Genomic DNA, 497,013 nt, shown 5'->3' on the forward strand with positions numbered 1-497,013 from the left:
TTCCAAATCAAAATATTGTCATTTAGAGCATTTATTTGCTGAAAATGAGAAATGGCCGAAATTAAATAACAAAAAAATGCAGAGCTCTGAGACCTCAAATAATGCAAAGAAAACAAGTTCATATTCATAAAGTTTTTAAATTTTAGAAACCAATGTTTGGTGGAATAACCCTGGTTTTTAATCACAGTTTTCATGCATGTTGGCATGTACTCTTCCACCAGTCTAATACACACTGCTTTTGCCACACCTGGTAAAAAAAATCATGCAGTTCACATTGGTTTAATGGTTGTTCAGATTGGTTTGATTGTTGGTGATCATCGATCTTCCTCTTGATTATATTCCAGAGGTTTTGGTACAATAAAAAACTCATAATTTTTAAATAGTCCTTTATTTTTTTCCAGAGCTGTACATGCAAGCTCATATAGACTAACCCAAAGTCTGTTTTATTAAATGGGAAAAGCTTTCCATTGGGTTTAAATGATCTGCCTACCCTGCTCATGCTGGTTATTAAGTCAGCTTGATTTTCACCAGCATAAGGGTGTGTTTGGTGATTTGGTTTTAATAGTTTAGCTGGTTAACTGGGCAATTAGTATAGTTTGACCATGCTGGTTGACCAGAATTACTATCAATACAAAGCTGGTTGATCAGCAAGACCAAGCACAAGGTCTACCTGCAAGACCCAGTTGGATGACCAACACCACCAGCAAGATCAAGCTGGATGACTAACATGACTTGCAGCACAAAGCTGGATGACTGTCAAGACCCCTAAGACCAAACTGGTTGACCAACATGACCAGCAAGACCAAGCTGGATGAACAACATCACCAGCAAGTCCAAGCTGGTTGACTAAAATGACCACCAAGACCAAGCTGGATGACCGTCAAGGCAAGTAAGGCTAAGCATGTTGATCTGCATGACCAGGCATGACCAAAATCAAACCCTGATTATTTTCTCTTCTATTTACAGTAAGATATGCTTTTTATATTTAGACTGAGGCATCATAAGTATATAGTATAGTATCTAAGTCTACACACCTCCAGTGAAATACATCCCTGCTTTTTTCATTGCTTGCAGGCAGGAGCCAGATAAACCATTCTTACTGTACTTAATGACATTTTGTTACTTTGATTAGTACCTAAGTAGTAGTGGAGTGTGAAAACTGGGCGCAGTTGTAAGGAGAATGAATTGCCAGGCATTGTAAATGTTAAAGCATTATAAAGACTCCATTGATTCCACCAACTTTGTTCCAGCAACTGGCAGCATAACTGGCAGTTAAAAAATGGAACAGTGAATTCAAGTAAATTCTCAGAGAGAAACATCTAAAACACACTGATGCATTTCGGAAACATTGGTAAGATTAAAATAGATATTTATGTCAACAATGAGCAAATATATGGTTGGAGGGTTTTAGGAAAAGAACACCTTCCCAACTGTTAAGCATAAGAGAGGATTGAGCATGCTTTGAGCTTGTGCTGCCGCCAGTGGTATGGGGAACATTAGACAGGTAAGAGCAGTGGGGGGTGACTCTGGTCCTGGAGGGCCTCAAGCATACCTGATTTAACTTACCTATTAATTGCCAGGTTTAGTAGGTCTGCTAGATTAGAAAATCAGAAAAGTGCACTGTGGCCCATGCCTTTGAATAAGAAAAAGAAGAACAAGGTTTCTACAGCAGATAATAATCTTTAACACACCTCTTGGGGGACGACTTCAAGAGACACAAGCTTTTGCCATTGACCTCAAATCCCCCATCTTAAATGTAATTAAAAACTGTGGATAAATCTAAGATAATCAGTGTATGCAGGACTGACACCTTTTGCAAGGAAGTATGGGAAAAATCCCCCAAACAAAACTGAAACATGTTTATCGATAGAAACCATGCTAACCAGATCCAGTTCTTGACAAAGGGGTGTTACAATGTCTTGTCCATGCAGTGTTCCCAAGCACATGCTCTGTGAACTGCAGCAGACTGACCCATGTGCAGTTGTTAATTATCTGTGCTGTCAGCATCTCCAGATTTACACTCTCCAGGACTATACTTTACTCTGTACTGACACCTAGTGCACCATCAGTTAAAAAGATTGTTAAACTGATGTGGAATTAAGGTGTGTTATGGCTTTTTAGTTTGTCATAATCATGATTAATCATGATTATTAATTAGCTAGGGCTGTGTATTAGCTAGTTTAATGGTATGAAAAGCACTTTTTTATAAATCCACTCAGATCAGTGGGATCTGAAGACAAGAGCACAACGCTACTAGCAGGCCTTAAACACAAACCCACCAATCTTCACCACCAATCTAGTCATTACAAAAAAAAAAACAATACAGTATTGTATTTGTATACTTTATTTATTAATATTACTAATATTTCTTTGCCCTAATTTGAACAAATATATAACGCACAAGAGCAAGTTAAACATCAGTAACAGAAAATTAGGAGTTATTTGGACAAAGTATTGGAAGTAGCTTATTTGTTTGTTTTCCAAATTCAATGCTATTAAAATGGTATAAGTTGCATAATCCCCCCCTCAACACCCAATTCATTCCAAAAGTATTGGATGGAGCCTTATCATTCCAGGGAACACAGCTCCAGAGATCCTCAGGCTCAATTATGTCCCATTCCAAGACATGGGATATGATACTAGACCCATGTGTCTTGACATTGCATGTCAGTATATGTCCTTAACATATATATGAGCCATATATGAGTAGTAGCTCCAGTGCCGTTACCATATTTCGTTATTCTCTTTGTAATCTACACTACAGTATAATCTATCATAAATCACTATATCATTACAGAATTCCAAAAAGAACTGAGTTACACAGAAACTATTTCAAAATTGCACATTTATTTACGTTTTATACATTCTTATTTACAGTACAATATTAGCCAAGTCTTAATTTAACAACATACCCAAAAAAAAGGGCTGTTCACTCAGAACATATCAAACAGACCTGGCAAAACACACTCACATCAGAAGTGCAACATAATCAGAATTAGAACAGCAATCTTAATATTTATACAGCCACTTTTCAGCTCAGCAGTGTTGTCCAACAGTCAATATTTACCCATTGCTTCCATTGATTTCATTCTTTTCTAGTTTCAGATCATACCAAAACCTTTTTTCTTGATCAGGTTTTCTATTCTTTAAAAATGCAACATAATTCAGGAGTTACTAACTGTTATCCTGTGGGAAAAATTCTGACTCTGTCTAAATAAGACTCAAACAAACAAAAAAGAATTCCTTCCCCTGAAAAAAAAGGCAAAATAATGAAAACGGAAAAAGAAAGTAAAGAAAAGGAGGGATTTATCACATCCCAATTCCCTTACAGAATCACAGAGCAAGGAAAGCAGGTTCTCAATCTACATCATCTAAAAATGAGTCCACATACAGTGATCTACCTGAGAGTTCCCAGCATTCCAATTCAATTTGTTCTTTAGCACACTGAAAAACAAAAAAATAAAACACTAACACTTATGGCTGTAGTGAGACTTATAATACTGCAGGGTGTGTTATTATTATTTCCACTTCACATCAAAACACACCTCGAGCTCCTGAAGAGGGAAACACTAAGGCATAGTGCATAGAACAGCATAGTAGGCGCATGGTAAGCTTTAACACACTGGTCCTAGTGGGGGTTTATTATACAGTATAGCCAGCAGGCGGCGCTTTATCATCCTTATTGCTCTCCAGAGAGAAAGGGGGAATGCGCACGTCAAAGTGGGAGCCATCTGTCCGCTCGATCCGGAATGTTCCCCTGTTCAGAAATTAAAAAATGAAAAAAGACTGCATTTCATTTCCGCTAGACTAAATAAGCAGCACACAAATGCTACACTAAAACAATGGCTGTGTTGTACCACTGGGATACAGACAAATATCAAACATAAAAGTGCACAATTAAATCATTAAAGGAATTTTAAGTCCTACACTATATGGTATTTATCCTTATATAATTCATCGTTCCTTCCGCAGTCAAGGTAGTTTAAACAAAAAAGGTCAGTTTATGCTGCTTTTGTTTGAGTAACTGCTTGTACTTTCTGGGGAAGGCTGTCTACATTATTTTAGAGTACTCTTGTGAGGATTCAGTTGCGTTCAGCAACAAGTACACTAGGTGAGGTAAGGATTTTGGATGATTGTGACCCAACCTAATTCCCAACTCATTCCCACAGCTCATAAGCTTAATGTTGGGGGGCTCTATAATGTTTGGCAACTGGTATTGTGCCAAGTGTTTATGTTTATCTGCTTCAGTGGTTTATATTAAAAGGGGTTGATGTATGCTGCATAAACTAAGTGAACAGCTTCTTTTTGTTTGTTTTTTTGTATTAGGAATCTCAGAAATCTACGACTAGAGGCAGTGATTTAACTCACCACATATGTCCACTTGGCGCCTGCAAAGACACATGGCTGCTGTACTGAAATGCCGGTTGCTCTTTTGACAACACTGGCTCCTGATTGGACAACAAACAAGGAGTCAGTTCCTTCACGCAAATCTAGACCATATATGGAACAAAGCTCTCAGTTATACAGAAAACGGTCATTTATTCCATGTGCTGCTGCTCACCCGGCCAACGACTCCTCTGCCACGGACCGTTTCCAGAGTGCCCGACAGGCTAAAGATCCTCCAGTGCCTCTCTCGCAGTTGAACCACCTCATTGCCCAAGTTCTCCAGACGAATACAGTATCGCCACTGTGAGAAAAAAAAAAATCAGAAATGACAATCAACGCAATGTTTAATGCACAATCAATAAGGGATCTGAGTATGGAAGAATTACAGCTGTACATTTATTGTCTGTACTTACCCAATATACATGGGAATTCTGTGCTTCCTGTTGAGAAACAAAGCCAAATTAAGAGTTTTAGTAGAATAAATAAAACTCAGCTTCTTATTATCCCATCCCAAACATTTCCTTCATACTGTTGCCCCTTCTTATCCATTATATTTTACATCTTTAAGACTATATTTAAGCCTCATTTATCTTGTTTTGTAGGTTTGATTTGGCTCTCTTTTCAGTTAATAATAATAAATAGTAAACAACATACTCAACATGCCTAAAAACTATAAGCTGTTCTTGCTCAGAACAGGTCAATTGTGGGCAGTTTGATGGTTCACATCCATAAGTGTAAGTGACCTGTGTCTGTCTAAAAAGTTCCTGAAATGGAAAACACGTGCACTTTTATACATATGAGTTTGGAGCTTGTCAGTACGATGTGATTGTTGTTCAATTGGTCCAACAAACACTTAGTAAAGAAAAAAAAGCTTTTCTTTCTATTTACTCTTGTCTTTTTGTTCTGAATTTTTGAATTTTTTATTTCTTGCTCCTGGACTTCTTGCTCCTACAGTCGGGAAGTGTAAAAATAAAAAGTGTGACTTTGAGCAACCCGTCAAGAAGGATACAGCTCTGGAAAAAATAAGAGACCAAGTAATGATGTTTTTCCTTGATTTTACCAAATTGAAAACCTCTGGAATATAATCAAGAGGAAGATGGAAGATTACAAGTCATCAAACCAAGCTGAACTGCTTGAACTATTGCACCAGGAGTGACAAAGTTATCCAAAAGCAGTGTGTAAGACTGATGGAGGAGAACATGCCAAGATGCATAACAACTATAATTAAAAAACAGAGTTATTTCACCAAATATTGATTTATGAACTCTTAAAACTTTATGAATATGAACTTGTTTTTTTTGCATTATTTGAGATCTGAAAGCTCCACGTTATTTCTCATTTTCTGAAAATAAATGCTCGAAATGACAATATTTTTTTATTTGCAATTTAGGAGAAATGTCTGTAGTTTATAGAATAAACTACTAAAACATGCATTTTTTAATTTCTGAGAGCTACAGAACTGTCTTATTTAACTTTCAATATGTGGACTGACAAGCTTATGCAGCGTTACTTAGATCTTGTGTGCATTTTCTTGCCCTCTGTGTTTTTATAAATGGAGAATTCTGCTATTAGTTAGTTAGTTAGTTTAAAAGACAATTTGAAAATTATACAATTTGCAATAGAGCAACACGCCCATACTGCTAAAGCCATTTTTCCTCTTTGTGTACATAAATAAATCAACATGTACTGCCTCTAATAAAAGCTGCTATTATATTTAGGATGAAGGAGGGCTGTTCTTAGCTTACCCTCATGCCCATGTAGAAGGGGATGACAGTGACGCGGATATTCTCTGTCGTCTCCCTGTGAACATCTGACAGCTCCAGCCAGGGATGGTTCTTCTCCTGCCAGGCTCGGAGTGTGTCCCTTTGGGTAAAAGGTGGTGCTGTGTAAGCAAAACAAATGGCATTAACTCAGAGACAGATCTTAGAAATAGCTTATATAATAAAATTTGTCAAAGGTCAAAGGGTAGTTACTTTTGGATGGGTTAAACATGAGGAAGCGCTCAAACAGCTCATGCTGAATAGGAATCTGCTCGGTTGAGTTGTACGGCAGGATGTCTTCATGACTCACGTAATCCAGACCTAAAAAACAGAGGTTTAGGAGAAAAAAACAACTTAAAACAGCGTGAAATACACTGAATAAATGCTCAACTTTGTACAGACATTTGCTTCCTGCAGTCAAATACCTGGGATAGCGTACAAGGCCCTGCTGTCATCATGATTTGCCAGAAATGTAACCGCCTCCGTCTGAGACCGCTGAGACTGAAATAAACCACAGTAACTTGAGCTGAATATATAAAGGATATCACATACAGATTCCCTACAGTTTTTCATCATACTCTCTGTCTTCTACATCTTTATTGTATGGATGATTATCAAGGTGCAAAAAACTGGCACTCCCTGTTCAAAGTAAAACCATACAGAAATATTTGCTTCTCTAACCAGACATACCATATCGCCATCTGTAGGTATTAACATTAAGCCAGACAAATAAGCCCTTACAATAGAAACCTACATGCAATTGCTTTAGTGGCAGCACAGCAAACTGAAGACTCTGTGACACTTTTTCATTCCGGCAACTCTGGCCACACATGGACACACCGCCATCTATGGACACACTCTCAGTCTTGCTGATGCCTACAACACTATTTTTACAGTTCTACCCTATTTTGCACTAGTAGTTCATTCATCAGTTATCCTCACTTTATGCACATCAACTGATGTTCTGTCTATTGTGTTCAACTGCACTACCTCCATTTTCCATTACACACACACACACACACTCTAGACTGTACTTTTATACTATCTATCTATCTATCTATCTATCTATCTATCTATCTAATAGAAGTAGAACATTATTTTAAATGTGATCTTCAATACAGCTGCACTATTTGAACATAGCGCTGGGCGATTATGACCTTTTTACAAAAAAAAAAAAAAAAAGGATATTCGATTATAACCAATTTTTCCCCCCCCCTACTAAAAATCTAACTACAGATGACAAAGAAATTGTTCAAAACTAGGTTTACCTGTATAAAAAAAAATAAAAAAAATTATATATATATATATATATATATATATATATATATATATATATATATATATATATATATTTAATGATTCAAAACATTGTTTTTAAACCCATCTGTTCATATCACGAGCTGACCTCGTATCTACACAGCCTCGAAGTTACTAACACTTACAGATGCTGACAGATACTTCAGAACGTGGATTTGTTACTAAAAATTGAGAAATAACGCTCTAAAAAGTCACAGAAGAAACTTTGAAGGAGAGATTATTATTGTTTCCCACAATTATTTACAGATTCTCACTGGAGAGTGATGATGCTGCAGTTTTTAGAAGTGGTAGGATGTATTTCTAGATAAATAAATGCTTTATCCCACAGACCAATATGCATGCGTTGGTCTGTGACAGGCACCGGTAACCAAGGTAAGACAGATACACTTTAGAACACTTCAGAAATGTGGAGCGTTTTTGGATATTTTACATTAAAAAGATAAAATGTTGATTACTCCATTGTAAAAATCACATTAAAACTTTAATTTGAATTAACCGAATTAATTGTGAAATAAATGAACTCTTCTTTCTTGGCTCAAAGTCAAAGTCAAAGTCAAAGTGTTTTTTATTGTCATTTCAGCTATATACAGAGTACACAGTGAAACGAAACAACGTTCCTCCAAGGACCATGGTGCACATAAACACAGTGTAGAGAGAACAATAGTGCAACAGTACAAAAAGTGCAGACAGACAATACAACACAATACAGACAAAGAATAATAAATAACAAGACAGTGTGCAAATTTTGCAGTGTGCAAAAAAGACCAGGTGAGGTAGTAATTACTCTATTACACAGTGTGCAATAGAGTCCAGTGAGGTAGTAGGGTTTTAGTGCTTTCCATTTTCTGGGGTAAGTGGGGTAAGAGTGTGTGTGCATGTACAGAAAAACCATCAGTACATCTGCAGTTAAGGAGTCTGATGGCTTGGGGGTAGAAGCTGTTGCAGAATCTGGTCGTGCTGGACCAGATGCTGCGGTACCTTCTTCCCGAAGGCAGGAGGGAGAACAGTTTGTGTGAGGGATGAGTGGGGTCATTCACAATGCTGGTTGCTTTGCAGATGCTGCGGGTGGTGTAAATGTCCGTGATGGAGGGGAGAGAGACGCCGATGATCCTCTCAGCTGTCCTCACAATACGCTGGAGGGTCTTGCGGTCAGAGACGGTGCAGGTCCCAAACCAGGCAGTGATGCAGCTGCTTAGGATGCTCTCAATGGTCCCTCTATAGAAGAGTGTGAGGATGGGTGGAGGGAGACAGGCCTTTCTCAGCTTCAGCTGCTGGGCTTTCTTGGCTGTAGAGCTGGTGTTCAGGGTCCAGGTGAGGTTATCTGCTAAGTGGACACCAAGGAACTTGGTGCTCTTAATCTCCACAGAGGACCCGTCGATGTTGAGTGGAGAGTGGGTGTGTTGTGCTCTCCTGAAGTCAACAACCATTTCCTTTGTCTTGTCCACATTCAGGTGAAGGTTGTTGACTGTACACTAGTCTGTCAGCCGCTGCACCTCCTCTCTGTATGCTGACTCGTCGCCTTTAGTGATGAGACCCAGCACTGTTGTATCATCGGCGAACTTGATAAAGCTGTTAGAACTGTGTTTTGCAGCACAGTCATGAGTCAGCAGGGTGAACAGCAGAGGACTCAGGACACTGCCCTGGGGGGCCCCCCGTGTTCAGTGTGATGGTGCTGGAGGTGCTGCCCCCGAACCAGACTGACTGGGGTCTCCGCGTCAGAAAGTCCAGGATCCAGTTGCAGAGGGGGGTGTTGAGGCCGAGCGAGCTTAGCTTCCTGATGAGGTTCTGTGGGATGATGGTGTTGAATGCTGAACTGAAGTCTATAAACAGCATTCTGACGTAAGTGTCCTTCTTCTCCAGGTGGGTGAGGGAGAGATGAAGGGTGGTGGTGATGGCATCGTCCGTGGAGCGATTGGAACGATACGCAAACTGCAGGGGGTCCAGTGAAAAGGGCAGTCGTGTCTTGATGTTCCTCATGACTAGCCTCTCGAAGCACTTCATGATGATGGGTGTAAGTGCAACGGGACGGTAGTCATTGAGGCAGGACACTGTGGACTTCTTCGGCACGGGGACGATGGTGGTGGACTTGAGGCACGTTGGGACAGTGGCGCTGCACAGGGAGATGTTGAAGATGTCCGTGAGAACATCTGTCAGCTGGTCCTCAGCAGCGCACGTACCTCAGCAGTCATCCAAGGCTTCTGGTTTGGGCGTGTGGTGATGGTCTTGGAGACAGTGACATCATCAATACACTTGCTGATGTAGCCAGTGACTGATGCTGCATACTCCTCCAAATCAACAGAATCGCCTTCAGTAGCAGCCTCCCTAAACATGTCCCATGCAGTGCACTCAAAACAGTCCTGAAGGGCAGAGATGGAGCCTGCCGACCAGGTTTTCACCTGCTTCTGAACTGGTCTGGAGCGTCTGATGAGTGGTGTGTATGTTGGTGTCAGCCAAACACACATGTGATCCGAGAAAGCGAGGTGGGGGCGGGGCTCCGCCCGGTACGCGCTGGGGATGTTTGTGTAAACAAGATCCAACGCGTTCGCTCCTCTCGTTGCAAAGTTCACATGTTGGTGGAATTTAGGGAGCACTGACTTGAGATTTGCGTGGTTGAAATCTCCGGCGATAATAAACAGTCCGTCTGGGTGTTTGTTTTGCAGATCGCTGACAGTCCGATAGAGTTCACACAGAGCCTCTTTAGCATTAGCACCAATGCTAGCGCTGGGTGGAATGTAGACAGCAGCTATTAGCACGGCGGAGAACTCCCGTACTAAATAAAAAGGTCTGCACTTGACTATCAGGAACTCCACCTGCAGAGAGCAGTGTTTGGCGACAGTCACAGCGTTGTTACACCATTCCGTGTTGATGTAAACACACACGCCTCCACCGCGGGTCTTCCCGGATAGAGCCGCGCTTCTATCGGCTCTGAACGCGGTTAGCCCGGCTAGCTGAATGGCGCTGTCCGGAATGTTGTCGTTAAGCCACCATTCCACAAAAACCAAAACACAGCAGTCTCTGAACTCACGCTGGGTAGTTCGCTGGAGTCGGATGTAGTCCAGTTTATTGTCAAGGGAACAGACGTTTGCAAGAAAGAGCGATGGTATAGCCGGCCGGCTAGGACTAGCCTTTAGCCTCGCGCGGATCCCGGCTCTCTTTCCGCGCTTCCGCTCGCACTGCTTGCGATGGCACTTCCGCTGGGCTCCGGCGTCAGGAAACACCGCGGGCTGGCGGCCTGGGTCTCTAGCGTCTGCAGAACCTCGTCCGGTAGCGTGTTTTCTGGCTGGTTTCTCCACTGTAGCAGGGTCTGGCGGTGGTAGAACATGTGCACGGGTGTTCCGATGCACATATTTGCAGGAAATAAACGAAAAAAACGACAAATAGTAACACAAAAGCACCATTTAACGGACCCGGAGCGGCCGCTGCGTGTTAACGCGCCGCCATCTTGGGTGGGTACCCAAGTCTTAATTAGCTGATTATACCATCATTTTACAATAATCTAATTAAGAGAATATTGAACCACTATGCCAGGATTATAAATCAATTAAAATTGTATGGTCTGTATCAGAATTGTTTGTTACTTTTTTGAGTATCTATAAAGATGATTAGAAACAACAATAAAAATTTGACAAGGTCACTTACTATATGAGGGCAGTCCCTGGTGTCTATTAGGACCTGGTAGTAGGTGTGTGTTTTTCCTTTCACCTCTTTTGACCCATGGGCCAGGGTCTCTGGTTTACTAGAATGATGTGAAACAATGGTCATCAGATAGGCCTGTCACAATACGATTTTTTGTGGGCGATATATCATCCCAGAAATGATTGCGATAAACGATATATTATTGTAAATTTAAGACAATCTAAATGTTTCTGATAAATGGTAGTAATATAGCATAACAAATCAATGATATATATTTTTTAAAGACAACACAATTAAATTGATCATAGTTTGGGTAATATATACTTTTTTCTTCACCTACTTCGGTCCACACAGTTATTAAAGCACTGATTGCTCATTTAGCATCACTGGCTAAAATACTTGTTACTGTTATACATGTGATTAAACATACAAATAAACGATATCACAATTATCAAATACTTTAAGTTATACTTAATAAGTTATGTTCATTTATTGTACTATAAGTTGATAATGTAATTATCGTGACAGGCCTATCAACAGATTTGAGGACTGACCAAAAATTCTGAAATGGCCATCAGGAAGAAACTCTGGAGAATTACCTGTCAGAAGGTGAAGGACACACATCTCGGTCATACAGGCGAGCATGCCAGGGGAACAACACAATCCCCCTGTAACCGAACACACTGTGGAGAAAAAGCTGCAAAGAAGATACAAAATTAAATTACTTACATCTTCCTAACTGTTTATAGGTATGGATGCAGAGCTTGTGGATCAATCTGCTATTAATTTAATCAATACACTACATACACTATATAGCCAAATGTTTGTGGACACCCCGTCTAATGCACGCGTTCAACCATTAAGTAGCACCCATTGCTGACACAGATGCTGTCTAGTCCTTGTAGAGCCAATAGAACAGAATAAATATTAACCTATTGGCACCCCACCTAATGCCACATGTGGGATAGAGAGATATAAAGATCCAACAGCATTGACTTTAAGGACTTTTGGGCATTATGGTGCTCCATTCAATACTTCTGGGAGAAGTTGGAAAGTTGCAGATGAGGAGAGGTGATGATTGTCCAACATACTGACCTCATTAATGCTCTTGCTGCTAAATGCAATCATATGCTCTCATGAATGCTCCAAAATTTTATAGAAAGCTTCTCTGGACAATAGAGACAGGTAGCCCAACAAAACAATATGCAGTTGTACCAATACTTTGTGTTCAAATAGATAATGGAATACATAATACAATATAAAGTTTTGTGTGTGTGTGTGTGTGTGTTCTCTAATAGATATAGGCATCAAGTCAAGATCAGCAAAAAAATATCACCAGTAATCATAAAGCATCATAAGCTTTAGAGGTGTGATTGTGAAAAAGTACTGGATCAGTATCAGCTGATAATCCAGACTCAAATTTATGGATCAGAAAAACATGAAGTTTTATTTTATATCGACACGTATGGATAAAAAAATATTGGGATTAGGGGTGGGCGATATAGCCCTAAAATAATATCACAATATTTCATTGTATTTCCACGATAACAATACTCTTGGCGATATGACAAAACAGTTAACAAAAAAAACAATTCAATAATACACTACTGCAACCAAATGAAAATTAAATTTTATTATTGCATACGATATTATATAGCACACCCCTAATTGAGATATAAAAAAATACAAGAATTTTATCAGATTTTTTTTTTCCTTCCTAATTTTTTTCCCATTTTCTCCCCAATTTACACAGCCAATTACTGAACCCACACATTAGGACTCCCCCTATCACTAATAATGCCCCAACACACCAGGAGGGTGAATACTAACACATGCTTCCTCCGATACATGTGAAGTCAGCCACCACTTCTTTTTGGAGCTGTTGCTGATGCAGCATTGCCGAGCAGCCACTCGGCGACCCAATTTTATCAGATATTTAACAGAAGATGCACTCCATATATCTCCATATATCAAGGATTAAAGCAAAATAAATGATACTGGACAGATATAATCTATCTCTAGTAGATATATAATGGGAAATGAGAACCGAGTGAATTTTTCTTTGATAAAAAACAGCAAAAAAGTAATACCTTGATGTGATAAATAGGGGTATAATATCGTTCATATAATATAGCAATATTATTGCATATGCTATGATAAGGCACACCCCTAATTGGGACACCTGTTCATTTGTTGACTTTATTCTGCTTTTGTTTTTAGAATGGCAATCTCAGATCTCCTACTAGATACAGCATTTTAGTACGTATAGGATGTTGGATGATCACCATCCCACCTCATCTTATTGAAAGGAGCACAATAACTCCAGAGGTCAGGTCAGGTTAGTCGAGTTTAACGCCACATCAGCTCGTCAGCTATTTCGTGGCAGGAAAGGTAACGTCTATTCACAAGGTTCTATGATCTCGTCCTCAGAAGAGGACTCGTAGGTTGGTAACAGTACAGACACATTCACTCACACACTCACACCTAAGGGGCAATTTCCAACCAAGTTCCAATTAGCCTGAACGTGCCGTCTTTGGACTGTGGGGGGAAACCGGAGAACCCGGAGGAAACCCACGCAGACACGGGGAGAACGTGCAAACTCCACACAGAAAGACCCGGGTCGCCCCAGCCGGGAATCGAACCCAGGCCGCCTTGCTGTGAGGCGGAAGTGCTACCCACTGCGCCACCGTGCCGCCCCCAATAACTCCAGAGAAGACAGTTTCGCTCTTTTATAGATCAATGTTGGTGGGGTTTTATGTCGGTCTATTTCACACCTGGCATTAGGCATGGTGTCAATAGGTTAATAGGTCTACCTGCTCCAGTGAATCCTTCTTTTCTTTTGGCAGAACATCACTACAGGGGCTAGACAACTTGTGTTTGTGCATTTATTTGCAAGTGTCAGAAATGAGTGGCCAAATGCATGCATTAAACGGATTAATCATAATGAATGACAGGTGATGTGATTAACCCTTGAGGCAAACAGTAACAAAACTGCAATGCATACCTGGCCTGTTTCATACTTGCCGTGCTGCTTAGGTGCTTCAAAGACTCCAACGGTCTCCAACACCTTCCCGTTTGGCCTGTTCCTGCAAAACGTATCCAATAATAAAACAGTCAGCAACAGCAAAAGAGTAGCATGTAATATACAGTAGAAACATGCATTTAGCACAGATAGATGATTCATGGCAGACTCATTCAGCATTTTAAGCGCATGCTATAAACACTTCCTCAAGCTTGACTATTACGCAAGAGATCTATGCGAAAAGCTGGACACAGGCCAGGCTGAATCAGAGATGGCCCAGATAGCACCCTGCTCCCTGCTGAAAGACATTGCTAACCACAAATAGACAGATAGCTAGGACTTCTCACTGCTCACTGTTCCCTCCTGCCTTACTTCTGAGCTTTATCTTACAGTGTAGGGCAAAGGGCAGACCTGCCAGTCTATTTAAGGAACTCAGATTTGGCAGTGACAAACATGAGAGTGTTTACTTTTAGGTTGAATTGTTAACATGCATTCAAGACATTAATATTTCAGTTTAAATACTAGAAGTTTGTGCAAAATACTTTATCTAGCTAGTTATACTCCTGACATACTGAGCCAGAGAGTGTAGGATGGTTATAAATAGAGCTTTTAGCTGGATTGACCACACTAAGCCTAAGCATATCATGACTGCTAACCACACACTGCACTCAGTAGCCTATTTGATTTCCCCATACTTTACTGCATGGATACTTTACAGGGTGCTTAAAAGATATATCCGGTACAATAATGAGCACAAACTTTTGTTGAATAGCCCACCTGTGTTTCCCCCAAGAATTCCGAAACAAAGAGCTTTTTAGCCGATGCACCCAACTAGCTTACAATGCTGGTGATAGGGGCATAGTGGTACTCATGCAAAAAAAAAAAAAATATATATATATATATATATATTGACACTATTTAAAAGATCTCACTTCATGTTTTTTCATTAACTTTGCGGTGATGTCTAGTATGAATGAACGGTCTGTGAGCCAGTTTTTGAGTGAGCAGGGAAAAATGATAGTATTTTAGCTCTTACTCATTAATATTCATGGCATAAAAACATTTCGTCTTTGATTGGCTAACAGCACTGTGACGCTTCCTTTACAGCTCTGCAGAGGGCGGTTGCAAGCCAAGGTGGGTGAGGCATGGATGTGCAAACTTCCTCAACCTTCTGCCTTTTGAATTAGCATTTTCCATTTCATCACCATTCAATTTCAAAAATTGGTTGGATGAATGGATGAAAAAGTGTATTTGCTTCAATTTGCAGTAATTGCTTTTTAATTTAATACCATTTGTTTCCTAAACATGGGGGTATGTATGCACAATAATTTTGCCAACATTTTTATACCCTGAAATATTGTGCCATATCACTCACCACTAAATACCACATTGGGGTAGTAATTTTTTTGCAGATTGTAGCAATAAAAAATTAAAAAAGACCACATAAAAGTATGAATTTTGATTTCACCAAATTTTGATTTTACCAAATTGAAAACCTCTGGAATATAATGAAGAGGACAATGAATGATCACAAGTCATCAAACCAAGCTGAACTGCTTGGATTTTTGCACCAGGAGTGACATAAAGTTATCCAAAAGCAGTGTGTAAGACTGGTGGAGGAGAACATGCCAAGATGCGTTAAAACTGTGATTAAAAACCAGGGTTATTTTACTAAATATTGATTTCTGAACTCTTAAAACTTTATAATATGAACTTGTTTTCTTTGCATTATTTGAGGTATGAAGGCTCTGCATCTTTGTTATTTTAGCCATTTCTCTTTTTCTGCAAATATATGCTCTAAATAACAATATTTTTATTTGGCATTTGGGAAATGTTGTCTGTAGATTATAGAATAAAACAACAATGTTCATTTTACTCAAACATTTACATATAAATAGCAAAATCAGAGAAACTGAATCAGAAACTGAAGTGGTCTTTTGATTTGTTTCAAAGTTGTATATAGGTTTTGGTGACAGGGTAAAGCACAGCAGAGTTACAGGCAGTTCTAGGCTGCTGAAGGAGGGCACGGCAGGACACAGGACAGGTCTGAGCACACCTCAACTTACCGTGAGGACATGGACCTGGTCTGCTGGAAGCTGGGCCAGGCGCAGTGTGAACACGCTGGCCGGGTCCTGGTCCACTCCACGCCCCGGTTATACCCACAGACACTCGCTAGTCTGAGGGAGCGCTTCTTGTCTCTGCTGGCGCTCAGCAGCAGCAGCTGACCGCGGCGCAGCAGCAGCGCACACGCAGCCATGTTTCCTCAGTACACACCAACACACACCAGCACCTACTCAAAACTCACGTGCTGCAAAAACAGTAGAAAACCACCGCTAACCGCCAGCATATTGGTTACCCTGCAGTCTATAAACTCAGCGTCTTTCTCGGCAGTTAAAATCAGCTGAACCGCACAGATTCCGCACTCTCAATACATACTTCAGCTGCCATCATTTCCCACAATGCATTGCAATACACGAAAATACCAAAACAACATTTTTTTTATTAGTAAACACGAATTATATCGCAATTATAAACAGTGCACTAGTACAAACATATAATTATAACATTTTACTGGGAGTTTCTTATCGTGCTTTAATCTTCCACTAAAAACATTAGGGACCGTTTAACTTATAGGCGCATTCAAGTCAACCGCGATTGACTATGTGTCAAAATGTTTTTTTTTATTATTATTATCATAAATCATAGTAAATCAGAATACGTAATTGTTCTTTTTAATTCAACAATAAACCTTTTTTGTTTGTTTTATTTGTGATGCAAAAAATATTCCTAAAAAAGGTTTGTAAAGAATATAAGTTAATTATTTTTTTAATTAAAATATAATAAATAGTGATCGGTAATCCAAACTGTTTCTGAATATTGACACCAAATCCAAATTTGAATCAGATAATATTTTTTTTCTTCTTTTTTTAAGGTTAAAATACTGATGTTACTTAAATGACAACAACAATTTCAGAATTTTAAGAATATTTTAATTGTGTGAAAATGTAAGGAGTAGAAGCTGAAGTACCAACTTAAGTTTTTAAGTAAACATGTAAAAGTCCTGGTTTCAAAACTACTTAAAGTATAAAAGTAATTTAAGGGAAACAATGCCATTAAGAACAAAAGTTTAGACACCCCTTCCCTAAAACACAGTTTTCTAAAATCCATAATGACTATAATGTTATATTAAACTGATAATGTTGAAAAACGTTTCAGCTGCATATATGCCCATTAACCAAATGGAATAGGAGTAACAAGGCAATTTTTAAAATGTAAGGAGTAGAAAGTTCAGATAATTGTGTGAAAATGTATAAGTAAACAGCCGGTTACTCCAGTAAAGTGTAGATAACCAACATTTCTACTAAAGTAAAGTATTTGTAAGTAAACTGATTTATTTGTTCCTTAATACCCTAAACTTCTGCTAATAAATCCCTGTGGTGATTGGTGTTTGGAACTGAGGCTCTTGAACGCGGCTCGCGGTGCATCATGTTCACATGAGGGGAAGAAAAGCGGAAGAGTCTGACTTCATCAGTGTTGGACGGGTCAGCTGATGGAGTTCCTGCTGCTGTAGAGTGTTTAGTTATCTGGACCTGAGTGGTTACAATCTGCAGATATGAGAAAACCGGCGCTTTAAACAGCATGTTAATGTGATTTCTGCCTGGTTTACGAGGTAAAGAAGCGGTTAATTCTGGAATTTGGCGGATATAAACGTGCATTAGAGCGATAAATAGGTGATGACAGCCTCAGCTAAATACTAGCTAGCTAGTTAGCACCATTGCTCTACACTGGATTTATTGTGTTACATTGTGTTACATATAGGTATTGTTGTTGTTATTACCGTACTTTTGAACACTTTTTGTGTAATGTTAGTTAGTCCTATAATCGTTTATTTTGTATGTTGTGATATACAGTACCAGTCGAAAATTTCGACACACCTTCTTATTCAGTGTTTTTATTTATTTATGTTTTTTCCTACATTGTAAATGATTATTGAAGTCATTCAGACTATGAAGGAACAATACCTTACAGAATACCTTACTCTGTGAAGTATTTAGGTGTCTCTTATCTGCAGTTTCTGAGGCTGGTAACTCTAATGAACTCATCCTTTGTAACTTAACTGAGATAACATAACATGGTATTTCTTTCCTGAGGCGGTCCTGATGAGAGCCCGTTTCATCATAATGTTTTTGATAATCTTTGTGACTTCACTTGGGAATGCTTTCAAAGTTTTTGAAATGTTTCAGATTGACTCACCTTAATTTCTTAAAGTATTTTTTTTCTTTACTTAGTTGGGCAGTTTTTGCCATAATATGGATTAGAATATTACTCAAATAGGACTATTCACTGTATAACTACTCTACATCTGCATAGCTTTACTGATGTATTTAAACACATTAAGAGGGCAAGGAATTCAAGTCAGGTGACTACTTTATAAAGCTGACTGAGAAAATGCCAAGAAGTGCAAATCGGTCATCTAAACAAGGGGTGCCTACTTTTAAGAAAATATAAATATAAAACATATTCTAGTCTGATATACAATGCAAAAAATGCTAAAATAATGCAAAAAAAACTGTGTCCAAACTAGCTGTAGCTTACTACATTACTTACTTACTAGCTTACTAGCTTACTTACTACTACGTTAATGATGATGTCCCACTCCCAGACACAGGTTACAACAGATCCTACTGTACATCATGGCCTCTTCATTTACACTTGGTCCAAAATTCCATGAGAAAGTGAAGGAATTACTGGAGGAAGACACTGCATCACCAGAATTACTTGAGCAGTTGGAAACAATTAAAGAGGAGACAACCATTCCATTTAAGACAGCAAGAAGATTACAGAAGCTTCTTCAGGAAAATGGTAAGATTAGAATGTATACAACCTGCAGAACACTCATCACCTACCTGTGCACAACTGGTGTTGGTGCATTTGGAAATGCAGCATATGTAAATTGTTGCTGTCGTGCAAAACCCTCCGTCTTAATTTATGCTATTTTTCAACTGTTTTTTTTTTTTTTACACTGTGATCAATAGTAAAGCTCCAGAATTACTTGTATGCAGGGTTTTCCTTGTCACTTTTGAGATTTGTGTGTGTCTGTGACAAAATACAAAGTGTAAATACACTTTAGCTACCAAGGTTATAATGTTTTTATTCATTTTTTTTTTATCAAATCATTTTTAGTTTTTACTTTTTCTCCTTCAGTTTAGTTGGTTTTAATTATTACTATTAGTGCTTAGTTTTGGTTATATTTGATTAATTCTAGTATTATTCGACTGCTCGAAACAGCGCTTATATATAAACAAACAAACATAAAAGCGAAGGGTATTCTATCAGTAAAATGTTTTTTCACCTTCAGTTTTCTTATTTCGTTCGTTTTCGTTAGCGATAATTGAATTGATTTTAAATTTGATATTCATCCTTGTGCTTATTTTGAATCAGACCATAGATCAGTAACGTTAAATGTATAGAATGATTAACCTTAAAACTTGATAGATAATACAGATCTTGTTTTGTCAAAGGATATCCAGTGTATCTTCATGAGTTACTGGAAGACAGCATGCTATATCTTCCCAAGGTCGAACTCCCTCCAAGAGTAAGTGAAATTATACCACACTGATTTAGCACAACATTTGCAGATGTATCTTTTGATGTTAATGCTGTATACGTGTGGATTTTGTCCCATTCCCATTCCTGTTTTTTGTATGTGAGCAGAATCCTGAGTTGGTGGCGCGTCTAGAGAAGATTAAAGCAAAGCTGGCAAATGAAGAATACATGAGAATCACACGGAATGTAAATCCTCAGGTAAGTGTTGATTTTCTGATCATCTATGTATGATGTATTTTACAAATATTATAATTTAGAACTGTGTATTATTAGATGCAAATCAAGTCTCAGAGAGACTGTTTGTTTTATTTTTCTATTAATAGGAAATTAGTAGTCATGGAACACTAGCCGACTTTGGAAGAGAAGGTAAACTATCTATTTTTTTCCATTTTACTCTTCTTTTTACCAGCTCTCTTTTTCTAAACTCTTTTTATTATTCTTTTGTGTGTCCTACAGTTCGCTCTGTTAAAGCAGTTGTTGTTACTGTCTTCAACTTCTTGGTAACGGTCGTTGCAACCTTCGCATGTGCCTACATGGGGAGTCAGTATCTCTTCACAGAAACAACATCGGTAAGAACAGTCTTTCATACCAACAGCAGGGCTTACCAACAGTTTTGTAACCGAATTAATATATAATAATATTCATAGTAGAGGTGCAATCTCTGTGCACCAAAATATATAGCATAAATACAGTGCATTCATGTGGCTTGCCTTCAGCTACCAGAGCCCTGAGAGAGCACAATTGGCCTTGCTCTCTCTGGGTGGGTAGATGGCGCTCTCTCCTCACATCACTTCAAAGGGTGATGCCGATCAGCACAAGGCGCCAATTGCGACAATTCCGACAATTGGAAACCCATAGAAACACTCTAACAAGCACTAAGTTACTCCATACCAGCCATCACTAACAGAATTTCCTTTAGTACATACACTTTCATATACTATCTCCAATGGTGGAATATGGCTAGGCTTTCACATGAAATTTTGAGCTTTTAATATTTTAAAAAGCTTTTTTGTTGCTTAAAATTAAAACATTAAACATATATCAAAGTAGTCTGTAATAAACAGTACCATGTGTATTTGTTATTGATAAAATAATCTGTATATTAGATATTGTATAAACTCAGGTCAATAAGACCTGCAGATAATGAATAGCAAATAGAAGATGAGAAATGTATTGTTCACAATGTATTGTTATCTGTGGTATCTGTCCTAACATCAGGTGAAAATATATAGTCGTTGCCTGACAAAAAAAGCATATCTTCAGAACAGCCACTTTTTTAAAAAAGAAATCTGTACATTTAAAACTTAAAAAAATATATGATTTCTATTGGTTGATTGATTTATTTTTGACTAAATGAATAAAACTAAAATGAACACAACAGTAGTGTTAAATGTACACTGCACCTACAGTTTTCTCCAGTTTTCGCCTGTCTGTTTTGTAGTAAGAATGATATTTTCTCTTTTTCAGAGAGTAATTTCTGCAGTCATTGCTGCCTCTGTAGTTGGTCTGGCAGAGCTTTATGTCCTGGTACGGACTATGGAAGGTGATTTGGGAGATCCGTAACATCCGACAGCAAGTGAGGGATTTAGGCTGGTCACTGGATCCTTTCCCCATGACATCATCAGGGAGCTTTTCTTTACCATATGTCATCTTTAAATCAAAAATCTTTTCCACAGTTTAAGGAAGGATTCAGGATGGAACAAGTAATACAAAAAACATAACTGTGTAAAGAACAGCAGGTAAAATATTGTTTGTCTTCTCATTATTAATTTATTGTTATGAGGTACCTTTTAATGGACGTGTTTGTGTAATTGTAAAGTAATACATGTGTTTTTGATTTATTTAGTAAAAAATGATATGCATTACACATCATTAATGTGGTTGTTTCGCTGTGTTCACATAAGAGGTAAAAGTGGATGAAAAAAATATTTGTAAAAAAAAAAAAAAAAATGCTATGTTATGTAGGCAATGTGAATGTTTGATACATGGCAGTGCTACTCTCAACAGCCAGAACGGAATTCTAATTTAACTTTTGTCCAACTTCACATTTAGGAATGTTATAAAATCTACATTATTGGATAATAATTAAAATAAAATGTATTATTTTAATGCCATTGATATAATGATCATGTAAAAACACCAAAATTCAGTCACACCCATCAAAGGAGAACGGACCAGTGTGGAATACATTTTATTTTCATCATATTTACAGCATTTATACCTAATATGGCATTTACTTGAAAACACACATATTTGATTGTGCACAGTGTAAAAGAGAAGCTTTGGCAGGACTGTAATGTGGCACTACTGATATAATGTACAAACAGAAAAAAATGAGAAAAACAAATCCTATAGTCGTTCTTGTACTAGATCCATCCTTTTAAAACAGTGACAATGATAAATAGATTAAAAAAATGCAAATAAAAAATGTGATCTGTCTAAATTCTAAAAAAAAAAAAAAGAATATAATGTACCTTTTATCTGTACATGTCTGTGTTTCAAAAGCTTTCAAAAGACTATAAAGGTGAAGTAATGTTTCTGTGTTTGCAGTCGACTAGCTGGCTTTTCATTGCAGGTAAAATGATGAATTTCCTTCAAATTCTTAATCCTCTGGAAAAATATGTCAGAGCACACAGCGTCCATTAGAGGCCCATACTCAAACAGCACAAACAGTTACAGGAGAATGAAATAAATAGTGGCTGTTCTTGATAAACAAGAGGAAAATCACTGTAGTGTCCCTCATTCGCACCTTTTCAACTCATGAGATCCTGAACCAGACTTACATCCAGTCCAGCAGGGGGCAGTGTTGCACTTTTTCAGCGTCTGCTGAATAGAAAAGTCTCAAGCCTTTTTGTTATGTTGCAGTGACGTGGTGGCTCATTCAAACTTGCGCAGGTGGTTGTACAGAGACTGGACGTAGGTGAAGACGCACATGGGGTCTGGTTTTCTGCCCATCACCATCATGTCCTCCACCTCAATGAGCCTGTCACAGCCAGCATGCTTCCTGGAAAAGGACAAAAGGGGTTATTACAGTGTATTTCAGGGAGGAACCCCTACTCACCTTACCATGTCTTTTCCAATCAATTAGTCCTCTGTGAGCAATGCTAAAATCACTATTACAAACTGTACAGTGGGCAAGACTTTTATTGTGTTTTTTTTTTCTTTTACCAGACATGGATATACTTTAGAGTAGTCAGAGGTGAAATGAACTGAACCCATCCCGTCCAGGAGAGGAAAAAAAAAATCACTGCCCGCCCACACTAAAAACTGATTGGATAAAACACGGACTCTTGGCAGAGAACAGGCCAATGAGAACCCTCTCTTTTTTGTATTCATTTCATGAATATGAACAACAGAATTTTTCACACATGCGATTGAGGGTTTGTGCGTTTGTGTTCACTTTTTCTTGGGACTCGTTCTAGATTCCATGAGATTTTATCTGACTTGCGGGCATCAGGGAGCTGTTATTGATATGTGGTAGACTCCCACAACTTCCGAAGGATGTCTGTAATAAAATATAGAGTGTCTACACTCCTCTTATAGCACTTTTCCACCAAAAGAACTCTGGTTCTTGAACCAGTGCTGTTTGGGCTTATAAGACCAATAGCGCTTTTTAGTGACCAGCCAGTGTTTCCACCGTCAAAACGTCACATCAACACATCATCAACAAAGTGTGTTGTACAGCAAACCAGAGCTGTGCTGGTTCCACGACGGTGGAAAAGCGCTAATAGAGAGCTACGTTCTTGCTGACTTTGGATTGTCCCCATCTAATCCATCTGATTGCTGGATTCAGAAGTCCTTGTTTGGCTGAATATTGTGTTTTAAGCTAACGTGACAGATATTTTACCTTAATTTGACAGATCTGATTATTTCAGGGACATTAAATGTCAAATATTGTTAAAGCAGATTTAAGTGATTTTGAATTTAAATGATGTTTAGGTCAATCTGAGCCAATCTGACTGCAGATCAATCACTAATTTGTTTTTCAAGTTAGATCTGTTCTGAGGAGTGTCCAAACTGTTATTTGCAAGTGATCATGAGTTTTGATTTGCTATGACCATTCATAGCAAGCATGATGTTCATACCTAATACAACCATGGAATCTGTTCGTTTCTAGAGGAGTGGACTCAGGAATAATGAGTTCCTTCTTTTGGATAAAGCTGGTGTGCTTATTTTACGTATATCCATATTTTTTACCACCCTTGATTTCACAATAAACAATAAATTAGCAGATATCCCAATTCTTGTCTTTATAGTGTAATTAATGCAGTTTTTTGAGGACTATACTTTGGTCATCAGGTTTGTTTTGTTCTTCATGCAATGCACAAGATTTATAATGTTTATTTATCCTCTACGGACCCTGAACCCAGTGCAAATTTCAGGTGCAAACTTATATACAAAAACTGTATGTTTAAGTACCCCTGATCTATTGCTCAGGGAACATGAGAAGTTTTATAAGCCAAAGAAGATAAAACACACCACACTAGAAGAGTGCACCTAATAACCGAGCCACTAAGTGCCGTTGGTGTACACAGAGGGAGTTGTTGGGTTCAGAGATGTCTGGCTGTAGTAATGGAAAAAAAGCATGCTGCGAGATAGAGGAGACCAGGGGAAAGGCCTAGGGTTAGTTGGCTTGGGTTGGTGATTTAAAGCGTGGGTTACGTTACAGACATCAAGTTCTCAGAAGCAACGGAAAGTCAGTAACAGTATCTCCAGTGCCATCACTGAAAGATGACATGGTGCAGCTGACTAATACTAGAAGAGCAGCCTGAGAATTGTGCTCAGGTCAACATTCTCGTCACTCACTTCGTTTAGTCTTTTAACGCCATGTAACAAATGAAATCTCCGGCAGATGATGTGCTAGCTGTTTGCTTCTGAGAACTGAAGCCCGTTTCGTGGAAGCCTGTGCACAAGGTTCATTAGGAGTTTATGTGGAGGTGTACGTTTTATCCTTGGTGTATTCGAGCAATGAGGCGCTATGTAATGCCTTCCAGATGACGGTGGAGACTGTAGCGCTAGCAAATATGTACAGTATGTTGACATGGTAAACGCTGATAATTGTGCATGTTGCGACTTACTCTGCAGTGCTGAAGGCCAGCTCGAAGTTGTGCTTGCGGTCTACAGGGGACAGGGCGTTGTAGTCGAACTCGGTGGGGAAGAACGAGTGGACCAGGGCACAGAAGGCCATGCCATCGCTCCAACTGGAGGAGAAGTTCTGGATATCAATGTTCTGTAGGAGAATGAAAGAAAGTGTTATGGATATTTAACGAGCCCAGTGGTTCCTAACACTGCCTGTCCCTGGACTGTAGATGTTTTTATGTTTTCCATGCTTATACACGCCTTCCATCTAGTTAACAAGCTGTTCATGAGGTGTAGGTGGATGTTTAACAGCAAGGAAAGCAGAACGTACTGTCGCTGTTGTGAAAAAAATAAGTTTTTCACTTGTTGATATAATGTACACTGTCATGCCTAAAGCCATAGGATTGCAGTATGTAAATTGAACATGAAGTGTTGTCCCAGAGGATGGCTTGGGAATAAATACACACGTATAAGTTGTGAGGTGATATCTTGTGAGAGAGGCTAATTGTACTGCTCTACATGCTAATGGAAAGGTGATGTGAGTTCAAAAAGACATGCTAATGGATGTAGAATATATAGGAAATTCCATTTTTAAAGTTGAGCAGGCTTTTAAAGTCCCTCTTTAAAGCTGCAGTGTCACATGTGTAACAGGAATACATCACAAACAGCATTACCACCCACAGTGGACAGTGTCTCAGTGGGTGGTAATAATCATGACCTGCAGTATCTGGCTAGAATTGTCCATAAAAACAGAAAAAAATACATTCAATTTCAATGCAGGAGACCTTACCCACATATTTTACTGGTCAGGGCAGCATTCTTTAGCTACCATGGGTAAAGCCAAAAGTCATGGGACACAATACTAGTTCCTGTCCCAAGCTACATAGGCTCTGATAGTAGTTATTTATATTGTGCCAAAATATCTTGAAGAATGGACAAAAAGTAACGCTCCAAATTTGCTTTGTGTGAACTTCTTGTATAATTACATTGATCCAAAAAAGTATTTTAAGTATGGTGAATTAGTTTTTCACTTATAGTAGAAAGCATTTTGAAATAGCATGAACTTAATAACTGTCACCGTCAACAGATATTTTTACGTTAACTGCACAAAAAAAAATCAATTTACATAAATCAAACTCATATAATGAGCACAACACTGCATTTTTTTTTAGTTTGCTGTAGTTTATGGTGTAATTTAATATTTTTTTTGTTCAGCTGACTTAAAATCACCTTGAAGAGAATATGTTTAAGTTTTGTTTTTTAGGGAAGCCTATAATTACCAAAAAAATATTTATTAATCTTGTTGATTTGCTCATATATTTTCTCAACCTTCTCTAATGCCCCTATAATGTCGATTTTGCTGAAGTTTTCTTAATAAAGTCAAACAATGTCAATATTCAACAGTATGATCAACAGATTTTTTTTATGTCACTACAACTCAATAAAACAATAATTGAAAATAAAAACCCTACCAAATTCATATATATTATTTTTTTTATATCTACAACAGGCTGTTTATTTATTTAAGTATTGGCTAAAGACCATTATAATTTCTTTTTTAGAGCGTAGAGAAAGTGTTGAGTGTGATGCTTTTCTCAACCATTATAGGATCATCTTGAGCTAAGATGCTTTCAGGAAACCCAGCCCTGTTGTGAATTCTCATCAGCAGGACTGTTACACTGACCAAATATAATCTAAAGCACATTTGACAGCTGGTTATAGTTTACTCCATGTTGATGATATCTGTCAAACATGCACATGACCGTCTTAATCACGTCATCAAAAACAAAAAGATTTTTTTTTTGTGACTTTTTGTAGTCCTCCTCTCTGAACTCTAGTGCTGAAGGCAGACTGGAGATGTTGTAATGGTCTGTGGCTTCCCTTGTGCCTCTCAGACTCTGTAATTTAATATCATTTATGTCCTCATCCTCAGATGACGAATAAAAGGCCATCTGTCAGTGTGAAAATCAACATCGTCATACTGTATTCGTATATTGTTCTCCTTCACTAAATTTGCCTTGACCATGACAGCACTGTCTTTAATGAAAACCGCATGGAATGACTGGCACAGTTATGAAGAAGAGAAGAGCGAGCGAGGGTGTAGTTCAACTATATAACAGTGTCCTCCCCATCAAACATTCAGAAACACACATAGTATACCACAGCCCTATTGACCAATCATTTATAGTGAAGTCATATAAATTATACTGTAATTCTTAAGACAGAACTCTTCGAGAGTATCTAAAGGTGATACCGAGCCAAATCTTCTCTTTTCTTCTCTTTTCCTTCTACACATTTCTTAACAAAGCCTCACAAGATGTCAGCTGGTTTTAAATCATGCCTGTATTTCACAAAATGAACTGTGTGGCATCTTGCATTGTTTTGTTGGCATGTCTGGCATTCATTCTGGATTGTGGTTTTCATAATTTCAGTGAGCAGAGAGGATTAAATACCTCAACATCACTCTAAATAAATCTTCTAAAATTAGTTTCTAATTGGTTCCATAGAGAAACATGTTTGCTATACAGATGTGCAAGTGTAAATAATATTTTCAATATCTAAAGAACCATAAATCTGCCTGGTTTCCATTCAAATCTTTTACAAAATTTATGTGCAAGTACAACATTTCAGCAGAAATTTTAGATGCTAAATACATTAGGTGTCTATTTTCTACCGTTATAAGAAGAAACTTTAGATGATGTAGGTTTCCATGATGAGAAGCAGCACTGACAGGCAATATGTTATGCTTTTTTGGAATAATCTAACCATTTATAGTCTTTTTATGGCTGTGCTGTTGGCCGTTTAAAGATTCTGGACAGAATGAGGGATGCCCACCTAATAAGAACTGAAATCTCTGTGTCATTCTGATGACGCCCTCCTCACATATGGGAACACAAACCCACCAGACAGTTCTGGTACAACAGAAGATCAATTTTGTCTGACAAGTTTTGGGTTTGGCATCCTGAGGATTTTAGAATGTAAAAAGCTATGTATGGAGATCGGACCATCTGTAGGACCAGTCGTTTCAAGTTACAGACCACCTTTGCTAACTGATAAGCGAATTGTTGTTGCTTTATACAAGCCGAGCACTTGTGTAGAGTATAGATCAGTGGGGAAATGTTTGTCTTAAGTGTAACTACAGTTTATTGATGTGTATGTCGATGTGTGTATGCCAATCATTGATGATGAAACTACATTTTTGCTTAGTTGCAAAGCATTTCTGATCACTTTTTGTTGCATTTTGGCTTTTTGCATTTCGACTGTTTTGCACTTTGTTTTGAAGCTCATTAAAAAAATAAAATAAAAAGGAAATTGTTGAATGGAAAAGCATACTGATGTAAGAGTTCTTTACCAATTTACCAAGGTTTTACCCACTCACACATCTGTATATTAGAATATTAAGAATTAGAAGTGGTCCTCCTATGGCATCACTCGATGAACCGTTCAAAGAATCTTTTTTATTTTAAAGGTCTTCTTCTGCTAAAATTCACTTTTTCTTTGTATAATACTATAGGTCTCTCAGATTTTTATATGCATGCTGCACATGAAGCTGTTTCTGAGTCTCCATTGTCTACAGTAGCTAAGCAAAGAAAAGCCTCAGAAAAACGAGTCAATCAGAGAGATGTTAGGTGTTTACGTAATCCAGTGAGTTTATGGCCTCACCCACCTTCACGGGCAGCCTACGCTCGCCTCACTGCATTGATAACATTTCTTCTAAGCCTAGCTTCTGAGCAACGCTAAGAGTCTGACGTTAAGTGAAGTTTAAGGGTTAACTTTACCTAGCACTCAGTGCTGTATCTTTATAAATAAGGCTGTATATCTGAAAACATTTTGTCCTTTGAGTTTTAAAAGCTGCAAAATTTACTGGGGGGTGAAGTCATGTAGGCATTCTCTGCTGCAGTGCTGTTAGCCAATCAGAGGTGATAGGTTTGCATGTATGAATATTCATGAGCAAGAGCCAAATTCTGTCTTTCTTCAGAGACCACTAATTCAGAGAACTAAAGCAGGGCTAAATAGAAACACCTGAGCACTTTTTTTTATACATTCATTCATACAAGAGACCACAACTAGACATTTTAAAATTAATTTTAAAATGATAGAATGAGACCTTTAAAGCCTCTCAAACACATTCTAAATAGGTTATTTTGGTTTCCTCAGTTCCTACAAAGTAGATGTACAAAGTTTGTCTTATAAATATCTTCCCAAAGTCTAGCAAATGTCTCTAATGTTAGTCTAATGCCTCACCTGATACCCAATAGTTTTGGAGCGACACCATTCTAAAAGAATCTGCTTGATGCTGCTTGCACTGGAAACACCAAAACTTTGAGATCGCTTCAGTTTGGGCTTGGAGTCCACAGGCTTGGGCCGACTGACAAGAAAAGAAGGATGCAACAGAATGAATAATGAGGAAAAGAGCAGATTTATACTATTTTATATGCAGTCTGAGAAAAGGAGTATGAAAGAAATCACAGAATGCCTCTACCTGTTGGTTTCAGAATCTAACCGCTCAAAAATGGACCTGCGAGCCTGGGCTCCAAGGCTGCGAGGGAGAGTCTGTGACCTCACAAGCTCCCGCCTGCGCTCTATCCCTCTGCCAAAAGACAGTTCTCCCGGAATATCCACATTCCTGATACACAGAGGGAAAGGAAAGCGGTGTAAGCAACAATTAGGCTTTATTGTGGTTCCATTAAATGCCTCAGTTCTTTAGTGGGATTATATTTCTCTGCATTAGAGAACTGTGCCCACCATGTTGTCCAAAGGCGATTATGTCTAGTAAACAATCATTTGATAAGACCAACCTGTCTGTGTTGATCTGGTTCTGGAGGCTTGAGTAGCTTGAATAAGCCACAGACTTGGATGGTGCAGAAGTAGATACTTTCTCTGTAGATAGATATAAGTTGGCTTTAGTTAGAGATGGAATAATCATTTTATATGCATGCATTCCACATACCATATACCATATCCACATACACTGTTAAAAACTACTTTGCTTTGTGGTCAATAAAGTCAGGATTAGAATTAAGTTGGCGACCCTCGGAAATATCTTGCTAGGGCTGCACAATATAATGTTTTAATACCGTCACTGCAATGTGGGCATGCCCAGTAGCATAATGCCACATCACAGGATGTGAAATGTCACGTAATGAAACTCAACAAGCTACAATTTGATTGATATTGAACGAAAGTACTCACAATTTTCATTTTCATACTCCAACCTTCTAGATCATCATTAAAATCATAATATCATGTTGGATTATTGACTTCAGGAGAAATCTGGTGAAAATTCCTGTATTTCTTTAATATTGCAAAATACTAGATACGAGTAGACCACTTCAGTTTATAGGTATATGTTTGAGTAAAATGAACATTGTTGTTTTATTCTATAAACTACGAACAACATTTCTCCCAAATTCTAAATAAAAATATATTTGCAGAAAAAGAGAAGGCTGAAATAACAAAAAAAGATGCAGAGCTTTCAGACCTCAAATAATGCAAAGAAAACAAGATTATATTCATGGAGTTTTAAGAGATCAGAACTCAATATTTGGTGGAATATCCAAATTTGGTTTGGTTTTTAATCACAGTTTTCATGTATCTTGGCATATTCTCCTTCACCAGTCTTACACACTGCTTTTGGGTGACCTTATGCCACTCCTGGTGCAAAAATTCAAGCAGTTCAGCTTGGTTTGATGGCTTGTTTGATTATATTTTAGAGGTTTTCAATTTGGTAAAATAAAAAAAAAATCATAATTTTTAAGTGGTCTCTTAACTTTTTCCAGAGCTGTATATGGCAAGATGCAATATTGTGCAGCCCTTCAAAAATTATTTTAATTCCTTAATTTATTAATTGATTCTATGTTCCCCATAAAAATGAAATGTATTATCTAATCAGGATTTTGTTTTTTTTTGTCCAGGTAGATAGAACCTAGTGGTCTCCCCCATTGGGTAGAACTTCTTGAGATAGATTAAATACAGTGTTGGGAAGTAACGGATTACATGTAACGGCGTTACGTAATCAGATTACAAATTATAAGTAACTGTAATCCGTTACAGTTACTGCTTCAGTAAGTGGTAATCAGATTACAGTTACTCTGCTAAAATAAAATGGTTACATTGCGGTACTTTCCTATTTTTGCTCTTCCAATCCAACACTGACAAAACGCAAATAACATTTTGCGGTGAGATCGCTCTGATATGACAGGGAACTGTCTGCCCCTCCTCCCGTCTCGCTGCACACACACACAGGGAGGAGGGGCAGACAGCGGCTCCACGCTCACACAACGAGACGAAATTAACTGACATTTTGGTCAACGAATAAAAACGAGACGAAAATGTTTGGCAGGGACGAAATCCAATCAGACTGATTTAGGTCTGTGAAAGGTAGTGACCAGTTAGGAAGAGATCCAATCACTGCTACTTTAGCGAAGGTGGAGTACCCGCCTCTCCTGCAGCAGCGCCGCGCGGAATTAAACTGTCGATACGGAGCTCGACTGGAAGTTAACTCGACAGTGTTCAGCAGGGAGAGAGAGATAGAGAGAGATAGAGAGGGGAGAGGGGAGAGGCGATATATTTCTCTTTTGACGTCGCGAAAAACAAGATAACGTGTAAACCGCGTGGAGCGACTCCATCTCCGGTAAAAACACCACTAATCTTTCAGCTTCTGCAGACCAGAGTCACACAGATCTCCATGCAGAGATCCGCGTTTTAATACTGATGATATTACATGAGCTGATGGGGTGTTTAACTCAGCAGTGCACTAAAACACAGAACTGATACAGAACTCACTCATTAAGATCAGATCATCTGTTTAGTCTCACAGTGGGAAAGATATAGCTAGTGTTAAAGCAGCAGCAGGTCAGAAAGGAACTCAATAATATAACGAAAATAAAACAATAAAATAAGTGAATCTATGAACCCAAAAGTCTGTGTAAAGTTCCTTACAGCACTTTCTCATAAGTTTCTCACTTTAACTCATGAAGTCTCTCAGTACATCCTGAGAGCATCTCTACAAGACAGTGTGTGAATGTGTGTTCATTTATAGACTGTAGCTCCAGTAGGTGTGCTGGGTGAGTGCTGGAGATAAAACTAGATCCTTTAAAAGTTTTTGCATCTACAGCTCTGTTTAAACTATAATTTATCTATTCAGATGTTTTATGACCTGATTTCTAGAGCAAAATTTTAAATGTAAAATATGTATAGTCACACACCTAAAATAATAATAATATACATTAAATCATATATAAATATATTTCACTTTCAAACATTAACAATATTACTCAAGTGGTTATTAAACGTTTCATTTTGTATACATGTAGAGTTAATAATTCAAGGGAACTGATGAAAAAGCATTTACATTTACACCCTTTACATTTTAGTCGACTAAATTTACTGTAATTTTAGTAGACTATATTCTTATGACATTAAGTCGACTAAAACTAAAAACATTTCAGATGACTAAATTGTGACTAAAACTAAATACTATTTTCGTCACAAGACTATGACTAAGACTAAATCACAATTTGTTGTCAAAATTACACTGGAGGCAAACCTGCAAATAGATAGCTTACAGTTGTTGTTACATTGTTTAGTTTTAAATGGTTTTATTATCAATTTATAGAAGTGTTTTATAAAATTGTTTGATAAAATGGTTTCATAAGTATTTTGATAGAGTGATTGAAAAGGCTGTTTTATTTGTTTATCTATTTGTTACATTCATTCAGGCTTAAAAAAAATGACAATATTTAAAGTAATCCAAAGTAATCAGATTACGTTACTCACTTGAAGTAATGTAACTGATTACGTTACAAATTACATTTTGAGTGATGTAATCAGTAATCTGTAAGGGATTACATTTTAAAAGTAACCTTCCCAACACTGATTAAATATCATATAGGTTTGATTAGCTACTATCATAAATAGTGAGTAACAGAGCAATCAACCAATCACCATACTATTAGAAACACAATAGCACTGCTAGAACATATGATAATGCAGTTTTCCTCTTCTCGCTTATGGCCTAAACAATTATCTAGCTCCAACATCAATGGTTTACCACTGGCAGAAGCACAACTCTAAACATTTGTGTAAATATCTTGAATTTTTCGGACTATTTCACTTTACCGTTGAGTCTTGGAGAGCCCATTGTCCTCACAGGACTTGGAGTCCATGTTTTCACTGACGATACTGCAGGAACAAGCCAGGCGCACAGAGTTAGATAAAGACACTGTAAAATGATTAATCTCTACATCTGCAAGTTGTGATGAATGCATTGTGACACATATACCTGCATGAATGGGTGACTCAAGTTGTGGCTGGTTGTCACTGCTGTCTGTCTGGCCGTCTGGTTGTGAATCTGTTACATCTGAAGGGGTTGACTGCATTGAGCTACTTGGTGACTCAGGACCCTTAAGGACTGGAGAATCTGCTACTTTGGTGGTTGCAGTGATCGGCAGGTGTGGCATCGCCATAGACACTGGGGGAGAGTTTCGTTGTGACACGCCGATGGGTGGAGGACTCTCTCTTAAAGGCACAGTGGAGTTTTCTGAGAATATGGAGAAAAGACAAAAATTATAAATGTAGACGTCAATAGAGTTAACAGGTTTCTTGCAGCTTTTAAGAATGTTTTTACCATTTGTATTTGTATTATGAATCATGTTAATCATGTTATAGACTCTCACACACAATAGCAAGGTTCTACACGAAATACAGTAATGTCCAAGCCAATAACCATTTAGAAAGAGTGTAGCTGATGTGGACTGCATTTCTCAGCTGCTCCATCATAGAACACGGTTCCAAAGAAAAGGACCCTTTATATACAGCCAAGAAATGAAAATGCTGTGTACTTTGTGGCCTTCAGATACCCACAATTCTCTGTGCATGCACAACATGTAGGAAAAAAGAAAACCAACAACACAAAATGTCAGAGTATATAAGTGTAATTTGAATTATAAAATGAAAACTAATGCAGCTGTGTCACCACAACGCCTTAATAGGTTCTTCAATAAATGTAACCAACAGTCTACTGAGAACGGGTCTTTATAGGACTGTTCTACTGAGGAGTGTTTTTTAGTTTCTAATAAATGTCAAAATCAATCGGGAGCGACCTGTTAGAGGTCATATAGCTCTGGGTCTAATTTGCCTCTACAGCACAACCAAAAGCAAACAAGATGGCGGCTTCCATTTCATCCATCTTTTGCCTTCAGCACTTCACAATGGGAGTAAAAAGGGACATACTGCCCACTCTTCAATACGGTCTGTGGTAGAGACAGTTGGACACAATTAGAGGAGCGTTACCTGCTGTGGGTGTGTGTCCATTCTCAAGTCCAGATGGGGCTGGAGCTGGATCCACCTCAATGGGTTCCTCACGTTCAATACTCTGAAAGACATAATACAAGGAAGGACTCATAAGACCTACACGCTCATATGGCTTCCAGGCAAGCCTGATAAAGCCTGATAAAATATTCAAATGTTCCTCACCAATAAATTTGCCTTGTTAAGAAGTGGTTTATTATTCGTGTGTTCATCTTGTTACCCTGTTGTGTTTGGCAGGATATTTTTGCCCAGGGTCATTTGGATAAGTAAATACTGACTCTGCCTCGCTCTCTTGGCTCCCTTATCTCCCTGTCAACAAGCCCAAACAGCTGCCTGAGCCTGTGCCATGCGCCTGTCTGGCAACAGTGGGATGAGCATGAGCACATCAGCCTGGTATCGATACATGGTGTTTTTTCTTTGTTTTTTTTCGATCAGATTTTGGAGATTATTCAAATATAACATGCTTCTGAGATGCTGTCATTTACATGTTTACATGGTAGGCAGTTGTTGTTGTTGTAAAGGGGTATGAATGAAGGGACCTCCCAAAATCCAGTGGTTCTGCATTGTGGTAAGTCTCCATGAAAAGAATTCCTTCCTTTGTTATCCACAGTCTAAAGGTTTTTTTTCCACTAAGAAGAAACACCCGAATGGAGTAACACATGACTTCTGATGTAATTATCCAATAATCAGTGACATGAAAGAGCCTTACATTCCTCCGAGGCTCCAAGTTCTCCAGAACGGCGATCTCATCTCCTGGAGCACTCTAAAGGATGGGTGATTGATGTAATCTAATCAGTGGATCCTGACGACCAGATTTATACCTTCCCTATCAGGACCACTAGTCCTGCTGCTCCCTATCTGCCTCTCCCTATCACCACCAGCCTTGTTTTATCACTGTACTGGATGTCCACCCTGCCTTCTTTAACCCTTAATAGCTGCTCTTATGCACTCTTATGCTCTTTAGTGTGCCCTAAATACAAATACAGGACCATCTGCTGCTGCCAACACAGCAGAAATAGACCCTGTTGATATCAATGGCCTTGAGGTTGGTGAGTCTGCAGCACATAAAGGTTACAAGCCTGCACGCTTTTCCAAGGACCCCAACTGCCAAACGCTAATTATGTGGGCTCCTTTTAGATCTCTGGCAGGAATAGTAGTGAGTTTCCTTTCTTGAATCATAAATACTGAAGGAAATAAACCTGGTTCTGATTTCATCAGCATCGTGTGCTCAGGCATCAGTCACTACAGCTAATCTAAGTCCTTAATCATGCCTATTCCCAGAAGACTGATGGATACCTGACACATGCCAAACCCCACTCATCGCCACACGCAAGGCCTGACTCACGGCGAAACCCACTTTCAGCTTTTCTGGGAATTTGTTATTTCCTTATTTGCACCCTCGTGCAGGCGCTGACAAGCACAAACAGACGCAGGGGGGTGTAAAAACCCAGCATGTAATCATGCGCCAGGAATATAAAAGCGAGCGGCGTATTGCTCCACGCGGCTGCAGTAAAAAAGAAAAGTGAATTCCTGAGTGTGAGATGCGGAGGGGTAATTGAGCCAGCGGAGGAGAAGGCCAGGTGACGTAAGCCCGGAGGAATGCTGGAGGGGTTTGCGTTTTGGAGAGGCGAGGGGCGAGGGGCTCAAGCAGCTGGCTGTCCCTCTGGGAGACAGGGGGAGGCAGAATACACCGCTCGACCATAAAAATCACGCATCTCCGGTTCTCTTGCAGAACACAGATCTTTTCGGTAGAGACCCACGTCGACATGGCAGGGCTCCAGCTTCGGAAACTTTTAGGGTGGGAGTGGTGAGTCATGCAGCCTTTCCTTCTCTGGGAGGGAGCACTGCTGACATGTGCCCTGTCCTGAGTAGCCTCTCGGGTCAGCAGATATGGTAAGAGATAGAGGCCCTCACTGGTAGAGTCACCATGCAGGAGGTTAGCATTCCTCATGAGTAAAATGCTAATAGGTGCTGAGCTGTTGCACACCAAGAACCCATTTTAACACAATTTGACATCCAGGATCAGGATTTTACATGCTCAGATTGACACCATGACTCTAGAACCAGGACTTTAGGTACTCAGTTTGAGACCAGGCCTTCAGATTGGCATCAAGACTTCCAGATCATGGTTTTAGGTCCTCACTTTGACAACGTGACTCCAGGATTCAGGTATTTCCTTTGACAGGATGACTTTAAGTTCAGAACTTCAGGTTTCCTGTTTTACACCATGACTTCAGAAACAAGGCTTTAGGTCCTCACTTTTACACTAAGACCCCAGGTCCTCATATTGACACCATAAGTAAAGGACCCAGTTTGAGACCAGGCCCTCAGATTGGCATCAAGACTTTCACATCATGGTTTTAGGTCCTCACTTTGACAACGTGACTCCAGGATTCAGGTCTTCCCTTTGACAGGATGACTCTAGGATCAGGACTCCAGGTTTTCAGTTTGATGCCATGACTTCAGGATCAGGGCTTTAGCTCTCATTTTTACATCTAGACTTCAGGTTTGACATTGGCACCATGACTACTGGACCTCACTTTGACACCAGAACTCCCAGTCCTCACTTTGACACAAGAACTTCAGGTCCTCACTTTGACACCAGGACTCTTTTATCGACACCTCCGATTTTTCTTTTATCGACACCTCCAGTAGTGTATTGCAGTCTGTCAGACCAACCACTTATGTTCACATCATACAAACATTATTGATCATATACAGTATGAAGAAGCTAAAGAAGAATACAGATGTACCTAGCACACATACCCCAAACTTCCACACAAACTCACAGGGCTTTACCCCACAAGTGTTGTCTCTCTCCTTGAGGAACAACAAATCCCCCTGTTTCTGAAAGTGCGTCATCACACGAGCAGCAGGGAGTAATAAAATATGTGCAGGAAGCAGGGAGGTGAGATATTAGACAAGGAAAGCCCTAAGAAGCGGCTCTCCTGCTCCTCCAGAGGTTTTAGCAGAAAAGCCAATCACCTCTAACCCGCAGGGAACAATCCTGCCCTTGTCTCTGGATAATACACAGAGATACAGTGAAAGTGGTGTGGCAGACACAGCTAAAGCCCAGAACACTTATGTGCAACTATAGTGTTCTCCTATAAACACTATAAAAGTGCTAGTAGCTTCAAAAAAATGTTCTGTTCAATTTCACACTGCTCCATTTGGCCTTTCAGGGGTTTATTTCTAGATTATTTTAAATTTCGCTGCCAACATCAAGATGTTGGTGTTTGTGCAGTGGGGAAACCTTGAGGTTTTCTAGGCCTTGAGAGCAGGCTGAAAGATTTTCTGAAATTAGAAAGGACACACAACACATTATTGTTGCTGTATTTAGTTTGTAGTATATATTGTTAAAATCCTTTTTTATTGGAAACCAAATGATTAAGGTTTTTGACATTGCAATAGTTGTCCAATCAGGCTTTAGGATTGCGTAGTATCTAGTTCAATACAGTCAAGTTAGTTAGTTCCCCCATTGGTTTGGTTCTCTAGAGATTGCAGTATGAGGTTTGCAGTATGTAAATAGCAGTTTCACAAAATGATGGCTTGGCCTGTATATGTTTTGAGGTATTATCTTGTAAGTGAGGTTAAACACTGGTCAGATTGTTCTTAGCAAGGCGATGTGAACTATCAGAGTTTGAGTGAGGTCTAATTGTGGGCACCAAAGGGATGAAAATTCCGTTTCCGACCATACTTTGTGTGGTCATCTAATATTCCTTTATGTTCAGTTTCATGTGTATACCAGGAAAACTACCCACAGTGGACAGCACACTGAGAGGTAATGATCGTGACATCACATTCGCATTCAGTGCAAGAGATCCAATACACATTTCATGGCCTTTCATGGGACATGGCAAAAGTGATGGGACATAATACCAGTTCCTGAGTAGAGAAGAAGCTAATTTGCCTGTGCAGAGTGAAACCCTTAAAATTATCCAGTAAAAAAACAGGGTCTTAATTGAACCAGGGTCTTAGCAGCTTCTTAATCCTCTTGTTTTATTCTACTCCAGTAAAGTACATGCGAAAGGTCTCCTTGACCCCAAGTGGAAAGAAGCACCAAGTGTTCCTGTGTTCCTGCGGTTCCTGTGTACAACCCAAGCAAGAAAGTGGAACAGTGAGTGCCAAGTGAGACAATGGGCTCCCCTCTGAGAAAGGCTTTCATGTGAGTTTAAATGTCAAAGCTGTCCCATGTGAGCACGCTGAGAATTCCCCTATGTTGGCTGGCTGCCTGAAAATGTTGGGGTGCAAACAAGAGGATTTTTCCGTGGATTATCGCGAGCTCACGTTGGACATATTCTCCCATCAGACTCCAAATCGCAAATATAATGAGAACCTAACTGCAAAATGTCTGCGCACTGTGTTTGAGAAGGCATGGAACTGGCAGGGAAAACTATGCAGAAAGCTATGCAGCTTATGCCTCTAAAGCCGGTCTGAGGAAAGGTTGACCGAAGCTGAATGCCGGGCTTGATGAAGGACCTAGGGGAGGCTGTGATCTTAGACATATCTGAGAGGATATTCTGGCATCTGATATTTGAGCTTTAGGGAACTTTAGGCTGGTGGAATGGAACACTGGCTACAATGAACAGCATGTGAAGAAACTCTGGAGGCTTGATTCAGGGTTATTCCAGCCCCTGTCACTCGAACCCTGCATACGTATTGTATATAGTGCCACAAATGCAGGTCCACACATAGCGAGCTCCCACAGAGCCCTTTTTTGGTATAAATAAGCTACAGTGATAGCCTCGTTCATATTTTCCACTGTAAAAAAAAAAGATTAGAGCTAGCTTATGGAGCGAGCACAAGGCCTGATCTCCAAATAAGTGGCGTAGATTTTATGGAAGGCATAAATCTCTGCAGAGGAGATGAATCATACTTCAGCATGAATGGAATAAGAATGAAATGCGATGTAGCATTCGTGGGGCAGCTCAGGGCAGCAGTAATTTGACTTTTACTGCCCCTCTTGTTGCTGTGAATGGAAAAGTCAGTGGGATCTAGTGCTCATAAAGTAGCATACAGAGACAGACAGCGAGAAGACACTCTTATCATAGGGGCCTGCGAGGGTCTTTGCTCTGTAATTTCCTTCTGGAACTCGCGTCCATGTGGGGAAAGAGGCCCAAACACCTGTTCTTCAAAGGGCCCAAAGCCTGCAATTTCTCTCTCCAGTGGAAGGAGCTATGCAGAGGCAGCCTGGAGAGAGGCTTTGAACAGCCAGCTATCTCTTCAAGGACCTAGAGTATGCAGCATCTTGCTAGGAGACGCATTTTAATGTGAACTGTATGCATGTGCATGTAGATTTGAAAATGCTTGTTTCATCTATTACACCCATCTACTACTTCAGCTTAAAGTCAGTCTAGCCTTATCTCACCCCAGTTTACTGTAATGCTTTGTACTGACTTTAATGTTAAACTTGATAAATGTGTGATGTGTGACATAAAACTAAACCTAAACAACTGTTGAATGACCAGATAGTTTGTAGTCAAGCTACAAGATAAATGTATTCTCTGTTAGCATAAGACAGCATGCAGAAACATGTACATAAACACACCTGCACTAACAAGAAATCATGGATGTAAATGATGGTAGGAACCTGAACATTTCTGCAAAACCACAGGCCAATAAAAAGTCTAGAACAGGGGTGTCCAAACTTTTTTTGTTGGGGGCCAGAAGGAGAAATATATTTGAAGTCACAGGCCACAGACTCCTGCGCCAGAAATGCACACCGTCTCCGCTTTTAGACTCTTTGGCCCGTTTTTCAGTGCTAGAAATGCGCACTCTCTCCCCTTTTAGACTCTTTGGCCGGTTTTTCTGCGCTAGAAATGCACACTCTCTCCGCTTTTAGACTCTTTGGCCCATTTTTCTAAGCTAGAAATGTGCACTCTCTCTGCTTTTAGACTCTTTGGCCCGTTTTTCTGCGCTAGAAATGCGCACTCTCTCCGCTTTTAGACTCTTTGGCCCGTTTTTCTGTGCTAGAAATGCGCACCCTCTCCGTTTTTAGACTCTTTGGCCTCGTTTTTCTGCGCTAGAAATGCGCACCCTCTCCGCTTTTAGAATCTCACATTATAAAAACCTGCGTAACAGTGGGCCAACTTTCATTCTATTTCTAAAATACCTCGTAGTTTGGACACCCCTGGTCTAGAACTATGTGTTTTACACACTTTTGTTCATTTCCATTATGCCTATGGTCGCCCTGTAGTAAACTGCCATCCTACACTGATCATTGAGTCATTGAGTCAGCTCGTTTCCACAGAGGTTTATCAATACAGTTCTATACAGTTGTGTTGGCTATCTTGTCAGTTGACACTCTTCTTTTACATATGATTTGCTGTTTTTGCTGGCCTTGTTTTTTCAGCTTGTCAAAAAATGTATGTGTACAGCTAGCTGTCCATTAGAGGACAGTGCTAAACTATTGGCTTCAAGTTTACATTACTTTTTGGCTACATTAGTCTTGTGGCTTCCATACAAAAATATAGAAGCAAGACAAGCATGCCTTAAATCATTGCTTTAAGCACGTGTGACCCAGCGCTGAGTGCGCTCTGATTTTACATATTTTTTTAAGAAGGTTGGTGATGACCCCAGCGACAGGATGTACGTCTCCTCCGCCTGCAGACGGGTGGGATAGGGCCGAGGGTCAGGCAGAATGCCCCAGGCTTGGGACAGTGTATTGAGGGGGGATGGACGGGAGTGGGGGGAGGTCAGACCATCCTTCCACGACTGCACAGCAGTTGGCACCCAAGATCTAAGAGCCTAAGTCTGGTTTAGGGTTTCAAACCACCAGCTGCAGAAAATCTCAGCCCAGCCTTGCCCTCTGGCCCCGTCGGGAGCCGCAAGGGCAAACGCAAGATATATGGTGGAAGTACAATGACTGGAGGAAGTGCTAAAGTCCGGCTATTGCAGAAAGCCACTGTTATTCCAGTATAATTATAAGTAAAAAAAAAAGTAACAGTAATTGAATTTTAAAAGTATTTTTTTTCTTCATAAATGAACAAAGTAATAAAAATAAAATACATCAAAGCACAGAATTTCACATATACATTTATTTACGTTAACCTGCTGCATTAAAAGTACTCTTCCACATGCTCTTTGCAATTACACATTCTCACCAGAGAGGTCAGTAAATCCGCCAAATCGCCAAAACTTACAGACTGTCACTTTAATTTTCTAGTTTAATTTATGATTTATAGTCATTATAGATTTATAGTCATTTCTTTTCACATTATCTGTTTTTAAAGGTGAAATCCAGATATGGGGCAGACTTGACATTAATTTGCTTAAAATAGCTCCAGCGTATGTGTTATATAGCTTTCTCAATGATGGAATTCTGTGGGAATGCAGTTCTGAGTATCATCCTGAACACATCTGATTTTTTTTACAGTTTAATATAAGTGCTTCAAAACCTATGACACTGTACTATAAACTATACCAGGATTATTTTATACACAAATCTACAAAAAATGCGAATTGTATAATGCAGAAATAGTGATCCTAAACACTTGAACAGTAGTGAATATCAGGCTAATACTGATCAGACTGTTTACACAGCCAAAGCCCAGCATGCCTGCCTGAATACTGGTCTCTATGTGAGTATGCACACACACACACACACACACACACGCTCACTCCCACACCCACTCACACACATATATGCACATCCACACACCTTACTGGTGGGGAGGAACAATAGGTCTGGAGGCCAGTGAGGTCACCCCATAAACAGAGAATTATTAACCTGTAACCAGGGAGATGAAAATACATGGCATTGCCTGGAAGTAATTAGGACGACCAGGGGCAGCATGGGAGCGGCCAAATGCCTTTCCCTAAAGCCCCTCACCCACAGCCTGCTCTCTCTCTTTCTCTCTCTCTTTCTCTCTCTCTCTCACACACACACACACACACACACACACACACACACGCACACACATTCACACACGTCTGTCTTTATACAGTGTCAGGATGCAGGGTCACACATATGTCCCATTTTGTCGCTGTCATGCAAAACCTTTGTATGTCTTCATTTAATGTTTTGGTCTTATTATTTAATATAATTTAATTTTGTCACTTGTTCTTTAGATTTCGATTGTACCACAATGACATCATTATTTGGTAATAAAATAAAGTATTGTTTGGTCCAACATCACCTCACATAGAGGAGAGTAACATAGTTTATGCAACACAATAGAGGTGTACATAAATAAAAAAAACTATTATATCATAACATGTAAAGACATTTTCATAATACAAATTATTTATAGCCATATTTTGATACACAAATGATATGCACCAGTAGAATAAGATTCCTAATAACTGCTATTCAATTACTATTTCATATTTAGTCATTTAGGACAGTTTTTTTTATTGAAAATATGCTGCATTTATCAGATTAAACTGGATAAAATATTAATTTCACTTTTTGCAATGAAATATGCACTTTTTTTACGTTTTCATTCACTGACAATATTCATGATATACTTAGAAAAGTTTACTTTGCATCATGAAAGCAACATGTATTACAATGTATTAAAATATTGTCATATTGCCACCTCTTCATAAAAGAATAAAGGGTATTTTATAAAATAAGTGGGACAACCACTTTTTATTCACTTATTCAAAAAATCAGCTTTATTCTGCTTTTGTCCAGCATTCTACTGTCCAGACAAGGCTGTCTATTAGATTTTGGAGCATTGCTGTGAGAAGTTGACTATCTATCTATCTATCTATCTATCTATCTATCTATCTATCTATCTATCTATCTATCTATCTATCTATCTATCTATCCATCTATCCATCTATCCATCTATCCATCCATCCATCCATCCATCCATCCACTTATTTGGTGCAAGTAATACCAAAAATCACAGGGAGACTTTATACCACTTTGGCCCATGCCTGGCATTAGAACAATAGTTTAAACATAGAGTCATATTCTGTTGGCAATACTTCGCTACTGTTTGTGTGCATTTGTATGTTTATGTAAGCAATGGGGGCAACTAGCAATAGTCTGTGCATATACATTTAGACTTATACTGAAGTGTAAATATTATAGGCTTTATCTTAAGTGAGGTCCTTCCAAAAGTAATTTTAAGGGTTTTTGGTAACTTTGCTAACATACTGAAGGGCAGCACAAACACACACACTTCACTCATTTGTATTAATAGCCACAGCCACAACTTTTTGTTCTATTCTTCCTCTTCTGCCAGGAATCTGTGCTGGACATGGAGATCCAGGCAGGGCTACAGCGGGAGATGAAATGCTCTGTTCCATTGTGAGAGTGCTGGCACCGGGCCGGGAGTCTCCACAGCCGGGCTTAAAATGTCATGCATATCACAAACTCACACACACACACACACACACAAACACACATGTACACACAAACACAGAGAAGGAAAGGCAGTGAGTAACACGTTCAAATAGGTGCCTATAAAACTCACTGACATACATAACCAGGTGTTGGGTTTTTATTTATGACTTGACGGGCTTTCGGGATTTGGGGGCTGCAGGCGTTACCCTGTCGGCTGCAGCTAAGGGAGATCTGGAGCCTGATCATATCTTTTTTCACTGAATGAAAATAATGAATTAAATTTAGTTTCAAGGTTCAAATCAGTACATTTCCATCTGTTTACTCAACATTGCTAATTACTGTGTTAATACCCTTCATTTTATACATATACGTTAAATTCTACACACACAATTAGCCTAGAACAGGAGACTAGAAATCAATAATTTGTTGTCACAAGTCATACTTTTGTAATTTTGTACGATGCCATGAAAAGACCTTTAGATTTTTATTACAGACACTATAGCCCTATCTAGACAGTATTAGTTTCTCAGGGGGACGTCTGTGAAAAATATTTCACACTTTTACTCAGTTTTAAAACTCTTGCATCTGGACTGCAATTAAAAAAACAGGAGGACCAGTAAGTTTTTAGGCTTTCTCGGTCACATGACATCACGTTCAGTAGCTCCTCCATTTCCACTCGCTGTTGTGTTTACATGGATCTCTGTGGAAACATGCAGTGCGTGGCAGTGGACAAATAGCTATTTTATTAATCCCGAGGTGACGAAACTCAGAGATGTGAGTCTGGACAGGAATAAAATTACTGGAGGACCACAGAGTTCAGTGAAAAACAGTAGATAATTCAGTCTGTAGGAGGACATCTGAGAAAAACACATACATGGTCATTCCAGATGGGAATATAATCACAGCGGACCCCCCACAAAAGTGAAAATTACCCCAGGACCCCTTGAGAAACTAATCCCATACAGATAGGGCTTTTGACAGCCCAGACAGCATTCCAGCAGGACAATGCTTGTCCACATACTGTTGTCATCTCAAGAGCTCTCCTTAAATACAAAGACACTATGCCATTATGCCAGTAGCATCACCAGAACTGAAATTTATCCTGATTGAAAATGTGTGGGATGCTATAAAGGGATTGACATAACATCAACAATCCACCTTACAGTGCAAAATCTGCAGAAACGGCATGAATATTCAAGCACATACAGTGAATTCAACTAATCGTTGCAATTCACAGAAGCATCACACACTGCTTCTGTATGTGTAGCTCAATACATATGACCGAGAGTTGCCTATATCAGTCTACACAAATTTATAATTTTAGTCATTCTGTTTGAATATTAAAACAAGCTTCCTCACCAATACCATTAAAATGAGAACAGCAGACCAAATATAGATCTGAGCGCACAAGATCAAGAAGCATTCCTCTTCACTCCACGTAAGCGAAACGTCCAAGATTAGGAATAACCTGGGCATATTTTACGAATGGGTATGCACTGCAGTCAGAAATCCAGATGTGCTGGCATACAAAGGTGCCATTGGTCACACTGGCACACTCCAGCGCACACTCACACATGCTGCCCATGTGAGCCGAAGCTCACAGCCAAAAGCACTTTAAGAAAAGCACATTATAGTCATTTAGCAAACATACACCAGAGTCTTAGGCCATACCTGGGTCATTAGCACTATAATAAAGCAGGGCCTGATTTGCGGTCGCGTGCTGATTGCAGGAGGAAGGAGGGTGATAAGAGCAGAGCTGAGTAATGGTATAAACGTAGGGGAGGAGGATATAAAGGGGAACTGGCTGTCCAGGAATATGGAGCATTACAGCTCTCCCTCTCTAATTAGCCATGATAAACAGCACTGTCTGATTGTAACCTGCTGCTGTTCGCTCATTCATTCAGTCAGCTGGACTGGTGTGAGAAACGTCCAGCTGTGATGAAGCGTGTTCTCTGTAGTCTTTTTTTTGTGTGTTCTTTAATATAGCTAAATTAAATATATAATGCTATGGTTTTCTTTTGTTTGTGTGGCTATAATTAGGTAGTTGTAGAGGCCAAATGTTTCCAGCATGAACATTTAGATGTTCTGGTTTTCTTACTGCTCCCCATTCACTTGGGGTATAAAATCTTTTCTCTACAAATACCCACCATAGATAGGAATACTCAGCCCAGCAAACAGAGAATATTCAAAAACATGTCAAGATTGGTGGTGAACATTTCCATAAATCCTAATTATTAAAAAGGACTTGAAGTTTAGATATCAAAAACTTTAGAATTTGAATTATTTTTTAAATATTTATTTCTAATTTTCTCCCATTTATTTCTCTTAATTTGGCTATAGGCAGATTGTCCCACCCATTCAGCTGCTAATCAGCTGTATATCCCCCATCACTGGTGATGCCACAACATAGGGATGGTGAAGACTAGCACATGCCTCCTCTGATACATGTGAAGTCAGACACCACCTCTTTTCAAACTCCTGCTGATGCAACATTGCAGAGCAGCGCCACAGCGCACTCGGAGGAAAGCGCAGCGACTCAGTTCCAATACATCAGCTCACAGACGCCTTGTGCTGAGTGACATCACCCTTTGGAGTGATGATTATATTGGTAGTTGACACATTTTTATAACTGACATCCAATCAAATGTAACCTATAGTGAGATCTAGTGAAGAAAATTAAAAATCACTATATCACACAATAAGCAATTACCCATTGCATTGTGTGAGAACATTTTGATGCTGTGATGAATGGACAAATAGAAATACAATAAAATCTCCATTAAGTACACTTTTACACTGTGTGTGTGTGTCTGTGTGTGTGTATTTGTGTGTATCTGGGTTCTCTCACTGAGACAGTGAGTGTCCTCTGATGGAGTTTCCACAGATAAGAGTCATGCACATCTTATCTCTCCCCCAGACCTCCTGCACTAACTCACAAGCCCTGTAGAAGCTCTGTCACACACACACACACACACACACAAATACACACGCACACACACACACACAGATACTCACACACCGACCCAAATACGCCTCCCGTCAGAAGACAAGGTGCGAGAAATGTACAGTGCATCAACATGAGGTGATACAGAATCATCTACGATAACTCACTGACCTGAGAACAATTTGTCCACAATTACCGGGAAAAGGGGGGAAGCGGAGCTGCTCCTCCTTCTACAACTGGAACAGAACCGAGAGGGAGTGGATGTCCAGATGTTGGGGTGAGCAGGTGTGGTCTCTGAATGTCCACGTGTCCCTGGTGCTGAAAGGAGCTATGAGGAACTATGTATGAAGAGCTGTGAGGAGCAGATGAGGCCTGGAACACTATTAAAACTATAGTTTTTTTTTAAATGATACTTGGCTTGAATGAACAGTTTAGAAGAGTTCTCACACTTTTACTGTCATTTAATATGGAATATATTGGAATCTGTGTGCCGCCTCCTCCAGTGAATGTGGATGTGATTTCTGTTAGAGTAACTTTTTTTCTGTATGCATGGACAATTCCAGCCAGATGCAGCTGGTCATGATCACTACCACACATAAACCACACACAACCATAATATCTTTATGTAAAGTGCCATCTATTTGTTGACCACTATTAGGACTTATTTACAAGATAACACCTCACAACTTATACAAATGTGGGCATTCTCAAGCTCAGACTCAAACTCAAAGTCAGACTTGCATTTTCCTTTAAACCAATTGTACAACCAACCATCCACTGACAGGTTTTTGAAGGAAATTTCCCCCAAAAAAAGTGTCTACCAGAAAGTTTTCTCCAAGGTGTTCCATGTTGGCCCCAAATATGACCCTTTTGGCACCATCAAAGTCATTGATGGGACCGGAAGGGGTTAAAAACTTTCTCTAACTGGGCTGTTCACTGCAAATACTGGGCCTAGATGGCACCCATGAGAGGTTAAGGTGGGCTTTAACAATAAGGTCCATTTGGAACGCCCAACTGGTTCCCAGTAACAACACTCACATCAAATCCATGCAAACCTAAAATCTACCAAGCCTATGGTCCATCCATTTGAATCACCCACATTATCATTTTGGTTGAGCCATAGATCATATTGATTCTTCAATGGCATCATCATCCAATGAAAGGTGTCATTTTGAAAGGTGTAATGCTGGAAACTGTAACAAGAAAAGCTCAGAATGGAGGATCAGCAGTGGAAGAGCAGCGGAGGTGGTGGGGCTGGAAAGAGGGGGCAGTGTCCTGGGTGTTCTTCTAATCCTCACTCACTCAATGTACTTCAAATGAGGCAGAATGTCGACACAATGGCCCATTGAGGCCGCAGAAATGCAGAAGTAATTGGCAACAGCAGCGCTGGGCTCTTCAGCACAGACAGCATGGAGGAGTGGAGGAGAGATTATTTGGAAAAGAGGCATTCCTCTCTCTGGTGGATAGTCCTGCTGGAGCTCACATTAGGGAGGGGGGAGGAGAAAAACCCAACGTACCCCCAGATACACCAAAGGAATGGGGTTAATGCAGTCCACAGTGGGAAGAACTCTGTGGGAGAAACTCCAGGGGGGCTTGTAGAGACCACGTAGGCCACAGAGGTGGAGCAACTGGGGGACACTCTGCTACCCCCCTGGAGTCAACGATTAGCAGGAGAGAATACGGGGTTGCCAACCTTAAATTTGTGGACCTACTGACATGACTTGGATGGTTTTTACTCTGTTTACCATATTTTTTATTCTTATTTTGAAAATGTTAAGAATGAAATTATAAAAGGATATATCCTCCCAAACTCCTGTCCCAAACTCCTGCATGACATGTTTTTTTATTTCTCTTTGCTTCTTGGGCTAATTGGCACCTGATTTACATGATGTAGTTTCTGATTAAAACTTTGTCCACATATGAGGACTTTAGTTTTATATTTTGATTGAACACAATGAAGTCGCAATTAGTAATGATGTGTTAAACATAGATTTTTTGCCTGAGTGCAAAACAAAAGTAGAAACAACAATTGTGCCCCTATAAACAATATGGCTCATTTTAAGTGTTGCTTCAATACGAAGACGTAACAAAGAAAAAAAACGTAAACATTTACTGTATTTACTGTTCATTTACATTTCTGAACAAAATCGAAACTGTAACACCTTTAACTCTTCCGCCACCACTAGGTGACATTCTAATGGCCTCATAAGAGGTAACCAGGCCCTTTTAGAGCAAAATGTTGTGTTGTGGTCACCTAGGAGTCCTAGGAGGATATTCATGCTATGGTGCACAGTAAGACCGCGGAAGAATCATTTTAAACTGGGCGAGTGTGATGCGGTCTCCTTTCAGTGCGGATGAATCCGATTCCAGGTTATGTTCAGTCAGAGAAAGAGAGCGCTCAGTCAGAAACTTCACTTCAACTACACTCTGAGCTCTGAAGTTCCTCTTCTGAAGTCTCCATTGCTCCACCAGCTGCTCGCATTCTGTAAAACTGAGCCGGGATCCTCTTTTAGAGGCTTTACGTGTGACTTAAGTACGTAAAGACGTGTGACGTGTCCAGAACTCCCGCGAAAAGCAACCAGACACCCCAGTTTTTAGCAGAGATGGTCAATCCAGCACACTGGTACCATTAAACATAACATTTTATCCCTTCTCCACTCACCACTTTAACCTTCATGTGCGATGTAAAAAGTCATGGGACATAATAGTATTTTGGTGTCTGATTTATGACATGACAGTTCTGTGTTAATCTAGTCACAAAACACTGTCTTTTTTTAAATATTTCCAAATTAGACGAAATTCTGGACGCTATCTAGGTCACCCCTGTTCTATCTAGATGACCCCATTCTATAGCATCACTTAATCAGCTTAATCTGTTAACTTCAATATATTATTTTGACATTTGACTGTGGCCATATACTGTAAAATCTATAGAATGTAGATATTGATGTATTGCAAAGAGGAAAGTTACAAGCAGATAATAAAAGTTTAGTTTAGTTACAAAACTTTTTTTTTTCCAAAAGAAAAAAACACTTACAGATTTAAAGACAGGGTGAATTTTAGATACTTTGATTTGTTTGTAAATTTGTGGGAAGTTGGCGACCCTGTGAGGAACCCAGGGTGCCCCACTTGATCCACCAAAACAATGAGGTTAATGTGGTCTCAGCTGAACTCTGGCACAAGTTCCAGGAGTCCCGACAGAGACCACGTAGGCCGCATAATGACAGAGAGAGAGACAGACTGATGTGTGTGAGAGACAAACAGAGTGTACAGAAAGAGAGAGACGGAGCAGATACAGTGGCGACAGACCCAGATTGAAGCCGGGATAAAAAAAAGGAGGAAAAGGAGAAGCGGAATGGAAGATGGAAGACATCCACAGCCAAGGCCGAAGAGACGGAGTGAGCAAGTGAGCGAGTGAGCGGGGAGTGTGAGAGAAGATAAAGTTTGATAGGCTCAGAATGATATGTGCAGGTGCTTGTAGAAGAGGACAACTACTGTGGGACAGGCCAGCACACATCCCTCTCTCTCTCGCACTCTCTCTTTCACTCTTTCTATCTTTCCAATGAAGGGTCATAGCCCGGAGCACAGACAGAACTCCTCAAAAACACTGAAACGTCTGTGCTGCTGTCCAAGGCCAGCACGTAGCAAACTCATTATGGAGCTTGCAGGTGTGGATGTGGCAGAAGGGAAGATAACAGCCTTCACACACTCTCCCTCTTGGCCAAAAGCAGCTTGAGAAAAATGAGTCTATGCACTTCTTCATGACAGCCAGTTCAACTCTCCATGCTTAAGCTTGCAGTGCATTTTTATAACTTTATATCTTCTCCTAACTGTTGCAAAACTATTTATACAAAGTAAACTATTTATACAAAGTATTAAAAGCTTAATACTTTGTCTGTTATAAGTTTAGAATTCTATTTATTTTGTATGTATCTTTAAAGTTGGACTGTTAGGAAAAATCTGGCTGTAGAAATACAACTCTTGTTCTAAATTAGATGATTGCAAAATTCTTTCGTTGGTAAAAAAAAAAGAAAACAAGTACATTACATAACATCTACCCAAGTCAAGAACACTTTCAAGGAAGTTTATCAAATAATCTAGTCTAAGACTACAATCAAATGATGCCTCAAATGAATGTAAATATAGAGGCTTTACCTCAAGATGTAAACAACTGTTAACACCCCAGAACTGATCAGACAGATTAAACTGATTAAAAACATGTAAAAAAAAAAAAGAAAGAAAAACCTGTCCACTCCTGAAACAAGATTGTTTTGAGAGATGAAATCAGTCATACATCTGTTAAGCATGGTGGAGGCAGAGTTATAGTATTGGCGTGCTAGATTGTCAGTGGAAATGTGACACTGGTAGAGGTGGACCGATTAGTGTTTTTGAGTTGGACACTGATTGAGTGCAGGGGTGTATCCCACCTTTTCAGACAAACTTGGTAACGAAGGACAGGGCTTCTGTAATGTCCCGAGCATTGTCTCTTATAAAACTTTGTCAAACATCAGCCCAGGAGTTCCAATGTAGACATGCACTGTGTAGCTCTGTGCTGATAGCTATCTTTGCTAGCTCTGCTGTGCTCTGATACTCACTGTCCTAAGCTGAGTAATGAACACTCAAGAGGGGTATCCAGTTATTAATGTTAAAAGTCTTTACTTTGCTTTATCACAAAAGGAACATTAGTATTATGTTTTATTGATTAGCGGTTGATGATCACATAATCTCAGATCGCAGATCTTAAGATTTACTAGTGGATGCAATTGCATCTGACACTGCTGATACCGATAAATAGGTGATTCTTCCATCTCTAGTTACTGTTTTCTGATGAATTTAGTTAAAATGCTGATAAATCAGCTGATAATGATACAATATTTACAATCTATACATACAATTACCTACTTTAGAAGACAAAACAGAAGGCAGAAAGACACAAATACAGCCAGTAACCAAAGGCTGCTGCAATAAAGGCCTGGCAAAGCATGGAAAAGCTTGGAAGAACCTCAGTATTGGGTAATGTTCATGGGTTCCAGACCACAATCAAGCACTAAATGACTACAACAGATTTGCATCCCAGTATTGAAAAGACCCTTATATTTATAACTATGTTAGCAACCAAGTCGAATGGGATTTTTGACAGCTTTCTATACAGCTTTTTCTACTTAGCAACAGCAGGTCTATTTGTGAGCAGAAAGGTCCATTGTTTACTCTTCCACACAGAAACTGATATAAAGTTTACAACCATTCATTGATTTGCATGTTTTATAAGTCTATTTTCATACGATATATGATCCGATGTGAAGCACACACAGAATGAGCTGCTAAAAATGGATGAAAGCTGAACAGAGAGCTGTTCTTAGTGAGTTTTCGGTTGTCTTAGGTCTTGGTTTTATCAGCACTGTGAGTTACAGGCTGCAGCTGTGAGTTCAACACAGGAAAAAAGAGGAAGACTCAAAGAAAAGAGAAAGAACTTTTGCTGGAGCGAGAGCAGCACCATATGCAGACAATATGACAACTTCTGGACCATAACCTGAGATATTCTCCAGACCAGAAAATCCATCTACTTGACAACTCAAGGATAAAATGGAGTTTAATCCAAATGTGGTTTGGTTACATTCGCAAAGATTTTCCTAGTTTTGGTCACTTTGGTAGTGACTACACTAAAATCATGAGACTGAATCGATGAGTTTTATGTAAATCTTTTCAACCATTTTAATATAATTTGGATACACTAACATAAATGTTGACTCAACTTAATTCAGTCATAATTTTACTTTGAGTTGAGTTGTAAAGACATAATGTAACTAAGTTAAAGGTAACTTGCTCCTACAGCCTACAACATTGAGGCCTGGCGGCTACCCAACATATAACATACAAAGATGCACCCAAAAGAAGGTAGCTTTAGGGGACAGACAATACACTAGTGGCAAGTGATGGGGAGGACATGTGAAAATATGAAAATATATGGTGCCAGGAACCAATGGAAAAAGACATGGCACATGTGTTTATACTAAACATTTGACTGAAACCTCATCTTATTTAGTCATACTGTCAGTAAGTAAGTTCCCTTAACATGATAATACTAGTTCATCTAACTAAACACACACAATCACTTTTTAGTGTCTAAGGCCAATTGTTGTATGCCCAAACAACTGTCCTCTTACTGCACGTTGTCTTGAGCCAAATTCCTTCTTAACCCGCAAACTCATCGACCATATATCAAGCATTGAAAAACATTGCAGTTTTCAGGCACTTTGCGCAAGAAGCGCGTGTAAAATTTACTCTGGCCGTGAAAGCGTAATAACTCTTCATATGCTTTCAGCGTCTGGGTGTCTAAATATTTAGGTTCCGATGGCCAAGATCTTTTTGTACTCTGAAAGGCTGACATCATCCGCTTTCTTGGCTCAGAAAACACACTGTCGATCCAACTGCACCCACAAATCATGCTTTTACGTCTTAGGAGATGCTTGTCTTTACAGTGCTGCACTGCCATGTATCACAGATTGAACCACATGGGCACATGTCTGCTGTAATCTGCATAGGCTAGATTAGGTGTTTTGACCAGCAGTTCAAAGTCACAATATAGGGTTTTCCATGTACTGTATATGCAATGTTTATACAGTATAGAGGTCGCAGAACGACGTCCAATGAGTAGCAAACCTTAACCACAAACTAATCTAATCTCTAAGCCTACATTTTCTAAAATAAACAAATACTGTAACCAAATATTGGCATGATTACAGATAGTATTGGGCCAGAAGATGTATTATCTGAAGATTCTGCAAGAGGCAAGAGGCTTGTCTTATGTCCCAAACTGTGGTGGCATTAGATTGCCAATAGAGTAGGGCTGCGAATAATAAACAATGCTATGACTATACAGCTCTAGGAAAAAAATAAGAGACCACTTAAAAATGGAATATAATCAAGAGGAAGATGGATGATCACAAGCCATTAAACCAAACTGAACTGCTTGAATTTTTGCACCAGGAGTAAAGGCATAAAGTTATCCAAAAGCAGTGTGTAAGACTGGTGGAGGAGAACATGCCGAGATGCATGAAAACTGTGATTAAAAACAGGGATTATTCCATCAAATATTGATTTCTGAACTCTTAAATCTTTATTAATATGAATTTGTTTTATGAACTTTGCATTATTTGGGGTCTGAAACCTCTGCATCTTTTATGTTATTTCAGCCATTTTTAATTTTATGCAAATAAATGCTCTAAATTACTATTTTTATTTGGAATTTGAGAGAAATGTCCATAGTTTATAGAATAAAAACAACAATATTCATTTTACTTTAAACTGATTCAGAAACTGAAGGGGTCTCTTTTTTTCCAGTTTTTCCAGTGCTGTATATATAGAGATAAAACACCTTGATGCTTTATGATTAAATTGTTTCTGATTGAACTGCAGTGAAATAATTTCTGAAGAATCAGTTTTAATTAAAAGGTCAGTGAGGTCACTGAGGTACTCACGTTAGTCTTGCTGCTGACAGAAAAGGTAGCTCTGCTGGAGAAGCGAGTGGTGGAGGGGCTGAAGGCCGAACCGCTGGCCGAGCCGGTCAGTGCGCCCAAACTGGGAGCAGGAGGGGAGGAATCAGGCTGGGTTCCAACCGAGCCACTCTGGACCTTGGTCTGCGGTGGTCCGGTGCCCAGCAAAGCGCTCCTGTCACATACCGTCCCGGTCAGCATCTCCACCTGGCGGGTGAGGGCCTCCAGCTGGCCACGCAGCTGCCGGTTCTCCTGCTGCAGCTGGGCCACAGCACGGCCCAGTGGGCCACTCACACGCAGGGCCTCCTCCAGACGCCGCTCCACGCCCAGCTTGAAGGCGCTCACGTCCACATGGATCTCACGTACCGCGTCTCGCAGGGTGGCCTCGTAGCGAGCCAGAGCGGCACATACCGTCTCGCCCTCTGGAGAACCCTCGGGCACTGCCACCAGCGGCCCGGCGTCCATCATTACCAGACCTGAAGCTTCACACAGTTTTTACAGAACTCCTCAATAGACCTTGTTGAAGTGTGTGTTGGTTTCTCTTTAGATTAATAGAAGTCCCACGCAGGTTCCACTGCAGGTCCACAACATCAACACTGACCTGCTGAGACAAAGCACAGTCAGCTCCAGCCCTTTTACATTAATCCTCATTTGTGCACAACTTCACGGCTAAGATGAAAAAGGCATTAGAGTGCAAAACTGCTTGAATTTTAGCACCAGGAGTAGCAAAACGTTATCCAAAAGCAGTGTGTAAGACTGGTGGAGGAGAACATGCCAAGATGCATAAAAAATGATTAAAAACAGGGCTATTCCACCAAATATTGATCTGAACTCTTAAACTTTATGAATATGAAATAGGTTTCTTTGTATTATTTGAGGTCTGAAAGCTCTGCATCCTTTTTGTTATTTCAGCCATTTCTCATTTTCTGCAAATAAACGCTCTAAATGACAATATTTTTATTTGGAATTTGGGAGAAATTATGTTCTTAGTTTATAGAATAAAACAACACATTCATTTTACTCAAACATATACCTGTAAATAGCAAAATCAGAGACACTGATTCTGAGACTGAAGTGGTCTCTTAATTTTTCGAGAGCTGTATTTGTTCTATTGACCTTACATCCCATTTTTCCTGTCACCTGTACTGTAAAGAAGTCCATGATGTCCATAGTTTTGGTACGTTTTTGTACTTTTTGTCTGATAATTAGTCTGTAATTTTCTTAATAAAACCTATTTTCCTTTTTTAATCACTCCACAAAACTTGCAGTGTTTACACTGCAACTTTTGAATTATAAGTCTAATTTCCCCTTTCACTCCAATGGATAAAAAGAAAAATAGCTGTAAAATAACATATTTGTTCAAACATGACCAAGCATGGCCTATAATTCCTTTCAAAACAACAGAATCATATATCAAAAGGTACACTTCCCAAGGAATATTCGCTTAAATATACTCTGACATGGCAGAAAGTCATAGGACAGAAACTAATTTTGTGTCCCATGAATTTTTCCATGTTCCACAGAAGTTAAAAAACACTGCACTGTCCTCTGCAATTGCACGGACAGTTTGAGCCAGACACCACCGGACACAATCATTATCACCCACTGCACTGTCCACTGGGGGTGATAATTAATGCTTTCTATAGAATGTGTAATGGCCACACAAATTCGTAAATCAAATGTCCCATTCTTTAAGGAACTCACTATCCTATGCAACCTCCATGGAACTTGTTTGATAATTGACTGGCATGCTGACCAGTGTTCAACCTCACTCACAAGATATCACCTCAGAACTTAAACAGACTTGCACATTCCCAATCCATCCACTGACGTAGCACTAAATGATCAATTTATGTATTTTTTATGAAGGTCTTGCTCAAAAAAGTCTATTTTAACCTGTTCACAAAAATGTACACGAATAAAGTATGCCCTACCAACAGTTATCTTTCAGTAATAATTGTAGCAAAAAATAACAAAAAAGTCATAGATCATAGACTTTATTCATGTGTAATTAATGAACCTATTGAATGAAATTCATTCAATGAACCACAGTTTTCATTGTAAAAAGATTTAGTAACAACTGGGAACTTTATAAAAGTTATTCGATCTAATCTTGAAGTTTAAGAAGTTAAATGATACAAACTTTAAAAAAAAAAATCAATAAAACATTATTTTTAAAAAAGCACAAAAATTAACACTTGTGAATAGTCTGCTACAAAAGCTGCTATATATGTAATTTTGTGAATATATATTTTTATATGTGTATATCTACAGACCTGTGTCTTCAGCTGTGTCTCCTCAGCTCAGTCAAAGTCTTGCTCCCTCAGCTGTGTGAGAGTCTCTGCGCGCCGTACTGTTTTAAAGCACAGCTCACACAGTCAGGTTAATCTCCCACTCCTCAGCCCGGGGGAGGGAGCACTGAGGGGAAGGAGGGAGGGAGGGAGCGAGGGAGTAAAAGAGGGAGGAGAGTTGGAGTCGCATTCTCTCCCAGCCCACTGCGGCCTGTTGGAAATAGTCCCTTCTTGTTTTTGTTGTCTGCTCCCCTCCTCTCCCCTTTCCAGTGTATTTGTGTCACTCTCCACTTTCACAGCACAATGAATGCTTGCTCTCTCTCTCTCTCTCTCTCTCTCTCTCTCTCTCTCTCTCTCTCTCTCTCTCTCTCTTTCCTGTGTGTCCTGCTGTCTGTGTATGTGCTGTCAGCTGTCTCACTCTCTCCCAGCACTGTCATACATCAGGACAGAACAGACAGTCCTTTTGTTTGTCCGGCCCCGCTTTACTTGGCCCACAGCAGAACCGCACCCAAGGGTCAAGATTAAGGGGTCAAAAATCGCCCCCGAACACTTCAGACTTCGGGCCGAGTACATTTGAATACAGTGGACGACACAAAAAAGGTCAAACCAGAAGGACAACGCCAGCCCTTCTTCAGTGAACTCTGTCTGACACCCCCCTGTGTTGTCAAGATCAAAAAATAAGAGACCACTTAAAAATGATGAGTTCCTTTGATTTTACCAAATTGAAAACCTCTGGAATATAATCAAGAGGAAGATCAAACCAAACTGAACTGCTTGAGTTTTTGCACCAGGAGTGGCATAAAGTTATCCAAAAGCAGTATGTAAGACTGGTGGAGGAGAACATGCCAAAATACATGAAAACTGTGATTAAAAACCAGGGTTATTCCACCAAATATTGATTTCTGTACTCTTAAAACTTTATGAATATGAATTTGTTTTCTTTGCATTATTTGAGGTCTGAAAGCTCTGCATCTTTTTTGCAAATAAATGCTCCAAATGACAATATTTTTATTTGGAATTTGGAAGAAATGTTGTCTGTAGTTTATAAAATAAAACAACAATGTTCATTTTATACAAACATATGCCTATAAATAGCACAATCAGAGAAACTGATTTAGAAACTAAAGTCTCTTAATTTTTTCCATATATATTTATATTATTATTATTATTTTTTTAATGAGGACACAAGATTGTTAGACGTGGAGGTAGGGTGCTTTTGTATGTGGTGACACATACAAACATTGTGCAAAACAGCATGCCTGAATGATCGCACACTTGCATTAAACTGTGTTAAGTCGTTAAGTAATCATAAGAACACTGCACTTTCTGTTATGATATGACATGATGCATATAAAATCCAGACTTCGTTTGAGCAATGCAATGTATTTTTTGTTCCATCTTTATGAATAACAATGTCATACAGGGGCCAAATGTGAGTTAATTGATTAAAAATGCAAGAATGTGCCCTCTGCTGTTTAATCCACTCATCTCAAACCCTCTGAAGTTTCACTGTTACTCTAAGTAAACAAATCAATAATACAGATCAAAGATAGGCTTTGAGTGATAATCACAGCACATCCAACAATACAGGAAGCTACATGTTTTATATAGGGATAAAACCCATACAGAAATCTTATATATGCAAATATACAGATTTAAAAAGCACAATAATTCTTCTGAAAATCAGGTGTGTCTTAAAAAGGATGTGTACCTGCTTTTCTTAGATTAACTACAAGGTGATGACAGAAAAGCTCCTTCCTACCTGCACTGATCACTCCTGAAGGCTTATGCTTCCTCCCGGCCGCTGAGCTCCTCCAATGAACGTCACCTCGCTTTACCAAACAAACATTCACACAAAGCAATCCAGACTGTTCTCATACAGAGTTCCTCAATGGTGGAACAAACTTAATTGAGAGAAACTCAGTTTATTAACTCTGGACAGCTGTGAACTTAAAGCTAGGTATGCCTACTTTAAAGAATCTAAAATATAAAACATATTCTGGTTTGTTTAACATTTTTTTGTTTTGTTAATTAAATAATTTAATATGTTTTCTTCATCGTTTGGATGAGTTTGTATACAATGACAGGTCAAGAATTATGGGACATGACTTATCATATCATATCATATATGCCTTGAGTTTTGCCATGTCCTATTAAAGCTAAAAAATGATGCAGTAATCTGCAAGATATACATGTGGGGCCTTCTGCACTGAATGTTGGTGTGATTTTTGCCAGACTCACTTGTCTGTTTGCATAGACGATGCCGGTCATGATCAAATCATGATATCATATGATACATACAAATAAATCTGTAACGCTGCAGATTTGATGGATGTGGAAGGATGTGTGTGTGTGTGTGTGTCTGTGAAGGAGTGCCAGATCCCAGGCAGAGCAAACATTCCTGGTCGGAGAGTGAGGGGTGAGGGTGTGCTGGATGGTTTGAGGGTGCAGTACTGATGACCTAACACCGGCCTGATAATGAAGCCAAAACATAAAGCCTGAAACAACTTTACATTCCAGCCCACTGTTTACTGTAAACACTGGAGGCTGAGGGACAGTGGAGGTGATTTATAACGGCACACTGTCAGCCTGGACGCGAGCCCCTCCAAACCCCCCGCTGGCTTTACATTACAGAGCTGTGTCTGAACACTGCACACAGAGCTCCGGCAGGAAGCCCCCATGCTGGGGAGGCAACCAGAGAATCTGTCAGTTCTTCCCTCTCAGCCCATCTCTCTGGATCTCTGTCCGTGAGCTCTCCACCAAACCAGGGTTTAGTAAAACTCTGCATCTGCCAGCCATCACTAAAACTTCATGAGCCTGAGAAACTGTTGCTATGTTTTCTTTTTTTATCTCCCTGTGAATATGAATTTGAATAACGTCATACCCCGGTGATGTTAGGCTCTCATGCCAAGCTCTGGTTGTAAACTTCTCGCAAGATTAGTGAGAGAGGCCAGGCGGGGAATTCTGAACCTGTGTAATGGTGCACTTACCCACGCCAGTTTGTTATTGTATCTAAAGCTGTGGAGCTTTATCCCCAACCTCACTGCCCTTATCAGATACGTAGGGAGATCAGATTCTCCACAAAAGCTTACTTTAGTGCCCTGAAAGTGCACTAGCTGTTTAGTGGTGTAGTACTGGCTGTTTCCCTGAAGTTTAATTCTTTACATGTGGTAAATGTACTAATTCTACACACTATATATTAAGATTCATGGGGTTGATACATGTAACACATGTAAGTTAATGTAAGTTAACTGTGAAACATTTACACACAATAATTAAAGTGTGAAGAGTAAAATACTTTAGGAAAGCCATTAATTATTATTAAACATTGTGTTCATTATGCTTTAAAAAAGAAATTGCAAAAGTAAAATGCAGTCACTATTTTTGAGACAGTTCACCCCATAATATTTTGAATAAATGAAACATAGCCTAAACAGCTTAGACACACTAAAATTATACAGTATTTTTTTCACTATAAGGAACACATAAAACCTTTCATTTTCCCCAAAATAGTCAGTGCCCCTTATGTATGAATTTTCTCAGTCAGGTTGTAAGGAGCAGTAAAGTCACTCCGCTGAAGTGCAGCGCTATACAGGAGTTTCAGTTTAATTCTCAGCACTGAGGCTGTAGCAGCATTAGCCGCTAAACGCAGCCCAAGCTCTTTCGCCATAAGTATATCGGATTGTAAAATAAGGAATGTGGGAGGAACCACTAGCTGATAGCTCCCTTGGTCACCGCTAAGCGCTGCTAACCATGACTAGCGCTGCTGTGGCTAACAGCGGCTAGCGCTGCTGCTAACCGTGGCTATCGCTGCTAACTGCGCTAAAATACTTGTAAAGTAAGCAAATGGTAAATAAACGAATGCGTTTTACTCACCCAAATAAACAGTTTTTAGGAGAGAAATCTTTGTTTCTCTCAGATAACGTCCAGCAACTTTTTTTTAAGAATTACAGTTACTTAGCATTGCCTAGGTGCGACCACCTCAGCGGCGAGACCTGCTGAATTAGAAGGAAAACATGGCGACACTCTTGTTCCTTACTAGTGTCGCTTAAAATGCGGCTTATAATCCAATGCGCATATTAATATTAAAATGTTCTTATCTTTTCTTAGTGCAAAATGTGCATCTTACCTATTGGTTTCTGGCATAAATTAATTATTTTTTGAATGATGGGTGTCCACTCCCCAACACCTCACCCCCCTCACCCTCACCTTACCTTTTGGTATTTAGTTATATAATATTTATTATAATGATTGACTGCCTGACCACAGTGTTGTAGGCCACAATAGATATTTTCACTTTTAATTTAGTCCATGCTGATTGATTAATCCCTGCCATATTCCTCTTTTAAGTTTTAAGTAATCAATACCCAAAGGAAAGTTAGCTATGGTCAAGACTACACCCTGATGGTGAGTGAGGGTTGTAGGGACACAAGTCATGACCATTCTGTCTCTTAGTTGTTCAATTCCGGTAACATCTGCTCCCAATATGGAGTAAATTCTACTCAAAGAAAATGAATGCACATTGTTTCTACAAATAAAATCTATGATTTTTTTTTACAGTGTACATGATTCTTCTAAAAGCAATTCAAGCAGACTGAATTAGTCTTAACTTTATCTCTAGATTTTTTTCTCTATAGTTCCCTAAAGCAGGGAGCCTCCAACAACAACACAAAAAGAAGATTTAAGAACCATTGTTGTGACAGAGCTTTACTACAGCAGTGCTTCAGGCTCATCGCTGACGAATGCCTTCAGCACACAGAAAGAACACTGTGTATTGTACTAACACTTGTATATCAAGCATGCTTGACACTTATTATACAGTTGTGGTTGGAAGTTTATATACAATCATCATGGGCATGACTGAGTGTACATTTCAGTGTACACCAACCTTCAGTTAATCAGAGGCCTGTGCTTTAGTGTTTCATGGGTTTTTCCTGACCACCCAGTCAATTTCCTTCTGATCTGAGGATGATAGTTTGGGTCTTCTTTCAGACACTGGCACAGTTACAACCAACATGCTCATTTGGGGCTCACCTGGGTGGAGCATGAGGTAGATTAGCTCCAGGTGGACATTAGTTCTGAGTGGGGTTTTAGTGAGACACAGTTGGGCTTCCCAAAAGAGCCCCATGATTAATCTCACATGGGTAACATCCATGCTCCATATGCAGTATACAACCCAGATGGGGGGAATGTTTAACCCCTGCTGGTCTCATTACTGGCCTCATTGGAAATCAAAACTTTCTAGTACCCAGTAAGGCCGACCAAAAAAAGCATGTTATCTAGGTCGCCTACACCTCCACATAACATGGATGATCTGACAATCTGCAGTTGTTCAAATAATCATGATTACTTACAGGAAATTAAGAGGCACTGGCCCTGTCAATTTAAAAGACATTTCTGAACTTTCAGCAACAGTGAGTTAATAATGTAAGTGGATATATATACAGCTCTGGGAAAAAGGGACCACTTAAAAATGATGAGTTTCTTTTATTTTACCCAATTAAAAACCTCTGGAATATAAACAAGAGAAATATGGATGATCACAAGCCATCAAACCAAGCTGAACAGCTTGAATTTTTGCACCAGGAGTAAAGGCATAAAGTTATCCAAAAGCAGTGTGTAAGACTGGAGGAAGAGGACATGCCAAGATGCATGAAAACTGTGATTAAAAACCAGGGTTATTTAACCAAATGTTGATTTCTGAACTCTTAAAACTTTATGAATATGAACTTGTTTTCTTTGCATTGTTTGAGGTGTAATTTCTGTTATTTCAGCTATTTTTCACTTTCTGCAAATAAATGCTCTAAATGACAATATTTTTATTTGGAATTTGGGAGAAATGTTGTGCATAATTTATAAAATAAAAGTCTCTTAGTTTCTCCAAAGCTGTATATTTAGCCTAACAGTTCTTATAAGAGTAAGGTTACAGGGAGCTGCAGATCCATGCTGGTCAAGTTGAACCAAATGAACCCAGAGAGGCCCCTTTGATCGTATAGGACCAAGCAAGACCCCACAGGCCTAGACTGGAAAAATCATGTTTATCAGACTGGAGATCAGTCATTGTGATAGCTCATCCAGGTATTGCAACACTTTAACAAAGCTGATAGACAAAGCAGGAGGACGTGACCAAGTCAAAACCACGATTACTTCCCAGAGAAGTCACTGAGAAGCCTAGACGATGTCATCTTCTTAGGCAACACAGGAGAGCTTGTTGGGTGAGTTAGCTGATATGACTCACTGAGTGCACAATGCATACTGTACTGTCTAGCGCATGCAGACTCATGTACAATGTTATGATGAAAAATTCATGAGCTGCTCAGTGAATAAATGAACACTTTTATGACTGTGGATTTCAAGGACTCATAGGCAAACAATGAGCTTTTATTTGAGAGGTAAAGAGTAATAAAATGGGAACAAGTCAACTGTAAATGCAAGACAGAGTCATAAACCTGCTGAAATGTCCTTTTGATCTTATAACACATAAGACGTAGAATGATTCAAGAATGTATGATCATAACATAACATAACATAACATTGTTGTTGAGAATTGTGGTCGTGCTGAGTATGTGGGAAGCGCACAAAGGAGCTTTCATTATACTCTGCAACAGCATTTTTTCTTTTTCCTTTCTCTCTGTGTTTATTTAGATAAGTGGGATTTAGTTGTGGTGATTCTGCTGGTGGACTGGTGTTTACCTTTCTGGTGTTGGGTTGGAGGGTGGATAAGGATCTCCACCAGTAAGCCACCAGTTTATGAGAGAATCACTATTTGTTTCATGGTTTTTCACATGCTCCTTTTTAAAAATATAATTTGCAGACTATTGCCTGGCCTTGTTACTAAATAATCTATATTATATTTGTCATGGTATATTTGGACAACATAATTTATTAATTGGTTTGACAAGTACTGTATATTAGAGAGAAGAAGCAGAAGTTTTGGTCATGGATAAATCAAACACACTATGTTATTTAAAAGAAGGAATGCACTGGTGAACAATTGAAAGCAGAATTCTTCCTGTGATAAAAAAAAAACAATATATACTCTGGAAAAAAAAATAAGAGACCACCTGAAAAATTATGAGCTTCTTTGATTTTGCCAAGTTAAAAACCTCTGGAATATAATCAAGAGGAAGACGGATGATCACAAGCCATCAAACCAAACTGAACTGTTAGAATTTTTGCAATAGGAGAAAAGGCATAAAGGCATAAAGGCATGACTGCCAGTGAACCTGTGTCACTGGTGTTTTTTAATGATACGATGACTTCTGATGATAGAAGTAGTAGAATAGTTTAAGAAGTGTACTGAGCTTCAGTTTCTTCTCATATTTTTTAAAATGCTTCAAAACTGATAAGACAGCTCTCAACAGTGCATATAAATAATGACTCAAAACATACCGCAAAACCCAAGAGCTTCTTACAGAAAAGAAATGGAATGTTCTTAATTAGCTGAGTCAGTCACTTGACCTCAACCCAATTGAGCATGACTTTCACTTACGAAAGACAAAAGTGAAGACAGAGAACCCGCAAACAAGCAGAAACTGAAGCTGGCAGCAGAAAGAGCCTGGCAAAGCATCTCAAACAAGCACACTCAGCAGTTGCTGGTGTCTGTGGGTTAAAGACATTGGGCATTCATCGAGTGCAGTGGATTAAATATAATCTTTTTATCTCTAATTATGTTATTTTATCCAATTATTTTGAGCTTGCTAAAAATGACTCTTTATGTTACCCTTGGAACCCACCACAATAAGCCTGAAACAAAGCCAGTAAATATAGCAGTAGTGTAGTCTTTCAGTTTTAATGTATTGTAACACAGCAAAATATACAAACATTGAGTCACTATCCAAATGCTTATGCACCAAACTGTATACATCTTTTACATGTTACAAGCATTAAATGTTTAGAATGGCCAAAAGCATGGCCTAGTGCTTTTCCATGAACTCAGCACTAACATATCACTAGAATCCCAAAGTAGTGCTAGTAGAAATGAACCGCATCATAGTTGTTTTCCCCCCCTTATTTTTTTCTCAACAGGTATATATTTGAGTGAAATGAACATTGTTGTTTTATTCTATAAACTACAGACAACATTTCTTCCAAATAAAAATATTGTCATTAAGAGCATTTATTTGCAGAAAATGAGAAATGACTGAAATAACAAAAAAGATGCAGAGCTTTCAGACCTTTAATAATGCAAAAAAAGTTCATATTCATAAAGTTTTAAGAGTTCAGAAATCAATATTTGGTGGAACAACCCTGGTTTTTAATCACAGTTTTAATGCATCTCGGCATGTTCTCCTCCGCCAGTCTTACACACTGCTTTTGGATAACTTTATGCCACTCCTGGTGCAACAATTCAAGCAGTTCAGCTTGGTTTGATGGGTTGTGATCATCCAGTTTTTCTTGATTATATTCCAGAGGTTTTCAATGTGGTAAGATAAAAGAAACTCATACTTTTAGGTGGTCTTTTTTCCAGAGCTGTATACACACACAGCTTGTTTAGTCACTGAAGGGGAGAACTCTCTGGAGTCGATAAACATGAACCTATTGCAACCATGCCCAATGCCCAATGTGGTCAAGAATGATTAAAATCCCCCAAAAATGAGCAGAGGAGCAGTAGAACTGTGTTCTTTGAAATTATGGTGCTCCATACAATGCTCCAACATCACTAATGACCTTATCACTGAATATCGAGTAGAAAGCCCTTCCTGGACAGTAATGGCAGTTACTCCAACAAAAGCAGGATAAACTTATTATTACTGCCCTGGATTTCAGATGAAACAATGAAAGAGCAGGTGTCTCAGCACTGTTATCTACAGTATATAGTGTAGGCCTATTAGTCATGATTCCCCACTGGTTAACCAACTAAAAACACCACTCTGTCTCATGTATTTAACTCTTTCCTCTCCTCTCTCTTTTCCACAAAGCAGACGCCGCATGAACTCCAACCCAAAGTTCTCTGAGTTCTCTCCTCTGTCTTAAATCTCTTCAGGAAAAATCACAATCATATGTTTCAAACTAGTAAAACAACCAGTTAGTCATCAAACTACTAATGACTTGTGCTTCTGCTTGGTTGGAATAAAATCCTGCAGCCACACTGATCTTTTTTAGGATAGGTTTGGACACCTCTGACACAGACAGTACAGATACAGCTCTGGAAACAAATAAGAGACTTAAAAATGATTTTGTTTGATTTTACAAAAATTGAAAACCTCTGGAATAAAATCAAGAGGAAGATGGATGATCAGAAGCCATCAAACCAAACTGAACTGCTTGAATTTTTGCACCAGGAGTGCAAAAATTCCAAAAGCAGTGTGTAAGACTGGTGGAGTAGAACATGCCAAAATGCTTGAAAACTGCGATTTCACCAAATATTGATTTCTGAACTGATTTTAAAACTTTACAAATATGAACTTGTCTTTTTTTGCATTCTTGTGGTCTGAAAGCTCTGCATTTTTGTTATTTCAGCCATTTCTCATTTTCTGCAAATAAGTGCCCTAAATGACAATATTTTTTGGCGAATTTGGGAGAAATGTTGTACAATGTTCATTTTATTCAAAAATATACCTATAAATAGTAAAATCAGAAAAACTCATTCAGAAACTGAAGTGGTCTCTTAATTTACTTCAGAGCTGTACCAGAGAAGCAGCACTGACTTTCAGAAATTCTACCTATATCTACCTATAGGCTTTTGCACCTGCAAATAAACTGGCAAACTGACCCAGAGCTCAGGTTTTGTGCAATACCATTAAACAGCTGCACTTGTGGATGAGAATGACGTTAAGCCTTTTAATTAGGGTCAAAGGTATCCTGACGGTGTTCCAGGGGTTAAGTGTGATGAAAGAGCCTTCACTGCACTAATTCTTGTCAGTGTACTAGTGATCATAATGAACCCACCCACGCGTCGGTTACGGATTGCACAAGAAGGGTTTTCATAAAAACGGCTTTTTTACGTCTCACCCACTTCCAGCTTTTATAAATTATAGTTTAACTTCCTGCTTAAAACCCCATCTGTGAAATGGCCTAGTGCAGCCGAATGGCGAGTACTGAAGTGCAGGCGGCAGTAAACATTAATGAGGGGAGCTGAATTAGCCACAGAACGCATGTATTGCGTCACTGCGCTTTTACACACGTTCATACACACACCAGACACTAAAGCAGCGTCCATATTCTGCAGCTGCAGGATATACACACTTGCGCTATCTTCTACACACTCTCAATCAAGAGTGTCACTAACTTTCGTACAACCTACACCTCCAAAGGCCGTCCGTGTTTACAAGAAGAAAAATATTTATCACACCATCCATCTGCAGGGTGCTGCTCTTCTCTTTGCTTCTCTTCCTCCTTCAGAACAGGAATGGAGTGAAGGAACTTAAAGAAGCGCTCTTGAAGGAAAGACAGGAGGCCTACTGGCTTTCATCCATCAAGATAGTTGATGACAAACCGCTGATCCTTTTAAAACAGAACTCCATTTATAAAGCCGTCTGCGCGGCCATTACATCAGAGTTTCCATGGGAACCCTAATGTCCAAACACGTCCAAGTGAATAACAGCCAGGCGGTGATGTCATCGTCACATCAAAGTCAGCTTAATTAAGTGCACATGGTGCCAAGAAAAAGTGAGAGAGAGTGAGCGAGAGGTGAGAGGCTGAGGGAGGCATGCAAGAACACAATAAAAGTGATTCGAGTGTGTTTTTATTTGTACTTTTATAATAATGTCCTTGGCATCGTCCGTAAGGCCCTCACACAGGCAGCTATTGACGTGCAGGGAGGCGATCGACGAGGAGGTCCGAACTGTAAAGAGGTCACAGCTAGATGATGTAAAAAACACACAGTCCACTCACACACTCAGCGTTAGTCACTGCACACATGACTGGCAGTAAAAGACCAGCGAAAAAACTGCACATTTATTACAATCAGCGAGAGCTGTCGTCTCTTCTTAAGTCTGATTCCAGCTGGAGGAGATTAACCTGAGGGAGGTAATGTCATTTCATTGCTTACTCAATACTTTAATCCAGTATGAATCTGCAGTCTTTAGTTTTTGCAAGTCAGACAAGGAAAAGTCTGGAATGATTTATCTACTGTAAATCTCTCCAGAGCTTCTTCACTATTAAACTGACATTCTTAAAGTCATGGTATAGCAGTATCATCAAACTCAGTACATTAATACATAAAAAAGGAATGCACTGGTGAGCAATTAAAATAGATGGGAGCAGAATCCTTCCTCTGTTAAAAAAAAAACCAAACAATATATACAGCTCTGAAAAAAGAGACCTCTTATAAATGATGAGCTTCTTTGGTTATCATTTTGCCAAGTTGAAAACCCCTGGAATACAATCAAGAGGAAGATGGATGATCACAAGCCATCAAACCAAGCTGAACTGCTTGAATTTTTGCACCAGGAGTGAGTGGCATAAAGTTATCCAAAAGCAGTGTGTAAGACTGGTGGAGGAGAAAATGCCAAGATGCATGAAAAGACCAGCGAAAACTGCACATTTATTACAATCAGCGAGAGCTGTCGACTCTTCTTAAGTCTGATTCCAGCTGGAGGAGATTAACCTGAGGGAGGTAATGTCATTTCATTGCTTACTCAATACTTTAATCCAGTATGAATCTGCAGTCTTTAGTTTTTGCAAGTCAGACAAGGAAAAGTCTGGAATGATTTATCTACTGTAAATCTCTCCAGAGCTTCTTCACTATTAAACTGACATTCTAAAAGTCATGGTAAAGCAGTATCATCACCGGTATTTGTCCCTCAGAGGCCATAAGACTGTTCAACTCCTCTCAGCACTTTTTAATTCCGGCAACTCTGGACACTCTATGGACACACCCCCATTTATGGACACAATCTCACTGTGTTTCTGATGCCTATTAATATCATTATTATTTATAGTTCTTCCCTATTTTGCACTAGTAGTTTGTTCTATATCTACTGTTTACATATCTACAAGTTTGCACTGCAAAAATAAAATTATTATAGAACTGTGTATTTTCACTTTCTGTATGGCTGACATCAGTTATCCTCACTTTTTGCACATTAACTGGTGTTCATTGTCTATTGTGTTCAACTGCACTACCTCCATTCTCTATTACACACACACACTAAAGACTGTACTTTTATACTTTTATACTTTATATCTATGGGGCAGCTTGTTTTGAGGTATTATCTTTTAAGTGAGGCAGCTTTGAGTACAGGCAGGTGTGTTCATGGTAGGGCAATTAACATAAATTATCAATGTTTGAGGGAAGTCTAATAGTGGTGTCAGATGGATACGACTTTTAATTCTTTTAATGGAGTTGGTCAGCGTGCTAGTGAGGAAGGTGTGGAGATCAGTAGTCATAGCAAGCTGAAAAATCATGATTTTTGTGCGTTATAGATCTAAGCATAACTGTTCATTAGGTTTTTCAGATTTTATCAGGGATTTGCAAAGATGGCCACAGTGTTAATGGACTTGCCTAAAGAGTTTGACAGCGCACCGCAGTTAGCTTGCACTCCCTTTTTTTACTGACTAATAACTAATAAAATTCCACACATAGCAATGTGTGGGAGCTTCAGACACAGTTTTATCACCACAGCAACATTAACAAATCCACGGAAGATGTTTTTTTTTTTTTTTAGATCTTAAGCTTTTATTTTCCATCAGATTTTAGGTTTGAGTCTTTGTGAGAGATTCTTTTTTATGCAAACCCAGCAAACAAAGAATGTTACAAGAATGATGAGCAACTTTTAAAAAAGGTTACATGAAGGGTAGCCTGTAACGTTACAGAAATAATGTTCCAGGAACATTGCTGACATTTCTCACATAACATTCCTAGCTAGACGAATACTAACGTTAAGGAAACCTTAAAAGTAACATTCCCAAAAATTCAAAACTTTGAACTGGAGTGTTTTTTCTATGCGTTGGGTGCCTGTTCTGCTCTGACACACACACACACACACACTCACACACACACACACACACACACACACACACACACATACACATATGCATGCTCTTATCGATTGAACCACACACATTCATACACACATGAACACAAAGGCAAGGCTGAGCAATTACTGTGCATCCACACCACATCAGAACTTGCCACCACATGATTACACAAAGACTCAGTAAAAACTCCCTTAAGCTTCACTATCAACACATCTTTGAGCTCATTCCCACTCCTGAACATCATCCTGAACAACTTACTGAGCTTTTAAAATGACCTCATTGAACCAAACCGTAACAAGCATTAGTGGAAGACTACTGCAATCAATAACAAGTCAAAACACATCCATGTCTGTGGGTAGGTTTATTCAGTTCAGCTGGTATTAACCCTATAATGAAAGCATTCTTATTAATCCTCATAGTCTTATTATTATTCAGCAGGTATTTGCAGTTATTTGGATACTGCTACGAAAGAAATGACAGTTATGCGGGAATTGAATAGACTCATGAATCAGGCTCCGCCCACAGATGCATTCTTTTGTAGCAACTGTTGCTAGATAAGAAAACTTAATGAGAAATATGGTTTTCAAACTGTGTGTCACGACCCTCTCTTCCCCACAGAGTGGCCTACCAGTGGGTCGCAACCCACACAGCATGAAAAGCGCGCCTCTAAAAGAACAACTTCTTATGAGGTTCAGTGGTTCACTACAAACCATGTAAAATGCTATTGTGTTTCTTGATGAAAAGAGCTGTACCTTGAGTAAAATGGCGAGTAATGACCCATGACATCAGGGTGTCAGATGTTCTCTTTTTGGAATCTAAAACATGCATCCTTCTGGGAATTCTTATCTGCATAAAATTTGCATAAAGGTTTTCACCAGTGCTTCCACAATGGCCTCATCTTTGGTGCAGATTTTTATAGATTTTAACATTAAAGGTCAATTTTCCAGAAAGGGATTAAGTTTAGTCATAGACTTTTTTCTTTTCAATGGAATATCTGCACTTAAAATGCTGTGTAATTCAAGAATATACTTAATTCCAGTTCAGGAAACTGACCCTAAATCTAAAATAAATTATTTATGGCTTTTTAACTGATACTCTTATTCAGAGCGACTTATAGGGTTATTTATATTACAGAGATTCTTTATATGCCACATGATATCAACAAACCACACAACCATTAATCAAACTGACAAATAGAAAGAAATAAAGAAAAAAAAAAAAGATTGTCACTGTCATACAAAAACTTTACTGGAGATGGGAAACAACTGGTGAAGTCGGTGTTAAGAGATTATTTTTATTCAAGTCATTTTGGTGCATTTCCATTGGTCTATTCATCATAAACGTTTGTCACAATATTGTGGCGGCTCTGGGTTGTGTGTGTGGCTGCCTGCAGGCATGGTTCTGTTCTCCTGTGTGCGAGGATGACAGGGGTGGGGCATCTCCCTTGGGAGGGGTTATGCAGAGAGGGTGGGCACCACTCTGGATCTGCCATCTGGGAGACACACAGCTGGGTTGGTGGCCTTTGGGCTGTTTGAGCTCTGTGGGGAAATGGTTTTTAGCTCTCCTAGTCTTGCTAAAGACTGTAAGTGAGTGGCAAGCAGGTTCAATAAAGGAGCTGTTGAGCATTCAGCATGAGTCACACGGGTCTTCCTTCCTCTTCCACGCCACAATATAAAGATCAACTTTCAGGTTTATTTATTTTTTTATTAAATAAAGAATAAATAAATTCTATGTTTTATAATAAATAAGTAATACACAGATCAGTAACAGAATCAAATAGGCTAATATTCTAAAATGTACAAATTATTAATCAGATTCATGTGACAGACCAGGAGGACTGTGTAGCTGGACTGTGTTGTTGTAGCTACTCATATCTAGACACAATGCTAATGCTAGCTAAAGTATAATATTTATATAATACCACAATCCTACAAGTTCAATCAATGTTACCTTTCACCTGTATGCAAAATATATAAAAAAAAACATTAGATGAATTGTGTGCTCTATATTTATGTATTTTGACAATATTTGCCACTATTTCTCTTTGTCTGCCTATTAAAAGCAGCAACAATAGTGTGCACGTGAGGTGAACTGTTGGCTCATGTACAGGATCTTAAAGTTTCTCCATTTCTTCATTTTAAGAGTATCCATCAAAATTAAGTATGGACATAGGCACCCTCACATAAATAGAAAGCTGAAATAGAATTAAAACAATAAAGAAATGGAGAGGGGCACTGCGGAAAGTCATCTATTTCAGGCTGTATAAAGGAACCTAAACCCATTTCAGCGTATCAGCTTAGGCAAACACGGGTGTACTCCTCTCACAGGCTTTCTCCACATGTCCCAGAGAACCAGAGAAAGTTAGAAAGAAGCAAGAACAACAGGGAGGCATTGAAACCGGCAGCCCTTTTCCTGAGAAGCAGGAACCATCAGTCGTTCTGTAGCCAACACCAATACTGATACGCCGCTGATGACAGGTTCTCAAGGAAGCGGAGTGAACGGTGATGTCATACCAGCAGCTCCAGCCAACAGACATCTCTGTCATATCCATCAATTGTTCCCACAATCTGCCTGTCCTGAACCGAAACCCTACTAAAAGCCCTCCCAACGCTCTACAGCTCCCTCTCCAGCGGCGAGAGCCTCGTTCTGTATGACATCACTCTCTCCTTACAGCTCCTGAAGGACGAGATTGACGAGACCGGCCTCTGTCTAGTCGATACGTGTGTGCACACGTTACACGCACACACACTTGTATAGACTCAGACTCAGAAAACCATCATGTGTATTAGTGCCACTGCCACCACACAGAATGTGATGACCTCGGGGGCTTGCGCCCCTAAATTGCAGTTTGGACAGGCTTGCTGGTTGGCCTGTTTGTCCTGGCAGTGAGGATCGATCCTGAGGGCTGCTGTATGACAGGCAGTGTGGAGAATGTACTCTCGATTTTTTTGCTCAGGAGAAGAAAAACAGATTTTTCTTTTCCTTCTAGCGGCAGGGTTCAGCAGATACAGTAGCTCACTCAAGCGAAGGCAGCGACGAGTTTGTCAGTTTGTCAAAAGGCCGAAAAATAAAGAGGCCTGGAATGAGCGTTTTTGGCTCGCCGACGTGCCTGACGTGTCAAGCCCCCTCAGCTCTTGGCTGCAAGCCCCTGATTATGTGCTGCAGATGAAAGCTGCAATCTAACATCACTCTAACGATGCTGGCCGCGCAGTGCATCTGCGTTTTAAAAAGAGAAAAGCACAAATAGTTCAGGCTGGGGCTTTCGAGATTGCTTTTCGCAATCCCTAATTGGTTCTTCTGCATGATTCACTCTCTCCAAGATGTCAGCGGTTACTAAATCAGGTGAAAAAGTCGACTCCCTCTCGGAGCTTAATAAACCTTCAGAGCCAAACAAAGGCCTGTGTGAGAACGGCCCGCTGTAAAAGTTTCATATGGTGTGAGCTATTTACCAGAAAGAGGCCTGCTTTCAGGCTTAAGCTCGGGGACTCTTCGCAGGTGAATTGAACTAGGTGTGCGTGAGCGCATGCTCGAGCGCGTGCACACGTACGTGTTTGAAATCCCTGTTTGTATGAGCACAAACAGACCACGGAGACCACGACGACTGACGTGCTTCTTACAGAAAACACACGCTTCCTCTGGTGAGCTCACACCAGTCAGCGCATGTCCATCAACGTGGCCCACTGTGCGCCTATGAACGAAAGTGTTACTGATGGGTGCGCCGAGGGTCCGTGAACTGTGGCCCGCTGCTGCATTTACGCCATTTACTAACGGCATACATGCGTGTGCTCACCTGTCAGAGGAGCAGTGCCAGGTGCTGTGGATCACTGTGTGCACACCTGCACATGAGCAACCTTTTAGCGAGCTGAAGCCGTTAGCTCCTACCTGGCAAAGCTCTGAATCAGGCTACGCTTGGATGCCCTCCATCGCCCTGCCTGTAAAAACACACACTGCAACATGACAGTATACACTGTGAGGACTGTGTTCTTATGAGTGATTATGGAGTTACACCATCTCTTTTATTAGAACAAGAGAATGGGAAGAGTAAATGAAGAGATAAGAGAGAAGTTACTTTTTTCCTTAATAAATAGATTTGTATGTACAAACATAACAACAAGTGAAGTAGCAGATCACATAGACAGTATTGTGTCTTAGTCTTGGTAGTTAGTGTATTAGTGTGTGCTTACTAAAAACACTATAATATCAATAGAATAAATGCAGAAAATCATGAATGTTTTAGTCTCTTTTAAACAGGTAAGAATTATAAAGAGCTGGCTCCAGATTTCTTCCAAGCAGAGAAACACCTGACCACTTGATCACACAGAATACCTTGAAATAACCAGTCAATGATATGTTTAAAGCAGGATAATGGGAAATCATCGGAACTGAGATGATACCAGTATACAGTGGAAAGTTTATACCATAAGTGTTTCTAAGAAGGAAGACTAAAGTAAAAATGTAATGATAGATGAACATATTGTTGTATGCATACATTACCAATGGCAGAAAGAAGCTGTTATGGGCCCTTGTGCAAATAGATTACTAGCTGTAATCATCTAACTAGTAACTTAACTATCAACTAAAATGTATTTAACTGAAATAAATAAATAAGAAATTATGAATATTACCTTCAGTGAATTTAACTGACAGTTGATATTGTTTGATGCTGTTTCTCAATACACAAGTACACAAGTCTGTACACCCGTACTTGGCATTCTGGGTTATTGGGCTGTAAGAAGTTCACACGAGTCACCTTCCATGCATCCTCGATAAAGTGGGAGGAGCAAGAACACATCCGGGTATTAGTTGTGTCCTTGGCTAACTGTGATCTTCTGAATTGGAACAGTACTTGGGCTGCGACTGATGACGTTTCCCGAGTCCACAAGAACACAAGTACAGACAAGAACGCAGAAAAACGGCCCTAATGTAGGCTAAGAATTGGAGTAGTGAGGCCCTCAATGATACTGCTCTGATAATGCCATTATTTACATGTGATAAACAGAATCTAAATAGAGTTTGAGTATTGTAGCATCATCAGGGACGGAGTAATGAGGTCAAGCCATAGTCAAGCAAACTTTATTCAGAACAGCAGAGCATGTGGTGTAAAAGATCTTCAATGAGCAGTGGTTCTCCTACTGATGGAGACCCTTATTCACCCACCAACCCAACATTAACCCTAACCTAACCCTAACCCTAAACACACTAGCACTAAAACTAACCTAAACAAATGAGAAGTTTGGCCACAGAGAATTCTGGGGGCTTTCCTGAGAGCTCCTTCCTACACAGCGCTACTACCACAATATAATCTGTTATGTATTTACAATTTGGCTATGGAAATTATTTTATTTTAATTATCTGAATTATTATTGTATTATTAATTTAAACGAAAAATTACATAAAGTAATATTTCATGCACAGCAAAACAACAATAATAATTGTTGAAGCTGCTATGGGTTAATATCCTTGCCTGGGGACACACTGGCAACAAACATTGGAAAAGCAGGGACATTTCCACAGAGCCTGCAGGCCTTATATACAACATCACCTTTGTTTCCCACTGCAGGGCTGTAGCCTGCTGAGCTGCTGCCATCAACACTGTGTTTCTGTACATAATTGTGAATACTCTTTATATAAAGGAGAGAATTACAGTGGAAGCAATAGCAAATAATACATTTAGAGCGCTGCGTATCTGAGGCTGTTATTTGCTCTGCCAGACTGACAGTTATGAGGTTTTAGAGTGGAACAGATGTGTGATAGAAGAGAAAGAGTTTACAGTAAACTGTAGTGTTGGCCCTGCTGTGACAGCAGGAGTAGTAATCTGCTCCAGAGGCAGCAGTTCAGCAGAGCTGCAGAGGCCAGGCAGGGCGGGAAGACCTTTCGGGCATCTGTCATTGTTAAGGACAAGCGCAGTGAAAAAGACAGGCTAAGCTAAGTTTTTGTGCATGAAAAAGACTTGCTTTTATTCTAATTTGAGTTACAAACTTAGGGTCTTAGTATGACCATAAGGTTACAATACAATTAAATACATAATACACAATTAATACATTATCACTATTGAGAAAAAAAAATTATATGGGGGGGGGGATCTTATCATTTAATGCAGGATAATGTAAAGACATATTTAACTCTTTAAGAATATTTATATTGCTTTATCAAGCATTCATTTAAAGTGCAGGAATGCTACTATATACATAAATAATGTTTAGTCGTGTTCCAGAGTTTTCTCATACAAATGAAAATTAGATATACTGTATCGGCTTCTTATCTTCACATTAAGTTATATATATTTGCTCAAAATATATATGCTCAGATACGCAGCGCTCTAAATGTATTATTTGCTATTGCTTCCACTGTAATTCTCTCCTTTATATAAAGAGTATTCACAATTATGTACAGAAACACAGTGTTGATGGCAGCAGCTCAGCAGGCTACAGCCCTGCAGTGGGAAACAAAGGTGATGTTGTATATAAGGCCTGCAGGCTCTGTGGAAATGTCCCTGCTTTTCCAATGTTTTTTTGCCAGTGTGTCCCCAAGCAAGGATATTAACCCATAGCAGCTTTAACAATTATTATTGTTGTTTTGCTGTGCATTAAATATTACTTTATGTAATTTTTCGTTTAAATTAATAATACAATAATAATTCAGATAATTAAAATAAAATAATTTCCAAAATTAGAAGAAATACAAATTATGTTCATAAAAAAGTAGTGTACTGTGTACTGTGTTCATTTAAACAATATAAAGCTCTTCTCAGAGGTGCCTAGTATTATTTCTAAAATATAAATAATATATAAAGAAATTGAACACATTATTCTGTAGATTTTACTATATTCACATTTTAATATATAACATATATAGCATATATTCTAATAATATAATGTCACTGTCCGATGAAAAACAGAACAAAAACCCTAAACTGTGTGACAATTTCTTGATGAAAGGTACAATGAAAATTCTTAAAGATAACTGGAAATAACCTATTTTTACATTTTTACACTTTAATTAAAGGTGAAGAAGGTTTTAAGGGTTTTCCTTTAGCTTATGTATAAACACTCCTTTGTTTTTTAGTCACATTGCGAAGTATTGCCAACACCTAGTTTTATAGTGAGAATGTTACTGTTTATTTATACGCTCCAGATTATTGTTTTTTTTTATCTTTTGGTTTACTCTTACCTTGTCTTAGTTCTTCTATTTTTGGTTGCCTTTTGATTGTCTACAGACTTTTGATCCTTGCTCTGGTTTATAGTATAATTTATGGTCTAAGGATAACCCATGTCTGCTCTGTTTGCTCTAGCCGAGTTGTACTGTTTACCATCTCCACCATTAAACCTCATTATTGCTTTTACATCTGCACGAGCCTGGCCTTTCCTCTAGATTTGACACTGTCAAGAACCATTTGAAAACCCTCAAAAATCTTTTTAGGAGTGTAGGGCATGGTGAAATGAACAAATAAAGCTGTGAAGGGTAAGTGACGTAAGCTTAGCATTAAAGGTTTGAGCACAGCAGGAAGACATTGTGTTTTTGCCAGTTAACTCCACGTCCACACCCTGAGCTCTGGCTTTAATGATTAGCTGAGGGCCAGAGGCCTAGGCTGGGCCTGCAGTGCCTTGACCCTGGGCCATGGAACAGGAGGATCAATGGTGGGAGTGCACTGCTCTGGCCAAACCAGTGGAGGATGTGAGATTTATGGACCCAGCAGAAGCAGAAGTAATGAGGAACTGAACCGGCCTCTGGGTCTTCATGCTGGAGACTTCGTCCCCAATCCTGCAATCACTGATTTATACCACTTCTTAGTGAGGAAAGAAAAGAACAGTGAAGGGTGTGATGGCGCCATGGCTATTGATGACACTCTGCTCCTCACTTCACAGCACTTCACACACACTTCAGAGAGAGACACAGAGAGAGAAAAAGAGGGCAAAGAGCTTTGGAGAGAGACAGAAAGACAGACACTGTGAGAATGATAAACAGAAAGTCAAGAAACTGCAGGCAAAACCAAAGAGAGAAATAAAAAAGATAAGGCTAGCTAAAGAACAATGAAGTGAGAGTGAAGCTAAAAAGACACATACAATCAGAAAATTGTTTTAACTCAACTTTATATTTAAGCAACATTGGTTGTACATTGATTCTGAGTTGTGTTGTCTCAATATGAAAATATCTTTTTATATATGGATAAAACCCATGAGGCAAAAACATAACTAAATATCCAGTCTATAAAAAGTCATGATGATCCGTTAAACCAATTAAACTACTTTAAATGAATACATTCAACTGTATATACTGGCCATGCCAAATAAGATTTGCTTGTTTATCCAACTGATCTAAACTATATTTATTGAGTCAATATCATAGATTTTACACGACATTTTAACAATTTATTAATGAGGATAGCATAGTATTGTATTAGTGCATGAATGATCACTGTAGCATTTAGCCAATGCTAAAAAAACAGTGGAAGCTGTAACTTGCTTTTACAGCCTTGAACATATATAATATAAGTTATACTATAAGTAACCAGATAGTGGGGAAGACTGTAAAGTGATGGTGAGTGGGGGAGAGGATCATGTCCAGTATGCAAATAGGATGCCAAGAGCCAATGAGAAATGTGTAAGATTTACTCATCAAGTTGCACTGCCCAAACATAGGGCATGTAAATTCAGTACCAAAAAGGCAATTAGGCTACGTTCACATTACCAGCCTGAAGTGACTCGAATCTGATTTTTTGCTTAAAGTTGCTTAGATCTGATTTTTTCATGGCTGTTTGAACATGCCAAATCTGTTTTTTTTTTTTTTTCAAATCAGATATGAGTCAATTTTATATGTGATCATAAATCAGATACATGTGATCCATGGACATGTGAAATCAATGTGAAAATTGTAATTCTTGCGTTTTTTGTATTTTACGCATGCGCTACATGCTTTTCTCCACACACATCTCTCGCCCACACATCTCTCTATAGCTGCAAAAACAGCAAAATCAAGCCGCATGGCCTTTTTTTACCTCCTCGACCTGAGTGTGTACTTCAGACCAGCAGTTTGATGTTTCTCCACTCCAGCTAAAGATGCTTCACACATATGAGCTGCTAATGCATCCATTTCCCTTTATAAAGCTACGAGTCGTCTTTCAAAAATGATGTTTTTTTTTGTTGGTGAAATAGGTGATGTTTATACACATAACAATGTGCACTTGTGAGGCGTTTCAGAGACAGATTTGTTCACATTACACACAGATACAGATCACTTACATTTGTGAATGTGAACCATCAAGATCAAGAATCTGAGTAAAAAATTGGATTTGAGCAATGTGGCTTGTAATGTGAACGTACCTGTGAACTTGCCACACCATACCATGTGTTTCTTGTGTCTACAAAAAATAATGAAGCAATGGTAAAAGCTCTTTTACATTTATTTATTTGTTTGAAAAAATACCATTCATATTTAGCAAAACATAATCAGTTTGTGTCATAAAAGCATATTTTCTTTATGTACAACCAACATCCACTCAAATGCATTGTTTTCAGTGTATTCATATAGATAAGTGTGAATAAAATGGGGTGAGAGACAATAAGAGGGAAAAAGATTGAAAGAGAAAAAGTAAAAGAGACAGAGTGACACAGAAAAATGCTGGCTCCTCTCAGCTCTGATAAAACACAGTGTGTATGACCTCACTTCCCAGCAGTGTGTCCAGAGGGTGGATGGGGTAGACAGGGGGCTGCAGAGAGGGGGGGCCGGCAGTGTCCGCACAGTTTTCCATTCAGACTTACTATTTTACTGGCTGGGAATCTGCCCCTATGACCCTTCTCGAGTAATACAGTCAGGGAGGGACCTGATCTCTCCCCCCTTTTGACACCTCAGCTGTTTCTTTTTTATGTATTCTCATTTTTCTTGTCAATTTAGATTTTTTTTTTTTTTTGCCAATTCCACACACAAGTTAAACTTAACACAAAATCATTGTACAGCTCAGCACGCTTGGAGGAGAACAATACTGCTAATTCTGTTATCGACTATGAGTAGAGCGGCTATGGTTTGGTTTTCTGAAGGGTGGACACTTGGGACACACAGGCGTCTGCTGTGGTTAGGCTGTTGTGATTGGGGGAGGGTACAAGTATAGGCTTGAGTTGCAGGAAAGTGGCAATATGTTTGTGTGAGGGTGGGAGGGGGTTGAATACTTCTACATTCATGCAACTCTGGAAATAAACAATTATCCATATTGAGTTAGCAAATATAACAAATATAGTAGTAACTAGGGAAAGTGAGTTCACACACTTAAGCTGGTAGGCAGACACCTCAGTGGCTAGGCAACAGTTGGGTGTTATGGGCCTTGCTGAAGGGCACTTCAGCCATTAATGATGAGGGGTGGGGAGATTTCACCATTTCTTTACTCCCCCACCCCCAGTTCCTGCCAGTTCAGGGGATCAAACTTGCAATCTGACAGCCCCAATCCCACTTCTCTAACCTTCAGGCCACAGCTACCCCTCTAAAGGTGGACACATACTTGATGTTGTTAACTGTGAATTCATGTACATACACATAAAGGCTGTCTCGCCACGCAATGATTGCAGTGGCGTGCAGTGAATATAGTGCGTATCCCTTCTGAAAACACCCCCCATACCCCCCACCCCACCGCCGGCCGACCAACACATAGATAAATATTACAATAACTCCATATTATCTCTCTTGACTTAGTTATATTAACTAAATACAAATCAACAGCCCACAAATACAGCTACAAACCACAAAAGTGTACAATAGACCAAACAATAAATGCTTAATTTGCCTACAAGTACAACCGTTCAACAAAGATTACTCATTTGTATGTCTACATTACACCAGGGCAGCCAAAACATTAAGTACACACAAAAACTCACCAGTCAGACAGCCTATTATTGTGAATTAGTTTCACATTAAAGGACAGCTTTTAAAAAGGCTTTTTAATATGATATGACACAATATCTGTCTCATTTGCAGCCGCAATTCCATGATAGTTCGCTAACTATTGAATTAATCCAGCATCAGCTCCGTTTATGACCAAGCAAAGCGTAACACCTTCACCACAGCGCTGAGAAGGGGTTAGACAGCCAAGGCCCTGCCCCCGGAGTGAAGAGCAGTAAATCACTTAATTGTAAAGTATATGAGCTGCTTCAGACCCAGTTTTGGGAAGATGTATATCACCAACATCTAATACCGCCAGTTGTGGTTTAGTCTGTTTGTTCTATTTTTACTTTATTTCTGCTACTACCCAAACACATGCTTTAAAAGAAGCATTACGATTTGGGGCCCTACTTTAGCATTGCTAAGGCGAACTGTTAATAATGCACCATGCAGCATGATTAGGGCATGTCAGTGTGTCTTTGCTATTATAACCACGGGAAAAGTTTTCCATTTACAGCTCGAAATAAGTTCAAAGGCATGCACTAATTCTATTCATTAATTACAGGTGCATTTTGGGCATGTCATTTGCCATTTCTTATAAGAGCCAGGTGCGTTCTGACTTTGGCAGATTGCAATTTCAGGGGCGCAGCCACCTGGATGTGTCCAACTCTACTCAGCAGAGGAAACTGACCTGTGCATTCATGCTGAGAAGGTGCGTGAGCAGCTAATTTACGAGAACAGCAATGTTGTTGTTTTATTACTTTAGTTTATTGTTCATGCAAAAGGCAGAAATTTACCTAAACAAACCTCATTTCGAGACGAACACACCCATCAGTGTACATATATTCACAAGCAGCATTGAAGCTATTTAAACGACACAGGCAGAAGGCATGAAAATTGACTGTTGGTGGGGTGTAAGATAGCAATAAGCATGGCGACGCTCCTTGTGCAGGGTGTAAGACAGGACTCTCAGTGTTTTTGCTCTGCAAAGAGAAAGGATCAAATAAAGGACAAGTGTACTGATATAATGCATTTTATTCCTGTGGAAATTATGTACATATTTAACCTTAATTAAATTCCATGGCCCACTTTATTAGAACTCCTATCCTCTCATCATCTTCTAAATGTTCAGAAGATCATCCAAAACTCACACTGGTAGAGCCACTTTCTGAAGCTCAGTAAAAGCAGAGGAGCAGAAGATGAATGTAAATGGTGATAAAGGGTCTCTCTAACTCTTAGCCTAATCCTTCTGCAGCTCAATAACAGATGAAGGCAAGATGGCTGCCCTCAAATTACAGTGCAGCGCTGCAGTGATATGGAACCATATGGAAATAAAAGTCATCAGTCAGCCTCTCGGGAAGCTCACGTTCAGCTCACGACTTCGTCTCTAATCGCCCCGCGTCTGGGGGGGGGGGGAGAAAAACGTCTGAGGGGAAAAAGCTGGAACAGTTTCCTGGCAGGCCGCAAAGAGGCTAATCATATATGGGAGTTTAGAGTCAGCACAGAGCGATGCAGGACGCCTGCCTCATGACGTCATGTGCACGAGCGCACGTAGGCAAACATATGTGCAGCAGCATGTGGCCCCCCAAAATGTTCAAGCTCCCCTTCATTTAGACATTTCAAAGGTGTGTTTTTAGTCAGGCACAGCACTTTTCATCAGCCATTGTGTTCCTGTTCATTTAGCAGAGATCTGCACTGCAGGCTCGCTCTGCAGGGAGTGCAGCACATCTGCCTCTGTATTGTTCAGTTCTATTCATTTATACAGCTTTTATCAACAGCTAGCTCCTAATGAGCCTGCAGCCAAAGCGACAGTAACAGGAAAATGGCTAAGGGCAAGAGGAAGCTACCTTTAGATTTATAAATTACCTCAAAACAAGATAATAATGAAAAAAAATTTTTTTTGAATACAAATACAAGAGTAAAATTGAAACTGACACTTTAATGGCAAGACAAATCAAATGCTATCATTTTATGGACGTAAAAAAAACCTATTGTTATTATATAAAACTGTTAACACAGACAGAATTAACTTTTGCATTGTCTGGTCAACTTCATTTAAAGGAGTACTCTGGTGTGAAATGGACTTTGGGTGTGATAAAAAAAAAAACTTAACTTTGTTGAATAGCCCCCCTCTGCTCTCCCACAGCTTTCTAAGATTCAGTATTTTGTGCACTTTGCCCAAACAGGCTTTGAGAATTAGTAATACGGGGCCTGCCTTGCGCCTGCCGATAAATTGCTTTTGTTCACCGTTATCTAGACTCAAAGTTGCTCCACACCTCATTGGTAGAATCCGGAGAGCACCCTACATTTAAAACAAGGCATTTAGAACTTTGAAACTGCTTAAGAAGTTTATTAAAAGACACTTTTTACATCCCATAGTGTAGGTAAATCTCCGGACGTTTCCATCTTAAATTTAAGTCACAATAAGTCAACTGTTGAGCACAAGCGAATAGGTAGGATAGTTAAGCAGATTGCAAAATTAATTCCTTGGAAATGCATAAATTCCTGCTGTTGCTAAAAATATCTGGCTATCGATATTACTCTTTAAAGAGCACTTACTCTCCTAACAACTCTAACAAACTAACTACTTCTAACCTCATTTACTTCCTCCCCTCCTTCACTCCTCTATCCCATTATCTCCCTTTGACCTCCTTTAGGCCCTATCTAAAGATGTTTTTACCTTCTATTACTTTTGTACATCATTATTGTAAGTCGCTTTGGACAAAAGCGTCTGCCAAATGTAATGTAATGTAATGATATTAGAATGCAAAGAACCAACAACAAATTACATAAAAATTGTTCAAAAACTTTTACTATTCATGCTGGACAGTTGACTTATTGTGACTTAAATTTAAGATGGCGGCACCCAGGGCTGTAGCTAATGCTATGGGTTGTAAACAGTGGTTTTTAATAAGCTTCTTGGGCAGTTTTAAAGTTGTAAATGCATCGTTAAATGTAGGGGGCTCTCCGGATTCTACCAATGAAGTGTGGAGCTACTTTTAGCCTGAATAACAGTGAAAAAAGCGATTTTTCTGCAGGGGCAAAATATGCCCCATATAATCCATTGTAAAAGCCTATTTTTGTGCAAAGTGCACAAAATACTGCATCTCAGAAAGCAGTGGGAGAGTGGAGGTGGGCTATTCAACAAAGGTAGGTACTTTTTATCATGTTTTATTACACGCAAAATCCATTTCACAAAGGAATTAAAAAAAAATCTAAATAATGAACTAAACAAGTGATTGTAATCCTGAATTGGTACAAAAGTGGCTTCCACAAAAGGTTAAATCTTTGAGGAGCAAAGATGGGCAAATAATCTTCAGTTTGTATAAAAGCTATGAGTAACGAAAAGTTAAAAGTTAAAAAAATAATGTTCCTCAAATAAATAATAAAAGGAAATTACATATTTCTCAATCTACCGGGCAAACTTTGTCCTGCGCTACCATGCAAAGTTATAATTCACAAATACCACTGAAAAGTATAGTGTGCAAAACAGAATCATTATGTTAACCATGTCAAGAAGCAACATCAAATTATTTTGGCTCAGAGAAACCTGGAATGAACCACACAGTGACATCATGACATACTTGACATAATTTAAAATAATGCATGATAGTTTGACTGCTTACTTAAAATAGATAAACATTTTTTTAAGGATTAATAATAAAGTAAAGTGGTAAAGAATAACGGAAACACATTTGCTGAATAAATGAAATACATATAAAGTCACATAATGGGCAGCAGTTCAGCACCAGCGATCAGCTATAATGCAGAGAATAGACAGCACACAGCAGTGTGATGTATGATAAAGTGTCTGCTTCTGGACATAGGCTGACTAATGGATATGTTATGAGCTGCTATGTTTGCCAGTGTGATCTGTTTCTGCACTCTTATGATGTAAACCACAGCCATGAAATTAAACAAAACAGCACAGAGAAGCTGTTCAGTACTGTTCACTGTAATTCAGTCCACATTTCTCAGAAGTGTTTTATGGACGTGACATAGAGAGCTTCATTCTCTATACTCTTATAAAAGCTGATAGAAACATAATTCCTATCATTTCTCTATATATTTCAATCCAGTTCAACTTTAATTCTATAGTTAATGCATTAGCTAGATGTTACAGAGCAGATTAATGGAAAAACTCAATAAAAACGTGACATAACTTTTTCATTTTTGAACAAAAATGTGAGTCTGACCGTTATTCTTTACATTGTGCCAAAAATAATAATGAATGAGCTCAATAGAAATGTTGAAATCAATATTGCGTGAAATAACCCTGGTTTTTAAGCAAAGTTTTCATGTATCTTGGCATGTTCTCCTCCACCAGTCTTACACTCTGCTTTTGGATAACTTTATGCCACTTCTGGTGCAAAAATTCAAGCAGTTCAGCATAGTATGATGGCTTATGATCACCACCTTCCTCTTGATTATATTCCAGAGTTTTTTTTTTATTTGGTCAAATCAAAATAACTCTTTTTTTTTGTTAAATCCTGTAATATTACACTCCAGACTTGTGTAAGGTGTTTAAGGTTTAAGGTGTGCCATTTAGTGGTGGTTTAAAGCAGGAATTCCACTTCTTTCACTTTTGTAGGGGAACCCCGGAGAAGAAATGGCAATTACCACTTAATGTTGCTTTAAACAGAAAAAAAAGAAACATGACCGAAAAAAGGAATAGGATGGAAATATAGTATAGTATAAAGTTATTATTTTTTAAGGAGGGAGTTTGTTATATGTACTAAAAAATTTTTTTGAAGAGCACATTCTTATTTCATTCAAGTATGCTGGCCCCATGCGTCCACATTAAAATAGTGCTCATATTTTCACTTAAATATAGTTTATTTGCACCACTTTACACCCCTGTTATTCTGTAATATATGTCAGTGATATGATGGCTATGACATTATGAGAACACTGGCCAATTACAAGCATCTATCTAAATCACGTCTATCATTTTATGTGCTAATATCATTTGCTCAGATACTGCAAAACACGTTATGAATCATGTTTCAGATGTTGTGATGTTTACATCAGTTAATACAAACCACATGCTTCTGTGGGATCATACAAGTGTCTCACACGCTATTTATACACTTTATGACAAGAGCAGCTCGCAGTGTCTGAGCCTAATGCTTTCCCTCAGCCTCTCGACTTAAGAGGAGCATCTATAAAACTGTGGCCAGAAGATGGGCTTGGTCTGGGCTGGATTTATAAATAAGAGTCTGGATCTGCAAAGAGCAGCAACAGGATCTGAATGTCCACATATCATCCTCTCGCAAAGATACAGCACAGGGACTGTCTGTCTGTCTGTCTGTGGAACTGACCATTTCACAACCCAGGGGCAATAATCTGCTTGTAGCAGCTGCTCTTGTTGTTGGTGAGTGACCAAAACAAGAAAGCTGAGAGTTGGGACACACAGACGTAAAAAGGGTGGAAACACTGAGAGGTGGGGTGGAGTGGGGTTAGGCTGTGTGTATGTGGTTAGGCTGTGTGTACGTGTGTGCATGCGTTTGCGTGTTATGTGGGTGTCAAATTTAAAGTGAAAAAACGCAGACGGATTAGAGGGAAAAGCAGACGCAGTGGTGTTTCCATGCTCAGAGCACGCAGCAGGCCGATCAAGCTGGACGCACTCCGCTGCTTACCGGGATGCCCGTCCACTAAAAGAGGGGACTTCCCTCAAGTGGACTCTGACTGGCCTGGATATTCCAAGACAGATGGCTAATGGACACACACACAAACATAAGGTGCTGGACGATTTTCACCATTAACTCGTTAATTCAAATCCCACTATTTTTTATAATTTTATTTCAATTTTCTCTCTAATTTGCAAGGCCAATTACTTAACCCACTCATTAAGACTCCCCTTTCACTAGTGATGCCCCAATACACCAGGAGGGTGAAGACTAGCACACGCCTCCTCCAATACATATGAAGTCAGTCACCCCCTTTTTTCAAACTGCTGTAATTACAAGGGAAAGCACAGCGACTCGGTTCAGATACATCAGCTCACAGACGCCTTGTGCTGTGGACATCACCCTTTTGAGTAATGTTAGTAACCCAGAGAGAGCAATACCAATAGTGCTCTCTCAGGGCTCCGGTATCCGAAGGCAACAGAGCTGGACTGGGACAAAAAAACGGCCCTGGCATTTTTGGTGTAGACCGGCCCCTCATAATTAGTGGAGCACAATCGTCTTGTAGTTTATGTATGTGGGATTACAAAGAAGCATAATGTATCATCAACATATTAAATATAAGAAGTTTAGTGTCTATTGCTAACTCCACCATCTTTGTCTGCTCTGTGTAGTTCAGTTGATTTTTCATCCTTTTTATTGAAATCATCTCTGATAAATATTTTCTGAATTTCTCTGATATAACAGCTCAATTCTAATTCTTCAGGTTAAATGTGCTTCCTCCTTTAAACAGCTATAACATGTATTTGTATCAGGCTACAAACAGGGCTGCTTTATGAATTCATGCAATGCAACTATGTCTTAAAAGCATTTGACACTGTTCTTCTCTTATTTAGTGTGGGTATGGATTGTGGAGAATTGCTGTGAGGATTTGATTGTAGTCAGGAACAAGAGCATTAATAGGGAGTCAGGATGTTAAAGCTCATCCCCAACAGTACTGGAGAGTCATAGAGCCAATGTGTTCATGATTATCTGTAGTACAAAAAAACTAAATCTTAGCAAGTGAAATGATCTGATTTCATTTTTTTTGTCATACTAAGCATTGTAAGTGTAAGTTTATTTTGCTTATTTTACGAATAATTATCTTAATCTGACTTATTTTGTATTTTCACCTTATTTTAAGTGATTTGAATCAAATAAGCACCAAAAGTCACCAGTCAAGTTATTTTGATACTTGTGTCTAGTCTAGTTTTGCTTAATTTAAGTCATTTTGAGATTTTGATGTTGCTTATTTAAAGAAATCTTACTAAGAGAAATTAAGAGGAGCATTTATTACGTATATTTTGTTTATTTTTTGCCAAATATATACAGTGTGTGTTTCTGTTGGTCTGTTTCTCTGTTTCTCCATGAGCAGACCGATCATTGTGTATTGGCAACACTAGCGACAGACTACAAGAACCAATGAAAAAACCTGAAAAGAGAGAAAGAATAAAAACGAGGCACAAACACTTAGTCACCGAGTTTTATGGAAGATTTCTGTCTCGTGAGTTTATGTGGCTCTCACAGAGTCTGGAAGCATAAACGCTGAGCAAATACTTTCAGCAGCAGCAGAGTAGTAGACCATCTGGTAGTCGAGAGGGCAAATTTACTGTGCACACACACAACCGCAGCTCCAGCTCCCTGTGCCATCACCGAGCCAACACAGAGCACCAACATCTACAATCCCTCCAAACTCACCATAATGAAATGTGACCTGCTTCCTTCAGCATCCTCTCGTTCCCACAGCCAGTTCCCCATCCTAAATCTCCTGCATTACTCAAGTAAACCAGTTAGCTGCCCATTACGAATCACTAATTCAGTCATTATTGATTTTCCCAGAACATACACATTACAGGTGCACTTCCTGGCAGCGCGCTCCAGACTGCCGAGCTTTGGAAACAAAACAAGCTTCTCCCTGGCCACCCTTTGATTTTTTTATTACGGACTCCCCTCCACCTCCCAGCTTGAGCCAGGCCTGTTTGTTTTTTCTCTCCATCTGTGATGAAGCCACAGCCACATGGTCTCATGCCGAGTGAGAGAGACACTGGCTGGAGACTACCACAGAGGCCTGGGGGCAGTTTGGGTTAACAAACTCACCACTACAGCACTCAAGGGGGGTCGATTAAAACCGAGTTGGATTGGAAGAATCCCTTCCATGTTCTTAACTTCCAAAACACATTACCCAAAACACAACAAGCTGTTATGGAGCGGATTGTAAAAACGTCATCTGACCGAATGGAAACTGACAGCAGCAGTGGTGGGACGAGGGCCAGCGGTGGTCAGCTCCTTGTCTGCAGCCTTGTTGACGTAACACAAGCTTTTGATTTCTCCTTTAAGCCTCTTGATCCCTGAGCAGTCATTTCCACAGAGCTTTGGTGCTTGGCCCCTATTCTGACCCTGCTCTACTCTGATTGCTGACCCATCAGGCATGCTCATTTCCAGTCGTTCCTGCTTAAGTGTTTCCACTGCAACTGTCCAGTGGATATAAAGTAATTGTTGTTATGTTTTCCATCATTATTAGGATTTTATTCTTTATTACGTTTAGATTCCATGTTGTTCTTCTTTGCCTGTTTTGTCATGTATTTCTTTTTAATAGACCCATATAGTACATCTTGTTCTGTATTTTATCCAGCTATGGTGCTTGTGTGGGTGACTGAGCTGGAAACGTCACTGCACTGCATTTCAATATGATAAGCTGTATATCGTTTTTTCGCACTATAAGGCAAACTTAAAATCCTTTAATTTTCCCAAAAATCTTTAGTGCTCATTATGCATGCATTTTCCCAGTCAGGTTGTAAGAAGCAGTAAAGCCACTCCGCTGAAGTACAGCGTTATACAGGAGTTTCAGTTTAGCTCTCGAGTACAGAGACTCGAGACTGGAGCAGCATTAGCATTAGCAGCTAACCGTGCTAAGCGCTAGCTCTTTTGCCATACAGAGGTAAGCATTGTCGGCCGGTTGCCTACTGCTAACCCCGGCTAGCTCTTTTGCTGGAGCAGTTTTAGCATTAGTCACTAACTGCACTAAGCGACATGGGACAAACAGCTAGCTAATATTGCCCTGGCTTACCAGAACACTCAATGTAGCTCTGTTGGATCAAAATTAACCGCTAACCGTGGCAGCTGTTAGCTGCTAATGCTAAGCGTACTGTAAATAAACTTAAAGTTTTCAGGAGAGAAATCTGTGTAGATTAACATCAGGTGCTCGTTTGACTTTAAAAGAAAATGTTTTTCTTAAGAATTACAGTTTTGTGTACTTAGCTTAGCTTTACAGCTTTACTGCTGAACTTAAAGAAAAACATGGCGACACCCCTGTTCCTTACTAGTGTCGCATAATGCGCCTTATAATACGGTGCGCCTTTTGTATGAAAATAGACCAGAAAGTAGGCGTTTATTGATTAATATAGCGATATTAATTTAAAAACTTCAAATTTAATTTTAATGTACAAAAGGAGCTAAAAAAAAATCATTGTTTCATTAATGCCACTGCACTGCTGCTCTACAAACCACTAAATCACACAACACTATGCTACTGTCAGGCTATTTTCTGCCTAAGCACAGCTCAGTAACACAGCCCATGAGTAACATTCATAACCAGCAGCAATTAAGTTATTAAGCAGTTAACTTGTTTCTGATGTATTTTACATTCACATGACTACTTAAGGATGATTTGCAGTTCAGGAGACTTCAGTGCAGATAGTGATCAGTGTTTAGGTGTAGAAAGGCCAACAGAGATATTTTGGCAGAAGAGAATTTACCGAGTGGCCCTGAGGAACAGCTGCCATTCCTGAGTGAAGTGTTTATAGTACAGTAGTTAGCCGTGAGTCGAGGGATGCAATGCAATGTCTTTATATGCAGAGGTGAGTGTTCCTCAGAATACCTCACATATCCCTGCTGGGAACTTTAGTGTCATGTGCTGGAAAGAGTCATTATCATATTTTAAAAAATATATTTATCAAATACCTTTAAACAGTGTTTTTTGTTACTATTTTATTTAATTCTTACAACCTGATTACTGAATTTATTTTATATACTTTTTTTTATTAACGAAACTTTTCTTTATGTGGTTGCAAGTATGCCAACATTATATAAATAATCCACACTGCACCAGAGTGTTTTTACATTTACTGTTGGAGTGGAACATGTATTCCATCAAGAACCAATAACAATTTTTATAGCCAATGGAAATGCAGTATTTTGAAAATTGCACAAAAAAAATATGTGAATCAAAATTCTCAAAATTAAAATTAAATATGAGAAAGAATGCACTTACTAAGTATTAAGTTATTATTTGATGTATATAAATTAGTATGTGGATTTGGTTTGAATGAGAAATGCTCAGATGATGCTTTTCAAGCTCATTTACAACTCTGAGTCTTGATTTGCCTTGGAATAAACATGCTGAAACGCTCAAATAAAAAAAATAATAATAAAAAAATGATTTTATTAGCTGGTTTACTGCAGTAGACCAGACTCCAGCACCATAATAGTCTATAGTTTTTTTTTCTTTACCAGTATTCTGTTAACTAGCAGAGTCTGTAGGTGATGTGCTGCTCTCCAGTATCAACAACACTGTATTCTCTTGTCAGTATAAGCAAGATTTCACTAGTCAGAAGCTGAGGGTGTAAATTATGTAATGTGTACTTGTTTTGGGGATTGAAATTGGCCTGTTTTTCTGTTTAGGTTATGCTGCATTTTATTTAAAATACAGACACAACAGTGGTTGATATTTATGGTGTGTAAATTCCAAGAAAAACACAGCTTGACATTCTAGGATTTAAATAAACAATCAAGTAAAGAGGCAACATTGTAACAAGTTTTTAGATTTTAATTTTAAAGCTTAATTTTTTTTAACCATCAAACATGTGCAGAGACACCAAATTATGACTGTACATTAATTATTTACATATGTTCAAAGCCTATTCAACCAATTTAATAAGAACCCAGATTACTTGAACAATTTAAAAAAGTGTAAAACTGTCATTATTACAGACAGTCTATAGAATATACATCTAAAAACCATAAACATCTGAACAAATTTCTGAATATTGCGGTTTGGTATTTAGTGGAAATTATTATTATTTAACATCAACATCAAGTATTTTAAAAGTCATAAACTTGGAGATTGGAGGCCTTAAAACATCCTTCAGAGGCTCCAAAGTGAAACACCTGATCCATGGATCCAGCAGAGAGTGGAGAAAGGGATGATGGAGGGGAGGAGGACAGTGCTGTCAGTCTCCATGGAGTGAAGCTGTAAATCCTCTGGCATGCTCTCAGAACGCCTGCACACAGGAGACACTACGTAAACACACAGTGTACACACAGAGCACACACATGGAAGCACACTTATACTTTAAGCACACTCTTACACTCTAACACATGCAAATATAAGCACACACTTCCAGACATTAAAACACTGGTAGTTTTTATAGTTTCAGTAATGTTATATTTCTCACCTTTCTTTCTGATCTCTTTTTAGCTGCAAAAGAAAAAACAAAGTATTGATTATGGAGTGTATAGCATGATTTTAAATTACATTTGATTTATTTTTTTGTAATTGATTTTTCTTAAAGGAAAAAACGATTCCAACAAATAACAATCGCATCAGATCAAACAAACAGCTACACAAACACAGATCTGCCAAAATCATCTAGAAAAAAAGTGTATTTATTGGCTCAAAAAATCTTATTTATACTAAATAACTACTTAATAATTTTTTTGGTTTTTGAGTCATTGTGTTAGTTTAACCATTTTCTAACGTCCAATTGAAGAAACTCTCTGTTCTATTTATTAGCTCATAAAATTACTTTTTTAAAAACTAGTTATTTTTTTTTAGATCAAACACAACTGTTGCCCATATTAGTAGATTTAAACAGTTTTCTGAAGTACATACAGTATTAAATTAACAAAAAAAAACAAAAAAACAATACAACTTTTTTATAACTATTTTTAAGATGTTACATTGAGCCTGAGCTGCCAAATATAATTCCTAAGATCTTACCAGCAATTAACTGAGGTATCAGCCAGAACAAAAGTATAATCATGACAAGTATGAATCCAACGACAGTGATGTACCACAGTGTAGAGTCTTGCTCTGAAATGGGGGAAAATATAACATTTAAATTGCAAAAAAAAAATATTTAAAAATATAGAATGGATATTTTTATTAAAAACTGATTTTAATATGATGCAAATTGATTGTAACTAAAAATAAAGAACAAATTTTATTAGTATTTATATTATCAAATCTGAAATATGTAAGATAAGTAATAACAGCCAATATATATATATATATATATATATATATATTTTTTTATCACTTCTAAGCATGTAATTTAACGTTGTAAAAAAAAGGTATGGTGCTTCAGAAATTACGCCAGGACTGCCATCTAGTGGTCCATTTTATAAACGCATTTTCAGTAAGGATCAGGTGTTGAGTGACCCTCATATCTTACCTGATACAGTGAGGGTGAAGCTCTTGCGGATTGGAGTGAGCAGAGCCTGGTGGGTGACCCTGCAGGTGTACTTGTATCCGGAGTCCTCCAGGCCGGGTTTCAGCATGAAGAAAGCTGAGAGTGAGAAGGTGCCGTCCTTATTGTGGCGATGGCTGGAGTACAGCACGTTCTTCAGTATCTCGGGTAGAAAGCTGGAACCCACTGGTTCCCTCAGCCACTCAATATTAACATCCAGCGGGTAGTAACCCTCAGCATCACACATCACCTTCTGATCCATACCCAGAGTCAACGACAGAGACGAGCCCACGTTCACTGATACACGCGGTGCTTCTGTAGAAACAACAGCAACAAAAAAATCTAAATAACGTGGAAGACTGACTGTAGTTCTTCTGTTATTCAGAATACTTTATTACCAATCTTTCACCCTGTGAAAAATAATATGCTATACATATAAAAAAAAATAATACCTGCTGTGGTGGTCCTGTGTGGTCTTGAACATTGAAGAACAGAGTAAAAGGTGGCTAACAGGAAGTACTGTATTTTTTGCACTATAAGGCGAACCAGATTATAATCAATAAACCTCTATTTTCTGGTCTATTTTCATACATAAAACGCACTGGATTATAAGGCGTATTATGCAACATTAGTAAGAAACAGGGGTGACACCATGTTTTCCTTCTAATCTGGCAGGTCTCACCACTGGGTGAAGCTAAAACAAGTTAAGTAAACCAAACTGTATTTCTTAAAAAAACTAAACAAGAAAAAGATATAATAATATATAAGTCAAATGAGCGCTGTATGTTCATCTACACAATTTTATCTCCTGAAAATTGCTTATTTGGGTGAGTAAAGCACATCTGTTTATTTATAATAAGCTTAGATTTTCAGATTTTCAGTAAGGCTAGCATTAGCAGCCTAGCGCTAGCCGACAGCGCTACACTGGGGAACCCTGAGTGTCTCAGTAACCCAGGGTGATATTAGCTAGTGGTTCATCCCACGTAGCTTGTTTTAGCGGCTAATGCTGTTCCAGGCTGATAAAACTCCTTTCTAAATGGCAAAAGAGTTAGCGCTTAGTGGGATTAGCGGCAAATGCTAATACTGCTCCAGCAGTGCTAGCCAGGGTTAGCAGCAGACTACAGGCTGATAATACTTACCTTTGAATAGTAAAAGAGCTAGCGCTTAGGGGCTAATGTTGATGCTGCTCCAGCCTTGGTGCCTTGGGCTGAACTGAAACTCTTGTATGAAGCTGTGCGGCTTTACTGCTCTTTAATACCTGACTGGTAAAATTCAAACATAAGGTGTGCTGACAATTTTTGGGAAAATGAAAGGATTTTAACTGCGCCTTATAGTGTGAAAAATACGGTACAAGGTGCTTCCATATGGAGGTGGTCAATATATTCTGACTGGACTGTATAATTACAAGCAATGCAGGCCAAAGTGTTACTGTAGTTGTGTTTAAGTAAGGGTTTAATAAACTGTATATTAAATGATTGTTAAATTGCGTTTTATGTTGGGTAAAGCATTTTCAGTCACACAGCCTGCAGTATTATGATTGCAATATGTTATTCTCTCAATCCACCCTAATTCAATATTAGTGTTTATGGTCAAACTATGTCCTAAAAAAAAAAAAAATTGTAACTAATGCTTGGTTCTCTTACCCTGGATGTTCAGCTGAATGTCATGGCTGCCGTAGAGTGGGGGGACGAGCACTGAGCATACGTATGTGCCCTCGCTGGCGTAAGTGGTGTGAGACAGTTTCAGAGAGGCGTCTCCGACTCCGATAGCTTTGACAGACACCCCGCTGCCTTCACTCTTCCCTGTGCGGGTGAAGTAGCTGAAGAGCTTAGTGCGCTCACCACGTCGCTGAAGCCTCCACTCCACGGTCATGTTGGCCTGCTTATGATCCACTGCAAACTGACAGCTCAGTGTCGGATCCTTCATCAGACCCACCACTACCTTAGGGGTGCGAGTCAATATCACCATTGCGGCTGTTAATAAGAAAAGGCCGTATTAAGAGAGAAGTGATTACTGACAGAATGAGATATAGCAGATTAATAATACGTAATTCTGTCTTATGGCATTTGATACTCATTTAAAATACATAAAAACAGCCAAGACAAGAGCAATATATTTACATTCAATAAATAGAATTCTACATCAAATAAAGTTAAACAAAATCAAGTCCCTCACAGTAACAGAAAACTCTTAAACAGAAAACAATAAAGATATAGACATTTTTTTCACAAGAGGATTTCACACAATGCACATGGTGGAAATGACGTCTTAATGGTAAGATTGATGAGAAGAGTTAATGGTGTTCTGTGGAGCATTCCACATAATATTCATTATTTAAAACATTATTTCTCCAAAGTATGTCATTTGATAATGCAAAGTGGAACTTCTTAGCTTGAACAATGTGAACAAAAAGTCTTGCTTATATAGTTTCTAATATTGTGTATCAGGATTGCACCAAATAAAAAATTTGGGCCAAAACCAACATTTGGACGTATACTAAAAACAAAGTCCAAAACACTGAACAAGTTTTTTTTTGCTGGTATTTTGCCACTTTTTAGTTATTGAACATTTTTAACAACCCAGCAGACGTACCAACAGTATGTATTGTACATATATAAGCTGCCACTGCACTATTATTACAGCCATTGCTTTAGAATGTTATAAAATGTCATGAAATCACAATGACAAAACTCTGCAAAAAGTTCTTGAATTGAAACAAGGGATGCATTAGAGAAAGGTGTATTTCACTAATTAATGTTTATGTTTTACAATTAAAAAGAACATTTATAATTCACCATTTTGACCACACCAGAGTCATTGTTCCATTCAAACTATTCTACCTTTTCACACCTAAAGAATCATTTTCTCATCCAAGCATTCATACTGTGCGTTTAAATTAATAAAAGGCAGAAGTATGAAAAGTTTTAGGCTACAAGATTGGAATTACTTACCGGTGCTAAAAGAGAGGTCAAGCTTACCTGAGGTGGTCAGATGCTCCCGGTCTGAAATCTGAATCCAGTCCTGATTGGCTTCCTGTGCAGGTGTGTGTCTGAGGAAGGTGGTGGTGATGAACTGACCCTCTGTGTGTGTGAAAGTGCAGGTGAACCAGATGTCGTGCTCCTGAGCCCCTAATCCAGGCCAGCGCATGACGATACCTCCAGTGCTGTATCTGCGGATCTCACACTGCAGCATGTCCACATTACCTTCCACATAGCGCCTCATATCCACTTTCGAAGCTGTGTGAAATAGGCAAATCAAGCACTTCATATTTATTATATTTCACACTAAGAGTTTTCTATCACTTATTATTACATCTGATGCCCCTTAAAATGATCAAAGGGAAAACTATTTTACTTACTGTAATAAGAAAAAAAAACTTGTAAAATATTCTGATTCAATTATCTTACAATAATCTTGAGATAATTACTCTAAGATAATGGCTTAAAGGAAAGGGAATGTAGGGAAATCCTAAGTGCCACAACTTTCTAAAAAACGAAACACTATAGAAAAATGTAATAATACACTGTATAGCACTGCATTTCCATTAGAATAGTTTAAATCATGAATACACATATTCCAGTAGCCCCAGAAAATGGTGCCATGAAAAATAGTAATAGTTAATGGCTTATTATCAGGACAGGGGGGTAATTAAGGTGAGTGTGAGAGCTGTACTACAAAATTGAACACACCTGCTCCCTATGCACACCTGAGACCTAGTAACACTAATGAGTCACATGATATTTTGAAGGGAAAATTACAACAGTGCTCAGTTTGGACATTTAGGGGTGTAGTCTCTTAGGCGTGTACTCACTTTTGTTGCCTGTGGTTAAGACATTAATGGCTGTATATTGAGTTTTTGTGAGGGAAGAATAAATTTATACTGTTATATAAGCTGCACACAGACTACTTTTCATTGTTTCAAAGTGTAATTTTGTCAGTGTTGTCCCATGAAAAGATATATTTAAATATTTGCAGAAATGTGAGGGGTGTACTCACTTTTGTGATACACTTTATTTATCATTATAACTATTTTAATAGAATTAGACAATTGTCAGGATCAGGACATCAGGAGTTTTTTATATTCTAGAAAAAAACGTAATTTTTGTCCCACGTACTATTTGAAGGCTCTTGTAATAAAGGCTTTTTAATAACCTCGTACTTACTTATTACAAGAAAGGTAACAACATCTGGGTTTATAGGACGATCTCCTAAAACACCAAACTGCAGCACTCCATTTTTATGATGATACTTGGTTTCTCTGTGACCCTCTTCATTGAGGGATATCGACTCATCCACAAACGGACACGGCAGCCACTGGACATCACGAAGAGACTGAGATCCACACAGGCATACAGCTGTTGATAAAGAGAAATGGTTGCATATGATTTAAGCATACATACTCCATGATATGTACTATATGCATTTACAATTAGATTGGTAATATAGCAAAAGCACAATAATAACTCAATAATTGTGATGTTTAATAAAGCATTAACATGTTAAACTTGGCTGATAAACTATTATGCTTCAAAATCAGGGCTCCTGATTGGTGTAGCCATCTAAGAGCTGCTTTGTTATCACTGGGAAATTGTTGGTTTGGTCCATGACTTTTCTACAGCCATACATGGTGGGGTGTTCAACAGATTATAACTAGTCTTGCTCTCCCTGGGTGCATAGGATGGCCCTCCTTCTCCCCCACAGGACCAGGGTTTCAGTGTTATGTTAGCCAACATGGTGTTAATTACCTAACATTTAATAGGCCATGCCAGCCTTCACCATCCCGACTTGACACAATTGTGTGTTAAAGTTGAGAACAAGATAGTGGGTGGAATTGGAGATCAGGACGAATTCACTAACCCTGGGTTTCACTCATTCCTGTTACCGTAAAACATTACCCCTTCTAAAACATTTAGAACATTCTACAAGTCACATCTACAACAGGAAATTACATCAGTTGGTTCTTTTGAAGGGCATAATTAAGTTTTCATTTATTCTGCTGTATATTTGATCGTTTTGTAACAATGACTTAGACGGGCAATCTCAACACTTGAACATCCGGTCAACTTAAAAAAAAAAAAAAAAAAATTGTATTTTATTTTAAAACATACTTTTTTTTCCCCCATTTTCTCCCCAGGAGGGTGAAGATTAACACATGCTTCCTCCGATACATGTGAAGTCAGCCACCGCTTCTCTTCGAGCTGCTGCTGATGCAGCATTGCCAAGCAGCCAGCGCGATTGGAGGAAAGCGCAGTGACTCGGTTCTGATACATCAGCTCACAGACGCCCTGTGCTGTGGAGATCACCGTAGGAGTGATGTGGGGAGAGAGCGCCATCTACCCAGCCGGAGGGAGCAGGGCCAATTGTGCTCCCTCTGAGCGCCGGCAGCTTGATGGTAAAGCTGCATGAGCTGGGGTTCGAACCTGCGACCTACCGCTCATAGTGGCAGCGCTTTAGACCACTGGACCACTCGGCGCTTAAACATAATTTTAAAATGTCACATGAGTTTGAAACCATCTTCACCTCAGAAACCTTGTAAACAATTAAGTAAAGCTGTCTGAGATTGACCAGCACATGTTTTGAATAGTTAAATATGTGCTATTAGATTCAGAGTTGAAAAAAAGATAAAAAAAAATAAGTTTCATTTGGAAGAGCAAGAGTTACAACAACAAATGGCCCATTAATGAATTCCCTAGTTTTAAGCTGTGGAGCAGTGTTTGAAATGTGTTATCTGGAATGATGGTGCTCCACTCATTACTTTTGGGAAAAAGCTTGGGAGTTGGGTGTGAATGAGATGTGGTGGTGATCATTCATCCAACATCCTGCTTTCGAAACTGAATGCAATAAAATCCTCATAGCAATGTTAGCTAGTTACTTCAACAGAAGCAGAATTCATGATGAACAAGCAGGTGTCCCAACACTTTTGCCAACATAGTATTTCAACATGCATGTCACATATAAACTGATACTGATTCTCAGTGCCACCTCTAAATATAATATCTCTAAATATAAACAAGCATGCAGAAGGTCACCATTAGTGTGTGGGGCTCTAGCCTTATATTTTCAGTTGAGAAAGTCCCCTGCTTCTGGAGAATCAAAACTGAAAGCAAGTTTATCCCAAGTAGTAATTCTAACACTAGATTATATTAAAACATAGACACATACATTAGACATGAAAACAATGTCCTAAAACACATCACACCTACAGTACAGTATATATTTACATGTATATCAAAACGGATAATATTGTTATACACCTTACACTGGAGTCTACTGGAAAAACATGCCTTCAATATGCACCTGTGTGTCTTTATGAGACACGTCATACATTAACCAGACCTCGAGCCATCTTCAGCTTACCTGAAGCTAACACTGCGAGGAAAAGACCACCAAACACAACACTCATGATAAACACGACCACCTGGACACCTCCAGCGCGAACAAACCGCCATGCAAATTAACAAAGTAACTACTGCACTGATCTGCTTTCACTTTCAATTCAGCGCTGCTCCCAGTCCCTCCCACACCTACACCCACCCCTCTGATCTACAGGGGCTTCAGGAAGATCTGACCAACAGACAGACTCACTTATTCACTCAATCATTTATTCATTAATTCATACTAATCTATCATATCAAACTGACAGAGGAATATACATGTGTATGAAATTAATGTGGACAAATGACACACGTACATGTACAGTAGTCTGGCCACGTGAGGGCGCCAGTTATAAACTTCCGACAGATTTCTCTATCATCTCTGCTCTCATTGGTCTGGGAAGCTTATGCTTACCTACCAGAGACAGGGTTGCCAGGTCCAATAAAAATATCCATCCCAAAGTCAGTCTAAAACCCGCCCTTCAGAATCTTAAACTAGCTTTGTCACACGTTTGAAGCAAATGACAAAACAACTATGAGTGCACGACTTAGTATTTTGTTTATACGGGATTTATTATCAGTAGTGCTATTTATCTTGAAGTCATTAACAATATTGTAACATCATTGATGTTTTATCAGTTATTTTATAACAGTTTTATATCCCAGTCAAGAACATTTAATAGTAACATAATTAGCTAAAAAAAAGAAAGAACTGACTTTTCCTTTTTTCTGTTTTTGCCCTTCCTGAAAACTCTTTTTTCCTCTTTAACATTTTTTTAAATCGCCTTGTAATTTCTGGTTACATGGAGATTTTTTTGTTTGTTTTTTGGCGGCCGCGGTAATTTTTAAAAGTAGCCCGAAAAATGTTTTACCCGCGACTGGATTTATAAACAAGCCCAATTTGTCGGGAAAACCACGAACCTGGCAACTCTAACCAGAGAATCTTTAGTAGAGAGGAGAGATTACGCACTTCTGAATGTTGTCTGGGTTTGTTGAACCACCAGGGGGCGTTCCAAAGTAAGTCCAAAATGAATGGGTTCCTATGGAGCCACTTCATAAATACACTCCAAATCCACTCCAGTTTTATTAAACAATCATGGAACCACTTTACACAGGGAACCACCGTGTTCTCAGTGTAAAGATGGTGCAGACAGTGTTAGAGTTACTGGGTGAAATGGTATTGTAAATTGTTTATAAGCATAATTACTGTAAATTAAATCCACTCCAGTTTAACTCTGTATTCTGCTGTAAACAACTGTATGAATAAAATTAAAAAACATATATATATATATATATATATATATATATATATATATATATATATATATAATATAAGGCACACTAGTACTGTACGTGTAAGAAGTAAATGCACTTCAACCTGCATAAAGGGGGAAACATTTTCTGAGGTAAAGTTATAGTAGCAAAGTTTATGTAAAATAATACCGCAGACTAACTGCTGTGCCAGGTAATATAGTTTATTTATATTAGCAATAAATCTTTCAAATATTACACATGCATTTACCCAATTTAACAAGGGTAGGGAGACCAGACAATCCCAATACTTTAAATAGCTTTAAATAAACTGTATGGCAAAATTAACTACAACAGCCGAACTTTTGTAATTACAATTTAGGAGAGAAATACAGTAACTGATACAGTAATTGTATTCTTTTAATTAGCATATATATAATTACACAACAACAAGAGTGTGTCTAACAAACTGACATAAGGAAACATTACCTTATAGGATGCCCAACCTTCATATGTTTTTCTCTTAGGTTTAAATCGCTATTTATAAATCTTTTTGACTCAGTGCTCTGACGGTAATTCAGCATCAGCTCTCTAACCAACCAGTCAGTTCACAGTAATGCTAGAGTGTTAACTGCCTAAACCTGTTTACTGAAGAAAAACTGAACAATATAGATAAGTTTTCTTTACTTTTTTTTAATAATGCATCTTTCTACTTTCTACAATTAAATAAATATCTTGAGCAAGTTCTTAATTTCTATTTTTTACTGTATTTTTTTAGCATTTTAGCTTTATTCACCCCCATTAATTTTTGACTCGCTCGCGGGCTGACTCCAGATTTAACAGTCATTTTTTTAAAGTGTGCATGCTCTCTACACAAACCAGCTTCTGCTCCTGCAAGAGCCGGTTTATGGCGAGCATGCCCACTTCCTTTGTAGAAAATGAATGTGAATCGCTAGAGGGAGCCAGTGAGCGAGTCCAAAATGAATAGGGGTGAATGGAGCTAAATGGTTAAAACTTTAGTAAAAAATAGTAATTAGCTATTTTTAACTAACTAGGATATTCATATAATTTAGGTACAACAAAATATGTTGCTAAAAGGGCAAACTAAAATTATCTATATATGTCTGTTGTTCTACACTAAACAGGTTTTGGGGAGTAAACACGCTAGCGTTGATGCTACACTGTGAGCTGACCGGTTGGTTAGAGAGCTGATGCTGGAGATACAGCCAGAACAATGAGTTTAAAGTGTTATAACTAGAGTTTATAAGCTTGAAAATCATGTCTGCACTGCAGAAACATTTAGTATTGTTCTGTTTTAGGGAAAATTAGTACATTTCACAGAAAAAAAATATTAAACATTAATAAACTCTGATTTTGCTCGAACCGGAAGAGATTCTGTAGTGTGTATTCTCGTTTCTAAAGGTTCTCTGCTCCTACGAACAGCTCTCGGTGGGAAACTTCAGTTCTGTCCTCGTGCTGATAAAATAAAACACTCGCTGTAAATAACCGGTTTAATCCTGTTAAACTGTAGGTTAAAATAACCGATATTATCTTCACGAAAACCACGTGACCAAACGGACTAAAGAATAAACACATGGTTCTGTTCGGCTGAATAACAAAATGGACCAAGGTAAATACACCACTGTTTCTGAATGAGTTTCCCTGATTTTGCTATTTATAGGTATATATTTAAGTAAAATGAACATTGTTGTTTTATTATATAAACTACGGACATTTCTCCCAAATTCCAAACATGAATACTGTCACTTAGAGCAATGGTTTGCAGAAAATAAGAAATGGCTGAAATAACAAAAAAGATGCAGAGCTTTCAGATCTCAAATAATGCAAAGAAAACAAGTTCATAATCATACTTGGTGGAATAACCCTGGTTTTTCGGCATGTTCTCCTCCACTAGTCTTACACACTGCTTTTCGATAATTTTATGCCATTCCTGGTGCAAAAATTCACGCAGTTCAGCTTGGTTTGATGGCTTGTGATCATCCATCTTCCTGTTGATTATATTCCAGAGGTTTTTAATTTGGTAAAATCAAAGAAACGCCTCATATGTTGTTCGTGTGAAATCATTACTATATAATAAGCAATAATTGTCAATGTGAAACATGAATCTCAGAAACAGCAGCTGTACAGGAGAGAGACAAAACCTTTTTGACTTTCAAAGGAAGTAAATTGGATAATTTCTGGTGGTACATTCATCAAGAAATGTTGACACATTTAAGACTAAAATATATTTATGTTTGCAGCATTGAAACTGTATTTACATTTTTTACATTTACATTTACTGTGGGTGAGATTGGCACCATTAGAACCAGCCTGTTATTTTGTGTAATCAATACTTTATTTGTTCTAATTGTAGAAGAATTGGCAGCAACTGGTTGTATTATAGATTTAAAAAACAAATGTTGCCTCTTTGTAAATCTGTAAGTTTTAGTGCACTGAATCATTCATGCTTTAAACCAATAAAACTGATGACTGAAAACATAGAATGTACCTAGGTAATCACATAACGTCCTGTTAGATATTGTAAAAATTGCAAATCTGCTGCCTATTTTGGATTGTGAGATGTGCAGTCATGAATGTATCAGAGTACAATATAGAACAGATTCTAATCTACATTAAATTAAATTGAATTTGTTTTGTGTCTTCTTCCTACAGAATCCTGGCTGAGCTGTGAGAAGACTGCTGTCCTGCAGGGTGGGTTTCTGCTGGCTAATCAGTTGTGCCAGCCAGCACCTCTCTCTGCTTTGAGAAAAGAGGACTGGGAGCGAGTTGGGCGGCCAGTAGTTCAAGCAGTCACCGAGATATGTGGACAGCGGTGTGGAGGCAACCAGGACCAGCTTAACTGGAGAAAAAGGATTCTCTGTATAGTATGGAGCAAGATCTTGGAGATGGAGACAGGAGAGGATATTGATGTCCAGTGGAAGGAAAATCCACTGTTTTCTGTTCAAAGCAGCCTACCTGATATAAACCATGTGGTTATGTTTGAGTTGGTGAAATCAGTGGGTTTCTACAGCATTTATGTTGAATTGCTCCAGTGCTTTCAAGAAGCTGAGCAGTGGAGAGAGCTGGAGAGGTTAGCGAAACATGTCTCAAGTGATTGCAAAGAGGAGGATGTGAAGTTCTTGCTGGAGGTGTGGTGGGAGATGATGAAGGGACGGAGGGAATCGCTGGATAATCTGGACCAAATCTTTAGTGCCCAGTGCATACGATTTGGACAGATCACCTCAGACTGCTCATCTCAGGCTTCAAAGCGATTTAAACCAGACCCAGAAGCTGCTGTACCCAACATGTGCATATTTTCTCTTTTGTTTGAGACACTGAACAGCATAAAAGAGTGTATAACCTCTCCTGGACTGTGTTATTTTGGTCTCTCCAACTGCCTAGACATGCTGTATACTTCCTTCATGTTAGATCATGCAGTGGAACTCCCAGTTGAAGTTAAACTGCAAAACATTGCTCGCCCAGTAAGCCAGCGAAGGAAGAATTCTGTCTTGGAGGGAGCTGAACTTGCTCAGGCCATATTTGAAGCCCAGAGAGATCTTGCGGCCACACTAACTCCAGCTCAGAGCAAGCCGTGCGGAATGACCTTTGCACAAGCCATGGAGACGCTACTTGGAATAATATGCTCATGGGAAGCAAAGGCATTGCTGACAATGTCCAACCAACCAAGTGAACCAAGTGTCCTCGCATTCCGTCTCAAAGACAGTCTGCAAAGAGTCCTGGAGGCTTTAGAGCGGATGAAATCTGAAAATCTAGATGAAAATGGACAGGCCTTGATTAATTTGAAAAAGGCTTTGACTGATTTGCTAGCTTCCTCATCTTTTAGCATGTCTGAAAGCCCCTCAACTGAAATAGCAAGTGTTGCTACAGCCATTCTTGACTGTAATCTGCAGGGTTTCCAGGACCTTCCTAAACTCTATGCCTCCAAACTAAGCCAAGCCATCAGTGAGACAGAGTGGTTGAACTGTCTCGAACGAAACAAAAGTGCATTCCAGCAAAAAGACCTGGTTATGACCCTGGTTTCTACTCTTATAGCCAAAAGCCAGGGTGATACTGACGTAAATCAGTCTAAAAAACTGAAAAACATTATTATGGACATTTTCTCCCAGCTTCTGTTGCCTGACAAGAATGCAGCACTTTCTGAAATCCTTAAATTGTCCAAGAAAGGCTTACATGGATTTCTTCCGAGCTCTGTTACAGCAGGCTACGATGGGGAACTCAACCTAGCCTTCAACAGCATCATTCAGGGTGGAGCTCAGGCGAAAAGCAGCCTGAGCTCGGCAGTCTCAGCCGTAGCTCGTGTTGCCTTCCAGAACCCTGAGGCTGCTTTGGGCCGATGTTGCCACATGGCTGTGGTGAACCTTGGGGCTCATACTTTTCTTGCACAGATTCTCCAACAGCTGCCAGGCCTCAGGAGCTCTCAGGAGCAGAATTTGTTATGCAGGTGCCTGCAGACCAGTGTGTGGAACAAGTTCTCTTCAGCTCAGGAGGAAGAGCAGTTTCTTCACTTCCTGTCTGCTTTGATGGAGCCCACTATTGTTGAGAAAACAGAAGAAAAGGTGGAAAAGCTCTGCTTCCTCCTGCCAGAGGAGGCTGTCCATGCGTTTGTCCTGCCTTTCTTCTCTTCTTTGACCACCGGGTCATCCAGCCTTGAGTTGTGCCTTCGGGTTCTCCAGTGTGCCTTGACTCATATACCATCAGGCGATGCTACAACATCTTGGATAATGAACTGCTCCCCATTTCCTCTTCTGTACAGTCTCGCTCAGCTCCTCAACAACTGCAGTAGGTGCTGGGAGCAGTCACTAGAGGGCGACACGGTGTTATCTATTGAGTCCAAAGAACTGTTGATCTCTATTCTGACCATGCTTGGAAAAGCAGTTGGCAAGGAAGTAGAACTCGATCCTGGTACCTGGTCCAGAGCTGTCTCTTGGCTGTATGGGAAAGTGGAAGCCCTTGACTGGACTGTTCGCTTTTACCTGAAGGAAGTGTGGGGGCAGCATTTTAAATACGAGGTGCCAAGCTCGCTCATGGCCGTGTGTGATCTTCCAGAGCAGGAATGGTCTGGCTTGCTGTTGCCACACTATGGACAAGGCACTGGCCTATTAGCTTGGGTGGAATGTTGTTGTGTCTCAGATCATGTTCAGGCAACAATGCTGGACTCCTTGTGTCTAAATCTTCTCAACCCAGAGGAAGTCAACATGTTCAGCAAAGGCCTGATGGTAGCAGTGATCCAGACCCTTCCTTGGTGCACCATCGAAGAATGGGAGCGGATGGTGAAGGTGTTGTGTGAGCTTTTGCATTCAGACAAGCTTCACGTCCCATACTCCCTGGAATATGTAGACTTCCTGCCATTACTTGACCTTCGTTCTTTCGCTAGTGACTTGCGTCTGTCTGTGTTCTTACTACGCTTATTCCAGCTACTCTGCGGATCAAGCTGTGCTGACTGGCTGCCTCCTCAAGGCTGGGCACACGTAAGCCGACTCTATGCTTCTGCCATGAGGCGTGTCATTAACTCTGCTAAGAGTAAAGTACCCATCCCATCTACAGCAACCTCCTTTAAAACCCCTGAGACCAGCAATGAAGTTCTGAGCCAGGAGGTTCTATTCGTTCTGGCCCAACTGTTCTGTCATGTCCTGCACGTACAAGTAATGATACCTGGCCAGGCAGAGCCTCTGTTTCTCTGTGCACTGGAGATTCTATCCAGCTATGAGGCAGTTCTGACTGCATATCCTAAGATTAGCCCTGCCGTACAAAGAGCTAATACACGCCACTTTCTCACCACCATTGCAGACAATGTGCAGTGTGCAGACTCGAGAGCTGTTCTACACCAGAAAATTGCTCAGCTGTGAGTCTAAACTAAGACTATTGATGCAAATGAATTTCAGGGTATGTGGGTGATCAGCACTATATTAGCACTGTCTTGTCTTTTGTTCACCATAAAATAAAGTTTTATGGTTCACACAGCATAAGCTTGTTTTCTCTTTTAATTTGTAGATACAGTTGTGGTCAAAAGTTTACATACACTTGTAAAAAAACATAATGTTATGGCTGTCTTGAGTTTTCAATAAGTTCTACAACTCTTATTTTTCTGTGATAGAGTGATCGGAACACATACATGTTTGTCACAAAAAACAGTCATAAAATTTGGTTCTTTCATAAATTTATTATGGGTCAGCTGAAAATGTCACCAAATCTGCTGGGTCAAAAATATACATACAGCAACATTAGTATTTGGTTACATGTCCCTTGGCCATTTTCACGGCAACTAGGCGCTTTTGGTAGCCATCCACAAGCTCCTGGCAAGCTTCAGGTCGAATGTTTGACCACTCTTCTTGACAGAATTGGTGCAGTTCAGCTAAATGTGATGGTTTTCTTGCATGAACCCGTTTCTTTAGCACTGTCCACATGTTCTCAATGGGGTTTAAGTCAGGACTTTGGGAAGGCCATTCTAAAACCTTAATTCTAGCCTGGTTTAGCCATTCCTTTACCACTTTTGATGTGTTTTGGGTCATTGTCTTGTTGGAACACCCAACTGCGCCCAAGACCCAACCTTCGGGCTGATGGTTTTAAGTTTTCCTGCAGAATTTGGAGGTAATCCTCCTTCTTCATTATCCCATTTACTTTCTGCAAAGAACCAGTTCCACTGGCAGCAAAACATCCCCAGAGCATAATACTACCACCACAATGCTTGACAGTAGGCATGGTGTTCCTGGGATAAAAGGCCTCACCTTTTCTCCTCCAAACATATTGCTGGGTGTTGTGGCCAAACAGCTCAATTTTTGTTTCGTCTGACCAGAGAACTTTCCTCCAGAAGGTTTTATCTTTGTCCATGTGATCAGCAGCAAACTTCAGCCGAGTCTTAAGGTGCCTTTTCTGGAGCAAGGGCTTCTTTCTTGCACGGCAGCCTCTCAGTCCATGGCGATGTAAAACACGCTTGACTGTGGAGACTGACACCTGTGTTCCATCAGCTTCCAAATCCTTGCAGACCTGCTTCTTGGTGATTCTTGGTTGACTCTTGACCATCCTGACCAATCTCCTCTCGGCAGCATGTGATAGCTTGCGTTTTCTTCCTGATCGTGGCAGTGACACAACTGTTCCATGCACTTTATACTTGCGTATAATTGTCTGCACAGTTGCTCTTGGGACCTGTAGCTGCTTTGAAATGGCTCCAAGTGACTTCCCTGACTTGTTCAAGTCAATAATTCGCTTTTTCAGATCCACACTGAGTTCCTTTGACTTTCCCATTGTAGCTTTTGTAGCTGAGTCTAATCACTGGGTCAAATGAGCCCTATTTAAATGGGCTCATGAGAAGTCAACAGCTGTAGTCAATCAGAATCACTTACAAGAAGTGAAGAGGCCATGACATGAAGCTAATTTGATTGACACAACTCGCTACATCACCAAAATTGACAAATTTTGTTGCTGTATGTATATTTTTGACCCAGCAGATTTGGTGACATTTTCAGCAGACCCATAATAAATTTATGAAAGAACCAAATTTTATGACTGTTTTTTGTGACAAACATGTATGTGTTCCGATCACTCTATCACAGAAAAATAAGAGTTGTAGAACTTATTGAAAACTCAAGACAGCCATAACATTATGTTTTTTTACAAGTGTATGTAAACTTTTGACCACAACTGTATGTGAGATATAAGATGCCAACTAAAATGAAAGTGCTTCTTAAATGTATAGCAAATATTAATGTACACTTTCTTTGTCTTGGTTTAATGGTTTATTTGACATTGTCCTTAGGAACCAAATGCTGAGACTTCCTATGTAAAGATTATAGGCCTGTCTGTACATTACAGACGGTCAGATTTAATATAAGTATCCACCATTATACAACTTCAGATTTAGTGTAATTTAGTTAGGAGTGCCACATTTTAGTGCTATTAACACATTTAGTTTATAATCTGTCAGATACTTTATGTTCCTATAGACATACATGTGGACACGTGTCAAAGTGATATCTGAAAAAATACTGCATTTCAAAAACATGCATGTCATGTAAAAAATATGAAAGACATGATGCATTATGGGTTTGTTTTAGTTGTTAACTTGTTTTATTTTAATCGAAAATTTCAATTAAAAATTCTGTGTAGTCCAAGACTAGGCTTTAAATCCTGTATGGAAAATGTTGGTGATCGTCCAACAAACTGACTTCACTAACACTGCAGTGTCTGAATGCAATCAAATCCTTGCAGCAATGCCTTCATTGAATAATAGAGACAATTTCTCCAACAAAAGCAGGATAAATGTTTTTTTAACTCTTGATGATGACCATAATGAGGTGTGTTAGGTTTGTGCTGGAGCGGAAACTGCAGGAAGATAGATCTCTTAGGAAGGGTTGGTGACCATTGCTCTAGAAAGCCTGGGTAAATGCATGATAAAAAATATTAATAATTAACTTACTAGCTGAATACCTTATAGCTCGACTACAACTCAGCTACTTTATATAAATAAAAAAGCTCCTGCAGATGGTCCCACCCAGCCTAGACTGTCCAATTCATTCCTAGGTAAAACCTCAGCTACTTTCTATATGGTAGAATAATGTTTTTGGGTAAAATAAAATTGTGCTGAAGGGTTCACACACTTTTTAACCAATACATTTCGGTGACTTTTCCATGTTTTCATGGCAAATTTGGCAAAGTTTAATGACCACACTATCTTTAAAACATCAGCACAGACATGGACAATAAAACTAAAAAATCAACTAAAACTATAATGTTAAAAATAATAATAAAAAATGAGTGTCAGATCCTAAAAGAATCATTGTGTAGGACTATATTACTGATTTTTTTATTCCATACTTGGGCTAGAAAACTATTATTTTAAAAATATGTAATAAATATAATGTGTTTGTGAACCTGTGTATCAATTAAGCTCTATATTTTACAGTAAGAGAGACAAGTAGAAGAATTTAACCCGTTAACTTCATTGATTCGCTTACAAAAAAACGTTTCATTGAGCAGCACAGCATTACCACCAGAGCACAAGTCATGCATGTTTACAATCAGGTTGTTTTTGTTTAATCAACAAACATGTTAATGTCCCTGAAGGTTGATTATAGTGATTAGTTATCAGGGCCAAACAGTAGCTCAGGAGAGGTCACACAGCTTCTCACTCAATTCCCAAAGCTTCTTGGCCACAGCGTCGTCTCGAGCCTTGGGCTGAACTTCCTTTACTGAACAGTCTGAGAAATATCTGCCACTCAGGCCTTCAATGCCCTCCTGCACAGCACAGTACAGAGTAGTCTGGGCACCGGCCTCTGCATCCTTAAAAAACAGGACTACTATGGGTCTCAGAAGCTTTCTGACTGTTTTGGTGTGGTGGCGAGGCAGTTCCGTATCGATAACTCCTGGAAAACACAAAGAAAAAATATATATTATATGTATTGTATATGTAAAATAAGAATTGTTGACACCGTAAATACACTAAGAAGAGAAATAATGACCTGGATGGAGGCTGTAGCAGGTGACGTTGGTTCCTTGCAGCCTCTTTGCCAGCTCGTGTGTGAACAGCACGTTGCACAGCTTGCTGTTGCAGTATGTCTTAAGGACGTTCATATAGGAGTCACCTGCTCCGAATTCCTTGTGAGTGCTGAAGAAGTTAAAATCAAGGTTCCCGGCATTGTGACCCATAGATGACACGTTAACAATTCTGCTTGGACCACACTCTTTAAGTCTGTCCAGCAACAGATGAGTCAGGAGGAAGTGACCGAGATGATTGACTTCAAACATTAAGCCCAGGCCATCCTCTGTCCTGCCCTGCATATAAACGCCTGAAACAAAAAAAAAAAAAACAGGTTTCAGCTTAAATTAAACTGGCGCTCATACTCATACAAAAATACATTCAACCGACTGAAATACAAATTTTATTTATTTTTTCCCCATTTAATTTGATTTAACCATGGTGCTTCAAGGAGTTATTTTAATTTTTCCACAGAAGTGCCATTTTTTTAAAAGTGGTAAAAATTTGCAAGCTGTCTGAATAAAAAAAATGAACATGTTATACAACTATCACATGGTGCGAGGCTCAGATTACATCTCTTTCGCTTCTAATGTATTTCCTGCCCCAAAATCACCTGATTAAATTAAAGTTCCCAAGCCATGAAGAGTTGGGCCCACTGCCCATAAAAGGGCAGAGCACTGTCCCATGCAAAACTCAATTCACTTGAGAACAGTGAGCACATTGTTGTTTAACTGTCATTAGGCTCAGAATTAAGCTAGATTTCGTTCATCAGTTTAAAGTGGGGACTGGAGTATGCAGTTCTTAGACTAGGATTGTCTAGTCTTATACAGTTTAAACCAGGTTTAATCTCTGCCCTTGTGGCTGAAGGGTTTCAATCTAAACAACTAGCAGCAAACTTGATTCCACAGGTTTAATCAGTTAGTCTTTAAATAACGGCTTTAAAATGACGGCTTCTGTTTGGCTGGAAGGAAGAAATGCAGTCATGTGGCCCTTCGCTGAGAAAATTGGTCACCCTTTTTCTTAGGCTGTTCAGTTTGAAGTACAGAATGCTTTAACAGTTTCTAAAAGTTACAAATCTAACTAGAAATTGTTGGGTATTTTGCCAGACAGATTTCCTGTGTTGTGGTTAATTACAGACCCCGGATGTGTGTTTTGTTTTGTGAATGAGAATAATGCATTATTATAGAGTGAAATGAAGTATTAGACCTCCAAAAAGGGTGGATAGCAAGAGTGTTTACTTTTGAAAAAAAATTAATTCTCTTTCTCCAGTGAAGCTTTACATACAGCTCAATCGGGAACACAGCCACACTCTTTAACACATTAAGGGTGCTCACACCTGAAAGTCTGGACCGTGTTCCGAATCAAAGTTCATGTGTTTGCTACATTGTATATATTTGGTCCGCTTATTTTTGTTTTCCTTAACTTGACGCTGATTGGTTTTAGAAGGACATGCGTCTGACCTTGGCGTGTTGACAATTCAGCATTTGGTTCATTCTGCGGGAAGCCTTTCCAGGATAAGGATAAAATTAATAAACAGATTCATTTCGTCTCCATAGTAGTGCTGCTATTGTGGTTTTTATACCAGCAGCAGTAACTTCAGGCACAGTACTCTAGGTTAGTTCAAATTCGCCAAACGAACGTGTTTGAACGTGCTTGAAGCTCCTGAAGCAACTGTATCCACGGCTCATTTTTCCTGCTTTTCCACTGACTGCAGCCTGCAGGAAGGCGGAGTTGGACGTCCATTGCATCCAGCTCTGCCTACTTTGTTAGCGTCATGCCGTCCAGTGCCGCCCACTTTATCAGCATCATGTCTTAGCTTCGCCTCTGAACGGAAGTAAACAATGTACAGGGCAGTTAGCGGACTTTAAATATAATGTGCCGCGTCGTCCGGCTTAAATACTGTGTATACACTACAAGCTTGCGAGACTGACGAGGCGAGGCGTGGACAAAGTGGGTGGGACTGGACGCGCTGGACGTCCAACTCCTCCGCCTTCCCGCAGGCTGCAGTCAGTAGTAGTTGGTTATTTTTCTTCTTCTGCTGCCGTTGTTGAGGAACGCCCATCCAGAAAAGCGCTTTCACACTGCAGGCGAACCGGACCATGGTTCAGAAGATCCGGACCGAGACCACCTCTCTTGGTCGGACCAAAATCTGGTCCTTTGGTCCGGACCATGGTTCGCGGCCCCTTTCACACCTGCTACTTTGGTTCGGACCAAACTGAAAAGTCTGAAAGTCCAGACCAAACGAGGCAGGTGTGAAAGCACCCTTATATACGTTTGCAGCTGGTGGTCAATGAAGAATGCCACTTCAGCTAACGTTATATGTTTTGTTTTTCCTCTGAATTAAGCCTCCATAATAGTGTCCATTTTGTATCTTTGTCTCAACTGCTTCTGTCTCTGTACAGTATCTAAAAATAATGACTTAGTATCTTAAAACAACGACTAATCATCTCAAAAATATTACATCCTATCTGAGATTATCTTATTAACTTAATAAGAAAAAAATGTGTTGAATAGTTTTTTGGGTTTTTTTTTAGATGGTGGGAATGGGCCTCCAAACATCATTCAGAGCGGAACAAACGAATATGGAGAGGGGGTTACAGCCTTCATTGTACTGTACCGTGACGTTTTACGTGCACCCCCTAGTGGTGCACGCCAGTTACTGCAGTGGCATACTTTACATGGATGTGACGGTGCTACGTGTAAATAAAGAAATAGAGAGCATTAATTTTGCAGTAGAATGATAACAAATACTTTATATTAACCATTTTTATTCTGCAATGGGTGTTATACAATTTTAATAACGTAATAATAATTGTCCTGTACATTTCATTCGGATGTATTACATGCTCTGATTTTTTTTTTCTAAAATAATAACTTAATAATATCTTATAAACTTATGACAATGACATAATGATGTAGCACATGTGAGTTTACATGTAAATATACATGATACATATATAAGTGTGTCAGTTCATAAAAAAAAAAAAAATACTATTATTACATGCTCTCTGATTAATTAATGCTGTCATGTGCCAAAAACGGCAGACATGCTTTTATCTTAAAAGTCCTCTAGTGGCGCATGTCCGTTGTGACTGGAACGCCACAGCAGGCAATGTCTGCAGGATGGCAGGGTCTCAAAGCTTTGAGTTTACGTGCTCTGATGAAATTATATCAGAAGAAGATTGCCGCTTTTGCAAAGCACCAGCAGAAGCAACACGGCAACACATTGAGCAAAAGCACTTAAAATATGCCATCTATTACACTGACCAAAGTACTGGTAAGTTTTTAAGAAGAGTACGGAGCCCGGGAGGGGCCGTGGATAAAAAAATAAATAAATGAGTGAACAATATAGCAGTTCGTGCTTACGTGTTCTTTAATTCGAGTGAACGATTTGCAATTCCTGTTCACGATTTCTGTAATTCGAATGAACGATTTCGCACTAAGAAGCTCGGAGGGAAAGGAGCATTTTTCTCTCTTGATCTGTTTCAGGGGTGCTGTCGTGATAATCATTTATCTACATTTATAACCTGCTGATAATAATGCACTAGTGTTACAGTTAGATAATACAGGGTGCAGATTTTGCCGTGGTGGTGGAATCTCCACAGCGCGTGGGAGAGCAGACCGTGACGTCGGTTCCCCCACCACGAGACGCCTGCCGTGTGGGTAGAGCGCGCGCAGTTCTTCACAGAGCTTATTTACCAACAGTATAGACAAATACAGTCAATTCCAGTCATAAATAAAGGAAACAACCATTTAAAACCAAAACAAGCAAAAACATAAGCACATAATTCAGAAAATATAGCTTCAAAAGGTTTATAATTATACGTTTTACTGAATTACAGAAATCGTTCAATCGAATTGCGGAAATCGTGAGTACGAATTAAAGAAATCGTGAGCACGAATTGCAAATCGTTCACTCGAATTAAAGAAAATGTGAGCACAAACTGCTATATCGTTCACTCGATTTGATATTTTATTTTTTATCCACAGCCCCTCTCGGTCTCTGTAGAAGCGTAAATGACGATTTAAGCAGCTGATTTAACTCGCAATATTAACAGTCAAAAGCACAGCAGCCGTCCTTGATTTGAAATCAGAAGTAACAGCCTGGCTCAGCTAGGTAAAGAGCCGTTTCCCCTTCACAACACTTTTTTACGCGCTGCAAGTGTAAATAACGCTGTCAGGTCCCACTGTCACTGTCTAACTGCTATGTAAAGTATGCCACTGCAGTAACTGGCCTGCACCACTAGGGGGTGCACGTGACACTATCTCGCGGCACTGTCACGTAAAACGTCACGGTACAGTACAATGAAGGCTGTAACTGCTGCTCGGAAGATGGTTTGTTGTTTGGTTGCTCCCTCGTCAGGTCACTAGATAGTAAACACTACATAGTGAATGAGTTAATGAGTAAATCATATTGAACACGCCCTGAACACACGCGGAAGGTACTTTCTCAGAAACGAGCGTGGCTAAATACGTTGAATAATAGTGTAAATACTGCTGTAAAGAACTCGAACCTGCGTTGTTGATGAGGATGTCCAGTCTGCTCTCAGTTTTGAGGACGAGGCTGAAGTTGGTTTGATATTCGCAGCTCCAGATTCGTTTGGCTCGATATTCGCAGCCTCGTATTCCCCGGCTGAAGTTGGTTTGATATTCGCAGCTGCCGCTTCACTGAAGCACCGTGAACTAAAGGGAGCGTTCACAAACACCCGCTGTTTATATTAAACACCTCACAGATCAACACTGAAGGAGATAGAATGAAGAAAAGCAGTACATCTGTTTATTAACAATGTAAATATACAATATATTATTAAATATAATTTTGTATATTGTAAAATATTTATTTTAATTACTGAATTTATAATTATATATTACAATAAATAATTAAATATATATTTAATAAAATTATATTTTAAAAGCCATTGCACTCAAATAATATGAGGCAGATGTTCAAGTGTGATTTTGAAGAACTTTTTCATGTTGGGCCAGAACAAATACACATGATCTGAAGAGTACTAGTCTTCTACTTTAAGAAAAACCTGGAATTAGCCTGGCCCAAGCTGATTTTATACTTTAAAATGAACTGGCAACATAGCATACCAATCCATAATGCACAATTTTTTTATGTAAAGCTGATGTTCTAGTGTGATTTTGAAGGACTTTTTAATCTTGGGCCAGACCAAATACACATGATCTGAAGAGTACTAGTCTTCTACTTTAAGGAAAACCTGGAATTAGCCTGGCCCGAGCTGATTTTATACTTTAAAATGAACTGGCAACATGGAATAACGATCCATAATGCACAAAGAAATTGAATATAAAGCTGATGTTCTAGTGTGATTTTGAAGGACTTTTTCATCTTGGGCCAGGCCAAATACACATGATCTGAAGAGTACTAGTCTTCTTCTTTAAGGAAAACCTGGAATTAGCCTGGCCCAAGCTGATTTTATACTTTAAAATGAACTGGCAACATGGAATACCGATCCATAATGCACAATTGTTTTTATGTAAAGCTGATGTTCTAGTGTGATTTTGAAGGACTTTTTAATCTTGGGCCAGACCAAATAGACATGATCTAAAGAGTACTAGTCTTCTACTTTAAGAGAAACCTGGAATTAGCCTGGCCCAAGCTGATTTTATACTTTAAAATGAATTGGCAACATGGTATAACGAGCCATTTTGCACAAAAAAGCCACTGTTCCAGTACAATTTTGAAGAATTTTTTAATCTTGGGCCAGAACAAATACACATGATCTGAAGAGAACTAGTCTTCTACTTTAAGGAAAACCTGGAATTAGCCTGGCCCGAGCTGATTTTATACTTTAAAATTAACTGGCAACATAGCATACCAATCCATAATGCACAATTTTTTTTATGTAAAGCTGATGTTCTAGTGTGATTTTGAAGGACTTTTTAATCTTGGGCCAGACCAAATACACATGATCTGACGAGTACTAGTCTTCTACTTTAAGGAAAGCCTGGAATTAGCCTGGCCCAAGCTGATTTTGTACTTTAAAATGAACTGGCAACATGGCCTACCGATCCATAATGCACAAAAAAATTGAATATAAAGCTGATGTTCTAGTGTGATTTTGAAGGACTTTTTAATCTTGGGCCAGACCAAATACACATGATCTGAAGAGTACTAGTCTTCTTCTTTAAGGAAAACCTGGAATTAGCCTGGCCCGAGCTGATTTTATACTTTAAAATTAACTGGCAACATGGCCTACCGATCCATAATGCACAAAAAAATTTAATATAAAGCTGATGTTCTAGTGTGATTTTGAAGGACTTTTTAATCTTGGGCCAGACCAAATACACATGATCTAAAGAGTACTAGTCTTCTTCTTTAAGGAAAACCTGGAATTAGCCTGGCCCAAGCTGATTTTATACTTTAAAATGAATTGGCAACATGGTATAACGAGCCATTTTGCACAAAAAAGCCACTGTTCCAGTACAATTTTGAAGAATTTTTTAATCTTGGGCCAGAACAAATACACATGATCTGAAGAGAACTAGTCTTCTACTTTAAGGAAAACCTGGAATTAGCCTGGCCCGAGCTGATTTTATACTTTAAAATGAACTGGCAACATAGCATACCAATCCATAATGCACAATTTTTTTTATGTAAAGCTGATGTTCTAGTGTGATTTTGAAGGACTTTTTAATCTTGGGCCAGACCAAATACACATGATCTGAAGAGTACTAGTCTTCTACTTTAAGGAAAGCCTGGAATTAGCCTGGCCCAAGCTGATTTTGTACTTTAAAATGAACTGGCAACATGGCCTACCGATCCATAATGCACAAAAAAATTGAATATAAAGCTGATGTTCTAGTGTGATTTTGAAGGACTTTTTAATCTTGGGCCAGACCAAATACACATGATCTGAAGAGTACTAGTCTTCTTCTTTAAGGAAAACCTGGAATTAGCCTGGCCCGAGCTGATTTTATACTTTAAAATTAACTGGCAACATGGCCTACCGATCCATAATGCACAAAAAAATTGAATATAAAGCTGATGTTCTAGTGTGATTTTGAAGGACTTTTTAATCTTGGGCCAGACCAAATACACATGATCTAAAGAGTACTAGTCTTCTACTTTAAGGAAAACCTGGAAATAGCCTGGCCCAAGCTGATTTTATACTTTAAAATGAACTGGCAACATGGAATACCGATCCATAATGCACAATTGTATTTATGTAAAGCTGATGTTCTAGTGTGATTTTGAAGGACTTTTTAATCTTGGGCCAGACCAAATAGACATGATCTAAAGAGTACTAGTCTTCTACTTTAGGTAAAGCCTGGAATTAGCCTGGCCCAAGCTGATTTTATACTTTAAAATTAACTGGCAACATGGCATACCGATCCATAAGGCACAAAAAAGTTTAATTTAAAGCTGATGTTCTAGTGTGATTTTGAAGGACTTTTTAATCTTGGGCCAGACCAAATGCACATGATCTGAAGAGTACTAGTCTTCTACTTTAAGGAAAGCCTGGAATTAGCCTGGCCCAAGCTGATTTTGTACTTTAAAATGAACTGGCAACATGGCCTACCGATCCATAATGCACAAAAAAATTGAATATAAAGCTGATGTTCTAGTGTGATTTTGAAGGACTTTTTAATCTTGGGCCAGACCAAATACACATGATCTGAAGAGTACTAGTCTTCTTCTTTAAGGAAAACCTGGAATTAGCCTGGCCCGAGCTGATTTTATACTTTAAAATTAACTGGCAACATGGCATACCGATCCATAAGGCACAAAAAAGTTTAATTTAAAGCTGATGTTCTAGTGTGATTTTGAAGGACTTTTTAATCTTGGGCCAGACCAAATACACATGATCTGAAGAGTACTAGTCTTCTACTTTAAGGAAAGCCTGGAATTAGCCTGACCCAAGCTGATTTTGTACTTTAAAATGAACTGGCAACATGGTATAACGAGCCATAATGCACATTTTTTTTATGTAAAGCTGATGTTCTAGTGTGATTTTGAAGGACTTTTTAATCTTGGGCCAGACCAAATACACATGATCTGAAGAGTACTAGTCTTCTACTTTAAGGAAAACCTGGAATTAGCTTGGCCCGAGCTGATTTTATACTTTAAAATGAACTGGCAACATGGAATAACGATCCATAATGCACAAAGAAATTGAATATAAAGCTGATGTTCTAGTGTGATTTTGAAGGACTTTTTCATCTTGGGCCAGACCAAATACACATGATCTGAAGAGTACTAGTCTTCTTCTTTAAGGAAAACCTGGAATTAGCCTGGCCAGAGCTGATTTTATACTTTAAAATTAACTGGCAACATGGCCTACCGATCCATAATGCACAAAAAAATTTAATATAAAGCTGATGTTCTAGTGTGATTTTGAAGGACTTTTTAATCTTGGGCCAGACCAAATACACATGATCTGAAGAGTACTAGTCTTCTTCTTTAAGGAAAACCTGGAAGTAGCCTGGCCCGAGCTGATTTTATCCTTTAAAATGAATTGGCAACGTGACATGAAAGCCATTTTGCACAGAAATAATGAGTATAAAGCATTGATTTTGAGAATACCAGAACTCTTCATCTGATGTGTATTTGGTCTAAAAAAAAAGTCCAAAATCATACTGGAATATCAGCTTTAAATAATATTTTTTTTGTGCTGCCATGTTGCCAGTTAATTGTGCAGTCTAAAATCAGCTCTGGCCAGGCAAATCCCAAAATTTCCTTAAAGTAGAAGACTAGTACTCTTCAGATCATGTGTATTTGGTCTGGCCCAAGATGGAAAAAGTCCTTCAAAATCACACTAGAACATCAGCTTTACATAAAAAAATTGTGCATTATGGCTCGTTATACCATGTAGCCAGTTCATTTTAAAGTATAAAATCAGCTTGGGTCAGGCTACTTCCAGGTTTTCCTTAAAGTAGAAGGCTAGTACTCTTCAGATCATGTGTATTTGGTCTGGCCCAACATGAAAAAGTTCTTCAAAATCACACTTGAACATCTGCTATACATAAAAAAAAAATTGTGCATTATGGATCGGTATGCTATGTTGCCAATTCATTTTAAAGTATAAAATCAGCTTGGGCCAAGCTACTTCCAGGTTTTCCTTAAAGAAGAAGACTAGTACTTTTTTGTGCATTATGGATCGGTAGGCCATGTTGCCAGTTCATTTTAAAGTATAAAATCAGCTTGGGCCAGGCTAATTCCAGGTTTTCTTTAAAGTAGAAGGCTAGTACTCTTTAGATCATGTGTATTTGGTCTGGCCCAATATGAAAAAGTCCTTCAAAATCACACTGGAACATCAGCTTTACATAAAAGAAATTGTGCATTATGGATCGGTATGCTATGTTGCCAGTTCATTTTAAAGTATAAAATCAGCTCGGGCCAGGCTAATTCCAGGTTTTTCTTAAAGAAGAAGACTAGTACTCTTCAGATCATGTGTATTTGGTCTGGCCCAAGATTAAAAAGTCCTTCAAAATCACACTGGAACATCAGCTTTACATAAAAAAATTGTGCATTATGGATTGGTATGCTATGTTGCCAGTTCATTTTAAAGTATAAAATCAGCTCGGGCCAGGCTAATTCCAAGTTTTTCTTAAAGAAGAAGACTAGTACTCTTCAGATCATGTGTATTTGTTCTGGCCCAAGATTAAAAAATTCTTCAAAATTGGACTGGAACATCAGCTTTACATAAAAACAATTGTGCATTATGGATCGGTATTCCATGTTGCCAGTTAATTTTAAAGTATAAAATCAGCTTGGTACAGGCTAATTCCAGGTTTCTCTTAAAGTAGAAGACTAGTACTCTTTAGATCATGTCTATTTGGTCTGGCCCAAGATGAAAAAGTCCTTCAAAATCACACTGGAACATCAGCTTTACATAAAGAAAAATTGTGCATTATGGATCGGTATTCCATATTGCCAGTTCATTTTAAAGTATAAAATCAGCTTGGGCCAGGCTAATTCCAGGTTTTTCTTAAAGTAGAAGACTAGTTCTCTTCAGATCATGTGTATTTGTTCTGGCCCAAGATTAAAAAGTCCTTCAAAATCACACTAGAACATCAGCTTTAAATTAAACTTTTTTCTGCCTTATGGATCGATATGCCATGTTGCCAGTTAATTTTAAAGTATAAAATCAGCTTGGGCCAGGCTAATTCCAGGCTTTCCCTAAAGTAGAAGACTAGTACTCTTTAGATCATGTGTATTTGGTCTGGCCCAAGATTAAAAAGTCCTTCAAAATCACACTAGAACATCAGCTTTAAATTAAACTTTTTTCTGCCTTATGGATCGATATGCCATGTTGCCAGTTAATTTTAAAGTATAAAATCAGCTTGGGCCAGGCTAATTCCAGGCTTTCCCTAAAGTAGAAGACTAGTACTCTTTAGATCATGTGTATTTGGTCTGGCCCACGATTAAAAAGTCCTTCAAAATCACACTAGAACATCAGCTTTATATTCAATTTCTTTGTGCATTATGGATCGTTATTACATGTTGCCAGTTCATTTTAAAGTATAAAATCAGCTTGGGCCAGGCTAATTCCAGGTTTTACTTAAAGTAGAAGACTAGTACTCTTCAGATCATGTGTATTTGGTCTGGCCCAAGATTAAAAAGTCCTTCAAAATCACACTAGAACATTAGCTTTAAATTAAACTTTTTTGTGCCTTATGGATCGGTATGCCATGTTGCCAGTTAATTTTAAAGTATAAAATCAGCTTGGGCCAGGCTAATTCCAGGCTTTCCCTAAAGTAGAAGACTAGTACTCTTTAGATCATGTGTATTTGGTCTGGCCCAATATGAAAAAGTCCTTCAAAATCACACTAGAACATCAGCTTTATATTCAATTTTTTTGTGCATTATGGATCGGTAGGCCATGTTGCCAGTTCATTTTAAAGTATAAAATCAGCTCGGGCCAGGCTAATTCCAGGTTTACCTTAAAGAAGAAGACTAGTACTCTTCAGATCATGTGTATTTGGTCTGGCCCAAGATGAAAAAGTCCTTCAAAATCACACTGGAACATCAGCTTTACATAAAAAAATTTTGCTTTATGGATCGGTATTCCATGTTGCCAGTTCATTTTAAAGTATAAAATCCGCTTGGGCCAGGCTAATTCCAGGTTTTTCTTAAAGTAGAAGACTAGTTCTCTTCAGATCATGTGTATTTGGTCTGGCCCAAGATTAAAAAGTCCTTCAAAATCACACTAGAACATCAGCTTTATATTCAATTCTTTTGTGCATTATGGATCGGTAGGCCATGTTGCCAGTTAATCTTAAAGTATAAAATCAGCTTGGGCCAGGCAAATTCCAGGCTTTCCCTAAAGTAGAAGGCTAGTCCTCTTTAGATCATGTGTATTTGGTCTGGCCCAATATGAAAAAGTCCTTCAAAATCACACTGGAACATCAGCTTTACATAAAAAAAATTGTGCATTATGGATCGGTATGCTATGTTTCCAGTTAATTTTAAAGTATAAAATCAGCTCGGGCCAGGCTAATTCCAGGTTTTCCTTAAAGTAGAAGACTAGTTCTCTTCAGATCATGTGTATTTGTTCTGGCCCAAGATTAAAAAGTCCTTCAAAATCACACTAGAACATCAGCTTTAAATTAAACTTTTTTCTGCCTTATGGATCGGTATGCCATGTTGCCAGTTAATTTTAAAGTATAAAATCAGCTTGGGCCAGGCTATTTCCAGGCTTTCCCTAAAGTAGAAGACGAGTACTCTTTAGGTCATGTGTATTTGGTCTGGCCCAAGAAGAAAAAGCCCTTCAAAATCACACTGGAACATCAGCTTTACATAAAGAAAAATTGTGCATTATGGATCGGTATTCCATATTGCCAGTTCATTTTAAAGTATAAAATCAGCTCGGGCCAGGCTATTTCCAGGTTTTCCTTAAAGTAGAAGACTAGTTCTCTTCAGATCATGTGTATTTGTTCTGGCCCAAGATTAAAAAGTCCATCAAAATCACACTAGAACATCAGCTTTATATTCAATTTTTTGTGCATTATGGATCGGTAGGCCATGTTGCCAGTTCATTTTAAAGTATAAAATCAGCTCGGGCCAGGCTAATTCCAGGTTTTCCTTAAGGAAGAAGACTAGTACTCTTCATATCATGTGTATTTGTTCTGGCCCAAGATTAAAAAATTCTTCAAAATTGTACTGGAACAGTGGCTTTTTTGTGCAAAATGGCTCGTTATACCATGTTGCCAATTCATTTTAAAGTATAAAATCAGCTTGGGCCAGGCTAATTCCAGGTTTCTCTTAAAGTAGAAGACTAGTACTCTTTAGATCATGTCTATTTGGTCTGGCCCAAGATTAAAAAGTCCTTCAAAATCACACTAGAACATCAGCTTTACATAAAAACAATTGTGCATTATGGATCGGTATTCCATGTTGCCAGTTCATTTTAAAGTATAAAATCAGCTTGGGCCAGGCTAATTCCAGGTTTTCCTTAAAGAAGAAGACTAGTACTCTTCAGATCATGTGTATTTGGCCTGGCCCAAGATGAAAAAGTCCTTCAAAATCACACTAGAACATCAGCTTTATATTCAATTTCTTTGTGCATTATGGATCGTTATTCCATGTTGCCAGTTCATTTTAAAGTATAAAATCAGCTCGGGCCAGGCTAATTCCAGGTTTTCCTTAAAGTAGAAGACTAGTACTCTTCAGATCATGTGTATTTGGTCTGGCCCAAGATTAAAAAGTCCTTCAAAATCACACTAGAACATCAGCTTTACATAAAAAAATTGTGCATTATGGATTGGTATGCTATGTTGCCAGTTCATTTTAAAGTATAAAATCAGCTTGGGCCAGGCTAATTCCAGGTTTTTCTTAAAGTAGAAGACTAGTACTCTTCAGATCATGTGTATTTGTTCTGGCCCAACATGAAAAAGTTCTTCAAAATCACACTTGAACATCTGCCTCATATTATTTGAGTGCAATGGCTTTTAAAATATAATTTTATTAAATATATATTTAATTATTTATTGTAATATATAATTATAAATTCAGTAATTAAAATAAATATTTTACAATATACAAAATTATATTTAATAATATATTGTATATTTACATTGTTAATAAACAGATGTACTGCTTTTCTTCATTCTATCTCCTTCAGTGTTGATCTGTGAGGTGTTTAATATAAACAGCGGGTGTTTGTGAACGCTCCCTTTAGTTCACGGTGCTTCAGTGAAGCGGCAGCTGCGAATATCAAACCAACTTCAGCCGGGGAATACGAGGCTGCGAATATCGAGCCAAACGAATCTGGAGCTGCGAATATCAAACCAACTTCAGCCTCGTGTTTTGAGGAAAGTCTCAGCGAAGGAGCGGACGGACTTCAGACTGGCCAGATCCAACTGCATAAACACCACGTTACTGCTGCTGCTCTCCTGTACAGAGAGAGAGAGAGAGTCAGTGCAGGAAATCAGCGGAGTTAAAGTTTTTCTAAACACACAAATAATAAACTCTCACTCTTTTAACGATGGCCAGAGCCGCCTCTCCCCGGCTCTGACTGCGACACGCCAGGATAACCCGAGCTCCTCTTCTGGCCAGATCCACCGCCGTCTCCCGCCCGATCCCAGTGTTACTGCCTGCAGATCACACACAGCAGCAGCAGCCTGGAGTTACTCCAAACAACCAGCACTACATACATACAGCTCTACACACACACACACTTACCGGTAACGATCACCGTTTTACCGTCAAGCTTCGCTTTACTTTTACATCTCGCTCCTGACACGAAATTACGAATTAAAAAATAAACAGCTACAACGATTCCAACACCCAGGAAAAACACAGACATGGCTGCTCCCTCAGTCTGCCTGCACACTTTCTGTTATAAAAAAAAACAGGGAAGTACTTACCAGATTGGCAAGTTTATGCCTACAAGTTGTGCAACCTTCCCTTCAGTCTACAGCCACTACAGCTAATGCTTCAGTCAAATCTCTGGAATAAACATTAAATTTTACTGCCTCCCCTTAGCAAACACTTACTAAGGTCAAAATAAGAATTAGAACAGGGAAATATTAAAATAATCACTGCAGACATCCCAAGTTGCAAAAATGTATTAGCCAAAAGGTAAACTTTTATTGTCTTTTACTTTTACCAGACATGGATATACTTAAGAGTAAAATTAGTTTTAATAGGAGCCATGATGTTCTTGAATGCCTCCCATCCAGGAGGTAAAAACAAACAAACATGCACTTCATGGATATGCACACAAGGGAAGCCCTTTCTTTCACACATGGGATTGGGGAAAAAGTCTGTCACCTGCATGAGTGTGCTAGATTTCAGGAGATTTTAAATGACGTGCAGGCATCAGGGAGCTGTTATTGATATGTGGTATACTCACGCAACTTCCAGGAGACTTGAAACGCCTGTCACTGGAAAAATGCATCCTTAAAGATGTAATAGAACATTTTCAAAAATAATCAGGGCTCTGAGAGAATGATGGAGCTCCATCCAATACTTTTAGGATAAGATAAAAATATCCTGACCTCACTGACAATGTGGTGGTTAAATGCAGTCAAATCCCCTCTGCAATGCTCCAAAAGTTAGTAAAAAACATTACCAAGACAATTTTGTCCCTAGTATTTTTCACACTGTAAGGTGCACTTAAATTCCTTCAATTTGCCCAAACATTGTCAGTGTGCCTTATGTATGAATTCTACCAGTCAGGTTATAACAAGCAGTAAAGCCACTTTGCTGAAGTACAGCATTATACAGGAGTTTCAGTGAAGTTTCTCCAGCACAGAGTCTGGAGCAGTATTAGCATTAGCTGGTAGTATATTGGACTGTAGCCTGCATGTTTACCATGTTAAAACAAGCTTGGTGGGACGAACCACTAGCTCACAGCGGCTTACCAGAGGTGTTAACAGTGGCTAGCGTTGCTGCTAACCTTGCTAAAATAAAGAAAATTTAAGCTTACTGTAAATAAACAGATGTGCTTTGCTCACACAAATAAACAGTTTTCAGGAGTGAAATCTGTGTAGATTAATGTACAGGGCTTATTTGACTATAAAAGAAACTGTATTTAAGAATTACAATTGTGTTTACTCAAGTGCCCCCAGCTTAAAACCTGCTAAAAATTAGAAGGAAAACATAGCAACACCCTTGTTCCTAACTATTGCCATATATTCAAACAAATGCAGGATACATTCTTATTTTTATTACAGTTTATTACAAAAGAAACAATTATTGAGCAATTGCGCAATTATTGAGCAAGAGCATTTGTCCCACTGTTTTAGTAGTAGTATAATCACTATATTAGATACCATACATTGGATTAATATAGCTTGTTTTTCCTCTATGGACCTTCAATGCAGTGCAAATTTTGTAAAACCCATATTTGAGTACCCCTGCTCCACAGCTTGAGTTTGGTGGGGCATGTGAATGATCAGTAATAGTATGATTAATTAGCTAGCTAATATTGCTTTCAATCAGCTGCTATTTAAACTGGAGTGGAAGAAGCTGTTGGAAAAGCTGTGTGGTGCTAGACTATTGCTGTTTTTAGATTATCAGCTAATTAATATTACAGAATGATCCCCTACTCCTTATCTGTCATGTGTGAGTTGATATTTGTTTAATCTGCGTAAAGAGCAGGTTCAGGTGAGAATGATATGACTTTTTTTACCCAGAATCTTTACTGGAAAAGCAAACACATTTGCACATATACACAGTGTATTTATAAGGCTCTGTACAAGAAGAAAGACCAGCAGAAAAATGTAGTCAGTCAGATTTATTGATTCACTTACAAGAGAGATTTGTCTTGGGTGTTGGTAAACTTTTACACACAGGATATTTTCAATAGAAATTTCTGCACAAACATGTTAATGTCTCTGAAATGTAAGATTATAGTGATCAGTTATTAGCTCAGGAGAGGTCACACAGCTTCTCACTCAATTCCCAAAGCTTCTTGGCCACAGCATCGTCCCGAGCCTTGGGCTGAACTTCCTTTACTGCACAGTCTGAGAAATATCTGCCACTCAGGCCTTCAATGCCCTCCTGCACAGCACAGTACAGAGTAGTCTGGGCACCGGCCTCCAGATCTTTAGAAAACAGCCGTATAATGGGTTTCAGTACCATCTTAAGCACTTTGCTGTAGTGGCGAGTCAATTCCGTATTAATAACTCCTGGATAACACAAAGAAATAATGTATTTTAAAGCAATCCTTTATTTTTACAAATAAGCAAAATAAGAATTGTAAAGATCAACTCAGTACAGTAAATATAGAACATATAAATATGCATATGCATTTATAACTGTTTTTATGTCCAAAAACACACACAAAGATATATGAATAATGACCTGGATGGAGGCTGTAGCAGGTGACGTTGGTTCCTTGCAGCCTCTTCGCAAGCTCGTGTGTGAACAGCACGTTGCACAGCTTGCTGTGGCTGTATACCTTCATGACGTCCATTAAGGAATCACCTGCTCCGAATTCCTTGTGAGTGTTAAAGACGTTAAAATCAAGGTTCCCATGCTGATGAAGCATAGATGACACGTTCACAACTCTGCTTGGACCACACTCTTTAAGTCTGTCCAGCAACAGATGAGTCAGGAGGAAGTGACCGAGGTGATTGACTTCAAACATTAAGCCCAGGCCATCCTCTGTCCTGCCCTGCAAATAAACGCCTGAAACAAACAAACAAAAAAACAGATTTCAGCTGGAGGTAGTGCAAGCCTACCATACAAACCTCAAGAACTGACTTATTTTTTGTCTGCCCTCCTATCATTTGCAGGGCTGCCAAAGCAGCATCACTAAGTAACCCGCACACTTGGAGGAAAGCACCACACTCTCCAGTTCTGATACATCAGACGCCTGTGTCAACTAACTTCACAGTAAAAGTGATAAAGGCAGATAGCATGGCCAGTTTTCCTCTCTGGGTTTGGCTTCTGATCTTGCTGATCTATATCTATTATTTTCTTCATGATTTAATTTAATCTGACCAAGTATTAAAGTTGCTTCAAAAGTTTTTTTGAAAGATGCCACACGGAAAACATTTCTGGTTTCTGAATGAGAACAGTAAATGAGAACAGTAAAAAGAAAGATCAGTTGATGGAAAAATGTCTTCTCTTTCAAGAAACTTAATACTTAATAGAACCTTTCAAAAAGACCATTTGACACTGGGTGTTTAATCAAATAATGTTGAATACCACGGTACACCAATCGTATACACACAGGGCCAGTGTGGCTGCAGGTTTACATTCTAATAATGCGTAAGCACACCTCATACTTCTTGCTGAACCAGTTAGTCTCAGCCTTTAAATAAATTGCTAATTGGCTAACAGGGTGTTCTTCTATTTGGTTGGAAAGAAACCCTGTGGCCACACTGGCCTTTTGCAGCTAAAATTGTAGGGTAGTTTGTGCAAAAAAATGCAAAAAAGTGGTGAAAAGAATGATGTAAACACAGTGTTTTTTAAAGGCCTTTTAAAGGCAGACCTTCCGCTTGGGCCTCTTGGTATGTGTTTAGGATTATTATCCTGCTTTTTAATCAGCTTTTTTTTTGAAGAAGAAATTCTGGTGAATTAAGAACCTGTGGGTTATTACTCAGTCCAAACTAATCTGCCCTTTAAATAAATAAAAAAATGGGAATTATCTTGAGATGCTAAGTCGATATTTTGAGATGCAATCTCACTATTTTGAGTATTTTTGTATTTAAAAATAATAACTTATCATCTCATAATAATGATGTTGCATCTTAAAATAATCACATAATATCTCAAAATAATGAATTAGCATTTCTAAATAATGACGAATCTCAAAGTTAGGATGTAGTATCTTAAAATAGCAACTGAGCATCTCACAATAATCATTTAGTACCTTAAAGTAATCCTTTAGTATATTAAAATAATAACTTAGCATCTCAAAATAATGACTTAGTATCTTAACCCAGCTGGCACACAACCGACCTTCAGCGTTGAAATGTGGTTAAATATGACTAAAGTAATGTCTGTTGTTGTTTCAACGTTGAAACAACGTTGAATCAACATTTAATGTTAAATGGCTGTGCAAACGTTGAAATGTTAATTTTGAATCAACATAATGTCCTCAGCCTTTTAAATCAGAATTTTACATTTCATCACCATATAATTTCTAAAAACAGTTGGATGGAGAAATGAAAAAGTGTTTTACTTCCATTTGCAGTAACTGCTTTTTAATTCAACACCATGTATATGTTTAATTTGTTTTACTGTTTTTTAGGTCAGATAGAAATTGGTGGTGGGTAACTTTCTTTATACTCAGCTTTACTGCAGTGAAGTTTATTGACAACACTCTGTTAACCATAGGATTTTCTAATTTTGTTGAGCTATGGTTTATTAAAGGTTGAACGTATGACCTTGAAACAATGTTGACAATTCACTTTTCAAAATCATTGTTGATTTACCCATAACCCTTAACCATAACCATAATCCTTTAGAGTATCAAAAAAACAACTTAGCATCTCAAAATAATGAGTTAGTATCTCAAAACAATAATTAACATTTAAACAAAACAATTTCTTAATACATCTAAATAATCACTTAGTGTCTCAAAATAATTACTTAGTATCTCAACATAAGGACTTAGTATCTCAAAAGAATGGCCAGTTTTGCTCTCTGGGTTTGGCTTCTGATGTTGCTGATCTATATCCATTATTTTCTTCATGATTCAACGTTGAAACAACGTTGAATCAACATTTAATGTTAAATGGCTGTGCAAACGTTGAAATGTTAACGTTGAATCAACATAATGTCCTCAGCCTTTTAAATCAGAATTTTACATTTCATCTCCATATAATTTCTAAAAACGGTTGGATGGAGAAATGAAAAAGTATTTTACTTCCATTTGCAGTAACTGCTTTTAAATTTAACACCATGTTCATTTTCTATTTGTTTTACTGTTTTTTAGATCAGATTGGTATTGGTGGTGGGTCTCAAAATAATTACTTAGTATCTCAACATAAGGACTTAGTATCTCACAAAAATGATTAGCATCTCAAAATAATAAGATAGCAAATTACTTAGCTAGCTAAAAATAAACACGTCACTTTCTAAGGCGTGAAGTGGGCGTGGCTTCATAAAGTGAATAAAGCGGTGAGCCAGAACCTGCGTTGTTGATGAGGATGTCCAGTCTGCTCTCAGTTTTGAGGAAAGTCTCAGCGAAGGAGCGGACGGACTTCAGACTGGCCAGATCCAACTGCATAAACACCACGTTACTGCTGCTGCTCTCCTGTACAGAGAGAGAGAGAGAGTCAGTGCAGGAAATCAGCGGAGTTAAAGTTTCTCTAAACACACAAATAATAAACTCTCACTCTTTTAACGATGGCCAGAGCCGCCTCTCCCCGGCTCTGACTGCGACACGCCAGGATAACCCGAGCTCCTCTTCTGGCCAGATCCACCGCCGTCTCCCGCCCGATCCCAGTGTTACTGCCTGCAGATCACACACAGCAGCAGCAGCCTGGAGTTACTCCAAACAACCAGCACTACATACATACAGCTCTACACACACACACACTTACCGGTAACGATCACCGTTTTACCGTCAAGCTTCGCTTTACTTTTACATCTCGCTCCTGACACGTAAATACGAAGCAGAAAATAAGCAACTACAACGATTCCAACACCCAGGAAAAACACAGACATGGCTGCTCCGCTGGTGAACTCCCTCAGTCTGCCTGCACACTTTCTGTTGTATAAAAAAAAGAAGGCAAGCAGTTTATCTACATTCAACCCGCCTGCTGCCCCCCCTTACAATATGATCAATACTACTACAGCTCAGGCTATCCCAGCATTTACACTCCTAGTTTTAGATTAAACTTAATGATTTAATCTATAACAAAGTTAGGCAATAACTTTTAAAACACACATAAAACACATATCCATAATCAGAACAAAGTTAATGCTAAACTATCAGAACAGAGGCAGATCTTTTCTGAAAATGTGGTGGTCCAAATGGTCTGAAAAACTGGTTAGCCAGGCAAAAGATACCACATACTGGGAAGATAGCTGATTAGCCAGCATTTGACCACCATAGGCTACAGTCACATTACCAGAGTGACTCAAATCTGATCTTAGCTACATTAAGCAAAAAAAAAAAATCTGATTTTTTCAGGGCTGTGTGAACATGACACACATGCAAAAAAAAAATCAAAACAGATTTGAGTCACTTTCATATGTGGTCCTAAATTGGACATGTATCTGATCTGTAGACATGCAACATAAATGTGAACGTTCAAATCAGAATTCATGCTAGTTCTCCAAGAGGCAAGAGGTAAAATAAGTCAACAGGTAGGCATAGGCTGTACACATTTCCTGTTATCCAGAGACACAATACACCAAAGATAGTGATAAAGATATAGATATATAGTCATAAAACACTATACATAGCTCTGCCCCTTTTGTAAATCTGAAGTTTACGAACCCACCTAAATATCTGATCCCAGGATATCTCCCCGAATTTCTTTGCTGGTTACTCAGCAGCTTCAGACGTCTTTCAGCCTAAGGTAGACCCCTCTTTTCATGGCATCCCCAGCAAATTATTCTTCATGCTTAACTTTGGCATTAAAGATATATATATATATATATATATATATATATATATATATATATATATATATATATATATATATATATATATATATATATATATAAACACTCTTGGACCAATCAGGGCCAACCTACAGTACAAGGGTGACACCCTCTGGCTCTCCTAGGGCTTTGTTTTGGCTGAATTACTGCAAGTCATGATCTGCTTTGTTGTTTTAGGAGAGACAGAGGTCATTTGTAACATGGGTCAGTTGTAAAGCTGCCAGTGATGTTTTAGGCTCTGCACATACTCAGTGCTGTTATTCTCTTGCAGGCCACAAAAGAACAGAGCAGAAGTGAAAGCTACATTTCAGAAGTGAAAGATACACTTACTGTATTTGTGGAAATGAATCCATGAAATTTAGGTACAGATAACTGATTATCAGTTACCTAATTATATTTATGTAGGGAGTGACACATAACATCAGATAAAGAACTAAAGAATAGGGGGCACTGAGTGGTCCAGCTAAAGTGCTGCCACTGTGATCGGGAGATTGCTGGTTCTAATCCCTGTCATACAGCTTGCCATCAGCTACTGGAGCACAATTGGCCTTGCTTTCTCTGGGCGGGAAGATGGTGCTCTTTCTTCTCATCACCCTTAGGGTGATGTCATTCAGCACAAGGCATCTGTGAGCTGCTGTATCGGAACTGAGTCGCTGTGCTTTCCTCCGAGCGCACTGTGATGCTCCTCGGCTATACTGCATCAGCAGCAGTTTGAAAAGAGGTGGTGGCTGACTTCACATATGCCAGAGGCGTGTCCTGGTCTCATGATGGGGAATATACAGCAGTAGCAGCTGAATGTGTGGGAAGATTGGCCTAGTTAAAATTGGGAGAAAAATGGTAAAGCTAAAGGATGACCAAAACAAACTGTGCAGATAAGCTCACTGTCCACTCACTAGGAATTCTTTAAGGGTAAGTGTAGGGCGCACAGCGTGATTTGGAACAGGTCTGTAAATGTTAATGCGTGAAGTACACTGAGAAGCTGTGTTAATGGAACTGCATGTGTTATATTGCACTGATTAAAATAAATGTGACCGAAATTTAGAGGCTTTGCTACAAACATTAGAGAATTAAGCATCCCCCCTACCAAAGTGTTCAGGGCTCATTAAAAATAATATTGGACCTAGACCAGGCGACGCCCCATGCTCTCAGTAGCCATCTGAGAGGTGAAGAGTAGCTGTGAGGCGTCAGTGGCAGCTTGAAATACATTTTTTTTTACCTTTAATGGGACAGAAGCCATGAGGAATGAGTAACACCATATTAATTATCTTGGCCGTTTCTTAATCTGTGTTCTTGTCTGTACTTGTGTTCTTGTGGACTAAGGAAACATCATCAGCTGCAGCGCAAGTACTGTTCCATTTAGAAGCCAAGCACACTAAAAATACCCGGATGTGTTCTTGCTCCTCCCAAATTATCGAGGATGCATGGAAGGTGACTTGTGTGGACTTCTCACAGCCCGATAACCCAGAATGCACTTTGCAGCAGGTGCGGCAGAGGAGAAAGTACCTTACGTTTTAAAAAATAGTACTGCTGTGTAATAAAATATAGTTTAAAGTTATTTTTAGGTGAGGATGTAGGCGTTTAAACTTCAGATATGTGGTTTATTAAAAAAAAGTGACTATGGGAAAATGTACATCTACGTTTTTGGAACGCTTTCCACTCCCCTGAGAGAGTAACATCATCAAGTACACAGCTGTTCCAATCTCAGAATAAAAGTACCGCGTCCTCCTGTCCTCGGGAGTGTGCACTCGCGAGCCGAACTTAACAAGTTCGTTCTTGCCAAGTACGGGAGTCCAGGCTTGTGTACTCTGTATTAAGAAACGGCCCTTGAGTGTTAGTCTGTAGTTACTTAGAATAAACCAAGACTTATAGCATATAGTTTTCTTTCTTTTCATCACCAATACCAACTTTTCTATCCCCTTTTTTGATCGTATCATGTGTTGTGAGATTTCACAAGCTTAAATGTAGGCCTACAGTCCAACCTGGCCTAAAATTGTCCATACAGAAGGTGGCTGAGCCATATACGCTATTATGTTCTGCCAGGTCTGATTGATGACCCTGGTTTGCACTATTTGATTGATGAACCTTATGATGAACGTTCTGTACGTGCTCGAACACACGTTCTCACACATTTACTTTCACTCTACTTGTTCTGAAGGTCCTATACTGGATAAAACTTGCTCAGACTCTCTGCTGTTTTCACAATTGTCTGATGTAAATTTTTGGGGGGTTTGATACTGAAACTCTAGACCTGTTCATAGAATAGAATGTTCAGGCTACTCTGTGCAGCCTGGACATTATTGAACTGTACCCTTAATAATCTAGTGTTGCTTCCATGCCAATACCTGCTACTGGCAGGAAACAGTACATTTAGAATTTTATTTTCATTAAGTTTTTTTACTTCCTGGTCTGGTGGTATAGCGGCACCACAGGTAGTGCATGGATCACACAGCTCCAGAGGCTTGGGGTTGTGGGTTCAAATCTTGTCCTGGTCTCTGTGGATGTGGACGTTGATGAGTTCTTCTTGTGGCCTCCATGCTCCGTTGCTATTTCCCCTGCAAAACCACCCTTGGTTGTAAGTAAATTAGTCTGTAAGTGATGATTTGCTAGTATTGACCCACGCCCTTGATTGGGCAGAGAAGAAGAAAGAGGGGGAGCGAACTCAGAGTATTTGGGATGGAGTTCGGGGCAGCTTCGCTGTAAAGCGTGAAGCCGAAGCCCCCCCTCTCATGAAGAGAAACATGAGAAGAGAATAAAATTAAAGAAGGAGGAAGATGGGGAGGAGGTGGGTGCGAGGTTTGTTCAATGAGTAGGTAGAGAGGAAGTGACTGTTTAAATAGGGATGGAAGTGGGAGGAGTGAGGGCGTGGCTCACTCCCAAAACTTAGTTATGACACATAACTCCACTTAGGCCCTGTCCATGAGGTACACCTGCTTATCATCCAAAAAGTATTGAATAGAGCACCTCAATTCTAGAGAACACAGTTTCGCTGCTCTACAGATCAATGCTGAATGCATTAGGCATTATGATACCAATAGTTCATTTTTATTTGCTTCCAGGATTTTTATTCTCTTGGCAATTATTATTATTATTCTCTCTACAGTGACTAGACTAGCTAGGTGTATGCATTTACTCATCTGTCAGCAGTGGGTGCAATTTAAATTTACTGTATTTATTCATTGTGGAAGAGATGTCAACAACCATTTGAACACACTATTAACTGTAAGCATTTACTCTTTCTATTTTTTGAAAGTACAGAAAACAGAGAAATGAATATTATAAAACATGCATATGTTTATTTGCCAAAAGTGTGCATGTTATACATACAGGAAATCATTTCGATACTTTATTCAGTTTTCAAAATAATATTTCCATACCATCAGATCTTAACCCACTTTATTCATTTTATAAATCAAACAAAAAAGTCTTTCCTGCTGTTCTACATGTTTCATCACAGCCTCTCTGTAGTTGTGAAGCAACAAGACTGTAACAATTAAATAAATAATCATAATAAGAACAATCAAATAAATAAATAAAAATCCTTATATATAGCGAGACATCAATTGACTGGATGACAGTCTTTCAGATTCCAGTATAGCTTCGTTTGGTTCTGTCGGCTCCGTCACTGGATAAAAACTGTACAAGCACTGCTGCTGCTAGGCCACTGCTATTTGATCTCTACAAAAATAAGATCATGTTCTCCACTCTCTTTCCAGCGCTTGTGGAAGTTCTCAGTCGGTGTTCGAGGGGATATTTACAGCGGACCGGGAGAGGAGGATGACAGGAAGGTGAAGATTGGAGGTGAACATCGGAGGAGGTGAGAGAGGAAGATCGGAGGAGGTCACGAAGGAGGTGAGAGTGCTGAGGAACTTCCACAAGGAAGAAGGCCTAGCGGCCCTCAGGGTGGACGTCAGCAGTGTGTCTAAATGGAGACTTCGTACTCTCTTGTGTCCTGTAGATCAGAAACATACACATATGTGCACAGTCAGAAAAGCAGGGAAGTACAAACAAGCTCTAAAATTCATTATAACCTAATCTAAGCAGGAGTAACATCAACCACAGTAATTACATTTATATGCACACCTGCGCTCTGATATCAGCCTGAGCAAGACTGCAAATCTAAAAAATGGCCATGTGAAAAGACCAGTTTATTAGACCCAACATTTTTCAAAACTACTTGACAAAGACAAAAAAAAAATTATATATTTTTTTATTACAAACATTTTAAAAACATACTCTTCATCAGCATTTGAAGCTTTCTGAAACAATGGCTACAAATGTTTACATGCAAAGCTTTCCTCCAATCCGAATGAATGTATTCCAATTCTAGAATCTGATTGTGGTGTTTATATGTACACTTTCCCCAATAATCTAAGTCGAGTCTAACTCTCCGTTTATATGCATGCTACAAGTAATCTGATCAAACATGATGCACATGTGTACTGTGGCTTAGTGTACACGTAACCATGACAACGACAACGATCATCACGTGATGCTAGCCAGCGTGAGAGGAGCAACAGCAACTGAGTAACTAGCTATGTTTCTGGGGGTTGGCTGTTGGTATTTTTTTTTTTTTTTTTAAACAGTGTTAAAATGATGGCGAACTCAGGACGATTTAATTCATATATCCTTGTTAAAGAAGGGGTGAGACGAAGAGCTTATGCCATCCATGTCTGCAAAAACATTCTGAGGCAGGTGAGTTAGATGCCAGTCCCACCACCCATGACTAAGAACCAGTGGATGAATCTGAGGAGTAATGTTCAGCTTTGTAAACTTTGTAAACCGTCATGAGCCATATGTATTTAATAATTCTGATTGGGGATCTAATCGGGTACAGGTGTTTACAAGGCAATTATTCTTCTATTTAACAAACTATTTAAAGGATTTTCCACCTCATTCAATTTGATAGAAATTGTATTCCGAATGGCCTTAATCTGTTTACATGGCGGGCTCTATTCAGATTGAGCTATTAGTCTGATTATTAATGGATTATTAGGCTGCATGTAAACGTAGGCAGTGAAGCTTTCTTTAAACTGTACGAGAAAAAGGTTAATTTCTCGATGCTTTTAAATCTGGCAGCATCTAGTGGATAAAAGGATAAACAGCAGCTACAAATCTGATCTGTACTTGGTGTTGCATGGGGTTGTGGCCTAAACATTCTAAATGTATTTTTAGTTCAACCCCCAAAATGAAACAACCAACCCTTTTTCATCTGGGAGTAAACCATCCTGCTACTCAGGCTATTAACCATAGCCTGATTGACATCAAGGTGGTGCTACAGAATGGATGGACAATAATTCTAAGCAGAATTATTTTTCATTTGGTCCAAGTTGGCCTTATAGGTGTTGTGATTATATGATGAGGTCTACAGATAAAATGGTACTATTTGATTGAATTCTCTGACCTAAAACCTGGCAGTTACACATTGTGTAAATTGGATTACTTGGCTAGTATTTTGACGTACTAATACAAAGACTATAGCTTTTATACAAAGATCAAAAGGTCTAGTACGGGTTTGGTTAAAGGCTACTGATCAACAAGCATGAGATATGTACATCGATTGAGAAATATTTACTCAGTGTTTAGGCTTAGTTAGCCTAACTGCATAAGGCCTTATGCTGATTCAAGCTTGAGAGCTTGGTGTGACTATTGTGCCAAGTGTGACTATTGTCCTGTTTTGTGACAATTTTTTTGTTTTAAGTGTCAGTTTTGTCTTTTTTTGAGTGGCTACACCTGGAAAAAATGTCTCTGAGTTATTTGAGCTGATGATTTTGGAATCTGTTTTGAAACAGCTTCGAAACATGTTTCTAATTTCTGACTTGTCTACAATAATTGTTTTAAATCTGAACTGACCTCACTGGATTTTTACACTGTACTGTATGTTGGCCTTTTTTTGGCAGATACACCCTGATAAAGTGGTAATAGTATAATATGATTTGGTCTAGGCATATAATTTATTTATTTTTATTTATTTCAGATTTTATTTCATGTTCTCCCAATTTGGCTATCTAATTGTCCCACCCCTTTTAGGCATCCCCATCACCAGTGGCGCCTGCGACCCTAGGAGGATGCGGACGAGCACACGCCTCCTCCGACACTTTTTCGAACTGCTGCCAAAGCATCATTGCCTGAGCGGCTAGCAAGCTCGGAGGAAAGCGCAGTGACTAGGTTCCGATACATCCGCTCACAGTCGCCTCATGCGTGATGAGGAGTGAGCGCCATCTACCCACCTGCCAATTTTGCTCCCTCTGGGTTCTGGCAGCTGATTGCAGAGCTACATAAACAGGATTCGAACCTGCAACCTTCCTTTCATAGTGGCAGCGCATTAGACCATTGCTGGACCATTTGGCGCCCAGTGTAGGTATATTTTTTTAACCAAGTCCTCTGAATATCATAGTTTGTATAATTTTATATTAGCCTAACTAATAGCGTAGTTGAGCTGTTGTGTGCATATAAACATTACAATTATTGATGATAAGGAGAAGGGAAATAAAAACCAAAGCCAGCACAGATGGAAAAGTAAACTGAAGGAGGAGAGGAAAGAGATGCGAAAAATAAAAATAAAAAAGAAGACACCCATCACACCAATGGTCCCAACCTGCTTTGCTCCAAATGCTGCTATTCCACTGATCAACTCTCCTTACAGGCTTTGTCATTACAACAGTATCCTATAGGGAAGAATCGCTGGTGTCTGGGGACAATGATCGGTCTCTGTTCAGACAGGAAACCGTCCAAAGAAAAAAAAAAAAAGCAATGCAGAGGTCATGAAAATCCAACTTAAGCTGATGGCACCAAAAAAAGAACCCCACATACACACATAAAACGAGAAAGAACATGTCAAAGATGCCAACACTTTATGAAGAAAGAAAGAAAGAAAGAAAGAAAGAAAGAAAGAAAGAAATGTGAAGATGTGAACAGTGATGACGTTTTCACTTGACTTCATTTGACAAACTTCCCCAGACTAACTCTTAACACTAAGGTGTGTGTAATAAGTACATGCTGAGGAAAACATCCAGCTGGGAATACACACTCCAGATTTGCTTTTCCAAAGAGCTAAAGGCCTTCAACTGATTTAAAATAACAGACATGGGAGTTTATCTCTAAAGACAGCATTTATATTTCTTCTATTAGAGGTGTATATGAGTCCACTTTTGCTGCAGATCTACTGCCTGACCCACTTGGTTTAAAAACACACACACACACACACACATATACACACACAAATTGATACACTGCTGTCAAAGAGTGCTGCACTGGAGTGTGTCATGCACCACAGGGAAACGTGTCAGGAGATGATTGGTACAAACAGCAGGTGAGAATTAACTGCACTTCTGACACCAGGCATGGACAAGCAACCTCTAACACACAGGCATCGAGCTCATGTTACTGAGGCCTGTCAGACACACTTACCTCACTGTTCTTCAGGGATGCAAAAGGGAGGATGAGGTGACAGACAGGTAGACAGACAGAGAGAGAGAGAGAGGAGAAGAGACTGATTTAACAGGTTTAGACATAAAAAGTAGAAATACCATCAGAAATAAGTAAAGACAGAATTTGCCTGTATTCATTGCCCTTCAAAACATTATACATTAATTCAAGGGGATTCAGATGAGATACGTAGCAGTATGTAACTTAAGCATGTTGGAAGTGTTACTAAAGGGACAAGATTGGGAATGCCCACATCTGTATAAGTTGTGAGGTTTTGTTATTATTATTATTATTGAGAGCTCGGCACTGACTCAGCTCTTGATTGGTCCAGACGTGAGACAGTGCGCGGGTGGGGGCGGGGCTGGAGATGTCATGGAACCTGCATTGTTTAATATTGCAATATATATATATAGTTGAAAATCTGCAACTCGTGCAGCCCTAGTGCAGGTATTTAGCATACCTCAATGATACCCACTGTGTCATATGTGTATGAAGAATTCATAGAAAAATGTCATAGAAGGCATTACCACCCCACCCACAGTGTACAGTGCACAGTGCAGTGGAAGGTAATGATCATGACCGGCAGTGTCTGGCTAGAACTGTCCATGTGAACCAACAACCAACAAGTGCAGCATTCTTTAGCATCAATGGGACATGACAAATATCTTGGGACACCATACAGGTTCGTGTCTCATTACATTCTCATGGCATATATCTGTCAATTTAGTCAGTCACATCAGGTCATCATCAGGTGTTAGTGTAATGATATAGTTATGTGTAAAATACCATGTACTCAGATACCACAAAAATACCATGAGGTTAAGAATGGTTCTACACTCATTCACGATGAGAGGATGAAGGTGTGGTGTTCTCTCTCTACTTCATTTAAACTCCAGAATGTCACTTCACACCTAATTACATGTGTGAAACGAGTCTGAAAAATGGTAAGACAGATGGTGTTTCAGGAGCATAATTTCACTCCAGATGCGTGCAAGGAAGTGGAAACCTGAACCCAACTTGAATGTTTGAGTGGAGAAGGAAGGTGTTACTTCAGATAAACTATACATACAGTAGGTCTTCATTAGTTCTGTCTGATCAGTGTGGCAGTGAGGGGGCTGGGGATCATCTTTGGGCCAGCCCCCATGGTACCAGACACACTGCTCTAATGCCACTCACCTGGGGTTGATAAGGATAAAGAGCCCCAGGTGAAGCATATAAGGGTTAGTTCAGCCCTCACACAGGGGATATATGTAAGCAGAGACTACTGGTGGGTGAGAGACTTTGGGGAAGTTTGTTTAAGTCATCCATAGAAGCTAATGGGCTTTTAGATTTGTGTTTATTTAGGTGTGACTTGTTGGTTTTGTGTTCACAAAGCAACTAGGAGTTGCTCCTATCCCGCCTCTTTGTTATATTTGCGTTGTGTTGACTGTTGGGTCACAGTGACTATTGTGCACTCACACCAAACTTCACTGACTCTGCTGAGCATATAGCGCTGTGGAGCTACAATGATAACGATCTGGCTCTCCCAGTTACTGATTGTTTCCACCTGGCCCGTCCAGTATATTGTCACTGTCCAATGAAAAACCCTTATCTCCAAAACAGCAACTTTACAGGAGAGAGAAAAAACCTTGTAAACTTTCAACGGAAGTCAATGTAAAAAGAGTTTATTTCAGGTCATTTTGAAGAGTTTCTATTGGTCCATTCATCAAGAATTTGAGTCTGTTCAAATTATGTAGCAAACTAAAAATCGACAAAAATGGAGATGTGTTTTTCATAGGACGGCGACGATATACTCCGTAGTTTGCTCTGTTCCTTGCCGAGTATTAAATCTTGTTATTTAGCTCTTCTTCAATGCGTTTATTGCATTTTGTTACCAATTTGTTTTTGTTTTTTCCGACTCTCGATTCTTGCCTTGCCTTCTCTATTTTGTATTTCTCATTTTTGTATATTTGACTACTCTTTTGCATTCACCCTCTCCTTGCTGGATTTACCATGTATGACTCTGCTTTGCCTGACTACACTCTGGTATGTTGTTTATATTTGCTGCCTTACTGTTCTTGACCCTGCCTGTCACTTACTACTCCTGTAAACCTAGCTCTTTAATACAGTAAATAAACTGTATGTTTGGTATCTGCGTGTGTCTGGCCATTATGACATTTGATGAGGAGAAATTTCAGAGCCCTGGCCACAACCTCATTGTACAACTTTGGGACTAACGCTAGCCAGGACTTTTTGTCCACCATCAGCACCTGACCCTAAAAATGTATGTGTTTTGGAAGGGATACGCTTAATATAGATATGGTTGGAGCCAGTTAATGCACATTAGTTTGTTATAATATGGGAATGGGATGTCCAACAAGCTCATGTAGATTTGCAGAATCTTTTTCATTGTCTTTTACACTGGTATAGAAATTGCACTTAGTATATCCCCCGTCTTTGTTCTTCTAAGTGCTCCTGATTTTATAATTTTGTACAATTGTAAACAATGTATCGACTTCTACTTACTGCAGTCTCATAGATGGGGTTTTCGAAGGCTGACTCTCCTCTGATCTGATCGTACTGTGGTGATGATGACATGGGCAAACAAAGAGACTTCCCCTGCACTCTAAACGAGATTAACAACAGAAAATATACAATACTGTAGTCTGTAAATCCTTTACAAGAAGACTGAATTCATCAAACAGATCTGCTAAAAGCTTCAGACAGCCTGCTAATCAAGCTTACCTTGAGAAGTAGAAGTATATTGACATGACGATCAGCATAATTATAGCCACGGGGATGAAGATGGCGATGGCCATGTTGACTCCTTCCATGCTGAAATCTGTTCTGGCCACTGAACAGAACCATAACAGTGTTAGCCTAGATACATGTTGGATTGTGCAGCAATTAAGACCAAAAGTAGCTTTGGTTCCATAACTAATCATTTTTAAGCGAAAAAGGACCTTCAAAATCTCTTTGGCAAACACTAATACGTCTGGAAACTGAAACAGTTTTTTCAATGCCATTGTTTAAAGAAGTGTATGCTTGAGAGGCAGCACAGTATCGCAATATTTTTTTATATTTTCATCTAAGGCATCTGAAAATTAAAGCGCTTACCATCGAGTCTGCGTTCATTTACATACTCCAGTGCTGCTGCTGCTGGCAGGAGAAACAAATGAAAGATTTTGAGGGAAAAAAGAGAAAAGAGAAAACATTAATAAACTCCAGGGTAATTATTCATTAATGAATCATTGCGCTTATTATGCAGCAATTATTCACCACTCTAGATTTAATGAGTAATATGCCACCACAGCTTTATAGTAGATAGGAAAAACTTTATTAACTTGTGTTTGGGTAAATGTAAGTTTTTATTTAAATCTCACAATGAAATGCATGCAGTGTAATGATTATCATTATTGTTAATGACCGCTAAAACTTTTTAATACTACCTCATCCATTAAATAAAGCATTACATCATAGTGTAGCTGACTAAGCTTTAACAAAATAAAATACCATTTAAAAAATAATAGTAATATAATAAGTTTAAATGAGGTTATAAGATTTTCGTAATTTTCTTTTAATTTGTTTAAATTAGGGCAATGAAATAATCATTATAAGAGCAGAGCTGTGAAAAATTCTGCTGTTTAAAAATACATCATGAATCTGCCATTCAGACCTTTTTTAGCACATTTTGTAAGAACAGATGAAATAAAATTCGGGTAGTTTAAGCATATTGACTAAATATAGTTAACTTACGATGCATGCATAACACATACATCGAATTTGTTTTAATATCAACAACAGTTTTGCAGTTCATATTTGCAAAAAAACCCAACAAACTAACAAAAAAAAGTTGATATCGGTAATATAGTTGAAATCTAAGTGATACAAATAGGTAGAATGAGATTTTTGCCTGTATTCTTTCTCTCTCTCTCTCTCTCTCTCTCTCTCTCTCTCTCTCTATATATATATATATATATATATATATATATATATATATTTTTTTTTTTTTCCCTCCAAGATAGCAATGGTTCCTATAAAAATACACTTATGAGCATAACATGGACAGATCAAATACTGTTAATATGAAGCACAATTTAAAAAAATAATACATGTTTTTTCATGCACATTTTCTTGTGGCTATAAACTGTATTTGACTGAGATTTAGCAGCATTAAAGCAATACTTCTGTATAAAATTACAAAGAAATGTTTCATCTTTTAAAATCTAATAATACTATTTTATGATTAGTTCTGTTAAAATTGACATCTATTTGTGTATTTTATATATATATATATATATATTTTTTTTTTTTACCTCTGCAGACTGGAGGTGGGTGACTCCATTTGGAAGGGTGGCTGGGGACACAGCGGATAGTGGACTCTCCAAAAAGCTTATAACCACTGAGACATGAAAACCTCAGCGTCTCTCCAGACTGGTAGAACTGCTTCTCTGATACCTGCACACCAAACGCTGGAGTTCCAGGATTCCTACACGGTTCATAGGTATCGGCTGTGAAGAAGAGAGTGCACACACACACACACACACACACACACACACACACACATACACACACACACACATACAGGGCACATAAATACAAATAAGTATGCTACTGGTTGCCCATCATTTGCATGTCCTCAGTCTGATATTTGAAGAATATATATGATTATTAATGCAAGTGGCTCAGACTGGATCTGGAATATTAATCTCTAAATCAAGCAACTCCCATCACTCTTAATGGAGTGTGTGCAGCTCTTTAGGAGTGTGAGGAGTGAAGAGTGAAGAGTACTCACGGATGCATTTGGGGAGCTTCTCGCTCCACTTGGGGCCGGTGGAGTCGTGATGGTAGCAGGAGAGGAGGCTGTTGCCAGACAGAGAGTAGCCCTTGTTACAGATGTACTGCACTGTGGAGCCCACGATGAGCCGCGGGCCGGACATCACCCTGCGGCTGTGCTCCACCGTGCCGGGGTCCGGGCATGACAGCACTGAGGAAACACAGAAACACAGACAAGGCAATGAAAATTTCTTACCATCATTTTAATACAGTAAAAATTACATTTAAGGGGCTCAGAGTGGTCCAGTGGAGGAGAATCCTGTTCATGTAGAATCCCGGTCCGAATCCTGTTCATGTAGCTTGCCATCAGCTACCGGAGCCCTTAGGGAGCACAACTGGCCTTGCTCTCTCTGGGTGGGTAGTTAGCACTCTCTCCTCACATCACTCCTAGGGTGATGTCGATCAGCACAAGGCATCTGTGAGCTGATGTATCAGAACCAGATCGCTGTGCTTTCCTTCGAGTGTGCTGTGATGCTACTCAGCAATTTAAAAAGAGGTGGTGGCTGATTTCAGGCAAAAAATTAGGAAAAGTGTGTAGAGCCTCCTGCACTAAATGTGCATGTCCTTTCTAACAAAATATTTGATCTGTTCACACTAGCCAGAAAATGTCAGTCACGATCATTACCACACACTTTTTTGTCCACTGTGGGTAGTAATGTCTTCTAGGCGTGACACTGGACTATCGAGAAATGTCTAATGCCGGAAAATATTTAGAAATGGAATATTTTAAATTTCCTTCATTCTGAGCACCAACTTGTACCAAACCCTCTGGGTTGTTTTTTTTATGTCAGGGTTTTGTGAATGCCAGAGACTTTGAATGTGTGTCCAAACTTCTGACTGGTATTGTATATCCCTTTTCAACAGGTATGTGGATGTCTTCTATTGGATGGGCTTGACTATTGATAGGGCTAAGTGCCTTGTGGTTCTTACTTAACATGAAGCTTAGTATCAGTTCAGAATGATCCAATGACTAGAGGTTTATTTTGATGTGTTTTTGGTATGTTTTCTCAGCCTGTCTTCTCCACCACTAGTTGTGCTTTCATGTACAGAGTTCCTTTATACTGAATAATCAAAATGTGAGAGTGAGAATGGAATATAATGGCTGTCATGTATAACAGACCTTACATATATATATATATCTGAAAAAATAAGCGACCACTTTCTGAATCAGTTTCTCTGATTTGGCTATTTATTGGTTTATGTTTGAGTAAAATGAACATTGTTGTTTTATTTTATAAACTACAGACAACATTACTCCCAAATTTGGAAAAGGCCATGACTTTGCTTTTGTGAGTCTAAGAACTTCACTGCTCAGTTCCTCCACTAGATGTCATTAAGAGACCACACCAGAGCTGAGCTGCCAGCGCACTGAACACTTTCATCAGCCCAAACTACCCAAGACTTTCTCATCTGCACTGGAGGGACTGTAGTGTCAAGATGAAAAATTTAATTGCAAAACCTGTTTTTCAAGCTAATTTATAAGGAAATAGCTGTTAAAACATGACTGGGCTTTTCAGTTATTTCTAAATAACATTCTCTTGATGTGATAAACGAGCCTCGAGTTAGCTGTGATTTATCAGCGCAGGGGAAGGATATTTATAAAGACATTTTGGCCTCAAACCACACAAGCCAACCTTTTGGTAATCAGTCATGGCTAGGGCAGACTCAGCGGTGTTGTGGTTTGGACATTTCTTAGCAGACTGATAATGTTTTATGATTGAATACATTACTATGTAGTTCTGAGGCCTGGGGATATTTCATAAAACAGGACTTTTGGAATGAAGCTGAATAATTTAAGCACAAGGAATGCCCCTGAATGTCTTTCTTTATTGGACAACCTTGACATGGATGATTAATCAGTGTTTACACCTCTTCTTGCATTTAGATAAAAAAATAAATACATCTAAATGCTGTTTATTTATATTATGTGTATTATATTCATATAAAATTAGCACAAAACTGTGTATGTTTAATTACAAAAACAACAGTTGAATAAATGATTGCTAATCTTATATAGATGCCTTTCTATTATCCAATTCTCTAAACTCAACCAACACACAAGCAGCACAGAAGTAACAGCCAGGACAAATCATATCTGAACAGCCAAACAGACGTACATACATTTACACACAATAGTGGAATTTAGTGTAATCAATTCACTGTATCACCATATCATGTTTTTAGGATGTGGGAGGAAACCCACACAGACACAGAAGAACATGGAAACTTCACCCAGATAGAGACATAAACTGAAGAACCCAGCAACGGGAGGAGAGCATGCAGTTAGATAGAATATTTACAAAGAACACTTTCATAAATTTTAAAGTCAAATGTATCTCTAAATGAGGCTATTCGTGAAATATAAAATATAAAGCTCTGGAAAAAAATAAGAAACCACTTAAAAATTATGAGTTTCTCTGATTTTACCAAATTGAAAACCTCTGAAATATAATCAGGAGGAAGGGAGATGATCACAAGCCATCAAACCAAACTGAACTGCTTGAATTTTTGCACTAAGAGTGACAAAGTTATCCAAAAGCAGTGTGTAAGACTAGTGGAGGAGAACATGCCAAGATGCATAAAAACTGTGATTAAAAACCAGGGTTATTCCACCAAGTATTGATTGATTAAACTTTTAAAACTTTATGAATATGAACTTGTTTTCTTTGCATTGTTTAAGGTCTGAAACTCCTGCGTCTTTTAATTATTTTAGCCTTTTTTCTGCAAATAAATGCTCTAAATGACAGAAACGTTGTCTGTAGTTTATAGAATAAAACAACAATGTTCATTTTACTCAAACATATACCTATAAATAGCAAAATCAGAGAAACCGATTCAGAAACTGAAGTGCTCTTTTATTTTTTTCCAGAGCTATATTTGTCTACATATATTCCTGTTGATGTCACACAAAAAAATTGTATTTCCAAGAAAGCAACTTTGCATTACATTTTACATTACATTACATTTGGCAGACGCTTTTGTCCAAAGCGACTTACAATAATGAAGTACAAAAGTAATAGGAATTTAGATAACCCATTTTTAGATAGGGCTTAAAGGAGGTTGAAGGGAAATAAAGGGATAGAGAAGTGAAGGAGGGGAACGAGGAAATGGGGTTAGAAGTAGTTAGTTAGTTAGAGGTGTTAGGAGAGTAAGTGCTCTTTGAAGAGCTCTGTCTTCAGGAGTTTCTTAAAGATAGCGAGAGATTCTCCTGATCTGGTAGCGGAAGGTAGTTTGTTCCACCATTGGGGAACTCTGTATGAGAACAGTCTGGATTGCTTTGTGTGTGTGTTAGGCAAAGCGAGGCGACATTCATTGGAGGAGCGCAGCGGCCGGGAGGTAGCGTAAGCGTTCAGGAGTGAGTGCAGGTAGGAAGGAGCCTGTTCTGTCATCACCTTGTAGGCGATTTTAAGAGTTTTGAATTTGATGCGAGCATCAACTGGTAGCCAGTGGAGCTCAATGAGCAGCGGGGTGACATGTGCCCGTTTTGGTTGGTTGAAGACCAGACATGCTGCTGCATTCTGGATCAGTTTGCAAAGGGAAAAAAACTTAATTCTCAATGGAAATTAATGGAGCATTTCAATTGGTTCATACATAATGAGAAGTGGATGGAACAAATAAAAACAAGTGCCAACTTCATATAATGTCAAAAAGCATTTAAATACACACACAAAACCTTGTATCTCTATTTTTGCTGTTTTTTAATATGTTATTTATTATATTTTATATTGACTTCCTTTGAAAGTTATTTTTTCCCCTTTTCTTAGTAGTTTATAATTTATATTATGTGACAGTGTATATATTTTTAGGTATTTCCTTTAGACACCAACTTAACTAAAGCTAACAAAACTCTCCATCATATGAGCTGAGAAGAAACTCAGTCAGTCAGTCAATCAAATCCCCTCTGACTTTTTTACGGTTAGTAAAGACAGTGGTCAGAGGGCCAGGAAGAGGGAGAGTCCTGTGTCCTTTAGGGCACAGCCACAAAACAAAAAAGATTACCACAGACATGCCGGCCTTGTTTCAGCCCACAAACCCAAATTCTTTTCCCCGGCAGGAAAAGGGCAAGCGAGCAGATGCTGGGAGGCGGTCTGAGAGCCCTGCTGCTGCTCTGCTGCTGCTGCTGCTTCTTTTGTGTGCTTTAGAGCCAAAGAATGGTGCCATGGTCACCGAGGGCTTATCACTACCTCCCAGCCAGCAGCACACAGAAGACATCAGCCATAGACGCCAGTTCTAAGCATGATTTAGTGCATGAGTACTGTCTATATCTGTTCACACTAAGACCTGACAATACGGCTCTAGAAAAAATTAATAGACCACTTCAGTTTCTGACTCGATTTCTGTGATTTTGCTATTTATAGGTATATGTTTGAGTCAAATGAAGATTTGTTGTTTTATTCTATAAACTACAGACAACATTTCTCCTAAGTTACAAATAAAAATATTGTCATTTAGAGCATTTATTTGCAGAAAATGAGAAACGATTAAAATAACAAAAAAGTGGAGCTTTCAGACCTCAAATAACGCAAAGAAAGCACGTTCAAATTCATAAAGATTTCAAAAAGAGTTCAGAAATCAATATTTGGTGGAATAACCCTGTATTTTAATCACAGTTTTCATGCATCTTGGCATGTTCTCCTCCACCAGTCTTATACACTGCTTTTGGATAACTTTATGCCACTCAAGCAGTTCAACTTGGTTTGATGGCTTGTGATCATCTATCTTCCTCTTGATTATATTCCAGAGTTTTTTTTTAATTAGGTAAAATCAAAGGAACTCAACCTTTTTTAAGTGGTCTCTTATTTGTTTTCGGAGCACTATTTTTAATTAATTAATTTATTTTTTTGTTTATGGTTATCCGTTTTTATAAATTGTTTTCTCATTAGTTTCATTCTTATCATCAAACAAGGCTTTTTTGTGTTCTGATTCGATACACAGTACCAGTATGGACTCAAAAAATCCAAATATAGAGTATACAAAATCGTTATTTTAATGCCAATTGCCAATGGGGTGACAGAAATGGCCAGAAAATAGCTTGGAATTAATTATTCTATAACATGAAGTTCTATTTGAAAAGTTGTCATCCTTCTAGAGCTGCGGTTTTGTAACAGGGGCACTGATGTAGACTATTATGAACCTGTCCAATTAATTTTATAAGCTGGCATCTGTGTGTGTGTGTGTGTGTGTGTGCGCGCGTGTGTGTGTGTGTGTGGACAGGCTGCAGTGTATCTGCCCACTCACAAAGCACACAGGTCCACGTCGGCCTGCACAATGAGCCGGCCGACGTTTAATCCTCAGGACGCCGCTGACAATGGCTATAACAAAAAACAAGAACTGCAGCCGTCCCGCTTTCGCCTTTGATGAAACACTGTGCCTGCAGGGACCCCTGGAGGCTTTACCAGAGGACAGCTACAAGAGCTGCCACGCACACTCGCCAAAGCAGCACAAAAAAAAGGTGTCGTGGAGCTCTGTGTGAGTGGGTGTGCGAGAGAGAGCGCGAGAGAGAGGCTGTGAATGGAAACCTGTACGTTCGGTATGAGAAGTCTCACCCAGCAGAAATGTGAGCCATTACCCATGATGCTCTCCTCTCTCTCTCTCTCTCTCTCTCTACTGTCCTTGAGCAGGGCTGCTCTGGGAGAGACCCTTGTAAAATCCAGCTCCTCAAATGGAATTCAAAAGGCCATCTAGTTGCTGCCTACAGCTTTGCTTCTGATCAATGGCCACTCTAGATCTCTCTGAGAGCAGTGTGAAAATGGATGTGAGGAACAACGGCTGTGTGGAAGGGTGTTTGTGTGTGTGTGTGTGTGTGTGTGTCAGAGTGTGTATGCCTACACTCAAACTGTACTAGTCAAAAGGTTGGGTCTGCCTATGTGTAAAAAAGTACATTATTTGTACAGTTGTACTGCTAAAATTTATGCACCAGGAGTGGCATAAAGTTATCCAAAAGCAGTGTGTAAGACTGGTGGAGGAGAACATGCCAAGATGCATGAAAACAGAGATAAAAAAACAGAGTTATTCCACTAAATATTGATTTCTGAACTTGTAAAACTTTATGAACATGAACTTGTTTTCTTTGCATTGTTTAAGGTCTAAAAGCTCTGTATCCTTTTTTATAATTTCAGCATTTTTTTTATTTTATGCAAGTAAATGCTCTAAATGACAATATTTTTATTTGGAATTTGGGAGAAATTTTGGGAGAAAAAATGTTCATTTTACTCAAACATAGACCTATAAATAGCAAAATCAGAGAAGCTGATTCAGAAACTGAAGTGGTCTCTTATTTTTTCCAGAGCTGTATCATTTAATGTACAATACAATGTGTATTTGTGTGTTTCACCTCTCTCGCAGGTGGGCAGGTCCCCACTCCAGGTCAGGTCCCATTGGCACATCAGCATTTCGGTGCCCACCACCTCAAATCCCGGGTAGCACTGATAGGTGACGACTGTACCGTGCACAAGCTCAGGGTGAGATGTGGTCTTCCAACCGTTAGTGATTTCTGGAAGCTCTGGACACGTGTCATTACGAGGAACCTCTGCAAAGACAGAGATGAAGAGAATAAGACCAAAGTCCTAAAAGGCAAGACCGTTCAATCAACCTCTTATGTCTTTGAATGGTTAAAGACCATTGAAATCAAAGGTCAGATCACCATTTTAACCTTTTACCCCGGCCACCACCCCCCCGTTCTTTACTGAAATATTCTGCCAGCTCCCCCCCCCCACCTTTTGAATGAAATATTTCACCCCTCTCCCCAACTTTGAGCACCTGCCCCTACGAAGGTCTCTGCACAGCCCTGCAGAAACGTGTTTTTTTACTGTAATTGTGATTGTATGGCTTTGCTACTACACTTTTGCAGATCTCCACATCTAGGAGGGTTTCTATTATGCTGACTGTTCTCCACTCTTAGTACAATCAGCAAGCTGACTGATATGGTTGTTGTGATACTGTATCTTTAAACTCTACTTTAGACTCTGAGCAAACTCAATATGTGTTCCATGTTTTTTTTTTTTTTTTGCATGATTAAACATAGGGCTGTCGGAACACTTACACTCCAAACATTTCAACAAGGAAACACACGGATGTGAGAATACTAGGCTCTGGAAATATAGCGCTGTTTGCTAAATTATGAAGAGATAACATGGGGCCGTGAAGAGAAGAAGACCCCCTTTGCTACTGTTGTAATTTCTATTAGCTTTGAAGCTCCAGTACAAAACCAGAAAAGCCTTGGCTGATGGTCTGTATTTGGAGTAAGGTTAAAACCGTGTTAACCAGAATTCTGGCCTAAGTGTTTGTGTTTCTCACGGTCCAATTGATAAACTAGAGACGCAGCACAGTGTGCTAATCAGACGGCGATGGATTGGCAGTGAGCGTATGAAACGAGGCCGAGCAATGGCTGCCAGGAGGTTTGCTGATGCCCACTCTGATCATGGTGAAGCTGGCGAAGGCACTGCTCTCAGCGGTCGCGGCTAATAAGTACAAACACGTCTAGTAATCGTTTGCGTATCTGCGAGGCCGGTGCCCGTGCACCTGCAATACCTGGCAAACAGTTTTCTCCCCCCACGCAGGGTGTGATGGGACTGCAAAATAATCTGTTCTGTTCCTCTCTCTCTCCTCTATCTGTATTCCTGCGCTGCCTCCTCGCCCGCGTTCTGCATGGAATTCATTATGTCTTATCTGATCTCGTTTTATAGTTTGGCACCAGCGGGAAAGCGATGGAATGGCAGGCTGTTCTCCATCCCAGAGAAAAGTGTGCTGGAGTTAAAAGCAAGTCTATGTCTCTCTTTTCTCTTTCTTCCTTCTTCTCTCTCTCCTTCTCAATCTCTCTCTCTCTCCCCCTCTCTCTCTCTCTCTTTTCCCAGCTTCCCAGCCCAGACATGTCTTGCCCACAGTAGCCGCAGTAGCACTGTAATAAATGAGTATGGCACAGAGGAGAGATGGGGGTCCCCATGGTGTTCCAGCTATAACTCTAATGAGCAGTTAATTAATGTGCTTCGCTTTTAATATAAGTGCCCAACAGTTTCTCCAACGCTGGCAATGAAGGAGCTATACAGTGTTTTTTTACTTCTTTTTTTTTTCTCTCCAGTTCATCTTAGTAGAGCAAGTAACACATCCGTGCTGAACCGAAACCTCTACACAACAGCGAGCTCTTACCGAAGAAGTGAACCACGAAGCCGTTGTTGTAGCCGTAAATGTTGGTGGCCGGGTCGGACTGGAACTGGATGGTGACGTCAGCCGTGGACGTGTAGAGCTTGAAGCGCGGCCGAGAGCCGCTGTACTGCCCCAGGATCTTTGCCGTCAGGTCATCTCCATCATAGAAGGTCAACAGGTCATTCTTTCCCATGTGGAGGCTACAGACACACAGAGAACATCTATACTTAACCTCATGTACCAACATGTACTGTGGTAACTACAGGGTGGTCATTGGTCTTGCTTCTTAGAGATATTTTACTCCTTCATATTTCTTCGTTTTTGTTCTTATGACAAAAAAAAAAGGTTGAGGTTGTGTTTTTTTCATGAACTTTTGACTACACTGCCTCATCATGTCTAATGGACATGCTCCATTGTGTCCATATCCATAAGCTTTTACAGAATTTGCACAAATACAGACATAAAGAAGTCAGAAAGACAAAAAAAAATCTCCATTCAGATACATACCTGTATTTAACGCTGAGCACAATGAGCCCTAAAGCCAGACATACACTGTGTGATTTTAGCCCAATTTTAAGCCCGATCTGGTTGGATGTGACAAAATTTCATGATCGGGCCAAATTTTTGCTTCATTGTGCAGTGTAAGAGGGGAAGAGATGTTCAATTAATTGCCTAAATGAGCTGCGTATGAGCAGTGGACGCAAGAAGGGATTTCTGACATGCTAGAAATTTTTGTTTCCCCAAAATTCAGTGCAAATATACCCATAAAAGCCTTTCTTGTGGAGTGACCGCTCCCAAAAGCCTTGAAAAAACCCTGGATCTACTGAATGTCAGAAATTTTGGTTGCTTGTCTCACAGTGTGAGCTGTCCTGCGACCCATTTTTTTAACACCCTGACCTGTTTTCACAAAATTAACGACAAATATACCCATAAAAAAGCCTTTCTTGTGGAGTGATGTCCTCCAAATGCTTTGAAGCGACCCTGTTTCTGCTGAAAGCTCCGCCTACAGGCTGCGTTTGTCATGCAGTGTGAGCCCCTATGTCACAGTGTGAACTTTCCACAACGCAACCGACAAAAAAAAATTATTACAATGTCAGCCTGGCTTAATGGTGTTCAAAACGTACAGCAGAATAAGAAAAGAAAAGAATCTTAGTAAACTTAGCTTACTGCTTAAAGCGTACCACTGTATAGCTTTTTGTAAATGTACTGAAAAAGAGCTGTGTAATTACTACCACCTTATCAGACCACAGATGACTTAACTTAAGGTGGAAAACAGACAATGACATGTGAAAATGACTGTAAATGCTTTTACAGAACCATTATCTTTTGATCTGTGTGAGGTTTCAGTTCACACACTGGTGTGCTGTGAAATAACGGAAGGCTTGAGACAAATGTAAATGTAAATTGCAACAGTTGCTAAGCAGTCACTGGAGTGTCTAGAAAACCAGACAGAGCTTAGGGATTAGACATTGGACTATAACTCAGAGTGACTGGCTATAATGCAATTCCAGCAGTCACATAAAAACTAAATGAAATGTAATTCCCATTATCCATTGGGTTGGCCCCTAAAACACGCTTAAAGAGTAATGCTAATTTCAAGGGCTATATAAGGCAATTTTATAAACATGTATTTTGTTAAACAAAGGAATGATAATATCATTTGAAATATAACAAAAATGGAATTCTTTTGTTGTTATACATAATTATTTAAACTTTAGCTCAAGATAATAAGCATGCATTTATGCAACCATAAATGGTTATTTCAGTGCTCACTAGAGGTGAGCGATATGGTTCTAAAATAATATCATGATATTGCATGGCAATATTTGCGATAACGATAGTCTTGGCGATATGACAAAACATTGAAAACATAAAAAAATATATTTTAAGAATTCGCTACTGCAGCAAAATAAAAAATATATTGTTTTTTAATTGCATATCATATGATATGGCACATACCTAACTGAGATATTGAAAAACACAAGAATTTTCATCGGATTTATAACAGACGTTAATGAAACAGAATGATACTACTCATGATACTAATAATGCACTCCAAATAGCTCCATATATCCAGGATTAAAGTAAAATAAATGATACTGAACAGATATAATCTTTCTCTAGTAGATATATAACAGGAAATGAGAACAGTGTACATTTCCCTTTTGCTGAAAACAGCAAAAAAGTGAGAGGGGTCTGTGTGCAACAGGGGCTTCACAGTGCACATGCACTACCGAGCCCCAGAAATGCGCTCTCAAGCCCCAAGTTGTTGCATTGTGGGTGGACTGATTGTTAGGTAAACCCATGAATATTAAATGTTTTAAGCTTTAGTGTCTATGTTTTGTCTTACTGTTATGCTGTAGATAGCTAGTTAGCTTGATTAGCAATTAGGTAAGCTAGTTAGCCAACCTAACCAGTTAACTTCTTGCTACTGTTATAACTGACATGTCGCAATTTAGCAATAAAAATATGCTAGCTAGCTAGCTACTCATAGAAGCTAAAACAATCTACCTGAAACGTTGATACATTTACATTTAATAAGTAGTTAGCTACTTGGCTAAAGTGATATCAGCATTCAATTTACCCACATGTTCATACTGATCTCTTCTATGACTGAACACACCCAGTTTCATTGGCCACTGAAGGTTTGGGGCTTGAGAGTGCATTTCTGGGGCTTGGAGGTGCATGTGCACTGTGAAGCCCCTGTTGCACACAGACAGTCTTGAAAAAAGTAGTACCCTGATGTGATAATTAGGGGTGGGTGATATGGCACGATATTTCAGAGTATAATATTGTTCAAAGTAGGCATTAAATTAGATTAATATAAACATAAGGGCGTTAGCTACCTAGCCATGTTTGCAAAAGTATACAGTAAAAAAAATCTTATTTCCTGTTATTTGCACTAGTTTGTTTTTCACAGTCATTAACAAACAGCTTCACATTGGCATTAGCCTCCTGCTGCAATCCCTAAAGAGCACTGGGTTTACATCACTGCCTGAAAATAGTTTGCCACATTCTGCTGTCTCTCTAGGTGTCTCTCCTGCTCTGGACAAAGCGCACACAACAAATGAACCGGCGGCAGCAAGACAGCGAAAGTGGAGGTTTCTTAGTTACCATTATGTTCCTCTGCTGTCCAGCCTAATCTTTAGAAATAGCTGGAAAATCAATTTCTCTGGGTACAGCAGCCAGCGTCAGAGCACACTGTAACCCGGCTGTAGCAATCTCAGGAGCACAGACAGCATGACAAAAGACTGATGTCACCTGCCTCTTCCAACTGTCCGCTTAGGACAGCTTCACCGACTCTGGAGACAAACCGTTTCAATTATCTCAGCAATTATTAATCCTGTAAAGACAGATGCTCCTGTATTCCTCAACACCACTGTCACAAACGTCTTATCTATTGTCCGACAGCGCTCTCCTTTCAGCTCGTATTGTTGGGGGTAAAATGAGTGAAAATCTTGGTGAGAAATGTAAATATGGAGTATATGGAGCAAAGCAGAGAAGAGAGGAACAGTCTGAATGGTCTGGGGAACACATATGACCTTCTGAATCTTCTGCAGCGCCATTAAAGAGGCTGACAGCTGAAGCCACGACAAAGGTGGTCAAAAAAAACCTTTACCTTTTTGTGTCTGACAGATGTAAAGGCCAGATATCAACAGTAATGTCATGTAATAAAAAAAAAAAATCAGCCTTGATAAACTCATGTCTACCGCCATCACTGGCACACAATAGCTGTTAAGAGATACAAAAAAAAAAATCTGATCTGAGCCATTCATGGTTTTCTTCCAAAAATAGCTTTTTTTGTCCAGCAATTTGTCAAGACTGGCCAAGTGTCACAGATGCTCAAGCTTTACACGCTTCAAGCAACTGAACACTGGTGAAAAAATCCAAGAGCTTACAGTATATAGTTTACAGTCTCTGAGCTGAGCTGTTTTGCTCACTAAACGAATGAGTAATATTACTGTACGCCATTACGTAGAGTACTTTATAAATTTGTCTTAAGGCTGCAAACATGCACTCTCTCATTGTGGGTGTATTTCACTCATTTTTAATGGTGTACAACAAAGCTACGAGCAATGATGCCATGGGTGGTAGTAGAGTGAAGGTAATATATTATATTCTTGTGTTTTCTCTCTTCCTTCTAGGTCAAGGTGACATATTTGCATTTAATCAAATTTATACAATATATTATTGAGTAATTTCCCAGATAACATAGTCATATGGATTCCCCAAATGGGACCCAGTATTTTTTGTCCACAGGTTGTAATGACCAGAATGGTAATGACCATGACTGGCAGTGTCTGTCTAGAACTGTCCAGGCAAAGCGCTGCCACTATGATCAGGAGATTGCTGGTTCGAATCCCATTCATGTAGCTTGCCATTGGCTACAGGAGCCCTGAGGGAGCACAATTGGCCTTGCTCTCTCTGGGTGGGTAGATTGTGCTCACTCCACACATCACTCCAAAGGGTGATGTCAATCAGCACAAGACGTCTGTGAGCTGGTGTATCGGAACTGAGACAATGCACTTTCCACCGAGCACACTGGCTAGTTGGAAAAGAGGCAGTGGCTAGTCTTCTCCCTCCTGGTGTTGGGGCATCACTATTGATAGGGGGAGTCCTAATGAGTGGGAGGGGTAGTTGGCCATGTATTCAATGCACATCCCACAGGTGAGTGTTGCATTCTTTAGCTTCCATGGGACATGGCATGGGAGTCATGAGATACAATTCTAGTTCCTGTCACATTACTTCTGGCATGGCTAGTGTATTTCTTTAAAGAACACAGACCTTTTCCTGTCAGTTATAAAGCAGCATTCTAACATCTATTCACTCTATGTTTCTGTGTGTAGGAACTCAGAGCAGAACCTGGCCGGCCAGCAAATAGGAACTAGTCCAAAAGCGAGGTGACACACGCACACACACTCGGGCTTGTTCCTAATTAATCACAAGTGGCCGGTGATGGAACTCATTACAGAGCGGAGGCGAATAATTAATCATCTTTGCTCCACAAGCATCAAAAGCAGCGTTCGGGCAAGACGAAGACCGGACGTCGGCTGGGCAGAGGCAAAAAGACACACACGTACTCACCAAACACACATACACACACACACAGGAAGATTATTTTAACAAAGGGCTTATTTTTAATACACTGTCATCGCTGTATCCTCCTGCACAACCCTCTTCGTCCTGCTTTTTTTTTCTGCCATTACGCTCCACCATGTGTGAGATGTGTTTAAATGTGGAGTCTGTTTGAAGACAAGAAGCCCTCACCTGCTCTCAGGACGAGCGTTCGAGTGAGCAGGCGAGAGAGAGAGTGAGAGAGAAAAGTGTGTCGGCTCATATTGGATTTGTCGAGATAAAGTTAAACAAGGCTTTGCGTAGCCGCCGCGCCGTATCTGCTGAGAAAATCAATCATGTTTTCTATTTGCTGGCAGTAATTTCATTTTGTTTAATCAAAAAACACAGGCTCGGCTTGACTTGGCCCACAGCACAGATGCCACCTCACGCCTTCAGAATGCATTAAACTCGCACACCCAGCTCCCACCGCCGATGTCTTCCTTCAAATGAAGGGGCTTTTAAAAATAAGAAAGCCTAAAGCATGACAAAACGGCCTGATTTATTCGCTTTTTTTCCGCCCAGACTTCTCGACAGCCCCAATCCGGGCTGCTTTTCCCGCATCTCCGAGGGGATGGCAATATAATTTTTTTACAATAAAGAAAGACAAAGATTGATTTTATTTGATTTACTTTGCAAAGAAAGGGAGGGATTCGTTTGAAAAAGAAAGTTCTGTCTAGAGCGTTTGAAGGGCCTCAGGTAAAAAGCAATCCTGGAGGATCCATCAACTGTCATACCGCCTAAGCCGTGGATTGCTCCTTCACCCACCTGCAATTTACACAAGCCGGCGAGCGCGGCTGCCTGAGGTACGGCTTCACTCAAGCCCTACTCGCGCGCAGCATTTAGAACCCCCTGCCTGCGTTTCATGCAGACTAATCCACCCCCAATGATTGCCTGTCTGAAAATAAACAAATAAATAAACAAATTACAAACCCAATCAAATCCTCCAGCAAAGTGCAACAGGCTCAACAGGCTGCTTGCAGTTCTGCTCCACAGACATGAATTACATGAGAAAGCAAACATGGACCATGCAAAAAAATCAGATACCCTAAGACGTGATGTCTCCAGTTACCTAAACTAACTGAGTTTTTAGTCTTTATTTGACTTGTTAGGGCCATGGCAGCATATACATTCCATACACAGATAGAATGTGGCCTGCACCTTTAACACATCCATCGTAGTAAATACATACTTATATACTACTAGTGAGCACACACATACAGTGATATAGTAAGCAGTAAGCACACATGCCTGGAGTGGTGGGCAGCCATCACTCAAGCACCCAATGGTGGCAGCTTTTTTTAAGCCTGGAAATTGAACACAAAATCCTGTAATCAATAACACAGTTTATGGAATATATGTAACCAAGGAAAGGCAGGAAAACTGACCAAAAAAACTTGGAGACAATGGCTCAATTGATTATTAGAAATGCAGATTAAAACACTCAACATAACAGCAACTCATTGCTTGTTTAGCAATACCTAAACAAACATGGCCCTTATGAAAAGGCCATCAGAAGAAAAGTTTTCTGTGACCTTACCACCCCCAAAAAAGTCTAAAAGTATCTAGTGCATTTAAAAAAAAGGTATTTTTAAAGAAAGAAATCTAGAATTGCATGAAAACTGTTAAGCAAGAGGTTAATTGATGGTGAAAGAGGTGGATTGATAATTCTTTTGGTTTATATTGCAGTCAGTGTAAAAACAAACAAAGATTAAAAGGCTTAAATTAAAGATTAAAAGCTTCCTAAAATTCACAATACAATGAAGCACAAGCTGAAGGTCACTGAAAATCTGTTGGTAGATCTCAATAGAGCAGTTCTTTTTGGACAACCCTGAAACATTTGGACAAAATCTTTTCTAGGGATGTCCAGGCATTTTTCAACAAGACAACAAGCATGGCTGCTGAAGAAAAGGGTAGGGGTACTGCACCAGCTGGCCTCCAGACATGAACTGTCTCCAATAGAAAATTAATGGAGGATTTTGAATCGAGAAATGTAACAATGATACAACCTTCATCACTTTGTATTCTTGCATAGTATAGCAAAATTACAAAGTGGCAAATGCTTTTTTATGTGTTACAGGCCTGAAACACAGGACTAGGTGTATTTTAACCAATGAAAAGAAGAATACTAGACAAAACATTGAACATCTTAGGTTCATACTGTCTACAATCAATTAAATAAAGTCAAATTACATGTAAGAACCACTGCCGTTTTCCATACTGTCCCTACAATTTCTGATTTAGGTCTGGGTCAGTGCTACACTCGTGTTGGTATATGGTTTGTATGTGTGTATGAGGATGTGCCCTGCCTTCAGTGCTGGTTAAATCAGTCACAGGCTCAGAGTGTAACTAACAGAGCTCTGCAGGGGGAACTCTGCGTGAAATGAAAACCGCAGAGGATTACGGCTGGCCTTTGGACCGAAGCCGCCTGTTTAAAATGGACTTAATTCAGACCTGGCGGGATTGGCCGAGATGAGAAAAATGAAAGCTTCAGTATGCGTCAGCAGACAGCGCTGGACAGGGCCGGTTCTGCTAAACGCTAAACAAACAGAAGAGGCTAAACTTTCATTCCGATTGTCAACATTATCAGACAGAGCTAAAGGGTTGAAGCTTGCTCAAATAAAGAGCAGAAATGAGTTTCTGTGTTTTACTTCTTTTTTTAATTAACAAGTTAAACATTGGCCGGGGTCTGGACCTGCTGTCTGCAGGGATAAGAGAGGTCGGAATTATCACTGGCCTGCCAAAAGCGTCACTCTGAGGGACAGCTCACGCGTAAGTGAGAATCAGAGAGAGAGAGAGAGAGAGAGAGAGAGAGAGAGAGAGAGAGAGAGAGAGAGAGAGAAAGACTAAGCCAGCAGGCACTGGATGTCAATTTGATGTCAGACAGCTTTTATTCTCTATAGATCACAGCTAAATATTCTTATTTTACTTTAATACAATGTTGACGTGACATTTGAAAGATGTCAGACATCATAATCAAAGGCAGCTAATATCACTATTCTACATAGCTATGAGTCTGATATTGATTTTCGACATACATTTATGTTTACAATATGTAATTTATGTATTACAATATCTGCTGCCAATATTGGTGACCAGCTCTGGAAGGGGGTCTCCCATAAGAGGGGTGGGGGTAGACATAACATGGGGGTGGGAGGCAGAGGTGAGAACAAGAAACTGAGAGAAAGATGGGAGGATGAGAAGAACAAAAACAAATAGTGAGAGAGACCAAAAAAACTAAAAGCAAGAGAGAGCGAGGGAACTGTAAGTAGGAGGGCAGAAGGAAGGGACAGAGAGAGAGAGAGAAAGAGACTGAAAGAGAGGGAGAAACCCTAAAATAGACAGAAAGGAAGGAGAAAAGCCGAGAGCAAGAGGGAAAAAAGGGGAGTGGGAGAGACTGAGAGGGAGAGAAAGAAAGATAAAAAGGAGAGAAACCGAGGCAGAGGGGAGAGAGAGGAAGAAAGAAACAGAAAAAGAAAGAGATGGAAGCACAGAGATATATAGATATAAAGAGAGAGAGAGAGGACGGAAGGAAAGACCAAAAGAGAGGAAGAAAGACAGAAAAAAAGAAATGATAGATAGATAGATAGCAAAATAGACAAAAGAAAGAAGAGACAGGGAGGGGAGAGCAGTAGAGAGAAAGATAAACCAAAGAGAGAGGGAGATGGGTGAATGGTTAGATGAAGAAAAAACAAAAAAGAAATGGAAATAGAAAGACCAGATGAAAGAGAGAAAGGTGGGATGCAGTAGGGAGAGGAAGAACAAGAGAGAAAGAGAGAAGGGAGAGCAGGACAAAGAACAAAAGTGAAAGAGAGAATTGTAAGAGAGAGAGAGACAGAAGAGAGTAAGAAGAGAAAGAGTGGGAATGACCAAGGAGAAAGAAAGAAGCAAGTCTGAAGGAGAGACAGACAGACAGACATAAAGCGAGAAAGAAAGAGAGTGAAAGAGAGAAAGAGAAACAGAAAACAATGTAAAGAAAGAGAACACAAAAAGTGCAGTGCTGTAGTCAATCTAAGCGAAATATGATCTCATGTTAATTATAGTCATTTCTGTGATAATGTTACCAATATATTTAAACATGAACTTTTATTTAAGTTTTTTTTTTTATATAGAGTATATAATAAGAAATGCAGATCCAGACCAGTCACTGTTTTGCTCTAATTGCAGTTTGACAGTACGTCCTGCAGGGGGCTCCCTCAGCCACGCGCACTCAGAGCGTGAGGAGTGTTATCCGCTCCACTACACTCAGCCCGCCTGCCAGCGGTGTGTATTTGAGTGTGATCCGAAACAGTGTGCAGGTGCGCCAGCTGTCACCTGTCCCTCCCCCCCCCCACACACACAAACCCACCCGCTCTGCCCACCAGCTCACAGCTCAGTGGATCCAGCATCAGAACCCCTCCCTCCACACATGCTTCCCGGTAAATGAATTAATCAGCCGTCATTACGCTCCATGTTCTCGGGTAATTGCGAGTGCGAGGTGTGTTGATGAATGATTAGAGGGGAGTGGGAACGTGCTCATTACCGGGGTAAAGTCTTCTTAATGCAGCATAATGAGGCTCCAGTAGGGGCCAGAGTTCCACGGCTTCAGGAGATTCCTCTCGACTGATGAGAATTCCCTCAGGACTGCACAGTGCACGATTTCTCAACTAACGTCCAACTGACCTGCTGCACGGATTTAACAGAGCTGATCCAGCTCATCACGTGCTTCCACAGGTTCAGTCATGTGTGCTAGATCTGGAAATACACTTCATCATTGGCTGCATCCAGAAACTTTTGCTACTCCTCCTCTCCTACTCCTCCTTTCCTACTCCTCCTCTCCGACCCCGGAAGAAGGTGGAGGAATCGAGGAGAGGAGAGGAGAGGAGGAAGAGGAGGAGGAATGGAGGGAAAGAGCTGTAATTGGGGAAATGGGACAGATCTGATTCCTTTTAGATAGGATGTTGACTACCAATGAACTGAGCCAATCACAACGCTCACTTTTAGCACATGTTTCAGAACATTACTATCACACACAGCTAAAAATTCAGATATTCCAATAAAATCCTGCTTACTTCCTGTCTGACCTCAGCCTTGTGTGGGTTTCAGTTTCCTCATCAGTCCCTAAGTAAAAAATAAATAAATAAATAAATAGATAAATTAAAATGATACATATATTATAAATAATATATGTTTTTATATGTACAACATGATACACATAGGGTCATAAATATAGTTTTACTGGGCATACAGCTTATCTAAACTATAATTTATATTACTGCTTTGCTGGCTGTTTAATTAGATAAGAACCTAGTTAATTAATGTGCTTATGATGTATATTTGTGCGTTGGCTTCTCCATTTCCGCGTGCTCTGTGGGCGTGGATGCAGTGATGTCATTCGAAAATCTTCCGGAGTAGGATGATCTTATGTATCCTCCATTGGAAGTGCCTTTGAGGAGGACTTTAAGCAGCTTCTTTCATCTCCTACGGTATTCGGACAGGCGGCAAGATGGGGTCACAAAATCAGTTTCCAGGTCACGGAGAGGAGGAGGATTGGTAGGAAAAAGGAGACGCTTTTTGGGTTTCTGGACGCAGCCATTATGAAACCGAAACCGAAACATCACGTGAAGCCGGCCTCAAGTTCTGAATTTAGCTGCCAAGATTTAAGAGTGAAATGGCTTAAATTTACAGAATTATTAATGTAAGACCTGTATAAATCTGTATAGTATAGAAATATAAGGAAATATAGTTTGAATGCAATTCTCCTCAATTTAGTCAGCGTACCATCAAATTTAATTTAAAGTAAAGTAAAGCTGCTATATAATATTGCTGAGTAATTACTGAATAGATGTTCAGTAGCTCAATGGCAGCTCTATAGCTTTCATCTGAGAAAAGTGCTTGAATTGCTCTGCAGATCTTATTATTTATTATGAAAAACCCTGCATTAAATGAATAGAGAAGCGTAGTTAGTCTCAGACGTCTGGAACTTGCTGAATAGATTCCGCAGTTATTTATAGCTTCAGCCCTTTATTCCTCTGATTACAGTGTTAGCTTACATTCTTGTTTGTTGTATATTTTTTCACCTGGGATCAATAATAAGTGTTAGCTTATCTCACTACACTAATTAGAGCCCTAATAAGAGGCTAGACTTTCGTAAGACGCTCTGGAAACAGGAGAATCTGATAAATAAGCAAATGTAAGAGTGAGGTGAGAAAACCAGCTTTATATATTGGAATTACTGCGTAAATCATCATAGATTCATCATTAGCCCACATCTCTCCTTCCCTCCTTCTCTCTCTCTCTCTCTCTTTCTCTCTCTCGTTTTTCTCGGATGAACAGCTGGGGCGGACACCCTCCTCGCTCACTTCTGCCCATCCATACTTGTCATTTGCCGCGCCCGACTGATAATGTCCCATATGCCGTTTGACTAATTTGGTCATTTGAAGATGTAAGGGGGCGGGGCGGAAGGGGGGGGGGTGGTGGTGTTGGGGGTGTTATGCTGTGCAGCATGTTGAGGCAAAGTGACCCAATCCAGAGCTGAACCCGTCCATCTGTACCGAAATCTCTAATCCCACAAGAGAGCTTGCTTACAATTATGAAGTGCCTTTACTTACCTGTTTCATGGCAACACAGGAAATATTAAATATATAAATATAAACTCTATAAAATATAAAGAAAAAAGAAAAAACATCATATATTTTATATCCAAAGTGTTAGGAGACACTGTTTATCCTTTTCAACCCTTTAAACCTTTTTACATTTAGTTCAAAGGCCCTAAAATAGAGCCCTGTGGTACACCTGCGATACCACAAAAAAACATCTAGTTACATCATGTGGACCTCATAGCATCCACTTAGCAACAAGACATTCAGCAACTAAGAACACCACAGCAACCACTAATAATACCATGGCATCTCTCAAGCTCTAACCAACATCATAGCAACCACCTGTGATATCATTCCAACTACCTGGCAGTACCATAGCAGTCAACCAGCAACTACTTAGCAATACAACAGCAACCACCTGGGATATCATAGCAAACACCTGTGACACCACAGCATCTAGCAACACAGTATCAACCTTGTAGCAACCACTTACCTGGGATACCATAGGAACTCCCAAGCAAACACTAAGTAATGCAATAGCAACCACATAGCAACCACTTAGCAACAAGACATTCAGCTTCAACTAAGAACACCACAGCAAGCACTAATAATACCATGGCATCTCTCAAGCTCTAACCAACATCATAGCAACCACCTGTGATATCATTCCAACTACCTGGCAGTACCATAGCAGTCAACTAGCAACTACTTAGCAATACCACAGCAACCACCTGGGATATCATAGCAAACACCTGTGACACCACAGCATCTAGCAACACAGTATCAACCTTGTAGCAACCACTTACCTGGGATACCATAGGAACTCCCAAGCAAGCACTAAGTAATGCAATAGCAACCACATAGCAACACTATAGCAACTACCTAGCAACCACCTAGCAACCACTTAGCAACAAGACATTCAGCTTCAACTAAGAACACCACAGCAACCACTAATAATAACATTGCATCTCTCAAGCTCTAACCAACATCATAGCAACCACCTGTGATATCATTCCAACTACCTGGCAGTACCATAGCAGTCAACTAGCAACTACTTAGCAATACCACAGAAACCATCTGGGATATCATAGCAAACACCTGTGACACCACAGCATCTAGCAACACCGTATCAACCTCGTAGCAACCACTTACCTGGGACATCATAGGAACCCCCAAGCAAGCGCTAAGTAATACAATAGCAACCGCATAGCAACACTATAGCAACTACCTAGCAGCCACCTAGTAACCACTTAGCAACACCACAGAAGCCCCCAGTAAAACCATACCAAATAATATATGCCTTTACTTTGGCATCATTCTGCTGAACACACTGAAACAGCATAGCAACTGAGTGTAAGTAGAAATAATAATTAAAAAAATGTGTTTTTAACTGTTTGTCATGGTCAGGTTATATATGAGCATTTCCAAATGTTTATGTTTAGATATTTAGAAATTTCCAACTAGTGTGGATGACAAAAATAAACATTATCAATTTTTGAATTTTTTTTTTTCTTTCAGCAAATCGTATTATAAGGGTTAACAGCCAAAAACACCCAAGGCCACTTCCTCAAATTCTTCTGATTATTGCTGATAACAGACGAAAAAAAAAGCCACACCATCCTCTCTGAGTGCTGTAGTTATCTCCTCCACCCCCTCCCCACCTCCCATCCCAAACAAATGAATGGGAAATTAATTATGCTGGCAGCTTCCACTGCAAAACATCCAGGATGTCATTTATTACACAGCCAAACAATGTAAGCGCTGGAGCTTTGGAACGTACAGTGCGAGAACATTAAAAAAAAGGACGAAAGCACAGGGAAACATATGCAAATGAGTGAATCTTAATTAAGGCAACTAAATTATTGAATGCATGAATAATCTGTCAGGGGCTGACGCAGCAGGGCCTTGTGTCGGGGAGCCTCACCTGACAGAGCAATCACACTCGACACCCGTTCCCCTGCTCTATATAATTGATTCCACCATCGTGAAGAAGAAGAAGAAGAAAAAAAAAACAATAAAAAAAGAAAACAATGAAATAATTGGCTGTCTGTGGAGTTTATTATTAACCTTTGTCCGCTGCTACTTATGTGTGCTACTGATGTGCAAAATGTTCTTTCATCTTCTCATTTTTTCCTCCCTCTTTGGCCATTAGAAGAAGTTGCTGATGCCTTCTAGAGGTTGAGGTTGTATATAAGAGGTTGTATATAAAGCATAAAAAATTTTAAGTCTGATCTCAGTTTAAATAAAGACATATCAGCTCCTTGTTCAAAACAACAAGAGAGCAGGAAGCACAGAATGCCAAAAATATATGATACATGAAGAATATCTTAATTTTTTACAATTAAAGAAAACACTCTTGCAAAACACTCAAAAAGCATTCTCTAAACTATGATGTTTATCCTATGATCCTATGATTCTCATAATGAATAAACTGACAGGAACCTTTGCGGACTGTAGCCAAACACACTTACATGCCAAAAGTCATGGTATTGCAACTAGTATCGTGATCTATGACTTTTGCATTGGAAAAAAAAAACATTAAACCAATTAAGCTAATAGATGTGATGCTGCTGATCACAGCAGTTACCACCCACTGCGCTGTCCACTGTGAGTGGTAATGACTTATTGTGACATATTGCTTTTACACCCATGACACAGTGGACTGAGAAAGTTCTACCAGGAGACTTCAGTTTTACGTCATTTCGTCTCTCGTCCAATCACCAGCTTTCACCTTTCTTTAACAGAACATTTAATTTGATTTTCCCTCCATCCTCCCCACCCCTAGGTTGGTCACGACAGTTGCCTTGGGAAAGGCTCCGCCCCCTACCATCCATATATAGCAGGATTTGCGTGGGACCAAATGGGATAAGACCTGAGTTGACGATGGAGGATTGGCAAAAGACTCCAACTTATTCTCTTTTCACATCTATTTGTAAAATGTATTATCATTAAAATATTTTTCCTCACATTCTTTGGTACAAATGTGCTTGTGGCCAGTGTTTAACAGCGCTCACAAGATAATACCTCATAAATAACACAGTTGTGGGCATTCCCGAACCATCCCCTGAGGTAAGACTTCATAATCAATTTAAATTCTGCCCTCCCATGACTTTTGGTATTTCAGTGTGTGTGACTGTATATGATTCTTGAAAGAACCTTTGTATTTGTATTTGGTTCTTTGGTTGTATATAGCACTAAAAAAAGGTTCCACTTTTGTAACAACTTGAGGAACCTTTTTTTTGGTACCATAATTGGGTTGTTCTTTCACTCAAACAGTAATGATATAGAACCTAAAGATGGCTAAAGGTGTATTAAAGTAGAACGTTGTATGGGAACTGAGTGGTCCAGCGGTCTAAAGTGCTGCCACTATGATCGGGAGATCGCTGGTTTGAATCCTGGTCAAGCAGCTTGCCATTTGGGTGGGTAAATGAGGCTAAGTACACAGGTAATTCACAGGTTAAATCAACACTATTAGTGTTTATCTAAAGGTGTATTAAAATAGTACATTTTAGGGGCACTGATACCTCCTTTTCACCAACAAAGTGCTGCGAATCTGAAATCCTTTTAAGAACCGGCCCGTGTTTCCACTGCTTTATGGAGTCACTCACTACGTATGTGAATGTGGGCGTCAAAAGAAGTCGGGGGGGGGGGGGGGGGGGAACCCGAGCTCCTTTTAAAACTTGTGTTGCTATCCTCGGTGGACCACTGTTGATTCATTGTGATGTTTGTAAACAACCAGGTTCCCTGGTTCCAGATCAGCAAGATTGTGGGAACAGAACGGAACCGGCTTTTCTGGCCCAGAACCTGTGATTTTGCAGTGGAAACGCAAAGAACCGTTCGGGAACCTGGCACCAGCACCGGCACCATGCCAGTGGAAAAGCCCCTTGAGTGGTCCAGTGGTCTAAAGTGCTGCCACTATGATTGGGAGATTGCTGGTTCAAATCCCGGTCATGCTGCTTGCCATCATCTGCCGGAGTCCTGAGAGATCACAATTTTCCTTGCTTTTTTTTGGGTGGGTAAATGGCGCTGAGTACTCAGCATAGTGTATAGCATATAGCATAGCTGAGTGTATACCATAGTGGGTAGATATACAGCTGAGTATTTGGCCTAGCTAAAAAAAAATAGTACATTGTGTGTGTTGTAGCTCAATTAGGCGGGACTTAAACAAAATCAGGCAGATTAAGTTTAATGACAATAAATAGCTAGTGTAGCAAACGTTACTTTAAGCTTGGTTAAACAGAAAAAAAATCACCTATCGAATTCAATAAACTGCAATCTACAATATCTGAAGAGGTTCAATACAATTTTTATTCATATACCATAAAAAACTTACCTACTTAGTTTTCTTCAGTTTCTACAAAGGAATACATTTTTGGGCGGCGCATGGACAGATCAATTAAACACAATGCATGAAATATTCTTTATTATCTATACTTGTTAAAATTCCAGATAAAGTTAAAGAAACAAAAAAGCCACTCTGGACAGAAGATGAATCTGTGGGTGAGCGCAATAATGCAGGTATGTATGGAAAAAGAGTTAGAAGGAGAATCTCAAAGAGGGTGGTCAAAGTCTTAAAATGAGGCCCCTGGAGACGTTCATCTCTGAGCATGCCCGGGGCTGTATTGTACTCATTTCATTTGGGCTGAAAAGGCAGCAGAGAAAGGGCCGGTCAGTACGCAACAGCAGTGCAATCTCAGTCATAGAGGCAAAGACTGAACCAAGCGGTGGCTTAATAAAACACAACGGATTCTGTCAGATGAAGCGCAACTTCAATGAGTTCTGATAGCCCGGTTTGATAAAGCCACACTGCAGCTGATTCACACCAGCGTTTCTAGACAGGGTAGAAGAAAGCAGATGCTAAATTAGTCATATTGTCTGGAGAGGAGTTTTGGCTCAGGAGAGGTCAGTCTGCAGAACAGTAAAAGGGTCCCTGCAGAGACAATCACAGAAAAAGCCTCCAGTAACAGATCCATATATAGACTTACTGTCTGTAGTGAAGACAGCAGATGCTGTGTTAGTCATACTGTCCAACCAGAGGCTGGAGTTACAGAGCTGAGCAGAATAAGGGCCCACGCAGAGGCTCTCAGTAAGTGTAGGCCTGCCACAAAGATGCTTTGGTTCTTTTGGTTAGAGCAGAGTGAGGATCTGTGAGGACTGCTGCTCTAACAATACATGATGCCATCCACCATCTGGCCACGCACTGATAAGATGTACAAAAACATCCATACATCCATACTCCCACCACCACAGTCTATACAAGCTTTAGCATGTCAAAGTGAACTAAGTAAAATTTAAATTTAATTACAATCGGAGTCACAATGTTCAGAATTGGTTCATCTGTGCTTATCCAGTTTTCTTAGTTCAGAGTAGGATAGAAAATCAGATAAGGATAAGGAATCTGATAAAAAGACAGATTGGTAGCACTTTAAAATAAGACTACCTTTATAAAGGCTTTATAAATGGTTTACAATTAGTTTATTAATGGTTACTAACTAGGTTGTAAATGTCTTAAAAATCATTAAAAATCAGTTATAACACGTACGTAGAAAGGGCAACAATGACCTGTTTTTTGTCAAATATTGAACTCACAGCCATCTATATTGTTGCCCTTTCTACGCATGTGTTATAATGATTATTAATGATGTTTAAGGCATTTACAACCTAATTAGTAACCATTAATGAACTAATTGAAAACCATTTATAAACACTTCATAAAGGTAGTCTTATTTTAAAGTGGTACCGACAGATTTTAGCTCAATAATTGTTTTTCTCAGGGCAACTCTAAAACCAGAGTGTTTTTTTATTTCTCAGTCTGTGCGTGTTTAAAACAGCATTTGTGAGATTGTGACAATACACCTTTGGATGCTAAAGTTGATCCATGTCTAAAAAAAAACAGCTGCAGTATTCAATTTGGCATTAGTTACATTTGAAGAGTGTCAAACTGGAGCATCCCATTCATTCCTATGAAGACATGGATATACAGCTCTGAAAACAAATAAGAGACCACTAAAAAATGATGAGTTTCTTTGATTTTACCAAATTGAAAACTTTAGAATATAATCAAGAGGAAGATGGATGATCGCAAGCCATCAAACCAAACTGAACTGCTTGAAATTTTGCACCAGGAGTGTAAAGCATAAATTTATCCAAAAGCAGTGTGTAAGACTGGTGGAGTAGAACATGCCAAGATGCATGCAAACTGTGATTAAAAACCAGGGTAATTCCACCAAATATTGATCTCTGAACTCTTAAAACTTTATGAATATAAACTTGTTTTCATTGCATTATTGTAGGTCTGAAAGCTCTGCATCTTTTTTTTTATTTCAGTCATTTCTCATTTTCTGCAAATAAATAATATAAATAACAATATTTTCAATATTTAATTGGAATTTGGGAGATTTTGTTGTCCGTGGTTTATAGAATAAAACAACAATGTTCATTTTACTTTAATATATATCTATAAATAGCAAAATCAGAGAAACTGATTCAGAAACTGAAGTGGTCTCTTCATTTTTTCCAGAGCTGTATACATGAAATCTGGAGTTGGAACAGCATTGACATGTCGAAAACTGTGGGATGAGATACATAATAATTACACAACTACTGTGATAAACATAGACTGGAAAGACTGCAAATGTACACTCATGTACACTGTAGTGAATACACGGTATAAACATTATTATAATGCATATATTGTGCTGACTAGGAGAACTACATAAGGCAAATGAGCCTTGAAAGCAATGGAGAAAAACCCAAGGACTGCTGATATGGTTTGTAATGCACTGCTCATACTGAGAATAATGTGCACAAATATTGTGTGTAATAATAATATTGTATAATAATAACAATTAACATTCTTCCTCTGCATAAAAAAGATTGTTTAGGTGTAAAATGGCTAAATGAATGGCTGTGAGAAAGACAGTCAGTGTAGACAGAGTGATTTACGCACACTTGGATGTCCAGCATGATCCGCTTGTCCTCTTCCACATGGATGCCCCAGATGCAGTCCTGGCCCTTATCATAGGCTTCCGGCCAGTTTGGAGACAACACAACTCCAGCAGAGTCAGTGATCTCCCCACTGCACACCGCTGCAACACACACACACACACACACAAAACCCACAATGATTACAACAGTGAAAATACAGACATATACTATAGCTGCAAAATACTGTTGATTAATATGTTGGGGCCCTCAAAAAACGTATATAATATTTGAAAAAAAAATATATCAATAATTATATCATTCATATTAATAGATAAATATATATATTAAACTCAATCATACAAAAGTCCTCGATCTGACCAAACTATTAAATATATTCTCCTTGTTTGAGCTAGACAGCTGTTCACTTAATGTGGTATTTGCAGAGCTGCAGAGCTGGCTGCCCAATATACAACAAATTGTATAAAAGTAAAGCATTTTGTGTTTGAAACAAAAATATGTTAGTTTTGAGTATGTTAGCCATTTGGTTCTAACGTTCATTCTAGTCATTTAAATAAAGTGCCTGCATTTATGCCCAGCCTCCTTGCCATTTGTGACACAAGCTCATTTGCATTAATGTGCTCATTTTGATAAAAAAAAACAGAATCTTAAGTAAGCAAAAATAATTATATCATGTCCATATCGTTGCTGTCCAATGAAAAACAAGTATCTCCACTTTTGTCGATTTTTAGTTTACATCACTTGAACAGACAAAATGTCCTTTACACTGTGCCAAAATTTCTTCATTAACAGAACAATAGAATTACTTAAATATTACCTGCAAAGAAATAATGCAAAGGAAACAAATTCATATTCATAAAGTTTTAAGAGTTCAGAAATCAATATTTGGTGGAATAACCCTGGTTTTCAATCAGCATGTTTTCCTCCACCAGTCTTACACACTGCTTTTGGATAACTTTATGCCTACACTCCTGTTCAGCTTGGTTTGATGGCTTGTGATCATCCATCTTGGTAAAATAAAATAAAAAAACATCACCATTAAGTGGTCTCTTAATTTATTTTCAGAGCTGTATCTTATGGTTACGATTAATACCTATATATTCATTATCTTACAATGCTTACTTATTTGGACACTATTATTTGAAAGGTTATGACACTGCACATGCCTCCAGCTGCATGCAGGGATGAGTCTGAGTCTGGACAGTGGGAAAGATCTGTTTGTAATCAGGTCTGTAATAATCAGGCTGAGGCAGCACAAAGAGGAAGTAGTTGGTGAAAAATCGCCCCTGACACGGATTCACAAACAGCTCTGCTTCCAGCTCCCTGCCTCGGTGAACTGGCTTAGCGAAGTGGAAGCTCTTTCTGAAATGGTAAAAAAAAGTGCTTGTCTTGACCCTCTGCTGCAGCCTTTGCGATTAAATCCTTTCAATCCAAATTCCATTGTGGAGCTGGAGCAATGCACTCGAGCACAGGGCCAGATAAGATGGCAATGTGTGCAGTGTGTGCAGTGTGTGTGAGTTTGTGTGTGAGTGTGAACTCAGTGTTTACGGTATTCTCTCAAGCTCTGCGAGTGCAGGCACCAGCATTCATGGATAAATGCTTTTAGTGCTGCATTAGGCCTGTAGCTGTGGGGGCAGGGAACCTTCCCGGTTTTACTTTCTAGCTGCAGACAGCTCTGACTAATTGGCAGATACAAAGTTCACACATTGCTGTGAAGCATTTATGCCCGGATCAGACTACACAATTTCAGCCCGATTTTGTCTGATTGGCCTGTTCTCTGCAAAGAGTCTGTCACGTCTGGTGCTGTTAGCTCCTCTGTCCCTTCCACACCCAGCTCTAACGGAGGTTCTCAGGTCAACAACTACATTACCCAGAATGCACCACCCGCTGACATCACACACTCACCTGATCACGTGACACCTCACCTGCTTCCTCCAGGAAGTCCCGAATACTGATTACTGGCACTATAAAAGAGCACTCCACACAAACGCCCACGCCGCGTATTGTAGGTTCTCCTCATTACAAAGCGTTACTTTATCTCTTGTCTCAGTTTATTTCGTGTATGACCTTGCCTTTGTTTTCTCGACGCCGATTATTGCCTTTGCCTCTGATATTGGATTACCTGTGTATTACCTGGACTGTGTTTTCACTACTGCCTCTTGGATTACCTCTGATATTGGATATCTCGTGTATGAACTCTGGACTGTCTCTCGTTTATGGTATGGTTTTGTCTTCATTGCTCTGTTTATTGGTGATTAACCATTTTTCTGTATCGACTACGTCTTACATCTGTTTATTTTATAATAAACACAATTTTATCAGTATCTGCACGTGTCTGCATTCTGTGCCCACCATGACAGTTTTTAGTGTGGGCGGGCAGTGTTTTTCCCCCTCCCTGACGGGATTTGTTCAGTGAGTGAGAGAAAGCAGATCATGGCGGTGGCAATATTAATAATTATTGTAATATGATATGCAATTTTTTGTGATAATATAACTCTCAATTTTTGTCAAATAAAGGCTTTTTCTCAAAATCAAAAAAAGGAAAGCAGAGGCAGGGCCTTTGTGGTGTATTAAAATGGTAAAAATGTATTCATATGAAATTGTATAAGGAGTCTGTCTGTCTGGAGTGAGGGTCCTCTGAGAGATGGTGGAATGTTGGGCCAAGAGCAGGAAAACACCATTACATCTGTTTTACGTTAAAAACTGGAGGACTCACGCCTGAAAACATACATGTCCGTTTATGGTAAAGAAACGTGATACGCGTTGATCTTAACGTATAAATACTCTGGTAAGAACAAAGAGAGGGAGAGAGATTTTGAGACACCTACAGGATCGGGAAAACTTAGTCTCTCTCCACTGTCATTTCTGAAACTCTGTTATAATAAAACTTAACCTGATTGATAAAATAGAAGACAGTGTGTTAAGTCTCATTTCTTCAAGAACCATCCATCAAGAGAAGACACCACACCTTCCAAAAAGAAAAAAAGATAAAACTCATTTCACCTCTGAATACTCTAAATTTAATTACGCATTGCGTCAGATCCGAATTTCATTGTCGCGAGGGACAAAGGTCTGTGTAGTGTGACAGAGTCAAAGAGCAGTAATTTGACGTGAGCGACGCTGTCGGAGCGTCCGACGGAAAGACTAGCATGTTAGAATTCTGCGACGCTCCCTGCCGCTGACCAATAGGAACACAGAGCCTTCTGTGGCGCACAGATGTAAACACGGGAAAAGAAAGCAGGATGGTGCTCCTGAAGTTCGCTGGACCAGAGAAACAAAAAATAATCTAATAATCATCTAATAATTCATGCAGGAAATATTCTGGCATTCAGGCACTGAAACCTAAGTAGCTACATCTTTAGCTAACCTTAATTCTCTCTGGAGTACAAAAAGCATGTAATGTCCATTTGGGTCACCCAGGAACCCAGCAGCCTACAGTCGTTTTTCCCCCTTTAGTTTCTTCAGCACAAAAGTGCCACCATCACGCAAAGGGCTTCTGTAGCCGTGATTGTCAGATTCTATGCTTCTCCCCCGCGATGACCTATGAACTCACGCGACGTGTAGTGTTGCCAGTCCCCCGAGAACGAGGCAAAACGAAAATAACTGCTTAATCTGACATAGTGAACATTGTGAGGGACAAAAATGTCGTGTAGTCTGAGCTTGGATTTAGTTGCAGTTTTTTTTTTTTATGTGAACACAAACCTAAACAAAGGGGAAAACTCTCCCAATAAACTACTCCAAAATCACTGATTTGCACCAAAAAACTGAACGACATTGATGCCCTAGAGCAGGAAGTTTCTAGTTCAAAAGCCTTTTAATTCATTGCATTCCCTACAGGTGGAAGTGCTTAGCGTTTTGTTTTAGATCTAGTCTATATGACATATCACACTATGCATTAATAGACAAAAGTATTGGGATACCTGTTCATTCATTGTTTCTTCCAAAATCAGAATAATTAGATAAACACTTGGAGTATTTAGTAGTGAGCGAATAAAGCTTGCAGAATTTTATTAGAAAAAACCTTTTTAACTGTTAAGCATGGTGGTGGATGGATCATGCTTTGGACTTGCCGCAAGAAGCACGGGCTGGAACAATGAAAAGAGATGGCTAAAAAAGTTAAATTGTGATTTGGTGTGATATGTGATATGGACATTAGAATACATGCACATACACACACACACACACACACACACACCTCTGCAGGCAGGTTCGGTCTCATTCCACTGTGGGTTGTGAAGGTCCATACACTCGATGATGACAGAGCCCTGCTCCAGAGTGTATCCAGGATCACAGCTAAACTCCACCACCGTCCCCACGGCGTAGGTGCTGTCACTGCTAGTGAAGTTTCCATACTTCACAAAGGGCTCGTAGCAGTGGCCTGGGGCAAAAGCTGCGGACACACAAAACACACACACACATACATTTTCACTGTCCTTTTTATATCTCTGTAAACTTGTATGCCTTTCAGTGGAGAAAATAATATGACGCAGTGCCCTATAAGTGCCCTTACAGTAGGATCAACTTGACACTCCTTGCACCAGATAATATGACCATGTGGGTGGGGCCTGTATGAGTATAGTCCAATTGGGTACCAGAAAATTCCAATGGTTCAATTTTCACCCCATCCCAATTGTCCTCGACTACATTTGGACCACACAACCCTTGACTCCCCACAGACTCAAGTCACATGCCCTTGACCAGCCAATTGTGGACAGCGCTTATGTTTACCATCACCTGAGTTCTGATTTCATTCACCTGTATATAAAACTCTTTTTGGATTTGATCCTGTTTTGTCTTTCCAGTTAAGCTTTTGCCCATGTATTTGTTCTAATCTATATCCAGGTTTGATATGGATTTCTCTATTTAAGCCTTTTTTACCTTTCTATATCTGCAAGATATATCTGATTCATTCTAGTTGCAACAAAATAAACTAAGTTTTCCAAGCTTTTCAGCTGCTCTCAGGAAGCAGACATTTAGTTCATCACCCTTACTCACTGTTAAGGACAGTTTCTGACCACTTCCCCCTGCAAAAGAAAAGAGATAGCCAGGCCGTGTCCATAAATCGTGATGAACAAGCTCACATAACTCTGGCTGATGTGTTACCGGCTGCTGGGCTTGGCTGGAATTGCAGAGCAGGAGATTAAATGAGGCTGTAAGGACGCCACAGGCAGACTCCGGCCTTGATATGCCTCCTGGTCCAGCATTGCTCAATCGTTAGCTGGATTAGAGGATTCCCCGTTCTGCAGATCCGCCACCATGCTTAGCATTCAGCCCAGCACTCCATATAGAACACGCAGGTGATTCCACCAATTACAGCAGCGCCATTCAATCTCAGCAGCCGCCACCCCGTCCACATGCATTATTCAGCCTCCGCCTCCGCCTGCTCCGTTCAACACCACAAGAAGTGGAATTGATTCATTTTCATCAACCACTGATATTCTCTACCATATGACCAAACTATCAGGGTGCTATCGGTTAAAAGCCAGAGGCAGAATGGGGATAAGATTGGTCATAGTAATTTAAAATGGCAAATCCCAAAATGAAGCCTGGGATTTAATGTGAACTGTTTGGTTTCTGGCAATCTAACAATCATATCCAACATTTATTCAAGACCTATATAAATGCAGTGTGGCAAAAAAAAAAAAAAAAAAAAAAGAAAATGGATGGATCCTGAATCCTGTGTCTAATATTCAGAATTCATAACATCTCATTGTTGTCTTAGGGTGATTTTCAGCAGCTCTAGCATAATAATAATAATAATAATAATAATAATAATAATAATAATAATAATAATAATAATAATAATAATAATAATAATAATAATAATAATAATAATAATAATAATAATACTTTATTCAAATATTGCGCTTTTCTAAAACCCAAAGACGCTTACAATTCTTAGTAGATACAGTATAAGATAGGAACATTGAACACACAAGAAATAAAGGTTAAACAATTAGCAGACACAGCTACATGATAATAATATAAAACAGACAGCAGAAATGAGTGGTAAAGCAAATTAAACAGAGGGGAGGCCATAGAAGGAGTCATAGTCAAACTGTAAGTCTGGAAAACGCCTGATCATCAAAATCACAGAGTTTAGAAGACGGGATTCTGAGAAGCCCGGCAGTTATTATTGAATGATAATGGTGAGTAAACTGTGATTAACCCTTTAACATTCCACTCTACTTTTTGATAAGGCGCATTTTAAACCACTATTTTGTTACTGAAGAAGGTATTAGACTTCTCTCAACCTGATTGTGCCGTCTCAACCAATCAACAAGGGTATGTTAAGCTTACAAATACACTAGAGCAGGGGTGTCCAAACAGCGACAAAAAAACAGCCAAAGAGTCTAAAAGTGGAGAGAGTGCGCGTTTCTAGTGCAAAAAAACGGCCAAAGAGTCTACAAGCGGAGAGAGTGCGCGTTTCTAGCGACAAAAAAACAGCCAAAGAGTCTAAAAGTGGAGAGAGTGCGCGTTTCTAGTGCAGAAAACGGTCAAAGATAAAGATAGTAAGTCAAGTAAAATGGTGTGTAAATGAAAGTAATCAGGAAAATGTATTATTTAAAGTGGTATATTTCGTTATTTGTTTTATTACAGAGTCTGTGGCCCGTGACTTTAAATATATTTCTCCTTCTGGCCCCCAACAAAAAAAGTTTGGACACCCCTGCACTAGAGCATAAACTAGAAATCTTATTTTTAGGATATTATAGTTTCAGAGGTGTTGATGAATGGAATAATGTAAATATAAACAACATAGGCTTTTTCGTGTTTTGTGTTCAGATTTTTATCAAAAAGTGTACTTTTATAGATTTATACATTTTTGCTGTAATACAACAAGGACGATAGGGTACAATGTATAGTCTAATAGTAAAAAAAAAAGACCCATTTGCAGTTTTAACAAGACCACATTACCTGTTTCTGCTGCTCTTCCTAGTTGTCTGTTTACTAGCATAGATATGACATTAGCTTCTTTACAAGATGGAAAAAAACACCACAATACAATCATACTTATGTTTAAATCTTATGTTTAAAAGGATTCCAATAACACAGGTTAAAATAAAGCTCTTTGTAGGACAGCCTCGACCACAGAATTCCTCAAAAATGCAGCCAAACAAAAAATAAACTTTGCTTCTGGTCTTAGTCTGGATGAATGCATGAGGAGAATGCAGAAGTTTTACTGTACCTGCAGCAGCCATTGTTTGCGGCTGGCTGCTTTTATTTATTTAGCCTTTATTTGACTCGGCATTGTTAAAGGTCGCTGCCGAGGCGCATTAGCGGAGCCCCGATAGTGTAATCCGATTGTGCCGTGGCAAACAAGATTAGACTGCTCTGATTGGATAATGATTCTGCTACTACGGTGGGCAGCGTTTCCCCACGTACATATTCAAGGAATAAAACAACTGTAAACACTGCTTTCAGCTGCGAGTCAAAAGCAGCCCATAATGACCCTGGTGGATTGTGTTCAGCTGCTTCATTCGATTTTCATCTCATTTGTTCCCAGTAAAACCCCATTTGAGGCAAAAAGCTTGGGGGTGTTTAAAGAGAGATGACAGCGAGTGGTATGTGCTGTGAAACGGAACAGCCTGCAGTCTCCCTCAGGCTCTTCACGGGGGCATTTTTACTCCACCAGACCTTCTAGACAGCCAGCCAATGAAAGAAATGGGAAATGATAGGGACGGATGGCAGGTCCAGTCAGTCGGCGCTACGGAATCATGTCTTCGTGGTCTTGGGGCTAAGTCGCCTGCGGCCCTCAGACAAGGAAAGTGGCGTCTGAGATAAAGCAGCCGAGAGCAATCAGCACCTCTTTGGGCAGAGCAATCACTGCCTCTGAGAGCTCTAGAGCAAAGAAAAGACCTGAACCTCCTACATACAATCACACCGCTAACCCTTACAGCTTATTCATACCACAGAGTCACTAGCAGTAGAGCGGCCAGACCAATTAGAGGCTCTACTTTCCATAAGTGCATTGGGCCACTGGCGGATTCCTTATATCACTCCTTTATTGGTCACCTTATTGCATGTTATCTTTATTGAATCCCTCATTGCTTGTTGTCTTTATTAAATTTGTTAAAGCACTTCTTCTTTACTGGATCCCTTATGCCACAACTACTTTATTGGATCCCTTAAATATTTATCCCATTACTGGATCTGTTACTACTTATCCCTACGTATTTACTATTTCACTATATCACTTAGATCACTTAATACATTACTGGATTCCTTATAGCAATATGCCTGTACTGGAACCTGTTACAGTACTACTTCTTTACAGGATCCCTAATATCCCTACTTATATACTGGATTCCTTACATCACTGCTTATGTGCTAAATATCTTTTATCACTACTCATTTAAAAGGTACCTTATATCACTACTCATTTACTGAATCCCTTAGAAAACTTATCCTATTACAGGATCTCTCACATCAATATTTACCTACTAGATCACTTACATCACTTTTCCCATTACTAAATCCCTTGCATCAGTGCTTCTGTTCTGGAATCATTTGTAGCACTATTTTTTTACAGGACCCCTTATTTACCTACTTAAGCAGTAGATTCCTTATATCACTACTCCTTTACTGAATCCCTTAGACCAATACTCCTTTACTGAATCCCTTAGACCAATACTCCTTTACTGGATCCCTTTGATCAATATTCCTTTACTGGATTTCTTTGATTGGCACTTCTTTGCTAGAGCCCTTTTATCACATCTTCTTTAAAGAATCCCCAAGATCACAACTCATTTGTGGGATCCCTTAAAGTTCTACTTCTATACTGGATCCCTTAGATCACTACTCATTCAATGGATCCAATGAAGCCCCTTTTCTTTAATAAATACCTTATATAACTACTCCTTTACTGGATTCATTATTTCACTGTTTACCAATTCACTACTTTACTAAATCCCCTTTTTTACCTTATATGTATGTGTGTATGTGTTTATAAGACCCTTTATGGTTCTACATCTTTACTGCATTGCTTTCCTCTATATCACTTTTGTATCAGATTTTTTGATCTATTAATAACTGTTTTAGTGGATCTCTTATATCACTACTTTTGTTTTTACAGTTTATGGGAGACTTTAGAGACATTTGTTTTTCAATCTTCCAATATGTTAAATCCAACTAATAAAGGGTTTGTTATTTTTTTTTAAATGTTAAACACTCAGTACACTTCATCTTTCATAAGATCCAACTAGTAATGATATGTAAATATGTAAATAACATTGTATGAGAGGTATGTTTGCATTAATGCTATTGAATCTGTTTTATCACTTCTTTACAAGATCCCTTAAATCACTACATTTGCACTGAATTACCTTGATAACTTAAATATTGGATCCCTTCTGCTACCAATTCCTTACTGGATCACTTATATCAATACTTATTTACTGGATCTCATATCACTGGATAATTTATCCCATTACTGGATCCCTTACATCAATGCTTCTGTACTCAAATACTTTGCAGCACTACTTTTTTTTTTATATGGAAATAACACTGTATAAAAGTTATGTATGCATTAACGCTAAAACTAACATTATTGTATGTTATAGTTATAAAGTTGCGTAGTTGACTACACATGCACTGCCAAATGTAAATGCAAAATGCGGTAGCTAAAACTTAAAAATCATTGGAGGATCAACATTATTTTGTCACTTAAGGTTCTGTAAAGCTATGCTCCATGTTAAAGTAATCAAAGTATTAAAAATGAGAACATTCATTTTGATTACTGTTGTAACTGAAAAATCCATACTAATGAGAATTCTTTAGTTGTATACTGTAAGTTTTAGCAGTACTAAACAAATATCAACAAAAAAGCTGAAAAGTTTGAGAACTGGATGCATGGCTCTCCAGACTGGAACTGCATTCATACCTTCATATCTGATGGATGCTCCTGTGTTGGTTCCCGAGCCGTCAGTGGTGAACTCAATAAAGAGATGTCTGGAGGAGCTAACGATTCCCTCGTTGGGTAAATACTCCACTTCATACGAATCGTACAGCGTCGCTGAGTCGATGTTGTTGCCATTTTTGATCAGGAGCCTGTGGAGAGAGACAGAATGCACTGCAATTCTCTGAGACGGTGTAAAAACACAAGACTGTCCGTTTGGCTGCAGATATATAACGCTGCAGCTGTGAGTTCTGGGCCTGTCTTTCAGCAGTTTGCATGATAATTGCCTGATACCATTCTGAATAGCTGAGCAGCAAGTGACCTCATTAAAAGTCCATTTGTTAGCGTAGCCTGCAGAAATGGCGGATCCTGCTAATAAAAATAACTTAATCCCCTTCCTGAAGCCCCAGACTGGCCTCTAATCACTTTGTCTGCGTTACCAGCAGGGAATTTGATTATTCTAAATTATTTTAAAAGAGCAGAAGTGTGTGATCTCAGGAACTCAGGCGTGCACACACATGGTGCTGCACAGACGCCCCTTTTTATTGCTTTATCTTCAGGAAGACTCTGACAGCGTGAAGAGGCACATTTGGTGCAGAAAAAAAATGTGTCAGCACTAAAGGTGGCCTCTGTCTGTTAAAACATTCTGAGGGACAAACCGTGTGACACACAATGTGTGTGTGTGTGTGTGTGAGTGTGTATGTACATGTTTTTTTTTGTTTTTTTTCTATTCTTTACTTTTTTCAGGAACAAAGTAGGCTACTGGCAAAAAGGCTCCAAATTCAAAGATTTAAAGAACACTTTATTTATTTTATTTTATTATTTTGTTTGTTTTTATTGTTTATTTGTATCTATAGTACCAACAGTTTGGACACACGGTAAAGTCAGTGTTTTTCATTATTTAAAAAATGTCCCGTATTATAGATTAATTCTAGTCACCCAAACTATGAAGAAAAACATATGGAATTATTATCTTTTAGATAATATATATTTTAGATTCTTCAAAGTAGCACCTCTTGCTTAGATGACAGTTTTGGACATCTTGGCTGGATTTTCCCAGTCAGCTTTATAGAGGTAGAGGTAGAGTCACCTGGCTTTCAGTTAACAGCTGCGCAGAACTTCAGAATCAAGAGTTAATTACTTAAATTTTATGACCTATTAATGTGTTTCAGAGCATCAGTTTTAAAGTTGTGAAGAGGTAGAGTTGGTATCCAGTAAATAGCTCAATCTGAGTAAAATTGTAATCCATATTATTGTTAATATATATTATTAATATATTAAAGAAATATTTAGCTAAGTAAATAAAACAAATACTTCAAGAAATGTCCAAAGAATGTCATGATAGTTGAATGATGAAACTGGCTCTCATCAGGGCTGCACCAGGACTGTTTCCTCTGTTGCACAGGATAAGTTTATCAGAGTTACCAGCCTCAAAAACACAAGTTAACAACACCAGAGTATTTTGGTTTGTTCAACACTTTTATGTTACTATATGATTCCTTACGTCTTCCTTTATAGTCTGGATGACAATTTTGGTTGTTAAATAGTGCTGTCAGCATTTACATGATAATCAATGAATCCACTTTTTTTTCTACACAAATGAATAATTATACCAAATTTGGTCCCACCTCCCTTCCTTCCATGATTCACTTTTATACAGCCTGATGAGGTAGTAGCATTTTTAGTGATGTAAACACAGTGTTACTGTTAAGTTTATTAAATCTTAAAACTAACCTTTACTCTAACTAACTTACACCATGATCAACTCTCTCAGTCCTGACACTGTATAAAAACATATTTGTGTGTATAAGCACAACAGCATATACTGCACCTGTCATCGTCCTCAGCCAGGGCCACCTTCTCAAAGTGCACGTGCAGCCGCTGGCCCTCCACAGCCTCCAGCACCCAGTGACAGGTCAGGTTGTTGCTGTAGTTGCTGGGGAAACCAGGGGACATGATGCGTCCCAGAGTGACGTTCTTCAACATCCCACCACAGGCAGCTGGAGGAGAGGAGAGAGAGAAACAGAGAGAGAGAGGACAGTAGTGGTTATTTAAGAGAAAATCCAGTTGCATGTGTACGAGTGATATACTGTAAACTGCTGGGTAGTCTTACAAAAGCAAAAGCATTTTACAAAACTTTAACATAACAGTTTTGACTAGAAATGTTCAGCCCACTAGCTGACTGAAGGCTAAACATAAAGGATACTTTAGCAAAAATGGAAACGAGTCTAAAAAGAGTAAAAACTGATGGTATCCGACCTCTTGGAGGAGAGTCATACACTGCAGGTAAACCACATACAAAAGCTCAATTGTCAAGGTACCATATTCTCTGAGTTATTTTTCTGCTCTACAATCTCTTCCAGAATAATCAAAAGCTGATGGCATGTTCTGAACTGGCAAGATGACGTTTTTTGATGCAGTGCCATCTAAGGGGCTTTAATGGTTCAACTACTTGATGTACTTTAGAGGGAGACATACACAAATCCCTTTCCAGTCTTTATTTTTTATTTATTATAATTTTTTTATTATTTCTATCCTATTTTCTTCCCAATTTACAAGGCTATTTACCCAACCCACTCATTAGGACTCCCCCAATCACCAGTAATACCCCAGCATCAGGAGGGTAAAAACTAATGCCTCTTCTGATACGTCAGCCACTGATAAAGTCAGCCACTGATAAAGTCAGCCACCGCCTCTTTTCAAACTGCTGTCGATTGCAGCATTACTGAGTAGCATCACAGCACAGCACACTCGGAATAAAGTGCAGTGACAAGATTCTGATACATCAGCTCACAGACGCCTTGTGTTGATCAACATCACCCTTTGGAGTGATGTGGGAAGAGAGCAAGACCATTTGTGCTTTCTCGGGGCTCTGGCAGCTGATGGCAAGCTACATGAAAGGGATTCGAAGCAGTGATCTTCTGATCATAGTGGCAACACTTAGCCCGCTGAACCACTCAGAGCACATGTAGTCTTTCTTTAAAAAAACAATGTTTTTAAACATTTTAATAATTTTCTCACACATTTGGTGATAAACTGGGAATTTTTTGCACATCTTTGCTCTTTAAGGACTTACACACTGGTTCTGCTTTTATATCAAAGTATTATTTCAGTCATCTGTTGATGACACCTGCTTTAAAGCACAGGATTATACATTTTTTAACCCCAATTTTTTTTTTGTCTATTGCGCTATTTTGAGTTATTGTACCTCAAATAATTTTTAAATACATACATTTAAAATGCATTCAGTTTTAAATCAGCTTTAAAATCAATATGAGAAAAAAAACAACAACATGCTACAATGTGATGAGGGATGACAATAACAGAACCCAGTCAGATCTCATAATGTGGAACATTATTAAGTGAATTGACATTTAAAAAAGCATTAGAGAGATTTGTAGCTGAGAGCAGGCCAACAACACCGCACACACTTTATCCCTTACACTGGACTTTAACTTGCCTGTGCTTCTTCAGTGTGTGTAAAAGTAAAGTGAAAGCAGCAGGGGCTGTCTGAGAGGGGGAGCACGGGGTCTGATCAGGTGAAGGTTAGCCAGGCAGAGAGAACATAATTAAAGCGGAGCTGGAGCCGTGGACGGTAATCAGCCTCGGGCAGGCCGGCCGGACCCCGGCTTTACTCGGCAGAGCCGCGGCGCCGCTGCTTAAACGCCACATTTGGGCTGCTTGGCTCTGATCAATTCTGGAAATGAGAAAGCTCGGGGTCTGCTCCGGGCGAACTCAGTCTCTTCACTATTCATGCCGCTGACGCTGCACCTCTAAACAACTAAATGAGATCCTTCATCAAAACAGGCCTCCTTCAGGGAGGGCAGGAGCCTGGCTCGGAATCTAAGATGCGTCTGTGTTTGTTATGCAAAAGGAAAACTCTCTGAAGCTCTAGGGTCCTTTCCTTTTCTCTCTCGCTCCCGAAAAACAGCCCTTATTTATGCGGTGAGGATGGCTTGGCTTGCCTGTCACCCCGGGGTGCCTTGAGGATTGGCCAGTTGTTAATATTCACCACCTGCTGGCGCTCGCACAGCGGTTAATACCATTACAGCCCAAATCAATGATCAAACTCCAATTAACTTTAGTGAAGGAGATGTTCTCCAATCAAGTTAAACCACAGAAATATGGTGTGGGCTTTTTCTAAACAAATAAAAGTTTGTGAAGAGGTCTTGTGGGTGTTTTCAAAAAATACAGAAAGAGATATAATATAATTGGTTGGAAAACTAAAAGAACTGCAGTTGAAGTTGTAGTTGGGTTGGGACTGTCGCTGCTCAATTATATAAGATAAGTACAATGAAGTGAGAAAAAAACACATGGAATAGCAGTTTATAAATGATATGATCGTGAAATGTTACCTCACAAGACGGCTTGAGATTGTCCACACCTATGTATGTAAGTTGTGAGGTGTTATCTTGTGGGTGAGGCTAAACCCTGGTCAAGGTGCTCATAGCAAGGTGCTGGAGATGTAAATTATCATATTTCGAGTGAAGCCTGACAGTCTGACAGTAGGTGCCAGATGGATGATATGGATAATGGGACATTCCATTTCTGAAGTTCAGAAGCTCATAAGAGGAATTCAACATAACACATCACAGAAGGTATTAGCATGGTATTACCAACCGCAATGTACAACAGAATTTGGTGCTAATTATCATGACCGGTGGCATCTGACAGGAATTGCAATGCATGCAGAAATCTCATCCACATTCAATACAAGTGGCCTCACATACATATCCTACAGGTAAGTGCAGTATTCTTTTCTAGTTTTCTAGTCTTGTCCCATAACTGGAGGCATGTTGGTGTTTATTATTGTGTAATATGAAAAAAAAAAGTCTACAATTTTGTATAAGAATACTATATATATATATAGACATTTTTGCAAAAACATAACGCATGGAAGCTTCTATCCGTATTTGTTTACGTATATTTAAAGAACAAACCCTGCAGGCATTTCAATGGTCAATAAACATTGAATCGACATTGATGCTACGGTTGACATTGAATCATCATTGATTCTGAAAAGTGAATTTGCGTTGATATGGCAACATTGTTTCAACGTCATACGTTCAACATTTAATAAACCACAGCTCACTGAAATAAGAAAATCCTATGGTTAACAAAGTGATAACAATAGTTATAAGTGATAAGTGACTGCTTTTTAACTCAACACCATGTTCATGTTCTATTAGTTTTATTGTTTTAGTGTTTTTGAGATCAGATGTTGAGTCAGATTGGTAGTGGTGGGTAACTTTCATTATACTCAGCTTTACTGCAGTGATTGTTAACAATAAACTATAAGTTATCACTTATAGTTAACTTATAGTTTATTGTTAATAGTTTATTGTTATCACTGCAGTAAAGCTGAGTATAATGGAAGTTACCCACCACTACCAATCTGACTCAACATCTGATCTCAAAAACACTCAAACAATAAAACTAATAGAACATGAACATGGTGTTGAGTTAAAAAGCAGTTACTGCAAATAGAAGTAAAACACTGTTTTATTCCTCCATCCAACCGTTTTTAGAAATTAAATGGTGATGGAATGTAAAATGCTGATTATGTTGATTTAACATTAAAATTGCAACGTTAGCACAACCATTTAACATTAAATAATGATTTAACGTTGTTTCAACATTGAAACAACAACAGACATTACTTTAGGCATATTTCAACCACATTTCAACGTTGAAGGTCTGTTGTGTGCCAGCTGGGAAGCAATGCCACCGCATTTCATAGGAACAGCTGACCACTGCTATACGAACACGACAATAAAGAAACTCCAGCAGAAAATCCACTTATTTTTAAGCATAAATGAATGTCACATTTTAAACCATTCTAAAGCCAGTTTTTGTCATCGTAGCAACTTTAATAAAATTTTAGAAATTCCCACACAAATTAATAGCATAGTATCTCACTCACCCACACACTGAGGCTCTTTCCCGCTCCATGAAGGAGTGGTAGCATTCTGGCAGGTGAGGGTGGCCGGGCCCTGTAGCTGGTAACCAGTAAAGCAGTAGAAGTAGGCCTCTCCTCCTGCGTGTAAGCTGCTCACAGATACATCTCCATAAGCCGGCCGGTCCGGGAAGTTACAGCTCAGCACGAACGCTGCAAGAGGAGAGCAGAGGAAATGCCATACATTAGTAATGAATACAATTAACTAAATTATAATTTCCACATGTAAAATATATAACACACCATTTAACAATTTTATTTATGCATCTCATTTTGGTTAAAAATACACATTACATTTGTTTAGCCCAAAAACAATTTGTTATAATCTCATGGGGAGCTCCTCCTGTTGTCAGACTGTCAGTCTGACTACGTAGGGGTGTGGCGTTAATGGGATTTGATATATGGTCTTCCTTTTCTTGAAAAGCAAGCAGTTAGACAGTTGCGTCACCCTAGATCTGTTTAAGTAGTCAATCATTGATACGTGTTGATTTGTGCTGTTGTTTTTTTTTAATTGACATTAAAAATTGTGCTGTAAGTCCCAGTTTTCTTTACAGAAGTAAATAAAAAAGAGTTTACTAGAACAGACAGATTATGTTAAATACAAGAAATACAGAAAAATATATTTGTGCATAAGTAATATATATATATATAAATCAAGGATGCACAACTCCAGTATGGTTTGGTAATTAACCTACTTAGTAAACACACCGACATTTGATAATGAACCGGTAAGTTAAATCAGGTATGTATACAAAAAGGTATGTATACACCTACCAAACTCTGTAGTACAACCCCTTCGGCCCTATTTTAGGGATCTATAGTGCACCAGTCAATTGCGGATCAAGCAGCTGGATTTAGGGCGTGTCGTGTGTCTTCTGTATCGTGAGAATGCAAAAAGCATGCCTTGCACGGGTTGAAACGTGGAATGCAAAAGAAATGCAATAATTCACTTAATTAAGCATCAGTGTGCAAGCTTTCATTCTCTTTAAGATACAGGTGCACTCTGACTTTGGCGCGCTCATATCTTAACAGCGCATCGCTTTTGTGTGTTTTGGCAGAGGATACTGACCTGCGCGTTCACGCTGGGAAGACGCGCCAGCAGCTCATTTAAGGGAACAGCACTGCTATTTCAGTCTTTAATCTGTTTATTGCTAATGTAAAAGCTGGTCCTGCATGGCGCACCTGTGTTTTTTTTCGCCGCCAAAATAGCAACATGCCAGATATTTACCTGAACACACCTCACTTCCAGACCACCACGCACATCAGTGTAGATATATTCCTAAACTCTGACGCTATTTTAACGAAGAGGGTACAAGCCGTGAAAATAGACTGTTGACGTGGTGTAAAATAGCAATGAGCATCCTGATACGTGCCCTGCGGAGGGTGTACGATAGGCACTCTTATGCTATTGGACTTGTGGTTGCAGGTTTAGAGTCATTTTGGTCTTGAACCATCCAGGAGTCCAGAGTACAAATCTGTCCACACAGCGAGTAAAGAACATCTGAAATGCTTCAGTGTAAAAAAAAAAACAGTTGCACCCAGAAGGAATCAAAACGATAGGAATAAAACTTGGTGGGTAGTCGTACCAGACTGTCATAGACTGAATTGTAGAATGGCAGTTGTCTTGGGGGAGATGACCAATTAATCTGCCAGACAACATTTGATCTTTATTACAGGCCGATGACTGCCCAATAGTATGTTAATGAGGTCTTGCAACCAGTGGTCCAACCTTTTTCAACAGGACAGTGCCTGTAAATGTTCGGTTACACATGCGCCACACATGCATTAACGCACTACTTCTGTATGAGGAGCTCATACAAAAGAATGTGAGCAAGAGTTGCCTGTATCAGTCTAAATATTTAATCATTTATTGTTCCTGGTAACTTTTTTATTATTTTTCTCTTGAACTGCAAGAACTGCAATCTGACACTTCCTTCTGGGTGCAGCTGTGTCTTTTATGATGAGTGTACTTTTCGTTATCTGTTGAAAAGAATCATGGATACGTGTTGCTGTTTGTGGGCAGAAACTGTTGCAAAAAGAAACACAGAAGGCTGCTGCTGCTTTTTTTTTTTTTTACAGACGAAAATGAAAAGGAAAAATATGGGAAAAAATTAAACAATAATAAACCTCTGAGAATAGCTTTAGCTTCGAACTGTCCAGCTTTAGATTTACAGTAGTTTCTGCTACACCTTGTTCATCACTGACGTACCTGACAAAAGCTATACCTCATAAATATCACCTCTTATTGGCTGACGCAAAGTTTCATCACAGTAAACTCTGTCAAAAGTTTGGTAACTCTTTGGTAAACTCTTTCAGAGTTCCTAGGTGTCCAGTGTCTGCTGTAAACATATCATTTTTACTGAAATCAGAGAAAATAAGTGCTAGATTTGATAAGCATCAGAAACTCCTAGTGGATGTGTCCTAATTACAATCTAGGCTAGACGTGTAAAAAGTCTGTAAAAGACGATACATTTCCCTTTTACTCCCACCTGACTCCAGCATTCAGACTTAATATCCCCCTACACTAGACCTCCCTCTGTCTTTCTCAACCCAGCACTGTTTCTGAGGGTCCGTCACTGATGCTGCACTTCCCCTCTTCCTGTCCTCCAGTCCAGCAGACAGTACGTGAACCCCCTCCCCTCCCCTCCCATCCCCACGCCGGCTGTGAACAGGCATCCCCGCCAAGACAAATAGGCCGAAACCTGTGAGCAGTGACTGTATCGCTCTCCCTTGACAGTCGGGGCCTGCTGGGATGCATGCAGGCAATCATTAGTCGCCTAAGATGATGGATTAGACTCACATAGTCCCTAATGGAAGCAATAAAGCAGACCCTCACTCTGCCTGCCTGAGAAACACTCTCACACCAGCCACGAGGATCACGGCACACAGGGACCAGACCTAAAAACCTGCAATATATTCTAGTTAATGGAAAACTAAACAGAGGCAGCGGTGCACAGGTGTTCCTAGACTGGATATGGAAGCAGCAGATTAGTAGATTCTCAAAAACACCGGTGTATCTGACACACATTTCTAGGAAGCACAGATTAGAATCTTTATGACTTGTTTTTATGCAAAAATTATGCATTACACCCTAAAGGCTCACTTATGCTCAAGGTAGGGCTGTCCCTAACGATTATTTTTTAAACGATTATTCTAACGATTATTTTTTTCGATTAGTCGACTAATCTATTCATTGAGAAACATATTTAAATAATTATTTATGTTTTAAAGCAAACGATAAATTACTATATTTATATATAACAACAACAACAACAACAACACAAGCCTACTAAACCAAACCCCACACTTATAATCACTTACATGTACAACACGTTTAGATCTATAACGCTAAAAATGGATAAGCTCCCATACACCACAACCGTGTGTTGCACTGTTTTCTGTGACCGCTAGATTTTGTGACCACTGGCAAGTAGTTCTCAGCAGACCGGTGCACTGGCCGATTCGAAACGTGTTCGTTTCTAATGTTTACCCCGACTGGCCAAAACGGTTCAGTTTAGGGCTGAGGGTAAGGTGTAGGTATAGAAAGCTTCCGTTTTGCCAATGAACGCTCATAACCGTGAGCACTGGTCACAAAATTCCGACGGTGACAGAAAACGGTGTGACACCGCAGCGCCGACGGTGCTAGCTAAAATAACTTAAGGCAGCTAGCTTAGCTAAACACCTGAACTTATGAATAATGCTACTGTTTCTGGAAACTGCGAAATGCCATGCACAAATATAAACCAAAAATGTATAATTTCTGCCTGTGGCAGGTTTAAAACCTTTGGTAGACAGCCTTAAGTCTTTTTAAGGACACCCGCGGAGACCCTGATGTAAACGGTAACTTACTGTGTGACCCTGTTGACATAGTGCTCCTGGATGTTTGCGCTTCAAGTGCTCCTTTTGCACATATGGCAGAGGACCACATTGTTGCCCTTTTGCGTGAAATGCTCCCAAACTTTAGATGCCCGCTGGCGTTTTTTTGTAGCTGGAGATTGCTCTCCGGAGTCCAAGCTCTCTAGAGCTTAGATTCTCTGCCCGAACCCGACATGACCCGAGGCCCGCCCGTATATCCGACCCGGGCTCCAGAAAATAGTCCGAGATGTAGGCGTCTGTTTTTTAATTATATTTTTATTTTAAAAAAAAATAACGAAAACTGAAAGTGAAACTAAACTAATTTATTTATAAGCGCTGTTTTCACTACCGCAGTTCTACAGAGGGGGTGTTGTGCCGATTCTGTCCGCGAAGCGGGAGTCAGATTCAGCAGAGAGTCGGATTCGGCACAAGCGCGGCGGCACCTCGCGGCCCACAGTGTCAGTTGTAAGCTCTCGCGCTAGCCGCAAAATACGGCAGAAAACACTGAGGGAGCTGCAGAATTATGAATGGGACTAGAATATGAGCACGAGGAGATCAAAGAGAACCTTCACCTGTGAGTAGCTCTCACCAGAACAAGCAAATCTCTCTCTCTCTCTCTCTCTCTCTCTCTGTCTCTCTCTCTCTCTCTCTCTCTCTCTCTGTGTCTCTCGCACGTGAACTCCTCCGCGTTTGACTTGCAGAACTGTGTTCTTAAAAATCATTTTAATTAAATAATAGTTCTATGCTTCTATGTTACCGTGTTAATTAACATAATTCTGATCATATTTCGCTCATTAAAACAGCCCGAAAACAGCCAGTTGGAATTTTTGGGCCCGATCTAACCTCTAATGCTCTCCACAGGCGCCGCCATGTTTACGACGCGCCGACGCACGTTATGCAAATCGATGTATTTTTGTAATCGATGACGTCGATTATGTCGACGCGTCGCCCCAGCCCTAGCTCAAGGTAAAAGTAAAACACAAATACAGATACAGATCGAGCCTTTCTGTCCTCACTCTTATGTTTCTATGATGAGTACATTGTGCACATTCTCTGAAAGCTTACTGTACGTACACAGGGGTTGGACAATGAAACTGACAAACCTGTCATTTTAGTGTGGGAGGTTTCATGGCTAAATTGGAGCAGCCTGGTGGTAAATCATTAACTGCACATTGCACCAGTAAGAGCAGAGTGTGAAGGTTCAATTAGTAGAGTAAGAGCACAGTTTTGCTCAAAATATTGCAATGCACACAACATTATGGGTGACATATCAGAGTCACCATACTCAAAAGAGGACAAATTGTTGGTGCACGTCTTGCTGGTGTATCTGTGACCAAGACAGCAAGTCTTTGTGATGTATCAAAAGCCACGGTATCCTGGGTAATGTCAGCATACCACCAAGAAGAACCAACCACATCCAACAGGATTAACTGTGGAGGTTGTAAGAGGAAGCTGTCTGAAAGGGATGTTCGGGTGCTAACCCGGATTGTATCCAAAAAACATAAAACCACGGCTGATCAAATCACGGCAGAATTCAATGTGCACCTCAACTCTCCTGTTTCTACCAAAACTGTCCGTCAGGTCAAAACCTTATTGCGGTCTAAAAACAGGTGTTTCAGTTTCATTGTCCAACCCCTGTACAGACCGAACAGAAATACAACGATCATGAATCCCCTCAGGGGACGGCTAGCTGAACAGAAGCGGTCACGGTTCTCGCTAAAGTATAACCTAGTATTCTTCGGTTCTTCCTGTTTCAAGAACCTACTTTTGTTGGTGAATATGCAGAAAATTTCAAAGTTCAAAATAAGGTTCATGAACCAGAATGGTGCCAGTTTCACGTCGGTGAAAAAGCGCTAACAGTAATTCTGGTCTAGAATCAGCCCCAGGACTGCTTAGCTCATATTGGTAGTCAGACAGTACCAGATAATCTGAAATGCTTGAAAAGTGGATGCTAATCCTATTCCCAAACGCAGTGGAGTCAGTCTGTTTTGGCCTTGCAGAAAGTGCTTAACGCTTCAATTTATAAACAGAATCAATAGCTTACCCAACATCAGCCGCTAAAGGATATTTACTGCTGCCTTTTCAAAACCGGCTCCCAAATCTCTTATTTAAAACTTGGTTTGAAGCGTTTCTAAACACCAAGTTTCAGAACTGAAAGAGCCAGCAAGAAACATGAAATAAAGCAGCTTGAAATGGCTGCACTTAATAATAAGGTGTTGCAAATGGTTCTTTAGGTAATGCCATAGATGAAACATTTTTTCTGTATCAGAGATATGTGAGGGTAAATAACTTTTCATCAGGTTTTCAAAAATCATCATTTCAAACAGAAGGCTTCACACATCTTTATGACAAACATGGTTCTTTATTTCTTTATAGAGTGGTTTAAACTTTCATTATTTATAAGATTGTGGATATACACTGCCAGGCCAAAAAAAAGTCGACACCAATATTTTATTGGGCCTCCTTTATCTTTAATTGCATCACATATTAATTTTTCACCAAGATCTTGCAGCATTATTGATGATGGTAAAGTCTGACCGCTGCACAAAGCCTCCTCCAGCACATCCCAAAGATTCTCAATGAGTTTAAGGTCTGGACTCTCTCAACTCTCTCAATCCATGTGTGAAAATGATGATCTCATGCTCCCTGAATCACTCTTTCACAATTCCAGCCCCATGAATCCTGACATTGTCATCTTGGAATATGGCCGATTCCATCAGGAAAGAAAAAATCCATTGATGGAATAACCTGGTCTATATTCAGTATATTCAGGTAGTCAGCTAACCTCATTCTTTGGGCACATACTGTTGCTGAACCTAGACCTGCAGACCAACTGCAGCATCAACCCCACATCAATTACTTACTTAAATCCACATGTTGTGGGACAGGAACAATTATGTCCGATGTCCTGTGTATAAAACAATCCATGTATAAAACAATACAAATATGTTTGGACTGCAGGGAACAAAGCGCATACTGCACTGACTTTTAAGGAGATGCAGATTTCATTTTCCAGCAGGATTTATCACACTGCCCACACTGCCAAAAGTAACAATTGGTCTTATATAATATTAAATTAATATTATTTTCTGAGACATTGATTTTTGGGTTTTCCTTAGCTGTAAGTCATAATCATCAACAAAAAAGAGAAATAAACGTTTCCTATCTGGGCTTGTGCTTCTCTGTGTTTGTTTACCTGTGCCTCTTGCTCTGTCTGTGTTCATCTGTAGCTCCGCCCCTGTTTTCGTCTGTGTCTCTACTTTAACTGTTGTCACCTGTGTTAATTTGTAGCTCCGCCCCTCATTATTCGGCCCCCAGGTGTTACCTGTTCTCTTTCCCGTCTTGTGTGTGTATTAAAGCTCCTGTGTGTTCAGTGTTAGCTTGTCTGTCTCGGTTGCATTTTTGTTCTGTTCGTGATTCAGTTTTTACTCAGAGTTCCTGTTTGGTTTATTTGGTTTTATTTGTTTCTGTTTAATAAATATTACTTGCGTGTGCGTCTGCTCTCCCTTGTCCTTCCTTGCTGCAGTGGGACATTTATATAATATATGAGTTTCACATTTAAAACTAAACTACTGAAATAATGTATAAATTACTGAAACAAAGTAACTTGATAAGAATGATATTAACATTTTTTGAGATGCACTAATAGATGTAAAATGATAAAATATTCCTTACAAAAAGAAAAATCAGAGAAAAGGCCTTGGAATACAGAGATAAAAAGCAGCAAATCCAGGCTAGGCCGCCTGTGACCACTTAACTAAGAATCACTTCACCATCACAAATTATTCTCCTTCTTTTCTCCTTGAGGGTGTTTTCTTTAATTTTCATTTCATTTTTGCAATTCATAAACTGGGATGTTTCTGAAGCTCCTTCATCCTGCTGCCTGACTGTAATTGTACTTGCTTTGCTGTTTTATCTGCTAAAATTCAGCGCAGAGAGCTGCCATTGATTTTGTTAGCAGGAGACGCCTCAGGCTAGAATATATGTACAGGCCTAAACAGAGCAATAAATCCCAACCTTTGACCCGGCCTGGCCCTGTCACCCTCTAACGCTCTCCCCCTCTCGGGCCGCCGTGAGCCCTCTTATCCTTTAAGTGGACAGAGATATGGACGGCGCCCGCCATCCGTGAATTTTACGCTGTGTGCAGCACTCGGGTCCTCAGGGATGACCTCCGACTAGCCTCCATCTGTCAGCACAGAGAGTAAGCAGAGAACCGGGAGCGCTTTCAGCTGTAAATTTCCAAAGCCAAGAACTATTACACCCAACACACCAACTTCAATTACATTTCAGCCTGGTGAGTAAGAGGTAGAGTGCCAGCTCAACAGTGAGGTTATCTCTTTCCCAAAGAGATAGAAAAGCAGCTCACAACAGAACTGAAGCTACTATTTGATAAGTACATTCAAAACCAAACCCACAGGGTATTTTATTTTATTTTTATTTTAAGTCATGTGGAATTCATGGGCAATGATATTTAAAAATGTGTTGTTTTTGCCTCCGCCAGGTTGAGTATCTAGGACAGAAAAGGTCAGTGCACCTTCAGAATGTGTGTTTACATGCTCCCCCAGCCTCGTGACGTAATACTAGTCCTCAATCCTTTATTTTAGTAACTTCACACATTTTAATTGTATTTTTTTTTTCATGACAAAAATGAATAGTAAAATAGCGTTAACTTAGTAACTGGACCACGGAGTTCAGCAAAAAAACAGTCGGTAATTCTAACTGTAATCTTTCAGAGGATGTCTGAGAAATACACGTACATGGTCGTTCTGGGCGAGAATAAAATAAAAAAAAGACCCCCCATAAAAGCAGTGGAGGAAAGTAACATATTACATTTGCTCAGATTATGAGTAATTTGTAATTTTTTAAGTAGTTTTTAAATTAGGTAATTTTACTTTTACTCAAATTCATTCTGACACAAGTAATTTACTTCGCTACTTCGGAAAACTCCCCGTTACTGAGTAAAAAATCAAATGCTGGAAAAAAAAAAAAAACAAATTGTTTGAATAAAAAAAAATAGAGTTTTGTTCTCCATGGCAGAGCAGCTAAACTTTTCCAAGCAGTGTTTATTACAGTTAGCGGGAGAGACGCTGTGTGAATCAGATGTGCAGCCTGGGGTCTGTGTCCACGGCTCTTGGCAACCGATGTTCTGTCGAATTATGCTACTCATCAAATATGTGCTTCTTTACGGCACTGCGCATGCGCCGCCCAACATTCTTTTTTGTATAATTTCATGTTTTTAGTGATAATTCCTTAAGTTTTTATTGGGCAAGAATGTTAAAAAAAACATGTAAATAGCAGTCAAAGCATAGCAATGGCAAGTTAGAAAATAATGATAAACTGTAATACTATAAAAATACAGTTTATTGTCACCTATATGACCATAAATGTTTAACAGTAAAGAAAAAAAAAATGGATCATAGAAACCTATGCCACTTGTTCTTGAAAATGTTTTATGGGCTGGTCTGAACAAATACTGCCTGAAAGGTCCAATTTTTTTTTTATTTAATAATTATTTAATGTATGATTTGTTGTACTTTTTTGCATCAAATAAATTCAAGTAACTATGTAACTTTTACTCAAAGTACATTTTAAATTGAGTACTTTTTTACTTTTACTCGAGTAGATTTTTAGATGGGTACTTTTACTTTTAGTTGAGTAGAATTTTAGCAAAGTAAAGGTACTTTTACTTAATTACAATTTTTCAGTACTTTTTCCACTTCTGCATAAAAGATTTAAAAAAAAAATACCACAGGACCCCCTGAGAAACGAATTCCGTCCGGATAGAGCTTAAGTCTAGATAATGGATAACATTGCGGGTGAAATTTCTTAGCTAAGTTTCAAGAAAACGTATGAAGAGATAAAAAAAAGGGAGGGACCACCTCCCTGTGTGACCGCCCCCATCTACTTCCCCATGTATAAAATACAACATTTGCACCTCACACACATTTGGACTGAACAGCAGCCATATTGAAATGGCACGCTCTAACAGTGGCAGTGGCAGTGCCAGGACATGTGGCGAGGGGTCTGTGCTCCTGCTGACTGCCTAATCTCAGTGCGAAGAGGAGGGGGGGGCTCCCCTCGCGGAGTCAATGAGGCATCACGCGGGGGGCCGTCCTGCCGCCTCAGCCATCCGTCCCATTTGTGCTTTATTACCGGCGTGTCAGCGCGGTGGGGCCGTGTTGTTATAGCATTATTATCCTGCCGCTTCCGTTTCAATTAGACTAATACTGAGGGGGCACTGGAGGCTGACTTTACGAGCCCGGCTTTAAATCATATGCACCCTCCCGCCGGCGGCGAGTGGCCTCGCAGCTTTATAGACCATAAAAAGAGCTCACTGCGGTGAAGTCTGAGACACCACCCTGCCAACAGGCGCTGAGAAGATCAGCTGGCAGCGGGTTGGACTGCAACAGATGCAGCACTAATGTCCTTCATTAGCTGCTCTGGAGGAGGGCCTACAGACAGCACCAGAAGATCTCGCGATGCACGCCTGGTCATCATAATCACTCCTGTGTTATAACTAATGACGCTGCAGTGAGAAGACTGAGGCGCGTATTACAATCATAAGACATATGGACGAGAGACCTCGCTGCACGTGTGGGTGGGTGGCGTTTGAGTTTTATCGACTTAAATAAAGGAATACGGAGAAACACAGTAAATATGCGCAACACAGCGAAACAAGGCCACTCGAGGAGACCGGCTGATTGGAGCACTCGAAAGCGAGCACATTAGAAAAGGCTTTAATAAATGCTTGTGCAGATGTATTCTAGTACATGATTCCGAGAAAAAGTAGAAAGTGATTTGCCTACAGAAACATTCAGCATGCAGGTCGCAATTCAAATTCGGGTCGCAAGCTCAATTCTGCAAATCTGCAGACATCACGCTGAAACAACAAACAAATACAAACACACTCACAGCTCGCAAATACATTTCTAGGTGTAAACACAGGAAATAACCCCGGAGCATGAACTACTGTTGCGCTCTGCGGAGGAAAACTTCTACGTGATTTCTTAGTGAAGTGTAAGTGTAAGAGTAATGAGGGTGTTCAGCAATAGAAATAAAATAAATATCATAACCAAAGTTCATTTATTTACTGTGGATAGCTGTGTAGAATTGTAGTTCCTAAAGAAAATCTTCACAGTAAAGGTGTAAAGATATGGCTGAGCATAGGAGGCCATATCTACATATATACTACACTCAGAGGTGGAAGAAGTACTGAAAAATTGTAACTAAGTAAAAGTACCTTCACTTTGCTAAAGTTCTACTCAAGTAAAAGTAAAAGTACCCATCTAAAAATCTACTCGAGTAAAAGTAAAAAGTAGTAGTAGTAGTAGTACCGAGATATTTCGGTCAGTAACAATTTGGTATCAAATTTCGATACCCAGTATACATTATTAATAGGGGTGTCACGATTTCAATATTTCATCGAAATCGATCGAAATTATGTCATGGTCTCGAGCCTAGAAGTCAAAAAGAGGATTGACGATCCCTCTCTCTAAGCTACCCAAACGGCGCAGCGTGCTACGACGCAGAACGCTGTGGCCCACGCCGCGGACATTGTGACTGCTCAAAGAGCAGCCCTTTCTCCAGAGAATGTGCACATTCTCATCTTCTTAAAGAAAAACTTGAAAATATAAAAATAACAGTTGTTTTGTCTAGCCTCAAATATCTTAATAGTTTTGGTACCTCAAGAAGCATCTTTCTCTCCAGATAAATTTAATAATATATATATTTGTTAAAGAAAAAAACATGAAAGAAGAAGGTAAAAAATGACAGTTGTCGTTCTCAGGGGCCGAAAAAGTCTTAAAGTCTTATTTTTAGTGTTTAACTGTTATAGTAGGATAGAGTTCAGTTTGTTAAGTCTCTAATTGTTCTATTATTTTGTACATGACTGTTCCTGTACTTTGTTTTATTATTGTTTTTGTTATGTTGCGCATTTGCCTCTGTGACCTCTCATTTTTGCTATTATTATTTGTTTGTTTTTATTGTTTTCCACTTAACTGAGAACGAGATTGTTAAATTTATATCTTAATTACATTTTTTAAATTTGACCATTAGTGCCTAATGTAGTGTATTACACATCACTTGTGTCACTTTGCATCACTTATATCAAACCCACCTTTTGAAATAAGATATTGTAAATTTGATGAATCAAACCAATGACTGACCATAGACTAATCTAAAACTGTCATAGGCCTCTCTGCTGTAAAAAAAAAAGAAAAGAAAAAAGAAAATCGAGAATCTAATTGAATCGTGATCCTAAAATCGGAAATCAAATCGAATCGAGGATTTAGAGAATTGTGACACCCCTAATTATTATGATTAGCAGAAAACTCCTAGTTGGCCGGTTCTTTTCAGTGGTTGGAGGGGTGTTGGGTTATTGATCACAGGGTTGTGGGTTCAATACTGAGGTCCTTTTTTTAGATGCCACTGTAAAAAGGTCTGAACCCTCTATTCACCAGGGGTTCTGTAGCAGGGCTGACCCTGTGCACTGACCTCAGCTGCTGGGATATGTTCTGCACCAGTTTAATGATAATAAAGGAACACAGCTGATAGTGAATGTTTATCTAGTTTTTATAATGTTTATTTAGTGCAGGGTTAAATCCAGATTTTATATCTTCCTAGTATAAATAATAATAACAATAATAATTCCAATATAAGCAAATGCAGATGTTTTTAATATCAAGCCTCACCACCACCAAAAAAAAAAACTGATCTCAGCTCTTGGCATGGAAATAACAGAAAGTACATGAATTTAAGATACACCTCAGTTAAAGGATATTCACTTGGATAACCCCATTACAGTTTTAGGTGTCTAAATGAAGGCCTTGTCAAAATTCTATTAAATATACAGCAGCTCTATCCAGATCCCCAGTTCCCCAAATGCATGATTAAATGAAAGCAAAATGAAACGCTTCTTACTGAGCATAACCTTTGTAAGATGCTGTAAAAGAGTAATGGCAAAAACACCCAGACTATGCTTTCTACTCTGTAATAACTCAGATAGCAAAAGAACGCTGAACCAACATTAATTTTTCCAACCCGCTATTGCAACAAAAGAACGTTGATCTTCGACATTAGAATTTATTTATTCATGCACATTGATTTACGTTCATTCAACATTAATTCAATGTTAAGGTTTTATATGTTTGTATATGGTTTGACTTACATTATATATATATATATATATATATATATATATATATATATATATATATATATATATATATTGTTTGTATTTTATTGATATATGTTCTAGCAATGTAGAAAATGCTATTTAAATAATCATTATTAATATAGATTAAAAAATATATATATATATTTCTATTTTTTTTTACCATTTTCTCCCCAATTTACATGGCCAATTATCCACCCACTCATAAGGACTCCCCCTATCACTAGTGATGCCCCAACACAAGGAGTGTAAAGACTAGCACATGCCTCCTCCGATACATTTTCAGCCACCTCTTTACAAACAGCATTGCCGAGTAGCATCACAGTGTGCTCGGAGGAAAACGCAGCGACTCGACTCTGATCGAGATCAACCTTTGGAGCAATTGAGAGCAAGGCTCTCAATTGTGCTCTCTCAGGGCTCCGGCAGCTGATGGCAAGCTACATGACTGGGATTCGAACCAGCAATCTCCCGATCATAGTGGCAGCGCTTTAGACCACTGTGCCAAACGATGCACCTTGTATACCATCTGATTTGATTGATTTTGCATTGTTTTTGTACATGTATTGATTTATTAAGTTACACAGTATTCCTTTATATAATTAAAGATGTATAATAACAGCCTTTGTTAAGTATAAGGAGACAGCAGCACTGGTACATTTTTACCAGTAACGGCGTATACACACAGGACACCCACAGCAGCGTTAGCTTAGCACAGGCTAGCGCTCAGCCGCGGCACGCTCGCCTGCAGCGCTGACTCATCTTTTGTGGAAAAAAGGGAAAGAAAATTGCTTGATTACTGCAGTCTGACCGCCAGAACGCTAACCAGCCAGGCCAGGCTAGGCTACGCCAGTGTTGGGAAGGTTACTTTTAAAATGTAATCCCTTACAGATTACTGATTACATCACTCAAAATGTAATTTGTAACGTAATCAGTTACATTACTTCAAGTGAGTAACGTAATCTGATTACTTTGGATTACTTACAATATTGTCATTTTTTTAAGCCTGAATGAATGTAGCAACCACATATTGCATATTATCCTTTTATTTTTCTTTCCAGTTAACAAATAGATAATATATAAAAAAGCCTTTTCAATCACTCTATAAAAATACTTATGAAACAATTTCATCAAACAATTTTATGAAACACTTCTATAAATTGATAATAAAACAATTTAAAACCAAACAATGTAACAACAACTGTAAGCTGTCTACTTGCAGGTTTGCCACCAGTGTTAATTTTGACAACAAATTTTGATTTAGTCTTAGTTATAGTCTTGTGAAGAAAATAGCATTTAGTTTTAGTCACAATTCAGTAATTTAGTCAACTTAGTTTTAGTCGACTTAATGTCATAAGAATATAGTCTACTAAAATTACAGTAAATTTAGTCGACTAAAATGTAAAGTGTGTAAATGTAAATGATTTTTCATCAGTTCCCTTGAATTATTAACTCTACATGTATACAAAATGAAACGTTTAATAACCACTTGAGTAATATTGTTAATGTTTGAATGTGAAATATATTTATATATGATTTAATGTATATTATTATTATTATTATTATTATTATTATTATTATTATTATTATTATTATAGGTGTGTGACTATATATATTTTACATTTAAAATTTTGCTCTAGAAATCAGGTCATAAAACAACTGAATAGTTAAATTATAGTTTAAACAGAGCTGTAGATGCAAAAACAACTTTTAAAGGATCTAGTTTTATCTCCAGCAGTAACCCAGCATACCTACTGGAGCTACAGTCTATAAATGAGATCAAAAACACACATTCACACACTGTCCTGTAGAGATGCTCTCAGGATGTACTGAGAGACTTCATGAGTTAAAGTGAGAAACTTATGAGAAAGTGCTGTAAGGAACTTTACACAGATTTTATTGTTTTATTTTGGTTATATTTTTGAGTTCCTTTCTGACCTGTTCCTGCTTTAACACTAGCTATATCTTTCCCACTGTGAGACTAAGCAGATGATCTGATCTTAATGAGTTAGGGTTCTGTATCAGTTCTGTGTTTTAGTACACTGCTGAGTTAAACACATCAGCTCATGAAATAACATCAGCATTAAAACGCGGATCTCTGCATGGAGATCTGTGTGACTCTGGTCTGCAGAAGCTGAAAGATTAGTGGTGTTTTTACCGGAGATGGAGTCGCTCCACGCGGTTTACACGTTATCTTGTTTTTCGCGACGTCAAAGGAGAAATATATCGCCTCTCCTCTCTCTCTCTCCCTGCTGAACACTGTCGAGTTAACTTCCAGTCGAGCTCCGTAACGACAGTTTAATTCCCGGGTTTGTAACTGAGCGCGCGGCGCTACTGCACTTCGCTAAAGTAGCAGTGATGGGATCTCTTCCTAACTGGTCCCTACCTTTCACAGAACTAAATCAGTTCTGATTGGATTTCGTCCCTGCCAAACATTTTCGTCTTGTTTTTATTCGTTGACCAAAATGTCAATTAATTTCGTCTCGTTGTGTGAGCGGAGCCGCTGATATGAAAGGGAACTGTCTGCCCCTCCTCCCATCTCGCTGCACACACACACAGGGAGGAGGGGCAGACAGTTCCCTTTCATATCAGAGCGATTTCACCGCAAAATGTTATTTGCGTTTTGTCAGTGTTGGAAGAGCAAAAATAGGAAAGTACCGCAATGTAATCCTTTAATTTTAGCAGAGTAACTGTAATCTGATTACCATTTACTGAAGCAGTAACTGTAACGGATTACAGTTACTTCTAATTTGTAATCTGATTACGTAACGCCGTTACATGTAATCCGTTACTTCCCAACACTGGCTACGCTAAGCTAATGCTGAGCTAAAGCAAGCTACGCTAACCTAACCACAGTCCAGCCGGCTAGCTAAAAACAACACCACACAGCAAAACAAGCAGAAATGCTCAAAAAATGTGCAACTTTCACCTGAAGACAACTCCACAGAGCAGGAGAGGAGAGTATTATTAGTATTTTAAGGTCCTAACGTTACCATCTTCGCTTATTCCCAGTTTTGATTTTTAAGCTAACTTTCGTGGTGTTGGTCTGTATGAACCATTCACCGTTTTGTAGTTAAGTTTCAGTTCTGTTACAGTTTTTGTGAAACTACTTTTTGGCGGAAGGCACAATCCATATTAAAGCATATTCAAACTGAATTTCTTAAAGTTCTTTGATTTATTTTCATAATTAATTTTTGAAAAAAAAACAAAAAAAAAACAGTTGTATAAAAGCAATAGAACACTCAAGGTCGTGTGTTATCACGAATAACCTCGTGCCTACGACCGAATCACAGCCGTGATGTTATTCGTGATAACACACTCCCTCTCGTGTTCTATTGCTTAAATAAGACATACGTAGAAAGGGCAAAAACATAGATGGCTGGTTCAGTATTTGCCCTTTCTATGTATGTGTTATAACTGATTATTAATGTTTTTTTTTACGGCATTTACAACCTAATTAGTAACCATTCATAAACTAATTGTAAACCATTTATAAACCCTTTATAAAGACCTAAGTACCTTGCAATCTAGTAAAGTCTAAAACATTGCATTTGGACAGAGGTTTAGGTTAAAGATGAAGCTGAAAAGAGATTATTATTATAAATAAATTTTTATAAATAATTTGATAAATTACAGTTGCTGTGAGACACCAATACCGGTATAGCAGCCAGCACTAGGGAGCAGTGTGTGTGGAGTGAAGGTGAGCGAGTGTGTATTTATGTGATAGATAGATATGGCCCTGCTGGCTGTCTGATAAGCTGAAGTGACCGGCGGCAGCCTGTTCTGACAAGATGTCAAGAGCTGGTAGAGCCGTTCCTCTGTTAAGTGCTCGGGCCCCTCGCCTGCCATTACTGGAACATGTTCATGGTCCACATGACTGCAAAAAAAGCCAGTGATAAGCAGGACCCTGATCTCTGGCCTGACTGCAGTTCGAGTCTGTGTGTGTCTATGTGTGTGTGTGTGTGTGTGTGTGTGTGTATCTTGGAGTAAAAGAACTCAGGCTGGTGACCACTTCATGAGATGAGTAGTGGAGTGGCATCTCACTAACAGAGAGGAGTAGTCTATTAAGCCTCCTGTATATTACATGACCTGATGAAATACACAGCCTTGTTCTGTGTGTGTCATTAATTATGGAGCACAGAGGGATGCACTGACGCCGTCTCGGCTCGTGAGATCCCATCGAGGCTGATTGCGCGTGATGGGCTCATTCTGAAAGGACAAGGACGAGTGGGAAATCTCGCCACCTCCCATTAACCTCACACGCTGAGAACAGCACAGTGTAGCAGATACACCAGAGACATGACACAGCACCACACTACACCACAGCCTGAAAACTGCGTCTGAACTCATCACAACATCACAACAGCTATTTATACTGGATTTAGACATGTAGGCTTTTCTGTCTTTATTTAAGTGAGAATATATGTACTATTCGTAATATTTTATGTAAGTTAACCCCTAAAAAATGCCTTTTCCCGTATACAAGCTATTTAAATTCTGAAAATGTGAGGGCTTTGAAATCTCCTACAGAACACTTGAGCTGGAAGCTGCCTGTTTTCTCTCTACTTCACTTAAAGCTCCACTAGTTAGGATTGAGATTTTGTGCTCGTGGGCTCCCCCTACAGTTGTAAAGTGTAATAAATGTTTCAGCCGGATTAGTTTCTCTTTCTTGTTTTCTGTCTTTCACAGACATATTCGGTCTCTTTCCAGCTTCTGCCAGACTGTCTATATGTTAGTTCGTAAAGAATGAACCAGTAGTCCTTGTAAAACTGTTCGAACTAAAGGTCGGAAAGCAGGTCGCAGTTCTCGCGAGCGTTGGTCGCGGCCGCCTCGGAAAACTTACAGAGTCTGGTTTGAAGTCAGAGGAGCTCCGGCACAGACAGGAGAGCACCGCTATTCCTCCTATTACACCTCAATGCAGCGCTGCAGTGAGTTTCAAGCTGTAATTTTACTTCTTTAAAAAGATCAAAAATCAAGGAAATGCTACCTAGCGCTGCTTTAATAATTCCTAAACTTAATCAGTAACAGAAATCAACATAAAAAATTCGAAATGTTTGAAAATAGACGTAAAAACTAGACAAAAACAACGAAACTAAAGGTTTGGAACTGTTTGAACTGTTTGATTTGTAATCAGGAATATATTCACCTCAATATTTTTTTAATTTTCTATTACAATTACAACAACGCTTTTCAGTAATTCAAATATGAAAGCTTATTAAGTAATGCTTGAATAGAAATCCTAAAGATTGGCCTGAGAATTTTTGGTACCCTTTTAAAATAAAGTTCCTTATTAAAGGGTTTATAAATAGTTTATTAAGGTGTTTGTTTATGTTATTTATTAAGATGTAAACCATTAATAAGCAGTTATAACACATAAATAGAAAGGGCAACAGTGGCCTGTGTACCAAATAGTGATTCCACATTCATTTATACTATTAAACCTCAGATCTTACTAGATTCCTATTTTACTTTGCAGACTTATCTTTATCATCAGTTATCATTGACAATTTTGTAATTAACTTTATTCATTTAACTATAATAACATATTAAATGACTAAACAGATTTTCTATATTATTTTATTACATTACAAAGTTTTAAGAGTTTAGAAATTTGTTTATTTTAATGCATCTTGGCATGTTCTCCTCCACCAGTCTTACACACTGCTTTTGGATAACTTTATGCCACTCCTGGTGCAAAAAGCAGTTCAGTTTGGTTTGACGGCTTGTGATCATCCATATTTCTCTTGATTATATTCTAGAGGTTTTTAATTCGGAAAAAAAATAAGAAACTCATCTTTTTAAATGGTCTCTTATTTTTTCCAGATTGTCACAACTTTGTTTTGTCTTTTTCTTGTGAACCCAATATCATGTCTCGTCTTGTCTCGTGATATGAGTGTCTCGTCACACTCCTATATATAAAACTCAATCTTTCTTTTCCAAAATTGCATGGAAGATTCCAGTATGGTTGAGAAATTTACAGGATCTACTATTACTCTTTCACTATTTCTCTATTAATAAGGATCTTACACTGGCATATTCAGGGTGTGTTGATTACAGGTTTCTCAGAGACAGGCCATCAACTAACTTCAGATGGAAATGATTTCATCTATATCTTGTTCTCACACTTTTTCTCATGTCCAGTGGCACCTCAAGTGCCAAAACATGAGAAAGATGAGCACAATAACAATCCTCTGCTTCATCAAACATATGTCTCACTGTCTTTACCCTTGGACGGTGGTGCTGAACTATAATTCCAGTCATCTGAACGCTTCGCTCCAACACACATCCTCAGAAATCAGTGCCAGCAAATATAATTTCTTCAAAAAACAAATTAGCTGGCAGCGGTGGGCTGCGGTTAACCACCACACCACTCTGCTCTTTTCATAAGCCTGTGCTAATGATCTGAGGGCGAGGAGAGGGGGTCAATAAGTGACAAAACAATAGAGTGCCACAGCATGACCTGGCAACCCCGCAGGAGGGCACCCATTAACAGCATGCAGGGAAATAACAACTTGAGCAGCAGCAACAGGTCTGAATAACACGGGGGGACTGAAATAGCCGGGTAGGCGTATGGATTGACCTGTGATTTGATTGAAGCATTTTCCACTCCGGCTGACCAGAGTTCAGCTCTCTGATCTAGGCTCTGTAGCGTCAGAAGAGGGCTGTGTGATGGCCCACTGGGGGGAATCATGATTGACCACTTCTGATTCACACTGGCTTCAGCTGGAGCAATCAGAGTTCTCTTCTTTGGGGGGACATGAGGTAGAACTTAACTCTTTAATATCCTCATCAGTCAATGGACAAAAACTATGGAATATTACAACAATTAATGTTTTTTTTTCTTTACAGAACTAAGTTATAAAATAAAATAATGCAAACTAATAATGATAAAATGTACAGTATGTTGTATAAGGTTACAAAACTCCATTCATCAAGACTTCTGGAACTATAATATCGTCGCTGTCCAATGAAAAACACTTCGCCAAAACAGCAACTTTACAGGAAAGAGAAAAAACCTTGTAAACTTTCAATTCAATTCAAGTCAATGTAAAAAGAGTTTATTTCAGGTCATTTTAGAAGAATAACACAAAAGTAACACAATAGTTACTTTTACTGGCAACTAGTTACCTTTATAGTGGAGTAACTGAGTTAGTAACTCAGTTACTTTTTTGGAGAAGTAACTAGTAACTATAACTTATTACTTTTTCAAAGTAATGTGCCCAACACTGCTCATAATAGAGTTCTATTGGGTTGAGGTCAGGACTCTGTGCAGGCCAGTCAGGTTCTTTCACACCAAACTTGGTCTTCTATATCTTTATGGTTCTTGCTTTGTGAACTGATTCCCAAAGTTGGGAGCATGAAATAGTTTTTTTTACAGGTCAAAGACAGCCAGACATTTAACATTACATTACATTACATTTGACAGACGCTTTCGTCCAAAGCAAATTACAATAGTCAAGTACAAAAGTAATAGAAGTTGAAGGTAAAAACATCTTTAGATAGGGCCTAAAGGAGGTCAAATGGAAATAGTGGGATAGAGGAGTGCAGGAGGGGAGGAAGGAAATGAGGTTAGAAGTAGTTAGTGTGTTAGAGGTGTTAGGAGAGTAAGTGCTTTTTGAAGAGCTCTGTCTTCAGGAGTTTCTTAAAGATAGCGAGAGATTCTCCTGATCTGGTAGTGGAAGGTAGTTTGTTCCACCATTGGGGAACTCTGTATGAGAACAGTCTGGATTGCTTTGTGTGAATGTTTGGTAAAGCGAGGCGACGTTCATTGGAGGAGCGCAGCGGCCGGGAGGTAGCGTAAGCCTTCAGGAGCGAGTGCAGGTAGGAAGGAGCTGTTCTGTCATCACCTTGTAGGAGATTGTAAGAGTTTTGAATTTGATATGAGCAGCAACTGGTAGCCAATGGAGCTCAATGAGCAGTGGGGTGACATGTGCCCGTTTTAGTTGGTTGAAGACCAGATGTGCTGCTGCATTCTGGATCATTTGGAGTGGTTTTACTACACAGTTAGCAGGGCATTGCAGTAGTCGAGGCGTGAGATGATGACTGCTTTTACCAGGAGTTGGGTGGCCTGTTAACGCACAGTAGACAGTGAACAGGACATTGGGTGGCAATGATCATGACCAGTGGCATCTGGTTTAAAGTGTCCATGTGCACAGAAAAAAACTCTGGCAGAAATCATATCATAGATCCATATTCAGTGCAGAAGGCGCCACACACATATCCCACAGGTGAGTGAAGCATTCTTTAGCTTTTAGCTTTTTTACAGGGCATGCCAAAAATCATGGCACACAATACCAGTTCCTGTCTCAAGACATATGTTTGCATGTCAGACCACTACTACAACCCACCAGCTAAATAAAATCAGACAGAGAAAAAACTTTAAATGCTTTAAAACATTTTAACCTACATCCTCTGAACAGTAGCAGCATGGTCAATTTGGGGGGCCGTGTCCCACAGGTTGAAAAGCACTGCCCTGGTTACAGTCGGTTCATACCAAAATGTCAAGTCCGATTAAAGCACTACCTGCTGTTGCCCCTGAAGTGCAGAGATATCAGGAGAATGGAGGGGTGAGGTGGTGGTCACAGCATGCTGAAATTGCTCAGGGTCATTCCAGTAGAGCAGAGAGAAAGGCCCGACACATCTGTGCGTGCCCCCGGCCACAGCAGACATTTATCTGAAGCCTCCAAAGCCCAGATGGCCTTTTAATCAAGCCCTGATAGCGAGGTGCTCCGTATGAGCAAATGAATTCGGCCCACTCCGTGTTCAAGCATTTTTTTTCCCCTCGCAGCGAAGCAACATCAATTTCTCTTAATTACTTTGGGCCCTCCTGTTGGACTGCATCGTTCATACTGGAAGAACAGGTGGCCGTCTCTGTCACTTCATTCGCCGAGACTGCTCCGGCCCTCACGACAATGACGACAGTTTAATTACGGCCACGTCAGTTAAGTTTCCTGCTGCTCCGTATCTATTCAAAACTGATGTGCTCAGACATTAATGGAGAGAAATCAGCAAACGCTACCCACCCTGCGCTGTCAAAGCAAGGCAAATGCACAGGCAGTAATGACCTTTTAATAATAGTCTAATAATTCATTTGCAACAGCAACCTAGATACGTGGTAATTGTGTCGGGGACAATGTTACCTTCTAATGGGATTCCAGTAAGCCTGTGATTAATAAAGGACAATTTATTGAGCTTAAATTAATGAAAAGAATTTCATAAAGTAGGCTTTACCTCTAAGGATTCGCCAGCAAAACCCTGATGCATAATTTGGAGGATCTTCTGAAGGCAGTCACTTGCTGCTGATATGAAGGTTAATCTCAAAAGGTTAGGACAGTCTGAGAAGGTGTCTGGATTCGGCTCCACCAACGGCCTTTTTTAAAGACAAAAACAAAGTCCAATAAAATCCAATCTAATTAAATTATGTAAGATGTGCTGCTGATAGATATTGAAGTGAAGCTCATGTTGACTTTATTTTAATAACAGTTTATAAAATGAGACATTTTGGATTGATTTGTTTAGTTTAATAATAATAATGAATAGTTTATAGCAAAGTGAATGTACTATGATTTTGGTTTCTATAGCATTAGCATTAGCCTCTACTCGATTCAGAAAGTAGCATTAAGAGATTTTCTCCTAACAGTAAGTTTTAATCCTTGTGTGGTGTTCATATTTTTGTTACTCGTTTACTTTGTTACTTGTATTTAATTCAGCAAAATTAAGCAATTTTACATTAAAATGCTTTACACATGCTTGCTTCACCTAAATTGCAAGCAATATAAACAGCTTACATGGTTAATATTTGCCCTTTACCTTTCTTATGTTACATTTCTTTCAAAAAGTGCTACTCTTTTTTTATTAGTTTTTTAATAAAATGTGAAAGAAAATGAATTAAACTCAAGATATGAGTAGAAAACTTGTTTAGTTTCAAATTTACAAATGAAGCAATGTTTATTAGCCCTTGGCCAAACATACTGTATGTAATATAAATGTGTAGGGGGGGGGGGGTGTACAGTGTGTGTTTATCGAAAATTAATGAATTAATGAATGAATTTTGATATATGTTTCTCACAAAAAATGAGCCAATGCCAATGAGTTTGAGTTAGAAAAAATATTTTTTTAGTATCATTTGATGAAAAATGAAAACGGGTCCCACAGACCCGAACACCACACAAGGGTTAAATATGGCTACACAAGAAATCATTTAGTAAACTTAATCGTGTAGGTCTCTTATCTTGTGTGCTGTTAACTTGGGGTTTCTGAGGCTGGTAACTCTGATGAACTTGGTCTTCCTTTCCTCCTTTGAGGTGGTCCTGATGAGTGCCAGTTTCATCATAATGTTTTTGATGATCTTTGCGACTGCACTTTTTTAAAGTATTTTTTTTATTAAGTTGAGTAGTTTTTACCATAATATGGATTAGAACATTACTTAAATAGGGCTATTCACTGTATACCTTCAACTCCACCTCTTCACAACTTCATAACTGATGCTTTTAAGAAATTCAATTACCTAACTTTGAAAGCCATTCCAGGTGACTCTACCTTATAAAGCTGACTGAGAAAATGCTAAGATGTGCAAAACTGTCATTTAAGTAAAAGGTGTCTACTTTGAAGAATCTAAAATATAAAACATATCGTCGCTGTCCTGTGAAAAACACAGCAAAATAGCCACATTAGCAATGTGTAACTTATCTCCATATTTGTTGATTTTTAGTTTACTTTTAGTTTAATTTGAACAGACAAACTGTCCCTTACACTGTGCCAAAATGTCTTGATGAACGGACCAATAGAAACTCTTCAAAATGACGTGGAATCTCAAACTCTCTTTACATTGACTTCCATTAAGAGTTACATGTTTTTTTATCTCTCCTGTAAAGTTGCTGTTTTGGAGATAAGTGTTTTTCATTGGACAGAGACGATATTCTGGTTTGTTTAACACTTTTTTTTTTACTAAATAAATTCCATATGTTTTTCTTCATAGTTTGGATGACTTAAGTATTAATCTACAATGCAGAAAATTGCAGTAAAATAATTAAAAAACATTAAATTTAAGGTGTGTTCAAATCTTTGACTGCTACTGTATCCATGTACCTGCATCCATGAATGAAAATCCTCCTACAAACATGTATTGACTAAACCGATTCTCTGCACCTTTCTCCCTCTGAACTGGCAGACTGACGAAGCAGTGCCGGGTCGTGCAGGTGCAGCAGGACCCGTGTTAGTCTCAAGTGACAGCTGCCACTGTGCCCAGAAGGGTGTGTGTGTGGCAGGGAGGACGCTGCTCGTGATGCGCAGTGTTTGTTTAGAAGATCACACCGGCAATGTCGGACAATGTCGGACACGTGTCGCTGGCCCGGGGAGCGTGTGCCTGGGGGAATCTACAGAGCATCCCAGGAGGGCTTGTGTGTTCCTCAGTGAGAGGCCTGCGGAGGCTCCTAGACAACCTGACAGCTTCCCAGCATCCTCCTCTGCCTGTGACAGCCCGTCTCAGCGCTCAGGCACTTTCACTAAAACCCTGAGCAGCTTTCCTCCTCCTCCTCCTCCTCCTCACTCTAATACCACTCTCTCTCTCTCTCTCCTTCTGTCTGCCTTCCTCACACCAACAACAATAGAGTGATAGATTATCAGCACACTGCCAGTGATGGAGTTTCTCTTTTTCTTTCTGTAGAAAACACAACTCAACCAATTCCCATTGTATCGGCATGTGGATCCACTGCAAAAGCTGCCATTTCACGCACTGCGTAAACCACCCAGACGACACGATTGTTTGGTAAATAATGGTGCACAACCATGTCTGAAAATCAATGGATTATTCTGAGCTGTAGATCAATCCTTACATAAAAAAAAACGAAAAAAAAAAAAAAAACAGGGAAAAGTGTAGCAGGCAGGCAATTATGGAGGAGGCTCGGTGAACTTTAGAACAGTGCCATGTGTTTGTGGAGATAGGATTCATACGCAGAATTGAATGTCAGTGTACATTCACACATTCACATTCAGAGAGAAAGAGAGAAAGAAATCTTTCTAAAAATATATAAAAAATGTATGTATTCTTGTGGCTAAAGAAACAACAATGCCTTCCAACTGACTCCTCCATTCTCCTCCCACAGATGCATTTTAGACTTTTAGAGCAACTGTTAAAGCTATGTTGGACAAACTTTACACAACACTGGCAAAAATCCCATTTAACCAGCTGAGAAACTTCAGTGCACGTCTAAATCTAAGTTTCTTCAAAATATGGGTATGGACACTGTCATACTTGAATATTAATGCTTCCTGCTCGATTCTTCACTCATACTACCCATTTTTTCAGATTTAGATCATTGGCTCTTTTGATCACAGGCCTCGCAACAATGGCGTGGACCACACATCTTCAGCTATTACCACGTTTTACCTGTCACGCCTGACCCTGTTTCCTGTCTGTCCTTGTGCCTGTGTTGTCCCACGTGACCCGTGCCCCTGTGTTCTGCCTGTGATTTTCCATTACCTCATGTCTCATTTGTAGCTCCACCCCTTCCCCAGGTGTTTCCACTCCCAGTGTGTTTCCTGTTTAGTTAAATAGACTTCCTCTGTCACTTGTCCTCTGTCGGTCTTTGCACTGTCTCCTGTCGTTTGTCTTCCCGTGTTCCCAGATTTTCTCTCAGTGTTTCTCTCAGTGTTTCTCTCAGTGTTTCTCTCCGTGTCTATCTTAGTTTAATCCTTGTAATTATCCTTGCTCTGTTTAGTTCATAGTCTTGTTTCATTATTCATTTTGTTTTCCTTGTTTAGTCTCCCTCTTTGTTTGTAGTTTATATTTATCATTAGTATCTCTTGTTTGTTTCCGTGTTCCCTATTCACCTACTTAGTGTTTAGTCTTTAGTTATTCCCTGTTTATGTTCTTAGCTCTGTTTAGTTTCTGGTTTAGTAGCCTCCCTATTTGTTTTAGTTTTATCTTGCCTCCGTTTCTTGTTTATTTATTTGTTTCTTGTTTACTTGTTTATTTGTTTATTTATCATTAGTCTCTCTCTCTTGTTTATTCCTAGTTTATTTTCCAGCGTTTGTTTAGTTTTATGTTCTCTAGCCTCCCTCGTTTGTTTAGTTATTTTGTTGTTACGTGTTTACTTGTCTCTTTGTTTATTAAATTCTCACCTTACCTGCACATACGTCCGCCTCCTCGTCTCTCTGCCTGGGTCAAACCCTGACATTACCATTTTTCCATGTAGAAAAATGAGCTTTTTTTAAAGGATACAGCAACTAGATAGAGGGTTACATTACTAATATGGAAGGTGTGTTAAGGTTTTCGCTAAGCTAGCTGGCTTTTCCAAACATTAAACATTATTAGCTGCATGAATGGCTTATAAGCATTACGTTAGTGGCAAACTGTTGTTATATAGCCAAAACAAGCTGTGTGTAATGGTGATTCTTTTCAGTTTAAATTCATTTAAGCTGTTAGGTGTAGTATTGAGAACAACACTGGGTCATTTTAGCTAGTGCTAAACAGCTAATGCCACTAGCCTATTGCAGGCACTCATTTAAACTATTAGCCTAGTTTAAATGAGAACACTTCCATGATGCTTATCTCTATTTAATAAAGACATATTCTGGTTTGTATTCCGTCAATACGTGTGGAAGGATAGTTGAGTCATACCTAATTTCTATAACTATACACATATGTCCTTCTTGAAACCTTAGTTTTTTACAAATTTTTCTAAAGTTGTAAGCACACTCTGAGGTGTTTAAAAACTCCAGCAGCACTGCTGTATCCACTAATATCCACTAATAGCAGAGTTGCCAGGTTTGCGTTTTTTCTGGCAAAATTGGCTTGTTTAAAAATCTAGTCACAGGTGAAATTTGGACACTAAAATGAATCCTCCTTGGATAACAACAATAAGAAGAAGAATAAGATAGAAAGAAAGAGAAAGAGAGAGACAGAGAGAGAGAGATACAGAGAATAGACAGAAATCCCCAGGCGATAAAAAAAGTTAAAGTTAAAGATTTCAGGAGAACAGAAAAGAGTAAGTAAGTAAAAAGCAAAAAGTATTTTCTTTGCTAATTATGTTACTATTAAATGTTTTTAAGGAGATAAACTGTTATAAAAGAATAAGAAAACAATATTACAATATTATTTATGACTTAAAGATTAATAGCAATACTGATAATAATATCAGCAAAATGTTAAGTCATATACTCATAGTTGCCATTTGCTTCACACCTTCACACCTTCTCTATTTTAATGTGTTTTCTTTATTTTTATGACTGTTTACATTGTAGATTCTCACTGAAGGCATCAAAACTATGAATGAACACACTTGGAGTTACAGTATGTACTTAACAAAAAATGACCCGGCCTCCACAGTCACCGGACCTGAACCCAATCCAGATGGTTTGGGGTGAGCTGGAGCACAGAGTGAAGAAGACAAAGGGGCAACAAATGCTAATAAACACCTCTGGGAACTCCTTCCTTCCTTCAAGACTGTTGGAAAACCATTTCAGGTGACCACCTCTTGAAGCTCATTGAGAGAATGATGCCAAGAGTGTGCAAAGCAGTAATCAAAGCAAAGGGTGGCTATTTTGAAGAAACTAGAAAATAAAGCATGCTTTCAGTTATTTCATCTTTTTTGTTAAGTACATAAAACATAAAATGTGTTCATTCATAGTTTTGATGGCTTCATTGAGAATCTACAATGTAAATAGTCATGAAAATAAAGAAAACGCATTGAAAACGAGAAGGTGTGTCCAAACTTTTGGCCTGTACTGTATTTGTAGGCGGAGCATGAATAGGTTAATGACAAACGTCCACGCAGGATGCCTCATGAAGCACTCTGTTTGATTTGAAAGACGTCTGCGTCTCCTCGGCCCCGGCACACACTCACATGACCCCACTGTTAAACACATCCGTGCTAACACACTCTGCAGGCCACAACCAATGTAATTATTGTGGTTCTGCATCATTATGCTTCTGATGGAGAAGGCTGCTGCTGCTGCTGCTGCTGTCGGTGGGAAACAATAATGGCTATAACCCTCTGAACTGCAGTGCATTAGAACATCATCACCAATGTGCACATTTTGCAATACAGGACACTTCAAATAAGAGGGCTGAACGAGGCCATTTTGTTAATCATTATTGCTAAATTTTCCTTTAGCCCTTAAATTTAGATTGCATTATTCATCACGGGGTGTCTGTTATCCACTCATATCTTAACTTAAATCAAATTACTGCAAGACAGGTCAATTTTATGTGGTGTCATACTTTCCTTCACTAGTCAAATCACTTCAGCACATTTCCCAGAAATGCTTAGAAACTGACATCTCAGTCACCAATCAAGAACTGTTCTCGCTTTCCTCTCAATCACCTGAGTACTGATCATTCTCAACTGTTTCTAATTACCATTATACTGTACCTACACATACATGCCAAAAAGAGTGAACTGTTAATTGACTATAAGGTGTTGCCCCAGAGGCCAGCTTGGGTTCACCAACACCTTAATAAGCGGGCATACATGTTATAAGGCATTACCACCCACAGTGAACAGTGCAGTGGGCAGCAATGATAAATGATCAGTGGCCTGTGGCTAGAATTGTGAACAGAAAAGCTTCTCGCTTCAGTAGATTTCCTAGAAAAGCTCAGAAACTGACATCTCAGTCACCAGTCAACAGTCTGTCAATTAAGAACTGTTCTCACATTCCTCTCATTCAGTACTGATAATTCTCACCTGTTTACCATATTTACCATTATACCTACACAAGCAGGCCAAAAAGAGTGTACTGCACATTTGCCCATAAAGTAAGCGTTGCCTCAGAGGCTGGCTTGGGTTCACCAACACCTTTATAAGTTAGTCATGCATATAAGAAAATGCATTACCACCCACAGTGAACAGTGCAGTGGGCAGTAATGATAATGACCGGTGGTCTATGGCTAGAATTGTCCATGTGAACAGAAAAGCAACTCTGGCAGAAGTCACATCCACAAATGCTCAACATGCTAATCCCACAGTTCAGTGTAGAATTCTGTAGCTTCCATGACACAAGACAAAAGTCATGGGACCCAATGCTAGTTCATGTCATATGACTATATGGTAATGTCAGTGTATAAACCTTATTCCACTGTGAATTATTGGCAACCTTTCTGTTGCATACCATAAGTCGTTTTCTGATTTTTCTTCTTTCCTTGTTTGACCCTGTTTTTGTCTCTACATTCATTTTTAAGTTCATGTTCAAAATATATGAAATAAAAATAAAAAATTGGAGCATTTCTATTTGTCCTTTCATCATGAAAAAGTATCATACCTTCTTGAATTCTTGTATTTCTTAAAAGGCGATGTTATTATGCATGTGTGAATATAAAGTTATATTTCGTATGATCATCCCTTGTATCATTCTCTGGGATCTGGCTTCTCTGATTGACTGAATGGTCACATTTAGAAGCTCCGCTACGATATGATGCAAAGCCCAGCAAAATAATTCACCGGTTTTTGAACATGAAAGAGCCAATTGGAAAACTACAACCTGAGAGATAACTCCACAGCAAGACATTTCGTCATGGCCTTTGAAGAAATGTCTTTGAAGAAGTTTTGAGGTTTTTAGGTAGACTTATGGCATTAGGACATATTTTTTAAATCTAATATTAAATGAAATACAAGAAATGTCCAGAATTCATCTATTAAATAATGCTATTTAAAAGCGGTTGTGTTTATGAAGATCAGTGTTACCATTAACACTTATGAAGATCTGCTTAGCATTTCATAAATATGTCTACAATAAGACTTTTATACATTGACCATGGGGTATCATTAGCTCTTTAGGCTTCCTTTTGCTGCAAGAACAGGCCAAGATTTATCTTTTGCAGCTTGCATGGTTGGTTCACTACTTAGTTGCTGAATTTGAAAGTGTTTTTCTAAATTAACACTAAATTCTGGTGTGGAAATCTAGTTCCCTGAAGAGTCTTCCCTAATCTAATACACCAGATCATTATGGCTTAAGGGTTAAACTGGACTACAGTGGTTTTGGTTTGGTTTGCCTTAACAGTTAACAGAGATAATACAGACAAACTCAGTGACATATCTAGTGGAAAAATCTTTGCTTTGCTTCTGTTTTTTTTTTTTAATCTACTCTGTAAACTCAATGAAGGCAGTCTGAGATGCTTGGTCTGGGAAATGGGGAGTCTGTGAATTTCACAACATAGCAGATAATGCTAGAGATCAGAAGGCAAATGAACTATAGCATCCATGTTTTCTACAGTTAACGGTATGAAAATATCAAAAACAGTTATCATATCTTAGTGTAGTTTCTAAATGTGACCATCCAGCCAATCAGAGAAGCCAGATCCCACAGAATGATACAAGGGATGATTAAATTTAAAATATTACTTTATATTCACACACGCATAATAACATCACCTTTAAAAAAATACAATAATTCAGGAAGGCATGATCATTTTAAAACTGAAAATTATTCAAAATTCATTTAAATCTGACACTTTCATGATGAAAAGACTAATAGAATATTTTTTTATTGCTTTTCCTATAAGTTCCTTTAAGTTGGAAGATAAGCCAGAAAATGTAGATACAAAAATGCATTGTAGGGTATGCACAATAGGGTATGCAACAGAATGGTTGGCAATCTAATCTACCACAACATATAAATATGGTTTGAGGGTTAAACTGGACTACAGTAGCTTTGGTTTGGTTTGCCTTAACAGTTAACAGAGATAGTACGGACAAACTTAGTGACAATTTGAGTGGAAAAATCTTTACTTTGCTTCTGTTTTTTTAGTCTACACTGTAAACCCAATGAAAGCAGTCTGAGATGCTTGGTCTGGGAAAAGGGAAGGCTGTGAATTTCAAAACATATCAGATAATCCCAGAGATCAGAAGGGAAATTAACTATAGTGTCCATGTTTTTTTACAGTTAATAGTATGAAAATACACAGTATACAGTTTTGATATGAATATCAAACAATACTTTCATTATTTGTTTTTCCTCACAAATGCAAGAGTATTAGAACTGAATCGTGCTAACATGCTCAGAGTCTGCAGACTTTTACTGGGTTTATTCTGGGTTGAAAGCTATTTGACAAATGATAGGCATGGGAGCTAGATCTCTCGGTCTCAAAGGAAACAAGTGCACAGCAGTTCAGATGAGAGTGGTTCATCTCCACGCTGTACTGTGTGTCGGGAGATGGCTGGAGTAATAAATAAATGAGTGGAGAGTCTCAGGGGCTTATTGCTGTACCAACATCTGCAGCTGTCATCACTGTGAATGACAGCTACTGGACCCTGGAGGCAGAGTGGAGTGTTTTGGTGTGGAGGACACACACACTCACAGGATGAACACAGCCAGGAACTCTCAGTATCTTTATCAAACGGTTGTTCTTTGTCTTTGTTAAAAGAACTTTAACCTCGCATGCACACCACATGTGATAAAAACCAATATAAATAAATAAACAGAACCAATAGAAGCTTTATTTATTAAATATATGTTTGTAACCCTGATATAATAATAATAGTTTATAGTATTTGAAAAGATCAAACTGGTTCATGTTAAACTACTCCCAATGTGATTTTGATTTTAAAACATTATTTATTGTTGGACAGAAATCATCCTATAAAAGTACTGATTAAAAATACTTGCTAAAGCTAAGCGCTGCCACTGTGATTTAGGAGATCGCCGGTTCGAATCCTGTTCATGTAGCTTGCCATCGGCTACCGGAGCTCCGAGAGAACACAATGGCTCTGAAGGGTGATGTCCGCAGCACGAGGCGTCTGTGAGCTGATGCATCGGAACCGCGTCGCTGCGCTTTCCTCCGACTGTGCTGTGGAAAAGAAGCGGTAGCTGACTTCACATTTATCAGGGGAGGCATGTGCTAGTCTTCACCCTCCTGGTGTTGGGGCATCACTAGTGATAGGGAGAGTTCTAATGAGTGGGTTGGGTATTGGGACATGTAAATGGGGGAAAAAAATTGGGGTGAACTGTTCAACATTCAGTGAAAATGCAATTACATCCATGTAAAAGAAAAGAAACAAATGTTTATTAAGAAATAAAGTCAGTGGAGTAAGTAGATTTGATGGCTACATTAACCATTGGTTGACCCAAAGCTAAATTCTTGAACAGTATTCTTGCATACACTGCAATCTTACGTTCATAAAGACATCTTGAATAGCACTTTTTCAAATATGTCTTTAAATATGAATTCTGTTTTTCTGATCTGTGTTCTCCAGAAATAATAGGGTCCTACATATAGATTCAAACACTTATAGCCCAGGTCTAGACCAAAAAGCTAGACATCAAGACCAGTTTCCAGTCTTGAATTTTGTTCCTCATGAAAGTCACAAGAACAGAGATGTACTGATTGATTGGTCATACCTACAGAATATTACAAAATCCAGCACTAGAAACTGGACTAAAGGTCCAGATTTGAAGATTTGGCTTTGGCTATATGCTTTACTGGTACTCTTCTCTCTCAAACTGGTCTGGAGAAGCCACTGCGTACATCCTCCACATCACCAGCCACTTCCAAGCCCATGCTGTTCAAACCCTACTTGGTAGTTCATAAGCTGAAAACTACTTGAAGGAATGCTGGCAGCTTAACAGCTGCCAAGTTGAGATGTTAAGACACGATATTTATCATCAAAATCATTGTAAAATGGAGGGAGGGCTCATCAGCTTGAGTCATATTCATTTATTCCCTCGTTTTTATTGATCGTCTTCCCAGAATGGCTAACAAACAAAGTGCTGCTCCTGATAGATGATGACAGCGGCGTATCATTACGTGCTGCTAAAAAGCTATTTGCATGCAATTACTGCTCTTATGAGAGCTTGCCAACTGTAAAATGTAGATAAAGCTTCAATAGCCACAAAGCTGCTGCTGCTGCGGAGAGTTGGGCGCCAGCTAAGATGTATGCAGGACTCGGTGCTCTCTTTCAAGTGGATGGCAAAAAACATGGACTCCCACTTAGGCATAATGTCCATACACCCAAACATGTTCATGCTTCAGTCTCACATCTTTGAGTTTCAGTGATTCAACCTTTTTTTTTTGCAAAGATTGGATGAGTTTAATACACAATCCTTCTTAAACATAAACATAAACGTGTTGTTTTGTGAGACATTAATACATACTGCTATAGAAATATATAGTCAATAACATAAAAACAAAGTTCCTCAGCTTGCCAGGCTTCTAGGAACTCTTCTAGGAACTTTTAAAAAGAGCGATTCCCTGACAAAACTGAGAAAAATGGAAGTATATACAAGGTTTCTAAAGTAGTCTTTGTACAACATTTTATATATAACTTGGTTTTGTAAACCTTTCAGAAAATGCTTCTTTATGGAAGCTTTTTTTATTTTTATAAAAAAAGATGAAAACGATGTTTTCTTTGAATCCATTTGCTTGGTTTGAAGGTTCCACACAATTTAAATATTTTATTTTTTTCAATTGTATTGCCAGTATACTCATACTAGGTTGTGCAGTACAATGAAACACTGATAGGCTTGATATCTGGTGCAGAAGACATAAATTAGTGCAAAGAAAGACCCTGGATAGACCCTGGATAGACATTAGTGCAATGCAAACAAAAAAAAAACACAAAGTGCACAGACAAAAAGTACAATAGATAACAGACACTAAATACAATAAAGACGAGTATATACATGTGTGATTAAGGTGCAGTTATTACTGACTGTAGTGAATATGTTGTAAGTGCTAAGATTTGGTGATTGACTTCTTCTCTACAGGGGTTGGACAATGAAACTGCAACACCTGTCATTTTAGTGTGGGAGGTTTCATGGCTAAATTGGAGCAGCCTGGTGGCCGATCTTCATTAACTGCAAATTGTTGGTGCACGTCTTGCTGGCGCATCTGTGACCAAGACAGCAAGTCTTTGTGATGTATCAAGAGCCACGGTATCCAGGGTAATGTCAGCATACCACCAAGAAGGACCAACCACATCCAACAGGATTAACTGTGGATGCAAGAGGAAGCTGTCTGAAAGGAATGTTCGGGTGCTAACCCAGATTGTATCCAAAAAACATAAAACCACGGCTGCTCAAATCACGGCTACTACACGACTACGTAAAAACACATACAGTGTGTTTTTGAAACACAAAACCTGATGGTTGTAAATATATATATGTAACCATCAAATAAAAACACAGCTGTTTCTAATACATTGCTCTTAACATACAAAAAAAAAACATGTTTTATAAATGCAAAAAGCAATAAATAAAATATGATTTTAACATATTCATTATCATGTCATGACACACAAACTCGCACAGCCCGATCTACACGAGAAATTTGTAAATTACCTGACTTTTGCCACACTTTTAGCTATGGGTAGGAGTTTGTAATAAAGTGGAAAGTGGGAAAGTGAGTGAGTATAAAGTATGCAGAGAAACAGATAAAAATACTACAAAGTGCGCCAAAATGATCGGTAGAGCTGAAAAAAAAAGGAATAATGGGTCTAGAAACAAGCAGGTGGTCATAATATTATGCTTGCTCTGTGCACATATGAAACAAAATGACAGTGACCGAGAGAGAGAGATGGACCACTGTCTCTCAGTCATAAACGAAGCCAGCTGGAGTCTTCAAGATGAAGGTGCTTTGGCCTCATTAACAGCTGCCTCAATATTATGAGGCAGAAGACGTTAAAGTTAATGTTGCAGAAACGGGTCGGCCTCAGACTGAGGTCAACCTGCCAGAGAGGTGAAATACAGCCTGGAACACACTGCTCCTTAACACACACACACACACACACACACACACACACACACCGTTCTGAATACACTTACTCCAGTAAATGTCAGAGCACTTTCTGGAAACTCCTGTCCCGACCTCCTTTCATCTGTTCAGCAGACTTAATACTAAGAGAGGCTAGATTCCTTACCTTAACGGAGAACTCCAGTGTAAAATGGACTTTTGGTTTAGTAAAACATGATAAAAAGTACTTACCTTTGATGAATAGCAAACCTCCGTTCACCCACAGCATTCCGAGATGCAGAGATTTTAACAGTTTGTCCAAACGCCCTTCAGACTGGGTGACACGGGGCATAATTTGCACCGAAAAATCACTTTTTTGCACTGTTATCCAGCTCAAAGTAGCTCTACACCTCCATGCTAGAATTTTGAGAGCCCTGACATCCAAAAACGAGGAATTAATAACTTAAAAAGTGCACAAGAAGCTTATTAAAAAACACTGTTTACATCCTATACTGTAATGCTTGCTTCAGCTCTGAGCGCCGCCATTACTGTACTGATAATGATTAGCACCCGAACATCCCTTTCAGACAGCTTCCTCTTGCGTCCACAGTTAATCCTGTTGGATGTGGTTCGTCCTTCTTGGTGGTATGCTGACATTACCCTGGATACCGTGGCTCTTGATACATCACAAAGACCAGCAAGATGTGCACCAACAATTTGTCCTCTTTTGAACTCTGGTATGTCACCCATAATGTTGTGTGCATTGCAATATTTTGAACAAAACTGTGCTCTTACCCTGCTAATTGAACCTTCACACTCTTAATGAAGATTGGCCACCAGGCTGCTCCAATTTAGCCATGAAACCTCCTACACTAAAATAACAGGTGTTTCAGTTTCATTGTCCAATCCCTGTATATATATATATATACATATATATATATATATATATATATATATATATATATATATATATATATATATATATATATATATATATACATATATATATGTGCGGCGCTCAGAGCTGAAGCTAGCGTTATAGGATGTAAACAGTGTTTTTTAAAAGCTTCTTGCGCACTTTTTATTAATTAACTATTTTATTAAGTTATTAATGCCTCGTTTTAAATGTCAGGGCTCTCCAGATTCTAGCATATAGGTGTGGAGCTACTTTGAGCTGGATAACGATGGAAAAAGCGATTTTTCTGGGCAAAATTATGCCCTGTCTTACCCAGTCTGAAGGGTGTTTGGACAAACTGTTAACATTTCGGGATCTCGGAACGCTGTGGGAGAATGGAGGTGTGTTATTCATCAAAGGTAAGTACTTTGTTTTTATCATGTTTTACTACACCAAAAGTCCATTTTACACCAGAGTTCTCCTTTAAATCTGAATATCAGAACAGGAAAGAGAGTTAAGAGAGAGAGAGAGAGAGAGAGACAGAGAGAGTGAGAGAAAGAGAGAGAATCCAGCCTTGCAATCTCTAATCCAAAACTGCATTATACAAAATACAGCAAAGACTGAAGGCTCACGCAGAGATCAAAGAAGAGAAGAACAAAGAAAGGCATACAGTTATCAGTCAGGCCTGTCTGAACACACTGAAGATTTATCTCTCATGGAAATCCTGTAAGACAGCCAGACTTCACACTTCAAACCGAGGCGGACGGAGCTATCTCTGATAACTCAAAGCCGGAGCTCCACAGGTCAGAATTCATTAGGCTCTGTGACAAGGTGCTTCATTAGGGGAGAGTTAATTACGCAGGTCTTTGAGAGGACAGTGTATTCTATCCACATCTAATCAGATCAGTCCCCTCCTTCATGCCTGTCTAATAAAAACGTTCACACATTATCCAGCCGGACAAGGTGAACTTGGAGATCAAACCCAATTGAATTTTTCGCCGTTCGTCTTCCGCGAGCATGAAATTCAGCGGATGACACTGGAAGTAAATCAAGACCGGTGTTTGGTACATTTTTAATAATGAAGCTTTAATGATCGCAGGAAAATAACTTTAATTGAAGCCGGGTCCACGCAACACAATTTCAGGCCCGACTTTCCATCTGTCAGTTTTTCCTCAGAAACTGTTGCAAGTTGTTGTTCGCTCGGCACTCGTTCAGTCACTCTGTGTGGGAAAGATTCGATCCTAGAGCTGTTCGAGGGATCACTGATACCTTGCAAGCCCCCAACAAATATCTAGCAGGTTTGATATCTGGACCAGCTGGCAACTGCAAATCAGTGCACAAAAACAACTTGTATTGCTTGTTTCTTCCTGGATATCAACTTTGAAAGAAAAACAAATGTGTCTCTGGCATGGAATTATGGAATTACATCATTTCTAGCCTGTTTTATATAAATAAAACCACGGCTGCCCAAATCACAACAGAATTCAATGTGCACCTCAACTCTCCTGTTTCCACCAGAACTGTCCATCGGGACAATAAATTATTATGGTCTAAAACCAGGTGTTTTAGTTTCATTGTCCAACCCTTGTATGTGCTACATTTGTAAATGCCCCTAGAAAACATTTAAACATTTCTGAAAAGAGATTTCCTCTTTAGACACATTTACAAAGTGAGAAATGAGTGATCCTCATGCCTCACAGGTTTAATGCAATATACTGTATTTTATAAGTGGGCCTGTTTTATGTAGGTAAATGCTATTGGAAGAAAACACGAATGGGACATTTAAGTTAAATAGCCTGAGATAAGGTCGGTCAGCCTGGCTCTGAAGTGAAGGCGCTGTATTAATGCTGCAGTAAGTTGATGGAGAGTAGGTGGAGAAATTGACATAGAGAGTGATTGTGTGTGTGTGTGTGTGTGTGTGTGTGTGTGTAACTGAGCAAGACAGTGTGGATAAGTGAGGGCAAAAGCTGCCTAGCCACATAAACCAGCACAGCACTTTCATCCATCTTCTGCACCACCCCCGCTCTTACCGGGACCCCATAAAGCACAGGCAGCCGGATAAGGCCACGCAGCCCAGTGACAGAGTTTAATATCATATCATAAAGCACTTTTACTCAGGCTTTACAGCCACGCCGGAAACAATAAAGTTTTACTGTAACATTCAGTAAAGCCGGGAACAGTGGAACAGCACATTCCAACGGACCAGCAAACACAGATCAAGTATTGAGCTGCTATCGGCGCTGCATTAATACACGAAATAAAACACTGAAGCTGAAGTCCAATCTTCATCAGAGGCGTGGTGGAGGTCCGGCAGCGCAGAGTTTGTGATTAATGCCTCTTTAGCTTTAATTTAATGTTGGCTAATGGGGAGTCGATTTGTTTTTCAGAGCAGTTTTTCACTGAAATTTAAATGGGACGCTAATTAAGATGACCTCATTACTGCCTAATTATCGAGCGTGCCTGGAGAACCAATCTTCATATTTCTTTGAGAATGAAAAAAAAACTTTTCTAAAACAGATTCAGATTCAAGTTTCAGAGAGGCATCATCAGCACATCTTTAACTGTGAGCCGTGAATAAAGTGGATTGTATGAATCAACAAAGAAATGGTAAGGTAACCCTTTCAGCGTTAGATTTATCAATCAGTTATTAATCTAAAGATGAATTATTCAGTATGTGGGCCGCCTAATATGCAGAAAAAAACTTAAACTTACATATTAAAAAAATAATAAACAGCCCACCCTAGATTGCTGCAAAACTAGGCAGATATAGGGCTGCATGATATTGTAAAAAAAATGATATTGTAAATGTTCTTTTTTCAACGATATATATCGCAATATCCGGACTGATCAAGAGCTGAGTCAGCACAGAGCACTCAAAACCTGAGGAAAACAGCAAAACAACAGTAATCTGCCCTTTAAACAAGCATTTAAACGGCTTTTTAAAAGGTAAATAAGAGCGTTTTTCTGTGATTAAAAGCGTAAATTCAGCTGTAACGGGAAATATCTGCGCTGCAAAACTGTGCTGGACTGAGGTGCACAGCTTTCCACATGTGCGTTTTCAAGCACGCACCCAACCATGTGGATGGAGGTCATGCGTTAGTGCTTCCCCTTCCCCCTCGTGCTTCTCAGGCAGCAGCAGCCTGTCACTCACACAGAGACAGCGCTGTGTATCTACTACTTGTGTCAAGAATCAAAACATTGCAACATGACGTGTTTGATTTAATTGCCTTAAGTGACATAGCACTTTCTGCAACTATTGCACATGCGCACATCGAGTTGACAATGCTTAAACGATATGTAGTGCAGACCTCATGCCACTCATGGCAGGGCTTTCCCTGGTATTTTTTCAGCAGTATAATGCTCACCCACAAACAGCATGAGTCTCCCAGCAATGTCTCTGCCAGACAACAAGACTTCCTCAGCCTGCCCAATTTTACCAGATTGATCACCAATCCAGCATTTATGGCACCAGCTTCATGGGACGCCAGCTTCAGCAACCTATAAGTGTACAGGATCTACAGGCACAGCTGCAACATCAATGAGTGTATTTCCTTTTTAGGACTTACATGTATGTAAATTACTCGAGATCTGATTGGCTGCCTTGTCATGCCATTGACAGCAGTGTATTTAATTTAAAAAGCAGCTCCTTGTAACGTGTTCAGTGTAAACAGCTATATTGCTGTTTTTTTGCCATCAAAATTCAAAGAATACAAAATAGCTATATCACCACTTTTTATATATAGACTGTTGGATGGGACATGAACTTATAGACCTTCTGATTTAAAATAAAGGGTTTTTAATCCAGATTATGTGAATGGTAAAGAAATTACGAGCATTTCTTTCCACACAGCCCCGCCAGCATTTTTTACAGGCTCAAATCACTAATTAAAATGAATTTAATGAACTATCCTAGATTAAATGTAATATTTTATTTTTAAAACTTGGTTGCAAATGCATTGCATTTAATGATTGCCTGTGGCCTAGAACCCATACACATCATTACTTAACCTTACTGTGCAGCGCTGTCAACACACACAAATATTTATGGTATATTTAATTATATATTAAATACATATATACATGCCTTACCCCACTGTGAATGTGTATCAACAGGTGAGATGGTGTGTGTGTGTGTGTGTGTGTGTGTGTGTGGGAGTCTTGCGCTGCAGGGTTCACATCCTGCGGGACTCAACGCAGCAGGGAGGGGGATATAGAGTCTGAGAGTGTACTCATCCCAGATCAGTCACACAGAGCACGCCAACACACACACACACACACACACTGAGGAGAATACTGACTCAAGGCCCCCCACAATCCACACAGCATCCAGCACATGTGAATTCCTAAACAACATGCTTCAGTAACAGACTGACAGAACAGTCAGACAAGCTTAGTACAGCTGATCCGTGCTCTTTCAGACTTATTCTCATTTCTCCATATATATTATATTTAATATATATATTAAATAAATAAATAAATATATAAATATTTGTGGAATTTATGGAATGTCACTATAATATTGTATTGTAACTATGTATTTTCCCAGAAATAAATGCAACAAACAACAATATTGTCATTTTAAGACAATTTTACAGCATTTAGGTGATACATATTTTTTCTTTACAATCAAATTTCTTTACAATCAAAATGAATAAAATTATATTTACTGTCTATATATTGTACAATAAGATCATTAGAATTCATTATCGTGAAAGGCTTACTAAAAGTACTGTCAAACCTGCTTTTTTTTATTCTTTAAAGTGTGAAATGCTATTTTCTCATTATAACTTTATTGTCTAAGATGGCAGTGTGAGACACAGAGTGAGGCAGAAGAACAAGGCTACAGGCCTTCTGCAGGAAATCTGTTAATTAAAGCGACCTCCCATCACTCACATGATAACACCTCACAACTTATACAGGTGTGGACAAACGATTGTGCCATATCATATTACTAAAACAAAACAAACACGAGATAATAATAAAAAAACAAAGAGGGAGGCTAACAAACGAATAAATAAAACAAGACAATAAACTAAACAGGGCTAGGAACATAAACAAACAAGTGGGCAAACGAAAGGAAATAAACTAATAACTAAAACTAGATAAACAAAACAAGGAAATAAACGAGGGACTGGAAAATAGCAAAAGATCAATGAGAAATAAAAAAGAAAGGATAAACTAGGAACAAAAAACAAAAATAAAACAAGAAGATAAACAAAGAACAAAGGACTAGGGCAAAGACTATGAAAAACAGAGAAACGCTGAGAGACAAACGACAGGTGAAGGTGCAAAGACCGACAGAAAACACTGACACAGGAGGGATATATAACACACATGGGAAGTGGAAACACCTGGGGCTAGGGGGCGGAGCTACAAATTAGACACAGGTGGAAAAGTACTGGGACAGAACACAGGGGCACAGGTCACGTGGGACACACACAGGCACGAGGACAAACAGGAAACAGGGCCAGGACATGACAAGGGTCATGTTCTATTTTCAATCATAGCCTTTTTAATTGAGTTTAGTTTCTCCTGAAACTCCTGAAGACAGAGCTCTTCAAAGAGCACTTACTCTCTTAACACCTCTAAAGGTGCTTACACACTGCACGCGGTACACCGCGCTGTATTCCGCTGTGCCGCCGCTCAGCTGGACGCTGGCCAGTTGTTGTTGCGTTGGGCTGCTGCTGACGCCAAGCGTCTCCTGCTGATAATAGGCGGAGTTTTCTAAAACCCATCACCTCTGCGAGCGGTGTTTTGTAGTTTTGAGTCTCTACAGCCTCTGTGGATCTGTATCTGTTTCTCAGCCTCAGAACAAAGCTCTGATTCTTCTCTTCCTCCTGTTATCTCTATATGAGTGTAGGGAAGTGATGTACAGCTGAGGGGATTCACTAATCGCTATTATTAGTCTCTCGCGCACGTTTATTGTTGTTTGGACTACAGTTTCTCTCTAGTCACGTGAGTTCACTTCATGCGTTTTCTGCCGAGGTACCGCTTGCCGCGAGGTCAAAGTTGAACCATGTTGAACTTTGCCCGCGGTAAGCGGTAGTGCGGTAGAGGCGTGGTTATGGGCGGGGAAATGCGCCGCTTTCCGCTCTGCTCCGCGGCAGCGACGCACCGCTCTACCGCTCTAGACGCTATTGAATCCTATGGGGGTCAGCGTACCGCGCCGCACCTACCGCGTGCAGTGTGTAAGCACCTTAACACACTAACTACTTCTAACCTCATTTCCTTCTTCCCCTCCTTCACTTTTCTATCCCCTTACTTTACTTCGACCGCCTTTAAGCCCTATCTAAACAATGTTTTACCTTTAACTTCTATTACTTTTGTACTTGACTATTGTATGTCGCTTTGGACAAAAGCATCTGCCAAATGTAATGTAAAGTAATGTAATGTAGTTGAATGTTAGTTGAATGTCAGTTGAGCATCAACAAGGCCATAAAATGGACCATCCGAGTAAAGTTTTACCTTTAAATTATAAACAGACGCCATGATGAGCGTTACAAGCTCTCTATGAGAAGAATTCATATTGCAACCAGCGACTGGTCTCCTCATTTGTAACATCTCTCTAGCAAGACCTGACTTGCAGTACTACAACCCCGGCAACAGTCCTGTAAGTGTTTGATTCTGCTACATGACAGTGAAGGTTAACTGATAGGCATCATCGGCGCTGGTGACATTTGAGCGCTGGTTTCCGTGACGATGATGGTGTGCGGTTTCTGGAGGAAAGGCCAGTGGGGTCTTCAGCTTCTCTTGCTCTCTCTCTTCCCTAACTCCACTCCATCAATCCTGCCTTGTTTGTGTTTAACCTTTAGCGAGATGTGAAGGGAGGGGCGAGGCTGCCCTTTCGTTGTGATGTGAATTATTGAGAGGTCTAAATCTTTAATGCTCCCGCCTCCGACGCAGCCTGCCATTTAGAGGAGCCCTCATCCGTCAAACCACGCAGACCGCCGCCAGGGTGGGCACGACGGGTGGGGAGGACAGGTGGGGTGCCCAGCGGAGAGCAACGCGCTAGAGAAGTGTGGCACGGACGGCTCGGCAAAGGCTCATTAACACTCTGCAGCAGGGTGCCAGGCTGTGCCATCCTCAATATGTCTACTGACGATGAGTTTAACCCTTCAAATTCTGCTGTGAAGTTAAATTTAAAATGTACATTTTTCATTGTACTAAAAGACGGCACATTGTTTCAAGGCAGCCTCATTAGACGGGAATGTTCTCTATGTGCGACCAACAGGCTATAAGAAGAAGTTTTCATAGGTCAGTGCTACCAAGGACCCGCCCTACGTCTGCTGCATCTTAGACTTTGAAACACAGCTTCTGTTTGGTCAAGCAATGCTGCACAGTGAAACAGCGCATCACCACTCTTGACTCTTGAACTTTCTACAGGTTCTAGACAGTAATATGTAAGGGTAAGGGTTCAGATTAGCCTTATTTTCAATATATAAGTTTTCTCCAAGAGTTTTCGTGGACTTTCAGATCTTTCAGACTTCCACAATTCCCCTGAACTGAGATTATTTATACATACGACTCCACATAAAAATGCTTGGCTGCTTAGTTGTAGCGTTCCTGCTTTGTGGGCATTAATAAAACTGAGAGTTACTTATTACACTTGGTGTTAATCAAGGTCTAAGAATATACAAATATATCCTTCTAGGACCTGACGTCCACATGTGTGGACATTACATTTTGGGTTGTCCTTGTATGTGGACATAATTTTTATCAAAAACTACATCATGTAAAAAAAAATAATTCTTTGTTCTTACATTAATCAGGTGCCAATAAGCCCAAATTGCAAAGAGAAATAAAAAAAGATGCATGCCATGCAAGAGTTCGGGTCTTAGGAGGATATAATAAAAATAATGAAATAATTTGCAAGCTTAGGGCAGGGGTCGGCAACTAAGTTTGGCCAAATTTTCCAAGCCATTACGTGGAGGGCCACAAAAAAAAATCCTGTTTTGAAAAATGTAGTGTAATGGGATAGAGTGCTACAGACTAGTAGCTCTCCAGCCCAGAGGGTTGTTGAACTCGATTGTAGAACAGATGATCACAAAGCAGGTAAATCCATGACAAAAGAAAAAAAAGAAATAAATAAACACATCGCTCCTCATGCGGGGTCGAACCCCGAACGTGTCGTCAGAGTCGCGGTCCAATACACTACCACTGCCTCAGCCAGTGAATTGGGACACTGCCTGGAAAAAACGCCAATATAAGGCTGTAAAGAGACCAAGAACGGGGGAATACCCATTGATTGATTGAAGATGCTGTTATTAGAATGGAATTACTGATGCTCAAGTTGCTGTATGAATAAACCTTGGTCGAGTTGAGGAGTAAGAAGGGAGGAAATGTATTTTTTTGTTATAGTAGCGGTTCAGTTTAAAAGAAATGGGATTTTTAATATTGATACAGAGTGCTGAGTGTGATCGCTGCTGCAGTATTGGATGTTTCACAGTAGTTGTGTTCAGATCTACCCAGCAGCAGGTCTGCTGTAGCACATGATGAGGAAGGGTGGGGTAATGGAGAGATTTGTATAGAAATTGATAGTTATTATAGACACGAAGACCTCCCCCTGTGAAGCAGGGCAAGACCGCCACTGAAGACCACACACTCACACACACAAAACAGACTGAATTAGAGAGAGGAGATAGAGCACGAGTGAAAGAGGGAGAAAGATAATAAGAGAAAAAGAGAAAGAAGAAGAAGAGCCACTACCTGCCAGTCCTTGGGCACGACTCCTAACACTATGTCGGCCCACCTATGTAACAGAAATAACTTTGTAAATGAAATTTAATAAATGAAAAAGAAGTGACTGAAAAGGAATTAGCAAATGAAAGACAAAACAAATGATAAAATGAGAGGAAGAGAAAGTATATAGAGTGTGTGGGAGAGAAAATGAAAGAATAAGAGAGGATAAAGATTATGAGTGTAAGAAAGAATAAAAATGAGAAAATAAGAGAAAGAGATAATGAGCCAATGAAAGAGAAAAAAAATGCAAGAATGAAAGTACAGAAAAAGGGGAATAAGCAAATGAATGAGACAGAAAGAGGGAAAGAATGTTAGAGTAAATTAAAGAAAGAAAAAGAAGTGAGTGAAAAAGAATGAGCAGTAAAAGAGACAGAATGAGACAGCAAAAGAGAGGAAGAGCATATGAAAGAGAAAGAAAGATGAGAGAATGAGAAAAAGGAAAAAGGGGTAACAAGCAAATGAATGAAAGAAAGAAAGAAAGAAAAAGAAGTGATTGAAAAAGAATGAGCAAATAAAAGAGAAAGAATGAGACAGCAAGAGAAAGAAAGAGCAAATGAAATGGAAAAAAAATAAGAGAATGAGAGAAAGTAAAAAGGGGGAATAAGCGAATGAATGAGACAGAAAGAGAAAAAGAATGAAAAAGTGAATGAAAGAAAGAAAGCAAAAAAGAAGTAATTGAAAAAGATTGAGCAAATAAATGAGACATAATAAGAGAGAAAGAGCAAATGAAAGAGAAAGAGCAAATGAAAGAATGAGAGAAAGGAAAAAGTGTGAATAAGCAAATGAATGAGACAGAAAGAGTGAAAGAATAAGTGAATGAACAACAGAAATCAGACAAAATAAAAGGGAAAGAGTGAGAAGCAAGTGAGGGAGAGAATAAGAAAAACAGAATAAGAGAGTAGAGAGAGAGAAAAAGAGAGAGGGGGAGAAAATGGCTGTGTTATTCAACAGTCACATTAGAGGCCTGTGAAATTGCATTACCCCCACTGCAGAACCTGCCACAGTTCATTAGTTCACAGAAATAAAAGGATTTGTCTGTGTATAAAAGTCATTCGCTCTTTTTATTCAACACCTATCGCACCGGGGGTACAAATCAGGCCTCGATAACCTTCTTTCTCCTGACATCTCTGTTAAAAAGGCCTATTAGTCGGGGTAATATTACCCCACCCTTTCTGTGGTGTAATTATGCGGGCTTATTGACAGCGGTTGTCATTTTCCAGCTAACTTAAGCATATTATGTTGACAAGCGATAACAAGCCGCGTTTCCCCCTCGGTGCACAGAGAGCCCGTCGTAATGGAAAGTAATGATTGAGCGCTCCCTCCTCCCAGACACGTAATCACGCTTGCCAATCTAATCAGTAAGTGTACGCTCGTGAGCAGGTTTGTTTCGAGTCCTGGCTCGGTGCCAGGCTCGCATGTGGCCGCCTCAGCGCAGGTGTATGGATAGTAGAGAGGAGGCGGGTGGGTGGGTGGGTGTATTTGGTTTGCGGGCGCTGTAAGAGTGGTCTGACCTTGGTAGCGCAGCAGGAAGGAGCCGGGCCGATGCTGCTGGCTGTGGAAGTGGATGGAAATCCGGTTGCTGTAGCTGCGGACCACCAGGCCTTTCATCAGGATGGACTCGTTGGCCAACACGGACGGCTCGCGTCTACCCAGGTCCTCAAACCTGACCGAGTCTCCTTCAGAGAGACTGACGTTCATCACCTGAGAAAGAGAACAAGAACAAAAGAAAGAAAGAAACAAAAAGAGTTATGCAACAAGTCATGTCAAAAAGACCAACTATACAACGTACAGGGGTACATCTGGTTTTAGACCACAATAATTTATTGTGGTGACGGACAGTTTATGTTTTTTGGATACAATTCGGGTTAGCACCCGAACATCCCTTTCAGACAGCTTCCTCTTACAGCGTCCACAGTTAATCCTGTTGGATATGGTTTTTCCTTCTTGGTGGTATGCTGACATTACCCTGGATACCGTGACTCTTGATACATCACAAATACTTGCTGTCTTGGTCACAGATACACCAGCAAGACATGCACCAACAATTTGTCCTCTTTTGAACTCTGGTATGTCACCCATAATGTTGTGTTCATTGCAATATTTTGAGTAAAACTGTGCTCTTACCCTGCTAATTGAACCTTCATACTCTGCTCTTACTGGTGCAATGTGCAATTAATGAAGATTGACCACCAGGCTGCTCCAATTTAGCCATGAAACCTCCCACACTAAAATGACAGGTGTTTCAGTTTCATTGTCCAACCCCTGTAGCTAAACCTTTTTTTTCATATATCTGATTTAATCTGAGGTTCAGTAACTGTTTTTTCCCCAAACTTCCCCAACAATACAGCAATTCAACTCACTATCTAAATCGTCCACTATCACACTAAAAGACAGTATTTTTATTTGGAATTTGAGAGAAATATTGAGAGAAAAAGTTGTTTTACTTAAACATATACCTATAAATAGCAAGATCAGAGAAACTGATCCAAAAACTGAAGTGGTCTCTTGATTTTTTTTCCAGAGCTGTTTACATTTGGAACTGACTTAATGGGAGTACCCACGTTCCATGAAAACCGTGGACACAGGCAGAAGACACTAAACTCCTCACAGACGGTGGCCGATGTAAGCATTAAGATCCCTGGCCTGGAGCTGTGCAAAATGTGTACTACCTATGGTGCCACCATGCCACACAATATCTTAATTAAGGAAAAAAAACAAACCAAAACTGTCAACTTACTGTTTTGTTTAAATTTCAACAGCTAGCTGACAGCTAAACACGCTTGCAGGAGAACACTGACTCACAGTACTATTATGCCTGTATGTCTATGGGTGATGGGAGAGATGGAGTACCATCTACCCTAAAGCACAGAAAGCAAGTTTATTTAAGATGCAACATGCAATGTTCATGCGCTTACATGAAGTATGGCCCCCTCAATTACGCTCCAGCCTGACACCTGCACATCCCTGCTCCTCCAGAAAGCTGAAACTTTGGCACAAGGTGAGCCTCGCATTACCTCCCACACATGCTTACACCAAGACAGCCCAGACAACACCTTCAGCAGTTCCAGCACGCTTCTCAAAGAGCCGCGGATTGAGATAGCGCGTGAGTGACATGTTTGTGCCGGTCCTGCTGCATCCTTATCTGCTGTTGGGCCACCTTTCTGCCAAAGCAGCCCATTAATTACCCAGAATGACAAGGCCAGTGACACTTTCCTGTCTGCTGCATCCGGTCTTGCCTGCCTCTTCCTCCTCTTCCTCCTCCTCCGCAAAAAACACGTGCAGGAGACAGGGTCCGACCGCAGCCCTGACACCATGATGTGCAGCACAAAAACTGTGCTAAGTGGGCATCCACAAGGATAATTACAAGTGTAGCCAATGAATACAGCCGCAGCCATTCAGCTGGAGAGTCATCAGGGAATGGTCTGAGTGTGCATGAATTGCAGGAACAGCCAATCTCGTCCCAGACGGACCGGGTCAGAGCGAGCCCCCCGCTCGGCCCCTGTTCCCGAAAATAATGAAAATCTGATTCAGCTAAATGAAAATGACCCAAAGAGCGACCCGAGCCACACGCAGCCAATGGGACAGGTTAATGAAGCCTGACACACACACTCACACACACACACACGCCTCTCAGGTTAGGCATTTGTAATTAATACAGATAGGAGGGCAAGTCTAGCTCTTGCTACAAAGACTGCATTCTGATTGTGAATCATCTGCTGCTCGCCTGCTTTTCTTTTGTCTCTATAATGTGATTTTTAAAAATGCCTTGTCCCGTATACGAGATACAGGTGTAGGTGACACAAAACCCTTTTTAATACACTAAAATAACTTATTTATACTCTGAAAATTTGGGGGACTCTTGGAGAAGCTGCCTGTTTTCTCTCTACTCCACTTAATAATTCCAGGTTTAAAAATAAACGTAAAAAACCTAGACAAACATAATAAAACTAAAAGCTTTCAGGACACCAACTGTTTGATTTGTAATTCTGGAAACTATGATTTTAAAATAAAGTTCAGGAAAAAGCCGATTTTATGATTTTATTCATTATTTTTTGACATTAACAGATTTACTTAAATATTTTTTTTATATTTTATATTACAATTAGAATTATGCTTTTCAGTAATGTTCCTAATCAAACATGAAAGCTTTTTATGTAATGCTTGAATAGAATCCACAAGATTTAGGGATGTAATGTCAGGCAGACAATTGACAAAAATCCTGGTCTGTTACAGGGTTAAAATATACAGTTGTCGTTCTTGCTTAGATCATATACTGTAGTTGAACTCTCAAAAATCATGAGGAAATGATGTGAAGGTAATTAGTTGTTTTTAAAGTCTATTAATCCAATTACATAACCGAATTCCATTTACATTTTTCCTCATTTCAGTTTTTTTCCTCCCACAATTATACAGATTATAACAACATTGCACAGTAGCAAAAATGCACTGTATTTATTGTAATATATATAAATATATATATTTTTGAACTTATTATTTATTTATTTTACATAGTACAATATAATGTAATACAAATACAATTCTATATATTCCTTTCTCCAGTATTTTGCATTATTCACATCAATTTTTATGGCAGTATATAAAAAAGTACAAAGATAACAGAATGATTAAAATAAATGCAATAAAAAAATAATAATAATGAAAAAAAAAAATCCACTCCCAAATAGTTCACAGTCACATACTTACTGAGCATTCAAAAAGAAATGTACAAATAAGAGATGGACCACAAAGAACACCAATAAGTACCGCTACTACACATTATACACAGTAAAATTCCTTGTCCATTGTATGATTAGATGCTCAACAGGGCCCCGCCGCTTGGTAAAGATCCGTTTATGAAGGCTTAGTATATATGTTATATGTTCCATCTGATAAACATCGCATAGCTTTTGTATCTATATATTGTATGTTGGGGGGTCTGGGTTCATCCATTTAATTGTAATAGATTTCAGAGCTACTGTAGGTAATATTCATTGGAATATATTTTGATGAGTAAAAATATGATTGCTAAAATATATATGTGTGTCTTAATGTATGTATGATTGTATGCTCAGATATGGATTGGCACTCTGTGCTGGGTAAACTCCTCAGTGCCCATTGCAGTCCTCCAGGCGGACGGTTGTTTCCGGCTGGGAGTACGCTGTGCGCTATTATTATATCTCTTTCTTACTGCTGTCAATTGCCATTGTTGACCCTTTTCACTTTGACCACCTCTTTGCCTGATACTTAAAAAAAAAAGTACCTTTTTATCTGTGTCTCAATTCTGCACAGCCATGACATTAAAACCAAAATAAATTGCTATATATGTGCACCAATAAGCCAGACAACTCACAATACAGTACAAGACCTCTGAATGTGCTGTGCTTTATCTGGAACCAAGCTATTAGTTGAAGATCTTTTACATCCTGTAAAACAGGGGTGTCCAAACTTTTTTGTTGGGGGCCAGAAGGAGAAATATATTTGAAGTCACGGGCCACACTCTGTAATAAAACAAATAATGAAATATACCACTTTAAATAATACATTTTCCTGATTACTCTCATTTACACACCATTTTACTTGACTTACTATCTTTATCTATCTTTGACAGTGTTGTGTAAACTAAGATTTTTCAAATTGATGTTTCATTTCATGATGTCTCTTAATATTAAACTCCTTAATTACGGCAACTTTTAGACTCTTTTGCCCTTTTTCTGCCCTACAACGGAACACTCTCGCCCCTTTTAGACTCTTTGGCCTGTTTTTCTGCGCTACAACTGAACACTCTCGCCACTTTTAGACCCTTTGGCTCGTTTTTCTGCGCTACAACTACGCACTCTCTCCACTTTTAGACTCTTTGGCCCCTTTTTCTGCGCTATAACTGCGCACTCTCGCCACTTTTAGACCCTTGGCCCGCTTTTCTGTGCTACAACTGCACACTCTCTCAGCTTTTAGACTCTTTGGCCCGTTTTTCTGCACTACAACTGAGCACTCTCTCCGCTTTTAGATCCTTTGGCCTGTTTTTCTGCGCTACAACTGAGCACTCTCTCCGCTTTTAGACTCTTTGGCCCGTTTTTCTGCGCTACAACTGCGCACCCTCTCCGTTTCTGACACCTAACGTTCAAACTTTGAATCTCACATTATAAAAACCTGCTTAACAGCGGGCCAACTTTCATTCTATTTCTAAAATACCTTGCGGGCCGCTCCAAAAAAGGAAACGGGCCGCAAATGGCCCGCGGGCCGTAGTTTGGACACCCCTGCTGTAAACTGTAAAGTGGGCTTTCTGTGAGTGATCATAAAGTTTCATAAAGGCTCATCTGTGTATAAAGCTTCAGTGTGAAGTGTGAAAAAACAAAGGAAATGCTCAGTTCACTGAAACAAGCCGCATTAATTAACCTAAAGAACATTCCAGCGTAAAATCTGAGCGCTTCTAATACGCTCAGCGCTGCACAGTAACGTATTCTAATACGAGGTTGAAGACAAGGGCTGTCGAGAGCTTTTTACAGCAACAGGTGACAACCTGAGGAGGCTGTAAACGTATACGCAGTTAATAAAGCCCGCGACACAGCGTGCCACCGCAGCCTATAAAACAAAAAGTGCATTACAAAGTAATCACATTATACTAAAAGCCCTGGGATAATAAAATACTTCCAGAATATTGCCTGCCATAATCCAATTTGCGTTGGCATTGGGCCCGACTGCCTACCCCACGCGTGTAATCCCCTGCATAAACATGACTTGTCAGGCAGACACAGATGCCGGCGTAGAGACACGCAGTCGGGGAGGCATTCAGGGTCAGCGCTGATGAAAGCGTCTCGTTCCTTCAGCGCCGAGCACAACTAACAGGATTAGAAGGGAGGAAATAAAATCTATTATTTGTGTTCTTACGGTCTGTCCGCAGGGGATCAGAAAGCACACAGTCGGTAATTGAAGCTCTGTGTGCTGTGTGACTCATATAAAGTATACAGTGGTTATGTAGATGTGAAGATGTGAGGGGTTTGAGCTTCTTTACATCTAGGACGTCTTTCCCTAAGTAATCAGGAAGCAGGACCGACTGATTAAAGGAGAAATTCGGTGTGAAATAGACCTGTGGTGCAGTAAAACATGATAACCAAACCGCAAACCAAACTTTTGACAAATATGCTAACTCTTCTCGCCCTCGTGTTCTGAAATACATTTAGGCCCAATCCCATTTCACCTCTTGGCCCTACCACAAACCCCTACCCCTTGTTTTTGAGTGTAATCTTTCTAACAGAGTTCTAAAGTTCAGTAAGCTAGCTGCTGCTGCTGGTTAACTAGTTAACTTTAGAGCTTTATTGTATGCCTTCAGAAAGGGTTTAGATGGTGCAAAAATGAATTATTACTGTCCATTCCTTAATTCCTCCATGAAGGGGAGCTGAAATTAGCTTTGATTAGCTTTTATTTTATTTTATTTTTCCGTTTCGCCTTAAATGCTGCAGCCCCTGCCGTCTGTTGCACCATTTAAGGTGGAACGGGAAAGTTAGCTAGCTAGCTAGCTACTGAGACAACCTACTAGCAATCATTTTTATGCTTGTTATGAAAAAATTGGCCACAAAACATTGAAACTACACATTAAACTATAGTAATATAGTGGTAATCGTCACTTTTAACAAGGAAAATATTTACATTTGTGGGTTTCAATCTTACTATGCGAGTGATAGGAGCACAGCATTGCCCATGCAAAGAATTACTAATATACATCCATTACTTTTGCATTCTGTTGCCCTATCCCATCTATTCATTCATGCTCATCATTCGACCCATCGTGACTTCACATTAAACTGGCAACACCCAGAAAACTACGTCAAAATACTGTGTGTAAAACAGTGTTTTTAAATAAACTGTCTGTGCACTTTCAAAGTTCTGAGTGCCTAAATTTAAATATATCAGGGCTCCCAGAATTCTATCAATGAAGTGTGTGGAGCTACTTTAAGCTTGTTAATGGTGTAAAATAGTGATTTCTTTGCATGTGCACTGCTATGCCCCTAACCCTAACACTGTATGACTGGAGCAACGACTAAAAGCACTGTATTTTGGAATGCACACATTACTCATAATGTGCACACTGCCCAGATGACCCCTACAATCAAAACTGCTTTTTAGGGCTGTAAAATAAATTGTATTTTTAATATGGTTACGACAAGTTTTTTTTTATGATAAACCTATCGAAACAGCTGCAATAACAACGTACCTAACCATAAACTCAAACACTGTGATCATGTGACTACTTCTTAGCCTTTAAAAATAGAGTGCAGCCAAGCCAAGTGCTGAAAAACCTTTGAGGAGCAAAAACTAAGCACCCCTACTACTTTTTAGTTAAATGAAAACAGTGTCAATACTATGATTGTACTCTTAAGTCCCTGAATATTTGTTGTTTAAAGTCAGTCATAACCTGATTTATGATAATATCCGCTGCATTTCCAAGGCTGTCATTCACTGCATGTTTCAGTCAGCCCAGTTACACAATGTGTTTTTAGAGAATGGTGAGCCAGACTGATATTAATATGTAAGATTCCCTACAGGCAAGACCTTTTCAGATAGAACACATTTTTAGAAATGCCTCAAGTTAGCTTTAAGCTTAAAGTGAAAGGCTGGTGCAACAATCCACAAAACAAATCGCGAGAACGAAACAGAAACAGTCATCAGCTACTGCCAGCAGGAGATGTTAGAGATCATGACTCTGAGGTGATGTTGCACTGACCTAAAATTCAATTCATTATGATCTGTTCCAGAGTAAAGCATCAAGGGCACTCACTACCTGTGCCAAGACCTTATGAGATCAGGCTGCCCTCAGTGGCACTGAAATGAAATGATCGAATCTGATCTGATCAGATATGAAGGATGGGTATTGCTGATGTCAGAGCGAGTGACAGTCATACAAACTGTATCTTATCCAGTGGTCTTTACCTCTGCACTACGCTATGAGATGATATACGGTTGGGTATGGAGGAATACAGGTTCCATAGGTCCTGAGGTTGCTGAAACTGGCATCCAGCTGGTCCTAAAATGCCCAGTTGGTACTTAATCTGTTGACCAGACAGGCCGAGAAAGTGGTGCATACTGGCAGAGGCTTCAATAGGAGATCTGTGTGTGGGTGAACATTATCCTGCTGAAAAATGACATTTGGGATTTACCAATGTCTTAAACATATGACTGAGCTGTGAGTGTTCCCAGTATCCCTTCTAGAGGTTTGAAACAGTGTGTCATTTTAGAGCAAAGGCAGGATTGAAGGGCTCAAAATGAGAAAATTAGGCCTCCATGCTTGAAACCAACCATTGTAAGGCTGTCAGATTTCAGAAAGAACCTGGATTCTGTGCTAAAGGCAGTGCTGTTTCTAATTAACCCTTTCAGACCTGTTCCCATTGATAAGATTGTAATGCACAGAAAAGAATAAAAAATAGAAATATGGCATAGATGGCGCTCTTTCTTCTCATCAATCCAAAGAGTGATGCCGCTCAGCACAAGGCGTCTGTGAGCTGATGTATCGGAACCTGAGTTGCTGCGCTTTCCTCCGAGCTCTCTGTTATACTACTCGACAATGCTGCATCAGCAGCAGTCAGAAAAGAAGCAGTGTTTGACTTCACATGTATTGGAGGAAGCACATGCTAGTTTTTACCTTGCTTGTGTTGTGGCATCACCAGTAAATGGGGATATACAGCTGACTAGCAGCTGTATGGTGGGACAATTGGCCTAGCAAAATTGGGAAGAAAAAATAGGAGAGAATTTGAAATAAATGAAATAAATGATTAAAAAATAGTCTTTTTATATGGTGTGGGGAAGCATTTCTCTTATATACTCTTCTATGGTCAGACCTCAGGTCAAACTCAGGTACAATCGCTCAACATCTAGCATGGGAACATTGGAAACACAAGTCCTAAAAAAACATGCATAAACAACACGGTATGTGATTAAGGGCATGAGCTGAAACAGCAGTGGCTGTATTTTCTGGCTGAGGATAATACAGTGTGTGGGGTGTGTGTGGTCCCTGTGTGTGCCATGCTGGGGGTCCGTATCTGAGCAGTTATTTGAGAAGAGAATCAGCAGGAGGTCTGAACACTCGCTGCTCTTCACACACAGAGGAATGGAACACTCAGTTAGATAAACAGAGAGGGTGTGTGTGTGTTAGTGTACATTGTAACTCTATTAGATACACCTACCTACAATCCTATCTCCACCACTGAGAGCCTCATACAATCATACCATCCAAAATCATCCAGAACATCTGCTTAGATTTAGTCCAAATGTGTACATTAATGATCTGTTCATGTTGTCGCCACCCGTTCCTCTATTCTTAGCAGCTGGGAGAGAGATTGGACAATGGGGAACATCCATAGCAACTGGTATGGGTTTGGTATAGCTCCACTCTGCATCTGCATCTGTTTGTGTTGTATATCAGGGGCATTTTCTGACAAACCATTAGTGAGATCAGAATGATCAGAATGTTAGATGATCACCATGATTATTTTAGAGAACACAGATCAACAACTTATTCCTGAGGAGGAGTTTATATCCCTCCAGCCTATTCCTGGTCTGGTATTATCTGGTCTAGATAGTCCTATTCATTTGGCATTACTTCTTTACAGGGACTTAATAAGAGGTATAGGTACATTGCACATTTGTATAGCACCAAAAAAAACAATACTCCCATTATATTAAAATCTACTACTGTGAAGAACGGTTTGAGGTATGCAGCATGTGCAGAATGATTTTATTAAGGGATTTTTCATACTCATAGTCAGGGTAAAAAAGCATGCAGGCAGGTATAATGTAGGCAAATCCATAATCCAGGTCCAAATACAAAGGAATAGGTCAAAAACACAAAGGCAAACTTTATTTTTTAGGATTTATTTCTAATTTCTCCCATTTTAGCTATAGGCAGATTGTCCAACCCATTCAGCTGGTAGTCAGCTGTATATCCTCCTTCACTAGTGATGCTACGACACAAGATGGCACTTTAATTGTGACTCATCCGACACGTTAAGTCAGCCACCATGTCATTACAAACTTGCCGAGTAGCCAGCGTACTCGGAGGAAAGCGCAGCGACATAGTTCCGATACATCAGCTCACAGATGCCTTGTGCTGATCGACATCACCCTTTGGAGTGATGATGGGAAAGAGCACCATCTACCATCTACCCACCCAGAGAGAGCAAGACCAATTGTGCTCTCTCAGGGATCCTGCAGCTGATGGCAAGCCCCTATCCCTATCTGGGCGGAAGAGTTTCCATGTTTTCCTTGTTCCAGGTTTTCTCTGGGACTCCAGTTTCCTCCCACAGTTCAAAAACATGGAGATCAGGTCAATTGGATATTCTAAATTGCCCAGAAAAACTAAATACTCCAAATTGATTTGTATATGTATGTGTAGGTATGTGTATTTTATATGATTGTGTGTGTGTGTGTGTGTGTGTGTGTGTGTGTTTGTGTGTGTGTATCAAATGTATGTATGACTGTGCTCAGATATGAATTAGCACTTTGTCCTGGGTAAATGCTTAAGTGCTTAATGCAGTCCTCCAGGTGGACGGTCATTTCCGGTTAAGAGTACGCTGTGTGCTATTGGCTGCCGCTTCTCACCGATGTATAGATGAGTGTTGAGTATGAATGGTTGTGTGTAAAACGTGTAAATTGTAAAGCATCCTGGAGTTTTAAGAAAGGCGCTATATAAGTGCAACTTCATTCTTTCATACATTCATACTACTCTTACTTTTCCTAATTTACTACTACCACAATTCCTATCAAATCTACTACTACTACTACTATCTATTACCTACCTATATCTACTACTACCACTATTACTACTACTTCTATTACCATTATTAAATCATCTACTACTAAATCTTTCTACTACCTCCTCCTTTTCCTACTACAACTACTACTAATAATAACAAGAAGAAGAAAAACAAGAAGAAGAGAAGAGGAAGAGGAGAAAGAAGAAGAATTCTAACAATGCTTGTCATGCAGTGAACATATATTTGGATTTGGATTTTGCTGGGAGTGTAGGTAGAGCAGGTGTATTCATAATTGGGATGCTCATTTCAAATAAAAAGATATAAAATAATGGCTTTGTGCATATTGTGCACCTGTGCACATTACATAACTCGATTCGGTAATATTACAAATTATTAATGACACTGTTTAAAAAAAAAGGTGAGCAAGATTCTCCTATTCTCTCAGGCCTTCAAGTGAGAGCACGCACACACACACACACACACACACAGTCATGACAGTATCAGTGCTCTGAGGGCAGGCGGATGGTTAATTAATCTGGAGATGCATGCTGTGTCACATTAACACAGAATTAGCAGCAGGCCCCTGGAGCAAGACGGCGAGCCGAGGGGAAACGACCAGCTTCCTGTTCTTCACTTTCTGCCACCAGAGAGCAAAACTCACTCCAACTCAATACTACCGCTCACACACACACACACCCCACTGTAAACAACCACACCGCTTCATCACAGCACACAAACCAACACCGCACGTCTGCAGGGACACGCTACTGTAGACAGGAGGAGGAAAAGAGGGAGGAATAGAGAAGAAAAAGAGAGAGAACAGACAGGAAAAGAAGTCTATGATGTTGCTGTGGCCAGCCGGCAGCAGTGTTTCCTGCAGAGCTGTTCTAATCACTGCTGATATCTTCCAGCTAATGAGACCACACACACACACACACACACACTTTATCTGGGATAGCATAAAAGACCCACACGCACTCCCACAGAACAGACAGGTGTACAAAGCCCCAAACAGCGCAAAAAAAAAAAAAAAAAAAACGGAAAGTCTATATTTTCTCCCAATACAGTGAAAAATGAAGGCATGCCAGGACAAACACAACACTCCACTGGGATCCTTCCACACATCCACAAACCTTTGATTTCAACCATTACAGCAAATACAAGGTCACAAAAACAACCCAGTCATTTTATTATTTTTTTATGCATATAATTTAATAATAATACCGCTTTTTTCAACTGCACTCGGAGGAAAAAGCGCAGTGACTTTGTTTCCGATACATCAGCTCACAGATGCCTTGTACTGAGCGACATCACCCTTTGGAGTGATGTGTGGAGAGAGCGCCATCTACCCACCCAGAGCGAGGAAGCTACATGAACAGGATTCGAACCCACAATCTCCTGAATCTCCATAGTGGCAGCGCTTAGCCCACTGGACCACCCAGCACCCTCCATTTAGTTATTTTAACCCAGTTGTATCCATAGTGTTCCTTTCTGGACTGATCTAAAATGAAAATAACTAGTGTGAATGGGCAGATCTGCTAATATAGCGCTTTGTACAAAGATGTTTTACAAAAATCTGGATCCAAACCCCTAGAGCCTGTTTACACCAGACATTAACATGTGTTTTGTATCTGGAAAATTTCTGGGTTCTGGATTTTGTTTACACTTGTCCTTAAAATGTGAGCCCAGTGAGAACAGATGAGATGAGGTTTTACATTCCCACACAAAGAGCACCGGACATCATTTATTTGCATAATGGGCCCCACTTTCCCTACACTGCAAAAAACTAAATATTAGCAAGTTTTTTTTTTATTTAAGGCAATAAATCTTATTTTCTTCTCTGATAAGACTTTTTTCTTACTAAGCATTGTGTAAGTGTATGATTATTTTGCTTATTTTAGGGATAATTTTTTTAATCATTCTTACTTAGAATTTGTACCTTATTTTAAGTAATTTGAACTCAAAATAGCACAATCAAGCAGCAATCAAGTTATTCTGATTCTTGTGTCCAAAAACAGTGACTTTTTTGCTTGATTTAGGTGTTACTTCACTCATTTTGAGAATTTGCCATTGCTTGTTGTAAGAAATCTTACTAAGAAAATTGTGCTTACCCCACTGGCAGATTTTTTTGCTTAATATACATAGATTTGTCTTAATTTGCATATATTTTGTCTAGTTTTTGCAAATGCATTTTTTGCAGTGTAACTCACCTGTGGACTCTCGCCTAACTTTGCTTGGGTTTTCAGTTATATTTTCTATAATGATTGACTGCCTGGTCGCAGTGTTGTAGGCCACGAGAGCAAGTTGCCATTTTTTTTATTTAATTTTTTTTGACTTAAGCAGTGCAATTGTAACACCAGACACATAGAAGTGACGCTCGCCGAATAAAAGGTGAAGACTGGTTTATTTACAGGGTCGTAAACAGGATAATACAGCCAGATATCAGATTGAACAAAACTCACAGTGTAAACAGGAGACGTAGTAGTGAAAACAGTCCAAGATCCGAAGCCAGAGAGACAGTCCGATAATACGACAAAAAAAAGGGCAAAGACAAAAGGCAAAATCCGTAATAAAGAAAAAGGGTCATAACAAAAGGGCAGACAGTAAAGGGTTTGGGAAAACGTTCAGTACGCAACATGAGTCGGCAATACCTCGCAAAGTACAGACGCTAACAGAACCCTATATATACAAAACATAGAATTACTATGAACCGGAACAACTTAGAACACAGGTGACTCAGAACGGGGGAGAGTAACGCGTTTGGGTGAAGGTGAGCGGCTGACGGTGACGTCATCGCCAGTGGGTATTTGGGAAACGGAGTTTGGGAGTGTGAGAGGAGAGTCTAGAGACGTGACAGCAATACCAATAATTTTGCAGCATCACTGCTGCCACTATTTTACTGTACATTCACAGTGAAATTAAATTACGTAGGGTTATTTATATTACAGTAAATTACTTTTCCTATTACACAGTAATACGTTTAATCTTTCTTTACAGTGAATCACTGTAATTTTACAATCCTTTATTGGCCACTTTTTTGCTTGGTTTGTGGTCACCGTTCACGAGGCACATGATCATTAACATCGTTAATAAGGGTAAGTTAATCGGGCTCTCAGATCTTCTGCTTTATAGGACGCACCTGTTTTGAGGGCAACTTCAGAAAATTATAATACTGCCATATATTATAATACTGTGAGTATGGAGAATTTTAGGAAAACTGTCAAAGTATAAAAACAAACTCTGTCAACATTAACATGTTAATGCAAGCAATAAATCTGATTATTTGAATATTGCTGCTGTGTTTTTGAGCATCAATACAGTATCGATACATCAATATTTAAATTTTTCTTATTCTTATATCACTACTGAGGATGCAGTGCCGTGATCAGTACATTACGAGTGCACTAATTTGGTGCTCACATCATTGGTTTAGTGGGTCACTGATGCCTAAAGCAAAGACCACAGAAAGGACATGAGATTAATGGTGAGCATCATGATGAGCTACTGAGTGTTCACTGACTGTTCTATATATACATTAATCTGAGCACAGAGGAGACTTTAAGAGCTCTGTCACTGTTTACATTCAGGATCAGGTGCACAGTGTGAGCTGATCCCACACTCTTCCTATATGGTATTAGAATATAAAACCCCACAGCCTTAAATCTATGTGAAATCTTCCTATGTCTTTCTCTCTCTCTCTCTCTCTCTCTCTCTCTCTCAGTCTCTTCCAGTGCCGCTCACCCTCTTTTCTCTAACCCCTGCTGTGCTCTGTGCTCATCTGCTCCCCCGGCCCCTTCTCAGCTCAGCTCCGCTAGAGGAGGAGAGGAGGAGAGGAAGGAAGCAGATCTTCTGTAATTAGAGGGGTCTTATTCGTGGATGGAGAGGGGCCAGGGTGGTTAAGGGGTTACAGTGACCATGATGGCTCTTAGACTGCTAATTACAACCTTTGATTGAGAGAGAAAAAATAGAGAAAGAGAGAGAGAGAGAGAGAGGGAGGCAGAGGGGAAATGATTATCTTTTCTACAGTGCAGATGGAGAGGGGGATTATGTGAAAGAAGCACAGAGAAAGTGAAACCAGGGAAGAGAGCAGTGAAGACGAATGAAGAGAGAGTGAAAACGAAAGATAAAAAAAAGACGAAAGTAAAAAAAGAAGAAAAGAATAAAGAGACAATAAGAATGGATAAGAAAAAGAAGAACAAAGAAAGGAAGAGAGGGACAAAAGAAAGATAAGATAGAATGTGTTGAGAATATGTTGAGAGGAAGTTAAAGATGAGAGAGAATGAGGCACTGAGAGAGAGAGTAGCAAAGAGACAGATGTGAGACAAGTGAGTAAGAGAATGCAAGAGAGAAAGCAAGTGACAAAGAATGAGTAAGCAACACAGAGTAAGAGTAAGACGGAGAAAAGAGATAGGACAAATTAAGATTAAAATTGAAAGAGAGATAATAAGGGACTGAGAAAGAGAGGAAGGGAAAATGGCAAGAACCAATGTATAAAATGTATAAATGTATAAAACAGGAATAAATCAAATAAATAAACACAAAAAACAGGATGAATAAACGAACAGGACTAACTGACAAAAACAAAAAAATAAACTGAGACAAGGAACAGCAACCTAACCAAAGTAAAAACGTACAAGAACCAACAAACTAACACTGAAAACAAAGGGGGTTAAAATACACAGAGGGAACAGGAAACAGGAAACACCTGGGGACAGGTAATGAGGAGGGCAGAGCTACAAATGAATGAGGAGACATAGCAGAAGACAAGAAGTAAACATTCGGGAGAACAGGGCAGAAAAATAACACAGACAGACATGAGAATGTGACATGTGTCTTCCGTACATTTACATTTATCCATATGTTTACAGTTACAGTTTAAAAAGAATCCCTGTATCAGTAAAAGTGTGAGCTTTATATAAAAATCATCAGTCTGCAGTTCATTGAGCTCTGAAATGTAGATCCATTTAAAACAGCAAAACTTTCTTAAAATTAAACCTTAAAATAAAATTTCTAGAAGAAAGATGAAGAAGAACTTTAACATGCACATAGAAATAATTAATTGTCTGCATGCTTTATTTTAGCATTCTTTCATGTACATGTCAGTGTGAATAAGAGATAAGTATGGATGGTTCTGCAGTCGACTGTATGCTAAATCAGAGAGCTGGATCAAATCGATGCTCGAGCAGCTTTCTACATCAAACACTTTAAAATCACTGAGCTCATTAAAAACAGACTCCTTAAAAATGCGCCACGCTTCAACTCATTTACACTTTGAGATGTGAGAAAGTGGAGATGCTTTTCACGGTCTGTAATCAGAGCAGCAGAATTAGTACTTCTGTATAAAGTATTGGGACACCTGCTCATTCATTTCTTTCTAGTTTTTCTGAAATTAAGGGGACTAAAAAGTTGAATGTATTGAATGAGTGTATTCTGCTTTTTTCTTTCCACTACAGGCAACGCAATAAGGATTTGATGGCATTCAGCCACAAGATGGTAAATGAGGTCCGGATATTGGACGATTACCTCATTCGTAAACCTCATACACAACTCAATGGAGCACCATCACGTTTTTGGGCTCCCTGTCTCTAATGGCATTTTTCCCAGCCGTGTCCCAATTCACTAGTCGGGGCAGCGGTAGTGTATTGGACCCGCGGCCCTGACGACATGGGTTTGATCCGGCATGTGTATATTTATTTATTTTTTTCGTTCTTCTTGAGTTTACCTGCTTTGAGATCAACTGTTCTGCAATTGGGTTCAACAACCCTCTAAACTGGAGAGCCACTAGTCTGTAGAACTCCATCCCATTACACTTCATTTTCCAAAAAAGATTTTTTTAGTTTTTTTTGTGGTTCAACACCTAATGGCTTGGAAAATACCTGGCCCGCGACCAAACTTAATTGTTGAGAGTCGTATTCTATTGGCAGTAATTCTCTTAAGAAACTAGTCAAGCTGAAGCCAACATTCATGTGTTTGGTACATTGTACACATTTGGTCTGGTTAGATTTTTGGTTTCACACTGCAGTTTAGTGAGCCCACTAAAAAACTTTTATTTGTTTTATTCTCTCATCATCTACAGTATGTGGGCTGCATCTTGCTAAACTCACTATTTTGTTTGTATAAGTATGTGCACTGGACACGGATGTGTTGTCAATTTTGCCTTCTTTTGAATTCTGTTTCCTTGCCAGAATCTACAGAAAACCTTTTTTTGAGTGCACATGAGTCATGCATAAGATTAAGCATATTCAATTATCCACAGATAATTAAGAGTTAATCTACAGTTACGGTAATGTTGCACCTGAACTGTGTGAGTCAGGGGAGTGAGAATCGGCACAACACCAGTTCTTTTTCTTCTGTGTAATTTACAGTGCTTTATAATTTAGTATTTTTTCATTCATTCATTCTTTTCATATATTTTGTAAATTCTAATATAAAAAGTATAAACAGCATTAACTATAGCATTAATAGCATTCGGAACATGCCCCCTTCAAAGTTTAAGGAAGATAAAATATCCCCCCATAATTCCTGCTCATGGCATTCTTGTGATTTCATTATTTAACAGTCTAATATGTTTTACAGTTGATTTAAACATTGCTCCTAACATTTGCCATGTTTAAAACATCAACATTAACATTTAACATTAACATTAACTCATACAGACATATTAGACTTGGTGATTTTCTTTACTTAAAGAAGAATTCCAGTGTAAAATGGATAAATAGTGCTTAGCTTTGATGAATAGCACACCTTTATTCTCCCACAACATTCCAAGATCCAGAAACTTTAACAGTTTGTCCGAAAACCTATCAGACTGGGCGACATGGGCATAATTTACCCCAATAAATCTCTTTATCCACTGTTATCCAGCTCAAAGTAGCACCACTCCTCCTTGATAGAATTTGGAGAGCCTTGGAGAGCTTTTAAAAAAACACTGTGTACATCCTATAATGCGAGCTCAGCTCCAAGCGCTGCCATCACTGTACTGATAATGACATAGACATATATATATATACATAGATTCCACATAGCCTGCCTTTCTGGTGGAAACAGGAGAGTTGAGGTGCACATTGCATTCTGTCGTGATTTGGGCAGCCGTGGTTTTATGTTTTTTGGATACAATCCAGGTTAGCACCCGAACATCCCTTTCAGACAGCTTCTTGGTGGTATGCTGACATTACCCTGGATACCGTGGCTCTTGATGCATCACAAAGACTTGCTGTCTTGGTCACAGACGCGCCAGCAAGACGTGCTTCAACAATTTGTCCTCTTTTGAACTCTGGTACGTCACCCATAATGTTGTGTGCATTGCAATATTTTGAGCAGAACTGTGCTCTTACCCTGCTAACTGAACCTTCACACTCTGCTCTTACTGATGCAATGTGCAATTAATGAAGATTGGCCACCAGGCTGCTCCAATTTAGGCATGAAACCTCCCACACTAAAATGACAGGTGTTTCAGTTTCATTGTCCAACCCCTATATGTCTATGTCATTATCAGTACAGTGATGGCGGTGATGGTGGAAAAAGCAATTTTTTTACTACACCAAAAGTCCATTTTACACTAGAGTTCTACTTTACTTAAAGCACTAAGTAAGAGTAGAAAAAACGGCAATGGAGTAGTAATGGTGTGTGACTCTCTGAGACATCTGAACTTCCTGCTGACCTTTGAGTTCTACAATAGACAACATTTTAATTCAGATGTTCTCTAGTACATGTTCTCTTCTCATACTGTAAAAGAAAAGAAATCAATGCCACACTGAGAACCAGCAAGCTATGAGGAATCCCTCAACGCTCCACAGGCTAAGGGAATAAATATCAGTCCAGGAAAAGGCAAAACTGAAGACTTCAAAATCAAGGCCTTCTCAGCAAATCCCTTAAAGCACAGAGAGGAGGATTTTAAAACCTCAATAAGATTAGTCATCTCGCATGCAGACCTATACCAGCAAAACAGAGGCGTCACACCAAACACCACTATTCAAATCAGACACATTAATCAGTCATACTTATCCTACTTAGGGAATCCATGCAGTTAGAATTCAGCCGTTCTATCAGAATCTGTGCTGCACCTCCATCAGAACGCCTTCAGCATCTTTTAATATTCCGAGCAGACAAAGAAACTGTATGTTTGAAATTGTATGTTTAAGATGAGTCAACTGTGTGCACGGCTCTAGCTCTGCAGTCTACCCTACAAAGTTACCTGTGTGATACTGTGGGTGCTGTACAGCTTCAACTATTTGTCCAAACTCAACTCTCAATTGATACAGCTGGATTCTGCCATGTTCCCCTGACTTCCCCTGTAGTGTGCAGAGGATTTGATCATCTACACACTTACTTAGAACCATTTATCTTGGTTACAGACTTCTGCTAGACACCCACAGTCCCCACAGTTTCACCCCCAGCTTACTTGATTCACCAGTGAAACTAGCATGTCTTGTGAGGGAGTACAGTAAAAATGGATATTATCATCACTAACTGGATATTCCTCTTGAGAGTATACTTCTCAGTCCAGTATAGCGAGTATCAGTTGCTACATTTCACTCAAAGAGACAGCTCATGCAGCTCATTACAGAAGCCCTTCACGATGATGCATTCAGCCCTGCCCGTGATCAGCATCCGTGTTTGGTGAATCACCCTGAAAATCTTTTTTTTTTATTGACATACGAGTGCCTGACATTGAGGATAAAGAAGTCCATGAAGCCACAATGAGGACAATACTGTACATTATTATTACAAGTTCATCCAGGCTTTCCCCAATTAAACATGCTACAATTGAGTTTGTCTATGTTGTTGGGTGAAAGAAACTGTCATTTACATTTTAGAATATACTATACTATACTATACTCACCCAACAACATAGACCCAACAACACATACAAACTCAATTATCGCATATGTTTAATTGTGTATTATATTCATCTCTCTTTGGTTGAGAAACAAATATCTTAAGGACAGTCGATGTTCTTGACATTTTTCGGAAGTTGAGCAGTTCTTGCTTTAACATGAATTAGAACATTACTCACAGTGCAGAAAATGTTTTAAATGATGAAAAAAAAATGAATTTTTCAAGTGTGTCCGAACTTTTGATACTGTACTGTTGATCTCCAGTTGAATTTATTGGTTTGGCCTGAATTTTGAGCATCATTTACTATTATCTGGATGGATGGATGGATGTATGGGTGGATGGGTGGGTGGATGGATTGGTGGACAGATGGGTGGATAAGTGGATGGATTGATGGATGTGTGCATGATGCATGGATGGATGGATGGGGGGATGGATGGGTGGGTTGGTGGATGGATCAATGGATGGATGGATGGATGGATGGGTGGATGGATGGGTGGATGACGCATGGATGGATGAATGGGTGGATGGATGCATGGATGGATGGATGGATGATGCATGGATGGATGGATGGGTGGATGGATTCATGGATGGATGGATGGTTGGATGGATGGATCGATGGATGGGTGAATGAATGGGTGGATGGATGGATGGATGGATGGATGGATGGATGGATAAATAGAATATATACAAATAATACAAATACAAATCCTGAATAAGTCTTTCTGAATGGAAACGACTTGTCGGGTTTAAGGAAAAAAAATCTTCTTATAAGAATGGTTGGTGAAGGAGTCCCATTGTTCTCTGAATAAATTCAGGTGCAGATCCAGATTTCAGGGCTGAATAAAACTCTGTTCTGCAGCAGTTTCTGTGCAGCCTGGAGGCTGGAGGCTGCTACTTTAGTTCTAATGTTAAGCCATGGGCATGTGAAGGACTCCTGAAGGAAAAACTACAAAAGCTCATGGAAAGGGAGGCGAGAGGGACACGTTCAGTTAATGTGCTCTAAAGCGTGCCAGCTGGAGTGCTGATGAGTGGAATCTTCCCTCAAAAGAGAGCTACAAAAAGCCCAGAAGTGAAAGAGGCAAAGGAAAGGAAAGGCATGTGAAGGATCCAATTGATCTGAGGACAGGGTCACCCATGGAGAACTAAATTTAGACCCATCTATGCCCATCTGGCAGAGCTACACCAGGGCCATCCTGCTGACATCTTAGAGCCGGAGCCCAGCTTCACTTACAGCTCTTATCTCATCCACCTCTGGCACCTCGTACATCACTGCAGGATGAGCAGGCCTGTCTTATATGCAGCGAGTGTCCTCACGCCATTGTGCTCCAAATGACCTGACAGGTTCTGTGTGTGTCATTTGCATGGCTTTTCTCCGGGAGGAGCAGCATGGCCCGCGGCGGCCCGGGGCCAGTGTGATAAAGAGAAGTGGCAAGATTAACTGTGTTCTCGGAGAGTGAGATTGAACGCGGTGTCGCTTTGTACAAAGGCCTCCTCATTATTCCCTCTTCTATTTCAGCAGCTGAATAATCCACAGTCTGCAGGTGCAGTGAATACTGATATTCTCCACAAGATCATCCCAGCCCAGGGAACAGATCCGAGAGCCAGCTGGACCGCAGGATACGGGGAACTCGCTGAATGTGAGCAGGTAGGGCTGCAATGAAAATCGTAATGCTATTATAAGAGTATTGTGCTGGTTTGGCAAGTCATATACTGTATATAGCAGAGGTGTAATGATGCACTCTACTCACAATTCGATTCACGATTCTGGATTCACAATTAGATTTTCTCACAATATTTGAAACAAGTTTTGAATGAAAAAATAAAAATATCTATGCATCCATCCACCCATCCATCCATCCATCCATCCATCCATCCATCATCCATCCATCCACCCATTCATCCATCCATCCACCCATCCATCCATCCATCATCCATCCATCCACCCATTCACCCATCCATCCATCCATCCACCCATCCATCATCCATCCATCCACCCATTCATCCATCCATCCACCCATCCATCCACCCATTCATCATCCATCCATCCATCCATCCATCAATCCACCCATTCATCCATTCATCCATTCATCCACCCATCCACCCATCCACCCATCCATCATCCATCAGGCCAAACCTAGAAATTCTAACCACCAACTGGTGATATACAGTATCAAAAGTTTGGACACACTTTAAATCAGGGGTTTTTCATAATTTAATTTCACCTTGTCTATACATATTTGTACAAGTATTATTTGTTTTTATATAAGAACTCTTTTAAAGGGGGCAACAAAACTCCAAAAAAAATTTGCACGCTTTTTAATTTCCACTTGGGTCTCCACTGCTCTTATAAACACTCCAAGAGTTTGATGTCAGGAATCATTTGCTTCTATGAGTGGCTTGGATGGCTCCACTCTTTGTTTTTATTTTTTTTTGGGGGAGGGCTATTTAAGACTTTATTTTTATTGGTTATTTATTGAAGATAAGGACATAAGCAAACATGAGACTCACGAAAGAAAAAAGGAAGAAGAACAAATATTATAGAGGAAGATAAAAAAACGAAGTCAAATCGAAATAGGTAGGGATACAAAAGAAGATAAAATGTTGGTAGAGAGTGATTTATTAATTAATGGGAAAGAAGGGAAAAAAAGTAAAAATAAATAATTAATGGGAAAATAAAATAATAATTTCCAAAAAAAATACCAAGTGTTGCTTCGTTATGTATTTTTTTTGTTATGTGTTGGTAAGCATGCCTGTGTGTGTGTGTTAGTGTGTGTGCACAAATAGGGGGATGGCTCCAACAAAGAAATGGGAAGAAGATCTCCTAATGGCTCTCACTGCTGATTTCTGGACTAACATTCTTAAAAACACATTCAACATGACTAACAATACTAACCTCCACCTTATACAATATAAAATTATCCACAGAGTTCACTACACGAGACAAAAACTACATAAAATGGGATTAGTAGACTCTGAAATCTGTACACACTGTTCATTAAACACCGCAGACAATTACATGCACTCTCTATGGTACTGTCCACCTGTCAAACACTTCTGGCAATTGATTGTAAACCACCTAACGCCACTATTGAAACAGCCCACCCCCCCATCCCCATCACTCTGTCTGCTAGGAGACACTTCAAACACAAATCTAAACCAGGAGGAAACCAGGGCACTTTTGGTGGCGCTAACCATCGCCAAAAAAACCATCCTAACAAACTGGAAATCAAGAGGAAACATCACAATCAATCACTGGGAAAACTCACTCAAAGAACATATAGAAATGGAACAAATATCAGCATCTACTAAAAACAGAACTCAAGAACACATGAACACATGGACAGCACTAAACAACCTTTTACATCAGTGACTTCATCAGCTCTCACACACAGATCACTCATACACCACTAACACACACAGATCACTCATACACCACTAACACAGCCATTTTGAACAATAACCATCCCGTAAATCTAAAACCTATACCCGAATGTTCCTGTACCCTCTCACACACACAATCACACACACAGGGCAGATACTATCTCTCTACTATCTCTCTCTCTCTCTCTCTCTCTAACTATTCTCTCTTCTCTCTATCTAATCCCACATAACATCAAACAAGGGAAAAATATATATATATGTATGTGTATATATCTTCATTACCTATTTCTCTATTCTTTCTTTTCTGTAAATATTTAGATTTTTTTTTTCTTCTCTCTCTTTCCCTCTCCTGTTTCTCTTATGGTTTACAAATTGTTTTGTTTGCTTCAATAATAATAATAATAATTATTATTATTATTATTATTATTATTATTATTATTATTACTACATTTTTTTTCTCTCTTCCTCATCCTCCCCCCCTTTTTTTTTTCTCCCCCACTACTCCCCACTTTTTTCTTAATTTAGTTTTTATTTTTGATTCCATTTTTTTTTCTTTTTTTTTTTCTTTTTTTTTTTTTCTTGTCTTCTTGTCACAATGCTCACACTACCTAAAACTTTGTATAAACTTTTAATAAACAATAAAGTAAAATTGGTCCTCCGAAGAGGGGGGGTGGTGGCGGGCAAAAAAAAAAAATAATAAAAAAAAAAAAATAGGGGGATGGCTCCCTTATTCTAACATCAGAATTTAAAAAAAAATGACATAGAACCACCCTGGCACCACCTCTCATTTCTCAACCCCCACCAATTTTGGTCTTATTTTGATAGTATGAGCACTATAGAGCGCTATAGCCCTTAAACAGCTCATTCTGAAACAGACTAAAGATGGCAAGAATACAGCTGGTGAGATCTCTTTATAACAGAGAGATTTTAAGCAAAGAATTTCATGAACATGTTTTTTTATAGCCCATAGATCTACTGTATTCTTACTTATATACAATATGTCCTTTTAAACAAATTACTATTCTCTTTTAAATTCATAAATAATCAGCTGATTTTTAAACTAGAGTGAAAGATATTATCTCCCTTCTTGCTTCATGGTTCAAAGTCTAGTCAGAATGGAGGCAGCACGCACAACCTGGAGGAACTATTGTTCAGAAACTCCAGGAACTCCTTCAAGATGCTGAGAAAACAATTCCAGGTTCATTTATTGTTGTGCTTAAACCCCATCATCAGCTTAGCCTTGTGTAGAGTACCATCACACCTGAAATCACTCCCATTTGTGATCACATGAGACTGCACATGGCACTACCAGGAAGTCAATCACCTGAATATTGATTTCACCTGTTACACACACTATATATACACCCCCACTTCACAATTTTTTTCCACGAGCAATGTGTTTTCTCTTTCCTGTATTAGCTCTCTCTTATCCGACCATTGTCACAAGGTTGTCAGATACATGAAGGTATCGTAGTAGCATAGTGCTTGTTAATAACACTAGCATAAGAGAAAAGAGCACTTAATCTCAGCGCCTGAGAAAAGAACAGGTGATAGACTCTACACAACTTACAGTACTTTACACGACTCTTAATCATAAAACCCATTCAGCTCATAGACTGGAATAAGCTTCCAGTAGACTGAACATCCCAGATCCACCAATGTGTTTTTCCTCATGCTTATAAGCACAACACACACTGCTGTCCCACACCTTATCAGCATCCAATTACCCTGCTGCTGTTCTCTGTGTGAGGTGGAACAAAGGTCCAGAAGGGAGCGTCTGTGGCCTTCCCACCGCCGCGGCATTCACACGCTCTCCGTGGCCGTGCTTATCTCATTTTAACATTCACCTTGCCCGGTCCCTTTTTCATTATCACCGAAATCCCCTACACGCTGCCACCAAAATTGGTTTTATGCGACACGGCTGAATAGCGCAGGGGAAATTGCAGAGGAAGGCAAATCCCAACAACAAGAAAACAAGAGAGCGGGTTACGTTAAGGAAAATATAGATCCTCTGTAGAGTGTAAATAACAGTGCTTTCTGTTAGGGACTTTGAATAATGATTAAAAACAGACGTGTTCAAGAGGACGCAGCGCAGGAGCCGGGATTAGGACGATGCGTTTAATTAGAGGCAGAGGCGGCGTTTCATTCCGTACCTAAAGAGCGCTCAGGAGACGCACACTGACTGCATAACGAGAAGAAAAAGATAAAAAAAAAAAGTTTTTCTTGTTTGCTATGTACACTTTTCTTAAAGAGGCATTTCACTAATTTGGAAAATATGATGTAAAACCACTATGCTCAGGAGATTGCTGTTTCAAATCCCGGTCATGCAGCTTGCCATTAGCTGCCGGAGCCCTGAGAGAGCACATTTGGCCTTGCTCTCTCTGGGTGGGTAGATGGCGCTCTTTCCCATAGTCTCTCAAAAGAGTGATGTCGCTCAGTACAAGGCGCCTGTGAGCTTATGTATGGGAACCTGAGTCGCTGCGCTTTTTTCTTCGAGCACACTGTGATGCTACTCAGCAATGCTGCATTAGCAGCAGTCAGAAAAGAAGCAGTGTCTAACTTCACATGTATTGGAGGAGGCATGTGCTAGTTTTTACCTTTCTTGTGTTGTGGCATTACCAGTAAACGGGGATATACAGCTGACTAGTAGCTGAATGGGTGGGACAATTGGCCTAGCACCCTTTCCCCTCATCACTCCTAGGGTGATGTGGATCAGCACAAGGCGTCTGTGAGCTGATGTATCAGAACCAAGTCGTTGTGCTTTCCTCAGAGCGTGCTGTGATGCTATTTGGCAATGCTGCATCAGCAGGAGTTACAAAAGAGTCTGGCTTCACATGTATCGGAGAAGGCGTGTGCTAGTCTTCACCCTCCTTGTGTCATGGCATCTCTAGTGATGGGGGATATAGAGCTGAGTAACAGCTGAATGAGTGGAACAATTGGCATAGCTAAATTGAGAAAAAAATGGGAGAAGATTTAAAATAAATCTTTAAAAAAAGGTTTCATGGTCCTACTTTATAATAAGTGTCTCTTATAACTATGTACTTACTTCTTAACAGTCCATATAAATTAGACAAAAGTTTATATAGATTTATATAGATTGTTGTACTAAATGTGTAAAACTGTTCTACTGAGGTGAAAATAAAACTTTCTCATTTATTCATTGCATAAATAAATTGCTATTTTATATCGCCAAGAATATTGTTATAAAAAAACCCTGAAATATTCACCCAACCCTGACTGTAAGTGTTTTGTTTATTTAACATTGACAAATGGACCTATATGTCTACAGTGATAGTGACATAAAACAAGGGGTTGCAATGTCTTGATCCCTATTAAATCTGAATATTTTTGCCCCAATTACACGTATTTTTTTTCATTTGAATTGTTCCCCCTTTTTCACCCATTCAGAAGTTTTAAGTATGTTTCTGTCTCTAAGATATATCTCTTTGTTTCTCAATTTCATTTAAATAAATTCCACAATTCCATTAACATGGCCATATCATATGTATCAGGATAGAGGAGTTACAATGGAATATATTTTCATATATTACAATACTGTACAATGCAACAAATTTGTATTTTTTTTATATAAAATGTTAGTAAAACTGTTATTATAAATACACAATATCATATGCATAAACTGAGTAAAATAAAACTTAACATTTTAGAAAAGTGGGATTTGAAGGCGGTCAGAATCTAAACAAAACAAAAATGCAATTTAAACAACTGTCTGCCTAACCTGTTCCTAACTCCAAATCTACCCATAGTAGAATGTAAAAATTGATGGAGAGCAATAGAATAAATGTAGCTCTAGTGATGCAGTTTTCTTAATTCATTTTTAAGCACATGGCAGAACAGCACCATCAGTGTACAGGAGCTATACTTCAAATCTAATACTGCAAGAAATATAAAAAAAATAATTCTTACTAGTACACTTTAATTTGCTGCTTTACATAGTTACAGAATGTTCAGAAAAGATCCAAAAGAAACGAGTAAAGGTTTGAAGTATTTTAGTGGGTGAATTCAGTTACAGCTTCATAAAAAACACTTCAAAACTCACCCATACAGCCACTCATACTCTCGACTTTTTTGTCAACTTAACCAAATCTTCATACGACAGTCATTTTTTACTCTTCTATCTCAGTCTGCACACCTGCCATCCCTCTGTTATGACAAATGTTTTTATGCAAATTTGAAGATAAATGAAAGTGTACGCTGAGCAGACAAGCAATAGCAATCCAAACATGACATTTCACTCCAACATCGATTGTCCTTCATTTTATTCTGCTGTCTGGCAGAGCACACAAAAATGAAATGAAATGAAAAAAAAATAGCAAACATTCATAAGCATTAGTCTGCAGAACTCGGTTCACATGCATGATTCATTTCTGTGCGGCTCAGATTCGATAAGGATAGTTCAGTTACAGACGGTCTGGGGGAATTGATTTGCAGTAATGGGGTTGATAAGGAGATGGAATGCATGTCCGCTACACACTCGCGCCTAAACGCTGAGCGTGAGCGAGAGTGGGCGAGTGAGAGTTAGAAGCAGAATTAAAACAAGCTTATAGCATCCTCCAGTTAATTGCCCTCGACTCCACTGCAGCAGATAGGAGAAGAGTGGGCTTAACCATTTAATGCAGAGGAAAGAAATACAATTATAAATGTGTGTTATTTAACTCTTCTCCATTGAAGGCCAAGTGAATACAGTGTAAAATTTTTAATTCCTTAAATTACTTTATTCATTATATAAAATATATTATATAAATCTATAAACAATATCTACTGAAGTCCAGAAATAATAACAGAACTATTAAAACTGGCTTAAATAAGTGAAATCTAGCGTGCAATGGTTGGTTGACAGCCCTTAACATTCTAAGTCACACCCTAGTGCTTGAGACTAAAGCTTTGAACTCCCATCCCATCGATTTGACACATTATAATACATTTATTACACACATATAAACATGCAGCAGTGCACAAACCCATAGCATGTGCCTGTTGGCAGCTATGCAAACTTTACAAACTGCACAAAATGAACGAGTAGGTCAATTTACTCCAGGACAAAAACGCCACTGAAATAGCAATCCGCCAAAGTTATAAAGGGAATGACAAATTATGACCAAAGCACACCCATGATTAATTAAAAGAATTAGTCCATGCCTTTTGCACATTTCGAGACGCACAAGGCATACTTTTCCAGTTGTTACGACAGCAAAGACACACTGACACGCCCTAAATCAAGCTATAAGATGCGAGGGTGACTCAGAACTTGAGTTTTAAGACTTGAGACCTACTTGTTACCTGCAACTATGTGACTTGTTTCCAACTCTGTCTCTTTCATTCTCCCTGTAGTTGCTGAAGCTCTGCAGCTGAATTTCACCTGTTATGGGTTCGTTTCTCTGCTTGTTTTCTCTCTTCGTTTTCCTGCGATTTCTCTGCGAGTGGAGCTGCCTCTATGTGCATTTTGAAGTGGCCACGGAACACAGACTGAACTCTCCGCTAAAGGTGACCTCTGGAGTTTTGGAGAGGAAAGGGACGGCCCTCGGCCGTGGAACAAATCAAAGGCAGCCGAGAGGGCTGCTGAGAGCTGATAGCTGACCTGCTGAGGCCGACGCACCTTTCTTCCTCTCTCCCAGCAGTGAGACCGAAAACACAAACACACAAACAGCGCACACACATCTTTAGCTAAAAGGCTTCTAAAGAGCAGTGCTGCATTCTCCAGGTCTAAAAGCCTTCCCTCAGCCACACTGGCAAACTTCAAATCCCCTCACAACAGCGACGAGGTAGCAGCGAGAGAGCCGGCGAGGCAGTAATGGACCCCCGCCTCCTCTGGGGAGAGGTGACCCGGGTCGAGGGCGGCTCTACCCACTTGTACAGAAGCCCCGTCAGGCCATCGGGGTACAGGGTAGAGCCAGCATGGAGCAAAGCCAGGGCACCCAGCTGTTTTCCGGGCTGTAGAGATTAGAGCAGCTTAATAAAAACAGTCCGGAGCAGATGCTGAGCTGATATGACACGCACCTTCTGTCATCTGCCAACTCATCCCCGTAAATCTATTATCAGCGTGCAGGCAGTGAGCTGGTCACTGGCAGCTCTGACTGAGTGTAATGAGTGAAGTGAACACTTAATAAAACCTTGAGTCTTTAAAGGTAAAGGTATTACATTTGTAAAAACTATTTTCTTTTTTCAATTTGTCCCCATTTTCTCACAATTTAGCTAGGCCAATTTTCCCACTCATTTGGCTGCTACTCAGCTGTATATCCACCACCACTGAGGGCAAAGACTAGCACACGCCTCTTCTGAAACATTATTTGAACTGCTGGTGTGGCATTGCAGAGTATAGCTGGCTCATTCAGAGGAAAGCGGAGCAACTCGGTTCCGATACATCAGCTCACAGATACCTTGTGCTGATCGACATCACCCTAGGAGTGATGCCAATAAGCACAAGGATTGACATTGCAGGGCTCCGGCAGCTGATGGCAAGCTGCATGACTGGGATGCGAATCGGTAGCAATCTCCCTATCATAGTGGCACTCTATTTTGGTTCTAATGCAATTACAACCACAATTCGAACCAAAAAAAGTGTTGGGGGGTGTATAATGATCATATATGTACTAAAAAACAGAATACAATGATTTGCAAATCTCATAGACCAATATTTTATTCACAATAGAACATAAAACACATATCAGATGGGCAGTGGTGACTCTAAACAAGGTTGTAATGACAGCGATGGCTGCCCACCGCTCTGGGCCTGTGTTCTCACTGTATCACTGTGTGTGTTCACCATTTCATGATGAATATTAATTTATACACAACAGGATGGTAGTTGTAAAAGTAAGTGATACTAATAAAAAACAGCTGCAATAGGAGCAATTTGCAACTAACTCTCATGACTTGATATAAAAAGAGTATTTTAGAGAGGCATAGTCTCTTAAAAGCAAAGATGGGCACATTCACACACCTGTAAAAAAAACCTGCAACTAAAAATGTGGTACAATTTCAGATAAGTGTTCCTCCCCATAAAATTGTAAAGACTTTAGATTTCTCAACATCTAGGACCCTCTCAGGCAGCACTGCATTAAAAACAGTCCACCGTGCACCTAAAGCTCTATTAGGCAAAGAAGAAGACATAAGTCAATATGAGCCAGAAACCCACCTCTTCTTTCCTTCTGTAAGTCAAAGATAATTAAAATCGTATTTATATAGATAAATCTTAGTCTGAATGCTCTGGAATCTCAGATGAGATATGAAAGTGTCTGTAGATCAAGGGTCGGCAATTAAGTTTAACCGTGGGACAGATATTTTCCAAGCCATTACGTGGCGGGCCACAAAAAAGTTCTGTTTTAGAAATTGAAGTGTAATGGGATGGAGTGCTACAGACCAGTAGCTCTCCAGCCCAGAGGATTGTTGAACCCAATTGCAGAACAGTTGATCTCAAAGCAAGTAAACCCGAGAAGAAAGGAAAAAATAAATAAATAAACACACCGCTCCTCACGCAGGATCAAACCAGTGTCTTCAGGGTCGCAGTCCAATACACTACCGCTGCCCCAGCCAGTGAATTGGGACACTGCCGGGAAAAAAGGCCCGTATAAGGAAAAAGAAAAGAAAAAAACGAGAATGGGCAAAAAAGTCACGTCAAGCACGACAGAGAGACTGGGGGGCACTGTAAACAAAAGCTCACCAGTGAAGATTTATTTATTATTATTATTATTTTTTTTAATTATAGAATGCTGTAGAACACTGGCTGTAAGGGTGTGCCATATCACTTTGTAAGCAATCATAATTTTTAAACCAATAAAAATAACATCGTTTTATATGCTAAAAACTGCCTCTTGAAAACAGCCTATTTTTGTATTTCATATTAAGCATTTCTAATTATTTTTCTGTTGTTTTATTGCAATTTATATGCATGCGCTAAACATATTACACTTCAGTAGTGTGGTAGATTTGTCACACCTGGGGCTGTAAGCGCTTCTGTCTCTCCCACACTCAGCTCTACCTGCAATCTGCAGCCTCCGGACTCCATTGCCCAGGATGCACCTCACACTGAAACTACACTGATTCATGATCACATGACACATCACATGCTTCTACCAGGAAGTCGGTCACCAGAATACTAGGCCTCTTGGCCTATAAAATGGACTCATTTTGCACCTGTGCTCTGCCGAGTATAGATCCCTTTGTCTGCCCCTGTCCAGCCATGACAAGATTTTTGTTACATTACATTATTTTTAGGCTGCATTACTTGTTTTGTTGCTATACTGCTCATCCCTAGCTGGCTGGACATAAATGCTAAACTGAACCAAATCCAGTAGATTCAGTAGCTACAACACTTCTCTTAGATGTGCCAACACAGGCTTCTACCTCCACCAATTTGCAGCACATGTTCTAAACCTGACGGTCAAGTTTATAATAATCTCTTTTCATAACATTACACTTGAAAAGGTCATTCCAGGGAACACTTCTGAAAGTCCTTGATTACAGTTTGCTTTGAAAGTCATCCCATAATGGCTACTTCTGCTTAATGGGTCCTTTCATATTGTTAATGTTTTCTGAAGAGCACACTAAAGACAGGCCGGAATGTTCGCAACAGCGCTCTTCTCTCTTTCACACCTCATTGCTTACTTTGTAGAACACGCAGAGATTCATTAAATGATAAAATGAACCTTGAAAGAGTTTGCAATTTCTCTCTTCTCCCTGACTATAGGGCAAGCGATTTACTAAAAATTCAAAGGAAATGACCTCATTCACTGTCTAAGAACCTTTTAATACCATTTTAAAACGTTTTTTTTCCCTGTCCCGCAAAACGCAGCCATGTATTACAACAAACACCGAGCCGCCTCCCAAACGCACATCATATTTTCCCTGAAAACGCGTTTCACACTAAGCTGATGCTGCTGTGAAGCGCGCTGCTGGTGTTACGGCTAAGAGGCACATCAGCGCTGAGTGCTGGAGAGCTTTATGCATGGAATAACTTGCCCTTGGACGCCATCAACCTTCAGCAGAGGCTGAGGAGAGGCAGGCCTAATGTTAGTGGGAGCGGCCTGTCTGTACTCAAGCCTTCAGGGAGCAGAACAGCAGCCGTCACTGTCAGAGCGTGTGTTTCACACCATCACACAGGTGCGCGAGAGCTGCTTAGCCGCTCTGACAAGAGAAACAATTAGGCCGTGATCAGAGTGGGCCGATTTAAGTGCATCTCCATGTTCCTGCATCCCAGATGTGCTTAGAGTGGAGGAACACCAGCTATCTGCTAATTGTGCTATTCTCAGCTTACTGGAGGAGATCCTGCTGAGGAACCTCACTACACAAGAGAGAGAGAGAGAGAGAGAGAGAGAGACGGGCTTAGACAGTGTGATAGAGAAACACAGACAGAAAGGTATGAGATAAAAAAAGACAGGAAGAAATACGGTAAAAGAAAAAGATAGAAAAAGATAGTGGAAGAAAGAAATGGAGAGAGAAAGAAAGGGAAGGGTGATGGAAGTGGTAGAAAAATAGGGACAATTAACAGTGAGAGAGACAGATAGAGTCAGAGAGACAGAAAGAAAAAAAAGAGAGAGAGAAACTGAGAGTGATTAGGCATAGAGAGAGGGATAAAGGGAGAGAGGCAGACAGAGAGAGAGTAAAAGACAAAAACAGACAGACAGACAGACAGACAGACAGAGAGAGTGTAAACGATAGAAACAGACAGACAGACAGACAGACAGAGAGAGAGAGAGAGAGAGAGAGAGAAAGTGATTAAGCATAGAGAAAGGGAGAAAGGGAGAGAGGGAGACAAAGAGAGAGAGAGAGTAAAAAATAGAAAACAGACAGACAGAGAGAGAGAGAGAGAGAGAGAGAGAGAGAAAGAGAGAGACAAAGACAGTCAGACAGACAGAGAGAAAGACAGAGAAAGAGAAAGAGAGTGATTAAGTATAGAGAGGGAAAAAGGGAGAGAGGGAGACAGAGAGAGAGAGAGTAAAAGATAGAAACATAGACAGACAGACAGGCAGACATAGAAAGTGAGAAATAAAAAGAAAGAGAAAGGGAGAGAGCAAGAGTGAATGGGAAATGGAGGTGATGAGAAAGAGAGGAAGGGATGATGTGAAAGGGAAGAGAGAAAATTATTTTAAGAGCTCAGACGAGGTGGATGAAGAGAGTAAATGAGTGTATAACTGGGGAAAACAGCTTATTTGCTCTGATTTTACTGAACAAATCCCAGACAAGCTCTTCTGCTTAAACTACACTCCCCATTCAGACTAACAAACCTCGAGCTCCAAGCACCAAGTGATCAAACCACACGAGCAGAGAGATTTGGGCTTCAGTGTTTTCTTATGTATCAATATGCAGAAGTGTTAAGCGAGATTTTGTATTTCTTATGTTGGGAATCTCCCTACAGTCAGGAATTCACTATTTACACATGCATTTCTGGACATGCCGAAAGCCACAGAACCAAAGCCTGAAGCAAAACAAGTATATGTGGACTGATGAGCTAAAATCATATTACAGATCCACATGATTTATTTCACTACATTCCCCTTTATTCATCTCAGTCTGACATCATAGTTACCAGTTCTTATCCCAACCCCTGAGTACTAATCACTGCCACTTGTTTCTTATTTACACCTGTCTATTTAAACCTGGTGCAATGGCTTTCCCCCTACATCATACTGATGATTCCTTCTGCCCCACCTTAGCCTATAGTCTGTCTTGTGTTTTTCTGTTCCTACATACTGTCTGCTCTACAGTCTGTCTTTTTGCTCTGGTCTCTGCCTTAGCTCTGCCCTGCCATCTGTATTACTCCTGTCTCGTTTGTAACCCCGCCCCCTTGATTCCTTCCCCAGGTGTTCCTCACCCTTGTTGTGTATATAAGCCCCTTTGTTTGTGTGTTTCTTGTTGAGTCTTCTGAGTATTTGGTGTAATTTTGAATCCCTATAATCTGTAATGTTTGTATTTTTGTATCTATTTGTATTCTTTTGTATCTTTGTGCGCTTTGTTCTTCCAGACTGCTCGGTATGTTTAAATAATCATAGTCTAGTCTAAGTTTATCTTTTTGTTGTTTTCACATATTTTTGTTTATTTTAGTTTAGTTTGCTTTGTCTTGTTTATTAATTGATTGTTTTTGTGTTTGATTTCTGTTTAGTTTTTATTTATCTTGTTTGTTAAAATTAAATGATAATACCTGCGCGTCCATCCTCTTATCTGTAACACCTTCTTCCTGTTTGCCACTTTATCTGATTCTGTTTTTTTTTACCTTTTTTTTTTTTTTTACACCTTTCTCTTGTTTTGCTTACCTGACTCTATGGTTTCTCATTTGGTTTTGCTCACATCTGGCACTAATATCATCGCTCTTGCACACTGTTTTGTGTATTATCTTGTTATTTTTGTTACTACTTTGCTTTAGTTATTAAATAACTAATAGCTGGATCTTGTAACTCTGTGTTTCAGCTTTTTAAAACTTGCTGAACTGTCCCTTTAACTTTTACTCATCAAAACACACCAGTGACAGACTCTTTGAATTAAGCCAATGAGCGAATGCTCAACATGTTTGTGGGACCTGTGCATGCAGATAATTCTCATTCAATCTCACTCGCTCCCCCACAACTGCTCTCACGTTCACTGCCCACAGTCCAATTTAGTGCATTTCAATTCCAGCCTCGGAGAGGCAATCACCACGCGAGTGAGATTTTCATACGCATTAGGGGGGATATGCTAGAAGGCAGTGCTGTTCATTAACGCCTGCCTTTCATTAAACAGCGCTTTCACTTTGACCGATATCCTGCCTGGTGGTATTCTCTGATTGAGGTGGGCAGTGAGGATGTAATCAAACAAACTAAAAAGGCTGCAACCTAAATTGCACTATTAACAAGCACATAAAAACAAAAGTGCACCTGCAAACCGCTTTTATCAGGAGATCCCAGCGGAGTGATACACTCATGAAGAGCTGTGATTCATTCCATTAAAATAAAACAACAGAAAGAATTTTGTAATTATTAGTGACTAGGAAAATGTGTTAAATAAAATAAAGAGAGATGTTGGATGATGGCTGTCAAATATGTAGAATACAACTTGCAACACCACAGCAACCACCTAGCAACTTCTTAAGAACCACATAGCAATGCCATAGCTACCACTTGGAAACCAAAGCAACTACATAGCAACAGCACAGGAACCACCTGGGACACCATAGCAATAAATTAGCAACACCATGCCAACCACTAGGAAACCAGAGCAACAACCTTAAAATATTATAGAAACCACATGGAAAACCACAGTAACCACCTAGCAAACACTTAGAAACTACATAGCAATGGAGCCTGGGAAAAACATAGAAAAACATCAGTAACTACTTAGCAACACCACAGCAACCACATTGGAAACCAAAGTAACCACCTTGAAACATCATAGGAATCTCCTATCAACCACTTATCAACAGCATAGAAACCACCTGGGAAATCAGAGCAATCAATTAGCAACACTATTTAAACCACCTAGCAACTACTATAGTAACCATCTTGGAAAACCATATCAACCACCTTGCAAAGACTAAGCAACTTCATAGTAACCACCTTGGAAAATTATTGAAACCACCAGAAGCAACTACTTAGCAATGCCATAGCAACCACATAAAAAAACAAAAGCAAATATCTAGCAACACCATAAGAATCGTCTAGCAATGACTTAGCAACAGCATAGCAAACATCTGGGACACCATAGCAATCACGTAGCAACATCATAGCAACCACACAGGAAACCATATCAACAACCTAGCAATATCACAGTAACCACCATTTAAAAAATAGCATTCCCCTACAATGCCATAGTATCAACCTAGCAACATCATAGGAGCTATCTGCAATACCACAGCAACCAAATAGCCATCACTCAACTTGGCAATATCATGGTAACAACCAGTGATACTATAGCAACCATTAGCAACACTATAGCAACCACGCAGAATTCTCTTAGCAATACCATACAACAACCTGGGATACTATAGGGACCCCTCAGCAACACTATAGTAAACATCTAGCAACAACTTAGTAACACCACTGCAACCACTGCAGATACCATAATAACCAACTACTCAAGCAACCACCTGGAATACCACAGCAGACACAGCGACAGCTGGGCGACTGCCTGGAAGTGGAATCCACTGTAGCTGTGCATCCATTCTGCGTGTCCTTTAGGAAATGCATTTTTCAGGTTCTTCAGACAGTTCCAATCTTTAAAGTGTAAATTGTGCTTGTTCAGAATTAATAAATCAACACTTTACCACACACACCAAACACGAGCGGCAGCAGCAGCGGCGGCGTTTGAACGCTGCTGAGTGCGAGAAAAGCGAAAGTGAAGAGGCACAGCGGTGGGTCGTCTCGCTTTTAAAGAGCAGGGTAAGCAGCCAAACTCCTCTGACTGCACATTTGTAAAAGCAGCACAAGAGAAACGCTCACTCATCCACCCCAAAAATCTGCTAGCGCTTTTCCGTGTGGCGGCAGTGATGAGGCTAATCAGTCACAAACAGCTGAAGCATTAGCAATAAGGCCAAAAGAAGCGCATCGTCAAGACAAACACAATTAGCCCAAGGCGCGCTGCTCGGCTGTGCACTAACACACATGTTGTTTTCCTAACACAACACATCTCAGGGTCACTGATTTTACAGGCTAAGTAGCGCATGTGCATGAGGTTACCCATGCCCATGCCCATGAACATGAACATGCACATAGATGTATTTTTACACTGTAATTTATTCCAATAAACACTGAAATCGTTTCCTCATCGAGACGCTGCTGCATTTTAATGTAGTCTGCGCATATTATTCTATAGGAGCTGTGCATTAATGAAGGGCATTGAGGGAGATGGCACTCAAGGTTGTCCCTGAGTCAGAGCAAACTACACAAGCCCGCTGGGAGCTCACAACAAATGGAGCAAAATGGCACATTCATAACGTTCCTACTCTAGTTGTCATTGTCAGAGATTCATAATGGCATGCTTGGGTAAGAATAAAATAATTTAAAATTGTATTTTAATAGAAAAAACAACATGGTCCAAGTGTAAATATGATATATGATGATAATAAAGTATACATATGTAGCCACAGAAAATTAGAACTAGGTATTTCCATGTGTTCATCTGGTAAAGAGTGTATCTGAGTGAGACACAGTGCACTCGGAGGAAAGCGCAGCGACTCGATTTTTGATACACCAGCTCACAGACGCCTTGTGCTGCAGTGTGCCAATTGTGCTCTCTCAGGGCTCTGGTAGCTGATGGCAAGCTACATGACAGGACAGGATTCGAGCCGATGATCTCCTGATCATAGTGGCAGTGCTTAGCCCGCTGGACCACTCGGTGCCCCATAATGCTTTCCTTTAAGCCGTATATACACAATATGTTTCACAGAATGTTCAAATCCAGCAATAACTGAATAGTCCAATCACTCTAACACCATATTCTTGATCAGTTTCATTGTTTCATGAGCATACTGGCCAACTCTATCCTACTCCTTATAAGAAAGTTCTTTCCCGGCCGTGTCCCAATTCACTATCTGGGGCAGCAGTAGTGTATTGGACCGCACCCCGACGAGCGGTGTGTTTATTTATTATTTTTTTCCTTTTTTCCTGGGTTTACCTGCTTTGAGATGAACTGTTCTGCAATTGGGTCCAACAACCCTCTGGGCTGGAGAGCTACTGGTCTGTAGCACTCCATCCCATTACACTTAATTTTCCAAAACAATTTTTTTATTTTTTTGTGGCCCGCCACCTAATGGCTTGGAAAATATTTGGCCCACGGCAAAACTTAATTGCCGACCCCTGCCCTAAGGTAATTCTTCAACTTAACGATCAACTTGCCTGCTGCTATCCCATGACCTTTGGCATGTCAGCATATCAAAGAACTGCAGGTCCTTAAAGCTCTGAAGTTAAACAGCTTCAATTCTGCACTGTTCTCCCAGATAACCTCATTCCACTGTCCCACTATTGTGCTCATATTCAAATGAGCCTGGAACAAATCCATCCAGGCCGAATATAGCTCTTCCTGCTCCGGGTCTTAAATCTCGGAAAGATTAAAGCGCCTCTCCAAGACGTCCACTTGAAGGTAGCGCTTTGAAAGGGATCATTATACTGGAGAATCAGAAAAAGCAGAAGAGCTGCAGAATCTCATCTACTTACTAGAGTCTGTGTTTCTTCAGAGCTCTGAAAAAAAACTGTGTCACTGAGGGCAGCAGTAACTAAAACAAAGTGACAGGCAATTAATAAAGCCTTGTTTTCCTCTCCTTTAGCCCTGTGTGTGTGTGTGTGTGTGAGCTGTGAGGAGGAGATACTGCTGCGGACAGGATTATTGATCCAGCTTATTGAAGAATATGACACTATGGAAACGGCGTGTGAGGTAAAAGGGTTCGGTGTGATATCAAAAAGTGTCCATTTAGTTGTTGCTGAGTCACAGTGTTGAGTAGGATTTACAACAGAATCTCAGCAAATGGAACAGTATACAGTATTTGGTTGAAAATGGTTAAAAAACACTTTCTCTCTTTAAATAAAAAACTAAATAATTAATACTAAACAAAGACTAAAGTATTTTAACTCTCATGAGCTGACGTATAGCATTAAACATCAAATCATACAGAAAACTTCCCCGGGTTAACAAGCACGTCGCCCTCTCTGTCATCAAGTGTTAGTGAGTAATCCAGCTAAAAAAAAAATAAATAATAATATTTGCATGGCTAATCCACTCAAAGCCTGCAGAGGCTGCTGTTAGCATCACAGCTAAAATACTCTCCTTTAGCCCTGTGGGTGTGTGTGTGAGCTGTGAGGAGGAGATACTGCTGTGGACAGGCTTCTTGATTCAGCTTATTGAAGAATATGACACTAAGGAAACTGCGTGTGAGGTAAAAGGGTTCAGTGTGATATCAAAAAGTGTCCATTTAGTTGTTGATGAGTCACAGTGTTGAGTAGGATTTAAAACGGAATCTCAGCAAATTGAACAGTATACAGTGCTTGGCCAAAAATGGCAAAAAAGTTGAATAATTTATATTAAACATGACTAATGTATTTTGACTCTCATGGGCTGATGCACCATGATCAAACAGAAAACTTCCCACAGTTAACCAGCTTTGTGCCCTCTCTGTCATCAATGTCAGTGAGTAATCCAGCTCAAATTAACAAAACAAAAAAAAAATATTTGAATGGCTAATCCACTCTGTTAGCATCACGGCTAAAACACTCCAGGCCTGCTGAGGCCTGGTGTTAGCATCACATCAAACCTTTAATCAATATCAAAACAAAACTTGACCTATAACCAGTTTAGTGCCCTCTGTCATCAACCATCAGTGAATAATCCAGGTAAATCCACTCATTTCGGGAGGAAATAAATCCTTAAAGGATTCTCAAAGGACTCAAAGTGCCTAAGCCAAACATATTATTACACAGTAAATATCAGCAGATTTAAAGTTCAAATATAATTTAGGTCATATTGTGCTTTGTTGGTGTGTGTGTTGGCATGTGGCACTTAATGGCACTAAAAACCCTACTACCTCACTGGACTCTATTGCACACTGTGTAATAGAGGTAATTACTACCTCACTGGTCTTTTTTGCACACTTTTTGCACACTGCATAATTTGCACACTGTCTTGTTATTTATTATTCTTTGTCTGTATTGTGTTGTATTGTCTGTCTGCACTTTTGTACTGTTGCACTATTGTTCTGTCTACACTGTGTTTATGTGCACCATGGTCCCTGGAGGAACGTTGTTTCGTTTCACTGTGTACTCTGTATATAGCTGAAATGACAATAAAAACCACTTTGACTTTGACTTTGACAGTGGTATTACGGTACTTTTATAAGATTTAATAAAATTAGACAAATCAGATCTAAACTAAAAGTTCACATCAGATGCTTAGATGTAGTAAATTAAACAAAACATGTTTAGTATCCAAATGCCACAGGCTGATAAAGCTAACAAACAATAGAAGTCAACTAATCTTTTTTTTATCTTCATAAATACATGCCCTCCAACTCACATAAATTAAGAATTGTATGAACATTATTATTAAAAAATAATTTGAGTGACTGTTACATTTAAGTGTGAGCTAATAAATGTTTCAGCACACTTTATGTTAAACACTTTTTGCCAACAAAGATGTACAAATATGAGAAATCATATTAAAGTTGACAGAACTTCCACACATTGGGGTCAACTGATAAAATGGACAATTAGCCGATTATTTAACCAATTCTGAAATTTGGTAAGATAACGTGCTCCATATATTTGAGCAATATTGCTTGGAGCCCCTTGATTATAAAAGGCTGCAGATCTTTATTCAATTACTAGGTGGCTATACTGACCTCAATCACAGCTGCAGAAAACCACTGAAACCAGTGTTGAAATCAGTAAATACAGTAAATATAGTCACCAGTCTGGCAACCAGCCTTCCACAATATCTAACACACACCACTAACCAGAAACCCCCCTCAAGGGTACACCCTTCAGTCCAGTACAGTGAGAACCATAACACAGCAAAGCAAGCAGACACTCCTAACAACACCCCGGCTCCACAATGCAATTCTCAGTGTATGAGAATTCAGCTTGTGATTGAAGTTAAGTTTTACATGTGGTCGATTCCAAAAATCTAAGATAGTTTAAACTTTACAAACAATGTATAGAACATTAGAAAAGCCAGGCACGATGATGCATTACCAAGTTTGACTGGACATTTTAATGTGGCATTCAGTCCCACTCTTGATCAGTATTGGTGATTGGTTGTTTGAGCTGAAAGATGATCATTACTGGTCACATAAACACAGACTATTCTATCTCTGGTTCTGGGCTGAGGGATCCTGGCTGTGAGATTCTGGGCAGCACACTGTCCAGGTTGACAAATGCATCCCAATCAATCACTGCTATCAGCTCTGACAGAGGCTGGAGATATGACTATATTTTATTGAACTGTACAGAGGAGCACTTAATCCAGGCTAGTTGAGAGTATCGATCCTCGGTCGATTCCTATGCGCCACTCATGGCTCTGGAAGACGACTTATAGATCTCACTCACTCTACTAGAGTTTTGATGCACTTATGGCCCACTGGCTACTGCTTAAATCTCTGCTATAAAGGTATTATTCTGTTAAAATCTACTATCTTTTGTTTACCTACCAGCCAGAGTTCACGGGTCACATGGTCATAAAACACAACAATAGATCATTTATAGCACAGGCAAAAATATATATTACTATGGAAAAAAAATCCAAAGTTTATTTAAAGTTGAACCACAGTTGATACACCAGTGATAATAAAGTTCCATTGTTTTTTCATTCATTTTAAAATGTCTACACTGTAAATATTAGGGGTGGGCAATATTATATCGTATACAATATATTGTGACACAGAAATATCATGATATTAAAAATCCATATCATGATAATAGGGCTGTTCTGTCTTAAAAGTAGTATATTATTTACTGTGAAGCTTTAAATGTATTTATTGTATAATTGTTTTAGTTTGCAGTTTATATGCATGCACTAAATATTCTGCAATATTTTTTGCTGCATTATATTATTTTATGCTATATTATTTATTTTGCCACATTATGATTATGCTGTTATACTATTATACTATATTCCTGAAATTATTTAATTATTTTACTGTTTTTCTATATCGCCAAGTATATCGTTATCGCAAAAATACCCTGAAATATCGTGATATTGTTTTAGATTTAAGTCTGTTTTACATAAAATTAGATATTTCTAAACAATACTCCACTATTTTGAGTTATCTGAACATTTGTGGGCACATATAAACATTCAAACTGAGATCTTTGAGGTAAACCAACTTATAATAACTAAGTTTAGTCTGTTGCCATTGGCTTCTGTCACAATCTATTTGCATACTGGGTGTGTCCAACAGTTTCTGACACTCACCATCAGTGTGTAGAGATTCCCCCTGGGCTACCTTAGAAATAAATCAACTTCCCCTTTAGTTGTAATAACTCGATGTTTTAATTTATGCTAACTCAATTTATGCTTTTCATTTCCTATTACTTAACTTTTTTAAGGTCACCAGTTTCCTCAATTGTTAAAGTAAATTCAACTAAAAAATTTGAGCAAACCGGCTGCCTTAAAAAAGTTAAGTAAACTCAACTTATCTGGTCTTACAGTATAACAAAAATAAAAAAGTTAAATCAACTTTCCCTTTAGTTGTAATAACTTGATGTTCTAAGTTATGCTAACTCAAGTTTTCATTTCCCATTACTTAACTTTTTTAAGGAAACCAGTTTCCTCAAATTTTTTAAAGTAAATTCAATGTATCTGGGCTTACAGTGTAGTTGTGGTCTCTAGTAAGAATGAATGCCATTTGAGCCATTTTTGTGGAAAAAAATGTGTTCCGGTGTTTCTATTTAGCCCTGCTTTAGTTCACTGAATTAGTGGTCTCTGAAGAAAGACAGAATTTCATCTCTTGCTGATAAATATTTATACATGCAAACATATCGCCTCTGATTGGCTAACAGCACTGCAGCAGAGAATGCTACCTGCCTTCGTCCCACAGTCAAATTTACAGCTCCAAAAATCAAAGGACAAAATGTTTTGAGAAATACAGCCTTAGTTATAAAGGTATAGCACTGAGTGCTACTCTCCCCGTGGCACTGATAGTGTTTCTTTTAGCTAAAATAATGCTACGAAATTGTATCTATATCAAAAAATCTGGCATAAACGGCGCCTGCTTTGACCGGTGTTCTGTTGAGTTGTGCAACCTTGTCAAACTGTGCTTCCCTAGTGTATATTTAAGGTCTCAGTAAAATCCACCAGAGATCCGATTTAAACCTATAGTAACTTACACAAGACTTAACTAAATTAGACTTAACTAACAACTTTAACTAATTGGTGTAAACAGAGTTGTACGCTCTTTTGCTGATGAGACAGTGTCTACTCTGCAGCAGCCCGGCTTTGTCTGTGGGTGGTCCCAATATATGGTGGGCAAGGCAATAAATACTATTTCAAGAGTTGACGTAGACACTGTGCTTTTCCTGATTGACTTTTTTCTTGATTTTTCTGACTCAATCAGAAAAAAATTGACTTTTTTCTGATTGAGTATTTTCTTTTCTTAGCTACGGCAGACAACGAGAGTTGAAGAACAGTTTCATGCGCAACAACTTGGCGAGATATATTGTATTTTACAAAGAACAATAAAAAATGGATTTTAGCAGAAGTAGACCTTTAAAAACAACAAACTAGGAATTAATTGGAAATTAATTGGAAAACTGGTATTTTAATTTAATTATTTTAATTACATTAATTCATATCGGTGCACGCCAACTATGGTTGGGTGCTGGTGCTTCCCTACACTCTGGATCAGGCTCTCCCATTGTGTATTTTTGATAATATTTGTCACAATCCTTTAAACGCTTCCGTTTTTCCTTACTTTCTGTCTTCTTTCTATCTATTTTTCTCACATTCTGACATGTCTGCTCCTACTGTTCTGTCCCAGTGCTGCCTAGCCTCTCCACTACTTTACTGCCCACTGCCATGCTATCCTGCTCTGGTTCCTCACATTGATTCATTCACGCCACGCTAGATACAGCATAGCTGTGCGTATGACTGTTTAACCTGTATGGATTTGCACATTAACACTGAGCATGTGTCCTACACTCACTTGCATTCTCATAATTCAGGACTTGCCGTTATCCTTCTATAGCTCTACATTATTCAGATTTGTTACTGCGCTGCACTAAATCCAGTTTAACAGGACTAATTACGCTTCTTAAGAAAACAGTTTTTTAAATTGTTTTTAAAGCCTGCTGTTCATTGATCAGCCCAGAGGGACACAATCTAGTCTAAATAGGACCAGAATGGAGAGAACATCTAACGGCAATGTTTCTAAGATATACAGCTCTGGAAAAAAATTAAATCAGTTCTCTGATTTTGCTATTTATAGATTTATGTTTGAGTAAAGTGAACATTGCTGTTTAATTCTAAAAACTACAGACAACATTTCTCCCAAATTCCAAATAAAAAATTGTTTATGTTCGGAAACAATGAGAAATGGCTGAAATAACAAAAAAAGGATGCAGAGCTTTCAGACCTCAAATAATGCAAAGAAAACAAGTTCATATTCATGGCGTTTTAAGAGTTCAGAAATCAATATTTGGTAAATTAACCCTGGTTTTTAATCACAGTTTTCATGCATCTTGGCATGTTCTCCTCCACCAGTCTTACACACTGCTTTTGGATAACTTTATGTCACTCCTGGTGCAAAAATTCAAGACTGTTATCATCCATCTTCCTCTTGATTATATTCCAGAGGATTTCAATTTAGTAAAATCAAAGAAACTCATCATTTTTAAGTTGTCTCTTATTTTTTCATATTGTGGACATGGCCTCACTGATCAGTAAGCTTAGCTTTTAGCATAAGTGCAGTCATGAGCTCAACACTAAACTGTTAAACGCACAGCTCAAATAAACTGAGCTGCATGTTAGCTTGCTACTCCGCAAATTCAGCTCTGTAGTTAATAAACACACATTTACTCATTGTGAAGATCCAAACGAGAATATGCCTCCCTGTTCTCTCATAGAGATTTAATTGTTTACAAGAGCTGCAATAATTGCAACTATTAACCACGATAATTGTAACTATTATGGACATGCCAAAAGAACGGATGTTTTAACACAAGGCTATTACTTTAAACACTGTCTCTGCCTCATTGAGCACTGAGGCTATTTTGGTAGTTCTAAATTATCGTAAAAGCTGTCATCTTCTTCATTACAGCTCTGTTTTTCTTCTTTTTTTTAACCCAAAAGCTGCATTTTAATAATGTAATTCATAAAATATTGTACAGTAACATGGTATTTGCTAGGTTTTTCTACATTTCTTCTATGTTTGCACCCTTTGGAAAAATTAATTGCTTCTTTCTAAACATAGAACTGTTTGTGCCGCTCTAGGCCATAACAACTGTAACTGCACATCATCTTTTCGGTGGAGATCTGCTCACTCCTCTTTGAAGGATTTCATTGTCCTCAGGACAATGTAACAAAGCACACAAGCAATGGCTTGGGTGGTTCATTCAGCATAAACCACCCAAGCCTTTGCTTGTGTGCTTTGTTCCATTGTCCTGAGGCATGACCCAACTGCGCTTGAGCTTTAGGCCACAAACTGACTGGTGGACATTCTTATTGAGATTTTTCACTGTTTCACTGTAGAAGCAAAGCAGCCAAAATAGCCAGGCCAAAGTCAAGCTGGTCAGTCTGGTTAAACTGGTTTACCAGGTTAGCTCTAGTCAACCAGCATGAATGAGTTGCTCAACCAGCATGACCAGCAATACCAAGCTGGTCAACCATAATGTACAAGCATGACCAAAATCGAATAGATAGTGATTTTCAACCACTTTGACCACCAAAATTAAGCTACAACTGCAATTTTTCTACAGGGTTGGTATGATGATCTAATGAGACCCATATCTTCTACAAAGGTTCAACTTAAACTCATTAGTCCGTGTAATATTATCCCAAAATTCTAGATTTCTGCAAAGCGCCCTGACCTGTGTTCCTCCACTGCTCCCTTCTGTGTGCTTACCTGTTCATTTGTAGCTCCGCCCTCTCGTTTCCTGTCCTCAGGTGTTCCCTGTTTCCTGCCCCTTCTGTGTGTATAAATAGTTTCCTTCATTCCTGTCTCCCTCGTCCGTGATTGTACCTCTACCGTCCGTCAGGTTCTGTGTTATTTAATGTTCTTAGTTTTTGTTTCTTATTCAAGTTTCAAATAATTCCTGTTTATAATTCTATTTTTTTAATAAATACTTGCTCTTGCGTCTGCTCTCCACATCTCCTTTTTCCCTCAATCTGACAATATGTACATCCATGACCACTCAACAACAACAACACCACCATACAATTCTCTATTCTCCACCTCATTAATAAAGGAAAAGGAAGCTTGTCTGGCTATTTTTAATTCTGTACAGCCTTCTGAATAACATTGCTGACCTCAAAATCACCCCTAGTATTCTGTTTGAACTACATAAGCCTCTGACTTTTATGTTTGTTGTTCAGTACACCACTGTGCTGACACCAGCTGCTCTCTGAAGGAGTTCATTTAAGCATGTTAATTTATCCTCTCATCAGCAGAGACACAATAAAGATGATTCTTACCTATGGCCTTGATGATATCCCTGTCTCAGGTCATTAGATTTACTGGCATCTGTAATTATAAATACACTGAGGGCAATTGCTCTATTCAAAGCCTCAGAATAAAACTGCCACTTCAAGAACAGGTATGTCCTTATTTATCCACTGTATCTTACTACTCCTACCTCATAAACGTAGGTAGGGCTGTATGATATTGGAAAATATCACACATGAATTTTAAGTCCATAAATGACTACTGCAACTGACTCTGCAATAGTCATTTATGCTAAAAAAAAAAAAAAAATATATATATATATATATATATATATATATATATATATATATATATATATATATATATATATATATTGCATTATTAAAAAATAAGATACAATCTACCTCTAGATGTGCCATGGAAAATAAAAATAGCAAAAAAAAAACAACATAACATTTGCTTTGCATGACATTTGTTACTATTTTATATGCACTCATTGCGATGGCAATTATGAAACAATATATTATACAGAGCAAAGTAGACTTTTAACACCACTAACCAGATTCCCCTCTCTAAAGTACACCACTCAGCCCAGTACAGAGAGTATTGGCAAAGCTTGGAAAGATGACTAACGATACTCAATCAGCTCCACAGGGCAGTTCTTCAAAATAATTCACTTAAACAACAATTCATGTTAAGAGACGATGCAGAACAGGCCTGCACGATGATGAATTGTCAAGTTTGCTTGTATTGGTGATCAGTTGTTTAAGATAAAGCAAGATCAGTACTGGCCCCAAAAACACTGTCAACACAGTCTATCTCAGCCCTAAATAGGTGTATCACTCATTCCAAAAGATCAGTAGAACCTATTAATATCTCTTTTTAATCTCTCACTAAAAAAAAAACACGCTTCGAACTTTGGAAGAACTTCATGGAAATCATCCTTTCCACTGTCCTTCGTTTCATCTCAAAATCCATCTCAGTTTAATCCTGACCTCATCTCACTTTTCAAAGCCTGTGTAACACGTCTAATCCTTTCTCCTATCTAATAAAGGCATCAAATAGCCTCTAAAGATCTGCTCCACTTGCTTTCAAACAGCTGCTATAAGAACTATCCTCAAGAAACCCTGGTGTTGATGTGTTTCTTTTGATAACTATGAGCAAAAGTGACTACATCATTTTTTAATATATCTGTACCACTTTAAAATAAGGCTCCTTTATAAAGGGCTTATAAATAGTCTATAAGGGAGTTTATTAATGCTTAGTATTTAGGTTAAAAATTCTTTATAAAATATTAATTAGTAGTTGCACCACATAAAGCGTGTCCTACTTAGTTTTTTTTTTCAATCAGTCAGCATTAACATATCTACTAAAATAATATACAAAGTCAGTTTAGTTATTTAATGTTATTTTATGTTAATATACATCATAAGGTGAGGTTTAACAGTATAAATTAATGTGAAATCACTATTTGGCAAACGACAGGCCACTGTTGTTTTTAACCTATTTAATAACAATAATCTATCTATCTATCTATCTATCTATCTATCTATCTATCTGTCTGTCTGTCTGTCTGTCTGTCTGTCTATCATTTTAAACAACTGATGGCTAATGGAAACATGGCATGAAGGTGTAGATCAGTTTCTGCATGATTCTGCATAAATTAGTTTGTATACAGGTGATACATATTCACCTTTACCACCATCATTATTCATCATTAATCACAAGCTGTAATGCTCACACCATCTTGTATTTTTAGAGATAGAATAAAAATTACAAATAAATGTGTAGTGTGGTATGTTTGATGACTTTTAAAACTGTATTAGAATACCTCGGTGTAGTTTCAATTATTGTTTAATTACATTCTCTTAATCTGCTAAGTATTAGCATTAGCATTAAACATGATGTGTCAGTGTGAAACTGTGAGAGAAAAAAGAAAGGGATAAGAGATTAGAGAGTTAGTTATGAGATTTAATCCATATTTCAGCATAAATTAAACGCAATACACCTTTAGCACTAGTTACGCTGTGTTTACACTGCTAAATAAAAGCACAAATACTCATTTCTCTAAAAATGATGATATGATGGTAGGAAGATGGGGCCAAACTTGAAAATGTACATATATGATTTATTTGCATTGAAAAAAAAAAACGTTTTTATGCAAGTTAGGAGGTTTATCTTGTGCATTAACATGTTAACGTTGACAGCTATTGTTCTTTTAAACCTAGACCTTTCAGAGCTACTCGATTCTACCTTTCACACAGTATAATGTATGGCAGTTCCCTATGATTCTGTAGATCTTCTATCATTTGTGATTGCTCTTTACTGTTTAAGTCTCCTGTTTACACTCTCTTATTTGGCCCTGCATTTCTGATAAGCACTATACTATAGACTATGTTTTATTTGCAGCAAAAACAGCTGTGTTCCAGACAGCACTAAGGCCTGTGTGAGTGAGTGTATGTGTGTGGGTATATGTGTGTATGCCTCATGGGATTACCGGGGAGAATCCAGAGAATGAGGCTCTGCTGTTTCTTTACTGCAGAAGGAAGACCTGACCTGTGCTCGTACCACAGATAATATGAGTTAGCTGAAGGTGGAGGAGTTTGACACCAACTGCACACTTTCACCACAAGTAAGGTCATCCCTGCACAGATCCAGCCTGCCACTCTGAACGTCAGCACTAATACCATTCAGCAAGGTAGAGCGAGCGGCTGTGCGGCGAGAGCAAAAAGACAAAAAGCTTTCAGTGGGGGATTATTAAAAGGAACAAATCCCTCTCTATCTTCTGAAGGATGAATAATGGAAACGGTTTAAATCCGGTTTAACTTTCTTGACAATCCGTGGAGGATCCACAGCTCCGAGATTTCGATCCCAAGGTCTTCTGGAGGCCTCGGAAAAGAGCTTGTGCAGGCTTCAGAAAAGTTTCCAGATCAGAGGAATGCTTAACCGGGGTCTTTACGACGCAGACGTGACCAATCGGATGAATGAGCCCCTCCGCGGCGCCGGGAATGCAAAGTGGGCCCTCACATTGTCTGCCCTAAACATTATTTTTGTCTATCAGCAGGAGGATGAGGCTGCTTTAATTAAGTTAAGAGTCGCCTGAGAGACAGTTTAACAGGAGGGCATTAAAGAATACCATAAACAAACAAAGGGAGAAGACAGATAATCCATAAGCAATTAATTAAGGGAGGAACTCTGCAGCTTCCTTACATATCAGTCACTTTGAATAATTGCAGCAAAGCAGAGAGGTGGAGAGAGGTATTTATACACTGTTCTGGGCTAACAGGTCAGTGCAAGGAGAGAGTGAGTGAACAGAACACATGCAGAGACAGAGAGAGAGAGAGAGAGAAAGAAATCCACAGAGACCCAGACTGATCTTGAGAAAGAGAAAGATAGAGATAAGGTGGGCCAAGAGATAGAAATTAAGAAACAGATCAAGATAGAGAGATTACAGAGGGAGAGAAATAAAACGCAGATTGTGACAGTTCCACCTGGTCTGCCTAGTATAAATACTCCCTCAGTGCAACTCTTTAGTTGCTGCGTATTATCTAGTTTTCTAGCTCCGTACAAAGCGTTTTTTCTTGATTTTCTGTTCCTTGCCCCTTTTTCTGCTCACCGTTTACTCTATGGCTTAACCCTTTTGTTTAGTTTGATTTCTGGTGACCGACTCCTATTCCTTTCTTGACTACTCTCTTGCTTACTCCTTATTGTTTGCTTTTCTCTCTACCGATCCTCGCTTTTTTACCGACCACTCTCTAGGTATGTCCCTTGTTACTGCTTCCCTTTTGGTTTTGACATTGCCTGTTTATGACTATCTCTGTTAATAAACCTGTGTTTTCTAATCAGCGCCTGTCTCCCCTGGTCCTGGTATTCGTCACATCAAAATTAACTGATAGAAAGAGAGGTACACTGAGAAAGATGGAGAGAAAGATTAAAAGAGAGACAGATTGAGACTAATAGAGAGATATATTAAGAGTGACAGAGAGAGAGAGCGAGATCAAGAAAGAGACAAGAACAGTATGAAAAGAATAACAGAGGGAAAGCAAATTAAAATCAATGGTTTCACATACACAGCCTTTACAACTTAAACCATCATCTAAATGCTTAAAGGAGTTATTTGGGTGACTAAGTGATTCCTAATAGGGTATAGGGTTCCTCAGATCAGTGAAAAAACCTTGTATACCTTCATCATTCGTCATTATTTCAGTACTTCAGTATATAAAACCATTTTTGTTTAGAATTTATAGAAACAAATATACACAAAACCCACGTACATCCTTCCACTGCCCTTCTCCTCTTTTGGTTTTATATGATATGCTGGCAATACTTCAGTATGCCCAAACACGTCATACACAAATATATTAGGCAACCTTTCCAGAGGTCAGGAGGGTAATAGCTGCTGAATGTTTTATGAAGGGCTTCAGACGTAGTCATGAGGATAAAGGTGATTCCAGCAAGGAGAAACTCAATCAGCAAGTCATTTGTGCTAGAGTAAATCATGCACAAGCTAATCCATCAGTCAGGCCATAAAACACAATCATTCAGGATGGGCATGATATACTGCCCGTGTGATGATCTGTTGGAATATACAGTATTTTAACAGGTAATAAAACAAACAAACAAACAAAAAACAAAAGAAAATTGTAGGGCAGGGACATCGGGTATTTTTTCTTTCTTAACAAATAGCTGATGAACTGGACAGGTGGGAAGGTGGGAACCTACTCTTTAATTAAATTGAAAAGCAGAAAGTGAAAACAGCTACACCCATGTAGACAAATGAAACGGAAACTTGCTGAAGGTCGCTTATGGGATGTAATTGTAATACAATCATTTATGCACATATCTCGTATCTGGTTGCTTTTTGCACAAATATATTTACACCCAGAATATTTTTAAGCACCAGTAAGTAAAAGCTTACCTAACAATAAGGTAAATGATGGGAGTGTTGATGATCATCAGATTTGTACTGTATTAAATGTGTTGTATGTAACTTGTCTCAGGTTAATATATGCAACTAACTCAACTAAACCCTTTTTTATTTACACTCTGAAAATTTAAGGGCTTTGAAATCTCACAGGACACGTGGAGAAGCTGCCTGTTTTCTCTCTACCCCACTTAATAAATCCAGATCTGTTACAGGAATCAACCCAAATTCTGCAGGTTTGAAAACACACATAAAAACTAGACAACCACAATAAAACTAAAGGTTTGGAGGATATTACCTGTTTGATTTGTATTCAGGATTTGTATTGATTTCAAAATGAAGTTCAGGAAAGAGCCAATTTTATGATTTTATTCATTATATTTTAATAGCTGCAGATTTACGTAACTATTTTTCTATACTTTCTATTACAATTACAATTATGATTTTCAGTAACGTTCCTTATCAAAAATTAAATCTTTCTATGTAGAAAATTAATAAAAATCATGTGCTGGTAAAATAAAGAGGGGAATTTTGCTTGTCTTTACCTTACAAACAGATTTCTACTATTTTCAAGCCCTTGGAGTGGAATGAAAAGAAGGGAGCGAACTCAGAGGTTTTGGGCAGGAGTTCGGGGCAGTTTTGCTGGGAAGCGTGAAGCTGAAGCCACCCCATGAGAAGAGATACGGAAAGAAAGGAGGAAGATGGATAGGAAGTGGATGTGAAGTTGTTCCATATGAAGGCAAAGAGGAAGTGAGGGTTTATATAGGGCTGAGAGTGGGAGGAGTAAGGACGTGGATCAATCTCCCAAAATTACCTTATATAACTCTTGGTCACAACATGTCTATGATAAAATTGATATGCAAATGATTGTAAAAATAATAAAGGGTAATAAAGTGCAACACAGTGTAACTATGAGAGACAAAACCCTGTTCATGCTCCCACAGTTTTAAAGCCATCTAATTACAATAACAATGACAGTGTAAAGCGCTCAAACCTGAATCTCCACTCCATATCCCATGTAGACCGTCACAGTGTAGGTGCAGTCAACTTTCGAGTAGTACCAGCTGCTCGGCGGCGGCGTCTCTATGTAGCCCCCTGGCGCTGTGAAATTGGCGCTGCACGGCACTGTGGTGAGCAGGAAAACAGACAGAGGAACAGAGAGAGAAACAAAAGAACCCATCAGAAGCTGAGACTCCTCCACATCCCCTCCGTCCCACTGCGGCCCCGATACCTTCCCATCTTAATTATCTTTGCAGGGCTTCTCATTTTCTGCAGGCTCAAAATGGGCTATTTTCCTCTCCTGCTGTGTGTGTGTGTGTGTGTGTGTGTGTGTAAGGAAGAGAGAGCTGTGTGTGTGTGTTTCAGGGATAGCTCAGGTGTGCAAGAATTTTCTGGTGGCCTTGAGGTCTTTCTGCTCCGCTGCCCCTTTTATCTGCCTCTCGAGTTAAGAGTTAAGAGATGCTGCCCGTATGAGAGATTCCCTGTGGAGCTATAGCTATGTGGCCCAGACCAACAGCACCTCACCTCATTTACACTGATCATACCACAGCACAGTCTGCACAGTCTGGACCATCAGCGTCCAAGTCAACATGAGCACAAATGCTCTGTGCTCAGCATTACTTAAACTGATTAAACTACACATGTTTTTCCTAAGCATATTACTATTTCAGTGTTTCCAGTATTATTGATAGGGGACAGTAATAATAGTCTATTGTGGAGAGAGAGAGAGAGAGAGAGAGAGAGAGAGAGAGAGATCGCGCACGCGCGAGAGAGAGATACACGGCGAGAAAATACACAGGGAGAGAGAAAGAGACACACGCGAGAGAGAGAGAGAGAGAGAGAGCGCAAGAGCGACACAGAGAGATAGAGAGAGACACACGCGCGAGAGAAAGACACACGGCGAGAGAGATACCAGGGAGATAGAGAGAGAGACGGCGTGCGCGAGAGAGAGATACACGGTGAGAGAGAGAGAGATAAACGGCGAGAGAGATACACAGGGAGAGAGAGAGACACACGGCGCGCGAGAGAGACAGACACACGGCGCGCGAGAGAGACAGACACACGGAGAGAGAGAGAGAGAGAGAGAGAGAGAGAGAGATACACGGCGAGAGAGATACACAGGGAGAGAGAGACACACACACGGCGCGCAAGAGAGAGAGACACACGGCGAGCGAGAGAGAGACACACGGCGAGAGAGAGAGAGAGAGAGAGAGAGAGAGAGAGATACACGGCGAGAGAGATACACAGGAAGAGAGAGACACACACACGGCGCGCAAGAGAGAGAGACACACGGCGAGCGAGAGAGAGACACACGGCGAGAGAGAGAGAGAGAGAGAGAGAGAGAGAGATACACGGCGAGAGAGATACACAGGAAGAGAGAGAGACACACACGGCGCACGAGAGAGAGAGAGAGACAGTAACGGCGCCTAACCCTGTTTTCAGAGGTGACCATTAATTTCCTATGGCAGCGCAGCGAGGGTGTGTGGACAGTCTGAACTTCCAGTCAGAGCTTAACTTTTCAGCTCAGGCTAAGTCAGTTGCGAGTTGCTAATAACAACAGTGCTACAGTTACACTTTCCGGGTTATGTCCATTGGTTCCACAAATCTCCTACAGACTGCCTGTGTACCGTATATTCTGCTTGTGTTTGCATGTACAGAGCCAAGACCCCCGTACCGTGGCGATACACAAAGAATACATGGACTGTTACACCCCTAAAAAAACATTTTTTTCTGATTGACTGACCTTTCTTTAAGTATTTTTTTCTTTACTTAGTTGAGTAGTTCACCACACAAAATCTATCCATTTTTTGGCATATATAGGCTGTATCCAACTTGATTTTGTACAGCCAGACACCAAACGAAATCTGATTTTTGGTGCATATAGATTGTATCAAACTCGATTTTTGATTGTCTGGACAGACAGACACCACAAAAAATCAAATTTTTGTCACATATAGATTGTATCTAACTTGACTTTTCATAGTGTGGACAGAGAGAAACCACACAAAATCAAATTTTTGGCACATATAGATTGTATCCAACTTGATTTCCGATGGTGTGGACAGCCAGACATCCCACAAAGTCTGCTTTTTGGCATATACATTGTAGCAAACTCTTTTTTTTATAGTCTGGACAGACAGACACCATACAATCTTTTTTTTTTTTTGTATAGCAAATACAAACCACATTTGAAGCTGGGTTAAAATGCTGTTGCTCAGTCTGGGTCTCACTCTGGTTTCTCTGGCTGCTCAAATTCAGATTTCATAATGTGTTTTGCAACACTCACAAAGCATCTCCTCTCCTGCTTCCATCTATGAAAGCCACACCAGCAGCGTGACGACTGACGTCTATTTTATCATCACAGCAGTCCATACTGTACATTCGGGTGTGAGATGTCTGGACATGGAAATCTGATCCGATCAAATAACAGTGCAGGCAGTCATTTCACCAGATCAGATTTAAGAAACAAATTAATGTTGCCTGTATAGTCAAATCTGTACACAGTCAAATTTCATCTCTCCTGTTGGCATGGCAATATCCAAGATACCAGTTTGGTTATGCTGCAGCAACTAGAACTTTTTAATAAACATCAAAAGACTGTTTGTCTTTGTCACATGTGGTGCCACATTTCCAAAAGCAGCTCGTAACTACAGCTCAGACTGTGCTGCAGAGATCTGAGCTGAGTGAGAAATCACTTCTGCAGATTTTATTCACAGTGCAAAAGAAACAGCATTATTAACAGAGCTCCAGAATGAGAAACTGTATTTATCTCAGCATAGATCAATAATGAGAGTTCTGTATGTGGAACTAACTTCTCTTACATTAAAATCTCTTGAAAGACTATCCAACATGACCAAAATAAAAAAATAATAATAATAAATTTAAAGCCCTCAAACTATTATGTGACAGTCTTGTTCCATCTAAATTAAAGCCTCAAGATTATGTTTACTCAGAATGAACCTCATTTTCAAATGAACCTATTACTGACAATTGTAAGACAAAATAATTCAAATGAATGGAGTTGAATGAAGCTCTGAGTGGTTCAGCAGAATAATGCACTATAATAATCACCATAATCTTAGGACTGCTAGTTTGAATCCAGCATCAGCAGCCAGAGTCAGAGAGAGCCCAACTAGCTGGTTATGTAACCATCAGAATGGGTAGATAGCAGTCCATCCCCACATCAGATCATCATCAGTTAGCTGATGTATCAGAGATACGTAGACGAGCTTCATGTGTAAATAGAACACTTTTCTTCATTTTTCTAGTGCTGAGGGCATTGCTAGTGATAGGGGGAGTTCATGTGAATGAGGGTTGGTTAACTGTGTTTGGGAAAAAGTTTTTACCTAACCAAACTTGCATGTTTTCTTTATTATTTTTTACTCCAATATTGAACACACTAAGTGTATTATTAATGTCATAACATGCTGGATCACAGACCTATCTACTGAAATATCCTCTTTTCGTTCATATTGCAATATACAGCTCTGGAAAACAATAAGAGACCACTTAAAAATGATTTGTTTCTTTAATTTTATCAAATTGAAAACCTCTGGAATATAATCAAGAGGAAGATGGATGATCACAAGCCATCAAACCAAGCTGAACTTGTTGCTTTTTGCACCAAGAGTGGCATAAAGTTATCCAAAAGCAGTGTGTAAGACTGGTGGAGGAGAACATGCCAAGATGCATTAGAACCTTTAAAACTTTATGAATATGAACTTGTTTTCTTTGCATTATTTGAGGTCTGAAAGCTCTGCATCTTTTTTGTTATTTCATCCATTTCTCATTTTCTGCAAATAAATGCTCTAAATGACAATATTTGTATTTGGAATTTGGGAGAAATTTTGTCAGTAGTTTATAGAATAAAACAACAATGTTCATTTTACTCAAACATATACCTATAAATAGCAAAACCAGGGGAACTGATTCAGAAACTAAGTTATCTCTTAATTTTTTCCAGAGCTGTATATTGCTGTATATTGTATATTTCCATAATGCTGCATTTCTAGTATACAGCAACAACACTTTAATACTGCATGAAATGTATTCTGTTGCACCCTTAAAGATTTTTTGTTTTGTTTGTTTGAATCATTCAGTGCTTATCTAATGTAAATTAGGAATAAAAGTCATTACTAAATGATATGTAAATAAGGGGCTTGACTGTTCCCACGCAGTTGCTGATTCATCGCTGATGCTTAATTCTCCATTTTATAACTCAGATGCAGAGGAGTTCCTCACTCATCACAAGTGCTCAAATCTGCACTTATCTCTGCACAGCTTTCACAAATAAGAGCCAGCGTTTCTAAACTCTTTAAACCAAGTTCAGAAATGAGATGTTTGGAGCAACGCCATGGAGGAAACTCTTAATCAGTACTGTTTTTAAGAGTTCTTCTATGGCATCACTCCACAGAATCCATTATGGCACAAATATGAGACAGCATATAATTATGGCAGATCACTGAGGATATTTTTAAGATTTTAAGAGTTCTCTCTGGTCACAATGGTTTTGTTATCGGCTTATTGTATAATATATGGATATGATCTTAATTACTGTATTTATGCTGACCTTGATATTGCCAATGGTCATTTGGTTTCTTGTGTATTTGTTAACATAAGCATTAATCATGACTAATGCAATAATAATGGTGTCTAATGGAGTTTAATTTCCCAAACAATAAAAAAAATAAAATGTACTGCTCTCTGCTTTCTTTGTTATGCAATATATTAGAAGCATTACATTAATATCACAATATTATAATTTATAATAACTATTATGGGACCATATATTGCCCAAAAACAGTTATCATGTAAGGCCTACATCTGAACATAACTCAATTACAAACCTGAATGCAACACTAAATTTAAATGTATGTAACCTCAACTTGCACCAATATTCAAAAGCCAAATCTAGGCTAAATTCACTAGATAAACTGTGAATAATTATATCTATAATGATAATAATAATAATAATCTATAATATAATAGGGGTTAGGGCTTAAGGATATTGAAACAAACTGATACTGCAATATTGTCCCTTTGATATACAGCTCTGGATAAAAATAAGAGAGCACTTAAAAATGTTGAGTTTCTTTGGTTTTACCAAATTGAAAACATCTGGAATATAATCAAGAGGAATATAGATGATAACCCATCAAACCAAGCTGAACTGCTTCAATTTTTGCACCAGGAGTGGCATAAAGTTATCCAAAAGCAGTGTGTAAGACTGGTGGAAGAGAACATGCCAAGATGCATGAATACTGTGATTAAAAATCAGGGTTATTCCACCAAATATTGATTAGTAAACTCTTAAAACTTAAATGATATGAATATTAACTTTTCCTAAATTGAGGTCTGAAAGCTCTGCATGTTTTTTGTTATTTCAGCCATTTCTCATTTTCTGCAAATAAATGCTCTATATGACAAGATTTTTATTTGGAATTTTGGAGAAATTCTGTTTGTAGTTTATAGAATAAAACAATATTGTTAATTTTCCTCAAACATATAACTATAAATAGCAAAATCAGAGAAATTGATTCAGAAACTGAAGTGGTCTCTTAATTTTTTTTCCCAATATTATTCATTCAAGTTTTTTATACTACAAAAGTTTTGGAAAAATTAAAAAGTGCAATATGTTATCATGTTTGCAGGATCACAATACATTGCAGTATATAAAACTGTAACCCCAGTATTGTGTGTTTTTTTACCAATGCACAGCTATAATCTAGCGCTGACTCTCAGAATGAAGTGTGACTGATACTGATATGATTTGGACGTGAGGAACATTTCACACTCTTGGTTTTACGTTCAGTAGAAATGAGAGTCGTGGCTGAGTTATTGCCTCACTGTCTGCTCTTCTGGCTAATGGAGCGTCAGATTCACACGCTGCTGGAACAGCTCAGGGCCCGGGTGCAGGCCAAGCAAGAATACTGATCTTACCCTGTTTAACTAATTCATGATCACCGGTTGCTTTGCTCGACAAAGAGGGCGGGCAACATACCTGAACACAGTTGCAGCAATGCCCTGGCTATGTGTCGTTGGCATAGCGACACACTGTTGCGTGAGATTTGTTATTTCTGCCAGATAACTTATAAATATATAAAATAATACAATTATACTGCAGTAGTTCTAACCTCACACTGAGAGGCATTCTGCGAAGACACATTTCACTCTTCATCATCTGAACCAAACCAAAATTACTGCCAGAAAATAGTAAATATTTTAAACAGTTGGTAATTTGCCTTTTCTGACCAATTAGAATATAATCAAGAGGAAGATGGATGATCACAAGCCATCAAACCAAGCTAAACTGCTTGATTTTTTTGCAATGAGAAATGGCTGAAATACCAAAAAAGATGCAGAGCTTTCAGACCTCAAATAATGCAAAGAAAAAAGTTCATATTCACAAAGTTATAACAGTTCAGAAATTAATATTTGGTGGAATAACCCTTGTGTTTAATCACAGTTTTCATGCATCTTGGCATGTTCTCCTCCACCAGTCTTACACACTGCTTTTGGATAACTTTAGGCCACTCCTGGTGCAAAAATTCAAGCAGCAGTTCAACTTAATTTTATATTCCAGAGTTTTTTTTAGTTTGGTAAAATCAAAAAAGCTCATAATTGTAAGTGGTCTCTTATTATTTTTTCCAGAGCTGTGGTTATTAATTCCAACAGGAACAGTGCAGGTGGTGTTACCTGGTGTCTGCATGGTGGTAATGATGGTGGTGGTAATAATAGTAGTTGTAGTGGTTTCCTCATCCCCATCCTTAGCCTCTGATGATGTCACTGGGCTTTTGTCACTGGCGGAGGTGTGATGTTCTGGTCTTGGTTTTGGAGTTTCTTCTTCTTCTCTGGTCACCAGTGTAGTTACAGCCTGATTACCTTGTGTTGTTGCCAGATTAGAGTGGGCTGGCTGTCCTCCAGGAAGTGTGTTGCAGGGAGGCGGAGCTGAGGTGGGTATCATGGTGGTGGTCAGTGTCTCGGTGGTCATAGCCTCAGATGGTGCGTCTCCAGCACCTCCAGCGGCTCTGGCAGCTCCACCAGTGGGTGTAGCAGTGGGAACAGTAACAGCTACATCAGAGAACGGCACTGCATCTTCATGAGGAACCAGCTGGGTTGACGTGTGACCCATGAACACATCCGACTCGGCTCTCAGCCGGTCCTGACGGAGTGGGTCAGGCCGAGCGAAGGCTTTGAATGGAGGGTGGTGGTTGAGGCCGCTGAAGGGTGGAGCAGTGGTGACCAGAGGAGGGTCTCTGTTTGTTTCCTGTGTGCTGTGGAACACATTCTGCCCGTCTTCTGCCTCCAGAGAGCCTCCTCTATCAGTAACCGCCACTTTCCCCTCCATGAAAGAAGCTGCAGGAGAGAGAGAATCACAATAACAGACTGTTTTATTCTTACAGCTACAGTTAAGTCATTTCAAGCACTTTGTGTAAACAGCTCACATCCCACAGAGGATATTGTGTGGTTCTCTCGTTTTTGTGAAAGCACAATCTCTGTGTGTAAAACTTGTTTGATGAATAGGCTAGTTAAACTGCCGTAAAAAAGGGACTGAATTCACTGTACAAATGTTTGTGGGAACCCCTTCCAATGACTGCATATTTAGCCATGTGGGTAGCATTGCTGGGTACGTTCATGACTGAGGTAAATTAATGATGAAAAATGCACTGTTGAGGTAAATTAACGATAAAAAATGCACTGCTGGGGTAAATTAATGATAAAAAAAGGCACTGCTGAGGTAAATTAATGATAAAAAATGCGCTGCTGAGGTAAGTTAGTAATAAAAAATGCACTGCTGAGGTAAATTAATGATAAAAAATGCACTGCTGAGGTAAATTAATGATAAAAAAGTAACTGCTGAGGTAAATTAATGATAAAAAGGCATTGTTGAGGTAAATTAATGATAAAAATCGCACTGCTTAGGTAAATTAATGATGAAAATGCACTGTTTATGTAATTTAACAATAAAAAATGCACTCCTGAGGTACATTAATGATGAAAAATGCACTGCTGAGGTAAATAAATTATAAAAAAATGCACTGCTGAGGTACATTAATGATTAAAAATGCACTGTTGAGGTAATTTGATTATAAAAAATGCACAGCTGAGTACTAATGAGCAAAGCCCTCATTATATACAATACATAATGAAATTAAAGCTTTTAAATACTTTTAAATTGTACTTTTAAAAAATATAATATTATAAGACATAAAATTATAAATAATCCCAGTAATGCAAAAATAATAAATAACTGTGGCATATAGTGTAAAACTGCCAGAATTTAATATAAATATATATATATTTGGTCTTACGGCCCAGGGGTGGGTTTCCCGAAAACGATCAATCTTAGCGAATAACGAACGAACTAACGAATGACGTGTGTAAAGAACGAGCCAGTTCTGCGAGTGTTTCCCAAAGAGCTTCGCAACGTGAAAATTAACGAACGAGGTTAAAGAACATCTTTGTTGACTCCTCCCCCGAAACAGCGCGCTCAATCGATCCACAAATATCGATTCAACACTGCAATATGCAGTATTTATTCACTGTTACACCCTAAAAACGTAGAAATGTGTTGTAATTAACAACATTATACTCCTAAAGATACATATGACTAAATAAATACTCGAAAATCTAATCTATTTTAAAACATTAAACTTATTTTTACATTTTTAAAACTATTATTGTTAATATATATTATATTAATAGATATTATACTAATATTATTAACAGTAATATTGATAGTAATATTAATTTATTATTATTCTAATTTTTATTATTATAAAAATAATATAATAATACATATGTTCCTGTGTGTGTGTATATATATATTACATTTTTAACCAACAGAAATATGTTTTGTACTTTATACTGTGAAGCTCCAGCTCATCCTAAATCACCATCTCAGTTGGGTTTAGGTCAGGGGATTGTCAAAGCCATGCACCTTTTTGTCTACTAATTCCATTTGCGTCAATTAGTTTTCATGGTTTTAATATTAATCGACAATGTAAAAAAAAAAAACATGGAATGAGACGTGTCCAACTTTTGACTGATATTTGCGAGCTGACACACCCCAGAGTTTGCCCAGATGAACTTGGTGACTTTGCAGCTTTGCTTAGACCGTGAGCATCATCTGCAGGAATTGACTGATTGCATTTCTTGCAGCATTAATGTCAAGACTTCTATCATCGCTAATCTGGATTTAAATAATTTACTCGTGGGTTTGATTGCCCAGTTAGACTACAAGCCACAGTTGGCATTATAATATAATATAATATAATATAACTTATTCACTCATTTACTCACTCGGCAACCGCTTTATCCGTTAAGGGGCGTGGGGGGGGGGGGGGGGGGTCGATGCTTGGTGGCTGGAGTCTATACCAGCTGGCATCGGGCTGAAGGCAGTATACACCCTGGACAGGATGCCAATCCATCACAGGGCAGACAGACACAGACAGACACACAGACACATTCACTCACACCTAAGGGGCAATTTTTATCCGACATCTAATTAGCCTGAACTAATTTCTTTGGACTGTGGGAGGAAACCGGAGCACCCGCAGACACGGGAAATAATATAATATAATATAATATAATATAATATAATATAATATAATATAATATAATATAATATAATATAATATAATAATTATATAATATAATAATAATTATATAGTAATATAATTGATTATAATTAATAGTAATATAATATAATATATTAATATTAATAATTATATAGTAATATAATTGATTATGATTAATAGTAATGTAATATAATTGCTTCAAACACGGAAATTATCATTTTTCTTCCTCAAAATTGGCGGTCCCTGGTGTTTAAGGTGCTGAACTGCAAGTCGAGATCCCCTAAAGAAGCTCGTTAAAAATAACGACTGGGTGAGAGCACTCGTTAATCTGCGATCGAGTTTACGTAGTACTTTAGTTACGCACGGGTTTGGGAAACACTCTTTAATTAACGATCAATCTTAAGTACGAGTTAACGAAGTTCTTAGCGTTACGAAGCTTTCGGGAAACCCACCCCAGTTTTACTCTTCTACTCTTCTACTTTTCCATTCCATTACATCTACATTACATTACATTTTCACTTTATTCTCATCACAATATTATTATTAGGGTAAATTATGTTCTTTCCTACATGCTGTTAAACTTATTCAGCCTCACACCAGATGCATGAAAGAACACGTCTGTGGAGCAGCACTGATAGGTCAATTAATAAAACAACATATTCATCAGGTGGGTATTTTATTTTAATAAGCCAATCTGAGAAAGTGACGAGAAAAAATGGATCTCCCCCTCAAAGCACCTGGTGAGATCTAATCAGACGCCCTTCAGGAAGCTGCAACGCGCCAGAGGAAGTGCTGATTCCCTCACAATGCTTCATTTCCACCATAATAGCTCCCCCTCTCTCTCTTTCTCTCTCTTTCTTTCATTCTCCCTCGTCTTACTAATAACAATCTGCTTCAAACAATGCAGCTCATTGTATCAGCGATACGTTCCGGAGTGCACCTCCTTCAGCAGGCAGGGCAAATTGCTGCACCCCGTGCGGGAATCCCACACATTCCCACAGAAAAGATCATCTCTCAAACCAAACGAAACTGACGGACTATTTTTCCCCGTCTTCATGCTACGCCGAGTCGAGAGCAGCGCCGGTTCTGCAGGAAGTGATGTGTGTTTTATGAGAGATTGACTTCTCTACACGGATAAAATCAAATCGACATCCGCCGTGTCACTCATATTCATGCAAATGACACATGAAGGCTGTCGGAGAGGAGAAAAGCCCTCAATCCCTGTCATTTCTGTCCTACACTGGAAGCTAGGAGACATGCTGGCCTATGAGGACCCAAACAATTAATTAAATAACCAATTTAAATATTATGATGATTAATTGAGAATTCGTTTTTCACAAATTTCACTTTCTGAATCAGTTTCTCTGATTTTGTTATTTATAGGTATATGTTTGAGTAAAATGAACATTGCTGTTTTATTCTATAAACTACGAACAATATTTCTCTCAAATTCCAAATAAAAATATTGTAATTTAGAGCATTTATTTGCAGAAAATGAGAAATGGCTGAAATAACAAAAAGATGCAGAGCTTTCAGACCTCTAATAATGCAGAGAAAACAAGTTCATATTCATGTTCATCTCAAGTTTTAAGAGTTTAGTGAAATAACTTGTTATAACTTGTGATGTGGTTTTTAATCACAGTTTTCATGCATATTGGCATGTTCTCCTCCACCAGTTATACACACTGCTTTTGTTCAACTTTTTGCCGCTCCTGGTGTAAAATCAAAGAAACTCATCATTTTTAAGTGGTCTCAATTTTTTTACAAAACTGTACATTACCATTGTGTAAACTACTAATATCCTTATCCTGCCCATTTATTGAGGATGTGCAGAATCATTATGTGTAAAAAAATAGCTTTATTAAATCATCTTTTTTTCTTTTTAAAGGAACAATCAGAATCCAAGAAATCCAATTTTCAAACACTTGGAGAGAGTGTTCTTTCCCACTCACTCCTTCCCAGATGCAAAGCTCACACAGTTTGCCAGATTAACACACAGTGGCAAACAACAACGAGTCTTACTCAAATTTAGACATAGAACTGGCATTTACTTATTTGTTGCCATTTCAGACTCAAAATAAATGGATAAAACTAACAGTAGTGTAAAGACTTTCAACACCACTAACAGGATTCCCCTCTCAAGAGTGCATCACTCAGCCCAGCACAGTGAGCATCATATACAGATAACAGATAACACCACTAATCACACAAAACAGCAAAAAGCACAGACCATATTAAATAAACCTCAACCAAAATTACAGCAGCAACAGTTGGAAAGGTAAAGGAATCACATACAAAGATGTACAGAGTCTGACAAGCAAAAAGACACACTTATTTATTCTAACTGAATAAGTAATGCAAATAAAGACTAAAAATATGTGACAGGTGAAGTCATATGATACTTCAGAAGACAGCATGTAGCAGTGAATTGACAATTGTCAGTGAAATCACTGTCATATTAAACAATATGAACAGACAATATCAATATCAATTAAGAGTCAGATTTGTTTTGATTAATTGTGTCTGGCTTGAGCTTTTGATCTAAGAATAGCAGAGTCTTTTGTGCTGAAGAGTCACAGCATTGTTGTCGATGGTGCACTAGTAGGGTATTGATGGGCGAGTACTGAGTAGCTCGACATTGATTTGCTTACAACTCATTTAGCTCTAAAAACCATCCTGATTCAAGAAATGCCACCATTCAATAGAACAAATCACTCCGGTGGACGGAAGAGTCGATAGACATTTCTGTGATTAGTAGAAGAACTCATTTGCTTGATTGCACTGTTTATAACTAGCAGAGCTCTATTTTTGATGCATTGAAAGGACCCCTAAATGTAACGTGTTAATTGCAGGACTTTCGTAATTAGCTAATTGCTGAGGCCAGAATGTAGGTAATGATTAAAGTAGCTCTGTTGCACTATTGACGGATTAATTGTGCTGTAAATGGAAGAATTACACGGGCTTTTATTGGATATTGTAAAAAAAATACTGCTGTCGGTTCATTCAGAGTTTTTTACTCGTATAGTACAACTGACTGGATGATGCAATAAAAACACAGAGAATAGAGGCTAAAGAAAGGATTGAGGCTTCTGTGTCAGCTCCCGTTGAACGTCTTTGATGTAAAGAGAGTCATGTGACATTCTCTTCGTTACAGACAAAGTGCTAAACTGAGCGTATCTCATGTGACCCCCAACCACACAGAGTTCAGAATCCAGAAACCTGAAGGCAAAGGAAGCATCAGATCCAGCGAGCAAATACGAGGGAGCGAGCGCGGCCGGCGCTTTGAGTAAAGGCAGGGTTTGATTTGCGCCATTAAAGCGTCTGCATTAGAAACAGTTCGGCTCGGCTGCACGTTCAAACATCTCTCAGTTCCCCGCTCTCCACTGACTGGATTTGACTTTTAAATGACCGCGGACTGCGTTTGAAGCCTTTTCCGTGCAGCAGTGCAGAGAACGGCCTTTGTTTTTTACTCTCTGTCGCATTCTTCTGTTTACTCGCAAAAGAGCCGAATTCTCCAGTGACATTTTAAATGATTCTCTTTATGACTGATGCGCTTTGAAGTGATGGACCTCCTGCAGCTCAAACCCGGCAGGCCAGAGTTATAGAGACTGTGGTCAGAGACGAATCTCTGCGAACGTGACAGAAGATCCAGAAAACTCTTTTTTTTTGTTATTACAAGAAATCAAGTCTAACTTCAGACTTAGAATACAAAAGAATAAAAAAAAATATATGTATGATTAAAAGAATGTTCTAAAATATGCTGTACTCACAGATATCTCTTATCTCTGTAGAAATCAGTTGAACTGAGCCCCTTAAATAGGGTCTAACACAGCTGATTGGAATTCAGGTGATTTGCTTCCTGGACAGTGTTGGGCACGTTATTTTGAAAAAGTAATTAATTATAGTTACTAGTTACTTCTCCAAAAGAGTAACTGAGTTACTAACTGAGTTACTGCACTATAAAAGTAACTAGTTACCAGTAAAAGTAACTATTGCGTTACTTTTGTGTTACTCGCCCCGTAAAAAATTCATTGAGCAGCTAAAGTAACGTGCAGTAACGGGGTGTCGGTAATGGTAACGGCGTTATATTTACAGTCAGAGTAATTAGTTAGATTACTCGTTACTGAAAAAATTAATGCCGTTAGTAACGCCGTTTATTTCAACACCGTTACTCCCATCACTGTTCCTGGAGGTGTTGTATGCAGTGTCATGTGATCGGGACCGGGTGTGATGTCAGTGTGTGGTGCATTCTGGGCAATGTAGTCCAGAGACTGGAGATCACAGGCAAAACGGAGTGTGGGAGAGAAAGGAGCGCTTTCAGCACCAGGTGTGACAAATACAGTAACTTCAGAAGATCAGAAATTATTGTTAAATTAATTCTTAATCCAATCAACATGTTTCCTACCCAGTTTCCCACATGGTCACTGATTGTTCCAGCACAGAGACTGTACAGTATGCACTTTAATCAACCTGGCCCACCTCTACTTATCAAACACATATGAAATATCTGTCTTACACTGTTTTTGTCTGCACTGGGGATCTAGCCTAACAGTGTTTTGTTGTGCTGTACAACTGTATCAATATAATGACAATAAATTGAATTTAATTAAAAATTGAGTTGAGTTGAAATGTTCAGATGCGCTTAATAATCCAATAATAATCAGATTAATATAATCAGCACATTTATCTGCAATTGAATAAACTTTACATTGAGTGGAAACTGAGCTTTTTGGCTCCACATATTCTCTCTCCAGCTTTTCTGTGAAAAAGTAAAAGACAGATTTAAATCTGAACGCATGCGTGTAGAAATGGTGCTTTTTTCACTAATTGGCTTTAACTCACTCAGACTTGGAAGACTTTGGGCTGCCCTTCCTCCTCCAGCGCACATGCTTATTAGACTGATCTGTGATTGAAATAGAAAGCGCTTGACTTTGACAGCTGGGATGGCGGGTGAGGCACGTCCCGGCCACGTCTCTCCCCTCTCTGTTCTCAGAACCCTCCACTCTATTCCTCTATTCCCCTGCCCTGTTCACATTGATTAAGGTATATCTGTCTCCTTCAGAGCATGCTTTATGTCCCAAGCTGCAAATGAATGAGATTACTGCTGTGCAAAACACGATGTATAAGGAGAAAGAAAAAAGAGCATGAATGCTGGAGGTCAAGCTGAGAATTTCTCATAGGACAAAATTAGCAAAAGAGCTTTAGACAGATTGAGCAGACTGGTGTGGGGTGGTCGTGTTTTACTGTGCTACTGTGCAGCCAAATCTAAACGAATATGACCATAATGAAAGAGGAATCAGAGTAAAGCCTTCTTTCTCTGTGCTTTTTTTATAGAGCAATGCCTAAAAACAATTATCTGCAAAAAAATATATATATTCTGATCGAATGAAAATGACTTCTACAACCCTAAACATTCTAAACACATCTCAAAATCACAAGGTGCAAGCTGTAGGTTTTTACATGACCCTCAGAATATGTCAATATAAATAGCATTTAAAATCTATAAATATATACAGTTCTGGAAAAAAGATGAGACCACTTAATGATGATGTTTTGCCTTGATTTTACCAAATTGAAAACCTCTACAATATAATCAAGAGAAAGATGGATGATCACAAGCCATTAAACCAAACTGAACTGCTTGAATTTTTGCACCAGGAGTGGCATAAAGTTATCCAAAAGCAGTGTGTAAGACTGGTGGAGGAGAACATGCCAAGATGCATGAAAACTGTGATTAAAAACAGGGATATTCCACCAAATATTGATTTCTGAACTCTTAAAACTTTATGAATATGAACTTGTTTTCTTTGCATTATTTGAGGTCTGAAAGCTTCGCTTTTTTAATATCTCTGCCATTTCTCATTTTCTGCAAATAAATGCTCTAAATGACGATTTGGAATTTGGGAGAAATGTTGCCGTAGTTTATAGAATAAAACAACGATGTTCATTTTACTCAAACATACCTATCAATAGCAAAATCAGAGAAACTGATTCAGAAATTAATCATGAGTGTGTTTTGGAATAAAACAATCAGCATTTCCCTTGCCATTGCCTTTAAGAGCCAGGTGTGCTCTGGCTTTGGCAGATTGCTGTATCAATAGCACAGCTACCTGAATGTCTCGAATGTGTTCATGTGTGCATAAGATGTGTGCAAGATATCAGTGAATGTCTAACTACTGTATTCAGTCAGTGGCACAACTGTGTTTTCTGTTGTTAAGATAGCAATACGAAATAAGAAATGTACCTAAACTCACCTAATTTTAGGACCACCATAGATATAATCATAGATATATTCACAAGCGCTGTTGCTATTTAAATGTTGCAGGCAGAATGCATGAAAATTAAGACTGTGCAGGGTCTAAGATAGGTCTATATCTTTTGGATATCAGGCCATTTTTTACTGCCATATATATATATATATATATATATATATATATATGTATTTATAATACACATGGTAGGTGGAGCAATATACACACAGATAGAGAAAGAAAGTAAGCCAGGCCATGAGCCATAACACACAGACAAAGAGAGACACACACACACCTGCCGAGGATTATAAGAAATTGAATGACTGTAGGCAAAGTACTCCCCTGCCCGTTGTGTACAGCATCAATAATGCACCAGGGAGGCTAACACAGCAGCTTCTTCAAAGCCATCCAGCTGCTCTGGCTCTGTACACAGCAAGCCCTGCTCCTCCAGCCAAGGCCCTGTTCCACACAAACACACCTCCGGGAAGGAACACACTGCTGACTCCATGTAATGAGGGGGGAAAAAGGAGGGCTGGAGAAAAAACAAGACTTGTGGAGCTCCCGGTACGAGCAAGACCTGCTCAGAGCTCCTCCGGTAGATGTTTCAAAGAGAAGACCTCAAGTCTTATTTCCCCCACAACAGTCTCTTCTCAGTTATATACACAGTGAGTACAACAAATTACATTAACACAGTTGTTGTGTTGAAAAACAAACGTACACAGTGCATCCCTCTGCATCTGTTACACAAATGTAGCCATTCGGATTTAACATTAGAAAAAGTACTGTAATGAAAGCAATGATAGCAATGATGTTCTATTATTCAGTATCGACCAAAGGAGAATGGGTCCCCCCAAGGATTTGAGTTACGGTTCCTTTTAAGGTTTCTTCCTCTTGATCTAAAGGAAATTTTCCTTGCCACTTGCTATGCTAATGCCTTGCTCACTTAGGGCCTCAGACCTGAGATCAGACCTGAATCTCTCTCTATGCATATTTGTCTCTAATAATAATTTGTTTCCAATTTAACCCAATTTTCTACCATATTTATATGGCCAAATACACAATCTCCATTCATAGCAATGCCTCTAACATTAGAAGAGTAAATACTAGCACATGCCTTCTCCCACACATATACATCCAAACATCCCAGCCTGCAAAAATAGTATTCAATGCCTGGATCTTCAGGATATTATCAATTATTTTCAAGCATTTATGATCCAGTATCGGTATGCAGGAGATGCATGATAGTCAGAGAAGAGGTGGGATGTTTGCATCATTGGGTAGACAGTACACTACAAACTGTGTCTCTCCAGCTCTGACACATCAGTTAATGTTCCTCAGTAAAGTGTGTAAGTCCAACAGTGTGTTCTCTCAGACTCTGGCTGCTGATGGCAGCATGATCTTTAATTAAATAGCAATCCTTGGATCATAGTGACAGCAACTTGATCTACTAGACCACTCAGAGCCCCCTGTGAAGATGCTTTCTGACAATATCTTTCAGAAATATGTTGTTAAATGTGCATAAAAATCTAAAAAAATACAGTAAACCTAAATTTGAACATGCCAAGAGCTGTGCCTTTTGACAGGGTGTACAATTTCATCAAAAACTGGCATGTTAAATTGAAACGTTATTTAATATTAATAATTTATGAACATTTAGCAAGTGTCTTGCTAAAACAGTATGACAGTATGAAGGTTTCACACATGACTCTGCACATGACTCTGCACGGCTCACTCAGGAAGTCAGACATCCCAAGTTGCAAAAGTTGATTTCAGGGAGGTCCCCCCCCCCCCCCCCCCTGCCAAAAAAAAAAAAATTACTTTTTTTTATTAAATTTAGAGTATTCAGAGGTAAAATGATTTTTATAATTTTTTTTTACTTTTTGGAAGGCCCTGCCTCTGCTTTCCCTGCCTCCGCCATGATCTGCTTTCTCTCACTCACTGAACGGGAGGGGGGAAAAACACTGCCCGCCCACACTAAAAACTGTCTCACAGACTCTTTGCAGAGAACAGGCCAATCAGAACCCTCTCTGTTTTCTCTCTCTCCTTCCCACACGCGATTAGAGAAAAAAAGTCTGTGGCCTGTGTGCGCGTTTGGGGCACTCGTTCTGAATTCCGGGAGATTATATGTGACTCGCGGGCATCAGGGAGCCGCTACCGAAATGCAGGAGACTCCCGCAGCTTCAGGGATACTTGGTTTGTCTGGGAAGTAAACATTGTGATTAGTCTCACCTGTTTCCCCCTGTATTTATACCCCCTGTATTTATACCCCTGAGTATTGTATGGTTTGCCTGAGTCCTGCCAAATCATGACATTTATGTCAAAAGTTACACAGAACCAAGGGCGTAGGAGCGGGCTTGATATTGGGGGGGACACATTTGCCAATATGAACCCAAGCCCACCCTATAGTTTCCTAGAACAACATTTGTGGCAATTACTTTAAATTAAAAGTAAATTATTATTATAAGGTGATTTTACAACCTAAACATGTTACTCCACATTACAGTTACTGTTGTTAGAAAAAAAATATGCATGCAATGTCTGAATTATATACATATAACAAAAATGATCAGTTATCACCTAATATTTAAAATAATATAACAGATTTGGTTATTATTATTATTATTATGTATTGGCATGTCAATTCTGTCATATATTTACATTTTCTCCTGCGCTTTTATTTCTTTTTCTACTGAGAGCTCTTCTTAAGATGGTGTCCTTTTATGTAAAAGAATGTAACTTTACGTTGCATAGAGATTTTTATAAACGTCAGGACATGTGGTCTTACTGTGAACTACAGATGAACAGAAGTCACGTTACAGCAGTGTTTCTCAACCCTGTTCTTACATATTCTACTGCATTTTAACACTGTTCTGCATGTTCTTGAGCTTCCTCTGCTTTAATGGCATTTAATAAAGTGGTGGTATGATGTGTCTAATACACTGCTGGATTTACATGATTAATTTAGGCTCCATAGGGGGCTAAAGGATTTTAACAGGTAAACTCAGTAAATGACTGTTTATTAGCTGATCAGGTGGATCAGGTGGAAAACACAGATTTAGGGCAGTGATCAGGGTTAAGAAACTGCTTTAAACTACAAACATAAAGTACTGTACTAAATCCTGGCTATCCACTACATGCAGCTTCTAGTTAACTAGTTAGTTAAATTCATTTTCGTTCATTATAGCTCACACTAAGTCCTGCAATCCTAAATTAAGAAACAGTTTGAAAATGAAATAGTGATTAGCTGATCAGGTACAGGTCAAGTTGAACATTACATATATATATTTTTTTCTTTAACCCTGACTCCCTATCTAATTAATTTAAGTTAAACTAACTCACTAACACAGCTGCAGTTTATTAATCACAGTGGGTTTAAACTGTGTGTTTTGATTCAGAGACGTGTATTTTTAACCAGTTATCAGCAACATATCATCACAGTTTACGTGGTTAGCCTATCGTTACCTTTCTGTTAGAAAAATCTCCGTATATCCAGATCTGTTTTAAAATCAGCTGAAGCGGCTGCAGCCCGATCCCGCTGCTAAATCTCACAGCGAGGGGGCGGGGCTTCCCCAACAGCAAACTGACTCTCCTCCTCCGATTGGTCCGGCCTGTCTCCTCATTAATATTACGGCTGATGTGAGCGAACTGATTTCATTTTTGGGGGGGGACAAATCCACCTATTTCTAATATTGGGTGGGACATGTCCCACCCATCCCCCCCGGTTCCTACGCCTATGGACAGAACTCATATGAAATTGAAACAATAATTTTGCAAAATCAAAATGCACATTACATTACATTGATTTTGACCCACATATCACTGCACATCTGCCTTAAATCCTGTAAAAAAAAAAAAATCAGGCTTCAATGTGGCTGCTAGCACGGGTGTAATACTGGAGATTAACAGCTTGTTAATTACAGTTGATTGGAGGTGTTTAAGGAAAGGATATGGAGAGCAGATGGTAATCTAAAGACTAGATGATAAGGGTTCCTCTCTGCTTCATTTGTATAATTACAGAAATGTCACCACTTTCTTTCACAGCCACACTGCCTCTCAGTCTATGTACTCTTTTTCACAGTATACTGTAGCTCTCTCTCTCTCTCTCTCTCTCTCTCTCTCAGTCCCCTCAGTGTGAGGAACGCACAGTCAAAGAGACACAAAGAAGGACTTGGTGAAGGAAGGGAAGAACGCCTGAAGAAGAACTTTAATGTTTATCGAGGTTTTCAAAGGCCGTAACCGAAAAAATGGGTTTATCTTGAATAAAACTCTTGAATTCTGAATAAGCATTACTGATTACAGTTTTGAACGTCTTTGGCCTTGACTGAACGAATAAAAAAACACTTTTCTGATGCATTTCTCTCAAACAAAAGGTGATAATGGAGCAAATCCTTGACTTTTTGCTTACATAAAAAAGGATTTTATCCTAGATTTAAAACACTTCAGGGAACAGCTGAGACTGACATAAAAAAATACACTTTGTAGAGCACTGTATAAACAGAACAACTCTGGATCGTTTTATACAAATATGAAACTAAGAATTATAATTATCCTATAATTATCCTATTTTATACAACAGTTACTTCCGACCTCACAATCTGATTAGTTGAGAAGTGTTCTAATCGTGCTGATATTTGTAATAACAGCCGGACTTCTCACACTAAATCTGTATCACTCCGCGGACGCGTTGGTGAGTAACGGCATATACACACAGGACATTTTTGAATCAATGCCTCCACCAGCAGCAGCAGCAGCAGCAGCATTAGCATAGCACAGGCTAGCGCCCAGCCCGCTGTGCTGGCTCATCTTTTGGGGAAAAAAAGAGAAAACATCCATCAGTCACATCAGCCGCAGTCTGACAGCCGGAACAATATTCAGCCAGGCTAGGCTAAGCTAAGCTAATGCTAAGCTAAAGCAAGCTACACTAACCGCTAACCACAGTCCTGCCAGCTAGCTAACCAACAAACACCCAGCAAAACAGGCAGAAATGCTCACAAACGCGCAGCTTTCACCTGAAGACGACTCTGTGGAGCAGGAGAGAAGAGTTTCAGCGTTATTTCACAGTCCAAACCTTTACCATCTTTGCTTATTCCCAATTTATTTAAATTGATTTAAATTTTGAAGCTAACGTATGTTGTGTTAGTCTGTACATACGCAGTTTTGTAGTTACAGTTCTGTGAGTGCATCGTGCTGCTCACTAGCCTTGAGCCTCGAAGTTTCTTTCAGACGCGACACGTATACAAAATAAAAGGTCTTGAATCCAAAACTTTTCTTCGTTGCTTTATCTTTACTACAAACTTATAATACAACACAAAAGATGAATTCCTAACTAAATAACCTTACTTTCCTTTTACAGTTACATGCCGGTCAAAAGATGCTCCTGGCTCGAGGCTTCTGGAGTCTTCTATGCATCATTACGCTTATATAGTGGAGTTAGTAGCCAATCAGATTACAGCATCACATATTTACATAAAATATTTACAGAAAATATTAACTAAGTATTACATCCACATCTACAAAATACTACTTAATTAAAACAAAGAAATGGCTCTAACAAGTTCTGTTACAGTTGTTGTGGAACTACATTTTGGCGGAAGGCACAGTTAAATTAAAGCATATTAAGGCGTATTCATTCTGAATTTCTTGAGGTTCTTTCATTTATTTTCTCTATACTGTTGTATAAAGGCAATAGAACACTCAAGGTTGTGTGTTAACGTGAATACTCGCCTTTGGCTCATGCTTACGACCAAATCACAGCCATGATGTTATTGGCGATAACACACTCCCTCTCGTGTTCTATTGTTTAAATAATGAAGGGTTGGGCAACATGGTAGAAATACTGTATCATATAGCCTGTACTGTTTAAAAATTACTTTTAAAATAACTAATATTTTATATTTGCACTAGTGTTTAATGTTTGTCATTTATACTTGTGAAGACAAAATGGATAATTTACATTGATTTAGCACTAGAAATGTACCAAAGCTGAACAAAACTGCATCACTGGCCAAAGGCTAAATACCAAACACTGAGGTTTTCATTCATTTTGCCACTATTTTAAACACAAAAAAACAGCTTAAATGTATTTTTATGAATATAATAACAAAACAAAACTACAATTTTACAATAATTCTTAAATATGGAGCAGTTTTTATATCCCAGCTGGCTGTGATTTGATTGTGTCACCAAAAAAATGCCTGTCAGTTTAATAAAAGTGCATTTTTGCCACTCTCAGACTAATAATTCTCGTTGTGAAACATTCAGTGCATCCCTTTTCATCGCTACAGTGAACACACACACACACACACACGCACTCTGTAGCTTCAAAAACAGCATTCCAGTTGTGATGAACAGATACGATGAGATCTCATAAAGAAGCTTAAAGAGAAGAGGAGGATACTTCTCATCTGAAATTAATTTCCTTTGATTCATGTCCTCCTCACTGAAAGTGCTGTCCCACACACACATACATGTACACACACACAACACACACATACACACACACACACACACACACACACACACACACACAAACCCTCATAATTAATCTATTTGGATGGCAGAGGGCTGCCCATGTGCTTCTGGCAGACTCCAATTACGTGGGCAGAGAGAGCAGTGAGGGACTGGAAACTGGAGTAATCATTCCGACATCAGCAGACTGTCAGACACACACACACACACACACACAGACTTACACTCGCACTACTATAACAGCATGTACACTACAAGTCTACGGTGGTTTAGAATAATTTCCCTTTCACTACGTATCAATGCTTTATGTACAGTACACACATATATATATATATACATAACCAGCATGAAAGACCATTATATAAAGGTCAGGAGGTTTGGCTTATTCATGCATTCCTATGTGTGTTTTGAATGCTCATGATTACACAAATGCACACATGCCTGCTGTTATACCCTAGAACTGGGCAATTAATTCAAAATGAATCAAAACAGACATTCAGAACCTCTAAGTGATGTAATTATGTGTAAGCGCAGTTACACACATGGACACACAATTGTTGGTATCCTTCTGTTAAAAACTGGACTATAAATGTAAACAGACTGTAAATCATTTGATAAAAATCAGACATTGCTTGTAAACTGAGGTACAACATAATGATTTCATAAAACAGACAAATGAATCAGGCCTGTACAAAAAAATATGATATTCTTTACTTAATATTTTGTTGCACAACATTTTGAGGCAATCAGTGCAATCAAGTGATTTCTGTAGAAGGCCACTTTAGAAAAGTCCAATAATATTTCTCTTTTATAATTATAAATTGTGTCAGTTTCAGTTTTTTTCAGTAGCCACAGGGTTTTACATTCTTTAATGAAATGGTAGCAACAATTTTTGTCCATCTGTTGTATTCTTATAGAAAAGAAAAAATGTTTAAAGGAGATCTACTTAATAACTCTGTAGTCTCTTCTAAACAACAATGAGATCAGATGGAAAGACAAAAGAGACATTAGGATATTTCTCCTGCTGCTTAAATGTGTCTCCTGAGATAAAGAGCTTAGTAATCTCTGTAAAGTTTCACATTGTGCTCAGATTTTATACAATAATAACAATAATTTACTAAAGACAAGAGTCTCAATATCAACTTAATTCTCATCCAAAGACAAAGAGCTATCGTTAGCTTAAACATTCCTCAATGAAACAAAGTAGTTAACATTAGCTAAACTAGCTAACATTAGCTAAAACATTCCCTACTGAAATATGATAACATTAGCTAACCTAGCTAGTTAATCAGAACATTTTAAACTATAGCTTGTTTATGACTTGCACTTAGTAAGTGGTGCTCACCACTTAGTATGTGGTGCTCACCACCTTTTACACAAAAAAAAAATACACCACATTCCTTCAGGGGCTCCGTATTTTCATGTACTGCTCTCTCAGAACAAAAATATGCTATCACGCTTAAAATCATGTGACTCTGCTTCGTCCAATTTGCCCAATAGACCAGAACTCAAACATTAAGTTAATTCAGCAGCAACCCAAGCAGCTTTATACTACAGAAAGACGCCCATCACCGCTATACTCACACTATACTGCATAAAAAAAGACCTGATACAAGAATGAAAGCCTCTATAGCATCCAGCAGCCTACACACAACCCACCTGCTGCAAACAGCATTTACACACTGAAGAACGCAGTGCATAAATAAATGAGTACATGCGTACGCTTACGACACACTGTAATTACATTCTGAAACATCCTGCTATAAAAGAGATGGGGACAAGAGAAGCGCAAAAAAACACACATTAGAAAGTAAACAATGGTAACATGAATCATCTGTGAGCGTGGCACCGGGCTGAAGTCTCTGGCAGCGCCGCGCGCACACGTCCAACACTCTTCATTATCCTCAATCCAGTCACATATAATTCAAAGGCCCTCTGAAGCTTCAAGCTGCGCGCGACAGTGTTGTCTTTCAGCCTTATTCTGTCACAACAAGAGCTGTCCAAGTTTCTTGGAAAAACAAAAAACGGCAGAGCACTTCTTACATTCCTCACAATTTCTGAAAAAGATAACAAAAGCAATCTGTAGAAATAATAATATAAAAAAAGAAAAAGCACACAGTGGCATGATATCTTCAAATGAGGAGTGTAAAAACAGAAGAAAACGCTCCCCTAAAAGGCCACAGCTAAAAAACTAAAATCGTAAGCCTTCTGACTTACTGCCAGTTTAGTTTGAATGTTGATGTAGAAAGTAAAAAGATTATTTGTGTCAATTTTTTTGTTTTGTCCTAAAATTAGGGCTGTGAATTTGGCAAGAACTAGGTTTATTATACAGTATCACAATTCAATATATCACAATATACTGCAATACATATTACAATATATTACATAATGTGTCAGTCAAATGTTTTTTTTTTTTATTATTTAAAAAATCTTCTGCATTGTAGATGAATATTAAACTTACCCAAACTATGAACCAGAATATGTTCCATATCTAAGCAGTACTATACGAGAGGGAGTACTATATAGTAGATCTGCACAGCAGTGCTAATATTAAATGTTATAGCAAAAACCACTAGTTCCATTACTGCTCTGTTTGTAGCTGCGCGGTTTGGCTTGTAAGCGCTGCATCGTTGCTAGGTAACCTGTATGTGGCAGGTAAGTAATACATGGAGAGCTTCAGTTAAAGTGCATGACTGGCTGATTACGGCACTCATAAAACACCTCTCAGCCAATCACATTGCAGGGGCAGAACCATGGGCGTGGTAGTGGGGGGAAAGTGGACCTGATATAGAAGATATAGTTGTTGTTGTTTGTCAATAGTTTTTTTAAGGTGACATTATTGTTTCAGCTTGTTCTCAATCATTGAAAAGAGTGAATGGACTGTCATAGCTGTGTGGAGTATTGAGGTTGGTAGTGATAAGGGGTGAGTATCAATTTAAGCAATTTGAAGACGCTCTTATTGTCTGACTTGTCTGAGAAAGCGCTGCTGTAAGCTGCCGCATGGCGTCATGCCGCCTGACTTGTGTTTTTGAGTAAGTACTGAAGGTAATTGTGATTGTGGCGCCTCTTCAACATCTTACCCTGAGTGTTTCTAACCTCGCGGCTCAGTCTAACCAATCTAATCCCAATTGAAGCACAACATGTTCTTCACCGAGGCTTCAGACGAAAAATACTCGTATGACAGTCAAAGAGCACTTGGTAAAGCAAGGCCACGGCCACTGTTTATCACTGGCTGGTAGACTTTTCTTTGGAACAGCGGTTAGAGGAGAGCCGGGTTAGGGATCGATCCCTCCGACAAGCTGTGCTGATTCATTATATTCATCATATGAGGTAGGTCCTTAACAGAACCATTTCCATTTCTGGATCTTATTAATGAAAAACTAACTCTCACTCTCTTACTCCTTCCTCCTCTTCTCATTCCTCACTCTCTTTCTGTCTCTTCACCTCTCTGTCTGTTTCTCTGAATTTGCCATGTTTCCTCTCCTACCCGGCTTAATACATCCTTTTATCGGTTGAATGTAGTGTTTAAAAAAAGGAGTTTTGCTGTTTGAGCTGTGAGCTGCACTGTGGTCACTGTGGTTCATTTCCTTTATTAATGGCATTATGCTGTCATAACTTTGTAGTAGACGTACAAGACGCACAAGCATTTTAAATTGTGAATAATCATTATTAGAATTGCTTTAACCTCTTGAGACCCTGCATTCTCATAGTCATTACATTTCTGCTTCTCTGCACCACAATACCTCATTTTTCAGAACATTAACCTTTTAGCCTCATAGGTAGACACTGCCTGAACCATCTAGAGGTCACTAGTACACTAAAATGATGGCATGAATCCCAGTCAAAAGTTTCTACAGCCAGTCCAGACAGAAACATAGACCAAGTAAAAAAAATCATATTAAATTATATGTTTAAACTGTTTATTTACTCGCTGTAGAAAGATAAAATTAAGTTTTTGTCCAAATTGGGTTATTATAAACCCAGATGTCAGGGGTCTTTTTTAAATATAAAAATAAACTTTGCCCCATATTATGACATTGTTTTTTGCTAAACAAACGTTCGTTTTTTTTTACTTCTTAGATCCTACTAATCCTAATAAGATAGGAGAAATTAAAAATGCACACCAAGCAAAAGTACGGGTCTTAGAAGGCTACCTAATTTATATAGACATACAAATTTTTCAAGCATAAATTTGGTTCAAGTGAAGGTCTTCCCACTAGCGAAGCACTTCAGTAACAGAAAGCTGTCCAAGTTTGGAAGCTGACACAGGATTCCTGCTGTAAATAACTAAGTAAGAGTTAGTCAGACTGTGAAGACGTTCATAGAACATAATTTCAAATGGATTAGGGACTGATTTAAAAATGTGTATGTTTTCTTATTAACTATGGAGTCATGACACTTGGTCATTTAATTTTGCTCAGTATATATTAGGATTGTATTTATACAGGAACAGGACAGATAAAAAATTTCAATTCATTAAAACAGATAGAAATCCAAACTCTATTATAACTCACCCCACTGACCCGTAATTAGTAGTATATATAGTGCTGCTATTAGTGGTGTAATAGCACACAAGTCACAGCTAGTTCGCACCACAATTTAGACCACACTTACATGGAAATGACCATATTTACCCTAATAGTGTGTACTGGGTATTAATCATGCAGGTGCATACACCTACAGTAACTGTGACCTCTGTACAGTGGCAGTTCAGCACAATTACACGCATAGTCTACTCTGTAGTTTAAAACATTATTCTGATCCAGAACTACAGTCCCCAGCATGCTTCCACCAGTGTCACGTGTCCTGACTCAACCAATCCTGTCTCACTTTTTCGTTCATGGCCTCCAGAATTCTAAAATGTGTTCACGTGTTATGTGTAATTTTCTCATGTATATAAACCTGTCCGTTTTTTGTACTGTCATACAACTACGCTCTTTGTTTATGTGCCCTGTAATAAAGCCTTGTTTTGTTTTTTACTACAAGCGTCTGACTCACGTCTGTAGTGTTTCACTGGGCTCAGTATGTCAGAAACTGCACAATGTAACTTTGGTAAAGCATGCAGGATATTGTTCATGAGAAGTGTAGGATTTTGCATAACCCAAGTCGTACTTGTGAAAAATCTGATTGGCTGAAACAAAGTTCTTCTCATCCCTGGTCAGGTGAATCTGGTTGGAAAACAGCACATATTTTGTATCTTTATCTAAACTCACATATGTCTTAATAAATCATTTCAGCACACTAAACACAAAGTATTTTCCATGTCTTTTTTAAGAACACAAGCATTACTATGATCTTCTGGTAAAAAGCTTCTTAAATCTGATACGAAACCCTATCAAACCCAATAAGTATTCCATTTACTCCTGCATTACACTGTAGTCAGTATGACTGATGGGATTTTTAGAAATGTCACCCCTGTGGCAGCGCATTGGAAGCGAGGCCCATGTTCCCTGCTGCCACACCAAAGTCCAGGTCCCAGCAGACTGTCGCAAGCGAGCCCTCGCTACCTTCTGCTTTCCCTCACACACATACACACCTGTGTAAAGGTCACTCTCACATCTCCATAATGACCAGAGACAAAGAATAGCCCGGCCAGATCAATGCAAGGACACCTGCTATCAGTGGCTGCTTATCGACCGGCCGCTCAGCGATGCACTGAGACCCCCCTCTCACCTGCTCTGACTGAAAGAGAGAGAGAGAGAGAGAGACTGGACCAATGTATTGATCTCCTCCCCTAACAATGTGCAAAGGCACTTGCTAGCCTCCAAGTGTTCTGGCCTAGTCCCTGTTTAGCCAGCTATATATTTACCCCCAGTCCCCATGACCACACACTAATGAGCAAAGCTACAACACAACCCGAGCGCCGACGAGCCGCCAGAAAAACAAGCTTCAGGCTGATGCAACAGACCATCCAGGAATGCACACATCAGAACTGGTGAGAGATACAAGGTGAGCTACAAGACCTCAATATGTCACATACTGGAGAAACGCAGCCCAACAAAGACTCCAAACAAAGTGAGATCTGCTGATTAAACAGGTGTGAACATGCAGGAAGGAGGCGGAGTAAAAGCACAGAGAAGCAGTACGTTCTCGCTGCGCCACAGGCGTATAATTACACATTTAACACGGTTTTCAGTTCACTGTTTCATCTATACCTGCTTCAATCTTGTAGGACCAACATTCTATTCAGTGCTTGTATCAATTGTAAAGTAGTTAATTAAGTAAATAATAAAGTAAAAACACAGACAGTGTATATACACTTAAAAATATCTAATCCACAAATAAATGTCTGGCTATAAAAATGCTTTAAAAATTAGGAGTGGGCGATATGGCCCTAAAATAGTATCACAATATTTCATTGTATTTTCTCGATAACAATAATCTTGGCAAAATGACAAAACACTGAATAAAAAAAAAATCAAGAATACATTACTGCAACAAAATGAAAATAAAATTTTATTATTGCATACAAATATGCTATGGCACACCAATAACTAATTTATAACAAAAATCAACAAAATGATCCAGAATGTCTGATACTGATAAAAATGCACTCCACATATCCACATATCCATGACTGAAGTAAAATAAATGATACTGAACAGATATAATATATAATGAGAAATGAGAACAGTGCGAAAAAACATGTTTCCAAGTGTTTTTCCCAGATAGAAAATAAATCATTGTAAAATATATTTATAAAATGTATGACATATTCTGTATGGGTCAACAAATTCCATCTTTATTATGTTTATAATAGAGATGTGGGATTGTCCCCAACTAATACCTGGCAGCCAGAAACCACACAAAATGAGATTTTTGCATATTTCGTTTAAACCACATTTTGCTAGTGTTGAATCAACACAATAAGTTCTAAACTAACACTGTAAGTGTTTAAATGTAACATCTAAAGTATAAATTTAACTCTTTTAATGTTGTTAATGTTTTGTGTTGGATTTGTACCGATTCGATTTGTACAGTCTGAACACTCTAAATGCTTAAAAGGGATTTCCATCACTCACAAAGTGACGAACAATGACCTCATCAAATCCAGAGTGATAGAAGTGCGTGGGTCCAAGAAGATCAGCAAAGATTAATCATATTTGTGATTACCAGACATGCAAATCTAAACTGATCACTTGCAAATAACAGTTAGGATCATCATTTTAACAGATCTGATTTTTAAGAAACAGATCCAATTTCTTTCCTTTGCAGTCTGAACACGACAAATACACCTATTCAACTGATCATCAAGCTCTCCTGGAGACAGTAATTAGGTGGATTAGGTGGGATTGATTAGTGGTTGCAGTTAGGTCTGCTGAAAGGCAGGTGTTAGAGTTTAGATCAGAGTCTTCTGATCTGAAGTTAAGCTTCTTCACACACTCACACACATCTCTATTACAAACATCACTCAAAGAGCCCTTTTTAAAGTATTTTAAATTTAAAGATAAAAAGTATATAAAGCCACATGCTACACAGAACATTCCTGGAGTTTGAAAATCTGGATTTCTGGAGTTAAACAAAAATGTGTGAAAGTTATTCTCTAAGTTAAACTACAAGTTGAGTTGAGTGGAACTCATGACGGAGTAGTTTTTCTGAATTCCAAGTATTCCAAATTGTTGAGCAGTGTGACCATAGACTGTATATAGCTGGACAGAGCATCGTCTCTCACAAGTGTAGCCACCACAGGTCGGGCGCCCCCTGCTGTTCTGTTTCAGAAAGCTGTGTAACTCCACCCATCCCCATAGGTTTCAATGGCAAAACAGAACAACTTTCAATCACGTTTTTTCCCAATATACTGTAATTCTACCTCCTTTATTTAAAATGTAACAGCTAGTGGAACCTCTGCTTATATTGATAAATTTTTATATCCCCACAGAATTCGTTTTTTAAAACGTTATTCAGCTCTTTTCAAAAAAGGTGTGGTTATTGTAAAAGGGCTGGTTATGGGCGGGACCATTAACAGAACGTCAGCTCCGCTCCGCCCCGCTCTGCAGCCTGTGACCTGGAGGCAGCCCTCAGGGGCGGGGTTATTTAAATGAGTAGGCTGTCTCTCCACAGTCTTTCTCCCTCCTCTGGTCTCTACTGCACAGACTCGGGTGTCAGGAGCGCCAACATGGCGGAAGATTTTGGCTTCATTTTCATTGAATGAATGGGAACGGCGACACGACGTCCATCTTTTTTTACAGTCTCTGAGTGTGACTGAACATCATTTATTTGCATAATGGGCGTGTCCCCAATCCTAGCTTACCATCAGTGTGAAGTCTTGCCCACCAGGTCTACCTTCCATTGGGTATTACATTATGTTTTATAAAATGGTTGTTTGTTTAGCCAGCATGTTGTAGACAATAAGAGCAAGTTACCATCGTCTATACTGTAAAGTGTGACAAAGTGCTGGCAGTGCTCTGAGAACTGCAACCCAGAGTTAAAGTTCCCATGCAAATGAAGAATACACTGATATACACACTTGTTGAGTGTGAAATTGTTATTGTGATCAGTAATTATGCTTTTTTTTTGTCATTTTCTCCTAAATGTTCCAGGTTAACACAATTTTGTGCATTGATTGTTAACACTGTGAAGGAGTTTATGTTAAAATTAACTGTATTTTATTCTAGATGGGACAAGTACAGTATTTTAACTCCACAACAGTTCAGATTTAGTGTATGTGCATATACACTTAAAATTAGTTAATATTTACCTCTTAAGCTCCAAGCCTAATTTTACCAATTTCCTCCTGAAATTACATACTCAAATTTGAAGGCTTTTCACTCTAATATTAAATAAGTCAGATGCAATTTTATGAATTAATATTACTTGGAAGCATTTACAGCATTAATTAAAAACACTTAAAATTATTCAACTGAACATGTAATGATCAAAATATGGTAAAACCCAGGAAAAATCTAGGCGCTTTTTAGATTTTCTCTTTTTATTTTTTATTTTTTAGATCCATAAAAATAAAATATTTATATGGTTGAAGTGTTTTTGCAGCTCTATATTTTGCTATGAGGTGTTTAGAATCAACATGTAAATTATAAGCTGCTCCCTTTCACTGGTTGAATGGTGTATAACATGTCCGAATTGGATCAAATATGGACGTACGAAAAGCGCAAAAATGGAAATTATGATTCATAATTTTAATAAACAAGGCATATTTCACCCTAATTGTTTATTTTCTGAAAGGAAATACAGACAAATAGGCTAGATAACTGAAAATCAGAGATCCTAAGCTTTAAAATGCCATATTGGGTGTCTATATCGAGCCTATACTTATTCATAAACACAGCCAGATACTAATTATTTATAATAATATAATAATTAATAATACAATTTATAATAATAATAATTAATGGTGACATTTGGGCGCATTAAGAGGTTTTAACTCTTAAAAAAACTGATTTTGTTGTGTAGAAAGCTGCAGGACAACAAGTTCAGGACAAGTGTTCTGCTTCATAAGAAATAAATGCAGGGCAAAGCAGTGCTGTCCTATTTACCTCAGGCCAATGCAGGGCTGATGAGCTCTAAAATAGTGAGTTTAAAGAGCTATCTCTCATTTCTCTCCACCTAGCACTACAGAGAAAATCCATTCAAACGCTGCCTCTCTGCCTCTCGTCTCTGGCAGGTCTGTGCCAATTTCTGAAACAATATCCTGAAACAGTGCTTTTTTTAGTCCCTCTTTCTCTTTAAAAAAAATGAAAATGCATTTTTGCGTGGATGTAGACAACATTCACCCTTGAGCAACAGATTAGCAATGCTGGCTCTTTGTAAGGCTGTACAAAGCTGCGGCAATTAAGGCTCCTCTCCCCCTTAATGAGCTTTAATCCAGACATGCTTTCATTTCATTTCATCTCTGTCTGCCTGCGCCAGCAACACGGAGAGATGCTCCCCAGTGCCGTTCCCCGCTGTGCCCACAGCCAATCCCCTCTGCAGCCTCTAATCTGGAGAGACTCTCTCCCCACAGTGCTTTCTGTACTACACACAGGGCCAGACGGCAAGAATATCCACCAGTTAACACCACTTCAAAAAATGTCTGTCTATAAATAGGTTCGGCAGATCAATAGTAGCAAGTAACAGGAGCTTGATTTCCAACCACTTACTAATACTATCTCAAAAAATTACAATATCACTGAAATGTTACTTTATTTTAGTAAATTTGAATTTTTTGAATTTATTGAAAGGATAGCCCCTTCAGATGTGACATCTCATTTTCAAGGGGGTCCTATAAATACATACACAAAAAAAACAAACAAAAAAAAACATTTACACACAAAACATACATTACACATACATAGACAGCTCACTCTCCATCCCTATCCACCAGAACTCAACTTATCAAATTACATCACTCAGTACTTATAATATTCCAATACAGATTACTGAAAACAGTTAAAAAACATAAACAAGTTGTTTTAATATGAAAAAATATAACATTGCATATATAATATAACAAATATAACATCAATCGGTACTTATATTTCAATACCAATACAAACAACAGAAAAAAAAAACATAAACAAGTTGTTTTAAGATAAGAAAATAAAAATTTCCATGACCTTCGCCCTACTTCCTTATAAATTCTAGGAACAAAGAAAAAAGGATATTGCATATGCCGAAGAAAATAAGAAGATTTAAATATAACAAAAAACTGTTTTAAGTAGGGTGGACAATCCAAATAAATACATTTAAAAATAAACTGTACCCAGTGATATTGTCTTCTAGATTTAAATCAGTTCAAAATATGAAACTTTATATATTTACGTACATATATATATATATATATATATATATATATATATATATATATATATATATATATATATATATATATATATATATATATTTAAGCATCAATTTCTTTTATTGTTGATGATTATCTATTACAGCCAATGAAAACCCCAAAAATCAGTGTCTCAAAAAATATATATATATATTATATATAACGATTTGGTACTGTGGGCATTGTGCCAAGTCCTGCTGGAAAATGAAATCCGCATCTCCATAAAAGTTGTCAGCAAAGGGAAGCATGAAGTGCTGTAGGATTTTCAGAGAAAATACTGCACTGACTTTGGACTTGATTTAACACAGTGGATCAACACCAGCAGATGACATGTCTCTCCAAACCATCACTGATCATCAGTAAATGTTACATTTCATTTGTAAATCAAGGGAGCAGAGTCTGGAGGAAGAGTGGAGACACCCAAAGTCCAAGCTGCTCGAGGTCTAGTGTGAAGTTTCCACAATCAGTGATGGTTTGGAGAGACATGCAATCTGCTGGAAAGTCCCACATTTATTTTAATCTCAGTGTCTTCATTGGGTGGAGTCACCTGGAATAGTTTTCTCAATTACTTGAAGGAGTTTCTGGACAATAGTTGCTGCTTTTCCTTCACGCTGTGAAGCTCCAGCACATCCCAAATCACTATCTCAGATGGGTTTAGGTCAGAGGTTTGCGGAGGACAAACACTTTTTTGTGTACTACATAATTCCATATATGTTCCTTAAGTGTTTTCATGTTTTTAATGTTAATCTACAACGTTAAAAATGAACATTGTTGTTTTATTCTATAAACTACGGACATTTCTCCCAAATTCCAAATAAAGATATTAGCATTTTTAGAGCATTTATTTGCAGAAAATGAGAAATGGCTGATATAACAAAAACGATGCAGAGCCTTCATACCTCAAATAATGCAAAAAATATAAAAAATAATATAAAATTCATATTCATAAAGTTTTAAGAGTTCAGAAATCAATATTTGCTGGAATAACCCTGGTTTATAATCACAGTTTTCATGCATCTTGGCATCATGTTATCCTCCACCAGTCTTACACACTGCTTTTGGATAACTTTATGTCACTCTTGAGGCAAAAATTAAAGCAGTTCAGCTTGGTTTGATGGCTTGTGATCATCCATCTCCCTCTTGATTATATTCCAGAGGTTTTCAGTTTGGTAAAATCGGGAAAAACGTCATCATTAAGTGGTCTCTTATTATTTTTTCAGAGTTGTATGTAGGAGCTTGTGTGAGCTATATGTAAGCACTGTAAAAAAAATAGCTAGGCTGGACACGTAGCCTTGCGCTGTTATTGGCAATGTTATTGGCCTTGCCATCACACTAGTTAACAGGAAATTCTGAAAGACAGTCTGAAATAAATAAATAAATGATCACAATAAATTATAAATATATAAATAAAACAGTAATAGGACAGAAGCAAAATGATCAGGGTCACAACCTCAAAAAATCGCCAATTCAGAATCTGTTTCACATTCTTATATATAACGTCAGCTCAATTTCACTCACAAAAAAAATAAAACAGAGCGTGTTGGTGTGTCTGTAGATGCTGGGTAATTACGATTAGGCGTCAACAGTATCACCATCTAGAAATTTCCACCCAGCAGGTTTGCAGTGTATCAACAGAGTGTGGGAGCACTTTGCCGGGGAAAGCAGGCTAATCAGCCTCTTCAGGCAATACACAAGAGGAGCCATTGAATGACATTAAGGTCCAATTTCCAGCAGTCATTATCTTATTACTCTCAGAAGGCAAAACAGCAAAACACCATCCAATTTCCTCTGTATGCCGAGTACGGAAAATGCCTCAGCTTTAATATGATGACGGCAAAGTACATCCTAGATCTCAATCTGTATTATGTATTGATTAACCTTGTTCCTTATTGAACCATGCTAGTATACGAATACTGTGACGAATATTTTCTGTTATTTACTTCAATATTCAGAATCCTTTTAATACAAAAAGAACCTAAAATATCTTTTTAGTGCTGTTGCCTCAGTCTTGAATCATAAACACAGGTTATATGAAGGAGCATTTACAGTATCCTAAATAAGCCCTGTAGTGCTGAATATGTTGGTGTCAGTTAGAGTTATAAATAATAATAAAACTAAACTATTCATTTGGTAGTCGATTAATCTGTTGATCAACGCTTCCTGTTAGTATAGGTCCTGTACTAAGCATCCTCTATCGCTTTAAAATTCTAGAAACAGCTAAAAACGAAATTTCAATGGCATTTTCTCCACAATTTACAAGGCCAATTACCCAACCCACTCATTAGGACTCCCCCTATCACTAGTGATGCCCTCTAACACCAGGAGTTTGAAGACTAGCACATGCCTCCTCCGATACATGTGAAGTCAGCCACCACCTCTTTTCAAACTGCTGCTGATGCAGCATTGACGAGTAGCATCACAGCACTGTGCGCTCGGAGGAAAGAGCTGCGACTTGGTTCCGATACATCAGCTCACAGACGCCCTGTGCTGAGTGACATCACCCTCTGGAGGGATGTGGGGAGTGAGGACCATCTACCCACCCAGAGAGAGCAAGGCCAATTGTGCTCTCTCAGGGCTCCGGTAGCCGATGGCAAGCTACATGAACAGGATTCAAACCAGTAATCTTCTGATCAAAGTGACAGTGCTTAGCCCGCTCGACCACTCAGAGCCCAAATGTGAAATTTTCTGATATTTAGTGAACAAATATGTTAATCTGTTGCATTTGGGCACTTTTGGTGGACAAATTAATGATCAGTCAATACAGAAACATGAAGTTGGTAACTTTAAAGGAATTGATATTGTTAATTATGCAGACTTATCACTTTTATAATAAATAATAAAGTCTTTAAATGATTAGACCATGTGCTCAGGCACAGTGTTCCACAAACCATTCCACATTCAAAGTTGAAGTAACACATCTTATGTTTCCAAAGAGAATTGATCCACAACGCTGCCTCAGTCTCAGCTGATGTGCAATTCAAGACATTAACAAGCTTTTACCAAACTTAAGATGTGTTAAATAAAGACAGTTTGGACGTCAAACACAAAAAAGGTCTGAAAATGATCTGATTCCAAAATCTTAAATAGTTTTCTCACAGCCATGGCTCATTATATTTAAGAGTGAATTCAAACGCAGGTATGTTCCTGCTCTCTCTCTCTCTCTCTCTGTGTAAAGAGGTTAATGTTGTTCTTACATATTCCAAACACTTGTATTTTTAGCATGTAGGTCTACCCAAAAAAATTAGGACAATCAAACTCACGAGTCCACTCACACAGCTGAGGGACAATAACTCAGACCACAGATTAGCACAGGTACTGGATACACACGTGTGAACAGGCCCTGCACGGCCTACCGCGCCAAAATTCCCAGAGACGGGCGCGTGCCACCTGCCGTCATGTTGCCACTGTCAGAGTGCTCATTTTCCTCATTAACAAGGCCTGAAAGAGTGCTCTACACACGCTGCCTCCGTTCCAGCTCACCGGACCCCGCTCTTCAGAGACACTCTCCAATAACTGCATCCTAATGGTGCCAAACGCGCTCATTTTACATGACCTTTTGTTAATGCCAGAAAGCTGCCTCCTGAATGCACATTAGCATGATGTTAGTCACCGCCGCTCCTCAAAGCAATCACAGCCTGCCAAATACCCAGCTCAGCACAAAAGCTACAGTGACACAGCTAATAGGAACATCAACATCACATTTAATTGACATTTCTTTTCCTCTGTTTTTAAAGGCTGCGCAGTGGAAGACCCACATGTTTCTATTCATAATGAAGCTGCTCTGGTGCTGCAGCTGTGTGATCAGTGTTATCAGAGATATCAAACTCGAATCAGAGGAGTATTTCAATTAGACATGCAAAAATGAATAAGGTAGACTTAATTACTTGATTTTATAAAATAAATGTTAAAAAATTATTTAAATGTATTTAAATGTAATATTATGTTCAATTTTAATGTTAATTTTAATAAAAATTCAACTGACATCTTTACTGCATCCAAAGATGTATGTTTGCACATACTCTTGGAGACAAAAAAAAAACAGGCTCATATTGTCATGTCTTGGCCCTGTCTCGTGTCTTTGTGTGCATTCCCCACGTGACCTGTGCTCCCCTGTGTCTTCCGTCTCAGTACTTTTCCACCTGTGTCTCATTTGTAGCTCCGCCCCTTCCCCAGGTGTTTCCAATTCTAGTGTGTTTGTGTTGCTATATATAGCCCTGGTCTACCACTTTGTCTCTGTCGGTCTTTGCACTAACCCCTGTTGTTTGTCTCTCCGTGTCTCTTTGTTATTTCAAGCCTTAGCCCTAGCCCTAGTTCCTTGTTTTCATCTTCTTGTTTCTTGTTCCCTTTAGTTCCTTGCTTAGTTTATTTATCCTTGTCTAGTTTAGTTTTCCTTGTCTAGTTTAGCTTCTTGTTTGTTTTCCCTTGTATATATATATATATCCCTGCCCTGTTTAGTTTTGTTTATCATTAGTACTCCTTGTTTTGCTTAGTTTATGTTCTCTAGTCTTACTGGTTTGTTTTGGTTATTGGTTATTTGTTTATCTAGTTTCATTTATTTGGTTCACTCCCTTGTTCCTTGTATATATCTCCCTGTTCAGTATTTAAGTGTTTACTTGTTTCTTGTTTCTTTGTTACTTGTTATTTATTTATTAAATTATTTATTGATTTCACCCTACCTGCACCTGTGTCCGCCTCCTCGTCTCCCTGCCTGGGTCATTCGTGACAGAAAGACCGACCACAACATGGACACAGCAGGTTCTGCGTGGACTGGCACCAGAATGGCGATTCGCCGTGCGCCTTGCGGGACCCCGGCGCAGGACACCTCGAGGCCTCAAGGACGCCGCAGGCCTCGGGGTAGGCGTTCTAAGGGGTCCCGCCAGCCGGAAGAAGACCCCTTTTCCGGGGAGGATTTTCTTGGGGGGGCGCTAAGGGCTGGTGCGGTTAGCCTCGGTGCCTCCGTGTACCCGAGGCTAAAGGAGCGGGATCCGTGGGACTTTCTCGGGTGCGCTCCCAGTAGCTCCGAGGACGAAGAGGAGCTCTACCCTGTACCAGTCCGTGCTCCGTTACCGTTTCCCCCAGGGGCGGTGCTCTACCCGGCTCTCGGCCACACAGCTCCAGAGGCCGTCCCGACTCCCGTCTGTTCCCCTGCAGCCAAGGTGCGCTCCTCACCGGCGGTTCCAGAGCTAGCTTCCCCGGTGGCTACAAAGCTAGCTCCTCCCGCGGCCAAGACTCTGTCCTCACTGGCGCTTCCAGAGCTAGCTTCTCCAGTGGCTAAGGCGCTAGCATCCCCGGCGCCTCTCAAGCTAGCGTCTTCAGCGGCTAAGCCACGCTCCGTGACTTCTGTGACGGCTGTGAAACCGCGCCCCGAGATCCCCGCGGTAGCAGCCGAACCTCGCCCCGTGTTCCTCGCGGTAGCTGCCGAACCGTGCCCCGTGATTTCCGCGGTAGCAGCCGAGCCGCGCTACAGGACCTCCTACCCAGCGAGCCAGCCGCGAGCTGAGACTTTCCCCGCGCTTGACTCAGCCGGAGAGAGTACGAATCCAGTCCGGGATTTTGCGGCAACCGCACTCTCAAGCCCCACAGCTGCAGCGCCAGCACCTCAGGCTGAGGAGCTGGTTTTCATGGCAGCTGCAGAGCTGGATTCCGCCGCTGCGATCCAGCCTCTCTCTAGGACTATCTCCGCGGCAACCCAGCCGTGCACTGGGACTGTTATGGAGACTTTTCCCGCACCGGTTTCTACCGGCGGCCCCGCGCTGCTTGCAGTGGACTTTACCGGCGAGGCTGCAGATCCAGTCCGGGTTTTCGTTTCTACCGCAGTCTCTAGCCCTGCTGCTGCTCCGCTGGATCTGCACACACCCAGCTCCGAAATTCTCTCGGCGGCCACGCCCATCTCCGAGGTGTCTTCGGCTGCTGAGCCACGCCCCCGAACTCCTGCCGTGTCTGCAGAAGCTGCTCCAACCTCCGTCTCTGCAGAAGCTGCTCCAGCCTCCGTGTCTGCAGAAGCTGCTCCAGCCTCCGTGTCTGCAGAAGCTGCTCCAGCCTCCGTGTCTGCTGAAGCTGCTCAAGCCTCCGTCTCTGCTGAAGCTGCTCAAGCCTCCGTGTCTGCTCCAGCTGTTCAAGCCTTCAAGTCAGCTCCAGCTGCCCAAGTCTCCGTGCCAGAGCCAGCTGCCCAAGTCTCCGTGCCAGAGCCAGCTGCCCAAGTCTCCGTGCCAGAGCCAGCTGCCCAAGTCTCCGTGCCAGAGCCAGCTGCCCAAGTCTCCGTGCCAGAGCCAGCTGCCCAAGTCTCCGTGCCAGAGCCAGCTGCCCAAGTCTCCGTGCCAGAGCCAGCTGCCCAAGTCTCCGTACCAGAGCCAGCTGCCCAAGTCTCCGTGCCAGAGCCAGCTGCCCAAGTCTCCGTGCCAGAGCCAGCTGCCCAAGTCTCCGTGCCAGAGCCAGCTGCCCAAGTCGCCGCGCCGCCAGCACCAGAGCCAGCTGCCCAAGTCGCCGCGCCGCCAGCACCAGCTCCCGCTGCCAGAGTCGCCGCGCCGCCAGCACCAGCTCCCGCTGCCAGAGTCGCCGCGCCGCCAGCACCAGCTCCCGCTGCCAGAGTCGCCGCGCCGCCAGCACCAGCTCCCGCTGCCAGAGTCGCCGCGCCGCCAGCACCAGCTCCCGCTGCCAGAGTCGCCGCGCCGCCAGCACCAGCTCCCGCTGCCAGAGTCGCCGCGCCGCCAGCACCAGCTCCCGCTGCCAGAGTCACTACCCCACCGGTTCCTGCTCCCAGAACTTTGTTTGGCCCCAGGTCCCATGTACCCAGGCAGGTACCGAGGTCCCCTGACTTTGTCCCCAGTACTGTGCCCAGGCTGGCTCCTTGGACTTCCCCTCAAACATTTGCCAGTCCTGGGCACCCACCTGTGTTTCTGGTCCCCATGTCTCTCCCTGTCTTGGTCCCTGTCTCTGTTTACGTCCCTGTACCCGTGTCTGTCTCTGTCTCTGTTCCCGTCCCAGTTACAGTGTTCGTTTCTGTCCCTGTTAATGTCCTCGTCCCTGTTCCCATGTCCTGTCCCGTCCAGTCTCCTGTTCAATCTCCGTCCCCTGTCCAGTGTCCTGTCCGGTCTCCGTCCACCGTCCAGTTCCCTGTCCAGTCTCCGTTCCCCATCCAGTCTCTGTCTCCTGTCCAGTTCCCCGTCCAGTCTCCGTCTCCTGTCCAGTTCCCCGTCCAGTCTCCGTCTCCTGTCCAGTTCCCCGTCCAGTCTCCGTCTCCTGTCCAGTTCCCCGTCCAGTCTCCGTCTCCTGTCCAGTTCCCCGTCCAGTCTCCGTCTCCTGTCCAGTTCCCCGTCCAGTCTCCGTCTCCCGTTCAGTCTCCCGTCCAGTCTCTGTCCTCTGTCCTGTCTCCGTTTCAGTCCCCGGTCTCGACTCCTGTTTTCCCTGGCCTCTCCCTGCCGCCAGCCCCCGGGGTTCGTTTTTCCGCGCCTCGGGAGCTGCGCGTTTAGGGGGAGGCTTCTGTCATGTCTTGGCCCTGTCTCGTGTCTTTGTGTGCATTCCCCACGTGACCTGTGCTCCCCTGTGTCTTCCGTCTCAGTACTTTTCCACCTGTGTCTCATTTGTAGCTCCGCCCCTTCCCCAGGTGTTTCCAATTCTAGTGTGTTTGTGTTGCTATATATAGCCCTGGTCTACCACTTTGTCTCTGTCGGTCTTTGCACTAACCCCTGTTGTTTGTCTCTCCGTGTCTCTTTGTTATTTCAAGCCTTAGCCCTAGCCCTAGTTCCTTGTTTTCATCTTCTTGTTTCTTGTTCCCTTTAGTTCCTTGCTTAGTTTATTTATCCTTGTCTAGTTTAGTTTTCCTTGTCTAGTTTAGCTTCTTGTTTGTTTTCCCTTGTATATATATATATATCCCTGCCCTGTTTAGTTTTGTTTATCATTAGTACTCCTTGTTTTGCTTAGTTTATGTTCTCTAGTCTTACTGGTTTGTTTTGGTTATTGGTTATTTGTTTATCTAGTTTCATTTATTTGGTTCACTCCCTTGTTCCTTGTATATATCTCCCTGTTCAGTATTTAAGTGTTTACTTGTTTCTTGTTTCTTTGTTACTTGTTATTTATTTATTAAATTATTTATTGATTTCACCCTACCTGCACCTGTGTCCGCCTCCTCGTCTCCCTGCCTGGGTCATTCGTGACACATATTTATATATATATATATATATATATATATATATATATATATATATATATATATATATATATATATATATATTTCCTAGACAGGGATTAAGCCTAGACTATATTTAGTTTTTAACCCTCCTGTTATGTTCTGGGTCAAATTGACCCATTTTAAAGTTTGTAGATCTATGTTTTCAGTATGAAACTTCTTCTGCTTGCCTTAATTAGTGTAATTAACATGTAATATAAAAATGGTTAATCTTACATATTTGCAACCACCCCTGCAAAAACAAAAGAAAAAAAAACAAAATTGCTCCTCCATATCCACTTGCTGTTGTGTTTACGTGGATCTCCGGGACAAATACAGGGGTTTGAAAATTGAAACTGAAACACCTGTCCTTTTAGTGTGGGAGGTTTCATGGCTAAATTGGAGCAGCCTGGTGGCCAATCTTCATTAATTGCACATTGCACCAGTAAGAGCAGAGTGTGAAGGTTCAATTAGCAGGGTAAGAGCACAGTTTTGCTCAACATATTGCAATGCACACAACATTATGTGTAACATACCAGAGTTCAAAAGAGGACAAATTGTTGGTGCACGTCTTGCTGGCGCATCTGTGACCAAGACAGCAAGCATCAAGAGCCACAGTATCCAGGGTAATGTCAGCATACCACCAAGAAGGACCAACCACATCCAACAGGATTAACTGTGGACGCTGTAAGAGGAAGCTGTCTGAAAGGGATTTTCGGGTGCTAACCCGGATTGTATCTGAAAAACTTCACGGCAGAATTCAATGTGCACCTCAATTCTCCTGTTTCCACCAGAACTGTCCGTCGGGACAATAAATTATTGTGGTCTAAAACCAGGTGTTTCAGTTTCTTTGTCCAACCCCTTTAGCTATTTTAATAAACTCAAGGTGACAAAACTCAGAGAAACTCAGAGATGTGGATCGGGACAGAACTAAAATTACTGAGATACTGAGATAATTCTGCCTGTAATTGTAAAAAGAAACACGTACATGGTCGTTCCGGACAGGAAATTCAATCACAGAGGACCCCCTATAAAAGAGAAAATTATCACAGGACCCCCTAAAAAACTAATCCAGTCCATTGACACACCCTAAATCAATCTGTACTGTGTGTGGTTGATGGCCCACCTAAAGCTCACGCTAAATGGGGCCCTTAATTAGAGACACCTTAGAGTGTGTTGCTATTGATTATTTTCTGTAATTTTTTTTTTTTTAGGATTACAGTGCAGCAGTTGTGCTACTGAAGACATGAAGACTTCATCAGTTCAGCAACACGACCAAAACAAAGACTGACAACTCCGTCCACTCAGTCCAGGTGATGAATGCATCAGTCTGTAATCAATCAGGATAGAGCAGCTCTTCCATCTTCCAACCTCAGCCAAGTTCTGTCACAGCCCACTGACCAGGCCGAGAGAGAAAGAGACAGAGAGAGAGAGAGAGAGAGAGAGAGAGAGAGAGATCCCCTTCCTGTGCCAAACTTTTCTCATGTTTCATTTACTGGCCCTGTAAAAGTTAATGAGTTTATTCAGACAGGGTTGCCAAAGCAGCATTTATGTTTTAATCAGGATTAGGAGTGGCATGGACTCCTGCGCTGATTCTTTATTAATCTTCTTCTCCTCCCACGCTTCATTATCTCCAGCTCCGGCTCTTCCTCTCCCCTCCCAAAAACAGAGATGTCTGTAAGAGAGCTGAAGGGAAGACAGGGCTTTGCACTTTAAAGCACTTTAACAGCGGCAAATCTCTCCGACGTGCACGTCTGCAGGAGTTTAGCACTCTTCTTATTTCAGTACAAGGAAACACATCCCAGAGCATCTTCAGAAAACCGCCAGACACAGCTGCAGTACAATTGCACCAACATACATAATGGAGATGTTAGCTGGGATGATAACAGTAGTGGTTGTTGGTTTGTTTACAAGAAAGGTAGTACATGGAAATACTAAATGGCTTTGAAGCGAAACAGCTAGGAATCTTTAAATCAGTTTGTTTCTATAAGTTTGTTTTATATAGCCTGAGCTATCTGGTTGGCCTATGTCCAAAAACATTGTATTTATAGAGCTGTTTCCACAAACTTTTAGCTAAAATAATTTCGTTAAGCGGTTGCTAGATGTTTACTATGGTATCCCTGGTGGTTGCTATGGTGCTGTTAAGTGATTTCTAAGGCAATGTATTTGGTTGCTGTGGTGTTGCTATGGTATTCTTTGTAGTTGCTATTTTGCCTTGTTGTTGTTGTTGTATCCCAGGCGGTTGATCTGATGTTGGGGATGTAATCTGAGTAATTGGTTTGTGTGGTGATGCGGTTTAGGTGGTTGCTATGTTTTATACAATGTTTCTCTAAATGTTGGGCACCAAAAACATTTAGCTAAATAAAGAAAAGCAAATACAGAGTTGTTTCCACAAGCTTTTGGCTGAAATGCATGTATACATTAAATTGATTTTTTTTTATTTAATGTTTACTTATTTCGATGCATTCCAACTGGAGTGTTTTTGGTCAACAACGTTTGTTTCACATCTACCAGTGTTTTTTTTTTTTGGGGGGGGGATTATAATTGAAAAATAGGAGCCATTATAGTAGCATATATTAGCTTGTAGTTGTGAATAATTATGCAGTTTGAAAACACATCTGTCAGGTGTGCAGGGAGCAGGGAGAAGACACAGAGATGGACACAAATGCAAATATATATATATATATATATATATATACACAGTTGTGGTCAAAAGTTTACATACACTTGTAAAAAAACATAATGTTATGGCTGTCTTGAGTTTTCAATAAGTTCTACAACTCTTATTTTTCTGTGATAGAGTGATCGGAACACATACATGTTTGTCACAAAAAACAGTCATAAAATTTGGTTCTTTCATAAATTTATTATGGGTCTGCTGAAAATGTCACCAAATTTGCTGGGTCAAAAATATACATACAGCAACAAAATTTGTCAATTTTGGTGATGTAGCGAGCTGTGTCAATCAAATTAGCTTCATGTCATGGCCTCTTCACTTCTTGTAAGTGATTCTGATTGACTACAGCTGTTGACTTCTCATGAGCCCATTTAAATAGGGCTCATTTGACCCAGTGATTAGACTCAGCTACAAAAGCTACAATGGGAAAGTCAAAGGAACTCAGTGTGGATCTGAAAAAGCGAATTATTGACTTGAACAAGTCAGGGAAGTCACTTGGAGCCATTTCAAAGCAGCTACAGGTCCCAAGAGCAACTGTGCAGACAATTATACGCAAGTATAAAGTGCATGGAACAGTTGTGTCACTGCCACGATCAGGAAGAAAACGCAAGCTATCACATGCTGCCGAGAGGAGATTGGTCAGGATGGTCAAGAGTCAACCAAGAATCACCAAGAAGCAGGTCTGCAAGGATTTGGAAGCTGATGGAACACAGGTGTCAGTCTCCACAGTCAAGCGTGTTTTACATCGCCATGGACTGAGAGGCTGCCGTGCAAGAAAGAAGCCCTTGCTCCAGAAAAGGCACCTTAAGACTCGGCTGAAGTTTGCTGCTGATCACATGGACAAAGATAAAACCTTCTGGAGGAAAGTTCTCTGGTCAGACGAAACAAAAATTGAGCTGTTTGGCCACAACACCCAGCAATATGTTTGGAGGAGAAAAGGTGAGGCCTTTAATCCCAGGAACACCATGCCTACTGTCAAGCATGGTGGTGGTAGTATTATGCTCTGGGGATGTTTTGCTGCCAGTGGAACTGGTTCTTTGCAGAAAGTAAATGGGATAATGAAGAAGGAGGATTACCTCCAAATTCTGCAGGAAAACTTAAAACCATCAGCCCGAAGGTTGGGTCTTGGGCGCAGTTGGGTGTTCCAACAAGACAATGACCCAAAACACACATCAAAAGTGGTAAAGGAATGGCTAAACCAGGCTAGAATTAAGGTTTTAGAATGGCCTTCCCAAAGTCCTGATTTAAACCCCATTGAGAACATGTGGACAGTGCTAAAGAAACGGGTTCATGCAAGAAAACCATCACATTTAGCTGAACTGCACCAATTCTGTCAAGAAGAGTGGTCAAACATTCGACCTGAAGCTTGCCAGGAGCTTGTGGATGGCTACCAAAAGCGCCTAGTTGCCGTGAAAATGGCCAAGGGACATGTAACCAAATACTAATGTTGCTGTATGTATATTTTTGACCCAGCAGATTTGGTGACATTTTCAGCAGACCCATAATAAATTTATGAAAGAACCAAATTTTATGACTGTTTTTTGTGACAAACATGTATGTGTTCCGATCAGAAAAATAAGAGTTATAAGAACTTATTGAAAACTCAAGACAGCCATAACATTATGTTTTTTTACAAGTGTATGTAAACTTTTGACCACAACTGTATATATATATATATATATATATATATATATATATATATATATATATATATATATATATATATATATATATTGTGGTAGGCCCCTGGGGTTAGGGGCGTGACCACTGTGACCCGGAAGGAGGAAGCACACAGAGAACACAGACACGGGGATTAAATGAACTCAAAACATACCTTTATTCGGCTTGAAAATGCCCTCCACCACACCCAAAATAAACTCAAATCATAACTCGGCTCAATGGGGCTCTAGAGTCTGTCGAATTACTTAGTTTTTTCTATTAAAGGTCCGTGCGGCCTCAGCCCTCAGCTCCCCAGTCAAAGTCCTCTCCCTGTGAGTCAGCTGAGGCAGAGTTTTTAAACGTGTCCCAGCTGGCGGCTCAATCAGTCCAGATGCGGGCCAGCTGGGTCAGATTGGGCTGTGCGCTCCGGCGTGGGGCGGACCCACAATTCCCCCGCCTCCTCACGCCACAATATATATATATATATATATATATATATATATATAAACAAACAGGACTACTAACAAAAACAAGAAATAAACTGAGACATGAAACGAGCTACCTAAACAATGTGAAAGCGTACAAGAACCAACAAGGGAACACAGAAACAAAGGGGCTATATACAGTATACCAAAGTAGATAGGAAACAGGAAACACCTGGGGACAGGTAACGAGGGGGCGGAGTTACAAATGAACACAGGTTGGAGCACTGAAGACAAGAGCAAAAAAGCACATAGCTAGGGGAAAAAAAGGCACCGGAAAAGATAAAAACAGGTTGACCAGGAAAGATATGGAACAGGACAAAAACGGATGCAGTGTTGATTTTTGATAGGAATTTTTGAGAACAGATTGGTAAATGAAGCCCCAGCTTAACTTTCCCAGCCCTTTAGATCTGGTTCTTCATACTCATTGCTGTTCAAATAATTGATTTTATAAGAGTCATAAAATGTCCCCAGAAGTTCTTCATGCAGGGATGCTTTTTCAGAAATGACAGAATTCCAGACTGTGACTTTAACCCATCTTTTTTCAAATCTTGTGAATCATCTACATGCTGCAAGTGTCCAATCAAGACATTGATCAGATGCACCGGGGAACATCAAGCCCTGCAGCTCATCAGCATGTCCACACTCCAGGTCTGCTCACTCAGATCCAGAGCCCAGGGAAGATTCTGTCTGAATGGATTAAAGACCTGACAATCCAAGGTTTGATAAACAGTGCACAGAATTCTGGGTAAAAATTGTACTGCAGAATTGGCACATCGCCTCCAGTGATAATGTTCTTTAAATAGCATTAAACTTTATGTGTTGAAGTCTGAGATTTTACACCAGTTTATGTATTTGTAGGACAAGACTTGTAATTCTATCTTAGTATAAAGCTTGTTTATCTTTTGGTTTTCTAGACTGATATACCTCAATTACAAATATGTCTATTCTACAGCATCAAGCAATAGTAACCATTTTTTGATTTTTGAATGTTTAGCTGTATTACACATTTTCAATAATTTTCTATATTACTTACAATAATAACCTTTTTTGGCCAATTTTTGTATTCTCCAAAAAATGAATACAGATATTTATTTTTTTCTGGGTTTAAACACTTTGGGATGGGAACGTGATCCCTAACATAACAAAAGGGTTAATTATTGTTGACCAGCATGGCCATCATCTGTTCTACTGTATACCATGTTAATGTACCCGTACTTGTAATCACAAACAAGGCTTTGATACCAACATCCCATACCGTGTGTCTAAAACAGTATTGAAGACAAGCACAGAAGTGAGCAAGAGAATGAAAGAAAGTGCACAATGGGTCTTAAGTACAGTAGTCACAGGTGAAGTCAATATTCTGGTGATTTGCATCTCATAAACTGCTTTGTTTATTAGACTCGCCCTCTCTCTCTCTTTACCATGCACACGGCTTCTATCTGCAGCGCTGATGGGACTAAAATGTGTCTTCTTACACAAAAGCTCATTACTTATGACAGTGCGTGTCCAAGCAACTTTACGCTGGGAAATCCGTTAGCTCAGGCTACCAGCGCTGCTGAAACCTAGCCAGCAGGCAGCATATGGAAAGTGTCAAAATGTGCGAGCGGATGCTAGCAGTGGCGTCACAACATCTGCACGCGTCGCTACTCTCACGTCACGGACTTCCTCCCTTTAGGGAAGAGTGGAGGAGTGAAGAAATGTAACATGCTGGTGGTGAAGAGGCAGGAGGATCAGCACAGCATCAGCTTGTATGAATGGTTCTCACGTATCACGACTGCTGTATGTGATGGAGCTACAAACTCTCACACACTGGACATGAGGTTGTAAGACTCAATTGGCTCTAAATCTCACGCTCTCGCACCACACTAGCCATTTCTAATGCATTCTCCACGACCCTTCGTATCCCAGTTAAACAACCTCCAGATGCTGCTCTGGATTCCACTGACTAAACACGCAATGAACATGTTATGAACCAGCAATGGGGGCTAATCAAATTGATAATTTTGAGGTAAATGTTTTAATATTATCTAAAATTTAGCAATAGCAGATTGCTAAAACAACCAAAAATAATACATAAAGTCTGACATGAGAAAAAATCTGCGAAAAAATGGTGCCGATGAATCATGTTTTTTTTTTAAGTAGAGCTGCACGATATTGGAAAAATTCAACATTTTTTTCAATGATAAATACATATATCGCGATATTAAACAATGCAAGACCCGTGACATTATCAGTCCCGCCCACACCTGCGTGCTGTTTCGCGTTAGAGAGCCAGAGACCAACCAGAAGCTGAACCAGTGCTTTAAAATCAGCCAAACACTCCAAACCTGTGAAACACCCAAAATAGCAATACAGCAATAATTGGCCCTTTAATTGGGCATTTAAAAGATAAATAAAAGCATTTTTTTGCGATTAAAAGTGTGATTTTAAAAATATCTATGCAAAACTGTGCTGAACTGAGGTGCACAGCTTTCGAATGCTGCGTTTACAAGCATGTGCCCAGCAATGTGGAGTCCATGCAGTTACCAACATGTGGCCACCAATGAAGGACTAAAGGATGAGCAGCACAAAACTGGCAGAGCTTCTATCTTCAGATAGCTACCATATGTAAGAGTATGTAATAGTTTGAAGAATAATTAAACATACACTACCGTTCAAAAGTTTGGGGTCACTCAAACAATTTTGTGTTTTCCATGAAAGTCACACTTATTCACCACCATACGTTGTGAAATGAATAGAAAATAGAGTCAAGACATTGACAAGGTTAGAAATAATGATTTGTATTTGAAATAACATTGTTTTTACATCAAACTTTGCTTTCATCAAAGAATCCTCCATTTGCAGCAATTACAGCATTGCACACCTTTGGCATTCTAGCTGTTAATTTGTTGAGGTAAGCTGGAGAAATTGCACCCCACGCTTCTAGAAGCAGCTCCCACAAGTTGAATTGGCTGGATGGGCACTTCTGGCGTACCATACGGTCAAGCTGCTCCCACAACAGCTCAATGGGGTTCAGATCTGGTGACTGCGCTGGCCACTCCATTACCAATAGAATACCAGCTGCCTGCTTCTGCTGTAAATAGTTCTTGCACAATTTGGAGGTGTGTTTAGGGTCATTGTCCTGTTGAAGGACGAAATTGGCTCCGATCAGGCGCTGTCCACTGGGTATGGCATGGCGTTGCAAAATGGAGTGATAGCCTTCCTTATTCAGAATCCCTTTTACCCTGTACAAATCTCCCACCTTACCAGCACCAAAGCAACCCCAGACCATCACATTACCTCCACCATGCTTAACAGATGGCGTCAGGCATTCTTCCAGCATCTTTTCATTTGTTCTGCGTCTCACAAACGTTCTTCTTTGTGATCCAAACACCTCAAACTTGGATTCATCCGTCCACAACACTTTTTTCCAGTCTTCCTCTGTCCAATGTCTGTGTTCTTTTGCCCATCTTAATCTTTTTCTTTTATTAGCCAGTCTCAGATATGGCTTTTTCTTTGCCACTCTGCCCTGAAGCCCAGAATCCCGCAGCCGCCTCTTCATAGTAGATGTTGACACTGGTGTTTTGCGGGTACTATTTAATGAAGATGCCAGTTGGGGACCTGTGAGGCGTCTGTTTCTCAAACTAGAGACTCTAATGTACTTATCTTCTTGCTTAGTTGTGCAACGCGGCCTCCCACTTCTTTTTCTACTCTGGTTAGAGCCTGTTTGTGCTGTCCTCTGAAGGGAGTAGTACACACCGTTGTAGGAAATCTTCAATTTCTTAGCAATTTCTCGCATGGAATAGCCTTCATTTTTAAGAACAAGAATAGACTGTCGAGTTTCAGATGAAAGTTCTCTTTTTCTGGCCATTTTGAGCGTTTAATTGACCCCACAAATGTGATGCTCCAGAAACTCAATCTGCTCAAAGGAAGGTCAGTTTTGTAGCTTCTGTAATGAGCTAGACTGTTTTCAGGTGTGTGAACATGATTGCTTAAGGGTTTTCTAATCATCAATTAGCCTTCTGAGCCAATGAGCAAACACATTGTACCATTAGAACACTGGAGTGATAGTTGCTGGAAATGGGCCTCTATACACCTATGTAGATATTGCACCAAAACCAGACATTTGCAGCTAGAATAGTCATTTACCACATTAGCAATGTACAGAGTGTATTTGTTTAAAGTTAGGACTAGTTTAAAGTTATCTGCATTGAAAAGTACAGTGCTTTTCCTTCAAAAATAAGGAAGTTTCAATGTGACCCCAAACTTTTGAACGGTAGTGTAGTGTTTAAAAACTCCAGCAGCACTGCTGTCTGACCCACTCATAACAACACAATACACAATAACACACCCCCTTAATGACCCACCACCCAAATAACAGCTGCTCTGTGGTGGTTTTCTCACCTGTGGGATCCTGGCTATTAAAGAACAGAGTGAAAAGGAGGATAATAATAATAATAATAAAGTTTACAGAGAAACAGATACAGGACTACAGTATTATAGAAATTATAGAAAAACGAAATATTCCAATATGATCAGTATTTTTTAGATTATTTAAAAAAAAAGTTACGAACAGCCCTAACTGCTATTTCTTTGGTCCTTCCTAGTTTCCTGGTTATATAGTCTTGTTTTTTTTTTTTTTTGTTGGGTTTCTTTCTCTAGTTTTAACCCTTTATGGTATGATGTTGCCCACAGGCAACAAATCACTTTTTGGATTATTTTTGTAATGGTCTTTTTTTGTCACAAAATGTCTTAAAACATCACATTTAGTTTTTTGTTTGCTTACTAAAACAGTGTTTATTTGTTTGTTGCCTAAGGGCAACAATATGTAGCTAGAACACTTTTCAGTTTTGTTGCAAATAAATAAATAAATCAATTAATAAAACATGCTATAAAGGATTAAGGAAGTTTTTCTTAGCAACTGTTTCCTAGGGTTCATGCATTCGAGATTTTACGTATTATTTGTTGTTGGTCTGTTACATAAATTTGACTTGATATTTTATATTGATGCACTTATTTTGCTGTACATTATCTGTGCCCATCACTTAAAATAGGTTTATTCATTAACATAAAATAAATCTACCTATCTATCTGCGTATCTACAAGCCTCCAAATGTTAAAAAATGTCCTTAAATAGAAGGTGAAGTATTGATATACAGAAGAATTCTAAAAAAACACAAAACACACTTGATATAAAATACAGAAATCATGCTCACATATGTAGGCCAACTCGTCTGAGATTCACCTTGAACGAGCTTCTGTAAAAGACATTTGGGTGAGTGAAATGAGTTTAGAAGAAGAATTCTGCTACGCACCGACTCTGCAACGTTTGCATAGTTCTGATGTGGAATGAATTCCTCCTGATTTCGTAATGGTGTCGTGGAGAATGTTCCCGGCGCTGTAATGCGCACGGTTTGTGGAAATAACACTTTATACAAAGTGGGTGGAAAACCAGCCATTAATAGTCTGTTTCAAGTAATGGCGAATTGCCTTCACACAGGATGCCAGAGAGATGTCAAGCTGTCGCGCTGAGGCGGACATGAACGGCAGCATCTCTGGATAAACAAATCAGCCTGGGGAAGATAAAAACCGTAAACAAAAGTACACTCTCCAGCTCCTATGCAGATTTTCTTGACATCTTTTCAAATGCGTGACAGCAGCAGCCAGTAAAACTGTGTACTGTGTAGACGACGGCTTTGGAACCCAAATCAGTGTTCTCCCTATGCATAGTAATAAAGACACCCATCCAGGAGAGGCTGCAGCTTTCGGATGCTCTGATGCTGGTAATTCTGCAGAACACACTGACATGCTAAAAACTATATGGAACAGAAATATGAAAACTAAAGTTGTGAGGTGTTATCTTGTGAGTAAGGTGGAACACTGGATGGCTAGCATGCTCATTATTGGAGTATTGGAAATGGAGTGAGGCCAGATAGTTGGTGCCAGATGGATGGGAGATTAAATTGTTGTAAAGATATTATATTTCTCGATCCACAGGTGTCACATGTTTACCGGGAATACATTCATAGAAGGCATTACACACATCCACAGCTGACAGTGCAAGTGATAGGTGGTAATGATTGCGACCGGTAGTATCTTGCAAGAATTGTCCATGCGAACAGACAAGCAACTCAGGCAGAAATCACATCCACATTCAATAAATAAGGCCACACAAGCATCTTCTGCAAGTCAGTAAAGTGTGTTTTAGCAAAATCATGGGAAACTATACTAGTTCCTATAATAACAGTGTATTAACCTTACTGATTTGGTGTCTATTAGAATGTAGCTTTTGCTGTTCTGTGAATTTAAAGCAAATCACTTCAGTTTCCGAATCAGTTTCTCTGATTTTGCTATTTATAGGTAAATGTTTGAGTAAAATGAACATTGTTTTTTTATTCTATAGACTGAGGATAACATCTCTCCCAAATTCCAAATACAAATATGATCATTTAAAGCATTTATTTGCAGAAAATGAAAAATGAAATAACCAAAAAAATGCAGAGCTTTCAGATCTCAATATTTGTTTTTTTAAATCATAGTTTTTATGCATCTTGGCATGTTCTCCTCCGCCAGTCTTACACACTGCTTTTGGATAACTTTATGTCACTCCTGGTGCAAAGACTCAAGCAGTTCAGTTTGGTTTGATGGTTTGTGAGCATCAATCTTCCTCTTGATTATATTCTAGAGGTTTTCAATTTGGTAAAATCACAGAAACTCATAATTTTTAAGTGGTCTTTTACTTTTTTCAGAGCTGTATCACAAATACTTTTCAGTGGTTTGTGTCGTCAGGGGTGCAACTACATAATTTTTGGGGTGTATGCAAAGGTAGTTTAAAATCGTTAGTGTGTGGGGGGGGGGGGGGGATAGATGCGTTTTAAAATCATCAGCGTCCTGTCATTACTTTCCCACCGCACTCTGCAAATTTAGTTGGGGCTTTGATTTGGCGCCCCCTCTAGTGCAGTGCCCCTATGCGTCGCATATGCTGCATACCCCCTTTTTGCGGCACTGTGTGTCGTGATCCAGGACATAAGCACAAGATTGTAGACTTTACATAAAAAAATCAGAAAGGGCTCCAGACACATTCTGTTCCAGACACCTCTGTGGATACACTGCAGCACTGAAGCTGAAGTGCTGCTCTGTTTTAAAGGTCAGGATGCGTTTATTTCAAATATGTAAAGTGCTTTAATGAAGGAGACTAAATGCATAGGCATACCTCTGAAACTGCAGGCGGATAAATGAGAAAAATGTAGCCAATTTTAACATTTCTCTACGTAGCTGCAGAGGCTTGTGAATGTTTTGCGAAGGCATAGAATGTCATACAACAGGAATTATTGTCATGGCTAGTACAGAATGCAGACACGTGCAGATATTGATAAAAGTTTGTTTATTATAAAATAAACAGATGTAAGACGTAGTCGATACAGAAAAATGGTTAATCACCAATAACCAGAGCAATGTAGACAAAACCATACCATAAACGAGAGACAGTCCAGAGTTCATACACGAGATATCCAATATCAGAGGTAATCCAAGAGGCAGTAGTGAAAACACAGTCCAGGTAATACACAGGTAATCCAATATCAGAGGCAAAGGCAATAATCGGCGTCGAGAAAACAAAGGCAAGGTCATACACAAGATAAACTGAGACAAGAGATATAGAACGCTTTGTAAAGAGGAGAACCTACAATACGCGGCGTGGGTGTTTGTGTGGTGTGCTCTTTTATAGTGCCAGTAATCAGTATTCGGGACTTCCTGGAGGAAGCAGGTGAGGTGTCACGTGATCAGGTGAGTGCGTGATGTCAGCGGGTGGTGCATTCTGGGTAGTGTAGTTGTTGACCTGAGAACCTCCGTTAGAGCTGGGTGTGGAAGGGGGAGAGGAGCTAACAGCACCAGACGTGACAATTATGGGTTATTTGCACAATTTAGAACAATTCTAAAGAATCCCAGCATGTTTTAATGCTTGTTTATAGAATGTTCTAGCTGTCTATTAAAACTTAACATTTAATTTTAAATCTTACTTTTATTGTGAAAGTTCCTAATGCACTTGCACTTGTTTTATGTTGCTGCTACTTCCCTACTCTCCTTTTTATGTGTACTTGTTATGTATTTCATTCATATACAGTACAGGCCAAAAGTTTGGACACACCGTCTCATTCAATACGTTTTCTTTTTTTTTCATGACTGTTTACATTGTAGATTCTCACAAAAGGAATCAAAACTATGAATGAACACATGTGGAGTTTTATTTACTGAACAAAAAAATGACCTGGCCTCCACAGTCATTTTTTTTTCCACCTCATGTACCACATGTGATGCGAATAACAATAAAGTCTCCTCGAATTCTTGAATCCTTCATCAAAATGTTATTTGAATGATACTGGATTAATATGGTCTGTCAATATATTTAATTGCTGTGTACAAACTGACACAGTTAAAAAAAATCACACCAAGAAGGAGCTGTTGGAATGGAATTAATGTCTTTATATGTGAATGTAATGATGATATATGTACAGTATCACTTTCACTTTCAATGTTTGTTTTTTTTTTTTTTTTTTTTTTTCCTACATTGTAAATAAATACTGAAGTCATCAAGTTAATGAAGAAACACATAATGAATCATGTAGTCACTTAAAAGTGTTAAATGAACCAAAATACTCTGTGAAGAATTTAGTTAAGTGGCTCTTATCTGGGGTTTTGTTAACTTGTGGTTTCTGAGGCTGCTAACTCTGATGAACTTATCCTGTGCAACAGAAGTAACTCTTGCTCTTCCTTTCCTGAGGCGATCCTGATGAGAGCCAGTTTCATCATAGCATTTTTGATGGTCTTTGCGACTGCACTCAAGGATACTCTCAAAGTTTGTTAAATGTTTCGAATTTACTTATTTGTTTTATTTTTTAAGTAAAAATCTTTCTTTACTTAGCTGGGTAGTTTTTGCCATAATGTGGATTAAAAAAGACTAATCCTCAGATAGGGCTATCCACTATATGTGTAGCACCGCCTTCCTGATATTCAGTAGGTCCCCTTTGTGCCAACACAACAGATGATAATCTCTCTATAAATATAAATATATATCACAAGCATAAAAATATAGTCATAGTCATAGACTACACAGCATTTTACATGGATATTTTTCATTGAAAGCAAAATATAGTCTATAGGCTTAATCCCTGTCCTGGAAACTGACCCTTAGATACAGTATATATCCACATGAGAAAAATAAGAGAAAAAAAATCTGCCCATGGCCTTTTTTCCTCATCCTCTCATCTTTCCCTCTCCTCTCCTCGTGGTATGATAGCACGAGAGCCATTAATTTCTAAGAAAGAAGGCGAGATGAGAGAGGGAGAGTGTCCATCTTTCCTCTCTTCCTCCACTTCCCACGCTTTCGGCTCCTCCCGGCTGGCGTAACCCTCAGATAGCATCTCTGTCACTGAAAGCAATTTCTCCCTGCCATTAGGAGATGGAGCAGAAGCTTTCGGTGAGACCGGAGCCATCAGCGTGTCTATTCTCTGCTCGCCACGGACACGCCGGTGTGACACGGTCATGAGAGGAAGTCTGTGAAGTCAATCCACAGTAGCATTACAGAAAGAGAGAGAGAGAGAGAGATGGAGGGATAGAAGAGGCAGACGCAGGAGATCGGTTTTAATTAGCCAATTAAACTCAGCAAGAATGAGACTTTTTTTCAGAGCTTTACTCACAGAAGAATGTCACGTATCTCAAGGTAATGGAAAACAATCCAAATAAAGGCTGGTAGTCGTGGTTTCTGTGGTGTTGTTAGTGTTCATGTTTGAATGCCTCATCTTTTTCGTCCTTCTATTTAATTGCTGGTGTACAAATTAACAAGGTTAAGCAGGGTATGAAAACACTTGAGTCATTGAGTATTTTATTTTATACATAAATACATTACTTCTGCATAATTAGAAGTAATTAATCTGTATAATTGAATATATGTGTGTCTACTTAACCCTTTGAACCCTTAGGGTGTTTTGGTGTGTTTTTTCTTCGTTTTTGTCAGTTCCTCTTTCAGGTCTTATAACTATATCAGTAATTATATCAGACCAGAGACTGTAAAAAAGATGGACATCGTGTCGCCGTTCCCATTCATTCAATGAAAATGAAGCTAAAATCTTCCGCCATATTTGTGATCCTGATACCCGATTCTGCGCAGTAGAGTCCAGAGGAGGGAGAAAGACTGTGTTGAGACAGCCTACTCATTTAAATAGCCCCTGAGAGCTGCCTCGAGGTCACAGGCTGCAGAGCGGAGCGGAGCGGAACTGACAGTCTGTTATTGGTCCCGCCCATAACCAGCCCTTTCACAATAACCACACCTTTTTTGAATAGAGCTGAATAAAGGAATTAAAAAACGAATTCTGTGGGGATATAAACATTTGACAATATAAGCAGAGGTTACACTAGCTGTTGCATTTAAATAATGGAGGTAGAATTACAGTATATTGGAAAAAAACGTGATTGAAAGTTGTTCTGTTTTGCCATTGAAACCTATGGGGATGGGTGGAGTTACACAGCTTTCTGAAACCGAACAGCAGGGGGCGCCCGACCTGTGGTGGCTTCACTTTTGAGAGACGATGCTCTGTCCAGCTACACACAGTCTATGTATCAGAAAGACACACCTCTAGGATACATGTAGATTTATTGCTAAAAACCTGACACTCAGAGCAGCCTATGCCTTTCAGTATTTTGATCAGGACACACAAAGACAATTATATACAGAAATGTAAACTTTTTAGTCTAAATAAATATGTTTAGTGCAAAATAACTATTTAAATTAAAAATGTGCAAGTAAAATAAAAACTATATAAAGTAGTGCGCACCATTCCTAGCTTTAGTTTGAGTAAAGCAGGTAGTTTCACTCTTTTTCTGTGGACTCTTTTGAGTCATTTACTGATATTATTTAGTTTGAAACATATAAATATGTTTAAAGCACTAAAGGTAAATAATATTTGTTGGGGAAGGAGATTTTTTACTTTTTTTAGGCGTATTTCTCAATGGGTTTCTTGTAAATGCTTTACCGCACTGGGATGTTATTGTTATTTTTAAAAAGAGTAAGTTCCGCCCTTTCTAACCATTTAACCAGTTATGTTGATGTGTAAAGGGATTTCTGAGTAATTAAGCTGAGAACAAGGTGCGATTTTGGACGGAAAATTCGTCCGTAGGTTTGTAAGGGTTAATACTTTCCTAATGGGAATTTACTTCTTCTTTACTTCTTATGTTTTTTTTTATGTAGGCCTTGCTCAAGACCAGTAGACCATCAAGGTCAAATAAACAATTATTATGCAACATGGTTTTACTAAGTAGTTGCTGTGGTGTTGCTAAGGGCTAATTATTATGTTGCTACGTGTTTGCCATGGTGTTGCTAAGTGGTTGATATGGGTTTTCTGTGTAGTTGCTTTGCTACCCCAGGTTCTTGCTAGAGTGTTGATGAGTGGTTGATGGGTGGTGCTATGTGGTTGCTATAGTGTGTCTAATGGGTTGTTATGTGGTCATTATGGGAGATATGTGATATGTGTTGCTAAGTGGATGCTATGGTATTGTTAGGTAGTTTCTATATGGTTACCATGGTATCCCAGATGGTTGCTCCTGTGTCGTAGGTGGTTGCTCAGGTGTTGCCTAGCTGTCAACCCCCACCTGTTAATGGATACAGTGTATTTGTAACACTGTGCCATTTTTGCACCCCATTTATTTCTATGGGGGAAAAATACACAAAAATCAATTGCTTTATGAAAACCATGGATCTAATAGATCAAAATGCGTACAATCACTCAACAATGAGAAATGTTAAGAATCAAAGTGCACTAAGTAGATAAACAAAAATCAAACCAGTTTGGTTTCTTTCTAATGGTAGATGCATTGCTTTAAACTGCTTGTAGGTCCCGTGATGACATTTTAGGATAGTTAGAGATATCTTTGAGCATTGTGGGGTCTTCTTTTGGGCTAAACTTGGGCTTGACTCGATAATGATGACAGTAGAACATCAACTTATTGTTCTGAGGGCTTTTACTGCATTTTACTCCCTTCTGTCTGAAGCCCTCAGAGAACTCTGTGGATCTTACCATTGGTGATCTACTCAATTCAACAATTAAGAGCAAACTAAACTAATATCTAAGGTTTACATTATGCATACATCTAAAAAATACTCTTTAGTAATAGTATAATCATCTACAGCTGACCTGCTGCACAAGCTCCTAAATTCCATGTATTTTAAATAAATGTGCTTTGAACATAAAGAAACTGCATTTATAATGCACAATTTATACATTATTTATAATAAAGCATTTTTTTAGTTTAATAGTCATATTATCCCCATCCCTCAATTCTTGATAAAAACAAAAATAAAATGTCTATTTTTATGTTAAAGAATACAAATGTTTTTATAATATGTCCTGTTTCATTATTTCATGTCCACGTGACTGGAGTTTATTATTAATTAATTACACAGGGTACATGTTCTGAACACTAACCGTGTATAAGGTTTTGACTGATGGTAATGAATTGAAAATTGAGGTCTTTCCTCTTTTATAAAGCTTTTCTAAATTGGGTGAATAAAAGCGATTGTAACATAAGATCACGCAAGGTCACATTTTATTGCCTGAAGGGAAAAAAAAAAACGGAATAATTTTGTGCTAAGCTCTAACTGTGAAAGCACGCAGTCCAAATAGTCTTTTATTGTTACTGAAACAGATCATTTTGTTGACTATTTTGTTACTTTATTGTTAATTCACCCTTATTTCACCATCATTACCAGAATACAAATAATTCACGTAAGAATATGAGTCACAAAGTCAGTGTAATTTAAAGTAAAGTAATGAAATAAACTACTTAAAAAAAACAATATTAAAACCTTCACCAAGCGATACTGTTTCTTCTGTCAGAGTGTAGAGAAGAAATGAGCGAGAAAGCTCCTACAAACCCAGACACTGCTAATACAGAGCCAGACATTCATTTCTCAAGGTTTAAAGATCATAAAAAAGAGAAAACACACACACACACAACCACCGAATCAATACAGGCTAGTGTCTGAAGAAATAGTGTTCCTGGTGTGGAGGGTTTCAGAGCGCTCCTCGCACAGCCTTGAAGCCACTCTATTTTCACCACTGAAGGTGTAGCCAATACAGCAGTGTTCCACATGGCTGCCTGCCTTCAGTGAACTGACAAGCACAAAAATGAGAGTTTACTGCTCCAGGCTGAGGCTGGATAAGCCCACAGAAGGGTCTTTCTGTTCCAGCAGGTCCTGATAGCGTTAAAAGACGCGGCACGACCGGGGGAGATGAAATGCTAATCGGTGTATCAGGTAAACAGGAGGTGCTGCAGCTAATGATGAAAACAGAGCTGCTTTAATAGGAAAACAAGATCGATATGACTACATTCAAAAGACTAATTAACACTGTTACATATTTTGTACAGTAATGAAATATTGTAGAATAACTCAATTTATTAATCTAGCTCTGTTCTGCTTAGATGCCGCGGTGGATGAACAGAAATATAATAAGGTCATGACAAAAGTCAAGGAACAGGAAATACTATGCCATGTCCCTTGGAAGCTAAAAAACACTGCTCTGATTTGCAGGATGTGTGTGTGGGGTCTCCTGCATTGAAGGTGGAAGTGAATTTACTTCGCCTTGCCATGAGCATGCTGGCTAGTTTTCAACCTCACTTACAAGGTAACACTTCACAACTTATAGAGGTGTGGGCAATCCCAAGCCTCCCAAACCTCCTGGTGACCAATCCCTGGTTTAAAAAAAAAAAAACTATAATAAAGTGGGACAGTTGGAGAATCTCCTATAACCTCACTATAGTAAAGTCTCGGTGGCATATCATTTGCGAGATTTAACCCCAGGACCCCAGTATAACCAATAACACATTGCCTAAACCCTTGGTGAAAATGGATCTTACAGACGATTTATGGTTCTGTATCAGAACAATGTGGAATTTACATCATAGCAAACTGGCGAAGCACGGAACATTATACTCTGTCCACATTTGGAACGGTTGGCAATACTTTGCAAAGTACAATCTAACAGGTTAATATACAGAGACTGGATTACTAAAATTCTGATGATTGTGAATTAGAGGGAAAGTGTTCATTAGGGTTGATGAAGGCAGGAGGGAGAATGAAGAGTGCAACAAAGACAATTCACCGACTAGCAGTGCTGGTGCTGCATTAGCATTAGCCACTAACCACACTAAACACTAGCTCTTTTGCCGTTCAGAGGTGAGTATTATTATTGGCCTGTAGCCTGCTGCTGGAGCAGCATTAGTATTACCACTAATGGTTAGCTGCTAATGCTAATGCTCCAGCTTTAGTGGAAATCTGGAAATCTAAGCTTACTGTAAATAAAGGTAAGTGCTTAACTTAATAAATACCCAAATAAACAGTTTTCAGAAGAGATGTTAATCTGTGCTCGTTTTTACATGCCTGACACGTCTGAAATGTTTTTTTGTTTTTTTTAAGAAATATAATTTTTTTTTTACTTAGCTTAGCTTTACAGGTCTTGCCACTAGAAATAAAAGGAAAACATAGTGGCACCCCTGTGCCTTACTAGAGTTGCATAAAATGCGCCTTATAATCCGGTGCACCTTATGTATGAAAATAGAACTGAAAATAGACATTTATTGATAGTGTGCCTTATAATCTTATAACAGTGCGCCGTATAGTGCGAAAAATATGGTAAATAACATTGGGACAAATTTACTTGTACCAGATAATATTGAAAAATCCGTAAAAAACAATTCGTTTAGCAATGTCTCTCTCATTTGTGATGATGTGTTTATGTTTGTTAGTTGTGTTCAGTTTACCTGTTCAGATTAGCTGACCCGCTCAGATCAGTGTCAAACAGAGAATGTGAACAACCAAGCGAAATGAAATTTGCACAGGAATTAGGTATGTAAAACAGGTTTGCAGTGTGAACACAGCCCTGGAAACAGCACAGGGCAGAAAGCCACGGAGCGGTGACAGCTACCCGATGCTGAAGCTCGGCATGTGCCAGTCTTCTTGGCCCTTCCTCGCCTGGATAGACACAAGGAAGCACAGGGATTGCTGGCACTCAGTGTGTGTGTAATAAGGGTGGCAGGTGTGGAACTCGCATGTCCAGCGATGCGGAAGGAGAGATCTATCAGAGCGCTGTCAAATAAACCATCAGAGCGACAGTGCGTGGTCTTTACAGAAGATCAGGCCAATGCTCTTTCGACTCACTGGCACAGAATGTAAAGCATACAAACCTTCGGCAGAGGAAAAAATGAAAAAGGAAGCAGGAAAAAAGGGGTGTTTTGCAGCCCGGGGTTTGTTTTGCTTTGGCCGAGCCGAGTTTTTTTTCTCGTTTTGCCGAGTGAAGGCTTAATCAGCATAGTGTGAAGGTGGAAAAAATTGAACATGGGGATAATCCACGCTGGCATGAACACACAACAAGCAGACAACAAAAACACACAGTCAGTGTCTGTGGAACGCTGCTGATTGGAAGACAAAGATGAACAGAATAGTAAAGAAAAAAGGCACGGCACTTGCATTAGGAATCAGGAACGAATTACTCAATGCAAGCCTAGTTTTTCTGGGCCATCATTGCATAGATTTGTCAACAGATACTCTTCATTTTAAAAAAAAAGGTGCTGTGGCATAAAATGTGACATCTATTATATTTCATGTGAAAAGTACTACATGGTGAAGGACTAAATTTTTCTATGACCCTTTAGAAAGAGGGCCATGTATTTACTTTGTGAGGAAGTCAGAAGGGGCAGTTGTGATGCTAATACCACAGTAGCGATGACTATAGCGGTCTAGACGGCACGGTAGCAAAGCTAACAGCTGCTGTGGCAAAGATAACAATGCAGTGCTAATGCTAACGGTGCAGTGGTGATGCGAATGGTGGTGCAGTAGTGACAATAACAATTTGGTAGCAGTGCTGGGTGTTGCTGGTGGACAGCATGCTAATAAATTTTGCTGCTGTTAAAAATGTACGGATATATACATACATACATACATACATACAGCTCTAGAAAAAATTAAGAGACCACTTCAGTTTCTGTATCAGTTTCCCTGATTTTGCTATTTTTAGGTATATGTTTGAGTAAAATAAACATTTTTTATTCTATAAACTACGATTTTGAATAAATATATGGTAACTTAGAGCTTTTATTTGCACAAAATAAGACCTCAATATAAAAAAAAAACAAGTTCATATTCATAAAGTTTTAAAAGTTTAGAAATCAATATTTGGTGGAAAAAAAAAGCAGTTTAACTTGGTTTGATGGCTTGTGATCGTCCATTTTTCTCTTGATTGTATTCCAGAGATTTTCAATTTGGTAAAATCAAAGAACCTCATTATATAAAGTCCTATAACTCCATAACTGCTAGGTCATTTAAGGTGTGGAGCAGCTTAATTCTGTTAGCAAGAAAGCAAATCTTAGCATAACTTCTTGCCACCAAAGCTAAAGGTGGATAAAGGCAGTCCTTGTGCATGCACAATTCTGCAGTCACTCAGTTATTATATGAAATTGCTTCTCCTAGTTAATAATGAGCAGAAGTGGAAGGTAAAGTCCAGAGGCTAAAGGAACCCCAGTTACTATAGTGCAATATTTCAACATGATCCTTCATAGTTCTTTAGTCTTCCACAGAGACAGTGTACTTTGAATGTACTGAGTGTACTCTATAGAACATAACACGTCTCTCTACCGAAGGCCATTAAGCCAGCCTTCAGCTATTAGGAAATGAAACTCAGAAGAACGGGCCTGTATTAGTAATCGAATAAAATGTGAGAACTCTCCAGCATGGAGATAATTGAACCTCGCTCCTCGACAATGCCAGGATTTCGTAATTGATTCGGTTCTACAGTGGCGCTCTCTCTCGACGTCTCGGGACCCGTCACCGTGCTGAAGCCGCGGTAGGTAAGGGGGAAGCCATCGCAGTGACAGGGTCCCATCGACATGGCCATCAGCCACTGCCGCTGTAATTGTGTCCTGTGGCAGACAGCGCCGCCTTATCTGGCAGGCAGACACAGAGGACTAGTGACACCTGCGAGGAGAGAGGCCCTGTTCCCCAGCACGTCCAGATAACCCAGACACGCTCAGACCTGATTCAATCACCGATTCCCACCCAAACACCACCGCCAAAAAAACTACAAACCCCAATACGGAGCAGCTTCTCGGTGTCTCCAAGCTGCAGGTGATAAAACAACTGCGCATCATGAAGCTCAGACCAGATCAGAACATGTGCGGCACGTGGCAGGATGCAGTCCAGACACGTCCAGAAAAAATGGCCAATAGTTTAGACGTCTCAATAGCTTACATTTTCAAACATGTGTCAGATTTCATTGTGCAAATGTGTCAGCCATCTTTAAATACTGCCATTCAAAGGCTGCTATTTCCATTCACACAAAGCCATCTCTCAGAAAAACCACAATACAAAAGTACTCAAAAAGGTCAAAGTACCATTTAAAACATATTTGAAAATATATTTTAAATCCTTGATAAAAAAATCTGATGAAATTAAACAAAAACAGTTTGTAGTTTTTGGCTCAATAATGTCCCAAAAATATCTCTCAAAAAATAAATCTTTTTCTGGCTACTGTGGGCCTTCAAACCAGCACATTGACATGTTTTCGCTCATGGTGTTACCGGCAAGCTGATTGTTTTTTTTTTTTTGTTAAAGCATCAAATTTTATAAGCAAACAGACAGTTGAACATACAGGGGTTGGACAATGAAACTGAAACACCTCCCAGTGTGGGAGGTTTCATGGATAAATTGAAGCAGCCTGGTGGCCAATCTTCATTATTGCACATTGCACCAGTAAGAGCAGAGTGTGAAGGTTCAATTAGCAGAGTAAGAGCACAGTTTTGCTCAAAATATTGCAATGCACACAACATTATGGGTGACATACCAGAGTTCAAAAGAGGACAAATTGTTGGTGCACGTCTTGCTGGTGCATCTGTGACCAAAAGACAGCATGTGTTTGTGATGTATCAAGAGCCACGGTATCCAGGGTAATGTCAGCATACCACCAAGAAGGACCAACCACAATCCAACAGGATTAACTGTGGATGCAGGAGGAAGCTGTCTGAAAGGGATGTTCGGGTGCTAACACGACTGCCCAAATCACGGCAGAATTCAATGTGCAGCTCAACTCTCCTGTTTCCACAGAACTGTCCGTTCTGGTGGAATAAATTACTGTGGTCTAAAACCAGGTGTTTCAGTTTCATCTGTGTCAGCGATTAATGCAACGTAAAATATCTGAATGCAATGCATACATTAAAAAGGGTCTCCACAAACATTTGAACATATATAATCCCAAAAGAGAGATAAAAGCATGACATGGTAAAGATTCTTTGAGTTCTCAAAGTGCTTAAAAAGGGTCTTCAACTCTCACATGTTATTTATAATTATATTCCTGCAGAGGACTTCCTCTCCAGGGCATCGCTCCAAAGAAACTTTTCCAGCGCAGTTATTTTTAATAGCGTAGGATATAAAAGCTGACAGTGGGCCTTCATTTAAGCCATTTTGTAATGGACAGCAATCTGCTGAAGGGTCATAAGTTGAATATTAACCTTAAATTAAGCAGATTGGAATCTGTATTCCTCGCTGGCTTTGGCAGATCACCATTGGCTCCATAGATTTTCCAGGGGACACTGTTAATTTGACGTAAATGAAACTCCAGGGACAATTTCTCAAATAAGTGAGTTGCCAAAGCAGTGCCTCAAGCGACATTCACTAAAGGGCCTCTCCTGGAAGGAATCCAAAGGCTAACATAAGCGGATCGATGGCCTCAGCATGCAAAGTCACTTCCAATGAAGCTCAGGTAGTCGAGCTGCTCTCGCTCAGAAGCTGCTGCAGCGGCTTCAGCAGGAAATAATAAATATAACACTTAGAATATTAGAATATTTTTAGTTAAACCATATGTTCAGTGTTTAAAACTGAATAAAATAAAATGAGGACTAATCTAATAAACTCACATTAGAGGCCTGAACAGTGTCTAGTTTTAGTTTAGAAGGATTGTTAATAGATTCTAATAAAGAGAATCACTTTGTGCTTCTTCTGCAGATTATTTACAGCATATGCTAAAAACAACAACCATATTTTCACTAGAACTCACTAATTAATTGTGTTACAACAAACATTTTCTGTAATATAATCGCCTGACTAATTTTTTAACATTTTTTGAGAATTTACTTCAACAAATTATTGTATTATTAAAATAGTTTAACAGAATTTCACAGAATATAGTGTCACATTACACATTTCTGCAACAGAAATATAGCATCAATCGATCCCTGGTTACTGAATAATACACCTTAGTATTTAATAAGCCTTGTAGTGTGAAGGGGTTAACTGACTAATTAACTGTGTAAAATTCTTTTTTTTTCCAATAAAACTGACTTATTGTATAAAAAAAGAAATTTTGACAGAAATTTGACAGGCTTATTAAATAATATGTATAATAAAACGTAATAACAATATTTTGTATACAATGTACAGTATCTAAATTTGTTATTAATTGCTTACGAATTATGTGTACCAATTTTTTTTATATAATGTAACTAATTTTATAACAATTAACATTTTTATATATCACTGACTATTAACATTAACTAATTAAGTGTATACCATTTTTATAATATACCTGAATAACTGTGTAACAACAAACATCTCCTATAATATAGCTGACTAATTAATTGTGCAACAATCATTTTTTTTAGAATTTAACTAGTTAATTGTGTAATAATAAAATTTGTTGCAATAATTTAGCTCACTAATTTAATGCTTCCATTGAATAAACCTGTATTGACCATTTCTCAGGAAAGGTTGAATTAACCGTGTAACAACAAAAATTTTATGATAATTTTACTGAGTAGATAATAAAACAACAAATATAGTTTTCTCTATTATATATAGCATTTTTCTATTATGTTATTAATAACTCATGATATATTGTTTGGCGTATTTACAGCTCTAGAAAAAATAAAATACCACTTCAGTTTCTCTATTTTGCTATTTATAGGTATATGTTTTGAGTAAAATGAACATTGTTGTTTTATTCTATAAACTACGGACAACATTTCTCCCAAATTCCAAATAAAAATATTGTCATTTAGAGCATTTATTTGTAGAAAATGAGAAATGGCTGAAATAACAAAAAAGATGCAGAGCTTTCAGACCTCAAATAACGCAAAGAAAACAAGTTCATATTTATAAAGTTTTAGGAGCACGGAAATCAATATTTGGTTCTCCTCCACCAGTCTTACACACTGCTTTTGGATAACTTTATGCCTTTACTCCTGGTGCAAAAAATCAAGCAGTTCAGTTTGGTTTGATGGCTTGTGATCATCCATCTTTTTCTTGATTATATTCCAAAGGTTTTCAACTTGGAAAATCAAAGAAACTCATCTTATTTATTTTGTTCAGGGCTGTATATAGATATATATATGAAAGCAACAGATCACCTTTATATAAAATCAATAATGTTCTTTACTTCTGGGTTGCCAGTGATGTTAACTTGACTAATATAGATTTATAGCTGTAATTTCATATTTAGCCTGTGTGTGTAAGTACTGCTGAGGGTTAAGTGATGAATGATGGTGATAGAAAGCAGCAGGCTGGGATTACCTGAGCGCAAACTGCCTCTCTCTCTCTCTCTCTCTCTCTCTCTCTCTCTCTCTCTCTCTCTCTCTCTCACGGACAGCAGGGTGCAGAGCCGTGTTCGGCGGGAAGATTACACGTCAGCTTCGCTTTGCACCTGAGCTCTCACCTCTGGCCTCAATTAAAAGTGACGGTGGGGGAAACGGGAAGGGATTGGTCCAAACATTTGCGAATGGGGAAGAGGGGGGGGCTGAATAAATAGAGGCAGGGAGGGGAGGGAGGCAGGAGGGAGGCAGGAGGGAGGACGGACGGGTGGAGAGGGCCACAGCGCTGACAGCAAGTGATGTGTGGTTTACTCTCCTGAAGCAGCGGGGAGCAGAAATCACTTCCCACGAAATAATAAACATGATCTGCAGCCCCCTGTGCCGCACTCTCCCGCTCGCCGATAGAAATGTCAAGATGTCCGAGGCGGGGGAGGTTATTCCACGAGCAGCAGAGCGCAGGCCTCACCTCCACACTTTATTACTGCCTCCACACTTAACCCACACACTGCTGTGGGCAGCAGCACAGAGGTACACACACGGGCCAGCACTACCTGCAGCCCTCAGAAAGACTTCAGCTGTAACTCTCCTCTCTCCTTCATGCAGAACATGACCGGCACTGACCTGATAACCGTGACCTACTAATGGCCTTAATATATCTGCAATAGTGCTTTTATTATGAAATGTTTCACACTTTACAAAAAATGGCCTTGTATCCATAGATTCCAGGTAAGCCCCGAACCCACCGTGACCCTGCCCAGGAAGAGTCTAAGAAGATAAGAGATTTTCTTACCTTCAGATTTGTGTGTATTCAGTGCTTAACCCATAAACCTACCCTTAAGTTCTTAACTCTCGTAACTACAGTAATAATTCATTATTTATTTAACATCAGTTTCATAGGCCCTACAGCCAAGTGGTATTCCACAATTCCCCATAGTTTCAGTATTAGGATTAATAGTGCCGTATTTTTCGCACTATAAGGCGCACCAAATTATAAGGCTCAGTACAAATGAACATCTATTTTCTTGTCTATTTTCATACATAAGGGTGGATTATAAGGCACATTTTAAAAGGCACTATAAGGAACGTCTAATTCAGCAGGTAGCTAACTAAATTAAGTAAAGCAGACATCCCAAGTTGCAAAAGTTGATTTCAGGGAGGTTAGCCTACCACCCCCCGCAGCTTCAGGGAGACTTGGTTTGTCTGGTAAAGCTATGCTAAGTAAACAAAATTGTAATAAAACAAGACTCTCTTTTAAAGTCAAACGAGTGCTGGATGTTAATCTACACAGATTTCTATCCGGAAAACTGTTTATTTGGGTAGGTAAAGCGCTTCTCTTTACAGTAAGCTTAGATTCCTGAATTTCTCCAGCACTAGGCTGGAGCATTAGCATTAGCTTTAATGGCTAACTGCTATTTCCTAGCCGGTGTTAGCAGCAGGCTACTCACCGATAATACTCACCGCTGAACAGGGAAATAGAGGCTAGCAGCTAATGCTAATGCTACTCCAGCTCAGAGAACTACACTGAAATTCCTGTATAACGCTGTACTTCAGCTGAGTGGTTTTACTGCTCCTTAAAACCTGACGAGTAAAATTCACACATAAGACGCAACGGATTAAAAGGCGCCCTGACGTTTTTTGGGAAAATTAAAGGATTTTAGGAGCGCCTTATAGTGCAAAAAATACGTTTTTTTTTTTACTGAATAGTAATATAATAAAAGTCACATATTATAATGTTTTAAATTTGTCATTTTTATAATGCAACACTAATTTAAAGAGTCATAATTTACAATAAGATACACATTTTTCTCATTTTTCTTTTCATCCCATTTTTTTTTTGTTGAGGTCAAGTTATGTCCCAAAATAGAGCATTATATTTAATCTGCTATAGGCTGAGTAGGTCGATACACTGTATGTTAACAAGCTTTGTGACATCTCAAAAATAATTAACTTTTTAACTTTTTTTTTTATTATTTTAGTCAAAATAAGAGAACCATCCAAACGGCTCATGGAAGCATATGATTCCTGACACCAAACTCTTTCAACTGATGTACAGAAGTCACTCATGGAGTGTTTTTAGGGGCAGCCGAGATCTAAATACAAAAAATCACAAAAAGTACATTTTGCATAATATATCTGCTTCAATGTGCAACAGGAAAAATATGTATTTTTATATTGTTAACCCATTTGTTAATGTTACAAGTTGGGTTTAAAATCTGTGTATGAGAGTTATTACAGGGTTAACATGGTGCTAATGTAAGTATGCATTTGCACATCTGTGCATTGTTTCAGCAACGGGTGCATTCATTATGGAGGGGTGTCCACAAACATTTGGACATAATGTGTTATAACTCATTTGAATTTAAAATGTAATATATTCAGGTCAGTAAGTCCTCCCTGGTTCATCCCAATCAATAACAGCTTAATGACGACTTGCTGGCAGCTGCTACTTGCAAATGGCATCTTCAGAAATGAGGGCTGAAGGTCATGCTTCAGGACTCGACCTTCCTCCAGTTTCTGAACAGCACTTAGCCTTCTCCCTGGGTTTCTACCTCAATATCCCAGAGTCCTCTGCTGCAGGCAGGTCTGCTCATCAACTAACTGACTTACCTCTCACTTTTCAAAGTGACTTTTTTTTCAGAGACTCTTTCCTCCACACATTAAGAGGAGGAACGCTCGGTCATGGGCGGAAACCTCCGTGGCCTCACGCAGCCAGGCAGGGTGCAGTAAATTCCTCCAGCACTCTGTTTTGGTGCTTGTGAGTTGATTGAGTATTCAGGGCAGAATGTGGAATAGGGGGAGTTTGGGGAGATTAAATTGTTGCTGAGCCATCCCTGTGCCTTCCGCAGTTGTCAGCGGTAGCCATGAGCTGCCAGCTGAAGGTGAGGCGGTGATTTGTGGTTTAGGGGAAGTAATTTCAGGAGCAACTGGATCCCTCAGAAACGCGCCACAGAAACGCTGAGGCTCAGGGCCATGTGGCAACTCTTTGATTAGTTTTGCCCTTGATGTGACATAATATATAGTGCACTTCATGACTGTGGGTGTGGGAATAGCATACACTGCAGGATTCCTACGATAACCCAACATTGGGTGTTTTGAATTACATTATTTACTGCACTTTTGAAAAAAAAAAAAAAACGGTTTAGAAACGGTTTAAATGCTTTAAAGTATGGGTTTAAAGGAAAAATCCAGTGTGAATTAAACTTAGGCTGTAGTGATACATAATGATAATGAGTATGAACTTGATAAAGACTCGAAATGCCCGCCTCCATTCACCCCCAGCATTCTGAAATACAGTGCTTTTAGCTGATGCTCCCAACCGGCTAATAGTGCTACCAACTAAAAAAAACAAAACACTATTTTACACCATTACCAAGCTCAAAGTAGCTCAAAACATCTTCGGTAGAATTCTGAGGGCCCTGACATTTAAAAAAAGGCACTGAGAACTTAAAGAGAGAATTTCAAAAGATTGTTTATACGCACAGTGACGAGCACAAAAAATACAGATTGCATAATTAATTAGGTAGAAATGCATGAATTACTGATTTAGCATCGTAAGCCAGTTGTGAGTGTTGGCTGAAAGCATTGTATTTCGGAATGCTGGGGTAAAAAAAGGTGAGCTATTAGAAAAATAACTAACGCATACAATTCATTTGGAATCAGTAATGCGTTTTTTTACTACACCACCAAGTTTGCCCCCAACTTCCACCATAATCTGCCCTGTCCCCGCCCAGCATGCAGATTTTTTTCTGGCTAAATACTGAAACTCTTAACTCTTAACTCGCTCCAGAGTCAGTCTTGGTTCAGACACTACAGCAGATAGGACACTCGTACTCACCCTGGAGGCATTCCACTCACTTATTTATTAGTTCATACATGAGCTAATGCAGCACCAAAGCACATGTATGGTGTTACTTACAGAAATCAAATAAGTAAAAGAAAAGAAATTTGCTCCAGCAGTGGTTGTACATGCTCTCAGTGTAGCTACAAATTTGCCTACACACTTAGCGTAAGAGGCTCACATTATTAAATACTGTCCATTACGTATTTCCCCCAGGCCATTTAAATGGTCATCCCCCCATTGTAAGCATGTGTGCAATACTGAACACTTCCTGAGATTTTTATACTTAGCAAATTAAGTTCTAATTCAGAAATCCTTACAGGCAAGCTGAGTACAGTAAAGTTTCCTCTAACAAACGATTAACACCACTAATTATAATACATCTTAATACATGGGAATCAGGCACTGCATGGTTCAACCCAGAGAAATACAACAGAAATACAACACATTAACTGATCTAAGTAAAAAAAAAAAAAGCATTTTGGTTATATTAGGTATATTAAGATTTTAGAAAAAACAAATTGAGTATCTATCTGGCATCTCCTTATCAACAATTTAATTCAACTTTCGAACATTCATTATCATTCATTATACATGACATCACTTAATGAATAAATGTTCTCATATCTTATTTCTCTTAAATATAGCAGTAAATGTTATATACAACAAAAGTTAAGTTTCTAATATGATTTTCCTCAGACAAAAGCACTGGTCTAAAAAACAGTCTACCTCTGAGTCTACCTCATCCAGAGAGAGACATGACCGATTCCAAATGAGACTGAGACCCAGCTGAGACCAAGACCGCTCACTTATGGACTTAAGACCAGTCTCAAGACCCAGACCAGAGTGTAGTACAATCCCAGAGATGCAAACATTGATTTATCAAAATCTATAACATAGTCTGTTCCACCTTTAGATATATTTCAAAATACAAAAATAAAACTCAACCCTGCATGCACATAACAGTATGTAAGAGTATTAGACGTTATCCAGACATTATCTGATGTCATGACCAACATTCAACCTGAAATTACCGTCTATTGATGTTGGCTAGCTCGGAAAGTTCTCATACTCATCTAAAATTCTCAAATTCCCACAGTATTGTTGCCTTAAATGATGTAAAATACAATATTTTTCCACAGTAGCTTTGCCACCTCACTAATCAGCCCATGTACATTTGAACATATTGCAAAAATATAAGGCTAGAAGTCGTGTTTTATTCCATATGAATAAGAAAGAATAAAAAACAACACTCACCTTCTCACCAGCAGGACAAGGAAACATGAAAAAGAGAAAAGAAAGACAGAGAAATATTTCATTAGTTTCCTGAAAAGCATTCCGACTCCAGAAAGACATTTGTATTCATGCATGCATGCATTCACAGTGCAGGAAAAAACACAGAGCATCCTCCAATCAAATCATTTCAGCTCCCGACTCCTATCTGGCCCCTCCTATGACTTAAAGGTGCAGCGGACTTCATCTACACTGACCTCTCCCATAAATCATTTCACACCCTGAACTCAAGGCCAGCGCAATTACCATGATTTGTGGAGCCGCGAGGCGAAGGAGCCAAGCCGAGGCAATGAGATACAAAGCGCAACGACAGCGACTACAGCGCCATCAGGCAGGAAGAGAGGCCGCTCTGTCTGCGGCGGAGGGGATGTTGCTTCAGATTCCGGGTTATTATGTCTGGCACTCGGTTCTGAGGGGTGCCATCTTCAAATGAGAAACTTGAACACACATATGAAAAATGCATGGGCATGAGCTCTTACTCTGCCGTGCCACTTTCACTGCGCCGACATCTGAAAAGAGAGCGCTGGAGAAAGAGCTGCGCGCCTCTAGGCATGGAAGGTACTCTTGTGCAGGTCTGCATAATGGAGATGGATTACAAACGCCACTTTCAGAGAAATAGGTCTGTTTATCTCTGCGTATGTGCAGCATTTTTATTTTTCGGTTAATGGAAGCAGAAATAAAAGATGCGGCTCGGAAATTAAGCTATATAATAGTGTAGGAACTGTGGAAAAATTCATACTGGTTGATAACATTAGACAGCAGAAAAAGAAATGCTATACACAAAACAAGCATAGCTATAGCCTTGTGAGGCAAACCTCAATTTGTTATTTTTGTATTCAAATAATAAATACATTATGAAAATTAAGATTTATTCAGGTGTAAAGCTGAAAGCTAATGCCCAAACCCAAGAAGAAGTTGTTTTTTAGAATTGTAGCGTCACTGGGGAGGAGTGACAAGGCCAGGCCATTGTCCCATTAGGACACTTTTAGACAGGGATTTCACAGGCGTCAGAAATGACTTTCTAAAGCAGTGGTTATCTCTTCAAATGGTGGCCCACTTATTGGGGGAGACCTTATTCACTCTCCAACCCAACACCAAGAGAGTAAATGTAGTTTTCACAGTGGACAAAAAAAAAAAACAATATAATTCGCATTTAAAGCATTTAGCAGACACCCTTATACAGAGCAACTTACAAAAATGCTTTATTATTATTTACTTTTAAAAATATCTTTAGCTAGTTTGTACTGGTAAGAGGTAAGTTTGTACTTACTTCACTTTTACTGAACAAACTGGGTTTCCATTGGAAAATCAGCTTTGCTCTGCTTCTTTGGGCTGTGGTGTAAACTCATTGAAGGCAGTCTGAGACATTCCTGGTTTGGGAGAATGGGGTGGGTGTCACACCTTAGCCTGTGTCTTTCCCTTTTTTTAGGTTCTTCCTGCTCCTGTCCTCTGTTTTCTTGTTTTGTTTACTCATGGCTTTCACATGCTTCACGTGGCTCTGTTTTGTGTTAGGTCTTGTGTCCGCCTTAGCCCATCTGTCTTAGTCATCTGTAATCCCGCCTGTCTCATTTGTAACACCGCCCCCTCATTTCTTTCACAGGTGTCTCTTGTCTGTGCCTGTGTGTAAATACCCCATGTGCTCCTTTATTCTCTGTCGTGCTTTTTGTGTGTGACCATCTCAGTGTGTCCCAATTCAGGGGCTGCATCCTTCGAAGGATGGCAGTACTGAAATGGGACAGTCTACCCTACAGAGTATTTCCTGTTTGAGATTCTACCCGCCACAACCAAAGTCAGAGCTGAGAAATGAGCCAGAGATTGATTCTAGTTTTGCTTCAGACCACAAAATACAAAATTAATTAAGTCCAGGTTAATTAACTGTGCAGTTACTTAAATGTTTTAAATGTGAATGGGTTGAACTGAACATAAACAAATAAAATGGCATTTGAAATGAAGTTGGAAAAAAGAGAATAAATTAGAATAAAGTATTATTTAGTTTATATATATAGTATTATGTAGTTTATATATATATATATATATATATATATATATATATATATATATATATATATATATATATATATAAACTAAACAATACTCATAAATAAACTACCCCCGGTGGATCCTTCATTTACAAGAAAAAGAGGGCTGCATTCGTCGGCCACATTCAAAGGAGTCTTCGAAATGGGACGTAATCGGCCTTCAAATGAGTCCTTCGAAGGATGCAGCCCCTGAATTGGGACACACCTAATGTCTTTATGTAAGCTCTAGACTAGCTCATAGACAAGGGACACCTGTGAAAGCAACGAGGGGGCGGGGTTACAAATGAGACAGGTGGGATTGGAGACGACTGGGCGGGGCTAAGGCGGACACAAGACCAAACACAAAACAGAGCCACGTGACGCACATGGGGAAGTTAACGAAACAAGAGAACAGAATACAGGAGCAGGAAGGACCTAAAAAAAGGAAAGACACAAGACAGACACAGGCTAAGGTGTGACAGTGGAAGGTGTGACAGTGTGACTCATAGAATGAGTCTGCACATTTAGTCTCCACATTTAGTTTCTGCTGTGCACATTTGACAACACAGCTGACGTATTTCTTCAAAACATAAAGGAATGGAGCCTTATACAATCGCCTCATAGTGACTGTATACGGCATATAGTGACAAAACTCATAGTAAGAGGGTTTTATGAGGTGCACGGTCACAGTGTTGAAACTGTACCAAATAACTCAAAACAACATAACATGCGAAGAAGTCAATAACGTCAGGGTCTCAGGATTGATATAAAAAACTGTGAAGTGAAAAAGGAAGTGGAGCCCTGTCATGTCTAAAGGAATATTTTCAATGTTGCTTCCAGGAAACTCAAAATGCATAACCCTCCTGTCAGGAATGAGGACGCGGCAGTTTGAGGCTGGAGATAATGCGGAGGTGGCAGATGAGAGCAGGGCGGGTGTGATAAAATCCCGTCACGCCGGCTGATCAAATGGCAACCTGAGAAAGTGCAGACGCCGCCAGCTTGAAGTAAATAAAAGTAGGTGAACTGATAAGCTGATTGATTTGGCAGATACACAGTGACCAGCAGATGCCCTTGACTGATGAGATACGATAACAAGTGTATTGGATTTTGGAGCTAGCTTCACCGCGGAAAATAAAACAACACTGACACACTCAAAGTCACTGTGGAGGAGAACAAGAGGCAGCAACACTTTCACATACTGTATGTGGGAGGAGAACGGTCGGTCTCTGGCTGCTTCCATATTGTGCACTACACTGTAATACTGTTACACGTTATAGGATTACATTTATGTGCCTTTTGGCTTTTTCCAAAAAAAAAGTTTTAATCTTATGACTATTTATCACATTTATAAGACTTCACATTCCCACTTCCATCACATCCAGCTTAACCACTTTATATTTTCTCATTTAGTTTAGCTTATGGTAATTCATTTTAATATTTTAATTTTAAAGACTGCAGATGCAGTGCTTCATGGACATAAGTAATTGTTGGTGCGGTTGTCCATTACAACCCACTGCATGCGTTCACTCAGGTTTGTGAACAGTGAAGCGAGTGGATGCCAGTATTTTTTAGTGCCTTCATGTCTATGTAACCTTCTGGCTCTCTCCTTTTACTTAGGCTGCCATTTTCTCTTTTCTCCGTAAATTCCATAATTCAGAATTATTCTATTTGCTTCCTTGCGGGCATGGCTATACACTTAAATATAGAGACAGCTCTACAAACCACTTAAAAATATGAATTTCTTTGATTTTACAAAATTGAAAAACTCTGGAATATAATCAAGAAGAAGATGGATGATCACAAGCCATCAAACCAAGCTGAACTGCTTGACGTTTTGCACCAGGAGTAAGTTATCCAAAAGCAGTGTGTAAGACTGGTGGAGGAGAGCATGCCAAGATGCATTTAACTGTGATTAAAAACCAGGTTTATTCCACCAAATATTGATTTCTTTACTCTTACAACTTTATGAATATTAACTTATTGTCTTGGAAGAAATGTTGTTTGTAGTTTATTGAATAAAACAACAATGTTCATCTAAATAGCAAAATCAGAGGAACTGCTTCCAGCTGCTACACTTGCATTGTTATTCACCATTTGTTTCTAGTATTGTTCCAGATGTGAGTAACTCCACACATTCTAATTATTCCCCATTGCACAGTGAGATATGTTGTGTTGAGTGTAATCACACTCAAAAACTGACCAGTTCCAAGTATCTGTGGTGGATACACTACACACTACATGCTTATTAACTAGTTAATACTACTTATCTGTACACAATTGGGACACACCCTCTGAATTGGTACCTACTGTAAATTTCACTGACCAGCAGATGCCCTCAACTGTTGAGATTCCACAGGAGAACCAGAAGCAGCAACACTTTCAGATGCTGCATGTGGGAGGAGAACAGTGTGAAACTGTAAACACTAACAATGTTCCCAATCATCCAGTTTCACCACTTTTTTTGGTCCGTTTCTAACTATCTTTGGAGACATTTCAACCCTTAAAGCAGAAAATACTTCACTTAGAGCTCATTATCTGTAGAGCAGTGCTATCTCCACATGTGATGCAGTCAGTACTTCAGTACTAATGCCTGAGCTCCAGGCATTAGGCATCCACTGAGTGCAAAACTGCAGCTTTAATGACCTCCTGCAGTCCTCCTGTCAGAAATAGCACTCAGGAAGTTGATAACAACACAGCTACCTGCACTGAATGAAGCGGGGTGGGGGGGGGGGGCTGCTCACCCCAATGACCTTTTAAAAAAAGCTTTAATGGTGAGTAATAGCACTCGGGCGGCGGGAAAATGATGGGCTTGACAATTCAATAAAAGGCCTAAGAACTGTGATCGAGCACGCAATTCCATATTATTTCTTTTCAGATCTGCACTTAATGTACAGTATGTTCACAAGTCCTTCTCAGTCCAAAGAAATTTTTTTGAAAAAAAGCTGTAAAAGGTGATCTGCAACACTACAGTGCTTTACTTTCAGACCAGACACCCTGAAAAAAAGAAACCTGAAGGTTTGACTGAAGCAGAGCACCAGAAGAACCACTTTTGATTCCCAAGAGGGTGCTACTGGTAACCACAAGGTCGTCTCTTTTTCAAACAGAAGAAATGACATGTCTGAGAAATGCAACAGACATTCTAAGCGATTTCAAGGACACGACTGATGTATCCTTCCTGGATAACCACAATCTAAAAGAAAAAAAACAGTACCACAGAAAACTGTGAAGTAGAGTTTGGGACAAAGGTTTTGAGCCGACCAACAGGCTACTAAGAGTCTTAGTAGGACCGTCCTACCAAGAATCTGCCTTACCTCAACTGCAGCCATGACTTTATGTCCTCATGGTATTATTATTGGTACTGTGATCACCAGGGGTGCAAGAACCAGTAAATATACCTGAATTCAGACATAAAACCAAAACAACCTCAAATGGGTCAATTTAGAGTAACTTTAAAAATCCAAAAAACAGCAAAAGAGACAGCTAGGGAACTAGTGCAGCACAACATTGATCAAAATCCAGGACATTTTGACAGATTTCACCAGAAGTCTGTGATCTAGCATGTTATTGTATTAATGTGCATTAATGTGGTATTAATGATTTGTAAGGGCTGATGCCCAGACGAGGCATCCTCCGGGCCATTGGAGGGCGTGCCAGGCCAGCACTGAGGGTTAATTCAGCTAATTACTAACACCTGCTATCAACACCTTTTAAGCAACACCAACCAGCCACTCGATGCTGGATCTTTGATGAGTGGATCTTAGAGTGAATCTATGTCGGATTTCCGAGCGAGCTTCAGCTCATTTCTTTTCCTCCCTGCTCTATCCATGGCAAATGACGTTTTCCTGCCTGTGCCTGGAGTGAGATTGAATGGCATAGCCGGGTTTCTCCTCCCTTCTCGAATTTCCCCCTCTCTCTCTATCTCTCTCGAGTCTGTGGGAGCCAGGGCTGAGCGTCTCTCTGCTCTGTTCTATCCAGCGAGTGAGTGAGTGACAGAGTGTGTGTGTGTGTGTGTGTGAGCGTTTGTGTGTGTGCTCGAGGTTCACGGCCGCTCTCCTTTGTTTACCTCTTTGTTTGTCGACCCCGGTTCCTACTGTTCCCCCCTGGTGGAACCACAGCTCATTCCACAACCACCTTAAACACTCCCCGTTCAGTTCTGAGAAGTAGTTTGTTTTGTTTTGATCTCTTTCCCGGTTTATAAGGAGCGGACAAGCTTCTCTGGCAAGCTTTGTTTACTTCCCTCTTGCTCGCGCATGGCGCAAGTTTGTTTCCGCACTCTCCCGCTTTTTTTTTTTTTTGCACCCCTTCTTTTTTGGGTTTTTGATTCCGCCTGTGTTGAGGGGTTCCTGTCGAGTTTTTACTTGCTTTATTTTCTGCTGCTCTGCGATTGGGTTCTACAACCTACTGGGCTGGAGAGCTACTGCTCGCCATCCATTACATGATTTTTGGTAGGAAGGCACTAAAATGGAAACTTTGGCAAAAGGTTGATTAATGAACATAAAATTTCTTTGCAGGTTTTCGTTCATTTTGTCACTTTTTTCATCATCGCATCAATTTATTTGCTTTATTTGCTGATTTTGTTTGGTATAAATTGTTTCGTCCTTATACTTAACCTTGTTTGCAGAACATATCAGTGCATTACTAGCATTGGGTAGATATAATAAAACGATATATATATATATACACTGCTCAAAAAAATAAAGGGAACACTCAAATAACACAATAAAACTCCAAGTAAATCTGAAATTAAATTGTCCACTTAGGAAGCAACACTGATTGACAATCAATTTCACCTGCTGTTGTGCAAATGGAATAGACAACAGGTGGAAATTATTGGCAATTAGCAAGACACACTCAATAAAGGAGTGGTTCTGCAGGTGGGGACCACAGACCACTTCTCAGAACCTATGCTGTCTGGCTGATGTTTTGGTCAGTTTTGAATGTTGGTGGTTCTTTCACACTCGTGGTAGCATGAGACGGACTCTACAACCCACACAAGTGGCTCAGGTAGTGAAGCTCATCCAGGATGGCACATCAATGCGAGCTGTGGCAAGAAGGTTTGCTGTGTCTGTCAGCGTAGTGTCTAGAGGCTGGAGGCGCTACCAGGAGACAGGCCAGTACACCAGGAGACGTGGAGGAGGCCGTAGGAGGGCAACAACCCAGCAGCAGGACCGCTACCTCCGCCTTTGTGCAAGAAGGAACAGGAGGAGCACTGCCAGAGCCCTGCAAAATGACCTCCAGCAGGCCACAAATGTGCATGTGTCTGCACAAACGGTTAGAAACCGACTCCATGAGGATGGTATGAGGGACCGACGTCCACAGATGGGGGTTGTGCTCACAGCCCAACACCGTACAGGACGCTTGGCATTTGTCAGAGAACACCAGGATTGGCAAATTCGCCACTGGCGCCTTGTGCTCCTCACAGATGAAAGCAGGTTCACACTGAGCACATGACAGACGTGACAGAGTCTGGAGACGTCGTGGAGAGCGGTCTGCTGCCTGCAACATCCTTCAGCATGACCGGTTTGGCAGTGGGTCAGTAATGGTGTGGGGTGGCATTTCTTTGGAGGGCCGCACAGTCCTCCATGTGCTCACCAGAGGTAGCCTGACTGCCATTAGGTACCGAGATGAGATCCTCAGACCCCTTGTGAGACCATATGCTGGTGCGGTTGGCCCTGGGTTCCTCCTAATGCAGGACAATGCTAGACCTCATGTGGCTGGAGTGTGTCAGCAGTTCCTGCAAGATGAAGGCATTGAAGCTATGGACTGGCCCGCCCGTTCCCCAGACCTGAATCCGATTGAGCACATCTGGGACATCATGTCTCGCTCCATCCACCAACGTCACGTTGCACCACAGACTGTCCAGGAGTTGGTGGATGCTTTAGTCCAGGTCTGGGAGGAGATCCCTCAGGAGACCATCCGCCACCTCATCAGGAGCATGCCCAGGCGTTGTAGGGAGGTCATACAGGCACGTGGAGGCCACACACAATACTGAGCCTCATTTTGACTTGTTTTAAGGACATTACATTAAAGTTGGATCAGCCTGTAGTGTGTTTTTTCACTTTAATTTTGTGTGTGGCTCCAAATCCAGGCCTCCATTGGTTAATAAATTTGATTTCCATTGATGATTTTTGTGTGATTTTGTTGTCAGCACATTCAACTTTGTACAGAACAAAGTATTCAATGAGAATATTTCATTCATTTAGATCTAGGATGTGTTATTTGAGTGTTCCCTTTATTTTTTTGAGCAGTGTATATATTGTGCAGTCCTATGAAGAACCAATGGTGGAGAAGTAGAGAGAGGCTGAGCTGACTGGGTAATTTCTAAATGTGCAAAAGCTTCATTTGGTCTGGCATATATTTAGCCATGCTGCAGCAGTCTGTGAGTGTGTGCAGGTGGCCTCATCAGACATAGCCAGTCCTTTTCAGGGCTGTCCAGAACATCAGTGCTGAAGCAGCAGCAGCAGCAGCAGCCCTGCTTTTTAGTACCTGGAACAGCGAACAGGACTTCTGTTGCCTGTGTGACTAGAACTGTCCTTGGAATCAGACCAGTGACTCCAGAGTGCAAAAGACATAACGTAACAAGCATATCCTACAGGTCAGTGCAGCGTTCTGTAGCTTCAACAGCACATGACAAAGTCTGTAAGCATATGTATGAATGGTTCTCCAGTTATTTGCTTTCACGGGGATTTGCATTGCTTGGTTAATCCAAGTCCGATTCATGTATTTAGAATCCAATCCACCACTGATACAGGTGCTAATGTTTAATGTCTTCATTTTGTTTACTCCTGGATCATTACAGCGTTCTCGAGGATGTGAGAAGAGGATTCCCCTGGTTGTGCCTTTTTCCCCCTCTTAGGATTTAATATCTTCTTTCAAATTCACAAATAAATAGATTCCTCCTCCTCGCCTTGAAGCAATTATCTTTCATATTAACCCTCAACCCGGTAAGGGATTAGATACAGCTGTGTGGGTCTAGAGGCAAGAAGCCATTGCACGGAGCAAAATTAATTAACATGTAGCAGCTCTGCTGCTGCTGCCGCTCCGCTCCGCTCTGCTCCGTTCCGTCGAGCCCTTACATTGCCCTTACACTGCAAAACTCAAGTCATTACCGACTTGGAGGGGGGACGCCATTAAATTCAGTAATCAAGAATGATTTGCTTCATTTCTCGCACGCTCCTTTCGCACTGTTATTGGATAACTAATAAATAAGGATTTGTACAACGCTCAGGAGACGCAGACGAATTCTGACGGAGGGCGTTAATGCCCTTACCGGCTCTGAGCGGCCTCGGCTTGGAGTGTCCGAACACGGGAAATAAGTCAAAGCGAAAGGCATAACTTTTAAAGGGTGGCTCCACCTCCTTGCCTCGGCACCATCTCCGAGGAGGTAATGGAGGCATTACAGTGAGCGATGGCTCGGCTCACTCCAGTACATCATCTTTGTCATTACTTCAAGTGTCAGACTCCAAATGACCCCAGCGGGACGGCTTCATTTACTCAAGCTAACCTTTCCCAGAACCGCGGGAGCGAGAAGACGGATCTGTACCCAACAAATTCCCCCCTATTTTTCAAGGCTACGCCAATGCACCAAAGTCGATTCATCTTCGTTAAGCTTCAGTGACATGGGTTGGAGGGAGCCTTGAGGCGGCACACCTGTCTGCTTCCTTACTAAGAGCCTCTATTATAAGTGTGTGTGGGGGGGTGGGTTTGGGGGGTTGGGGGGCGACTCTGACCTGCTTTCTCTGCACGTAGAGCAGCTTACCGTCCTTTACCAGGCCTCCGAATGGAGACAGATAAAAGCGTCTGAGCTGCATGTAGCAGTTAATCAGTGTGCAGGATTACAGGATCAGAGGCCCAGCCAGAGAGCAAACCTGCTGTAAATAAAGGACTGAGCCGAGGCCCGAGCCCGAGTGCATTACCGACCCTGGACTCACTCTGATTTGTTTCAGATTATTTCGACTTTCCGCTCGGGTTTACAGACGAATCTGACCTTGTATTGCAGGAAAATTACTTGACATTTCCCCCAATAGAAAAACAAGAAGCACACAGAGCTTTCAGAAACACAACAGGGAACAATGCACTCTTCATACAGCAGCTTTCTAAACTAATTTACAAGACCTAAATCAAAGAAAGCCAAGCCTGTAGTCCGTAGACAACAATCCACACACCATATATACATCTCTGCAAAAAAATAAGAGACCACTTAAAAATAATGAGTTTCTTTTATTTTACTAAATTAATAAAACCTCTGGAATACAATCAAGTGGACGATGGATGATTACAAGCCATCAAATCAAGCTGTACTGCTTGAATTTTTGCACCATGAGTGGTGCAAAGATGTCCAAAAGCAGTGTGTAAGACTGGTGGAGGAGAACATGCCGAGATGCGAAATGTGAAAACTGTGATTAAAAAGCAGAGTTATTCCACCAAATATTGATTTCTGAACCCTTAAAACATTACAAATATGAACTTGTGTTCTTTGCATTATTTAAGGTCTGAAAGCTCTGTACCTTTTTCAAATTATTTTGACCATTTCTAATTTTCTAAGCAAATAAATGCTCTAAATGACTATTTTTATTTGGAATTTAGGATAAATGTTGTTGGTAGTTTATAGAATAAACAACATGTAACTATAAGTAGCAAAATCAAAGAAACTTTGGCCTGCCGATATTCAATCAATAGCTGTTGCACTGGGTGAAGGGTTCAGTGAATTTAGAGCAGAGGTCATTAATACACAATTAATGCACAATCTTTAAGGAGATATCCAGTGTGAAAGGGGATTGGGGTGTAGTGAATATGATAGAAAGTACAAACTTTTCTGAGTAAACTGCTAAAAGAAACTATACTTGTGTGTCTCTTCACTTCCACGTAACAACACACACACACACCTAATGTTACTCCCTCCCTTGTATCCTTCATACCCCAACCATCATCTTACAAGGGGCACGTAACACTGCATGGCTTTCAAGTTGTGAAGTTTGGTGGGACTGAGACTGGGGAGGGGGGGGGGGTGGATGGTGGTGAGTGCACGCAGTGCTTATTCAGTTGTAGGGGTGGTGGGGGGGCTGTTCTTTAGTTGTTAAAGGGGGGGGGCTTTCTTCGCGCCTGACACTCTGGCTGAAACTCCACCCTCTTTGACTAGGTCTGCCTAACAACAGAGTGCTCTATATTCTGATTGGCTCAATGAGAGTACATTATAATATACAGCCGATGGATTGGCAAGCGTGAGAAATACCATGTGTGTCGTGTGAGCGTGTGAACTCGCTGAGGTGCGTGAGACTTGAGAACACTGCACTGTGTAACACTCAACAACCTGATATGGATTTGTGTAAAATGCTGCAATAAAGGACATCTGTGTCCTGTAGGTGTGGCTGAATCTACTTCCTAACTGTAGGAAGAACCCAAGAGCAAGACCTACTAAACTAGGGGTGTCCAAACTAAAAGCGGCGAGATTGAAGTTGTAGCATGGGCCAAAGAGTCAAAAAGCGGAGAGAGTGCGCAGTTGTAGCGCAGAAAAACAGGCCAAAGAGTCTAAAAGCGGAGAGAGTGCGCAGTTGTAGCGCAGAAAAACAGGCCAAAGAGTCTAAAAGCGGAGAGAGTGTGCAGTTGTAGCGCAGAAAAACGGGCCAAAGAGTCTAAAAGCGGAGAGAGTGTGCAGTTGTAGTGCAGAAAAACGGGCCAAAGAGTCTAAAAGCGGAGAGAGTGCGCAGTTGTAGCGCAGAAAAACGGGCCAAAGAGAAGCGGAGAGGGTGCACTGAAAGTAATCTTCTATGGTTCAGTTCTATGGTTTTCTCAACCAAACACATCTGACTTCCTGAATCGTACCTGCTAATTGCTACAATACCGTGCTAAACAAAGGTTATTTTCTGCAAAGTTGTGTGTTTTGAGGGCTTATTATCGCAGTTCAATTTCAAAGTTTCCTTGACGGTTTCCTGGCATTCAACACATAGTCTGCTGTGATTCCTTCAGACTGTGTTCAACCATTATCTACACAGAAGAGAAGTTCTTTACTTGAAGGCCATTCAACACGCTCTCCACAAGACACAGACAGACAGACAGACAGAGGTCAGGATAAAGGACTGAGAGTGTCCTCAGCCGCTGTGAAGAATATAAAACAGGTGTAGACGTTGCAGCGCGTCACACAGCAGAAATCCCTTTGAGGCTTTGAGGAACAGGACAGACTGACAGACGCTTGTCGCACTGTGAACAAAGCGGTCAGCTCGACAGGCAAAAGCAAAAGTTTGGACATTTAAACTTCAGATTCTGAATCAGTTTATCTGATTTTGCTATTTATAGGAATACATTTGAATTAAATGAACATTGTTGTTCTACTTTATAAGCTATGGACAACCTTTCTCCCAAAGTCCAAAAACATAGTCATTTAGAGAATTTTTATTTGCAGAAAATAAGAAATGGCCAGTCTTACACACTGCTTTTGAATAACTTTATTCCACTCCTGGTGCAAATATTCAAGCAGTACAGCTTGGTTTGATGGCTGCTCTGTATTAAGAGATGGTTCTTTAGACCAACATAATTTCAAAAAAACATTTTTTTTTTTGAAGAACCAATCGCTTAAATAACCATTTACTTTAAGAGTGTAGAGTGACAGCACATAGAATTTAAACTATTTTCCAGAAATTAAAAATATAAGACTGCTTTGGCTCAGGTACAAGCAGGAACTGTCTAAATTCCAGTTCTACAAATGACTACAGGCCTTAAATATTTGAATGAGAGGAAACTAGGCAGACCATATCGTTGTCCAATGAAAAACATGTATCTCCAAAACAGCAACTTTACAAAAGAGAAAAAAAACCTTCTAAACTAAACTTTCAAAAGTGTCTATACATTACCTGGTCACTATGCGTGACTTGGTCAACCAAACGCAAAACCAAATTCACCCTGATTATATTACCAAACTGATTACTTATCCATTAAATTGTGATTTAAAATAATTTTAACTGCAGTAATGAACACAACCAGTCTCACATTTTGAATCCTACAGCAGTGTGTTCTTGTGAGGAGCGTTCCAGCACTGAAACGGCTCCGGCTCTGTAGCATGTCTGCTGCTGTTAGCCTCGTCATATCCAGGGAACACTGCGAGAGGATCAGTGATGCCGGCTGTGATAATGTATGAAGTCTCGCTGTGATCGATGACTGCGTGCTAATCTGCCTATGAGATAGCGAGTATGCTAGCTCTCCTCCTCTGTTTGGAGAACAGAGCCATTATCTCAACACTACGGCTTACTGCGCAACCCGTCATACGGCAGAATGCCATCACAGAAACCCTTGCCTATCTGCACCGAAGCTTAAGAAGCGATTACACCAACCTTTCCAACATCTGCAGTTGACTCGGGCCTTTAAAGCGATAGATAGTTCAGTGAATAAATGCTGGTTAAGCTCCTAAAGGTTGCTGCATTTCTCAAGTCAGGTTTATAAATAGCAGCACGTCATACTGCAAGTGTACATGCAAGCCTGGCTGAGATTACTTAATAACTCAACATGGTTTGAGAAAGTGTGATTAATGCAGGCTGACACAGTACAGCTACAGTAGCTTGGAAAATATCAATTTAAGGAAATTAGAACATTTTGGGTAAATAGGTGAAAAGTTGGTAAGTTCTAATGTAGGATCCATCATTTTGAGACGTGTGTAGTACACTACTAAGGGAGTAGGGTATAATTTATACATTTGAGATTTATCTAAAGCATTAAGAAGCTTTTTTTTTCAGATAATACCTGCTCTGTGGTGGTCTGATGGGGTCCTGACCATTGATGATGGTTGAAAGGAGGCTAATTGTCAAGCCTGGCTCTAAAACACGCCTATCTCCCCCACATTCACCTCTATCCGCAATTTTTAACCACAAGACTACAATACCCAGAACTCACCACTCAGTGACTCTCGTGATTATGTGACGCCTTCAGGAAGTTGTTCGCCTGAGTACTAACAACTGGTAAGCCAGGTATAAAAGACTGCCCAGACCTCTTTATCGAGTACATGGCAGACAGATTATATGTATTTTGCAAAACAGCACCACAGGTAGATGGGAGCTTCTTTCATATAGCATAAAATATACCTAGCAATACAGCTTACAAGCTGACCCCTAAGATGTGTAAAGAACTCCTAAAGAACAATCCTAAAATGGCATCACTTGGTCTATAGGTAGCTCTTGCTGAAGTTGATGTCATAATGCAGCCTCTACCATCAGAATGTTGTTTAAATGAAGTAAAATCATATGAACATGTGCCTAAATACAACTCTGAAATAAAAAAAAATAATAAGAGACCCCTTAAAAATGCTGAGTTTCTTTCATTTTACCAAATTGATGGATGGAAGATGGATGATCACAAGCTATTAAACCAAGCTGAACTGCTGGAATTTTTGCACCAGGAGTGACAAAGTTATCCAAAAGCAGTGTGTAAGACTGGTGGAGGAGAACATGCCAAGATCTTTTAAAACTTTATAATTATGAACTTGTTTTCTCTGCATTATTAGAGGTCTGAATGCTCTGCATCTTTTTTGTTATTTCAGCCATTTCTCATTTTCTGCAAATAAATGCTCTAAATGACAATATTTTTATTTGGAATTTGGGAGAAATGTTGTCTGTATTTTATAGAATAAAACAACAATGTCCATTTTACATATACATATACAAACATATACCTATAAATAGCAAAAAATGGTGTGGTCTTTAATTTTTTCCAGAGCTGTATTTTTAAATAGTCTATGGGGTGTCCTATTTTTATATTACTGTATGTATAAGTGCTCTATTAAGGTTTTTATCTAATGGTTAAATTGCTTTTACGCTTTATCATCAGTGACCTTAACAAGCTGGTATAACAGCAATCAGTGGAACAGTAACACCCCTTAGTTCTATCGTCTGGTACTAGAAGCCACTTTCTGAACTGCGACTGCTATCGTGTCACATTATGTGTAGGGTTTGACACCTGTTTTGAACCCCGTAATCAGGATTAAGATTATAACACTCCTCATAAAATGTATGAAAGTGTGTATTACAGCTGAATGACCTAAATTACCTCTAATTTCACAGCAGATAAAAGGCACTTCTTATGGAGGCTGATTAATGCGATTAGCTAAACGAGAGCAGGGTCTCCACAGAACCTCCCCCCTCTGTGCTGCTTTCTAGAGATGAGGAGATAGGTGTGATCAGAGTTCACTCTGTAAAGGATCAGTAGAGAAGAGGATAAGAGGATCAGGTTGATGGAGTTTATGAAAGGAAAAGATATGTATTATATGTAGAGTGAAAGAATAGAATATATTGGAAGGAAATGTATAACCACAGTAGTTAATTTATCATGCAGGATTGATCATCTTAGTGTATTATGTTACTTGGATGTTGTTAAGCATAACACTCTTAGGTTGTATATAATTATACCACAGTTAGTTCCGACCCTGCAATGTGATTGGCTGAGAGGCCAATTTTATGAGTGACATTATTAGGCGATAACACACTGTAACCGAAGTTCTCCATGTATTACTCCGCCACATACAGGTAACCTAGCAACGATTACCAGCCAAATACAAACCAAATGCAATATCTTTAAACACCACTGTACACCACCATAGGCACAGTGCAGAAACGCCATGTCTCCAATAGGCGGCGCAGGCAAATAAATAAGCCCAGGGATTTGAAAATATGCATTATTACACACATTATCAGCCACCAATAGCAGGTTAAGAGTTGTTATTATTAAAATAAAAGCCTAAATGTATATATTTTTTCATTTAATATAGGGAATTTTATGCTTTAAATGCACAAATAGGGAATGGAAAACACCTGGGATTGCTGATGGCGGAGCTACAAGTGAACACAGGTGGGAGCACTGAAGACATGGGCGGAGACAAGGGGAGAGCCATGTGCTCTGAGCACACGGCTAGGACAACAAACAAAGGAGAGGAAAAAAACATGGAGGCTGACAAGGACTCGACACAGCCTTAGTTCTGTAATTGGGATTTCATGCTGTTTAAAAAGCAAGGCCTTCAGATTTATTCAGCAAATTACAAACAGCTATATATAAAATATATTTTTTGTAACAAACATCGTTTAAAACAGGCTGAAAGCATTGGGAAATTCTGCAGTAAGAATTCAGTTTCCCCAAACTCCCTAACAGTTTCTAATTACAGGCTCTCTGGCTCTCCTCCGCTAATCCAGGCCACTGCAGGATTTGCCTTTAAAACTGACGGCGACACAAAACTATCAGCGAGAGATAAAACAGAGGCCGGGCTACTGTACCGTTCACTTAAGCCTCTGATCTGAGGTGCTTAAAGCTTTCATTGCTGCCTGGGATAATTCTGTACCTTATCGAGACCCGCAATCCCCTTCCCCACCGCACTTCTGCCTATTATTATCTTCATTACTGTATAAAGCAGCACACGGCGCTGAGGCCCGGCTGAAGCAGCTGACAGCCTCTTCCCGCCGCCTCTGCTTGTTTCACTGTGGCAGAGTGACACTGTATTTGCGGCGTATGCAACCTCCTTCCCCTTTAATTGGTGCACCTTTTCACTGCGCTGAAAGGTTGAGGTCAAGAAGCAGGCAATTTAATTCCCCTCTCCAATAACGAGATCCATAGTGTCTATTAGAGAGATGTCCTGTCACACTCGGGCGAAACAAATGCGCTTCATTACAGTGACACCTAAGCGACTACGCCAGCACCTAATAATCCAACACCTCGCGCTCGTTTCCTTCCTCCTATCCTCTGCCCTCCTGCTCCGGATTAATGCTGATCCATATACAGATCTGTATCATTTACGCGCATTTGAATCTTTCATGGAGCATGCAGTGCGGAATAAAAGGCCATGCCTAACGTGAGCAAACGTAGAAAAGAGCTGCAGACGGTCAAATGAGCTGCAGACGGTCAAACGAGCAGCCAATCAAAGAGCAGCCAGGAGCCCGTCCATGATCAAATGGAAGAATATAGCGTTTAGTTAGGGAAGCCTTTTTGTCTGAGGAGGTATTGCAGGTTTAATGGGTTTTTACGCTTATCCTCCTGAGGCAGGTGCAGCAAATCTCCTCCACCGTCCCCGGCACTCAGCCGCCAATGATAATGACCAGACCGATGTGAAACACGCGCTGCATGCCAAGCCCCAAGCCCCTGCGCACACACTGCACTCCGAGAGTTTATAGACTGCACTGTGGCCTTCAACCTTATTCTATATATAGCCACTGTTATGAAAAAAATATTATCTCAAAAATGGCAACTTTAAAGATGAAGTGAAAGAATTTATAGCTTTTGGAACATTTCATTATATTGGTCCATTCAGCATGATTTTTTTGCACAATGCACAAAGTGAAAAATAACAAAAGGTATGTAATCTGTTGCCATATTGATTTGCCAAATAATATGTTTTAAAAATATTCTATTACAAATATAAAATATATACAAAACACCCAAGGACAGCCCACTGCTGTTTTAACCTAGCCATTTGTGTGCCCTAAGCACAAATGATTTAAAAATACAGTGGATTTACCCTAAAAACAGATGTATTTTAGTTTTGATAAGAGAAAGCTCTGCATTTTCAGAATGTTATTTTGTTCCACAGTTAGTTAGTTTTCTTATTGGTGTATATCTGTTGATTAAAGCTGTCAGATTAAAGCTATCATTGTTTATTTAGCTGTAAAAGTAGCTTATGTTCCATTTTTTGTGTCTGCGTGAGAAGCGTGAGCAGCTTCTCCCTCAGCTCCGCTGTGCACGAGGCTACCGTAATAGACGTGCACTTACATTTCGTCAATATATTTCATTAGAATTGTTTTTCTATTAATCTACTGTAAATAAACAAAATTCCAACTTTTTCCATTCTAATCAGATTTAGGGAATTTTTATGTGATTTTAAATCTGATTGAAATGTTCTGGTCTTTATGTGTTTTTTTTTTGTTATTTGTTTAAATAAACTATGAATGTGATCTAGTTAAATTAAATGAGTATGAACTGAACTTTGAACTAGTTCATTTTAAATATAAACTGGCACAACACTGGACTTATATTAGTACTGCTAACTGCAGGATCATTTTTACACTTCAGCAATTAGCAGTCAGTGAGTACAGCTGGAATCAAAGCCATTACGTTTTCACGCCGTTATGAATTTGTCTGTGTTCCACAAACACAATCACATCTCCTGTTCATCAGAGCAAAACAATATAATTTTCTTCTGCGCACTATTATTAACACAAGCAATATCAGCAGGCCTGAGAATGATTGGATTTCCCCCTCTTTCTGTGCTCAAGTGAACAGCGACTTGTTGAGCGTCTCTCTGCTTGGTTATGCTAATTACCGCATGACTTGCGAACGTCTGCTCCAGTGGAGTGCCATCTCATTACGCTGAGTGCTGCAGGGCCCCCCGTCCCAGTCGGGCGCGGTGGGTTACGCCTAGTCTGACTGGAGAGAAGTGGGCACAGAGCCCTGGGCGTACGCTTTTCCTGATCCTTCTGCATTAAAGATCCGGCGACAGGCCGCTGAAGGCAGCTGAAGTTCTCACGTTCTCATATTGGGCTTGATTTGAGTGCAGCAGCGATGCTGATGAATTGCACACACGCCTGCTGTGACTTTCTCCTGCTTTTTTTTTTTTCTTTCAAAGAAAAAAAAATCGGCAGTTTTGCGCGGAGAGCCGGGGGCTCGCGTCCGCCGCTGACATTTCGTCTCCTCGCTGGGATTATGGAGAGGCTCTCCAGCCTCTTCCTCAGCAGCTTAATCCTGCTGACATTTCAATGGGCTGCTTCCCCGCGCCACCAGCAGCCAGCCGCCATGGCCCTTTGTCAAAAAATTATTTATCATTAAGCCCCGGCCCAGCGATGGAGCCGAGCTGAGGTTGGGGACTCCCATTCATCTACCACTTGCTCTCACCCACCAAACACCCCCCCCCCCCTTCCGTAATGCCCTTCCAGTCTGTTCTGCAGAGGTGGTTTCTGTCGTTTTTTTTACGAGTCAGTGCCACCAGAGAGGCAGATTAGAAACGCGGTTGCTAAGAGATGCTACATCATAAGCGCCGCTTACACATGCCAGCACTGCCAGAAAAATATCCACAAGCCTACTGATGATATTTTACACCACAAGAATGTAATATACAAAGATTCTGGGTCTGACACATTAATACATTTGGATGATATATTGTCCCAAGAAATAGTAATTGTGATAAACAATACTATTGTCATTTTACAGATATTTTATATCACTGATCTATAATAGCATAATAATGCAGTTACTCATTTTTTTATTAATAGTTTTACATTTAGAATATAATAATATGGTGCACTTCTTTACTGCCTGTTTGAAGTTTTGCAGTATATTTTTAAATGCAGGTTTCTTTTAGAAACCTGTGACCTGTATAATGTATTAACTCATATTTCCATAACTAATCAAGTCTAATGGTGATGTGATGCTCTGCAGTGTTACATTAAAAAAAAAACCTTGTTTCCTTGTTGTATTTTATTGTTTTTGCAATTTGTGACTAAAGATTTTAATAGTAAGCTGGATGACTGTCAATTCTCAGGCAATAAATAATGCCTAGAACACACTGTACAGCAGGGGTCAGCAATAGGCAGCCCGCAGGTGTTGGCCCATGAGGTTGCTTGAACTATAATGAATTCACTAGCCAGGACAGTGATAGTGTATTGGACTGAAACCCTGGGTTTACCTGCTTTGAGATCAACTGTTCTGCAATTGGGTTCAACAACCCTCTGGGCTGGAGAGCTACTAGTCTGTTGCACTCCATCCCATTACACTTCATTTTCCAAAACAGAATTTTTTTTGTGGACAGCCATAACATAGCTTGGGAAATATCTGGCCCACAGCCAAACTTAATTGCTGCCCTCCTAATTGTCGAAAGTATGCACATTTTAAGCCCCACCTGTTTAACTGCAGCCCTCTGTGGTCCTGAATAGCATTTAATTAAATGCAGTACTGATAAAATGGTGCATGGTACATTGTGGCACACTGAGGAAAATAAAAAGTGCATGTGTGTGTGTGTTTGTACACGTGTGTGTGCACACAATACACATCCATACTGATCAATACACACATTTATTCTCGTCTCCAGCTAAAACAAACATTATCGCATCCAACAGCACATCATCTGCCTTTCCTCTCGGCAAGGCCACGAAGCGTTTGCCCTCTTAGCCTTAGACTGCCCCGGGATTCAGCTCCATTAAAGAACCTCCAGCAGAATTCATCAGGCCTATTGAGCTCTGTCCCTCGCCGTTAAGCAAAGCCGTGCAGATCACTCTGCTGGGCAATGATTTCCCTTAATTAAACAACCTCAGGAGCTGCGCTCTGCTCTCCGGGGAGGCCTGGGCTCAGCCGCCTCAAACAGAGGCGGACGGCACAGATCCCTTTAAACTTTATGAATGCAGCCGAGTCATTTCCGAGGCCCCGAGAGAGCCATTAGGATTTAGCTCTACTTACATCGCAGTACAGTCACATTCGAGCACTCGCCTAATCCAACTGGAAACACCTCCCTCAGTGAACCTGATTAGAATGCGAGGCTCGGACTGGTGTGGGCTTTGATACCAGCTCGAAGTGGCCCCAGAAAAAAACACAGAGCTTCTACATACACCTGAACAGTGAGGATTATAAGGCCATGTCACCTCAGAGGCTCCGAGGCTGAACAATGTGTGTGATGTGAGAAGATCACGTCTGAAGTCAGACCTGGATCCCTCTCTGGTATTGACTGAGGCTAAAAAGCCGTAAATCTTTTCCAGAGGCAAAGTAGAGACTGGAGTAGAGACTGGCCCAACCTCACGAAAATGCTTTAACACATTACCACACTTTCTTCGGTTACGCTTTATAAAACAGCTCGTGTTTTAGAAGGTAAGTACTGAGTGCTTATAGAGTAAGAACGGTAAAACACTGTAAACTACATAATACAGCCTGCTCCATGTTGTTTCTGAGTATTTACTGAGTAAGTACTGTGTACTTATAGAGTAAGAACAGTAAAAATCAGATAAGACGTAAGTTTTTTAACCATTAATATAAAACCCTGTTTTTTGTGTGTATTAGTGAATACATTTTCTTGAAAATCTCAGCATTCCTGATTGTGTTATTGAAGATATCTTAATATTATTGTATTTTAGTCGTGACAATACAAACTAAATGTTTTCTTCCTGCTCCACCCTTGACAGCTTTAAAAGCATGAATCAAATTCTCATCTTCTTTTTCAAACGCATAAAATTATTAGAATAATAATATTTCCCTGGCATGTGACTGAAATGAAGCCTTCATAACTGCCATAAACAAAAGGGCAAATTTTTTAATAATAATTATATATTATTTTATATGAAAATTGCACCACAAGTTTAGGAACATTGCAGGTTCTCCTGTGCTTTTTTGTACCTACATTTAAGTACAAGTAGGACCCCATAAGTATTTAGTATTTACTGATTCATAGAGAACAGTTAAACTATAAGTGTTGGGAAAGTACAAGGTAAGTTTCAGAAAGGTCCCTAGTTGTTAAACTCTTGTTACAGGTTGTACTTTATTTATGTGTACAGTTAAAGTACCTGTAGGAGCCGGTAAGTATTTTGAATGAATTGGTTCATCCAGAGAAATTACACCATAAGTAAGGGGAACTTACCCTCTGAAATGTGGGCTGTATTATAAAGCATTACAGTTTCTTCTAATTAAAACCCAAAAAATCCAAGCAGCCCTAAAAAGCAGCTGACCTTAAACCAGCTAATTCAACAAACCCACGGAATGAATTTTATGTATTTTAGATAGATGAGGCCAGGCGTCTGCAACCCACACTTGCACCCGTGCGATCTGTCACAACTGCCTCTTTGATTCACTTTGATTTGAAGAATCTGGTTAATATTTTACATCTCGTCTTTCTTTTGTTTCATTTCAGCAGAGTCTTACAAACAGAGCTATAAAACAATGGCTGTAGAAAAGCATACACAGTGCTTAACCCTTTCAGACCTAAATTATCTCCAGTGATGGAATTTTTTTTTTATAAAAAATGTAAGAATGTCATTTTCTGTTTGTAATACACAGAAAAGGAGACTCAAATTTTCTACTATAAAATTTACACACATAGCAAATAAATGGCAAATAATTCCAATAACCTGAAATATTTATTTATTTTATTTTCACTGGAAGCCTGTGTGAAATATTTTATTATATACAATATTTTATATTGATTTTTTTTATTTCATAAATCATTCCTAAAGTGTAAAAAAGGATTAAAAGTGTTCTAAACCACATTAATAAAATTAGTAAAAAATAGCCTCTATTAATTAAACTTAAGTACTACTGTACTACTCCAGTGCAGTAGGCGAGGCCAGGGTCATGTTGCATTGGTTTATACACTTGTTTTTGGCTGGTTGATGGTTCATGGTCTATTCTGATGGACAGCAGCTCTTAAACAGTGTTATGTGCAACAAAACATTCAAAAATAAAGAAAACACATGATGTCCACTGTAATGGATGCAGGGTCTGAAAGAGTTAAAAGTGAAGTCACCACAGGTCTAGTGCCTCTAGTGGCTGGTTGCAGTATAATGTGTAGCTTTACACATCCCCATATGTTTCAATGACAAAACAGTCAATTTATTTTTGTCTCAGGCCAAACTATATTTACAACAGTTCATTTGTCCTGTGTTCATATTGCCACATTTATTATTCTCCACAGAAATCATCATGCATTACCTAAAAAAAAGGTACTTTAATCATTACTGCTTTTTTTTACTCTGTTGCAGCATCAGGGGGGTTAAACTGGAACATAGAAGATTTAGTTCATCTTAGCAGCAAGTTCTGATGCTATAATCTGATGTAAATGTTAATAATCTATTGATGAAATATTACACTAACTAGACAAACTGGGTGCAAACAGTGAAACAATAGAAAATTCCTCCGTGCCACTCAATGAAGGCAGTCTGAGACACTTGGTCTTCAAGAAGGGAAAAAGTAAATCTAATAAATGGACTCTCATTTTTGGCTACATTTTTACAGTACCTGCCATTTAGTAACTGTATTACATTAAACTGTGACCAATTGTAGAAATATTAGATTTTTTATCACAGTTAAAACATTTATTAGTGAGTCAAGAGAGTTCTTATAGTTTCTGTTGTCCCGCCCCCAGTTAAAACTGTTATTCTGATTGGCTCTGCCTTAGAATTCATGCCTCTGTGATAGTGAAAGACTTTTTGTTTGCAAAGTACAGTAAATGGTTAAATCACATAATACCATACATAATAAGTGCTACTTTTGAGAATTTTAAAACAGTTAGTTGTAAAAAAAAAATATATATATATATATATATATGAGATATTGCGTTGCAAACTGGCAGGTTCTTCAGTTGCTTCTTTCAGAACTACGTACAACAAATTTCTAAACAGTCACGTTTCTAGCTAATTACTAAGAACAACTTCAGTTAACTTGCCTTGATTAATCCATTTATATGTGTAACTTTGGTTCTTTGGTTCTCTGGTTCACACATTCAGCTGGTATGAGCTGATTAAAACACATAATACATATATACATATAATAAGCTATAATAATCCATAATTGCCTCCCTATAAATCAAACAGCACGAGTACCATAACAATTTCTTCCTCATTTAGTTGCCAGATTTAGTTGTTGGACATAAAGGAGTTCAGATTCTTGTTGTGATTTACATCCTAGTTTATCAAAATCTAGACATTAAATTCCAGGTCAGATTACAGATCCAATGATCATTTTTCCACCTGTATAAACTAAGGACTGCGTCTATCAAGTGAAAATGTAGAACACATCTACTCTAGTAGCACAAATACATCACACTAATAAAAATAAGCGCAACATCATTAAGCACTAAGGTATATTTATACCACAGACTGGAGACTTTTGCAGTCATTATTAACAAACGGGCTCATAAACGCCTGGGCTTTTCTGCTATTCAGCTGATCATAAGCAAGACGCTGCTGATTAGCCAATTCAGTCTTCCATTAGCAACAAGGTCCTTTAAATAAAATCAGCAGTGCAATCATGTTTGTTGTGATTTATTTCGCTGTTTCTCTGCGTAATGACTCCTTTGAGACTGCAATTAAGTGCAATCTGCAAAAAGCCCCAAAAAGCTGACCCTCATTGCTGTTTAAAAAATCGCAGGCTTTTAAAATTGCTTGTCAACATAAAACAACATAAAAGTACATTGGTGTCTGTTGAATATTCCTAGTGAAATTATGTTTCACCGTCTTTTTTTTAAGGGTTTCCTTTTTATAGTTTGTGAGACAATATGTGTCGTTAATAATAAAAAAAGGTGTATGAAAATGAGGACAAGATTAATAAAGTTAAATATAAAATTGTATTATTTTTTTTTTATTTTTGGTAGCTATATTCAGTAACTACACTTACAACATTAATACATGATGTATACACAACATCCCAGACAAATATTAAGCTAATCTTGGCCTATGCAGAATTTTAAATGGAGGAAATCACATCCACATTCAATGCAGGAGACCTCACATCCCTCTATTTAACATGGCGAAATTCTTTAGATACAATACTAGTTTATGTCCCTTGACATGTCTGTGTAGTATTTCACAGTGGGTTTAACTAGTTTAGACTGAAACAAACCATACTTATAATGTTATGATTAGAAATAGAGGTAAATAAATGATAAAAGTAAACATAGATTAACGGACACATTAGAACATTAAATTAGTACCACAGACTAAAAGATAAGGTTACAGTTTGAGCAAATAAAACAACAAATAAAAATACATTCCATTAAATTAAGTCAAGTATTAAGAAAAGGAAGCACTTCATACCACCGAGAACTGATTTCCAGGAAAGAAAGAAAAAGAGAAAATAAGGGACAGAGAAAGAGAGTGTAAGAGAAACAGAGAGAGATTAGAGAGAGAAAGAGAGAGAGAACAGAAAGAGAGAAGACAGAGCGAGAGACAGAGAAAAAGAGAGGGAACAAAGCAAGAGAGAGAGATCAGAGAGAAAAGGAGAGATAGACAGAACAGAGAGAAAGAGAGATCATAAAGAGAAAATGAGAGAGAAAGAGACAAAACAGAGAGACAGAATAAAAAGAGATCAGAGAGATAAAGAGAAAGATCATGGAGAGAAAAGGAGAGAGAAAGAGACAGAACAGAGAGAGAGAACAGAAAGAGAGAGATAAGAGAGAGATAAAACAGAGAGACAGAGACAGAACAGAAAAAGAACAGAGAGAGAAAGGGAGGGAGATAGAAAAAGAGGGAGAAAGAGAGAGAGATAGAACAGAGTGAGAGAGACAGAGAGAGAACAGTGAGAGAGAAAGAAAGAAAACAGAGGGAGAAAGAGAGAGATCATAGAGAGAAATAGAGAAAGATAGAGACAGAACAGAGAGACAGAAAGTGGGAGAGATCATAGAGAGAAAAGGAGAGAGAAAGAAAGAGATCAGAGAGAGAAAGAGAGAGGTCATAGAGAGAAAAGGAGAAAGAGAGAGACAGAACAGAGAGAGAGAGAGAGAGAGAAAACAGAGAGAGAGAATGAGAGAAAGCCTTACGAAATGGGTAAGGGCACAATGTAATAAGAAGAAATGGGTGGTAATGCATACAGCAATGACAGTGTTGTGGAATTCACATTATGTAGATTCAAGTAATCAAATCCAACCATCAGTGTGTGTGTGTGTGTGTGTGTGAGAGCATCTCTCAGACAGACAGATGTGTCTCCTCTGCCAGAGACAGTCTCAATGGGACGTGGCCCACAAGAGACGTATTGACAAACGGCCTGTTTTCTGGGCATCCATATTTTTGGGAGGAGGACTGAAGGGAATTGACACTGGCTGCGTCCAGAAACCCCAAAAGTGTCTCCTTTTTCCTACCGATCCTCCTCCTCTCCTCCGTGACCCGGAAACTGATTTCGTGAGGCCATCTTGCCGCCTGTCCGAATACCGTAGGAGACGAAAGAAGCCGCTTAAAATCCACCTGTAGTAGGCTTCCAACGGAGGTTACATCAGTGTATCCTACTCCGGAAGACTTTTAAGGATTTTCCAATGACATCACTGCATCCACGCCCACAGAGCACGCGAAAATGGGGAAGGCAACGCCCAAATATACGTCATAAACATATTAATTAACTAGGTTCCTTTTCTAATTAAACAGCCAGTAAAGCAGTAATATAATTTATAGTTTAGATAAACTGTATGCTCAGTAAAACTATATTTATGACCCTATGTGTATCATGTTATACATATAAAAACATATATTATTTATAATACAGTTGTGGTCAAAAGTTTACATACACTTGTAAAAAAACAATGTTATGGCTGTCTTGAGTTTTCAATAAGTTCTACAACTCTTATTTTTCTGTGATAGAGTGATCGGAACACATACATGTTTGTCACAAAAAACAGTCATAAAATTTGGTTCTTTCATAAATTTATTATGGGTCTGCTGAAAATGTCACCAAATCTGCTGGGTCAAAAATATACATACAGCAACAAAATTTGTCAATTTTGGTGATGTAGCGAGCTGTGTCAATCAAATTAGCTTCATGTCATGGCCTCTTCACTTCTTGTAAGTGATTCTGATTGACTACAGCTGTTGACTTCTCATGAGCCCATTTAAATAGGGCTCATTTGACCCAGTGATTAGACTCAGCTACAAAAGCTACAATGGGAAAGTCAAAGGAACTCAGTGTGGATCTGAAAAAGCGAATTATTGACTTGAACAAGTCAGGGAAGTCACTTGGAGCCATTTCAAAGCAGCTACAGGTCCCAAGAGCAACTGTGCAGACAATTATACGCAAGTATAAAGTGCATGGAACAGTTGTGTCACTGCCACGATCAGGAAGAAAACGCAAGCTATCACATGCTGCCGAGAGGAGATTGGTCAGGATGGTCAAGAGTCAACCAAGAATCACCAAGAAGCAGGTCTGCAAGGATTTGGAAGCTGATGGAACACAGGTGTCAGTCTCCACAGTCAAGCGTGTTTTACATCGCCATGGACTGAGAGGCTGCCGTGCAAGAAAGAAGCCCTTGCTCCAGAAAAGGCACCTTAAGACTCGGCTGAAGTTTGCTGCTGATCACATGGACAAAGATAAAACCTTCTGGAGGAAAGTTCTCTGGTCAGACGAAACAAAAATTGAGCTGTTTGGCCACAACACCCAGCAATATGTTTGGAGGAGAAAAGGTGAGGCCTTTAATCCCAGGAACACCATGCCTACTGTCAAGCATGGTGGTGGTAGTATTATGCTCTGGGGATGTTTTGCTGCCAGTGGAACTGGTTCTTTGCAGAAAGTAAATGGGATAATGAAGAAGGAGGATTACCTCCAAATTCTGCAGGAAAACTTAAAACCATCAGCCCGAAGGTTGGGTCTTGGGCGCAGTTGGGTGTTCCAACAAGACAATGACCCAAAACACACATCAAAAGTGGTAAAGGAATGGCTAAACCAGGCTAGAATTAAGGTTTTAGAATGGCCTTCCCAAAGTCCTGACTTAAACCCCATTGAGAACATGTGGACAGTGCTAAAGAAACGGGTTCATGCAAGAAAACCATCACATTTAGCTGAACTGCACCAATTCTGTCAAGAAGAGTGGTCAAACATTCGACCTGAAGCTTGCCAGGAGCTTGTGGATGGCTACCAAAAGCGCCTAGTTGCCGTGAAAATGGCCAAGGGACATGTAACCAAATACTAATGTTGCTGTATGTATATTTTTGACCCAGCAGATTTGGTGACATTTTCAGCAGACCCATAATAAATTTATGAAAGAACCAAATTTTATGACTGTTTTTTGTGACAAACATGTATGTGTTCCGATCACTCTATCACAGAAAAATAAGAGTTGTAGAACTTATTGAAAACTCAAGACAGCCATAACATTATGTTTTTTTACAAGTGTATGTAAACTTTTGACCACCACTATATATATATATATAATTTTAATTAATTCATTTATTTACTTATTTATTTTAACTTAGGGACTGATGAGGAACTGAATCCCTCATAAGGCTGAGGTCAGACAGGGCTGCCAGAGTCACTGGTCAGAGATGCGGCCTAAAATGCGGCTGGGAGTAAACAGGATTTTATTGGAATATCTGAATTTTTAGCTGTGTGTGATAGTAATGTTATGAAACGTGCTGAAAGTGAGCGTTGTGATTGGCTCAGTTCAACGGTAGTCAACGTCCTATCTAAAAGGGATCAGCTGTCCCATTTCCCCAAGTACAGCTCCTTCCCTCCATTCCTCCTCCTCCTCTCCTCTCCTCGATTCCTCCACCTTCTTCCGGGGTAGGAGAGGAGGAGTAGGAAAGGAGGAGTAGGAGAGGAGGAGTAGCAAAGGTTTCTGGACGCAGCCTCTGTCTCAGGGGCTACAAGAAGCCAGCTGTCACTACAGGAAGTATCAGAGAGAGCGAGAGAAAAGCATCAACAGAAAGAGAGAGAAAGAGAGAGAGAGACTGAATTTGTCCCTTGATTGCACCCATAGGACAAAACTACTTTGCAGCCCCTCAACACTAATAAGGGGTGATCAGTCAGTTATTCTGCATTAATCATATAATGAGAATAACTGTAGAACAATATCAGGCAGGATATTTTTAGAACAGGCTCAACCTCGCCCTGATCTGGAGATCTGGAGAGGATCAGGGTTTTATCTTTAGCTAATTGTGTGTTTAATAGTCTGCAATCTATTACTTTAATCTAACATCACATTTTCTTTTTTACTGTTTGTAGTTGTATACAGCGAGCCATTCCCAGGCTTTTAGAGGAGTCTAAAAAAGAGTCTCTGCTGGACAGAGTGATTTTATGATCCTCATGTCCTAATTTTTTAAGACGTTGTTAAACATTTTAATCTGATACTAACGAAAAACTAATGGTGTAAAATAAAACTGTCTACTGAGGCTGGCCTAACGGAAGCTGCTTTTATTCAGTAACATAACTTTTCCGTTAAGCACAAGTAAAAGTGAGCTAATGTACAATTTATGTTAATGGAAATTTGCATTAAAACAACTACATCAACAATGTTAATGACAATTCAGGTTATTGATTATTTGGCTTGTAGCTGTTTGCACTTTTATATTTTATGTAATGTGAACAAAAGACAGTAAAATACGGTCAGGGTGTGAGTAAAGGCAAAGCAGGGAGGCACATTAGGAAGTCTAAATTCATAATTTTATTGGATCTAGTTGTACAATAATTAAAACTCAATTGATTCGTTTGAATCATATTGTTTCAATACACTGTTTCAAAGTCACGTGACAGCCACATGACTGTCCCAAAACAGGTTTTAAACATCTAATTGTTTTGAGATGGCATTTTGGTACATGCTGAGTTGTAATCAAGTTATCTGAGATCAGAATATTTAATTTCCAAAAGGTTTCTAGAAGAGAGTTGATGAAAATCTGATCTCAGAACTGTTAACATGGCATAAGACAATATATCAAAAAATACCTTGGTCTGCTGATTGGGATCATTTTGATAATTGCTCACCAGACATCACAGATTTTGATGATTTGAATGTCTCAAGATCAAATCTTTTTCCAGAATTAAGTAATACATTTGATTAAATCTCCCAAAAGCCCCACTTTTGCCATTAGGAAGTCAAAAAATCCATCATTTTATTGGGTCTAGTTATGGAATCATTAATTCATTTTGGGAGATGGACCAAACCCTTGACCCTCTCTTATGCCCTATAAAAAACCCACTCTCTTCTCACCTTTGTGGCAAAAAACTTATCACCGTCCACCTTCCTGCCTTTTTTGTGGAGACATTGTGCTTTTAGCTTTACGCATGAAACTGCTCTACATGAAAAAGCCCCACTTTTCACCATTTTTTTTTAACCAAACTGCATCTAAATTTGCCTCTCTTTTTCAGTCCACAAATACAAAATTCTTGCTTTTTGAAGAAACCTTCATCATCCTGACAAGCACAAACATTAAAATCCCCCCTCAAACAGTGCTCTTTTTAAATGATGCCTCAGCCTATTAGAAACAGCAGGGTAATTTCACCAGAAACATTTAGTTTTAAAGCACCATATTTAGCTGGAAAACACTTTGAGTTATATAAATAGTACAAACAATCGTATCAAAAACATACAAGTTCTCAATATAAACTACAGATTATAGTATTTAACCATCTAGTTTTCTTTTAATGACTCTCTGGTTCACCCCACAGAAAGGTACCAATTGGTACATTCCATTTCCCAGAATTCCCAGCATGTCTATAAAGACATGCTCAGTAGACCTGCACTTCCTTTAAAACTGCCATCCACTGACCCACACTGCAGGTATGGCTTCTGGGGAAGAGACAACGAATGCAGTAAACTGTTTTTGGTGAGCTCAATAAAATTTTTAAAACTGGTCCTTTCTTTGATCTGACTCTTCTTTTACCAGTGCGTGCTTTCAGTGTTGAAATGTTTAAAAGATATTTTACTATAGGATGTTAAAACATGTAGAATTCAAGCAAAGATTTTAACATTATGAGTTTTTAGGATTTATAATCAACTGAACAGAAGCATTGCTGTTTTATCAGTGAGTGCTGTGATTAAAATGGTCTTTAAGAAGGTCAAATATAAGTATTATTGGTGAACAAGTACAAACTAAACTCCTAATCCCCCCCCCCCCCCCCCCCCACCTCTGAAGAATTGCTTGGTAAGCAAGACAGTCAGCAGTAATCATCTTTACCTGATTGATGGTGGATAAAATTTAAAGCTCCAGCACAGTCCTGGCTTTTACAAGCTATTGGTTTTACAGACTGATACTCAAAATCTACTCAAAATCACGTGAGTAAAAAGTTCACAGAAAAACAGAGAAATTCTAAACTAAACACAACTAAATTAGCTCAGCTAGCCTTGTGAACCTTGTATATTACTTTCTGGTGGATTGCAAGAGGTTTGTAAAGCAGTAGAAAACTGATATCAAGCCTGATAAATGATGCTGAATGTTGTATTTCATTTCACTTGTAAGGCAAGAACGTAAAAGATTACTTAAATCTGCAGTTTCTTGGCCATTTATTAAGTCCTTTTTTGCCATTTTTGGACAGATGCTAAAATATTTTTTTTTTATGTATATAATGTAAAAATGTTCTTTTGTCCTCTCTAAGAAGGTTATAAATGGATGATGAATGTGGTTGTTTGCTGGAAAGACACAGTAGTTGATCAGATCTCACAACCAAACACATGTTCTGGGGACCAAAATGCTTTAGTGTGAAAGTTACTGTAGACCACCTCTCACTAAATCAAATACAGCGCTGCTCCAACACCAAATCAAACTCAGCCCAAAGTGCTGGTGGGGCCTAGAATGGATTGCAGAATAAAGAAACAGTTCCCAAACGACCACCTCTACCAGTCTCAGTAGCGCTGTGTCAGAAGAGCAGAGAATACAGTGTAATGAATCAGTCATCGTTCTGGCTACTCTAAGTACAGACTCACACTTACAGCACTGGGATGATACGCTCACAAACCAGCTGAGAACTTACAGCACTGTTCCACAGTGACCAATGACTGACTGTTCTTTATACGCCCTGCTAAAAAATCTAGCTCAAAACCAGCTAGCTAACAAGATTTTTTTTTTTTTTTCTGGATGATCAGCTGGACTTCAGCTGGATTTTATTTTAGCATCTGTCCGAAAATGGCAAAAAACTGCAGATTTAAGTCATCTTTTATGTTCTTGTCTTACAAGTGAAATGAAATACAACATTCAGCATCATTTATCAGGCTTGATATCAGTATTCTACTGCTTTACAAACCTCTTGCAGTCCAGCTGAAAGTAATAAACAAGCTTCACAAGGCTAGCTGAGCTAATTTAGTTGCGTTTGATTTAGCATTTCTGTTTTCTGTGGACTTTTTACTCGCATGTGATTTTGAGTAGCACTGCTGGAGTGATTAATGATTAGAATAGCACTGGTGAAGGAGCTATATAGCTAAATATGTGACTGGTACAGCGCTGTCTTAAAATATATTCATGACTAGCGTAGCACTGAACCTGTAAATGTGTTGTGGTTTTTTGATTGGTCTGCTTGGATATAAAAATGTTAGCTAAAAAAAATGTTAAATAAATGCCTTATTATTGTAGTTTTTAAATACACTATTCAAAAAGTGGCATTAAAATGTAATGCAAGCACCATATTTGGTAAAGCCTATTTGACTCATATCAAAATGCCAAGTTCTTACCAATACACAGCTTTAATGTTTTGGCTAAATTGTGTAGTGCTCTCATTAAGTATTTATTATTTAGCATTGTTGGCCATTTTTGTGAATACATGCAGCATTCCCACTAAACAATACCAGTAGCCTGTTTAATTTGTTAATACTGTGGCAAAATGTCCATAAATCCTCAAAACCTGTTTAAAGAGTGTGTTAGTGTTTGTGCGTGAGGAGTTACACTTGCTTGACTGCTCAGCACTCAACAATACGCTTTAGGGCTGTCATCACTGCCCACGTTTCAACCCCCATAAACATCTCGCTCTGTGCTATATTAAGCAGTAGGCTGAGAAAAATGCACTATTTTTGCTTCAAAGGGCAAAAACACTGTCAGCCGTCTCCACATAGATCTGTGCCTCAGATAGCGTTCATTATAGAGGACAAGTGCTCTACATACACAACACTGAGCTCACGCTGCTGTTTTGTTTCAGAGATATATATATATATATATATATATATATATATATATATATACAGTATGTGTATATTATATATATACATGTATATATGTATGTATGTATATATGTATGTATGTATATACGTATATATATATACAGTGTATATATATATATATATATATATATATATATATATATATATATATATATATATTGTGTGTGTGTGTGTGTGAGACCATTTAAAACAATGAGTTTCTTTGATTTTACCAATTTGAACTGCTAGAATTTTTGCACCAGAAGTGGCATAAACATATCCAAAATCATTGTGTAAGACTGGTGGAGGAGAACATGTCCAGATGCATAAAAAAACTGATCAATAACAATGGTTATTCCACCAAATATGGATTTCTCTTAGAACATTATATGAACTTTTTTTCTTTGCGTTATTTGAGGTCTGAAAGCTCTGCATCTTTTTTTTTTTTTAGCCATTTCTCATTTTCTAAATGCTCTAAATGACAACATTTTTATTTGGAATTTGGTAAAAATGTCGTTCGTAGTTTATAGAATAAAACAGCAATGTTCATTGTACTCAAACATATATCTATAAATAGTAAAATCAGAGAAACTGATTCAGAAACTGAAGTGGTCTGTTATTTTTTTTCCAGAGCGCTATATATATATATATGTGTGTATGTATATATGAATGATACTTGAGATTTCACCAAAAAGAAGAAGAAGCAGGGAAAAAAGCTGCTCAGATCAGGGACATAGCTTGGAGGGAGCCACTTTGTAATCTCTCCTTTCTTTTAATTAATTGAATTATCAACGCTGTTTTATCTCCATCTTTCATTTCCTCCATGGTTTTCCCATTATAGATAAAGCGCTAGGTAAACGCCCAGCTTGCTTGTTTACTAAAGCGGCTGCTGACTTCCATCAGCTCCAGCCTCTCACGCGCTCTCTCTCTCTCTCTCTCTCTCTCTCTTTCTCTCTCTCTCTGTGATCAAAGGGTCATTCAGCACCTTCAGCCTGGCTCTGCTCTACTCCTCTCTGAACCCTCTCTGAATAGAAACGCATTAACAGAAAGGAGAATTTAAAAATAAAGCCTTTAAAAGCACATCAGTGACAGAGCTAATGCTAACAAACAATGCTACAATAGCTTCATGCATATGCAACAAACCCACTCCTGTTCTAAATAAAGCCAGAACATTTTTATTTGCACTTGAAATGACCGTAATATGCTAAATATGCTCACTTCAGGGCTGCTGACTTCAATGTCATTCTAGATGGTCACAGAAACATTTTATTAGCTGTGTGAATCTGTCATTGAGGGCTACTGGATGCTACAACAGTTCTTTAGTAATACAGATACCTTACTGTAACTGTAAGTGGCAGATCACAGGTTCGTTCTATTCTAAATGGTCATAATGGTGTTTTAAAAAAAGTGCTTGATCATATTTAGGTAGATACAGTGCCTTGCAAAATTATTCAGCCCCCTTGATCCTTTCAACCACATTTAAACCACATTTCAGGCCTCAAACATAAAGATATGAAATTGGGACACAATCGTGAAGTGGAACGAAATTTATTGGATATTTGAAACTTTTTTAAAAAAATAAAAAACTGAAAAGTGGGCGTGCAATCGTTTATCACCCAGTTAGAAACTGTAAATCCTCATACCATTCTCAGAATGTCCCCCTAAAGTAATATAGGGACCATTTTTATATGACCAACTTTGAACCACAATGAGAACATTCTGAGTACATCTTATATGAGCAACAGGGGAAAATATGAATGTTCTGTTTATATACCAAATGTTTTCTTGGAACGCCGCCCTAAAGTCATATAGGAAACTGAATCAAAAAAGGACATTTCAGGAATGTCCCCAATGTTCTGTAACAGTTTGGGATGTTTGTGACCTTTAGAAAACTTTGAGGGAAACTCCCTGATAGCTTCTGTAATTCTGAAAAAGAGGGTGACCTGTTCAGAGGATTGTAGGAAACACTGTGTTACCAGCCTTAAAAATGTCAAGTTTGGTGAGAAAATTGGATTTTGATCACCCACTGTGTGAACGTAACCTTTTAAAACAACATTTTGGCACTGTTTTAAAAGTAAGAAGAACATGTTCTCAGGCACCAGTTTAATTGTTTGGCATTTTAAAATACTGTAATACAGTCAAAATGTTTTAGATGTATTTTATTGTGTTCTACGTATTAAATCCATGATTGTTCTAGAGAAGATCAAAGAAAAAAAAAGATTGGGTTTAAAATATTATGATGGACTGGTTAATATGACCAGGGTCAAATAACAAGCATCAAAAGATCAATCTAATTTCATGAGTTTCAACATTTTGATAAATTCAATTGGCAATATTTACCATAACAGTTCAGAGAGTTATTGAGATGAACATATCTTGTGAATTTGATATTTCAGATATTACTTAAATAGTGACCCGGGCTAATAAAACATATTAACACCAATTAACACACACACTCACACACCACCCACAGCTGAACTACAGCCAACACACTGATCTAAAGATAGCATAATATAGCTCTTCACAAAACTCAAACTGCAAACAAAAACAAGTTCAGGAGCTCCGCATATCACACATCATTTCTGAGAGAGAGAGAAGAGAGAAAGAGTCAAAAAAAGAGGTAGGTGAGAGGGAAGGAGAGGGATGGAAGAGGAGGAGGGGCAGAGTGTCAAGGAGGGAAAGAGAGAGACACAGAGGACAAATAAGAAAGAGAGAGAGAAAGAGAGATTGAGGGAGCAGGAGGGAGTGAGGGAGAGAGTGAGAGAGAGAGTGAGGGAGAAGGAGAGAGTGAAGTAGAGAGAGTGAGGGAGAGAGTGAGAGTGAGGGAGAAGGAGAGAGTGAAGTAGAGAGTGAGGGAGAGAGTGAGGGAGAGAGTGAGAGGGAAGGAGAGAGTGAAGTAGAGAGTGAGGGAGAAGGAGAGAGTGAAGTAGAGAGTGAGAGTGAGGGAGAAGGAGAGAGTGAAGGAAAGAGTGAGGGAGACAGTGAGAGGGAAGGAGAGAGTGAAGGAGAGAGTGAGGGAGAGAGTGAGGGAGAGAGTGAGAGTGAAGGAGAGAGTGAGAGTGTGAGGGAGAGTGAGAGAGTGAAGGAGAGAGTGAGGGAGAGTGAGAAAGTGAAGATGATTGTGAGGGAGAGTGAGAGTGAGGGAGAAGGAGAGAGAGAAGGAGAGCGTGAGGGAGAGTGAGAGTGAGGGAGTCAGTGTGGAAGAGGGAGAGTGAGAGTGTAGAAGAAGAAGAGAGTGAAGGAGAGAGTGAGAGAGAGGAAGAAGAATGTAAAAGGGGTGTGGATATGAGAGAAAGGAAAGGAGAGAGATAGAGGGAGGAGGATGTAGAGAAGTAGTACCGAGAAGGAAGAGAGGTGGTGAATATATAGTAAATGAGAGGGAGAGAAAGAGACAAATAAAGAGTGGAAAAGGGAGGGAGAGAGTGAGAGGTATAGAAATATACAGGAGGACAGAGGGAGGGAGAGAGGGGGTGGGTGAGAGAGTGTGGGAGTGTGAGAGAATGTGTGTGAGAAAGAGATAGAAAGAGAGATAGAAATAGAGAAGATCATTGAATGTTTTTTAAACATTAGGGGATGGGCCTACAATTTAATTCCAAAAAAAATCTTATCCAAAAAAATGGCATCAGTCATATCTGTCTGATCAGTGGCGTGTGTATATATATATAACACCCACACATCCCTCCTGTACACACTTGTCTCCTCCTCAAATGAACAGTGTTCCTCATAAATTATGTAAGTCTTGTTTAGAGGGGCTCAGGCCCCCGTGTTACACTCAACTCATTACCCTGCTCATGCCAAACAGCATAACCATGTATCAGTCATGCATTATTTACAGCAAACGCTGTTTATTTATTCATAGTAGCTCCATTGCTGCACATAAATAATTCCTACACGGCCCCTTGCTGTATATGAGCGTGTTTATGGAGATCATAATCATCATCTTACCGTCATTACAGCCGCGCCGCTGACCAATTTTAGAGGAAGCGCTGAGGGCTACACGGATGCTTCTGTTTAAGTAACGGCAGCTGTTACTCGGTGGGAGTGGGTGGGAGTGATTTGCTAAACGCTGCAGTGTAAGTCTGCCTAAAAGCATCAAAGCGCACCTCCATCACTGTCGCTGGCAGGCCACTGATGGGCCAGGGTGCAGATGGGTGATATGGTTCACTTTTGGTCCTTTAGGGCATGTCATACTCCGCCTGTTTTATGAGGTGACAATTTCCATCCGCACCCCAGGGCCCGCCATTAATCTGTCAGTTGTCGCCCGCATCCAGGCCAATCGATCTCCCACCCCCACCTACTTTGCCACTGCATAAATTATAGTATCCCCATAAGCGCTTTGCACGCTCAGTGGTAAATAATTCAGAAAACTCAAGGCATGCTGGGAAATGCTAATGCAGATAGGGCCCAGTCAACAGGTCCAACAAACTACCTTATGAGGAAAGTCTCTGTGTGGATCATGTCAGAAGCACAAGCAGAGAGTGACCAGATACCAGACAAGTGGTTAATACGTAGCCTTTTTACTGTGTTCACACTGCAGGTAAATATAGAGCAAATTAAAAAAATCCCCTTGTATGTTATTTTAGCATTATAAACTAAGAGTGCTGTAGACAAGACCATCAAATAATAGTCAAAATCAAGACCACATCTTTTTTTTTGTAGTCTAGTCAGAGTCCAGAACGATTGTCCAGTTGTAGCAGTAAAGAGGTGGGAGGATCTAGGGGCCAGCCCCCACTGTACCAGATGCACCACCCAAATACTTCCTCCTATATATACCTATACAGTGAACTACACAAGTCAAAAAACTACATTAGCACAAATTAGGGGTGGGAATAACAGGGCATCTTATAATATTATACCCATACTGTGATTCGGCAATACTCGATATATCACATGGCATCTGTATAAATAAAGAGGATAAAATACTCCTAAATAAGCAAATATCAGGAATTATAGATTTAATTGCGTAAGTTTCACACATTTTTACAAACAATATTCTTCACCACAGGTTTTCCCCATTAATTTGATTGGAGCCATTGCATATTTAGAACTACTTTAGTATGTGAAATTCCCACCCCTAACTCAGATAGAACAAGATTTCAGATTTTGACATAAATGTAAATATTGTTATATTACAAATAAATAATGCAAGCACAGAATCTATAACTTGCTATTTGACTTCCATAGTACACTACATAGGGAATAGTGTGTAAAAATAGTGTGTTAATGTGTCACAGGGGCTAAACCAAGGACAGACACTAACAGATAACAAATATACAATTTATTATCAAAGGAACTAGGCTTAAAGGGGTTGTTAGGGACAGGCAGGGTCAGTAACATGAATGTAGCAATAGTAAACAACACACCAGAGTGAGAAAGACAAAATGGGGTCATACACGGGTAATCCAGCATGAATGAACAAAAATAGGTCGGCAACGGTAAACAAATTATACAGAGGGCAAGACAAGAGAGTAGTCAAAAACACAAAATGTGTCGTAACAAAGGAAAACAACAAAAGAGGAGCTAACTAGATTCAATACATGGCGAAGAGCTAAGAAAACAGAGGGGTATTTATTCTAAAACAGACCAGGTGTGAGCAATCAGAAGCTAGGAGAGTGTGAACGCCGTAGCATCATGTTTTCAGCAGAGTCCAGAAGGTCCGGTGTGAGTGCATGCTGGGAATTGCAGTCTTTGTTGTTTATCACCACATGCAAGGCTAGGATGTTTATGCATGCATCTTTTGTATCTATTTGGATGGAAATATAGTATTTTCAAAAAGAGCAATGAGCCTCAGAGGCACTCCATAATGCCATGTTTTAGCTATACACTCTAAAAAACAGAGGTACGAAACGAGTACTTTTTTGTACTCAAAGGTACACTCTTCATAATTGTACCCTCAAAGGTACAATATTGGTCTTTACAGGGTCAGATTTGTTCCCTCTGAAGTACAAAGTCATTCCTAACAGAAATAAGTACGAATTTGTACCATTTCACCAGCCAAAAGGTACATTCGGTATTCTGTACCACTGTACTAATAAACAATATATATTTAAATTGCACATTTTTTTATTTGAAAGCCAGACAATTTTGCATCATGAAATTCTTGACACATATTTAGTTGATGATAATGTTTATAATCTTTATAATCTATACTGGCATAAAAAACATGGGTACAAAAAAGGACTTTCACTGAAAGGTACTTTTTTGTACCTCAATATAAGGTACAGCCCCAGCGACAAGCTTTGTACTCTTTTAGGTACAAATCTGTACTTATTTTTCTTAGTGTGTACAAGAGATTCTGTACATCCCATCAGATGCAAAAAAAAAACACTATGGTTTTGCAATGAAGTTTAACTTTAAACAGGAATCCCCTCAACAGCACTCAAATGCTTCTTATCAAACAAAACAGCTGTCCTGAAAAGCCTGATCTACCAAGCAACACTTGCTACAAAAGAACACTATTGTGTAACCAGAACGGGTAGTTCAATTATTTGCATATGAAATGGGCATTTGGCCCACTCTGTAATGATACTAGCAATATGGTAATTACCACAAAATGCCGTTCGTCAGCGGTGTAGGACAGACTGACAGGAATGGGCTGGCAAACATCCTCGGATCTCCTCCCTTCCCTCAGTCCACCTTCCCCTCCCTGCCCACATCAGCTCACAGAGCAGCCGCTTTGATCTAATGGCCAGCTTGATCCCTCCTGTGTGGAGATCAACAGCCAGTTTTACTTTGAAAGTCATGAAGCCAGCACATCCTCAGCCTGCGATGCTAGCTCACTCACTCAGAGACAGAGCCTGACCTCCATTTATACCCTCTCTCTCTGTTTACCTTCTTCTAACTCTTACTATTAAAAGGCAGAACCAATGGCTGGGATTATATGCTTGCCATTGTGTTTTCATCCTGGATATTTGTACAAAATCAACAAGACAGGGGAAAAGTGCAGGACTTCATACAGAAGCTTTTAAAAGGATTCTTGGCTTGAATGTACCCAAGGATTAGTATTGAACCTTTGCATTGTGTGAAATAGGGCTGGGCAATTAATAGGTTTGGGCAATTATTTGGAAATTGACATAATCTTGCATAATTGATAGTTGTTAGATGGTTATTTTTCATTATTATTCCCAACTGTATGGGTCTGTGTACTTTTTATTTAAAAACAATCATTACCAGAAGGCTATAAAAGGCATTACCACTAGAGACCGACCGATATGGGTTTTTCTAAGGCCGATGCCGATACCGATCATTAGTGGTCAGAGTCAGCCGATGGCCGATGTGACCTGCCGATTTTTAGGGCCGATATGCTATCGTATTATATTTATTTGGCATGCTTAAAATCATACTAGTAAGAGGAGGCACAACAGTTGTAAACTTCACACAATTTATTGAAAATAAGGTTAGCATTTTATAGTGACTTTAATGTTACTATATCACTATATGTTAATAAAAAAAATATTAATTTTATTTAGATTGTATTATCCATAACATTTTATTTTATTCATTATATAACATATGTTCTATATACACTATATATTCATGTTTATAGTAGAAATATTATGTTGGCTATTATATAAAATTTACTGTAGGGGCCTACTAATTAACAAATGTATGACTTGTTGCAGTCTGTTAGTCTATTAATTATTCATTTTAATATGTTTAACAGAGTGCAAGAAGACTTCCATAATGTGACAACTTTAGATAGTTACTCCAAAACGGCAAAGCTCATTTCTTCAACTCCAACGAATGGAAATGGGAGGACAATGTTATAAAATGTTCACATTAGGGCTGCAGCTATTATTTTACAAAAATGGGTGACGTTTAAATTAAGAATAAAATTATAAATAATGCAAAAACAGACAGGTGCTGTAATTTAAATATAGCTTTATCTGTTTTTTTTTTTATTCTTCAAATGAGCTCCTTAGCCAGAGAAACGCGTCTCATCAGCTGTACTGGAGGTTCGGTGCGTGAGCAGAAAATGAGTTGAGAAAGCTGAAGAGCGCGGACTTTATAGGTTCAGGATAAAATGAGCTTTTTTTCAGTAACGAGTAATCTAACTAATTACTATGACTGTAACTATAACGCCGTTACCATTTCCGACACCCCGTTACTGCACGTTACTTTAGCAGCTCTATGAAGTTTTTTTTTTTATTTCGCTTTGCCCTGGTTAACCCTCTGTCCGGTGAACTTGAGCTTCTGGCCGCTGTGCCTGTGGGTTGGCGTGGTGAAGTGAGGCACAATTGTGACGATTTGCGTGCTCTAATCAATTCAGTGATTGCCGTGGACAACCCAAGTTCCGAATTAAGGACGTTAAGCTCTTTTTAGCTGCTCCGGTTTTTGTGGTGCTGCTGCTTTCTATTTTAGAGCTTAGATTCTCTGCCCGAATCCCACCTGACCTGAGGACCGACCCGAAATCAGGCTCCTATTTTTATTTTATATAAAGCTCTGGTGTGATAATCACAATGTTGCTAAGTAACCAATTATTATTGTTCACTAAAGCGAACGAAATAGCGAAAATTGAAAGTGAAAAACATTTGTGTTAACTGAATCTAATAAAAACGGTAATTAAAAGGAAAAACATAACTATCTCGAACTGTATTTTGTGTTTATAAAACTAACTAAAACGAACTGAAATTACTGATAGAATACCCTCATTTTTGTGTTTAATTTATTTATAAGCGCTGTTGTACAGCGGAGTTGTACAGCGGGAGTTGTTGTGCCGAGCGCGCGGCACTCGTGGTCCGTTAGTTCTTGTGTAAAGCGCTCGCGCTAGCAAGCCCACCCTAAAATGAACAGAAAAAATAAAAACAAAATAAAATTAAACTATAATAAAAATGAAAACTGTAATCACGTAGCTCTGGGCGCACGTGAACGCCTCCGCGTTTGACTTGCAGCATTGTGTGTAGCTGTTCTTAAAAATCATTTAAATTAAATAATAGTTCTATGCTTCTATGTTACAGTGTTAATTAACATAATTCTGATTATATTTCGCTCATTCAATCAGCCCGAAAACAGACAGTTTATGGGGCGGATCGGGTCAGGCTCATAATGACAGTTTATGGTTCGGGCTTGGGCAGAATGTGCACGGGCTCCGGCTGGGTCGGATTTTTTGGGCACGATCTAAGCTCTATTCTCTTTTGGTGAAGCTGTTATATTAATACCATTTTAACAGGCATTAAATTGTTGTTTTTGTCCATTATTTTGTTTTATATATACATATTTCTTTTGAGTGTGGCTTGGTTTGTTAAATTTCATCCCCAGACGCGTTTTTCCGCTTTTTTCAGTAGTAAGTTTTAGTACTTTTCTTTGGTTGTGTGGAGAATTTCGTTTTATTTTTTTGAAATTCGTTAGATTATATTTTTGTCAACATTTTGGGTTTATTTTCGTTTGTTATTTTTTGTTATTTTTCTAATAATAATAGTAAATGCATAATTGATTTCCTTTTTTTGACGGGCGAATAATAAAAAGTAACGCGATAGTTACTTTTACTGGTAACTAATTACTTTTATAGTGGAGTAACTCCGTTAGTAACTCAGTTACTTTTTTGTAGAAGTAACGAGTAACTATAACTAATTACTTTTTCAAAGTAACGTGCCCAACACTGTTTATATATAAGGAGAAGTACAGTCCTCTAATAATCCTGACTAACCAGTAATTATTATTTCAGCGCAGCTGATGCTGCGAATATCCTTAAACAGTTTTAGTCCTGCCCTTTTTCATTTCGTCTAAAAATAATTTAAATACTGAAAATATCAAGTGTTAATTTGATTTTATTTACTTAGATTTTCGTTTCTGAAGAAGAGACGTCAGTTATTTTATACTAGAGCTTATAGATAGGGCTTGCCTTGCATAGTCAGGGCGCATTCCAAATGCACTCCTGCCATCAACGCTAAGCATAGTTTCGTTTGGAGAGAAATGCTACAACACCGATGCAGTTGAAATTCTATTCTTTTTCAGTAAATGAAGCAACATCACAGATTACTAATCATGAGAGAAAATATAGACTTTGGGACACTGGATTGTAAAAATGGATGCCTTACCCGTTGAAAGTCTTGCTCACTCTTGAAACCTTGCGCTGCGTTCCAAGTAGCTGCCCGCAGATGTGCCGGATTAAAATCGGCGCGGCCAAATAAGAAAATCGGCCGATGCCGATTGATAAAAAAATAACAAAAATCGGCCGATTAAATCGGCTGGCCGATCGATCGGTCGGCCTCTAATTACCACCCACTGTGGACAGTGCAGTAGATGGAAATGATCTATAGTGACCGTTGGCATGTGGCTAGATTGGGCCATGTACTGTATGGCAGATGTCACACCCATGTTTGAATTCCATTCTTTAGCCTCCATAGAACATGGCAAAAGTCATGGTACACAACAGCTAAATTTTCTAAAGTTTCCTTGGCCAGGGTTCGGCAATTAAGTTTGGCAGCGGGCCAGATATTTTCCAAGCTGTTATGTGGCGGGCCACAAAAAAAAAAAAAAAATCTGTTCTGGAAAATGAAGTGTAATGGAAAGGAGTGATCCAGACTAGTAGCTCTCCAGCCCAGATGGTGGTTGAACCCAATTGCAGAACAGTTGATCTGAAAACTAAAAGGAAACCCAAGAAAAAAGGAAAATATAAATAAATAAACACACCATTTCTCATGGTCCAATACACAATCGCTGCCTCGGCTAGTAAATTGGGACACAGCTGAGGAAAAAAAATGCCCTTGTAAGGAGCTAGAAAGCCCATAAACGGGAGGAAAAATGAGAACGGGCAGAAACTAAAGTCACGCCAAGCGCGACAGAGAGAGACCGGGGAGGAATGTAAACAGAAGCTTGCCAGAGAAGCATTTTATTTATTTTATTTTTTTTCCATTAACGTTTATAATAGTTCAAACAACCTCACGGGCCAGATGTTTCATGCTTGTGGGCCACGTCTGGCCAGCAGGCCGCCTATTGCTAACCCCTGTCCTAGACTGTCACATGACTTTTGTCATATCAGTATAGTGTAAGCTCATGTTCTTTCCACTTAAAAAAACAAAGGTTCTAAAATGGTTCTAGGTTTAGTATTATTACAGGATTTGAACATCGACAGGAGAATTCCTTACCCATTATTAATGTTTTAAGTGACAGCATGAAGAAACTCAACGACATGAATGGATTGCCACCAAGGCAGCAGATGAAATGAGTGGAATCATCACAGTGGACAGCACGGACGTCCACTCCATCTTTCCCGTTAAGTGTGACGGATTGATGAGCGAGGAGGCGAATGAAAAGCAGAGCGTCTCTGGACGAATGTCAGCGTAATGTGGAATTGATGGTGCTGTTTATGCCTCGATCTGGGTGGGCTACGCAGTCCCACAGCCCTCCACCTCTGCTTGAACATGGAGCCAATGTGGCATGAAATGCAGGCTAATTGCCGTTTGGACGCGTGTGTGTAAAAACAGCCATTATTCCGCTCCGGCCTCCTTTCAGCACTGCGCTGAGGGTTAAATGTGCTGTCTGCCAGACGACAAGAAATGTAGCATGAAATGCAAAGATAACTTGGCCTTCAGCCTGCCCTTGGATGCACTCATGCCATAGAAGCACGTCTTCTCTCAAATAAAAGAGCGAGAGAGAGAAGAGGACAAAAAAAAAAAGCATGTGCTCCTGGCACCAAACCATTACATACGCACAATAGCACTGTGCTGGTGCTAAAAAGAGCAGTTATTATTTCGACTGCAGCTGTTAAACCAACAGTGTCAGCTGGGCAAGAACTGGGGTGATGCAACAGAACGTTGCTATCAAAACTACCTCAAAACCGCCTGAAAAATAATACTATATGTATTACTCATGGGGTAGATATATTGCCATCGTTTTTTGCTTCAATTTAAGACAGTAGCCACAATGTATAAAGTCTGAATTGCATTGAGGAGCAACAACTGCTAAAGCTAGTAACAGCAATAAGGCTCTGAAGATCACCATAGACAGACATCCCTATACCCGAGAAAGCAAGAAGGTACGTGTGCTAGAGATGAGAATATGGGATGATCCTATATTCTACATATAGCTCTGAAAAAAAAATAAGAGACCACTTCAGTTTCTAATAATAATTTTGCTATTTATAGGTGTATGTTTGAGCACCTTTTTTGAGCACCAGCACCTTTTTGGTGGAAAAGAGATAATGGAGAAGGCAAATGAACTGAAGTGATCCAAGTACCAGGAGCTGGAGGTGCTGTGCAGGAGCTCAGGCTGGAAGGCAAATGGTGAACCCATTGAAGTTGGTTGCAGAGTGTTTGCTGGGCGTTCATTGTGCAAGGCCTACACACGACTAGGCATAACAGGTGCTGGGAAGAGAAAGGGCCATTAGGGCCAGACAGCTTTGGCTGAAGAGGAGTTATCCATGAATCAGTGTTGCTGGGACACAATCCAGAATTGAATTAGCTCTGGCTGGGTCACCTGAGTGAGGGTATATAATGTTGAAAGACCCGAAACATCCAATGACCTCAGAAACATCACTGAAGATGTATGTATATCGCAGGATGTATAAAAGCATAGCATGTTTAAAATATCCACTGGTTCTTCATGTTTGTCAGGGGTCTAGAGGTAAATGTTGCTTTTAACAAAGAACCCTAAGAAGAATCTCCTTATAAGGGCATGTCCCAAATCTTTTTGACCTGACTTTGCTTGTTTAAAAAAATTCATTACTTTTACCTGAGTAGGATTTTAACATTTTAACTTTTTATAGATGAATATAGTTTTTCCTCCTTATTTTTTTTCTGCTTATAAGTCGCGAAATTCACAGCCTACATCAGCATTCTTTGTCCATTATATATGGTTTCACACACACACAAACTCACACACACAAACACACACACTCCTAGTCTCCAAACAAACAACAACAAAAAAATAGTTGTCTACAGCAATGCCAAAAATATTGTAGCGCCTGTGAGTGAATTTCATATGCAGCGGGATGAATTCCAGACTGTGTCAGCAACCTCCTGACTCGCGTGCTTTCTCCATGTCCAATCTGCAGATGTTTCTATGCTGGCTTTGACAAAATACCTGCTCTCTGCTTTGCATATGGAGTGCTCTGGGGACATGTATTTATAGGCTGGTGGCAGGTGATATATTTTCCCTTTTTTCATATTAAATCTTCCGCCTCAGCGTTTCGTATTGCGCACAGAAGCTTCTGCTGCTACAAGCCGATACAGCGCCCGAAACTGCACCTTCACCTTTTACCACGTCCAAATCTGTGTACCGGTCACACATATAACACATACACTGTGTCCAAATGTCTGTAGGCACCTGCAATGGGGCAGGGGTAGACATAACTGTGAGGATTTGGTTGCATTCGGCTACAAAATCCTTGAGTGAGGACAGGCTGGATTGGAGGTTGGATGGTTTCATTATGGTTTTGCCATAGTTTTTCCACCGTAATAAGAGGATTACAGCTTTACAGACAAAAAATAAAGGTCCTGTTTACACCTGGTCTCTGAATGCATTTTTAATATATCAGAATTATTCATGAATAAGGTCAAACCACATAAAAGGGCAAGTGTAAACACAATCAAAGCTGATTTAATACAGATACAAATTCAATCATTTAAACCAATTCCAGAGGAGGTCTAAGATGCATTGTAATAACATGTAATAACAGTGTAAACACATCCATCTCTGCACGACAATCAGACAATCACCAATCAGAATGTATTATGTATTAATCTATCTATAAATGCAGTAAAGAATTTAAAAAAATGTATTTTCTTCTTACATCTTCCATATACAAAACAGAACAAAACATCTGATGAAATGACATGATCTAATACATGAAACAAGAATAAAAATATATATTAACACATTTATTTAAATAATACCCAACAAAACAGAACAAAAGGTAAAAAAAATGAATGTACATAAATGACATAAAAGCTCAGTTATATGAAGTGTTGTTATAAAATAACATCCATTTTGGGAGGAGGAACATCCTACTGAACATGAAGCCCCTCCCTTTTCCAGTCTACCATTCTATAAATACCCTGCATTTCATTTCCACGTATCATTGTGAGTTTTCACAACCCTCCACCTCTCCATCTAACCTCTCCTGATTCTACCTAAAGACGGATTGGACTGGCCTCCTATGCCAGGCAGAAGCTCCCCAAACTCCAGCCCAAATATATCTTTTTGCAAATATTTTGAAATTGATAAATTGATAAATTAATAAATTGATGGCACATTTTAAACTAGCAAAATGTTACAATATGTAACAAGACAAAAAGAAGCTAGGCCATTTTAGCAATCTGCTGTATTAAGAAAAATGAATTAAAAAAGATAGAATAGGTGAATGCTTGTGAAAATGAGCCACTGAATACATTACTACTGAACATTACTGTACTGTTATATACTGTAATATACATTACTCTAAATAATGACTGCATTAGTAGACCCGAGATTTTGATCTATTATAACAGCATTTTCTGTAATGTAGCAGTAATAGTCCATGTCCATGATCACTGAAATCATTTGCATATGGTGTGTGTGCAATGCTTTTATGTGTCCCCCATTATTACCACCCACCCCAATCTCAGCACAACGAGGGTGAATGGAATTTCATCTCGGCTCCCTTTAAATTAAAGGTCCCAGGTAATTGATAAAATAATGGAGTTAGAGCTTCCTGGGCCTCGGGTCATCCACCCACTCCCCACTCGCTCGCCACCACCCACCCTCATTTGGCATTCGAATTTACTGCTGTTCGGCTCCAACTTAAAGGTCAAACGCTGAAAGTCAGTGTGAAATTGAACTCCTGCCATTGCAAGAGGAAGTATTACAATCTCATCGCTCTGAACTCGGGGTTTACAGTCGAGCTCTCGAAGGCACGTTAACAGAAAGTACCATTATGTAGAACATTTTATTTATTTACAGTGCAATCGAACACATTTACTACATTTAATCTGTAAATAAGGCTTTATTCCTTTACGGAAGCAAAGAATCTCTGCTATTTAGGGAGAGAGAGAGAGGGGGGGGGATGAGAAAGAGAGAGAGAGAGAGAGAGAGAGAGAGAGAGAGGGAGAGAAAGAGAAGCTCTGCTGAATAGCAGAATACCCAGGATGCTGTCTGGATAAGCCTGTATACAAACTAACCCTGATCACTCCTTTCCTCTTGACATTTCTTCCTTAATTCAACAGTAAGCCATTAATATAGTAGACATTATGAGGCCAGTTCTAGGTAAGCTGAGTAAACGCAGGAAGCTTTTCATCCCCCTTTTTCTCTTTCTCTGTGTAAGTGCCTTAAGAGTATCTTCACACAGAGGTAAAAAAAAAAAAAAAAGAAAAGAAAAAATACAACAGTGGAGAAAAAAAAAGGATTTGAATTTGATCTGATTTTAAAGGACTCATTCCATCGTTTTTTCATTCATTTTAAAATATCTAATTGTGGTCTCTAGTATGAATAAATGCAAGTATGAAAAAAGTGCTCCAGTGATCCGCTATAACACTGCTTTAGTCACGTGGAGGAGTGGAGAGGGGGTACTGATAGGATTTCAGCTCTTGCTCAAAAATATTCATACACGCAAACATATCGCCTCAGATTGGCTAGCAGCACTACGACAGCAGCGAGAGAGACAGCAGTTAAAACATTTTAAAATAAAGACATTTTAACACTAACAACTTAATCTTAGTCTTTGCAATGTCATTTGTTACTTTACAACATGTAAAATGTCCTGCTAAGTGAAGTTCAGCTACTGACCTAGTGTTACAGTCTCTGTAAAACGCAAAATCCACCGGAGATCCTATGCAAACCTATGTAAAAATGGGTAGTCCAGGTTCCAGAAAGTAAAAAAATCCCCAAAAAAGGAAACTTTTAAAGAATTGTAAACTGCAGTTTACAGAACAATTTACAGCAAAAAAACAAAACAAAAAAAAAAACATTTAAATTATGTAATGAAAAACTTGAAAGGAGTATTGGGTGGCATGGTGCCACAGTGGATACTAGCACTGTAAGAAGGCCTGTGTTTGATTCCTGACTGGGGAGAAAATGGTCTTTCTGTGTGGTGTTTGCATCCTTCCGTCCTCTCAATGACTGCTGGGATTGGATCAGGTTACCCCGTACCCCGAAATGGCTTAAGTGGTTGATGAAAAGAAATGATTGAATAGAAGACATTGCATTAACAGTAAAATAAGCTATGGATATTGACCAGTTTCCTCCGAAACAGCCGCAGATAATGTACATAAGGAATAGTATTCCCTAATGGCCTCTCAGCTCTCTTACTATAAAAACCACTGAAGAGATTAAAAGGCCTCAGCGCAAACTCCAGATCCATGGTGTAGATATCTTCATGTGATGTAAAAAGCAGAAAGAGAGCACTCACATCAGATACTGAATAGCAATTAGGCTTCGAGAGGCTGACGATGAAAAATCCAATGGTTTTATCTGGCAACCGTAAAGCATGGGACATACATACAAGTATTTAATGTTCAAGATGGCTCACCATAAAAAAAAACTTCAAAGGACATTAGCAAGCACTATCAGCAAATGTTTAATTTTCACTATCATGCTTTTTTAATTTACCTTATCATCAAGGACGCACCAAATATTTGGAAACCGAAAATGACAAAAAAATGGCAGGTTTAAGTTAATTTCTTCTTACACTTAGCATCAGTTTAGATTGAGTAATCAGTAAATTTCTTCACAATCTGGCTCTTTTCCTGTTAAAAGATACAAGCTGTAGCTTTATGGCTAGAAAATTAACGTTAGCTGAGCTAATTTAGACTTAGCATGTGTTTGTTTACCAAATGTTTACCAACTGGCTGCCTTTCTCTGTGAAAATTTTACTCACATGTGACTTAAGTAGCACTGCTGAGGTAAATGTATGATTAGAACAGCACTACTAAGCTAGATAAAGATATTTATAACTACAACCACTCTTCTGGGGTAGCTAGCTAGCCAAATGTGTAATTTAGCAGTGATTAAATAAATTCATATGATTATAGAAGCACTGCTGAAGAAAGTGCATTGCACATTGTTGGGTTTCTTGTACATACAAGTATTTATTGTTCAAGATAGCTCACCATAAAAAAAAACTTCAAAGTACATTCAGACTATTTACAAGTGTTATATTTTCATTATCATGCTTTTTTCATTTTATTTATGCACCAAATATTTCTCTATTGAAAATATTCATGCGAAAACTACAAAAAACAGCATGTTTAAGTTCATTTTTTTACTGTAGTTGCAGGTATTGAACAAAACATGCCGCATCACTTCTCAAACTTAGCATCAGTTTAATCAGTTTAATCAGTAATCATCCTCACAATCTGGCTGTTTTACCGTTACAAGATAAAGATACAAGCTGTAGTTTTACGGCTAGGATATTAACATTAGCTGAGCTCATTTAGAATTAGTGTGTGTTTTTAAACAAATGACTGGCTGCCTTTCTCTGTGAACATTTTTTCACATGTAACTTAAGTAGCACTGCTGAGGTAAATGTATGATTAGAACAGCACTACTAAGCTAGATAAAGACGCTTACAACTAAAACTACCCTGCTGAGGAAGCTAAACCAGCTAAATGTGTATTCTAGCAGTGCTGAAATAAATTTATATGACTATAGTAGCACTGCCAAAGAAAATATATTGCATTTTGTTGGGTTTCTGCTGGAATATTAAAAGGTTTAAGTGTTCAATCAACGTTTTTGTAGTTTCGCATTTGTTTTTCTATGAAAAACAGGACAAAATAAATTAGGCTATATAATTAAAGGTGAAAATGGCAAATTCACTGAATTCATCCAACTGCTTTAATTAGTTGTAATTGTTGTAATTCAGTGTATCCCTTTTATCATGTTTCAGAACTAAATGCTTACCCGTGCCTAATTTAAAAAGGGAAAGAGTTCCAACATAAGGCAAAGTCACCAAATCTAACTTCATATATCAAAAGCAATTTGAATGTGTCTTCTGACTTTAAAAATACAGTGCTGCTGATGGTAAAACTGTAATATTTTACTGTAACTGTAATACATCGTATTCTATGCAGGCTGCTCCTACATCACACTGTCCTTCAGTGTTTACTGCCGTCAGTTTCAGAAGAGCAGTGAAGACAGTGAGTGACGAGACGCTCGACTACGACCTTCCCTGAGGCTATACACACGGCCGCTGCTACGCCACACACCACAAACAGAGCCGCAGGACACACACCCCACTGGACTTCACCACAGCACAGACCAGACACACTGCAGCACTGCAACCCAGAGTCTAATCTCTGTATTCCAGAAACTGGGATCTAATCTCAAATAAGAAAACACTGCTGAATGCCACAGTCTTCTTTTAGGAAGAAAATTGTTACTTGTTATTAGTTAATTGTTCTGTATTTTTCTTTTTTTCATATATTGGATGCAGTGTTTCAAATAAAATGCTGGAATATCTATCTATCTGAACTATCTACTGCTACCACAGCGGGTGCATTACTCACTACCTTTAACCCTCCTGTCATGTTCGGGTCAAATCTGACTGATTTACAACTTAAAACACTCGTAAATATTGTGTTTTACATCTGATTGCCTCAAGGCCTTATGATATCCTCCACACTATGCACTTGAACACATAAAAGTGAGGATCACCTCTTTCATTGAATTTTGAGTGTTTTATTCAACCTTGTTACACCTGTGGTGTTCCCGGTCAAAAGTGACCGCCATAGGAAATGAATGGGTAACCAGAATATATTCATTCATCAGACAGAAAACATCCCCATACACACCACCCCAACTCACTTACTCACTCACGCACACACTCACTCACACACACACTCACTCACTTACGCACACAATCACAAACACACTCACACACACTTCAGATTGAACAATGTCTTTTGTGGGTACACTTCTCTTTCCCGCGCTTATGTCCCAATCCTCCCACGTGAACCAACTTCCTCTTTTTTCTTTAATTTTATTTCTAATTTTTCCCATTTTCTCCCCAATTTACACGGCCAATTACCCAACCCATTCATTAGGACTCCCCCTATCACTAGTGATACCTCAACACACCAGGAGGGTGAAGACTAACACATGCTTCCTCCGACACATGGGAAGTCAGCCACCGCTTCTTTTCGAGCTGCTGCTGATGCAGCATTGCCGAGCAGCCAGCACGCTCGCTTGGAGGAAAGCACAGCGGCTCGGCTCTGGTACATCAGCTCACAGACGTCCTGTGCTGCAGACATCACCATAGGAGTGATGTGGGGAAAGAGCGCCATCTACCCACCCAGAGGCAGCAGGGCCAATTTTGCTCCCTCTAACGCCGGCAGGCAGCATGTGTCAGACCGCGGGAGCTCCGCGATGTGCCAGACGTCGGGAGCTCCGCGATGTGCCGGACCGCCCGAGCTCCGCGATGTGCCGGACCACGGGAGCTCCGCGATGTGCCGGACCACGGGAGCTCCGCGATGTGCCGGACTGCCCGAGCGATATGTAAGACACACTGATACACCCTTAATCAAGCTGTGCAGTTGATTTAAGGTACTGATGTCTCACCTATATATTGTTAAAATAGGGTCCTCTCTGTTTAACTGAAAAAAAAGCAAAAATTTGCAGATTTTCCCATTACACTTTTTTAAAATAATCTTTAAAAATATGCTTTAGAGGTATAATTTTAACATACTATTTGATTTATATTATAAAATAACTTTACCTATAAAAATTAATCGAAATATGACTCTCATCTATAAAGCACCCACTTTAAAAAAAAAAAAAATTGATCAGTTAGTAATAAAATCCGAGCAGAATGTGAAGAGTACAGATTTTTAGCATAGTAGTCGGCCCTGGTGCTCCAGAATTCACTCCACGCTCTGCAGTAATCCTGTACTCTGAGTGAGGTCAGCAGGGTGAGGCAGTGTGTGTGTGCGTCTGTGTGTGTGTGTGTAGGTATGTATATGTGTGTGTGTGTGTGTGTGTGTGTGTGTGGTTGGCTAAAGTTGGAGCACAGGGGTTTAAGAACAGCGAGGCAGAGGGGCAAAGGGCAGAGCGCAGCTAATGCTGCCCTAAATTGTCTCCCACACCAGAAGTTCACCCATCAAGGCTGGAGGAGAGAGGTGAGGAGGTCAAGAGAAGGAGGGATGGAGGAGTTAAGCTGAGTGAGAGAAAAACAAGTGAGCCAAAACAGGAAGGGAAGGTGGGTTGGATATTGGTGTGTGGGGGGGAGGAATACTACTACATAAGGCTCCATGCACCAGGACTGTAATAAGTGCCGTCTTTTAGCGTTCTGCACCACAAGTCATCATCCTGCAGAATCTGAACGGCAAGAAACATCAACCTGACCTTTTCTAAAGTGTTCAAGAAAGAATACAATATTACAATAAACCTTTCAACTCTAAACAGCCTTCGTTTGTAAATGAAGCAACATTTAAACCTGAAAATAAACAACACAAAGCAAAGCCAAAATATCTGTAAAACAGGCCAGTCCCAAAACACCAAAACTGTGATGTAACAATCTTGTGATGTTACATTTACACCTCTTAAATTCTAAATAAACACAGCCCACTAGTAAAAGCAATATACTGTATTGTTTCAAACATAATGTATTGTATTGTATTGTATCATACTGTGGCATCGAATATCAAAATTTTACTTCAAGTTGTGGCATTAATCAAATGAATACGGTAAACCTTGATTGTTAAATTCTGTGAAACTGACACAATAATTATCATTATTTTTCTGGGCAACGTATTGTGATTATATCATATCAAAATATGCCCTGTGATTCCCACCTTTATTGTTTATTCTGGAGATTTAGCTGATTTTGCTATTTTTAGATATATGTTTGAGTAAAATGAACATTGTTGTTTTATTCTATAAACAATGGACAACATTTCTCCCAAATTCCAAATAAAAATATTGTAATTTAGAGCATTTATTTGCAGAAAATTAGAAATGGCTGAAATAACATTAATTAATCACAATTTTCATGCATCTTGGCATGTTCTCCTCCACTAGTCTTACACACTGCTTTTGGATAACTTTATGCCACTCCTGGTGAAAAACTTCAAGCAGTTCAGCTTGGTTTTATGGTTTATGATCATCCATCTTCCTCTTGATTATATTCCAGAGTTTTTTAATTTGGTAAAACCAAAGAAACCCATCCTTTTTAAGTGGTCTCTTTTTTTTTTTCTAGAGCTGTATATCTGAACATTTTTCACTCCAACCAATCACATCATATAAAATGCTACATTAATCTTATAATTTGCAATGCCCCCTAACATAGTGCTGGTGATTTCAACACGTGTATGGGAAATGAAAAGGTTTCAGACAGTAAGGAGAACCTTTACCTGAAGATCATCTAGAGGCAGCGTGTATAACGGTTTCAATCCTAAAGGGTAGAGAGAGAGGAAGTGGAGCTCTTCCACATCTTTTTATTTACTCTGACTGTCAAGACTACAGCCCTGAATCAAACTGAGGAGATTTGTACTTTCTCGGCCTGCTGAGAGTTCCTGTATAGAGAGAGAGAGAGAGAGAGAGAGAGAGAGAAACAGAGAGAGAGAGAGAGAGAGAGAGAGAAACAGAGAGAGAGAGAGTGTGTGTGTGAGATAGAGAGACTTGAATGTATGTGTGTGTGAGTGTGAAAAGCTCCTGAACACACAGCTGTGTCTCTTGCACAAAAAACAAGAGGCTCCTGGGATTTTGCCAAGCTGAACCACAGCAGGTAGCTCACACACTTCACACACCTTCACTCGTCTCTTACCATGAAGACTATAATCATTTCAGTACAGTATTAAATAATACAGAAAAAATATGTGTTAAAAAAAAAAGAATGGGAATGGAAACACACATTACCAATATTATTGTTCAAATTCAATTTTTGCTCATATCTAATTGTTCTTACTAGATGGCAAAACTGTGCTCTGATTCATGATTCATAATAATCTTTGCAGTGCTCTGAATTTTGCAGTAAACACTACAGTGTTGACTCCATTAGTATACCTAAAGCTAGTCTCTCCATCACTATTCCCACACAAGACACACTGATGAACATTTTGGAATATTCACTGTTTTCTTTTTTTTTATTCTATTTTTGCGCATTCATATTTTATTATGCAACCAGTTCTCCATCTCTCAGCTTGTCCAGAAATGCATGTGTAAAGGATGTCCTTTAGGGGAATGCTTTCCTCAAGACATGAAATGACACTTTCTAACTGTAGAGGGAACACAGGAACAAGAAATATCAATTCATGCTAAGAGATACTCAAAATAAATTATTCAACAACAAAAAAAAAACATTTCAGTCACATCAATAAGGTATATTGAGCTTTGGTTAGTAATGATTGTGACCGGCAGTGTCTGGCTTAAATCGTCTATGCGAATAAATTGGACAAATAGGTGACTGATAGAATCCCATCAACAGTCAATACAGGAGGCCCCACCTGCATGCGGTCAGTGCAGTGTCCTCTAGCTTCCATGGGACATGGCAAAAGTCATGGGACACTATACTAGTTCTTGTCCTATGACATGTGACATGTCATAATCCTTAAGGCTCTACAAGGGTTAAAAAATGTGCACTACTATATGTGAACAATGCAGTAATACTCACGGTACGTGTCCACTGACACTTTACCCTCAACGCATCCTATTCATTTCAGCGGAAAGAGCCGCTGCATGCCGCATGGGTTGTGTTGCGTTATACACAGCCCCGCCCTCTGGCAAAAAAAGTGCAGCAGAGCTCAACCCTATTAAAATGAATCCGACAAATAGCACAAATGAAAACACTACAAAATGTTTCGATATTCTTTTCAACCCCTAGTCAATTGCAAACTGCGAACACACACACACACACACACACACACACACACACCATGTGTGAGTCTGTTCCTGAAGTGGACGGGTAAAATGCTGGATATGGCAGGCGTAGGAGGCTGTTAATTAAGTGTGAATGACTGAAGGAAAGCCAAACCCTTGAGCTGAAGCCATGTGATACACACTCGCCTCTCTGACGTGACACAGGCAAAACACAGCTGTTCCACATACGTCATAATACAGTACAGCACAGCACAGCACAGAGACCCTTGTGCAGAGAGAAAGGGGAAAGCAAGGTCAAGTTCTGGACCAAATCTCTTTATCTCTCTCTCTCTCTTTATTTCTCTCTCTCTCTATTTATATACTAACATTGTGTCACATGTCATGTGTCATGTCCCATGAAAGCTAAAGCACACTGCCCTGTCCTCCAGGATATGCACATGGGTCCCCACACACAAGATAACACCTCACAACATATACATGTGTGGTTGTTCCCAAGCTCTCCTCTAGGGTATCACTGCATGACAAATTTACATACTGCAAGCCCATGATTTTTGGCATGCCAGTGTATAGCTTTCTTATCTTTCTTGCTAATTCTTTGTCCCTCTCTTCCACTCTTTCTCTCCTCCTCTCTCCCCTAATCCTGAAGTAATTCCCATTCTTTCTCTTACCCTTTGCTCCCTTCTTTCTCTCCTCCTTTCTTTCCATTTTTCCAGTGTTTGTCTTGCCTCTTTTCCTCCTCTTGCCAAATCTCTCATCCTTTCTTTCTTGCTATGTCTCAATACCTGCCCATTCTTCCCCCTTCTTTTTCTCGCATCTTTTTTTTTAAGTCTCTGTCCTGTTTTTCTCTTTTACTCTGTCTCTTCTTAGTTTCACTCATATACTGTCTTTCCCCCCTTTCCTCTCATTTTTTTCCTTTTCCCTTAAACTCTCTCTCTCTCTCTCCTATCTTTCTATCACCTCCTTCTTTTTCCCATACGTTCTTTCTATTATCTTTTTCTCACCTCTTTAATTTTTCCTAAATTTACTCTCTTTCTCTTTTATCTTTCTCTTACTTTTTTCTTTTTTTTACTCCCTCTCCTTTATATTTTTCTTTCTCTCTTTTTTCCATTAGCTGTCTTTCCACCTCTGTTCTTCCCCATCCTCTCTCTCCCCTTTGCCTTTTTCTTACATCTTCACTTCTCCCCTGCTCTCTCTCTCTCTTCTCTCATCTTTCATTCTCACCTCCTTATTATCTGACCTAGTCTCTCTTTCTTCTGCCTTTCACGCTTTTCTCTTTCCTAGTCCCATCTCCATCTCTGTCCGTCCTTTCTCTCATCTGTTTACGTTTCCCCTAGTCTCTTCATTCCCTGCACTTTCTATTATCTTTCTTCTCCTCACCTCTTTTCTTCTCTTTGGCCTGTCTTCACTGTTTAACCTCTTTCCTTTCCTGTATATTATTCCTCTCGCTCTCTTTCTCTCTCTCTCTGATAAATATACAATCTTATATATGGAGTAAAGAGATTTCTAAAACCTATTCAAAGGTTGCTTGGCAAAACGCATTTCTTCTTTCCTTCGTTTTTTTTTTCTCTTCTTCTTTTTCTTCTTCTTTTTCCACTTTCTGTTGACCTTCCTTGAGGGAGCACAGCCTCATTCTCCTGCGTCAGATTGCTCCCGGCCTTTCACAAATTGATTAAAACCTGCCCGCTGCAGCAGGGTCACCTGGCAATTTCCCTTATGCTAAAATACGAGAACAGCCTGATTATAGCCGTCCTACAATTTCATTACGCTCTTCATATTACTGTTTTAGCCTCTTTACGACCTGGAGAAGAATTAAATATCACATTCGGAAGCTCATTAAGCAGGCTTTTTAATAATTACCAGCCTATAATTGGGGAGATTCATAACCTACATTTAATTAGAGTTTTGTTCAGACATGTAGGATCTGGATTTGTAAATGAACCAATACAGTAGAATTTTAAAACCGTGTGCAATCCACAGTGGCGTATAAATGTCAGCATGCGAGTTGAACCTGTCTTTATCCTCCTCCGTGCTCATCGTATTAGGCTGCGAATGAAGCCGCATTGTCCTCACGCTGAGGCTGAATAGAACCTGGACAGTTCTTTATGAAGCCAAGCACAAAACTGGGAGAGCACTGTATAATGACGGAGTCGGCGCAGGTGCAGAAGCCTTTTGTTCGTATTCTTCAAGCCTCCATTCAGCGCTGTGGGCTCTGAACCGCTGGGCAAACCCTTCAAAAGGCTCAGGGTCACCTCATTTCCTCAGCCGTGGAAAGAAACAGCAGGGAAATATGAAATAAAACACAAATGATGTTCCTATCTCCTCCCCCTCGCCAGCGGATCCTTTCAGCGTTACTGTAAGTGACAGAGAAAGCTTTGTCTCATCTAGCCACGGGTACAAGGACACCTCTCACCAGGAGACCTTCTGCACAGTCAGCGTACGAATACAAAGGCCAAACACTTAGTGACAGCTCTGTAATGCTTTTAAACACACCCTCCTGCTCCTCTTCCTCCTCTCCTCGGCCTTGTTGATGCAGAACCGTGGGTAAACAAGTAGAACCAGAGGCCCACAGAGAAGTGAGAATGGGAGAGAAAATTAAAAAATCTAAAATATTTAACAATGTGCAGTGTTTACTCTCAACATCTCACCACCGTCTTCCACAGCTCATACTCGAGCAGGTAGAGACGTGTGAAGCCTCACTCTGACTCTCAGTTTTATAGGAAATTATTTAAACTCAAATTTGACCTTAGTGTCAGTCATTTAGTCATTTCTGGATTCCTCACTCCTTCTTGTTTAGCTCTTTTTTATCATTTATTTCTCCCCAATTTACAAGGCCAGTTACCCAACCCACTCATTAGGACTCCCCCTATCACTAGTGATGCATCAACATCAACCTCCTCCGATACAGGTGAAGTCAGCCATCAACACTTTTCCAACTGCTGTTGATGCAGCGTTGCCAAGTAGCATCACGCAGTACGCTCGGAGGAAAAAGCGCAGCGACTTGGTACTGATACGTCACCTCACAGGCGTGGATGGCAAGTTACATGACCGGGATTCAAACCAGCAATCTCCCGATCATAGTGGCAGCCCTTTAGCCCACTGGACCACTCAAAGCCCATCCTCTTTTTTAATACGCAACAAAACACAGCAGCCAAGCAAAACAGAGGTCATTTACATGTGTCAGTCTTAAACTACTAATTGTGCCTAAAAAATAATACTTATGACTTACGATAGGGGAAAATGAAATCTCAGGTATTGGGAGTAACATTAGAGATAACCTTTCCATCCTTGCAACTCATGGTTCCACACACTGCTAAAGAGGAAGGACAAAACTGAAACTGATAGTTCTATAAACAGTGGAGTTCTAACCAGCTATATTTTTGTAAGAAAAACTGTAATATTACCACAGGGGGTCAATCCACATGTTTCTTTCACTTTTAATGATCCTTCTGTATCTCCCAGCTTGTCCAGAAAGGCATTTAAACAAGTCCTTCTTAAGCAGTGATTCAAATTAGTTATTTTACTTTCATTTAGTTATTGCATGATAGGAAGATGCTACAGGTCCATTATATCACTCTCTGGTTATTATAGCTAGAAACCTCTGACTCTGTTTAATAAGAAATGATTTAAACTCAAATTTGACCATAGTGTCAGTCAGTCGTTGCTGGATTTCTCATTACTTCTTCACCCATTTGAACTTAAGTTATATAAAGTGTTTCAACCTCTTCTTTTAATGAGTGACAATACACAGCAGCCAAATAAAACAGAGGTCATTCACATGTGTCAGTCTTAAACAACCACAATTGTGGCTTAAAATAATACTTATGACTTGATGATATTAGGGAAAATTATTCATTGCTTCTCATTGTTTCACACCCTGCTAAAGAGGCAGGACATAACCAACTCCTTTACCACTAAGAGTAATATTACCCCACTCGTTCAGTCCACATGCTTCTTTCACTTTTAGTTATTGTTCTGTATCTCCCAGCTTGTCCAGAAATGCATGTAAACACATCTTTCTTTAGGAGCAATTCAAATCCCATATTTTTAGGAGCTTGGTTTATTGGTGCGTATTTTGGTGTGTTTAGGTTTATGCCTGTGTGAAACCAAACCAAACAAAGGGGGAAACGCTCCAAGTAAACAAACTCATCAACTGATTCGGACCATAGAAACCAACTACAGGTGTGAAAACACCGAAAGACAGCGAAACATGGAGTCTGTGGTGCTGACCTGATTTCCTGTTCCTTAATAAGCAGGCAATTAGACAGTAACGCCACTCAGTAAGAGAGGGGAGCAACAGTCTAGCTGCCTAGTCTCTAATGTTAGGAGATAATAAGATAATAAGTTCACACCATGGACATCACCTGTTTGAACTGCTGCCCTCTGGAAGATGCTTCAGGTACATCACGTTACAGAAGAACAGACTCAAAAACAAATGTGTCTCTAACCCAGAACCATATGTGAACTGAACACTACCAAACCCTCACACTGACTGGTGATGGGTATAGCAACACTCCTCACAGTAACCACTCAAATAATCCTTATAAGCTTGCCAGATGACCTCCACAAGTCATAGTTTTCTCTGTAAACCTAAATTCAGAATTGAAGCATCTGTTTCCTGTTTTTCTTGCCATTTTTGCATCTTTTAGTTTCTTCATGCTGTGGTAAATTACCCAACACACCCTCCTACTGACTCCCTTTGTTTTCTTAGGCCGGTCTGAAGACGTCACATTTCATTCCCATCGTGCAGAAACAGCCTGATGTATCTGGAGCAGTGAAACAGTGCATCATAAATGTTAATGGCTTTTAGGTGCTTTTTCTTTGTACAGTACACAAATGGAGAAGGAGTGCAGAGTTAGAGTGCAGAGTTAGTCTTTTCTGCCTCAAACTGTAGTGTTCTTTTTTTTTTTACACAGTGTTTTTTTCTCCACATACAGCATGGAAACTGATCCCACTCCATCCTGCAGTCTGGCCTGTGTCTTACATCTGATCCAGCTATAGGCCTCTGCTTCCTAAGCTGTGCTCCAGCTTCATCTTCCAATAATCCTCAAATCCAGCCTTACCGAGGGCATGCAGCGCTGCTCCGCTCCTCTACTGGAGAGAGCCAGCTGGGCCACAGGGCTTCAGAGCTTTGAGCACATACACACACACACAGCTTGGAAAAACTCACTTCTCAACACTTAACTACACAACTGAAAAGAAATAAAAACACATTCATAAAACCAACTTTAGTTCCTGGCAATGTTGACCTAATCTAATATCAATACCAACATTTTTTTACATTAAGTATCACAGTATTTGATTCGAATTAAAATAATTACTAATCCATCCTGTATAAACACTATTCGGTACTCTAAAGATAACATTGCCATTCACAGCTCTCCTAGATTTGCCTATTTGGACTATTTTGTCTGATTTTTGTCTTTTACATTACACCGCAGAAACTGGTTTACAGAAAAGAAGCTTAACATTTCTATCAGTTGTTATACCAAAGTTAGTTCCAACCCTGCAATGTGATTGGCTGAAAGGCATTTTATGAGTGACATTATCAGCCGGTAATGCACCGTAACGGAAGCTCTCCATGTATTACTCTGCCACATACAGGCACAAACCTAGCAATGATGCAGCGCTTACAAGCCAAACTGCAATTTTTCTGATTTAACTCAAAATCTTTCAATAAACAGTGATAATGGAACTGTGGTATAAGCACAATATTACACTATTACACTAAAAGTGTACCCCAAGAAATTTGCACAGAAATTTCAAAATATTTATAACATAAAACATGTCTGCTATGTACTCAAAGAAGAATTGAGGAACAGTAAGTGCAAGCACTCAAAAATGGGTTCACAACTGGATTACTGCAGCTATATGATTATTCACGTATACATTATGTGTATAATGTGCTTTCTGAGATTAAGATGGAGTAAAATGTAAAAATCACTTAAGTAATCCCATAAAGAGAGCTGGAAAGATTTTAGTTTAGCCTTCAGAGACCCAGATTTTTGCTTGTTGTGCAAATTGTACTCCGTACTCTTTGTACATGAAGTTTTTTGTTTTGTTTTATCAAAAAGCCTCAACTTTTCCTCATATTGAAACAGTAGTTTATTTTAACATTTAAAAACGATCCTTTCCATTTGGGATCAGAAGGAAAACAGAAGTCCAAAATCAAAATTGTGTCTATCTACAGTAAGGAAGTAAATAAACTGGTTTCAAACCTAAAATTGGATGAGAATTTCTATCTGGCCATTTTTTACTGTCTGGGCTGGCTGTAGAAACTTTTGACTGAGATTCCTGCAATCTAGTTTTCAATCAATTAAGTGTATTCTTGTCATGTGACCACTAGATGATACGGGTAGTGTCTCCAAATGCTGGCATAGGGACGACATTTTCAAAAGAATCAACAGAATCTGCGGAACTTCTTTCCAAGCAATTTCTTTCCAAGCTACAAAGGAATTAATGGACAGAAACTCATTATTAAACACATCATTAGTGAATTCAGCTTTAGGCTGAGGTATATAATATGTTTAGGTTTACACTGAAATATAGGCTAAATTTAAGTTGAGATTGTAGTAAAGGTTACATGATTAAAAAACAATCTCTCCATAGTTGATTTCAGCAGGTCTCGAACACTGGAAACAATGACAGTGGCCTTCAAATAAATCCACTGCCTTCAACGACTACGTCCTCCATTCCTTTCATTTGAGAAAGTGTGAACTACGCAGTGACAGAGCAGTGCAGCACTCATTCCTGTCTCCAGCTACTTAACTGGTCGTGGAGCATCTGCTGCAGTGCAGTAGATTGGGTCTGGCCGGGGTCACGGTGTAGAGATGGCTGCCGGTTGAGGACAGACACATTGTTTAATAGAGGTTCCTCTGGGGCAGGTTGAAAGGGACGAGGCGAGCAGCTGGCCAATTTCCCCGTGAGCTGAACTGTTGAGGCCTTCTACTTCCACTGGAGCTTCAGGGTCAGTGTCGAGTCTCTATTACTTTCAGCCTCTGTCACTATTCAGCTCAGCTCAGGCCTTCTACACTGTCTGCTAGGGGTGGTCAATATGATGATATGACAGTTTTTTTTAAATAATAATTTATGTACAATTAAACCAGCTGAATTCCTAAAGATGAAATATAGCTTTGGAAAAAAATAAAAGACCACTTTAAAATGATGAGTTTCTTTGATTTTACCAAATTGAAAACCTCTGGAATATAATAAAGAGGAAGATGGATGATCACAAGCCATCAAACCAATCTAAACTGCTTGAATTTTAGCACCAGGAGTTATGCATAGAGTTATCCAAAAGCAGTGTGTAAGACTGGTGGAGGAGAACATGCCAAGGTGCATGAAAACTTTGATTAAAAAACAGGGTTATTCCACCAAATATTGATTTCTGAACTCTTAATGGTCTATACAATGCCAAATGTCAGGGAATTCTTTAATGCAATGTTTTAATAATGTTCTAATCCAATAACTACTCAAATATTTTTTACAAAAATTTTTTTACAATTTTTCTTTTAACAAAAATGAGAGACCAATCCAAAAAATATCAAGAACCTTGAAATTATCCTCAAGTGCAGTCGCAAAAAGACAATCAAAAATGTTATAATGAAACTGGCTCTAATCAGGACCACCCCAGGAAAGAAAGAGCTGTTCTGTTACACAGGATAACTTCATCAGAGTTACCAGCCTCAAAAATCACAGAAGTCTGAATGGCTTTTAATTTACAATGTAGGAAAAAAATGCTAAAATATAAACATTGTGGTGCCGAGTGGTCCAGCGGTCTAAAGCGCTGCCACTATGAGCGAGAGGTCGCAGGTTCATACACCCGCTCATGCAGCTTTGCCATCAAGCTGTCAGTGCCCAGAGGGAGCAAAATTGGCCCTGCTCCCTCCGGGTGGGTAGATGGTGCTCTCTCTCCACATCACTCCTAGGGTGATGTCCACAGCACAGGGCGTCTGTGAGCTGATGTATCAGAACCGAGTCGCTGCGCTTTCCTCCGAGCGCGCTGTGATGCTGCTCGGCAATGCTGCATCAGCAGCAGCTCGAAAAGAAGCGTTGGGTAATTGACCGTGTAAATTGGGGAGAAAATTATAAAAATAATAATAATAATATAAACATTGGATGAAAAGCTGTATCCAAACTTTTGGATGGTACTGTACTTCGAGCTGGCTGACTGTCAGACCAGATTATATTTAAAGTAACGTGCAGGAAGTCCATGTCCATCTGTAATAGGATTTAAAAAATCTGACAAGTATGAATGACTCCCAACATGCAGAAGCAGCACCATCACGAGCATCACGAGCAGGGTTCTTCTTCAAGCATCAAATATCACGAGCACCTCATTAATGCTAATACCACAACACGGAGCCAATCTCTTTCAAAGCTGTGAAACGGAAGAGAGCCGTGAGGAACCGCGGCGTGATGTACGACTTCCACAGGCTGCACGTATCACACACCACAGCACAAGAGCCACTGTGGCATCACTGTTTGCTTTCCATTACTGAAGAGCGATGGCATGCCAATCAAAATGTACGCGCCTGCCTTTTTTTATGACTACTTGAAACATTTGGTAGATGGAGCAGTCAAGTGAAAAATGAATGTCTGGATCAGTTCTCTGGTGGTATTTCCAGGCTCTGCGCTCATTCTGGTTACAGACAGCACAGCACTGATTCACGAGGCCCACGCAGAGTGCAGGAAACACCTGGCAACGTGTAATTACACCAATAGACCTATAGGTCAATCTGAAATCAGAAAATGAAAAAAAAACTTTTTTTTTCTAACTTTGGTTGGGTTGCTGTTTAGGTTTAGCAAGATCCATCACATAATTTGCATAGAATATTCTTCTCAAAATGTAAAGATTTTATTTTGCATCTTTTACAGAGTACAGATCATTTGATATCGCCATCTACACCACCATGTACTAGTGGGCACATTGGACAGGGCAAAGTATGCAGAATGAAGCAATGCAGTATCTCTCCCACCACAACTTCATTTCACGGAATTACATTTTATTGATATGTAAAAAAAAATACAAATAAAATACAAATAATTAACTATAAAAACAGTCAAACATTTAAAGTCTCATAGCAATGTGCAATTATTACGAATATTATTAATAATCATTTTTTGTCAACCTGATATTTATCAACTTAATAATATGAAGTCTCTGTAAAACACATGCACAGCTTTCAGCTGTCAGGTCCTGGATTCCATGTGTAAAATATACAAAACACCATTGAAACATTAAAAAAAACATCTCATCTGACATCATCATCCAATCTGAAATCATAAAAAATGACTTGACTCATGATCTTGTTCAGTTTTAGCAAGATAAAATACCACAACATCAGAATGATTTGTCACATGGGACATGTGAGCGGCTGATTTAAACACACAAACACTAACATACATCAGGTAAATTACACCCATTAAAAATATGTTAGTCTTTTTCACTAACGTCAAATGAAAATCACCTGAACGCATGCATAGATGGAAGGAGGGAATCAACCATAACATTAATGACATCACTGAGCGCCCTGAAGCTTCCCAAAGTCCCATACAACTCAGACAGCAGCAACATAATGAAAATCACATGAACAAACTGTGTGGGAGAGGCATTCTAGGGTTAATAAACACGAGAATATTGTCTCAGACTTTTAATAGTTGGTTCCAGCATTCTTGACTAGTATAAACAATGACAGTGGCCTTTAAATAAGTGCACATAAGTGCACAGCCTCCAAAGACCACATCCTTCATTGCTTTCCATTGTAATAAAGCATTGCAGCAGTTGAGCAAAACTGCTCTTCGTCATCAGACCGATATTAAAGCCAGAACGAATCCACCGCTGTTTAACTGCTATTTAGCCACTTAAAAATAAGGCCAGTTCTCCAGCTGGAGTTTGCATTATTTTGTCATTATTCGAAACTCTCATTATTCGAACTCTCGCACATGACAAAAGCAACTGTTTAAACACAACCACACACTAACACTTGGGATCAAGGGTAATAAAGCGCCCATTACTGGTGCGTAGTAATGTGAGTCAGAGCCTAAACAGACAGGATTCTGATGAGAGGCAATGTGAGAGAATGTGAAGTTCAGAGAGGCTGCTGCTGCTGCTGAATGGAGTAATGGGCTCTTTGTCTCACTGGCCACATTTCCACTACAAATAAATCTCCAACTCCAAAATACCAATGTATTTTTTCACAAGGGAGACTAATTATAGCGAGCACTAAAGCACAAAGAATAAAAAAAAAATCCCTAAAGCAAAAGCGCTCAAGGACAATTCAAAAACAATATCATAAAAAAGTCCCTCATCCCTTGGTACACAGCCTCTCTCTCTCTTTCCCTCTCTCTCTTTTTCTCTCTCTCTCGCTCCTTTACTCTCTGTGGAGAAGGTATTGTTTGAAAAGATACATTGCCCTAACAGATTTTATTGAGTGCAGTGTTCCCAGACACGGCCTAAGCAGTTTACAGCTGTGATTGGCTCTCAGACTGATACATTGCAGTCAGAGCTGATCGATACAATTATACAGACAAATATGAAAGCTGCTCACATGACCTTTGATGCTCTGCTCCTCGACAGCTCCAGCCAGAGGTCAAAAAGGTCACGGGTTTCATCTTTATTGATCGCTGCCCTGTTCGAAACGTTGAAAGATAGAACCAGCGCTATATTTTCATTTCAAAGAGCTATTGAATATCAATGCCCTTCACAATGGCCACATCTAACACTTCTTCAGGACACTGCAGTGTACCCGTACTGTACAAGTACTGTATTCTGTACATCTCTATAGGCCACTTTATTCACTTTATCCACAGACAGTAAAAATTAGTAAAAAGTACTGCTGCTGTTAGCTATCAAATGGTGACTTAGGTAGAAGTAAAAGTGCTGTTCCAATAAACAAGTTGAGCGCAAGTTCTAGACCCAATTCTAGAATGCTTTTTTATATAAACTGTGTTATTTTAGTAAAACTTACTGATTCTGAATTACTTAATTAAGTGTGTGTGAGTGGATTCAAGGGTTGCAGTGACCAAAACGAAAATATATACATTTATTCACTATCCAAAACAAGCAGCGGACCTAAATTTCCTATATATTGTTCAAACATAAAATAAATCTCTTTTTTAGGAACGTTTTTGTATCAAAACCCCCAAAAAATGCAGTCTAAAACTATTTACTATATATGGTATGGTAGCGACATAGAAAGTAGTCCATTATAAATTACTAGTGTAACATTGGAACTTACAATAAGATGTGTGCAGGAACAAAAGTTAATTTAAAGGCAACTAAACTGGGTACATATGCTGCTTTTATATCAGGTTGGAAACGCCATTTTTATGACATGGGTAAACACATATATGCCCCAACTTCTGCCTCTCACTGTGTCTAATTGGTGAATTTATAACCATCTCTTCTGTAATTGGTGGATTTGTGGGCTAACTTTCCTCTGATCTCTGCCCAGGACTATATTTTTCACAAATAGCTAACATTAGCATGCTAACACACCCATTTATGTTACTTGCAGCCAAAAACTAGCTGTTATCAGTTAGCTACAACAAACACTGATATTTAGTAACAAAAACATGTATCACTACAGTTTCCCAATTGGTTGACAAAGGTATTTTCTGCAGACATTAGCAGCGTAGCTAATGTTTTTGTTCAGGGAATGGATAGATCTGCTACGGTATACAGCACTCTATACCATAGAGTTATTTACCATAGAGTCTAAGCTTACAGAACAGCTCCACTAACTATAATGCATCTCATTTTACACAGACCTCATTTTACACTGTAGCATAAAAACTGTAGAATTTATGGTGACTCCCCATGCATGAGGAGTATTTGGCAACCCTTCAGACTTGTCGTCATTACATGAGTGATCAAAGCGCTGAGCAGCTGGCCACTAACACAATGAGAAACGAACAGCGTAGGTTGACAGAGGTAATCAATGTGACTGTCACCGCGCCACACAGCTTCATTAAAAACCTATAAGAAACAGCGCTGATGTGTACTGTGTGTTAATGCTTCACAGCTATTTCGGCTTTCCTGTGAAGCAGAAATCACACATTAGGGTTCCTGTATGATGAACAACCCTTTCTAGAGGCACCCCAACCAGATGAAAAATAGATAAATTAAAACAGCACACTGCCAGGATTAATCCATAATTCATAACCTTTTCTGAATATTAAAACGAAAAGGCACCAACATATAGAGAGGTGTCATTTCACGGATGTGTCTATTATATAACTGAATCAAAATATGTATGGGTACATGTTATGTACCATTTCAGCCTTAAAATAACAGCTACAAAATCAATTAACAGGCAGATTACTACCATTATTCAAATAATGGCACAATGGTACAGTATCTTATGAAATTAATATATATTGATTACAAAATAACAACTAAAGACTTTGCTACACTTGTAGAAAATGCACATCCACACACATATATATATATATATATACAGCCATATTTTATAAAACATTTAGTAGGTTCTCCAATATAGGGCAGAAATAGCATTCATTCATAGCAATGGTGCACACCATTTAAAAATGAGTGAAACACACCCACAAAAAAAAACAGGCACATGTTTGCAGCCACATGTTGAAATCATAAAACACCCTATGAAATGGTGTTTTTATCTTATATTTCTCATTAAATATATATTGAATAATCAATAATAGAACAAACAACTAGTCTCTATTTAACATAATTCATAGATCTCTCTAGGAATTGGCCCTCATAAGTTCACAAACACAGGGGAAAAAGAGCCTGATGAAGATTTCTCTCATTTTCTGCCAGTGCGGCTTCGTCTTTACAGCGTTTCATCATGAAAGGATGTATCTTCTTCATTCGTTCAAGTGCAAAGCCATAAAATCCTCCACAAACTCAGTCATGCCTTGCATCCGATGAGTTAGTTATCTGGAAGAGCAGATTTGCTGAGTTTAATTCCTCCATGCTCTTGAGCAGTATTTCAGATTTAACATGGTATTTCGCAACTGTCTTTTTGTGTCTTGTCTACAATGTGTTGGCGAAACCTGAAGAAAAGCTGACATTCGTTTTTTTTCAGTACTGTTCTGTTCTGAGTTTTGAAGATAACACTAACACTAGTCTCTTTAACAGCATGTATAGCGACTTTTTGGGTGCAAAAATAGCAAATTGTTTTATTGATAAAAAATGTTTTTTTTTTAGTCTGTGCATTTCCTTCTTAATCACTAATTCAATTTTATGACTCAACAGGCAATCTTTTCCATGTTCTCTACAGACATCAGAGGGCCTAATATATATCATCAGATGATTCTTTCACAATCAGAATTTTTCAGGGTATTTCAAAGTGTAAATTACACCTCACAACTGTTGGGAGAATCCAGCAAAAAGAATCAGCAAATCAAGTCCTGCAATTTGTTGATAAGAAGTTGATAAAAAATCTAAATTTACCCATGACCCTAATCATGGCCTAGTTACCTGAAGTCAATATTTCTGCTCCTTTATTTTTTCCAGAGAAATTGAATTTCTGCAGTCTGTGAAGCTTATTAGTGGTGGTTGCTAAATTTGATGTGATTTATTACTCATTTAACTGTGCTAAATGCTGGACTCTGGTGAGGGGAATCCAGTTAGTGTAAGTGTTAGCTCTTTTTATCTGCTTCATTCACAAGGCGTGTTAGTTTTACACATTCAACAAATATGTCAGATATAGTAAAAAGCTTGGAGCGGGTTTCTACACTGGCCTCAATGGGAATCCAGTAAGAATACAAAAATTGGTACAGGTAAGTAAGATCAGTTCTTGCATAATGTAGAAACTGTAGTTTACGGAATATAATCCAGGTTTTAGAGAGACACATAAGAGCATTTTTATTATTATTATTATTATTATTATTATTTAAAAAAAATCCCAACCAGACACAGACAATGCATACATAAATTCAGCAAGATGAAATCATTCCAGATCATATTAATAATGTGTATTGATCCTGTGAAAATGAAGAGGCATTTAATCCATCAATAATGCAATTAACAATGACTTCCCACCCACCCACCACCCACCCACCAGCTGCCTGTTGCTTTGGCTATTTCCATCACAGCTTTTCAGTTACTTTCCTCAAAAGAAGGAAAATTAATAATTGAATGTAATTACACATCTATAATATTTCCAAAGCAAAACAGTCTTTTGTGACGGGCTGTGTGATTTGTGTTTGCCCGTGGAAAGCCGCTGGGCCGCAGTGCGGGCTCTGTTGCAGGTGGCTGTGCAGCGTGTGAGCAGCTTGCTCGCTTTCAGCCACACATCTGCTCTTCCATAGACCTCAGCCCGCAGAGTTAATGTGGCCAATTAACTGCCATTGATTCACCCCCAATCGCAGAAAAGCGCCGCTATTCTGAGGGAGATTTATCAGAGACAAATCCTCCACCATTCACCACTCAAAGACACGTCGCTTCCTGTAATCATTTTTTCATAAAGCCGAGCACTTGGCTGCTAAAATACTGTAACCGCTGTTATCATGGAAAGCAGCTTCCACGGCCATTCTGCTCACACAATACAGCACGCTGACGCTGCTTACGTCAGAGAAAAGCAGCTTTACACTTTCTGAACACGCCTCTCTGAATCTGAGCTGCATTCATGAATGAAGTTCTATTGATCAATTTAACTTTACTGTTCTGAATAAACCTGATCAATATAAGGGGGGGGGGGGGGCTGATCATATGAACCTAATTATTGATTTTGTCAGGGTTGACCCAGGCAGAGAGACGAGGAGGCGGACGTATGTGCAGGTATGGCGAATTTATGAAATAAATATAAACAAATAAACAAGTAAACAAGAAACAAAGAAAAACAAGAAACAGAGGCTATAAAACTAGACAGGATGAACTTAAACAGGGCAAGGGAATAAACTAGAAAACTAAACAGGGAACTAGAAAATAAACAGAGATAAACACAGAACAAGGGACTCGGGTTAAGGCTAAGGAAACACTGAGAGGCTAAGAAAACGCAGAGAGAGACAGACAACGGGAGACAGTGCAAAGACCGACCGAGGACAAGTAACAGAGGAAGTCTTTTTAACATAACAGGAAACACACTGGGAGTGGAAACACCTGGGGAAGGGGTGGAGCTACAAATGAGACATGAGGTAATGGAAAATCACAGGCAGAACACAGGGGCACGGGTCACGTGGGACAACACAGGCACGAGGACAGACAGGAAACAGGGCCAGGCGTGACAGAAACCTCCCCCTAAACGCGCAGCTCCCGAGGCGCGGAAAAACAAACCCTGGGGGCTGGCGGCAGGGAGAGGCCGGGGAAAACAGGAGACCGAACGGGAGACTGGACAGGGAACCGGACAGGCGACGGAGACTGGACGGGGAACTGGACAGGAGACAGAGACTGGACGGGGAACTGGACAGGTGACGGAGACTGGACATGAGACGGAAACTGGACGGGGAAATGGACAGGAGACTGAGACTGGACGGGGAACTGGACGGGTGACTGAGACTGGACGGGGAACTGGACGGGTGACTGAGACTGGACGGGGAACTGGACGGGTGACTGAGACTGGACGGGGAACTGGACGGGTGACTGAGACTGGACGGGGAACTGGACGGGTGACTGAGACTGGACGGGTGACGGAGACTGGACGGGGAACCGGACAGGTGACGGAGACTGGACATGAGACAGAGACTGGACGGGACCGGACATGGGAACAGGGACTAGAACATTGACGGGGACGGAAACAAACACAGTAACAGGGACAGGAACAGAGAAACCACCGGGGACAGGAACTGGAACAATCACAGATACGGGGACCAGGACAGGGAGAGACAGGGGTACAAAAGACATAGGTGGGTGCCCAGGACTGGTAAAAGTCTGTGGGGACAGCCTGGGCACATAACTAGGGGCAAAGTCAGGAGGCCTAGGAGCAGGCCTGGAAATACGGGGCCTGGGCCCAAACATAGTTCTGGGAGCTGCAGGTGCTTGAGCTGGAGCCGAAGCAGCTGGGACTGCTGGTGCTGGAGCCGGAGCAGCTGGGACTGCTGGTGCTTGAGCCGGAGCAGCTGGGACTGCTGGTGCTTGAGCCGGAGCAGCTGGGACTGCTGGTGCTTGAGCCGGAGCAGCTGGGACTGCTGGTGCTTGAGCCGGAGCAGCTGGGATTGCTGGTGCTTGAGCCGGAGCAGCTGGGACTGCTGGTGCTTGAGCCGGAGCAGCTGGGACTGCTGGTGCTTGAGCCGGAGCAGCTGGGACTGCTGGTGCTTGAGCCGGAGCAGCTGGGACTGCTGGTGCTTGAGCCGGAGCAGCTGGGACTGCTGGTGCTTGAGCCGGAGCAGCTGGGACTGCTGGTGCTTGAGCCGGAGCAGCTGGGACTGCTGGTGCTTGAGCCGGAGCAGCTGGGACTGCTGGTGCTTGAGCCGGAGCAGCTGGGACTGCTGGTGCTTGAGCCGGAGCAGCTGGGACTGCTGGTGCTTGAGCCGGAGCAGCTGGGACTGCTGGTGCTTGAGCCGGAGCAGCTGGGACTGCTGGTGCTTGAGCCGGAGCAGCTGGGACTGCTGGTGCTTGAGCCGGAGCAGCTGGGACTGCTGGTGCTTGAGCCGGAGCAGCTGGGACTGCTGGTGCTTGAGCCGGAGCAGCTGGGACTGCTGGTGCTTGAGCCGGAGCAGCTGGGACTGCTGGTGCTTGAACTGGAGCAGCTGGGACTGCTGGGGCTTGAGCTGGAGCAGCTGGGACTGCTGGGGCTTGGGAGAGCGGCGCGGCCGCCGCTGAAGTCTCGGAGAGCGGCGCGGCCGCCGCTGAAGTCTCGGAGAGCGGCGCGGCCGCCGCTGCAGTCTGCGAGCGCGGTGCGGCCGCCGCTGAAGTCTCGGGGAGCGGCGCGGCCGCCGCTGAAATCTCGGAGAGCGGCGCGGCCGCCGCTGAAATCTCGGAGAGCGGCGCGGCCGCCGCTTGTATCATGGGGTGCAGCGCCTCAGACGCGTGCTTCACGGGGCGTGGCATGAAGAGATCCGCTGCAGCACTGGAGCCCGAAGCTGCGGGTGAAGTAAAAACCCGGACTGGAGTCCTACTCTCTTGTGCAGCGTCAGGTGTGAGTAGCGCGGGGAGCGCTGGTTCGCCGGTGAAAGCTGGCGCGGGGAAAGTCTTTGACCGCGGCTGGCTCGCCGCACAGGGGGTCTCGGAGCGCGGTTCTGCTGCCACCGTGGAAGGAAGTAGCGGCAGGCGGGCTGGTGCAGGAGGATAGTCCTCTTCCTCCTCGCTGGACGCAGGTGTGAGGAGATCGGAGTAGTCCCAGAGAAAGGACTCCTCACAGCCTGCATCCAAGTCACCCCCGTCCTCCTCGGGGCGAGGACCGAGGCCGACAGCACACACCCCCAGCGCCCCCCCAAAATTTTCCCCGCTCCGGAGGGAGTCCTCCCGCGCCTTGCGGGCTTTTCGGGCCTGTTTCCTCCGAGACTTTTTCCCCTTATGAGTCTCGGTGGGCACCGCTGAAGCTGGGTTCACGGGCTCCAACCCAAGGAAAGGCGCCGGGAGCGGGTCATTGCCCCGGATTCGCTCGGCGAGGAGGCGGAGAAACTCCAGGTCCGCCTTCCGAGCAGCATGCCACTGGTTTACGTCCATTGGGTCGGTCTTTTTGTCAGGGTTGACCCAGGCAGAGAGACGAGGAGGCGGACGTATGTGCAGGTATGGCGAATTTATGAAATAAATATAAACAAATAAACAAGTAAACAAGAAACAAAGAAAAACAAGAAACAGAGGCTATAAAACTAGACAGGATGAACTTAAACAGGGCAAGGGAATAAACTAGAAAACTAAACAGGGAACTAGAAAATAAACAGAGATAAACACAGAACAAGGGACTCGGGTTAAGGCTAAGGAAACACTGAGAGGCTAAGAAAACGCAGAGAGAGACAGACAACGGGAGACAGTGCAAAGACCGACCGAGGACAAGTAACAGAGGAAGTCTTTTTAACATAACAGGAAACACACTGGGAGTGGAAACACCTGGGGAAGGGGTGGAGCTACAAATGAGACATGAGGTAATGGAAAATCACAGGCAGAACACAGGGGCACGGGTCACGTGGGACAACACAGGCACGAGGACAGACAGGAAACAGGGCCAGGCGTGACAGATATTAATTATTTGCCTAAAAAGGATATTTGCGAAACAATATACATTAAGATTAGGACCACTAATACTGTGTATTAGTATTCTTCTGAAACAGAGTTAAACCATCTGCAAATCTGCAGATCCTTCAAGTCCTGCAAGTCCAGTTGTGAAGTGAGGCCTCCATAGTTCAATGTCACTTCCTTTTTCTGTTCCCTGTCTGTCTCTGTGTCTTATGTGCTCTTTCTGTGTTAAATTGTAGCTCCGCCCCCTCGTTACCTGTCCTCAGGTGTTTCCTGTTTCCTGTCCCCTTCTGTGTGTATAAACAGTTCCCTTCGTTGGGCGTATTTTTACGGCAGTCAGGTTCTTGTGTTTCTTTGTTTTCATAGTCCTCAGTATTCTCAGTGTTTCATGCTTCGTGTTTTGTTTCTTTGTTTATTTAGTTTCTCATCTCTTTATTATTTAATAAATCTACTCCCAAATGGGACCGCCTCCACATCTCCTCCTTGCCCAAACCTGACTTTCACATTAATGGGTCTGGGCAGCTAATGACTTTGTTGCTGGTTCACCCGTGATGTTGATGTTGTTCTCTTGGCCACTTCTGGTACGCACTGATCACTGCAAACTAGATCACGAAAACGCAGAACACCGCAGGCTGTGTGATTATTGTATACTATAATAAAATTAAAAAAAATAATTTGACCATGGCCTTACTTACATTACGCTAATCTACGCTAAAAAATGGAATTTGTGCAACCTGTGAAGCTAATTAGTGGTGGTTGCTAACTTTGATGTGTTTTGATACTCATTTTACTGAGCTGAATGTTGGACTTAGTGACCGTCCAGACCCTCTGGAGAGGGGCTTCCAGTTAGTGTTAGTGTTAAGTCTTTACTCTACTTTTTTTGGCCCAAGGCATGTTAGTTTTACACATTCAACATAAAAATGAGTCAGATAGGGTAAAAAGCATGGAGTGGATTTCTTCACTGGCCTCAATGGGGTTTTGCAGACATGATTTTTGACTGACTGAAGAACTTCGTAAAAGTGCACTCAAAACTTAGTTATAAACTCAGTTTATACACTAACAGACAAAGTGTTATCATAGGTAAAACACTGAGAGGTAAAATTATGAGAGGACCATCCACATAGTATGTTGCTCACTACAGAGGAAATCTGTCTATATTAAAATACTGTATTTTTTGTATTTACACAGCACTGACAGGTCTACATCATATAGCAGCAGTCTAAATAAACTGGATGGTTGTCACTTTCAGTTGTGTAATGTGAACGCAGCTATAGTTCGTTTTGCCGGCCCTCTCGGACGCCCCTGAAAGCTCGACTCATGTTTTGAGAAGAGTAAATAGTTTTATTGTGATTAATGCCGGGACCTTATGGCCACATTTGTCTTACTTTCACCATCTCCGAGTTCTCCGGGCCACCTATTTGGCACAGAGCGCCGCGTGCCGTCCCCCCTGACAACTGTGTAAAGGTAAATAACGACCGCGCTGATTCCTGCCGAAGGCGCCTCGCGCATGCACCCTGCATTTGCATTATTCATCTTTATTACCGGCATGTCTGGAGCTCTTTGGGACCTGACACCCTGCTGCACGCTCGTGCGCTCAGTTCATTAGCGGCAGCCCTGGCAGGCCGGCGGCTCACCTTAAAAGCAAATCGTTTATAGTGCCGAGCTCGCCGTGCCCTTTCTGGAAGGCAAGCGTCACCTCCTGATGGATCTGCATGAGGATGAAGATGAAAGTGTGGTGGTGATGCCGGTGTTTTATGTGTGGGAGCACAGTGTTTTACAGTGCGAGGATATTTTCTTTTTTTTTTTTACTTCTGCTGTCACTGCTGAGCTACTCTTGTCATTAGAACCGTTCTAATGTTCCTCAGGCTAGAATCTAAAAGGCAAATAAACGGCGAGGACGTTTTTCATATAGCTCAACGTAAACAGCGCCTTTATGGAGGAGAGGTGCTGCAATATGAACAGCACCGCCGGCTCTGTATGCTGAGTGGGAGAGCCGTGGAGGATTTATATGCGCGAGAGAGTTTTAGCTGTGAATTAATAACTGACTTTAACTGACGCGCATTGTGTTTGGCAGCGGCAGCTCTGACAATGCTCGATATTTCCAGCCCTAGAGCACATCTTGTTACCGCAGTTAAATCATTCCTCCTGTTGTGGGCCCAAAAGAACCAGGGTCTGACATGATTTGAATATCCTTAAGCACGCGGAGCACATGCCTGCCACAATCCCTGACAAGCCATCAATCAGGCCTTTATGGGGAAAGAGAGAGTTTATGGTAAATGCTAAGTGTGACAGGGGTGGAATTACACAGAGGGCCAGCAGCAGAGCACGGGCTACAAATTAAACTACCTGCCCCACATGCATGCACACACATTAGTTTTACTGCATTAGTAAAACTACTATTGATTGTATGTGTGTATCATTGTAGAAGAATAATGCTACACCTAAACATAAACCTAACCTCAGCAAACTACATGCACACCCATAACCCTAATTTATCTAAAACCATATTAATGCTAATCGTAACCCTTATCCTAATCCCAACAAACTACATGCACACCTACAACCCTAGACCTAACTAATCTAAAACCATACCAATCCTAATCACAACCCTAATCCCAGCAAACTACATGCACACCTATAACACTAATTTATCTAAAACCATACCAATCCTAATCACAACCCTAACCCCAGCAAACTACATGCCCAGCTATAACCCTAACCCTAACTAAAACAAACTAACTCAAACTAACTAACCCTACCTAACCATACCAGTTCTAATCATAATCCTAACCCCAGCAAACTACATGCACCCATATAACCCTAACTTACATTAACCCATATCAATCCTAATCATAACCCGGACCACAGTGAGAGCTATTATTCCCAATTAGAGAAATCATGGAACAGTGGTGAATCTTCCCAGGAGTGACCTACCAAAATTACTCCAAAAGGGCATGGACAATTCATCCAGGAGGTCACAAAAAAGAAAAAGGGTCTCCATGTGAGAGTTCCAAGGCAAAAACAACTGTTGGAGGACAATGATCAGAAGCACACCAGCAAGTCTGCCTCTGATTGGCTCAAAAAAAAAAAAAAAAATGAGGTTTTGGAGTGGCCTAGTCAAAGATTGTTTGAGATGCCGCGGCATGATCTTAAACAGGACGTTTGTGCTCGGAAACCTTCCATTGTGGAGGAATTAAAACAATTCTTCAAAGAGGAGTGGGCCAAAATTCCTCCACAGAGAGTATAACATGCATCATCATGCTTAGATGCAGTTGTTGCTGACAAGGGAGGCTCAACCAAGTTATTGAGTTTGGAGTGCCAGGTTGGTTTGGCTATATTTACTCAGGTTGTGTTTCTCTGATATTAAAATGTGTTCGTTAATCTTAAAAATGTAAGTATGATAAAAAAGCAAAACAAAAAACTGTCAATATGTCAGAATGTGCAGACTCACAATGCTTTTAAGGGCAGAGCAAGGAAATGTCAACTGTGAGTCTAACTTGCATTTTAACAAAAGTAAAATGCACATCTCATTGCCAACAAATGGGGGTAAACAAGCCTGTTTAGCACTGCCAACAGCTTTGCTTCTTCTGGAAAAATAAGACAGAATAAAGATGAACATTTGCATCCTCGCGCGCCTGCAGCATTCCGGCTAAATAAGTCCGCCGGCATCTCTGGAGAGGCTGCGGCGGAGGCGCTCATGCAGAACCGCGAGGAGGATCTGGTTGTGCAAACCAAACATGTTCCCCAGGTGATTACCCACTGTCTCCCTCAGTGCGGAGCCACGTCAGGGCTCCTGCCCGAGATGAAGTAGCTCCTAGATGGGAGCTGGCACTCCAAACGGCAGGAAGAAAAGCGGGAGCTGTCGGGGGACTAATCACACCAGAAAAGCCAAGACTCTGCATGCGCCGCTCACGCCAGGCCCAATTAGCTAGGTGTACACAGCCTGCCAATCCGTGCAAGGCGAGGGGGCGGCTGATATCTGCTGCACTAACGTTTGCTCTCTCTTGGCTGCCCGATCGATACCGAGACAAGCCTGGGAGACGTGCGGTCCGGAGGGCAGGAGGCAGGAGGAGGACTCAGGTGTTGCTGAAGCGACAGTTCGTCTGACAACAGCCATTGCTCAAAATCATTAAAGCAGTGCGGTTCAGCTAAACATCTAATCAACACCATTCTCCTCTTACCCCTAACCCCAAATACACCATCTGAGATCTAGGGCCCTATTGTACACCCTGCACAAGACGCGTCGCAATGCTATCTTACTATCTTACACCTCATCAACCGTCTAATTTATTACACTTTGAGCACACATCTTTAAAATAGCATCGGAGTTTAGGAATATATTAACACCAATGGGCATTGTGGTCTGGAAGTGACATGTGTTCAGGCAAATTCCTGGCGTGTTTTTTATCTTGGCAGCAGGAAACATAGATGCGCCACTGACCGAGTTAAACCAGGGCAACAGTCAGCAGTGACACAGTGACACAGTCAAGTGTGGATCACAGTGGCACCGCACACTCCAAGCAAAATACCACATACCATCAGTTCTTTACCACAGCAAAAAACACCTTCACCTTCAGCAATCATATCTAACATAAAATATTCTTAAAAATCTGCACAGTAACTATTAGTTATATTTTTTCTGACATTTAAAAGATTTACATTTATGTTTAGAACACAGACTTATTAGTAATTAGTAATTAGTATCTTAATATAGCAGATGAGATAGATGCTTTCTGCTGTTTGAGATTTTGACAGATGCTCATTCTCACTTATTCTCTCTCTCACATCCTGCAGTTTTGGAAATAAAAATGAAAAGAGAAAAACATTTCAATCTGTTTTATGAAATTCGCTTTTATATTTTTAAAATTGAAAATACAATCAAAGCACATTGCCACCGCGCTCTCGCTTCTTGCGCTGCCCGTCATTGATACACAACTTCAAAAAATGTAAAATACACAGATCTATATAGCTATCTGTTACTGTCTGTTTCTTATTACCAGGTCACACTTATTAAAATATAATATATATTAATTCATTAATTAAAATCACATCCAGTGCTCTAAAAAGCCACACGCACACATGACATGGCGCTGCATTGCCACTGTTTAGTTAAAAACAAAAAAACGTTTTAATAAATAACATTAGATCAAGTGTAGTTCAAACAGCAAAGCAATGGTATAAAACACACTATAACCACCATCTTAACTGTTATTTAACCAAGAGAAAATCAGGCAAAATGCGCTGCGCCTCTCTCTTTCACACAAAGCACAGCGCATTTAAAATACAAACGCGTCAAAGTCAGTGCGCATCTGGATCTTAAAGGGAATGACTACTGGCACAGTGATTATTTTTTTCATGTTACATCTAAAAAGAGAATTAGTACACGCCTTTTGCGTGTTTCGAGCTGCCCTCAGTGCGCTATAGATTGCTAAAATAGGGCCCCTGGTTTATTATATTTGCTTCCTTATTTACTCTATTTCCTCAGAAACCATGACGCTAATGTAGCGATGTAGCTAACATGGAACAGAGAAGCTTATAGCCACAGGTTTAGCATTGTGCAAACAGCAGGCCTCATCACACATTTGCCACGAAGGTGTTGAATTGTCATGTACTACTACATCTACTACACATACAAGACTGATAAAAATGATATAGACCTTCATATACAGTTTTTGGCCTTAGGCACCCGAGCCATAGAACAACATAAAACACATAGATCACAGTTCTTTTAGGAGATGAGCCCAGAAAACAACAGTTCATTGATTTGTTTATATTGTTTTTCTCCTTAATGCCTCTCTTTTTAGTTAAAGAGTATCATAAAAAAACAGTTCATAGGCTTTTTGGCTTTTTTGGCGTTTGGTAACAAATTAACACAGTAGAACTAGCTTGTTAGCGATTGATAAATATAGTATTGATGATTTTATAAATAATTGCCTGAAAATATTTGACTATTTCAAGAACAGAATATTCTGAATAAATAATAAAATAAACATTACACTTTTATTTAGTATATATATAACAGTTATATTAATACTTATGCAAGTTTCAAACGTTGAGTAGAAACTCATTTAAAACATTATGTAAACAGTAACTTACCAAAACTCTGATTTTGACTAAAATATTAATATATAAAAATAAATGAATAAAAATAAATAAAAATAAAAAATAGACTACTTTTAAGACAGAATACTGCTTAAAATTTAACAATATTATCATAATTGATATGGTACGGCACAACCCATAACTTCATCTCTTCATTGGATTCACTAATAACAAAGTAAAGAAAGAACGAAAAGTTTTCTTCTCAACCAAAAGATCTGTTTAAAAAAACACAGCAACACCGTGTGCTGTTCTCTTGTTCATGCAACAGTATGTGATCGAACATCTGATTTCTCACAACTCCTTATGATTAGATATTCCCTGTTCACCCAGCAGCTCCGCTGAAGCAGCCGGTGCTCTGAGGCCTGCCCGTGTGCATTACTGGTCGGAAAGAGAGAGAGAGTGAGAGAGAGAGAGAGCAAGAGAGGTGAAGCGGAGGCGCTGGGTGCATTATGAATCAAAAGATATCAGACGCACTGAAGCGAGGCGCCGGGCCCTCTGTCCTTTCATTCTTTACACCTGACAGCGAGACCCCGACTCCCCGTGTGCAAAAAGGCCTGCGGGATTTATTAAGGGTGGTCTGGATTACTAGCCTAAGCCAAATGGAGAGGGTCTGAAGAATGGCGTGCAGGACACCGGCCGCTCCTCTGGGAGATTGCCTCATTGATTTGTAATGAATATCTCCCCAACGCGCTCCTCACCCATCACTGCCACCTCATCTCCATGCAAAAGGGCTGAAAGCTCTTATTAGAAGGCTCAGTGAGTCAGCGTGCTAATAGCACAGCGGCCGTGCCAAACCCCTCTCACGCGTGTCACCCTGCTCGCTTAGGTGGAACCCCAGCTGTGCCTGTCCACCACTGGGAAGCTGGGAAGCTGGTCTTAATGAGGTTATTGACATATGGATCAGAAATGACAGCCAGGCCACAATCAGAACTGCTATAGTTGAGCCTAGTGGGAAGCAGATGAATCCTCAGGATCTCTGTACTTGTGTTTTTTCCACACAATATGATTTATCACATGCAATTTTACTGGCTTTCTTACTGGTGCACACACTATACACGATACACTCAAAGATGAGGTTCACAACTTACACAATCTTTCCCTATCAGGCTTCTTAAGCTTACAGAGAGGACATGGGGCCTTCACCAGAGGTGAGATATACAGGGTTGACTCATTTATTAACATTGCAAAGATTAGTTAATGAGATAATGTGGTGTATTATATAGTAAAATTTGTATTACTTTAGCCTACCAAACAGCAAGAAAATGGACTTTCATGAGCTCAAGTACACATGATTCAACCAAATTATTATTTATTCATCTGTTAGAAATACTCCCAAATCAAAGACAAATGCTTGTTATTGCATATCATGTTGTTTTTATGCAAGTTTTTACAGATTGAGAGTGAGAGCTGTCTCAGATATCTCGAGATGTTCCAGCATGTTTGACATTATTGGCAAACAATCCTGTGCAGCAATAAGCAGTTACTGGAATTGCATTTATTGACGTTTCACAGCTGTCTCACGCCATTTGGAGCCGCACATCTGTTGGATTTTTTTCCGAAGGCCGAAGGTCAAACTCAATACTGAATATGTTTTTTCACAGGTTTTTAATTATTTGACTATTTAAAAAAATTCAGATATTCATTCAAATATACACATTTTAATTAATTAATTTTTTTTTTTTTTTTTTTATAAAAACATTTTTCAAATAATGACCACACTTTTAATATCCCAGCAGACAACCCAACTCTACAAAAAAAATACATTTACCGCAGCAGTGCTACTTTAATTAACTTAGTGACTTTAGTAGTGCTATTCCAATCATAAGTTTACCTCAGTCTACCACATTTGAGTGAGATGAACATAAAAAAGAAAGGCAGACAGTTTTTTGGTAAACAAACAAGTGCAAAGGTTAAGTTAGCTCAGCTACAGCTTGTATCTTTTTTCTGGAAAACAGACAGTTTGTGAAGAGGTAGCAAACTGAATAAACAGATACCAGGCATTATCAGTTAGACTGAATGTTATTATTAGTAGAGGGTAAAATGAAACACTGTTTGGTCTTTGGTCTTTAGAAGTTAATCTGATTGGATCCTTTCCCTGCCCTTCATTATTTTTTTATTACTTTTTAGTATAATACAGACCAGCATGTTTGCTTTTTAAGTGAAACATAAAAAGGTTTTGGGTTTAACATATAGTAAAGATTGCTTTAACCCTACTGGGTATTAATACTAGTGTAGGTGCTGGGGTTTAATATTAATAGCACATCTAGTGCTACACTGACCGACCTACTACCAAGTACCATTTGTACATTCTATGATAAGTTATTCTGCATCAGAGGCTCTGCCAAATACCAGAAATACAGTATAATGCAAATGTAATGTCCAATCAACCTCAGGTAGAACAGAGCTGGCCATGCAGAAAAAATAGAACCCATGCAGGCTCACAGGAAGCAGGTCGGAAGAGCGTTATTGACACAAAGGGTAGAAGCAGTGGTCAGGCCATAATCAGCGCGGCGGTTAGGAGATCCGACTCTTACGCCCCGGCCCAGCTGGATCAGGGCGATCGTGTGACGCTCTGTCAGTTCAATAATGTGTGGAGTAAGGCTTTGAACATGCAGCACAGCCAGAGGAGTCAAATGAAGTGGGGCGCTTGTCAGAGCACATAAGCCAAAGAGAGCGCACAGGTGCTCGGGAGCGCCACAGATGTTTACCACATCAGACAGGCTCTAGAGCGAGATGAGGAGGAAGCGGCGAAGAGGAGGGGAGAGGGGGGTAGAAAAGCATATATACACGCTGAGCGGAAAACGGCTGTGAAGAGCGTGAACACAACTGGAGGGGAACAGCACGCTGACTGACAATAACTGGGATAAACACTCCTCATGGCCGCGGGCAGACATGGATCAGGTACGGTTATGGAAGAGACTGAAGGAAGGTGGAAGCGAAAGCTCTGCCACCATGGTGCCACCTGGGAAACGTCAGAGCCCAATTTGCAACCGCTCTTCACAGGCAAGCTACAATAACGTTCATTTCCACACGAGTCAGTCGGAAAAAAAAATAGGCCCTACGAAACAATTAGCAGGGGATATGTGCGCTGAACTGTCCTTGATTAGCACGCAGGAGCTAACTGGCTAATCACCCGCTAAAAACAACAGGTGTTGAACATTTCCAGCCAACAGAAAACGTACGATAACGAGACCTCGAAAGGCTGAGGGTTTAATTGAAAGCAGTGCCCTATCCTTTACTCTACTCCCTTTTTTTTCCCACTCAAAGCCACGAAGCGGCGCCGATTGCATCAGATCACTGAGACCAAATTATTTTTCCTCGGCGGCGGAGAGTCAGAGAGAGAAGATGAAGGGAGGGGGAATGAAGGTGTGCATCATCTACCACATGGGCTGTTTCGTGATGAGTTTTGCTTGGAAGTAAAGAGCTTTTTGCACTGTGAACAGTGTAAACACTGTGTCTCATTTTCTGAAGCAATACTGTAAAAAGAACTAAGGAACCTTTCAAGTATGTGGTTTGGAGAGATGGGTGCAAGTCTGAGATGAGTCTGAGATACGTAAGTTCAGTGCAAAGGCTACAATGCTGGAGTCTGGAATCAGAGTAATGTCTTAATTTAAGCTCAACGCTAACATGCTTCCAATCCAAACTAAATAGTACCCAACAGTTGCTTAATATATCCTTGGTTTTGACAGGTGTCATTGTAACAAGATAATAATGTAATTCCCTTCACCTCTTAGGGGTTTTAATGATAGGGCTGGCTATACAGTAGTCACTGCACATGACTATTGAAAATCCAATTGACTATTGAAAGGCCAATTCCAGTGAGATTCTGAAAAATAAGAATTTTATTATTACACCACATTAATGGGACGGCAGTTCTAATGGACTAATGTTTTGTTCATGGCCTACGATCTGTGGTTTTAAATATTTTCTATTAATTTCTAATCATTAGCCTGTATTGATAAGATTCCGTTGTAGATTAACAATTCTGTTTGTGTAAATATCTGTTTATTTTCACATATACATTACTTTGCAAAGTATTGCCAACCATTTTTCATTGCACACTGCATGCTTTGCCACACTTTGCCAAGAAAAACAATCGGTTTCTGTTGTATATCCTATTTTACATTTAATTCTAGGTATCATCAGGTCTCATAAAACTGGAATTCTGTTGCAGAATACAGAAAATGCTGGACTCTATATACTATATTTCCCATCCCACTTTGTATTATGCCTTTACATTCAATAGCAATCAAAATGTTTATACAGGCATAATCTGACAAATGTACTATAACTTAGTTTCCAACTGAATTATAGTTGAAAATCATCATCAACCTTGGCCATTATTCAATTGCTGCATTAAACACTTGCCCTGTAACATCGTAAATCTGCATTTACTCTATCCACGCCCAGTCTATCCAGCCCTTGGGTCAGGAGAAGATGATTAACCGCGAGATGAAGATCCAGATTTGTTTAAGAACAGCTTTAATCCCTAAAAACATGCCCTTATCACCACCTTCCACCAATTCGCTCTCAGGAAAGGGACGAGATTAAATTGAATCGTAAGCCGTGACGTTACGATGTGCTTTAGCTGTGATTTAGGGGCTGGAGGTTGCAGATTTATGGCCGGGGCAGAAGAGGCACATAAAGCAGGCCCCTACACCCATCCTCGGCCACAGATAAAAATACAAAAAATACAGCCATAAAACCCCTCACCCACCCCTGACACATACACACTCACACACACACACACAAACACATACTGTCTTGCGTTAAAGCCTGTTAGCTACCATAGTGTCTCTTATTTTTATTATACACTAATGAAAAAAGCAGACAAAACAGACACAAAGCTATGATTTCTTCCCCATTCAATTAGGGTGCCTTTGTCAGTGAGTGTGGGTGCGAGTGTGTGTTTGAGTGTAAAGCCACATGAGACAACAGCATCCCGAATAATTGGAAGAGAATACAGACTGTGGCATATTCAGGTCAAGTGCAGACATGGAGGCTGGAGTGGGGAAAAAGCATAGAGGAGCTTTTTAAACGCGTTTTATAATTAGATCCTCCGCACGGCCACGTCTTTATCCCACCGCAGCCCATATTCATTCAAACTGCAACAACAACAAGTTCAATCAGGCAAAAGCGTGTGGAGCTCATCTCTCCGCTCCTGTCTCTCCACACCTTCTTTCTCCACCTCTTTAATGTAGCCTTCTGATGACGGACGGAGTAATCGATCATCGAAGACATCTGCACAGATCACCCACAAGGGAGCTGAATGGATTTCGGGGGGTTTAGTACTTTATCATGCACAGCGCTCAGGCAAAAGTAGGGGAAGGACGAAGTCTTATAAAAGAAGAGATGAGAGTGTTTGAATGTATGTGTGTGAATGAGTGTGTTACCACTGTCCTCCATGTCTCAGCATGCCATCCATGCTGCCAGTGGGGAGCTTGCCTGACTGTGTCTTGTGTCTGTTCTGGCATTTTGCCTGAGCAGTGTTCAAGAGATTTTGTATTTGACATGTGCTTTATATTCTAACATTACTGTACTTTGTAGGTTGGGTTACAGGATAAGGTTTTTTCGTGAAATTAGTAAATATCCGATTGCTGTAGGGGTTCACACCTACTTTATGTGTTCCAGACCTTTATGGCTGTTTTTACAGACAGGGATTAAGTCTAGTCCTAGACTAAATTCAGCTTTCAATGAGAAATCTCTATTTAAAATGCTGTGCAGTCCAAGACTAGGCTCAGTTTCTGTCTGGAAGACCAAAGGACTAAAATCGGTTCCAACCTAAAGACATAGTAGTAGTAGACATAGGAAAACATATTTTAGACTATGGGAGGCCCCACATGCAAATTCCCCAGGTTAGTGTATCATTCTTTACCTTTAATGGGACATGGCAAAAGTCATAGGACTTATTACAACTTCTGCCATATAATATGCTATAAATATGCTATTTATGACAGTGTTATTTATCATTAAATAAGTGATTTACAAAATATTTATTGATTATTTTGTGGTCTCACATTCTACTACAGAACTGAAGAGTACTGATCACATCTTCCTTTCCTATTTGTAAAAATACATGTTTAGTTTAACATATACTTTGCGAAGTATTGCCAACCATTTTCCATTGCACACTGTGTGGCCTCCTGGGTTTTGTCTGTATCATGTATGATTCACATCTCTGCTTTGCAATTGGTTCATACACTTTTTTTCCACATTTAATTCTTAAGTATGGTCAGGCATCATGAAACTGGAATTTAGTTACAGAATGCAGATAATTCTGGACATGTACTGTATTTTCAATCCAACTTTGTATTATGTCCACTTTGTATTATAATAAAACATCTTTTTGGACTACAGGAGGCCTTGATATGGCAAAAGTCTTGGGACGTGATATTAGTTCCTATCAATTAAAAATCTATTACTACATCTACCATACTATAAATATTCAGTGTTATTTATAATAAAACTAGTGATTTACATCATATCTACTGGATTGATCGTGATCTTATATTCTAAATCTAATAGAGCATGACAGGTTCTGAGATATATTAGTTGTATATGGGAATACCTGAGCAACTTTGTCAAAGGCAAAATAATTATAGCTTCCGTATATATCCTCTATATTCAATTATACTCTCAATTTGGTTTGCTTGAAAAACACACACGCAAAGGCAGCAGGTAAAACAAAGCCGTTCTGTATATTTTCACTTGTGGAACAACAGATAAAAAGAGCAGCACAAAAAACAATGATGTGACAGATTCAGCACACTTTGTAAATAAGAGATGCGATATGGGAAATATGACACCAGATTATTCTCAGCTCTAATCAAGGAGAAGAGAGCAGGGCTGGAACCCACAGGCTCCTGGACGAACAGAAGGTTCACTGCGGCCAGACCTACAAGAGAGCCAGCAGGGGTCAGGGGCAATGGCCAATCCCCACCGCCGCCCGCCTTTGGCCTGGAGACAAGAGTGCTGATGGATTGGAATGAAGGAGCTGGATGCTGACAGGCAGGGCCGTGGCGGAGGGATGTGGGTGGGATAATGGAGTCAGGCGGTGGGGTTTAACCTCCGCAGGGCTGCTCTCTGTAGGCACGGCCAGCAACAGCCGCTAGGTCTGCCCAGGACCAGCGGGGGGAACGATATGTCAGCTGCCTCTGACACTGCCATAATCACAGAAGACCCCGGGGACCCCTTCACTGGAGCGGCTGGAGTTGAGAATTTACTCACCTCACCGCCAGAAGAAGAGAACAGCAGCCACAGATAGTCAGTGCATTCTCAATCAGCATCAGGAGATGCTTTCTGCTGTTTATCGCAGACAGAGGAATTCTCTAACAGTGGAATGGAATGTACTGTTATCCTGACCGTATAACAAAATGCTGTTTAGAGAAGACCCAGAGCCCCAGAGTATGAGGCTGAAATCAGTCAGATTGAGGTTCTTCAGGAGGTTCTATTGCTCTCTAAAGGCAATCCCTACAAAGGTCTCAAAGCTGTCCTCAATCCAGCCCTACTGAACCACAGTCAGGCCAGGTTTTCATTCCAACCAGATTCTGCTATACACAGGGTAGAAGATCTAATCTGAACTATTAGTGGTCCCTGAGGACCAATCTGAGAAGCACTGACACAGGCCATGGCACCATGACAATCTTATAAATGCTTAAATGTAATTGGAACTCACACAGATTTACTTTGAAGGTGACCTACAAAAGCTTCAACAATCGAAAGCTTCCACTTCTCTTTAAAATATCTTTATTTACATGCCTACTAAATAGTAATCCAAGGGGGATTGGCACCATCCATGAAGACCCATGTATAGCAGGGTCTGTGAAAGTCCAGATGTTACATGACCTGGGTAAACGATAGGGCCTACACCGAAGATTTCAGCTTTAATTTTTGGTAACACTTTACGCGGATGGTCCATTTGATGGCCTCATTGATGCTTAACTGACATTCAACATTCACAATGTTATATATGCATAACAAGCCTCAATCAAGCCTTAATTAATTCAGTTTTTTTTCTTTAGATAAAATTTGGCTGTTTAAACTGTTCACATTTATAAATGTAAGTGAGCGGATCAATGGCAGCAATACGCACACGCTTACAGGAAAAAACAAATGCATTAAATTCCATATCTTACATTTATAAATGTGAACAGTCTAAACAGCCAAATCTTATCTAAAGAAATAAATCAAACTATGCATCAGATACTCATCTGAACTAGGACCACAAAGGAAAGTAACTTAAATCTGATTTGTAGATATTGGATTTGACAAGTCCATCCAGCCCTAAAAATACAATCTGTTTTTCATTGCATTAAAAGCCATTAAGCCAAGAGCAGATTTGAGTCACTTCAGCCAAGCTGGTAATTTGTAAACAGGTGTGGCTTGGTTAGCTTCATTATCTTATTTGTTGGGACCTTAAAACTACATTTTGAACTTAGAATTTTGTTGATTTTAGATGATTTACAAAGATGTGAAAATGTCATAGTGTCACATTGTGACACTAAATGTCTTTTGGCATATATTAACAATTACATTGGCTCCAGTCCCAATTTTGAAGAGTTAAAAAAAGACCAAAAAACACTTTTAAAACATTTTAACACAACATTACTAAAGTTTTTATGTGATTTTTTTCATGTATTTTCAGTACATGTTATCTAAGCTTAAAAATATAAAAAAATTCCAAATAACCCAGAATGGTTCTTCGTCATTGCAGTGATATTGCCTGAATCTACGACAGCTGTTAGCTGTAACTGCTAGAATACAGCATCATTACAGGGATCGCAGGGTAACTGCATCTGGATGCTGCACCGTCCTGAAAGCTCAAAGTGCTGCATGGGTGCTCATCACGCGTGCAATATTTGGATCCAAGAAAATCAGCCCATTGACCTTTCTCTGTTCCTTCTGCGCTGATACGCCGTTATCCACGGTGTCATCCATTTGCGCGCGCCGCGTCCCGCTTTTAGCTGCCTCTCAGGGTAAGGTGAGGATTGATGGAGCTGTGCATTAGTCAGAGTGCTTTTCAAGGTAAGAGGTAGGTGGAGTGCGGCGCTGGAGCCATTGTGCATTGCAATGAAGGTGAATGATCATCATAGTGGAGCCTTCTATGAACGCGTTAGCCGGCTATGGCTGCTCCAAAATATAACGGTGTCACGACTGCGGGTCACCTTCAGGCAAAGTTTAGCCACTGGAGCCGAGAAGCAGAGCCTCTAAACACATTCTGCTCCAGGCGAGTTTGAGTAGAAAAACAGCTCAAGTGAGCAGAATCTCGGCCCTCGACATTTCAACAAGCCTACAAAATGCTAGCTGTGCTACAGGAATACATAAAGAGAGTTCATTTGCGACAACAGATAAGCCCTATCCTTTAAACATACCTTTATCTGTTTTTGCATAGGAATTCTAAATAGTTAAAGACACAGATGATACAGTCAGAAGAAAGATAATGTTTTTTAATCAAAAATTAAGATTAATAATAGTATAATAAGGGGGCTAGTGTGATATTTATTGAGCTACACTTACAATGTAACACTTAAGTATTATGTAATACATCTGTAATGCAAGTGAAGTGTTGAAGATTAGGGTGCTACAGACTAGTAGCTCTCCAGCCCAGAGGGTTGTTGAACCCAATTGCAGAACAGTTGATCTTAAAGCAGGTAAAGCCAAAAAGAAAGGAAAAAAATAATTAAACAAACACACCACTCCTCACGCGGGATCGAACCCGTGTCGTCAGGGCCGTGGTTCATGACACTACTGCTGCCCCAGCAAGTGAATGGGACACTAATGAGAAAAAACGCCCTTATTAGGGGATAGGGAGCCCAAGAACGAATGAAAAAATGAGAAACTAAAGTCACGCTGAGCATGACAGAGAGACAGAGAAGGAACGTAAACAAAAGCTCACCAGAGAAGCATTTTATTTATTTTTTTTATATTCATTCATTATATTTAAAAAAAACCTCACAGACCAGATGATTCCACCTATTGCCGACCCCTGTTATAAAGGTCCCTAATGGCGTCCTGTGATAATCCAAATCAAGCAGTTTGAATATTCACACAGTGTCCGTGTCTCAAACCGTGTCCTCAAGACTGCAGGAGTTTGTGGACAAGCATTGTCCTTTTGAAATAATGTCGGTCCACAATAGAGCCACTGGTATCAGGACCTACTTAACATTGATTAACATTAGGCTGTCTTAAAGTGCCTGTAAAGAAGAGCAAAGCTGATCTGGCATTGAAGAAACACGCACGCCATGACATGACTCCAGGCTAGTTGGTCATCTCCACCAAGATAAAACCAGGATTCATCACTGAAGATGACACACTGACTATCTGAGTCACTCCATGACAGTCTGGCATAGCTACCCACTAAAAGGTGGTGCATTTCTTTTTATTGATTCTTTCTTAGCACAACTATTTTTTATAATAAGTGTAGGTATATTTACTTTTTTAAACACAGATACAGGGATCGTTCAGTGCATGTGAATTTCAGCCCTATTGCATTATCCATTACAGCTGCCTGCGCATACTAAACTGTAATCTGTGGCTGACTCAGGGCGGATAAAGAGTCATTCTGTTACGCATTCTGTGTAGCAGCTGTCCTTGTGTGGCACTTGTGGCTAGTCTACAATTACCAGATATACAGTCAGTAATGTGCATTCATACTTTCAATTAAATAGCCTGTTAAAAAGTACAATATAAAAAATACAAACGCTTGACTCATAAATTAAAGTTTAAGCTTATTCTTCTATAAATAATCTAGTCATAAGCTATATGTGTGCAGTTGTGTTGTGCAAATAGTATGTAAATCTATGTAAGGCAAGTAAATGTAAAAAAAAAAAGAAAATCAATGGCTCATTTTTTCTGTCATATTGCACTGTTTACTTCAATGTTAGTATTAGACAGACAGCAGTGAGAGCCAAGAAACAGCAGGTTTAAGTTCATTTTTATACTCGATTCACACAAAATAAATTATTAATGTTTTCAGCACCATTTTCATGCTTAGTATCAGTTTACTATCTCTATACAAACTGACTATTTGCCAGCTAAAAAACACGAACTATAGCTACAGAGATAGTAGCACTAGCTGAGCTAACTTATCTTTAGCATTTTTCTGTTTATCAAAAGACTGACTACATTTGAATTGAGTAGCATATTTATCAATAAAACTATACTACTGAAGTAAATGTATCATTAGAATAGCCCTGCTGAGGTACATTTATGATAACTGTAGTGTGCTTTTTTAAGTATGTCTGCAGAAATGTTTAAATGTTTAAAAATGAAAAAAATTGCAGTTTTTGGAAATGCTTTTTGTTGAATTTAGGATATTTAATTTATTCAGTGGTGAACAACGTGGAAAAATTCATAAAATATATTTTTGCTCTAAATGAAATATTTTCTGACCTGTCATGATAATTGTATTTTCCAATCGATATATTATCCCATAAATACTTGCAATTATTGTCATTTTAAGACAATTTTATGCTGATGATGTAATGATAATATAACAGCACAATAATGCTACTACATTTATTTAAATAGCATTTTTTTTCTATATAGGAAAATAAATACATTAAAATTATAATATAAAAAAGTTTGAATGTCTGGTAACACTTTACAATAAAGGTACTGTTAACTAATAGTACTTGTTAGACTTAATTTACTTTCATTTACTTTAATTTAATTTTCTTGTAAATAATGTCTCAATTCATTATTTTTTAAAACATCATTAAGCATTATCATTTAGCAATGTTTAATAATGACTTAACTAGTTAACTAGTTAATAAATAGTTGAGATATTTAACAATGTTAAATGTTATTTGTGACCCTCATTTGTTACCTAATGAATTCCTCAAATAAATAAGAAAAATAAAGTTAAAGCACTGTTTTCAAACTAAGTCAACATACCAGCTTATCTACAGTGATGTCTTTCCTCTTTAAGTAAATAAAATGAGCAATACTGAGGTCAGTTAAAATGACTGAGGTTATGTTTGTATATTGTTCAATAAGTTGATACTTTAATTATTGTTACAGGACTAACTGCACTCATGCTTTTATGTCTAAAATCAAACTGAGAACATGGTGATAGTCCATTCCTGATACACGTTTAGCTTGATGTGCTGGAAAAGCACTTTTGCATACAGCTTGTACAGTATGCTCAGGCTTTTCATAGTTTTATAGTACAAATAATCTTTTTACTGCTGTTTCTGACAGACAAGATCAATGTGATTATGATCAGATGCTGATAAACACAGTTCCATCATGATTCCAGTAAATTCTACTCTCAACACAATCAAATGCTACAACTATTGAAGTACAAATAACTACAGAATAATATTAAAGTGATTCCTGTAGGATTCTTATAAAAATATTAAAGTAAATAATACAGGATTACACACATATATATGAGACTATAAGTGCTAGTGTTAGACTGCAGCAGGAGGTGAAAAATACACTGTCAGAAAAAAAGGGTTCTGTACAGGTACAGTTTTAATGTAAAACAGCTAAATTCCTTGTACTTATCAGGAAGTACAACATCGGCCTTAAGGTCCAAATGTTTACATTTAATAAGGTTTTATGGTACAGAACATTCTATTTCCCAAAGGAACTGAGTATAACATATTTTTATGAGCTAAAGTTTTAAACAGAAAAAATAAGCTAGAGGGTCTGGAGAGAAGAAGGGGTTGCAATTGTACATGTTTCAGTTTTTTTTGTTTTGTTTTTTTGAGATTAGCACTGCTGTGACGGTTTGAGACTGTATTTCAATGAATTATAGTGTATTATTATCATTATTTTACAATATTAAGTAAAAAAACGGGACTGTAGACATATTTTATACACAGCTTGTAGCTCCTTAAAGATTATTTTTAAAGTTTAATGCAGCACCACTCACGTCTTAAACCTACAGATATTCTGTAAGTGCTGTAAGACTACAGCAGGAGGTGGAAATACAGTTTCAACTGCTTTCATTTTATATGTTTTTAAGGTACATTATGTTCACTTTGCCAAAGGAATTCTGCATATATATATATATATATATATATATATATATATATATATATAGAGAGAGAGAGAGAGAGAGAGAGAGAGAGAGAGAGAGAGAGATTTCTATATATTAATTGTTTAAAAGAAAAGGATGCTATGTTACAGCTAATTTTCCAAACTAAGGGAACTGTAGACATATTTCTGAAAAATAGATTAAGTTTGAAGAATTACATCACTCTTTTTAGATTGCTACTGAAGTATTATACAGTACTATGCACATCTTAAAAGCCTATATAGATTACTAAAGCATGATTTTGAACAAAACAGATATTTACTTCTAATTGGATACTACTATATACAACTTTACAGCACATTGCCTCTATATTTTATAATATTATACTGCATATTATACTATAGAAATCTTAACATATTATATACCACATCATATTTCTAATAGCTCATTATATATAGCAATTTAAGCACAATAATGCAATGTTGTAAGTGCAAAACTACATATAGATTATAACTGAAGTATCAAAATGAACTGAAGTACTGTAATGCACTATAGAAATGCACTATGTGTACTCTTTTATATGTTGTATTTAAAGTAATGTAATGCACTATAGTGCAATATATCCCCCTTTGCTACGATAATAGCAGGTTAATAACCTATTATTATATTGCACCACATAAAGCTTATTGTTGCTTACAAATGATTACTGGGGTATAAGTATAAACAACACAATATAACCTGTATAATTTTCTACAGTAGCCTATAATAATCTTTTGTATCAATATGTGTTAAAAGTGTTTGAGAAAGCATTTGGACTCTAGTGAAGAATAAAAAGTCCGACAGGCTCTTCATGCTGCAGCTCTCAAAGGGTACAGAGACAGAGTCTGAGTATAACTGATAGATTCAGCACAGAAACTGTATATAAATATATGTACATTACAGATCTCAGCTACAGTATATCATGGCATTAATTGCCTGAGTTAGTGCTGTTTTTATAGATTGTTGAATTTTTATATAACGCAGATCTTATTGCATTATAATAAAAAAATCATATAGTTCTTTATGGGCTATAACTGAAGTATTATAATGCACTACATAAAAAATGTATAGCTCTTTATAGATATACATTTAAATAGTATAATTCGACATATAAATCTTCATAGATCATTCTTTATAGGCTATAACTGATTTATTATAATACACAATGGAAATCTTATCTTTTTGCTTTTTTAATGTCCTTTTTAAATAATTTAACATAGGATGTAAAGGTCTGTCCAAAGTTTTGACGTCTTACACTATATTATTATGCACTATATAAAGTGTGCTGCTCTTTAAATGATAGCTGATTGATTCTATTATTATTTTTGTTTTGCTCTATGTAAAACATATACAGTAGTAGTAGTAATAATAGTGCAACACTAATAGTTATTATATGTAAGCTCATATAAATATGTTGTGAAACTGTGCGCTGAACATTAAGGTCTGGTGATGTATATTTCATTAACATAGATCTAATAGCATTATAATTATGCAGAATATACAAATTTAAATAGTAAAATGCAACGTAGAAATCTTCATAGACATTTCTATATAGGATGTAAGCTTATCTTATTGCTTTTTCAATGAATATTTAACATTGGATGTAAAGGTGTGTCCAAACTTTTGACATTATATGTTATAATTGAGGTATTATACCACTCTATAGAAAGTGTGCAGCTCTTTGAATGCTAGTTTAATTTTTAGTTTAGTTTGTCGCTGATCAATGAAAAACCTTTTTATCCGAAGCAACAACTTTACAGGAGGGAGATAAAACTTTCTTAACTTTCAATGCAAGTCAATATAAAAAGAGTTCATTTCAGGTAATTTTGAAGAATTTCTATTGGTCCATTCATCAATACATTTTGACATAGTGTACGTTTTTTTCTGTTTAAGAATGTAATAAACTATATAGTAAATGGAGATACTAGTTTGTAATTGGACAGCGACGATAAACAGCACAGGTGGTTCTTTACTAATAACTGGTTATTGAAGAGAGATCAACAGCCCCATATTATTTTTATAGTAATATAGGCTAATATAAATATGTTGTAAAAGTGTGTTCTGAACTTTGAGGTCTCGTGAAGAGTGTGGTAGTCTGATACGAGGAGAACTAAAAAGATTCAGCACAGAGACCTACTGTACATTCATACATGTGCATTAGCTGTACATCACAGTCCTGCTATAGTATAGTATTAAGTGCTGAATTAGTGCTGGATTTAAGAAGGCAGATCACTGTGGAGAAAGATGCACCACTATGTATCACTATATCTACTGCTGCTACATTTAATACACACCACATTCACAACAGCACACTGCTGTAAATCACTGCAAATAATACACGCACACAGAGAGACTGCCTGCTGCACGCGCGCTCCGTCCAGCACTGACGGACACGAGCGCAGCAGCCTCAGCAGCATCAGCATCAGTTGAAGCAGCGCGAGCTCCCAAAACATCACAAAGCCCCTCAAATAAAACAAAACCCAGCTCTTTTCTATCTTACCTTGCCCGCGTGCCGAGACCACCACGGCCAGTACGGCCAGTACGGCCAGCGCCACGCTGACCATGTTCGCCGTGTAACGCGCGATCGTGCTCGTGCCTTTTTTCCGCCGCTGGGCTCGCGCTCACCCCGCGCAGCGCGTCCGTCCTCCTGTTCAAGCACTTTCCCAGAGCGGCGCGAGCGAGCAGGCGCCAGCGCCGTGGCGTAGGACCCCGGAGGAAGGCGTGGCCGGTGTTGAAGGGGCGGGTCCGGGGGTGTGTTCGGGGTGAGCTGTGGTCGGATGTGGAGGGTTTGATGAAGAGAGAGAGAGAAGGACGGGAGGAGCGCGCGGAGCTCCGTCTCGTGCAGCAGCAATAATAGCATTAACAGCAGCAGCAGCAGCGGCGTTTCAGCACCGCGGACAGCTCCTAGCGTCCGAACCGCGCAACAACTTCAGCCTCAACTTCAGCACAGCCTAATACTGCCCTTACACTACACTACACACACTCAGCAACACACTGTCACTCTTACACTCACTCCTCTTACTCTGTAAATTAATACTGAACTCATCCAGACTAGGAAGGAACCCATGCAGGAGTCAAGTAGTAAAATTAAAAGTGTTAAACAAGCCAAAATAGGTATTAATCAAATCAAATCTATTTATATAGGGCTTTTTACAACTGATGTTGTCACAAAGCAGCTTTACAGAACAAAGAATCAGACAATACACTAAACATACAGTACAGGCCAAAAGTTTGGACACATATTTTCATGACTGTTTACATTGTAGATTCTCTGAAGGCATCGAAACTATGAATGAACACATGTGGAGTTTTATGTACTTAACAAAAAAAGTTGAAATAACTGAAAACATGTTTTATATTCTAGTTTCTTCAAAATAGCCACCCTTTGCTCTGATTACTGCTTTGCATACTCTTGGCATTCTCTCAATGAGCTTCAAGAGGTCGTGACCTGAAATGGTTTACCTTCACTCTGTGGTCCAGCTCACCCCAAACCGTCTTGATTGGGTTCAGGTCCGGTGACTGTGGAGGCCGGGTCATTTTTTGTTAAGTACATACTGTAACTTCACATGTGTTCATTCATAGTTTTGATGCCTTCAGTGAGAATCTACAATGTACAGTAAATAGTCATGAAAATAAAGAAAAGTCATTGAATGAGAAGGTGTGTCAAAACTTTTGGCCTGTACTGTATAATACAAAACCCCCAGTGAGCACGGAGGCAAGGAAAAACTCCCTCAGAGCTGAAGGAGGAAGAAACCATGGCAGGACTCACATATAAGGGGGGGCCATCATACCATTGGTCAAACATCTTTAAAATTTTGATTTTAATTCATTTTTAAATGAATTGGGCAGTTCCAATGAGGGGCGGTTTCATCATAACATTTTTGACTATTTTTGCCACTGCACTTTAGGATACTTTCAAAGTTCTTGAAATTAATTGATCATTTTTAAAGGTGTAATTTTGCTAGAAACCATTTAGTACTCTTTTTGAAATACAATAGATAACTCTGAGTTGCATATGCTTGCTATGCAAGAAACTGTTTTTCAACCCCTATTGCATGCATTAGTATAAAAATAATAATAATAATAATAATAAAATAGATAAAATGAAAAGTTTAAAAGTATAGAAATAGACAAAGGTGTAACAGCTGTGCCTGTAGATCCTGCAAACTTACAACATAGAGCCCCCTACAGTGGCGTGCACACATAGACACCAACACCAACACAACCCCCCCCACCGTCGACAACTGATTAAGACCTGTGCGCGCCAACCCCCCCAATCCCGCCCCCCCCCCCCCCCCCCGTCAACAAATGAAGACAACCTGCGCGCAACCACCAAGCCCCCCACCCCCGAGCACTTGACCCCCAAAATGTCTGTGCACGTCACTGCCCGAGTACCTTTTTGTAGAGCAGCAGGGAAAGCTCAATTATACCTTCTTGTGACAAGATCTAATGTCTGATCAAACTACACCTGCAATAATTTACATATCTGCCTGAGAGTAATTGCATGTTAAGTTTAACAGTAATCCCGTTTGATTTTTCATTGATGAGTGCATTGATACTACATTAAGGTTGTAATAAGGGTGCTTCAAATCATTTTATGAGTAATGCCACAGAAATACATAATATTTCTCTATTACCCAAAAGTGGTTCTTCTATCCCATGAGTTAAAAAAAAGCATAGGTAATAATCATTATTTTTATTGCTCCCCATTTCCAGGAACTCCCTTTTTACATCTGACCATATGTGTCCCTGGGCTATACTATATTTAAAACCACTGTAATCTATCAACATGTTCAAAGCCAAAGAGATGCCATAGTTATAAAGTCAGAAGCAAGCAGCTGACATTACTGTTAAGTACTCTATTAGTTTGGAAGGCATAGAACAGACGAAGGTCACCCAGGGAAGAAGATGCATGAGCATACTTTCCCAGTACAGGGAGGAGGAAGAGAAGAGAAGAGAGACAAAGAAACCTTTAAGACCTGTGTAAATGTCATTTCCACAACCCGAATCTTTTGGGAAGATTTATATGAAAGAAGCTTTGCCTAAAAGCAAACACAAAAATGCAGTTTCTGAAATTTACTAAGTATTACTAAATTAAAAAATGTTTTGATAGTAAGGAAAATGCAAGAAATGCTGCATAAACATTGCATAAACATTTATTTGATTGCAGACAATATAAACCCAACATATTGCATTTTTTGTCTGGTTAACTTTAATTAATTTGTTAATTTACATCCATTCCTGTATTTCAGGCCTGTATATATATATATATATATATATATATATATATATATATATATATATATATATATATATATATATATTATATTATATTACAGGCCTGAAATACAGGAATGGATGTAAATTAACAAATTAATTAAAGTTATATATATATATATATATATATATATATATATATATATATATATATATATATATATATATATATATATATATATATGTAAAAGCTGGGATGGTAAAGCAAAACTGCCATTCCTTCTCACAACACTCAAAAGATGTTCTGGTACCACATATACCAAGCAGTGAAGTGTTTCTGGTGTTACTTTGCCCTATTCTAACTATACAGAAGTACAGGGTCGTCATTGTTGCATGTAACAGTTAATTCTATTAATTGTCCACACATTCTCTATAGGGGACATGTCAGGATAGCATGCAGGACATCACAATGACTGTACTGTACCCTCTTCTTCTGCAGTCATGCCTTTGTATTGTGAAACCCTGGCTAGTAGTCTAATTGCTCATAGCAGTCTGTATTTTTCTTTTTGTTTTTGGTGTGACAATCAATATCAGATGCTGGTGATCTTTAGACCCTCAACTGGCACTGCTTTAAAAACAGACATGATTCTGTACTGACCTCAAGAACACCTCCAGAAATCACTGTCTGTAAATTGTCTCAGAATCATGGCTGGTTTTCTGAAAACTTTCTGATAACTTACTAAAACTGATTGCATTTGTATAGTAATGAAAAAAAAACATTCTGCAACATACAATTAAAATGATGACAATTTTAATGACATTTTATATAGATTTGCATGATAACAAAACTTCATAGTCTAAAAGGACCAAAGTATAAGCTATACACTACAATAAAAAAATACAAAAATTGAAAAAATAATCACATATTTAGCTTTCGTCTCAGCAATCTTTAAATGAGCTTTAATGGAAATGAAATGTTTTGTGTTTTCGCCTGACTCTCTCTCTCTCTCTGGAGTGTTCAGAAAGGAAATTCTAATTACCGCAGTATCTGCAGAGATCTTTTGAATGAATCTAAAGACAGAAAATTGAAAAATCTGAAAACATGCTTTGCCTAAAATTACCCACACAATGACCCTCTCATCAATGCCCAGCATTTGCACTCAGAGATGAACTAAATCTGTAGGAATGAGCAACATATTCATGAAATATACATGAGGCTAGATAGAAGGCCCTGAGGAACTGATATAGAAATCTTAAGCGATGCTGTGCTTCTCAGGTATTATAAACATTTGAACATTACTGGGCGAATATTAAATGTGCCCCCCTCCCTTTCCTTTTGAAATCTGCTTTTTCTTTGAGCCTGTTTGATTATAAATGATGGAATGTGGAAATCCAAATGAGCTCTATTCACAGCTCAAAACTTGCAATTATGTGCAATGTTAATCTGGATTTATGTGAGTCAAATAGGAGTTAAATAACAAGACAAACTATGAACTTTAAACAAAAAAAATAGCCAATTTTACAAGTTTGTAAACAGTTATGTTACAGTCTTTATATAAGAAACCACTTACAATTATGAGTTTCTTTGATTTTACCAAATTGAAAACCTCTGGAATATAATCAAGAGGAAGATGGATGATCAAAAGCCGTCAAACTGAACTGCTTGAATTTTTGCGCCAGGAGTGGCATAAAGTTATACAAAAGCAGTGTGTAAGACTGGTGGAGGAGAATATGCCAAGATGCATGTTCTCCTCCACTGAATTAAAAAACAGGGTTATTCTGCCAAATATTGATTTCTGGACACCTAAAACTTTATGAATTTGAACTTGTTTTCTTTGCATTATTTGAGGTCTGAAAGCTCTGCATCTTTTTTGTTAATTTGTTATTTCTCATTTTCTGCAAATAAGTGGCTTAAATGACAATTTTCTTTTTGGAATTTGAGAGAAATGTTGTCAGTAGTTTATAGAATAAAACAACAATGTTAATTTTACTCAAACATATACTGTATAGCAAAATCAGAAAAATGTATTCAGATACTGAAGTGGTATCTAAATTTTTTCCAGAGCTGTTTATTGGCAGACATAGTGACCGTGGATTTCCATGGTACTGTGCAATTTGGTCTGTATTCATAAGCTTTCAGAAAATGTATACAAATATGAAACTCCGAATGTGGACAGAAGCCATCTGTTTTTGTACTTAATGTTACATGGGTTAAAAGTGTACAATTTAACAAACACACAAACCTTGGCCCGGTTATTCAGAAGTCAAAGCACACTTATTATTCTGGGGCAAAATAACAGGGTTGTAAATAGACATACAAAACAGCATCTGGGCATTTTTCACCTCCCAACCAAATCCAATACAGAGAACAGCTTAAAAATACTGAATAAAAACTCTACAGCACCTTTAATCCGAGTCCTTGAAAGAGAAACCCTTTTAAGAGCAGAAACATTTAAGCATCCAACTATTTCTTTTAGTTGTCATGACTCTACACAGTTTTTTCCCCCCCCCAAAAAACTTGAATATATGTTTGCAGTTCAGCCAGGGTGACTCCCCTGCAGCACAGACAGAGCGCTCTGCTCACTGAGCTGTTAATGCCGAGTGTGCCTTCAGGCCTGGGGCTACAGCATCTCCACCGAAAACATGCTCAAAAATATCAAAATCCATACACACTCCACACACTCAGAGAGGCACATCAGAACATACCCAGCTCAAATTAATATACACAGTGAAATCTGATATGCCAGATTAAACCAGTGTTAAATTAACACCCATGGTAAACAGAGGAACTAGCGCTAGCACGCTAAAAATAAAGATGTAGCGTGAATGAAAATATCTAAATGTATATCTTTGGGTCACTGCTCTTCAGCAGAAGGAGTTTATTAAGCTAGAGCAAACATTTGAGCTAATGCTAACTGAAGTAATGGCACACAATAACAACATTTTCTAGACTTTTTTCTTTAATGTGTCAACATTCCTGATGATGAGATTGTTGAGAATACAGAGAAATATCTATTCATATTTTTTTAGCTCTAGCTGAAAATGCTAGTGCTAGCTGTTAGCCTATTTATGCTGTATTTAATTTACGATGAATGTTGGATGTCAAAGACGGGAATTACTTTTAAACAACATTCAATTAAGTCTATAACTTTTTTGGACATTTAAAAACAAACAGGAAGCTAAAACGTCACTTTTGTTAGACATACTGTCACACCTTAGCCCAAATTTGCCTTGTTTCCTCTCTTTTTGTATTTTCTGGCCCTGTCTTGTTTTTTATGCCTGTCTGTTTCCATGTCTGTTTAGCACATGGCTTTGTTTTGGTGTTGTCTTGTTCTCACCTGTATCTAGTTTGATTTTCAACCCCTTTGTTATCTTCCCCAGGTGTTCCTTGTTTCCTCAGCTCTACAAATACCACTTTCATTAGCTTCTGTTTTTGTTAGTATTTTCTATTTTGTTGTTTGGTTTATTGTCTTAGTATTATTTTTTACTTTATTAGTTTTATATATGGCTTTTATTAAAACCTCCTTGCATTTGCATCTTGCCTCAAAGTCATTTAGATACATGTTTTTTTTTGTCATACACTAATGACACATAAGTACACCATCATCACAGTATACTGATGCTAAGCACTTTTTTTTTAAGTTCTGACATTATTTTGTGAGCTAAAAGCTAGTTTTAATGGCTTAAACTGGAAGCAAGCCCCAGATTGTTAATACCACTTTAATTAATTTAATAAAATATTTTTTTCTCGTGGAGCAGGATTGAGTATTTGCCAGGTTGCTGAACATACACTATAAACTCTCTACAAAATTGTGCAACTGCCTACTAAATAATGGACACATATTCAGTGTCTTACATAAGTGAGAACCTGTACTAAAATAATGTGCATACTAATTCTACATTTTCAAAATAATTCAAACACAGCAAAACCTTTCTCCACTGCAGACAATGAGGAATGCAAATGGACCGTCCTGGTCAGCAAAGTGAAGAAGTTCAGAGCCCTCATGCACGACTTCGGCCAGAGGGAGAGAGGTCAGCTTTTATGAGATCAAAATGCCCTCTGGGGATTGAATAAATTGCCCTTGGCTTCTATTCTTTCATGGATTTTACTGCAGATATTAAGCTTTAAAGCATTCAGGCTGGAATGGACTGTTGAATGCTGATTAGGTGTGTGAGGATTAGAACTTTGTGAAAAACCTAACAAATCTAATGGAGCGGGTAAGAACTTCATTATCATTAAAAGGTCCTTCACCATCTGCAGAGGGAACTGAAGAGAGCAAAATTGGCCATGCTCTCTCTAACGGGGTAGATGGCAATTTTTTTCACTTCATCACAGTGTTGTGAAGGTGTCTGTTGGCTGTTGTAAGAGAGCTGGGTATCCGGCCCTTTTCTTCACTTGTTGGAGAATGCCTGTGCTTGTATTCACTTTCTAGTGTAAGGGGCATTGTGGTATGCAGAAAGGCCCTTCTAACCCTTCAGAGAAGAGATGACAATAGGTGCATGTAAATCATTACATAATATTTAATCAGGAAATATATATTATAGTTATTGTAAACTATAAGCATATATTTTATAAATGAACTAAAATAAAAAAACAGCAACTAATTCAAAGCATTAGTCAGTTGCTACAAGACTCTTATCTGACTGACAGCTGTTCTAACCAATCAAAACTGCTTTTTAAAATGGCTTCTGCCCATGTATCTGCCTGGACCCTTCTCCTGATTTTGAGAAGTTTTCTTTAATAGTGTATGTGTGTGTTCACTGCTTGGATAGGTTAAATGCAGAGGTGAATAATGTTGTCTCTGTCTTCAGTGGCCTTTCTTAGTAACTGTATCTGAACATGGACCAGATTTGTGGAATCCATGCAATGAAAAACTGAAGCTGTTCTGAGAGCAAAGGAAGGCTGTATACAGGCTCTATCTAGAAATATTGCTCTTGTTTCTAAGCATTCAATTCACTTTAGTTATCATCAATTTATTTACTATTTATTAAATTCATTTATTTATGAACACACAACAAATGTACTTACAGTATAGCATAAAATGCTCACATATTTGTGTCAGAACAAACAACAAAAACACAAAAAATGTATATACAAATCCATACATTTTTTATTTTGTTGGCAGTGACCTTTAGTGTCTTCCAGAAGGCATGATTGTGAACAGATGATATGCAGGATGGGAGAGGTCTGAACTGATTTTTATTGCTCGTTGTATCTCATTGTATCTTAACATCCTAACTTGACCTAAAGTTATCTGAGGAAGAACAGTCTTTTACTGGCTTTTTTGTAGATTTGATGTGAGTGCTCTGTGTTTCCATTTCAGTGTGTTTCTGATGTACGCAGGCCTCTCAAGTTTTGAAGTTTGGTGGTTGTTGAACCAAGGGGGGGTGGGGGTGTGGGGGGGTTGGATGTGCGCTGTTCTTCTTCAGTTTTTCAATGGGGGGGTGGTGGTGGGCAGGGTTTCCATCGTTCTCCTTCAGTTGTTCACCAACGCGTGTTTCAGAACTTTCGAATGGGACAGTTCTTCGCGCCTGACACTCTGGCTGAAACTCCACCCTCTTTGACTAGGTCTGCCTATATTCTGATTGGCTCAACAAGAGTATATTATAATATACAGCCGATGGATTGGCAAGCGTGAGAAATACCATGTGTGGCGTGTGAGCGTGTGAACTCGCTGAGGTGCGTGTGTCACATGCTCAAAGCGTGAGACTTGAGAACACTGTGTGAGTACCCAGGAATTTGAATGTGTCAGTGATGATAATGGGTCGAGAGGAAATGGAATTGGGTATTTTGTATGTAGGTGAGCATGAAAAATCAACTATGAGTTCCGGTGTTTGTTGAGCACTGGATTCAGATCTAAACTGAAAAAATATAAACAGATACTTAATTAATTTTTTATGAATGTATGACTTAATACTGCTTCATACTGGTCTTTTCATAGTAAAATGTTAAGACCATGCAAATGGTGTCATTTTTTAGAGCTTAACAGCAGTATGCTGCTGTTCTCTCCTTATTTAGATTAGAGAAAATGTTTTTTTTTGGATGCTTGCGGTTTAGGATTTGAGGGATTTAAGCAGAGTAGGTTCTGTTCTCACCTGCTGAATTGGCGTGGATTACATGCCAAGCTTCATTTCTTCTTAGTTTATTCCCTGCCAATCAAACTGCCAGTCAACACCTTCGTTTACTCCAAATGTGTATCAGGCGCAGAGCAGCCAAAAACAACTCTGCACTTTATTGGAAACGTGCTTCTTCTTTGTGTTTAATGAATGAATATGTTCTCACAGCTCATGTGTCCCATTATCACACGAGGCACTTTTGTGCCGGGGCAAACGTACAGTAGAATTAGTCCCTCTCTGCTGATAGAGTGTCTAGTCAGGCTGCCACTGGAGGGAAAAGCCTGTCACAGTGCAAAAACAAAATGGTACAAAACAAAGCTTCCATCATGCTCTTATCGGCTGAGGGCAGAAAGTGAATAATGCACTCGACACTCGGCTGTAATGAAATCCCTGTTTCAGATTTCCCAACAAAGTTCCTGTGCATGATATCGCACTAGCCAGGGCGCTAGCACTTTCTCAGCAACCATTCTACACAACATTAAATCTATTAAAGAACCTAAAATACTTCAGCAATCAACTCCCACCAAGCAGAGGCATCGTTTTTTGCTCCATCAAGCTCACAAGCTCTGATCAAGTGCTGTTTAAGTGAGTTTAAAGTGTGAGCAATCTAAACCGAGAGAGACCCCCAGGACGCAGATTTCCCCTTCCTCTCTCTCTGTCTCTTTTTTTTTTCTCTCCCCATCTTCCTTGTTTCTTAACGGAGAAAGCATTTTCCCACAAATTGAATATACGTACATCTCCGCTGCAGGTCGGCTTATTTGTCTTAATAAAAGCCATAGTTCTTTGTGAGCTTATAAAGCACCCCCTAACTCTATCCCCTCTCCGAGTGAAGTAATTCTCTCTGTACAGCTGGCAAGGAAAATAAATGCAAAGCTAAATGTATGCACTCTCAGCGTTTACACTCTATGTGTTTTACAAACGCTTAGCGTACACAATATCTCTGTAAAGTCCCTCCTCTATTGGATTAGTTGTCCTTTATGAGGCCCTTTATGTGTTTACCTTGAGGTGTGTCGCATAATACAGTACATTTCTGTTAAAGAAAACAATATTGTTGCTAAAACAAGTGAGATACATAAAACTACAGATGGAAAGATCATTTGGTCTTGTATCTGATCAGATGAGTTTCAGTACAAACATGCAATCAGCCGATAATTTACTCAATTAATTTACTCAATTATGACAGCTGGTCAGATCATGTAAGCCATATTACTTGAGTTGCTGCAGAGTTGTGCCAGGCCCCTCAGTCACAGGATGCAACAATTCTTTATTGTGCACCTTGCACACGATTACATGACCACATTAAATGCAATGATGGAATCTGCTCAGAATGCTGCTAAAATATCTGGTGTTTTTTTACAGTAAAGAATGTGCAACAATTATTTGTCTCATGGGGGAAGCTAAAAAAAAAATTATACATCACTCGGGGTGTATCAGGGAATGGCTTGGGAAAGCAAACACACATAAGCTGTAAGGTGTTATCTTGTAAGGGAAGCTGAACACTGGCCAGCATGCACATAGCAAGGTAACGTGAATTATCACGGTATAAGTAAAGCCTGATAGTTTGGCCATTTTACATGCTACAATCAGATTTGTACCATAAATAAATCATTACCACCCACAGTGGACAGTGCAGTGAGTGGTCATGATCATGACCGGCAGCATCTGGCTAGAATTGTCCACAAGTACAGACAAATGACTTTGGCAGAAAGAAACAACACTAAATGCCAAAAAATGCTAACTTTGATGCAGGATTGTGGACAGAACCCAGACACTGGAATAACTGACATACAGCTCTGGAAAAAATAAGACACCACTTTAAAAATGCTGGGTTTTTTGATTTTACCAAACTACAAAAAACTCTGGAATATAATCAAGCTGAACTACTTGAATTTTTGCACCAGGAGTGGTATAAAGTTATCTAAAAGCAGTGTGTAAGACTGGTGGAGGAGAACAAGCCAAGATGCATGAGAACTGTGATTAAAAAACAGAGTTATTCCACCAAATGTTGATTTCTGAACTCTTAAAACTTTATGAATATGAACTTGTTTTCTTTGCATTATTTGAGGTCTGAAAGCTTTGCATCTTTTTGTTATTTCAGTCATTTCTCATTTTCTGCAAATATGCTCTAAATCAGAGAAACTGATTTAGAAACTGAAGTGGTAATTATTTCCAGAGCTGTATATTTTGATTACATTATCTTTTAAGGTCTTTAATCTTTTCAAATGTAATTCAATACTACATTATGGACTTGAGAATTGGTGGTTGTATAAAAATAAACTGGAAGTCTAAATTATATATAAAGCACATACATTGAACTGTAATGATCAAGGACCCAATTTAACATCCTAAACAGTTTTTCCTACGTTCTTACAAAAATGCCTGGTTACAGTGTCTACTTGAAAAGCACAGGCTTACTGAAGTCCAAAGGGACAGAACGCTTTGTTCTCCTTGTAAACATAGCCCACAGTGTTATGCATGCAGAATGGCGTGCGCTGTGTAGCATTATGTTGATTGAATCTCATTTGGCATGGTCACTGACCCTGAACTCAATCACATTACATGAAAAAGCATTACACGACCTTCATCTCTGAAAAGCTATAAACAGTCCCACGTTGCGTACATGGGCTTTCTAAGAGAGGCTCAAACTATGTACATGCTCATTATCATTGCATAATCATTAAATGCATGCAAACACACAATTAATGATGCTCTAATCATATTTTGTCATGCAAACTGTATGAGCTTTACAACTAAAAGCCTACCTGCAATAAAGAGCCCCTTTTTATTGCATTATTATTTTCCATTTATAATATCTACATTATGTTGTGTATTTTTTACATATCATAAAGAGTCATAGCTCATTTTTACATTACCATTTTCGTTAGTGTTCATTATAATGTCGAATTTTGGGCCATATTAGTTTCTATAGCTTTTAGGTTAAAATAAGTGTATAATATATAATATATATAAAAAAAAACATTTCTATCGTGTGCATCAGCAAACCAGAATTGCTGCAGGACAATTATGTGGAAATATAACATTGCTATAACAGGTTGGTATTTATGATTTCAAACATATTTATTGCTAAATATGCTGTAAATCTTTGAAACTACTTTAATATGGCATTGAAAGCAAAAACCTGTTTTTATGCCACAAAGTAGGCTACTACTGTATAATATATATGAATTTTTGCAGATGGTCCTACAGTTATGTCATTGCTTTTCAACTTAATACAAAGATAAGTTTAATTACATGGTCACCAACTGAATGAACATATGCAATAAATGTTAAAGGGGACATATTATACCTCTTTTTACACAAGTTAGATTAGGTATATGTGTCATGGAAGATCAGATCTCAGACACACGCAGATGCAAATCAAAATATACTTTATTAATAAAAGTATAAGAGGTAAGGGGTAGTCAGACAAAGCAAGGTCAACACCGGTAAACAGAAGTAATAGGGGAATAACATACCAGAAACAAAACCCAGTCCAGAGGTCATGCACAGAAAGCAAATATCGGAGGTCCTGGGTAGAATCAAGGTTGGTAGATACAAACAAGGTTGGAAACGAGAGAGTTAACACAGGCAATGGGAAATACGTTGTACGAGGAAAAATCTGTCGATACTCAGCAATGAGTGGAGTGAATTGAGAAGCTTAAGTTGGGCCGTAAGCAGGTGTTCAGTATTCTGGTGATTGGCTTCCGGGTGGTGCTATATGCAGGGTCCCTTGATCAAGAATAGGAGTGCTGTCAGTGTGTGGTGCATCCTGGGCATAGTAGTCCGGAGACTGGAGATCACAGGCAGAGCTAAGTGTGGGAGAGACAGAAGCACTATAGGCTATACAAAACGTTCTTTACACAAAATCTCTCTCACATAAAGAGATCTCACTAGTGTCACGCCTTCCACAGACTCTGTAGTTCCCATCTCCAACTCTGCCGTTCCCGTCTATGGACGATCCCCGGTCCGGAACTACACCTCCCAGCATGCACCTGACAACACCACGTCACTCGGGCATTCTACGTGACCGGAATTTTAGATTGTGTTCAGGTGTTAGTAATTTAGTTAAGATATAAATACCTGTCTGTTTGTCTCATTTTTTGTGAAGTATTTTCCCTGTTTCACCAGCGAATTACTGAGCGTTATTTTCCTGTCTGTATTTCCTGTGTATGACCCTTGTTTCCTCTTAGACTACGTTTCTGCCTTTCCCTTTTGTTCTGTTTGTATTGTGATTTCCTGGTTTATTGAACACTGCTTCTGTCTAATGGTTTAGTTTTCGGTTTGTGATTCGCCTCTGATGTTTTGATTGGTTGTCTTTTTGGCTTTGACCCACGCCTGTTATTTGACTACGCTTTCTGTTAACGTGCCTTGTAATAGAGCCTCGTTTTGTTTTACCGCGAGCGTCTGACTCCTGTCTGTGGCATTACAACTAGGTCTTTTCCTCCCAGTTTCAGTCCCTTTCAGTATAAGACATTTAGGAGCTCTGTCATTTTTACTCAAATAAGCTGTTTCTGGCCACGCCCCATGTTTAAACTGAGCATTTACCACACATCAATAGCTTGTAATAAATGGCAAAACACAAACAAGCTAGTTCATGCTTTAATACGTACATCTCCCTTACCTGCTGACGAAGCACAGTGCTTAACCAGCAGACCAAAAATTGTGAAATTCCACTGATCTAGAGGAATCTAGTGGGTCTCTGGCGTGGGTTGACATGTTGATGAGTTGATGCCAGGGTGGTTCTATGCAGGTTTCCTTATTGTGACGTCACAATAAGGGACCCATCCAATTGAATTGTAGAAGCATTTGATTCCTGATAGCAAAATCTTAAAAATGATTCACACACACTGAAAACAATTGATTTGATTGTTTCCATGCTTGTTTATGAGTGTTTATAGGGGCAGCAAAGACCAAAAATGCAAGTTTTACATAATATGTCCCCTTTAAACTCTCAGTCTGAGACCAGTTTTGTGTTTAGATGCTGTAAATCAGGAGATAGAAGCTGGTTAGCATTAGCTTATTTAATCACCACTATTATTGTTGGTCTAGCAGACAGAACTTCCACTTCCTACTTAGACAATAATGACTCAGATCAAGAGACTTCTACTGAACAAACAGAAGCTGAAATTAGTTTTTTCATGGTATTAGATCTGTAGAATTTCACTGCTTGTTTAGTTCTGTTAAAGATCTTCTGAGTATCAGACAGCTAGCTAAGTGCAGCTGCTAATATATATAGTATAGGACACAAGCCATCAAAGTGACAGGTTGACCTTTATTTGACCCCGCCCCCTCCCGCCCCCCCCCCCCCCCTCCCGCCCCCCCCCCCCCCCCAAACACCTGTTCAATAAATCAATCAAAGATAATGATTAATAGTGTTTATGTGTAATAGAATATTTTCCCGCTCTTTTTGAAAATGTATGGCTGATAGTTTCCCATCCTCCCAGCTGTTCAGGCCCCCCATATTCAGATAATCAATCAATCAAGAATAATGATTAATATTGTTTATGTGTAAGAGAATATTTTCCCGCTCTTTTTGAAAATGTATGGCTGATAGTTTCCCATCCTCCCAGCTGTTCAGGCCCACCATATCCTGACAATTAATCAATCAAGAATAATAATTAATAGTGTTTATGTGTAAGAGGATATTTTCCCGCTCTTTTTGAAAATGTATGGCTGATAGTTTCCCATCCTCCCAGCTGTTCAGACCCCCCATATTCAGATAATCAATCAATCAAGAATAATGATTAATATTGTTTATGTGTAAGAGAATATTTTCCTGCTCTTTTGGAAAATGTATGGCTGATAGTTTCCCATCCTCCCACCTGTTCAGACCCCCCATATCCAGATAATCAATCAATCAAGAATAATGATTAATAGTGTGTAAAAGAGAATATTTTCCTGCATGAGAATACTTTTACCCACAGCCAAACCTGCTCGGAGGCCCCTCTCTCACACACACACACACACACACACACACACACACATACAGGCACGTACACGCGCACAGACACACACACACACACACAGTCACGGTCCTGCTCACACACCCGCCAGCCCCCCTTAACCAAACATTCAGTCTCTTGACTTCACACACACACACACACACAGTGAGACATGTTCAGACACAAAATTATTTTATTTATCCGAGCAACCAATAAGGAATAATTACGTGTAGATACGTGTACAAACGTAATATAACCACGCCCTTTATTCAATAAAAGCAGAGAGGTTACGGTACTCTACCAAACATTCAACAGGCGGTGGTGTTTCTAACGTTACACGGGTAAGAGTTTATAAGATATTGTTTAATTCAATTTATATATTTTATAAAACTATATCATTAAATAATTATTGTTTTATTTGATTTATTCCTTAGCAAAAGATCGGAAAACATGGATGCTCTTACGAACGCACCAAGAAAGCGTTTTTCTTTTATACCCAGATCGGAAATCGCAGAGTCTGAAAAAATGCGTGCTTGGCCGCTATCAGACGGTCGATTCTTTGGATTCTGTCTCCACAAAGATGTGTACCATGTTACTCTGTTTACCGGACCAACAGAGATGTTTGAAGATGCGACATGTCGAATCACTTTTCAAATAGGAGATTGGGAGTGTTTCACAAAACACTGTGAAGGATTGGTAGGAGTTATGAACTCTAGAACCGTATCGCATACAGAGTCTGAGACTTGCTATATTTCAATAGCCCCGTGCGAGTCATCAGAACTCTGTTACGGACTAAAAATCTCCAGGATTGACGGTTCAGTCGTTACTATCATGTCTATGGAAGAAGTACGCTTTGAGCCATCAAACAGTGATCAGAGTCGAACCGCCAACTCCTTCATAAAGCTAAAGTGGAATGATTGGAAAGAGAACATGAGAGAATGTTGCATAATCGTCAAACAATTGATTAAGGATGTGTATAACATTAAGAGACTGGAGAAACTTAAGATGAGACTCAATGATTATTTTGATTCTCTCACCGACAATCCTTTCGCAGAGTATCCTAAACGTGAAATCACCATTGTGTATGTCACAGCGGAAGATCGCAAGATTTCAAACATAGCCGACACCATGCATGTCGTGCATCATCAAGCAAATTAATGATGTTATGTAGAAACTTTTGTAGTGTTTACACGTGTTTAAGACTTATTTAATTAGTAATTTAAAAATAAATGCATAAAAATACTATTCCCATACCGGGAGTCGAACCCGGGCCGCCCGGATGAAAGCCAGGAATCCTTACCGCTAGACCATATGGGGTTTCATGAAAGAGTATGTGAAATGTATGTGAAAGAGCCTGGGGCGGAGTCCAAACGTAAGCAACGCCTACCATACTATCTAACTAATAAATTAAGACCGTCTCTATCTACGAGTCATACTTGTTCTATACACGCTGCTGTGTCGGGGGTAATCCGCTGTTGAAATGACTCAAGAACTCTTAAACCTGTACTCGTACTCTCCGGTCATGGAGGGTCTTACCCCAGGATCAACCAAACCGGGTACATCGGATGAAATCGACGGATGTATCGGAACGACCATGCTCTCCATCATCCGCGCTGTCACCGGGGATCTGCTGGACAAAATCATTGAAAAGGATCTGAGAGAGCATTGCAACGGATGCGCCACCGATCACCCGAGTCAGCGACAACATTCGTGTCTGTATGATCCTGAAGACTTCTATCTGCACATCAACGCTAAAAGACTTTTGACAAAGTTGTTTAGACCTTGGTTGAAATACACCTTGGCCAGAGCTCTAAAGTTGTGCGGTATCTCACATGTACCGTCTCTGGAAAAAATCCAAGCAGCGGCTGAAACTACAGTGTGCCAACTGCGAGACGAACCTGACTTCAAGACGGCTCTGAGAGACATTAAGCATAAAACTGCGTCTATCTACAACGATACGGTGATCGAGGACATTGTTGAGTACTGGGATTTCCACAGTTCTCTGGAATCATCCGAAACGGCGCTCACCTGGGTAACATCGTCTCTTCCATCCAAGCTTTCACCCATAGCCGAATAAAAGTTCGGATAACGGCTCTACTCTGCTTAAAGTTTAAGTTTTTTAATGTGTATTCATACCTATATAACCGACGCATGTGTTTTGAAAATGATAGTTAAGAAACATGTTCATGTTGAAAAAGCTGTAAACTGTTTGATATCTTTTTTTAATGAAAAACAAAATAATGTAAATGTGTATCATTTAACGAGGCTTTTGAGTTTGTAGTAATAAAAGCTGATTACATTCTTATTCTCTGTCCATTATTGGTGAGACCTAGCACCATGACTGAGGGCTTGTTGAAAAAGATTTATTATGACCCCTCCAACCCTGGGTCTTACGGAGGGGTTGAGAGTTTACAAAGGGCAATTTTTGAGAAAAAAGGATCGAGAGCGAATATTAAAGATGTTAAAAACTGGCTGTCTGCGCAGGACGCGTATACTCTTCACAAACCTGTATTAGGAAAATTTAAAACAAACAGAGTGTTTGTGAAAAACATGGATGAACAATGGCAAGCCGATTTAGTGGATATGTCAAACTTGTCAAAGGATAACAAAGATATGAAATTTATGTTAACGTGTATAGATATTTTATCTAAATACGCTTGGGTACGCGTATTGCGAAACAAGACGGGCGTTGAGGTGACCGACGCTTTTAATTCTATTCTTAAGGAAGGGCGTGTTCCTAAAAAATTGCAAACGGATCAAGGAAAAGAATTTTTCAACAAAAATTTTCAAGGATTAATGAAAAAGCACAACATCGTTCACTTTGCTACGGGTACGGGTCAGAAAGCATCTGTTTGTGAAAGGTTTAATAGGACCTTGAGGAATAAAATGTGGAAATACTTTACAGCGGTTAATACGAGAAAGTACATCGATGTAGTTCAGGAATTGGTTCACTCGTACAATCATAACTACCACAGCAGCATCAAAATGAAACCTGTCGAGGTTGATGAAACAAACTCCTTCAAAGTATTTAAAACCTTGTACGGACTGTTTCCTTCGAGAGTTAAAAAACTACGCTTCAAGTTTAAGATCGGTGACGTTGTCAGGATTTCGCGACTTAAAGCACATTTTGAAAAGGGTTATGAACAAAACTATACGGATGAATATTTTACAATTTCCGAAAGGATTCCGAGAGATCCTCCGGTATATAAACTACATGATGCCGACGGTGAAGAAATAACGGGTACGTTTTACGAACCGGAACTGCAAAAAATTATAGTCGGAAAAGACAAATCCTTTAAAATAGAAAAAATAATACAAGAAAGGATGCAAAATAGGAAAAAAATGTGTTTAGTGAAATGGGTGGGGTGGCCGGATAAATTCAACTCGTGGATCCCGGCCAAAGACATTGTGGACATAGTCAAAGAATAAGTAGATTCGTTTGTAATGACCGATTATCATAAACAGCGCATCATGGAAGAGAACGGTTTCTTTGTGACTCTCCCCAGCAACTCTTCCAATCACGTGTATCCCAACAATAAGATTTCGTGTTACACAACTAAATTTGCAAAGCCCATAGAGTTGACGGGCGATTGGGAGGTGGCTCTCGCTGAAGTGCAATACCCCCACACGTGGTACTCTTTGAAGGATCGCGAAACCGTCTTTTTTGTCCGCTACGACGATGGATTAAATCAAGAATTGTATAGCTGTCATATGAGTGAAGGGTATTACGGTGACATAGAACAAGTGGTTCGTGAAATGAATGCGACTTTAGAAAAATTAGCTTTAGACCTAACTATTGTTTATAATGCTCAGACCAACAAAATCCGCATGGAAACCAAAAAACCGTATTCGTTGAGCGTTTCCAATGGGAGATTAGGCTATATGATAGGTATGGATGACGCTACGGACCTCACTCAGAGTAACCCTGAAGCGCCCTATCTGGCCGATATTCATGCAGGATTTTACACCATGTTTGTTTATTCAGACATTATTCATCATCAAAGGGTCGGCGATAGTTTTGTACCGCTACTGAGATGCGTACATATAAGCGGGAAAAACAATGAAATTGTCACAATAACTTATGACAAGCCGCATTACGTACCTGTGAGCAAGAGTCTTATCAACGATTTAGTTATAGAGGTAAAATCCGATCAGAACAAACATATTCGTTTTCTCTACGGAAAATTTGTTGCTAAACTTCATTTTAGACCCGCAAAGCATTCCTTTCGTGTTTGAACAATGATTGGTGAAAGGTACGTAGACCCTCAGATCTATGTGGACTATTATAAGCATCAAGCAGGCAACGGTCTTCCGGGGTACTATGGCTCCCCGGTGATGTACGGCTCGGGCTTAGGAGGGATCTTCAAATCACTCTTTAGAATGGCGGTACCAATTTTAAAAAGAGGAATAACGATTGCTAAACCTCATTTAAAAACCGCTGCAAAAAGTATCGTAAGCGACGTGGTAAGCAACGTCGTAAAATCTAAATCGCAAAAACAAGAGGGTGACGGTCTCGCGGCATATGCCTACAAGAACTTTAGGAGACCTCCGGGAATGCGTAAAACGAATGGGAATAAAAAACGCAAGACGTCTGTGAAAAAGATCATATTGAAAAAACACAAACGGAGGAGCAACAAGCGCTCTCCCTCAGTCTTGGATAAACGAAGAAAGGTGAACATTTTCTAAAACCATGGCTTTACTTCACAGACTTTCAACCGAATGTACCAAGTCCGAATTAGATTTATTTACAGTGCCGTACACGCAGACTAGCGTCGAAAAGTATACTTACGTCGAAATCCCTCCTCTTTCGGCTCTGACTGATGACGGACCCTTGGAGTTTTACGTGGCAGGAAATGGTGAAGACTACCTAGATCTGAACAACACTTTTTTACACCTGAGATGTAAAATCACAAATTCTGACGGTACAGACTTGGCTAACGATTCAAAGGTGGGTGTAATAAACTATCCTATAGCGTCTCTTTTTTCACAAGTAGACGTCATGCTGGGAGATCGACTCATCAGCCAGTCGAGTAATACCTACCCCTACAGGGCAATAATGGAATTGCTTCTTAACTATAGCAAACATACCTTGGATACACAATTCACCGCAGGATTATTTTACAAAGACTCGTACGGCCACATGGACGCGACCGATCCTCAAGGACGTAACAACGGCTTCAAAATCAGGTCTTCTTACAGCCAAGAAAGTAGAATCTTTGACTTAATAGGTCATATCCACTCCGATATATTTTTTCAAGAAAAACTTTTACTGAACGGAGTCGACTTGAAAATTAAGATGATTCGAAGTAAGGACGAATTTTGCATGATGAAAGAAGGAGCCAGGGATTACACACTTAAAATACTAACGGCTTCTCTGTACGTAAAAAAAGTCTCCGTTTCCCCGGCTGTCAAGATGGGGCACGCGCAGGCTTTACTTAACGCTACGGCTAAATACCCGCTTGAAAGAGTGTGTATGAAGACTTTTAGCCTACCTGTGGGGAGTCGCGTATGCACCCAAGAGAATTTATTCCTCGGACCTCTCCCTAAAACGGTTATAATTGGTATGATTGATAATGACGCATTTATCGGTGCATATGATAAAAATCCTTTTAACTTTAAACATAATGATGCAGAGTTTATTGCTTTGTACGTCGACGGCGTTCAGCACCCTGCAAAACCGTTTCAACCTAATTTTCAAAGCGGTAATGCCGTCCGCGAATTTCATTCGTTGGTTTTAGCTTCGGGGAAAAATCTAAAGGATCAAGCTTTGGCTATAAACCGCCAGGATTATTCTCAAGGATACACCCTTTTAGCTTTTAACCTGAGCCCGGATGATTGCGGACAACATCTATCTTTGATAAAGTCGGGAAATATGAGGTTGGAACTCAGATTCAGAAACCCTCTACCGAGAACGGTAAATCTAATTGTATACGCCAGCTTCGACTCTATGCTGGAAATCAATAATCGACGAAACGTCCTCATCGATTATCAGTAATTATGGACACCAGAGAACTTTCCGAGCTGATGAAAAGTTATCCTCCTGCGAAAAAGATATTCTACGGTGTGTTTCCTTGCGATGAACTACCCGAGAATAAGGTGGAACGCGCTCCGGCATTTTTCATCGTAAACACTCACCCCAGCTACATGCCCGGAGAACACTGGTTGGCCATATGTCTCAACGATGACGCCTCGGGAGAATTTTTTGATTCGTACGGAAATCCGCCAAACTCTGAACTCTTTCATGATTCTATTCATTCTTTTTTTAAAAAGAACTGTTGTGAAATAAAACACAACTCAAAACAAGTTCAAAGGAGTGACTCGACTTACTGCGGGCAACACTGCGTATTCTTTTTGTGTCACAGAGCTAGAGGCTATTCTTTTAATCAAATTATGTCTATGTATACGGATGATTTGAAAAGAAACGATGATATGGTTAAAGCTTTTGTAAAAAATATTTATCCCAGAGTGAATAAAAAACAATTTGTGAAATGTGTTCAGTGCATAAACTAGAGTGTAGTGTGAAATAACGACTCTGTAGATGTAAAACATGTTAAAGTATATACATTTAATGAAATAAAGAATAACAAATATTTACATTGTATCATCATCATCATTTATAACATTTTTAAAGACATGCACGATTAAAAACTTATCCAAGGTGTTGAGGTAAAACGAGGAGACTTGAAAACAGGCTCAAGAGTGTCAATGCTAGAGTCAGAGTCATCGCTCTTAGAAGTTGAGCTTGGTGAGTACAAAGGATCGCCTCTTTTAATGTCCGTTATCTTACGTCGAACGCCGACGTTAGGTATAGTTGAAAAGGGAATATTCAATCCGGCTACAGTTTTTAACATCTCGATCCACCCCAAAGGTCTGCGATCATCCGACACTTTTTGAGGGGCCGTGAGGTTTTTAATCAAATCCAACACGTGTGAACCCCTGATCGTCCTTCCTTTGAAAATGAATTCACCTTTATCATTCCAGGAAGCTACGTCGCTAGATTTGGATATTTTTTCCATGATGAAAGAAGCATTTTTTCTGTTTCTTGCCGGAATGTTTCCGTTTACTTCTTTGACAATTACGTCTTCGGACGCACCGCGATCCACATCGGTCTCCGGTATTGTTTTATTGTTAGAGTCTACGGGCAGGGACAGAGTTAATTGAGCCGTTTCCTCATCTCCTTGTTTGACGATGTTTAGGAATCTTTGCAAGACCGAGGCATAAAGTTTGGCCTTTTCGTAAGGCATCAAATCAGACCTATTCAGAATATGTCTCATGGTAGCATCCAGATCATTTTCCACCGTCTGTCTAACATTAGGTTTTCCGCTCGACACAGAATTAATCTTATCAAGTTGCTGCTGAGGTACCAGATACATTTTCACAGCGTTTTCCATGCTATTTCTGACGGGCCGCTATTAAGCTGCTGATGAAGGGTACCGCGACGCTTAGCAAAGGTAGAAGAAAACCTCCGGATTGATTAATAGTATTTCTTTTAACCTTTACAGATTTTCTTTTATCGGCAAAAAGTTTAATCGCTTTTTTCTGTCTTTTCAGTCGAGCGTACTGTTGAGCCGTTAAAGGAATGCGTCCTCTCAGTAGATTTAATGCTATTTCACAAATGGCTAGTACGAGGTCTGTGGGAGCTTGACGCAGTATAAGTTTCCTTTCTCGAGGCGATGCCTGATGTAGCGATTTCAAAACCTGATAATTTCTCTTTAACCGATCGGACATTATGCGAAAACCTTTTTCTTCGGTACGTACACCGCAGGAACCTCCTGTAAAAACAAACCCGATCTGAGTCTAAGATCTTCTGGCGTTGAAGCTTTCAAGTCTACTAATAAATACCCATAGGGTCTAGAGGTAGCATCTTGAAAGCATTCTAAAAAGTACTTGCTGTTACGGGGGTACATCTGACGCGCCAACACGTTGATCTGTAGCTTATCTCTAGGATTTTTAAAAAGCACCATGTAATTGGTATTTAAATTTATAGTTCTGCTACTTCTCCCTTGAAAAAACAAATTTTGAACCAAATAGATCACGCTGAGGTTTCTATGGTGGGTATATTTTGTAAAAGCCTTTTCTACTTCCTCACTCTTGCTAGCGGACTCCATCAAATCATCAATCACCAACAAGTTTGTTTTGTGCGGAGGGAAAAGTTCATCGTCGCACAATGATTCGGGTATACCTTGAACAAAATAAATGTTTAGTTTGTCCATCAACTCGTCGTAGAGGGGTTGCCAGCAAGTGTAACACCATACAATCCGGTCCGGAATTTTAGACATTGAGTCCGTACAATTTTCAAGTAACATTTTGATGAAAAAAGATTTTCCGCTATTGCTGGGTCCACAAACTATACAAGAAAAAGGAAGTTGAAGTCTAGCATCGAACGAGTTAGGTACGGCCATTATTTTTTCAGCAAAGTAAATGTTTAATATCCGTAAGGAATTGTGGCGCTATCCGGTAATAGAACGCGTTTATCGTACACTACTCGGAAACGTTTAGTTTGTGATTTGTTTTTCAAGTGAAAACCTCTTTTATCTCTGACGATTTGATTGTTGGACGTCATAATTTCGTCGGTACAGTCGGGGCTTTTCACACTTTTGTCAACCAGATCTATCAAAGAGCTCAGATTCACAATTTTGGCGTTGGTATAGTTTAACGTTATACCCTTTACCTTCATTACAGTCTTCCCATAACGAGTTCGATAACCGTAGGACTTTGGTCCAGAGCTGACAAATTCCACAATATGATCTCCGTGATCCAATTCACTCGTTAACTCGCCTAAGTAATCGCCTAGGGGGGGCATCCAATCGCCATCTTTACTTTTGAAAATGACAGAGTCTGTATCCGTATAGAGACATCTTTGTTGCAGACCATCTATCAGCTTGTACAGCTCGAGTCTAGCGTAAGCGGTAGTGAATATTCCGATAAACACGTTAGCTTTACTCGGTTTGATGAATCTGGTGTCTGCGTAACGCCACTGAACCAGCGCCATCTGACGGTTCGGAAAAGAAAAGTGACTTACGTCGTACGTGTCCGAGAACATGAACTCTAGAAATTGGTTGGGATCGCTGATTAGACAAGTATTAATCCTATCAGACCTCTGACACATCTTACCCCACAAAGAATTCAACGCCAACTTTGCCACAGATCTCTTGGCCTGGTTAACCTCTATGCGAGACGGATCGAGTTCTATGCCTTCGTTTTCCTTGTACCTTTTAACGTATTCTTTTTGATCAGATTCGTCCTTTACCCAAGACGGGTACCCTGAGCTCTCCTGTTTTGTCTTGAGAAACCTGTTGATGTATCCGGCAAACAAATCATGCGTCTGTTTAGGAAAGTGCCAGATTTCGAAAACTTTCAACACTCTGTAGCCTTTTTCGAGAGCCTTCATAACCTCCACGCTACACCAACTACCCGTAAGAGCCCTCTCCTCGTCAGCATGTTTACAACATTGCTGCTGTTGTAACTCGGCACACACCCTACACAGAGGGAACAAAAGCTTGTTTTTCACCCTATAAGGGAGAACGGGGGCCCAAAGGCCCCTAGGGGGTAAAATTTTTATTCTGAAGAGGCCGAAATAATTTTCCAACGGTTCAAAATCGCGGAAAATGATGGTTGGGTGACCTACGGGGTAGTTTTTTGTCTTGTTTACGTAGGGGTATAACGATGTAAAATCGTAATAATCGATTCTCTCTCCGGGTTGAGCTACGTAATGTAAATGTAACGCGTTTGTACGACCGCCAAAAAGAGCTTGTCTCGGTTTCAAACGCTCGGGAAAGTCAAAACGTTTGAGAAACGCTATTACGTCCTGATCTGTCCTTTTCATTTCGTTCCACGTGTGTTCCCAGATTGTTGTAACGTGCATATTGTAGATGTTTTGTAAATTCTTAATTTTTTGCAAAGAGTGTTGTTTAACATCTTCGAAGGTTTGTCCAATTTTACTTAGAGGGTGACGCGCGTTTGCAGGGAAACATTTATCACATCCGTGAAAAAAGCATCCTAAGAACTCGAAAGCATTTTGCGTGTGGCCGTCGGTAAAATAACCGTCTAAAAAATATTGACCCATTTGAACTTCACCTTCGTTGAGAGCGTGTCGAATCGGTATTTTCCCTCTATCTGAGAGGTACTCGAGCCATTGAATAGCAGAGTTTGAGAACGACTTCTGTCTGCTGATATAATCATCATGCGGCGGTATAGCCAAGGTATTGTCCGTCAGAAAATGTGTTCTAAAGATTTTCAAACAGACGCTGGCTATGGTGATGCATTTGAAAGGATCTACACCCGTACCGCTCATTATCTGCTCCCTGAATGCTAAACACCCCTTTCTGAGAATGTGAACGTCATTCACGCAATAATCGGCCAACTCTTTTCTGAGGTCAAACACCTTGCCAGACAGAGTATTGTACCATTCAAAAAACTCTTGTCTCTCTTTATCCATCATGGTGTCTACACCGTAATATTTGGCTGCCGGGTATGGGCCGATGTAATTCTGGTTTTCAAGAGTGTTCCAGAAATGAGGAAAATAACCCTTTTTTTCATTCTTGAATCCCATAGCCTTGGGAATCGCGCTCAGCTTCATAGGGAGAAAAGAGAGACTGTCTATGAATCTCTGTCTGAACTCGACATCTTCAAAGCACAATATTTTACCACCTTGCGCTATGATGTCGGGGTTGATCCCCTCTCGGACCAAATGATTCAATAAAATGTACGAATCGTAACTTCTAGCGTTGTGCGCCAAGAACGTGTAGCCTTTGTATTTCTTTCTACGGTAGCGTTTAAAAAACGCTGAAACACAATCGGGTCCTTCAGCCGTCCAAACTTTACCCTTAAAAGTACTGCAACATATAAAATTTGCGATGTGATTTCCTGACTCTTGATTGGTTTCAAAATCGTAAAAAATGTACTTTTTGTTGTTCTTTTCCTTTTCTAGAGGCGTTATAAAACATTCGTGTTCAAATTCAGGGTTTACTTTAGCACCGCATTGACGGCATAGGTTTGCGCGACAACTGTGTTTGCTGGACCCTTTTCTACCGTGCTGCACGGTGTTACACTGTGCACAGTAGAATCTAGTTTCACACAAATTTTTACCAGAGTCGTCTTTGACCTTGTGCTTTTCGTAACAATACGGTGTTCTACATAACCTCAAACAGTCTTGACATTGCACCGTATTTTTAGGAAGCTTGGGACAATCGTTATCCTGACAAACGTTGCATCTGTACTCGCATTTATGATGATTCTCATCGTTATACCCCGCGTAGCAGTGAGAACAAACGTACCCGGTACCCAGCACAGCCTTAAGGTTTTTAACACCGTAGTAATGGTTTTCATGCAGGAATAGGAACAATGTTTTTTCGTGAGGTATCGTACTGTTTTGGAAAAACGAGTACCCTTTTTTGACAGCATCCCTGTACATCACTACGATTTTACAATCGAGTAACTTTTCAAACAATGAAATGTCGGCAAAGCTAACGGCGTCATTTTCAGACATCCCTACATCGGCTTGTAACCGTTTTGCAATGTGCTCTACTTGGTAATCGTTTAGGTCTGGATTCAGTAGTTTGGAAACACATAGGGCGAAACAGAGGTTGTCTTTATTTTGAAAATCAAACAGATGTTTCAATTTGTTCCGAACAATTTCTGAATTGAACATTTGTGAGAACTTAACGCGCGCGCCTCCGTGCGGCGGGTGTACAATTCGAATCACAATTTGTAGAGTTTCGTCGGAAAGAATTTCAAATTTGCTCTGCATGCTTTGTTCAATCATTGTTACAATATCATTAGGGTTTATGACTCCGTCGATTACTTCAACGCTCGCTGAAACGTTGAGCGAATCTCCTTGAATTTCCACATATACTGAATCCTTCGGACCAATATAACCATTTGCTACCTCAACGGTTTGGTTAAAAACTTCCATCACATAGTTGTAAAATTCATCGAAAGATTCAACGTTTCCCAATGAGGAAAAGTTTAGAGGCCGTCTAATTTCTGTGGTGTTGAATCTGTCTATCCTGTTTACATGTATATCCTGCGGTATTTCACCTTCTACACCATATCCTATCTGATCCTGTACATTCTCGTTATTGTGAACTGATACACTGAAAGCTTGATTAGACCCAGATGACAAAGTGTGTGAATGTTGATTTTCATTATCCGCTTCATTCCGAAGTCTATCTAAACTTTGGTTTAGATTGTGAAACAAATCAACCATCGGCTCTTGCGTTACATTTTGAGCCGTTGTTACAGACTGTTCCGTAACATTATTGCGATCGGGCGTTAAAGCTAAACTTTCGTTAAGCCGATTAACAGCGTCTAATAGAGAAGGATTACATTCATTCCGAAGTCTATCTAAACTTTGGTTTAGATTGTGAAACAAATCTATGTTTGATTCTTGCGTTACATTTTGAGGCGTTGTTACAGACTGTTCCGTAACATTATTGAGGTCGGGTGTTAAAGCTAAACTTTCGTTAAGCCGATTAACAGCGTCTATTACTGAAGGATTACATTCATTCCGAAGTCTATCTAAACTTTGGTTTAACTGATGGAAATGGTCATGCTGTAAGTTGAGTGTAAGTTCTGTATCTGATACACATTCACAAGTTAAATGATCGGATGTGATGGGGACATATTCAGATTCCTGTCTGATTTTACACCTCTTGGCTTCAATATTAAAACAATTATCACACCTTTTCCTAGACATGGTGTTTATTGAGTAGGGTAGTACATTGATTCATATAAAGGCTCACACGTTTCTTACACAATGCATGAACATGCTTACTTTGAACTCTTGACCCGTGTGTTTTCACGCGCATGAGTTTCTTGAACGTCAAAGACACAGACTTGTGAAGGTGGCGTAGATCGCGTAGATCGTCCCTCAGATCATCATTGGCGTTAACATCGGAATCTAAAACACACATAGATAACAATATATTACGTTTCATCACTAATGTGTTTTCACATACACGTATGTGCAAGTTTAATTATAATACATATTTACCGGAAAGCGTGTCATTATGGCTGTACTGATAACCTTTCGCAGGGGATTGTTGATCAGATTCACGATCTATTCATTGAAACATTGAATAAGATAATTTACAATATTATATACGCACACAATATATACAAAATATAATAATGAGACAAAAAGTTTCTTACTAGGGATTGATGGAGAGTAGGATGGAGAGTTCAGGATTACATCTAAAAATAAATAATATTATTGATTAAAATACTGTGTGTGTGTGTGTGTGTGTGCGAGCAGATCATGCTGGCGACTGAGTAGGGGAGGGGTGTGTGTATGTGTGTGTGTGAGCAGATCATGCTGGCGACTGAGTAGGGGAGTGGTGTGTGTGTGTGTATGTGTGTGTGTGTGAGCAGATCATGCTGGCGACTGAGTAGGGGAGGGGTGTGTGTGTGTATGTGTGTGTGTGAGCAGATCATGCTGGCGACTGAGTAGGGGAGGGGTGTGTGTGTGTATGTGTGTGAGCAGATCATGCTGGCGACTGAGTAGGGGAGGGGTGTGTGTGTGTATGTGTACAATATTTAGAAAAAAATTAAAATCTTCTGCTCACTGTATGGAGATTGATTACCGTTATTGGCATACGCAGGAGAATCACACCCTGTTCAAACAAACAGAAAATACACAGGTTTAATAAATGATAGATAATAACATATATATTTTGTATTACTTAAATATTGATAAAAATGTTTCACTTACCTGGAATTGTGGAGCTGTTGGGTGGAGTATCAGTGATGTAAATGGGACTGCTGCTTCTTGTTTCAGCAGTCAGTTCTAAAATAATTAAATCATTACATACTTAGAACAGAGAATATAGAAAATAAAATGTGTGTGTGTGAATGTGTGTACAATAATTAGAAAAATATATATTTTTCTCACCGTATGGAGTTGGAGGTTTTTGGATATAATTGACCCCTGGTGTTTCGTTGCATTGATAGTTGCTGAACGTTGTATTATTACATAACTCTACAAAAAAAAAATAATAATAATAATAAATAAATAAAAATAATAATAATAATAATAATAATAATTAAATAAAATAATTTATTAATATTTAAAAAAAAAAAAAAAAGCATCATTTTCAGTATTACACCAATAGTATAAATTACACCAATAGTATAAAACATAACTTATCACATTATTTCTAAAAATTCATCATGATAAAAATTACTCACATTAAAAACATTTCTGAATGTTACCTATTTTAAAAGAATAGAACGAAACATTACTATAATATAATTTGGTTTAAAAACATTGTATTATATTTGACATTCTAATTACGTTCTAGCAACATTCTAAATAACCATACTATATTAACATCAGTATGAATAATAATAAAAATATTTATATTCAATCCAGACCAAAAGCAAACTTACCAGACTCCATTATCTTCCAACGAAAGAGATTCTTGAGCTCTGAAAATGTTTGTGACCGTATGAAGAAAAGTCCGTGTTTATATACATTGAGAAGCACATGCGAGTCTTGAGTAAGAAATCACTAATTGGTCACGCAGCTGTCCTGGAAGATCAGAAACACAATACAGCAGGCCGTGGTACAAATCTTGCCGCTGACACAGACTCAAACACTAAGATACACTGCACTCTAAACTATTCAGTTTTTACTGATGATAACGCATTCAGAAGCTCAGAAATTCTGTATCAGATTTAATGTTTTTCAACGATGCTCTCAATGAACATACGGTCTATTATTGCAAAGTACGTCTGCATTGCGTTGAAGTCATCATTTTGTAATTCAATTTTACATTCCTGTTCAAAAAAATCGTTTTGTTTTAATAAACTTGTAACTTCGTGAACAATTGTAAGTCTGGCATTGTACGATTTGGCATTTAAATACGGATATAGATTGAATGAGCGCAACATTGTTCCGGTTTGTATATAGGGTGTCCATGTTAAATTAAATTTCTCATGGTAATCCGGTTTACAGTAACAATTTCTGTAAATGAGATAGGTGTTAAAAACTGAACAATGTCTTGAGAAGCTATGCCATTCCTCTCCATTAAGAGTTATCAAAACGGTCGCATCCTCAAATCTTACTGTTGGACCGATACACAGAGTGACGCATTTCATATCATCGTGGAAACGAAATCCAAAGAATCGACCGTCTGATAGCGGCCATACATGATTCTTTTCAGACCCTGCGATTTCCTTTCTTGGTGCTTTTGTAAGAGCATCCATGTTTTCCGATCTTTTGCTAAGGAATAAATCAAATAAAACAATAATTATTTAATGATATAGTTTTATAAAATATATAAATTGAATTAAACAATATCTTATAAACTCTTACCCGTGTAACGTTAGAAACACCACCGCCTGTTGAATGTTTGGTAGAGTACCGTAACCTCTCTGCTTTTATTGAATAAAGGGCGTGGTTATATTACGTTTGTACACGTATCTACACGTAATTATTCCTTATTGGTTGCTCGGATAAATAAAATAATTTTGTGTCTGAACATGTCTCACTGTGTGTGTGTGTGTGTGTGAAGTCAAGAGACTGAATGTTTGGTTAAGGGGGGCTGGCGGGTGTGTGAGCAGGACCGTGACTGTGTGTGTGTGTGTGTGTCTGTGCGCGTGTACGTGCCTGTATGTGTGTGTGTGTGTGTGTGTGTGTGTGTGTGTGAGAGAGGGGCCTCCGAGCAGGTTTGGCTGTGGGTAAAAGTATTCTCATGCAGGAAAATATTCTCTTTTACACACTATTAATCATTATTCTTGATTGATTGATTATCTGGATATGGGGGGTCTGAACAGGTGGGAGGATGGGAAACTATCAGCCATACATTTTCCAAAAGAGCAGGAAAATATTCTCTTACACATAAACAATATTAATCATTATTCTTGATTGATTGATTATCTGAATATGGGGGGTCTGAACAGCTGGGAGGATGGGAAACTATCAGCCATACATTTTCAAAAAGAGCGGGAAAATATCCTCTTACACATAAACACTATTAATTATTATTCTTGATTGATTAATTGTCAGGATATGGTGGGCCTGAACAGCTGGGAGGATGGGAAACTATCAGCCATACATTTTCAAAAAGAGCGGGAAAATATTCTCTTACACATAAACAATATTAATCATTATTCTTGATTGATTGATTATCTGAATATGGGGGGCCTGAACAGCTGGGAGGATGGGAAACTATCAGCCATACATTTTCAAAAAGAGCGGGAAAATATTCTATTACACATAAACACTATTAATCATTATCTTTGATTGATTTATTGAACAGGTGTTTGGGGGGGGGGGGGGGGGCGGGAGGGGGGGGGGGGGGCGGGAGGGGGCGGGGTCAAATAAAGGTCAACCTGTCACTTTGATGGCTTGTGTCCTATACTATATATATCTGCTAGTCTACCATTCTCCCAAGTTAGGCTCAAGATACACATGTTCAGAGGATAAAGCCTCATATTAGAGAATGAATACTCTTCATACTCATCCATGCTGCTATAGCAAAACTAGCACTCTGAATTTCATGTTGCCTCTACTTCCCTACTTCTATTTTATTCTTATTTCATATTTTATTCTTATATTTATCTTTAACAATTGCTCTTTTGGATGGTTTTGGACCTTGAGATTCTTGATTTAAATGAAAGCGCAGCGAAAGTTCTACTAAAAACTCCAATGCTACGTCACCTAATTACTTATCCAATCAGCTGTTCCCTTCTGCCTTTAAATAAGATCACTCATTCAGTACCTTTGCTGCCTTTCAGACACTGATGGTCGTTCTTACCCTTCTCCTTCCCCACCGCCTCCAGGTTGATCCCGTTTGGTTGCCCGGGGGTTGGCTCCGCCCCTGTCTCCAATGTAGGACAGGATCTGCAGAGCCCAGATGTATCAAGTCCTGGGCCGATGACGGGGCCTACGCCAAAGACTCTACTAGAAGACTGTTTCAATATAACCTCTTTATATATGTATCTTTGTTTTGCTAAATATGTTAAAACATTAAATAGTTCAACTGACAACATTTCTTCCGGAGTCGTAATAGTAGAAATTTTGTTCCACACAAAACAGAAAATCTACACAACTAACATGTCATAAAATCCACATTTGAAAATACCATTATCAAAAAAAAAAAAAAAAACTCAGTTACTATACAGTACATTTTACTACCCAAACCCTCTACACACCACCTCAAACTCATTTAAAGTAAAGCAAGAGAAATGTGTTTCCCAGTGATATGGGCCCTTTAACAACTCATTTCTATGCCGTATCCATGAGCAACTCCAATCCATCACACATTTCTTCTGCTGTCGGTGCAGTGAAGAGTGCTCGCCTCATTTTCCCCACACTCTCCACTCCGGTCGGCCTGTACCATGACCAGGTGTGACCTGCCCCGCTCAGCCCCTCCTCTCTACCATTACCAGCCCCTCCCCTGCTATTTATCAAAGCGCAGACCCCTGTCTGCAGAGCCCACGGCCAGGCTACAGCCCACAATTCATCCGCTCCTGGTCTGGGATTTATAAAAACGGCCTCTCTAGGACCCCCAGGCTCGCAGATAAACGCAAGGGCAAGCAGAAATCATTTAGCTGGAGGGAAACGCAAAGCCACGCACCATGGTGACATATGTCCTGAAGAATAATTGTCGCAAATGGCATTTCTGTGTTTCCTGACTGGGCTTGAAGGGAAAAGAGGGAAAAAATTGAAGGAAAAAAAGAAACAGGAGAGAAATGAGCAGGCAGAAAATCACTGAACCCACAACTTTGGTGCAGGAAACCTGTTTGCAGCGTGCAAATACTTTCATTTCTAAACTCGCTTTGCCAAGCAGAAACAGTTCGCCAAGTTATGAAAGCAGAAAGTCTCAGGTGTTTTTAAAAATGTCCCTAAACTTGAATCTCCTTTGCTGCATTTTGCTCACGTCTTACGAGCATGTCAGATTAAAGCTCTTTAAAGATTAAAGATCTTTTAGGCTTACGACCAGAAAAAACATTAGGAGAATATCCTACAAAGTAGGAGTAATGGATGATGCACTGAGATCAGGTAAATGCACTGGGGGGAAGTACTGAGCAAATAAAGTCAAAATAATCTAATATTCTAAAGATTTTAGAATAATATTTTCCTGCTTAGCAGAGCAGGGGTGTTTTTTTATTGAGTGCATGTCCCAGCATGTTCTTTACAAAAGAACAAAAATAAAACACCCTGTGAGCATGAACATTTTGTTATCTAGCAGTTGAAATGATTGGGTGACACAGAAGATCACATCGTTGTCTTACACATGGGCCAAAAGTTTGGTTTTGCCATCCAGAATTTAGATGTTGTACAAGTAAAAGTGCTTTGGCTAGCATCCTGATTCAACATTCCTCTATCCTTGTGACTCTGGTCTTTTAAAGAGGGTCTTTAATATGACAATTAGTGGTTTCTCTGTGTTTTTACATTTCCCTACGTGGCCCTGTTTTCCTCACGTCATTCATTCTGTAGCCCCACCCCCTCGTTACCTTTCCCTAGGTGTTTCTTGTTTCCTTTTCCACCTTGTGTGTGTATTTATAGCCCTATGTTTCCTGTTTCCTTGGTCGGTTCTTCTGTCAGGGTGAGGTTTTTATTATTAAACAAGGAAAGAAATAATAAACCAAAAAAAACAGAAACTCTGGGTACACAGAGAACAAAACTTGCAACCATGACAGACATAAAGACGTAAAAGAACCGACAAAGGAAACAGGAAACACAGGGCTATGAAAAGACACACACAAGGCGAGATAGGATACAGGGAACACCTCGGGAAAGATAACGAGGAGGCGGAGCTACAAAATAAATAACGTGAGAAACAAAGGACTGGGGCGGAGACACTGAGGTACACACAGGACCATGTGGGGAAATGTAAACTCTCAGAAAAACACGGGCATGAAAGGAAGTTTTCTAAATGTTCTTAAAACCATTTTATTGAACATTTTAAATGTTTTGGTAACATCGCTGCAACATCACTTGTGCCATAGTTTTTAATTATCTCACTATTCTGTCAAGTTGTTCTATTTTTTATTGTTTTGCTATGTATTGTGCTATCTGCTGTCAGTAGGAGGGGAATGGGTTCCCCTTTTGAGTTTTGTTTCCTTTCAAGGTTTCTTTAAATGAGAGTGCATTGAATGAGAGTGCGCTAGAAAACTCCGGATTGTGTGATCCCATCATGTTAGCATGGACAAGAACCACATTGGAAAACATATTCTTTTGTTTCCTCAATGCCATCATTTATTAAGACTGCTCTAAGAAAGTCTAAAGAGAGGCATTTCTCATACACATTAAATTATACATTTTATAACAGAAGCAGTTTTCATTAATATAAAAGCTCCAGCAGCAACAGACAGAAGACACAAGTGGCTTGTAGTGTTACTGGACCATTGAAAAGTTGATGTAAGGAGCTACATGTAGGCCCAGCCTTGCTTCCTGGACTGCTTTGCTGCTTTCCATTCCACATAGGCTGTGACCGAAATGTCATACTCTTTACTAGTTAGGGCACTACTGAGTATTTCAGCCATTTTTCTTTGAGTGTCCGAATCATAAGGGGGGATTCAAACGTGATTTTGAGGGCACTAAAAACTCCCATAATACATCATGATTTATAGTAAACATCGCTGCTTACTAAGAAAGCTAAATGTGTCCCAAAATGCATTGCGGGTTTCGCTACTAAGCAACAGACAGCCGAAGAAACGGAGCGGACAGCGAGCCATTAGGGTTGCCAGATTGTTACAGAGGGATTCAGACAAAAACAATTCACTGGGTAAAACGTGTTTCAAATCCGCCAAAATACTGAGAAAACCACCTAAACAGCGGATGTTCATCAAATTAACAATATTACAGGGTTTATTTCAACATGATCTTAACTAAAATAACTGAATTAACTTAAATATCACTAATTACAAAAAACGATATTTAAATGAGTTTATCTGCATGTGTGTTTATGGAGTTTTAAATACGGCTCAACCCCCTCTCTCACCTGTGTGTGTTTTGCATAGTGTCCGAATACACTCCTGTTCTATCACTAATTAGTGAACTACATAGTGTCTCCCTAAATAGCGCAACACTAATGAGGGAGTAGGGATCCATATCGGTCACAGCCACAGTCTCTAAGCAGTATGGTTATATTGTATTTACTACATCCAGACCATGGGATGTCAGTTAAGGCACTTACTGTAACAATATCCCATGGTCACATCAATTTCGAATAGATGTCTTTGTTGTAATGGCATTCTCTCAACATCAGGGGGCTACCCTGAGCCCAAGCTCTGGTGATCACCTCTTAGTAGAAGAAGTGGGCATTGTTACAGGTAAAGGTATTACAAACAGTTTGTTTGCTGCTCACATGCTGTCTGAGCATTTTAAGTCCTTCTCTTGTGAAACCAGGGTGTTTTAAGCCCTGTGTAAGTAAATCAGAATGAATGCATTGTAAAGATGAACTATGTTTTTTTTTTCTAAATTGGATTTAATATGGTATTGATTTTTTTTTTCTATTTGTAGAAGGACTTTTTTTGTGTGCAATGCTCTGTTGTTCTGGGGTTTGATGGACAGTAAAATGGAGGGTCTTGGACTTCAACTCCAACTTTATTGGACTTCCTCATGGGGGCTAAGGACAATGGTGATCATGGCTTACTCTGCGTGGCTTCAGATTGGCCTACTGCTACTAAATCCCTGTGAATCAACCCTTCAATGAGCTTCAACTACTCACCCGGTGAGACCAGTCATTTTTTATATTTTTTTTCTTTCTTTCCTTTTTTCTTTGTAGTTTTGTTCAAACAGAGGCTCATCTGGTTCAGAGACTAAATCTAAAGATTGCATAAGCTCTGACTGGGAATTGGTTGTCTATTGAGGCGTAAATATTTTTGTTTAGTACAAACAATTAGTACATACGATAGTCTGATATGCTTTGCAATCTCATGCCATTTATTCTAAGTAATACTGTATTTATATAGAGACCTTCCACTGCCTAATGTAACTTCTGACTATTTGTATTGATGCATTTTATTTCAAAATCTATCTCTTTAGATACCATGTACACAATGCTCTATTAATCATCTTCATATTCTTCCCATCTAAACTGCTTGTTCAAGCTGTTTATTTATACAGTATATCCAGAATTAGATGACACATCAACGTTAAATCAAAGTAAAAGGGCACATTGCTGCTTCAGCTGCACGACTCCTTTCTGGACGCTTCTTAAAATCTTTCTCTTACACACACACTTTCACTCAGCCTTCCGCAGGACTGCTGTGGCTGCAGAAGCAAACAGCAGTGTTGACACAAAGATCTATATAAATCCATGAAAGTATAAAAAACAAGACCTGAGCAGACGGCTCGGCTTAAGTGCACATTAGCTTTAATAAAACATCCTGATACAGCAGAGGAGAAGCATGCCATATTGCACATCGCAGATGCTGAGACATACAGGAGGCCTGCACTTAAAATCATTAGGTGCCACATAAGTCAAGCTGAGCCAACATACCAACACAAATGTTTCTGCATTTTAGAATAATAATAAAGTCATCTAAACTATGAAGAAATACATATGGAATTATTTAGTACACAAAAAACTTAAAAGTATTTTTGTGTACTAAGTACTTAAAAGTATCCTCAAGTGCAGTCACAAAGAAAAAAGTTATGATGAAACTGACTTTTATCAAGACCCCCTAGGAAAGGAAAAACAAGAGTTTCCTCTGTTGCACAAGAAAAGTTCATCATTTAGCAGCCTCAGAAACTGCAAGTTAACAGCACCCAAGATAAAAGCCAGCAAAATTATTCACATGGGGTGAATGGGAGTATTTTGGTGTGTTTAACACTTCTAAGTTTAATATGTGTTACTTTAAAGTCTGGATATCTTCACTATTCATTTTACATATATATACTTTTATGTGTCCTTAAATTTACTCAAGATGTTTGTCTCTTTTTAAAAGTGTACGTATACAGCTCTGGAAAAAATTAAGAGACCACTTCAGTTTCTGAATCAGTTTCTCTGATTTTGCTATTTAAAGGAAAATGTTTGAGTAAAATGAACATTGTTGTTTTATTCTATAAACTACAGACATTTCTCCCAAATTCCACATAAAAATATTGTCTTTTAGAGCATATATTTGCAGAAAATGAGAAATGTCAGAAATCAATATTTGGCAGAATAACCCTGTTTTTTAATTCAGTTTTCATGCATCTTGGCATGTTTTCCTCCACCAGTCTTACACACAGCTTTTGGATAACTTTATGCTACTCCTGGTTTGATGGCTGTGATCATCCATTTTCTTCTTGATTATATTACAGAGGTTTTCAGTTCTGTAAAATCAAAGAGACTCATCATTTTTCCCCAGAGCTGTGTATATATATATATATATATATATATATATATATATATATATATATATATATATATACACTTAAAAAAAGTAAATGAACCTTAATACTCCCGGTGGGCTGTTGTGTGTGTGGGACGCTGAAAGAGCTAAAAGTAGGACCTTATTAAACTATTCTCATAGTGAATTGTGTTGTGGTCTGTAAAACTCAGGTGCATGAGAATTAGCCAATCACAGATACAATATGCCACATCTCCTTATAAAACGTAATCACAACCACAGCGAATGGTAAAAAATTCCAAACGTAAAATCCAAAATGAGAAATGAGTTTAGCACTAAGTACAAAATTGAGAAAGCATCCAAAAAACAAAAGAGAGGGGTCAAAAATGACATATTACATTACAAATTGCTGAAAAATTAATGAGACTGCAACAATATACTCCTTTAATTAAAAATGTATGATCATTTGTACGATCCTTTACGGTAGTTACATGTTGCTTGTGGTGTACTGTAGTTATTTACAACGTAGTTGTGAAACATGTGAATCATGTACATTGGGGGGGCTGACGGGGAGCTTTGTGTTTTCACTTTGGAGTTAAGTTGATTAAAGAGGGCAAATCCAGCCCCACGTAAACCACTGAGGCCATAACAGCAGAACAACATATAAGATTTCCATCATTGTATACTATAAAGAATCACTATGCTAAACCTTTTCCAGCAGACTTTTCTGAGCACACACAGGACGAGACTGTGAGCAGTGCTACAAGGACATCAAATAAAAGCTTGTTCAGAAGAGCTTGCCCAGAGCTCATAAAAAGAAACTCATCCTCGCTGCCAAGTCTTCAATAAACATAGTGGTAAATAAGCACTGCATTTTCTCTCGCTTTCTCTCTCTTTCTCTCTCTCTAAATTAATTCAGATTTTCCTTTGTAAACTTCATGACCAACACACAAACAGGGTTGTAGTACATGCTGTATGACAAGAAGTGCGATATGAAATTCCACTCTGTTCAGCATAGGCTCACTTCCAAAAAGCCTGCCTGTTTGATAGCCAGGGGCATGATGCTGGGTCTCAACTGGATCCCTGTAATTGGGCCATTCTGTTTGCTCTGTGATATGCCTCGCTCATAAATAAATGTGCATGAAGGCCAGTCCCTCTGTGAAGGTAAGTCAGTTCTCCCTGAGCGATCACAGACATGCTATTTCGCCTTGCTAGAGAGACAACCATTAAAATTGGTGCCAATGAGGCTATGGAGAAATGCAATTGCCCAATCCCGCATCAATTCCTACAGTGAAACAAAGCCATTAGCGGCACGCTAAGAGCCGCGGAGGCCAATTACTCACAGCGCCGAAAAAGGCTAAAACATTTCCGGTCAAGACACATTGTTAGTGGATTGTACAATCCTCCCAGAATCCTCAACTCAATTTCCTGTGTCTAACTCTACCCAGGAGAGTAACCACCTGAACGTACACCGCACTGATCCACATGCAAAGTCGCAGCTGATGCATTATTCATATCTCTTAAGTTATTCATTAGACAAGTCTGGCCACCATCCTGTACTGTAGGTGGGGAGGATCATGAATATTAACAAGAAGGACCTGGCATTTAAACAAGATGAGGAATAAATTAGTCGAAGTAAATGCCAAGCAAATAGCGAGCTACGTTACTTACAGAGCACTGAAGCCTGCTGCCGCCCACTAATCCAAAGTATGACCTTTCTAAAAGAGCCTGCTTCTGCATTCTCACTATATTCAGCCCTCAGCATCTCCAGAATGAAGCACACTTGAGATGCTTTTCCTGAGAACCTCCAGAGAATCAGGGTCGGCTTTATTTCAACAAGTGTGTTATATCGCTGGCCTATATACACACAATATAAGATTCTGTCCCAGTGAATGAGCACATGTTTGTGTAACATACTCAACAGAGCATGCATGCAGGCCTAGCTTAAAGAAATGTTAACTTGTGATTGTGTTTCACTGGGTTTGGGTTTCCACACTGAGTTTATTTCAGCAGAAATGCTGGATCTAATATCAGCAAACAGTAAAACTGGTGCATTTGAACTGATGCTGTACCAGACTTCACACTGTGTAAGGTAGATGCTAAAATGTACAGTAAATCTTCATTATTACAGGAATTAATACAGTTTTGGTCACATATCCCTGAATGAAGTTCTGGTAACATATTAATAGAATAAAATTCCAAACAAATTTGTATCTAGGATGAAAATCTATTAACATTTGATGCCGTATGCTGTACACTTAAGTAGACTAGCAGTTACTTCAGGCTTTTATTAAGTCAGCAATTTAATGGCAAATCAAATGGCAAGTACAAGTTCAATTACAAATCAATATATTTTAATAATATTTATTGTGAGCACACTAAACTGCATACATTATAAACATTAGATACACTAAATAAATTATCTTTTCTTATTTCAAGTAAAAAACTGAATATATTTGTAAAAAAATAAAAAAATTAAATAAAGTGCTTAATTGGACACACCTTAAATTCAGTGTTTTTTAATTATTTAAAAATTTAGATTAAAGCATCTTCAAAGTAGGCACCTCTACCTTAGATAGCACAGTAAGACAAAGTTCTACTTTATTCTTAGAGATTTATAGAAAATCTAATACAACTCGATTTAATAACATATTTTGGTGGATATATCATGACTACCAGCATGTGGTTTGACTGTTAATTGTAGCTAATTATAAAATACTTTTTCATGAAAATGCGTGTTACTGTAACTGGTGTTAACTAAATAAATACACAAAATGTAACAAAAAAAAAATCATATTAAGCTGTCATTTATGTGTATTAAACAGCCAAAAAGGTATGTAATAATAACACATTCTAAATTTAAATGTGGACTTTCTATAGAATGATCCAGATATACAGCTCTGAAAAAGAAATTAAGAGACAACTTCAGTTTCTGAATCAGTTTCTCTGATTTTGCTATTTATAGGTATGTTTGAGTAAGATTAACATTGTTGTTTTATTCTTTAAACTACAGACATTTCTCCCAAATTCAAACTAACAATATTTTCATTTAGAGCATTTATTTGCAAAATGAGTGAAATAACAATAAATATGCAGAGCTTTCAGCTCAAATAATGCAAATAAAACAAGTTCATATTCATAAAGAATCAATATTTGGTGTAATAACCCTGGTTTTTAATCACAGTTTTCTTACACACTACTTTTGGAAAACTTTATGCCTGCACTCCTGGTAAAAAATAATCCAAGCAGTTCAGCTTGGTTTAATACCTTGTGATCACTCATCTTCCTCTTGATTATACGGTTTTTAATTATGTAAAATCAAAGAAACTCATAATTTTTAAGTGATCTCCTATTTTCTTTTCAGGGCTGTAGAGACAGGTCTTGAATAATTTCAAATAAAGTTATAATGAAATGAATATCCACAATGAATTTTTAACCAGTTAATATCTAGACAATCTAATAACATTAATAACTGAATAAAATTTGCTCTGAAAGAATTTGCCCTGCAGTGTGACCAGAGGCTTATTAAATACATGCTTGTGACTCACTGAACAAACACTGGCGAACACACTAACAAGACAATATTGGTATTGAATTTTCTTTGCAGCGTTTAACGTGAGAGTCTTTACCCTATAGAGCAGTTTCAGCAGCACTTAAACATTTAGCTTTCATAACACCTCAATTCCCCGACGAGAGCCCACATCACATTTACGGCAGAGGCACAGGCGGACATTAACGAAGTGGTCTGACAGCACTTTTATCCCAGCAGCTCTGAAATCGTTGCTGCATCATTTTTCCCCACACGCAAACGGTTATTGATGTCAAGTCATTCTGTGGTAATGTTCATGAGAAGTGCCTGACACTGCAGTTTACATGCAGCTCAGTAGCAGAGCGCCCCTGCTTTAAAAAGCCTTGGAGGACCACCATACATCATGTCACAAGAGTGTGTGAGTGTGGTGGAGTGTGTGTGTGTGTATGTGAGTGTGTATCAGCCTGACTATTTCAGAGCTTTAAATGAATAAACTTTCACAGCCTGCAGATGGTGATCTGGGGGGCCTTCGAGTGAGAGCCCCCCTCATAAACCATATCGTCTTATTTTATTTGCCAGATTCGAATGCTGCAACAGGCTCAGCTGGTCCCTTCATACTCAGGGCTGCAATTATACAGCAGCTTAACAGCTTGAACGATAAAAGGGGCTGTTTGCCATTTATCACTCGCCCCTTCAATCATAAACACAGCGCCAGTGGAGACGAGCTGAGAGAAATCTCAAAGAGGCAGGCATGTCTGTGTGAGGTCACACCTCTAAACCAGGACAAATCCAGTCTAACAAGCAGGAGTGGTGCAGACTGGCTAATTGGGACGTGGGTGTGATAGGCATTGCTTGTTGAAAAGGCTTCGCTTAATGTTGAGACTGAGGTGTGTGAACTTCAGCTGTATGAAGCTGTGGAATATTTTAGAAGACTGAAAAATGTAGTTAAAAAAAAAAAAAAACAACACTATTTTGCATTATTTCCTTCCTGATACGTGGTGGGACATCTCCTTGCTTTAGGGGTTTTTCAAACCTGCACTTTTTAGTCCAGTTAAACTGGACTCGTTGGGTTTGTTTTCACCTTTGGTGTGATTCTTTTGGGCAGGTCTAAATACAGTAATTGCACTTGGATGCAGACCAAAACAACTCCACTGAGACTCTTGAGGAGAGGTAGTCTTGGACCAGTGCAGTCCCAATCAAACTCTGGAGTGGTTTGTTTGTGATAAGAATGTGATCTGACCTCAATACAGCTTAACCACTAGGTGTACTCTGCAGCTTTAAGCTGACTGGTGTAATAGGTAGAGAAAGTGCTATATGAGCAATTTAGGTAGGGGGTACTTTAAGAATGTAATCGTATACAGATTACTGGTTACCTGTTCAGAATGTATGTTATTGGATTAATAATTTAAAGTAATGTGATTTGCCTTAAAAAAAAGTAAAACAATGTATCTAACCATCTCATCTCTACTTTGTGTTCGGATTATGCATCCTTGAGGCATTTGGATGGAGGAAATGTGCATAGAAATACCCTTGCACCACCCCTTACCTGCCAACTCCCACCAGAGCCCCACCCTCTAGATCAACTGAAGATACTCCATTTCGTTGATTATGGTTAAGAACCTTTGACAGCACAGAGCAGGATTAGCCAACAGACTTCATGTGACGTCATCCTACGTACTTGTTGACTGATTTTATCTTATTAACAGCCTCAATCTGGTGAGGTAAGAATTGAAGCAGTCTCTTGACATTATTTCTGTCCATTACGGCAGACTCTACCTCTGACTGTATTTGTTAGTTTTAGTACCTCATCTGCATTTCCAGTGTTACAGCATGTCCGTTGGACCGGTCACATGTGTGTTTTTGTAAGAATGCGTGCTATAGTCATCCTGGAATGAGAGTGCGCCTATCTTATGTTCTACTTGGACAAAACCGAACACCATATTGACACTCCTACATTCCAAGATGACTGTGGGGTGCATGTGTCCAATTTGTGTGTAACCAGTTCAGCAGACACAAAAAAAAAACACACAGTGACATTTGATTGATCAGCTGAATCACCAAACCTTAATCATTAATTCTCAACCTGGAAGAGGAGAACATTTTTATTACAATATATAGCATTAATAATATGAAATCCACAGAAAAAAGGTCTGTAAGTAAAAACTTAATTTGGTCATTTAGGCAGTGTGCCTTGTTATAAACATCATTCACTTGCAGATGCTATAAATAGCGTATACTAAAATATTAGTATAGAAATATATTTGAGAATAATATCACCATTATTAAAACATTATCTATTGTGATTTATATTAATGTTTTGGTTTTAATAAATTTATTTCAACAAATTTCAAAGGGTAAGTTTTAAATGTTCAGTTACTAAACATTAATTAACACTGAACATGTTGGAAAATATTGCACTTCAAATTCTTTAGGTAATAATACTGTAAAACCTACAACACTTAGACCAGACAGTCAACCATTAAAAGAGAAGATACCCTTGAGGGAATGCCAACACACTGATGGTTACCTAGAATGGAAGCGCATTCCCAGTATAAAAATCAATGATGCCAGGAGCCGGTGGACGTTTTACTCAAAAAGGTTGCATTGAACACACAAACACACTATGTAAAATAAACCAGGACATTGGACTCTGGACTAGTAATGGACTCCGGACCTGACAAACTGGTTGAGAAACATCAAAATGTTACCATTTATCAACAGCAGACATCAGTGCTAAGTAGAAAAGGTTTCGTCTACACAATAGATTTTTTATTGGAAGCGCAAACGGCCTTTTTTGCTTGACAAACATTTTCGAATGAAGCATTTGGTAGGACATTCCCATTAAAATATCAGTTTAAGTTTTAAGTTAAGAATACAATACAGTACATTTATCAGCGTAACATTTAACACACAGATTTCATTTTGCATTTTATCCTTATCTGCATAGTCATCCCCGGGTGTGTCTGACAGCAATCTTTTGTCATTCTGTTGTACCTGACAGATTTGCCTGTGAAATAAAGGTGGAGGATATGAGATTTAGCAGGGTGTCAGTAGGGAAGATCACGCTTCATCTGTCAGTGACAGGCCTGGACAGCGGGGAGCATGACCAGCTGACCCTCAGTACGCCTGCCTGTCCGTAGGAGCCATCTGCTGAACTGGCTGGCCTCACTACCGTACAGATATAGTCCTGCCAGCCACAGGCCTCTCTCTCCTTCTGTTCCAGTCCCCACTTCCTCCCTTTATCTGCTGTAAATCCCCCTGTCTGTGTTCCAGCTGTGGTCAAAGGACAGCAGGGACAAATCAAAAACTGCCCAAGCAAGGAAAGCAGCCCCTCAATTGCTAGTGTCAGGATGAAACAGACAAATTGCTCGATGGGGAAGCTTTAAATTTGAATTCAGTGCTGCAGATCCTTGTTGTCGCGCATGGATTGTTTTGTCTCAGAGTTTAATGGCTGATGTTGCCTTCCTGCTCTCAGCTTCTCATTTGTTTGGACTGTTATCCTTTAGTAGAAAATGCCAGAGTGTAGGAGCAAACTTTATAGTTTTACAATGTTTTGGTCATTTATAAAATCCATTTTAATATGATAATGTACAAAGGGCAATATATGACTTGTTGGCTGATTATAAAAATAAATCAACCGAGATTTTTTGTCTCTCAGCAGTCGAGATACATCTGACTAGGCAACATTTAAATAGTTTTCAAAAGTCTTCATGTACTGCAGCCTCAGCTTTCTGTTCTTAGCTGATAGAAGTTTCTGTCCACTTATCTTTCAGAATGCCTATTCTCTTTATTAGACCATTTAGAGTAAAATCTAGAGTATGATTAACTCTTACAGAAAGAAACAAACATGCCTTACTCAAAGTGACTGAGATCACCTGTCCCCCGATATTGATGGTTGATTTGAACATTACCTGAAGCTGCTGGCCTGCATGCATCATAATCAATTGTTTGATGTTTATATTAACACAGTTTATTAACAGACATTGTAATTGTTGATGAATTATTTAGATTTTACTAAATGTAATTGTATTCATATACAATTCTGTATTTCAATAGTTTGTTCCTTAAAAAAACAAATTGTATTAATTATATTTTGCATACATTAGTTATTAAAAGTTATTTTCCCCATCTGTGGTCCCACTTTAGTTCACGTCTCACTTCTTATGGTGCAGTAAAATGCTATAAGAGTCTTAAGTAGTTGCAGGTTAGGCATATCAACCGTGTCAGTCCTGATTATGTAATTGTCTGTTGAGAAGAGGAAATGGTGCAGTGGGCACTGCAGCAGGAGAATCCTTCAAATCTCATCTGCATTTCTCATGCAGCGTGGCTCCATACCCTAGTGAAAAACCGTAGATTAAAGTATACTAAGCATTATTATGTTCTTGCAGCCACATTATTAATCAGTATATTTAAATAGTGCTAAAATGGAACAACTTTTTTGTACTTATTATACTTTAATTGTATAAAAACAGTACAAAAGTCTTACTTAAATTGTGCTAAGTGTACTTAACTGTACTAAAATTGAACTATTTTAAATACTCTTAAGTAACATTTAAACATAATACTTCATGTATGTAACCCTATATTTTAAATATGCTTACAGTAAAATTATAATACACTTAATGAGTGTTACAACTGTATCACTATTATTCACTGAGTATATTAGAATTGATGTTAAATATATTTATATTAGAGTACAAATATGCTTCTTGTTCCTGTTTTTTGTAAGTAGCACATGTGACCGAACTACCGTATTTTCTATACTATAAGGCTTAAAATCCTTTCATTTTTCCAAAAATTGACAGTGTGCATTTTAATCTGGTGCACCTTAGGAGCAGTAAGGAGCAGTAAAGCCACTCCACTAAAGTACAGCTTCATAAGAGTTTCAGTTTAGTTCTCCAGAAGTATTAGCATTAGCTGCTAACTGCGCAAAGCGCTAGCTCTATCTCTGTTCAGCGGTGAGTATATCAGACTATAGTCTGCGTGTTTACCATGTTAAAACAAGCTATATGGGATTAACTGCTAGCTAATATCGTCCTGGCTTACCAGAACACTCAGGGTTCCTCAGTGTAGCTCTGTCGGGTGGCATTAGCCGCTAACCGCTAGCAGTTTCCCACTAATGCTAACGGTAATGCTCCAGATTTAGTGTAAATCTGTACATATAAGCTTAATGTAAATAAACAGAAGCGCTTTACTCACCCAAATAAACAGTTTTCAGGAGAGAAATCTGTTTAGATTAACATCCAGCTCTCGTTTGACTTGTCTGACTAATGTAAAATGTTTTGGTTTTTTTTAAGAATTAAGTTAAAGGTTTGTTTACTTTGCTTAGCTTAGCTTTACAGGTCCTGCATCCCCAGTGTTGTGGTTGGTTGAATGTTTTTGGGTGTAAAAGTTTTAAATGGGCTGTCAGTACAGCAAAATTGATATAACTTGTCTCCTGTTGATCACTACAGTATCACCAGTGTTGGGAAGGTTACTTTTAAAATGTAATCCCTTACAGATTACTGATTACATCACTCAAAATGTAATTTGTAACGTAATCCGTTACATTACTTCAAGTGAGTAACGTAATCTGATTACTTTGGATTAATTTAAATATTGTCATTTTTTTAAGCCTGAATGAATGTAGCAACCACATATTGCATATTATTTTATTTTTCTTTCCAGTTAACAAATAGATAAACAAATAAAACAGCCTTTTCAATCACTCTATAAAAATACTTATGAAACCATTTCATCAAACAATTTTATGAAACACTTCTATAAATTGATGATAAAACAATTTAAAACCAAACAATGTAACAACAACTGTAAGCTATCTATTTGCAGGTTTGCCACCAGTGTTAATTTTGACAACAAATTTTGATTTAGTCATAGTCTTGTGACGAAAATAGTATTTAGTTTTAGTCACAATTTAGTCATCTGAAATGTTTTTAGTTTTAGTCGACTTAATGTCATAAGAATATAGTCTACTAAAATTACAGTAAATTTAGTCGACTAAAATGTAAAGGGTGTAAATGTAAATGATTTTTCATCAGTTTCCTTGAATTATTAACTCTACACGTATACGAAATGAAACGTTTAATAACCACTTGAGTAATATTGTTAATGTTTGAAAGTGAAATATATTTATATATGATTTAATGTATATTATTATTATTATTATTGTAGGTGTGTGACTATACATATGTTACATTCAAAATTTTGCTCTAGAAATCAGGTCATAAAACAACTGAATAGTTAAATTAAAGTTTAAACAGAGCTGTAGATGCAAAAACAACTTTTAAAGGATCTAGTTTTATCTCCAGCACATCTACTGGAGCTACAGTCTATAAATGAGATCAAAACAAACATTCACACACTGTCCTGTAGAGATGCTCTCAGGATGTACTGAGAGACGTCATGAGTTAAAGTGAGAAACTGATGAGGAAGTGGAGTAAGGAACTTTAGATTCACTTATTTTATTGTTTTATTTTCGTTATATTATTGAGTTCCTTTCTGACCTGTTCCTGCTTTAACACTAGCTATATCTTTCCCACTGTGAGACTAAACAGATGATCTGATCTTAATGAGTGAGTTCTGTATCAGTTCTGTGTTTTAGTGCACTGCCGAGTTAAACACATCAGCTCATGAAATAACATCAGCATTAAAACGCGGATCTCTGCATGGAGATCTGTGGGACTCTGGTCTGCAGAAGCTGAAAGATTAGTGGTGTTTTTACCGGAGATGGAGTCTCTGTTTACACATTATCTTGTTTTTCGCGACGTCAAAGGAGAAATATATCGCCTCTCCCCTCTCTCTCTTCCTGCTGAACACTGTCGAGTTAACTTCCAGTCGAGCTCCGTAACGACAGGTTAATGCGCTCTTTGCACAACTACTTCCGCATTCTCATCAGTGCTGCTCCAGCGTTTCCTGTTTGGATTTTCCAATACACTCGCTATGGCAGTATTTTCAGCTGGTGTTTACAAGAGCTTCTAAAAATTAACCTCAACGTCAAGGAGACCAGTAAAGTCTACCACTAGAAAGCTAGAGAAAGGCTTTAAACTATATGCATCTTCATACCTACACAACTACGAAGATTTTTTTCTTATATTTTACGTTAGCCCACACAGCTCAGCATTAGCTAGTATAGCTAACTAGCTTGCTAGGTGCATTACTGTTAGTTGTTAGTTTCTTCTGTTATCATATGGAAGTCTAATAAAATGCTAGTAATAATAATAATTCTAACTATAATGATCATTATAAAGATAATTATACAAATGCTAGCTATAAGAATAATACAAATGCTAGCAATAATAATAATAATAATAATAATAATAATAGTAGTAGTAAAAATAATAATATCTAGCTATAATAATAATAATAATAATAATAATGCTATAATAATAGTAAAAAATAAGAATACAAATGCTAGCTATAATAATAATAAAAATGCTAGCTATAATAATAATAATGATAATAATAATAATATCTAGCTATAATAATAATAAAAATGCCAGCTATAATTATAATAATAATAATATCTAGCTATAATTATAATAATAAAAATACCAGCTATAATAATAATATCTAGCTATAATAATAATAATGCTTGCTATAATAATAAAAATGCTAGCTATAATAATAATAATGATAATAATAATAATATCTAGCTATAATAATAAAAATGCCAGCTATAATAATAATATCTAGCTATAATAAAAATGCTAGGTGGTGGATCATTCAGGCAAGTACCTTTAGCTGATCTC

At 39.3% G+C, this 497,013-nt stretch overlaps 9 protein-coding genes, 1 long non-coding RNA gene and 1 other non-coding gene across 15 annotated transcripts; 2 read left to right on the plus strand and 9 right to left on the minus strand.

Annotated features, from left to right (window-relative positions):
• Positions 1–2,828: 2,828 nt before the first annotated feature.
• On the minus strand, positions 2,829–16,586 carry poldip2 (polymerase (DNA-directed), delta interacting protein 2). 2 transcript variants are annotated; one of them, XM_007245939.3, is made up of 11 exons: positions 16,188–16,586; positions 14,104–14,185; positions 11,699–11,796; positions 11,103–11,199; positions 6,572–6,647; positions 6,360–6,467; positions 6,132–6,268; positions 4,800–4,826; positions 4,562–4,687; positions 4,369–4,448; positions 2,829–3,757 (listed from the first exon to the last, which is right to left on the minus strand). In XM_007245939.3, the coding sequence occupies exons 1-11, from the start codon at positions 16,376–16,378 to the stop codon at positions 3,643–3,645; spliced, it is 1,137 nt and encodes a 378-aa protein (XP_007246001.3). In that variant the 5' UTR covers positions 16,379–16,586; the 3' UTR covers positions 2,829–3,642. The 2 variants fall into 2 exon arrangements, with proteins under 2 accessions (XP_007246001.3, XP_049323119.1); XM_049467162.1 differs by lacking the exon at positions 4,369–4,448.
• A 1,053-nt stretch (positions 16,587–17,639) lies between these two features.
• Positions 17,640–21,600, plus strand: tmem199 (transmembrane protein 199). Its single transcript, XM_007245938.4, has 7 exons — positions 17,640–17,791; positions 18,785–18,984; positions 19,644–19,717; positions 19,837–19,926; positions 20,052–20,094; positions 20,185–20,297; positions 21,196–21,600. The coding sequence occupies exons 2-7, from the start codon at positions 18,816–18,818 to the stop codon at positions 21,289–21,291; spliced, it is 585 nt and encodes a 194-aa protein (XP_007246000.1). The 5' UTR covers positions 17,640–17,791; positions 18,785–18,815; the 3' UTR covers positions 21,292–21,600.
• A 316-nt stretch (positions 21,601–21,916) lies between these two features.
• smtnl (smoothelin, like) lies at positions 21,917–56,282 on the minus strand. 2 transcript variants are annotated; one of them, XM_007245936.4, is made up of 10 exons: positions 56,131–56,282; positions 53,840–54,455; positions 34,102–34,183; positions 33,092–33,349; positions 32,929–32,991; positions 29,607–29,688; positions 29,291–29,434; positions 29,053–29,176; positions 24,807–24,958; positions 21,917–22,732 (listed from the first exon to the last, which is right to left on the minus strand). In XM_007245936.4, the coding sequence occupies exons 2-10, from the start codon at positions 54,320–54,322 to the stop codon at positions 22,606–22,608; spliced, it is 1,515 nt and encodes a 504-aa protein (XP_007245998.3). In that variant the 5' UTR covers positions 54,323–54,455; positions 56,131–56,282; the 3' UTR covers positions 21,917–22,605. The 2 variants fall into 2 exon arrangements, with proteins under 2 accessions (XP_007245998.3, XP_007245999.3); XM_007245937.4 differs by having other exon boundaries at positions 53,840–54,458.
• A 34,134-nt stretch (positions 56,283–90,416) lies between these two features.
• Positions 90,417–98,563, minus strand: dhrs13b.2 (dehydrogenase/reductase (SDR family) member 13b.2). Its single transcript, XM_007245942.4, has 8 exons — positions 98,426–98,563; positions 96,232–96,423; positions 95,047–95,304; positions 93,712–94,041; positions 92,054–92,383; positions 91,600–91,692; positions 91,055–91,077; positions 90,417–90,880 (listed from the first exon to the last, which is right to left on the minus strand). The coding sequence occupies exons 1-8, from the start codon at positions 98,469–98,471 to the stop codon at positions 90,872–90,874; spliced, it is 1,281 nt and encodes a 426-aa protein (XP_007246004.2). The 5' UTR covers positions 98,472–98,563; the 3' UTR covers positions 90,417–90,871.
• A 2,545-nt stretch (positions 98,564–101,108) lies between these two features.
• Positions 101,109–105,680, plus strand: gemin4 (gem (nuclear organelle) associated protein 4). The gene is made up of 2 exons (XM_007245940.4): positions 101,109–101,323; positions 102,367–105,680. Exons 1-2 carry the CDS (start codon positions 101,314–101,316, stop codon positions 105,558–105,560), a joined length of 3,204 nt encoding a protein of 1,067 aa, XP_007246002.3. The 5' UTR covers positions 101,109–101,313; the 3' UTR covers positions 105,561–105,680.
• Positions 105,681–108,629: 2,949 nt separating this feature from the next.
• On the minus strand, positions 108,630–123,005 carry LOC103029375 (dehydrogenase/reductase SDR family member 13). Its single transcript, XM_049466785.1, is given in 6 exon segments — positions 108,630–109,073; positions 109,170–109,496; positions 113,701–113,729; positions 122,448–122,551; positions 122,634–122,752; positions 122,841–123,005. Coding segments are annotated over 6 exon segments (963 nt in total). The 5' UTR covers positions 122,965–123,005; the 3' UTR covers positions 108,630–108,813.
• A 1,879-nt stretch (positions 123,006–124,884) lies between these two features.
• Positions 124,885–129,657, minus strand: LOC103029692 (dehydrogenase/reductase SDR family member 13). 2 transcript variants are annotated; one of them, XM_022670888.2, is made up of 6 exons: positions 129,569–129,657; positions 128,663–128,829; positions 128,456–128,574; positions 128,250–128,373; positions 125,469–125,795; positions 124,885–125,293 (listed from the first exon to the last, which is right to left on the minus strand). In XM_022670888.2, the coding sequence occupies exons 2-6, from the start codon at positions 128,784–128,786 to the stop codon at positions 125,034–125,036; spliced, it is 954 nt and encodes a 317-aa protein (XP_022526609.2). In that variant the 5' UTR covers positions 128,787–128,829; positions 129,569–129,657; the 3' UTR covers positions 124,885–125,033. The 2 variants fall into 2 exon arrangements, with proteins under 2 accessions (XP_022526609.2, XP_022526613.2); XM_022670892.2 differs by lacking the exon at positions 129,569–129,657 and having other exon boundaries at positions 128,663–128,964.
• A 3,345-nt stretch (positions 129,658–133,002) lies between these two features.
• On the minus strand, positions 133,003–449,015 carry sez6b (seizure related 6 homolog b). Of its 2 annotated transcripts, none has more exons than XM_049466784.1 (18): positions 448,671–449,015; positions 288,578–289,237; positions 281,877–282,007; positions 230,436–230,625; positions 184,570–184,755; positions 180,478–180,646; positions 178,632–178,798; positions 172,947–173,141; positions 168,756–168,894; positions 150,117–150,313; positions 148,306–148,500; positions 141,931–142,122; positions 141,452–141,646; positions 140,253–140,291; positions 139,881–139,989; positions 139,662–139,761; positions 136,327–137,147; positions 133,003–133,680 (listed from the first exon to the last, which is right to left on the minus strand). In XM_049466784.1, exons 1-17 carry the CDS (start codon positions 448,732–448,734, stop codon positions 137,112–137,114), a joined length of 2,964 nt encoding a protein of 987 aa, XP_049322741.1. In that variant the 5' UTR covers positions 448,735–449,015; the 3' UTR covers positions 133,003–133,680; positions 136,327–137,111. The 2 variants fall into 2 exon arrangements, with proteins under 2 accessions (XP_049322741.1, XP_049322740.1); XM_049466783.1 differs by having other exon boundaries at positions 140,253–140,294.
• A 15,676-nt stretch (positions 449,016–464,691) lies between these two features.
• trnae-uuc (transfer RNA glutamic acid (anticodon UUC)) lies at positions 464,692–464,763 on the minus strand. Its single transcript has one exon. It is a non-coding gene; the product is annotated as a tRNA-Glu (tRNA).
• A 7,108-nt stretch (positions 464,764–471,871) lies between these two features.
• LOC111192142 (uncharacterized) lies at positions 471,872–476,580 on the minus strand. The gene is made up of 2 exons (XM_049467434.1): positions 476,441–476,580; positions 471,872–476,347 (listed from the first exon to the last, which is right to left on the minus strand). The coding sequence occupies exon 2, from the start codon at positions 476,141–476,143 to the stop codon at positions 471,872–471,874; it is 4,272 nt and encodes a 1,423-aa protein (XP_049323391.1). The 5' UTR covers positions 476,144–476,347; positions 476,441–476,580.
• A 27-nt stretch (positions 476,581–476,607) lies between these two features.
• LOC125782621 (uncharacterized) lies at positions 476,608–477,445 on the minus strand. The gene is made up of 4 exons (XR_007425344.1): positions 477,338–477,445; positions 477,158–477,232; positions 477,012–477,059; positions 476,608–476,640 (listed from the first exon to the last, which is right to left on the minus strand). It is a non-coding gene; the product is annotated as an uncharacterized LOC125782621 (long non-coding RNA).
• Between the last annotated feature and the right edge of the window lie 19,568 nt (positions 477,446–497,013).

Source organism: Astyanax mexicanus, chromosome 18 (assembly GCF_023375975.1).
Source record: "Astyanax mexicanus isolate ESR-SI-001 chromosome 18, AstMex3_surface, whole genome shotgun sequence".
NCBI classification, from domain to species: Eukaryota; Metazoa; Chordata; class Actinopteri; order Characiformes; family Acestrorhamphidae; genus Astyanax; species Astyanax mexicanus.

Bases quoted from the DNA above. Each gene is read 5' to 3' on its own strand.
- poldip2 (XM_007245939.3), bottom strand. From the start codon at position 16,378: ATGGCTGCGTGTGCGCTGCTGCTGCGCCGCGGTCAGCTGCTGCTGCTG. The intron at 6,269-6,359 runs GTAACTACCCTT...TTGCTTACACAG, and splicing joins CATGTTTAACCCATCCAAAA to CACCACCTTTTACCCAAAGG. The intron at 4,827-6,131 runs GTAAGCTAAGAA...GTTTCTCAACAG, and splicing joins CCTTCTACATGGGCATGAGG to GAAGCACAGAATTCCCATGT.
- tmem199 (XM_007245938.4), top strand. From the start codon at position 18,816: ATGGCCTCTTCATTTACACTTGGTCCAAAATTCCATGAGAAAGTGAAG. The intron at 19,718-19,836 runs GTAAGTGAAATT...GTATGTGAGCAG, and splicing joins AGGTCGAACTCCCTCCAAGA to AATCCTGAGTTGGTGGCGCG. The intron at 19,927-20,051 runs GTAAGTGTTGAT...TTCTATTAATAG, and splicing joins CACGGAATGTAAATCCTCAG to GAAATTAGTAGTCATGGAAC.
- smtnl (XM_007245936.4), bottom strand. From the start codon at position 54,322: ATGATGGACGCCGGGCCGCTGGTGGCAGTGCCCGAGGGTTCTCCAGAG. The intron at 29,435-29,606 runs GTTGGTCTTATC...TCTGTGTATCAG, and splicing joins AACCAGATCAACACAGACAG to GAATGTGGATATTCCGGGAG. The intron at 24,959-29,052 runs GTGAGGCATTAG...ATTCTCCTACAG, and splicing joins CCAAAACTATTGGGTATCAG to AACATTGATATCCAGAACTT.
- dhrs13b.2 (XM_007245942.4), bottom strand. From the start codon at position 98,471: ATGAGTGTTGTGTTTGGTGGTCTTTTCCTCGCAGTGTTAGCTTCAG. The intron at 95,305-96,231 runs GTAAGTACGAGG...TATTTCACACAG, and splicing joins TGTTACCTTTCTTGTAATAA to CTTCGAAAGTGGATATGAGG. The intron at 94,042-95,046 runs GTAAGCTTGACC...TCTTATTAACAG, and splicing joins GGAGCATCTGACCACCTCAG to CCGCAATGGTGATATTGACT.
- LOC103029692 (XM_022670888.2), bottom strand. From the start codon at position 128,786: ATGTCTGTGTTTTTCCTGGGTGTTGGAATCGTTGTAGTTGCTTATTTT. The intron at 128,374-128,455 runs GTGAGAGTTTAT...CTCTCTGTACAG, and splicing joins CTCTGGCCATCGTTAAAAGA to GAGAGCAGCAGCAGTAACGT. The intron at 125,796-128,249 runs GTTCTGGCTCAC...TGTTTGTTTCAG, and splicing joins CATCCTCATCAACAACGCAG to GCGTTTATTTGCAGGGCAGG.
- sez6b (XM_049466783.1), bottom strand. From the start codon at position 448,734: ATGGTCAGCGTGGCGCTGGCCGTACTGGCCGTACTGGCCGTGGTGGTC. The intron at 140,295-141,451 runs GTAAAAAAAAAA...TTCTCCTGCCAG, and splicing joins CCCACCTCCAGTCTGCAGAG to CAGCAGCAGCACTGGAGTAT. The intron at 139,990-140,252 runs GTAAGCGCTTTA...GGTTCTGTTCAG, and splicing joins AAATGAACGCAGACTCGATG to TGGCCAGAACAGATTTCAGC.
- LOC111192142 (XM_049467434.1), bottom strand. From the start codon at position 476,143: ATGTCTAGGAAAAGGTGTGATAATTGTTTTAATATTGAAGCCAAGAGG.